We start from the raw sequence: 576,716 nt of genomic DNA, 5'->3' as shown, positions 1-576,716 counted from the left end.
CCAAGAAATTTTAGTAATGAAAAGGCATGGAGAAAAATGCAGGATCTGGTCTAGGATTTCCAGATGTAAGAGTAGGTGATTTCTTAAACAGGCATTTTGCCCTGTCTTGTAACTGATAATATTTATAGAATTCAATCATTCTTTTCTCAATACAAAAGGATACAAAAGTAATGCAAACCTGGGGGGAAAGGGTGAAAGTGAGTACTGAATTCTGTGGCAAAATACAAAATCTCAGTGTTATAGTTTCTGTATGTATTTTTATACTTGTTCAATATCTGGCACCACTGAGCCCTAATGAGACTGTCTTCCGTGTGCTGCTGGAATATATGGCAAATGTTGTACATAGTGATACAATCTGTACATCAAGTGTAGCAGCCAAAGTGGCATTGAATATTCATGTATAGAAGCAAAAAGTGAAATCACAATAAAGCTGAATGTAAGGGTCATTGCATCCAATTTTCATTATTCCCAGTAGGAGATTTCATACTATCCTTGCTTTGTAAATTACATCTAATTTGCAAACATCCTAAGTGCAGTCATGAACTCCAGCTCCAACTACTGCTGCTACAGCATGCCAGAAAAAAAAGGGCGCATCAGTTTGTAGTTAAATTATGGGTAGCATATGAGTGTTGTGATGGAGAGCAACCCTTGAGCTGCTTTCTACTTAAGGGTAGGGAGTCAAATCTTCATTGCATTGAAACAAGCAGAGATTTTTGCTTTTTGGCAGCTATAGAGTTGTAAATCTACTAAAGTGTCTGGGTGTCAGTTTGTGCAAATAACATGTTCCAAAGGACTATCTCATTTAAAATATGATAAAATATGATTAAGGATTTCAAGAAGAGGGAAAGGTTCTTAGTGCCTGTACAGTCCTCCCATTAAACACCTTCTAATTTAAAGAAAAAGAAGATTTCTAATGGTTTGTCTAAAACTGTAGGTGCGTCACCAACAGAAATCCAAAATGTACAACTAATCTGCAATAAAGCAAAAGTGGCCACAGCTGGAGAAGGCTTAAGTCAAACTCTGGCTTTCTTTCCACCTATCCTAGAATTATCTGAATCAGCTATACACAACACCTACACACAAAGAGATGTCATTCTGGTGATTTATTTACTTTCACAAACCCAGAATTACCATGTAATCTTTGAAGGTCAGACTTGAAACACCATGTTCCTCTCAGTGAACAGTTACTCACATAAGGAGCTATAATTAAATATTCACTTGACTAACTGCTCACTAACATGACTATATACCTCACACTCTGGTTTTCTGATGTTTGTTATGCACTTTTCCTGGTGTGCTGTTGTCCCCATACTATGAAACTATGCAGAGTCAAATAAGTTGCTGCATATTTTTAATGCATTAAGATTATTCTTTTTTTTCTGGGCAGTATCATTCATTTGGTGTTTGTTTTGAATGCCTTTTCCATGCAGATGTTCAATTTGTCATTTTCTTTCTGACATTATTTTAGTTAAGAATACTTTGTTTCTAGAATGAGAAAACATGCATAAAAAGCCCAGCTGAAGCCAAATTTATTTTACCATTAGGGTGACATAACTTTAAGAACAAAACCTAATCAACTAGTAACAGGAGAGTAACATTTTATAATATAGTTGTGTGCTCAAGTTGGCTATACAAACAATGTAAAATGACTAGCTGCAAGCCTGATTTTCGAATCACCTGAAAAGGGAAGCCTGCAGCTTTTTCATATTTTAGGGTTGTATGGTTAGGTCGTGGCTGGACTTGATCTTTAAGGTCTTTTCCAACCTGAGTGATTCTATGATGTTATGATTTTACAGAGGTCTCTATTTTTATAATCAAAATAGTGGCGCAAAAGTGCAACAATTTGGACAGAAATCACCATATAGGAAATGATCTCCTGAAACATTTCTGGCTTCTGCTTTATAAACATTTAAATAAATTACTGTTTTTACAAAGGTCTTAAGCTGAAGTTCATTTTGTCTTCTACTTAGCAGTTTATGAATTACTGGGCCAATTTTACTTTTGCTTAAATCAAATACATAAAATATAGCAGTATATGTAGAAAGATGCGAGGAAGAAAGACTAGATTAGATTATTAGAACAGTTCAGTTGGAAAGGACCTAGAAAGAAGACTAAATCCAATTGCCTGACCACGTCAGAGCTATGCTAAAGTTACAGCATGTTACTGTGGGCATTGCCCAATGTCCCTCGAGCACCAACAGGCTCAAGACCACCTCTGTGTGAAGCCTGTTCAAGTGACCACCTTCAAGGCACAGAGATGTTTCCCAGTGCCCAGCCTGACTCTCCCCTGGCAGCTCTGTGCCATTCCCGTTCTGCCATCAGTTCCCAGGAGCAGAGCCTGGCACCACCGCTGCTTGCCCTCCTCAGAGACCTCCAACTACTACTGCTACAGCATGCCAGAAAAAAGGGTGCATCAGTTTGTAGTGCAGGGGGCACTGAGGTCATTTCCTGACCTCCCCTTCTCCAGTCTGGGCAACTCAAGTGTCCTCAACCCCTCTTCACAGGGAGTGCCTGTTACAGCTCTGTTACCTCCTCTGGGTGCTTTCAAGGGCTTTAGCATCTTCTTTATGTGGTGGAACCCAGAACCACACACATGATTATGATAGTGAGGCTGCACTAACACTAAATACAATGGGATACTTCAAATACTTAGAAAGTTTCCTTCATCTAATGACATTTTACTAAATACACACAATGATCATAGCCTCAAAATAGAGTATTTTGTTGCTAGGAGCAACACCACACAAAGTTTTCTCCCAGCTGCCTCTGTTACTAATGCTCCACCTACTTACCACCACATGTGTTCCCTACATGTGGTGTACTCACTGTTAGCTTTATTTGCATAGCCTTCTAAGCCATCAATTTCTTCTAGAAAGCCCAACACTCCGGAGATGAAAATAAGACCAAGAGAAGAAGAATTAGAGTTTGAGCTCCTCATTCTCGTTTGTACCAGGAAATGGAGTTGGTGCTAACCTACTCCACACTGAACATTTCCTTATCTTTTGCAGTGTAATTCTCACTTACAATATACTGGCCTTCCTTGCATGTATGTATTTGAGTGAAAAAATAGCTTTGCACTACAGCAGACACAGACCATTTAAGAAGAAATTTCCCAAGCATGCTTCCCTGTAATAACAGGTTCTAGGAATATATTGACAGTTTTTATATACATGATATATATCATCATAATGATCTATGTGATCTATTAGATATATGTCTATGCATACAAACGCATACATATGTATGTTTTTGTGTGTTATACTTACAGACCTGTACAGACATACATAAACATGCCCGTGTATAACATCACATGCACCCTATTTGTGTTGAGGATTATTCTCAATATTTGGGAATGTTAATGTGTTTACAATGCAAAAGATTACACTTTGTTATAGACAGAGCCCAAATCAGTACACTTAAGGAGGAGAAAATGTCAAAGCAAGGTTAATTGCATTTCTTCACATTTCACAGAAAATATAAGTTCTTTGCTTGTAGAAGTTTAAAGAAGGATCCAGCAGTACTGGCAGAAAACTACAGAGTTATGAAGAAACAATCAATAAACCATCACAAAAAGGGAAAACTATCCTTTAAGTGTAATTAGTAAGGCATTGTAGAAGAGAGGGAATGATATAACTGTAAGTACAACATCAGCTCAATAATGACAAAAATAACCCAACTATTTGCTTTGTGAAAGTAATTTTTTTTTTCCAAAAAATACTTTGTTTAGAAATTGGAGAGGAGAAACAGAAACTGAATAAAGCACTGTTAATAGCTTTCAAAATACTATAGAATTCAAAAGCTTAACAAACAGAAATACATATCATTAAAACAAAAAGTGTATTTAAAGAATCTCTCCTATTAAAATATAATTTTAGTTACACTTTTCCTGCCATTTTCAGAGCAAAGCTGAATTCACAAAAAGGGGGAAACAGTTGTAATAGATATTATTTATTAAAATAAAAAGGCATCGTTAGTATTTTCTGTACTAAAAATAAAGTGTCTGGAAGGATTTAGAAAAAAAATTGCAGCCAACTGGATGTCTGCTCAGAGCACTGAACTCGGACACACTCAGTTTCGTAGACAGCTGCCACTGAGGTTCCATATGTGTAAATTGTATGCATTACTGATGTTTCTGTGTGTCTCTGCAATATCTTATTTCTGCAGCCTATGAAGTGTCTGTCTCTCTGTTACTTATTGCTTGTCAGTAGTTATGCTAGCCACGAGAGACTTCTTTCCATTAACTTAGATCTTAATGTTAGCAGCCTTTAAGGTGATCACTCCAGATTAGCAGAAAGCATACACTCAGATCCCTGAGAAACACATATATCAGGAGGAGGATTTCTGCACAAGACAAAGGAGGAACTGATGTTATCTAGACAGAAGGATTGCAAAATAATGGGTTACAGAACTGAGATTTGTAATCCAGTTTCAGAAACACATTTAAACAGATTTCCACAGATTTCCCAATGGCACTTGACAAGTAAGCCTTTGCATCTCTTTTGTGCCTTCAAAATGGAGACTTGAGCAGGGTAAAGAGGCATAACTGCAGTAATGGCTGAGACATCCAGATACAATAAAGAATGGATTGTAAAAGATAGAAGGTTTGAGGCCAGATTCTGATTGTTTTGTACTGCCCTAACAAGCTCTGACCTAGCTCTGGACATAAGGATTGCATTCCTTCATTACAAATGATGATGATAGGGCACCATGATAATGCTTGATGGATTATGAAAGGAATAGTCAAACTCTATTCTAATTTTAGAAAATTTAGAAACACTATATTCAATAAAAACCCGTTCTTACTCTATATTATTGGAAGCTTTAGTATTGTGTAATTCTGAAGACCATTATCCTCCTATGTCTTGTATTTATCAACAAGCAATATAAAAAAATATTGGAGAAAAAAAAATGGAAGTCACACGTAGATCATGGACTTATATCTTACTTTCCCCCACTTTTTTTTGGAAAGAATATGCACAGTGCATAGAACAGTAATTAATTCACTTTCCAGTTTACACTCTTGTTGACAGAACAGAATTTTTCTAATTTTACTTGGTTCTAATGGCTAATGTCATCCCAAGATATTCTTAAAACAAACATTAATGCTGAAGTACAGGATTAATTACTGAATAGCATTATAAAAACATTTATAAAATGGTAAGAAAAAAACCAACAACATCTCAATAAAAGAAATTTAGTAAATTCCTTAAAGCAATGCTGCAGAGCTTGTGGATATTGAATAAGTAGTCTGTGGGGAGAATGGGCAGAACTATATATATATAAATGGAAATATGTTAAGTTAAATATGTTCATGCCTGGATAATACTATTTATTATTCTATTTAAAAAAATTAAAAAAGAAAAAAAAAGCAACAGGAAAGAAGACAAACGTAATTCTACTATAAAGCAGCAAATTTACCTATGACCACACACATTCTATGATGACACATCTGTTGTGATATTACTCACTCAGAATTATCCACACAACCTAAGCATCACTGGATGTTCAAGGTGTATGATATCTCAGTTAAAACGTTGTTGTGTCACCAGGCAATTAGATCAAAACATCTGTTTTCATTAGGGACCAGTAATACCTTGGATAACGTAACTCTAATTACAAGCATAATAGCTGCTCATAATTTATTAAGCTCATCCTAGAAGTTCCTTTTCCTAACGACTAGAACATATTAGGCAGGTCTACCTAAGAAGCTGACAGATACCTGAGATAGTTCTGAAAATAAAGTAATAAAACTCTTAACATGATTGTATTCCTTCAATGACCATGAACTATCTTTTGCACAGGACTTTTCACATCAGAGCACTTTCACACTTCATTATTTTTTTAACTTCAGCTAGTCTAATGTGCCAACATAAGGTGGGTCCCAAAATGTCAAAAACATTCACGCTCTTAGGGAAAGAACAACAACAAAAAGAATGGGCTAATGCTGAGGTTACATAAGATACCATCCAAAGGATGTTTGTAGAATAAACAGTGAGACTTAATCCTCTGAAAATCAGAAATGGCTAATTAACTAACCTTTCCCAACCTGACCATTTTCTAAAGGGTTTTGAAAGATTTATATTTATAAACAAAATAATACATTAAAAAAAGCCATACTTCTATAATGTCAATGTATCTCCTACAAACATTCTTGTTAATAATAATTCTACAACTATTAAAACTACAGGTTATATTTTAAAACTGGAGTAGCAGGAAGCCATCATCTTTCTGTCTCATTTTTTTTCAAGTCATCAATATCACCTTCCTTGGAAAAACAGCTTTGGTAAATTTGAGCACACATATAACAAGAAAACTTTGTGTTCCCCTACATCCTATCTTTAATTGTACTTTTTAAATAAGAACTTCTGTGCTGTAAGGAACATTCAAAGCATAAATTTGCATCACTCTTCATTTTGTTCTCCCTAAAAGTTGAACAAATTGAACACTGTCTTTCAGAAGACAGCATACATGCTCATGAAAAACTAATCACTAAAACTATTTTTTTATTCTGCAATGAATGTGATTTTCTGAATCTAACAGCTCCCATTTCTGTTATCTACTGACATTATTACAAATTGTGCGATCCAAATTTACTGTATGCAAATACAGAAAAAACCTTTTCCTCAGAGGTAAAAGAGAAGCATTGATTGCTTGAGAAGTAGTTTGAAAGACTAGAACAGTTCTGGAATCAATCTCAAGAGGACGTCTAATCTTGTGTACTGTAAAGCAGGATCCGTTGTGCCTATCTCATTAGAGAAATACCCATATGAATCTAACTTGTACTTAAAGACCAGCAATAACAGAGACTCTATATTTTATATCTCTGCATAAGCTAGTGGAGGGCTTCATTATCCAACAATGGAACTGTAACTTGGAATAATACATATTACTCAGCCAAGCTGATGTGCTATATGAAAGAAACATGAAGATAAGGTAAATAAAAACTAAAGAAAGAACAAATAAGGTGGCAGGTACATAATGGCATCTTTTAATGCAACTCCAAATAAATCGTTTTTAATTATGCATAATTTCTTGATGCTCTATGTGTCTTGTGTTTCTACTGTACACACATATATGTACATTTATATATGCATATAAGTTTGTGTATGTACATATTCAAAGCAACTTTGTGTGAGTGTGGTTTGATCAGTTAGGTTTACAAATACACAAAGTGATTTCTGTTAAGCTAGTTACTCATCTTAAAGCCTCTGAAGGCTGCAGTGAGCTTACTATTCTTTTTTAATTACTTGAAATTACACTACTTTGCCCAAATAGTTGTAAATAATCCTAATTGGAGATTTTTATCTTGATTTTTTTTTTTTTTTTTCAAATCCTGACATTTAGAATGTAAATCATAGTTGAGGGAGAAGGTATCACAACCAGCTTCAGTTTCCCAAGTGGCTGGGCTTACACAAGATCATGTTTGTTTGAAGGTTACTGAATTCAAGCAAACTGAATTTACTTTTTGCTCACATTTGCTTAATATTTGTAGCTTTTGAGAACATTCTGGCCAGCATGCTTATACAAATACTTGCAGAAGCAAATATAAAAAGAGTTTAAACTTTGTAACAGTTAATTCAATTTTTAAAATATTTGATGAAATTGTGAAAATTTACTCATCTTAAATATCATGCCATGCTGCAAACACTGGAAAACAATTAAAGTACAATAAAAATAAGGCACGTTAATGTATAAACACCTGCATGCTAATCATAAAAATGAAATAGACAAGAAAATTGACCTTTCAGGCTTCCTCATTATGAGGTCTGATGCACTGAGAAGTACACTAAGGTGATCAATAAAAGTCATTGACACTGGACTTTCAGAACTGGAATATAAACAATATTTCTGTGTTTAAACTGCAATAATACCCCAGTGTATCTGCTAGGCCTTCAAAAACAGTACAAGCATCAAAACATGATTGGGTCATTCTTGTGTTCATCTAATTACACTGAATAAATGTTCTGTGAATCCAGAAAGGCCTAGGATAATGTATAGGCAATACCAACTACAGAAATACTGAACATCTGAAGGAGATTGTAGACTTTTCACTGGCAGCAGCAGCAGCAGCAGAAACGTTCATGACAATATGGCACAGTTGATCTTCTTTTGCCCTTCATTAATGCTCTGGATAGACCTAATCCCATGCAAAGCCCAATGATGCTATTTATGTTATTTTCAGTGGGTTAAAAAAAGGAGAGAAAACACATCTAAGTACATAAAGCCTGAAGTTATAACCCGGAACATACAGAAGAGGCAGATTAGATGAGCTAAAAAGCTGCCAACTCTGCATAGTCACTCTTCAATTGGATTTTATGCTTTTAAGTGTTAGGCAATAGAAGTACAGTCACAATACATTAACCCAAAGTATTACAAGAGCTCTGATTAAACAGGGCTGCTATCCATCACAGAGTGCTGCATCTAGTTACTATTAAACTTTTAAGTACTGATTAGAGTCATGAATAACAAAATTTTGATGGGTTTTTACAATGACATAAACTGAGAAATCTGGCACTTGCTAATGATGTTTTACTGTTAAAGAGGAAAGGGTTGGTGCTGAAAATATGCGTAATAATGTTTGGTTTCTGAACTCTAAAATGTAGGTCAGTTAAGACAAAGTTACTATATGGTTAAAACAGAACTGTCACTGGAAGTTTTAGGCACTGGAAGACTAGTGGAACCATAATATACTGCAGTATTAAACTGATATTATATTCATGCATATGAGAGATTTGTTTACAGTGATGATAATTTATGAGAAGAAGATTCTAGGAGGCTAAAGGAAATTGTAGTCTCTTTTATCTGGTGAAATCATATTACATAGTTATCAGAAATAGAGTAACTCAATATTCCATGTATGTATAAATCTATGTACAATTTATGCATGGAAGTTTCAGATTTATTAGTCTAGACAATCTTCTCCTCCATATCAGATTATTGTAGCATTACACACACTTTGGTATTTTTCCAAAAAGCTGCTCTATAATGTGACTCCTGATAAACCCATAGTGAGTTTGGAAACAAAGCAAAAACAAAAACAAAAACAAAAAACAACAACAACAAAAAAAAAGCCGTAAAGATAAACTGTTCTATTTCACCTGTAAATCAGATACAGGAGAGAAAAGGCAGATATTGTAAATCTCAAAGATGTTCAAGGTTAAGAAGCAGCATAATATATGAAAAAATGAGGATGACTTCTAAAGTTCTGGAGAGCTTTGATTAGAAGACTCTGTAAAGGAGATTTCTTGTTTGTCTGAAAAACTTGTCTTACTTTTTTTTTCTTATTTCTTTACCCTGCAGAAAAAAAAAACTCAGCAACAAATTATAAGAAAACAGGTAATTGTCAAGACAAAAAGCATCTAAACTCACTCACTAGTTTGGGCAATGGCCAGAAGAGTGCAGTTAGGAAATCTAAAAAAGTTGGTGTGGGTTTCTATGTTGTTGTGTGCTTGTTTGTTTTTTAAGTAAAACTGTGTGGTGGCAGAGCACAGGAGTAGATTTCCCAGAGCTGTTGTGGAATCTCTTCTGCAGAGATCTTCAGAAGCTGCTTGAACATGGGCCTGGAGACTTTGCTGTGAGTAGCCCTTGTGTGAGCAGCTGTTGGAGAAAGAAATAGACAGATGTATGGCGATATTTTCTTTTAACACATAGAATCATAGAATCATTATGGTTGGAAAAGACTTCTAGGAAGTAAGTCCAACTGTTCACCTACCACCAATGTTGCCCGCTAAACTGTGTCCCTAAGTACTACATCTACCCTTTCCTTAAATCCTCACAGAAAATGACTCCACCACTTCTCTGGGCAGCCTGTTCGAGTATTTCATCACTTCTTCTGAGAAGAAATTCTTTCTCCTTCCTGCTTCAAAGAACCCAAGACTTAGGAGTCTTTTGAATTTGAAGTTGTGTTTTTGTGGATGATTGCTTTGCTGGATTTTTCTTTCTCAAATCTGTCCAAATGCTTTTTGAAGATGAAGTCATACTGAAGACCTTGTAAAGAGATAGATGTGGAACTGCTCCGAGGACAACCAGAGTATGTAATTTACGATATATTTCATCAGCACAGCTCTGGATATATTTTTACTAATATCAAAAGAGCAGAGTTGGAGAAAATCTAGAAAGCCACAATGAAAGAGAACTTATACTCTCCTAGTGTTGTCCTACCATTGAATTTTTTGTGGAGAATGTAATAAAATATTGCAATTGAATTTTCCCATGTGCTTTTCTGAACAAGTATGCACAAAGTAAAGCTGAAATTAAGTCAATTATATCTTTGCCAGTTGCTTCTTTATGTAGATGTCTGGTAATGGAAAAAGCAAAGATATCTGTTAATAGCTTGAGTTTACTTGCAGGAAACATTTAATCTTTTCATAGCTATTTCACAAACTATTCAAGTGCTGTAAAAATGCAAAAAGAATTAATTCCAAATTTTCTTCCTCCAACAGCTGGAGATATATATTGTATAATATCTGTGCCTAACTCTGAATACTAAAATCAGGTCAATAATTTCTAGTCACAAAAGTACTTTCAATAACTTTTTAGTTATCTATATCTTAGTATTTAGTTACCTGTACTTTATCCTTTTATAAGAGAATACATTTATGAATATAATCAAGAATCAACATTCTGCATTCTATTTACTTATCAAAATTGGCAGTACCTGTTATGTTGGCATTAAACCTTCAGCATTTCTTATACACATTCAGAAAGCTTAGATCTTGCATGGATTTTGTTTAAACTTTGTATAACTATATGAAGCTTATATATGTGATAAATATGCTAATCTATCCAAACAGTCTGTATGATATGAAGAAGGTATCGTTTCCATATGCAAAAAATTAGAAGAACAGTAAATTTTCCTTTTTATTTCTACTTTACTGAGGCTTATTTTGGCATTTACTGTGACATGTCACCATGGAAACAGAGTTCATAGGTCATCCAAGCCTAAAACTCCTGTCTTAAAGAGAGGTCTGTAATCAGCAGCATGTTGAGAAATAAGTGACTGAAGCAAGTCTAAAGTAAAATCTGGTCACAACAACCCCATTCAACATTACAAGCTTGGGGCAGAGTGGATGAAAAGCTGTGCAGAGGAAAAGGATCTGAATGTGTTGTTAGCTGATGACACCTGAACACTTGAATGGGTGTGCAGTGTGCCTAGGTGGCTAAGAAGGCCAATGGTATCCTGGTTTATATCAGATATAGTGTTGCCCACAGGAGCAGAGAAGTGATCGTCTCTCTGTACTCAGCATTGGTGAGACCTTTAGTACTCTGCTCAGTTTTGGGCCATCCACTTACAAGAAAGACACTCCATGTCCAGAGAAAGGCAACAAAATTGTGAAGGGTCTGGAGCACAAGTCTTATAGGGAGCAGCTGATGGAATTGGGATTGTTCAGTCTGGAGAAGAGAAGGCTCAGGGGAGACCTCATCACTCTCTACAACTACCTGAAAGGAGGTTGTGGTGAGGTGGGGTTTGGCTTTTCCACCCAACTAACTAGAGATAGGACAATTGATTTTGGTCTTAAGTTGCACCAGGGAAAGTTCAGGTTGGATATTAGGGAAATCTTCTTAGAAAGAGTGATGAGGTATTGGAACAGGCTGCCCAGGGAGGTGGTGGAGTCATCATCCCTGGAGGTGTTTAAGAAACGTATACATGTAGCACTGAGGAACATGATTAGTGGACATGGCAGTGCATTGATGGTTGGACTAGATTATCTTAGACGTCTTTTCCAACCTTACTGATTCTATGTTTCTATCATACGTTGTAGATCTCTGTTTTTTTTCTTCTTTTACTGAACTAATTCAAATTTCATGGAACTCACATGTATGTTTATATATATATATTTATATGTAATGTGTATTACATGTTATATGTTGTATAACATATGTTACATATTAAATATTTTATACATTATATATTATTATTATTATTATTACAGATTATTTCAGATTACCATCTGCTGATTTACCCAAGAAATACGCCATGGTACAGAGAAGAAATCTTCCTGTTGTTACAATGCAATTGTACAATGCGTTGTTACAATTCAATTAGGATTATAAGAACTTTTTCTGATCCTAATCCTTCACAGTTTCTTGATTTCTCTACATCTGCATAGCTGCATGTACTCCAAGCCAGACCAGGTAAACCTCTGTAGTCATTCCAATATTTTCACTGGGGACTTTCCTATTTCTGCACTCGGGAACATTAAGGACATTATGTCTGCTGATGCCTATCCCATTATTTCTAAGGAGAACAGTTTCTGTCAATTCACATCCCGAGTAATCTGCATATCACAAAAGGGTAGATGAAAGGATGTCTTGAAAGTAAGGACAAGATTTAGTTAACATTCAAACGATTTCTTAGTATACTGTGGAGAATCAGCAAGGAGAACAGGTCAGACATGGTGTGCTACAGCTGTTAAAATGAAATATCGCCCTGCATGTCACAAGGCCTGGCAACTTCCTACAGTATTGCTAAAATTTAGCTGGTAAACAGGAAAGTTATATACGCAATTTAACTAATCATTATTTTTCAAAATAGTATTCACACTACTCACCATTGATAGATCATGCTGCGCTAAGGTCAACAGGACAACATCTACTGGTAAGCAAGAAATCAAGAAGTTAATGATGTCTCTAGTCAGAAGGAATCCTGGGGTGAAAACAAATACTAAGCCCCTTCTTCTGACAGTCAGCACAGCCTGCTTTTTGTGCCTTTTACTTTAATCAGTTGATTTGTATATTCATATTTTTTGCGTGGTATTAAGGTATTTGGATGACATGGTACTGTCCATGTTATGCAAGACAAAATAATGTGCAACTTCACACTCAAACTACAGTGTCGAGTCAGTAATTTTGTGTATATACATATATCCATATATGTATATGTTTAATAGAGCCAGAGAGAAAATTAATCTTGATGAGGCTCTAAGAGGTGAGTGAGATAAAATTTCTGAGCACAACTGAAAGGAAGTTACTAAGAAAGAAACTGGAAAAGTTTCACACTTTGTTTGGATAGAATTCCTCCATCATCCTCAAAAATATTACAAGAGAAAGCTCAGGAATAGCTGACTGATTCATGGAAGTTTGTGTGCTTTTTAACATCTGACACTGAGAGAATGGTGTTCCTGTTCCATATTTTCACCTAAACCTCGACTGTGCCAGGTCTAGGACACCTCCTGTAATTCTAAGAGTTTGGAAATTACTTCAGGCTCCTTTTCACAGGTTTAGAAAAAGTAGGATATGACAGTAATTAATTAAATCAAGTTTCTTCCAGATTGATCAGGCTACTGATTGTCTGAATGATATACAGTAAGATACTTCAGTGGAAATGATTATTAGTTGTTTTGATCTCAAAATGGAGGAAGAAAAACTTCATCATCTTTAAATAAGCTGCAGTTTTGTTGAAACTCGTTAGCTTAGGATGTTTGGCTTCTCTGAGGTTTTCTCCTGACTCACAGAATCACAGAATCGCAGGGTTTGGAAGGGACCTCAAGAAATCATCGAGTCCACCTCCCCTGCTAAAGCAAGTACCCTACAATAGGTCACACAGGTAGGAGTCCAGACAGGTCTTGAATATGTCCATAGAAGGAGACTCCACAACATCTCTGGGCAGCCTGTTCCAGCACATAGACTTTATATCTTCCTCATGTATTGCAAGATTTCTATTTTAAATAAATTATCCCCTTTTTTAGGACAGAGAGAAAATTCCTCCTTGAATGCAAAGTTTGTGTGGGCTTAGGTAATTTCTGTGTTGCACTGATATTTATTTATTTTTACAATTACATCCTTTTTTGCAATTACATCCTTATGCCTATCTCTGTCTGTCACAGTAAATCAGAGAAATTGTACAGTAACACTTTTAATATTGTTACTTATAGATTGTGTCTATCTTTCCATATATTTTTGGAAAGTCATGTAATCCTTAGCCCAAGAGCAGGTACTTGTTAAATCTACTTGTTAAATCTTCTTATAGCTGGAGGAGCTTAGTAATTTACTGTGGCTGTTCAAATAAAAGGGTGTGGTGAGACAAAGGGCTCTTATATAAAGATGTAATATAATGGCATGTTACACTGGGCAGAATACACAGATATATGTATGACAGGAAATTCATGAGAAGTGGTGAGAGAGTAAAGGAATATTTTGTCTTCTTTTGAGATCTTGTGATAAAGATGATAAAGTCGTTTAAGATGAATTGCAGCATTATGACTAAAATGTTCACTGATGCTATGAACCATTAGCATGATTAACTTTGATTCTGATTTCTACATAAGCAGCTTCACAGACCTCTGATTTCAGATGCTTTGGATTTAAACTTCCAGAATATTTGTGTGTGTGTGTAGAAGATTCCTAATTAACTGAGTAGCATACAGAAATATAAACTAATTACACGGCTCTCATGTTTCCCTACTTATTTTGGGGATTTATCTCACTGTAGCTGTTGCCTAAAATTGACCAGGTTGCTGGCAGCGACCTCATGCAATTCAATGAGAAGTGCAGAGTCTTTCACCTAAAAGAGACCAGTGTTACATTCATTGTGACCACAACATCCTAAACTCTTCATGACCATAAGAGGATTTTTCCTCTTCTCTTGCTTCCCTAGCACCATCTCCAGCTGTTGTGATGAAGTAGAGATAACTGTTACACTTCGGGTACAACAAAGGTGTGGGCAATCAGTGAGATGGATCAAAAACTGGATGAATGGCAAGTCTTAGAAGGTATTGTTCAGTGGCACAAAGTACAGTGAGTCCAGTCCTGCTTAACATCTGCATTTATGATCTGGCAACAGACTGAAGTGCATCCTTACTGAAGTCAGACACAAAACTGAGGAGGGGAGGAACTTACTGAAGTCAGATGACACAAAACTGAGGAGGGGAGGGGTGACTTACCAGAGGGCTGTGCAGCCATCCAGAGGGACCTCAGCAGGCTGGAGAGGTATGCTGGCAGCAACCTCATGCAGTTCAGTAAGGAGAAGTCAGAGTCTTTCACCAGGAGAGGAACAATCTCAGGCAACAGTACATGCTTGGGGCCACTCAGGTGGAAAATAGCTCTGTAGAAAGGGCCTGGAAGTCTTCTTGGCCATACGAATGAATATAAGTCATCAATATGCTCTTGCCACTAAGAATGCAAATGGTATTCTTGACCAGATGATGAAGGGATTGGAGCACCTCTCATGCCATGAGAGGCTAGGAGAGCTGGAGGCTTGCTGTTGTTTTTTTGTTTGCCTGTTTGTCTATTTATTTTAAATAAACAATAATGTCTTTGTTAATTCTTAATTCATCTCTTGGTGTAATCACTAAGTGTACTTGGTTGTACTTGATTGACGAGTTTATTTTTTAGTAAATTATAGAATTTAAATAAGAGAATTCTGGGTGTCATTGCCACATTTAAGAAAGAAATATCTCTTCCACAAAATCCTAATTCCGTATTAGGCTGTAAATTAACAAACAGATTTCACATAAGAACGTTTTCTTCACCAGAAGGATACGCAATCCAAAGACTATTTGTGGAATCCTTAGAGATACCTGAAAACCCTGAAAAACTCAATCTCATTTTGTTATTTTCTCTGAAGTAAGAAAGATATATGATTTTGCCCTTGAAACAAATGTAATTGTACAGTTACTAGTTCTTGACTGAGGTAGTACTTGTAGTAATTAAAAACTTCAAGGTCACAGTGAGTTTGGGATGTACTTAGAAGAACTATCAAAGGATTATGGAAGACTTCTGTTTTTCTTGTTGCTGGTAAATTTCCCAGTGTAAAAAAAAACCATCTAGATCACCTTTGTTTTGGGGAAATTCCTCCAGCTGATAAAACAGCCCGCTACTCATCAAGCGATTGCATGTGGCAAAGATGAAATAAAAATAGCTGTCAGGTAGGTAAGTCTTTGACTGTTAGAGGGGGTATGTAGAAGGGTCTAAGAAGTTAGTGGAAGAAATGTTTTAGAAACAAGCTTGTTTCACAGTAATTGCTATCTGAAAAAAAAATTAGTTTTGCAGTTCTGTGAAACAGTTTCTATTCATATACTCTTCTGAACTTCTTGTTGCCACGTGGGTTTTGACAGAACATGTTAACAGTAAGTAAAGATAAATGCCAAGCCATAAAGTTTAAGAAAAATTATGAAAAATTAAAATGTGAAAAGACTAAAAAGAACTAATGAGATATACTTAAGTTTTTACTGGACTAGACAAACTACTTGAAAGTATCTCTGTTTGTAGTTTTCATTATTTTCCCATTGTCCGTTTCAGTCACTTCAAGCAAAACTCTCTCACAAAAGATTCATATCAGCTGGCTTTTAACACAATTAAAAATTGTTTTTCAGACAGTCATGCATACTGGGGGGTAAGCTACCTCCATCTATTTCACGATAAGATTGAGTACAAACATATTTGTCCAGTAATTTGTCTCCCGGTTTTAAAATTCTTATTGCCCAAGAGTAGGTCATACTGTATCTGGCTAATGGAGAACAGCATGTACTCACTCAAAACGTGGGCTCCATCAGCTCAAAGCTGTATTATTTTCCATGAATATGTATTCAGTTATTTTTAGAAGTATTGAATCATTTAACTTCAATTAAATAGATTTTAGCAATTTCATTTTAAAAACAGTGAATATGAAAAGTATTATTACACATACAGTGAAATTGTGTACCTAAATAAGGTTTAGATTTCAGTGATAGCTAGTGCCTTTTAATATAAATGATATCCTAATGTATCTATCCTATGGCAATAATATTAACTCTGTCTTTATTACTGACAAGTGCTTAACAAGTATTTTGCTGCTATCAATCCAAGATTGGTCAATCCAAGACTTCATTGCAAGATTAGGTAACTCAAGTAATACTGGACCTAATTTCAACTACAGCAAGTCTTAGGAAAACTCATACCAGTATTTCTTGCACTCAGAATATTTACATTATACAAACTGAGCAAGGAGCAAGATTTCAGTGCCTCCTCTGCTCTCTCTGAATATTGCACCCCAATAAATGCAATTCAAATCCATATGTTTTTAAAGCTCTAAATGCAACAGACAACTGAGATGTTAGTTTTCTCTCTATCCTCATTAGACTGCAGATGTCCCGTACCTGCATCTCAGCTGCCGCAGAACTGATAGAGACTTAGAGATAATAATGCTTATCTGCCTTCCTGCAGTGAATGAAGACATCAATTGTAATGACTACGGGGTGTTTAAAAAGCTAAAATGCTGAAAGCCACCAAAAATATAAAATAAACAAAAAGATGACTCTGAAATTAACAAAACTCAGACTGTATAATCTCTGTCTGTTCCAATCTTTGTATTGTGCAGCGTACTGAATTAATTTTCTGTAGATGGTTGAAATCTGAGATAGGAGATAGGAAGGATTCTCCAAAAGTAATCCGTCTTATTTTATTCTGTTGATCCCCAACATCAGATGTTGATAGTAAGGCATGGCAGTAGAAGTTGAACCTTACCACCAGTATTTCATTACATTTAGTTGCAATGTCACAGAAGATAGGCATTTGACATGGAAGTGTGCATGAAGCAAAGGTATATCATTGAATTCCTCCATGCTGAAAAAAATGGCCCATGCTGACATTCATCAACTCTTGCTGAATGTTTCTGCAGATGAGACAGTGGATGGTAGCACAGTGAGGCTGTGGGTGGTGCATTTCAACAGTGACTGTGGGTTACCTCCAGTGACGCAGACTTTTATGAGCACAACATACAGGCTCTTGTTCCTAGCTGGTGAAAATGCATAGGTAAAAGTGGTTACTATGATGAAAAGTAATGAAGTGTAGCTGTGAACTTTCTCTATCAAACAGTGTTATATTGCTCTTTGTATCTGTTGTAGTTTCCATTAAAATAAATGGGAGCCATTACTTTCAGAGCAAACTATGTATATGCTGTGTGTGTTATGAGAGTAATAGCCAGAAAAGATCATGTAAAACAAAACTAAATAATATAAAAATAAATCTAAAATATACAAGCAGGAACAGAAAATGTCAGAAAGGACAGTACTCTCAGCAAGGAAAAAAGTATCAATAAAATCCTGCCTCCTGAGTCAGGTGAGCAGTTAAATATAAGGCTCCGTTTATCAAAACTCTGCCTGAGCAAGACCCTGCAGACAGAAAAAAGAAAAAAAGAAAAAAAAAGGATTGCTTAGGAATATCTCCATTAATTGCTTTGTAGCTTGATACTGATTGATTCATGAAGTGTATGCACCAATAAACTGATGTGCCTCATTTACTGAAATTGTTCTTTCACAGAAGGGCTCAAACCAGATATGGTATTCTAAGTAAATACAGTGACTGCTGAGCAGTAGGATACTTGCTTTCCTTGATATACTGTCTGTGCTCCAGCTAATACAGGGTCTTCTTCCCTGCCAGGCTACACTGCTGGCTTACATTCAGATTGCAGTCTACTAGGCCTTCCAAGGCCTTCTACACAGAGCTGCTCCTTGTCAAGTCACTCTCCTGTCTATCTTGGGAATGTAGCAAGTAGTTCTTCCCTTCCAAGTGGAGAAATTTGTAATTTTCGTTGTTGCATTTTATGTTATGTATTTTCTGTCCACCCACCCCTACAGCCTATCTGATGAACTGGGTCGGGCTGGCACAGAGTTCACCTTCCTCACAGAAGACCATACAGTGCTGTGCTCCATGCTTGTGGCTACAACAGCTTTGATATCACACCAATGTTATGTCTGTGTTTGAGCACAGCAACAAGTCAGAGCAACAAAACTGCCTCTTCAACCTTTCCCAAAGCCAATAGGTTTGAGTAGACAGGAGGTAAGTAGAGGACAGAGCTGGGACAAGATGGTCCAAAATAACCAAAAGAATATCCGAGATTGTATGGCATTACTTTCAGAAAAACTTCCAGAGGGGAGCAGGGGTAGACTCACCAAAGTGTTGGTCCTCCCAAGCAACCACTCAGGATGAGGCCCTGCTTTCCAAGATGTGTCTGAACAGCTCTTACTGATGGGAAGTAAAGAACAATTGATTCCTCATTTGGCTTCCACAAGGCCTTTGCTATTTTCTCTTTTTCTTTAATTGAACTACTTTTTATCTCAAACAAGCCTGTATTCATTATATTTTCTTCCACTGTTCTTTTGATAAGGGCAAGTAAGAGAGTAATATGACAGAACTTACTGTGATGATCAGTGTGAACCCACCATATCTGGGTATCTCTGAATGACTGCTCTGCCTTTGAGCATATCAGTAGGTCTCCTAACTCAGTGTCACCTGCAAACTTGACAAGTGTTTGCTATCACCACCTCTCCATTGACATAGACATTAAACAGGACACATTCTAGAACGGATGCCTGCAGTAGTAATAAAATAATGGAACCATCTCTTCTGGAAAAAAACTCCTAAGATCATCAAGACCAACCATCTCTGCTCTTCCATTAATTTGGAAAAATTTCCCTTATATTTTCTATGTACAAAGCTGCATTGTCAGACTTCATTTCCTCCCAAAAAACTACTATCCGAAAACACTCTATCAGTGACTTTTATTTTAACCACTCATGCAAATGGTTGTATCCTTCAACTAAATGGACTAATATAACTCGATTAAAGTTTTCATTATTCTTATGAATTCACTATCATGTCAGTTCATCTGAAGCCAGAATTGGGGAAGAATGCCATCCATTAGGAGCCTTTGAGGCTGATTGCTCAAATTGCTTGGAACTCTTTCATTGCACAGTCGTGAGTGCAATAAAGCTGAATATCAATAAACAATAGGGGGGAAACAAGACATATAATTTGAGATTATACTTTGCACAGACTACCTATTGCATTCTATTATTCAATTCGCTCAGTGTAAAAAGGAACATAGAATTAAAATCACAGAGTCATTTAGGCTGGAAAAGTACCATCAAGTCCAGCCATCACCTAATCCTTTGAAGTCCACCACTAGACCATGTCCTGAAGCATCACATCCATGTGTTGCTTAAATACCTCCAGGGATGGCAAATCTTCCATTTCTCTGGAAATCCTCTTCTAGTGCTCATCACTAGTATCAGTTACGATCTGTATATTGAAAAATAAACAACAGATTATATAATTTTACTTGTGCCACCTGCTGTAGGGAGACTGTTTTAGCAGAGTGGGACTCAGCAATCTCTAGAGGTCTCTTCAAGCCCCTACAATTCTGTGATTCTGTAATATTATGCAATGATATTTATTACTGCAGAATGTGTTATCTGGAAGCGTGAAATCTAACTATAACTAGGATTTGTAACTTATCTTTTAACTTCTTCATCTGTCAGAAAACAATTTGACATGTATGTAGTCTCTAACTTATTCTATTTAGCAGTTCCTCAAATCAACTAAGTATCTATAAAGAACATGCAAATAAAAATGATGCTGCAGTGGAATAAAATATAGAATAATAGAATTATCTTAGCTGGAAAGACCTTAAGATCATTAGGTCCAACCACCAAACTGACCTAGTGAGTCACTAAACCTTGTCTCTTTGTGCTATGTTGACATGTCTCTTAAATGCCTTCAGAGACAGGGACTCTACTGCTTATCTGGACAGCCTGTTCCAGTGCTTGAGCACCTTCTCTGTGAAGAAATTCCTCCTAACACCCAATCTAAAGCTCTCCTGATGCAACTTGAGGCCATTGCCTCAAGGTGTTTTTTACGTATCTATTTATATTTTTATACTTAAAGCACCAATCACCTTATCAATAAACATTCTTCTGAACCATTCTGATGATAAGAACAACAGTCAGCCTGTTAGTACCTTAGCATTTCTGTTTTCTTGTCACCTGAGAAAAGAGACCAACAGTGACCTAGCTGCAACCTGCTTTGAAGTAGTTGTAAAGACTGATGAGGTCTCCTCTCCACCTCTTCTTCTTCAGACTTTACAACCTCGGTTCTCTTATCTGCTTCTTGTATGTTTGGTTTTCTAGTTCCTTCACCAGCCTGCGCCACTCAAGGTATGGTTTCACCAATGCTGGGAACAAAGTAGTACTAATTTTACCAGTCCTGTTGGCCAGGATGACATTGGTCCTCTTGGCCATCTGGCCAATACAGCGACTAAACTACCTGAGTTATCTAGAAGTAAAATAAATCCAACCATATCTAGAAGTGTTAAGTTTGGTGGTTTTCATTTCCCAGACACAATCAAGTGTTCTGCAATCAAGAATCCCAATCAATCAGAGAACATTTATTATTCATAGTAATGAAACCCACCCATCCATTGATAGCAGTCAACAGTTGTTAAAGACTGGTGGTAGTGGCCCTATTTTGCCACTGTGTCATTTCTCCAAATAATTTGAAGGACTGGGAAGAATATATATCTCATTCCTTGAATTCTTCATATTTTCTTTTCCTGAGCAACCTACGCATAATGATAATGCCCTCTATAGCAGGACCATCTGTTACAGCAATCAGCTGGACACCCTATGAAATGTAATTCCTCACCAGTATTCACAATATGAAACCAAACTTATGAAGAGAGGACATTTTAACATTTTTCAAAGTTTCAGTGATAATATTTCACCTAAAAATCTTAGAACACTAGATCTTGCCAACTCTAAATTTTGCTTTTAAATTTCTAAAAGTTAGATTAATTCACTTGGGACATTGTGCATTTATGTGCATGTAAATGCACATGAGCACACAAGCACACAAAATTATTGCTCCAGTTGCCACCATATAAAAGTATTAAATAGAAAAACTAGGTCGAAGTCATCATCATTAGAAGAATAAATAATACTTTTGATCACCACCCTTCACCCCCTGCCAGATAAGAATAATTCCTTCTGAATTAAAATAGTAATACTAATAATGATTTAATACAACGTATTTTATCCCTACTTGAATAGGAAGTAGAGAAATCTCTCACTTCTCAAATACCCTTTTAAGATGGTCTCTTCTTTCCTACAAATGATCAAGTATTAAAGGATCCATGCTGTGAAAGACAATTTCTACTTCAGTAAATTGATGTCTACAAGATATCAGAAAAGCTGCAGAACAAGTCCTGGAGACTATGTGCACATTTATATGTTACAATAATTTAAGACATAAGTCTTTATTATGACCATATGGCTTTTTATTCATGTCATTCCTAAGTCCCTTAATGTACTTATGCTTACTACTTATAAAGAAAGAAAGGCAGAAGAATTCATCAGTTATCTCTTCTGCAATTCCAGATGGCTGTGTTACATTTCTCGTTTCTAGAAAGAATACACAGTACAACAAGGAATATATTTAAGTCACATTAATCTGAGTCAGTGCTTGCTCAAAAACTTCTAGTTTTGTTAATATGCTATTTATCAATGTTAGCCTTCCAATAATAAACAAACAAACAAACAAATAAATAAATGTGTATTTAAATAAGTAAACTATAAATTATGTTAATGCAATAGAAACCAGAGTACTTGGAGTTATTTTCAAACTATATCGTGCATGCCTTTTGTACAGATGAGTAAAAAAATGTGCATCAAATAATCAAGTAATGTAGTCAAGAAAACTATAAATGTCCAAACTCAAAAAAGTTCAAGTCATTGCATGCATTTTGCCCACACATCAAAAGTAAGAGTAATAATTTTTAAATATTATTCTTCACAAAGCTGTTGTGGAAGGATACATGTTTAAATTATAGAAATTTGTGAATTTATTTTCCTAAGTATACTTTGATCATTTCGAATTTCTCAAAATGTGTTGTGGACAGTTTCAGGCACTTCTACAACTCAGCAGTCCCAGTACATCAGTGCTACAGTCTGAAGTCAAGAAGAGGGAGAGGCAGGAAATTGAGTGCAAACACTTGGTGCCTATCAAACTAAAGCAAGGACCGTTAATTCCAAAGTAGAAGTGTCAGCACGTCACTGGAGCCAAAATGCCAGGGCTGCATTTTCATGTTTGTGTCGTACAGTCTTAGAGTTCAAACTGTTTCATTTACTTCAAGAAAAGTCCTCAGTGCTGCATTTTCCTGGACAAGTAAGTTGAAATTGTACATAAGTTTTAGGAGCAATTGTGAAGAGTGGTTTTGGCACTAGAGTGAGAATGAATTTGGATTCATGCTTGGAATCTTTTATGCCTTCAGAAGTGTCTTCACTCAGTGAGACAATAGGTTTGTCACCAAGTGCTTGTGGCTCAGAAAGGAGAGCATGGTTTAAGGCAGCTTCTTTCTTCTGCAGTTAACTATTCTATTATTTCATGAAAAGCAGTGAAAAGGATTTAGAGATATCTACAGTAAAACACTCTGCCAATCATAAAGGCAGACAGTTCATCTGAGTAATATAAACTTGCAGTCTGATCATGAGTCTTGTGGAAAAGTATGAATGCTTTTCCTGGTTAAATCAGTGCAGTGTACTCCAAGGTGCAGAGAAACCACAGAATCACAGAACTGCAGGGGTTGGAAGGGACCTCAAGCAATCAACGAGTTCAACCGCCTGCTAACGCAGGAACCCTGCACAGGTAGACGTCCAGTCAAGTCCTGAATATCTCCATAGAAGAAGACTGCACAGCATCTCTGGGCAGCGTATTCCAGTGCTCTGTTGCCCTTACTATAAAAAAAAAATTTCCACGTGTGAGTACAGAACTTCCTATGTTCAAGTTTTAGCCGGTAATCCTTGTCCAGCCACTGTGTGTCACTGAGAAGAATCTGGCCTCATCCATTTGCCTCCATCTTCCTTTAGATACTTATAAACATTTATCTTATCCCTTCTCAGTCTTTTTTTTTCCCAGTAACCTGAACAGATCCAGGTTACTTTCTTCATATGGGAGATAACTCCAGTCCCTTAATCATCTTTATAGTACTCCACTGGAATCCTTCTAGGAGATCACTGTCCTTGAACTGGGAAGCCCAGAACTGGACACAGCATTCTAAGTGTGGCCTCTCCACAGTAGGGAAGAGGAGGTGGAGTTAAAAGCAAATACTTACTTTTCAACTTCAGTGTACTTGGGAAGGAGCCAAAACCTGACCTGCTTTCCCCCAGTAATATCTATTTTATTTTTGTGCATGTTTATTAATACATACTCTAGCATTTTTGGAGGAAAACATTTGAGACCCAGTACACAAAATGCTCATGACTTCAGAAACATGTAGTTTGGGGATCCACCTTTGCCCTTGAGCACTTAAGTTTTGTGTTTGGATTTAAGAATCGATACACACAGTAAGGCTAAATAAATAGAAAGAATTAACATGAATCTGGTGTCAGATATGAAGACATGTGAGAGGGAGGAAAAAATACATCAGTCACTTCAATAGTGGTGAGAGGGTGATTTTAATACTGGAAAGTGCTCTCTCTTTAATGAAGGAGAAATTGCTCCCAGTGGAAGGGAGAACAAAGGTCAAAGGCACAGCTTTTCAGTGCAGGAGAGGTGAGAAACACACACTTGACTTTATTAACTTATTAACTTAATGTTCAGCCAAAATCTGCAATAATTTCTGCATACCTCTGTCTTTTGAAGAGGTATTTCTTCTTTAAATTTCTTCTAAATTATCTTTTGAAGATCAGTATTGCCCTTCCCCAAAAGCTTTCAAACAAGAAATCTGAATTTCTTTTTGAGCAAACTTACTATAGCTCACACTAATTGTTAGGAAGAGGAGTCTGGTTTCTTTTTAAAAAGTATTCCTTTCATCATGTAAAGTGTTCCTAACCACAGAACCTCACTGGGGACTGACAAAAGCAGGCATGATTTTTCTGGGCATTGCAGGTTGCAGAATTAAAGGATGTTTGTCAGTAAGAAAGGGCTATCTCCTTCTTACCGTTGCTAGTACAATCAGTACCTACAGCTGGGGAATTTGGTCTTCTATGGATAAAGTCAGCGTTCCCTGAGGATGGAAAAGGGTTTTTTGCTCTAAGTCAGTTCTCTCATTTAACCGGAGAAGAAAAGAAGAAAAAATCAGTTTCTGGGTATCAGCCAAAGAAAGATATGCCTGAATCCATTAGGCTGAGAAGGTTTCATTGTGTAGCTGTTCTAAAAGATTAAGGAGCATGACTGACTTCAGACTATAGAACCTGAATTAGAGTTACTAGATTCATTGATATAAGTGACTGGCAACAGACTGCAGATTGTACTTTATAGGCCAGTATAATAACCTGTCCTAATCTAAAGGTGATTCAATAGGCCAGCAGCCAGAGAACTGAATTTAAATATTAGCATCTGTACTGCTTAGGTGATGCAAAATAAAATTAAATCTGCATTTGAAAATGAAAATACATAAAAAACATATTCTTTTGCTCAGAGACAGATACAGATTCAAGGTGGCAGAGCTCAGAAGTAACAAATATTATTGTTGTTATTCATATAATAACCTACAGTGCCAACAGAGGAAAATCTACATTCTAATCTCATCAGTTGTAATGAAAGAAGAGGTTTTGAACAGCCCACTGGTTTGGCATGATATCCTCTCTGTCCTCTGGCCTAATACAAGCGTCCAAAAACCTCAGACCTGAAGCTAAGGCCTCCACCTCCACTAAAATCACCAGTAGTTAGGCAAAGGAAAAGCAGAGCAATTTGTTTCAGCGTTCTTACTTACACATCTTCACATCAAAAGGGTAGGATGTTCTGTACAAACAAATGAGTTTAAAGAGAAATTACTTCATATCTAAACTACATCTTACTCCAGTGAAGAAGTCATAACTCACAATTTAGTCTGACAGGACCAGGGCATTTCATCTGACTTTCTGTATTATATAGAATGTGTCCTATAGTACATTTGCATTTGAGAGTTGTCATTCAACTCATAAATTATTTTTGTGAAGCTTTCAATCTTTTAAATCTGTGGAGGAAAGTACTGTAGTATTTCAGCATCAGTCTCAACAATAACATATACAGACACAATCATTGCACTTTTTCTGGTACTTAATAACCAAAAATTTGTATTGCTGCCATATCATCATCCTCATATAAAGATATTGTCTCCAGATTCTGCAGATCTTCCAGGTGAGTGCACTATTGTTTATATAAAACCATTGTTTATGTCCAGCTCTATGACACTGTGATTGGGTGCATGACACATTTTCTTTTAAAGAACCTGCATTATCTAATGTTGGAGTTGACCCTATTCTCATTGTTTACTCTTCCACTCACTTTAAATAATAACATAATGTCAATTTTATAACATCTATAACCTACTTCCAGGTCACTGATAGAAGTACTGAGAGGAGATGAAGCCTTTTGGACTTCTCACTAAATTTTTCAAGATCATCAATCAGTTCCTGATGTTTTTTGACATTATTCTATTGATATTAACATTTTAAAACTGAATTTTATGCAATTGTGAATTAACCTTTTATAAAAGCCTAGTTATTAAAACTATGCCATAATTTTGATTAATTTAACTTACAGCCTTCTCAGAAAAAAAAAAAAAAATCCTGCTTAACAAGATTTCTTTTCATTAAATTAAAATTATGGAGATAATTGTATTCTAATCCTCTGTCATCTGAATACTGTGTCATCCTTTTGTTTTAATTTGCCTCAGACTAGTTATTCTGACTTATTCCCCCATACACAGCAACGTAATGTGGCCTCTTCTGAACAGCAGTTTGAGGAGGAAGTGTTAATGAACAGTGCCACTGGGATCTATAACACAGATGTATCAAGCAAAAATGAAAGAATCAAGTCTGAACTAAAACAGTTGTGACACTGTCCAATGTCCAAGTTCGCAAAAGGAACAGTTGATTTCAGCCTGAGAAAATTCATTTATAGGACACAACTATTGCAATTACTCTCATAGAAATAGACTGTTGAGCCAATGAAAAGAAACCTTAGCAAACAAGAACATCAGAAAATGTTCCATGTGTTTTATGAATTATACTCTAGAGCATTTTGTGGCAGGTAAAATTCAGATACCATATGCTACACACAAAAATGTAAGGAAAAAAAAAAAAAAAAAGACCAGCATTTTTAAATAAGTGGAGAAAAAAAAAATTACCAAAAATATCTCTCTCTGCACTAATGCAGTAAGAAATTGACAAGGCAAAACTGATTATGAGTCATCACTGAAATAAGCCTGCCTCTGTGAGAAGCCAGATTGGGAAAAAATGTATAAGAATCACTAATCACTATGTGTGAGGGAAGCCCACACCAAGATAAAACTGCTCCTAAGCATGAATTTTGTGAACCTCATAAGGAGATGTGTGAGTCTTTTGCAATACTTGACAGAAATAATACTGCTTAGCTTATGGAATTGACAATACTTGAGCTATAAAAATTCCTCTGGTCCTGTAAAAAGACAGAGACTTAAAGAAGATAAACTAAAACAGAAACTCATTTGCATTCTCTTGTAAAGCTGCTGGTATTTTTAACATTCTCAGATTATTTGAAACTGCAGGAAAATAATGGCATTACTGATGATATTTTTGTTCTTATTTCAAAAATAATGAAAGTTCTCTTTGTCCTATCTTCTAGTGAAGTGGCTGGAATTATTGTATTATTCTGCTGCATTGATATTTGTTTTTTTTCTTATTAAATAATTTGATTGTAAAACAGTATTTCAAGGTAAGTGGTATCAGGGAAAAAATTGGTCTTGCTACAACACAAATAATATCTAATGCAATCAATTCAAATAATATCTAATAAATCTCATAAATATCTACAAATAATAGTCTCTAATAAACAGGAAGAACTAGAGATCCATGTGTGGTCACAAGGGCCATGATCTCACTGCAGTCTAAGAGACATGTTGGGACATCTCACATGAGCGGAATGCTGTCACAGATGGTTATGAAAGTTTTAGAAAAACCAGGCCAGCAAGATTAAGTGGTGGAGTTGCCTTTCATGTCAGAGAACAACTGGAATGTACTGAGCTCTGAATAGGGTGAAAAGGAGCGGAGAGTTTATGGGGAGAACTGAGGTTCACTTTGCTGGCACCATTGTGGGTGTTACTGCAGACCGCCTGATCAGAAGCAGGAAGCTGCTGAGGCCTCCTACAGACAGCTTAATGTAGGCTCATAGTCACAGGCACTGATTCTCATAAAGGATTTCAATCACTCTGATATTTGCTGGAAATACAACACTTCCAGCTACATACAGTCCAGTAGGTTCCTGAAGAGCATTGATGAAGAATGAGAAGAGATGTTTGGCTGGACCTTCTCCTTACAAAGAAAGAAGTACTGTGAAAGCTGAGGCAGCCTTGGATGCAATGACCATGAGATAGTGGAGTTCAAGATCTTGTGTAGAAGCTGTAGGGCGATAAGTATGGTCACAAGTTGCGCCAGAGTTCTTCTCTAAGGAGAAAAAATTTTTCTCTCAGAGAGTTATCAGGCACTGGAATGGCTGCCCAGGGATGTGGTGGAGTCACCATCCTGGCAGTGCTCAAGAGGCATCTGGATGAGGAGCTACAAGATATAGTTTAGTAGCTTGTGGTAGTAATGGTGGTTGGAGTTGGACTGGATCTTGTAGGTCTTTTCCAACCTTGTGATTTTATGATCCTATGATTCTATGATAAGTAGGATTGCAACACTGAATTTCAGCAGAACCAACTGTGACTTCTTCAAGGACCTGCCTAGAGGTATCCCATGGGTTAGAGCACTGGATGGTAGGGGAGTGCAAGAGAGCTGTTAGACATTCACTCGCCAGTTCCTCCAAGCTCAAGATCAGTGCATCTCTAAGAGTGAGATATCAGCAAAGGTGGCAGGAAACCTGCATGGATGAGCAAGGAGCACATGAAAGAATTCTAAGGAAAGAAGAAAGTCTACAGAATGTGGGAAGAAATATAGCAGTTCTGTCAGGGCATGCAGGCATGCAACGTGGAAGGCTAAGGCCTGTTTGGAATTAAATCTGATGAGAGAGATCAAGAACAACAAGAACAGGTTCTTTACATATAATCATAGGAAAAGGAAGACATTGGCCAGCTGCTGAATAAGATGGACTCCTTGTTAATGGAGGACAGTGAGAAGGCAGAGTTACCAAACAATTTCTTTACTTCAGTCTTTACTGCTAAGACTGCCTCTCAGGAATCTCAGACCCTGGAAATAAGAGAAAGACTCTGGAGAAAGGAAGATCTCTCACACAGAAGCAACTGAAAAGATTTTAAGTGACCAGTTCCTGTGATTACTAGAAAAGTATGAAAGTAAGCCACTGGAAGAATTTATACAAACAGATTCACTGTCTGAAAATATCCTTGTCCCAAGCAGGCTTCTACTAATATAAAAACATATAACTAAATAAATATTAAATAAAAATCATACCCACCTTATTAAAGAGGAAATTATAATGTTCACAATGGAACAGATGAACAGAATAAACACTTCTCTCTCATTGCCATATAGCGAAATCAGAATTCTTTAAGTATCTGACAATTAACTTACAATGGTTGACAAAATATTCCTGTGTGCTGTATAGGAGAATAGTCCTGTGCAGTTTGAAACCTCAGCTGCAGAGGTATCAAAGTTACAGTTCACTCTAAGACATGGCTCTGGCTGATGCTGCTCTTTGAAGGAAGTCTTGATAGCCTTAAAACTGAGTATCCTCTTGAGTGAAGCTTAGAGAGAAAAAAACTATCCAGAGAAAGGGCAGCAGAATGTGGCATTGATTTATTGTTAGAGCTGATTTATTCATTCTGATTTCCAGTTGCAGCTCCTAGGTTCTGTGGCATGGTGCAATAGTTCCAAATAGAAATTTCAATGGACAGCAGATCAATCCCTATGTATCCTGTATATTATTAATATTATATATGTATGTAATATATTATTATTATATCATATATGTATATATATTATGTAATATTCCTAAAGAACCTACTTAGAAATATGAATTAAAATTCAATGGATGATAGTAGATCATCCCATTTACCTCTCCACACCAAAGCATTTCTACATCATAGCTGGCAGCATGTATCTTGACTACATTTTTAGAATTGCCATAATTTCCTGATACAATTAATTCTGGACAGATAAAAAGTTCTTTCCAGTGTCTAAGAAAATTCTGCTTCTTTACAATTTGAGTTCATTACTGCTCATCCTGTTCCCAATAAGCTCAAATTGCAGAATGGGAGAGCTCACTGCACTGATTTATATTAGTGAAATGATTTGTATTAGGCCCCTAATGAGAAATCACCACTGGATCATGGATAAAACTCCGCTGTATGACACTCTGTAAAATAAAGAAACTTTTTCATATTTCTCCCATATTCACACAGATAAAAGAGGCAGTAACAAAACTGAACTGCCCCAGCCGTTTTCTGCACTTATTTGACTCCAGACAGATGCTATATGACACTACTGTCATTTCCTTTCTTGTCTAACCCAATCTCTATTTTATAATGTCTGTAGTGCATATGTCCGAAGGCACTCCACATAAAAACATAATTAAAACAAATACTACACTGAATAAGATTTAGATACAGAGCACCCTTTTAATGTGTTCCTTCCAGCAAAGAGAGGTATGATTCTATATACTCAAAGAGTTTACTGCAGAGATGAACTGCTCTCTACATGCTTCAGACAGCTTGTCTGTTCTTCTGTGTGAATGTACCACTAAATGTAAGCCTATACACATATCATCTATGGGGAGAGAGGAGGGAGGGGAGGAATTAGTAGAGTAAAATGTTCATACCTGAGTGAGACACACTAATTTGAACACAGGCACTTAAATAAATGGCTCACAAAGACAAGGCATTTGCAGTGTCACTTGGCATCAGAAGGATCAGCACTTCATAAACTTCAGTTCAACTGTTCAGGGACACAGCACAACACTTGGTATAGGATTCTGGGCAGCAGGACTGAAAAGGGACAAGATTATCTGTAGTGCATGTTGGTAAATGGAGGTTGCTTTACTGTGCTTCACAATGCTCCCTTCTGCACTCTTACACTTCTGTTCCACTGTGCTCTACAGATAATTCAAGGAGTTTGTCTGACGGTGCAGCGCTCTCAGGACGCAAAGAATAAATGAGTGCATGGCACAAAGACTTCTTTGTGTCCCACTGTCTGTTGTGCACACGATGGCTGGAGCAGGAAGAACTGCACTATTTTTCTCCTCAGACTTGTGTTGCAAATGTGAGAAAGGTGTATCAGGATTCCTGGGGCGCTTTTAATGACACCAGAAGAGATTATTTAACTTCCAAAGGTTCATATATAATTATGAGATTAGAACCTGCTGTTATTAGGCTGGTCAGTCTTCTAGAGTTGAAAGAAATGTCAAGCTGCTGCAGAGGATGCAAACTGGGCAAAAAAATACAATCTTGCAAAAAACAGTGGGAGAAAAATGTGCGAGGAAAACATTTTCAAAAGTATTCTGGGAAAAACACGGAAGTGTTTAAAATGAGGGATGGAATCTAAAACAGAATTCTTACTGTGATAAAATACATGTGATGGAAATTTTGTAGATGATGCAAAGTGCTGTATTTAAATACCTAAATCACTTTGACGTTGTCAATATAAGTCCTCAATTATTCACATGTACCAAAGCCTTTTGTTCTTAAGCAGCTCTCTCCTTTTTCTCACCTAAATTTCCACAGCTCTCTGTGTTCCCTTGCTTGAAATACTGGACCTGGAGTGTGGAATCATTGAACATTAGTGACTTGCTTTACAAATCTTCAGTACTATGAGTAGAAAAAAAACAGAGTGAAATAACTTTTCCAGATAAAAGCAGCACTCAGGAAGATGCCTAAACTGAAGTGAAATGGACAGCTGAAGTGCTGAATAGGAAAATAAGCTTTCACCCATAAGTTGCTTATTTAAATCATTTAAATCAGATGCAGTTGACCTCACTAGGAATGCCACAGAATGCTGCAGCTCAGGCATGTCCAACTCACAGGCCTCATGCGGCCCAGCCCAGCCTGTCCTGCAGCTGCACCCTGTTCTACTCCATCGTGGTGGCAGCTCTGCCTTGCTGAGAGGCCCAGCCCCCCCAGACATGCACTCATCATTCGGCAACAACCAAACATCTTTTGTGTGGTCGGCACTGTCAGGACTGAAACCAGGACACAGGGAAGGCACAGTGCAGTGCTAACTCAAGTTATAGCAAATAATTGTATGCACTGTGGTACACTGGGTAAATACAGTTCTATGAACGGCAAAAAGAATGTAGCCATGCTGTCTGTTTTGATAAAGGGATTTGAGTATATGTTTAAAGATTGCTAAAAATATTATCATTTTTTGACATATTTGTACCTCCATTTTCAGTTGACATGAATACATCACCCGTGCATTTTCAAATAGAATATACAGAGTTGCAATCAGATATTTGACTCAAACATTTGATCACATCTCTCTTACAGAGAGAAATATCCCTCACTTCACAATCATGCCATATTCACGTCACTGCTTTTTGGCAGTACATATATTTGCAAACAATTGATTTCAAGTATGAAGCACGGGGAAAATAAATTTTCATCAGAATTCTCTGACAAACTGGAGAACTGCAGCCACTGCCATCAAACCAGCCTGATGCATTAGTTTCACAAGAACAAGTTCAAATATGCCACTAGTTCTGCATTTTGTTGCACTCTTTTTTACATTTTAATAACAAGTATCAAAAATACGTTTTGTTACCTATGCATATTAAATATACCATACATTTTATATATGTGGCCCAAGACAATTCCTCTTCATTCAGTGTGGCCCAGGCAATCCAAAAGATTGGACACCCGCAATGTAGCTGTTACTGTCAGTCTGTGTGAGCTGACTTTGCATTTTGCTGTAGTTATATCATTTTGCAAGCAACATTTCATGTTTTTAATCACTGAACCACAAAATAACCTGAGTTGAAAGGAACACACAAGTACCATGAAAACAGCTCCTCGTTCCACACAGGAACAACAGAAATTTAAATCCTATCCCTCAGAGTGCTCAGAGTGCTGTCTAAACACTCCTTGAACTCTGGCAGCTTGGGGCCATGATCACTGCCCTGGGCATCCTGTTCCATGCCCATCGCCCCCTGGTGCAGATCATTTCCCTAATACCATCTGGCCTTCCCCAGATAGCAGGGACAGTGGCACACTGTTACTGGTTCATAAAATGATTGTTCATAGATAGATATCTGAAAATAAGATGTTTGAATAATGAACCTTTTCAATTGTCCTTTCAGTCATTAATTCATTAATTCATTCATTTAACAGTGAAATCTGAGATTGAACTTGTATTTCATCTCTCAAAAGGAAGTAGAAACGATAACTCTAACATTAATGTCGTGGTTTTCTGTTTCATTGATGCTCTAGATTCTTAGCCATAGAGAGTATAAGACCAGATAATATTTGCATGCTACATGCACTGAGAATGCTAACAATGACTTCTGAGGGAAAGTTAGGAGAGACTAATTGAATAACAGCATTTTAATTATTGAAGACACAGAAGGTGAATGCCATTTCTTAGTGGGATGAATGCTGACAAGTTAACATCCTGCACTGTCAGGCAATTATGACCCTTGATTTAGTTTCTGAGATAACATTTACCAAGGTTCTGAGAAAATGTGTGCTGTGGAGATGCCATCCCTGAAAAATTAGAGAACAGTGTAGAAGCTACAAATAGAAGGAGTGATTCATTACAGTTTACTGGATTTCTTTTCTCCCTGGAAATTAATGTAACTTTTAAAGAAAAATATTTGAGAAAATTTTCTTTAATAAGCTTATGCAGACTATTGGGAACAATGTCTACTTCCTTTGTTCCAGACATTCTAAGAACCATGCTGTACCGGAGTACTTGAAGAATCTTAGTAATGCTTGAGTATAATCCGGAAGTATTATTCTTGTGGTTTATTAGATTATTCTTATTAAATGCTTCTGTTTCAATCAGTGTATAAAATGTTAGGAAAAACACAGTGAACCTGGAAAATCACCTTTTTGTTGCCTTCCCCACTAAGGTTACTTGCAAAAAATCCCAAAAACTTGATTCAGCGTAAAACTGTTCCAAGTCATATAATGTCTGTTAACCTAGACATCAGAGATCACAAAATCTGACAAAAAGCACATAAAGGAAACTTACTTGTAGTAAGGAAACATTCATAGAAATCTACATGTGTAAATAACAGAGAAAGATTAACAAAGCATCTATCATACAAAGGGGAGAAAGGCAAATTACTGGAGGAAAGAAGCTAACAACCTAGCTCTAAGTACATTGAAAAAGACAAGGAGAGCCAAGAGCCAGTGAGGAGCGGCTAGAGAAAAACCATCTCAGACAACTCATTCATTTTCAGAAGACAGTGATAAGCTTTCTGGTTAGAGAGGGATATACATATGTATCACATTTTTAACAATGTTTATTATGTTTTGTCACAGAACAACCACATAAACAAGCTAGGGAAGTACAGAATTAATGAAACAATAACAGGGGAATTAGAAAGCAGTTTGGAAAACTATATTTGGAGAGAATATATGAACAGTGTGTGGGTGAATTGTATTGCAACTCCAGAGTTTCACGATGTTTGTCCTGGTGATACTTAATATTTTCCTTAATGAACTTGATGAGTGTGCTTGTTACAAATTGGAGATGATAACAGAGCTAAGTGTACCTACAAGCATGCCAGAGGACAGGATAAAGTTGGAATGATCTGGATGGGTGTGAGAACTGGGATAATTAAAAGAGACTGTAAATCAGCAGGGACAACTGAAAGGTACATTGACAGAAATCATCAATTTAAATACATTCGGGCTAGAAAATAAATGTCTGGGAAACACTTCTACTGAACAAATCTAAGGATCTTAATGATTTACAATCTCTACAAAAACCAGTAATGCCATGCTGTTATGGAAAAGGCAAATGTTCTGAAAAAGGCAAATGCTAGATAAGAAGGTATAACTTGGACAATATGAAATAAAACTTGTCTTCAATTCAGAAATCTATAAAGTTTCAGCTGAACGTTTGAACATTTCAGCTGAACATGTTTTGGACAGAATGTCTCAAGAAATGTGGAGATTAGCAGAAAAGAGTGGCTGATACTTCAGGAATGTTACCAGCATTATTATCTTTTGCTTTTAAGGAAACTTTGATAAAACTACACTGATAGGTTTATTTAGCATATTCCTGTTCCTTGCTGACACTCAAATTTTGACCTTCTGGAGAGAGAAAACCTTGCCACATCAGCAGTGAGGCAGTGGAGGATGAGTTTTTCAGCAGTGATGAATGGTAGTGGTGATGATGATGGTGGATCACCTGTACTGGTGCAGATATATATATTTTTTTGCAGATTGTTACAAGCGTGGCATGCAGGTTCTTGTTCATCACTGGTGAAAATGCTAAATGCTAATTATGGTGACTATGTTGAAAAATAGTGTTTTGTTGCTGAGAACTTAATCTGTCAAATAGTGTTATTGTGTCCAGGGAATTGAAAAGACAGCATTACTTTTGGTGCTACCTACATACTAATATGCTGATACTCAATACTGAACATGGGACAAAAACAATAATGAATCTAATTCATCAACAGTATTTTTCTCCCAATCAACAGCCAGTGTAACTAAAACAAAATAAGAGCTAGAACATGTGGAATAAAATTATCTTACGTTAATATGAATGCAGCAGTGTTCATTACTGCCTGGGAGAAAGAGCTATGATAAAATCAACACAAGACAAAAGGAGATACTCATTCATATGCGATTTGTTGTTTGTTTTTTATTGGTTCATTTACTATTTCTGTTGGCAGTCTACCTCCTCCAAAATCAGAGTAACTTGTGAAGAAAAATACATATGAAATGAACAGACTTTTAACAGCAGAGCTCTGTGTGCTTAATCAACATTCTGTTTTATTATAGAATCAATTCACATAAAGAAATAATTATTTTAGCAGCATAGTGAAAATACTCCACAGAGGCAAAAGAAGATGGAGTACTCTTGTATTCTAAGTGCTGTGGTTTTGAACCTGACAACTTCAAATTCTGCTGTGAACCAGATTTCCATAGGTGTCTGAAGAAGATATACTATACTCGTAGTAATATAGGATATCAGTATACCATTGTTACTGGAGATTCATACCCCTTGAAAGTGACACAACACTCAGAAGAAAAGAAGAAATATGCGTTAAGAAATGAAAAGCAGAACTACAGTATAAGGAAGGACATAAAGAAGAGGAAAAGAAAGAAAGAAAAAGATTTAAAAAAAAAGTTAATAATATTTAATCTATCTTCTCTGAATATCTTTTGAATACTATCTTCTTTTGCATCCCTACACCTCTAATAATATCACATAAACTGGCGTATGCAAAAAGTAGTCATACTTCTTAAAAAGCAATAAAGCTATTGCATTTGCAAGACCAATGTACCAATGACCTGAGGACTTTACTTTGATTTACTGTTCATATTCAAAGTTTTCAAAACAGTAGCAATAATTGTTAATACCAATTCCCTTAAATCCTGAGACATTCCTAGAATTTATAGAAATCAGAGAACCCAAAGAACCCTTCAAACCAGTGAGATTTTGTAAAACTCAGTTATTTCATCTCTAAACCTCTGAAACTCAGTTTGCCTAGTTGCACATCTACTAGGCATATAACAAAAGTTTTAACCCTCATATTTATTGAGTTCCATGAACAATAATGCTTCATGTATGCATTATTAAAAATGATTTCATTACTGAAAATAAGATTTCAGAGTTGACTGTGAGTTCACCCTTTCATGGCACAGAAGACTGGAACTACAAGTTGTGTAGTGTCTAATTATTTTAGCACTTTTTGTTAGAGAAACACTACCTTGTTTGTTTTTCATGGGGAGTTTCTTCCTCTCCTCCCTCAAATACAGCCATTTAATCACATAAATAAATACAAATAAGAGATATTATCAGAAATTTTATGTTTGCGAAGTTTGTTGTCTTTCATCTAATTCAGTAAGAGAAGGGGGAAAAAAAGACAATATTTGGTCATCTATTTAAGAACAGCAGAAACTTAAAAGACCCAAGAAGAAAACATGGCTATCCAACTATCAGGTGTTGATTTATTCCTCTGCAGTAAAATTAATTGTTTTCAGTTCTAAAATCATCTAAGGACATTTCTCACTATTCTGCCTTCCTCTGGGGGCTTTTCTACCAGTACTTCTTTATTTCTATTCTCTTGGTTTTAGCTTGTCTGAATTGTGTTTGTATTCGTGTTATTCTGATGGTTCTGGAATATAAATTAAAATGCCACTGGCACCAGACATCTGATGGTATGAGCCAGAGCAGAGGCCACTAGACAATGTTTCAAATTCATGTGAAATAATGAATAACTTAATGTAGGCGATGATGAAGCCTGATGGGAGGTTTATGTCTAAGAAAGCAAAAATGCTCAGAATGATGATTGTTTATGCCTTTAATAAAATGATAAGATATTGCTGCTTATTTGTTTTCACAATAAGAACGTCTGTGGATTTTTGTTCTTCTTTTCTCCTTTCCATAGGAACAACCTGAAGGATATGGAAGTTGCTTACAGTCATTATTTAGATACAGTCTTAGCTGCCTGCATGTTAGTGTATTTTGTAAATCTCGCTGTTAACAGATTAAACATTTAATAAACACTAAAAAATTTAACCATCTGAAAGATTCTTGCAGTGGTGATTTAGCATAGAGAATGCATCATACATATTTGCAATGTTGTTTGTAAGATGAGATTCTTGCCTCTTGAAATCACTAAGGTTTTTATATCTGAACTTAGATCTGATCAGTATTCTACTCACAGAGAAGATGTCTTGATGTTCTTTGTCTAAAGAATCAGAATCACAAAGTATGCCTTGCTAAAGGATTGTAAAACTGCCTGTTTTACATCCTTAATGTATTATCCGTATTTATAATTCACATTTCTTGTATTGAACAAGACAACCAGAATAGGCTAACTAGAGCTAGTGGAACTTAAAGGTGTTGAATTTGTAGATTTCAAAGTGTAACATCTGCAAAAGCTGCTTTTTGGTGGAAGAAAAAAATAGTAATAATATCTTTTTTTTAAATTACACTGTTTTAAACTTCAGACAATTTTTATTTTATCTGACTTCCTGCTTAGGAGAGTATTCTCTACAAAGTAGAGTCAGTATATTTGAGTGAATGGTTACTTGAAACTGTGAAGCAAAACTAGTTATTCTTTTTTTCCCTTTAAAATGATAGAGTTAATCTTGCAGAACAGCAGTGATAGCAGCATTCTGCTCTTACATGTGTCCTTAGCAACACAACTTCAGTTCCCTTATTCTGAGAATTCAGTGTAATATAAATGTTCCCTTTCTGAAGGAGTTATGTATCAAAAATTATTACCACTCAGTATTCAAATACAGTCAGATGTTAAAGAGTTCATCAGCTTGATAGAAACACACTGTTTAGGAGGATAACTGGTGTTGTAACTCCAGCACATCTTCTTCAGAGCTATGAAATCCATAGTAAAACTCATCTCTGATACAGGCAGATTCATGATAGACTATAGTTTGTGTATACAGTCAAAATGCCAAAGAAATTGAAAACTGCATATTTTTCTGTTTCGTATCATGACATTTTAAAAATTAAGGGGGGGCAATAATTTTCTAAATGCAGTGCCAGCCATAATAACATGAACAAGACAGAGCTAAAATCAACTTTCAGCAAATTATAGATTACCGTCTCACTCATGTTAGCTTGATATGAATATGCAGCTTGGTAAATGAGGGTCATACCATTGATTTGAAAGATAATAAAAATATTAGATTTTTTTTTCTTTGTAATCCACAAAGAAGAAATTATATCATTAATTCATATGTGAAGAAAAGGTCATAAATAGCTAATTTATTTAGAATAGTATCTGGTTGGTGTTATTTGAGAAGTTATAGAAGATGCTTTCAGGGCATTGCCATGGTGATATTACCAGCCCATGAAATCAAAATGAAAAGCCATATATTACTTCAACAGGTAAGGGTTGAAAATGTGAAGTTTTACCTTGATATTTTCAGTTCTTTGTGCAGCTTTTTATGTAATGAATACTTATAAAGATAGGAAAGTAATTGCACTATATTATTTATCTCATAACAGTAAGACTATGGTGAAACCTAGCACCCTTCAATAATGATATATTTCTTGGTGTGTTTATGCTATTCAATTTTTGCTGTATCTGACAGCTATTCATCAGGGCAATCAGTGGCACACCTCCTCAAAGCAAAATAATCTCTGAGTACCAGACAGGACTGACATTTGGAGATATATTCTTTGGTGAGAAGGGAGAAATAGCCTTGATGATTCCCACACTTTTATCCCCAACCAATTAGTGTTCCAGCTGTCTGACCTACCTTTCTGTGCAGCAACAAAATGAAACCCTTCTGTTAGTCACTTATAAAAGCTCTGAAGTAGGTGGAGAATGATGAAGGACATCTCCCTGTTGCAGAGCATCTCATATGTTCATATATTTTCAATTTCTGTTGTCAAGCACAACACATGTATTTCGATTTTTTTTTTCCCCTTTGCTTTTTGCTCTGACCATCCTCATTAGCAACCTTTTCCAACTGACCTTAAGCTCCTATTCAGCCATGGTTAATCTGCTTATGATTCTCTGAAGATGTTGTTAGGGCAAAAGGGTAAAACACACCCAAACTGCTTTTAGGAATACCAGCTTAGAGTGGCCTTGTACTTCAAACATTCTTTTGACATCTCCAGGCTAATTCTCCAAGTAAGCCAACTCAGTGAGCCGTATTTCATTTGACATCTATGTACCCCTTTACCTCCAAGAACCTGAACTATGTACGTCCACTGCACTTAAAAAAAAATCCCTAATGTCTACTGAAAAAAATTTAAAATCCTTAGGAAGAGAAAGAGAGAGAGAGAGAGACCAAAAAGTCGTAGAACTCTCATTTGGATTGTATTTACATCTTTAAAACTTTTCTTGACTACTTTAACAGTCTCCTTCCCCCCCATCTAAACTCATCTGTGCTTATGTGAAGCAGACAGACCTAGCCTATCATGTATCCTGTCTGTGAGTCAAAGACAATCTATCAAACTGACTGACATCCACAGCAATTGTCTGACCTGCTCTTTCAAAACACTTCCTCCTTCTCTAGCTATGTATTAAGTCTGAGATCGTCAATCTCAATTACTGCCTTGAGAATAGCTACCCAGCCTATATTTGAATAATAAGGTAGGAAGTTAATTCTTATTGACACCATTTCATTGTTGTCTGAAATACTCTAAAGTATAAGTAATATTTACTAAGTTATTATTGTACCTCCTTATCAGTATGAATTAAGAGAGACTCCTCATATAACACAGTTGCCCTTGGAGGAGAGATTCAGACTACTGAGTATTTCTAAAGGTACTCGAGTTTGACAGCTTATCACAATTTTCCTTTACTACATAATAAACCTCTGAAAGTATAGTTATGAAATGTATAACTTCAAGCAAGTAAAAATTCAGGTTTTATACAAAATTAAGAGTAAAGGGGAAAAGAAGAACAGAGAGCAAATAAAATGAAGATGATGGGGGTATTTCTGTGAAATGATGTTAAAAATTACTGTATCTTTGAATGAGACTCTTAGATTGCCATTCATTTCCCCCATGGAACGTTATTCAAAGAAACAGTACATAGGAAAGTCATTGATGGGCTAAGTACCTTTAACAGCCAAACAACTCTATCATTGCAGTTTCTTGAGCTAGTGAAAGAATAAATGCATTAGGTATCCCAATGGATTTATTTATTAAACACATCAATATAAATCATATTTGATGAAGCAATAATGACATAAAATATATAGAAAAGTTTCTATAAAGAGCAGATCTAGAAAACAAATGCAGTAGTGAAGCAGAGACAGAAGGGTTTACAAGAAGCATTCCAAATTCTGTTTAAAAAATTCATTATATTCAAATGAAGTAGACTGAGCTGTCAGCATGACTCTCTTTTCTATATGTATTTGGAAAATGAGCGCGACTGTGTATTACTGAGAAAGAAACTGGAATTCAGCTGAGAGCAATGGAAGGACACAGATTATTCTGAAAGCCCTTTGTTCAAAGTAGATGAAACACACCTCATCTTCTGCAACAAAAGCCAGACCACAACCTTAGAAAATATAAACAATTCATGCCTTTAGAGACTACGTTTTATTTTTCTCTCCTGAAATGTGTTTAGACAAAATGAATAGACAAGGTTCACAATCTTTGTTTCCATGTAGTTACATGCAAGAGTATTGATGATTATCCATTAGCGACTATGTTTAAGGAAGCACTGCCTGTGGCAACACAATCACACAATCATTTAGGGTGTGGGTGCTGCAGACCAACCTGAGGACAGGAGAGAAAAGCAGCGCAGAGAGTCCTGTTTCGTCCCATAACATAAATACAACATCTCTTGCCTACTTAACATTCTGTGATACATGGAACAATGACAGTCTTGAATAAAAAGCTAACTAGAAGGGGAGCATATAACACTAGCCTGTAAGAATTTGATCAAAAAATTAAAATAATTTTAAGGGTTTTTATATTGCACTTGTCAGTTACTATTCAGTCATATAATGATGTGGGATTGCACATGTAGAAATATCTTGTCAGAATGCTTAATTTTATCTGCTGAATTAAAATTTAACAGACTTCTCCACAATCTAGTCATGATTAGAAAATGTCTGAGAAAAGAATATCTAAGATAACCAAACATGTTGAGTGTCCTCCACTCAACAAACTAGGAGAACTCTGTACATTAACAGATTTGTGTATGCCAGTATATGAGAACACTCTATATTCACCCAAGTCAAATATCGAAGGACAAACGAGGAAGTGACACAGATTTACCTAATGAAAAAAAGCTGTTATCATTTTTTTAATTATTATTTTATCTTTATGTTAAATATCTGTGCCTGTTATAATGAGAGATCTGGGGGATATACCTCGTATTTTTTACTATTTCACATTTCACAATATGCAGAGTTATCTAATACTTTGAGTTGCAATTTCTTGTTATAATTTTTTACTACGCATATGTTAAAAAGTTTCTATTGGAGCATTAGAGATGGTTGGCTTATATTTAGTTGAGTAGGCAGGTCTTTTTAGACAATCAGAAAAGAGATGTCCTACTGCAATTGTTATGCAATGTGCATTGTGTAATTGTGCATTGTTATACAATGAACAGAAGTTTAAAATGTGGTTTAGGCTCCCTGAGGATAAGAGAAAGGAGTTTTTAAGTTGTAAAGTAAGAAAAGACAGCATATTTCTATGATAGGTGGATGTCATTGTGTAAGGGCTAAAATTCTTACATATATCAATGTCTGGCAACTCTGATCCTTCTTGCTTGTATTCACAACCCTCTTCTTTTTCTAAGCTGCAGAAGTGTGTCAAGACCCTATATACTCAAATTCTCACATCTGTGTATTTTTGGGAAATGGAGCAAAGAACACTCCATAAGACATCCTTGAAAGCAGCTTTCCGCATACACAGATGATGTGCTTTATTGGGCACTTCCACAAAGTTAATTAGGGTTCTCAAATACGTTGTACCCCATCAGTCCTCTGCTATAGTGAAGAAGACTCCTCTATTACTTTGCCACTGAATCTGGACCAAATCTGTGTTGCCAATACTAGAACAGGCTGCTTTGGAGTCTTTCATTAAGACTGTCAGCCTGTGCTCATAGGAAAACTATGTAAATATTGTTCTGGAGGTAGAGAAGCTGTTCAACCACTCTGTATTTGTGGTTGTTGCATAATGGTACGTTACAATACTAGTCACGTTGTATTTCAATAAACATCTGACTGTAACAAGTCTAGAGGAAAACACAGCTTATGGTTATACCAATCACACAAAGTAAACTTCACCTCAGTCTCCTCAATTCCTGACCCAAAACAAAGTCCTTGCTTATGCCAATGCATTGCTTAAGCATCCTTCAGAATGCTCATAATACAATACAGAGAAGGGGAAACAAGTGACGAACTGTGATAACGAACAATGAGGTCTAGAAATACAAGGACTATCAATTGAATGCTGTTCACGGTAATGAGTAAAAGTAGCCATCAATTTCTATCAGCTTCTGTGCAAAATCATTAATACATTCTAAAGCTGTCACATATTCTTCACAGTCTACAAAATAAAACTTAAGTAAAAACTTTCAATGAATGATCTGCTCTTTAGATGCAAAGTTTGTCCAAGTAGCGTGGTTATATTATGCAGACATTTGCAAGGCATAACAAATCCTAAATTTAATCTGTTATAGAGTATTTACTAGTCCAAAGATGTTTAAAACCATGGGTTTTTTTCACCAAAAAATAAACCTGATAATTTAATTCTGCTGAAAAAAGTCTTACAAACTGGTAAACCACTGGTTGTTTGACTTTGTACAAGTAGCCTTTTGAAAATGCAGGAACATGTCACAAGCTTCAGTCTAATGATCCAAAACCAATATTCTTCAGCTAAGAAGAATCTGTCCTCTTTTTTTTACCTTCACACTTGTGTGCTTGAAGTTGAGATTTACTGTTTTACCATAATTTTGATTACAGTGGTGGCGAACCTAGCACAACAGTTAGAAACATTCTCACCTAAAACATCCACTATGAACTCCTGCTGTTGTCAGTGAGTTGAGAGATGTGTGGAATATCCAATTCAGAACCTGAAATTTCACTTCTAGGGTTTTTAAAATGACAGCTGCTTGTGCCTTTGTAGTTGTGTTCTTCCACTGCACGGGATTCAGACATACTTGTTTCCCTAAAAACTGTAAGCTCAGCAGGATTGAAAAAAACAGTTATGCCTTTTGACTAAGAAATACCCTAGAGCAAAGTCTGTTAAGTAAAATAGACCTAGTGTCTCAATAAAAGCAGATGGATTGTGGTATGGGCAGGCGAATTCACCAAATCAAGAAGTAGTAGAGCACAACCACTGTACAAATCTGAGGGACAGCCCAACTGTCTGCAAAAATTAGTTTTTCTGAAAACAAATTGCTGAAGAAAAACTGGTGCTTTGAAAATAATGCCTGTAGCTAATGTAGAAGTTTATGTAGTTTAGAGTAAATGTTCACGTAGGTCCAAATTACAGAGAACAGTAAATCAGAAAAAAAGGAATGTCAGAAACTAGTATTAATAGTAATAATAATAATAATTGGAAAATTAAAAAAAAATTATCAAAAGTATTCAAGGGCTGCTCCAAAAATAATGCCTCCTATTTCATGATGTGGGCCTACCATGCCAGAAATAGGTGTTGGTGGTGGTATGGCAGCAGAGGCTGAACCTTCCCACCAACATCCTGCTACATGCTGTTACTGTGTGACAGATGCCAGCAAAGGGGCAGTATGAAAGAATGGTGTCTGAAATGGAAGTGCGTGTGGAGCAAAGGTGTGTCACTGAATTCCTCCAAGTGCAACACAGCATACAGGCTCTTGTTCATCACTGGTGAAAATGCATAGCTCATGATGGTGACTACATTAAAAAATAATGTTCTGTAGCTGAAAATCGTTCTATCAGATAGTGTAATTATGCTCTTTGTATGTGCTGTAGTTTCCATGGAAATAAATAGGAGGAATTCATTTCTCTATAATGAATTCTAATAAATTTCATTTCAATAAATTTTAAAAGAAGATTCATAAAACCTGCGAAGTTAAGATGTAGCTTAGCCAAAAATTGGGCAAAAATAAAATCTAAAATAGAAGTTACATGGAACACAGAATCTCATAGATAATGTAATGTAATTATTTAAAAAGAAAAAAGAAAAAAAGAAAACAAAAAGGAAAAAAAAGGAAAAGGAAAAAGAAATCTGAGATAAAAACATTCAAATAACATAAATTCTGGCAGTTTTACAAATGTCCTGAAAAAAATATAGGAGTGGATATAGAAGTAGCAAGAGAATTTTTATTCCTGCTTCCTAAAATTGCACTGACAACTAGACAAATGGTATTTTTGTAATTATTTGTCATTGTTTACATATTTTAATTGAACAACATGTACAGTATATGGCAATGTATTATACTATAAGCTGTTTCCAAATGCTTTGAATTCTGCTTTTGAGAACAAGTACTTTTTTTTGTCTCTTGGTTTGTACAGTTTAGAGCTCAAAAGTTTCAAGTTTGATTGGACACCGGACTAATATGTGATAGGTAAAGATTGTTTATGCTTTCAAGATTTCAAGACTGATCCTGCCAAACTAACTAACTTTACACATTGCAAATCTACTTATGTATAAATAAAAACATACGCATAGCTATTCACAAGTTCAACATTTGCATATACCTGAAGGTGGAGAACATAATATTGCAAATTATTTTTGTTTAAAATGCTCTATTACTAGCACCTTTTGAACATAAGTCAATGCAACAAAATTGATTCAAATATATATAAACTGTACAAAGATACCTCGTACAAAATAATCATTTTAATTACTCTATTTTGAACTGATTTGCAAATAGTTGGTTCGTCAGGAATATTAAACTTAAGCTCTGATGGTTGAGGCAGGCAATTATCCCAACAATTCATTGCTCATTTTGAATGTTTTCTGGTAAAACAGCACATTTTAAGCCATAATTCAGAATAATGTATTAACTCTATCAAAAAGGAAATTACCATGTAGATGACCTTGCTAAGCAATGTGGACAGAAAGCTCAGGGTAGTAAAAAAAAGAATAGGAAAAAAAAAGGAAAAGAAAAAAAATGATGTATGGAAAGAAATAAAATGGGAAAAGAAAAAAAAAGGATAAAAAAAAAAAAAAAGGAAAAAGGTGAAAGCAAATGAAAAGCATGCATCTTCCCTTTTCTGGTTTAGATCAAGGTTCTCAGAATACTTAAGTACTCAGAGTACTTAAGAGGTGACACATAGTATGAGGCCAGAAATGGATTTTCTGAGGCAGACACTGCACTGTAGCATTACTTCTTCTGAGACACTATAGTAATGGGCCATTACAGCCCAGTCCAAGCTTGAAGGTTAAAATAAACCTGGCTCTCAGATCCATTTATCTCTAAAAGAAAAATCAATTCAAAGTACAACTAATCTCTCCTTTTCTTTTTCTTTTTCTTTTTTCTTTTTCCCCCTTATTGCCCTGTGGCCATACTGCACTAAAACAGAAAACGCATCCTCACCATTTCCAAATATTTAACAAAATATACTGTGTACCTGCATCTGTTGGTTATTAAAATATGCTATTATTCCCAGAGAAATCTAAACAAATTACATTTATTTATCTCACAGAATTTAAGTGGGATGAGAACTACTGTGTTTTGAAATTTCCCAACCAACTGGAAGATGTTCAGCCTAAGAGACAGACATCACAGCAAAGCTGAAAAATAAACCCAAGTCATAGATCTCACCTTTTAAAACAGTGAGACATCATTGAGATTTCTGTCCAAACTTAGAAATCCTTCCATGGTAATCTATGCAAGGGTCCCAATAAATCTCATACAAATTGTCTGTATTAAGTGTTCCTTGACAGAAGTAAATTATATGACAATATTTCTTAAGGTATAACAGAGATGAAACTTCCTAGGTTCAATCCCTGAAGTACAGTGTGGAGTAACATACATCTCAGTGCATACAGTTACAGTGAAAATAAGTCATAAAAGTGTTTTGGCTTCATGTTTTATATGATATGTATGATAAATGAAGATTCTCAAACTCTAAATTAATAAAGAACTATCTTTTCCCATTTTTTTAATGCCTCCTCATATTGTTTTCTGTATTTCTCTTGACTGCTTCTATGTTAACCAATATTTTAGTAATTTAAGCTATTGGATACCAGATTACTTTAAAGAGGTTGTCATGGTAGCCTTTGGTACTTTTGAGTTCTCAAAAATTGCACATAGTCTTTTATCCTTGCTGTGTCTAGTTTTTACAAGGAATATCAGTATGAAACAAAGCCTCAAGGACAAAGTGAGTCAGTGTAGTTGTTATGCAAGTAAGTTATCAAAGTTTTTCTTTTAAAGAAATGAATTAAATAAATGAATGTAAAATTATACTAGAGGGGTGGACATAGAAGTCATGAGTCATTAAATAAAATAACCTCACAGTAATGTTACCTGAGAAAACATAAAAAATGGATTTACAAAACTATTAGATGCACTGAAACAGTAAAGGTATGTATTTATGCGATTCACACACTTTGAAAAATTTGTCTCATGATTCCATACGGTTTTTTTATATCCTCTCTAAAGAATAATTAATACTTTGGGGTAAAAATTCTGTCATTAAAATAGTTTAGGATGGACACAGGACCCACAATTTTGAGAAGTGAATTTAGAGACAAGAAATTCAGCTTGTCTCTTACTTTCAGTTTCTCTGTTGTCTTAATTTGCTCTCTTTTTATGAGGACTAATAAATTGATTTGGGGCTGTTTCTCAAAAACAAAAGCCATGGCGATCAGCAGTGATGGAATAGTGTAGCTCAGAGTAAATATCACAAATTGCAGTTTGGATGCAGCAGAATTTTGAAAATCTGAAAGGATGAGATTGAACCAACTCCCTGGGTAATCTATTCTAGTGTTTCCTTACCCTTAGAGTGAAGAAGTTTTTCCTAGAGTATAATCTGAATTGCTCAACTGCAATTTGTAGTCTTTACTCCTACTTATACTACTTATACCACAAACAATAAATGTTTGACTTCATCTTTCTAACTCCCTTTCAAGCTGTTGCAAGCTGCTGTTATCTTGCCCCTTAGCTTTCTCCTCAAACTAATATAAGCACCCCCCAGTCTCTGATCGTAGATCCCATGTTCCAGGTCACTGAATTTCTTTTTTTGTACTCTTCTTAACCTTCCTCATTTTTTCAGCATTTGTTTCAAACCAGGCATTCAAAACTAGACGCAGTATTCCAGAAGTAGCTTCCTTACCAACATCAGAACACAAGAGTAACTTCTCTCAACCCATTGGCCACATGTCTTCTAGCACAGCTCAGCACTGAGAATGCACTTCAGGCTTAATTTCAGTTAAGTTACTTACTGCCAAGCCAATAAGCATGTACGGGGCTGTTCCATTCCAGGTGCAGAACTCTGTGCTTCCTTTTACTCAGTTTTATGAGGTTTCCATTACTACAAACTTCAAATTTCTCAAGGACTCTGGACTGTAGCTTTACCATTTGGTACATAGGCCATTGGCAGCTAGTACCATTCAGAGATTTGCTGAGGCAATGTACAACAGCAGTCCCACTACTGGCTCCTAAAGCATCCCCTTTTTGACTTTTTGACTGCCAACCAGTCACCAAGCCACTGAGCTTTGTGTTCAGCCTATTTTCTATCCTTCTATGAATCCACTTATCGGACTGTCTCAGCTTCCACGTGACAACACTGTGGGTTGGTGGTGTCACAAGCATATTACTAAAGCTGAATACTTTTAGAAATATTACAGTAATTTGGAAATTTCAGAAGAAAAACTGTATTTGGACTTGAGCATTGATTTTTTTGGTACTGTAATGCAATGCCTAAAGACAGCAAAGAGAATATGGGCATAGCTGCTTCTGTTCATTGCTGAATACACTGTGAAGAAGAGACTTCAAAGCTAAGTCACAGTCACACCACTACTTAAACAAGTTGTACATTTCTTCATTGAGCTTGGATCCATCAGCAGTCAGCTGATGGCTAGCTAGCTGCTGATAAGGAAATTTCTGTCCACATTAAAATTATTGCAGAAGGACTTTCAGCTGTTTTAAATGAAAAATCAGAATAAACATGCTTTATGACTCAAAATAAAATAATTTTTTACTTACTTTAATCTAGGCTAGAAGACAGAAGATGGCATGGTATTTAGAAACACACCAGTGCACTATCTTGTGTTTTTTTACTATTTCTTAGCAGAAATAAATATATTACAATATTGCTTTACTGTTTGTACAGATCACTTTTATCAGATACACATCAGCAGTTAGTCTTGATTATTTCATTGGTTATTGTACCTTTGCCTTCGATTTCATAATTTAATCTTTCATTCCATCCTTCTGTCAGAGAAAATAAATTAAAGCAAAAAAAGTTGCACAACTGAATACCAAAAGACTTTAACACATCTAAAATCTAATATGCACTAATACAGTTTGTACCTACCTTGTTTGAGGGTGCTGACCTTGGTCACTGGATCAGGGACTGTGTATTCTCAGATCAGAATCTATTTTCTTTCACGCTTTCAAAAAAAGCAGGGAGGAAAGCTGAGCTTACAGTTTGTTAGACTTTTTCTTGATAAAAGAATCAGTGAAACCAGCTAACATAGAGAACTCTTCAGCAGCATCTAAAGTACTAGGAATTCTTTCAAGGTCTTGAATCCAAATGCCTGTCCTTGTTGCAGTACAATCAGATCTGAGAATACAAAGACCCTTAAGACATCCACAGCATGCCTCAGAGCATTAGGACTCCAAAGTAATCCAGCACACCTACATAACATTCAGTCAAAAAGGAGTATAGTACTTTATTTCAATTTCCTTTGGCCAAACAGCCCAATATTTTATGTAATTTATTCAAAAAAAATACAGTGCATCACAAAAAATAGCACCTGAGAAACAGTTCAGAGATCACAAGGTCACAGCATCATATTGCAGATCTAACCTCACCATAATTCTCTCTTAGCTCTATCCATCTTCCCTTTATGCCACAATAAGCAACAGTGCAAGAGTGGAAGGAATAACTTGAAGTTGATAGTTTGCTGCAGGCCCTTACAGTTGCACATAATTTTCTCAGTGTCATTGCATCAGGAGTAAATTTATCTTAGTGACAAAACTGCTTTCAGTAAATTAGACTCTTCCTCTCCTGCACAGAAATCAAAACACTGATACCTGTGGCTTGTAGTAGAAGTGGCTTGGAGTAGATGAAAGTATCATAAAGGTAGATATGTGAAAATCACATTTGCTTTTCTTATCTCTAATCGGTTAGATTAGAGAGAATATGCTGTACACTTCAAGTATAGCTACAGAAATATGAGATTGTAAGCATTCATATCCGAAATATTTACCTAAAATTCACCATCTAAACCTGGAAATCTATGAGTTTTTTCACTGTAATTGCCAAGACTCTAAACTTGGTTAATGGGCACCTTATAGTAAGAAGAATCAGAAAAGAGGAATTCCCCACATTTTACTCCTTGGGTCCAAAGTCTACCATTTGTACTTTGAAGATGACTAACCATCCCACAAAACACATCTGGAAAATGAACAATAATCTGCTTCTCATCCATCAGAACCTGGACGAGATATCCTGAAATATCTTGTCTGGAAATAAATCTTTTTCTCAGAAATGTAGCCTAAGCTAAGTTCACTACATTATTACATTTCCTAAATGTTAGCACAATGCTTTCATGAATGCCACATCTACACACTTGACATTCCTGGAGCAAAATATGAGGCAGCAGGGCATGAAAACCAGGGATTTAAAAATTAGGTTAAAGTTTTCAGTGGTGCAGCACCAGTAGAAAAACAGACTACACTAGGAGAAGATCATGAAGATGCCCGAAGCATACCTGCTAGTCTGATGGTAAGGTGAATGTGCGAGACAGGTTGATGAAACCTGAAATTCTCCTACTTGTACTGCACCTCAGATCCAAATTTCTCACAGTTTTAATTTCTTAAATATAAATTAGAGACTAGGAAAGAAAGAGAAAACATGCAGGGCTTTTGTTGATAACATTCAAAAGGAAAATTTGCGGTAAAAATAGTTTTACTACAAAGCCAGTGAAACTATTATAGATTAAATCTGACACAGCAGCACTCGATCTGCTCACATCGTTTGTTTCAGATGTTAAAAGTTACAACAGCAGCCTTAAAACACAGCAAAATTCAGTGTATGGTTTCCTCAGTATTATAGTTCTTCACTTCCACATTTCATCTATTGACCTAACAAACTAGGTTGGGTTTTTCATCCTCAGCAATTTCAGGTTACACCCAGATGTAGCTTCTGAAGGTTCATTCACTTAAAAGAAGAATCAGCCTTCAAAATGCAGTCATGACTACAAAAGTTCCACCTGGCTTCACAGACAATGAAGTCTAGATCGGCTTGTCAGTAATGTACGTTTCTAGAGTTCTTGATATAAAAGATTGGCTAGCAAAATGAAACTTTGAAGTGTTTGTATGACATGATTCCATTCATGCTTATTCAAATTTCCACACCTAATAAATTGTATTCAATTTTAATAAATGGCTCAGAAATTGGAAACTGTATTTAAAAAAAGCACACATACACACACACACACAGAAGTAATATAAAATAATATGCACATGAAAATTAATAAGCAAATTCAAATAAGAAAATCTGAATTATTTCTAGGTGTCCATCAGTTTTTGGGGACATTAAAAAACCAAAGCAATTTTTGCATTTCTTTCTAAATGTGATTTACATTGCTCTTTCATTTAACTCATTAACTTACTCCTTTAACTGCCTTACAGTATATCTACTATTCTTTAAAGCATGATATGGGTATTTTCAGCTTCTTAGACAGCTCAAGAGAAAAATGGATGTTAAAATGTTGAAATTTCTGAATGGTTATACTGTGTTATGAATTTATTGCATTGAGTGCTAATTGTGTTCTAAGGCATTCTCTGTCTAAGGTACCTAGAGGTTTATCTGTCACTGCAGAAGACTTTCAGATTTCTTGTACATAGAGCCCATAAATCAAAATAATTTAACCAACAACATGCTAGACATTTCAGTGATTAGCTCTTGGTAAACTCTTAAAGAAAAAGTCACTTTTCATAATTTCATCTTAAACCTTTCTCCTGAATTGACTCCTTGTGTGCCATTTTGCCATTATTGTGGTAGAATCTCAAGGGTTTTTTATTGAAGATCTTTTTTTTTTTCCATAACTGATAATTTCTTCTATATTTAATTGGATGAAGAGAATTTGTAGTCTTTATTTGCATGGTGGCTGAACTGCCATGCAGAAAAACCAACATGCAGTTCATCTTCATCTCCAATATTTCTCATGGCAAAATCATCAGCAGTGTTAAAGAAGCAAACTGCATGCATAAGTATTTGACACCTATCTCTATGTCATACCATTCATTTAAGGTTTCTTTTGTTTGAACTTGAATGTTGAATTGTGAAGAAAACAATCCCTGTGAAAAAAACATTTGGCCTTTCAAAGGACCCAATTAAAATATATATATATATATATATATATATATATATATATTTTAATGATATGAGAAACTCACATTTTACACTCACATAACTCACATCATTTGAAAGGATTCTCTTTAAATTTTTCCATTAAAAATGATCGCTTTTGATGAAGAATGAACAGGAGAAGAAGGGAGATGAAAATGTAATTTGGAGGAGGTTATAAATTACTGGAAAAACTTTAAACAAAACTATTATCTGACCCAGAATTACAGTAGTCTGAGAACAATGCTTTACTAAAATAAGACTCACTATGAAATCATGAGTCAAGATTGTTTTCACACTACTGCTAAAATCATTCTTTGTGCAGACATAACATTTTGCTTTCAGCAGCCACTGACAGCTGCTCAAAGAAGAAAGAATACACATTGGCTTGTACAATTAGCCACTCAGATGGCTTATCAGAAACTACTCAGCTCTGCTAGCCAAGCAGAATTGCATTATAGATACATGTAATAGAGGTAAAATGTAACTTTCCTTACTAAACATCTGCAGTGAATCTTCTTGATTCTTCTAACACAGAACAGAATAAAAAATCAAAAGGAGTAAAGTTACATTGCAGATTTTGTGCCCTATAAGGGGCAGAGTATAGTATCTAAAATTAAATAGACTGCCTATGAGGATGGTGACTCAAAGTGGGAATCTGTAGTGAGAATTCACTACTGTCTTTCTTTCATTATTTATTGAAGAACCTAATGCAGGTATTTCAAAATCTCTGATTCAAAAAATAAAAATTAGAATAGAAACATTTTGATGTCACACACACTTACAAGAGTTTGTGCTCAGGGACAAAGCCTCTGGAAGTCATGAAGAAAAGCTCAAAATAGGAAATTTCTTTAAAGAAATAATACCAGGAACCCATGAGGAAAAACTCAACACTAATGACAAACCTCTCACCTTCCACACCTATGGGAGTGAAACCATTCCAAGACCTTCCTATTTCTGTCTCACAAAAAGAATGAGGGATTTCTCTGTGATGAAATTACTGCGACAAGAAAAAAACTTTTTCCATTTTTTCCTTTGCTTATTCCACTAAAACACGTCTATTCTGTGCAAAGTGAAATAATCAGAAGACCACATTTAGCCTGAATTGTACAGAAAGGGTGGGTGGACATAATCTGACAGAGCAATGAAGAATTTCTAGCATCAGCTACTGACAGCTACATGCTGCTAGGGCCCGGGTCCCATAGTCTACAATTACAGAGCTGTGCCTTCCTTTAAGAAGATTCTCCTAAAATTAGGTGCCACAGTGAGTACAGATGATAGAGTATGTTAAGAGGTCCACTACTATAGATACACAGTGAAATTCAGGGCATATTTATTTACCCTGCTTCATGGCTGTTTTACTTCCTATGGTGGCCACACTGCTATTCAGGATTAATTATTTTAAAGGTAGTTTACACTGCTGTTCTTTTTAGCACTGATGTGAACATACCTACAGTTCTCAGCAGTGCTAAATCTCATTATACTGACCAGTGCAACTTTTCTACTATTATCTAAAAAAAGCTGGAAGAGAGAATAGACAATGTGCATTATGTCCGAATTCAGAGCTAAGTTCCTGGCTTAGAAAAAGTCTAGTAGGTCCAAGACCAAGTTGCTCCAGGGTACGTTTGGTAAAATTGGTATTCTAGATAATCTTTAGAATTTAAAAGAAACAGTAAATTCTGTGCAAATAGACAGTATGCTTCCTCCATTTCGTAGGGCTTCCAATTTACTTTCTTCTTTTTTCAATGAATACTTTAAAGCAACAAGACTGTAGGTTCAGTTGTTGTTTAAGAAGAATGTTATTCAGCAAAATTGGGAAGAAATTCTCATAACTCTCCCATATTCAACATCTGTCTTAATAGACCTGGATGATGATGTTTGGTTCATACTGCACTCAGTTCAGTAAATTCTGGATAAAATGGTTCTTGTTGTTTGGAAGTCTAAATCTTCTAGTGATAATTATCTTCCCTCACTTCTATCTAAAGAGATTTGAATTTCATAGAATCACAGAATCATAGAATCACCAGGATTGGAAAAGACCTCTAAAATCATCCAGTCCAACCATCCACCTATCACCAATATTTCCCTCTAAACCATGTTCCTCACTACAACATCTAAACATTGCTTGAACATCTCCAGAGATGGTGACTCAGCCACACCCCTGGGCAGCCCATTCCAATGCCTGCCCACTCTTTCAGAGAAGATATTTTTCCTAATGCTCAACCTGAATCTCCCCTGGAACAACTTGAGGCCATTCCCTCTAGTCCTACTGCAAGTAACACAAGAGAAGAGGCTGTTCTCCAGCTTACCACAGCCTCCCTTCAGGTAGTTGGAGAGAGTAGTGAGATCACCCCCAAGGCTCCCCTTCTCCAGACTAAACAATCCCAGCTCCATCAGCTGCTCCACACCCATCACCAGCTTTCACTGTTACAGAAATCACTCTTGAAAAATCACTTTCTTGAGCAGTTTGTTTCTTGCCTGAAAGGTCCTCTCTTTCCAAGAATGTATGTTGAGTTTGTCTGATTTTGTTAAGGATTAGAACTAAACTGTCCTGTTTGAGATGTGCCCTTTGGCATCAGATTTGAAAGATGGGACTGTCTGCATGAACAGAGACTGACAGGGTCAAATTTCTAATATGTAAATTCTTCCAGCTGTTGAAGCCCAGTAACACTAACTCTACAAGTAAGGGTTCACTAATGTCAATAAGGAGATCACAGTCTGACCCAGTGTCAGTTAAACATCTTACAGGCAAACAAAAACAAAAGGTTCTTGGAAAAACATTTAAAATCTAAGGTCTACAGTGTGACTAGCTATAGTGTAACAGTGATGCACAAGAGTGGAAAATGGTCACAAGGCAAGGAGCAGAGAAGAATCCATTATTCCTCTATCAAATAATAATAAAAGTTGCATCTAAATATTACTCCAGCTCATAAATAAATAATTAAACAGAATAGAATAGGAGGAAGAGCACTAGCCAGAGACAAGTATTTGTGGTCCCAGTTCTATTTAGTTGCGTGTCAGAAAGAAAATAATTCTCCAAGCTCAAGTGCATAAATAAACTGAAGGGAAGGCCCTTAAGGAACAAAGTCCAGAGAGAACTAGGCAGACTAGAAGAATATGCCAAGACAAGCTGCATTAAATTCAACAAGGGTGAATGTAAATTCCTTAACGTGGAAAGTAACTATAGTAACTATCAAACAGGGCTATGACTGGCAGGTGGAAGCTCTGCAGAAAAGGCTGCCAAGATATCCAACAGCATCCTGGGCTCCATCAGCAGGAGAACAAGGAATCAAAGAAATTGTATCTTGAATCATTCTTGGGACCACTGCAACAGAAGGAAAATTGGGGGAAAAAAAAAGAAGAAAAAAAAAAAAAAAAAGAAGGAAATAAATGGATAGGAAATAAAAGGAAGAGGGAAGGAAAGGGAAAGAAAGTGAAAAGGAGAGAAAAAACAAGGGAGGTGAAAGGCAAAAGCAAGGGAAATGCAAGGCAAGGTGAGGAGGAAAGCTGCAATTACTGGGTGCATTGTATGTGCAAAAATATACAAGAGGGCTAAATCCTGCTAAGTTATATACACCTGAGATCCAGATTTTCTAACAGATACAGTAATAGAAACTCTTCTGCATAAGGAAAGCCAGAAACAAGACCCAACATGAATTCTTATTCAGTGAGAGATCCATGCTTGTTTAGTCCAGACATTTTTTGGAGTTAAGGAAAACAGCAGAAATGACAGGCAATTCACAAAGTTTCTTTATCACTGGTGATACTGTCTAACATTTTGGCACTCAAAATACAGAAACAGCCACCTTTCCAGGAAAGTGGAAAATTCAAATTAAATACAAGCTTGCAAGAAAAATTCTGCATACTCATCTGAACTTCCTTCAAATTTAAAAGGCTTTGATAGGTAATACCTAAATCCCTGGTTCATCATCATTCATAGAGAAAAATTCTCCAACTACAGTGGAGAATTAGGTTCACACATTCTTTAGAACATGCCGCTAAGCACAGTTAATTCAAAAAGGTATTTACTGAACCCACAGCAAAACTAAACTAGTTTCAGTTAGTTTGATCTACCTATGTGTTTTCTGCAATGGAATAATAAGAGAGAAATCCACTACAAGAGAAGCAATTAACTGAAAGGTAGAAATTCTCAGCATCAGCAAAAAGAAGGAAAGGCTCTGACAAACAGAAGATGAGAATAGTCAAAGCATTCCTCTAAAGGTCAAACAAAATATCCAAGAAACATCTGGGACTGGTTGTTTAGTCTGGAGAAGAGGAAGCCCAGGGACACCTTATCACTTTCTACTTGAAGGAAGGTTGTGGTGAGGTGGAGGTTGGCTTCTTCTCTCATGTAACTAGCAACAAGACTAGGAGGTTTGGTATCAAGTTACACCAGGGCAGATTCAGATTGGACATTAGGAAAAACATCTTCTCTGAAAGAGTGGGCAAGCACTGGAACAAGCTGCCTAGGGAGATGGTGGAGTCACTGTCCCTGGAGGTGTTCAAGAAACATTTAGTTGTGGTACTGATGGTTACTGGTAGTACTGGTGGTACTGGTTAGGTGATAGGTGGACAGTTGGACTGGATGATTTTGGAAGTTCTTTCCAACCTTGGTGTTTCTATGATTCTACTCAATGGGAATGTCATTAGCTTTAAGATCCTGAGTATATAGGCAAGTAGAAAGACTTGTACAGAATGCTTGGTTGAAAACATACCCTTGCTGGTCATTACTATACCAACTTAACATAGCTACCACTGCTAAAGGTAATAAAAATGTTTTTACATTAAATAGTAACAGTAAGAGGAGGGCCAAGAAGAATCTCCACCTTTATTGGACATGGTAAAGAATCTTATCCCCAAGGAGAAGGAAAAGGCTGACGTTCTCAGTGCCTTCTTTACTTCTGTCTTCAATACTAGTCCAGTTATTCTCAAGGTTCTCAGCCTCTGAGCTGGAAGACAGGGATGGGGAGCAGAAAAAGCCCTCCACAATTCAGAAGAAAACAATGAATGGTTACTCCACTTGGACTGTCACAAGCCCATGGGGCCAGATGGGATCCATCCAAGTGTGCTGATGGAGTTGGCAGAAGTGATTGTTAAACTGCTTTCCATCATATATCAGCACCTCTGGTCAGCTAGGGTGGTCCGAGACAACTGGAGACTTGCTAATGTGCTGTTTATCTACAAGATGGATTGGAAGGGGGATCTGAGGAACTACAGGCCTGTTAATTGGACCTTGGTATTAGGGGAGATTATGACACAGGTCATCTTGAGTGTGATCACATAGCATGTGCAGAACAACCACGGGATCAGGCCTAGTCAGCATAGATTCATGAAAGGCAGGTCTTGCTTCACCAACCTGATCTGCTTTTATGACGAGGTAACCCCCTCAGTGGATGAGGGAAAGGCTGTGAATGTAATCTACCTATACTTAAGAAAAACATTTTACTCTGTGTCCCACCGTATTCTCCTAGAGAAGCTGGCAGTCCATGGCTTGGACAGGTACACTCTTTGCTGGATTAAAAACTGGCTCGATTGCTGTGCCCAGAGAGTGGTGTTGAATGGAGTTAAATTCAGTTGGCAACTGATCACTAGTGGCGTTCCTCAGTAGTTGATATTGCGACCAACTCTATTTAATATCTTTATTGATGACATGAATGAAGGGATTGAGTGCAGCCTTATTAAGTTTGCAAATGACACCAAGTTGAGGGGAAGTAATGATCTGCCTGAGGGTGGGAAGGCTCTACAGAGGGGTCTGGATAGGCTGGATCACTGGGATGAGGCCAATTTTATGAGTTTTAACAAGACTAAGTGACAGATCCTATGCTTTGGTCATGAAAACATCATGCATCACTACAGGCTTGGGGTAGAGTGGCTGGCAAGCTGCAGGTAAGAGAAGCAGTTGAGGGGGTGCTAGCTGACAGCCACCTGAACACAAGCCAGCAGTGTGCCCAGGTGGCAAAGAAGACCAATGGCATCCTGGCTTGTATCAAAATAATGTGGTCAATGGGACTTGGGAAGTGACTGTCCCTCTATACTCAGCTTTGGTGAGGCCACACTTTGAGTACTGTATTATATATATATTATATACAAAAACTTTGAGACCCTGGAATGTGTCGAGAATAGGGCAGTGAAGCTGGTGAGGGGTCTGCTCCAGTGGGGAGCAGCCAAGTGAACTGAGATTGTTTAGTCTGGAGAAGAGGAAGCTCAGGGGAGACCATATTGCTCTCTAAAACAATGTGAGAGGAGTTGTAGTGAAGTGGGGATCAGATTTATTTCAGTATTTCAAGTTTAGCCAGAAAGTTCAGATCCACTTCACTGAACGAATAACAGCTCCTCCAATTAAATATACTTTTCATAGAATCATAGAAATATGAAACTGAAAGGTTTGTGTTGGAAGGAACATTAGAAATCATCCATTTTAAACTCCCCTGCGAAAACCAAGATTACCACCCAGGCTGCCCAAGGCCCTACCCAACCTGGCCTTGAATGCATCCAGGGATAGGGCTCCACAGCTTCTCTGGGTAGCCGGCTCTACTGCCTCACCAAATTCTCAGTATATAATTTAATTCTAATATCTAGCCTACCTTTTTTTGTTTGTTTGTTTAAAACTATTACCCACTATCCTATCACTACATACCCTTGTAAAAAGTCCCTCTCCATTTTTCAAGCACCCTTTAAATACTGGAAGGTGGCAAAGTGGTATTCCAAGAGCCTTCTCTTCTCCAGGCTGAACAAGCCAAGCTCCCCCAACCTTTCTTCACAGGAGACATTCTCCATCACTCTAATAATCATCTCCATAGCCATTCTGCTCCACAACTCCATTTCTGTCTTGTGCTGGGGACCCCAGACTTGGACACGGATGGGGTCCCCCTTCAGATGGGGGGACCTTGCTATGGCAGAGCAGCAGGGGACAATCACCTCTCTTTTCCTGCTGAAAGCCCTCTTTTGATGCAATTACTACTGTCTCTTTCAGAAAACTTCAGGTGTTTTTTGTTATGCTAGTAAATGTAATTATGATTACGGTACTGTAATTCTACCAGTTTGTGATTGCACCATTTAAAAAATATCACGGTTAAAAAAAGGTACAGAGAGAAGGAAAACAATCTCATTAACTACTCTGAGTGACATAACCCACCTCAGGTTCTATCCAAATTTAAAGGACATAAATCAGAGAATGAATTCTGTCTTTGCTGAAAATAACATAACTCATTTAATTTTGAATGGATCAGTGCTTCACCTACATACAATTCTAACATCTTCAGTGAAAGTTATTCGGAATCTAGCACTAAGCTCTGGTCAAAGACAAAATACATGTTTGATTTGGGATATAAAATGATTTAATTATGCTTACAAGTTGTTGCAGAGATAGTTTTTAAACAATTGTTTTTAACATTACTCAAAAGCCCAATGGAACGCAAAAATTAACCTCTTATTTTTTGAGAATTTGAGCCCTACTTTGCTTATTTGCATCATAATTCAAATCATTGATGTATTATTTATGGACTTATTTATTTGACTAGATATGCTGCTGTAGATTGTGGCAGAGGACTTTCGTTATAGAAATAAGAATAGTTTAGAAAGCACTATCCAATATTTTGTCCAAATAAGAGATAATCTCATTAATTAATCATGTTCAAGATTTGCTACTTTTTGTAAAAGGTGAACTGTGAAAAAAACAGCCAAACAACAAAACCTTGAAGAGATAATTAGTATACTGTACATTTGGAGTACTGTGTGCAGTTCTGATCCCCACATTTTGAGAAAGACATGGTCAGACTGGAGAGGGACCAAGGGTGGGCCATAAATATGATCAAAGAGATGGAGATACGTGTTGGCCCTCTTCTGATATTACTTATCTATTGTGTTCTATTTAAAACTTTCCCTGTTATTCCACCTATTAGATGACTCACTCTCACATGTCTTCTTTTCAGTCTTCTCAGTGATTCTGAGTTTAGCTGACGAGTCACCCATTCTGACACTGTTGGTTCCCTAGGTATGTCACTGCCTGGCTGTTTGGACCATTAAAAGCATGTTACATAGCACTTCACTGCACTTTGGAGAAGAGGATACAAACAATGACTTGAATATACATTTTTAACAGATTAAGCAGAGCATTTACAATTAACATTTCTGTGTGTAATCCTTGCAAACTACTACATCCTCTATAGAATTTCAGTACTTTTTTTTTTTTTTTTTTTAATTTACATACTCTCTAGCACAGAAAAATTAGTTTTGCAGCGAGGTTATAAGTCACAAAATGCTACTGCACAAGGGTTGCTTTTGTTGACATTATTTGAATGATTGTAGGACTCTAACTTAAAAAGGGCTGACAGGATGAAAATTATCAAGATAATTTTTTCTTCCGTTTTCCTTGAGATAATTCTCTATCTCTTATTTTATGATTCCTTAATATCTACAAAACCAAAACCAGGTTCTAGACATTTTTACATCCCAAAACTATCTCTGTCTCATTATAAAACTGGATTATATTGTCACAATATAGATTGCTTCTGTACTCTACTCCTGGGCCTTTCTTTGATTTCTTTGAGAAAAAAACATGAGCACAGTAAAGAAGAAACAGTCTTTGCTTTCTATATTACTGCCATTCTGGGTCAATTTCCCAAGGAACATAAGCTGCTAGACAGAGAGGCAAAAAGCTTGCTTTTCCCTGAGCAAATTACCAACAAGGAAAGTTTTAAGATGGTCTGTGCAAACATTAATTCTACAGTAGCTCTAAAACAATGTACTACCATTACTTAGAGAAGACTGCATAGTTATGATGTATCTAAAAGATCAATCAGAGATTCTAATGTGCAGAGGAAAAACTAATAAGGAATCAAAAACTACCAAGTAACTGAGACTGTGGTTGTTTGTACTATGTCCCATAAGGTCACAAAAAAGGAATCACATACATACTTGTGAATGTTCTTACATATTCCTTAAAAATACACAGGCATGAATGAGTATTCTGGAATATTCCAAAATGTTCATGAAATTTTCCACCACAGACTTGCCTCTCTCAAGCAAAATGATCTTGGTCGTATTTTGGACACGTACACTGTCATGAGTCCTTCCCTAATCCTGTTCTGCTCTGCACTGAGCAAACCCAGGGACCTCAGCTGCTCCTCACACACTTTGGCCTCAGATGCTTCTACATCTTTGTAGCCCTCCCTTATATGCTCTCTAACACCTTTATATTCTTCTTATGTAGTGGCACCCAAACCTGCATTCAGTACAGTACAGGAGGTGAGGCTGCACAGCGCAGAGCAGAGCAGGACAGCCACTTCCCTTGCCTGGCAGTGCTGGGCCTGAAGCATCCCAGGGTATGGTTGACCTTAGTGGCTGCATACTGTTGACTCATATTCAATTTGCCTCCAACTAGGATGCCCCGATCTCTTTCCGTGGGACTGCTTCCAGCCCCTCGCCTCCCAGTCTGTATATAGACCCAGGGCTGCCCCATCCCAGCTGCAAAATCCAGCACTTGCTCTATGTAAATGATGACCGCCCTAAAGTTTGTCAAGATCTTCATGTAAGGCCTCTCTAGCATCAATGAAGTGAACACTCCTCCCAGTTTAGCATCATTAACAAATTTACTTAGTATAACTTCCAGATCTTTATTGGAATCACTAATGAAAATGTTAAAGAGAACCAGACCTAAAATGGAGCCCCGCAAAATCCCACACGTGACAAGTAGGGCAATTCTCAGGCCATAGCCTTCCCTCACCCAACACAGACATGTTTTGGTTGTGGGACGTTCTGAGGGACATGTCGCCATAACCTTATGATGTCACGAGCCACTTCCCCACCAACCACTAAAAATACGGGGACCCTGGCAGAAGAACACCAGTCACTAACTGACTTCTGTCCAGCAAGTACATAGCTGAGACAAGGAGCTACTCAGATAGATCCTTTCCTCCTACTGTGAGACTTCTTGTGGAAGAGGATCGATCTTCCTCCACCTAAGAAGCTTCAGCTTCTAGAGAGCAGCAGCTAAGGATATAGATCATCCTTGGCGATCCCAAGCTCATGGAGGTGGATCTACCAACAGAAGAAGAACAAATCGAGGTGGATCCATCTCTGTCTCGGCAAGGCAAGTACTGAAACGTCATGCTTGCCAAGAGATGTCACCATATCCATTGGCAGTGCACTGGGAGCTCTCAATTTCCATCTCGGCATTGAAGAGTCACCATCTGCCAGAGAGCCTCTGGGCCAGCTGCTGCTCTCCATAGCCCCTTCTTCCCCATGCTCCATCCTCATCCTTACCCAAGACCTCTCATCTATTCTTTCCCGAGCTCCAAGGAAAGCAGAAGGACTGGGACTGGTGTTCTCTAAGCTTCTGCATCAAGACAACAGCGGATGATCCCAATCTCCCTACGGCCACTGGATGAGTCCCAAGAAATAGGGCAGACTGAGTCTAGTGTCCTCTGATCTGCTGTGCCAGAACACAGTCCAATCCTGAGCTCCCTCTAACATCCAGGCAAGTCCTGAGGAAGAGAGCAGGACTAGGAAAAGCAGGACTATGACTGATGTCCTCTAAGCTGCTCTGCCAGGACCAAGAGGAGTCCAGTGGATGGTCTCAAGCTCTCTGTGGGCTCTAGGTGAGCCATGAACAAGAATGCAGGACTGAGACTGGGGTTCTCTGAGCTGCTGTGCTGAGACAATGGGAGGAATCCAGTGGACAGCCCTGAGCTCCCTGTGCTTCCAGGTGGTGTCAAAGAAGGTACAGAGGCAGTTAGCTGTTCCTTTGGAGAAGCAGAAGATTATTTGGATGGTAAAAAGCCCAGGCCTTCACCTCCTCAGCAGCATCTGCAGCCACAGGAACTGATGCAGTCTCCCCCCAGAACTCCTCACAACATATGTGGCTGGCCTGGTCTTGGTTTGTAGGGTGGGTCCAGCTCTCTGTCAGTGCTGCACACATGCAGTGCACCATCACAGTACAAATACTCCCAGCACAGTGTTCAGCAGGGAAGGGTTCTGGAAGGGTTTGTGCAGCTTGGCACAGCAGTCCTGCACAGATGACACTGTGCCACTGCATCCTTGCTCAGAATCTGACCTAAGATAAACTGGGCTGAGACATTTCCAGGTTGGATCACAGTCCCTCCCAAGTGGCTTTGCAGTGCAATCCCTGTGTATTACAACAAATCCGAATCACAAAACTGGAATTGTGCTTCTCAGACAATGGGCTCATCACTCCAGTTGCTGTTTGATTCATTTGGGTTTGCAGAGTACTGAATCTACAGATGCAAGGACAGATATCAAAGTAAATAAAAAATGACTGCACAAAATAAAACCTGAAGATGTACCCAGAGAAAATAAGTGTTGTTTGTTTTAAGTAAATGAAAACATACTGAGAAACATCACTGCTGCGAATTCTGCTTTACTCTTCCTCACTGTTCATTCATACAACTGAAAGAAGAGGATTGCAAGGGAAAGGGAAAAAAAGCCTATCTGTTGGCCTTCTGCTATCAGGGTAACTGATACAGCTCTGATGGGCAGCACAACAGCATGTAACTTTACCCAGTTCATCCACTATGGCCAAAGAAGAGAGCACTGCCTGGTTTTTACCATACTATCCATTGTCTCAACTTCCTTTTGCTCTCCAGCACTCTTCTTTCCACACACCACTCAAATCACATCACAGAGCACATAAATTAATTTCTTCCCTTTTTCTCGCTTCTTTATTTCACAGCTATGTCCTCTTCTGAGATCAGGTGATTAGCAGTTTGTGTCATTAAAATCAGTTTCCTAGCAGCACCAAAATGCGACAAGGAACACAGGAAGGCATCACACAGATCCCACGAAGGCCCTGAACCTTGTTCAGCACATGGGCAAAACAGAGAGGCTGCAAGCACTCTTTGAGTCATACACAGCCTTTGGAGGGAACACAACAGCCCCCAGCACCAGCATCCTTTGGCTCTGTTTTGCAGTATTACACTATCAAGCAGAAAGAACAGTAACTATTTTAAAGTGGTGTGATTTGAAATAATTTCTTAGGTATGAGGACTGTCATTACATCCATTGTTGCTATATAATTTATTATTTCAACCTATCTACCAATAGAAGAAGGCAATGTTTTTCAAGCCCTAGGGAACAATGAATTATGTTAGCCCACCCAATTGATGGCTTCAGGGCACTGCTCGTTTAGGAGGGATAATGAAAACAGACAGAAAGCATAAATCAGGCATGTGGTAAACGAAAGGAGAATGCTTTATATCTTCTTCTAAACCTCACTGCAACAAACAGTTCACAATTATTGTCTGGAGTGTCCACTGCTGCCCACCTTCATGCATTTCCTTGGGTTGCTTTGTTTCTGGTGTAGTCAGCCGTCAAACCAATTTCCAATACACAAGGTGGGGCCTGACTAAGCAAAGCTTTGGATCAGCTTCAGGGAATTACAATATGTACTTTGATAGGTATTCAAAGATCTAACTCGAGTACCTGAATGTAACTTCAGACTCTCAGAAACCAAATAACATCCACATGATTCCAACTAAAAACCTATGTGGGCTGCTGGTTATTGACAAGGAAGAGGAAACTGTTGGCCCAAAAGCAGACAACAACAAAAGATGTTGTAAATGAATGTCTCAGTAACTAGAAAGGCAGGAGCTCTTGCATATTTGGTCCTATACTAGTGAATCTGAGTCTGATTCTCTGCATCCCCTGTGCTGCACATACAGCTTTGGGGTTTTACTTCCATTTTCTAGTTGGGTAGGACTCCTTATCTGTCCCATTTTGCAAGGTCCTTTCAAGCGTTTTTTGCTTCACGCATACCAGTGGCTCTGCAAAGGTCAGGGGAATCATCTTTGCTGAAGCAAATCAACACAACTACTCCTGTACTACCTAAATGAGGCCAGACATTTAAGTTTCTGGCTTAATAGGGTCTCCCCTGGCCTAATAGGATCTTCTTGGCATCACCTCTCTTTATCATAGTTTTTCCTCACTATGTATTTCCAGAGCCTCAACCAACTTAGGAATAATACAAGAAATAGTTGCTTTTATTCTCAGAAGTAGGTCTACTGAAGAAAACATCAGTATTTTTATGAGTAAATCAAGAAGTATTTGACACTTCCAATTATCTAATCATTCTCAAACTAAGACTTACCTTATACACCGAATTTAAAGGTTGCCAGAACAAAGGCATCTTTGCGCACAAGAGGAACAGACTCTTGCATTTCCTCAGTTTTTACTCAGCCAGGTGTTATTGGAGTCCTAAGTGATTCCTGTTGAATTATTGAAGCTCGATATAGTGTAAAATTCTCCCAAAACTAGCACTGAACTGACTTCTTTTAAGAAGTTTCACAGTCTGCAAGACATACTGCTACTCAGCATCCCCTACAACAACCATTTGCTTGAATATTGTTGGTTACTTTTTGAGTAGTAGGGCAGGAGAGAGGAAGTTTGTTTAAGCTTTGCAATAAAACTAGTTCAATACATTCAGTGGCAATTGAGCTTTAACTATTTTGAAGATCACTGATACTTCCTTTAACTTTTTGTAGTGGAATTTATACCATGAGGATTGAACAGAGGAGTGGAAAGAAGAGCGCAGTAGTAACTTCAATATTAGTGATATGTGGGTGATTGGGCTGGATGATCTTAGAGGTCTTCTCCAATCTTGGTCATTCTACAACATGGAGCAGAACACCATAACTATGTAACAAAGCAGCAACTATTTCAAGCCATTGTAGAGATGTCCCATTGCTGGGGAAATCTTTCCTTTCTCTGTCAAATCCCTATCTTTACACTGACGTACACTTTTTCAACCTGCAAATGTCTTCATTAGGAAAAGCCTCCACAGGTTTGTTTTGAAATGACAGAAATGTACAGGACAGGAATTACTACAAGGATTGGTTATTACTTCTCTTATTCTGAAGAGTACCAAGCATTGTTTAAGCCAAGGAAACTTACAACTCAACTTCTAATAAAGAAAATCCTATACCACTGTCCATATCTTATGTCAGATCCAATGGTCTGAAACTGATCTGTGTGCCAGGAGATTTGTACACATTCAGCTTCATGATGTGGCCTTGGATTGGCTCTGCTCTTAGACTGGGAGAGATTTTGCTCCCCTGAATCTTGCTTAGAAGTTCAGGGATGTAAGAGGTGTAGAAGCCTGACTGGCTGTGAAGAACGAGGTAAAGAACTCATTAAGTACCTCAGCCTTTTCCCTGTCAGTGAAGGCCAGCTCTCACTTTTCATTGATCATAGAAGGTACACTTTCCTTTGCTTGTCTCTTCTACCCTGTGAATCTTAAGAATGCTTCTTGTTGTTTTTCACATCTCTCACCAAGTTCAATTCTGCCTACGCTTTGGTTTTTGTGACTTCATCTCTGCACAAGAATCATGGTAAAGCATCATAGAATCATAGAATCATAGAATCATTCAGGTTGGAAAACACCTTAAAGATCATCGAGTCCAACCATGACCTAACCATACTATCCTAACTCTAACAACCCTCCGCTAAATCATGTCCCAGAGCACCACATGCAAACAGTTTTTAAACACATCCAGGGATTGTGACTCAACCACCTCCCTGGGGACCCTATTCCAGTGCTTAACAACCCTTTCTGTAAAGAAGTGTTTCCTGATATCCAACCTAAACTTACCCTGACGCAACCTGAGGCCATTTCCCCTCATCCTGTCACCTGTCACCAGTGAGAAGAGACCAACCCCGCTCTCACTGTAAGCACTTTTCAGATGTTGGAAGAGAGCAGTAAGGTATCCCCTCACCTTCCTTTTCCCCAGTTTATCCCCAGTTTTAATTCCCCAGATTTAATTCCTCAGTTCCTTCAGTCTCTCCTCATAGGACATATTCTCCAAATCCTTCATGAGCCTTGTTGTCTTCTTTGGATCTGTTCCAGCACCTCGATGTCCATTCTGTCCTGAGGTGCCCAAAACTGAACACAGTGCTTGAGATAAGGCCTCACCAATGCCAAGTACAGGGGATATGCCAGAAAGGGAGAACAAGATGGAAAATAAAGTTGTAATTATATTTTATTTGCTCCTCTCATCTCTTCTTCACCATAATTTGACAAGAAACTGTGTTCTGCCTTCTCAGCACACTTATATTGATTCCCTTGAAACCAATCTAATAATCAAAGTACTGCTTTCCAAAATGGGTTGTACTTGGAATTGTACTGCATTTGGTCCCATCTTTTACATCAATATTTATTTCAAAATTTGTGAATGTATAGATCAAACCCACGAAGCACCCAGACAGCACACTTTTCTGTCCCTTGATTAGTGTGTTCATGAATTATTTCAGGAGTTACAGCAGACTTCTAATACATCATCCTCAGGGCAATGAAGAAGAGGATAGGAGAAAAGAGAGAAGGAAAAAAGTCTTTGCTTACTCTTAATGTAGCTGAGCTCTATAGTTTCTTGATTAGCAAAGTTTTATCAAGAAGATTTAGCTGTGTGAGACACAGAATTACAAAATACAAAGAAGCTCTTCATAAAGATTGAGGTACTGAGTCCTGCCTGGACTAAAGGAGGAGGTGTGTAAATTATCGAAGCTGCAGCAAACTGATAAAGGTGTACTAAAGGTATTCAAGACCTATCACTGGGATAATAAGACATGACACCTATCTTTCACACAGATCAGAGTGCAACTGTATCTTTCAAAAGAACCCCTGATCATGTCCACTTCTTCCACATAAGTGAATCTCTTAGATATTTTTAGTATCTACAGGAGTTTCTCTTGGCATTTGAGGTGTTTGGAGCACAAACCTTATGAGGAGCAACTGAGGAAATCAGGATTGTTTTGTTTGGAGAAGAGGAGGCTCAGGGGGACCATATCACTCTCTACAACTACCTGATGGGAGGCTGTGGTGAGGTAGGAGTCAGCCTCTTCTCCCATGTAACTAGCAATAGGACTAGGGGGAATGGCCTCAAGTTGTTCCAGGGGAGATTCAGGTTGAGCATTAGGAAAAATATCTTCTCTGAAAGAGTGGGCAGGCACTGGAACGGGCTGCCCAGGGATGTGGTGTAGTCACTGTCCCTGGAGGTGTTCAAGACACATTTAGATGTTGTACTGAGGGACATGGTTTAGAGGGAAATACTGGTGATAAGTGTACTGCTGGACTGGGTGATCCTAGAGGTCTTTTCCAACCTTGGTGATTCTATGATTCAATCCAAGAAAGAGATTTCTAGGATTCTGTATTGACTACCTTGTAGTCAAGTCAGTAAACAAAACGGAGTATTGCTAGTTTGTGAAGCCTATTTATACTTCAATAAAAATAGTATGTTACCAGTGAAGTTGGGAATAAAACCAGATACTTGCCTGCAAAGCTTAGTCCGCATGAGCCTCTTAAACATACGTATTTGTGGTTTTCACTAAATTGCTTTTTTTTCCTCCTGCACCACATTCTGAGAAAGGAAATGTGGGTTCTGGTTGACAGCAAGTTGAACACGAGCCATCGGCATGCCATGACAGACAAAAGGGAAAACCATACCCTGGAGATCACTAAGCCCAAGGGTGATGGAAGGGATTGTCCTACTCTGCTCTGTGCTGTGTGAACTCACCTTGAGCACTGGGTGCAGTTTGGGGCACCACAGTATAAGGATATAAAACTATTAGACAATATCCAAAGGAGGGCTAAGAAAATGGTGAAGATTCTACAGAACAAAAGGTGTGTACAGGATCAGGATGGGTGTTAGGCTAGGGCTCTTCACCAGAATGTGGTCAGGCATGGAACAGGTTCCCCAGGTCATAGTTCTGACCTATCAAAGCTCAAGAAGTGTCTGGAAAATGCTTGGATTTGCAGTGTCTTATGTAGATCCAGGAGTTGGACTCAGTGATCCTCGTGGGTTCTTTTAAGTTTTACTGGATTCTAATAGAATTTTATATTTTTAGTTGCCAATCCCTCTGAAGTCAGAACTGTCAAAAACTTCCAGAAACTGAGATCAAAACATGGCCTTTTTTTTGAGGCTATTGGATTCTGTAAGTCCCTTGCAATGAGTGACAGCTCATCAGGGAAAGAGCATTTATTTCACAATGTTATTTCCACATTTCCATGAGTCATTTTCAATAATAATAATAATAATAATGTATGACTATAGTGTTGGATTAATGACAGACTAGTTCATGTAGCTACAGAATTATAATATTTAATAGTAATAACAATAACAATTGCCCCTGTGAACTAACAAGAAGAATGCACTTCTGTATTAAGAATGAAAGCTCACTGGGACTCCACTTATTTCCAGAACAAATTGCATATACGCACTCCTCATTGAGAAGTAAGGTAACAGCTTCAAAGCTAGTACCAACAAGTGAGGCATGGCAGCACAGAATTCCACAGTGCTGATGCTGTAAGATTTTACTTCCCAAAGCAAAGCTCTTTAGAAGCTTGAGTATACTGTATTATGGTGATTAGACAAGAATCCACAGTGTCAATCCCTCTTATGCTATCTCATTCTCATATTATCTAATTCATTCTTATGGTCACTTAGAATTAAAGACTTAATATGGCTTTTTATATCATTCTGAAAAAAAAAAAAGTTAATAGCACCTGTTTTTATGTTGGCAGTGTTGCTTTATAGTTCAAGTAGAATAAAGTTGAAGTGTTTGTTAGAATAAAGTGTTTTTGTTTGTTTTTTCCTTTTAACTTCAGACATACCATTTATCCTGAAACATTCTGTCACATGGCTTGGAATCCTTGTAGGAAATAATAAACTTCAAACAGGTAGTGCCAATACTAACAGTGTCCCAGAGGTCTGGGATATTCCAGAGATACAGGAGTCTGAGTGACTCAGAGCAAAGCTAGTGAAGAAGTTTCTTATTCTTCATTAGAAAAGAATAATTTAAAGTAACACCAGCACTCAAAATATTGCCTATATCCCCACTGTTGTTACAATGAATGGACTAAAACATGTGCTTTCACACACATTAGATCCTCCTCTTTTGATAAGTTAATTTTGACTATACAATAAGCAGTTGTGGACTGCTGTAACTGTTGAAAAGCACCGACAAACATACTACTCCAAATCTAACAACTATCAACTAAAAACAAATCATCAACTATAGTCAGCATCTGCAAAAGAAGAATCTGGTGTATGATTTGAAAACATAATACAATAAAATTATGTACAATTTTTCTGTTCCATGTCAGTGTTCCACAAACAAACTGTTGACAAAAAAATTAACTAGTATGTACAGTGTAGAGTTTCAAGAATACATGCAAACATTAAATAGAAGTTGAAACTGAAATTATATACAACAAGATAATTAACTAAACTAACTAAACATATTCTTTTGATATTTGAAGTGATTTTATTTGTCATAGGGGTATGCAGATCTCTGAACTAACAGAACTGTATTCTGAAGCACTAAGTCTATAAGTTCTTGCTCCACCAAGTCTTGAGTGCCTAGTTGCCAATTTAACTTGAAAGCAATTCGAAATTAAATGCTATTGTATATTATTTTGACAAAGATATAACCCTAGTGTTTGGAGGTCTCAACAAAAATCTACATGTCTAGCATGAAGTGAAACTAAACTTAAATAAACAGGTGTTCATTTTTAAAAGATCAAAAGATCATCTATTCTATACATGAAGATATAAATGATTCTAACGTCTTAGAACAAACTTAAGACCTATAGAAAAAATAAAGTATTCCAGATGAAAACAGAAGGACTATCTCCATAGTCCTAGATCCCACAGTTTAGGATGTGTGAAAGAAAACATGCCTACACAGTCTTACAATGGTTGATGTTCCAGTGGCGAACAAAAATAGGCTGCAGGAGGTTGCTAATCAGGTAAGAGTGAAAAGAATTTCCAGGTCGGGTTCCAGGAACCAGGAACATACAAGGAGTAGGCATCTACCAGCTATCTGTAGTTATATCTGTATATATTTATCTGAATATGCACACATGCACATATACCTTTATCTGTGACCATCTTCAATATCGGAAAGGATGATAGAAAAGAATTCCTAAACAACTTATGCACTGAGGAAAGGAAACTTTTTTTGTAATCAGTCTTGAAGCATGAAAATGATAACTATGATGCAAAATTATGAAAATACACTTAATATAAATCTTCTTGGAGATACCAGTACAGCCAGTATTCGAAAATATAAAATGCATCTTTTTTTGCTTCCAAGAATTCTAATATTCTGCCATGCAATTCTTCAGTAGTTTATCACATACAAAATAAAAAATGATACAATATAGTACTAAAAATAATGATTTCAAAACTGTCTTCAAGGTCAGAATAAAATGTTGTCTAGTAGTGACATCACATCAGCTATGTATCAGATCAGAGATGATTTCTCCCATTTCCCAGCCAGAACATTCACTAGTTACTGTCAGTTCTGACAAAGGAGAACAGTGGTTGAGGTAAGGAAAGAGAGAACCAGAACCATGACACGTACAAGGGATCGTAATTAAGTAAATTTTCAGTCAAGAATTCAGATGATGTAGTTCCTTGCTAATATGATTGCTGATATGATTGCTGATATAGTTCCTTGCTAAGCTGCAGTAAGCTTAAGCATAACTAGCAGATTATGTAAGTAACACCTCTGGTGAATTAATGTATTCTGTAAGAAACAATCATACAAATTTTCCCAAAATATATTTCCTAAGATATCTGTAAAGCCAAGAAAAAATTTTATTGCAAGTATTTATATGATCTGATGACATGCAACACTACTTAGTTCTATTTGTCCTAGCACTGATCACAGTACTATACAAGGATCTCATCATTACTCTGTTAGCAGTGATCAGAGTTAGATTACTCTGTTAGGTGATAGGCAGTGCAAGGCAGAGCAACAAGACACTTGTAGTGTTAGACACCCCAAAGCAGATTACAGAATCCAGCCAACTCTCTCTTGCTATTGTCTTTTTTACATTTCTAAAGCCTAAATATTCAAGATAAACTATATATTTTAAATGTTAAATTCTCAATTTAAAACATCACTTAAATCTTAGAAAATGTGATGCTATTTTCTGTCAAAATCACAAGTCAGAGTAAATTCCTTCCATTTTTCTTTTATTTTGGGTAGATGTATAAGACTGCTATTCCTTTAGAAAGACATGCTTTCAAAACTTGAAGCACTACTAAAATAATTTTGAGACAGAATTCACTGGATATCAACACATAAAATGCCAAGACGGAAATAATATCAATTTGAATACACATGAATCAGCTTTTGATGACAATATTTGATTTAAAAATATGGCAATAAATTTCCCACTCTCTCCTTTTTAATACTTTCAGATGCACTAATGTGAACAAAATATACGATCAGTCTAATGATAACATTCATAAATACTTGACTTTTGGAAAGCAGTGACTTAGGAAACTGTAAGTGGTGGCTGTGAACTTTGTGTGATTGCACTGCAATTGGTTTTATCTGTCACTGATTTCAAGCTGTGCATTATTAGAAACTATTTTAATTCTAACAACTATTCTAACAGCAAATAAGGCATCTTTGTATTGTTAAAACAGATCTGTGGAAAACTACTTTACAGCAGTATTGTTGAGATTAACCATGATTTTAAATTGTAATAATTTAAGATGCAAGAAAGTGACTGTGATTTACCTAAATAATAACTTAAAAAAAAACATTAGATTACATTTGCTAACCACTCATATATGCATTTTAACAAGATTAGGGAAGAAAAATACCAGAAGTCATTCAAGCTACCTTAGCTGTCATCAAAACCCATTCAAATTACCTGATGTTTCTTTGCATGCTCTCTGAAAAGTTCTGTAAGAAGGGGCCTGTGTAGTTACTTTTTGTCTCAGGGTAACTTGTTAATTTTTCTTACTCATGGGCATAGTTCAATTGTATTTCTCCTCCTAAAATACGCTTTATTTTTAATTAAAACACAATTTTCTGTCCTTTGCAAAGAAAACAAATCCTCCTAAATTTATCTTCACAACTTTTTTTCCCCTAAGGTAAGATTTTTCCTTTAATTGTAACGCAAGTCAAAAAAGTTCAGGTATTTCTTAAAACGTGCCTCTCACTGATACTTTTGTTTCTGCTGTGATGCTCAAATACATACCGAGGTTCACAGATGGTACTCAATTATGAGAAGCAGCTGTCTCCCTTGAGGGTAGAGAGACCTTACAAAGAGATTTGACAAATTGGACATCCGGACAATCACCAAGCACATGAGGTTTAACAAGAACAAGCACCAGACTGTGCTCCTGGATTGGGGCAACCCTAGAATTATGAATAGAATGAGGTATGAGAGACTAAAGAACAGTGCTGATGAAAGGGATCTGGGAGTTCTTGTCGACAGCAGGTTATGACAAACACACCCTGTAAAGCACCAGACCCAGCACTGCCAGCGGGTGAGGGGAGGGCTTGTCCCCTCTGCTCTGTACTGTGCAGCCTCACCTCCAGCACTGGATACCATTGGGGTGATACAAGTAAGAATATTACTAAGACATAAAATTATTAGAGAGCATCCAAAGGAGGAATACAAAGATGATGAAGGGCCTGGGGGACGTGTGAGCAGCAGCCAAAGTTCCTGCACCTCCTCACAGGGAGTGGAGGGCAGTGCTGAGCTCTGCTCTCTGTGACAGCGAAGGGCCCAAGGGAACAGTGTGGAACTGTGCCAGGGGAGGGGCAGCTGGGGACAGACTCTGGACCAGAGGGTGGTGAGCATGGAATGGGCTGCCCCAATGGGCAGTGGGCACGGCCCTGAGCTGCTGCAGCTGAAGGACTGTCTGCATTTGGGTGGTCCGTTGTGGAGTGAGGGGTTGGACTTGATGATCCTTGTGGGTCCTTTCCAACTTGGATATTCATAGAATCATAGCATCATGAATGGTCTGGGTTGAAAAGGACCACAATGATCATTGAGTTTCAACCCCCCTGCTATGTGCAGGGTCACCAACCACCAGACCAGGCTGCCCAGAGCCACATCCAGCCTGGCCTTGAATGCCTCCAGGGATGAAGCATCCACAACCTCCTTGGACAGCCTGTTCCAGAGCATCACCACACTATGAGTGAAAAACATCTCCTAATATCTAACCTAAACCTCTCCTGTCTCAATTTAAAACCATTCTCCCTTGTCATATCACTATCCACCTCTGTAAACAACTGTTCCCCCTCCTGCTTATATGTTCCCTTCAAATACTAGAAGGCCACAATGAGGTTTCTCTGCAGACTTCTCCAAGCTAAACAAGCCCAGTTCCCTCAGTCGTTCTTCATTGGAGAGGTACTCAGCCCTCTGATCATCTCAGTGGCCCTCCTCTGGAACCACTTGAAGAGCTCCACATCCTTCCTGTGCTGGGGGCCCCAGGCCTGGACGCAGTACTGCAGATCGGGCCTCACAAGAGCCGAGTAGAGGGGGACAATCACCTCCCTCTCCCTGCTGGCCACCCCTTTTTTAATGCAGCCCAGAACACAGTTGGCCTTCTGGACTGCAAGCACACACTGCTGGCTCATGTCCAGCTTCTCATCAACCAGGACCCCTACATCCTTCTCCACAGGGCTGCTCTCAAGAGGTCCCTCTCCCAGTGTGTATAAATACCTGGGGTTGCCCCAGACCAAGTTGACCTGGCCTGGTTGAACCTCATTAGGTTCTCATGGGTCCACTTCTCCAGCCTGTCCAGGTCCCTCTGGATGGCTTTCCTTCCCTCCAATGTATCGATTGCACTGCTCAGCTTGGTGTCATCTGCAAACTCACCGAGGGTGCACTCGATGCCATCGTCTGTGTTGCTGATGAAGACGTGAAGAACAACGGTCCCAAGACTGACCCCTGTGGGACACCGCTTGTGACCGGCCTCCACCCTGACACAGAACCATTGATCACAACACTTTGGCTGCATCCAGCCAGCCAATTCCTAATCCATCAAACAGTCCATCCTTCAAATCCACATCTCTCCAATTTAGAGAGAAGGATGTGGTGAGGGACCATGTCAAAGGCTTTGCAGAAGTCCACATTGTCATCCTTCCCCCATCCACCAGTGCCAACACTCCATCGTAGAAGGCCACCAGGTTGGTCAGGCAAGATCTGTCCTTGGTGAAGCCATGCTGGCCATCTCAAATCACCTCTTTGTCTCATATGTGCCTAAATATTCTGTGATATGCATATTCTATAATATTCATTCTATTATATTTATATTCTATGATTCTATGGTGAAGGGAGCACATCCTTTGCTTTGATAAAAAGAAATTGAACAACCTTAATCTCCATGTTAAGGCTCAGAAGCATATTTAAAGTTGCCTACACATAGACATAACTCTGTAAGTCTGTCTTTTTTCACCTTCATCTGGTTATAATTAAGCCTGTTAAGGAGAGTAAAGAGTGGGAGAAAGGTTGAATTGTTATTAGACAAATGAACTTGTGAAAATAATGTCAAAAGCAGAACTTCCTAGCAATTAGTAGATGCTTGGGAATCTGGCTCAGAGGAGTCCTCTGCATCCTTGATCTCACAGCAGCTGTGTATTTGGGCCACTGAATGGGTTTCCAAAAGTGAAGCGCCAGCATTACTCAGTTAGTTTGGGTTTTAGCACAAAAAAGATAACCATCAAGCCTAAATTGGTCCTGTACTTAGGAACACTCACTGTTTTAAAATGAATATGGCACAGGACTTGTGTCCAACTTCAGTGTCTGAAACAGTTTCAGAACAACACTTACTAGGAGCACAATGTCTCTTCTTCAGGTTGTGTGTGTATCATCTCTTTTTTCTTTTCTTTTCTTTTTTTCTTTCTTTTTTTTTTTTTTTTTTTTGCTAGTATACAAGTTAGAGCTTAATTACCCACTTTTAAATGCTAATGACTGTAATTTTAATCACCTCAAACTTGAGCGATGGGTCCATGGCAGAGATTTTTGCACACTAAAGAATGCACTTTGCTCAGACTTACAATATTGGGGTGTTCCCAGCAAGTGCTTTTACAGGATTCAGTAGTAATGCAACAGAATGAATATTACCCATGAATGCTGGAATTTCTTGAGGAACTGCTGGTGCTGTGCTGTGCTGTTGCTTACTTAGGAAAGATGTTAAAGGGGAGTGTGAGGGTTCAGGGTTTCAACCCAGTTAATCTTATGCTGTGTGTGCAGTGAACCAGAAAGAAATCAAGCTGGTACATCACTTCGAAGCTGTTTACATTTTTCTAATGCTTTGTATCAGCTAAAACAAATAAAAAAAACAAAACAAAAAAGCAAACAAGTCAAAACACACCAAATTAGTTGTGTCTCTGAAAGTTTGTTTTGGCGAGGATCTTCCCAAACACTGTCATGAGAAACCATAAAGACCAAGGACTGTTTTATGTTTATTTATTTATTTATTTATTTATTATTTTTACTTGCCTGGCTGGAGTCGTGGCATCTGCACGCTGGCCTTGGCTGGCTGGCTGCAGTCATAGCCCCTGCCTGCCAGCCTTGGATGCCTGGCTGGAGTCATGGCCCCATCCTACCTACCTTGGTTGGCTGGCTGGAGTCATAGCCCCTGCCTGCCTGCGTTGGCTGGCTGGCTGGAGTCATGGCCCCTGCCTGCGTGCCTTGGCTGCCTGGCTGGATTTGTGGCCCCTGCCTGCCTGCCTTTATTGGCTGGCTCTGTTGCATCACAGCTGGCGTTCTGTTGTCAGAGTTCCCGTATTTATAGCTGTTGGCGGGAAGGTGGCTCTTGACATCACAAAACCATGGCAGTGCATCCCTAGGAATGTCCCTTGGCAACCAAAACATGGCTGTATTGGGTGATTGGTTTCTTTGTCCTGACAGTTGCTGTATTTGTCACCACCGGGATTCTGCGGGGCTCCATTTTAAGGCCATTTCTCCTCATTGTTTTTACTGTTGATTCCAATAAAGATCTGGAGATAGTATCAATCAATTTGTGGATGATGCTAAGCTGGGAGGAGTTTTGAGCTCCTTGAGGGTAGAGAGGCCTTGCACCGAGATCTGGACAAAATGAGGGTGGTCCCCATCTGCACAGAGAAGAGCTAGTGCTGGGTTCTGCACCTGGGATGGGGTGCCCCTGGCTGTGTGTGCAGACATTGGTGGCGAGGGGCTGGAGCGCAGCCTGGCAAAAAGGGATCTGGTTTGATGGCAAATTGAATCTGAGCTGGCGGTGCGCCCTGGCAGCAGCATGTAGCTGTGCCAGGGGATGGGCAGCTGGGGTGTAGGGAAAGGGCCTGTACCAAGGCGGTAGCATGGAATGGGCTGCCCCCATGGGTAGTGGACCCGTGCTACTGGATTTCAAGAGGCATTGAACAGCGCTCTCAGAGATAGTATGCCTGCTCTTCCTTTCACAACAGGAAGGTCATGGATTTTCATTTTTCCCTTGAACTGTGGCACCCTGCCACTTGACTAATAGAAACAGCAGTTCTGCCTCTTCAGCTCCTGGACTTCTCAGTGGTGCGGCTCATTGAGTAATCACATTACTGTTGGCACCATAGCTGTCTGTTGCTTTTGATTTTACTTTGGGAGCACTATTATATATTTTAGTAATTTCATTCTCTCTTTTTTCTGGCCTGCTTTCTTTTGTCCTCACATCTTCTTGCCTACCAAGAAAAAAAAAAAAAAGAGAAAGAGAAAGAACCCTCCAGTATTCTAATATATTTTCACTTTCTTCTGATGGACTGTGTTTGGAACAAAAAAAGCTACACAATAGTACACCCTAATGTAACCTCATCACAATAAAGCTTTTAAAGAGAAAGCATCTAATTGTATTCTTCAGTAACTTCAGAAGTATTCAGTGATGCACTTCACACATTTTAAATAACACCAGTTGATTGTTAAATTAAATAATGGGATAGCTATTAAAATCACAGGTTCTAGAAATAGAAAAGTTAGCATGTGTTTATAGAGAAATAATGAAGAATGAAAGTCTCAAGAATAACCCATCCAAAACATAAGGAAAAAAAATACATCATGATGAGAAAGTATTTTCTTGTACTTACATATTTTGTTCCAGCTTGAGAATAGAAAACATAAAGGTAGGAGTTATAACTTTTTTTTTTTCTTTTTACAATGCAAAATTATTTTTTAAATGTAAAAAGTTTAGTTCAAAACATTGTAGAAAACGAACAAACTTTAAAAGATGTAATTATTTCTGTTGCAACAATTAAATGATGACAAATGCATTAAATAACAAGAGAATACACTGGAGATAAAAAAGGATTTATCTGAGGTGATTGGTAAGTCTTATGATAATTCCATGTTGCAGAATATTTCTCCGACCTGTCACTGTTTCATTATCTTCTCTCTTGACATTTCTTTTCTTATCTCACTGACGTTTTCCAGCCTCAACATTAATCCAGCAATGCCAATACAACAATGATCTGCCAAGAGTAGTAGAGCCCTGCCAACCATAAATTAAGTTCAGGTGTGTGCATTAGGCTGGAGGTCAGTCAACAGTCACAGCTTCATGACATTTTGACTACTCCCAACCCTGGAGGCTGCTCTAAATTTAGCCAACCAACTGTGATGATATAAAATCATACCCAGCTAGCAAGTAGGAATTCCTTACTCTAAACGCATCAGAATTTTCTCTGAGCCAGGAAAATTACTGTATAAATACAGACAGGTTTTATTTACACCTGCAGGCCATAGTATTGAAACTGAAATGAAAATTCTCTGATGTATAATGTTCTCATCTTATATATTCTGAAGTTTAAGGCTTGGTTATAACTCATCTGGTTATGGAAGGATTTTTACACACTCTTTTCATTGTAAGCCTTATTGTCATATCTGACACGGGGTGAATGTAAGTACATACAGATAATTTCATAGGGTTTTCTAGTTTTTTTTTAATAATAATTTTTCTATAGGGTTACCTTTGTGTTTCATAAAGTACCAGCTAGTATGCACCTATACAGAGAAATTCATCCAGAATCACTATGAGTTTATGAATGAACAGGAAACACGGTACTGTTACCCCAGCTGCAAAGAAATTGGCAAGTATTCTACATTGAAAAGCAGAGCTATTTTCATCTCATTACTACCTCCCATCTTTTAATCTGCTCATTTTGTAGCTGTTTTTAGCAATGAGGTTACAACTAAAAACCATGACCATATCTTTCAGTGGAAATGCCTACTCTTTCTAATGATTATTTCCAACTTTCTTTCAAGCATTCCATGAAAATTTAACAAAGACATTTAGTGAAACTGTTATTTTTACACAGATTTAGATTTTTTTTTTCCTTTTTCTATATTCCCAAACAAAGGTAAGTGAGAGAGCAACTACTTAAAAAAAGAAAAAGGAAAAGAAAAAAAAAAGAATCATAAGGATTTCCTATGTTTAAAAAGATGAAGAGATAGATTATGTAGCTTACTTAGTCAAATTGTGCTCTTCCATTTGAAGTCTTAGCTTATTCATGATTCAGTCTATTTAGAAGTTAGAATTTCTTATTCTCTTCAAAAGTGTTTTTCAGGCTACTGATTTTGGTGTAGAAATACTGCTGAGATTCTGTAGGGGTTGGGAGGACATTTGCAGAAATAAAGCCCTGTTGGAAGCTGATTATATTTCTGATTATAAGAAAAATTCCCCTAGAGATCTTTGTAGGCGGAATTAGCAACCATAAAGCCAGGAAGGTTTAATTATATGTACTATTCTTCTGCTCTGTACAATGTAATCTTGACAGACAGTGCAGATTATCTGTAATGTTTCCCTTCTTCTTTTTTAATATTTTCAGTATACGTATATCAAGTGCCAGGAATAAAAAAGAAAAAAGGGAAAAAAAAAGTTAGAGGGAAGAAGGCAGTCAAAACTGAACTGCCCTTCTTAGTTTTTCTATGGTTAATTACAGGAGGACCACTGTCTATTTGAGGTGTGAATACTATTAAGAATACAATTGCTAGTAAAAATCATAACAAGCTTCTTGATTTTCCTCCATGAAAACATGGTTTGTTATGGAAGCACACTTTTCACAGTAGAGGTCTGATTTTTGAGACTATATTTGCATTATAAGCAAATATAATAATATATAATTTTCTTCCATCATTGAGGCTCAGGACTGTGAGTCAGAGGATCCTCAGAGCATCTGGTTGAAAAAGCATTTAAATGTCTACATAAGTGAATGTATAAAGACTTAAAAACAAAAAACAACATTCTTCCTTCACTACTTACTCAACAAAAATGGGTTAGTGCATTTTGTTCTCCAAAACTTTGAAAATCTCAACGAAAAAGCCATGACATGAAATAGATTCCTACAAACCAAGGACCCATTTCAAAACTTAATAACTACTTCCTTCAGATACAAAAAAAATAAACAAAACAAGAAAAAAAAAAAAACAGATTAATGTGTTTTCATGCTGCAAATCAGATCCCAACACTACTTCTAAATTACAAATGCAAATTAGAAGTAGGTACAGAAAGAAGGCACCAGTATACATTGCAGTATACAGTACAAATTGTGCATTGCCAAGGTCCTCAAAGGTATTTAGATATCTACTTCTCATTTAAACTCTAAAATCATATTGCATAGGCTAATATACTCTGTCATAAAAATTCAGACAACTTGTCATAAGCTCCTAATCCTTGTATCTTTTGTTCTTTGTTGAGTTTCTTCTCAGCACATCACTTGTCAATCATTCTTCCAAAAAAAAAGAGCAAATAGATCTAATTAGATATTCAAAGTGTTTAAAGACCACAAAGTGTTAAGCTGGAAATGAGGTTTTTTTTCCATTATGTCTTTCATTTCTCATATTTACTTCAAAAATCACATGATGAAATGACAATAACAAAGTTGAAAGACTGCACACTTTATGCAATATATATCTGAATTCTACTTTAAATAACAAATCAATTTTAACTGATCTGAGTTCCAGTAAACACAGTAAATAATAAATATCTTCCACTGTTTTGGAATAAAAGCTTACATAGCAATATTAGTGTTGAGTCTTATCCATTTCCCTGATAGAACTTCAGGAGTTTTTAGTGAAATAATGGTAAGAAAAGTTGCATTAATAATATTTAACAAAAAGTGTCTCATGAAGACAGTAAAAATTATGTTACAGAAAGAAATCGATGGACTTCTTTACATTCTAAATGCATCAAAATTAAACATACCTCAGGACGACTACAAAGACAGTGAAGGGACTAGATGGGAAGAGAAATGAGAAACAGCTGAAGCCCTTTGGTTTTTTCTCAGCCTAGAGAAGAGGATACTGAGGGGAGACCCCATCACAGCCTACAGCTTTCTCGTGAGGGAAACTGGAGGGGTGCTGATCTCTTCTCTCTTTTGACCATTAGCAGTACCTGGAAGAACAGCATGAAGCTGAAACAGGGGAAGTTCATGGAATCATAGAATCTCTAAGGTTGACAAAGACCTCCAAGATCATCCAGTACAACTGTCCACCTATCACTAGTATTTCCTCACTAAACTGTGTCCCTTAGTACCACGTCTAAATGTTTCTTGAACACCTCCATGGACAGTGGAATCCAGGGACTCCACCACTTCTCTGGGTAGCCTGTTCCAGTGTCTGACCACTCTTTCAGAGAAGAAATTTTTCCTAATATTCCACCTGAAAACTGTCCAGCCTGTCCAACAGATTCTGTTTGGTTATCAGGAAAACATTCTCCACTGAGAGGAAGAGGCACTGGAACAGACTCCAAAGGGAGGTGGTCATGGCACTGAACTAGCCAGAATTCAAGAAGTGTCTGGACAACGTTTAGACAGGTCTGTCTCCTGGGCAAACCTGTGTGGAGCACGGAATTGGATATAATTATTATTACAGGTCTCCTCCAACTTGAGATATTCTATGATTCTTATGTACACAATCAGCAGCAAACAGACACAACTTTTTCTTTTTCTTTTTTTTTTTTTTTTTGCATCTACATGCTTAGTACGAAAAGCATCCTGCTCCCACTCTTGTTCCAGAATAAAATATTTACATTAGGAAGTTTTTACTGGCACAACCAAATGTCTAATTACAATATTATACAGGAAATATTATCATCTCCAAACACTGCTAAAATAACCAGTATGGAGTTTTCCTGACTAACATGTCTTCAAGAATAGCCACGGACACATGACTATGGTGGATACAAATTAGATATTAAATTAAACTAGCCACGTGTAAGTTGCCATATCCCCACTGCAACAGACCAGCATGGAAGCTGACAACTTGCAATACTTTGCTTTGGCCATCAAAACTGTGTTCTTTGTCAGCAAAAATAAACTTCTAGATTGCATGAATTTGTCTTGAAATGGCTACAGCAATTTAAGATCTTACATCAGCAACATGCTGTTTAAAAGGCAGTAGGCCACAATAAGTTCCAACAGGCACAATTATTTTTCATGTAAAAACCAAGAAAATCTTTGGCCTCATAAACTATCCTCTTAGCATGTATATAACATTCTCAACTACCCTCTTAGCATGAATATAACATTCTCAAAATAATGAAATAAATCTGCCAAAAAAGTGAGATCTATGCAAAATAATAAGATTATACTATTTCATATATGGTTTCTAAGATATATATAGGTTATCCATTTATGCTTAGCTCCACAAATATGAAGACTGGAGCATGTAACTGAAAACAAAAGATTAGACATTTATATTATCACACCTCAAGCCTTCAATTAAGTATTAAACTCCAGTAATAGTAGTCCCTCTGCTGATACCACTTTATTAGGCAATGGTATTCAGTACAATACTGAGGTCCATTCTCATCACGGAATTACAGCCAACACAGTGTCTTGCTGGAACTTCAAAGCCCCCCCACATGATCTCTGTGACAAGAGCTAGAGACTAGATCCATCACACTGTGGCACATTTTGCAGAACTTGTATCTCCTTTGTGATAAGCACTAATGCATGATTGTACAATTCACTAGTCTTTAATCCTCAGTCTACCTGGCTTGAAATAGTCTGTAAGGACATTTTTCATTCCATGCTTTGTCTGAGACAGCAGATCACAGAATCACAAGATTTGGAAGGGATCTGAAGAGATCATCAAGTCCAATTCCCCTACTAAAACAGGTACCCTGTAATAGGTTGCACATATTGCTATTACAGGTACCCTGTAATAGGTAGCCATCCAGGCAGGTTTTGAAGATCTCCATAGAAGAGATTCCACAACCTCTGTGGGCAACTTGTTCCAGCACTGTGTCACCCTTACCATAAAGAAATTCTTCCACATGTTATGAGAACATTCATATACAAGTTGTAGACCATTATTCTTTGTTCTATCGTTATGCTCCACCGAGAAGAGCCTGGCTTCATCCATTTGCCACCCACCATCATTTAGATAGTTACTGACATTTATGACTTATCCCCTCTCAGTCTTTTTGAACTGGAGAGCCCAGAGCTGGACGCAGTATTCTAAATGCTCTTCAGGGCAGAATAGAGGAGGAGAATCACTTCTCTTGACCCCCTGTCCACCCTCTTTTGAAGTAGCCTGGACTACAGTTGGCCTTCTTGGCCACAAGGGCACACTGCTGTCTCATGGCCAACCCATTGTCCACCAGGACACCCAGGTGTTTCTCTGCAGACCTCCTCTCCAGCCTAACCTGTACTGATGCATGCAGTTATTCATCCCCAGGTGGAAGACTCTGCACTTGCTCTTGTTAATCCTCATCAGTTTCTTCCTTGCTCAATTCTCCAGTCCAGGTCTTGTTGAGTGGTAGCACAGCCTTCCACTGTGTCAGCTTCTCCCTCCATCTTGTATCATCAGAAAACTTGCTGAAAATGGACTCTTTTCTTTCATCCAAGTTGCTGATGAAGATGTTGAACACAATCAGACCCAGCACCAACCTCCGGGGAACACCACTAATTACAGTCCTCCAATCAGACTCTGTGCCGCTGATCTGTGTGCGTTGATTTTAGCTGGATGTTCTCTGACCAGATCCTCCTCCGCTAACAGGAAGTTTTGTACTCACACTCTCTCTCTTACCTGCACAGTCTGCAATTCTTGAGGGTTAGTCTTAGCATTAAAGACTGAAGAACGGGAGGTGTTCAAAATCTCTGCCTTCTCAGTGTCCCTTGTTACCAAGGCATTCACTTCATTTAGTAGGGGACCCACATTTTCTCTAGTCGTCCTTTGACATACCTAAAAAAATCTTTTTTGTTATCCTTCACCTCTTTTGCAAGGTTTAATTTCAAGAGGACCTTAGCCTTCCTTGTTGCATCCCTAGAGTCCCAGACAACATTTCTAAATTCCCAGGAGAACAGGCCCTTTTTCCACACTTCATGGACCTTCTTTTCTTCCTTTTAGTTTATCCATGAGTTCCTTGGTCATCCATAAAGGCTTCTTGCCATTGTTCCCCGACTTCTTATGCCTACTGATGCACTGATCTTGAGCTCAGAAGAAATGGTGTTTAAATGCCAACCAATTCTCATGGGCCCCCTTACCTTCTAACACTCGAGTCCATGGGATACCTCCAAGTCAGCTCTCTTGAAGTCCAGGGTAGAAATCCTACTTATTGCTTTGCTTCTTCCGTACAAGACCTTGAACTTCACCATCTCATGATCACTGCATCCCAATCTGCCCCTAGTCTTCACATCCCCAACCAGCCCTTCCTTGTTAGTAAGAACAAGGCCAAGTAGAACACCCCTCCTTGTCAGCTCCTTTACCACCTGCATCAGAAAGTTATCATTAGTGCATTGCAGGAACTGCCTGGACTATGTGTGCCTGGCCATGTTACTTATCCAACACATATCAGGATGGCTGAAGTCCCCTATATGAAGTGCTGAGGATCATGAGGCTACTTCTCGCTGTTGTAGAAGGCCTAATCAACTTCCTCCTCCTCATCAGGTTGCCTGTAGAACACATCCACAATAATGTCATCTATATTAGCCCACTCTTTAATTCTTACCAACAAGCTCTTCACTCATACATCATTCCTCCCCCAGGCAAAGCTCAATACATTGCGCTCTCACATGAAGAGCAAATCCACTACTTCACCTCACGAGATTGTCTTTGCTAAAGAGGACTTTGCCATGCATGCCAGCATTCCAGTCATGAGAGCTGACCCACCACATCTCTGTGATCACAGTGAGATCATGGCCCTGTAACTGCACACAGCACTTCAGGGGAGCAGAGGATGCAGATATCTCTAGAGGGATGCAAGAAGGTTTAAGCCAGGCTATTGGCCATTTTAACTTCTCTGAGGAATCCTCCCAAGATCCTATGGGACAACTGAGAGACTTTTCTCCACAGTTTTAAAAAAAGAGAGCATTCCCAGGTCTTTGTCACAAGGAAGTCCATCCCCTTCCCCCATCAAATCTAGTTTAAAGCTCTGGTAAGCAATCTAGCCAGCTTGCTCTCCAGAATATTTTTGACCCTCTTCTCAGTCATATTCCATTTGACACTCACATACTCAGTTTCTCAAAGGGCTGCCCAAGATCATAGTACCCAAAAACATGATCTGAACACCATCCCCTCAGCCAGTAATTTACCTGATCTATTCTCCTCCTTCTTTCCAGGACCCTGCCACCAGTTGGGAGGACAGATTAGATACATACGCACTTTTGTAGTATATAGTTCTGGATGCCCAAGGAATATTTTAACAGATAAAACAGTATAATAGAAAGTTTTCTTGGTATTGGTATTTTCTTGGTATTACATGTTCCAGAAAAAGCTTCTAACTTTATCTGCATATTAAAGAAGGATACATAAACTTTACAAGATAACACTTTCTTCTGCCTCATTCTCATCCCCCAAACGGTCTTTGATCACTTCCTAATGGAAAAGAGCAGTTTTTGGAAATAATAATCTTCTGAGACAGCCTGTAGAAATCCTTTGAAACCTTGATTCTCATTGATGTGTCACAACCAATATTAAAATATTAGGAACAACTTTCATCTTTTTTCCAAAATGTCCATTTTGCAATTATAAATGGTAATTCCTAGGCACAGTGGTGACAAAGTAAGACAAAACTCATCTGTAAATGTAGCTTACACTTCGTGGGATGACATAAAATTTCACTTTCCTTTCATCATCTAAGATTCAATCTGCTGATTAGCAGCTAAGAGCACTTCTTATAAGGGGGCTGTAGGGTAATACACTCAGAACAACAATTTCAAAGAACTATCCAAACAATCAGTAGTCAGAAGCAGTCAGCAGTGAAACAGTTTATCAGTCACTAAAACAGATTCATTTTTATTCACTACACTTTCATGATGGTATAAATTTGACAGTTTACACTGGGATAAAGCCACCTATCTCATAAAAATAAAAGAAAGGAAAAGGAAAAGGAAGAGGAAAAGGAAGAGGAAAAAGAAAAGGAAAAGGAAGAGGAAAAGGAAAAGGAAGAGGAAAAAGAAAAGGAAGAGGAAGAGGAAGAGGAAGAGGAAGAGGAAGAGGAAGAGGAAGAGGAAGAGGAAGAGGAAGAGGAAGAGGAAGAGGAAGAGGAAGAGGAAGAGGAAGAGGAAGAGGATATGCTACTGTATCACCTACTGCATCTTAGTCATATTTTCCATCTGATAATATAATCACTATCACATATGCCAATAACTTGGGGAGAAAACAACAAAACTTTTCCAGACAAAGTATTTATGAACAACTCTGAGATGATCCACTGAGTGAGATGTACTGGGGATTTCTTTATGGGATTTTCTGGATTTGTTAAAAATATTCTTAAAATATTCTGAGTGTGATGTGGTGCTTAACTGATAAGAACCAGTGGAGACTCATGAAACTCTGCTTTCCTGTTAAAATTATTGTGCCTCTTGCCCCACAGAAGTTTTCTCCTAAATGTCCCATGTAGAGGGGCAAATTAGTTTCACAACTAAATTAATTGATATTTTGAAAATGCTGTGTTTGCATTTAACATATTATCCATCCAGTTTTTCCTCACGTTTTTTCAGTTTATTTCCAGCTTTTTTAACCTGGTGAATAACGTTTACCAAAATCTATCAGTGACTTTGTGGTCATAATAATATTCATGTAGACAGTAAAACTGTGAATAAACTTAAGTTATAAATAGAAGGGCATCAAATTTACAAGCATTTCTCTCCTGTATTACAAACATGCTCCACACTGTGGTCATTTCAAAGTTGAACTCTTGCTATCTATACCCTCTACTTCATTGAGTGAAAATGTAGATCTGATTATAACAATATCTATGGCAATATTTATTATATATCTTGCCCTAAAAAAGTCCAAGAAAATTCATAGTTTGAAATTTCAAATAGCCTCCACCCTGTTGAGAAACTCAGAGTAGTTAGAAGCAAATTTCTTACTTCAATATCAAAAGAAATTAAAGTAATCAATGTTTTTTCTGAAGAGATGCAATTACATTTAAGAAAGTAAAAAAGATGGTTACCAAGCAACAGCGTTCAGCCTACATATATTGTCTATTCATAACCACTAGCAGAGTACAGGAAATGACAGGCTGTCACTACAGAACAGAGACATGCAGAATTATGTCATTTCTTTCTTGCATTACCTCCTACGAGAGAGATCAATTATATCCCACATACAGTGATTAGGTTAAATAACTACAGTAAGTTTAAAATATTAGGATTTTTCAGAGTAGTCAAATAATGCAGGAAGAATATTTCCAGGACCATATCCTCGTATCTCTAAAATATCACTACGATCTCTCCACTGCAGAAACACCTTTTGCAGATTTCTAAGCAAAGATGAGACTTAATTCCCCCAGAGTTTCAGAGGTGGAATTAACATTTCAGTTTGGCCCATCAATGTTGTAATTTCCAAGTCACTGTTTTGATCTCACAGTTAACAGCAGATGGGCAGATTGTTGTGCCAGCATGGAACACCATTAACTTCACTGAGGCTCTGCATGGGTGTAACCTTCAGTCTATACACAGTAAATTATAGGATGAGGGTCTATGATTATTTTTTTTGAGGGCTTCTAATATACAACAACATCACATTTTCCCAATAGTCCATTCTTGATTGCTCCCTAAATAAAGGACAGAATCAATATCTAAATGAAATTGGTAAGGATTCTGCTACCACTTTTTATGACAACTTCATGAATCTCCTAATAACTTTTGTTTGTGACAGAACTATGAAATTAGGGAACATCTATTTTCAAAATCAATATTAAAAAAAAATCTTGAAGTCTACTTTTTAATGCTGTGATAACAAGAACTGATATTTTTGTCATCATTATGAGAAAAGTACGTGAATGTGTATTCAAGCAGCATGTATCTCACTGTCAGCAGCAAACAGATACTGTAGAATAGAATTTTAATTTTTGAAAAACTATTTCATTTAACTATATTTTTCATTTTCCAAATAGCTTCCTATTGTCATAGTTGAAAAGAACTACATAAATGTAAAAATAGTGGGTTAATAAATTGGTTAACTGAAGAACAAGAAGACACATCTTTTTTCTGTATCCAAGTCAAATCACAAAACAGCAAATATTACATAATCATAAGGATACAAAAAAAAGTACATCAGTGTTTTCTCTAGAAGATGGACTCTGTTCTACATTTTCGTCCATTTTTCCCCTCTGATTGAAGAAAAACACTTCAAAGCTTATCTTTTTTTTCTGATTACTGCATTCATGCAAGTTAGTGTAGCTCGTAGAAACCTACAACTCTGCAAGTACAGAAATTGAGATATTTCCCACCTTGTTTAATGCTAAGATGTATGGAACTCATACAGAATTCAGGCTTTTCAAACATCATTGTGCAAGGAGTCAGAGAAGGTCAAGAGAGTGGGTTATATTTAGAGGAGCAACAGAAGCTACATCTACCCCAATCTGAAATACTGTGCACAGAAAACTGTTTCCTTCTTAGATGGCAAGGAAAGCTGCTGGACTCATCAGTGGCCTTAGGTCAGGCACAGGGAGCAGGCATTTTCATTTCTGAGTAACATACTTACAAAGCAATAAAAATCTAGTTTTCATTAATTTTGGTAACACTGTAAGAAACAACAGTTTGGTGACCAGCAGAACTAGCAGAACTAATTATGAGGGTTTAGGGGGAGAGGAAGTTCAGCTATATAAGGAAGCCTTATGCTGAGCTTCTGAATTTACTTATTTATTTTCTATTTGCTACCCTTCTGGAACTAGCAGAATGTATCATTTACATTTAAAAAACTGTATTCCCTCATACCCACTTGGCAGCCTGAAAAAACTGCCTGTGGATCTACATCCGGGTGAAGGCCAGTCACAAGTGGCATCCCCCTGAGTCTGTCTTGGGACCAGTGCTCTTTAACATCTTTATCAGTTATATAGATAGTGAAATTGAGTGCAACATCAGCAAGACTGCAGATGACACGAAGCTGTGTGGTGAAGCTGATGCAGCAGAAGAGATGCCATCCAGAGGGACCTGAACGGGCTCCCTGAGAAGTGGGATCAGTTGAACTTAATAAGGTTCAACACGGTATTTCACTTGGGTCAGGACAATTCCATAAATGTGTACAGACTGCAAAAAGAACACATTGAGAGCTGCTCTACAAACAAGGACTTGGGAGTCCTAGTGGATGAAAAGCTGGATGTGAGCCAGCAGCGTGTGCTTGCAGCCCAGAAAGCCAACAGTATCCTGGGCTGCATCAACAGAGAGAGAGACAGCATGGAGAGGGAGGTGATTGTTCCCCTCTGCTCTGCCCTCACAAGGACCCATCTGAATTACTACGTCCAGGCCTGGGGGCCCCAAAACAAGAAAGCTGTGGAGTGGTTAGAGCTACAGAGGAGGGCCACAGAGATAATCTGTGGGCTGGAGCAACTCTCTTATGAAGTAAAGGTTGCGGCAGTTGGGCTTGTTCAGCCTAGAGAAAAGAAGGCTCAGGGAGACCTCACCATCTCCTTCCATTACTCGGAGGGAGCTTATAAGCAGATGGGGGACTGGGTTTTTACATGGTGTACAAATAGTACAAAAAGGAATGACTTTAAACTAAAAGAGGGGAGATTTAGGTTAGATGTTAGATACAAGAAAGATATTCAGAGGGTTGTGAGGCCTAGAGAAGTTGTGGATGCCTCAACTCTGGAGGTGTACAAGACCAGGCAGGATGGGACCCTGGGCAGCCTGATCGGGTAGGTGGCAGCCCTGCTCATTGGAGAGAGGTTGGAACTAGAAAATCTATAAGGCCCCTTCCAACCCAAACCATCCTATGATTCCATAATTCTGTAGGTATACCAGAGAAATACCTGACTTTATTCCAAGTTCTTAGACAAATTAGTCATCATTAATTATGAAAGCAGATAGCTATCAAGGTTTAGTAATGGCCCTTGTCATCACAAACAGAAGTGCCTCAAAATTTTACTCCAGCCCTTGACAAATTATGGGAAGTGAATGAATAACAGTGTGGTTTTTTTAGCAAAGAACTAGATCCTGGGAGTTGAGAACATGAAGGAAAAGCAGTGGAATCAATTGTGGCTGCATGTTCAAATAAAAAGAGGCATACAGTTAATAAAAGATAAAAGAGTAACTGTTGACCAGAGGGTAGAGAAAGGGAGTAAAAATGAATGAGTTACAGGATAACAAAATTGCCAGTTCATCATATATTAAAAATTATTTCACAGCTACTTAAGATTTAGTGCAATTTTTGCGATTAAAATTTTTTTGAAAATTAATCTTTTATTTCTACTTTTAACTTCTAAAAAATAAACAAATCATTAACATTTTACATATACTGCAAAATTATTTTCCAAAATCCAGATTAATTTTTAAAGTCTTCCTTCTCACTACTGGCAATGCTGTGTCCAATATCATCTGCAAGCTTAAGTGGCTGCACAGATAATTCTGGCTACCCTGAAGACATCAAAATGATGCTCCTCAGCAAAAATACAAACAACAGAGAGAGAATGCCAAATGTTCTAAACCTAAGCACTTGCATTTGCATTTTCTGCTAGTTAGCTTGTGACAAGAGACATCTAAGGAAGCCCTGCTGAGGATTAGTTCAGCCAAGACAAGTAGCAGCTCCATTAAGACAAGCAAATGGCCAGTATGCTTGTACTTCTGTCACCAGTAAGTTGCCAATTCTAATGCAGTAGCAGAATGACTTTCTTTTAAGTAAAAAAATAGCTTTCAAATTAAAAGCATTGTACCTGAGTTTTTATTACAGACGAGTTACCTGCAGAAATTTATATTTCTCAGATTTGCAGAAACATACTATTAACTCAAAGTGACAGAGAGGAACAGCAACAGAAGACATCGGAACAATAGTTGTTGCTGTGAAATCATAGAATCATAGAATCATAAAAATATTTTAATTAGAAGGGACTTAAAAAGCTATCTAAGCCAACTCCTCTGCAATGAACAGAGACACCTTCAACTAGACCAGGTTTCTCAGAGCCCCACACAGCCTGACGCTGTATGTCTCCAAGGATGGGGCATCCACTGCACCTCTAGGCAACCTGTTGCTGTGCTTTGCTACCCTTATTATGAAAAAAATGACCAGTAGAATAATTGTTTCAAGCATTTTTTTGAAGAGTGGAAGAATTCAGAGGGTATAAAAAGAACTTAAAAAAAATGAAGACAGAGCAAACCCAAACAGCAGGAAATTTGTTCATTCTGTGTTCTCATTATTATTTTTATTGCTTTTTAAGTTATTGCAGATTTACTGCTGCTGAGAAAGACTTTTATTCTAATTAGAGACAAGTTAGTGGTGTGCATCAGTAGCATCTGTTGCAGAGAAAGTCTTATGGTCTCTATTACTAGCCCAGGTGGTGCACTAGAGGTGGAAAAAAAAAAAAGATTCTGAGAAGTACTCTCCCAGCTTTTTTAAGTTTCTGAATACCATTCCTATGGGGGAAAAATGCTTTTCTGGTGTTAAACACGATGATCTTACCAGTACACTGGATCTAGAACTTAAGACAAACCAATCCGTATCTTTGTCAGAGCATTTTGTCCCCCGTTTAGAGTCAATTTCACTTGACTTGCAGAAGGAATCCATTCTATTGATAGTCTTTTGAAGCCAAATAGTTCCAGACAAAGCTTGAAATTTCCCCAGCATAAAATACAGACTAGCAGTTCTGAGGTCTGGAAGGATCTAACTATTTTGTTATGAAAGATTATTTACTCCCAGAAAACTAACCCTGAGAAACAGCTTAAATAGCATGAGGTCAGTAAAGCTATCCTGTCTTTCCAGTGCTGTATTCTTCCACCATTATTTTTTTCTCCCTAATTTGGAGGAGCTCTGAACAATGATAGAGACTTCCACTAGAGAGACTAGATTAGAGACTAGAGGTTTTTATGGTCTTTATAGGAGCATGAGATTAGAACTGTTTTAGGAAAGAAATTCCTATAGATCTTCTATCTCAGTGACAAAGTAACAGTTCTGAAGGGCAGAGATGAATACATAGCTTCAAAAATATCTCTTGCTCATTAATGGATCCTTAAACAAAGGTATTGAGTTCAGCCCAACAGCAGATGGAGAACATAATTCTTTCAATTTTTTCTGTATGAATGGACAGACTTTCTCATCAGACAAGCGATGGAAATAATTGGATCTACCACTGCGAAACATTCCTTAAAAAAAGCAGAATTCTTTTAAGAATTGGGAAAAGGCAGAATTTGTAATACCCATTATATTTGATTGAGCTTTTCTTCTAAAGATCATCGACAAACTATTCAGAATGAACCCTTTTCAGGAAAAGCTTTCAGTAATTATAAAGGAACATTTTTCAAGTAGTCACAGAACTGTACCAAAAAATTCCTGACCAGTTTCAATTCTGGAGCAAATAATAATACTATAAAAGCATCTATTGTTTTAAGAGACTTAGCGCAACACAAGACAAATACTAATCACATATGGCTCTTCTGTGGTGCCGAATGGAAAGGTAAGACTTGAAGTATGTTGCTCAGTTACAGACAAAACAGTCTTGAGTTAATCATGTATCTCTGACTCTCTTAAAAAGCAAAGCAAAAGTCAGTCACGATTTGGGTCTGAATGGAACAAGCAGGCATGCATGTAGAAGTTGAATAAACTAGGTAATGTTCCTGAAATGTGGCCATCCTTTCAGTTTCTAGAATAGTGCTGGGACTTAAGATAACTAGCAGTCTCCCAAATGACAATAGTTCTGTAAATGGGCACAGGCTAGAAAATTTTCCTCAAAGGTATCTTGGGTGGAAATTCTCCTGTTTTTACCGATAAGTGAATTCAATAACTGGGCCACTTCATGCTGGTTGACTTCTATACTAAAGATTAATATCTGCTTTTATAGTGACCTTTTCCAAAAAGACAGACCATCAGCTCTAGCAGTGGTTATGAAATTTGTTAAAGGAGTGTCTTTAAAAGGCAAAAAATTGTTGCTTATGACTTGAGAAGTAGTTCCCTTCCTTCAGAGTACTCAGCCACAGTTTGCACTATGCCTTCTAGGCTCTTGCTACTACTTAAGAATAAACACTGGTGAGCAAAGAGAGAACAATGTGATGCTACAGAACATGAACATGACAAGAAATCTATACAGTACGTGCAGAAAATACAGTGTAAAAATTCATCACAGTAGTGTAAAATATATCCCACAAAAGCAGGGGAAAGACTGAATGCCCTTAAACTAACTCAGTTTTACAAATTCTGTGTTTCATATTTAAACAATTCATTCCTAAAGAATAAGATGCAATTTTACACAAATAAAACACAGGTGAAGTTGGTGGAGAAAGTCAGTATCATTGACCTAATGGCTGCCATCTAGTATTCCAAGATCAGCTACTGAGTTGTTCATTAGGGTTTTTTTTCCTCTGAAATGAGTCTTTCACAGCTGATATTTTGACTCTTATGGTGATCTATCCCAGCTAGTTCTTTGATGGAACACTGATGTCATACTCCTGTTCCTTGAAGAGAGTATAAGATAATACTGTGAAAATGCTATTCCATGTTTCTTTCTTCTAACATCAAAAATAGATAAAAACTGGAAAAAGCGCTGTTTCTTTGTTTGGTTCCTAAGTTTTATTCTCATACTTTTGATTTGCGTGATATTTGTTTCTGAAACCTCTTACCTCTTACTATGAGACATGAAGGTTAAAAGCCCACGCCAGCACAGGCTGCATCTGATTTCCTAGCATCATCTGCACATTAAAATCAAGATTTCCTTTCATCTTCAGTGACCCAGAAAGTGTCAACAGCTTCTGTTGTTTTCTGAAAGTATCAGAGAGATGCTCTCCACTCATCATCAACATGGTCTAGAAAATTCTTGTCTGCAGAACTGTATTGTCTCCTCATGATTGTAAGCCAAAGCCGACCAAATAATAATCTACATCCTGGCATGTTATTCTTCCATTGTACAGGCCAATATGATTCTTTGTCCAGCTCAAAACATTCCATCTTGCTAAACCTCCTCCATAGACAAGCAATACTGATAATTTGTTACATATACAAGACTTTCTAAACAATTCTTTAGGTGATTCACACCCTTTTCTTACAATCTGTCAGCAATTGTAGTCATTTAAAAAAAAAAAAAAAAAGATGATTTTGTCAGTTCTCAAGGAAGCTCCTGCCCACAAATATACAATTCAATAGATAAAAATGTAAGAGCCAGAAAAACAGGTATGAGACTAATGAAAAAAAGCTGACTAAAACCAGAAACTTCATTTTAAACTTCTATGGAAATGGTATTTTTGTATATGTAATGAAAACACAAAGCTCAGATGAATAATGGGAATACATAGGATATACAGTACAGAAAGACACAAAGCCATCAATGACAGACACAAAATCAGAATGGTTAACAACCAATACGGAGTCTAAACATATTGTGCAGCAGAAATGAAACTGCCACAAAGAAAATTATTTACTGAATTGGAGTATTTAAGTTCTTTCCATTGCAATAAATCTTTTGATCATATACATTTATTTATCAAGGGGAGCTGGAAAGCTTCTAAGGAATATCTGAAGATGCTTCTCAAAACTGTGGTTTTGACCTGGTTTAATTCCTTAATTTCTGAAATATTGAAGACATAAAAATCTGTTCACCTTTCTTGGTCATGAAATTTGCTTTTTCTGGAAAAAAATACCTACACAAAAATGTAAATTTAAATTTCTATTTTCCATCCACAGCAAGACTGTTTAAAAAGCAGAAATTTTGTTGAACTTTTTAACTGCTTGGTAGTGTATTTTTCTCCCTCAGGTAGCACTGCCTGACATCACCCATGTACACTCCGATGTCATCAGAAGCAATTTGTACACAGTTAAGCATATATAGAAGCATCCTAAAGTGTGGCAAACATTAACTGGCATAGTTGTTTGTGGGATATCTTTGGAAAACAGGAGGAACTTGTTGTTTCTGTGGAAATGATTTCTCTCATATCTTTGCCTTGTTCTGGAAAGGTTAGAACCACGTCTCAGTCTCATCCTGAATACTGCTGCAGAAGTAGAATTGGAGAAGAAGCTGCATGAATGAAATTACATAAGACTGACAACACAAGAAAAGAAATGTATATATTATATATTTAAAAACACATTGTCTCAAAGAATGATGACTTAAAAATAATAGGCTCAAAAAAATGTTTTAAAATGCCATGTTCCTAACAGTTTATTCTCTGAACCACGGCAGCTATGCTTAAAAGAGCAAAAGGCACTCTAGCAGTTTGATGAGCTGCAATAATGAACATTCTTCTTTTTGTACTCAGCAAATACTTAGTATTTATTTATCCAACTTCATATTATTTATCTAACTAGAATATTATATTCTTCCCCAAATGAAAGTTCTTGACTATTTTATCTTCAGTACTTGAAAAAAAAAACCTTTGAAGCAAGATCAGTAGAAATAGTACAAGTTGAAATTTACCAAAATTGAACTTATTTAAGTGCAAATTGTGTTGACTTTCTCATGGTCATACAAACTAGCTGGTGATGAGATTTATATATCCCTAGGTAGATTTATTCTCTAATATGCATTTTTTTTCTCCTTCCCACATGAATGTATTATCAGACCTGTGACTGAGATCCAATTTCCTCTCTAAAGACAAGTGCCTTTTCTTCATGTGGTCTTCATTTCACACTGCATCTAAGCCAGATAATAGTCAGGTTTACAACACCATCAGAACTGAAAGCCTAAAACTAGGCCCACACAAGCTTTCCTGGGATAAAATTTTCTTTTACAACAATTACTCATATAACTTGTAGAACTAGATGGTAGGTAATAAGAATAGATTCAAAAGAAAGACAGAAGTTTTTCATTACAACTGGATAATATACAGTTTCTCTAGTAGCTGCACATTAACCCTTTTATGAGTACTTATTCATTTTCTGACATAACATACCTCTTCCCTTATGATGATTGTTAACATAGAATCCTAGAATTAGAATAGAATGGCTTGGGCTGGAAAAGACACCAGGATCACCAAATTCCAACCTCCTGCCATAGGCAGGGCCACCAATCTCCAGATCTGGTACTAGACCAGGCTGCCCAAATCTCTGTCCAACCTGGCCTTGAACACCTCCAGGGACAGAGCATCCACAGCCTATCTAAACCTTTCCTCCTTGAGCTTAAAACCATTTTCCCTTGTCCTGTCATTACATACCTGAGTAAAAAGTTGGTTCCCCTCCTTTTTATAATTCTCTTTCAAATACTGGAAGGCTGCAGTGAGGTCTCCTCAAAGCCTTCTCTTCTCCGGGCTGAACAAGCCCAGCTCCATTAGCATGTCTTTATAGAGATATTTATAGGTGCTCCATTCTCTGATCATCTTCACTGCCCTCTGTGGACCCTCTCCAACAGCTACGCATTTTTCCCAAGCAGGGGCTCCAGACCTGAATGCAGTATTCCAGATGGAGCCTCACAAGTGCAGAGGAACAATCATCTCCCTGTCCCTGCTGGCCACCCCTCTTCTGATGGAGCCCAGGATGCCACTGGCCTTCTGAGCTGCAAGTGCACACTGCTGGATCATGTTCGGTTTTTCATCTACTAGAACCCCCAGGCCCTTCTCCGGAGGGCTGCTCTCAAGGAGTTCTTCTCCTAGTCTGTATTTGTATCTGGGATTTCTCCGAGCAAAGTGCAAAACATTGCATTTTACAATCATACTTTTTAAAGGTAAACCAGTTGTCTGAAATGCAACATGATACGTAGGCACCACGCTGTGCAGTATCTCCTTGCAAGGCATACACTTCCTTGTTTACAGAAAATAAATTCAAGGACTGCATTTTTTGAAGAATAAAATGTTTCTCCAGCCAATCTAATAATAAGACATATTTGTGTGCTCAGCAGTGTGCAAAAGGATAGCAATTGCAAAATAATGAATAATAAAGCATGCAGCCACAGCGGCAAAAACTGAAATAGCAGATGCATACTGGATGTGCCTAGAAAAACGCAAAGCATTATTGTTACTGCATAGCAGGCTGTAGTAGGTGCAGAACATGGGAATAATCCCCAGCCCTACCTGTCTATAAGTAGAGCTTTGTCATTTCTCAAGCCACACTCAGGGCAAGACTCAGGCATGCATCACCTCTTAGATCTTTCTTGTATCCCTCTCTGCCTTCCCAGGGGCAGGAGAAAGGAAGCCTGCATGCAAGCGCTGGCTCAAAGAGAGGTAGGTCATATGCTGCCTGGTTCACTCTGACTTCTGCCATCACACTGTGACAGGAGATTCAAGCACAGGATGTTGAATGGTATGAATTACTGCGTCATCTTCAAATGCACGGTAAGAGAATAATTCTTCCCACCCAGGTCTCCACCACAACTGTAAGTTGTAAGGACAAACACAACTTTTTAAAGTCAACCTCCACTTGATGTTTCATGAAGACATTATAACTTGAAAAACATGCTGCAGGGGCAGTGTGTTGCTGTGGTTTTACCTTAAAATCTCAAGTATCTTTGTAGACTAAATAAGACACATATTTTCTTTTACATTTCATAATTGCCATTAGAAATGATCACTCGGAGGGGGGAAAAGTCTTGTGACACATTAGTCAGATCCAACCAATCCAAATTCTTTTGAGGCAGAATTGCATTTATTTCAATGAAGTCCTACAAAGGATGAATTTGTTTGCAGCATTCCCTTTTTCTGAGTGAAGTTGTCATCCTCAGAACTTCAAACTACAGTTTCTCAGTTTGTTTCTCCTTGAAGGCCTGAGCCTCAGGTTGATTTAGGCTAACTTGTTTTCACCCCATGCAGTACAAAGATCTACTTGAAATGCACACAAGTAACATGACAAAGTCAAGCAAACAGTATATTCACTTGCTGGAATGAAAAGCAAAATACAGTCTGTCATATCGATTATAAAAGGGGTGGAAAAATAGATTGTAGGCATTGTGAAGAGGAAAATATGTGCAGCTATCAAAACTGCAATTCTTTTTTTCTAAAATCTGAATATGACTTTCAAAAAATATAAAACAGGATTCTATATGACAATATTTGTGTTTGTTCGTTCATTTTCTTTAATTTTGATTTATTTTTCCAGTAGATTTGTTTTGTTGTTGTTGTTGGTTCGCTTTCATCTGGTTGGCTATTATTTAGAAGCTTTCTCCTATTGGCAAGAACACGTTTTCACAGTGATCTAGAAAAATACTTTCTTATTACTGCAGCTGGAAGCTAAGAGGTAGAAAAACCAAATATGAGGTTCAACATTTACCCTGTACGAAATATGTGATCAACAAAAACCATGAGGAGAAATTAACAGGGGAAAAAAAAAAAAAAAAAAAAAGATGTGGACCTGTTAAAAATGAGTATGTCGGGGAAATCAAGAGCCACTGTTATGTAACATAATATTTGATAGCAAGCCACTGGTACGTGTTATATTTTGAGAAAAGAAAGTAGTATCCACTGGTACTAAATAGAGTTCTCTTCTTCTGTAGGAATCTTCTCTTATGATTAAGTACAAGAATCATTAAAACAATACAGTAGTTAAAATACATTTGCTTACCTTAAAGGAAGTCATATAGTTTCTACTGCAGTTCTTTTCCCTGGTATTCTACAAGACACTAAGAATATCTCAAAGAAAGAATAAGTGAGAAGTTCAGTTAATGCAGGAGACAAATATTTTGGTCCTTGTCAGAAATATATTGTAATAATCATATTTCCATGTCCAGCCATACTCATTCTGAATATTTTGCATTTTAAAATGATGTAAGCATATTTTTATTTCAGATGACTCTGGCGAATGAGCTCATCCAGTGAGCCTGAAAAATAGTTCATAAAAATTTAGAAAACAAAAAAAGTAGAGCCTGGCATTTAAAATATGGACATGCCAAAAAGTTCTAAACCCAAACATTAACCTTTCAGCCTAATTCTAACCAAATTATAACATACTATGTATGCAGTATTTTTGAAAATAGATACATATTAATGTGTCTAAATGGTCTGTAAACAGTGAAACTTGACAGGAGAAACAAAGGACACTGGGAATGAGTCAGCTGAAGACCATAGTATTGAAAAGAAATGTTTGAACAGGTCAGAAGGAGAAATAGATAGCATAAGAAGACTGGATGGCAGTAGCAGCAATTTCATAAATACACATTTTTCATGGCAAAATCCATCAAAAAACAACTGAAATGGTGGAACAGAATCAAACATCCAAGCACAGATCAGTGTCATACATAAATAAAGTAGGCAAGGCTTCAAGTTATCTTCAAATAATTAATCTCACAGTGTTTTCATAAATGTGTAAGATGAAAAAAACTTTAAATGCATCTCTCTTCTTCCTCCTCCTAATACATAAATACATAGCTTTTAAAATGTATTTTACATACATGAAAAGTGAATAGAGTACAAATGCTCATGATTAATTCTAAGCGTGTTAATTACAATAATTATACACAGTATGGTCTATATATTTGTAACAATTCTACTCATATGCAGGCATTGATATGGGCTAAACATGCAGAAAATAATATTATAATAGTATTATGCTTTCCCTCCTCATCCTGTATCCTTGTTCCTTAGGTTTCTTACCGCCTTTCACAGATCTTTTTAAATCTTCAGTTATCACCAAGCATTGTCACCAGCTTTTAACATAGACTACTTTGCCTTAAATACAGGTTAAGACTAAATAAAAAAGCTGTTGGAAAAGATAAATGCGAAAAAAAAATCTAACAAAGATTTCAGACAAATAATGTATGTGTACATGTGTACAATTTCAGACAAATAATGCATAAGTACATGTGTATGTTTGATCATATTCAGCAAGGACCTGAATATAACTTTAAGTATACATTTAAGTTAAATACATTTATGTTAAACTGTCTCCAGCAGGACATAAGAATTTGTTTCCATTATTTCCAAAGTAGTGCTAGTAATAATTTGCATCATTATAATTTCTTTTTAATTTCTATTTAAAGTAGGTGATAAAAGAGGAGGCAGAGATTAACTTGATAGACACAGCATGACATCTGCTTTTGCAAGTACAGAACCTCGGCACGTTCTTTAATTTTTTCTCCTTACTGCATTCAAATTCTTATCAGATGGAAGACTGGTCACAGATAGGCATATGTAACATGCTACAAGATAAACAAAAACCTTCCTAAATATTCAATTTACAAATCATATAAATGCTGCAGCCAGGAAATCCATATTCTATCTGGCTCCATACCTTCTGGAAGCTGACAAAGCCAATTTTGAGAAAACTGTGGTTCAAGAAGAAATATTTTTCACAGCAGCTTCTTGCAAGAAAGATAGCAGACACTGGGTTGTAATATTGATTTGACTGAGGAGTGGCTGACAGCTTCATCCAAAACCCAACTGGAAACTAATAAATTAATTCCCACATTCATCCTCATTCCACAGATTCATTTCTCGACACTAATATTAGAGATTTGTCTGGATGATGTTCAGATATCATTGCCTTTCCACTACAAAAAGGAAAAATAAAAAGCTACATGACAGACAGTGCATGTGCTTTATAGAGTAAAAATCATTTTGTGGGTGGATTTCAAACACCAGTAATATCACATGAAAGGCTGAAAGCAGCAGCCTCCTGGCTAGTGTAATTTCAGCACACATTTTCCTCTGCTACTTAAAGCAAAAATAATCTTTTGATGTCTTGACTACTTTTTTCCCTTCTCATTTTTTCCTTCATATCAGGAATGTCAGAGTTACAGCCACAAAAGAAACCTGTATGAAGTACTGGCAGTCCAAGGAGTTAATCAATATCTCTCAGATGCCTTTGTGAATGGTAAAAACTCTGACTAAGACTTTATAAAGATTTGCATATGTCAGTATTGAGAGGCAGAAATATCACCAATGTACTATAAACCTGCCCAGAATTTGTATGGCAATTCAGTTACTACTGGACATTTTTCTAAAATGTTTCCCATCACTTTTATATTTTAACCAAGCCTGTAACTGTAAAGGAAGAAGCTTCTGAATTCCTTGGGGCTGCTCTTCAGTGCCAGTAGAAAGTGTAGCCATTCACCCTTAGCATAGACTAAGACTTCAGACAAAAAAACCCAACATGTTGGGTTGGCGTGCCCGAGATATAAACACTCAGTACTTCACTTTAAAATCTATTGATGTTGGTGACTCCCAGAAACACATCTTCCACCCTTCCATCAACTTAAAAGTTGTTAAAAATATTGCCATGGCCGTATTTTCAGAATATAATCATAACTGACGTATCTGCAATTTTTTATGCATAACTTTTTATGATGGAATTTTTGATGCTGCCATCATTTGGACGCTGCTACATGTGTTATACTTCACATCTTTATGGTCTCATTTTGACATTCTTCTCCAGTTTTCCTCTGAAAACTGATGGGCAAACTCCACAAATTTCTCATTCTGGGCTGTCAAGCAGTAAACCCTGTCTCATGCTCCTCTTATTACAAAAGAAGGAAAATGTACAGCCCCTTCTCTCTGGAAGGGAACAGTGATTTTCAGAATTAGAACAAATGATACTCTACGACAATAAAGTATTTTTTGGGTTTATTGAAACACAAAATCAACAGAGTATTAAAGATAAAAGTTGAAGGAGCAAAAAAGACTCATATCATATTACACAGATCAATGGGAAATATACAGATTAAGTGAATTCTAGCCCACATTATGTTTCAGTGTGTGTGTGTGTGTGAGTACATGCACACATGCAAGATTAATTTCTGAACGGGAAATGGCAGGGGGAGAAAACAGCTTTTGTTCCCTGAAGCTGGCTCCTGCTGCTGTAATCAGTACAGGCTTTCATAACACACACAAGTATATATACACACTGCTGGGAGAAAAGCTTTTAGCAGCCTGGTCCCTTCTTTTGATTTCCAACCAAGAAGAAGTGAGAAATGAAGGAAAAGTGGGGAGAAGAATAAATAAAAGATTAGAGATTCAAATTAACATTTTATTTGTGATGTATACCCAATACATCACAAATGTTCCAAAATAATGGTGGCATATTGCCAACAAAGCACAAAAAATACTGCTTCTGTCATGTTATGTATCAGAGTTCAGTCATTACACCACCAGAGAAGCAAAGACCACTCCCCATGCTTAAGTAGCAGCCACTAGGAGACTTCATAGTTTAAGGAGAATCTTTACATGCTGACATACTTTTTCTTATGGCCTTTTTCCCATGTGTAGGGGAGGGATGAGATGGCATTTGACAGTCAGACTGTCAGAAGCATATAGCTGGGAAGCTCCCATGCTCCACGTCCCTCGGTGCCATGGCATTTTCCAGCTGCCAACAGCAGCTCCAAAGCAGCTGTCACAGTTGAACCAGTACTTCCTCATGTGGGTCACAAGGTAAGTGCAAACATGGTGGCACGAGAATTGAGACAGGGTAAATAAACATTAGTCAGAGTCACCCCTTTTTCACAGCTGTTCCAAATACAAACAGGAAAGCTGACTACTAGGTCAATACTGGTAAATTAAAAGCTTAACTTTTGTAGGTATGTATATGTATATGTTCTGTGAAGGACATGTCTAGGATGCTTCTTCACCATACAAGCCTCAGTCATCATTTTCCATTATGCCAGAATCACTGAATGGCCGAGGTTGATAAGCCTCTGATGGTTACCTGGTGCAAGCTTGCTTAAGAAGAGATACCCATAGTGAAGCGCCCAGGGCCATGTCTCAGTGGCTCCTGAAGATCTCTAAGGAAGAAACTCCACAGCCCTTTGGCAACCTGTGCCAGTGCTCCATCACTCACATAGCACAGAGGTGCTGCTTGGTGCTCAGAAGGAGCTTCCTGTGCTCCAGTTTGTGCCCGCTGCCTTGTAAAAAGTGAGATACTTAACTCTGGCATTGTCCTCATTCAGTTACTTAAATATAGACACTGTAGAATATGCAAGATACTTTCACAAGGTTATATGTCACAGGACTTACAGAAGACTCATGTATTTTGAAACTGGCAAAGTGCAGTAGTTCACAATATCTCAAATGCCTTTCTTTATGCACCTGATCTAATTTTATGTTCATTATATCCTACTCACTTTGTACATGCCTGTGCAATATTAACTCTAAAGTATTCAGTTCATGCAATAAGTGAGTCTCCATTTATAACACAATATCATCCATTCACTGGGAAAAAAAAAAAAAAAAGAAAAAAAAAACAGAAGATGAGCCTGTAAATATAGACTGTAGGACAGACTATTCAAAAAATGGCAATTCTTTACCATTTTGTAGTTAGTTCATAGAATCATAGAATCAAAGAGTGGCTTGGGTTGGAAGGGATTTTAACAGTAATGTAGTTCCAGCCCTCCTGCTGTAGGCAGGATTGCCATCCATCAGATCAAATCACCCAGGAACCCATCAAGCCTGGCCTTGAACACCTCCAGAGGTGGATCAACCACAGCTTCTCTGAGCAGCCTGAGTGCCGGTGCCTCACCACCCTCCAAGAGTTTCCTCTCAACATCTAACGTGTGCCTCCCTAGTGATCTAGAGCTTCGCTACCTTCCCCAGCCTGTCCTGCTTGGGGCAGTGGACAAGATGGAGAGGTGCTACCTGTGATACATACTATTGACCCTGGCTCCCAGTCCCTCACTGGGAGCTGCTGATCTGACACTTTTCACTATACTGTGCATATGCCACCCCTAGGGGAGGAAAAACAAGGAACACCGCTTTCAAAGCTGTGTCAACCTGCTGCAGGGCAAGCAAGAGCAGTAGGGTTATTACAGCAAACTTAATTACTCTGCCTAAACATCTCAAGCATGGCCTTGTCAGTATTAGGAACATGCCCCGACTGACCAGGATTTGCAGTTTGAGTTGATTAATACTAAAATGCTTGTACATATGCAAATTAGAATTCTTACTGGATTTACATGAACAGAATGTTTTGAGGACAAAATATGTAAGTCCTTATGGCAAATTCCAATTCCTTCTGAAAAGGCGTAAGAGTATCAGATTAAAGATTTTTCATTTACCCTTGCTTTTAAAAAATGGGGGGAAAGGCGCTTTTTCTCTATGTTCTCTGTATGTATGCCTAAGAATGGCTGAAAATAAACTGAAGTAAAATATCAAACAGAATAAACTTCAGGGGCCAACCAAACATAATTTAGGGAAACAATAAGCAAGATCTGTCATAGGAAGTATTGGGTAGTTTTAGTAACATCAGTAATGCTCCCAAATACTGTACTGAAAATCTTAAATGAGTGGGAATGTCTTTACCATAGGAGATAGTTCTTGATACATGGTACATTTTGCTAGGTGCTTATCACAATATGCTAGCTAGGTATACACAAACCAGCACACAGCAGTAGAAGATGATATATATGTATAACTTGGTTGGTTGAAGAAAGCGCTATGCTGCTATAATGCAGTATTTTAAGAATCAGGATTTATATTTCAATGTTTTATTGTACAATATGCAGCTATAGTATTTTGGCATACATGTGACATCAAAAATTAATCCTGGGGCACTTTTCAAAGTTTTCATTTTTGAAATGAATATTTGTTTAATGTTTTGAATGTTTAATGTTTTTCACTCAAATTATGCATTTGAGTTCATATGCACAGAAGAATAAAATGAAAGTGTTTTTTAAAAAGGAGCTTAGATGCCCAAGATGACAGTATTACTTAACTCTAGGACAGTAACATATAGCAATGTAAACTTTGTATTTATTCCACAATTGCTGGAACTATGTTAATAAGTTTTGCTTACAATTTTCCCTGATTCTATGCTTATGTAGTGAAGGAATGTTTTTATTGTCAAACTTAAGAGTCTTGAATACCCAATACATAAATACAAAATGTTCTTTTTTTTTTTTTTTATTTAAAATTATAAACATTGGAACTGAAAATCTAACACATGTATAGTTATCAAAGGCTCTCCTCCAAATCAATGCAAAATCAAAGGCTCATCTCAATGGGAACAGTGTGAAACTGGGTTTTAAATTCCACCTGCCAGTGTTCTGTTAGCATACATATGCTTGATACAATGTTCCATTACAAGCCAATGCATATATTTCCAGAGATGAAATGGTTGATCCACATGACACGTATAGTTTGGAGAATTTCCTCTTTATCCAGGGCCAATTAATTGTAGAAGAAAATAATACAAAATATTTCATATCTATAGTAATCTACAACCATGCTCAGATGCTCTACAACAGCACTTTAAGTTGATTTTTTACCCCATGTCCATCTACCTGTTCATTACCCTGATGCACAAGTTTAGATTTTCTCTCTGGATCATATTTTCTAATGGGATGTGAACCCGTGTGTCCTTTGCCTTTTTTTAACTACTTCTTCAGCCTAAGTGAAGCACACAGAACACAGTTCACCTGCCCTCTGCCTAACACACATTTTTTTCAACTGTGTCACTCAGATACATAAAAAGAGTCACCCACAGATCCATATAAGGATCACCCAAGTCACCCAAATATATACCAAGGATAGTTGGTTTCAAATTGCTCTCTACTTTCTAATCAAACAAGTTTGATATAGAGAAAAAGGAGGAACCGGACAGATAATTACTGTGTCTCTTTCACAGTCAAATCAAGCTGCAAATTAAATGCCTTGAAATCAAAGCTTAAAAGGACACTGACAAAATATTTTGACAAAATAATCTTTTCTCTTTTGTTATGAAGCATTGAAGAAGAAGAACAGAAATCTGTTTCCTAACCAAATCTTCATCTTTTCTGCCTGGATAGACAATGTTTCTACATACTTCCTAAGGAATAATAGCTTACTGGCAAGCTTTTTAGGAATTAATAAGATATGATTTTGGTAAATACTGCAGTTTGGTGCTTATTTGTTTACAAAAAGAAAGAAATACCTATGGCAACTCCTTGTTTATTATCTTCAGAAGATTCTTTCTATTCTGCAATAGCCATTATTCCTCCAGAGGATGGAGGATGTACACCAATTCCAGGGACTTTCTGATTCCTTAACAGAAACAAGAGATACTCTTTTGAGTCCCATCACGCAAATAATGCAGTGTGCTCTCTCCACCAGCCTCAGAGTTCTCTTTTGAAATTTGCTACAAACGTTTTTTTCATTAAACCATTAGACTTTTCTCATGAAAGTTAAGAAGAGAAGTTAAAGCTGAATGGAACAATGCTGTATAAATTTACTGTCCAGTAGGTTATGGAAAAAGCATCATACACAAAAGACTGAAGATTCCAAAGACTCCCAGTAATGCTGTTTGAGGTTTAGAATCTATAGTAGCTGTGAGCCTGGTAACTGCAAAATACATGAGTAATACTTTAGCAAAACTACTAAAAATTGGAACTGCATATGAGTAGCCCATTGAAATCCAACTGCCTTGCTCATTTTAAGTCAAACATATGAATGAGCTTGGGATAAAATGCTAATCAGAGCAGCCACATTTCTGGTGAAACTCATTCTGTCAGTATGTACTCTCTTGCATAGATAAATAAAACAGTTTCTCTGAAGCCCTCTACAGTATGCTCCACTATTCTGAGAATATTGTTAACAGTAGGAAAAGCATGAAATACTTCTTTTGCAGTTTTCTTAACTGCTATAATCAGAAAGGCTCAACTGACATCCTTTTTTGAGAAGCTTCATTGCTCTACAGAGAAAATAAAAGACATTTTGAAAGACACATAGGGCTGCAGCGGCTTTAATAAAACCTTTATTACTGTTTTTATTATTTAACCTAAATCTGTCAATAAGCTTATGATCTCACACCAGATTTATGATCTGCCCCGATGAAATCAATGGCATTAAAACTGTTCAGGTTTGACGTGGCAGAAAAAGTACCAGGTTGTACAGAAACAATCTTTGAAATCCAAAACTCCATTATCTCTGAAGTTAACATGGAAAGATACTTTTCTCCGGCTCCTCTTCACAGCATTCAGATTAAGCTGGTGACCAGGAGCACCAGTTAATATATGAAGAGATTTTTCAGATACGGTTTTGCAAAAATCTGCTTCTCCAAGTGGTTGGTGAGGGGATTGTTTGTTGGGTTTGTTTTGTTTTGTTTAATTGGGCAAGTGAAATGCTTTCAGGTTTTTCAGGGAAATTACCATCACTGTAAAAGGAAGACAAGCATATGTGTTCCTGGACTGGTAAATCTTCATGACAATTTTGCAAGCCTGCTTGAAGATTTTTTCCCTCTCCCACAAACACAATTACAGTATCACATGTAACTGGGAACAAAGACTACAGGGAACAGAGTTTAATGGACTGTGATTACTGTTCTGGAACAGATTGAATCTCTTTATAGCCTATGAGAAGACGATGTGAACTGAATTCAAACAAAGAACTGATAATGGATTTTACTGAAAGCTACACAGTTAAAAAAGACACTCATAATTCACAGACATGGAAGGTATCTCAAAAGAAGGATTTAAAATAAGTAAGGAATGTATTACATTTAAATAACGGGCTTACAAATTTTATCTTTATATAGCACTCTATTTCCAGAATAGGAATATCAATAATGTCCTTTACGTTTATTTTAAATGTTTTCATTTAAAATGTCCTGTCATTATTTTTTCTTTTTTTCTTTTTTCTTTTTTAATTAATTCGGTAGCTTTTTCCTCTTATTGTTTAAGGAGTTCAAGTCATGTTTCTGTCTAATGTCTGGCTACAAAGCAAACAAATTAAATCAACTGCATTTCAACCAAGGCTTTAAAAATAAAGCATATTTCATGTCAGCATCTGCTTTGCTCTTACTCCAAATCAATTATCCAGACATTCTTGTCTTCTCTCTTCAGCAAGATGAGGGAAGAGGTGATTTTTCTGCTTTCCATAATGTTCCTTCCTGGCCTGCACACAGCATGGGGGAGGGAAGTGCCTCATCCCTGCATAAATACCTCCCATTGTGACTGCATACGTCATTTCTGATGTGCTATCCTTGGTGGCTGCTTTTTTTAATCTGATATCTCTCCAAGTATGGAGGAGTAGGCTGTCTATTTCTGAGTAAACAGCTTTTGGATTTTGCTCAGAAGATGAGAAAATCAATTTAAAAAATGTTTACCGTAGTGCTATCTGCTTCAAATTCTATGTTTCATACAAAAAAGGTAACTTGTTTGTAAATGAGAATAATCCCTGTTAAGTTCTCATCAAGTGAAACTGAAGGTTTAAAAACAATGAATAAGAGTTGCTGTATTGCATTACCAACAGGACTGTGAGTTAACCCATAAAAGTCATGAGCATTACCAATAACCCCATTCCTCATTTCTAAGACATACTTTCAAATACCATTTCTCTAATGTCTGCTGTAAGAATTGATGCAATATCACAGCGGGGCCCTAAAAATCCCCCTGAGAGAGATAATCTTCCACTATATTACAGAAAATTATTTATGTATATGAAAACTCATGTTCATCCCCTGAAACACTTTCTCAAAATATTTTAAAATAGAAATATCAGTGAGTTTGTAATAAACAAGCTCAAGTGGAAGTTTTTCCAGTAGGTATTTTTCCTTTAACTTTGAATCCTCCCACCAGACGCCCACATTCTCCCAGTCTTTTGTGCTGCCCATATAACAGACATCTCCACCAGAAAGACTCGAGCAATTACCTAATGGTGCAGAACTAGCACGACAGCCCTCACTGCTGTGCACCCCATCTCAATGAGGATGTGTTTTGTATGACTCAGAATGAATCAGACGAAGGAAAGAGAACTGCAGACCCAGAAATAATAAACAGCAGCATACAATTTAACGGAAAGATACTACGCTGCTTAATCATTGCTGCCCCACAGCTAATTGCATTGCATATTATATTGCATGCCTAATAGGATATGTGTGTGTGGATGTATTAACATGCTTTTATTGAGCTCCACAAAAATTAATCAATGCCCTTTGTTGAAAATACCAAGCCCTAATCAATCATAACCTGGTACTGATATAAAGATAGATGTATTAGCAAAAAGAAAAAAACAACATCGAGTACTCCATTCTCATGCCTACACTTCTCTCCTCACAAGACAGACTACTGCCTTGTTGTGGGAGGGGGCACATTACTTAGGTGGAAGCACAAAACCACTTCCAAGTATTCATCACAAAGCCTAGGCGTGATGAGCTGAGGACTTGAGGCCATCCAAAATGAACAATGCTTATGAATACAATTCTTTCACATAGCCAGCTCCAAGGCCAGTAGAATGCATACTACTTTCAGAGGGATGGCAGAGCTGTTCTTCCCTGTCCCCCAAAGGAATGATGTGATTGATAATAACTAAATGAGGGCCAGGTGCCACGTCTTCACAGCAAAGCCACACACAGTAGCTTAACAGTTTCTGCCCTTAACAGTGTTTGTATATGGCTGTATACCCTTTGGAGAGAGTAAGGGAAAGGCACTGGCAGGGTTCAAGAACTGAAGTGACCTCATCTGTATCTTTTCTGTGGAGGTACACAAACTACAAACAGGGTTACACCAGAACTTGGACTCTAAAACCATTACTACAGCTACATAGGGCTCAACACAATCCCTAAGCTGGATCAGATTCGCTTTCCACAGAGGGGATGTCACAATCCTTTGGTTGTATAATGTCTTCTCTGAAGCACAGATTTCTGGCAGCTGCATGAAATCACAGAAAATATTACTGAATTTGCACAAAAAAAAAAAAAAAAAAAAAAAAAAGAGAGAGAGGAACAATCCCTTTATTGAACTGCTATCAAAATTTTCAGTAGGAAAGAAAACAAAAATTTATCTTAGACAATACAAAACAATGACAAAATAATACAATTAAAGCTGGGAGGAATGGCTGACAAACTGGAAGGCTGTGCTACCACTCAACAAGACCTGGACAGACTGGAGAATTGAGCAAGGAAGAAACTGATGAGGTTTAAAAAGAAGAAGTGCAGAGTCTTCCACCTAGGGATGACTAACTGCATGCATCAGTACAGGTTAGGCTGGAGAGGAGGTCTGCAGAGAAGCATCTGGGTGTCCTGGTGGACAACAGGTTGGCCATGAGACAGCAGTGTGCCCTTGTGGCTAAGAAGGCCAACTGTAGTCCAGTCTACTTCAAAAGAGGGTGGACAGTGGGTCGAGAGAGGTGATTCTCCTCCTCTATTCTGCCCTGAAGAGGCCATATTTAGAATACTGTGTCCAGCTCTGGGCTGTCCAGCTCAAAAAAGACAGGGATCTCCTAGAAGAAGTCCAGAGAAGGGCCACAAAAATGAAAAAAGGCCTGGAGCATCTCCTGTATTAGGAGAGGCTGAGTAATTAGGTCCTATTGAGCCTAGGGAAAAGAAGACTGAGTGGGGATCTGATTAATGTTTATAAATATCTAAAGGAAGGTAGGAGGCAAATGGAGGAGGCCAGGATCTTCTCAGTGTGTAGCGACAGGACAAGAAATAATGGCCTAAAACCCGTACATAAGAAGATCCATACTAACATACAGAAGGACTTCTTTAAGACAATGGTGGCAGAGCTCTGAAACAGGTTGCCCAGAGAGGCTGTGAATTCTCCTTCTCTGGAGATATTCAAGACATGTCTGGACATCCACCTCTGCAACCTGCTGTAGGGAGACGTGATCTCTGGAGATCCCTTCCAACCCCTACAATTCTGTGATTCTGTGATCTCTTTAGGTTCCTTCCAACCCCTTCAGTACTGTGATTCTGTGATTAATCCTTTGTAATCCTTCATTATTTCATCTGGTTTGGCTTGTTTTTCTCTTGCATATATTGATGATTCTAATTTCAATGGCTATTTAATCTGCTTCTTTGCTACATTTATATAGAGATCTCTTTTTATTACATTTTTTGCACAGTGCCTTTTATTTTCATATATTTTTAGAAAAATAAATAGCTACAGCTACTTTTGTTTCATAATCTCTTCAGCAGCTTTCTGTTCCATCAAGGATGGCTCACTACTGGGTTTTGCTTTCCTATACAGCCACTATGCTGCCTTTTCTTTACGAGATAAGAGAAAGGAGCTCTGGAATCTTCCCAGAGAGTGATAATGACTCAGTGAAGATATACGTTATATCACTAACCTCCGAGTCATTTTTCTTCTGTGGAAAATGCAAGAAATAGGATAACGGAAGAAAGTGCAGTCATCGTACAGATACTGTGGCTTCATTTGTTCATTTTTCTTTCACCTTTCTGTCACGCAATCTCTAGGACACCAAGTGCCGAGTTTTACTGTAATGACTTGCAGTAGGCCAGACTGTGGGTTCTTGCAGACTGCTGCACATTAGCCACTCAACTCAGAGCACACGACTGCCTTCATGGTACTAGTCTGGCTTTGGTTAGACTCTGAGAAGCTAGGTTAAGGAAAGAACCATTAAAAGCAGTCAGGAAATGAAGACCTGGAGTGTGTTAATCCACTGGCCGGTGTGTACACAGGAAAGATCCTGTTGGGCTTTCCTCACTTAAATAGTGTTTGTGTTCTGCCTTCTGTGTAGCCTACAAGCATGATTTTGAAAATAACAATGAAACAGCCCTCAGGAAAGAATGTAGGCTTGCTACTGAGAAGAAAAAAAATCTTTAATTAATTCTTTTCAATTTAAAGGAATAAATTACTATAAAACTATATAATTCTGACTATAGAGTAATGAAGTGATCAAAAAGACAAATTAACCATAGGCTGTCAGTATTCATATATGCCGCTGCATCAACACTTCTGTAAGTCCAGGACCTGAGCTAAACAATAGTTGATACAAGTGGAGTGGAGTCCACGTTTTTTCTGTGCAAAACAGAAGATGGATTTCATGACTGGAGTGCGCCAATACCACCAAACATTTTACTTAACGTTCACTGAGCCTCCCCAGTGGCCTCTAAACTGAACTCTGACCTCGTTCTTGGGTCTTTTAGAAAGGTATCCAATAGCAAAAATGGAAATATTGTGAACTGTACCAGTAGCTGACGCACTAATGAGTAAAGATGTAAAACTTACAAACAACTTTCTAAGCTGAGATTTCTGATGGAATACTGAAGAGTGCTCCCTGGTTCTGAGATATAAATAATTGTTTCACATTTCTGCAAAAATGGAGTCATACACATTCATGCTGTATAAATATAATCTTAATTCCATGTGTCATTATATAATTACTCATTCATATTCAAGAATTTGTCTATTTAACAGAGAAAATATTGTTTACATTGAGAAAAAACAATGCCACATACAACAATGACCAAAAAAATAATATTTTAGGGGGAAAAAGCAAAATTAAGGCTGTTCAAATTTCAGGAATTACAACAGGAAAAGCGTACATCAAAGATTCTGTCATTTGGCAGATTCAACTCACCGTCAAAACTACTGTGATTAACACTTTTGAAAATGCACATGCTTGAAATTATGAAAAAGTAATATAATTCAGTGAGCCATGGTTCTAGAAAGTTTTTAAAGATGAGAAAAAGCCAGATTATTCAAAGCAAGTGTCCATCATACTTTAGAAGCCTTGAAGTCAAAATCTAATTGCACTGTTTAAAGAAATACTCAACACTTTCTAAAATTTCTCTTTAGACAAAAGGCTCTGTCTAAGCAAATGAGAACTGTATTCCATGTGAAATAGAATTAAGGGATATTTAAAGTTGTATATACACTTTATGGTTGTATAATTATGAATTCCAGCTAATAAGAGAAAGATTTCACTAATGTTGTGTGCCATGAGCAATATCAAAGATGTGCCATGGTGTCTGATGAGATTCTGAAGAGAGCCAGGTTCTCTTCAGTGCTGCCCAGTACTAGGACAAGAAGCAGCAGGCACAAACTGGAACACAGGAGGTTCCCTCTGAACATTAGTAAGCACTTTCTAACTGAAAGTGTGACGGAGCTGCAGGCCCATGTTTTTAGCCTTGTTTATAAGAAAGGCTGACAAGCAAGTTCACATGCAGTGTTCAGCTCCACATATGATGAACATGTGATGGTTCTACAATTTTCAGCAGGACCTGAGTACTCAGCACATTTAAAGAAAACCAACACAAACGCCTGTCCCCAGTGGAGGGCTTTTCTCTCCAATTTGTTCTTGTTTATCTTGCAGTCAGCACATCCACATGGACACATTCTGTTAACAGCTAATTAGTAAACCATAGAACTAAAATTCTCTGTATTTCATTGTTTTAGCTTTTTGAAGCCCAACAATAGTACAGATGAATGCAAATAGTTACTTCCTAATGAACGAATATTTGAATAATATAATATTCACATTTATTAGATTTACTAACTTAAGACATCCTTTCATAGTACCTGTATTTACTCCACTGAATCATCTACAGTGGACACTACCACTTCCTTTCTTTTTCCTCTTTTCACATCTTTGAAATACGTGAATAAGTTAATATATTTGCTGGAAAATTATTTTGAAATTTCATGTATATCTCCCTGAGAAAACATTCTCCAAAAATATGCCAAAAGTACGTAGAAATCCTATCTGTAAAACTGTTTCATGCCCCTAGTTGGCTAGCATGCAAGTCTATATGAAGTTCATTTGTAATCAACTAAATAATTGCACATGTTATTGCACAAAATAGAAAAAAAATAAGGATTATTCTCATTTCCACATATTCATGCTTAAACACGTCAACTGTTCTGGGAAAGGATGTAACACAAACAACAGGATCCATATTTGTGCAAACATGATAAAATCTTTGGGAGATTTCACATTGCTATCAACACAGGATGGAGAACATGACAAGAGTATTAAGTCCCAAATTTACAGCACAACATAACTGAAATATCCACGATCTTTGAAATATCTATGAATTTGAAATGATCATAATAGTAAATGCTTTGTAATGGGAAGATGTGCAACACCTTTTTACTTAATATGAATGTTAAAATTTATGTAACACCAAGAAAAACTTACACAAGTTGTAATAAGCCTGACAAATACAGCAATCACATTCATACGGTCTGCTGGGATAAGCTGTATTAGAATATTCTGCAGACACTTCGGGAGTATGGGCTCTTGTGAATGTAAATCTATCTGATTACTTGCTATGAATAATAAGTCAGGGCTGGATGTGGCTCTGGGCAGCCTGGTCTAGTGGTTGGCAACCCTGCCCATGGCAGGGGGTTGAAACTAGATGATCTTTGTGCTCCTTTTCAACCCAGACCATTCTATTAATCTATGATTCTATAATGATTATCTAATAAATAGCAGTATTTTGCTGCAATTAAGAGTATGTTTTCGAGGAAGATTTCAAAGTATTTCAAAAACATATTAGGATATCAAAAATATTAGGATACACAAATCTCCTTAATACCAATTATCTTCTCTGTCAAGACTAGTAAATATATCACTTCATCAAATATTAGTCTGGATGGGCAGCATTGTCTCAGGAAATCCTGATTTTCTGCACAGAAAAGAAGAGAGGGCTCCCTGCCTAATTTCATAAACTGCAGAGAGAAGAGAAGATTCCATATTAATGCAAGTCTGGCCAAAGTCTCCATTTCTAATTAAATAATAATATATAAATATTTAAATATCATATATAAACATTGCAATCAAATAATAAAAACATATATACTTTTTAAAAATTGTCCCTTAGATGAAAGTAATCATGTGAACTACAGAGCTGACAGCCTGTGTTCCACCTGCTTCTTGTATACAGTAATCTAATCAGACCAGGAAAGTCTCAGGTAGTATCTAGGCTTAACATGTACTTGCCATATGATGTAGATGATTATAATACATAAGTGTTCTGCACTGATACTATGCTACATCTGAGTGGTTAGAAAAAGTATGAAGACGAAACTACTTTTTGCACAGCAATATAAATTTTCTTAAAGGGTTGCCAAGGGCGAAGACCTTTATGTCTTCAACCAATCTACTAAATATCAGTTACTTCCTTTAGAAGTAAAGAAAAATATTCCTTTCAAGACACACCATTAGCTTTCTCAGAGCTAACACAGAAATGATAAAACCATAGCATGAGTCAACATGAAGAAAAAAATCAGTATTTAGTCTTGCAAATAATAACTCTTAGCAACTAAAAATAAACTGAACTTTGCAACTCTGCCTAACATACTGTTTTATTTCCTACTTGAAAATCTCAATACAGATCACAGTCTTGGCATAGAATACACTTAACCTCAGGGCTTTTTGAAAAAGCTCTTTAAGATCAAATTTAATTCAAACAAAATCTCAAATAAGGAAGTTTAAAGCATTATGTCAACTTAAACTTGTCAGAACATTTTAAAAACCAAAGCTTATGATATCGATTCAAATGGTTAGAAATAATGTTATATCTTGAAGTTGAAACATATCTATATCATCTAATTAAATCAAAATTGATTCCAATTCAATTAGCTCTTTTATTTCTAATGTTTTAATCAAGCCTTTGTCTTTAAAGAATCTGTTCATCATAAAAGTAGAATGTGGCACTCAGTGCAGAATCTCTCAGGAAATGTTCATGGTGCATTATTAATTACCATCAGCAATTCTTATTCTACTTCACCAAAGAGCCTCAATGAATGAACTATGGCTGTTCTTTCGTTAATTATGTTTCTTAATAAAGCTCCTACTTTTAGAAGGATTTGCCTTGGAATCCCTCAAGAACTAATACACATTAACTGTTGAAAAGATATAACCTTTTATATTTTCTTTGTACTTAATAGGCAGATTTTTAAAAGTTTCACTTGTAGGTATTTTTCTGAATGTCAAGATTTCATAATAAATAAATAAAAACTTTTTTCAAATAGTGATTATGTTTGCTATTGCTCTAACGAAAGACCCTTTTTCTTTCTCTTCTACAGTGCTATACTCATCATTTGTACTTACAACACAACATACAGGCCTTAGGTTTTTCTGGCAAATATCTTCATTGCAAGGAAAACTGTTCAGTTCACAGATTCTACATCAAAATCTGTATTTTTTTATAAGCAATTTATTAATTTATTATAGACAAGTTTTTAACCAGTATTCTGCGAGCTATATATTCAAGATTCAGCAGAACTGATAAACCACAGTATTAGATGCATGCAAAATGTTAATAAACATATACCAAAGTCTGAAACAACATCCTGTAGTAATCTCTTCCCAAAATTATCATTATACATACACATGATTACATGCACCCCTCTTCTCCCCAGGCCTGTGAGTAGTTACACACACCCCCCTTCAGTGAGTGCTGGCCCCTCTCCTTTCACACCCTCTGTGTGAGTGCTCCTGTGTGTACCTGTGAGCACCTAAAACCAGCTGAATTATACACCAGTGCAAAAGGACACCATGACGTGCTGTTGTAGCCTGTCTGGGCATATGTGGTTGGATGCTGATAATTCACAGCAGCTGGCAGGGAGGATGCATATTCTTATTTTGACAGTGCTCTTAATACAGCAGAACAGCTTCCAGGTGCAGACTTCTGCAGATCCAGTCTTCTTTCCAAGTGAAAACTCCTCTGTTTCAAAAATCAATAAATGTAAATACCGTTCTGCTAAGCTAAAGAAGCCATTGTGATCAATGCCCCAGTGTAACATTATCATGAAAAACAGATCATGAATATTTTGTCTCCTGAGCATGAATCTGTTTGCTCCCCATTTATTCCCCTTTTCCTGCAGAACTGCACGGTAAGGGCATGTTTACTTCTACACATCACAAAATATGGAATATTTCTCACCTAGCTTTAGATATCCATGTCTGAACTACTCACTAGAGTCCCATAACACGTTTTAGTTTTCCACTTTACGATGAAATAAACCACACATTATAAACACTCAATGTTTCTCTGCTTCTCTCCATTGGGAAGAAGGGAAATTTTGACTTCTAGCTCAGATACAAATCTGAGTTTTATAACTTGGTTTGTGCAAGCAGGATCTAATCATGAATGCTTACAATGTCTTCTAGACTGGCATGTAACACCCATTCTCTTCCCCTCCATCCTCTCCCTTTTTTTTTTTTTTTTTTTTTTTTTAAGAGAGGTTATTTGGTTGCTTTTGTTTGGCTCCTGTCTTTATCCATACTAAAACAGTCACATTTTTTAACAGCTTTCCAGCATAGGTTTTGATACACTGGCAAAACACAGGGCTCCAAACAGCCATGCTTTCTCACTCACTCCTGTCTAGATCTCTTTGGATGGCATCTCATCCCTTCGGCATGTCAACTGTAACCCACAGCTTGGGGTTTCAAGACTGCCAAAAAAAATCATCTATTTACCTTTGCAAGACAATTTTCAGTTATATATATACATGACCTGCAAATTTTCAAATGGAATATATAGTGTTCCAATCAGATATTCAACTAAAAAATCTGACTGACTTCTTACAGGAATTCCATAATTTATATCTTAGCAGAGAAAAATATCCTTCACTTCATAATAATGCCATTGCTTTTTGGTTCACATTTTGAACAATTGCTGTCAAGGATGAAGCATACGAAATGTAAAATCTCATCAAAAATCTCTGATAACATCTTGAGAGCTTACTAAGAACTGTGGCCACTGCCATCGAACCAGACTGGTGTGTTAATTTCACAAAAAACGGTCATATATCCCATCAGCTTTATGTTTTTCTTCCTCTCTCTTTCTTTGTTTTTAATGTTTTAAATACTTAAAATTAAAATGTTTTGTTACTTATATATTGATGATGCTATATATTTTGCAAGGGCTGCTCTGAAAGTCATGCCTTCTGTTTTATTATACTGGTCCAGAAGAACAGAGGCAAATACTGTGGCTTGTCTGCAGAGGTTGAACATTCCTATGAATGTTCTATTACATGTTGTCGCTGTGTGACAGGTGGCAGCAGAGGGCAGTCTGACAAAGTGGCATCTGACATGGAATTGCGTATGAAACAAAGGTGTGTCACTGAATTCCTCCATGCAGAAAAAATTGCACCCACTGACTTTCACCAGTGCTTGCTGAATGATTTTGTAGACCAAATAGTGAATGTCAGCACAGTAAGGCAGTGGGTTGTTGTATGAATTCTTTTTTTTTTTTTTTTGACTCAAACCTTACTTTCTGAGGCATTTGTTGTGATAAGACTCTCACTTACCTAGGAGATGAGAGGTGAGTGTTGCCAAGTGACAATCAGCATCACTGTGTGGACAATTTCACATTTGAAAGCATTTCTTTGGAGCTGTTTGCCTTTGGAAGAGAGTGCTCAGGACTGTTTACTGGCAGAAGATCTGGCCTGGGACCAAATAATTCCAGCTTGCTATGGGAGACTGGGGGATAATACCATTTTATTCTGTGAAGGCAAGATACAAGTTGGCACTTCCATGCTCTCTCGTATCTGCTGGCAAGGTCAGGGAGAAGGAAACAAAAGTAGTTCCTGCTGAGATCCAAAAGCCAGAAGCTGCCACTCCAAAGAGAGCTGACTTGATCACTTTGGACTTAGAAGTTCGTACTGCCATTGGAAAGTCAGTCACAGTCGTCATCATCAACAGGACAACAACGCCCGACAACCCACCACTACTGAAGATCAATGACTGAACTATGAACCACACTGGACCCAGATGGTGTCTGTCTCCCTCTTGCTTCCTACAAAGACTCCTTGCTTTTATTTCCTACAAAGACTCCTTTCCTTTTATTTGTTTATATCACTTGTCTCTCCTTCCCCATCTCCCTCACTGATTAAAATTTGTAATTTACTGGTAAGACCAAAATTTGAACCGTTGTTTCTTAATCTCACATTGGGTATACATATATCAAAGAATCTCCTCTCCCTCCAATAAATTGGAGCAAGACAATAGCGACATTAGGTCACCCTCACTGGTGCAGATTCTTATGAGCACAGCATCCAGACTCTTGTTCATCACTGACTCATAACTAATGGTGGTGACTATGTTGAAAAACAGTGTTTTGTAGCTCAGAATTTGTTCTCTCAAATAGTGTTACTGTGCTCTTTGTTGTCATTTCCATGTAAATAAAGAGGAGACAAAACTTTTGGAGCAACCTACATATATATGGCCCAAGACAATTTCTATTCACTAAATGCAGTCCAGGCAAGCCAAAAGGACACTCATGCTTTAGTGAGCATGAGCCTGATGGTAGAGAAATTTAATATTGATAAAGGTGTTCTAAATTACAGTCTTTATATTAATAGATATGTAACTGAATATAAGCAGTTCACTTCAGCTGAATGCCAATTTCCATATGTCACTTCTGTCTTTCTATATTATACCAGATCTGAGACTGTAACTACTTTTATGTTCACACATTTTAAAAAACCTGCTACTCGAGTCTTCCATATTCTGCCACAATACCATCAAAGCAAACAGTTCTTTGTTTCCTTTTGCTTTCTTCTTCTAGGTCAAATTTCTTACAAGTGCACTATTCTTTGCCTACAAATAGAAGAGCCATCTGTACTCATTCAACATGCTGGGAAGTGTATATTCTGTAATCTTTAAGAAGGAAAAAAGAAAAACATTAGTGATTGTAACACTTGCTAACACTGAGCAGATAAACTTTCTCATAGGTAGGGAAGAAACAAATGGATAAAAACAAAAAAAAAAAAAAAAAAAGGAAGAAAATGTTGGTTTTACCATCTACCTAAAAAGTAAGTGGGAAATATCAAAATTGAACAAAACTAAAACTAGACAAAGAAAATAAATATTTATGAGAAAGAAAACCAGACAACTGCAGGATTTAAGCTAATATGATCTTTCACACTAGTATATATAAAACTGTAGTTCACACACGATCAAAAGAACCTTAAGTGAAATCTGAGAAATTAAGAATGTTCTTACTGGAAAAGTGTTCCAATATAATTACTGTTTACTTTCATGGGTCAGATATTCTCTATATCATTTTTTCTATATATTCTTTATTTTCTCATTTTCTTTCACAGTAGTGTTGCTGTAAATGTCTCATTTGTCAATTTACTCATTTGCATTTTAAATATTTCACAAACTTCTATTTAACCACAGTTACATTTTGCTTTTTACATCTGTTGTACAAACAGAATATATCATTTAAACTTTTAAAAGAACTCTTCTCTTAGATTGCTTTTCATGGGCTAACAGAGAGCTGAAGTCTGACAAGCCCTACTAGACTCATCCCTCACCTAATGTAACAGGAAATATATCTGTTTCCCCCCCCCAAAAAAATGAATATTAAAGCCATACTTGCAAAATCTGGTGTCAAACTGACAAATTCAGGGGTTTAAATAATTTCTCTGAAAATCTCAAGTCCTATATGAAGTGAAGTTAAATTCAAAATAAAGGAAACATCTAAGCAAACACAAGTATCTGAAATGCAGATATTTGAACTAGTCTAGACTTTCGCAATCACTACAGAAAGATAAGAAATTTTTGGTATGATTAATTGGATCCTTTAGAAATGTTGGAGATCAACTGAACCTTGGAGACATTTGTTTCTCTGCTAGGACTATAAAGGACTAATCAGATAAGAGCATCTACATTTCATAAATCCCTTAGTAACAAAAGAGAAATTCACAATGAAATACCCAGAAGTAGATGTCTACAATAAGAAGACTGTGAGTTAGCAGGATGAACACCACCAAAAACTCTTCAGACTGAATGTCTTGGATATATACAAAAAGATAGACTTTCTAAATACCTGTTTGAAAGGCATTTTTTGTAGCAGCAATTATTAATTGTACAGGCTAGTCCTTCAAACACAGGAAACTTTCTGTATTAGCAGAGAAAACTTTTGTAGAATCATAGAATGGTTTGGATTGAGGTCCCTTCCAGCCCTGGCAATTTTGTAATTCTGTGATTCTGTGAACCTTTAAGATCATCTAGTTCCAGCTCCTGATATAGGCAGGGACACCTCCCTCTAGACCAGGTTGTTCAAAGCCCCATCCAGCCTGGCCTTGAATGCTTCCAGGGAGGGGACATCCACAATCTTGCTGGGCAACCTGTTCCAGTGTCTCACCACCCTCACAGTAGAGAATTTCTTCCTTCTGTCTAGTCTAAATCTACCCTTTTCCAGTTTAAAGCCATTTCTCCTTGTCCTCTTGCTATAAAAAGTTCCTCCCCAGCTTTCCTGTAGGCCACCTTCAGGTACTGGAAGGCTGCTGTAGGGTCCCCCTGGTGTCTGTTCTTCTCCAGACTGAAGAGCTCCAACTCTCTCAGCCTGTCCCCATAGGGAAGGTGTTCCAGCTGTCTGATCATCTTCATGGTCCTACATGATTCAGCACCTCCATGTCCATCTTGTTTTGGGGGCTATAGAACTGGATGCAATAACCAAGATAGGATCTCACAAAAGGGGTAGAGGGACAGAATCACCTCCCTCAACCTGCTGGTCATGCTTCTCTTGATGCAACCCAGGATATGGTTGGCCTTCTGGGCTGCAAGCACATGCTGCTAACTCTTCTTCAGCCTTTCATCAGCTGCCATTCCCAAATCCTTCTCAGCATGGCTGCTCTCATGCCATTCTCCACTCAACTTATATTTGTGCTTGATACTGCCCCTGCTCAGGCGCAGGACCTTGCACTTGGCCTTGCTGAACTTCATGAGGTTGGCACGGGCCCACCTCTCAGGCCTGTCCAAGTCCCTCTGGATGGCAACCCTTCCCTCTACCATGTCAACTGCACCACTCAGCTTGGAGTCATCTGCAAACTTGCTGAGATTGCACTCAATCCTACTGTCCATATTGCCTACAAAGATGTTAAGTAGCACTGCTCCCACTACTGATGCCTGAGGAATGCCACATGTCAACAACCTCCACTTGGACACTGAGCAGTTGACCCCAGCTCTCTGAGCATGACCATCCAGCCAACCCCTTAGCCATCATATCCATTTTTCTCCAATTTGGTAACCAGGATGTCAGGCAGAACAGTGTCAAATACTTTGCATAAGTCCAAGTAGATAAATCAGCTGCTGTTCCTTTATCCACTGACCCTGTAACTCCATCATAAAAGGCCACAAGTTTATCAGGCATGACTTGGCCTTGATGAACCCATGTTGGCTACCACCACTCACCTCATCTTTATTTTCCATGTGCCTTAGAACGGCCTTCAGGAGGATCTGCTCTATGATCTTATGGGGCACAGAGGCAAGACTGACTGGCTTGTAGTTTCCTGGATCTTCTTTTTTTTTCCCTTCTTGAAAATGGGTGTTATGTTTCCCCTTTTCTAGTCAGTGGGAACTTCATCAGATTGCCATGACCTTTCAAATATGATGGATAGCAGATAGGCATCTTCATTTGCTAGGTCCTTCAAAATCCTTGATGGGATCTCTTTGAGTCCCATGGACTTGTGCACCTGGATGGTCACGAGCCTGATCTTCACTTACAGTAGGCAGATATTCCTTCTCCCCATTCTTATCTGTGCTTTTTGCAACTTGGGCAGTGTGGCTAGAGAACAGGCCAGTGAAGACTAAGGCAAAGAAGTCAATTGCCACCTTAGCTTTATCCATATCCCTCATGACCTCCAGTCTCCTTTCAGAGGGGGCCCAATCTTCTCTGGCCTTCCTTTTATCAGTGATATACCTGCAGAATTTCTCCTTGTTCCCCTTCAAGTGCTGGCTGTGTTTAATCTGGATGTGTTTCAGCTTTCCTAACCTGATCCCTGGCTGCTCAGACAACTTCTTTGTAGTCCTCTCAGGTAACCTGTTCCCGCTTCCACTCCCCATAGACTTTCTTTTTGCTCTTACATAAATCCAGAAGCTGATCCACAGAGGCATCCTGGCATTCTTGCCTGCGTTCCTCTCTCTTGGAATGAACAGCACCTGGGCTTGGAGGAGATGGTCCTTAAGTACTGACATCACTGATGTTCACTATTACAACATCTAATTAAATTACTTTCTTAGTTTCAATTAATGGCATTCCATCCATCTTTTCAGCATTTTTATGATATAAATACCAGGATACACGAGCTCAAGTTTCAGCATACTCAATCCCTGAACTTATCCAGAAAATTATCCCACAGCTGAATGTTGTGATACTTCTTGAAGAAAATCTTGAACTGATAACATAGTTCCTATAGCCCTTTAAAATGGCAAAGCTCTTCTCAGACTAAATGAAGAAGCCTGGGGATTGGAGAGAATACAAACAGGTAATGATTCAGCATCTAAATCTGATCTTTCTGCACTGGCTGAATTTTACAGCCTGCTGTGTATTAGAAGTGTTTGTTACTTTAAGTCTAGCTCTCTATCAGAGCAGCATGATGTGTTGCCACCTGGCGTAGAGATGATGTAAAAATCCTTGCTGACTTCTGATGAACAAAGGCTGCGTCACTGCAGAGGCTCATCTCTGCGTGGTACATCCCGGCAATGTCGTCAGTTTCCCTCTTTGCTGACTCACGGCTTCAGAAGAATACAGCTCCAAGGGAAGAAATTGCCCTTTTGCCGACAAAGATGTGCAGCAGACAAGCACAGTGACTACAGAACTTGCCAGAGAAAGGGGAGAGGGTGCAATAGGCACAGGCTGTCACACAGCTATGGAGTCTGGAGGCATTCTGGCTGGAAGGCTAATATATGTTTACAGCTGTCAGCAACTAAAGTATTGATCCTGTCATAAGGTGTTCCAGAAGAGAGATGCTGAAACATGATGATTGTTACACAGTGGGCTGCTCTTAGAGGAATGACAAAAGCCTGCTTCACATTGACCATTTCAAGCTTTTCTTCAAGTGATTTGGCAAACAAATCTGTGCTTCATAATGAGAACATCATTCAAAGAACCTACCTAGTTCATGCAAAAGAAGTGGTAAAGCAAGTACAATGCTCAGATTTTTTTAAAAGTCTTCAATTAGCACAACAATTTTTATATATAAACATCTTGTTTTCCTTAGGAACAGATCATTAATATAATTAAGCTTTGAAAACCTTTTACTTATTTTCACAGAAAACACTTTAATTGCTGCCAACTGCTCTCTGCAGACTTCAGTATGAAATACATTTTAACTTTCCTTTAAAACCTTCTATGCTTCTGTGAGGAACACTTACAAAGACAAAAACAACCTTCTTTCTTCAGATGTGATTTTCAGTAGGAGATTTATGGACAGCCTTAATGGTAGTCTTGAAAGATGCTGATATGCTGCATTTTATTATGGTCTTTCAATACTCTATAGCATAGTTGTGTTCCACTGCTGAAGCACAATATATCACCATAAATAAGTTGTACATGTGCACTCTGCCACTGGAACAGCTCTAGGGATTCTGATCTTTTGATTTCCTATCAGAAGAAATTTTACTGATCACTTGCTCTCTACAGCTTACAAGAAGAAAAGTACTGCAACCACAGAAATATTCAGAGTCCTTTTTTTTGCAAGATTATTAACAGATCATTTTTGCACTCATTGAGGAGTCATTTCCATGGCTCACTGTGCTGTTCTGGTTTATCCAGAATTTTCACTGCATTCTGAAACATTATCAGACTTATGTTTTTTTGTCAGTTCAGAAGCTTGCAATGAAACAATTCATTTAATCATTAAAAATACAAACAGAATGCACTGATCTTAAATATTTTATTACATCTCTGAAGTAGACTATTTCTGTAACTGTTGCACCCCAGAACAAGAGCTGACTGCTGAAGTCACATATAGACACAGAATTTAGAATGTGAGTAAGGAAAGTCAAGTTGTGTCCATTCCAATTTTTTAATATTCAGAACAGGAAAAAAAAAAAAAGATTGAAGCACCTTCCTTTTAATCATCTGGTGTCCTATTACTCCTAAAACACAAAGACAAAACACAACAGAAGTTGCTGATATTTCTCTAGCCTGTGAGGGAGTCTGCTAAAGAAAGATCAAACAATCTTGCAAAAAGCATTTCTTTACACTCAGACAAAGCCTACAGGTTTGGTTTCCTGTGTAGCACCATTTGGAGAAATTAGAGGCTTGAAAACAGAGAGATATATTGATATATATACTGTGCATTTAAATAGTGGCTCTGTTTCCATGTAACTGAAAAGTGGTATCTAACATGCCAGTTAATCATTACAGTAGAAGAATCTTTCTTGCAATTCATGCAAAATCCATTCGTAACTGTAGTCATGACAGGTTCTGTTACTCATGTGGAAGACTGACTGGCTGATGTGGAAAAGCTTATTCCAGTGAAAAATAATTCAGATGCCCCAGGAGAAACTGTTAAGTATGAACGAACACATTCACCAGGCCTACAGTATCTACAGGCCCTTCAACAAACGCTGTCCTGTAGGTGCCTGTAAAGCTATAAGCTGATACTTCTGTGGGGGGAAAAAAAAAAAAAAAAAAAAGGCAAATACATTTTCATACAGTATTAAATTCCAGACTATTTTCAACCTCTCAACTTACAAGTCTTCTCTGAGAAGCTTACATATTTATATGTGCACTGACCATTATATCACAAATGAAATATTCAGAACAGAATTTCTACGAGAGGGTGGTGGATGGTGGGAGAGTAGGTAGAACGTTTTTAACTCCAAGGTATTCTGAAATTACAAGGATATGACTTAAAACTAGTAAGATATAGAAAGGATGGTTGATCTGCAAGTTAGTAAGCTAACAGATCACACTTTGAGGGTGGTGATCAACATTTTTTAACTTAGATTGAAAGCCTGTCACAAGCGGGATCCCCCATGGACTCATTTTAAGCCTCACACGGCTTAATATATCATCATGAATTATACAGATGATGGGACTGAAAGCACTCACCAAGACTGCAAATGATACAAAGCCAGGTGGTGGATGGTGAAGTGGACACATCAGAAGAAAGATGAGTCATCTTCCTGAGAGACCTAGACAGGCTAGAAGAGGGGCCAAATAAGATAAGTGTGAAGTTTAACAAAGATGAGTGCACTGTTCTGCGCCTGGGAAGGAGTAACCACAAAGCCCTGCACAGTCTAGGATCTGCATTGCTGGGGAGCAGCTTTGCTGAAGAGTACCTAGTAGTCCTGGCAAATATGATGAGCAGAAGTCAGCAGTGCATCACTGTAGCCACAAAGGCAAATTGAATTCTGGGCTGCAACTGCAGGGACATTCCCACCAAAGAAAAGAAATGTGATTATCGCACTCTTCTCAGCAATTATCAGGACACACATTAAGTACCTGGTCTCCACAGATCAAAAAAGACATGCTAGAGTTCAAAGTATGGACACGAAGATGATCCAAGGGTTGGAGAACCTGCCCTATGAAGAAAAGCTAAAGGAGTTAGGTATTTTCATGCTGGAGAAGGTTCTAAGCTCATTGCAGTATTCCAGTACTTAAAGGGTGGTACAACATCAACAAGGGCATGGCAGATTTCACATCACTTCAGTATTTTGAGATGCAATAGACAAGATGTTAGATCATCTCATCTAGTCTCTTTTTCAAGGAAAATTTGTAAGTGACGATATTTCAACATCTCTTCCAACCTGGGCTGTTCTGTTATTGTTATCACCAGAAAAGGATATCAGTTATTGACAGCTGCTTAACAAATTAGGTCATAAACATTTCCCATATCCATTATCTTTAGCGGTTGTTTCTTGTCTAAAATTAGAATTTTGATTTAGTAATGTTTTGAGATATTTTGAAAAGCGTTTCTTTATTCTAATTGAAACAACAAAAAAACTACTTGAATATTGAAATGATAATCTGCCAATCAGCTATACATAATGTTTCAGTTCCCATGATGGGAAAGGAATGGCCTTGGTCCATGCATTTATGAAGGCCTCTTTCCTCAAAGCAGTAGCCAACATATGACAGTCTTTTGAATGTAAAGCCCAAGAAGATGCAGTTCATCGCCTTCTATCTGGCTTTTCACCTCCAGGCACCTGATGCTTCTGTCTGAGACATGTGGACTCATGGTGCAGAAGAGAGGTGACAGGAATGATTTACAGAAGATACAAGTCCACCTGGAGAACCAGAGCTGTATCTAACACTGTACATGAGACAAAACAGATCTTGCATTTACATGGTAACCAGACAACTGTTTAGCCTAGAAGAATCAAAGTCCAGTATCTACACTTGACTTATAACAAAGTATCAGTTTTTCCATCACAGTAATTATGGTCCATATGTGAAAAAAATATAGAACAAAACCAAGCAATTGAGAAATTTCAACAGACTATAAAATTATGGACAACACTGAATATTCATGAATATAACATGTAAAATGTGTTTACTTCACACTTTGACTCCTTCGAAAACTACTTCAAAGAACAAAGTGCATTCATAGATACACTAGTGCTACTAAATTTATTCAGCCTCCTCTTGCCTGACTCGCTTCTCCTCCTTTTTCTCGCAGACAGCCAACTCAACACAAGTTCTTAGTCTGCACACATGACTGTACTCTTCCTGGCTCCAAATGCTGCTGTGGCTTTTGCTTGGCTAGAGCAGCACATGAATATAAGTGGTCACAGAAGCATGGAAAATTCTCCCTCCTTCCATGAAAATAATTGTACTTTGTCTTTTATTATAGAATCCAACATTAAAGATGAGTAGTATTTCTGATATACAATTAAGAAGCAGAAAGTTTCAGCATAAGGTTTTATCAGATACTTTAAAAAATCCAAAGTGTGGGAGTAGGGTAATTACTGTCATTTTATTGCACTCTCTCTAACTATCTACAATTATCTCTTTATACTAGTAATCAGCTTTATACCATTTGATCTCCTTTGCTTTTTATCCATCTAATTACAAAGTAGCAGTAGATGTTTGCATCACAAAGATTGGTTTGAGTACCCATCGCAATCTCCTTCAATTTTCAAATGTCTGCATTTTCCCAAAGGCACAGGACTGAAGACTAAGCACATATTTAAAGGCTATGTCTTACGTTTTATTTCAAGAACACTTTTATGCAGGAATACACTTCGTACTTTTTACAGCAGCAGTGTTCAATACAGATTAGAGTCAACAGTATGAAAAAGCATATATCTCTGTTTTGTCCAATACTATTGCACTGCTGGGTCAGAAACAATGAACTTGTGTTCCATTTTACTAGTGCATACTCGACAAATACAAGCCTTGTTGAAACATTAAACAATAACAGTAATTTCAAAACAATGCAACAGTTCTACATTTGACCTTATTTCAATTATCAAACAAACAACTAAATTAAGAGGATGAATATTTTGGATTATTAGAAAATCCTATGTCAGCTGGAACTTTGCATTAAAGCCAGCTGAGGCAAGGGAAAATTGATTACACTTTGCTTTGGTGCAGGCATTGCTCACCTAGATATGATTACAGCTGAGTGTCGGCTTCAAATTTGCATTCAAACAAAGTAAGAGTGCTAGAAAAATAAACAAATAAATAAACACTCAGACTGACAGACAGACAAAGATGTTTCTCTGAAACCACGATATCCAACTTGCTTACAATAGTCCACCAGTAAACAGAGTCTTTCATTCCACTGTTCTGGAAACTAACCTAAACAAGCAACTTCATGAGCCTTAACAAAATATACTGACTGCACAATAATGGGGAGGCACTTAGACTATCTGAGTTTTTTGCTTATCACAGCCATGTGGATCTTACCAGATGTTATAGTTACAAGTAGCCCCCTGATGATGCTTCTTCCAATTCCTAACTTCAAGTATTTCTACAAACTGTACTTAAACAGATACTGGTATCATTTCTATAGATACCACCTTCTGTCTTCTTCCCATAGGCCCCAGAGTTCAATAAAGCCCATATGTAGCAAATCCAATCATACCGTGGTCACTCCTACCTATAAATTTAGAAATTTAGGAAAAAAATAAATGGGAAATTTGCCTTGGTACTTGAATTTCTAGGCTAAAGTAAAGTTTTATATTGGCTAAGTGCCTGCTACTAATGTATTTAATACTAATGAAATAAGTACCTCTCATTAAATCTTTAGAAAAGAAAGACTGAATACCTCAGTTAACAGATGCTGAATGTGTTGATGCTAGTACAGAGACTCATAAAGGACAATGCTTTCTGTTAATTCTTCTTTGTCTCTTGCTGCAGTCTGAAATTGGGATTGGGATTAAAGACAAACTCTCAGAAAAGTAGGAATGAAGAATTTTGTTTATTGTATAAGAGGAATAGCTGAGGTAAGTAAATGTTTTATACTCGTATCTACAGATATCTGACGCTTGGTTGTGATTAGTGATAAGCTTGGGGTTTTTGCATCAAAGAAATACATGAACACATCACAAATACAACAGGGAACACTGTAATAGATATAAAAATAGACAAGATATAAAAACGTAAAAAAATATACACAATAGATATCATGATAAAGACTCTTCAGGAAATCTCTGAAAAAAAAATCTGTTAAAAAAATCATATTTCTACCCACCTACTAGTTGTAGTAAATCATGATCAGTGCATTTTAAAACTATTAATCTATCTAGATACTAGATTGGCTTTGTTATGTTTTTAAAAGATGACCTAGAAAGTACATATTTTAGCATTAGTATATCTTACACAGTGAGAAAAAGATACTGGTATAACTGCTTAACACAATTCCTTTCAGTTTCTTTGAGAGAAAAAGCTTTAGTATTTTCTAATGTGCTGAAAGAAGGTTCTGGAAAACTTTCCACTCATTGCTTAAATTAGACACTGTCATCCACTTCAGTAAGGAAAGTAGAAAAAGCAATTGAAATCTTGCTTTTGCTCAGGTTCTGTGTGGCTTAAACCTAAGTGTGGTCTGCAAAAGCACAAGTACCTCACATTACTCACTTCAACTCTGTGAAGCTTCGCTTCAGGTGAAATTGTCAATTAAGAGGATGCTGCAGTAGCCAAGAGGTTTTGGAAAACGAGGTTAAAAGAGTCATTTTGTTACATAAAAGGCTTTCTGTGGAAGAACTTAAAGCCTCCAAGAGAGGTGACATTTCTGATAATTTCCTGAGTTAACTGTTTCATAGGTGCAAAAGATTCCAGAACATATGTGTGTTGCTTACTAAAAAAATTACAAAGGGGAAATTATAAATTACAGTTGTGTATTATTTGATATGTCTGTGCTGTTCTTCTCGTGTTACCAGGCAAAATTTTGGTGTAATATAAAGTATACTCACATATTACAGAACTTGACCAGGAGGTTTGTGTCCCTGGAGTACCAGATGGTACAGATGTATGCTGTAGATTATTGTGAAAGGCTTTTCTGTGTCACAGCACGCAATACAAAAGGAGCAATTAAGATGGTGTCAGGATAAATGGAGGCAAGCAAACAGAAGGGCTCTCTGATTCCTGGAGCCAGACAGAAAAGCCTGCAAAATTATTGGTTTTGAATTTCTACTTACTACTGCCCAGAGGTAATTGCAACAAAATTCTCCCCAGGGTTATATGCAACAGCTATTGTTCAATGTTACCCAGCAACTGGCGTGCTGACATTAACGATCAGACACCTTTCTACCACGGCGTAAACATATTCGACACTTCAGCTTAATAGAAGCCACCAGCGTGCTCTAACAGCACAGAAGGCCGGCTGTACGATGGACTACGTCAGAAGACGAGAGGCCAGCAAGAAGATGATTGTCCCTCTCTTCTCTGCCCTCGTGAGGCCCTTCTGGAGTACTGCGTCCAGGTCTGAGGCCCCCAGTACAGCAGGGATGCAGAGCTGTTAGAGAGGGTACAGAGGAGCGCCTGAAAGGTGGAAAACCACCCCAACAAGAACAGGCTGAGAGAGCTGGGGCTGTTCAGCTTGGTTCCCCAAGCTCTAGGGAGAACTTCCAGTACATATGAGCAGGAGAGGAACTATCTTTTTACATGTTCTGATAATGGCAGGACAAGAGGGAATGACTTTAAACTAAAAGAGGGAGCTTTGGGTTAGATGTGAGGAAGAAATTTTTCACTGGGAGTGGTGAAGCACTGTCACAGGCTGCCTGGTAAGGTTGTGGATGTCCTGTCTCTGGGGGCACTTAAGGCCAGGCTGTGGGAATGGGATAAAATGTTGTTTCTGCATTGAATATTGAAAAGGGCAACCTAAAGTAGCTGTAGCATATCCTTAGAAATAGATGATGTGAAAAGTAGAAATACCATATACATATTAGAAATATATTTTAGAAATATAGTTACCAAATTATATGACAAATTCTTTCTCACAAAACTTCAATAGACTTTAAATGTTCTAAACAATGTGGGTATAGCATTCTGAACTGGGAAACATATTGTGAGGTTGTTCAAAGGCCAGCAAATGTGAAATACATTTAACAGGCTTTCAAGGAGCCAGGGCCTTTACGCAAAGCAGAACTGTCCCATTCTGTGGGAATGTTAGGATGCTATAGACAGGCTCCAAGATACTCCCCTCTATCCTCCTTCCAAGCTTATTGCTATGCAAGGACAGACGGATGACCAGAACAATGACCCAGTGTAAAGGGCACAAATGCTAGGGGGTAATTAAACAATTAGGAGGTTATGCTTACGTTTCTGTTGTAAAGCAGGCATCCAACACTTAGGACCAGATGTTTGTTAAGAAAGCAATTGTTAGAAGGCAATTAACCAATTAAGATATCTGTGTTTGGGTGGCAAGGGTTTGTGTTTACTTGGTATCTGCACGATTAGTGAAGCGTAGCAGAAGAGTGTGAACCTGCAGTACTCAGCTGATGAGGAACCAGGGGAGAAAGAGATAAAAGATGTAATGCTGTTTCCTGTATACACTCCTGCTTGCAGGAGGCCCGCCATTGCAACTGTGAATAAAATTTGCTTTATCAGAGATAACATCCTGGAAAGTTATTTGGATATTTCCAACAAGGCTGGATGAGGCCCTGGGCAGCCTGTTCTGGTGGATGGCAGTGCTGCCCATGGCAAGGGATTGGAACTAGATGACCTTTATGGTCACTTTTAACCCAAGCCATTCTGTGATTCTTTTAGCAGCAATTCCCCAAGCCGGGGGACTCCCTGTCTGAGCTCCCTTCACCACGGCTAGACCAAGCTTTTGGGCTGGCATTGTTCCTTACACACCCCAGCACGAACAGACACACAAGCCACCGCATACGGCGCTCGCCAGCGGGCACCAAGCGAGACCACAGCGCTGCCGGGCCGACACCAAGGCCAGCCGGAAACCCGCACCGCACGGCCGCCCCGTTCACGGCACCCGTCCCTCAGCACCGCCCCCCACCAACGGCCACCCGCGGCCCGCGCCCCAGCCCCGGGAACGGAGCTGGCCAATCAGCAGGCGGCATCGCTGACAGGCAGGAACCGACAAAGGGTGTCGCGTTGCAGCCGAGGGGCGGGACGGCTTCGCACTCCCAATCTCCTCAGGCCGAGCTCTCTGATTGGCTACTTTTGCGCCAAGATGCCCAATCAGAGAGTGCCTTGCAGAAGCCGGCTGAGCCTATCAGAGAGGCTTTTCTTCTTCCGCCTCGGTAGTTTGAAAGCCTTGCGCCCGGCGGCCGCTCCGACCGTTGCCCGCAGGTGAGAGGGGAGGCGGCCGGAGTGGGCCCGGCGGCCTTAGAGGCCCTGTCTGTGGCAGGAAAAAAAAGAGATGCGTTCACGTACGAAGTTTTGATTCCTCCTCCTGACTTGTTCAGCCGTGTGCCCGCCCGGCCGTTCCCCCGGCTTGCTGCGTGACGGCCCGCGGCTCGGCCTTGCTATGTCCGTAGCTGAGGCGGCCGCGGCGGTCAGTCGGCACCGCAGGCGCTGGGGAGGCCGCGGAGCTGCTGCTAGGAGGGACTTGGGCGCGGGGGTTTGAGTGGTATCGCTTCATACGTGCAAGTTAAAGGGCCGCGGGAAGTAGACCTCTTCCCTGGGTGAGAAGCCCGTCATCCGAACGCAGTATGAAATTACTGCGCTCTAGGTAACGAGCAGGCTCCCAAAGCAGAAGTCTCGCACGGCTCAAATAGTTCGGAATTAATGGCGTGAGCAGCCGCGGTGAGACAAATGGGAGATCTGTAAAGCTGAGGGCTGTTCCTGTAAGTAGCTGTCCTTAGCACTGCGGTCGTACACTTAACCGGTTTCATGTCAACTTAGTGCTGTTAACAGGAGCCTTGCTTTGGTGTGGTCGGAAGTGTCTTGGCAGACGCCTGGGGAAGATGAGAAGCATTCGGTAACCATGAAGGTGCTGTTCTCACTAGTCTCCTCACATTTAGTGATTTGCACCTTAGCAAATCAGTTTACTGATGTCTTAGTATGCCCCGATAAATGTCTCTCTTAGAAACTTGCCCTGTGTTCTCTTAATCAGATCAAGGCAGATAACTTATTTTTAGCATGAGATATACATGTGCAAACATCAGCTTAAAAGAACTGTATTTATCTTACAGTAGTTTTGCAGTTTTCTAGAATTCTAGGTTTACTGGTGTTTGTGCTGGACTTTGCAATAATCAAAATGTCAGGTTGGACTGCAGGCAAGAACATAAGAGATATTGTTGGGAAAATAGAAATGTTGTGACAAAATCTGAAAATTTAAGAAGTGTGCTATTTGTGAGAATGTAAAGTGATTTTCAAGTTAGTAAAGGCAATCAGGTTAGAGTTCTGATGCATGTGATAGAGGTCTAGTCCAGAGGAATAAAGAAGAGGGATAGACAGAGAAGGCAGACACACTGAGCTTGAGCAGACTGTGACTCCTTTAAGGTGACTTCAGGTAGCTAAGCTGCAGTTTTAAGCTCAGAGAGTGACATGAAATGGAGAGAAAGCGTTGTTTGTGTGAAAGGAAGCAGCTGAGTTGAAGACCCGCAAACTCAAGCATAATTTCAATGATACACAGAGGTATATATGCTAAACTGAGTGTTAAGAGTTTCAGAAGGCTGAAAGTCAGGACAGTGGTCTTAAATTAATAAACTTTTTCTTCCACTTCATTAGACGCATCAGAGTCATGTGAAACTCAAGTGGCCTCCTGTTTAATTATAAGAATTGGTGGTAGGTAGGTTTGTTAAATGGATTGATGAAGAGAGCAGTGTTTGTAATTTGTTATACTCTTCCTGTTTCTATGAATATCTGGTAATTAATTGATCCTTTGTCTCACCAACACACATGTGAACACATTTGAATATCTCTAGGACTTCTGGACTACTTGAGACCCACTACTTGAGAAACTGTGTGAGTTATAAAGCACACGGTTTGATTTACTGAAGAAGAATCTGGGGCCTTTAGAAGAACATAAGCAGTAAAGGAAAGAAGGCACTAAGCAGTGAGGATAATAAAGGTTTTTTGAGCCGTGGGCAGTAGGAAATCTCAGCATTTAATGTTGTCTTTATGCCATTTTTAAAATATCAGCACAGACACTAACTTCACATTGTGCATTCTGAAAGCCATAAATGGCGGAGAAGTTTTCTATGGTTCATGACAAATCAGTGTCTGGAATAACTCATAGAAATGAACCAATTAACTTCCATCTCTGTTCCCATATACAGCGCTCTTGAGTTTATTGCTTTTTTTTTTTAATATATTTTGAAATAAGATGATCATTAAGGAGGATATTTCCTGCCAATTTAATAGCAGTACAACTGGCAATTTAAAAATAATGTTTCTGTCAGAAAATTCATCTGTTTAAAAAACAACTAAGAATATTATAATTGACAGTTTTAATGGCCTGTCTAAAAATGATTTTTAACTTGTATGCTTGTTAGCTACACTATACCAGTGCTTTGTTCGTCGGGTTATTTATAGTGGTCTTCTTCCCAGGCTTATTCTCAGCTAACAGCTCTGTGTTCAAAAGTGTCTCGTGGTTACTTTTGATGTTCATCAGGCAGCTATATCATTCTGTCATTCATTCATTAACAGAATCAAAGAATCAGAGAATGGCCAGGGTTGGAAGGGACCTCAAGGATCATGAATCTCCAACCCCCCTACCACATTCAGGGCCACCAACCTCCTCATTTAATGCTAGACCAGGCTGTCCAGGGACTCATCCAATCTGGCCTTGAACACTTTCAGGGACAGGGCATCCACAACCTCTCTGGGCAGCCTGTTCCAGCACCTCACCACTCTCTCTGTAAAGAATTTGCCCCTGACGTCCAACCTAAATCTTCCCTCCTCAACTTAATACCATTTCCCCTTGTCCTGCAGTTATCTACTCTTTCAAAGAGTTGACTCCCCTCCTGTTTGTAGGCTCCCTTTAGGTACTGAAATGCTGCAATGAGGTCACCCCGCAGCCACCTTTTCTCCAGGTTGAACAAGCCCAGTTCCCTCAGCCTGTCTTCATAGGGGAGATGCTCCAGTCCCTCCCCTATTAACGAATTCTTTATGCCGCGTGATAAGCATTCAGGGTATCATCTCAGCCTGGATTGTGGTATTTTCCAAGGGGAAAAAAAAAATCAGAACAGAATTTAGGCATTCCTATATCCCTCTGTAGGAATTTTGTACTAAAGTAAGCTAAATAACTTCAAACACTGCAGCTGAGAAGAAGGAGGATTTGACATAGGACTGTGCTCATAAATTAAGGTTTCTATAATTCTCTCTATATATAATTTTTTTGCTCTATCACTGTATCGTAGTTGCACTGTATATTTAATGTAAAATATTTTGTGTAACATGAAATATTAGGCACAAAATTTGCTCAACCAGTGTAGAATAACAAAATTGCTGTATTGTTGTTTTTCAGTTATCCCATGTTTTGTTTGAGTCTCAAAGTCAGTTGAAGTCTTTTCATGTTTTTGAGTATAGTTTGGATAAAGCAATTAAATGCCTTTCAGTCTATGCTTATAGCAGTGTATATAACAAGAACACTTTCAGGTTATCCCATTGAATGGGCTACTACCCCCACCTACTTGAGGTAAATGCTACAGCGGTATCTGTGTTTCTGTGAATGAGGTTAGTGAACATGTAGTAAGCATCCTGGAAATAAAAAAGGAAGCTGAGTTTCTACTGTTTTATTGACTAACTTTGTGCAGGATGTCATCAGATGAGGAGAAAAGCACAAGTCCAGTTTTGCCAAAAGACTCAGTTTGGGGCAGTTCTGTTTCTTCAGATGTTCAGGTAGGAAAATGGCAACCTTGTTTGGTTCACTGTTACAGCATTTTATTTGGCTACAAGTAATTGTGAGGAAACCTAATAAAACTTGTGGCTTTTTTGTGTTTTAGAGATATAGTAAAATAAATGCTAGGAAATGAAACAAATTCGACAAAAGTAAAGTGTGTGATTAAAATAAACTTAGATTTCTTCCTGTGCATTTCACAAGAAATTTCAACTTAAATGAAAATTCACATCTAATCTCAGGAGGGTGATCAGTGATAGCTATAAGTAAAACAGTAGTTTTCTTGTCTTCTTTCTGGTACTGCTTTTTGTGTGTAAAGTTTTATCAAGAGGCAAGAGCTAGGATAGAAACCTCTTATTTCTAAGAAATGAAGTGTAGCAGCATGAGGTTTCTTACACAATGAAAGGAAGTGTTTGTTTCCTGCATTAAATATGCTGCAACTACAGAGAAAGGGGGTGTTGCTTTTCTGGGCTTCTTTGCATTTTGAAGGGATGGAAAGATAACTGGATAAAGTATTTGTCCTATTCTGTTGAAAGCAGTAGATCTTTATCCTTAATATTTCAATAGTTGGTTATTGTTTTCAGAGTAGATGTTGGCATTGTTTTGCTTTTCTTCCTTTGATAAGATTCTAACCAAAACAGGTTAATTTTTACAATAAGCTTTGCTGGTTGCCTTGTGTAAATGCATCTATACTTCTACCAGATAGAAAGGGCACATACATCTAAAGCACTGTTAAGTTCAATTTTTTCTTCCTCCCAATTGCCTTTGTCCCTTTTAAAATACCTGTTTATGAGCAGTTCATTTCTGTAGTTCATACACTTCTCTGTGAATAAGCTTTACTAATCTGGAGACACTGACAGTAATCTGTCACCTGTGTTTCCAGTGCCTTCTGTAATTGGAGAAGAGGATGAAGGCAACAAATTCTGTATGACCAGAATTTTCTTGTATGATTCCTATGATTGCCAGGGAGATTCAAAGTCCACCTCAGAAATGATAGAGCAGAATAATACTGAGTGGCCACTTTCTATTGAATAAGTGTCTAGTACAGCAGTGATTCACTTTTCACTCTTAGTGCAGTGAACTGGATTTGAAAAGGATTTTGGTTTGTAGAAGATGTGATTAGGGCTGTAAATCTCAGTAGCTGCATTACTTCTGTTGGTTAACTTGTTTTTAGATGTTTCTGTGAATTTTAAATGCTATTTTATCTTCAGATGCCTGTGTCTCTTTATAAATCTGACCAGCAGATAATACAGACTATAACTTGGCTCCTGTATCTCAATACAAATGCAGTAGTGCACATAGAGATACTTTATAAAACAGTGCAATTTAGGGCTTATATAACTATAAAGTACATCCTGTGGGGGGAAAAAATTAGTAGCTAAAAATGAAAACATTAAGGCCATAGCTAAATAATAGAAATATTGGCAAGGGAGGTACCCTTACCCTTTCAGATAATTTTGAAGGTTAGTTTTGTTTTCTGTCATGCATGAGGAGGTGTAGTTTTGTACGTAGTACATTATTTGAGTTTTAATAAATGTTAGAAGTTGAAATACTAGAAAAATCGCCTGCTATAACTTGACTTGTATATTTCGAGTGCTTAAAATGTCTGTAGTAAGGTAGACCCTGGAGTAGTGCTTAAATTAGGTGATTTAAACTGAATCACTCTCTTGCACCTGATATGTTGTCATTTGAATTTGATGAGGTAATGATGTAAGTAGTTAGGTTGGCTCTGCCTGAAAACTAATTTCTTAGGGTTAAGAGTTAGCTTTATTTGCTATTTCATCACATAGTTTCTTTGAAGTAAACAATGTTACAATCTCCCTGCACAATAATTTGCATATTTTCAAGTGTAACAGATGATGGCATTTATCATAAAAAGACAAACTAAGGTTAACTAATTTTATTGACCAAGTTAATTTAACTGAGTTACCTAATGTCTTGGCTCTTTCAGTCTGCTGGAATTTTGTGGTAGGAAGTTTTATACCATTCTGTTTTGTTTCTGATTGAATAACTCACCTGAAGATATCTGTTTTCTTCTGGTGACATCTGATAGAATTTAAACTGCATTTCTTTAGAAAGCTGTAGGTGTTGTCTGGAAATGGCAGAATACATCAGTATGCATGACTGGGATATTACAAGATATTGTTTAAGTTTGATGTTGGGCCCACCAACCTAGAAATAGTTCACATTTGTGTTGTCAATCCAAGTCTGTCTGATCCACTTCAATCCTAGTGGCCTGATCTACCTTCTCATTGCTTTCATGTTCTTTGATGGCCCAGCAGCCTGGGCATCTGAGCATCTACATGACTCACCTTTATGGCCGAATACTCTACCCCGTTAGCAATGTCTTTCCACAAGTCAGCAGCCCAGTTGTTTTGTTTCCACTGCTGTAACATCCTCCAAAGAGCATTTGCCACTGTCTGTGAGTCAGTATAAAGCATTGGCCACCTTTCTCATTCAGCAACATCTAAGGCCAGTTAGACAGCCTTTACCTCTGCAAATTGGCTTGGTTTACCTCCTTCTTTGGCAGCTTCTGCAACTCGTAGGGCTCCACACAGCAGCTTTCCATCTTCAATACGGCAAGACCCATCAGTGAACAGGACATATTTCTTTTTACTCTCTGGTAATTCATTGCATGGCAGGGCCTCTTCTGCACACGTTTCCTGTTCCCTTGATGATATTCCAAAGTTTTTACCTTCAGGCCAGTCTGTGATCACTTCCAAGATTCCTGGGTAATAGGGATTCCTCATCTGAGATTCATTTGGTGCCTCAGGGCACCATACAAAGTTGTTCTTCTGCATCATTTGATGGAGAGTGCTTGTGATAAGGCTGGAACACGCATGCTCCAAAACCCGCTAGACCTAGGAAGGTTTTTATTTCTTACTAGTTGATGGAGATGTAGTGGCAATTTTATTGACTACATGTCGAAATGTGGCAACATCCATCCTCCTATTTTATTTCTGAAATATTACTGAATCATGTGCTGGTCCTTTAACTTTACTTCGCTTAACAGCAAAACCGGCTTGCAGAAGGAGTTGGATTACTTTCTTTCCTTTCTTGAAAATTTCCGCTACTGTATTTCCCCATACGATATCATCATCAATGTATTGCAGATGTTCAGGAGTTTCACCCCTTTCTAGGGTAACCTGAATCAGCACATGGCAAATGGTATTCTACTGTCAGCCTCCACTTTCCACTGGTTTTTCACACTGGCCATATGGGGCTACTAAACGGCTAGTGAGTTTTGCTGGTCACTCCCTGGTTCTTCAGTGAGGGATCAACTTATGGATGGGGAGCAAGGAGTACTGGTTAGTGCAATATTGCTGTCTGCGCAGTATTGTAGTAGCAACTGACACCTGCTGTTCTACTTGTAGCAAACCTACAACAGATAGGTCTTCTGAAATGCCAAACAAAACAGACAGCTGCTTATTATTCTCTGTCTCTCAAGCAGCTAATCCAAAAGCCCATTAGAACCCCTTTGGATCCTTAAAATAACTCCTCAATGTAGTCAATACCAAGGATACATGAAACCCCTGGGCCAGTCACAACGGTATGTTTTGGCCTGTCTGTCCCAGTGAGGTTTACTTCAGTGAGCCTCCAATACAGTCAATTCTTGAGAACCACCTCTCATCCCAGAAATGTAGATGGATTCTGCCCCTTCCTGAATCGATGGTATCAGGGTGCACTGCACACCCATATCCATCAGAGCCTCATATTTCTGTGTTTCTGATGTGCCAGGTCATAGGATCCACACAGACCAACATACTCAATTGTCCCTTTCCTTCCCCTGGCTGGAGGCAAGGCCATTCTAATTATTGTATCCGTCATTTATTTCCTGTAGGTGCAGATTGGAGCACTTACATCACTTGCAGTGTTTAGTTACAACTGGAACAGCCATTCTCTTGGAGAAGCCCTCATTCATAGCTGATTTATTTTGTAACTTTTCTACCCGTGCTTGTAGGGCTGAAGTGGGTTTTATGTCGCACCTCCTCATATCCTCTTCATGATCATACAGGTAAAAACACAGGGTAGTACATGATGTGGAACCAGTATTATCCCTCACTTGAGCAAGGGGATGTCTGCCTTTAATAGCAGAGACGCTAGATTGACAGGTGGGGAGTGGGGTTCATCACTTTAGGTTAACTGGACCAGTTTTTTTTTCAAATCTATCACAGAATCACAGAATCACAGAATCACAGAATGACCTGGGTTGGAGGGAACCTCAAGGATCATGTAGTTCCAACCCCCCTGCCTAGCAGGGCCACCAAACATACACCTTTACTAGATCAGGTTGCCCAGAGCCTCGTCCAACCTGGTCTTGAACACCTCCAAGGACGGGGCATCCACAACATCCCTGGGCAGCCTGTTCCAGGACCTAACCACCCTCCTAGTAAAAAACTTCCCCCTAACATCCAACCTAAATCTTCCCTCTTTTAACTTAAAACCATTTCCCCGTGTCCTGCTATTATCAGCCCTTATGAAGAGTTTACTCCCCTCCTGGGAGTAAGTTCCCTTCAGATATTGAAAGGCTGCAATGAGGTCGCCCCGCAACCTTCTCTTCTCCAGGCTGAACAAACCCAACTCCCTCAGCCTGTCCTCATAGGGGAGGTGCTCCAGCCCCCTGATCATCTTCGTGGCCCTCCTCTGGACCCTTTCCAAAATCTCCATGTCTTTTTTGTACTGAGGGCTCCACACCTGAACACAGTACTCCAGATGGGGCCTCACAAGAGCAGAGTAGAGAGGGACAATCACCTCCCTATCCCTGCTGACCACCCCTCTCCTGATGGAGCCCAGGATCCCATTTGCTTTCCGGGCTGCCAGAGCGCACTGCTGGCTCATGTTAAGTTTCTCATCTATCAGGACCCCTAGGTCTTTCTCTGCCGAGCTGCTCTCAAGGACAACTCCCCCCAGCCTGTACAGGTGCCTGGGGTTCTTCCGGCCCAAGTGCAAAACCTTGCACTTTGCCTTATTGAACCTCATTAGGTTCACCCGAGCCCAGCTTTCCAGCCTGTCAACGTCCCTCTGAATGGCCTCCATTCCCTCCACCGTATCGACTGCACCACTCAGCTTGGTGTCATCAGCAAACTTGCTGAGGGTGCACTCCATTCCCTCATCGATGTCATTAATAAAGATGTTAAAGAGCACCGGTCCCAAGACAGACCCTTGAGGGACACCGCTCGTTACCGGCCTCCACCTGGACATAGAGCCATTGACCACCACCCTCTGTCTGCGGCCTTTCAACCAATTGCTTATCCATCTAGTTGTCCACCCGTCAAATCCACTTCCCTCCAGTTTGGAGATGAGGATGTGATGGATTTTGATTTACTGAGATGGCCAAGATGCACATTCATGCAGGGGCAGTGATGTTTCCTTCAAATTCTTGAGGAGTATGAATCCAGTCATATAACATGGGGCTTCCTTCTTCTCTATGTAGCATTCCTGCTAGTGCACTGGGAAACACTGTCGGTGTGTTTTGTGTGGATTTCCACCACATAACTGGTGAACTCCTGGATTTGGATCATCAGGATCAAACATGAGATCTTACAGCAACTCTGCCATGGCTAACTCCCTTAGTTACTGGCTACTTCTTTCCATAGTGGTTCATTTACTTGGATGAGGCACCAAATCTTCCTTAGAATTGCCAAGGTTGAACAAGACCTCTAAGATCATCCAGTCCAACTGTCCACCTGTCACCGCTATTTCCACTAAACCGTGTCCCTCAGTACAACATCTAAACATTTCTTGAACACCTCCAGGGGCAGCGTCTTCATCACGTCCTTGGGCAGCCTGTTAATCCCAATGTATCTTTCTCTTGGAGTGTCAGAAATCACTTGAGACTGCTCGAGAAAAACCAGGAAACACAGCTCCACAGTGCACTGCGTCTCTGTACCCAACAGCATGATGTCATGATATAGAATACTGATAAAACCAGGACAGTGGGTTTTTTTTAAATTCACAATTGTCACAATTGAGTTCTGATATTTAAGCTCATTAGAATACTGAATAGAGTTAGTAAAACAGTATTAAGTGAAGAAAAAAATATTGCTAATGGCATGGTTTAATATTTTACAGTTGTTTTTTGTTTGTTTTTTTTTCCCAATATTTAATTAGTGGTACCATTGGAATAGATTTTATGTCTAAGCTATAATGTCAAATATTCAGATTTGAACTGTAAATGCTTTTTCTTCTGAAAATCTAATTAATTAGGAAACTAAAAAAAATCATTGGCTTTTTATTGGTTTATTGGCTTATTTTGGTTAGACTGGCTTGAAGTTACATACTGGTTGGGCTAGTTTATAACTTTTTAGCATGCAAATTTTTTATATTAGTTTTGTATAAATGCTCCCTATACCTATATAATTTAATAAATACATAATATAAGGTGGAAATCGCACAGAATCACGGAACTGTAGGGGTTGGAAAGGACCTCCAGAGATCCTCGAGTCCAACTCCCCTGCAAAGCAGGCTGCTCAGGTAGGCATCCAGGAAGTCTGTCCAGAAAGGAGAATTCAAAACCTCCCTGCACAACCTGTTCCAGTGCTCTGACACCCTCACTGTGAAGAAGTTCCCTCACATATTGGTGTGGAACTTCCTATGCTCAAGTTTGTGGCCGTTTCCCCTTGTCCTGTCCCCACAGACCACTGAAAAGAGGTTAGCCATGTCCCTTTGACTCCCACGCTTAAGATATTTATAAACATAATAAAATCCCCTCTGAGTCTTCTTTTCTCAAGGCTGAACAGCCTCAGTTCACCCAGCCTTTCCTGATAGGGGAGATGCTCCAGGCCCTTTATCATTTTCATGGCCCTCTGCTGGACTCTTTCCAGGAGATCCCTGTCTTTTTTTTTGTACCAGGGAGCCCAGAACTGGATACAGTACTCCAGTTGAGGCCTGACCAGGGCAGAGTAGAGGGGGAAGATCACCTCCCTGGACCTGATGGCCACACTCCTTTTAATGCACCTCAGGCCAACCTGTTGTCCATCAGGACCCTCAGGATCCTCTCTGCAAGCTCCTTTCCAGCAGGTCATGCCCCAGCCTGTACTGATACTTGTGGTTATTTCTTCCCAGATGCAAGACTCTACACTTGCTTTTGTTAAACCTCACCTGGTTTCTTTCTGCCTAGCTCCTCAGTCTGTTCATATCTTACTGAATGGAAGCACAGCCTTCTGCTGTGTCAGCCACTCCTCCCAGCTTTGTATCGTCAGCATACTTGCTGAGGGCGGCCACTATCCCCTCCTCAAGGTCGTTGAAGATATTGAACAAGATCAGACCCAGCACTGACCTCTGGGGAACACCAATAGTCACAGGTCTTCAACCTATCTATATCTATCTACCTTAAAGAGAATACTAGATAATAAAATACCTTCTGCTTTGCAACTTACATGGTAGTAATTGTGATGTTACAGAATGTGAAATGTGATCCTGCACTTTGTCATGGTTATAAAAATACATTTTCTTATTCTTTGCAGTAATAGCAGTGTTAAAAAATAGGTGATTAATAGCTTACGTGATTCGGAACTGTTCCATTTTGGTTCCTTTTTTTTTTGTTGTTTTTGTTTAAGGTCACTGTTATAATTTTCACCTTTGGCATCTAGCAAAATCTTTCAGTGTAACTATTACACTGCATTTAGTTGTAAACAATAAACTTCAGGAAGGGAAGCTAGAGGAAATTAATTAAACTGTCATCACTTGCTTCTAAATGATAAGAAAACAGCTCACTTCTGCACCATAAAGAGAAATCTTAGTTTCCCCTAGTAAAAAAATAAATTACCTAAAATGATTACTACTTCTTACTACTCAGTTGTTTTTTTTTAATTGTAGCTTTATAATTGTTTGTCAACATTTTGTGACAGGATGAGTATGAGGAAGTGCTTCATTATATTATAGTGACTCCAAAGTTTGAACTGTGCATCCCAAAGCAGTCAGAACCTTCCTCAGAACTGAGAGGAAGGGGCAGATTTTCAAGTGTAACAGATGACACCGTTTACCATAAAACTCCAGGTAACATGTGCAAAGCTATGAGTTGATACTATAAAAGTAGTGTTACGACTTAAGTTTTCAAATAGTTTCTCTTTGAAAATAACGTATAGCTGATATATAATGTATTTATATTTTGCACAAGAAACTTAGGGAGGTATTATATTCACTGAGGGGTTTTGTTTGACATTGCTTTAAAGTGACAGTATTGATTTAGTGAAGTTCTCAGTGCTCAGTAGTGAAAAGGTTAAAATAAACATTTTTGTTTATTTTTGTTTTACACCATAGTTGTACCATAGTGCAGAAGAAGGTGCCTTTACTTCATTGAAGTTCGTCAGATCACAACTAGTTCTACTCATAACTGTACTGCCATGATAGATAAATGCATATTTAAAGTAAGATTCTTTTGAAGTTAGCTGAACAGAGCTTTGGAGAATTACTACTTGTGTTACTAAATGAAGATCATTCTTTTAGTTCAGTTTTCAGTTTTTGAGTTTTATTTTATTACTTGGTATTCAGCTCTGTATAAACTTACTGTCTTGTGGTGTGCTGATATTGCATGATGCAATGTGCACTGGTATTTATGGTTATGTATTGGTTGCTTTTGTCAATCATATTTAGCTTGAGGAAGCTTTGTTAATTTAACTTCAAAAGAAATACTAAATAATCATATTTGTGTCATTTCTTCACTAATTTCTTGTGTAGGTATGCCATTTCATCATGAAAATACTTTCATTTCTTCATCAGCATTTTTGTATATTCCCTTTTTGTCTCCGTAAGGACAAGATTTTCTCTTCTAGTTAGAAGAGCATGTAAAATGGTAGATCATTTTACAAATAAAGGCTAATTGGCCTTGAAACTTAGTGCTGATTATCTTCGTTGGGCAGCACCTATCTCAGCAGCATAGATGATACAACATAAGAAATGTCCTCCAGAGGGACCTGGACAAACTAGAGAAGTAGGCCCAATTGAGCCTCATGAGTTTCAGCAAGGCCAAGTGCGAAGTTACTTTTTGGTTAGAGCAGTCCCAAGTCTGTGTAGAGATTGGAAAAAGAACTCACTGAGATCTGCCCTGCTGAGAAGGACTTAGGGGTTCTGATGGATGAAAAGCTTTACATGAGCTAGCAGTGTGCTCTTTCTGCCCAGAAGGCCAGCCATATCCTGGTCTGCATCAAAAGAGGAGTGGCCAGCAGGGAGAAGGAGGGAGTTGTCCCCCTCTGCCCCATGCTCATGAAGCCCCATCTGGAGTATTGCGTCCAATACTGGGGCACCCAGCACAAGAAAGGCATAGAGCTGTTGAAGCGGGTCCAGTGGAGAACCACAAAGATGATCAAAAGTCTGGATCACTTCTCTTATAAGGAAAGGCTTAGGCAGCTGGGTTTTCTCAGCCTGGAAAAGAGGAGGCTGCAGGAAGAACTCACTGTGGCCTTCCAGTACTTGAAGGGAGCTTGTAAACAGAAGGGAAACCAACTTTCTACACAATCAGTTAGTGATAGGACAAGGGGGTGATGGCTTAAAACTGAAAGAAGGGAGGTTTAGATTAGATGTTAGGGGAAATTTTTCACTCAGAGGGTAATGAGGTGCCTGAAACAAACTGTTCAGGGAAGCTGTGGATGCCTCATTCCTGGATATTTTTAAGGCCAGGTAGGATGGGTTCATGGGCAACCTGATCTTGAGCCTGATTTAGTGGTTTGCAACCCTGTCCATGGATGGCGGTTGGTACTACATCATTTTTAGGTCCCTTCTAACCCAAGCCGTTCTGTGATTCAATGATGAATGTTTTTTATGTATAATGTATGCAAATATTCTTGGCCATTCTGATCAAAACTAAATAATTCTGCTAGCAGGAATTTACCAGTGCAGCAAACTACAAAACAGACAAAGAAAGATGCTTGTAATTTCAGAATAGAAAGAACCATAAACGAAATAAAATGAAATAAAATGAAATACATCTTCCATAGTTCTGTGTCAGGAATTTAAGGCAGTCCAATTAAACTGTCAATTGACATTTATTTAACTCATGTTAGCAAATAGTAATCTAGAAATGGGTTCTTAAAGTAAGAAATGTGATGAAGGTGAGGATGGCAGTATTGGTTATTCTCAGTGTCCTTATTCCATAGTGAGTCTGTGCCAACACCTAACATTTCAGTATATTTTCCAGGAGAAATATTGTCATTTTTAGAATGCTAGTGGAGAATCTTGGTCATTAAGGATATCCTATCTATACCTTCTTTTTCTGCAGAATTAGCATGCTTGTTTCTCAGAATATATTCAATTGCTGTAGGAAATACAGAAGCTATCATTGTGGCGCTCAGGGGAAGCATGAGAATGGTGGTCTGGAGAGAGAAAATATTTTGCTTAATGGAATATCTGTGAAGCCTGTTAACTTCATCCAGTGTAGTTGTATCCTGTGAGGGAATTATGTGAAAGCTGCACAAGAAGTGAGATCAACAGAAGCTGTTGATATTATGGCAATTATTCTTTAACAGCCAACTGTAGGAAACTGTAGGAAACCTCTACAGAAGGGTTTACACCTGCAACTCCTAGAATGAGAACAGTCAGTTTACAGTTTAAAAACTGTGACACAAACTGTTTTGACTGGGAAGATAAAACATCCTTAACTATTATATTAGGTCAAAGTACAAAAACTGTAGTCTGGTAGATTCAGCTGAAGGTAAATATTAAGCTATCTACAATTTCCAAACGCAATTTGTACTACCAGGATTTATGTACTCTCTGTCATGATACTGGGCATCCCCAAGACACTGGGGAGGAATTAGAGCCAATTCAGGCTCTTCAGAGTTAGTTTTTGTCTTTGGCAACACTATCTCATTCATCTTCACTTGTTTTAGTCATCCTCTTTAATACGAAAAGACTTTCATAGGTTATGTTTAAGTGAACAGTAATTTTGATTTTTACTACTGTTACAGTATAACTGTTGGCTTGAATATATCTGTATCTTGGAGACATGTATTTGAATTAGGTCCAATTTGGCATACATGGCTTTTGACAGTCATTTTATTTTTTTTTTTCTTTTTTGCCTAGCTTCTGACTTAATCCAAAATGCAGACCAGTTACTGTTTTACAAAGTATTAACCTTTATTTCCTGTGTCATTTTTAGATTTATTGTCAGTGAAGGAGCGTACTGAGGTCAATATGGAACAACTGTGCCCTGTTTCAGAAGAGATTTCTTCACAAGAGTCCACACACATTGATGAAACCATAGTAACTGAATTAACTGTACCTGATGAAAAAGTTACCCAAATAGAAAATATACTTGATCTCTGGAGTGGAAGTCTTAAGGTATTTATTTTATATGCAGTTCTTAAAAATAACATACAAATGTCAGTATGTTGTTATAGATTAAGTGAGAGTGTGAGGAAATTTGTATGGTGGTTACATTCCAAAATGATGGTTTTCTTTTTTCTTTTTTCTTTTTTTTTTTGTTGCATATTGCATGCAAGTATGAGACAAAAACTCCAGAATAGCTTTCTGTGTCACGGGTGTTTAGTTAGTTCACCATCTGGTAATGTATGTTGTTGCATACAGCCTGGAGACTTCCCTTCAAATACTGATCTGTCCTTAATTGCAGAGTGTTTTAAGATTAAAAGATTGGGGAGGATGGGAAATAATTTTTCGAATTTCACTACTGTCATCCTTTTACTTTTTAGACAAATGTTCTGAGTGAATTGAGAAAATGGAAATTAAGTTTTATCGAACATCACAAGCATCAAATGAGACAAGAAAAAGAGAAACATGCTGAGCATGTGAAACAATTGAACAATGAGATGGAAAATCTGAAAGAGTTGCTACGTACTTACGAGATTTCTATTGGCAGAAAAGATGAGGTAGTATTTCAATTTCAAAATTCAATTGTTCATTCTCTCTTTTAAAAAAAAAAAAAACTTTTTTACTGTCTATTTGAACAACCAAATACTTGCTACAATTAGGTAAATATCTTTAGACTGTATTGTGGAAAAATAATACATTAAGACTGTATGGTGGAAAAATGAATCATTGTTGCTAGTAAGCTTTTAAGAATGGAAATCTAGTATGAAGTATGTATATATTTTACATTGTTTGCTTTTAAATCTTGTATCTAACCTTATTCTTCCTTTGTTTTGTGAAAATCACACAAGAGTCTATTAGCTGTTATCTACAGAAAGCCATTTTTCTATTGATTGGATTGGTTTTACTACATTTTAACTAGGCAGCAGTCTTCAAAATGTTTAGAGAGTCTTAGTTTTGAGTTTCTTAGAACTATACATTTGTGGTCTTCTATCTATGCTATTTTTCTATGAACAATTTCAAAATTAACTAGAACTGTGGACATGTATATAAAATTGTGGTAGACCTGCAATCACATAAAATAAGAAGATTCAATTACATTAACCTAATTTTTAAACATTTTAGTTGAGAAGACTTCATGAAGTTTGGACTTCTAATCCATATTTACAATTAAAAAGACTGGTCTGTATTCTGAAAAATCTGGTGATAGACTTAGAATTTGAAGGAAGGGTGATCTTTTTCCTAAAATTAAATGCATTTCCTAATTGATGACAAATTATGCATATTTTCTTCTGATTTTAGATAAATTTTCTATTTATAACTGAAACAACAGTTTTTCTGAAACTACAAAAAGTTAGAGCTTTGCCATATTTAAATAAATTTATTTATTAATTTATTAAAAATAGATAGTATTATGAAGAAATTATTCTTGTAATCTAGACGAAAGTCAGTGAATGAATGTTACTCCTGATTCAAATTCTGATTGTTTTTCCCTGCTTAATTGGATTAAAAGGAAGATTTTGTAAAAAGCTGCTGCTAAAAGTAAATGCTTTAAGTGAAAATAAGTCTGAAACTACATTCTGTTTGAGATTACAAAGATCATAGCTCTTGATGTAACATTAATAAATGCTTTTGCAGGTGATTACTAACATGACAGAAGCGTTAGAGAGGAAGAAAGAGAAAATAGAGTTAATGAGAAAGTTTACACTGTGGCGGATTCAGCAAATTAAATCTAAACAAGAGGTATGTGTACAAAATAAAAATGTGATAAAAATGAAAGCTGTGAACTCAAGAGTCAGAATTGGTGCAGCTCTTGTTACAGTTGGAAGAAATGACAATGTTTCTGTTTAGATATGCTAGAGAGTATCAAATAACAGTTTGAAAGCATCAGTCTCCCCCAAACGCTGCTGTCTGAATACTCTCTGGGATCATGAAAAAAATGGAAACTACTTGTTTAAGATATTGGTTTGTTCCTACTGTGACCATCTTATAGCAAATCGCTGAAGTTTACACTATATGTATTCTGATGTAGGTGACAAGAGAATGTCTTAATTTTAAATAAATTACATTTGAATAATTAAATTACTAAATATGACGTCTTACATTTTTTGGGACCCAGTCTCACAATTAAAACTTCAGCTGCCAAAACATGCATTAGCTAAGAGCTAGATACTTATTAAACGTGGAGCACTGTGTCAGGTGCTGTAAAGAGCCTGCTAAGTGAAACATAAAAGAAAAGGGGGATCCTGAATCAAAGCTGTAAAACTTTCACAGTCCAAAGTAGATTCATGTTTATTTGACAGTGTCTTAAACTCTGCTGTTTCACAGAAAGGGATAGCCTTTTCTCTTTTCCTTCTCTCCTGTGTGGAAATTTACTAATAATTTGGAGCTGCTTTAGGGAAATTACTCAACTTTTTCTATTTCTTCTGATTAATTTCTGAAAAAAAAACAATGCTGAAGTACATTGTCTGGTGAATATTTTGAAACAGAATAGAATTATTATTCATTATTGGAGTGAAACTATAGTATTTTGTTAAAAAAAAAAAAAAAAAAAAAAACTAGTTAAAGCATCCTGGACACTCTCCCTCTCTCTCTATATATATGGGTTTTTTTTAAAGATGGTGATTTATGCTAATATCAGCTATCCTTGTGACTGTAAGCTTGTACCATATATGTGAGGCTTTTGTTTACAAGTCATTAAGCTATGAATAAAAACACTGCTTTGTGTAATCTAGGTGCTCTACAATGTGTTTTCTGTTGCTGAGTAAAGTTCCTTAATGTGTGCACAGGAAGAATAATTGAGCTAGTGATATGGTGTTTCACAGTGAAGCAGCACATAAATACAAAACTCAGACATTCCCACTGTGGTCTGCGTAATATGTGGCTAAGCAGTGATCTGCAATCACTTCAGTTTTTAGCTAATTTGCACTTGCTTATAACGTGGTTTCATTTGTTTCCCAAGGAATATACAAACAGAATAGCAGATAAACAGTTCCAGACAGCTTTGAAGAAGAAGGTGTGGACAGCATGGCGCTCTCTTAGTGAAGAAAGATGGAAAGAAAAAGTAGCTAAAGCCTGTCAGTTAAGGGCAGAAGATATCTGTGTTCAGCTTACCAATGATTATGAAGCCAAAATTGCAGAGGTATAGTAAAGTTTTTTTTTCCATTCCTTCACTCGTTCTCTCAATACATCAATTTCCCCAAAGCATATCTTTCTCAGCAAGCTTGAAAAACATGAAGACTTTCCAAGAGAACAGAGCTCTAAAGTACAGGAAAAGATGTAAGGAGATCTAGGATTTCTCCTGCAGATGGTTGCTTTCTGATATAAAATGTTGCTGATCTGCACATGCAGGTGAAGTAAATATCTATTTTCACATCAGTAGGAATTGTACCTGATTCCTACACACTGTTAATATTTGCTATTTTTTTTGAGGTCTCACTGAAAAAGAAGGACATAATAGAAACAAAAATCTATTATTATAAATGACCATAAGGAGTACAATATCCTTATCTATAACAGCTACTATGTTAGAGGCTGAATACAAGTTTATTTTTGTCTTCAACCCGTCAACTACTCTTGTTGAAAAATATTCAAAGTTTATGGTGAAGTTAGGCTAGTAATGACTGGTGTCCCCCAGAGGTTTGTCTTTGGGCCAGTACTGTTCAACATCTTTATCAGTGATCTGGACAGAGGGACTGAATGCACTGTCAGCAACTTTGCAGGTGATGCTGAGCTAAGTGGTCAAAAGAAGGAAGGGTTGGCATTCAAAGAGACAAGCTTGAGAAGTGGGCCCACATCACAAAATTACAGAATTGTAGGGATTGAAAGGGACTTCTGGAGATCATAATGTCCTACTGCCTGCTAAAGCACGTTTCCTACAGTAGGTCATAGGGAAAAATTTTAAGATGGGTCTTGAATATTTCCAGAGAAGGAGACTCCACAACCACTCTGGGCAGACTGTTCTAGTGCTCTGGAATCTAATGAGCCTAATTGGATTCAGCAAGTTGAAGCACAAGATATTGCAATTACATTGTGGCAATCCCAGGTCTGTGTATAGGTGGAAGAAGAACTCATTGAGATCTGCCCTGCTCAGAAGGACTTGGGGGTTCTGATGGATGAAGAGCTTTACATGAGCTAGCAGTGTGCTCTTGCTGCCCAGAAGGCCAGCCGTATCCTGGTCTGCATCAAAAAAGGAGTGGCCAGCAGGGAGAAAGAGGGAGTTGTCCCCCTCTGCCCCACGCTCATGAGGCCCCTTCTGGAGTATTGCGTCCAGTACTGAGGCACCAGCATAAGAAGGAGGTGAAGTTGTTGGACTGGGTCCAGAGGAGAGCTGCCATGGTGATCTGAGGGCTGGAGCACTTCTTGTAAAGAATCGCTGAAGGAACTGAGTTTGTTAAGCTTGGAGAAGAGAAAGCTCCAGGGAGACAAAATTGTGGCCTTCCAGAAGCTAAAGGGAGCTTATAAACAACAGGGAGACCAACTTTTTTCACTGTCTGATAGTGATAGGACAAGGGAAAATGGTTTTAAACTAAAAGAGGGAAGATTTAGATTATATATTAGGGGGAAATTGTTTTTTTTTTTTTTTACACAGAGGTTGGTGAGGTACTTGGAGCAGACTGTTCTGGGGATGCTTTGATTGCTCCATACACTTGGAGATTTTCAAAGTCAGGTAGGATGGGTTCATGGACAGCCTAACCTAGTGGGTGATAACTCTGCCCTCTAGTTTGCTACGGATAGAATCACAGAATGCCTAAGGATCATTTAGTTCCAATCCAAGTCCTTCTATGATTCTATCCGTAGCAAACTAGAGATTTTGAAGTGGAAATACGTCTTGTAAACACATTAAGTGACTTTTCAAGCTAATTGAATATGTTCGTGGTTTGCATCAGATGTATAAGGCAGCTGTTTCCGTATTCTCTTTTGTAGCTAACTGCTACTTTGGAACAAACAAAAGCTGAGATTCTGCGTCTGCACAGTGAAAGAGAGCAGTATGAAGACACTATGAAGAAAGCATTTATGCGTGGTGTTTGCGCTTTGAATCTGGAAGCAATGACCATGTTTCAAGGCAAGGACAATAGGACAGATCCTGGTCAGTATAAAAGTAGATTTAATTTGGGAGTTTGTAGTTTTTGTTCTTATTGTCTTCTGTTGTTTTTTAAAAAGGATTCTCCTTTTTTTCTTCCTTTTTTTTTTTTCAATATGAAGACTTTATCAAATATATATTCCTTTTAAAAGGATGGATTGAATATGTAAAAAAAAATGTTCTGATGCTGAAGAACATACTGCTAAGTAATAAATAAAATGAATGATTTCTCAAAGATGGTAAATTCATGAATAAAATGTTTACGTTTCAATGTGTTATAAACACGAAACTACTCTTTCAAGTTTTATCTTATATTTGCATGTTTATTGTTTTCAAAAAAACATGCAGTAGATAGCGTGTCTCACAGATAGCGATGGGTAACTGAATTATGTGTTTTGTAATCTGTGGACCTTTAAACTTCTGTGTCTGCAATACATATCTACAAACACTGCAGTGCCACCTATTGTCACTGCAAGTAAAAGCAGAATTTGGTCCCTTATGAAGACTTACAGGTAATTATTAATAGTGTATCACAATTTGACATGGGTCTAGTATTTGGAGACAGTGTAGATGATCAGCAGTCGGTGGCTGATTTACTGATGGTTTTGCATATCATGTTTTTTTAGCTTGAATCCACAATAGCTCATGTTCTGTTATAATGGAAATACCACTGCTTAAGTAATGTTGATCAAATATATATGCCATTAATCCTTTCTGTGCCTGAGCTTAATGTGTATATGTATATATACATATATGTTTCTACAAAATGTGTATTCTGGCATATTTTCATTCTTGAAAGCCTTGAGTATTGTACCAATTGAACTGTTAATTATTATATTTTTCCTGCTTACTTTAAGAGAACAGCAGCAAAAACAACAACAAAAAAAGAACAGTTGCCATACAATATACTCTAATCCCTGAAATGAGCTTCTCCTGGAGTTTCTGTTGCATTCTTTGCTTTAGAAATGGAAGGGTAAACAAGAGTATTTCTCTCGTTTCCTTTAAGGAAATGTATATTCTAAAAGTAAAGGCTGAAACAACTTGAAAAGATTCTGCGCTTAGGTCTACTGATCACATGTCCCAGGGTGTCTGCACTGAGGCAAAAGAGTGGTGCTGTATTCAATACAGTCTTTCCCTTTCTCATTGCTGTCTTTCTGAAGTAATTTTTGGCCTTCAGTGTAACAGCAGCTCTTACACTATATAATATATAATACTATATAATACTTGGATTAGTCTCTGCAAGCAGTATTCAGAAGCTCTGTGCTTTGCACTGAAATTCGACAAGCAGATAGAGCAAAACAGAGAAACAAGCCACCTGAAATTTCTGTTTCCAGACTTCTGAAAAGGAGGGTCAAATAAGGAGTAGAATAGACTGATCGCTTTAATTAGTTCATACAAAAATACCAAAGGAGTAGTAAAACTTTTATTATAACATATTTTGTATCCCCTAGCGTTTCTTAGATTATGTGCTGATCCCATTTCTTTGTGCTTCTTAAAATAGATGCAGGAAGTAGGAGAGAAGATAACGGTGCTATTATAGCAGGAAGGCTACCTCATTCACAGTACAGTCCCCCTTCACCACCCCCTGCACCAGCAACTACTCTTCACACGGAAGACTTGGTAAGTCAGTGCTGTATTCACTAGTAGTGAAAATAAACTTCCTGCCATGGGGCTTTTTAAAGATAAATATGATAGTCCATGAATTCAAGGAATTTGAACTTAGACTAAGTATAAAAAGAAACCTACAAGTATGTTCAGAGTGTTTGCTGTCAATGAAGTGCATCAGTCATGGTTGCTAAGTCTTGCCATGCTTTCAATTAAATCTGTTTTTTATTTTAGTGAAGATGTGTTAAGAAGAAAGTTACTATTACAAGCAGAATTTGCTTTCCAAGGTTTTTATGAAAAAAGAAGTTGCTAGACTGGCTTGCCAAAAAAAAAGAACTGAGCTTACTATTATCTGGGAAAAAAATGGAAGTTAGCTTGACATTACATTTATTTAAAAAAAATGCAGCATGTAGAGTCACTGAAGAAAAACTTATCTTACTGTCCTGTCATGTCAGCTTATCCAGATTATTATCCAGTAGCCTAGAAGTTCTAGACCTGCTTTCTGGGGTTATGCTGAAGACACTGCCGCTGTAAAACAATTCCACTTTAGAATGGGGAGAGGACATGCTTGCCTCTTTTCCCAGTTTTCCATTCTAACAGTATCAAATATTAGTCACTTAATTTTATGAATTTTTAGACAGGTTTCTTTTTTTTTTATTGTAAATTAGCCAAAAAAAAACCCCAAAACATAAAAAATAGTACTAATACATCTGCAAAAAAGCTTGAATTTAGAAAGGTAACTGGCATAGTCAATAGGCTGTCTATCTAAAGAGCAAAACTGTATTTTTGGGAACATTATACTCATTCTTTAAACTCTGATTTAATTAACAGTTTTCTATTCACCTGGGTCATGCAAGCACTTCTCAGACAAGGCTAGATTCTGATTCTCCAGTAATCATCCCTGGCACAGCTGCAGGATCTGGGCTGGCATCAACTCAAAAATTGGTAACATGCTCAGACTGACTTTTTTTAATTCTTAAGACAATTACAACAAATTTTTAGTTTCCACTTTTTTCAGAGCTGTTCAAGTGTGTAGTTGAGAAAATTGTCGTAGAGTTCAGTTACATATGTGAAGACACTGTCTTGTGAATGCTTGTTAATGGAAAAACCCTCTTAGGATAAGCTTTGACTTATTTTTGGAGTTAAATATTTGGACAAAATAAAGAGTAAGAAAGGTGCATGTGCATTTAGGTGTAATACAACAGGAACAATTGGTGTTTCACATGGTACCATTTTGTTCTGGAAAAAAATATGGTCTACTTTTGCCTCCTGCTATTTAATGTGTCTCTCTCATTCTCTTTTCTGTACTTATTACTAAATAGTACTTTTAAATTTCCTCAAGGGTCCTCTGCATTGCTCTCCTTTCCTTTTCTCATCTGATGCAATTTGCTACCAGCAATCAGAAAGATGCAACTTTATATCACATAGAAGTGTTTTTGTATCTGCTGTGTCACTGCTGGAAAGACTTGTCAGGGTGATGGAAGTGCCTGCAGCTATCACTAGAGTATGCAGCCAGTGAGCAAAGCTAAACTACCCGTGCAGATTAATTTTTGTCAAATTTGCCTTACTCCCTGAGGACAGTAGTCACTTGCACTAAAAAACATCTCTGTGGAAAAAGAATTAACTAGGTTACAACTAGGTGGAGCAACCTCGTCCTGTATGTAACATAAGTGTATTACATGTGGTTTCCTATGTTATGTTAAGCAAGCAGCTAATAAAAGTAAAATATTGTAAATGTTATGCTAAGAAATTTTGCTAACTAATATCTAATTTATTTGTAGCCCATGGCAAAAGTTATAACATCTGCTCAACAGAAAGCAGGGAGAACAATCACTGCTCGAATCACAGGCAGATGTGATATGGGACAAAAACATAGAATTTGTGGTAGTTTAGCAGTGATGGGAGTTGCTCCACCCATGAGTTCAGTCATTGTTGAAAAACATCATCCAGTCACTCAGGTAAGTCAGAATTATGCTTGTAATAGTATTGTTAATATTATATTGTATAAATAAAAATGACCACCGTGAAGAGATACATAATTAAACTTGAGTCCTTTTTAAAATAATATGCAGTACTATTTTTGGGCTGGGTAGAATGACAGAGTAAGGTAAAGTGGCAGTGTTTACTTCTTTTATCATATTTTGTTCATAGGTAGAATAATCTCTTTCTTGGCCAACTCTTCAGTGAGTCTTCCTGTCCATAGCTGGTTGTCATCTGCTCCAACAATGTTAGGTGCTATTATCACACGGCTGCCATTTAAAGACAAGCTTTGCAGTGGAGCAGTCATTTCAAACATGGTAGAGATACGGGTTTTACTGGCAAACTGAGAATGGCAAATTATTGGAGAAAAAAGCAGAATCTTTGTCAAGAGGAAACAAAGTTCATCTGGCCTGCTTCTTGTTGTATCTTTTTATTTTCCCCAATTATCTGAAGAAATACTGAGACAAGTGCATTAATAGGGTATGAAAGCAGTGTAAAAGATGACTGTAAACTGTAGCCCGAATATCTTAGTCTGTCACTATGCATTTAGACCAATCTGAGCAAAAAAGGGTTTTAACTTTTTAAGAATTCAAAGACTGTGACTAGTGTCACTACTGTACCAAAGCCTGCCTTTTAAAAATGCAGTCACAAAGTTGCAGAATGGTTGAGGTTAGAAGGTGCCCCTGGAAGACACCCCGTCCAACCTTACTCAATCAGGGACACCTGGAGCAGATTCCCAGGCCTCTGTCAGTTTGTATTAGGAATCTTTCTCTTTAAACTACAGTTCACTTACAGTTACTTGAATAGAGTTGGGTTGTTTTGCATTCTTTAAAGATTTGTGGTGTCTGATTACTTTTCAGCAAACCATATCCCAAGCCACTGCTGCTAAATATCCTCGAACTGTGTTCCTTACTTCTGGTTCTACAACTGTGAGACCTGCAGGACAAGCTGGGCGAATGCTTCAGAGCCAAACTCATACCAGCGTTCAGTCAATAAAAGTTGTTGACTGAGTAAATATCTTATACTGGGTGGAGGCTTTTATCAAGATACGTAATTTAAACCTCTTCCCAGTCTTCTCAAAGCTTGACGTAGCAAGACCTAAAATATGTATCATGTTTTCAGCCCTTTTAACAAAAAAAGTGTTTGCAGAAAGCATCTGGAGGGGAAAATGACCTTGAAATGTTATTCTACCTCCTATTTGAAAACTTGATTATTAACATAAACGCTTTATTTAAATAAACAATCTTTTGCACATTTTCAAATAAAGGATAAAATATGATATTTGTCCGAAGTGCTTGTCTACTTCTGGTATAAATGTTAGTGCATTTATTTTCAAGTAAAAAATTAAATTTATTTTTGTTCTCTATGCTTTTACTAAATGTAGTTGACTTAACTGAAACAAAGAATAACAGATAATAGGGCCTCCACAGCTAGGATGTGGCATGAGTCAGGTTAGACACCTCGAGTCTATCAAACTGTCAAGCGATTTCATTTTTTCAAGTAAGTTGCAGAATGTTGCAAAAGTTGATGCATACCTGGCAGGATGTAAGAGTTTGTGTTTTAACTTAGATCCCAAATTCTAAAACCTGGGGATTTACCAGTCTCTGTCTTTTGTATAGTTCTGTAGCGTTGTCAAAGTGGCTTGAACGTGAAAAGGCACTTAGGCGTAAGACTAAGACATCAGATTATCAGCTTTGTATGCAAACACTGAAGTCCAATACCAAATAATGCTAAGTATACAGAGGTAGATAAGGCAGTACCTCAGTACTTCCATTATATGCTAAAACTTGCTGTTATGTTACAGATGTGGGAGTATGAAATGGACATTCTACATCATTTTTCATATGTGAAATGCATTCAATAGTCAGAAAACTTGTAAACATTATCCAAGACACCACCAAATATGGTTCAAGGCATAAACATGGTTTTAAAATGTTAAAATATATATATTAAAGTATTATCAAATATTCTTTTTTGAGTGTATAAACAAGGTTATGCCATGACAAAATTCTGTAGTTAGTTACAGATGGTTTTAGATGCTATTTTTGTATATTTTTACTATATTAATCGAATGCTGAAGAGGAAACATTTGTTTAAGCACTAACTAAACAAGAAAGTCTCCTCAGCTAGGAAAACTGTAATCCTAGCAAGACTATAAAAACCTGAATTCCAAGTGAGGTGAGGTGCCAACTATTTTGGGAAGTGTTGATTTATACACACAATTTTCACTTATTAAATTTATTTCAGCAAGAAATGTCTCATTTACATTTTAGGTCGAACACGAAATAGCTTTAGTGGGGAGTTCTGATAAGGAATTATTGTAACAATGTTAAGGCAGGTGCGGAAATTACAGGGTACCTCTTGCTTGACAGTATAGTTCTAAATTACCACCTAGGCATTCACTTTAGATCATTGTATAGCAAAGAATAACCAGTATTTCAAGAGAGCAAGTTATTCTAGCTTGAATAAAGCCATGCAGCTTCAAAATACATTTTCATTTCTAGAGAAAATATTTGTATATGAAAGTCTCTCCATCTGGCATGTAATTCCATCACGTATGCCATTAATGAACTCATGAAATTTCACATTTTCTGGACTCCATGTCAGTGCTACTTTCAGTTCTGATCTTCTCTATAAAGAAAGATGAGAAAATACTTGCTTGACATGCTCAGATTTTACATGGCCAGCACTTATTTCAATGAAGGAATGGGCAATCACATTTTAATGGTGTTTGTAAAAGGAGAGCAAAGTGTATATATTTCTTTCTTCCTTCAGAAAACTTGTCTTGCTTAAACTCTCTTCCTTGACCAGCCCCAGCCCCTTGCAAGGGCAGATACCCAGAGAGGAGTGTCCTCCGCCTCTACCACAGTCGCATCTTCCCAGCACAGGCTGGGAGCTTAGCACTGCGTGGCACTTTCATAAATGCTCTCTACACCACAAAAAAACTTACCAGCTAAATGCTGAAATCCTGCTTCCACCAAGTCTTTGAATATATGCTTGACAGGATTCTCATGGGCCAGCAAAGTACCGTGTAACCAGATCAGCAGCATTCTGTGGCCGTGTTCTTTATAACTTTTTTTCCCTATGGAATACACAAATCAATTGTCTGTTTGACTTGCTGGAAAAGTGCTGTTTTCTGCTTTTTACACTTCTACAGTTCCAAGAGGCTTTTAAACCTGCTCATTCACTCTCACTTCCTCTCCCATCTAGAAGCAAAATGAAGACTGAGACATAAAGGTTAAGAATAATAAATACATATATAATATTATATAATAAATATAATAATAAATATAATGATAAATAATAAATATCCTAAGGCTTAATAAATAAATCCAATATGAATACATCTTAAAATAGCTACATGTTTTAAGATGGTTTGTATAACTTAAGTCTATCCATCCCACTAGTTGCTGTTACCTGTCCATTGTTCCTCAATAGCTTTAATCTGCTCATCTGTGAACTTCCAGAACAGGGCCAGTATTTTCCATTCCTGGGGTTTAAAATGATTGTATGCCAGATTCCACAGGGAGGAACGGAGTTGCTTGGTCTGTGCACTATGATCTTGTTTGAAGGACAAATCAGAGTCTGACCAACCATCACTATGATCTAGGTGTGCCTAACAACGACAGCAAATGACGTTTTTTGTGATGAAGGTGAGAACTTAGCAGTGAACACTGTGTCCTGCACAGCCTTACGTGACTACCAGCAGGTGAAAGGCTCGGTGCAGATAAAGGGGCAATGCTGGCTGGCAGTAAGGTCTTAGGAAGGTGCTTAGCATGGGTGACGCTATTCTAGTATTAATACTAGAAATGCCAGAAATGAAGACCTCCTGTGTTCATTGCTACATGTTATTAAGAGCAAAATAAAATTACTTCAGACACACACTGCACAACAGCAGGTAAAAGCAAGAATTACTTGAGTCCCTTGGCTGACAACTTTGGAAGCCACATGTTGGAACAGCCACAGCTCTTACTCATTTTGTTTGATGTACACCACCAACACAGCACTTGCCCAGACTGCTCCTGCCCCTGCCTTGTCACTCAGTTTGACTGGTGCAGGCACTACCATGTCACTGGTTGGCAGCATGAAACACTAGCATTAGCACACATCCATAGTGTTTGAGTACTAACATACATGGAATCTGAATGTACCCCGACCAAAAATACAACCAAACCACTAGCATTTTGCCCTGAAATTAGGTCTGGAGCTCTAAGCACAGGAAGGATGTAGAGCTCTTGGAGCACGTCCAGAGGAGGGCCACTAAGTTGATGGAGGGCTGGAGTACCTCTCCTGTGAGGAAAGGTTGAGGGAACTGGACTTGTTTAGCTTGGAGAAGAGAGGGCTCTGAGCCTCACTGTGGCCTTCCAGTACTTGAAGGGAGAATATAAACAGGAGAGGCAAATGATTGTTTACAAGGGAGAATAGTGATAGGACAAGGGGGAAATGGTTTTAAACTGAGACAGGGAAGGTTTAGGTTGGATATTAGGAGGAAGTTTTTCACACAGGGGGTGTTGATGCACTGGAACAGGTTGCCCAAGGAGGTTGTGGATGCCCCATCCCTGGAGGCATTCAAGGCCAGGCTGGATGTGCTCTGGGCAGCCTGGTCTGGTGGTTAGCAACCCTGCACATAGCAGGGGGATTAAAACTAGATGAGCATCGTGGTCCTTTTCAACCCAGGCCATTCTATGATTCTATGATTTCCAGGTGAATTTCATGAAAAGGGGTTATTTTCTACCCTGAGAGCCTTGCAGTTAAAACAAAACAAAACAAAAAAGTCATAATTCAGTAACTAATCATCATCATGGGGGTTTGATGCTATTTCTTCAGGTGCAGACTGTGTTTTGTGCTTCCAGACACTTGCAGAGTGAAGTTTACAACAGAATAGTACACATGAATGTGTACAAGTCTATGGGGCTGGATGGCATGCATCCCAGGGTTCTGAAGGAGCTGGCTGAGGTGGTTGCCGAGCCGCTTTCCATCGTATTTGAGAAGTCGTGGCTGTCAGGTGAGGTCCCGGATGACTGGAGGAAGGGTCACGTCACTCCCATTTACAAGAAAGGGAAAAAGGAGGATCTGGGGAACTACAGGCTGGTGAGTCTCAGCTGTGTGCCTGGGAAGATCATGGAACAGATCCTCCTGGACGACATGCTTGGTCACATGAGGAAAGGGCGTGTGATCCGAGACAGCCAGCACGGCTTCACCAGGGGAAGGTGATGCTTAACCAATCTGGTGGCCTTTTATGATAGAGTGATGGCACTGGTGGACAAGGGAAAGGCGACAGATGTCATTTAGCTGGACTTGAGCAAGGCCTTTGACATGGTCCTCCACCACATCCTTATCTCCAAATGGAGGGATGTGGATTTGATGGATGGACCACTCGATGGATAAGAAACTGGTTGAAAGGCAACAGACACAGGGTGGTCATCAATGGCTCTATGTCCAGGTGGAGGCCGGTAACAAGTGGCGTCCCCTACTGTCTCTCTTGGGACCGGTGCTCTTTAACATCTTTATCAATGACATTGATGATGGAATTGAGTGCACCCTCAGCAGGTTTGCTGACAATGCCAAGCTGAGTGGTGCAGCTGACATGGTTGAAGGAAGGGATGCAATTCAGAGGGACCTCGAGAGGCTAGAAAGGTGGGCTCGGGGGAACCTGGTGAGGTTCAACACGGCAAAGTGCAGAGTTTTGCACTTGGGCCAGAGGAATCCCAGGCATCCCTACAGACTGGAAGGAGCAGTCCTTGAGAGCAGCCCTGTGGAGAAGGACCTGGGGGTCTTGATAGATGGCTCCAGGCTCTCTCCAGTGCTTTTTCTCTTGTAAGGTTTGAAAAGAAAGCAACAATTAAACAAAACGAAGAGAGAAACAAACAAAACACAGCTGCTCTTTGCTGACAGTTGTGTGCATAGGCAGTGGCAGTATGGGACAGCAAAAGCAGCCCTGGAATCTGGTTGAAACCAGGGAAGGGACGGTTGTGCCCATAGATAAGACTAGCAGAGAGAACAAGAGAGCCTTTCACACGCCTTTGAGTCATGTGCACTTCCTCACAGCAGTGTTGCATTCCATTTTTTAACTAATGCTTTGTCACAGATGACCAGTCAGCTCAGTGTAATATAAAGGCAGTTCCTGCTATAATGATTCGAAACGCTGTGATTTGGTAACACTAAGAGAACAATTTCATTTTCCATGACTGTAACCTCTGAGCTGCTTCCCAAACGCCATGCCCTTAGCTATGGGTAATGAGACCAAACACTCGCGTTTCTACTTCCCAGCATTGTTGGGCTCTTGCACAAACACTGCTGCTTTAACATCTGATCTCCTACTCAGGATGGTCAGCAAACAAAACCAAGGGGTGGGTGCAGCAAGTGACCTCACTTATAAATTCCCTTTAAGCCAAAAGAAAAAGTAATACACCTGACCGCCCCTCTGAACTGACAAATCAGGTGTGCACAACACAGATGTGTTTGTCACTCTAACTAACCTAGCTCTGTGATCTACCAGCGCAGTTCCCTGCAGCGTTAAGGATCACCTGGGCTGTTACAGAACACCAGTCCATGAGTCTGTGCTCAGGAGGACTGTGGCTGCTCACACTGCTTGGACAGGCCCTCATCCACAGTGGTAGAGCTTCAGTGCCAAGCAGCAAGGGCAGGGACAAGTCATACTTGTGAGACATCAGCAGTGGGAGTGAGGGATCAGATCAGAAACTTGAGCTACATCCACGGCTCCACTGCATTCCTGTCACCAGTTCTATCATCCCAGATTTAAATAAATAGACTTTCCTTCTTACAACAGGCATCTTTTTCTGCCTCACCAGGGCCAGCCTGCAGGCAGTGTTTGAGACAACTTGGGGATTTTAAACTGTATTAAAATTTAATTAATTCTCAGAGAGCTCACGTGAGCCTATGGCTCAAAAAAAAAAAAAAAAAAAAAAAAAAAAAAAAAAAAAAGCAAGACTATATTATTTAAGGATATGGATTAATATCCTCCAAAATTAATATTGGTCATCCTATGACATACCTCTCTTTTATCAGGTGCATAGACATAGCTATGAAATAAACAAACTTTTTCAGAATTCTGAATGGTCCCAATTAAGACTGCTATGTAACAAGTCTTGAATTTTCAAGACCTATTAGGGATGAGTTTGAATTTCAAGGCAGGTCTTCAGCATGGGTGCCCACAGCAGCCCAGCCCAAACGCTCTGTCTTTGTAAAGATGCTAAGTTCAGCTCTCCCAGCTCAGGCACCTCCTGCAGAGCACCAGGGGACAGCATGAATGAAGCAGTGAATGCAGCAGTTATTGGTATGTCATTGCTGCTGACTCTCAGCCCCATAGGGAGGAGCATCATTAAGCCTGTTTCTCAGTAAGTATGACATTGTGGGAAATAAATTTAGAAACAGAGACAGCCTGAGGTCATTATAACCCCTGTCCTCCCTTCCCTACGTTGCCTGCCTCTTTCCTGTTCCCTTTCTTCATTTCAGCAATTAACACAGGAGGAACAGAAGAGGGAGCTCCCACTGCAGCGCTGAGCTCTTCTCAGTAAATGGAAGGCGATGCCTGAGCTCCTCCGTGCATCAGCTGCGGATTTTGCAGCACCAGAGGACTGCAGCCTGATGCCGACAGCCTAGTTTGAATTTGGGTCACAATGTTTCTCCATCCTTTTTCTCTGTGTGTAGAGTATGATGCAGGAAACTGAACTGGATGACCTTTAAGGTCCCTGTTAATCCATGCCATTCTATGATTCTGTGTTTCCGTGAAGTCTCTTACCTGTTTCATGGCATAATACCTTTCTGCTTTAATGATCATATCTACAATGAGGGCGTAATTGCTCCTTGAAGCCACGGCAAGTGCAGTTTTTCCATGCTGAAAGCAGAGAGAGTGAATCAGCACATCACCTCATATATACAAGGATAAAACAGAAGAAACACGAGCTGTGTTGACAGAACCCCATTCTTTTTGTGCTTTTATCCCAGTCCATCTGAGCCCACCTCAGCAATCAACACTTTGGCGTACAGGCACCTCAATGGCTTTCCACATTTCTCTCTATAATCAGCCCTCTTCAGGGCTCTGCACCAAGTGGAGACACCTCAGATATGAACACTCAGGCAATGTTCTTGCTAGGCATTCCAGAAAGTTAGACTGCAGAGAAGCCAACCCCTTCATTAGAAGGCTCTGCCATTAAATCATTAAACGTTTCAACGGCCCAGTTACTACAGAAAGCCCTAATATACATGAGGAGACCAGAGGCAGCAGGAGCTCCTTAGGGCTGCATTCCCTGGGATGTGTGCACAGAATGAGGTGTCCCTGGCCCCTTGTGCTGGTGCACATGCCGTCAGCACAGTCCCAAGCTTCACATCAGGCTACCAAAAAAAAAAGAAAAAAAGGCAAAAAAAAAAAAAAAAGGTAACGTAAGTTTCATAAAGCTTTCCTCCAGGACAGTTTTGTGCATGGAAATTCTTCTTTAAATGACTAAAAACCTAGATTTTGTCAGTACTTTAATCATATCTGAACTCAAAAGCAGCTTCTTTGCTAAAGCTATTCCAGATCCCTGCAAATTGCAGGTAAGGCAGCATAAAAAGTGAGCTTCCTTTGTACAAATGAGCATGTGGCTGCTCTCATTCCACGTAGGATGACTGGAAACATGTGCTTCCTGCGTTTCTGGGAAGGAGGTCATAAAACAAAATAAAGCTATGTAACCCATGCACGCATGAGGAAGGTACTCTACCCTGTCCATGATCTTGAGGTCACAGCCTGCCTTCAGCAGCACTTCCACCATCTCGACATTGCCAACATCAGCAGCCAGATGTAGGGGAGTTTCCTGCCTCTGCAATTAAAAACACCAAATAAATACAAGTCAAACTCCACGTAGAAGAAAAATGCACACAATTTGAATCTAGAGAAGATTCACAACAAGAAAACTGGAAAATACCAAACAGAATGAAAATGTAACTCTTGAACAACTGCTAGCTTTGTTTCAGACAGAAAAAAGAAGGAAGCATCTGGGATACCTGCAGGAAAAACAAACAGGAACTCCAGCTCAGGAAAAAGCTGCCATCATGCCCCACTAATGCACCATAGCATAAGGAGCTCTTGCTCTACCCTCTTAAAACAAGATTTTTGTGTTGAGTGTTACATGCAAGTACCAATATCCACACTATCCTCTCAAGTAACCGCTCCCTGCTGAAGTTCATGAAAAGACAACTTGGCATCAATGATTTTCAAACAAACATGCTGCTGCAGTTCATGACAGGGCTTCTTTCTTAGCCAGCTCTTCCACACTCTGGTGATTTGGAGTGAAAGGTAGAACAGAAGTCCATCTGCTGCATAAGGGGGTCCAATAATTCTTTAAGCACATTAATTTTTTTTTTAAAAAAAAACAAAACACTTTAAAATAAAGGCCAAGCCCTTATATAGAAAATACAGCTAGATGAACATTCAGCTTCTAGTCTAATCTTCACGTCTGTAATCAAGGTTTTGTCATCTTCATACAGATGCATTCACCTAAATCAAATTCGTTTATTTATCCTTCTATTGAACTCCATGAAGAAACCAGGAGCACGTGCCCTGGGGAGCTCAGCAGCCTGGTGATCTGTTTCCTGTTCACGAAGAAATGTTGTCCTGCTCTTTTCTTTACTGTTTGCACAGATGGGAAAATATTCCAGATGCCTACTGCTACAATATAGCAGCAAAGAAGATATGCTGTCACTTATGGAAGTCTGGTGGAGCTGGACAGCTTGTTCCACATGATACAGTGACCTTTTAAGTTGAAGGTTTTGTGACTGCTGTGGTTTTGTCTGGGATTGAGTTAATTTTCCTAATCATAGAATCATAGAGTTATTCAAGGTTGGAAAAGACCTTAAAGATCATCAAGTTCAACCATGATCTAACCATATTACCCTAACTCTAACAACCCTCTACTAAATCATGTCCCTGAGCACCACATCCAGACGGTTTTTAAACACATCCAGGCTCCCTGGGGAGCCTATTCCAGTCCTTAACAACCCTTTCTGTAAAGAAGTGTTTCCTGATATCCAGCCTAAACTTACCCTGGCATAATTTGAGGCCATTTCCCCTCGTCCTGTCACCTGTCACCAGTGAGAGTCAGTGAGTGTCACCCACTCCTGCTGTAAGCACCTTTCAGATACTGGAAGAGAGCAATAAAGTCTCCCTTCAGCCTCCTTTTCCCCAGACTGAACAGCCCCAGTTCCTTCAGTCTCTCCTCATAGGGCACATTCTCCAAGTCCTTCACAAGCCTTACTGAACTTCTTTGGACCTGCTCCAGCACCTCAATGTCCTTTCTGTACTGAGGTGCCCAAACCTGAACACAGTACTCAAGGTGAGGGCTCACCAGCACCGAGTACAGGGGCAGTCGTGCTCACCACACCATTCCTGATACAAGCCAGGATGCCATTGGCCTTCTTGGCCACCTGGGCACACTGTTGGCTCATATTCAGCTGATTGTCCATCAGTACACCAGGGTAATAATAATAATAACCTAATAGTTTCTGGCATGGTGCCCTGTTTTGCATTCAGGAGAAAATCACCCTTGGTGACATAGCGATGTTTTAGCTATTGCAGAGCAGCCCCTGCACACAGCCAAGCGCTTTCCAAGCTGTGGCACTGCCCTGCCTGTGCATCAGGGCTAGAGGAAGGAGAAGAAGGTGCTGATCTTCCCTCTCTCCTCAAAACATCTTTCAGAAGAGAAAAGGATGAAAGGTGTGATTACTGATTTTCTCCATGAGATGGTTTGTGGAGCTGGGACAGCAGCCAAGTTGGTCCCAAACATCACATTAAGCTCAAGGCCTCTGTTCTTCCCATAGTTCCCATAGAGGCAAAGCAAAACTGAGCTATAAACAGCACCGAGGGAGCAAAGAAGGGCTTGGCACTGTGCAGGCCCTGCTCGGCAGCAGCCGAAGCACCACTGTGTTATCAACTCTGTTTGGGCCACAGATCCAAAACACAGCACTCTGTGGGCTGCTATGAAGATAGATAGCTGCATCCCAGCCAGATGAAGCACACTCAGACAGCAATGTACGTCCAAAGGAATAAACCTGTGCTCCAATTTCAATTAGAAAACCCTAATTTTTCTTTCTATGTAGTAATCTTTGTTAGATATCATTATTTCTTAATGAGAAAGGGTGGACAGTCTCTCAAATCTAGAATGACTTTGCTAGAACAGTCTAGAACTGCCTTGAAATAACAGATCAAGCTTGTGTGCACTGTACTCATTCCCAGATGGACAACTGGAGATTAAGAGAGCCCAGAAGCTGGCCAGAGGCGAATTTCTGTGTTTACCTTCAGAAAAATACAATTGACAGTTATAGAGAGGATGCAGGAAGCAAAATAAGATCATTCAGGTCACTAACACTCTGCACTGGACTTACCTCTGAATTCAACTTTGGAACATTTATGTCATTTATTATGCATGAATCATAACACTTGGACAATATACTAATCCAGATATTTTGGAGTATCTAACACTCTGCTGTCCATGCTTGATGCAAACATTCCTAGCACAGCATGTACCTGTGACTAACAATATGTACACATACAAAAATATAAGGAGGAAACTGTCTCTTCCTTTTTTTTTTTTTCTTATACCTTTAGCTCACAAGCAGAAAAGAAACAAGCAAAATCCACATAATCACCACTTAGCATTGAAATAGTTACAAATCCCCATTTTCCTTACACGATTTAAGAAGTTTATATCATGATTCGCTTCCAAGAGTTTTTTCACTATTGGCAGATTATTACTGATGACTGCTAAATGGAGAGGGGAATTCTTCTGCTGTGGAGGGAAAACAAGAAGTTGTTATACTCAGTGCATTCATTAAAGGTTCACTCAAAGAAGAAAGACGTTCCTGTTAGAGTCTATCCCTTGCCAAGGGGGTGCAGGGGTGATGAGATCCAGGAGTACAGGCAGCACACCTTGGGGTATCAGGGATCACAGCCTTCACAGCAGAGAGCACCATGCTTACAGCAAGGCACCCCTTTGTACGTCCGTGCCAGGGTGTGCCACTGCCCCTGCTCTGTTCCTTCAGAGATGGAATAATTCTGATTTGAGCAAGCAGCAGTCAGAATCTACTTTCCAGAAATAAACTTTTGTACTACAGTGCTGCCATTTAGTTATTCTTCATAATAACCTGACTTGCTGTAACATTTGAAGGAAGTAAATTACAGCTAGAAAGAAATTAAGTTCTTGTATTTGAGTGATTATTCGTGCAAATAACTGGGGCACTGTTCCAACACCAGTCACAATTCAACCATTAGATTGGCAAGATCACTCTTCTTGTTGAGCCTGTGACTCAACAGTTTCTCATTAAATACAGCTAAAAAGTAATTCCACGCCAGTGCCAGAGGCCAGCTTATTAGCATCTTTATAAACCACAACCATTTCTTTAGGGCTAGAGAGAAATAAATAAAGCCCTCACATAGAGCTGCACTGGAAATATTTCCAAAACCCAGGTTACAGTTCTATGAGTTGTTTCAGCTACAAAAAAAAGCCAACAAAACAACCAGCACAAACACAGACTGATATTTACAACAAATCATTACAACTGCATGATACAACATGCAAGCAATCGTGGCTGATATGTCACAAAGACCAGGTCCTGTTCTTATCCAGCACTGCAGAAGTAGAAAGTAACTTCTTCACAGAAAATCTTAGATGTCAGAATCTGTAATATCTGAAGAGCATCAAGATTTTAGTATCTTTTTAATCCTAAGAGAGATTTTGACAGCAGACGCTTCAAGCACAGAGTCTGAAAACAATGAAGTATATATTGACCTTTATTCAAAATCACATAAACTGTAAACTCTCTGTCCCACGTAGGGAGCACCCATATGAGAGATGAGGTGGCACATAGAGATGCCTGCATTACCACAGCTCAGCCCAAGCAGAGTACTTTGCTCATCTTCCCACACTGCTCAGTCCTCGGTACATCCCAACTACCTCTGCACTGCACTGTGCTGCTCTGCCTGCACACGTGCTGGGTGCGTGCAATGGAAGCTGCCTTGATTAGCCCATACCTGTGGGTAACCAGCGTCCACAAACCATACTATCAGTAACATGTGCAGTAAAAATAACAAAGGAACTACTCAGCCCTCAGCCTCATTTGGTGTATGAATCCTCAAGGAAAGACTGGGGATGCTGAACATCAGCATCAAACATGTTGTCATACACTCACCTCAGGTTTAGGGACCAGGTCAATGTTCTTATCAATAAGAAAAGTGACCAAGGATTGATGTCCATTCTGAATGGCAGCTTGCAATGCATTGCTGTTGTTCTGAAAGACACAACAAAAATTTACATTTCTGTTGCTGGGAAAAAGAAAAAAATCCTACAGACAGCTGTCAATCCAGAAGTCTTTCACTCTCATTTGTGTTACTATATTCCTCTTTCCTCTCAAAATAAAACACTTCCATTTCATGAAGTGATGGAAGATTATGAAGAGGTCCATCAGCAACCTATTTTAATGAATAGTGAAGGAACTTCCCATTGTTAGTGCAATGCAACAAACACACTGAAAAAAAAGCAGTACTCCATGGTCCCTTTTTCTTCAGTTGACGAACAGATAATTCAGCATTGTCAGCTTTGCTGAGGCACAGACTACAACATATCTCCCAGTCTGTTTGTTCAGTCTGTCCTTTAATAAGCAGCTACAGTCACATTAACACATTTAAAATCGTTATTTAATTAAAAAAAAAAAAAAAAGAAAGAAAATGTTCCCTTAATTCTGCTATAACAAACAAGCTCTCACTCTGGTGGAATCACAAGCATCCCTGCATACTCTTGCAGAAGGCAAGATGAAGACATTTAACACATCTGAGTCCAGGAAACAGATGTGGGGAACAGATTTGTCATCAGTTCATGAATATAAGCTGCCAAAAATGAGGCTTTTCAGTTATCCAGCTTGGTTAGATTTCCTAGCCACATGTTTTACTATCGGGTTGACAATAAATAAAAAAGCCTTAAAATATAATTCTATCAAACATGTCTGTGCCTCGTCTTCTAAACAAGTTCTGTTCAATTAACATAACCCCCATTCCCAACTTGATTATAGTTTTTACCATTTCCTAAAAAATAATCAAAGCAAAGAGACTGTCAATACACACAGAAGAGAGAAGATAAAGCCCTTCCCGCAGCTCAGGCTGTGCCAGCAGCAGTGTGATGAAGGGATTCTGCATACGTACGTGAGTTAAAACATTGATGTTGCTCCCTGCTTCCAGTAGGAGTTCGGCACATTTTTCATTGCCTCTTTCAACAGACAAGTAAAACGGAGTTTCTCCATTCTAGATCAACCGAGAAAAAAATGTCTATCCCAAATTATGCCATGTGATTATAAAGATTATAAAGTTACGACACTAAACAGATTATCTTGATCAGTCTTCCAGCTCAACAGAAAAGGGAAGATGGCCAGAAGAGAATAGAATCTGAGTGCGCCAAAACTAATACCTCAATAAAATGGTAACACATGAACAACTAAGTGATGGGTGACAATTAAGTCTGTATATGTAGGCAAATTGTACAGTTCAAATAACTGCTTATTTCCAGAGAACATTACAGCCTACAGGCGCAGAAACAAAGATGCTGGGAAGCAATTGCTGCCACTCAACACCACTATCATGTTGACGTATACCATAAGTGCCAGTTTATGTCAATCTAATGCCATGATTTCCTACCAATTCTCAAGTCAAGCTTTAGCTACAAGGAGCATTTTTAATAAAAATATTTCTGCTACATGTTTATTTCACACCTCTATCTGTGGAGAAGTCTTTCAGTGCTCCACAGCTAGTCCCTAAAAAAAGAATATACCTGTGTAAATGATCTGCACAGGGATCTGATCCCCATTTCTGAACTTCTACAACACATGAAGGTTTATTGAAAACCACCCTAGTGCTTCAGAATTCACAGAGGCATTACCAACTCCTGATTCTTTTCCTGCCTGAACTCCTGCCACCATCATTTTGGCAGACATGAATGTATCTTAATATATAGCTTATGGTGGGATGAGAGAGACTTGGTTATGCAAGAAAGGAAGATCTCCAGATGGAGTGGCAAGGCATTCGCTCCATTAGCCATGGCCAAGCAGCACAAGCTTTGTGTGCAGAAGAAACACCTTTATTAGGCAAATCTTGGAACCATAGAAGCTTCACATTTCAAAAGCATTTCTGTGCCTCAGCCCTGCATAGATGGGGAAAAAAAAGAAAAAAGAAAGAAAAAAAAAAAGCTAGCTGGATAAAATAGAGCTATTGTGCCCACAAGCCTTTAGCCCTATGCTGAGGAGTGGGTATCTTTTACTCCTGGACTATTTCCTTCTACTAGTAAACAGGGTACACACACACAAAAAAAAAAAAAAAAAAAAAGAGAGAGCAAGAAACTCATTGTATGAGGAACAGAGGACAGGAGATGTTAGTAGAGCTGAATCTAATGGAGTAGAGACAGTGAAACAGGATTCAACCACACTGGGGAAGGAGTGGAACTCATGAAGTCCATTCAGTGGAAAAATCATACATTTAAAACATTAATTTTAATTGTTTTTTTCAAATCTCTAACTTTAACTCATTCAGTAATTTATGTCCTCACCTGATTGAGGTCATTTATCTCATCCCAGTGTTTGAGCAGAATCTCTACAGCTTCACTGTGGCCATTTTTAGCTGCCAGATGTAGGGCTGTGTTTCCCTCCTTGAAATTAAAATGTCAAAGGAGATATTTTAAAATGCGGAATAAACTGAAAGTTTTAAGAACTGAAACTGTTTTAAGAACAGCACGCACTTAAACACAGAGCCATTTGTCCCGCTTCTCTATTACTTATAAGTGGGAGGTGGAAGACCCATAGCATGTTTCAAGAGCCAGGCTGCTAATCTGAAGGGAGTCTTTCATCTTGCATGCAGTTGTGACCTTTCTGGTCTAGATGGTTGCTCATGCTCTGAAAACTAGTGTATTACCAGCAAAAAAAAAAAAAAAAAAAGAAGAAGAAGAAGAAAGAGAGAGAAAGAAAGAAAAAAAGTCACCTAAACTTCTAACTCTTAAAGACTGAATCAGAAGAAAACTTTGGGCTCTGGTTCCTACAAGGATGGGGATCACACCATGTTTTTACCCTTGCAGTGTCACAAAGGCAGAGAAATGCTAACATGCTCATTCAACAAATAACGGTGTAAGGAGTGAGGATGTTTAGAGGTAGATTTTGAAAGTTAGCCAAGTCACCTTAAATTGTAGTGTCAAAAGCAAATACAGTCAGATTCAGGCATTTCTGAATCATTAGAGCTTATTTATCTACTGAAATATTCCAAGACTTTTAATGTTGGCGCAGCTGAGCAGAGCAGCAAGAACTGGAGAAGATAATCTGCCATTGCAGAGAGTGGCACCTCCAGCCCAGACTGCCTCCCTTCTTCCATCAGCCTTTCTTGCAGGAATTACTGATGCATATGAACAAGACACCCAGCAACGAGGCCAGAAGTTCCAATTTCCTTCCTTAATTACTGAAAAACCGTCAACCTGTAGTGTGGTTGTTGGTCCAATATATGTCACCATCAGCACCACGGCACATCTTGTTCACATCGCTTAGTTGTGTAGTTAACTATATCAAAACAAATATCCCACAAGCAAATAAAGAAACCATTACCTTATCTTTTTCAGTTGAGAACAGATTTAGAGCTATCAGATTATTTATCATGTCAGCATGGCCTCTTTCTGCTGCCAGAAGAAATGGCTTTCTGCCTTTCTAGAAAACAGTTTGGAAAGGAATACATTGTTACGGAAAAGAAAAATAGCCCCCTTCCAGTTACCAGATATATGGCATATATGTATGCATTTTGCTCTCTGTGAACACTTACATATGACAGAAAAGTAGGTATATACAAGAAATATTTCTATATCACAGGTACATGCATGAAAAGTTAAGAGTTTTTTTAAAAAGCAAAAATTATGTAGTGTAAAAAAAAAAAAATACAACTTTCATATTCTGAAGAAAATATTTGAAAACTGATTGGAAGTGGTAGCAAATGAGGTATAAAGTGTGCTCAGAATATTCTGAATTACTTTGAATTTTGTTAAAATTAACAAAAACTTTTCCAGCTGTTTACAGCTCAACTGTGGAAAGTTACCCTGACATAAAATAATGCCACTGGTCAGATGGTGAGACCAATCGCAAACGCTCCACAAGAATGGCCTCTATTAAATATCTAAGCAAATGAAATTTCCATGAAAATGCTGGACGCTTCTGGAATAGCCTCAATATAGAAAAGAATTCTAAGATTCTAAAACGCAGAGGTTTGTTTTGCTAAACAAACTCTTGTTAATGTCAGCCTTGTCATGTGTAGACAGAGTTCAGAGCTTTGTACAATCTGGTCAATAAAACTCAAGGCTCAGTAAAGAGGAGGGGGGAGCTTTGGTCCTTTGGTGGCAGATCCCAGGAGAATATTTTTTCCTTACATGGGGATAAGATATCCTACTTAGCTAAGTAAGTCCTCAAAGTGAGATTCCAGGATAACGGGAAAGAAAAACACAAGCATAGGAAACCATGATGAGGACAAGGCCTGCTGAAGAGTTGGTGCAGCTCTGTAGAAGGCTGTACGTGGTCTCATGCTCTCCATTGGTGAAAGATGCCCACGTCTGCCATACCTGGCAGGTTTAGGGGGCACAGCGTGGGAGGGTGGCAGGGATGAGCTGTGTGGGAGGAGTTCAGTGACAACCTCATGCTGATCACAACAGCTTCCAGCAAGCTCTTCAGGGCAAAACCATGTGCTAGTACTGAACCCATCAGAGGAGCTCATGGTACCTCTGCAAGGTACAAAAGCAATAGCAGACACTGCTACAGGCAAAGTGCATAGGGAGATACCAGAGAAAACAGGAGAGGACAAAGCAGACATGAGAGGCCACGAGGGAGAAGTGCGTGAGGTGCCAAGCAACCCATGGAGGAGCCTCTGACAAGAAAAGAGGAAAAGAGAAGAAAACAGAATTAGCAATAAAGAAGAATTCTGTAGACCCACTCCAACCTGTCTCCCACTGGCTCACTAACGGGCCTGAAGGTCACATGCAGGGAAAGAAAAGGAGCAGGGGAGGAGAGGTGTCTGGAGTTCAGCTGAGACTGGCAAACAAGGAGGAAAGGTGGCAAACAAGGAGGAAAGGTGGCAAACAAGGAGGAAAGGTGCTTTCTCTATGTGCTTGTCTGGCCGTTTGTCTTATTTATTTCTCAGTACCCAAACTAGTAATGAAAACTTTCATATAAGTTGCAATAAATTTAAATTCATTGAAAAGTCAGAGTTGAGACTGCTTTGCCCACAACAGTTTCCTCATGACATTAAAGAAAACAGAAAAGCGCATACTGTACCCCATCAGGCTTGTTCAAGTCAGTCAGATGAAGATCTTGGAGAAAATAATCAATTATTTTAACACTGTTGTTCTGTGCTGCAAAGTGCAGTGCATTCATTTCTTCCTGAAAAACCACAAGCATCTCTGTAAGTGCAGGTTTGATCATTACCCACCATCAAGATAATTAGAGTTGGTAAAAACCTGTCATCAACACACCTCATTCTTAGCTCTTTGATCAGCACCAGCTTTAATTAATTTCCTCATTATATCTAGATTTCCAGTCCAAGCTGCAAGATGGATCACTGTCAGCCCATGCTTTTAAAAAATAAATAAAGAAAAACAAATTAAAAAGGCAGAAATTACCAAACAAAATCCCTTCTGTCAAATTTATTTTAATCTTTTTGATTAATATAGTGTATGAGTTGGTTTTGCTCCACAGGCTCTAGAAGATCAGCACTACCACCTGACAGTGTGATTGGAATTCACCTCACTTAAATTACATTAAAAGTTCGGGCTGTCTCTCTCCTTGGCAGAAGATCTGGCATCTCCTGGGAAGGATTAATCCTGTTGTGAAATGAAGTAATTCCTGAAAAGTTTCTCTCCAAAAACTGACTAATGACCTGAAGTAGTTAGCTCTGGTGCAGTAGATGACATTTCAGGCAATAATACATAAGAAGAGCATTTCCGTGAGTCACTGTGATTTTCCAGTTAGTTCTTCTTTCAAATTACTCTTAAGAATTCTTCTCTTTCAGAAAAACAGCCAACCAAACAAGCAAACAACTCTTCCTGTCATTAATGACTTAGAGCCAAAAGAAAAAGAGCAAAGCATCTTTCAGCCAGTGAATCATTTTTGTCTCCCATCTTGGTCATAGTTCTACTCTTCAGTGTTTCCACTTCTCTCCCTGTTTCTGTGTATTCTGCATCCAGGTGCAGGATCATAAATCATAGCTCGTTCTGTCACATGCTGAGTGTAAGCACAAAACTCAGAAGACATTCAAAATCTAGCTTAGAAGCACCTGAATCCTTAGATGGAGTCAGAGGAACCTGAAGGCGGCAAAAAGGAGCAAGACAATTCTTTCACAGCTGTAATCTTTTCCCAGTTTCTCGCCCGTAAATGAGGAATCAGTAGGTTGACTTTTATCTGTAATCCAAGCCTTATCCATAGGTGTCTTTCAAGAGGTCTACCAAGATCCTGTAGAACGTCAGAGGCATCATGCCTACGCTTAATCTACTATGTAAAAACAACAGAAATACATTAACTTATCTAAGATTATTATAGAAAAAAAATGCTGCTGTCATGAATCTTGCTTTGGCACTTGTGTATTTAATTGGAATTGAATCTGGCCAGGGATGTCAAGGGCAACAAAAAGGTTTTCCAGAAGTAACTCAGTGACAAAAGGAAGACTAGGGAAATGGCAGTTTTGCTGAGACAGAGAACAGTGAAAAGGCTGAGGTACTGAATGCCTTCTTTGCTTCAGCCTGCACTAGCAAGACTGGCCTTCAGAAATTCCAAGTCAGAGTAGCTGGATAGCAGAACGTGTACTGCTGGTGGAAGAGAATACTGGTAAAACCACTACTGCATGTTTTTTATCAGCTTACTTTCTGTATTATGTTAAGAATGTTTACAATCCTGCATTAGTATAAAAAGAAGTCAGAAACTAAAATGGAGTAAGAACTAAAGTCACAGTATGTTTGCTCTAATTCTCCCACTGCAATATCAAATCGGTTGCCAAAGAGTTCATGAATCACTGTCAGATAAAATACATACTGTCTTAATTGGCTTCAGTGCAGCCTATGAGACAGTAAGAGACCTATAATTACACTGTGAAGCATCTTACTGCCTCAGCAAACATAGGAGAGAGTCACTGAAAAACAGTTTTCCGCAGAGAAGCAGTGCCTTCGTTCTGTATGTGAGTATTCACTGGCTGGGCAGCACAAGGCCATGAAGCCGAGCTACTGGAACAGAGACGGACAGTAGGAGGCTTTCCTGCTCAGCAGAACAAACGCCAAAACAGATGCTGGCACAGTCTCTCACATCTTGTTTCTCATATCTTGTTTCCATTCCAACACAGAGTAACAAGGAAACTTTCTCCCTTCTGCCCACTCTTCCAGCCTGGAATTTTTCTTTCTCACAGTGTAAACACTGCAGCATGTGCAGGGTAAGGAGAGAGAGGCAAGCAGGAAAAAAAAAGAAGGTGAATGACTCATCTGATTTCATTACTCAGGATGAAATATAAGGACAGGTAAGTAAATAACTGAACAAATAAGTTCTCTGGAAACAAATTACAGTTCACTGGAAAGCTTCTAGCTTGCACAGTCTGATTATTAAGAACATACCATACATTTGATTTTAACATCTGAATCAAATTCTGCACTATGAGTCCCCATTGGGCCCAAGGAAAAGCTGAACCATATATTACTCAGCTCTTCAAGTCCTGGAGGGTGCAGAGTAGCTGACAGTTCTGCATGAAGCTGCTCACTCACAGAAGAATGGAGGAAGGGACTGCAAGCAGTCATTCTCTGGAATCCCACTGATACCCAGATCTAATTTTTATTTTCAGAGTTTGTTTTGATATACAGTTGGCTATTAAATTAATCTTATGCAAGTGTGATTGAATATGAAGCTGCCACAGACACAGGAGAACTTACCTGATCTGCCATATCAACTCTAGCTTTGTGATGGAGCAGAAAATCCACTGCAGACGTGTGACTTCCTGCAACAGCAAAATGCAGTGCAGTGCGCTTCATCTGCAATAAGCAAAGCTTTGGCTATCAGATCCATAACAGTGTTCTTTTTATTGCAAATATCGGGATTTCTGAATTATTTGATTATAAATAATTATAGTGGTTAGCATAAATACACATTTGCATAGCTCCCCCTGCAGCGTGATCTACATTGGTCTTGGTATTTTTGTTCCTTTGGGGATCATTTACACATTGATGATAAAAATTTCACAGAGAACCAGAATGGTTTATTTACCAAAGTTACTGTATTTGGCAACACAACCCCTTCTCTGAAATGCACTGTCAGACTGGGGCTAAGTAATCACACGCTGCCTGGAGGAAATATATGCAATGCCTGAAACATCTTTATTACACAATTCAATATGAAGATTTGAGGTCTGGATTCACACAATTATCTCCACGTTTCATATTTTCCTTGCTTTATTCTGTATGCCTGCAACACATGACAGGATTCCTCCCCCTCTCGGTATTGAGTCACCTTCACAGAATGAGACATTACTTATGCAAATAAAGTCTCCCACCTTGCAAACAGTGAGTAATTTTTAATAGATGAATCACTGCAAGGCTTATCAGAAACAATTTTTCATTACAGTAACTGACAGTGTGAACTGAAAAGGGATTGGTTAAAATGAATTAAACCTCAGTGGAAAGAATTTCCCTTTAATTACAGTGACCATAATTGGGTTTAACGTAATTCACTTAGAGTTTCCATATGTGACTTAACCAATTAATTTTAAAAGTCAGTTTGGATTTGTTCTATGCAGATCAGCTGTTTCATGTACAGCTCTTCACCCACAGCTACACAAGTTAAAGACAAACAGGTGGGATTTGTGCCAGGAAAAGCTTCTTACACAGAAATAGTTTTATCAGCAGAACTTGGCTTTTAGCAGACTTGCTTATTTGGCTTGGAAGTACAGGGAGTGGAAAAAAATCAACAGAAATATAAGAACTGCTTTGCCAGCATAAACTAAGTCCCTAGTAGGAGCATCAGTCAATGCACAACAGCCAAGCAACTCTGCTAGTAAATCTCATACTATAGACTTAAGAACGAAAGTGAAGATTCAGAGTACTGGACTGGAACAGTATTTAGTTCAATTTCCTGAATTCTAGAAAGCAAAAAGGAGTAGCTGGGTTCTGCTTATGTATTTATAGAAGTATGTAATGGACGGGAACGTTGTCATTCTTCTGAAGAAGCTTACCCCAAAGAAGTCTTTGTCTCCGTCTCTTTCACAAAGAAAACTAGGAATACAGCTCTATATTCTTCTCAATTCCCCAGTGGGGAAAAATGCTTGTGAGCGTGGGCAAGCAGGGTTTTTGCTTCCATGAGTTAGTAAAGTGAGGACATTCATGGGCAGAGGACTTGTAGACAGCTACAGAGAGCTTCCAGTTCTCCGCAACTCCCAGATAAATATTGAGATAAATATCACTGCTGTTCAATTACCTCTGATGCATAACACTTTATTTTTATCACTGTGAACTTCATGTCCTTAGATTCTGTCAGTGTAAGAAATATATTTTTGTCTATTTACGGCAAATTTGAATTCTGATCTCAACCTGCAAGCAGAAGCTTCTGTGGTTCACTGAGCAATAATGCTTCACGCCACCATTTGAAGTCTGTGGTGCTGACAGCACAAATTCGTTCTCAGAGTGACTGTGGGGTTATGTCTTCATACTCTGGAAGATGGAGAACTCAAGGAATTAATTACACAGGACGGCAGTCCATATTAGAGCAGTGACTGCTATTCAGAAGTCCTTAAATTAAAAGACTTGAGAGTTTTGCTGTGTGAAACTCTTCAGCCCGTAGTGGACATGTGGAACACTGCTCAACCACAACCAAGAAGGGGACTTGTTCACCAGCACCCTGGGCTTCCACCATGCACCCCCACAGGCATCACATTACTGACATACTGTACTCACAGTATCCACAGCGTTTATATTAAGATTCTTCTTAAACAGCTTTTCCATGGTTTCCAAATTGTTCATTTTAGCTGCGTGTTGAAATTCTCTCTCATCTGGCAATACTGTGAAAGGCATGGCACATGCAAAAAAATATATATATGTATTATAAAAAGAATAGCCATACCAAATTCAAGGGATAGATATTATTCTTATCTTCTGGTACTTGTCCTGATTTCACAAATTCTGTGAATCACTTTTTTTCTCATCATAGAAACATTTCAGGACTGCACTTTTTCCTTCTAGAGATACCTGGCTGACGTTTCTCAACTTTTAAGTGCGGACAGAAGTGGGCTTTTCACATCACAGGCTATTATTATTTACTCTGCTCACAGGAACATGAGGTTCATTTGTGAAGTTCCTGTCATCTAAATGGGTCTCAAGGCCTTTTGTAAGCCCAACAGTGAACAGTATGAGCTGCAGCACTTAGGTACTGTTCTTGGAAAAATCACTATTTTACAACAAAGCATACCACCAAAATACATAAAAATGTATAGCAATGACAAAATGACATGCCTCAACTGGGAACAAGTGGTTTAGAGGACAAAAAAAAAAAAAAAAAAAAAAAAAAAGAGAGAGTGAAAAAGAAGATTGAACTTGAACTCAAAACTTTATCACAGTGAGGAATTTACTGTTAAGCCAGGACCTGGCTTTAATGCCTTAATGAAAAAAATGAACATCTATTTGGTTGACTAAAGTAGATGCAGCATACATTTGGACCACTGTAACAAAACATTTAATTTTTAGTTGGAAAATAAAATTCCAGAGCCTGACAACCAGTTAAGCTAACTGAGAGGTCAGAGTATTTCTCCACCAGCACATTTCTGCCTTAATTCATGCTTGGGAGAAATGAGGGTATCAAATGCAATAAGATATTCTTAATTTAGTAGCATATCACACTCAAGAAGTTAATCATTTGGATATCTAGAATATTTTGGCCTGAAAGCTGGAAGGCCACTTGTCTAATGATACCAACAAAGAAAGCAGCATTCTCTGATGAACTAGAAATTGCAGCAGCGATTAGTTCCTTGGGGTCTCTCATCTAAATTTATTAACATCTAATGAGATATAGCTCGTGGCTGTATGACTGGAGAAAACCACAGAAAATTGGTGTGACATTCACTTAATTGAATCCTATACATTATCAACGATTATAATCTCAGTGGAATAAGCACAGCGATATTGTTCAAACAACTAGAAATTAAACTGGATGGTTCCAAAACTCTTTCCAGCTTTCCTATGATCTGACATTATGCAAGTACCTCACACAGCAGAAGCATCCTCCCAGACTCTCTTGTAATCACAGGACAGATTTTCTTTTACAAAATGAGAAAGCAGTCACAGAAATGCACCACTGGACTAGAATAGTTAAATAGTAATGTTTCTATAGACCTTAGCTTAGATTTCAAAGAAATAGCCAACTTTCATATTGAATAACAGCACTTTATTACAAAATTTTGCCCAGCCAGGGCAAAGGTCCCTTTGCTCCAACATTCTGTCTCTAACAGTGGCTAACAGAACAGACCCAAAGGGAATAGATGAGAATAAATGCCTCACTCATAGTTTTTATACTGTACATCCAGAAAGAATTATTTCCATTGTTTTGACTCCAACCACGATAAACCAATGGTTGCAGGATATCTTGTTCAAAGCAAGCATGGAAACAAGACTTTGGGCACCAGATAGATGCAATTAGTTTGGCCGCATTCATTCCCATTGGCTGCTGGTGAACACTTCAATGAAGATGTAAAACATGTAGATGCAAAGATGAGCACTGTTGCATTCTAGCGCATTCAGGAAAAATCCTAGCAGTTTACTGCCTTCAGGAAACAAGAAAAAGCAGTGCTTTGTTACTGCATTGGTGCAGTAAGAAGAGTTTTGTTTTAGAAAAGATCAATTAGCGATCTCTCCTCTTCTGTTTGGAAGTCATGAACTGGATGCACGTTTTTAAAATGAGACTTTTTGTTTGCTCAGGACATGGTGTTTCTTAACAGCCCCTCTCAATACATCCTAATTTGGGATTTAGGAATAGCAGCAGTTTAAGTGCACTACTGTGCTCACTTTATGCACAGTCTTCTACTGTTTGTGCACAATGATTTATTTTCATGCATGAAATTACAAGAGCAGAGAGCTCTCAGACCATAGATTTATGGAAGATTTCTTCTTAAGCTGCAGCATCCAGAATTTGGCAGTCCTTGCATTATTACCCTCACTTGATTTTCAAGCACTAGCAGCCATCTGCAGCCTTCAATCTTTTCTGAGGGGTCATTTCCTTGGCTTCTCCCAAGCTGTTTGACTGAATGCCCTGTGGTTTTCATGAAAATAGTTACACTTTATTTTCACTTTTATTTTTGAGCTAACCAAAAATACTAATTTTGTCAGCTGACTTCCTTCATAGGGACAGAATATATATTAGAATTTAGTCTAACTGTAATGCAATTGCAGTTTAATGTGCTGAATATCCCAGTCTGTCCCCTCTTTTAGAAGGACTAGTAAGTAAAAAGATGTAGAAAATGTGAACTGCCTCATTGACCAGAAAACAGGAAGTCCCCCTTAAGAAAGTCAAATTTTGAAACACTTTCAATTTTAATTTCTTCACATTCAAGTCTTATTTTACTGTAAGGGGCTTTGATCCATTTAAGAGTAGTAGAACAACAAAGGATATCAACTGAAGTCAGAAAGTGAACCAGTGGTATCAGTGCTCTTAGAAAGATTTAGTCTAAACACTAAATCTTTCCATGTTTTCCCCTACTTTGAAATTTCTTTTGTAATATCCACAATATGAATCTGTCAGTATCCTGAAAAGAACACGGAAAAAATAGAAATCTGAATTGGCTGAGAAATTTTACAGGAAATACAAAAATATCAACAAATACATTTGAAGTATTTTCATTCTACCGTTCCTAAAAAATAATTATACTTACTGGCATGGTAACATTTTCTCTTTCCATAACCTACTTACATTTTATTGTTTGTTATCATAAACAAAATGACTAGCATAGAGGTTTTGTAAAGTCACAAGAATGTTTTGAAAAAACAACTTCTTTTTCAATTTCAAAGAAGTCATGAGAAGACTGCCTACTGCATCCTACAGCGATATTTCATTCATTGCTTATCTTTACCTACCCTTTTTGCAAGACTGGCAAAAGCATGGCCCAGAACATATTTCAGTGATTATCACATTGAAATCACAGGACACGGTCACAGTACGGCTTAATAATTACTGTTCAGTTTCCACAAATAACCTGTTTTCACTATCTGCAGCCCACGCCATAGCAGACTGATCTGTAAGAGACCAGTTTGCAGTCTTAAGTCTGCCATCAGAGTGAGTCACACCACTGCTTGCAATGAGACCAGAACTTCCTGCAAGTGCTGCGTGCCCCCCTCCAGCACAGAAGCGTGACTTGGTTGTGAAACTTTCCATGTGCCTGAGCTCAAGCATGTGGCTAACCCCAGTGAACCCATTCAGACAACTGCAGGGGTGCACTTAAAGCAGAGTGCCAGGCAGGCCAGCCTCTTGGAAGACAGATGCATCAAACCCCAAATCTTGCTCTCACATCTACAGCTCCAAATTTCCCTACAGGATACACTGGGCTGCTGAGTGAAAGCTAGACCTAGCATTACTCCCCACACACTCACAGCTGTTGTGGTTGGCTGCTGAATCTCCATGCATTGTGTCCTCCCTGACACGAAACAGGTGGCTCAATCCCTTCATTGTGGCTGTCAGCTCCTTTTCTCCCCACCTGCAGGAAGGGGCCCCATGCAGCCGTGCAGAGGGAGGTGCCCTTGTTTTGCCTGGGGTGTGTTTCCTTGCTGCACAGAAAAACCGGTTCCCAGGGATTGAAGTTGACTTAAACACACCCAGCCAGGCCATGGGCTCCACCACTGCCCGCAGCAGCGCACCGTCACTCAGCCCCATCAGCCAAGCCTTCTGCAGGCTGAAGGCCACTTGGGGAGAAGTTGCTCTTGGAATTATTCCGTTTTAGATCATCACCGGTTAGGAGAGTGCCCTGCAAGCACGGCATGCTCTTGGGATGTAAGAGACAGAAATGGCCTAATTTGGACAGAAACAGGAGCATGTGGTACAGAAACAGAGGCCATTGGAATTAATCCAGTCACAAGACTTTGGGTTTGTTTTCAGAGAACATTTTTACATGTTTTTTGTCCAAGTCCAGTCAAAACCAATACATCAATATGGCAGTTTTAGTGGATCACCATATTGAGATCTGTCAAATTAGGAAACTCTCATTAATCTTGATTTCCAGATCCACAGTTACTTTTGTTTACTTGCACCAGCACAGCACAGATTATTTCATTTCATGCAGACAGTCACTGCCTGTGATAGGGCATAAAAATTGCTGCCTTTTAAAGCGATTGGGTCAAATTTTGCTTTAAAAGCAGTAGCTGGCATTCCTAACATTATTTTAAAATTAATAAAGTAGCTCAAAGAATGCAGAGTTATCACTAGTCAGACTTACACAATTGAAGACATTGAGTTCTTTCACTCTGATTTTTTCTTTGTAACTTGAACAATCCGTGATTATTAACACTGTATGTGTTGATGGCAAATTTGATCTGAAAGACTCGAACTATTTTGTCCATTAAACACTCCCAGTTTCTTCCTGTGAGTCAAACATTCCAGTGAAACTTCTTAAGAGGAAGAGGTTTATTTCTGTGCAGTGACTGGGTAGGTAATACAGCCTCACAGCTTGCAACATTAATCCTCTTTTTTCCAAAATGAGGCAACAAACAATTTTATAATTACTAGATTCAGCACATACAACTGGTCACAAAGGAAGAAACGCAAGTTATAGCAGAAGTGTTTAAACTATTAGGATCATGATTTTAGATAAGAGCCTGTAAACGGCTGTTAGTTCCACGCACTAATTATGATCAGACAATCTCATTTCACAGCGTATCCCTCAGCTCTCTTAACTAACTTTCCCAGTACAGCTATACGTTATGCACCCAAACTCTGCAGATAGTAAGTTCACCACATTCTCTAACCACTTCCTACCATACTGACTTTCAAATGGCCCCAGCAACCTGCAGAAAAGGCTGATGCAGAATCTGAAAACACAGAATCCATTAAAAAGTGCAGAGCAAGGAACTACTGGAACATTTCTTTTACTTGCCCACACAGACTCCTCTGCCCCGTGAGCTGAGAACAGTACAAACTCAGAGCATCTTTTTGTTTAAAAAAAAATACAAAAAGCCAAGCAACAGTAGTTTTTAATTAAAATAAAATAATTTTATAGTTACAGATACATAAACAAATGGAACCATTATGAAGAAAAAAGGTAAGACAAGCACATGTTGAATAGTGCATAAAGAACAAGCAAAAAATTTCACTCTGTAAATGCTAAGACTTTAAAAGCTAGAAACAAAAAAGCAACTACTATGTTCTTATTAAGTTGCATATTACACTCTGTTTTTGGAATCTACAGTTTTCAAGTTACCTGGTGCATGAACTGTTAGCCTATGCAACTTCAGCACCCTACAGTTCCACTCTCTCATTCCCTCATTTCCTATTGTTACAGCTACTGGCTGCAGATTGCCTCTGGTTTGGATTACTAATAAGGACAACTAAATGGAGATGCTCAAACTGAGCAGGTGCTCACATACAAAAATGGAAATAAGAAAATGTATGGCAGAGATCCCCAGAAAAACAGTTGGAAAAAAAAAAAACTTCAGCATCTGCAGGCTGTTCCCTAGGCTCCCTTGCAGGCAGTGTTGTTCCTAATGGTTTCAACAATTCAGTCTCTTCACTGGATCTGCATACTGCAATGTAAGAGAGACAGAGACATGATAAACCCTGTAATAACTCTCAGCATGGATCAAGCTGCCGTCAGAGCAATTCAAACCCAAACTCCATGCTGCTGACGTTCCTGTCTACAGAATTACAACATGGAAATTCAGCAACTTCGAAAACAAAATGGCATGAACAAAAGTACTTATGTATTCCCAGTAGAACATTTCTAAAAATAAGGACTGAGATATCCAGGCCAGACAACTAATAAAAAAATAGGTCATCCAATCATTGTAAGACATTCTGCATATAAGGTATTCCAAATCGAAAGTACGTAAAGATATTACAACAGCAGTAAAGAGATTAAATAAGAGAATGCTGCTCTACAATCTATGTTTCTAAGGATTGAAGCTTTACAAGATAAACTCAAGCAAAGTCTTGTTTTTAAGAGGGATATCTCTGTAATTGTTCCACTGAGGGCAAGCATATTTCTCAGAGATAAATATTTTGTGCATCCCTTTCTTCAGAAGTAGTGAAAAATGTTAAGATCACAGGAATGCCATCTTTTTCTCTCTTATCCATAAGTAGAAGAGGAATTCAAGATTATTTCACACAGAATGGCTTGGGTTGAAATTGACCTTAAAGACTATCCAGTTCTAATCCCCCTGCTATGGGGAGCGATTCCACCCATCAGATCAGGCTGCCCAGGGCCTCATCCAGTCTGGCCTTGAATTCCTCCAGAGATGGGGCACCTACAACTCCTCTAGGCAGCCTCACCTCTGGGTGCCAATGCCTCACCATCCTCCAAGTAAAGAGATTCCTCTTAACATCTAACCCTCTCCCTGCTAACACCCATCTTTTGATGCAACCCAAGATACTGTTGGCCTTCTGAGCTGAAAGTGCACACTGCTGAGTCGTGTCCAAGTTCTTCTCTGCAGAGCTGCTGTCAGTGAGTTCTTGTACCACATTGTATACATCTAACCTTAAATAAGTGAGAAAATTCTCATCTGCATCCATTCCTAGATCATCCACGTGCTTCAAGACTGTAAATACAGAAAGTATGGAATGGTTTACACAGGAAATAACTTACATATTAAGTTAAGATCAGGCAAGTTATGAAGACTTTCCAGATGCAAGTGAAAACAGAGTTCAGTAATTACAGTTATTACCAGTGGACAGCATAGTAACAGTCAGAGAAATATGCTAAACAAAAACTATGCTAGCACAGCTTTCACCACAAGAACTGAGAAGAAATTGTTGCATCACAAGTTTCCGACAATACTTAACCCTGAACAGAAGGACTTCTTTAGATAAGAACAGTAACAGAAGTGGTATAAGAAATCATCTGAGAGATGATTTAGAAGGACCAGGCACTTTCCATATACATACAGAATAACCTTTCCAGATGGATATATTTTACACGTATTTCAAAAGACAGACACTTCTGGGTTTAGAATCATATAATGAGCTTTATTTCCACATTAAATCTAACATACTCCACAATTTTAACTTCATGATACTTAAAGACAAATCTATGACAGCTTTTTTAAAACAGGTGATAGTTTTCTGGGCTAAGCCAAACTAGCTTCATTTGTCCAAGCACTCACAGGAATTTCCTTTTTTTGCTAAGTAAAGGACATGCAAAATAACAAACTTTAAATAAACACACACATTGAGACGTTATCTTGGATTCTACACTTTATTAAATTAGACATATGTAAATCAATAAAAGGACAGGTGCTCATTTTTTTTTTAAACAGTAGTCACTGCTCCTTCAGCTGTTTTAATGTCTCTCCTACCAGAAATTTCCATCTCCCACCTCTGTCAGCAGAACAGCTAATGCTGACTGCTCAATGACTTTGTTTGGACAAAGTCAACTGTCAGACTGCAGAATAGTATGAACTAGCCTAGCTTATTTTGTCCAGAGCAGATTAAGAAGCACTGAATTCAAATAACAGATCTGCAGGTACAGTGGCATCTGGCAAACACAGATGAGCAGGTAGGAGATACTGAAATCATTACAGAAAATCTGGAAGTGAAAAAATACATTCTGGATTTAGCCTAAGCATATAAAACATAGAAAATACACATTTATTTTTAAAAAAAGTAAGCCACAGAATAATTCCCATATAGTTAAGCAATGGAACTGAAGCTTCTATCATAGTCACTTTAAAGATCATTCACTTTTAAAAGTTCATATTTCATCAAGGGTTTGTGACTGTATGTATAACTTTTAAGAAAGAAGCTATCATCGTAAATTAATTATAAAAAGTCTAAATCTAAGCAATTTGGTGTAAAGAAGAATATCATTATAGAGTATTTCAAATATTTGAACTTTAAAACTTCCTCCGTCCACTCATAAAATACAATATAATATAATTTATAATATACAATAGAAAACAATTTTAAATGAAGATAGATAAATAGTAAGAATACTTCATTTCAGCATATTGCACATATTTATACAACATTCATATTATTATTGCACATTGATTTATATTAAATTTAATCCTACCAACAGGTACTAATTTAACAACAGCAAAGACAATTGAAGTTCTCAGACTCTTTGGAAAGGCCAAGGATCAAACAGCATTTGTTCAACTAATCTGGAAGAATCCTCTCATCATCCAGTTTATTAACATTTTTAGTATCAAGCAAAGTCATCCTGCATCTCATCACAGAGAGCCCTTCACAGTGGGTCCGTCACCTCATACTGAAGTAATTTTCAGTGATAACAATAAAAGTTTGGCTGTGCTCTGAATTCTTCTTTTTTGAAGACCAACCAGTTTTTGGTCCAATGACAGGACAGATCTTCACAAGAACTGAAATGAAGTAGCTTGGCTCTTCTGTGTTATCATACAAATTAATTTGGTGTTTGATTGTCCAAGGAAGTATTAACTTGAGCAACTATGGTTGCCAACTCACTGCCTTGCAGACAGGGTGCAGGTCAAATCTTCGAAAGGGGACATCAGCAAGCACAGTGTGACATTCTACATCATGAGACCCTCTTTCTCAGGTGCTTGCCATGCAGATTTACTCCATGGCAGCTCTAATGAACCTATTTTATTTTGTTGAACAGCAGAGACAATACATGAGACTGCATGTAATTCTAATGAAGTTTCACATGTTCAATATAACAGAACTCTTAAGTGCTGGCAATTTCATTTCTCATAAGCTAAAAAAGTATTATTTTCCAAAAAATTGGATTACCTCAGTAATATCTCTTCTTCTACCTCATATATCATTCTTTTTACAGAGTATGATAAGCATACAATGGCTCTGATGTGAATCCAGACATATTTCATCTGAATCCAGCCTACCACTAATGATAAAGTAATATGCAGTCATAAAACACTATGAAATACTTCATACAAGTACACTGCTCCACTGTCATTTAAAAAACATTTCAATTGTATGCTTGGAATTGATTGACTTAGCCTTTTTTGATGCTGACTGTGAAGTTGTTAGCCCAGACCTAAAAATAAAAATAAAATTAATATACATGTATACAATAGATATTTATAGAATTGAAAACTATTTTTTTCTTAACTTCAGTACTTTAAAATATGAGTTGACTACTTAGTTTTCTGAATAAGCTTACCTTTTTGTTCCTTGTAATGGTTTTGTGCACTGCTGTCCTCTGTTTAAACCTCCTGAGGAGTAATTGGAAACAATAAAAATGTATTACTTCAGTAAATTAAGAATGCTGCAGAAATCATATACATAGCAGAACTTTTAAAAGAGCAGTTCTGGATAAATATTTTCCTTTTCGTCTTTATTTTTTTTTTTTAATTCAACAATACCGGAACTGAATCTGACCAATGATTAATGCTTCTTTAAAAAGAAAAACTATTTGAGTAAACAGGCTATGGGTTTAGCATGTTGTAGGTACAGCTACAGGACAAATCTTATTGGAAGAACATCACGTTAGCAATGCCTGCCTTTATGCTCACAACCTCTGTTTTAGCCAGCACATTAATTAAACTTTTCTGTCAACTGAACCTCTGAAATGATGAAGATTAATGAAGATTAATGGCATTTTCAGTAATTTTCAGCTAAATTTCAGTGACGTACACCAATCTGATTATGGTTACAAGGGAGCAGACAGGATTTACAGAAATGACCAATAATTCCTTCCAAAAACCTTGTTTGTCAATAAAACTGATCTGACATCTTTTTAATAGAGGTGTTTTTTCTCACACAGATATTACTCCAATGAATATCTTGAAATGTCTTGAAAAAAAGTCTTGAAAAGTTAAAAGTATACAATTACAACTATACATTATTGGCATTACATAAGTAGATAATGTGAATAACCAAATATATATTAATGTGTCTACTCACCAACTCTGATTGAATTTTCTGTATCAGAAGTCTTAGCAGAACAATCATCTTTTTCTGTCAGCTCCTGGATAAGGCCTTTGTTTAAGCAGACATCTACGTGTCTGTTAAATGACATAAGGCTGGTAGTTTTCTGTTCTGAATTACAAACTGGACAAACAAGAACACTGTCTTCTTTGGTTTCAGAAGAACGGGATGAACTACTTTCTTCTGTATGATCCGTCCTTCCAAACTGTTTTGCATCCTCTTGTGAATTTCTTTTAGGAAACAGACATTGTTTTATGCTTGCATTTCTAGGAATATCAATGAGATCACAAGGCTGTTTTTCTCTGTTTTTCTGAGGTCTTTCTGAGACTATCTGAGTGAATTTTTTCTCTCTGCTATTGCCAGAAGAGTTTTCAGATGTACTTGCTGACTGGCCTGATCCTGCTAATTGATCTGTTATGTTTTCTCTACAGTCATCAATATTTTCATTTTTACTGTGTGATAAGAAGTTAAAAGTATTTTCTCTTGAAATGTCATTTTTTGATATTTCCGCAGTATCTTTAATGAGACTGCCAGCAAGACATTCATCAATATGCCTATTAATCTCTTCCAAATTACTACTACTTTGCTCCTCAAAACAAACAGGGCACGTGAAGACCTCACATATGTTAGACTTCTGCAAGTTTGTGACCTTGTTTGCTTCTTCCACAGAATTTGCTGATGATTTTACACCACAAAAGTGCTGCTTACCTACACTTTCATTCGCAAAAGGATTATTACAGTTTAGTTGCCTCGCAGCTCGCTTTTTATCAAAAAAACTCCCTCTGGAAGATGCTTCTGAGCTTTCTGTGAGACTTTCTTGATTGGGTTTCTCTGGCTGAAGCTTTGGAAAATCAAGTTCTTTTCCTGATTTTAAGAAGCTTTTAATGCTTTTTTGTTGGTATTTCTTCTCTTCTTCACTTAGAAATCCTGATACTCGTACACCTAATGAAAAAAAAAATTACAATTTTAAATATGAATATTTTCAAAATTTGATACTTACTTAACACCTTTTTGAGGTGAACATCAATCTAAGAATGTTTTTCCCTATAAAGAGAGGTTAAGGGGCCTACAAATGCTAACAACAGATCACAAGATCCATGCACTTTTATCAGACCTGGAAACTTGTCCAACTTTATTTTTTATTTCAATACCCAAAAGTATTAACTCCTTGTACCATAATATGAGGCTATAAACTTAACACACTTATGTAAAATTCAGTCCAAAAGACAGATTCATATCAAATTTCTGTATTTTTCCCTATTTTCCCTATAATTTCCCTTCAAATTATTTTTTCTCCTTCAGCACATTCTGATATTATAGACAACTAGATTTTATACTTTATTGAATGATTCAAACCCCAAATCACAGTCCTTAGAATCAAAATACAGAATTAATTTTGACAGAATTTTTCAAATTTCTCACAGAACTTAGCATCTTCAAATTTCTAAGCACTTCTATTTAATGTATTTGTTTCTAAAAGGGGTTATGTATGGAAATAAATTGTTGCTGCAAGACAAAGCACATTTAAAAATCTTTTTAAGGCTGCAGAATTAAGAACTGCAGTGTGGTTAAGATTCTATTCTCCTGCTAATGTGTATATTGTTCCAGAACTATCAGGTAGTAGGAAAGGTACAACTTCAATTAGTAAGACATTCCAGAGTTACTACTCAGCACTCTGTTTCACTTTGCAAAATCCACTAGGGTAATGGAGAAAGGATAAATCCATTTATATGTGTTTCACTTTAGAGTACAGTCTATTACTTCCATATGCTATGTGATCTAATTCTGAGAAGAGTTTTACCCATAAGTCTTATCCTTAAAGGGTGAGGAGCAACACTATCAATTTCCGTTCCTAACAACATTTTCGCAACAGCAAATATTTCATCCTCAGCAGAAACAGAAGACAGCACAGTTGAAGCTCTTGTTTTTACTTCAAAGTTCACATTCTTTAGCTTTAAGGTAACAGTTTTACCCTATTAAAAAAAAAAAAAAAAAGAAAAGTTATACATATCTTATATGGCACACATAGAAATATTAATGCAGCACCTCTTTAAGGGCCTTAAAGCCACAGTCAAGATTTTCTTTTCATCTATTGTGCAGTAAGAGTTACTGCCAAAAATTTATCTGTAAGATTTAACACTTGCTCTTAAACTGCTGCCAAAATCTAATCTTCTACAGTAGGTCAGTTGGCTATGGTCCCCAGAAGACCTTCTGCCAACAGTGCATGTGGCTACAAGGCACAACATCTACGCAGTCTACTAAAAATTATTTCCTCACTCAGAAACTTTCAGTGCCAGGTATCTAAGTTTTGCTGGGAAAACTACTAAGGATGTGTAAGTAATATCCTATTAAGGATCCTTCCTCAATGTTGTCAGAGCAACACATAACACTTATGTTTGGCACAGATATTCTCTGGCAACACCTTCCAAGACAACTGTGATTTGGAATGACCATCCAAACAAAAATTAGTGGCACTCCTTGTGTTTGGTGCCTTTGTAAGCTTACTTCTTTGACCTATTTGCTGTTGATTTCTCTTTCAACCTGACACCTACTGAGACAATCATTTATGGCAGAAGAGAACTAATAAGAACTCTTTTAGGTCTTGAATTTTATTCCTTCCTTTACCAGAAAGACTACTGCAGAAGTCTTTCTTCCAGAAAATACAAATGTTGCTCCAAAAGTAATGCTTCCTATTTATTTCCACTAAAATTACAAAATCTAAAAAGAGCACAATAACACTATCTGATAGAGAAATTCTCAGCTACAAACCAACATTTTTCTCCATAGTCACCACTATTAGCTACGCATTTTTGCCAGCAATTATCAAGACCTGGCATGCTGTACTCATAAAAATCCACATAGCTGTTCGGAACATGTCTTGTCTTTGATGTTGCTGTCACCACTGCTGACATGTGCCATCCACTACATCACTGTGCTCACATCCACTGTTAGGTTTTCAGAAATGTTCAGCAAGTGTTGATGAATGTTAGTGGGTACAATTTCTTCCATATGGAGGAATTCAATTCCACACCCTTGTTTCAGACAGACTTCCATGTTGGATGCCATTTTCACAGAATCATAGAATGTTTAGAGGTGAAAGGGATCTTTAAAGGTCCAACCTAAATCTATCCTCTTTGAGCCTGAAGCCATTTCTCCTTGCTCTATTACCACAGATCCTGTCCATTTCTTTCCTGTAGCTCCTGTTCATTTTGCCCCTCTGCTGCCATCTGTCACACACCAACAAAATGTAAAGGAATATGGTGGGAAGGTTCAACCTCTTTACTGCCATACTACCAACATTTGCCTCCAATGTCATGAGACAACGTCATAAAACATTATGCATTAAATTCACAGCAGCCCTCATAGAAAGAAATTTGGGAAAAGGAATACAGAGGCTGTTCATATAATTCATACATTGAGTGGTACGACTAACTGTTCTGCAAACTGGGAACACTTGAGCTTTTTAAACTACATTGCTGGCTATTGACTGGATCCTACATAAAGACAGGAGAGAAACAGCATTTTAAATATATTAGAATTACATGATTGGTGGTGAATGGAGCTAAATCCAGCTGGCAACCAGTCATGAGTGGTCTTTCCCAGAGGTTGGTATTGGGGCCTGTCCTGTCCAATGTCTTTACTGATGATCTGGACAAGGGGATTGAGTGCACCCTCACTAAGTTTGCCAGTGACACCAAGCTGGGAGGAAGTGTTGATCTGTCTGGAACTAGGAAGGCCCTACAGAGGAATCTGGATGGGCCAAAGCCAATTGGATGAAGTTCAACAAGACCAAGTCCCAGATCCTGAACTATGGCCACAATAACCCCCTGGGAATACTGTACTCTTGGTGCAAAGTGGCTGGAAGGCTGTGTGGAAGAAATGGACCTGAAGGTGTTGGTTGATGCTTGGCTGAACATGAGCCAGCAGTGTGCCCAGGTGGCCAAGAAGGCCAATGGCATCCTGGCTTATATGAGAAATAGCACTGCCAGCAGGAACAGGGAAGTGATCCTCCCCCTGTACTCAGCTCTGGTAAGGCAGCACCTCGAGTACTGTGTTCAGTTTTAGTCCCCCACTACAAGAAAGACATCAAGGCCCTGGAGCTTGTCTATAAAAAGGGCAATGAGGGGTGAGGAGCACAAGTCTGATGAGGAGAGGCTGACAGAACTGGGATTGTTTAGTCTGCAGGAGACTCAGGTAAGACCTTATTTCTCTCTACAGTGACCTGAGAGGACACTGTGGCAAAGTGGGGGTTGGTCTCTTCTCCCACATAACTAGTAACAGACTAGAGGCGATAGTCTCAAGACGTGCAAGGGGAGATTCAGGTTGGGTTTTAGGAGTAATTCCTTCTCTAAAAGAGTGGTTAGGCACTGGAACGGGCTGTCCAGGAAGGTGACTGAGTCACTGTCCCTGGAAGTGTTCAAGAGACATGTAGATGTACTAAAATATATGGTTTAGTGGAGAAATACTGACAGTAAGTGAACAGTTGTACTGGATGATCTTGGAGATTCCAACCTTGTTGACTCTATGATTCTATGATTGACCAGAGCACAGCTCATAGGCAACAGATTCTTTTTAGCAGCTCTCATATTTATTAGCATTGCCGTTAGCAAAAAAAATTTAAGATATTCTGTAGTTTAGTTAGTTGAAATAAGTTTTTCTAAACTTACTATTAGAGATCCATCTGAACAAAATCAAAATGCTGTCTAAAACATTCAAACTAGCTGCAAATGAATTAAGATAATTTCCTGAAAATAGACTGCATGAAGTGATGATGATTCATACCACTAATACATTTTGAGTGCAAAGTGGTGTCCTTTTGAAAGTAAATAAAATAAAAAATACCTTAAGTCCCTCTTTCTGTAAGTCCTGGGCAAGTTCTCTGCAGAGTTCTCGACACAAGCTGTACTGATCTTCTGCCGTGTTAATTTCACTGAATGTTCTAAGATAAAGACAAATTTTTTTTTTCCAATATGAATCCTAAAGCTTGATGCCATCTAAATGTTGTTTGTTTTTTTTAACACTTGAACAAGTCTACATCAAAAGAAAGTTTCACGGGGTTTGAGTGTTTACTTCAAAGACATAAAAAGATAAAAAAATACTGATACAAATACTGTACAAAAAAATTTATGCACATTTATGTACTTAAAGATATTTGTTAAACCCCTCAAATAATGAAATAATTCAGCAGCTCAGCTTCTTGTGCAGTAGTTGAAAATGAATAAGATTTAAAGTCATTAATGTTTAAATATTTGCAAGAGAGAATACTAATACCAACTGAATTCATGGAGGGAGCAAAGTAATTTGTATGTAATCTCCTTTGTACACTGCTGTGTAACATCAGAAGAAAGAGAAAATTAGAAAGTCAACATCAGAGCCAAGTGTTAGAAATAAATAATGCAGACACAAAGAAAAATATGCCAGCTAGGATAGTTATGGATACTCACACAGGATGAAAAACTACCTTCCTGCCAAAAATGTTGTTAGAGCTACTCATCAGGGGAACTGAAGTATTGTTTTTTTTCAGTAATGTATCTGCTTTTTAGGAATAACATGAGGAAAAGCAAGTAGCAGTTGGTTGTGGTTTTAAGGCACACTAGAATCAAAACTTACAGCTTTTAGATGTTTCTGGAAAAGTTTCGCAATTCCATTGTTTCATTTCAGGTTTTGTATTTTTATGAGTGCAAAGTCCCTACATTTGCACTTGTTTTCATGTCTCAAAGTTATATTCACTTTTACTGGATTGCGTTGCACAGCCCATCCTCTATCAAGATTCACATTCCCCTAGGAATGTTTGCATGCTGCCAAACAGAATGATTATTTTACTGTGGGTCCATTAACCAAGATGTAACTGATGTTACATAGGTAACACTGCAGTGATTTACAGCATTGCAATCCTGTAGTATATGGGAAGCTATAAGATTTGGAAGTTTGGAAGGAGGTAAGATAGAGACATTGCAATTTCAAGCACCCCTCTTTCTTTCATATAAACTAGCTGCATGATTCCAGCAGCCCATTGATGTCTCTCGTCTAACCACATCTTTGTTCAGAGAGAACAAAGGAAGGTATAAAACACAAAAAGGTAATAGCCTACTCAGATTATCTATCAGCCTGCAAACTAGCATAAGACTGGGGTGAGTTTGGTCAGACTGGAGAATAAAAGGGTCCACGGAGACATCGTTTGTGACCATCTAATATTTAATGGGGTTTATAAAAAAAAAATTGGAGAACAACAGCAGACAGTGATAGGACAAGGGAAAACAGTTTTAAACTAAAAGAGGGGAGATTTAGATTAGGTATTAGAAGAAAATCCTTACTAACATTGCCCCAAACTATCACGTCTCAATAGGAATATTAATTTTTATTTATTTTCTAAGATGAGGGCAGGATAATTACTACAGTTCTATGCAGATTCTCTTTGCAGTAATTTCTTTCCAAAAAGATTTCCAAAATTTCTTTCTAAAACCTCACCTTTTAAAATAACGTGTTGCCTTCTGAAGGAGTGTTAAATTAGAAAGAAATAATGCATAAGGAAACACACCTCAGCAACCCCTGCAAAATTAGTGCCTTCCAAGACTTCACTGCATTATACATGTTATCCACGTGACTGCAGGCTACTAGATTGCTAGTGGCATTGAACTGAAACATAAAAAAGTAAATGTGTCCACTCTACATTAGGGCTCAAAGAGAAGCAGATGATGAGAAAACAGAAGGAGTACTTCCAGAATATTCTGCAGCCTAAAGGGGATGGGGTGAGGATGGAGCCTGAATGTGATTTAGTGAGCTTGGTTAGCTTTATAACATATGTAAATACACAATGAATTTATATGATTAACAAAACCATACACATCAGGACATTAAATAGATTTAGTGATTAATGTAATTTTTTCAAGATCAAATTATATACCTTTCAGTGCTCATACTTTTTCTTTCTCCATCCCTTAAAAAAAACAAAACAAACAAACAAAAAAACAAATTAATACACTCACTTTACCAGTAATTGTTACCTTTTCACTAGACTCTGAGTCAACTTCAATCATGATTCAATAAATATCAGCAAACTTCTCTGTAAAATCTGAATATTAGCTTTTTCTGCAAATCTTGTACATTAAGCTTGACTGAGTGCAGACAAGATACATATATCACTTAATAAATATGCCAATGTAATATGCAATAATATCTACAGATGTCAGTAAGAATTGCCAGTTTGCAAAATAAACCTTTTGTCTCTTATCAAAAAAGTTATCTGAAAACTAAATAAAAATCTGATTCTGTTTCTCTTAGCTATAACACAAATACTGCTTGTGAAATCCCAAACATACTATGCATATAAGAATACTTGCTTGTCTGAAGGTTTAATTTCTAAATTTCTGCCCATGGAAAACATGATGTACTAAGGCCTTTTTTTTTTTTTTTTTTTTTGCTATTTGTATTTTCCTCCCTTCAGTTTTTATCGAGAATTCTTTAACAATGCTTCTGCACTTGCAGATGCAGAAGGCCTTCAGAGATTTTTCTTTTATGTTCTTCTATTTATAAGTTTAAGTCTTTCTTCATAAGTAACAGATTTTATATCCTCAAATTTTTAAGAAAGATGCTGGTCAAAAGCAATGACCGTAAGATGAACCACTCACTGAAAACTCATGTGCTCATATATTAAGGGCTAGCATTCACTTCACTAAAATAACTGAGATCAAGTTGGTATTGGTAAAAATTAAACCATGAAACAAATCTCAGATGACATCATTAAAAATGTTTTCCCCTTTGCAGCGATAATCTTAATTTTTGACACGTTTTATCCCAGAATGTATAACATCTACAAGAGGATGAATAAGGAGAGAAAGGCTGCCAATTTTAAAGGAGCATTTGAGATTGCATTATCATAGCAGATCTGATTTTATTCAAGTCAGCTTCACAAAGTGAACCCTACTGCATGTTTTCTTTCAAGTCATCAATTTGCTGTATTTTTTTTTAATTTCAGAAGCATTCATGGTAGAACATTACTTGCCTACAAATTATTAACTGTCAATATTATTTTGTAGACAAATTGGAAAAGTGTAAGATCTATTACTGTCAGAGGAGTAAAGAAAGTAAGGTGGAATAAGTTTTACAGAAGGTACTTCGGAAGTTAATTCCTAATAAAATCAAATCATGGTCATTTTTTGATAGAATTTTATAACTTTTGAAAGGACAGAAGGATATTTATGGAAGCAGTATTGATAAGAAAGGACTCAATCCCTAATTAGAAATACTGGTTCCTAAAATTCCAAATAGCAAAGTGCTACGATTTTTAAAATTAAGTGCTGCATGTTTGTATCCAGGGCAGGATTAGAAATCTGGTATATTCTATTGATAAGACAGATTTACTAGTAAAAATTATTTCTCCCATCCAAACAAAAGGATAAAAATCAACTCAGTAATGAACCTCACAACAACAGATACAAAGAAAAATTTTGAAATCTTCAGTTCTACTCTCGTAAATTCCTAAGTTATTATAGACATGGACATAAAAATGATAGGAGACAGAAAAATTACTTACTTTCAACAGAAAATAACAGTTTACCATCAATATGATTTTCAGTACATTCAGATAATAAAAAATGGTGAAGATGTATTATTTTTATAAAATAAACATGACTGAACATCTCTGTTTTGGGTAAGTAACTATTATCTCTTTAGTTATTTTAATAATTATTATATTATCCTAAACTATATATTAATCTTATAGTATGTTAGTATCTAGTATAATATACTAGATACTAGATAATAGTATATGTTAATATATATTATATTGTGTATTGTAATATACAGATATATTTTTAATAGTATAATAAATAATGCTGACTTGGTTAATAAAATACACATACACACAACTTCCTCTTTAAAAGACTTATTAAATTCTGTTTGTTGCACACAAGCCCAATTTTCATATTTTTTGATCTGTCAACATATGTACCTTAAAATGTAAATTATATAAAACAAGTGGAAAGATTTAGCAAAATGTAAGCAGTAGAAATACAAAAGCAACAAAACCAAAGCATACTTTTCCAAATGTGTTGAACCCAGCCCAAGAGAGATATCCAAGAAACTACGCCAAGATGCTTCTGAAAAAAGAAGAGAAAGCAGTGCCCTCTGCTGGTAAAGTTCTGAGCAAGTCACAATTCCAAGGGCTTTTAGCATCTTCTCTGTTACTTTTCCTATACCTGGCACCTGGGAGGAAAAAATTAAAAACAAAAACCACACATTAAAATGGAAATTACCATTCGTGGACAGTACTAAGAAAAAACATGGCATATTACTTAGAATTTTTTTTTCCTTCTGGAAAAATCTTGGTTTTAGAACATCAGGAACATAAATGATCGTATAATAAATGTCATAGTACCTCTTACCTTTCTGATGGGCAAATCTTTTATGAAGTCTAGCACTGCTTGTCTCTCTGGAGAAATTCTGCATTGTCCATTAGGTTTATTACGATCACTACACATTTTCGCCAACATTGTATTTGGAGCTATTCCTTAAACACAAAGAAAGAAAATTTTGAAAAATACAAGACTGCAATTTTAATCATCCATTATTTAAAAGCACAAGAGTAGCCTACACATTTGGTAAAAGCGAAAGAGAAATGGTAACTAATAATAAGCAGATTTCTTGAAATTCTGGGGAAAAAAAAAGAAAAAAAAAAAACAATTGTAATAAACTTGTGAGAAAATAAATACATATGACAGTTTAAAAATAATTGATGCATCAGATAAAGCATACCTACTATTTTGAGAAAGGCTAATAGAACAGTACTTATCAGTCATGAGGAGTTAAATATCAAGTGTCTTAAAAATAACATCCATTACATGACTGAATGATTTTATGACTATTAAAGTGATTATAGTAAGACAAAAGAAAATTCTTATAACAGCAGTTACAATAAATTTCAATATAAAGGTGTTATATCTTGCTTGTAGTTCAGAAAAAAAGACTCAATTTATTATGATAAAATTTACTAAACTAGTATTTTCTGGCTACCACTGATATGAAATTACTTAGAATTAAAAAATACATAAATATTCCACTGGTCCTTCTGGGAAGAAATAAGTAGGAGTTGCTCCTTTCTAGAAAAGTAAACAGCTTTACAAACAAAGTATAGGATCAATTAGCAAAAAAAAAAAAAAAAAAAAAAGAAACAAAGAAAATTTATTCTGCTTTACAGCCCTAGTGGTCTAAATTTTTTATCTGCTTGCTGGTATACCAGTCTAGATGCAGCATGTGGGCTCTGTACAGTTAGTAATGCAGTCCCATGAGAGCATAAACTTTTAACATTATTATGTGTTGCTCAGCAATATTTCTCATGAGTGGACTGCACACAGCTAAAGCATTGACTGCATAGGTAAGAACAAGAAAACAAGAAAGGCACACTGCAGTGCTAGCTTTGCCTCTCGTGTCCATCACATGCACTCAGATTTTAAAATCACATGTACTACACATTAAATTTGCTTGTGCCACTTAGTGAATAAAAGGCCGTGATTGCTGATAATGATATTTCAACTTAGCTGCAGGTGTGTATTCCTGTGAGGGCATAGTTTTTTGCAAATTTTCTTATAATTAAAATTGAGCTTAGGTTATTTCATAAAATACTTTAGTAAGTTGACATGTCCACTGCAGATAAAATATCCAGTATACTCATGCAGTGCTGACAAATTTTATCATTTTAAATGCCTCATAAGATCACAAAAAGCGTAAAATAATTTACAATGCTTTTTGGTGGATTTGACAGTTCATTTAAACAAGTTACATAAGCACTTTCAAGGTGAACTTATCTATGCTATATTTCAAAACACAGTGGCGTTCACAATGAAACAAATTACAGCAAACCCAAGATATGGCAAATAATTGTATGCACTGTAGTGCAGTGGGTAAACATAATCCTGTGAACACTGAAAAAATATGTGCTTTGCTTTCAAGTTTGATAACGAAATTTGAAAATAGATTTCAAGTTTTCCACAGAAACATCAGCTTTTTTTGAGTACTCACAACTCCATTTTCAGTTTACACACGTATTACCTGTGAATTTTCAAATCAAATGTATAGAGTTGCAGTCAGACATTCAACTCAAAGAAAAATGTGGCCACTTCTCTTTACTAGACTTTTATAAGGCCTATCTTAACAGAGAAAAATATACCTCACAATGACATATTATTCATGTAATCATCTTTTGGCATTGGTATGTACATTCCTGAACAATTATTTTCAAAGATAATGCACAGGAAGAGTAAAATTAGATCAAAAATCTGACAAGCACCTTGAGCACTTACTAATAATCATAGCCACTTTCATTGAACCAGACAGTGAAATCAGTTTCACAAAAACAAGGTCAAATAACACACTGGTTTTATGTTTTTGTTGACCTCTTTTTTTTTTTTTTTTTTAATAGTTTTATAAAAACTACTGAAAAATAAAAGAGGTTTTGTTAGTTACACACATTAACCACATTATGTATTTTATAAATGGCCCAACACGATTTCTCTTCTCTCAGTGAGGCCCAGGTAAGCTCAGAGATTGTATGTCCACAGACTAGATGGTAGAAGTAATTTTCTTTCAATATTGCTGATCAGAATTTTTCTATTAGCCTTCTAACCATGTTTCAATTTGATGCATTTATAAAAGCTTCATAAACAGTATTTTATCCTTCAGGGGATAACATTTCAGAAGAACAAAATCATTATTTCGCTACTACTTATAATATACATAATATGGGGCAATCTGAAATGTTTGTTTCTACTACCTATTCCTATACCTCTGCTTGCTTTTGACATTTCCCTGGCCATTCATAAAGTTCAGCATTCCCTGATGCCTCACAGACCTGCTTCACAAAGCTCTTTGGATGCCATCCAAACTAAATTACTAGGAACATACTCTCTTTATTTATTTATTTATTTATTAGATATTTAAGGCAGATTATCAACGCTACCAGGTAGGTTGCCTGAAGACGGGAGGCTTGGATGGTAAATATTAAAAACCTTCTCAATATTTTATTAACTTAAGCATATTTACTTCCCTAAGTATCATCCTTTAAATGAATTTCAATACTGTATTAAAAGAAACAAAAGGAACAGTGTGGCAAGACCACTAGAGGTAGCAATAACTGATTTGTTTTTCAAGCTAAAACCAATTCAGCAATCAGTAATGGATTACTCTACAGCCATAAGCTTATTATAACAATTTACATGAGGCACTAAAACAAGTATCAGCAGTGCTAACATTAATTCCTGAGTTCCCCAGTTCACTTAGAATCATAGAATCATAGAGTCATTCATGTTAAAGATCATCAAGTCCAACCACAACCTAACCATACTGCCCTAACTCTTAACAACCTCCACTAAATCATGTCCCTGAGCACCACATCCAAACGGTTTTTAAACATAACCAGGGATGGTGACTCAACCACCTCTCTGAGGAGCCTATTCCAGTGCTTAACAACCCTTTCTGTAAAGAAGTGTTTCCTGATATCCAACCTAAACTTATCCTGATGCAACCTGAGGCCATTTCCCCTTGTCCTGTCTCTACTACTTCCATTTCAAGATGAAAAAAGCAAAAAGAACTACTTCTATGATTTAAAAAATAGAGGAATGGCTTTTATACACGTAGGGTTTTAGTAATGACCTGAAAGACGGAAGTTTTTACAGAATTGCGAAGGAGGCATATTTCTTTGCAGCACAAAAATGCTGTGGCAATACTTATTCTTAAGCCTGTAACATCCCCTGAGATTAGTGTACAACACACTGTGGAAACACAAAGGATTATTATTTATATGTGTTTGAATACCTGCACTAGCAGTCAGTTGAGTTTTCTGCTCAATCCTAAAGCGAATTTCCTTCACAGCTTCTTCTGCAGAGGTGCCAAACACAACTACATTTTTCAATGACTGATATCTTTGTCCGGAGTGATCATCCATTACAGGTGTGCCATCTTCAAACAGCTCTGGTGAAGAAGAGTATCCATCTATATTCAATCTGCCAGATATGCTTATATCCTCTTTATCTGTATTATATAAATACACAAGCAGTTAATCAATATATATACAGCATCTATTTCATTGATTTTCCTCTGCAGTAGAGGAAAATACTTGATTACCAATTCTGTTTTTTCTGTTTAACAAAAACATTATTTAGCCAGAATGATTACATTGCATTTTCATTTGAAGAAAGGAGAGTCACAATTGTTTTATTCTTTATAAGATTATACTTGGCTGAGATTAGAAATGGCTAGGAGACTGGGCTTCATTTCCAGAAAAGCACTGAAGTTTAATGCCTGGTGCTGTAATAGCAGAAAAACACAAACATTTTGGCATTACTTGTGTTTTGTATCATAGAAAAGCCCAGATGCTCCCTTTTTCATGGGAATAAAAATCTTCTTTTTCTTTTCCCTCAATATTTTCTAATGATATTAGGGTAATGCAAAATCGCGGGTTCTAGAATAGCCAATCTGGTAAGTTTCAAGTCTTCAGCTTCAGTCATCCTAGAACTAGGAATGACAGCAGCCCTTTGTCTGACTACAAACTTTTCTATTACACTTTCACATTCTCAGTGCTGCATGTGGTAGGAAAATAATACAGAGCAGATAAGTATGAAGAGACACGTGACTACATATTAGTGGTATTTAATTTGCACAGACAATGCCAGTTTGTTTTCTTCTAGTCTACTAATGTTTTTTAGTACAGCTTCCTTCATTATCCTCTTAATAGCTATTTGGATAATTTTTTAATACAATAGTACAAGCTATCCAGTTTCCACTTCAATCAACCATTTACTTGACTCCTTTTTTACTATTCCTAATTGGTTTTACAGTTGCGGCTGTGGATCAAAATCCACCTTCTACAGCCATGTGAAATCCAGACTTAACTTTAAGCATTACCATATTTCTATAGTGTTCATTTCTTTGAACAGTTCTATCTTGCAAAATCATCTTAATAGAGCTTATACACATTTTCTTTGCAGATAATTTCTCACATTTCTGATGTACAGAACTCATTGCAGTATTTCATTCTAGAAAACACTTCAGCAAATTGTAAATAAACTTCAGAATAATCAATTTATTTATTCTATACTTAACTCACAAGATTATTACTATTTATTTGCAAAATTACTGTTTTGAATTGTAAAGACAAAATATGTAGCTAAAATATGCAACTGGGTATAGTAAAACTGCCACCACTTTTCACACATACGTAGTCACAAGTTAAAAACCTACATCTCTAAATCCTAGCTGTCATCAGCATGGCTTTTGTAGAGAAAGAGAACCTGTAACCTAAGAAATCAGAGGTAGATAGCATAAAGAATTACAAAGAATGCACTTAGATATGTGTACTTTCAATGGGAGCTGCTTTTCTGAAGCATGTTACATGCAAAAGAAGAGAGTACTTCGCTTACTTTTTTCTGTAGTGTTTTCTGTGTTCAAAAAGTATCTTCTTTTATCTTCAGGCCAATGCAGCCTTTCTTCCAAGTGTTCTGTTACATTCAGGTAGGCTTCATCTAGGCCCATAGGCATAAAATGGGGATCATATTCAGCCAGTATCTCTTTAACCTTCATAAATGTATAGAGAAAGTTTAAAACTTTGCTGTAAAAACAGATCTTGATGCACAATCATTAAGTGAACAAGCATACTCTGAAAACTCAAGATGACTATCCACCATTAAAGACATTTATAGAGCAAATAATTTATTGACATTACAAAATTATAGCACTACTTCTCTCAAGTACCAACACATTAATACTAAACAAGTAAAGGGGTTCTAAGCATGATGTTTTACTGTACAGGTCACTAAGCTTGGTGAATAAGCACTCCATTGGCATTAGGTTCACAGTCACTGCTATAACTACTTGAACAAAACTCTGGGGATCTGGGAAACTGGCAGAAGCTCAGAAGGAGCACTTTAGCTGATTTATCTATCTGCATTGTCTGTCAGACATCACATATGCAAAACGTAAGAAAAGCTCACATTTTAAATTATAGTCAAACAATTGGTGTAGCAGCAGTTTAGAGCTTTAGTCAGAGACACTAGCAAAACTTACTCCAAAATCATTAATTTTGAGTGCATCCTCAAAACAACATATTAAATTAATAGGACAAATAAAATCTCTCACTGCTTCTCTTCACCCCTTCCCTCCTTTTTATTATTATTTTTTATTTTTTAGCAAGAAGGAAAATTTGACTGCATCATATTTTATAAGTTTAGATCCAATTATTAGAAATCACAATATTTGATCATATGCATCTCATCTTCCCTTAAACAATTAATGATAAGATTCACTGTTCAGCTTTTGCTAACAAAATGAAATAAATCCAAAACCCCAAAAAATTACAAATATAAAACCAAAACAACTGTGACTTTTAATACTTTACTCCCATCAAACAACAAATGAAGTATATTTATTGTGAAATCCAAGATTCTTAACAGGTTCAAACATATTCTAATGTAACATTTAAGCTGCTACATCTCATATTATCTAAAACTGATAAAGTCTAAAACAAAGTACACCCATCTTTAGTTAGAATATTTTTTATTTTTCCAGACTTACCTCTTTACTCACTTTTCTGTATTTTTCAAAGTTTAATGGTACTATAGTTAGATGTGGACACAGCTTTTTAGCAATAAATCCGGGCATGGCTGCACGTACACCAAATCTCCTAGCATGGTAGTTTGAGGTGGACTTGGAAGAGGAGGAGAAGTAAGTTTAGTGTTTAGTAATCAAGGTTTACTCAATGACACTTAACGTTAAATCAAATTCTGATCATGGAACTGCACACAGAAAAGACTGAATAGGATGAAAATTAATATATTCTTTTCCCCTCTCTGGTCTGTTCGCACACTTCAACATTTCATTACACTTTCTACTGAAAAACAAAGATCAGCTTAACGTGGTCTAGAATAGACTTCCTCTACCATTCCTGCTATTATTTCTAGAAAATCATGAAACTTCTCTTTACTATATGCTATTATTGTACATTTTATCACACTTTTAGATTAATGCAATTCATTTCTGTATTAGCTTGACATTTGGCCTTACCAACATACTCATTGATCCAACTGCAATAGGCTTTTCCTTCAGCTCTGGATTGTCTCTCATTTCCACAGCTGCATAGAAGGCATCCATGTCAATGTGTACAATAGTACAACTAAGGTTGCGACTCTGTTCCAGTTCCATCACAAGTTTGTCCACCTGAACAAAGTAAAGTAATAATTAAAAAAACTATTAACCTTGCAGAAGTTCAAAAGTACACATGATTCCAATAATTTCGATGTATATGGCACACTGTTTAAGAAAAAAAAAAATGTTTCTGGTAACACTTGCTAAAACACTGCTAGAGCATATGTACAAAAAGAAACAAACTCTTCACAAGTGAAAAAGAAAAAAAACCCAAAACCTAATTCAGACAGTAACTGGGTAAGACCCACTGAAGATGCAGCTTCAGCTACTGTCATAGACATTATTTAAAAAATGAACAAACAGATGAAAATACATTAATAGAATGTGAATTTCCAATACACCTAGCTGAAGCTATCACTCTTCAGAAAATTGGCTCAAATTTTTCACATGAAAAGAAGACCAGAAACTTAAAGGGCAGTACAGTCCATATTACTTTGTGAGAAATAAGGCTCAGACAGGTTCATTTACTGCAAAGAAAGCTGTTGTTAATACCTTTGTAAAATTCCTCAGAATTTGTTACAGGAATATGTATCAAAAGGCTGGACTGCTAGCAAAACAGTATGGTGACTTTTAAAGATTATACATAGAAAAGAGTTAGAAAGTACTTTGTTTCTCTTCAGGAGTTAAAGATTTTTCTTCTACAAGTAGATCATGGGTTTGATCAGTCCCACAGTGTTCTGAATCAGTCAAACATACTCCATACAAACATCTCCACAAAAATACTTTAAATTGTTTTTCTTAATTTATTTGCATTCTTTTATTGAGAGAGCTGGAGACTTTGTGCTTGTTTCAGGAATATCATTCAACTACTAATGCGGTATGAAGTGAGTGAGTGTCACTAGAAAGTACAAATGTATTACTTAATAGAAAATTTTTAAGACCTGCTAACTGAAGGTGACTACGTTGTCATTACCATACAACATTCTAGAAGCAAAAGAGAAAATATCAAAAAAGGAGGACAGAGGAAGTGCTATCAAACTATGATTGCCTAATCATATTAATGACTATGCTAACCTCTATTTACAGAAAAAAAAGTTGCTGCGATTAGAAAAGAAACAATGAGCTTCACACACATTGGAGCTCAAGAAATGCACGTAGTGAAAAGGAACAGAAGTTTCACTCTGTGTGCAGGAACAAGGACATTCACAAACATTTGTGAAATCAAGGTATCATCACAGAAATGTCTCTGGCTCAATTATAATTATTTTATGGTCCTGAAAAGGAACAATCGTGCAATTTGCCAAATCACTGCAAGCGTTGTTCTTTGTTGCTCTTTTTTTCCCTTGCAGACTGCTTAATAAAAAAACCCAAAAAACTAATCTAAAATCTCAGCCTTTGAGGCTGAAGATACTTGAACAAAGACGAGTGGCTTTGAATGTCCCAAACAAATTGCTGAATAATGACTTACTTAGTCTTCTCTCTTCTTTGTTCCAAGTTTGCTTTAGAGGTGAAACAGGACCTCAAAGTAGGCTATTCCATACAAAAGAATACAGTATGCTCCCCAAGGCTGAACATACTAGTTTAGACTATGAGAAATTAAGGGCCCAACTCAAAGTGCTGCAGGCAGGCCACTATTTACTAGCTATTTACGTGATGCAACAGATGAAAAAAAAGTTTCTTACATTGCTGGAGAACGTAAAATATGCAAGATACAATTTTCCTATCTTAAACTGCATAGTCAAATTAAGATGTTAAAATACTATTCAAGCTTTATTTAATGTTTGTAAAACTATTTGACAGGATTGAAGAAAAAACAAATAATAATAATACTTTTTGGGACAACAGTAACTATTTGCAGAATAAACATCTATGATAAACCACACAGTGACAAAACCAGCAAACATCATGAGAACAGCTTGACAATCTGGTAGCAGCTGGATACTTCTTCAAGTACTGTTAACTTCTGTAGAACTTCAAGCAGTTCCACTCTAAGTGATCAGCATAATCTAAATCTGTTACAAATTTTCAGAAATTAAGAACTGTATAATGCAGCATGGTGTATTACTTCCCTTAATAGAAAATGGCGTTTATTAGAACTTCAAATTATGTCTTCAAACACACCGTCATGGTGAGAAAGACAATAAATGCTATGTTGCAGACTGCGTTTCATTTATGCTACTGTTTCGACAATATAACCAAGATCTTGTCCAACAAATCAGTGAGAATTTTTTTTTATTGCTTCGATTTTACATTAGAGATCCTGTACAGGCTGCCAGCTTAGGAAACTGTACCTCAGCCTCTTAGCACCCTACAAACAAGACTTAACCTGAAGATGAAAACTTTCAGCATTTGTGCACATATATGCATATATTTCCAAATATATGTATATATTTGTAATTCCAAAGCATCTCCTAGTTACACATTCTAGGAGAACAAGTTCTTTCACAGTATTTCAAGAAGGCAGTATTGAAATGAAGAGAGTGACTGAAATAAAGAAAGTGATAGGAAGAAAGTTAAAGATGATAATGAGACTTAGGTATATCTGTATCTGAAAAACTCAGAGAAGTTGATTAAGTACTACACAGCATGTATTAAGGAACTAATGTAGGACAAAGGTGACTTGAGACATTGAAGGTTGAGAAAATAGCCTGGGAAATATGCCTCAGCTTCTCATCTACAAAACAAAAATATCACGCTACTTTGATGGAGTTTTACAAGAATAATTTAAAGAATTTTCAATATGTAGTGTACAACATAGAAAAGCCTATGAGGAAGACAGTAATTCTACATTTAAAGCTGGATTAGACTAGTGTAGAACAAATAAGCCTTGGGGCCATCCACTGAGCAATGAGGACAACAGTAAATAATTGCTCATTCACTGAACTGTGTCTGCACTGCGCACTGAACGAAACAGGAATCCTATTAGAGAAAAACGGCATGCAATCATGTAATTAAAGACTGAATCACAGTACAAATGAGAAAGGAAGTGAATTAAGCCACTACAAGTAACTTTAATTACGCTGGGTCTATGAATGTAGTGTGCAACCTGCTGTAGTTTTCTTCAAACAATATCTAACACGGAGAACTATTTAGGATATTGTTACCAACTATTAGCACATGAGAAGAAAAATAGTCCTTCCATCCTTCTAGTTTAGGACACATATATTTCTTCTGACTTCTTACCTTCTGTTACAAAGCATAAAGAGTATGTTAACCAGGGAGAGTTGAAAGCTCTGACCATCTTCATTTCCTTGAGGGCCATTTAACACAAAAATATATATTTTCTAAAACTGAAGAATGCTATTTTATTTATTAACTAAGTACTTAGTAAAGCTGTTCCAGAAACCATAATGATATCCCTTCAAACTGTCTGGATTTAAAAGGACAGAAATTATTTTTTTCTTCATTCTAATTAAAAAAAAAAAAACCATTTCATGTATGTCTTAGAACTTACTCAATCTTTTTCTAGGAATGTTTTATTACACTTACATCCTTAAATCACTGTAGAAAATTTACTTGCATGACTAACATGTAAACAGTATCTAATGCTGTGCTTATCAACAAAATTTAATACAGTAAATTAAATCTCACTGAAATGTTTATTCATCATCTTCTCAAAATAAAATAAAATAAAATAAATAAAATAAAAGTGTACAGGATTAGTACCCGCAACCGTGCTTTCAATAGCTGTTGTTGTGTAATTTTCTCCTTAAGCTGCATCATTTTCTCAATTCGTTGGTTAACTTGCTGATCTTTTTTGAGCTCGTTTTCATAAAATTTGGAGCCCTAGAAGAAAATTACAAAAAACTGTAAGGTTTTAATTTGTCTTTTCATCTAGTAAACACATTTGATCTTTAAATATAGAAAGTGTAAAACACAGTAATGAATACTTTGGATTTTCATACAGCTTATACACAAGAGAGATTGATGTTTTCTTTCAATATCAGACATACACATCATCTTTTTTCCCCTCTGCAATCAAGCATGACTTGTTAAGTCTTGTTGAAAGAAATCAGTAAGAAAATGTTAGGATGAAGAACTGCCCAGTATTTAAGACTTATTAAAAAATTTCTTCTCTAAGATCCCCTGCATAATTTCAAAGTTGAAATTATGTAAAATCTTCCCATAGTACAACTGTGGGTAGAATTTGTAAGTTTCATTTTGAAAGGACTAAAAAAAGAAGGAAATTTTTAGAAAGAATCAAAGCTAATTTTCAGATTTCTTGATCTATAGATGGCATTACATTCTCCTGCTTTACTTACAGAAACGTATCCTAATACAAAGAAACCTACTTATCGGTTTTGAAAGCCCTTTTCACAGTTCATTCCAGTTCAACACAGGTGATTAAACAGTAACTGTGCCTGAGAAATAATTTCTCCATATGTAATTATGAACATATTTCTGACAAAGAGCTAACTTTTCAAGAAATAATGGACACAATAAGGAGAGGAAACAACTAAATCAACAGGAGTCTTAACACTACAAAAAGCACTGTTGAAGTGGAAACATAAGTAAAATATGTTTGCTAAATAAATGCTGTTTATAGCATGTTCCCCATCCCTGAGTTTACCCCAGAGTGTGTAAAGCATCAACAAAAAACACTTTCTTACCACTGTCTGTGGTATGCTTGGTGTGGTTTGGACGTAATAGAGTGACACATGAATTCCTGAGCAAAAAATATTATGCAAATAACCTTGGCATATAGTAACATCAAATGAAATATACATTTATGAAAGGAAAAGGAAAAAAATCTAGAGCTGCCTGAATGAAGTATATCCCTATATAGTTGCATCTGCAGGCCCTTCAAGAAATAAAGTAGGAGGACTAATATTCCAGTGCTCTGTACAGGTGTGATTTCTTTTGTGGATCTTTGGCACAAATCTGCATGCTACTAGCCACTCCTCTCAAGAATCACTTGAGAAAAAGGACAGAAGGAATTCTATTGAAAACATTAAAAATCCAGTCATATCAACTTTATCTATTATGGGAAGGGAGATATAAGTAGAAATGCTGGAAAGGAAGAACAAATAAATACATAAATAAATATAATCAAACCAACCTTGGAAGCTTCCATGATGATTTTATTAATTTTCTCTTTATCCAAACCTTGCATTCCAGCTTTGTTATCATTGAGGCCCATTCTAAGCAGAGCCCCACCATTATAAGAGCTGTTATCAGCATTTTTCACGTTGTCCATAGTACTTTCTGAAGACCAATATCTTTCCTGAGACTTGGTACCTGGAAAGACAAAAAAAAAAAGAATTGTTTCTAAGTTCCAGCAGTTCCAGAACAATACAAAAGTAATTTGTAGAACTCATTTGCTGTATATTTGTTCATGAAAACAACACATACATAACAAATATGAAGACATATTTGTGTAAAGTAGCCGACCTTCCATAATCACCCAATAAAGCCATCATCAGTCTTTGGAAACAGTAAGGTTTTACTCCTTCAAAAACTAACAGTTACTAAAGTAACTGTAACAATTTACTAAACTACTTGTTTAGTAAAAAACAAACTTTCAAAAGTTCCCTTATTAGAAACAACTGTGCATCATCAGTAAAGGTTAGCATCTCGTGTCACACACGTGAGACTTATCCCTGTATATAATCCCATCAGAACAAACAGTAATACCTTAAACACAGTAAGTTGCATTACTTTCCAAAAGCAAACAAACAAACAAAAAAACCCCAACCAAACAAAATGATTTTAAATTGCAGAAGATTGTCATTCATTTAGTCCTCATTCCTGCTTGAGGTGTGCCATAAAAATTTTCCCAGTAATTTCTAGCTCAAATTCAAACCTTCTGCTTGAGTTACAGCTCATCTTTTAAATAACAGACGGCTTCAATTAACAACTTTGACTAAATCTTTATTTCAGGGAAAAATTCCTGCATTCTTTTCCTCCATTAATTCATAGAGCCATAGCATCCAATTAACAGAGCATACCAAACTTTTACTACTCAATTGCTGCCATATGTAATTTCTTACACGCGCAGGTACTTCTGATACGTGACATCTTCCCTTATGCCTTACAAAAGTGAACAGCTGAACTTTTCCATCTACGTACATTGTTTAGATAATAAATTGATCTTCAACTGAACAAACAAAAGCTGCCTTCTGGAGCACGATCGTGTGGTCGCATTTCTGCCAGATTAAAATACACAGGATCCAAGTCTGATATTGGGTTGAAATATTTAATGCAAATTTGTTACTGGAAAAGCATACAGAAGTACTTTCTTCCTACCCTAAGCTGTTGACTAATGAATGGCTTCAGCTTTACTTTCGTAGGAAAAACGCTTACTCCTAAAATTCCCCTTCAAGCTGCTCCCTGTGACACAAGCCCTTCTGGCTAGGAGAAGTCACATCCTTTCAGGTTCTTACAGCAGCTCTGTTAAACACAGCCAAAAACTACACAAATTTAAGAGTGTTACATTTTTTCTAAAAGGTATTTTTAAATGCTGCTTTAACTACTCAAGGACTTATGTGGAACTCACTATCAACCGAACTGAAAAATGTTATGCCTTTTTCAATTTAAAGCTTTTTTTTCGTGTGTGTGTGATAAAAGAACCTTGTGGGTGACTTATTTTACATTAATGGCTCTGTGCTGTTATTTTCATGAAGTCACCTCCTGAAATACACTAGTCAAATTAAATTAGACAGTAAAGCCACACATAAAAAAAGTTCTGCCACAAATACCCCAAATACCCAATTTTTAATCACATTCCATCAATTCAGATTATTTTGTATGATGCCTTCCAAAGACACAAGACCAGCTAAGTAACGTGTGTTTATCTGTACTGCCTGTTGTATTTCAAGGAATAGAAAGTACTTGGAGATGTAGATAGAGATTCTAACTCTTGGCACTACTGTAGCTATAGTGCTACTAAACAGTCAGCTGGGATTGGGAAAGGCTTCATAGCTCTTATGTGTATCTATCAAACAAAAGACCACAATGACAAACACTGTCATTAATTTTCCACTTACCGGAGCCTGTAACAGGACTGCTAGACAAAAGCCAAAAGGGAAAAAACAACAAAAACTGCATTGCATACATCAGTTCCAAGTTTCATCTTGACTTCATGCCACCCATTAGCTACTCAGTAATACCAGCATTACTTTCAATCTATGGTAAGCAGTGGGCATAACTACAAACACTTTCCTCAGGGTAAATTACCCTCCCTTACTTCCCCTGGTTCTTTTATCACTCCTTCTCTTCAAGAACTTGGCATGAACACAGTTATTGCTTCCCGTTCCAGACTTTGCAACTTGGTCCCATACTCCTGAAAAAGTCTCTCTACTCCTAGCACATACAAATCTTTCTCCCTCCTCATTCATAAAGCCTCAGCCTTATAGCAAGGGCTTTAAACACTAACTCACGTGTTTAATTCGAAGTCTTTCCCTCCCACATTGCTATATATCCAATGAGAACAAAATGCCACAATGATAAAAGAAAACAGTTTTGAAAAAGTCTCAGAAATGCCAGCCTCCTAGTGTATTTTACCTTCTCATCCTCTTGTGCATACCAAAAAAAACATCAACAGTAACAGAAAACAAAGTGTATCAAGTAATGCCTTAGTTGGAATTAAGAAAATAGTTATCTGAAGACATGACATTAGTTCTCCACAGAAGCTTATATACATAGAGGAGAGACATGAACAGAACCTGGAGTCTATCAGATTAAGAGGTCTGAAAATACATTAAATATTTAGCATATGTATCACAGAAGCAACAATAAAACAACAGATAAAGCACTGTCAGACAAAACACTCAGTGGAACATCTGCAGTAATGACAACTTTTAAATAAAATGCAGGAGATGCACCATTTGAAGCACTGTACAAAATGTTAATAAAACATCAGTGTAGAAGTTATTGTCACTATGGAAAACGGTCTCCATGGAAAACTGACCTGGAGAAAGCAGTCAGCTTGTGGTGTCTTGTGTTTTAGCTAAAACACGTTATAGAAGTGGATAAAAATTTAGACTAATGAAATACTAGCTTAGAACTGTCTAGGCAAAGAGTGACAGATTTGTGACATATTTGTGGCATGCTGTCACCTCAAGAATCTGTTGCAAGACTGCGCTGTTTCCATTAGAGGACATGTTAAATTTCTCACACTGTCACAGCAAGAAAGAAGGGTACAAAATCAGAGGTCTGTGAAGGCAGTCTACAGTTATATACTGTTCTATTATTCTTCTTTTTTGTAGATGGGCATGAGGAGCAGTAGAATCATCTCTATGTGGAAGAAGTAATTTTTCAATTGCTACTGAAAAGGCATCTGAAGATAAAGAAGACTTGAGCACTAACTGCCAATTGGTAATGGCAAAATAGAAAGGTGGAGAGAAACCACAGAATATCATTACTGTGTAGGAAGCTTTGTTAGAAGTCTGGGATGCTTCTAAATGGAAAAAACAAAACACTAATGAAAACCTTCTAGAAGCAAGCACAGAAACACAACTGAATAAAAAAGACTGGACGGACACTGAAAGAACAAGTAACATAGAGAAAATATTTAATTTCAAATGCCTCTACCTGTATTCTTATTCAACATCTGTTTGCATGAAGTAGTCTGAAGGAGATAGGATATATTTGTGAACTGCACTATTCCTCTAGTCTGTATTCACTAAACACTGAGCAATTTGAGTAACAGAAACTCTGTAGCGTAGTGTAAGAACTTAAAAACACTCTGTCTTATTATTTCCATGTAGTAAAATTCAATGTGAGAAAAAGATTTAAAAAAAAAAAATCTAAAATATTCAGTTCTGTGAACACAGCTTTATCTTGCAAAGCAAAAACATTCACAAAATTGTTAACACTTTGTCCTTTCTTAATAGTGTAACAACTTGCTGAGAAGCAACATCAGGAATAGAAAGTGACAACGGTTTGCAAAACTTGGAAAAAGAAACTGCCATACCAAATGATAAGTTGATGCATGTAAATTGTGTAACAATTCTCGTGAAGAAAAACTGTTATCTATGCTATCACAGACATGCCAACAAAAGAAACAAAGCATGAGATAAAAAGTACTGTTACACAACTGCTTATCCTCCATACAGCTCCAAGGAATCCATACATGTAGCAGAAATGGAAGGGATCTCCCTTTCATATCTAAATTGTCCAAATCTAATATTCGTGGCATAAAAATATACAAGGTATGTAAAAATATACATATGCTGAAGTTGCAGTAGCAACATTTCATGAAAATCTGATGCTTCATTTATTATAGTCCCCCCAAAATTTCCTATTTTCTTCTGATTAAGATGTTTTGGATATTTCCTTAAGCTCTTCTAATTTTATTTTAGAAAGAAGAAAACAAAATGATGACATTTTGACATACCTCTACATATAAACATGGAGAATAGGGGATGGACTAACTTTGTGAACCCTGATACTGGACACAGGTTGTATCAGAAGAAAATAAATACTATCCTTAATTTCTGTGACAAGATCAAAATGTTAATAGGAGTTTTGTGAAGAGCACTGAATGCACAATAAACAGCTAACTGAGATGAATAACTTAGTTCATCCAATTCAGACCATAAAGGATCACTTTTCATCCTTTTTGCTAAGACCAAGTGCAGTGTAGTATGAACTGCACTGTGCTCACAAGACAAACACCTGTGTCCCTGCCTAGTGAGAACAATATAAATGTCACAGCCAACGCCTTCTGCATTCGCTTTCTACTTCAACTGAAGACGGAATTGAGCTTAATGTTGCTAGAAACCTCCTCTATTAAAACAGACTAATGAAATGGATACTCTTAACTAGCAGTTACAGAACTTAGGAAAACTCGTTCACTTTTTTGCAAAAATGTATATAAATGTAAAATATAAAATATACGAATGTATAATAGCAAGTTATACACTAAATCAAATTATAAGAGATCAAGTGCCTCCCCTTCTCTCTTTTTTTTTAATATATATTTTAATACTCACGAAAACTGTTTTGACAATCGAATACAAAAGAGCACAAAAGAATTGAACAATCTGAAGAATCTGAAAAAAGAATGCAGAACAAACAAGCCAAACAGAGTGATTCAAGAGTAATTCTAAAATTCAAACTCAAACTTTCAGTAGCCTTCTTTAGACTGGAAATTATTACTGCTGGAAATCACATCACTGGCCACCACAGAACAAAGTAATAAATAGAAACCTTCTCAGTAAGACCACAACTCACTCAAATCAACATTTTAAATCAACACCACTTTGTTTTTTCCCCAATTGCTAATTAAGATAGAACAGGTGGCCATGCAGCTACACTTCTTATTCCACTTCCTGTACAGAAATATCTTTACCTAGGCTGTGCATGTAACTGTTTGGAGGCAGCACCCACCACTAAAGAACTAAACCGCAGATAACCCGCCTGGGTACAGGAATTATTGCATCAACATAGCCAAGCCGTGTGAAAAATGTGTTACCAACAAACACTTTGCTTTGTTTCTTGAATTTATAAGACAAGAACAAGCATTTGCTAAACTAGAAAGACACAGTACAACAAGAATATTTTTAACATCTCTGGTATTTAAAAGGTTATACTACAAAGTCCATTAGTGCATTTGATTTCATTCTACCTGACTTCACTATTATTTGGGTGAGCTAAGAATTACACCCTAAACAGGAACATTTGCATCACATCTTTTCCACCAAGAAAAGTCTTTGCTGCACCTGTCTTTACTGAGTATTCATTTGGCAATGTAACATTCTGGCTGACAGGGTCAAATTTAACAAGCTCCTTAACTCTTATTTTCTTGTAAAGACACATTCCCTCGATAATGATTTAAATATCAGCTGTACTTGAAAGTCTTTGCTTCTCAGCAGAAGAAACCACAAACAAACAAAGACATGTGCAAGCAAGCACATCACGTTGTCCTTCTGAACAATCAGCTCAATTCTCTTCAGCCACTGGGGGTGATGCTTACTGGAGTTATGGTTACTGAGCGGAGCTCAGAAGAGGACTCATGTCAGTTTTAATCCTGCAGAGACTGGAAATAACGGAGCTGGCAGGAAGAGCTGTGCAACTGTGTTATCAGTATGTGAGCATACACAACATTAGTTATCTGTGTTTCCTACTAGCAATGTTCAAAACTACCGTTTCACTGTCCTGTCTCAACAGATAATAATATGTTATTTTTCTAGAAAAGCTGATTTCCTAGGAAAATATTTTTCATAACTCTAATCAGCCAAAGTACATGATAAACTAATAATGCTAAATATAAAACTGAGTCAGGATTCACAGAAGTTAAAATTCCAAGTGCTTATGCTGAAACAGCCAAATGGGACTATTTTTCAGGTAGCAGCTGTCCCAGCATTCTCTGAAAACTTATATCCTAACCAAATACTCAGAATTAGCTTTCAAGAAACCTAGAATCATGTCTTTTCTGAAATCATCAACTTGCAAATTACAGACAATCCAAGCCTTCAGTAAGGGAATTCACACTGTGAAACAAATAGGTAAGAGACTGCTTGTTACTATACCTGAAAGGAAGATGTCAAAATATGTATGTTACGCCATTCATTAAGCTACTTGGAGAATTCTTCCCTAACACAAACTAAACGAAACAAGTGGATTACCTACCCATGATAAATTTTCTGCAGGCAAAACACGGTATAATATTGCTGCAAATCCTGCTTTCAGCTCCTCTACAGCTCCGTTCAGAAAATCTCGTGATTTTAGAACTTCAAGGTTTATTCCAAAGACAAAGAACTATGGTATATTCTCTTGCCTCAATTTGTTTCACAAATTATTCTAAACTGAAAGACATTCAACTCGAGTTTCTAAGCAAGGTTTCTCTGAATTTCTAAACTACTGAAAAAATGCTTGATTAAATTAAGCCAAAAAGAAAATAATGAAGAAATTATTTATATTCAGGACCCTATGCTACTAGGCAATATGCTCATGTTTAAGTAAAGCTCCTTCAAGAATCCCTTAAGAAAAATAATCCTAAACTTAAGCTATGAGCATGAACATACTAGAAAATATTTATACACTAAAGATTAACATGTTTTTCTAACAACCAATGAACACAGTGCAGCTGAAAGTACAACACTGGAAATTAAGTATAAAAATAAGAAAAAATTGATATTAATAAAATTATTCATTTAGTGATGCTTATGATTAGTATCTTCAGAAATGCAGACTCCTTACAATTTTTAAGTCATGAGGAGTACAGACTGAATACAAGGGTTTGTGGTGAAATTATGCTTACAGTAATCATGCACAAAATAAATGCCCACTAAAGAAGGCTGCCCAGAGAGGTTGTGGATGCCCCCTCCCTGGAAGCACTCAAGGCCAGACTGGATGGGGCTTTGAGCATCCTGGTCTAAAGTGAGGTGTCCCTGCCTTTAGCAAGAGGATGGAACTAAATGATTTTAAAGGTCCCTTCCAACCCAAACCATTCTATGATTCTGTGATTCTATGAAGAAGACACAGGAAGAGGTAGAGATGAACGCATGGTCTACAGCAGTCTATCAGTTAGATCATCTTCACTTATCATGGCTTTGTACAACAGGTTGGCCTTGGAGCATATAAATCAATTCTTCATAAACTAAACAATAAGACTAATTGCAGAGCACACCTGACATATTCCATTTGCTAATGGATATTCTGCCATGGGACTAGACTAGAGCTAGTAAGAAGAAAAACCTCTTAAAATACGTACAGGATGAAAGTCCTCAGTGACAAATCTTTCCTTTGAATATCTACTCCCATTACACCACAGTAATGTAGATGTGACTTGGTCACATTAGAAGAAATAGGCAGCGAGTAATATACAAAAAGGGTGGTTAGAATATCAGAGAAGAGCTAATTTAATTCAGGTTATTCACACTCTCAACACATGATTAAAAAACAAAAACTAATGAAATAAAGGTAAAAAATAAGACATTCCAAGAGGATGTTGCAGACATATAAATGGAGAAGAAACCAAGAAGATAATTTCACTATGGTGATTAGGAGCCTGGAGCATCTCCCTTATGTGGAAAGGCTGAGAAACCAGAGACTGTTCAGCCTCGAGAAGACAAGACTGAGAGAGGATCTTATCGATATAATAAATATCTAAAAAGTGAGAAGCAAGTGGATGAGGCCACTCTTTTCAATGGTGCCCAGCAACAGGACAAGGGACACAAACTGGAACAGAAGAAGATCCATCCAAATATGAGAAAAACTCCTTTACTGTGATAGTGACGGAGCACTGGAACAGGCTGCCAAGACAGGTTGTGGAGTGTCCCTCTCCAGAAATATTCAAACCCTGCCTGGACACTTTCCTGCACAACCTGCTGTAGGGAAGCTGCTTTAGCACAGGGCTGGATAGGATGATCTCTTACAGAGGTCCCTTACAACCCTTACAGTTCGGCAGTTCTTGATCTGTAACAGCAACTGCAACCAAGAGGTCAATCCTAGAACGAAAGTGAAGGTGCATGGCTAAGTACATGTCACTGTTACTGCCAAAGGCTTTGCTCAGACATGTCTCTTCACTCCCTGCTTTCAGATCAGAATAGAGAAAGAAATTCATTCAGAATTTGATGGGGGAAAAAATCTGACGTTAAAAGCAGTGCCACTTAACTTCATAAATGTGCTGCAAAGAAGAACCAAAAATCATTCTTTCACATATTAGTACATACAAAAGTCAGCCACTCTGCTTACTTAAGAAATGCAGTACATTGCAACAGATACAAAGCAAAAACAGCATAGCTTCTTTCCAAGCAGACAAAGCAAAGGGCCTCATTTCTCAACAGCTTTTCCTAAGTCTGAAAGTTGTCAAAAACAGTACCCACAATAGCCCTGAAAGAAAGTATGCATCTCAGAGAGAAGCAGTAAAGTTTCTGTGACCACCCTTTATTTCCAGTTGTTTAGGACAGCGATGTGCTGCTTTACCACTCACTCAGTGCAGAGAGTTTACAATAACAGTGTAGATATCTTCATACAGAAGACTTTGAGATGGTATGCATGTCACTAAAAGTTTACCCATCTCATATATGGATAATACGCATACGTACATAGGTCTGTGATAAAGGCTCTTCAATAAAAATAAAATAATAATAATAAAATAAAAGTAATTTCTCAGCGCAAACCTTCAAGCAGCATCGCATGGGAAAATCACACCACGGTTTGTCACAGGGAGGCGGTCAGAGAAAAACAGATTTCAGAGCATCGTTCCTCCAATACAACCAGCAGCACGCACTGCAAAACTGAGCCTTCCCTCACCCAAACCTTTCTGACTTCTTCTTCCCCCCGAGAAATAAGCAAAAATACACGAGCCCGCGCAAACGGCACGTCCATTCCAACCCGCTGTACGCTGTACAGCAGTCAGCTGGCACGTCTTCCTTCTGCAAACCGTTCTACCCCCACAAGCCAGGTTACGCATCCCAGTCAGAGCTCGAAAAAAACACCGCGTACTATCTCGTGCCCTGAGCTACAACAGCAGGCGCGTAAAAACACGGGACCGGGCTACCTGACAGCTCGGGCAGCCGCTTTTCGATCGGCTCCTACCGGTCCAGGCAGCACTGCTGCCCCACGCCCGGGGAAGGGAGCGGAGTACCCCACCTTGTCAGAGGACAAAACCGGCGCAACGGGACTGACGAGACCAAGATGGCGGCCACGAGCCGGCGGGAGGGGAACCGCCGGCCTGGCGGACTACAACTCCCAGCATGCCGCGCGCAGCGGCGGCCTCGGACTCCGCCGCGGAGACTACAGCTCCCGGCGTGCAGCGCGCGGCTCCGCCAGCGGGGCCGGGCGGGGGGGGTGGAACGGGTAAATAGTGGCAGATAGCGCCCCCCGCCTCGCGTAAGATGGCGGCAGCGGCGGCAGCGCTGTGAGCGGAGTGCGCGGCAGGCGGACGTGCGCTCGCTCCTCCTCCCCTCGCCACCTCTATGTTGTGGCCGCTGCCGCGGGCCGGGGCCGCGGAGCTGCTCTGAGGGAACCGCGCGAGCCTCCGCCTCTCGAGGCCGCTCGGCAGCTGGCGGGCGCGGAGCGGTGCCGTGCCGCTCAGGTAGAGCCGCTGCCGGCCGTTCCCGTCTGTTCGGCAGGAGACGCTGAGGCTGCTGTGGGCAGGGGCCGCGCGGCTCTTCCCCGCTCGGCGGTGGCTGCGGCTCGAGTCTCCATGTCGGACAACCAGAGCTGGAACTCCTCCGGCTCCGAGGAGGACCCCGAGACCGAGCTCGGGCTGCCTGTTGAGCTCTGCGGGGTGCTCAGCAAGGTAAGAACGCTTCGCTCCGCCGCACCCGGCGGCCTCGCGCTTCCCTTCTACGCGGCGGTTCCCGGCTGCCCCCCCGCCCCCACCCCCCTCCGCCGACAGATCCCGGCTGTCAGCTCCTCGCCGCCCCGCTCCGGGGCTCGCTGGTCTCCGGGAGAGGCGCTGGCCGGAACAGCTGCCACCTGATCGCGAAGGCTGCCAGGGAGCCGCGCCGGCCTCCCGCGCCCCCTCCCTCCGGCGGGGGCACCGGCACGTCCCCGACGGCGCTGCGCCGGGAGGGGCCCGCTCACCTCCCCCCACCTTCGCGCGGGCCCCGGCAGCTCAGCCCGGAGAGGTGCTGTGAGGGAGCCCTGCCTCGGGCGGAGCCGCCGGCGCGGCCTCGAGCCCCGTTCGGGCCGGGTGGGCACGCAGCGCGGAGCCCCTTTCCTCCCGCTGCGAGAGTCGGGTCTCCGGCGGCGCGGGGCGCATCCTCGTGCGGCGGGGCTCCCCGCTGCCCTGCGCGGGGCCCGCGCTCGTCGCTCCCTCGGAGCGGGCACAGGAGCGGCGCGGTCTTCGGTGCGACTATCAAAACAGTGCCATAAGCCAGCCCTGCAGCAGGAGATACGGGACGAGAGGAAGGAAAAGGGCACTACGGCTCGTTTCCCTTCTTAAATAGAAGTGCTGCTATTTATTATCATGTCTTTTAAAATCGCTGGAAATGAGATGACTTGCAAGTATGCGTTGGGTGACGCTGGGAGATTTTACTTTGGGGGCAATTTTAAAGCTGTGTGTTGAATCATTAAGTTTGGGAGCAAAAAGGTTTTATTTCTACCGAAAGTACCTTCAGAATGATGTCAAATTAAAAAAAAATAATAAGTTCTTTCCAGTCCTGTGTGGCAAGGCTGGGCATCAGCATGCATGGAGCACACAGGTCATGGGATACTGAGTTCATAACTGGCCCTGACTGCTAGGAAAACAGTCACAATGAGGCAGACCTCTGCTTGTTTGTGGGAGAGTCATAAATGCTTTGCAGTCTGAAAGCGTTCCTAAATCCAGAGATGGGAGAAGGCTCTCATGTGTGAGATCCTGTCATCTGTTGGGGATGGGAGAGGATGAGAGAGTCATGAGATGTGACAGCACTTAAAACACGAGGTCTTGGTTTAGTAGCATAGGTTTTTCTTAACAATGTGTTCTTTTGATTGGATAATTCCTACCTTAGAAACTTGAAGATTTGTTAGGATATTGTTGGTTCTTATGTTGGCAAATATAGGAGTAATGGGTGAAGTCATGGTCTCTGCTGAAATGTATAAAGTTCCGATGTGCAAGACTCATATTTTCTTTTAAATTATACCAAATGTAGCTGATGTTGCCCCTTCTGTGAGAACTCAGGGAATGTAATCTCAGTAGTCAAAGTATGGTAAAACCTGTTGCGGTGAATATACTTGAGGGATAACATTGCCTTTTGCTAGTTCATGCCTCAGTAATACTTGAGACAAATTAATTAAAATAGGAGAGTACCATTACAAACTGATTACTGAGCGTCTCTGTTTTTAAAACTTAGTCTGTTATTAAATAGCAAATCAGTGAAAGTATGCTGCAGTTTTCTGTATGCGTAGTAATTTTTCAACTCAGTAAAGAGAGAAGCTTTTAAACAAACAGGATAGTTTTGAAAGAGAAGCTTATTAGAAGTACGTTTCACTGCTCTCTGAGTGTTTCCAAACTCTAGGCATTTTCAATTACAATTTTCCTTACAATTTTAAGGTGGATACGAAGAACTCTACCATGGAAATGTCTTGATACATGTGTGCTTTAACCAGTGGTCTTCTGTTTGCAGAAACCTTACTTTAAGAAGTCTCTTAATTCCTGTCACATTTTGGTTGCAACAGCCAGTGTTGATTGCAGCAGCAAATGCAAGATTGGCTGCTATATTTACCTCACTTAATTGTGTCAAAGGAAGAAAGATGCTTTCTTCCCTGTCCCTTGCTCTTTTGGCCAAGATACCTTTGGGCATTGCACTTCATATTTTTATAGGAACAGCGAATATAATAGAGACAAAGGGAGGAAGGCAGGGCAAATATACCTTCGTAACAGTTGGTGTTGTTGGTTCAAGTACTAAACACAGCTGAAGCACTCATATTGAATGTAGCTATTCAGTTTATTAGGAGGTTACAAAAAGGTTTATTTTTGGTGAGTAAATGTAGGTCTCACCTGTGCTTGAAAATAGCTGGTAATTTCTCAGGTAATAGAACTTGTTGTCCTATTTAGTGCTTAGATTTCTTCTTGCCATTAGAAGAGCTAACAGCTAGGAGACACGTGCTAACTGATACGTGTAGTATAACTTGGATATTATCCCACTAGTCCACTTTCTTCTCCCTTCCTGTTTCAATGTGGCAAAATGATGAATAGTGTTTAGGAAGTCTTTGTTGTGATCAAAGAAATGCTTTCCTGATAAAATCATTGTCAATGTTTTTGTTTTCCTGTTTCCAATATTTAAATTGTGTTTTTTTGCCCTGCGTTCAAAGTCCTAGCACCAGCATGTTACCAGAATAGTTGTGATGCTCTGTTGGTGCTGTATGCTTCTGCAGGGTGTAGTTTTGTTGTGTTGGGAAGTTGTAGCAAATATAAGATATTAATAATCAGGACGTTATTAGTCACTTTTAACTGTACCTTTATATGATGAATCCAGGACTTGTTCCTGGAATATCAGTTGCACTGTATACGTGAATGTTGAGTCCATAGAAAGGTCTTAGTAACAGGATGATTCGGTGTCTCCTGACAAGTAATTATCATCTTAATGATGAAGTAGTTATGGAATTAAAACCTAAAGCAGTATCTGTGGGTAGTAGTAAATTGATGAAGAACTGGTGACTTTAGTTGCTATAATGGTTATATGCTCTACTGGTAGGATAATGGCATGTATGTTTTCATATGAAAAGTTAGAAAATTCAGTAAAATAACTTTGGTATAAGTCACTTTGTATATAAATAAAGTGCTTTATGTTCTGCTTAAGTTTGGCAGTTCATCTTATTCAGATTTAAAATAACTTGTCTAAATTCAAGGTAGAATGTTTGTGTTCCCCTCTTGTGTCCCCCAGTTTGTTATCACTGTGTTGGTACCTTTGTTTAAGTGGCCTTGGGATCAATTTTGCATCAAAGACATGCTACCTTCCTGTTCCTGGGAAGCAACTGGTTTTTAGTATCATGTTTAAGTGATTTGCAAAAGCTGGTTTTTTGAGTCCTGATCAGAAGTGCAATGTTCTCAATTTTAAAGAACTTAAAAAAAAAGAAAGAAAAGAAAAAACCAAAACTTTTCTTCTGATACTTGAAAAGCTTGGAAATATCAACAAAATTATTTTTTCAGTATTTTTGTATTTTTTTCTATTAGCAGATTTTTGATTTTTTTTTCTTTTTTTGTAGTGGACCAACTACATTCATGGATGGCAGGATCGATGGGTGGTTCTGAAAACCAACACACTCAGTTATTACAAGTCTGAAGATGAAACAGAGTACGGCTGCAGAGGCTCTATTTGTTTGAGTAAAGCTGTGATTACAGTAAGTGCTATTGCTATCTTATGTTTTGGGTGTTATGTTGTTGTAGGCTGATAGTTAGTGAAAGCAAATATGGATGCAGCAAATTATTCTATTACATCGCTTAATATTAAGTTAGTGATATCCTGCAACACTGTGGAGTAGGGCAAGGAGTTCTTAATAAGAAAATAAGCTGTTTTCATTTGAGATTGCAGTAAGCAGCTTTCTGTTGTGCTTAAGATTTCTGTGCATAGGGGTACAGTTTCTCTGTGGAAGAGTTATTGTTTTCCCAGGGGTCAAACTGAGACATGAAAACAACTTCCCAAAGGAATTTACATCCCTTGCAGTACTTACACTTTGCACTGGAAGAAAAAAAAGGTGGAATTTCTTTGACTACTAACTTTCTGAACCTGAATCTGTATATTTCAAAAAGGAAAGCATTCTGCTGCTTGCTTCTTTCTCTAAATGTGTGTTTCTGCCTAATGCTTAAAGACTCAGTATTGTGCTGATAAGAGTACAGAAGCTATGTACAGATGCAATCCCATAGTGATGAAATGGCCCTACAGGACAAAGAAAAATCTGTTTTCACTGATTTAAAAATTTAATGAATTAATTTTGACTAATCCTTACTGAAGTCATGCTGTAGCTTTTCTATTACTTTTAAGTAGTTCATTTATGTGATGGAAAACAGAATATATACGGAAAGGTTTGTGTTGAGAAGGACCTTAAAGATGTAATTTCAACCCCTTGCCATGAGCAGGGACACCATTCACTAGATCATATTGCCCAGGGCTCCTTCCAGCCTGGTCTTGAACTTCTCTAGGTACATCTTCAACTTCTTTGTGTGAACTATTCCAGTGCCTCACCACCCTCTGAGTTAAGATTTTTTTCCCCTAACATTTAATTTAAATCTCTCTTCTTTTAGTTTAAAAGCACTACTCCTTGTCCTGATAGTTGACTGTCTGACTGAGAGGTCTTCCTTGAAGGCCCCTTTTAGGTACTGGAAGGCTACAGTGAGGTTTCCCCAGATTCTTTAAATAAACAGCCCCAACTTTCTCAGCCTTTCTTCATAGAAGAGATGCTTCAGCCCACTGATCATTTTCATGACCTTCCTTTGGATTTTTTAGCTCATCTTCTCTGCAGCACATAAGTATACAAGAGCAGTAGTATTCAATGTGTTTGTTTTAATTCCACTGAACGTGCTATTTCAAGATCATAGAATCATAGAATCACAAGGTAAGATCATCTAGTCCAACCGTCTTCTCATTACCATTGCTGCCACAAACCAAACCATATCTCGTAGCTCCTCATCCAGGTGCCTCTTGAACACTGCCAGGGATGGCGACTCCACCACCTCCCTGGGCAGCCATTCCTGTGCCTGACCACTCTGAGAGAAGATGATTTTCCTCATGTCTAACCTAAATCTCCGCTGGTACAAATTGCAGCCATTTCCTCGGGTCCTGTTTGTTGCCTGGGAGAAGAGGCCAAACCCCTCTTCACCACAACCTTCCTTCAGGAAGTTGTAGACTGCAAAGATGAGTTGAGGAAGACAAAGAAGTACTCATTTTAATGTATTCATGGTCATCTGTAGTAGTTTCAGCCTTTGATCAAAAGTTCCAGAAAGGTCTCATTAACTAGCAAGAGGCTTACTGTGTTTACTGGACAGAGACAGGAAGGTGGCGACACGGAAGTAGACTGAGAGGTCTGGAAGTAATGTTGGAACATATACATCCAACCTGCTAGTTTTGTGGTTTTTTTGTTTGAATTAAAAATAAAAGGTATACAAGTAACAAAACTCTTCTAATATTCAGCCCAAAATAGTTCCTCTCCAATTAGTGCAGACTAGTCAAATCAGAAGGTTGGAATCCATACTTTAGAGCATATTATAGCACTTCAAATTCCAGTTGTGGTGGTGTGAGATATTACAGCACTATTGCTACTGGATAAGTTGCTGATACTCTATTTTGTGAAGGGAATGTGGGGAGCATTTTGTCTTCTGAGAAAGAAATGTTAATACTGAAATCTTGTAACAGGTAGGTAATTTTTCTATTCTCTTAGGGTTACCTTAGGGATACCTTAGGGTTGAATAGTTGATTTTTTTTTTTCGGGTTCTTAAGCTTCAGTAGTATATTGAGAAAATACGTTGAGGGAAGAAGAAAAGTGGGTACAGTTCTACAAGTTAACTTGATATTTTAGTTCAGTTTTCATTAAGAATTGTGCATTGTGAGGAGTATTTTGTGCTTTAATTGCTTGATTTAGTTTTAAGTGGCATCTCTGAAGCCTGGTAAACTTCTGATAATTATTTCTAGCCACAGTTAGTGATTGCTGCTTCAGTATTAGAGGATCAGGAATGCTATCAGATCATTTCTTGCATCTTCAGTATATGGAAATTTGTTTAAAGCTGTTATGAAAACACTTGTTTTTCAGAACCTATTCATCTGGGTCGGGATTTAAGAGTGAATCCTTCTAGTTTGATAGTTGTTGTAAAAACTAGCTTTTTTGTTAACATTTTTAATAGTAGAAAAACAATTGCAGTCAAATCATGGAATAGCTTGGACTAGAGGGAACCCTGAGGATCACCTAGTATCCAACCTGTTGCTGTTGGCAGGGTTGCCACTCACTAGATCAGACTTCCCAATGGCCATCCAACCTGGCCTTGAACAGTTCTGGGGTGAGGCATCCACAGCCTCTCTGAGTAACCTTTTTTAGTACTTCACTACTCTACAAGTAAAGATTTCTGCCTAACATCTAACCTAAACCCCCTTTCTTTTAGTTTATGACCATTCCCCCCACCTTGTCACTATCCACCCTTGCAAAAAGTCAGTCTCCCTCCTGATAAGTAGTAGAAGTAATGAAAGACTTCACTGGAGCTTTCTCTTCTCCAAGTCCCACTCTCTCTACTTTTCTTCATAGGAAAGGTGCTCCAGCCTTCTGATCATCTTTGTGACCCTTTCCAACAGCTCCGAATGTTTGGAATATTCTTCCTGTTAATCTTTCACATTCATATCTTACTATAGTGATAAGCTAGTTAGCATGTATTTGCTGCGCAGGAGAAGGTCAATACCTTATAAAATCTTCAGGTAATGGGAAAACTACTTTTGCTGTCAGTGGAACTTACTCTACTGTATGCCAAAGATTAGTGTGTTAGAGAAGTTGAGTTTCTTAGTGACTTAATGCTCAGCTGCAAATGTTCAATAGTTGGACTCTTCGTGTATTCTTTTCCTACACTGTCCTGCAATGCTGTACATTTATTTTTTTCTCAGTGTTGCTGATTCAGAGTAGGGCATTATAACTGTCTCCCTCTTAACCTGGTATGTTACAATCAGGTTTTCTTCAGTACAAAACAATACATGAGGATTAATTGTATGGTGTTGATGCCTGTAATGCTTATGCTTATGAAATGATTGTATTCTTATGAAGCTTCTTTTGAGTATTTAGATCAGTTGTGCACATAATTGTTTTCAGCTGTGGGCACAATGATTTTTGAGTTCTCTTTGCTGCTTGAAGTATAGAATGTCCACATTTTATTGATGTATAAGCATAAACTTAGCTTCTGTCACTGAGTAGTAGTAGTGCTGTATTTTCAGAGATTAATATCAGACTGATGATTAGTCATAGGATTAATTATGAGACATAAAATTAGTATTCAGAAAACCACAGTCCCTTCTAGTCTTTTTAAATCATTTATATCACATTGGGCAGAGATTGCTAGCAAATTCTACAGGGATATTTTATAAGATGTCTTGTTAAATTAGCTTGTTAAAGTAACTTCTTCAGATATTTAAGTCTAGAATTATGTGTCATATTTCTAGAATTGGTATGTCAAGACAATAGTATTTTCTATTGAACTAATGACAGAGTTTGATTGGTCTACTCAGAATATTAGCCATTGAAACTATGAGTTGATTTCTCTGCAATAGGAGACCAAAGGAGATTATTTAATGTATCCTTCCTGGATCACAACAGGTAGAGAGCTGTGAAGAATTTATGTACCATAAGTTATGAAGGCAAACAGTGGAAGTCAACAGCTGATGCTGATTTGCTTAAGACAACTAAGGAAAACCACTTTAAAAATGTTTGACTGGCTTATAACAGAGCAAAGGTTTGAACTCATGAGTTCTGCTTAATGGTCAAGGCATGAGAAATCCTGGGTATTTATTTAAAAAAGAAAAGTTGACATGTGAAGACTTGAACTTCATTCTATTACTCCATCCTGAACATCCTGAATAACTGTTGGAGTTGATTATCAGATGGTGCTTATTAAAGACATCCCTCATAAAACCATATTTCTTAATATCTGATGGCGACTTCTATGGAGCAAGGTTAGAAGTGGGTGTTGATGGCATGCCTGTAGATGTGGGTCTTTGAGCTTAGGTTTGTAGTTGTAGAGAGCCAGAGTCTGTCACTCTAAACATATAAATGATTAATAGAGTTGGAAATCCAACTTTCAGTAGGCCTTTCACGTTACGCTATCTTCAGCTTGATTTCCCATGTTTGTGCTGTCAGTGCCTTTGTGTAGAGGGTCTTGTTTATTCAGTGACTGCTGAATAAGTAACATGATATTCATAGAATAATTTAATCTGGAAGGGAATTTTCTGGAGATATACTGTACCTACCCATCTCCCTTCACCCAGGAAGGCCAGCACTAATACTTAATCCTGGTGATAATTTATATTGATACATTTTCAAACCTGACTACAAATTCTTAACATCAAAGTGTTTCTCTGAATTCTATGTTTTTCAACAAAGGGCATGTCTGTTTGGAACAGCTCTTGGTTATATACGGAGGATTTTGAAAAGCACTTAGAGAAATGTCATGCTTGACAGTTTCAAAGAATGCTGAAGCTCGATAACCTACAGTATTTTTCCTTACAAAGAGCACACAAGACTAACTGAAAAAGGCTAATACAAGAAGAACTCAAAAATCTTGTTCCATCTCATGTTTGAGCTCTTTAGACAGATGTCATACTTGCCATTTTTAATCCATTGGTTGGTCTTTGTTGTACTTTCTGTGTTGTAGAAAAACATCTAAATATCTAATTTAGTAGCTTAAATAAGATGTAGTGGCACAATTATTTGCTTTGCTTTTTGTTCTTTTGGGATTATGTATACTTGTGTTAAATTTGTAATGGAAATATACTATTGGTTATTATCTTAAATTTTAAGACTGTTTTGTTACACTGTAAAAAGACTTTTAGTTCTTTTCAGATGGTTCAACTAGGATTGACTAATGAATGCATTTCACAAAACGGGTGTTTTTTGTGAACTGCTTTGTAGTGACTAGAAGGAATTATTGCCTTAAAGATAAGCAATGATATTAATATACAGATTGCAAGTCGTTCTTGTTACTGAAAGTTTAGATTTCTTGAGTGTCTGTTTCTAGATATCTGGAGCTAGAAACAGGCAAGGTGGAAAGCAGAAGTCTACCTGAGAGTCAGCCTGTTCATCTTAGACAATTCAACTTACAAGTTATCTTAGCTATTTTTCCTGAACAAAAACAAATTGTTATTGCAATGAACTTAGTAAATACTGATGTTATATATTAGGGGTAGAATAAACACAGTTTAGCCCCAGTTTACAAAAGAAAAAGCTTTAACACTATACATGAAAGAGATAACTTGACAGCTTCCTATTTTAAGCCTTTCGTTTCATTGTTTGTTCTGAAGAAACAGCAGAATAGTTCTTTCTAGTAACCAGTTGCTAATAATTAAAAAATCCTCACTTTTTTAAGATATCATTAGTTCAGCTATCATCCTTATACTAGTATTTATGTATAGTATAATGCTGGCCACTATTAATAAGGTTGAACACTTCTGAAGGGAAGTAGCATTTGACAGTTTTAAAAATAGATTGACAAGTTTACAGAGGATGCTTCATGCATTTGTCAACTGAAACAGATACAGAAGCTTCCTGTGAGAGTTCTTTCAATAGATCTTAAACTCTACAAGCACATAAGATTTGAAATAGATGTGTATGTTTTTACTGTCAAAAAATAATATTGCTTAAAGCACTTCTTACGTGAAGAATCATGTATTAAGACATGCTTTTCAAAACTTACTGTGGCATTAACAGTGCAGTGATGTTTCTTTTATTATTGAAATTTGTTATTTTATTATTTTCATGATTATACATAACATGAAATGCTTTGGAAGGTGTTGGAATGGTAAGATACAGAAGTGTACACACTTGGAGGAATGACGCAAGTAAATTTTAGATTAGTGTTTAGTAGCTACTGCTCTGAACTTTGCCAACAGAACTGTATATGATAAGAATAATGTAGTTAGCAATTTTATCTACTGATAGGTTTGATTCAGTCAGCTGCTGGTGAAGTTGAATACAAACTGATAGCATTTCATTGGTGAAAGTTTTTTTAAAAAAACCTAATCTGTAAATCATTGCCCTTGACAGAAATACCATAGCAGTGAATTCATAATAATTGCTAATTGTGTGGAAATATATTAATTTATTTTCAGTTGTCTCAGGCTGGAAAACAGTCTGTTTCAGTATGATGTGATGAGCATTAATTAATTTTATGTAATTTGATAAAGTGCTTCCTCGGCTTTAATTGTTATTGAAAAGATGACCTGGGTAAACTAAGACACAGAATACAAACCATAAATAAGGATTTACTTAGGGCATGAGGCAGTTAGTGTTTTTAGGCTTTGACTTGTTTAAAAAAAAACAATAATGAAGTTGTTACTTCCAAGTTAGTGGAAAATATCACATTATTGAGATTGAAATATTGGAGATTCTTGATAGCCCATTGAGGAAACCCTACAGATACAAGTGCAGTCAGGAATGCTTGCTTGTATGTCGAAGTCCTGAAATGGTTGCATTTTGGAGAGGAAAATGCCAGAGCGATGAAGAGAGAGTTGATGCCTAGGAAATGATACTGGGCCATCGTTTCTGCAGCAGGCAGGTATTCTTTGAAACATAAGATTCTACTGGACAATTATTTTTTGCTTTTAAAACCTCCATGTATTTGTATATGTATTTTGACAGTCTTTAAATATGAACCAGCAATGGTTAAGATGATGTTCAGAGTGAAAATGCCAGAATGTTGCCTTTTGATTATCAAAGTGTTAATATTCTTGGCAAGCAAAGGGCAAGTATTTGCTGGGAGGGAAGTAAACAAATTGATTTCTTCCATAGTGTGGATTGAAGAAATTAAATGAGATGTAGAAAAACAAGCATCCAATTCAGCATAAGTGAAACCACTTATATTGATGGAGAATTTCATAATGATTAGGATCTAGAAAAATAAATGAAATATATGTTAAACACATATTGAGATTACCTAATATTGCTGAAGAATTCTGTTTTAGGACTCAAATGTAATAATGTTCACACACTTGAAATTGTGACTGTAATCCAAGAGTACTTGTGTCCACTTTATTGTCAATTAGCGTATTGTTCCTCTCCTTGACTTTTTCCACAATTGGGTGTCTAATTTGGGATCATTATTTCTGCCTATGAGTGGTGCCAGCATTTTTTCATGGTGTTAAACGCTTCTTACAGACTCTGGGACAAGACTTCAACAATTCTAGTGTTTGCATTTGGTATTAATGCTATGCTTTTATGTCTGAATTTTTTTTCAGTCTTGTTTTCATCCATACTCTTGCTCAATTTGATTGTTTTTTGTCTTCCATGAGATTTATTTATTGTTAATTTATTGTTAACGGATTCCATTGGTTTGTGCTTCTCCTCTCTGAGGTTGCTCAACTGCCCTGCTCTGCAACCTATTGTTGATTATCTGATCTGTCTTATGAGAGCCATTAATGACATTTTTAACATCTCTGCTGGGTATACTTGTAATACCAGACTTTACTTCCTGAAATGTGTTCCTGGAATGTCAAGTAAAATGCTGAGAATACTCATTTATATCTACTGATTTGCTGCTACACTAGGCCACCTCCTTTTTTGCTATCTCCTAGAGTTACTAACTCATCAGCTTTTTGCTTGTTTGTACACAAAATAATTATTTGGATTACTTTGTTAGTGTTCCTTCTGCATCTCCAAGTTCATCTTTTAGATTGCTTTTTAGACAAACTTCAGAAGCTGCTTTTGCTGTTATACTAGTTTTAATCAATGTGGTTTGGATGTAATCTTCTGGCACTCTTCAGCCACTCCCTAGTCTGTTTGATGTTTTTCTACTATCGTTCCCCAGCTAAGAAAAGTGGTTGAATAGGATTTACTGCCCCATGTCTCTGGCAGTTATGAACCCAGACTGTTTTGCAAATTGTCTAACATAAATACTCAAAAAGCTTTCTTTTAAGTTGTGGAAGGTGAAAAGCTGTTTGAAAACTCTGTATATATACATATGAATGTAAATACAATTGTGTATGTGTATCAAGGAATTAAGTGAAATGGGAGAGTTCAGTCTAAGCTCTAATAAATCAGGTCAATTTTAAATTTCAGAACTCAAGCTTTTAGACCGACATTAGCAACATTTTTTGTGCTTACAGTAGTTCTTGCACGTTATCACTGTGCAGTAGTTCTTGCACAATAACCGTTATAATGAATCAAAGCAGTCAATTTTCAATTCTTATGTTTGAAATCACTGTAAGTATGCAGTATCATGAAGCAGTGATGTATCACTTGTCTGACATCGTTGCTCATGATGATTCTAGCTGATGAGGTCAAGGCAATTTCATTGGAGAGCTCCTTAAGAAGGGAAAGGAGGGAGCAGGAGAGACGTGCACTGGATTGAAGTTGGCATCTTCTGCCACCTCGCAGTTTGTGATTTCTTAAATGGTTGACCTTCTAGGTGGTTTTTACTCCTTGATTCTAGTTTCTGCTCTGGGGATTAGACGTGTTACTTTGCCCCCCTATAGCAGGGGCCTTGCCTTGTTAATTGGTTGTGTTGATGGGTTTTCTCCTTGGTCTAGCCACTTCTACATAGAACAAAAGCAGTCTTTGTAGCTCTGGAGGTTACACTTTTTCACTAACCAGTGATTGACAGTTAATAAATTGTGATTCTGGGGCATCTGCTTTCATATTTGTTCAAATTTGAAAAGCTTTTGTTATCTAGAGTTGAATCTGCATAATACTAACAAGAAACACCTGGTGTACCAAGCTGTAGTTCAGAGTATGCTTTATGAAAAGCTGATAATGAGTCTAACAGATCAGGACCAGGGCCTTGCATAGCTAGCAGAAGACTTGTCACCTGTTGCTTGAAATGGTAATACTGCATTTATGGAAAAGCATATACAGTTGTATTTTTATAAGTTTCTTACTGGGCTCTGATTGGGTGCACTCTGAAGTGCTGAGGGAGCTGATGGATGTTATTGCTAGGCCATTGTCTGTTTTTTCAAAGGTCAGAGAGAACAGGACGGTTATCTGAGAACTGGAAGAAAGGCAGTGGCCTTACACTCTTCAAAAAGGTCAAGAATGATGGCCTAGAAAATTACAGATCAGTTAGCCTTTTCCATATCTGGATCACTGATGGGGCTGCTCATCCTGGATGTCATCTTTAGAGATGTGTGTGGACAAAAAGATGACAGGAAGAGTCCAAATGGATTCATCAAGGGGATGACCAATATGATAGCTTCTATGATGTCATGACTGGCTGGGAGGGTGAAGGGACAGCAGTGGATGTTGTCTGTCTTGACTTCAGGAAGACTTTTGACACTGTCTCCTGTAACATGCTCCTAAGTAAGCTCAGCAAGTGTGGGTTAGATGAGTGGACAGTGAGATGCATTGAGACACGACTGTCCAGCAGAGTGCAGAGGACTGTGATCAGCTACCCAGAGTCAAGCTGCTGGCGTGTTAGTTAGCCACCTGGTCCATTCTCTGTTCCGAATTGTTTAACTTAGTGTATGAATGGACAAAGTGCCTCCTTACCAAGGCTGCTGATAATATGAATCTGGGAAGTATGGATGATATACCAGAAGGCTTTGCTACCATTCAGTGAGACCTGGACAGACCAAGGAACCTAATGAAGTTCAACTATAACAATTGCAGATCATGCACCTATAGAGGAACAACCGCATGCATTAGTACAGGTTGAGGATTGACATGCTGGAAACAGCTTTTGGGATAACAACCTGATAGCTTGTTCTGGTGGAAAGTTAACCATGAATCAGCAGTTTGCCCAAATGGCCAGGAGGACCAATTGTGTCCTAGGGTGTATTAGGAAGTGTGTTTCCAGAAGTTCAAGGAGAGTCTTCCCTTTGATTGTCCCCTTCAAATCAGCACTGATGAGGCCACACCTGGAATACTGTGCCCAGTTCTTGCCTCCCCAGTAAAATAAGCTGGAACTACTGAGGAGGGTCCAATTGAGGGCTGCAAAGATGACTGGGGACAGGGCATCTCTTACAAGGAGCTGGGCCTGTTCAGCCTGGAAATCTCATCTATGTATACAGATGTAAGAGGGGGTGTCGAGAAGATGAGGCCAGACTTGTCCTGTTGCTGGGCACCACTGGAAAAGAGGCTATAGGTGTAAACTGAAATATGAGATTCTCTGTCTGAATGTGATTGAAACTTCAGTCTGAGGTGGCAGAGCAGTGGAGCAGGTTGCCCAGAAAGGTTGTGGAGTCTCCTTTAGAGATATTTAGAACACCAGGGGAGTCTTGTGCAACCTACAAGGTGGCCCAGCTTGAGCAGAGTTGATGGAGCAGAGATGGGTTGGATGACATCCAGAGGTCCCTTCCAACTTCAATTATTTTGTGTGTAATTAGAAATAATCTTAGTCTCTTTAGCTGCTTTCTTGGGTATGGCAAGCTGCTTAGGTGCAGTTTCCCTGCTTTCATCAGATAGGGACTCTCCATTCCCATCTCCAGGAGGCTAGTATGCTGTACTCTATGCCAACTCAACTGTACTGCTACAAAGCATGGCTTTTGTATTAAGGCCAAGTATCCTGTTCAGGTTTTGTCTCTTGTGAAATCCATTTAAAACTTTGTTCCAACCAGTTCCTGCCCAGCTTCTGGAACTTCCGTGGTGTGCTGAGGTACATATTGTGGGATTTAACAAAAAGATAGTTTATCAGTACAAAAGCAGCAGCGGATGTGTAATTCCTGCTCCTGTATTTGCTTGTTCTGTAAAGTGAAACACAAGATTTTCTTGATTCTCTGATTCTAGAATGAAGCAGCCTTGTTTCCTGTCTGATTAATAATTCCTTAGTGTCTTGCTGTGTATAAGATTCCTTACAAGGTTATCTTAGCGATTTAAAATAAATTCTGAGTTAAGGTTCTTTCAGGTGATAGGGTTCTGATATTTTCCAATCGTTGATGCATGATAATGATGGATATTGCAAGCATTTTGGACCTAATAGGTAACTGAGAAGCATCACATGCAGTTTTCTGCAGGGCACTCCATTCTGTAGTCTAATTCCCATTAGAAGTCATTGTTTTATCAGTAAGCAGTTGGAACTAGCATGGATCAGAGGTACATTTACATATTAAACCACTACAGCTTGACTTAATACTACGTGGTAAATGGACATTATTAAAAGGAAAATAACTGAAAAAAAATACTAAAAAGATGCGCACTTTAGAACCTAGATCAATTTTTATTTGATCACTCTTGCATTGGAACCTATCTGCTGAATGTGAAGAAAACTAGATTGACCGGGTTTGTTCCTGTGAACTGTAGGCTTCAAATTTAAAGTGCGGTTTAACTGCCAGGGTAACAGTGTATACTTGTCCTAGAGTTAAAAACATGGTTCTCATATGAGAGGATTCTTTCAGTGGATTTAACCAAGCTGTCATTACAGATGCATACTGTACTAACAGACTAATAATAAATTCTGCTCAGTGTGCTTCTACTATTGTAAATGCAGCAGGCCTCTACTTTAGTTTGAAAAGAAAAAATTCTAAATGTGTTCAGTAAATCTTTGAAAGGCAGCTGTCTCTTTGGAAGGCAGCTGTCCAAACCTGAGGTCTTAAATATTTGGATAGTGGCAAAGAACGTAAAAACAGATAGTAGGCTCATATTTTTCTCTTTTTGAAGCAGTATCCTTGCTAAGACTTTTCTGCATGTATAAATGTGCCACTGAGAGATTTTTACATCCACCACATCAGTGATGAGTCATTTAGGTGGCAAAACATAGGACAGCTAATGGTTTCTTCAGTACAACATTTAAAAAAAAGTGTTCAGTGCTTGCAATAATGTATATTTGCAAAATTTGAGACTTCATTTAATTTAGTATAAATTATGACTGTAGTGTTTACTCTCACAAAGTTGAATGCTTTCAAAAATAACTTGTAGAGACAACAGGACTCTGTTTACAATGCTATCATGCCTCTGTAGCAGTGTTAGGTAATGGTAGGGGGGATGAAGAACATCCTGTGGGAAGCTTGTCTGGGATCAGTAATTCCTTGTTGGAGCAGTGATATGGACTGACTGCAGCTGTGATGCCCTGCGCTGCTCAAGGGGAGGAGGTACAAAAGATTGGGTAGGGGAGCTCTTAATTTGCTTTTAAACTCTGCTCTAGTATGTTAATAAGCGGCAATAAATTACACTTATCTCCCTATGCTGCGTCTAACTGATCTGTCTTATTCTCTGAGTCTTCTCTCATTGTATTTTCTCCCTTTGTTCTTTTGAGGAGGAGGAATCAGACAGTGTGGTAGAATTTAACCATTCACTGCTGAGAAACAGGGACACATTCAACTCACTGCAATTTTGTGTTACCTAAAACCCAACTAAACTAGTGCTCTTGTTAGACTAGTTAATTCAAGATAAGAAATCTCCATAGAATGCCAAATAAGGCATCAAAAGAACATTAGATAGGCAGAACGTGATTCATTCTTGACAGATGTGTGATTTACTATCATAAAATAATTTACTGTATGATCAAAGATATGATAATGACTTTATGATAAAATAAAAATATTGACTGCTTTTTTTCATGCTTTTCTGGCAACTGCAATCAGATGCATTATTTTCCTCCTTTACCTTTTTTAAAAAAAAAATAATGCATCTGATTGCAGATTACAGCAGAACCCTCTAGAACCTGTCTTAGAATTTACTGAATTGCAAAGTTACTAATAAAAATAAAATGAAATCACTGTTTATTGATCAGCTTTGAGTTCGGAAAAAGATAAGATCACACATGGTTCAAGAGATTTGCTCTTGATGACAATATTTTGTTTTTATTAGTAACTTTGCAAACTGGAAAAATAACTTTTTCTGTATCATCTGTTAGATTCTCATCTCTGCTGAGCTGTGGACAAACTTCCTTGCTTTCTCTTGTTTTCTGAAAATGCTTTGATTGCCTTCTCTAGTTGTATCTAGCACAGATCATGAGGTATTTATTATTCACCACTTCTTGGGTCTGTCGCCCTCCTCTAATGTCTAGACTAGTATGAGTCTCTTCTTATAACTGTGGGTGAATTTTTTTCTTTTTCTCTCCACTTTCTATGTGTTTCTATCTATTTCATTTGTTTTCTTTTAAAAGTCATTGTGTTCTAGTGTAGTTTTCCCTACCTCCATAGGCTCTCAGCCATATGCTCTCAGTGATTATAAAGTGGTATAGCTCTCAGCCAGCCTACCTGACAAGACATTAGAAGGATATAACAAATTTTCATGTATTGCAAGAAGAAAAATCTGTGCTGATACCAGCGTATGTCCTACTGCCTTTTCACAACCAAAATGAAACAAGGATGAGAAGTGTTTTTATCACACAGGGAAATAATAAGTAAGTAGGAGTCACTGAATACCCCCAGGAAATAAAGCGGGTTGGAGAACTTCAAATGCTTTCTCCAAATATCCTGCACTTCCCCAGCAGCCGCAGGCAGTGCATGTTCAATTGAGAACTCAGGGCAGCAAAACACATTGGTGGCGTGACACTGAACAGGAGCACTTAAAACCTTCATGAAGTTTTTCAAAGGTGTGTCTAGCAGCCTTCAAGAGTCTGAGACGCAGGCAGCCTGCGTGTGCCAAGTGCTCCTTCTAGAGCCAGTATTTTAAAGAAAAACACCTAAATCTATTTGATGGAAAAAAGTGCTACAAAAAAATGGCCTCCAGCAGTCCTTAATGTCCTCTCTGTATGCCTCTGAGCTTTATTCTGAGGTAGCTGTACAGAATCCTACTGAAATAGAGGCACCAAATGACCCAGATTTTTCTGTATAGAGCCAACCTGTACTAGCTCTTAGATTTTGAACAAGCAAGGGCAGTTTACATGAAGAAACGTTTACTTGGCTGCAGTTACTGAGGAAGTCTGAAGCTAGCTCTGGTCTCATGAGTCATAGCTGACTGCACAGCCACAGAATTCTTCCTGTTACAGCTCTCCGGTTTGAGGCCTTTAAAACAAATCACAAAGGCAGGTTTAAGTGTTTTTATAGATTTCATAACTTTCAAGAGCTCTCTTGGGCAGGGGGCAATATCCGAATGAAGAAAGTTATGCTTCCTAAGTCATTTTTTTCACTGCTCTAAATGGTATTATTTTCTCTACAGAAGGAAGCTGGAACAGTTCATAATAAATCCATCTCAAGTCTGCACATCACAACTATTAGCTGTGCTTATGCTGCTGATTGCAGAACTAAAAGCAAGTTGTTTTATAATAATGAGCAGAGAACTAGGACATTAGACAAAATACAGGTCTAACAGTAAATGAGAATCACTGCTCTTTAGTTCTCTCAGATGGGAATGACACTAGCATAAGTATGATTCAGGTGCTAGGCAACTTCGTATGAGTGCAACTGCTTGAGTTGTTAAAGCAATGCTGTATATTGCTGTCAGGATAACTGCAGCTTACAGTATACAGGTGTTATGTACTTTAATACTATATACAAACCTAGTAAAGACAAATGCTGTGCTCACCTTCTTCAGAGCTACAAAACTGTTTTATTGCTGAAGCTTGGACACAGTTCTTGATTTTTGTGATGCTAGTAATTTTTTTTCACACAAGACTTAAGAAATAAAAAATCAGCATAGCTCCATGTTGATTTTGCCCTTAGCTAAATGTGCAAACTTGTTCTTGTGCTGCTGTAATTCTTAATACTTCACGATAGACTGGAATTTCTAAATTGCAGTCTAATTTAAAAGACTATTTCAAGACAGATTCCAGAAGAAATAATTATGACAGTTTTTATATTCATCCTACTAGGACACATGTTTCTGTTAGTTAAATTATCACTGCCTTAAGACTTCACAAATGACTAAACAATATCCTTAGAAGAGTAATTTTACGTTAAAAGCAAATATTATGTACTGCCTGTTTTAGTCTCTTTCATAATTGTTGGAAAGTTGCTATTGCAGTTGTTGCAAATTGTTATTGTAAGTAATGATTACTTAAGATGAGATGTTTTTATAAAGGAATACCTCTTGTGTTATGCAGGTTTTACAAAATTGTCTTCAGGTAGGGAGCTTGAAAGGTCTGAATGACTGATCAATTAACTTTTAAACGTTATCAGAGACCTTAGTGATAGATCTAAGCTAAAATATGAAACTTGTTTTTTTTCCCCTTTCTTTCAAAATAGCCTAGAGTAAGTGAACAGAACTTCTTATTCTTTTTCCATGTAGGAAGTTATTAGTCAAAAAATTTAATAGAAAACTGAGAAAATGAACAGTGCTTTTTTTCTGGTTCAAGTTGTTTTTTTTTTAATGGCTCTACTTTGTATACCTTTCACCAGAATATTAAAGCTATTAAAAACACTGATTTTCAGTGTTTAAAAATGTAAGAATTCTCACATAAGTAAAATTCACTTAAGATTACTTTTTCCATGTAAATGGAATTTGAAGTATTTTGAATACTGATTCAAATATTCTCAGCTGTGCTGAGCTATAATCTGTATAGGGATGATCCACTGCAGGATCACTTCTCTTCCACCCAGGATATGAGTAGAATTGTTGCATTTTGTTTTTCACTTCCTCTGGTAAGAAAATATGAAAATACTATATTGAAACTCTGAAGCTGTAACTGCATGCCTGAAGTATCTTGTAAATGTAGTTGTCTTGATCAGTAGCAACTTTATTACTTCTAATCATAGAATCATTTTGGTAGGGAAAGAACTCTGAAATCAAGTCCAACTGTTAATAAAAGTGGATGTGAACAGTTAAGCCCTGGAAAATGAGATGCAAGCCAGGCTGTCATAAATGATGCTTGTTGGTTCAGCGGGGCTGAACATATGCTCTTTTTTTCCAGTAGTGAACAGTGTTACTTTTTTACAGTGCAAGGTACAGCTCATCTGCCAGTTTTTCCATCGTTCAGGTGGAGTTCAGGAATCCCTTCCTTCATCATTCTGCAGCTTCTTAAAATTCTCCAGTTCCACGATGTCTGAACTAGCATTCTCTTCACCACAGAAAAGAGATCAGAACAGCTGCTGCATAACAAAATCTGCGTATCTCCTTATATGGTTCCCATAGGTCATTCAGTAGGTTCCAGACCTACATGTATTCACTCAAATGGCAGAACCCCCTCTATCCTCTAATTTCCAGCGTGGTACATACATTGTCCTGGAATGGTATGTATAGGGCACAGTAATACAGTGGAGGACAGGCAGTATCAGAATACACTCAGCTTTGTCTACAATCCTTGTTAATTCTGAAACAAAATTTAAAAAGGTGACTGTGCAGATGAGCAAGGGGAACTCCTCACAACAGAAGGATGCGTAATGAATGCGTGATGGAGATGCATAATTGATAACTGAGGAAGTAGTAGACCATTACTTCAAGATAAACACAGAAGATCTAAGATCTTATAACATATAGAAATGTGTCACTGAGGACCTCAAAAAGGAACTTGATGCAGTAGCAGAAGAGGAAGTTAGTGAAAGCAGTCTAAAATTACAGGTAGTAAAATCAAAGACTGACATCATTTTTGGTGGCTATAGGCTTAACATTAAGAAGCATGTATCAAAAACAAGAGAAATATTGCAGTTTGAGAGATGAAACTAAAACCAAGATGGGTATTTTGACAGTGGGAACAAATGGGGAAAAAAAGTATGGGCACTTGTGTTGATATGCTAGCTAAAATCTAAATTAAAGTAATTTTAAGAATTGAGTTGTATGGTTGAAAGAATTTATTTTAAAAGTACCCATGAAAACTGAACTTCAGCTTCCAAATGAAAATCAGCACATAGAATTCGTAAAGGTTGGGATTATTCAGCTCAGGAAGAGCAAGTGAAAAATCTTAGCCAAATTTCAGGAAGTGCACATCTTAAAATTTTTGAAAGTTCTTCATCCTTAACAGATTCAAACTGCAAAGGAACAATTTTCGCTCCTTACAATGTTTAAAAAGACTGAAAATGCTGACTTAGAAAAAGTTGTTGAATAGAAGATAGTGAGATGAAAAGACACAATTTCAAATTTATATTCTATATAATGAGTAACTCTTAAAATTCTTAAATCTCTGTTAATCAAAATGCATTTAATTGGTGAACACTATACTCGAATAACTTTACCTGACAAGATAAGTCTAAAGACATGATCTCTTTTGCCCTATTAAGTACTAAGGAGAAGTATTTAGTCAAGTTAGTATATTGCTGTCTGTAGTCATCACTCACTTTTTAGAACAGCCTGAACAACTCTCTTCTAAGTGGTCTCCTTGTTTTATCCTGCCTTGATGTTATTTTCTCTTAACAAGTGTCATCCCTGTATTTTTCCTTTAGAAATATCTTCCTTGCTTGAAGTTTGACTGCATGGAGCAAAACTGTTACCTCTAATTTGGAACAATCCTTGTGCCTTCTTGTTCTTTCTAAGAAGTACATTACTCACAAGCTATGCTTATAATGACTTTCTAGATTACTGTGGTAGGTTGAACTTGGCTGGCTGCCAGACCCCCTGCCTGCCTGCTCTCTTACTCCGGCTTAACAGCGCAGGCAGAGAAAATAAGATAAAAAGCTTGTGGGTTGAGACAAAAAACAGGGGGACCACCTACTAGTTAGCATAATGGGCAAAAGGCTCAGGCAAAATAAATTTGTAGCCAGTTAAAAACAGATTTGGCTTGTAGAAAACAGGTAAAACAAAAATCCCCTTCCTCTCTTTCTCCTTTCTTGGTTTCATCTTTTCTCCTTCATAGCCAACTTTTCTACTTCCTCTCAGTTCTCCCAGTGGTGAGAATGGGAATGGTTGCTGCAGTCAGTTCATAACAGTATATTTCTACAAGTCCTTTATCTTTGCACTTTTTCCTTGCCTTACTGGGGGTCCATCTGACAGGCTGCAGCTTCCTTCAGGACACACTTCACTACAGCAGCGTGTGATCCTGCAAGGCCTGCTATGTGGCTTTCTGCTCCACCATCATCCTCCTCATGGGCTGTAGGGAAATATCTGTGGCACTGTAAAATCTCTGCCCTTGTGTGTGAAGCACCTCCTTTTTCTGTGACCTGGATGTTCACATGGTTATTTCTGAGTTCCCTCAGTCATCTCCCAGATTCTCCTACACAACTTGTTCATTTGTTTCCTAATTGTCTCTTCCGTTATATGATTTCACTGCCACACCACCAGCTTAGCTGATGGAGCCCGTTGGGGCCATATGTGGAACCGTGTGTGTCCAGCACAGGACAGGCCCCAGTGCCTTCACACAGAGACCTTTCTTAAATTTGCTCTCCCAGAACACATCCAGCATTGCTAATGGTTGAACTATGGCAGGGGCAAGGTTTCTTCTCTAGCAGCTGGTTTTGACTGTGATCTGATATGGAGCAGCTGTTGGGCTTTGCTCACAGAGGCCAACCTTGCAGGCTCCCCAGTACTGAAACCTTGACATGTAAGCCAAATACAAACCTTGACCTCATTTGCAGATGGTCCTCTCTTTTAATTGTAAGTAAATTGCAGAAGTGTAAATTCAGCATGTGGCGTGGGAGGAGGGTGTTCAGTTTGTAATTAGACCTCAGGTAAAGCTCTTCCCTGCCATGTCTTAATAACAAAGTATTTATTTTTTTCAAATGTATCTAGAGTTGCTGTGCCAAGAAAGAGAATACATAAACATGCCTTTGGAAAGGGCAAATAGGTAATGGTCTTAAATTACAGTAAAAGTTTAGCTTAGAGAGGGAGAAACTTTCTGACAGGTTATACAGAGAAGTAAGTTGTGCATGGAAGTGCAGGCTTTTCAGTTCTAAAAACTTTCTAACCGGATAAATCATGCTACTGCTTTTAACTCCTCCCAGATAGCCTCAAATAGAGATCAGTTAAATTACTCTTATGGGAGTAAAAACTTTGATAGCTAATTCCTGTATGTTTGCTTTTTGAACAGTTTCTGGGAAAGTCTTCCATTTCTTTAAATGCATAATACCCCAACACACAGCAAAAAGAGAGCCTGGTAGAAGAGTGATTGGGAATAGGTTTATAAGCTTAAATTATTGATGTGGCAGACTTGCTAATCTAAGACAGATAAACGTATTTCCCACATATTGTAATAATCATGTACAAAATGCATTTTGAAAAAAAAATGACCTTGGATGAGAAAACCTGATGTCCCTTGTGTGTCTATGTTCTTTGGGTTCAATAAAAACAGCATACGTAATTAGTTTTGAAAATTGCTTTAAGTAATTAATAGAAGTTAGTTAATGCACATGATTGTCAGTTGTGTTAGTAGCTGTTCTTTCTTTGGGAAGTTAAAATTTCTAGTTTGAACTTAGGTCCAGATTCTTGAACAAATATACGAAGCTGGAAGCTGCAAAAAAAAATAAAAAGGAGCTTTCATGTACTCCTGTTAAACTCAAAGCTCCTTTTTGTTTGATTTTGATTATTGGTTTCTGCTGTATCTCTTATTATTCCTCCCATAGATCTAAACTGGAAGGACTGTATATATAAGTAGCTTTTAATTTTCAGATCCTTTGAAAATAATTCTGACTGGCACTATGGACTCATGCATGAAACCAACAAGTGAGACCTGCTCTTTGGTTTTCGTTTGAAGAGTGTTTCACGATTGATGTACGGTTCCTTAACTGTCTGCAAGATAAGCATACTGTAGTCTATCTAGTTCATATACCACGAAGGACATTGACTCTTGTAGCCTTGTTGTTGGGGTCAGGAATTTGTGGACCTTGAGTTCACATCACTTGCCTTAAGCTAAGAGCCTTTTTGCTTCCTGCCGTATTTTCACATTTAGCAGAAATTTTTTTTCACGTAGCAAAAACAGTAAAGGCATTCAGCCATAGTAAGACTTTATAAAGAGTAACTTTAAATAAAGGAAAAAGCTGTACTCTCTTGGGTGTTGGCTAGGGATTAATTTTGACAATGTCAAGTGCGAGGCAGATGAGATTATTTTGTCCCCCTCTACGTCTCATCTGCTTTCATTGTAAAGGTGCATTGAATTAGTGTATGGGAAAGGATTGAATGTTGCTTTCAATTATCTGATATTCTTGTCTTAGATGGCAAAAATAGCTGGAGGGCAGAGGGTGCAACAGCTTCCTTTTTCTTCTCTTTCATGTCATTTTGCTGTAGTCAGTTTTTATGGTTCTGTCTTAGTGGATTTTGCTATATTGTTTGACTTCCATCTAAAATCAGTACTAACAGCAATAACTTGAATTCACCTCTTGCTCTGAAATTTTAAAAGAACAATAATAGTAGTGTACTTTGTTCTGTGTCCACTAGTTGCTAAGAAATTGGTTTGGAAGTATGAAATGTTGGTCAGTATTTGTGTAGAACACTTTTTGTGATAATTTTTCAGTAATAAGAATATATTCAGCAGTTTGGCTTCTGTCTCCCGCTTTTCATTTCAGCTTCTTTTTCAGAAAACAGGCACTTTTCATTGTGAAAATGTACATTAGTTTATTATTTGAGAGAGCTAAATAAAATGGCATTTAGAATCAAAGACAAGCTTTGCTAATTACAATGTGTGATTGTCAGAATATTCTGTAAGATATTGTTGGTCATGTTACTAATTCCAGCTTTTCTTGCAATTCTTTTTTCTCAGCCCCATGACTTTGACGAATGCAGATTTGATATTAGTGTAAATGATAGTGTTTGGTATCTTCGAGCTCAGGACCCAGACCACAGACAACAATGGGTAGATGCAATAGAACAACATAAGGTAAGTCTTATTTTCTTTCTCACATGTTAGATCCTTTTACAAATATATCAGTGATAAAAGAAGAACCAGGGAGAATTTTCATCCTATACTTAATGTAGCAGGGGATGTGGCCACTGAGGATAAGGACAAGGCTGAGGTCCTCAATGCCTTATTTGCATCTGCCTTTGATAGACAGACCGGTTATCCTCTGGGCATTTTATGCCCTGATCTGAAAGTCTGGGATGCTACTCAGAATATACCCCCGTCGATTTGGGTGGAGACAGAGCTCCTCCTCCATCTGGACTGTCACAAGTCCATGGGACTGGATGGCCTACACCCTCGGGTGCTGAGGGAGCTGACGGGGGTGATTGCTGAGCTGCTCTTGGCCCATCTATTAGTGCTCCTGGTCCCAGAGGATTGGAGGCTTGCTGATGTGACTCCCATCTTCAAGAAGGGCTGTAGGAAGGATCCAGGGAACTTCAGGCCTGTCAGCCTGATTTGGTACTGTGGAAAATTATGGAGCGAATCATCTTGTGTGAGATCGCATGGCATGTGCGTGGTGTCCAGGGGATCAGGCCCAGCCAGCATGGGTTTGTGAAAGGCAGGTCGAGCTTGACCAACCTCACCTCCTTCTATGACTGGGTAACGAGCCTGGTAGATGAGGGAAAGGCTGTTGATGTAGTCTACCTAGACTTCAGCAAAGCCTTTGACACAGTCTCTCACAGGATTCTCCTGTGGAAACTGGCTGCCCGTGGCCTGGAGAGGTATACCCTTCTTTGGATAAGGAGCTGGCTAGAGGGCCATGCCCAACGGGTAATGGTTAATGGAGTTAAGTCCAGCTGGTGACCTGTTTCAAGTGGTGTCCCCCAAGGGTTGGTACTGGGACCCATCCTGTTATCCTCTGGGCATTTTCTTTATTGAATCATCAATATCTTTATTGATGACCTAGATGAGGGGATTGAGTGTACCCTCAGTAAGTTTGCAGATGACACCAAATTGGGAGGTGGTGTCGATCTGCCTGAGGGTAAGGAGGCCCTTCAGAGGGATCTAGATAAGCTGGATCACTGGGCTGAGGTGAATGGGATGAGGTTCAACAAGGCCAAGTGCCGGGTCCTGCACTTTGGCCACAGCCACCCCATGCAGCGCTATAGGCTTGGGGACGAGTGGCTGTTGACTGTGAAGAGGAAAGCAACCTGGGAGTGTTGGTTAATGCTTGGCTGAACATGAGTCAACAGAGTGCCCAGGTGGCCAAGAGGGCCAATGGCATCCTGGCCTGCATTAGAAATAGTGTGGCCAGCAAGAGCAGGGAGGTGATCATCCCCCTGTACTCAGCTCTGGTGAGGTGAAGCCGCACCTTGAGTACTGTGTTCAGTTTTGGCCCCTCACTACAGGAAAGACATTGAGGCCCCGGAGCGTGTCCAGAGAAGGGCAACTGAACTGGTGAGGGGTCTGGAGCACAAGTCTTATGAGGAGCGGCTGAGGGAGCTGGGATTGTTTAGCCTGGAGAAGAGGAGGCTCAAGGGAGACCTCATTGCACTCTACAACTTCCTGAAGGGAGGTTGTGGTGAAGAGAGGTATGATCTCTTCTCCCAGGCAACAAACAGGACCTGGGGAAATGGCAGCAAGTTGTACCAGAGGAGCTTTAGGTTGGACATGAGGAAGAACTACTTCTCTCAGAGGGTGGTCGGGCACTGGAATGGCTGCCCAGGGAGGTGGTGGAGTCACCATCCCTGGCAGTGTTCAAGAGGCGTTTGGGTGAAGAGCTGAGTTTGTGGTAGCAATGGTAATAAGAAGACAGTTGGACTAGATGATCTTATGGGTTGTTTCCAACCTTGTGATTCTGTGATCTGGTGGTCCTTGTAGAGAGTGATAAGCTTCCATAGAAGTGCTAAAACTGTATGTGACAGACAACAGTTCCAAGTTTGAAGCAGTGAGTTAAATACACTCCAATGGAATTTATTTACTTACCCATCATAGGTAAGAGCTAACAACTGTGAACCTTCCTCTAGCTTAAAAAAAGAAAAAACTTGCATCATATTTAAGTGGCTTTTTGTTGGTTTTGTCCATTCTCTCTTACTACCAAATTGTTTGTTGTCTGTCCTAGATGTTAAACTTATTTGTCTTGGATTCCATTCTTTTAGGTTATGATTCTGTTTTTATATGGTTCATATGTTTGTTCTTTTAACTGCTTTTATTCAATCTGATTGCTGTCTCTTGTGTCCTTGTCTTCTAAGACCTTACTCATCAGTCATTTTAGTGTTCTTGTTCTATGCTTTTGAAATCCATTATTTTTTTTTACTTAAAGGGTTTGAAGGTCAGATATTTTTAAAGAACGTAATGCACAAGACATCCACTCTGTACAAGATAAATTCTGCCTCAAGTTTTTAAGTTTAAATACAATATCCAGTACAACACAATATCGATATCTGGGTTACACAAGTGCTACAGAAATATAAATTAAAATAGATATGTAAGTAGGTACATAATTAATTTTACCTATATTTTACTTGTATTTTTTTTACCTTGAGCTTTTCAAAGGAGTATATGTAATTGATAACTTTCAACTTTTCTTGAGGCAGATTTAAAATAAGGAGTAAAAACTCTTAAATTTTAAGTGCTGTCTTTCAGCAAGTTGTCCTTTTATAGGTTGACATCTTGCTTTCACTTTGATACAGACAGCATGAAAACATACAAAATTAAGTTGCAAAACAAGGATTGTTTTCCTTAATCTTGTGAAAAAAAATACATATCTAATCTTGTATGTTTACGACAAGAATGCTGCAGTGTGTTAATCTTGCATCACCTGAAGGAAATATCTCAAGAGGATGCTCCGAACAAGTTGTTGAATTGCACATCCCCAGAGCTGGCACTTCAGAAGCTGCTTTAATAAGCATGAGAATTTTCATACATGTGGGTACACATTCGTGAATGACTTAGCAGATTATTTGGTTTGTTTTTGTTTTTTTCATTGAGTGTGTGGTGGTGATGGTGTTCGTATTTTCAAGTTTCCTGCATATTCCTTTTTAGTCTAGACTGCTTGCTCAAGGCAAATAGCATTTGTTGTCATTCTTATGTGGAGTGGGAGATATTATGGCACCTAACTTCTAAATAAATGATCAAACTATTTGATATATTAAAGCAATACATTATTTAAAAGTATTCTCTTAGTAGTATGCAACTAAATAACTTGATGATGAATGTAAGACAAAGCAAGGTAAAAGGTAATACAGTCTTGTAACACTGGCTTGGACTCCAAAGTATGTCATCAAACCTCAGGAAATCATGTTATTCTCATTTTCTTTTAGTGCAGTATTATTTGTCTTTATGATACAGCTTCATAGGATGAAAGATGTAGGTGTGTTGTATAGATGCACCTGTTTTTTTTTTCAAACTGTTCCTATTAAATTACATAAAACCAGAAGCTTTGGAAATGTCCTGTATGTACGTAATAGGTGTTTGGTTCAGTTAAAACATACATGTAAATCTAGCTTTTAGTCTGCTAATGCTTGTTGGAGAGCACGTGTCTGACTTCTTGTTTCAATCAAATGTTTTCAAAATTAAATGGTTAGTACTGTATTTTCCTATAATGTGCATATCTCTTTGTAGAGAAAAAGCAATTTGTAGGAAAAATGTAACATTCACAACCTGGAAGCTTGTCCCATTTCCTTTTCAGTTTGAATGAGGAAGACTTCAATGATTGTTAGTTTCAATGAACTTCATCCATCCTTCAATTTTTCTTCAGTTGTTTTAGCAGCTTTCTATCAGAACACCTGATGGAGAATAGGAGACAATGAACCTTTATGAGACAAAGTATTTCATTTCACTGAGAAGTTTGGAGTTTTACCTACTTAGTCCTAAATTTTCTGAAGCAATTTTCCTGATCAGATTAATAAAACTCAAGCAAAACTCCCTTTAAAAGCTATTGTGAGCAAATAATATTTGCTTTTGTTTGACAAATGTGTTCTAGAAATGATACATAATAATTTGAACAAAACTGAGAGAGGAAATTATTTCCTGTACTAAGCAATCATTTTTATTAACTTGAGTACTGTGCTTTTTTGTTTTTGAAGCTCTTTGTTGTTTGCTGAGTGGGTAGCTAGTTCTTGTAGGCTGCTTAAACTGTTTGCTAACAAAAGTACATTTGTGAGACTGACTGTAGCATTTCACAAGGTTGTTTAGAGTATGAAAGAGACTGAAACTTGACTGTTTCATTGTGTTCTGAACAGAGAAAACACTGATTTACAATGAACTTTAAATTTGTGTGTGAGTAGACTTAGAAAAACTTACTGCTTTGCAACACCAATGAGTAGCTGGTAGCTGAGAAATGTAAAACATCTAATGTTCAAGCATAAAAAGTGTTAGAATTTGCTGCTGTTTGCTTTTATCAGTGCATTAGCCTTTTCTTGTACTGAAGTTCTTGAATGCAGATGAAATGTTTTAATTATAGCTTCTAAAGTGCTTATTAATTTCCTGGAACAGGAGGAAAGGGAAGTCTAAGAGACAGTTAGGCAAATGAGGAAAAAATGGTTCATGTGCGACCATGAGTCCTTTCTGCTAATGTTTCAATAAATGTATGGAACAGGTAAATTACCTGATTGTTAGGGTGTGTTTCATTATGGAGCTTCTCTGTTCTCCTGAGAGACTGTCAAGTCTGAGATGGCTAATGACCATTTCTTAGATGGATCTAATGTCAGTGCATTTTGCCAAAGAACTCAGAAGCAGACTTGGTTTCCTTGTTTCTCTTGTGTAAAAATACTGATGGTGGAAGAGCACCAAGGAATTTGTGTTTTTGAAAAGTTACCCTCTTCTTAAATAATGCATTCAAGGACTAACTCCAGTTCTACATGGTTGTTTTAAAATGGAGTATGGAATTTCTAACACTGTTAGCTGTATGATGTGAGAAAGTGAAAAAACATCTGGGTTTGCTCATGGAGGATGTGGGCTTCAGTTGACTGCAACTTCAAGAAAGCAAAATCAAAGTGTTCAATGTGCTATCAATAAACAAGATGTCCTTGTTTGTATACTCCTTCACATACTAGCCTAATATTTTCATTCTTTACAGTCTTTTGGTTGAATTAAAATTTATCCTTATTAATTTGCATTACTTTCCCAAGGCATAAATGACAGCAGAGTGAATAAGAATTACAATTCACCCTGAACATAATCTGGATAAATTAACTAATTTTTAGCAAATTAGCTGAATTTCAGGACTTCTAAGTTAATGATGTTCTGTGATGTTCATCTAACCAGAGTTGAACAGTTGCTGAGGATTTGTTTAAAAATAGGGGGAAAAGCCAGCAGAGAGGGATTTCTAAGGAGAAAGCAAGGGTTCTTGAAAGTTCAGTGTTAAGTCCAACACCATACGAAGTAAAACTCCTAGTGACTAAAACCAGAGCACCTCTGTGTAATATGCACTTGAAGCATCTTTACTATAACCAAATAACCCATAAAGTATTCTTAAAAAGGAGTCCTCAAGACATTCAAATTGTTCCAAATCTAAAAAGGTATGCTAATATCAGATTTAAGTCCATACAGAGACTATTCTGTAGTACGAGTGAAGTGTGAAGGAGACTGGGTAAAATACTGAGGTATATTAAAGTATTTCTTCAAATTAATCTCAGCCTTCTATCCAAGTAGTCTAAGTCTTATATTTTTGTCTAAATATAAGAGGCTATACAAGAGTAACTTCTTTCAAGCTCAGAGAAAATCTTAAGTTTCTCTTCTAACTTGATGATATGCACCTGGACTATCTCAGTTTTCTATTTTTTGTAGTTGAAATGTTTCAACTTCCAACTGAGGCTTAACTGCATCTACCTATCCCTTCGACTAAATAACCATTTAAGTAATTTTACATGAACAGTGCTTAAGTGAGACTTTTGTTTGAATATTGTATAAATATTTATCACATTATTTGTTTTTTAGCCACACTAAAAAAGATTTGAAAAATTTGTTGTATTAGTTGATAGCACAGCAAGAACTTTTTATCTAGTCAGAAGCAAACATCATGGAGTTAAGTTTTTTGAAAATAGAGCTCAATGTATCAACAGGAAATAAACTGTAGAAAGGGTACTGTAACACATTGAATTTATTCACAGGCTTTCAACAGTTGAGAGCTATGAAATTCTGAGACAATCTTTCTCCTCCTTTGACACATTTCAAGTTCTATCCTAAGACTGAACTAATCTACCTGTAATGCCAGTGAAGACATGCAAATAAATCCAAATCCAACTGTGCTACATGTCTTAGTAAGATAATTCAAAATTAATAGAAAAGTACATACAGAGTAGGAATGCTGTAAAAACATTTTTATTCAGCATACTAATGTAACAAACTTATTAAAATCTGAAGTTAAACAAAAATCAGACTTCTGCTATTAGTACATTAAATTTCATTTTGCTATTTGGCAGGTCTTTGTGGAGCCACTAAAGTAAGTTGGCTGTGTATTTATGTAGGCTATATTTACATTTGTACAGAAACACTGTACAAGTGATCTTCAGAAGTTTACACTGTTTTTTTGGCCTTTAAATATATTTTGGTAAGCTTACTGAATTGCAGTAAAGCCACTTCTAGCAAACAGTATTTCTTCTAATGTTGATCAGTGAATGCTAGTTAGAAATACCTTCTAGATAATTATTTTTTAAATAAAATTGCCAAGAGTATTCTCAGAAATGACATAAGATGGGAAGGAATGGAAATAGTCTGTTGCCATTTCTCCATCTACTTCCTCTCCGGGAATCATGATATTTCATTGATGTGTGATTTAAAAATAATTTGCTTTGTCAGCAGTAGCTGTTGAGATCTGAAGAAGAGGAAGAATGCGGATACCTTATTTGTTCATTTTTTGGCATTTCATCCTAATACAAGCCTGTCCCTACTCCCTCCTTCATATCAGCTCACAAGTAAGAGCGGTCTAAACCAAAGCACCAGTGCAGGTGGAAAAAGAGATAGAGTAAGTAAATATTGTTTAACCTTGTCTTCATTTCCCAAGTTCATAAAGAAGACGGTAGGAAAGTGGTGATTAGAACTTTTTTTACTGATATTTGTGGCCTAAAGAGGAACAAATTTGTTCTCAAATAGTTCTGGTGTCAACCAGCACCCCCCTTTCAAATTGATTTGAGTTGCCATGTTCTATTGACTTTTGTTTTTCAGTGCATCAGTAGAGTCCAGATTTTTCATTTTGATGTTGACTGTTTGGATCTCACAGGATATCCTATTAGTTTATGTAACAGTTTTTACAGCTAGTTATAATACAGATTATTTGTCCATGAAATGGATCTTGCATATAAGAAGACTGTTTAAAAGGACTTTGAAGTCCTTTGAACTAATTCTAAAAGACATTGTGAAAGAAGGTAAATGGTGGTATAAACCGAAAAGACAGGTGAGTTATATAGATCATTATATCTTTTTATTGCTGCTAGAAACCAGGGTGTTTGTTTTGCATTGTTGAAATATCCAGGGCTTACATGCTAACTGGAGCACAAGTCTTATAAGGAGCTGCTGAGGAAGCTGGGATTATTTAGTCTGGAGATGAGGAGGCTCAGGGAGACCTTATTACTCCCTACAACTAACTGGAAAGAGGTTGCAGTCGGGGTTAGCCTATTCTGCCAAGTAACTGCAATAGGACAAGACATAATGGCCTTAAGTTGTAACAGGAGAGGTTCAGATTTCTTCTCAAAAGGTCTGGTGAGGTATTGGAACAAGCTGCCCAGGAAGGTGGTAGAGTTGCTGTCCCTGGAGGTGTTCAAAAAATGTATAGATATGGCTGGCACTGAAGGACACGGTTCAATGGGCAGCATGATAGTAATCAGCTGAGGTTGGACTGGATGATCTTAGAGATCTTTTCCAACCTTTATGATTCTGTGATAATTCTTTTTGTAATTACTTGTAGTTTTCAGTTTGTGTAACGGATGTTTTCTGTTAGGGAATTTGTGATGATAAAATGGAACACCAAGGCTACAAATAATATAATAACAAGCTGGTGACAAGTGTAAACGAGCTGGTGACAAGTGTATAATATTCCTCAAATACTTATTTACTAGTGAGATTATTATAAGTAATCTCCCACTGGTCACTTCAAGCATATGTGGTTGGTTAAATCTAGCGAAGCTTGGTGAGAGTTTTCTGAAATGGTAAAAGTGCAAGGATTATCATATTGTTCCAGGATGAAGTCCCTCACTCTTGCCATGTCCTTTTGAGGTTCTGATTGGCAGCAGCAGTGGAACCTGCCTGAGAGGACACTTGAAAACTTGTGTTAAGCTGTAAAAAAAAAGTTCAAATCTCTTTTTAACAGACTTAATCTTTTAGGCAAATTGCTGATGAGCTGTAGGGATCTGTTCTGAAAGGTGTTGCCAAAGCATTGTTTGCTAATTTGAAACAAGAAAACTATGAATTGAGGCTTATACAGTAACTTAGATCTGGTCCTGCTGCAGTTCTGTCAGTCATATGTTGATATAAACCATGTAATTTATGTCCTTGTATGTTCACATTTGACATCTCCCTTCAAAGTCAAATTTGCAAAAACACTCGCTAATAACTAAACAGAAAGTTAGGTTCAGTAATAATCTTCTGAACTCTGCAATAATAAGCGTACTTATTTTGGATTTTGTCCTGAATCTCAGGCTGAAGTGGGAAATGCCCAGCTGAAAGATGTTATTTCAACTGTGAGTAACTTTTAGCTTCTGAAGTTCATCAGTCCCTTAGGTGTAGATGCTGGCTTTTATGTTTCGTTCTTCAGTGATCCCTGATCAGTGTGGTACCAGAAAAGAAAAAAACTGAAGAGAACTTCTCAAGGGTCTTAATGTTAATTAAATAATTCCTCCCTTAAGGATGACTTTCATTTAATATTATTCAATACTGTGTGTGGTGGTAAGTTAGGGTATTGAGTATTGTAATGCTGTGTGGTCATGGGATCACTACATTATTTCTGCTGTTAGAAATGCCATTCTCGTCTGCTCTGAGTTTTTCTATTTAAACGAGGTCTTACAGACATTCTGGAGAAAAAATTGCTTCCATCATTTTTGCTGCACTTAAGATTTCTTGTCTTTTGCATTAGACTGAATTGCTCCCCTTTCCTCAACCATTCTTAGTATGAACTTATTTTACAGCTCTCTTTCTTGTATAAGTCTCATCCAAACTCAGTTCTTACCTTTCTCTGAGGTACAGCAGCAAAACTGCACTCATTCATCTTAATGATGATCTTACAGATGTTGAACAGAATGTAGGATTATTCTGTGTGTTTTGTAGACTATGTTGTTTTGCAACATTTTTTTTTTTTACTTATTGAGGCTGTGAGCCACTAACTACTGTTTATCTCTAAATCTGTAGATTGTTAGTTGTGCTGTATTTGTGCAAGTAGAACCAAGAAATTTTACCATGTAAATCTAATGTTTTTTTTCTTACTGTTCTTGCTGCTGTTCCATCACCTTACATATTTTGAAATACATTGTCTTGGATTTTGGTTTTATTCCAGAAACAAATATTTGTGCTGCTTGGGTACAGTTCTGTTTCTGAAGCAATGATTCTGTTAATCTAATATTTTCTAGCAAATGGTGAGAATGGTGACTGACTGAGTGAAAGACTACATCGCTTAGCAGTATCATGCTGAGTTTGCATGCTGTTCTTATGGGAGCTTCTTATCATAAGTTGTGTACACATATGAATTTAAGATTATCTTAAATTTTTGTGTCCATTAGAGCTGTGATCACTGTTGGCCATATGTTCCTAATTAAAGTTTTCTCCTCCATCTTGTCTGAACATTAAGTAATAGTCTTCATAATCTTAGTAGGGGTCCTGAACTCCCCTTTGAAACTCCTGCCCTCAAACAGCAGTGAACTTAGTTGAGAATTTACTTAACTCCTCTTATTCCCTTGAATTAGCTAAACACATGAATTGACTGAAGATTCATGTGTAAAAAGGTTGTACTACAGCCAGATAACTTTGAGCCAGGGTGTTCTGAGGTGCCTGGAAGAGTATCTAAAGAGTGCTTGAAAATTACAGGCCAGAATGCGTGTTGGCAAAGCATTGCCTTGTGAGTGCAATCCTAAGTGAAAGAAAACATTTCAAAAATACTATCATAATATCAAATAACAGTAAAAGCTGTAATGCTACTGCTAAGTTGTTTAGATTGTCAGTCAGTATTTTTGTAATGTTATTTAATGTAAGGTGGTGTACATGAAATACATGAAATTAAAATAAGTGCAGTGCTCAGTCTGATGCCTAAGGTGACAAGAACTAGGGAAAGCTACTGCACCAACCATGCAGCTGGCTGTGCAGTAAAAAAACACTCATTCCTGTAAACAAGAATTCTGCTGATAACAGAGGTGTATTTGGTTTATTTTGTAAAAACAACTGTAGTAAGTAATACTGATAGTGCATTCTTTCATTTCTTAGAAATCAGGGGAATGCCAGTGCATGTACCTAGCAGAATGGTACTACTCTCTCCATGGCAGCAGCAGAACCTTTCTGTACAGTCTCCCTGAAAATACTGTTCTTTGAGAGACCTGTGTCAAACTTGCCTCTGGTCAAGTTCCCCCTTCAGATCAGGGCAGGTGCTTGTAGTCTCTACAGGAAGTAGAGACTGAAATGTGGAAGTAGTGAGTAAGAAACAGTTAAAGTTGGCACTTGCCAAATGCATCTACCTACTGTTTACTCAGAATCATTACTCATCAGCTTAAACAAGACTGTGTGTTAACAGTTTAATAGAAAAGTCTGAGGTGCTCTATATGCTTCCTACCTACCAAATTCAGGTGTTTGGGGTTTTTTATTTCTAAAAAGACGTTGCAAGGGATGTTTTTAATGAGCAGGGAACTTTTCATTATACAAAGCTCATTAAGTTGATATTGACAGACCAGAGTCACACCCTAGCCTGGGGTATAGGTGCTGCTCAGCCAGCCACATGGGTGGATGTTCGAGTAGCAGTGGGTATATATTTATGAACATTCAGCAGAGGGAACTTCAAATCAATTTGTCTGTGACTTTCTGGTTCTTTTGTCTCCCTCTTTCCCCTCTGGCCCTTCAAAAAAAAAAAAAAAAAAAAAGAATAGGAAGTTGACAGAACTAACGTAATTTTAAAAACCTAGAGGGGACATTAGTATTCTTTTAGAAACAATGACAAACCTTGGCTTCTTCTGCTTATATATATTCATTGACCACTTACCCTAATTGGAAGCTATTAAGTTAATTCTTCTGATATGTTTGACATTGTAGAAGAATAAAAAAATATGTCTCTGAGAATAGATAATTTGAAAGTATGCATTTGCTCCCTATAGTGTCGTTTAGATGAATGGACTTTCTGCAGAGGAATCAGAATTCTGGTATCATGAACATAGCTATTCAAAGTGGGGGAAGAAGAATACTAGGAGCTAAATATTATTGTCAGATATATTGATAGATATGAATACAGGCTTAACCAACATATTGAGGCTTGGGCAGGAGGGAGAATATAGAGGTGTCCATTCCTCTTTCTTATGTCTCCATGATCTGAAATAACTTGGGAGGATTTAATGATTACCTCAAGTTGCTGGTTTAAGTAAGAGAGGATAGCTGGTGCTGATAAGCTAATAGGCACTTCTTTTCCTGATATACATTGTGACACTGAAAGTGAAACTTGTGATAGGGAAACCATGCTTTTAGGGAAAGATGGGATGTATTGTTAAAACTTAGTAGAAATTACAAAAGTGTTTATTCAAAATTGAATCAAGTATACTCTTTCAAGGGAGGAAATCAATATTGCATATTTCTGACAGATTCCATTATTTTAGCAGTGGTATCAATAGGAGCTTTTAAGTGACAAGCAATGTTATTTGTGTTCGTGTTACAAAACTTGCAAAGTGCATTTACTGCTGGTCATTGTGTATTTCCTGAAAGACGACTTCAGTGGAAAGTGAATCAGCAGTTTCAGTTGACTACATAAGCATATGCTGCAGTAAGCTTAAATGTTGTCAGTTACAGATTGTTGAAACTTCCCTTTGAGAGAAGGAAAAAATTAGTTCTTGCCTTTCTTGCCACCGTTGGGTTTGTATTCCAACGGTGGCTGTAAGTTGCAGCTTTATCAATAAATGCTTGCAGTTGAAATTCCTTAAAGCTTGACTAAAGCTTTCAGTTAATTCCAGACTCACACACTTGATTAATTATAAACAAAATAGATTGTTTCACTTCAACCAACCAGTCTTTGCTTGTGTGTTCCAGTTAAGTTTCATAACAGTCACTTTGGCTTTAGGAGTAGATACTGTAGTTCTCAGAAGAATACTTCCTTGTAGGGTGGAGGCTTGGATGTGTAACGGAACTTGCTCTGAGCAGAAGGTGGGACTAGGCAAACCCTGTGACTTCTATTACTCTGATTCTGTGATAAATCCACATTCCTTACATAGCAGTTAAATCAATATTGTTCGTGCTATATTTTCTACTTCACACTGAAAGGAATCACCATTCCTGTTTCCAAATGATTTTTTTAACGAACAGTGAAGTTTTACTGCCGCAAATTTGCAGATTTTTGGGTTTCTTAAATGAGGGATCTGGTTTAATTCTGTCGCCTTTGAGTTTTTCCTTTTCATACACTGTTCTAAGATATAGCATATGCTTATTCCCATTCTTACCTACCTCCAAATATGCTGAACTGAGGTTAAGCTGGAAATAAAAATAAAAATGTGTATCAAACAGTGTGTGGTGTTCAGTAGTTTTAAGGAAACAGTAGGTAAACCTACCTGTTTGAAATGTAAAAAGAAAGTAGGAAAGAATGTAAAAAGAAGGCAAACAACAGTAAATTAGATTATATTTACTGTAATCTAATCAAGCTACACATAGGACTTAGTACAGTTGTATCTAATTGATCTTCAGAGACTTATGTGGCTAACAGTTGCTCTAATTCTTAAGGAGCAACCACCATGGCTCCTTCTCAGCTAATTCCCATAATTTGCGTCAGTAGCTGGCAATACAGTCATACATTGCTTCTGTTTCTGGAGTATCCACGTGAGTAGACAGGTGTTTCTCTGTGCACCTGGAGAAAACCTTGTTCCCTTATGTGTTTGGATTTGGTCACATGAAAAGAAAGTGCAGTGTGTGACCTGAGGCTGCAAAAGGGCTTGCTGCCAGATGTATTGATCTGTAATGCTTCACTACAAAATGTTTGGAAAACTTTTCTTCTGTGATACACAGGCAGTCTGCAGTTTTGTTCTACTGTCTTAGACTGTGGAGCCTGTTTGAGTTGAGCACTTTCGGATAACAGCACCACAGCTCCACTTTTCTGCCATTTCTCTGTCTAGTGCTTTTCTGTGCCTGAAGAGTCAAATATATATGTAGATCTGTGTGAAGATCCTGTGGCAGCATGCATTCTGTCAATGCTGTGCAGAATGGACAAGGAACTGAGTGCAGTTAAGGCACAAGTTCTTGCAGAAAGTGCTCTGATGGCTTAGGGCACAATGGTGCTGTAATGAAATGAGACAGTTAATCACTACAAGGAGGTTGAGTCATGACAAGCTACTAACTGCTCGTTTTTATCAGCAATACACTGTTCTCCAGCTGATGTTTTCTGTGGGCAGATTTTTATTTTGGTATTCAGCACTATACTGGCATCTGTTCTGGTCTTATGCAAACTTTTTTTTACCCCTCTGGAAGACAAGTAAAAAAAATGTGCACACAGCCTAATGCACAACCTAACAATGGCCAATGGTACTACACCCCTGAATTAAATGAGTCATAATGTTTACTTTCGAAGTCCTGAGCATTTTGGTAAATAAATCCTTTGGTTTTCTTTCTTCCTTGTGCATTAGAAGTACACTTTGGTAAGCTGTTTCTCCAACAAGTCCCTAACTTTTTCTGCAAGGGCAGGGTAGGTCTGCTTGTTGTGGAGACTTTGCTGTACTTGAAGTTGTGCTTCTTATTGTCTGCACAGAGGGAGTTGTCTTGCAGCAAGGAAAAGCATTCTCTTTTCACACAAATAGGTAACTGTAGTGTGTGGGGTGCTTTTGTATTGACAGTTTTAGTTGTGTTTAGTATTTTTACTGATACATGTACTGACATTGTGTGTAAAGTCTGACATTTTAAACTATCAAATACTAGGATTCTAAAACTTTCATTGAATAAAACAAACATCCATAAACCTGCTTAAGTTTGTCTTGTGGATAGAGTAAATGAGTTCCCTGTGTCACTATTGCATGACTTACTATGAGTCTGGAAGGGTTTAACTAGAACTGTTTCTTTTGTTACTTTTCAAAGTTCATATACATACAGGGAAAACTAGTTTGGTGAGAGCCTATTTACTACATACACTGTACACAAACACAGCCTGTGCATGTTATTACATAGCATATGAAGCTTATTCTCACAGTAAGCTCTGATTGACAACTGCAGACTAATGCTAGAGCAGCTGATCATGAATCTCTTCTACTTGGTCATGAGTCCTTGGGGCAGAGCTGTACCATTTTTTGTATGTCACATATTAGGTGACATACTAATTGTAAAGTTATTCTAAGCCTCTGTGCTTATATAGTCAGATGAACTTTTAAGAAATTTTTGTCTAAATATAGTGCCAAAGAGCTTAATTTTATGCTAATAACTTTGGATGTTCTTAACTGGAAGTGATCACGTTGTTTCACTGTTTCATTAATCTGAAATTAATAATTGAGAGACATCTTCAGGATAGTTTCATTAATCTCCTCCAAAATGTAATGTGCAACTTCTCATGTATTGTCACTCTTCTAGCAATAGACGTCATTTCTTCTTTTGTGCTGAGAATTTTATGTAGCCGTGTGTTTGAACTGTAATTATAAAGGCTAAAGGTAAAAGTGCTCTGTTTTTAATTGTCTGCCAAGAAAAGGAGGTTTGTATGCGCAGGGACTGAAGCAGAAACAGGGTAAGGGTTACTGTTGGACTTTGACCAATAGTAACCTTTAAATGTATCTGTTTGCTTTTCTGTAGTTCCCTCTAGTGGATAGAAAGTATATCGACTTGAAGATTAACTGATGCGTTTTTCAAACATGTGTATCTTAAATAAGCTCAGTCTGAAATATTATGAGGTGGATGGGAACAGTTTGCCCAGTCTGCCTTGTTAAATGCAGAGTGTTGTGTTATTTTGTAGTAGGAATACATACACCTCCCATGCTTCAGGTCGGTGGTTCAGTGGCTTTTGGAGATGAGTTTTTATCCTTGTAGATATTCAGGCATGCACCTTACCTGAAACTTAATCATGCAGAGACCTTAGCATAATCTAAATTTGTTTCTAAAGTATTTTGAGCCTTCAGAAACAGTTGAGAGCTGCACTATGTGAATGTTTTGCTTTTCTGTATCTGAGGTTAGGTTAGCTGTTATGTCTAGCTTTGAAGTGCTAAGATGAATTATCACTTTAGCATTCTGTATTTGTTATGTCAGACTTGTTATTGGCCTATAGGCTAATATCAGAATGACAGAATCAAGAAATGCTAGTCCCTGTAAACAATTCATCTTTAACTTCTTGAAATGTCAGTACATCTATTGTGTACTGATTAAAATCAATCAGTACATAAATCCTTTGATTTGCGTTCTTGGTGCACTAGAAGCAGCCTTTTGTAAGCTTAGGATCTTAAAATATTACAAATGTTTCTTACAAACTCTTTTCTTCATGTTATCTAGAACTGTTCTTTTAGTATAGTTAATCTTTCACAACTTTATCATTGTTACTTTCTAGCTGGTGTGTTTAATCTTCTGAAGAAAAATATGATCTGACAGTTTTTGCCTAGTTAGTTTAGACTTAAGAATTCTTATTCTGGCAAATTGATTGTGTGAAATGGTAATGGTAGGAAATGGTAGGATTCTGTGTGAATAAAGACACTTTAGTGCGGTCTGGGCTTTGTTTCTAAACAACCATTATTTTGATACAAATAGATTGCTTTTGTACAGCAGCCCTGGCCGATTTCAGGAATCTGAAGTTTTGTCAGGAACGTGAGGAAAAGATGCTGTCCCAGAAGTCCTTAAGTTTGTATAAACTTTATGCAAGTCTGTAATTAGTACAGTAAACCTTCTTTGGTATTTGGAGAGGATTGAGGGAATTGAATATTGAGAACTGAGTACTATAGCAAAAAGGAAATGGGAAGAATAAGGAACAGGTTTTGAAAACCAAGAGAAAGCTGACTAGATTTGTTGGTTGGTTTAAGGATGCAAAACTAGCTCTTATAAAAATATTTTTCCTCCTTTTCCCAAATGACAGGTAATTGCAATTTAAACTGAACATGTTGTTATAGCTATAGTTTATAATTACAGTTGTTATAGTTTCTCTTTGGGTGTAGAACTGATTCTTCTTGAATCCTCTTTTAGACTTAATTTGGACTTTCCAGTCTTTGCCAGTTCTTCTTCAACTACCTGCTGCTTCTTACATGCTCTAGAGTATGCCAGGCATTTTAATAGAGATTTCCATTCTGATGTCTAGGTGAATGAAAAGAGAGTAGAAGGAAAATAGATCTGTTCCTGTGTGTGGCAGTGGCAGCTGAAATAGGTGAATAACAGAATAAATGATATTTGTGTTTTTCCAGTAGTGTTTAATAGCGTATCTGCTTATTGACTAGCATGATGAGCTTTATGCATATCTGTAGGTTTGTTCAGTATTTCTGTAAGACTTTTTGAGATGTTTGTAGATCCTGTCAAGACACTGTGGTTGAATTCTCACATACCAATATTGGCCAGGTTACTCCAAGCTATGTCTTAGCATAGCACAGAGAGATGTCACCCACTTGGCAGAGAGAAAGCTGCCTTTCAGATGCTTAAAGCAAGTCCAGAAATGTTCTCCAGCATATTGGGAAACTGAACCAGTGCATCAGTGCTTTTTATGGCAGTGTTCAATAGCAGAACAGGGATGGCTGGTTCTTGTTTAGATCTACAAATCTTGTCTATTGCCTGACAGCCCATATTCACAAGAGAGGCAGATATCATCCTTGCCCTTTCTTCGTATAACCTGGTGGCCCAGCAGTACAAGATGCATTAGTTTTACTTCAGTCAGCAAATATAGGGAAGCTTGTCAGCTTGGTCTTTGACTCTTTTGCTCAGGAAGGTCATGCTCTTCCTCAGTGATCCTAGTTCTGAGAAGCAAAATCTTGAAGGCTTTCTGTTTCTCGTGCTCTCTATAGACTCCATGATGTTGTCTCCTCTGTATCCTGTCCTTATCTGCTTGGATCACCTGTTCCTGTCTGGTCTGGAATCTCAGCCTTTAAAGCTGCTGAATAATATTTAGTGAATTGTCTTCAAGTGCAAAATAGCAGTTAAGAAACCTCATGGAAAAATAGTATGCATCTATGTCAGGGGTGTGAACTACATGGATAAAGGTTTATTGAAGTCAAATTATTTTCCTTTGATTGTCTCTTTGTCAGCCTTATTTTCAAATCTGCAATGGTTTGTGGTTCCAGGACTTATTAACCTTTACATCAGTCTAGCTTTTGCTAGTGCTAAAGATGCCCATTGTTCACAGAAAGCATACAGTGACTTACCAAAACTATACAGAGTTTGAGTAGTAATGATCCAAAAGATGTTAATTTATTAGACTGCACAAGCAGGTATAACGGTTACCATCATCTCAATGCTGCACTATAGCTATAGTGTCTATTTTTATCAGTTTTCTTGTTATACATATTCTCCAACTCAGAATTTCTATTGGTCTTGGGCATTTAAGATGCTTATTTACTGCAGAATTGCGGTGTTTATCACTGTTAAAAGCAAAATGTTTACATTCCCTTTCCTGCTTTTGCAAAGTTGTGAAAAAAGTTCACTTCGGAACATTTTCTGCTTTTAAACCTTTCTTAATAGCCTACTGTACTGTGCTCAGGAGGGCTGTGAGCTGCTGTGACCTGGATTGTGACATTCCTGTCTTTGTCTTCCTGCTGACTAATAGCCACCTGGCTTTCAGTACCTTAAATTTCCATTGCCAGGGCCTGTAAAACAATTGATAAAGCAGATGTGTGTTAATTATTGTTTTAACTTCAGTATACAGAAATGCATCCCAAAGTGCCTTCCATTCTTATGCACTCTTTCCTTGGGTCATGTTAGCAGTACCATTTCTTTCTTTAAGTACTTGCTGAAATATTCAGTCTGAAAATCACCGTTGGATCATGCGTGTTTGACAGAAGACCTGTTCTGCTTAGTCCATGCCAAATCCTTCATATTATCTTCCAGCTCTTTCACATTTATCTTGTTTTCTTGCAGACATTTTTTTTATTTTTTTGAGTTACTGCGGCTTTATCTTTTGAGTGGTTTTTTTTCAAAAATACTGTAGAAAACGTGATTATGGTTGCTATATCCTAGTGTCTGTTTCATCACCTCCTAGGCTGAGTCTTATGTCTCGGAGGGAGGAGCTGCTTGCGTTATGTAAAATATTAAATAATTTATGATAGCTGAAAATAACTGCCTTTGTGGACAAACACACAGTGAAGCAGTTCACATGCACTAAAAAAGGCATGATCAAAATAATTCTTGAAGACATGGGATAATAATTTGCTTTATTTGATCTTTAAGTGGAGGAGCTTTTCTGCGAGTCTGTGCTTTATTCCAGAGGATTACTGACCCACTTTAGGAAACCCTTAACTTGCGGATCGGTGTGAGCTAGAATGGAAATCTGCAGTATGATTCTGTGAATACTTAACAGTTATACTGAAAGCAGTTTTTCTGATGCATTGCCTTGTTGCTCATAGCAGCTCCTGCTCCGGTAAAGAATCACATGAAGCTCTGGTTAATGTGAATCTTTCCTCTCGCCTATCGTAATGATTTTGAAAGGATTACTGGATTTTGTGCAGCATCTTAGAAAGCTGAAGCTGTTGCTGTACTAACAAATGCCAGTTTTAGTGCATCTAAATCTATGATGCATGCATGGAATTTCAAAGAACTGCATCTGTATACTGAGCATGGTAATTTCTCCATAGCACTCGATGCTATGAATCAATACTATTTCTGAGTTATTTTTGTTTTCAAACAGACTGTTAGTACTATCATATGGACTCTACTCATTTTTCCAATTTTTTACTCTGGGAAATTAAAAATTGTGTGAACAGAAGAAGCTTGTGTCAAGATTCCTCTTCTCAATGTAATTGAGTATTTCTGCAGTGAATAGTTAATGATGTTCTGCTTTGCAAGACATAAATGCGGCAGTGACCTGCTCTCGTTTAGATGTTGCAGTAGTAGAATGGTGGGGCTTTGCATGGTGCATGCTTTCATTGTTTGTGTTAATCTGCTTGCATGTGCCTGCTGTGAGCTGGATGACTTGTTTCTGCATCAGTGATAAAGCAATACTTAATTTCTCTTTCTTCTTATGAATAAGTATTCTTGTTCTTGATTTATCTTTCCCTTTGGTTATTAAAACATAATAAAATATTTGAGTTTTTTGAATGTGATCTATGAATGCAGAGACTTCAGATTCATGTTGTGCTGTTAGGTGTGCTTGCTTCTTGGTGGCAAAGAGCTAGAACTGTCTGAATGCTTTTTTGTGTAACAGCTTTGAGTTGGCATGGTTTGCAAGCTTATGGATTGCTGTCTTGTGTTAAATACTGATACACGAGTAAATAAACTGCTCAATTGTAAGCACAGATGACTGTCAAATGTACTGCTGAAAAGATACCTTTTTAAAAAAAACCCAGCTTGAATAATTAGGCAGATTGGAGTTTTTTTTCCACTCAGCTTTCATTTTGTGAACTAATTCAAATGGACATTAATTATAAGGGTAACGTTAGAAGAAAAGAATTTAAGCCAGTGTAAGTCACAAGGTTTTCTACTAATGCGATTTATCTTCTAAAGTCTATAGAAGTACTATTAAAATGGACCTTGACTAATTCTTCAGGTATGGATGTTATAGAATTTCACTTACTAAAATTAAATCTCTCATTTTTCATACATGTGCCTTTCTCACTTGAAAGAGAAAACATCAGAATAAATCTGCTCTTCATCATTAAAATACTGGTTGCAATACATTGGACATTTTTACTACATTTTAAAATTAATCTGTTCATGAAGTCATATCCTATTGAAACATTTTCCCTTCTTTCTAACTTTTACAACGTAAATAGATATTAAATAAGACCCTACTGTCAAACTAGCAGAAGTAATAACACATTCAGAATCATCTTAATATTTGTAGTATATGATTAAGTAAACAATGAAGTTGACACTGGAACATTTAATTTTGTTTAGATTTGCATTTAAAGGAAATGTTAGCAGAAATATTTTGATTTATAGTTTATGCTTCTTAAACACTTCTGAGGTAAAATAGTAGTACTGTATGCCGAAAACTCTTAATTGTACTTTCAGATATTTTTTATTATCTTACCCGCTTTGATTTCACTTGTCACCTTTGAGGACTCAAAATCCATTTAAAAAAAAAAAGCCACAAGTCTTACTTGAATATTTTAAGAAAACTGATCAAAGCTTTAGAATTTGGTTACTTAAAATCCAGTGGTCAAAGCTGTAAGTTTTGTACTGTAACACTAAGTGCATTGCAATTCAAAATGTGGTTCATTATCCCAAATATATTATCAAAGCCCCTTATTACTTCAATTTCTGTTGGTATCTTTAAATGAGGGGGGGGAAAAAAAAGCGCACTGCTATATCCAATAGATACCTTAAAGACATGCTCTGAAACAAGTAGTCAATTCTGAAAAGTGGAGCTTTTAGCTCTCTTGTAGCTATTTTTCTAGGACCTTACTTACTGTAAAATAGCTTTAAATTTGTGGTTCATAAGGAATGACTAAATGATGTATACATCCTTAAAGTTTGACCTAAGGAAACTGCTTCTTGTGTTCTGTCATTTCACTCTAAGCTGTCATTAAACATAAACTTCTATGTCAAATAGATCATAATATTTCTCTACTTTTTGTGAATTGAGGCAACAAACTTAAAGACATGCCATATAAAATCTTTCAAATTTACAAATGCCTCTTTTGTAGTTGCTGTAAGTGTAAATTAATCATTTAACTTTCTTTCAGACTGGACTTCTAGACTAGTCATTTCTAACTACACTTGTATTTCTTGGTCGCATACATTTTTTTCAACTACTTTTCTGCTTTTAATAATTTGTCCTGGGTTTTTTAGAAGTTTATTGTTTCCACAGTTCTTTTTTTGTCTTCGGCCTCATTCTTCAGACAGCCAGATAGGCTCCTTCTTGGTTTTTTTCTGTATAATCTCATTCAGTACGGTGTTAACAACTCTTCAGCCATACCTTCATTTTGACAAAATGAAGTTTCTCTGCCTCTGTTCCTTTGTAACTCAAACATTGTGCAAATACTCCTGTTTCGAGCAGTGCTTCAAACATTTTTCATTACTCCCTTTTTTTAAAACTCTGTAAGTTCATTTGTTTTATTTATCAACACTTTCCTCACTTTCCAAAGCAGCTTCTAATTTTTCCAGTAACAGCTAAGAACTTTATTGTTGGTTCCTTATTACTCATTCTGTATCACCATCTCCCTGCCCCTTCAGGATTTCTGTGCTGCAGCATTTTTTTCTTCTCAAAGATCCTTCACAATGTCATCACTGTGTACTTGATCAAATTCACCTATTAACAGCATTTCAAATATTAATCTGAGCACTTTGTTTCTTTCAGTGCATTCTCTCCGTGTTTTTCTGACTATTTATTTATATGAATGCATGGAGAAACATTTTTCCTTCAGTTCCTCAATATCTGCGCTTGTAGTTTTAGCTGTAAAGAAATTCATGAAAGTTAATGCTTTTATCATATTTTTGTGCTTTTTTAAATTCAAGACACAGTCTACGTTTTCAGTAATATTCAAGTATTTATATCTTATTATCTTCTGCCTTTTGTTTATGCAGGTACTTGTTTTCAATTAATTTGAGTTTTATACAAAGAATATTGAAGTCTGGAACAAGAAAATGGCCGCTATTATCTGTTTTTTTCTGATCCCTGCTATTTTTTTTATTTTAAAAATAAAAAAAATCACTGTTTCAGTAGTGGGAAAGATTTACTCAGACTGTGGGTTGTCTTCATACTGAACCATCTTAACTCTGCATAATTGTAGAGTACTGTACGTTTTGTGAATGTTGTGTGGAAATTGCTTGTTGGAGATCACAGATACCAAAGTAACTAAAAGTTTCCAATTTTTGTACCTTTTAAATACATGGGTTTTTGCACTTTTGGGGGATGCATAACAGGTTGTAAGTAGCTACTGTTTTTCCACAAAGTAGATTTGTATTAACTTCACAGGTATTAAATCAACGTCTTGAACTTGCAGGCACAATTTGAGTTAAGCTTCTAATACACAGTGATAAGAAACAATGTTTTAGAGGAAGTGATGTTAATTGCTTTTATGGTTTCTTCTCATATTTAAAATCTCACTGTGCTTTTTGTGTGGTGTGTATTTTTTAGACTGAATCTGGGTATGGATCAGAATCAAGTTTACGCCGCCATGGTTCCATGGTGTCTCTTGTTTCTGGAGCAAGTGGATATTCTGCAACATCCACCTCTTCGTTCAAGGTTAGTGAATAATATTTTCTTAATACGGATGTGTGGAAAAAAAAAAAGATGCAAATGAGAAAAGGGTATATTATGTGAAGGTTCATTCACACAATTAGAGGAAAGAGTACCAACTTTTTGGTTTACTGTGTAATTCTGTATGTAATGAAAAACAGATTATACAGGAAGCTTTCACATGCCTCCAAGCAGTTGTCCATTTTAAATTACAGTATCTTCTGATGGCAAAAGAAATCAAACCTGTTAGGAGAATTTAGCCTTTCCCAGTGTACTCCTGAGCATACAAGGGCTTCTAAATTAAAGGATGATATGCTGGTTCTGTGATTTAACAGGTTTGATTATTAATACCAATTGACAAATTACTTTTCCAGTTTCTGGAGTCTCAAACTAAAATGTTTAACATTTCTATAAGTGTTGCTTCTTGTAGGAGCAGAAGAGGAGCAAAGCTAGAAAGGTGTGTCTAGATCAGTACAATAACCAGAGCTATTTTCAGGCAAATAGCTGCAAACTTGGGATTAAGCAAAGCTGTTGTTAGTAAGCTTTTTCAAATGCTCTGAAGTAGCAAGTGCAACAGAAAGGAAAAATTGAGACCAGTGAAAAAAATGAGGAAGGAAGGCTTGTATATAGTTTCTTATAATCACGTTCTTTGAACATTAACAATATTTCTTAGCAGTTGATATCCGAAAGGTCATCAGTTGTACCTGAAAGATTTGTTCTGGCTGCAGAAATACTTTTTTTTCCTTGAACTACTGTAGAATATTTAGAAGCATTTGAAGTGTTTTTCTCTTGTATTTTCAGAAGGGCCATAGCTTACGTGAGAAGCTTGCAGAAATGGAAACCTTTAGAGACATCTTGTGTAGACAAGTTGATACTTTACAGAAATATTTTGATGCTTGTGCAGATGCAGTTTCCAAAGATGAACTCCAGAGGGATAAAGGTAAAGTTGTTACTGGAAACACTGACCTCCTTAAAATCTAAATTTCTATATGATAAGGAATGTTTCTGTGTAATTAATTTCAACTACTTGCACTGCAGTAGTTGGATTCCTGTATAAAACTGCTTAACTTTGTTCTTAACCTGTAGCTGAAATCTCACTGAAAAAAAAGATCTTTTAAGCACTTGATGTTATACAACAATATTTTTTTTACCCTTATAAGATGTAATCAAGTTAATTTACAGCTGCATTTCTTACCATTATTTTGGAAAAAACATTTGAGTATTAGTTTGATAGGAAAGGTATGTTCTTACATTACATAAAAGCAAAGCTGTTGCCATATTGTGCTCTTCAGAGGTGTATTGGCTGAGGGTAGAATACTGTACAACTTGAGTGTGCACTTGCAGTAGTAGACCCAGATGAGGATATTTACTCACTTTTTTGCAAATTTGCTAGAGTAGAAGAGCTGAATTGTGATTCCTTTGTGTAGTCAGTTATAAAAGAACCTTCCTTTGGACACTGACCAAGAATCTCATAATTATTCCTCATAGTAATGTTGTAATTCTGATGGGGATTAAAAAAAAGAAGGCAGGAGGATCATGACTTTTTGTTTTTATTTTAGGAAAAATATCTTGTGCTTAGCTGTGAAAGTGCTCCTAGTTTGTTCGTACACACCAAAGAATTAGAGCAGCTTTCTTTCTTCCCTAATATATTATCTTTCTCTCCCTAATTCAGTGGTAGAAGATGATGAAGATGATTTCCCTACAGTGCGTTCTGATGGGGATTTTTTACATAACAGTAACAGCAGTAGGGAAAAATGTAAGTATGTCTGAACTTCAGAAAATTCACTTGAATAGTATGATAAGCCTTATATGACTGATATTCGTGCTTTTGTCTGAGAGGAAAGCTGTAGGAATGGTATTTCAAATTTGTTACAGGAAATTCTTGTTCATTTTAAAATTGTTAGATGTTTTTCATGATTGTCTTGAGTTAAGCTTAACTTAATACACACAGATATTAATGGAAGCTTGTCAAGCTGATAATTCCTATTGTGTTCAAAGTCAGTTTTACGAAATTCTGCTGGAACAGCTGTGTTGTTAAAATATTGGGAACTGAGAGTTGTAATAGATAATTATTCTTTGTTCTTGTTACTGTTGTCAACTTGTATGTTTTTTTCAACTACTGTGGCTGCATTATGACTAGGTCAGTGTTGTTACTCCTCATAATTTCACCACTTTTTAACCGTATTTTTCAATGATATGATGAACAAAATCTTTTTCTTTTTTAATTCTTAGCTTAAAAGATCTAATTATAGTCATCTTTCTCTTGAAAGTGAATGTGAAACTCATGCAGGTCTTCCTTTTTGAAAAATCTTCATACAGCTGGCCTGCCAGAAATTGTATATGTGCTCAGAAAACTCTTTGCTTTCTTTGTATACTTTCTCTTGTTTCTTGACTGAAATTACTTCAGTGTTTGTTCACTAGATGCTGACAGTTTAGGTATTTACTAGGTCTTGGTTCAAAGTTTTTAAATTATGCTAACTCTTTCAAAACAGGTGGAATCTTTAAAACACTTTCATAAAGGAACTGAAAATGGAATGCACTTTAAACATAGTTCCAGAATTAATAATATGAACTGATTTTTCAGTGATATAAAATGCTTCCCCTGCTAAGGATTAATTATGTGCTGGCATCAGAGGTTAAGTAGAGTATAACTTTGAAATTCTTGAATAAATCTGTTGTGCTTTTTGTCAGTACATATAACCAATATTGACCTGTAAGCAAGTCTAGCAGTTTCATCAACCCTATATAGTCTACATTTTTGAGGACTTCTAAATCACTAGAACAAATTCCAGAAAAAACGAGAAGTTTTTTTAAACATTAGTGAGTACTAATTACATGGCATGATTCATTTTAAAAGAGGTATCTGTCAGACTTTTTGTAAGATGGTGTAGGAGTTTCAGCTTCATTTACCTTTAGAACATTTTTTCTTATCTGTATTACTCTGCTATATATCCTATATATACTCACCTAATATGTAAAATTTCATTTGGAAAGTATATATTTTTGGTGCATCAGATCATGTTACAAACTTTAATAGGAAAGTGATGTCCTTTCTTTTTATCATTGTTTAAGTGGAATTTGAAGTAATGTATCTATATTCATCTTGGAAAAAAAAATCTTTATCAAATATTCAGGAATTTCTCTGCTAAGGAATTGTTGAGTATCCTGGGTGGATACCTTTACATACAAACTCATTTACTATAGGTCACTATTTCTGCAACCTTTTGCTTTTTGCAGAACTTCTAGTTACAGTTTTTATGATTCTTGTTTCTGTTAAAATACTTTCCATCAATTCTGTTAACAACTGATTTTCATTCTATTTTTTTCAAATAGGATGTTTGTTTTATAAGGAGTAAATGCATAAAAAATTCCATGCTGTCTTAGAATATCCTGGGTTGAAAGGGACCCACAGGGATCAAGTCCAACTTCTGTCTTCACAGACGATCCTAGTATCTTGTGCTCAAACCATTAGATTTATAATTTGTTTAAGGAACTGTGTTCTCATTGTCTTTTGAAATTTCCATTCTGCACAGTTCCTGAGTAGAGAGGAGAAAGTTAGCATGACTGTAGAGATTCATATACTGCTAATGAAGATACCATGTTTGGACAGGGAAGTTTTTTTTGTTTCCTAGGAACCTTCAATGAAGAGTTAAAGTGCGATGCAGGTATTCAAATTCATCATTTTCCAGTTGGAAAATCTGGTAACTGAAACAGTGGTCATTAGTATCAAGGCACCAAGGGAGTGCCTGACTGATGTGTGTTTACCAGTTGGAATCTTGTAGTCTAGGAATGTGAGAGTCTTGACTGAGAAGTGTTCCCATCTATCTGCTTGGGAAAATGAGTGAATTTGGGCTTAATTTAAATAAGAGTGGGTGAAACCTATTGTGGGATCCTCTTTAAAGACAGAAGATAGAACTACATAGATGAAGGAAATAGCCTGTATAAAATACAGTGGGACTTGTGGTGAATTTTTGTTCTTCAAATGTAAGAAGAATATTCACCCGCATTGCTGAAATAATAAGGTTATTCTTACAGGAAAACTAATCCTATTAATCCTACTGTCATCCACAAAAGATCAACAATAGGTTTCACTTAATAAGTGGGTAATACTCCCACCCATTTCTTTTTCATGTAGAATTAGTATAGAGGTATAAGTTGCAGAAGTGGAATAAAATGGAAGAGAAAAAGTAACTTTGTTTTTTACTTACTGCCTTCTAAAAATCTTCCATTTCACTGGAAAATGGATTTCACTAAGCAAGTTATGTTTTAGACTTCTGGGGAAGGGTTGAAAACCATATCTTAGGAAGAAAATGTAAAAACTCATCCTAATAGAGTAGAGGTGCAGAACAGCTAAAGAGCATGGTATTTAAAAAAAAAAAACATTATAAAGAAAGGAATCCCTTGACTAAAATGTTGAAGTTGAATTTAAAGTAGGCAAAATTTCATTGCAGTGCTTTTTTCAGTTGACTGCAGCTTGATTAGAAAGCTAGGAGAGCAGCTCCAATAAGAAAACTTCTAATATTGTCCTTGAACTTGAGCCTGTAGATGTCCCGATGGAAGATTTCAGCTTGAAACACTAGATCCTGTAGTTGATGTAGAAAAGAAGTGTAGAGAAGAAATTAGAAAGATGTTCTGCTTCTCCAGATAGAAAATCTGACAAATATTGTTAATATTCTGAAGCTTAACTGTTTCTGAGCTGGGGCTTGTGGTCATCTTCAGACATGTTTTGGGAAGAAAAATGTCTCCTGAGGAGTACCCCCATACACAATAAAGAATCTCTTGAGTGATCTCTCCTCAAAGAAATAAGCTTTGCAGCATTTTTTGCAGATCCTCTCCTCAAAGAAATAAGCATCTGCAGGTTCATTTTTGTCCAGATTTCAGACAGCTTACATATCACTGCTGCTTTGACACTAGTCACTGAATGGGTTATTTTATTATATATATATATATATTATTCTCTCTCTCTATATAATATATATTAAAATGCATTGTATCCAAAACCATATCAAAGTATTAATGAGTTGTAGCTGAGATTCAATGAAAGCTGACTTTTTTCGAGAAATGAGTCTGTTGCTGCATTACCCTAACAAACTGCAGCAGAGATTTGTGAAATGAATTTTCTACGTTGCAGCTGGTGGATGTTTCTTCAGCAGTATTATGTTTAGCAGTATTATGTACTGAAGAAAAAAGCAGGTCTATAAAGCAGTACAGCTCTGCTGGTAAGCCTGCAGGTGAACATGCTGTACACAAGCAGAACAAATTAGTGGTATTACAGTTCTCAAAGAAAAATGCAGTTTTTATGTGAAGCTGTTGTTTAATTTTCATTATTCGCAGTGAATCCACTGCACTGCCTCTTTGCCAGCTTATACCACTTTCAGTCTCGGCCTCCTCCGTGTTCCCTCTGCAGCTGTTAGGGGGAGGGAGATCTCGTTCGCTTGTTATTATTTCTGAAACAATTTTTTTCTTTTTTTTCCAGCCCCCTATCATCTTCATCTGTTAGGGAGTATTCTTCATTAATGTGGAATAAAAAAATAAGCTGTGTTTTACCATACCATGTATGCTTATTGGGGAATTTGAAGAACTGTATGGTCTGTAATCATGTATTTGAAATAAAAATAGCTTGATTGCTTGTGAAAGAAGAGCATATAAAGCTTCTGGAGACTTGCACCATTGCTTAAGACCATGTGATGTTTGCTTTCTGTTCCCCAAGTATTCTACTATCAGAGGACAGCAATTGCATTTCTCTTCCTTGTAAGAACAGAGCTTCTTGAAAGTTTTGCTTTGCCCATGCAGGCAGTTATTGGATAAACTTAACATAAATATTTATTTCAGCTTTTTAAACCATAACTGTGGCATGCTGACAAACCAAAGAAAAATTAAATAAAAATGCATTATCCAGCTGGGTGACAAGTCACTAGCTTTAACCATGGCATAGCAGGAAGTACTTGAGCTTGCCAAGCTCAGTCTTCAACAGGGGTTTACTTCTGCTTGCTAATACTTTATGGCATTTATGTGTGGTATTTGATTTGTTATTCTGTCAACCTATATGTAAGTGTGACATATAATAGGTATTTTTTTGTCACGCATTTTAAGTGATTTAAATAGCCTTAGCAACAGATGGCTTGGTTGACAGCATGAAGTAGTTGTTGGAATTGCAAAACCCACAATACTTGGATAATTCCACAAATTTGATACTTTTATATATATCATACGTTTTTACTTTGTGGATTTAAAATCTAAAATTGCCAGCTTAGAGCAACTTTGCATATGACATTTTGGCTTTGATTGAATTTTTTAATTTTTCCTTTCTTAGTATTGAATTAGGTATGTAGAGGTTTCTCTGTTTTAGGCCTCACTTAAAGCTCTCAAACTGCTATTGTTACGAAGTATTACCACTCCCTCCACCTACATGATATGCAGAGCACAGAGTAATACAGCATTACAAGCTGACTGGAAATAGCGTATAGCAAGATGAAGCTGAAGGGATGCATTCTTCCTTCTGAATCTCTTTTCTTATCCTGTGGATAGCTGCAGATAATTAGCACATTTTGATTTGTGTTTCGAAATCAACTTTCTAGGCAGTATATTGGAACAATTGTAATATAAACCATGCTTTTAAGATGCTCACTTGGATTAAATGCAGCTGTCAGTAAATGGTTTATGTTTGTTTTCAGTATTTCCACACGTGACACCCAAAGGAATTAATGGCATAGACTTTAAAGGAGAAGCTATAACATTCAAGGCAACTACTGCTGGAATCCTTGCTACACTATCTCACTGCATTGAACTCATGGTAAAACGTGAAGAAAGCTGGCAAAAAAGGCTAGATAAGGTAAGGTTGTTTTCCTTCCACTTTGTTTTACAAAAAAAAAGTTTATTCAGCTTGAAATTTCAACACCTGTTTTTCACCTTCTTAGTCCAGGCATTATTTGTATTTTTATTTACAACACTTACTAATTTTAGGTGTTTTCATTATTTATTAGTCCTACAAAATGTTAAAGCCTCATCTTGACTGTTGCTGATATAGTAGCATTCATCAAAGACTTCTTTTTTGCAGCCCATGTTCAACTAGGATTCCTATATTATTCTTTAAAATCCAAAGAGGACCTGACAGCATTAATATAATACGTTATTGCTTGCAGCCTTCTAAAGGAGATCTGAATATCCATGCTGTATCCAGAATGATGTGCAAATCCAAAATGCTTAATTGTAAAATGGTAACAGTACTGAGAACAACCTATTCTTTAAGGGTTTAACTCTTTAAAGGGATCATCATTTATTTCACTTTTAAGAGAGGAGTAGAAAACATGACTTAAACTAGTTGATTAATTTTTTTAGTTAGTGGTGTTATCTGTTTTTCTGATGACAATAATAGTTCGCACTAATCCTATGCAACCACTATAGCAACTCAAAATGCACAATCTCTTCTTCAGATGAGATGTGTTGGAAGTGTGTCTGGGATGTATTTCAGGCTTTGTCTTCTACAATCTTGCCAGCCTGCCGTTATTGCCTGGTGTTCTGTGCCATTGTTGTTTCTTGTTTTTTAATTTAGCATGTTCACATATGGCATATATCACATCAAATCTTACTTTATATATTTTAGTGGTACATGATTCAAATAATAAAGGCATTCTGATAAAATATATCTGCATTTTAGACCTTACACCTGTCTCTAGCTGTTCTTTGTCTGTATGTCAAAGGTCTGGGCTTATCTTGCTGTTTTGATACTTCAGACAATGCTTAATTTGGTACTGATTCATCTAAGTAGTTGGTGGAATTGTAGCAGATCCAAGACTTGAAATTCATTAGTGGGATCACAGAATAACTCAGATTGGAAGAGACTTTCGTAGATCTCTAGTCTAATCTCCTGCCGAAGGCAAGGAGAGTTTGAAATTAGACTGGGGTGGTCAGGACTTTATTACATCTGGTTTCAAGTCTTCAAAGATGGAGACTGCACAACTTTCTGTTCTATACACCTGTCGTTACAGAGAAATTTACAATGCTATAGTGAAAGTCTTTGTCTATATCCAATCAGAAATATTTCAGTATCTACTCTTTTTTTCATCCTTGTACCAGAGTCTGGATCTGTTTTCTTGGTATCTCCTTAGTGGTCCACTGACAAGAACTTTTTTTCTCTTGACTGAGCAGACAGACTTCATCAGAATTTTCTTAGAGCATGGATGAAATGAATTTCTCTTGTCCAACGTTTCGTGTATTTTAATATGGAATAATATGTTAATATAGAAGATAGTTTAGATCAGTTATTAGTCATGAGACTAATTTGAAAACACTTTTTTAGCTGCAAATGGTTAACAAAACTGAATTTCCCTTTAGTTCTCATGTTACTGGTATGCCATGTGCAGATTACCTCATATATCATGAGTAAAAACATTTTAAAGGGGATCATGATCTTGTTTGAACTTGGTTTTCCAGAAATTAAATAGGAAACACTTCTCAAAACTTGCTTGGAGATTTTAAGATTCTTTGCTTTAGTAAGCTTGTTGGCCCTCAGTAGTGTGGGAATAATGGGAAATATGGTCTAGAGTAGAGTCATTCATGGACCACTGTTCCTGTCAGGAATGATCTGCACCAGTGTGGGCTTTCCATAGGCCACAGTTTTTTAAGCTAACATCTGTCTGCTCCAGTGTGTGGGGATCCTCTATGGGCTACAGTATGGATATGTGTTCTGCCATCAAGCACCACCTCCCCCTCTGGCCTTGACATTCCCTCCGCTGCTTCTTTTTGTTCCCTCCTCCTCTCCCCCAGTGTGGGTTTTTGTTTGTTTGTTTTGTGGTTTTTTTGTGGTTTTTTTTTCAGAAATGTCACTTACGTGTGACACTTCTGCATCCTGCAGTGAATCTTTGGAGCTGTCTGGACTTGGTAGTGTCTGACATGAGCCCTGACTTCCTCCCAGAGGGTCCCCTGCATCCTCTCTAATAAAAATGTCTTTATATCTACACATAGATACACATATTGCCTTTCCACTACGTTGCTTTACTGGCTCAACATAGTTTGTAGAAGTCTTCTACAGCTATGGATCTGATTTAAAAGCATTGCAATATCATCAGATGAATGTCTTCTGAGATGGAAGTAAATATTGTGAGATAATGAAGTTCAGCCTACTTTCTCTTATACTTTAAAGGAGAAAATTTGCAGAGGAAATGCTAGGCTTAATTTGATTCCAGCATCACTACATCTTTATTCAAAATATGTAATGTAGATATAATTAGTGGCTTTAATAGAGTCATACACCTATTACGAGAGAATGATGGTGAGTTGTTATTCTCTGCTTGGAATTCATGAAATGACTCACTTGAATCCTATGCCAACTAACTACAGATAGAAGCTTACATGCAGTGACTCATTAGCATCTCACTGTATTCAACGAGTTAGCATTTTACCAGTTTACCCTTCATCCTTTGTCATGACTGCCCGAGCAATGGTGTTGAGCAGTTCAAACAGTCACTTAGCAGGTCTGACCCTCAGTGAACCATTTATAGTTATATTTAAACTAGATTTCGATTTTTGGTCGCTGATCTAGTAATTTCTTGCACGTCTTATTAAAAAAGAAAAAAAATAAGTGCATCAGTCTTGTTTGTGTCCCTGGTCACTAAATCACCTTTCCTATTCAGCTTTACTTGCTCACACTTTCTTTGCTACATGCATTCTTTTGCACACACTCTTCTTTGTTGTTGGACTTGATGATCTGAATTCAAGGTCTTTTCCTTGAGCAATTCTATGATTCTGTGGGAAGGGGCTCCTCGAGGTAGTTAACTTCCCAAATTTTGTTTGAGTATATATGAATGCACACTGTGTGCGCCTGTAAATAAAATGAGAAAATTGATGGCTCTGGAAATCTTGTAAAAAAAAAAAAAAAAAAAGCTAAGCTATACTGATCGTTCTGTTTATTGGCATATGTATTGCTATCAGCTATTTCATTCCTTCAGCATCAAAAGATCATGTCATTTTGCAGGAGGTAGAAAAAAGGAGAAGAACAGAAGAAGCATATAAAAATGCTGTAACAGAACTGAAGAAAAAGTCCCACTTTGGAGGGCCAGACTACGAGGTACATTTCTGCTTTACTTTTTTTTTTTTAAAGCCAGGAGTTTGAAAGCTTATTTATTAAATGATTGTATGTGTAAATCAATCTAATTTGCTTGTGCAAGAGTGTTCATGCCACCTCAGTTTTTCCAACTTGAAAACTGCATGACAGATTTCTATCCTTTTTTTAAATGAAATTCAATCTTCATCTTGTCCTTCTTGTGTCTAGAGTAATTCATTTACTGATATTTCTGGTGAATTTTGATTTTGTTAATACATTTGATACTGCTTATATGGAGTAGTTTTTTTCCTTTCTTATGGGTCAGCTGTATAGGTGTGTAATACAGTACAGAAACCCTAAAGGCAGAGGCAGTCCTAGAATCTGAAGTTCAACTAAAATCAATTTTAACTTGTCTCTGTTACTTCAAATGTGATCATAAATGCAGTGATTTAAGATTCTGCTATAGCTGTTAAATCGTGTGTTTCAGAAACTTCCTCTTCAGGTATTTACTCAAATTCTACAGTGTCTACACCACCTTCTGAAAAATAATACAAGCCAATGCACCTACAGTGCAGTTTGTGTGATTTTTTTTTTTAAGAACCTGACTTCACAAGCGTTAATCAAATGCTCGTTTTTGCTTAAAAATCAAAACTTGAGAAATAGTAATGATATGGGATACTTAATAGACATTTGAACACTGCTGCTTCTCTCAGGTATCCATTTTAGTTTTTTGAGATTTGGCAGATTTTACTGTACAATAACAACACTAAGCCTAGTTTTCTTAAATTACTATTTTAAGTCTTAAACTTGAGTTTTCAGTACTCAGTTCTACCTGCTTCTTTATGTTAAGTTGTTCATTCCAAGAATTCTCAAGTAAATGATCCCCACTATTTTTTGTCTTATATTTTTATCTGGAGCACTGGAATACTCAGAAGTAGTCTAATTGTGCAATTATGTTAATATGTTTACTTTTCTGACACTTTGTAAGCATTTTTAAAGAGGAATTGTATGTTATTTAAAGCTTAAATCTGATGTCAAAGTATGTTGACAATTCCTCAGTTTCCTGGTTTTTTTGCCTTGTTTGCATAACTACCTCCTATGTTATAGTTAGAGGCAGTAACTCTCTTTAACAAGTAGTGTTTTCAGATGAATTGTAGTCTAAGAATATTTGTAAAAATATGGAATATTTGTATGATATGGAAGAATTTCATTCTGTCAGTTACATACATAATACATACAGATACGTCTAAAATTAAATTAAGTGGAGCTCTCATGTCTCCGAAGTTTTAAACTAGTTCTTGTTTCTTATACTCTAGGAGGGCCCTAATAGTCTGATTAATGAAGAAGAATTCTTTGATGCTGTTGAAGCTGCTCTTGATAGACAGGATAAAATGGAGGAACAGGTACTGATGCTTGAAAAATGTGTTAATGATGGGTGCTTCATGGGAAGCTTCAATGACCTATAGTCATTCCTTGGGTGCATCTCCTGGCAATTTAAAGTAGAATTCAATTCTTGGTATTTGTAAAGTTAATTACTGTTGTTTAACACTAATTTTGAGAAGCTGATTTCACAGTTTATGTGGATTACAGTGCAAATGTTAACCTAATTGAATCTCTTGTTTCTGATTCTAATGTATCTTAAAATTCTGTATAAAACTTATTTGTAACAGGTACATGTGCAAATAGGAATACCAAACACTGCAGGTATTTGTCAAAACATCATTACTGCCCTGAAGTTTATTTTGCTAATAACAGGGGCAAAGATCAAATAGGGATAACATGCATTTAGTGTAAGGGTTGCTTTGAAAGTAATGCCTCCTATTTATTTCCATGGAAACTATAACAAATACAAAGAGCACAGTAATACTATTTGGGAGAGCAAATTTTCAGCTACAAAACATTATTTTTCAGCATGGTCGCCACCATTAGCTATGTGTTTTTGCCAGTGATGAACAACAGCCTGCATGCTGCTCTGGTAAAAAGAAAAAAAAAAAAATCTGTGCCAGTGGAGATGACCTACTGTTTCACAACTGCTGTGGTGGTATCGTGCCAGGAAAATGTTGCCTGTGCAGACTGTCTTTCAGCAGCCCAAACAAATGGAAGCAAAAAAACATAAAGCCAGACTACAGTGGTAGGACAGTCTAGCCAAGATGGACAGTGTGCTCCTTGGTCCCCAGACTGGTATATGGGGCCTGGTGTTACTGTGTTACAAGAGAAAGGTGTTTTTTCCTCTGTCCTTACTCTGGAAGTTTGAACTTCAGCTTAGGAAGTGTTGCAGTGTAGCAGTCAGAGTCGATGGTTTGTCTGAATAGGAAATAAAGAAGAATCACTCCTTTTCTGTCCCAAAAGACAGTGCATATCACTTTACCCATAAGGGCTGCATCTTGAACTTATTTTTTCCCCATGGGAAATTCAGGTGTTGCCACTGCCCAAACTGCTGTTTTACTCCATCTGGAAGGGATACTGTATCTTGTCACTAGTAGTGGTGCAATCCAGGAAATTGCCACTTCCAGCCTCATATTGTTTCAGTAGGTCCTGACAAACTTGAATACAGTGTTCTGTTCTTGTGTGAGCATTGGGACCCACCTGGTACAAACTTTGCAATGTTCCAACATTGCCACCATGTATTACCAACACAATGAAGGTGATACTCAGCTCCAGGCAAGGTTTCTTGATCATAATCTGCCAATGCACAGATGAACTGATCAAGCTGATCTTCATTTTGTGATGTGACAGCTGTGCATGGCAGTCTAGAGCATAGCTTGTCTTAAATGTCAGTGTCACTGTTGCCACTGCACCATCCACCACCTCACTGTGCTCACATCCACTGTTCGGTCTCCTCAAACATTCAGCAAGCATCAATGAACGTGTCAGTGGGTGCAGTTTTTTTCTCGTAGAGGAATTCAGTGACACACCTTTGCTTGTCAGTCTGCCCCTCTGCTGCCATCTGTGGAAGAGCAACAAAATTGTAACAGAATATTGGCAGGAGGGATCAACCATTACTGCCATACCATCAACACCCACCTCTCACATCGTGGGCCAACATCATAAAACAGAAGCATTACTTTTTAGCAGCCTTTGTGTACAGAATATGAGAACATAAAGTGGTGTATAAAATGAGAGGGAATAACCATGTGGAGTATCCTTTGTCTTAGAATTATTAAGTTTCATAATGACTTGGTTAAGAACTCTAAGATTTCCTGGTGGATGTGCAGTACCCAACATAGTCTACATGTGCTGGAGTCTCTTAGTGGATACTAAAAATTTTGAGTGATTATTACTGCTAAATTGATGCAGCAGCCTTAGTGGTACCAATTAATTTTCCTTAATCCAGAAACACACCTGGAAGTATAGATGAAGTGAATGAATATTTCATTCACCTAAAAGACCATCAGGATGCCAACTTAAGGCCTGTCAGGGGTGGCATTAGTTCTTGTTTTAATGCAGTAGCCATTACATAGACTGAGGATGACTCAGCTCTTTAATAGTACACTTAGTAGCAACTAACTACCAATAATTAAGCCTATTTTGTTGCAGTCTCAAAGTGAAAAAGTCAGATTGCACTGGCCAACATCCTTACCTTCTGGAGATGCATATTCTGCTGTGGGGAGTCATCGATTTGTCCAAAAGGTAAAATATTTCCCACAATTTCCGCAGAATATTGGGTGATATATGATGTTTCTATACAATTGGTATGGGTAGGCAAGATTGATTTTCTGTTTGTAAGTGTTTCTAGTAACTTTTCATGGTTTATTCATATTCAGTTAAAGTAGTTGGACTTGGAGGAAGACTGTTTTCTCTTGGCTCAAAAAAACACTGTTCTGAGTGTTTGTTTAGAATATTCTTGACTTCTTTCAAGATTATCAGTGATAGTAAAGGAGACAGACGAACTATCAACCTCAGTTTTTAAGATTTCTTCACCAAAATTGATTGAATTAGTTAAAATTTTGTAAAAGTCACTTGGATCAGGATCAGTGGACTTTCATTTTAATGTTACTGGAAACACTGCTCCTCTCACGGCTACACTGGGAGCATAATACATAATAGGTGCATGAAATCAGCATTTGCTGCTGTGCTTGCTGCTTATGGTGCTTTTGTTTTCCTTTTCTTCATTATCTTGTGCTTGCAAGTTGGTACTGAATGCTCTGTTGTGCCTTTGTTCTGATTACTTGGTTTTTTCTTTGTCTGTCTCTGGTAGCCCTATAGTCGCTCTTCCTCCATGTCTTCCATTGATCTAGTCAGTGCCTCTGATGATGTTCACAGATTCAGCGCCCAGGTACTGTATTTATGTGTAGAGTGGGGGTTACATATCTTTGCTATATTTCATCTTCTCTAGAACCTGCATTTTTGTTACATGAATCACTGCTTGCTTTAAACTAGTACATTGAGACAAACAAAGGAGTTCTCTATTAGTAGACTAAATGGTTGTCTTTTTACATTCTGCTTGCATGCATATCACTCCTGCAGAGGCCCAACCCTTGTGAAACTGTTGGATTGATTTCGGTAGCTTTAATAAAAATGCACAGAACCTGAACTTTCTGTATTTCTGATTTTTGTGACATTAGAATAACACCTGTTTTGTGTGGGACGGAGATGGTCTTTGCTTCAAATTAATTTTCTTCTTTTTAAAATAAAGATGTAATTTTTTTTAACACTTGTCACTTGTAGTGACGTTAAGATGGTAATACTGATCTTTAATATTCACTGTTTTTGACCTCTACAACTAGATGTATAACTGAAATGTTATAAAATATGCTGTTAGTAAGGTTGTGGATATGAATAGTTCTTTAATGAAAGCTTTCAATATATTCACTGATTCTTCAGAAAGTAACTCTGATTTCCTGAATATGTAAATGTAAAGTGGTGTACACTAGTAATGTACAAAATTGCTTCAGGTGCTTGCTCTGAAGGACCTGAAGTACATAGTTTAAAGTTGGGTTAACTAAGTGATGTCATGTTTGAACATCATTTCTTTGAGACTAGAGAGCAAGACATGACATTCATGCTGCTATTTTCTTCTACTGCAAGCCTTTATCTTACTGTAAACCAGAGCAGGAATTCTTTCTAGGATATGTTACTTTATCTTTTTTTTTTAATCATTATTTAATATTGCAAACAAGCTGTTTTTTTCAAAATAGAAGGAATGGATTTTCTTTTGATTAACAAAGCCCAGAATCATGCCACCTGCAGAAAGTACTGCAAGCTTTGCAAGCACTAATTTTATTATGTCATAAGCCTGTGTGACACAGTATAACAAAAATAATATTGATAACATTAACCCAGACCCAGGTGTGATCATTGGCAAAAGAGGGAGCATAGATAGCAAGTAAGGCTCTACACAACAGAACTCTGAGAACATGCATGACAGTGCTTATAATAAATTTGTTTTGAGATACTCCGGCCAAATCTGTTATTTCAACCCTTCTGGCCACCCACGTTGGGTGCCAAAAATAATGGTGGTTGTTGTTTAACCCATCAGGCAGTTCAGTGCCACACAGCTATTCATTCATTCCCCACAGGTGGGTAGGGGGAGAGACTTGGAAAAAAGGTAGAACTTTTTGGTTGAAAGAAAGACAGTTTAATAGGACATTTTTGTCTTTTATACCAGCAATAACAGTCGTGCATCCATGCAGTAAACCTCTGTAGCAGAGATTTAATATGATGGAAAAATAAATCATTTAAAAACAAATCTGAGGCTGACCAGGTCTGTTCAAAATAACACAAATTAAAAATGATAGCTAGATGGATTTGCATTTGTGGCTGCTGCATGGATTTTACTAAGCAGAAGTTATCATCCAGTATGTTAGGATGTGGCATTAAGTTAACTAGCTTACTGCAGAAAGGATGATCTTACTAGTTTACAAAAATCTGCCCCCCCGTTAATTACCTCAGTATCTTTTCCCTGGAAAAAATTTCTACCAGACTAACAAATCAGTCCATCTTCTCTGGAGTTTCACTGCTAGCAAGAAAACAGATGAAAGACAATGAAGAGAAAAGCAGCATGCCATCTTCTCTTGACAACCTGCCCTGGGCTTTATTGACATAAAATTGGCCTCCGTTCCCTCTCTGGAGACTTGGTTTTTGGACAGACGTGTTTCTCTGATCTTAAGCACATTTTCTAAGAAATACACTGTACAAATAAAATTACTGCTTTAAATTAAAAATAAATATCATATTTCTGTTCATATGTGTTCTGAACACATAAGGAAAAGATGAAGTATTCTTTCATTTTGCTTTTCTACTTTTTCACTAATTACTGCAATTGTTTCATATGTTATGAAGCCTGGTGTGCTTATAAAATAGTCTTGTAAGCAGTGCAGAAACTACTGCTGATGCTTCAGTTTTATTCTTAAACTACTCTGGTCAGTTAAATAATGGTTAGGTGTAGTGCTTTTCTGTTTAAAAAAAAGAAAACATAGTAATTCACGTTAACAGTGTCAGTCAGGTGGTATTGCTTGCTGTGACAGATTTTAGTGGTCACCTCTTGTTTAGGTGAAGCTTAGTAGATTGTTTACAATATTTGTAAACATTACTCAGCAGTGTATACTGTATTTTTGCTTCTATTTTTATTTGGAAGGGTATAATTTTCTGTCCCTGTCCTATTACAAAAAGCATTGTAGAATGAAACTGCAAACGGAAAATAATGCAAATAAAAAGGCATTTCCTGTTAAGTCGCCCACTGTCATTTGCGCTAAGCAGAATTTTTAACAAATGAGGTATTTCCATAGCTGGATTAAAATGTATCAAATATCTGAACTTTCAGGAAAGCACACAACTGTCTAGTTTTAAATGAATGTTTTTTAATAGATAAGTCTCTGCATCATCTAATTTTTTGAATGTAAGCAGTTCTGTCTTTTTCCTGATTTGTAATTGTGCAGAGGTTCCGGTGGAGCAGAGCAGGCATGTTTTTCTGATAACGGAGAATCACAGTTGATCTGTGTTCCTGTGTTGGGTTTGCTGGTGTCAAACAACAGCACTTCTGTCCTGCTCTCATCATCCCCACCCCTACACTTTTGTTCGGCTTTTTAAGTGTTCTTTATTGGCTGTTGTCCTACAAGAGTCACTAGGCACTGTAATTCTGCTTAGAGATACCTGAAGTAATTTTGCTGAACTGAAACAGTTTTCAGGTAGAAGTAGGGAGTTTTGACATTTCAGGCATACAGTGGAAGAATGGGAAGTACTCACAAAGAATTAAGTTATACTTTGAATCATTGTTTTGGCTTTTGTTTTTGAAGCCTGGAAGTATCTGTATCTTAAGTACAGTATCTTAAGCTTGGATGGAGAACTGTTGTCCCAGTTCAGCACCACACAGGAATGATGTATTGACATGTGGCTTCCAGTATTGTACAAATGCCTGTCCAAGAGGATGAAAAAAAATGTAAAATGTGTATTTTTTCTGCTTTAAAGGTGGAAGAGATGGTACAAAACCATATGACTTATTCCTTACAAGATGTAGGAGGAGATGCCAATTGGCAGCTAGTGGTTGAAGAAGGAGAAATGAAGGTAAACATCTGGTTTATGCTTAACTGATGTCAGACAGATTCTTGTTCTCTTTGAATACTATCACTCAGTAAGTTGTGCTGTTAGAACTTCTGAGAACAGTATTGTTCAAGCTAGAACTAGAGTTCACTAGAGCTGCAACATCCTGTGTAACACCTCGGATAACATGGATTCCTTCCTTCTCTCTTGCTAAAAGCTTGGTGTTGAAATGGCATAAATTCAAACTATGAAGATGTTATATGGTAGCAAGCTGCTGTCAGCTACTTTACTGTGCTTGTGTGAATCCTTATACGTAGTGATAATGTAATTTAGTTCTTTTTATAGTAGGTTCTCAAAATAATGTTACTGTAAAGTGAAGTGTCATTTAAGAATATCTGCATTAGAAGTGACCAGAGAAAACTGTCTTGGCAATTACTCATGCATTAGTATTGCAGCTTTTTAAAAGCTGATGCTCATGTGTAAATTTTCATATTTCAATTTTGACAATTTCTGTCCTACATCTCATTCTTTGTATTTGATCATAGGTATACAGAAGAGAGGTGGAAGAAAATGGCATAGTTTTGGATCCTTTGAAAGCAACGCATGCTGTTAAAGGGGTAACAGGACATGAAGTTTGCCACTACTTCTGGAATGTTGATGTTCGTAATGACTGGGAAAGTAAGGAATCTGTTCTTATATCTTACTTGGTTATTAGTGATCACAGAATTTCCCAGTTTGGAAGGAACCCACAGGGATCAAAGTCCAGCTCCTGGCTCCACACAGGACCACTCAAAATTCAACTCTATGTCTACGAGTGTTGTCCTTGAGCTCTAGCTGGCTTGGTGTTGTGACCAGTGCCCTGGGGAGCCTGTTCCAGTGCTCCAGCACTGGCTACTCTCCTGCCTCTTCTCTCCAGTCTGTATGTATAGCCAAGGTTGCCCCATCCCAAATGCAGAATCTTGTACTTGCTCTTAACAAATTTTATGAGGTCGGTGATTACCCAGCCTTTCAATGTATTGATATTTTCTGCCTTTCTGTACTCAAGGAAGGTGACAGCTCCTCCTTATTTAGTATCATGTGCAAGCTTACTTAGTATGCATTTAAGTCCTGTGTTCAGTTTTTATAAAAGAATTAAAGTGGCCCTAAAGTGGCTCCCACTAGTGCTGTACCACCAGCCTGATGTAATATATTTACTATATCCCTTTGAGTCTGACCCATCAGCCAGTTGCTCACCTAGTGTTTTTATGTACTTTTCTAGCCATATGCTGGACAGTTATCCAGAAGGGTCCTGTGATAAACAGTACCAAAAGCTTTTGCTGAAATCCAAAAAAACCACATCTTTTGGCTTCTCGTTGTCAGCTAGATGGGTAATCTCAACATAAAAGGAGATTAATTTATTTAAAAGGATTTTTCCCTTGTGAACCCTTCTTAAGTATCAGTCGTAACTGTAAACTTTCAAGCATTTTCAACTTGTTTTTCAGCAACTCCCAGAATAATCTTTTCAATGATTTTACCAGGGACTGAAGAGGGACTCACAGGCCTCTAAAATTACCATAGTCTTCCTTATCTTTTTTTTTTTAAATCAGTACAACTTTTGCCAGCTTCCAGTCAGTTTGTACCTCTCTACATTCCTAAGTCCACTGAAAAATATTTGAGAGAAGTCTCTAGTGATACTAGCCAGCTCTTTCAGTACTGTGGAATTAATTCCATCAGGCCCTATGGACTCAAATGCAAGTCTGAATCAGCATATCAGCAAGCATACTGTTCATAACATTGACCTAGAATCTGTGCTATTTTACTGATGTTTTTTTTTCTGTTTTTGTAGCAACAATTGAAAATTTCCATGTTGTGGAAAATTTGGCTGATAATGCAATCATCATTTACCAGACACACAAGGTAAGAATTACACTTCACTTCTATACTCATCCTACCAAAACAGTACTCCAGCTTATTTTGAAATACTTCAGTGGCTTAACAAACAAAAATTTTGCTCAAAAAGCAAGTTAGCTGAGATCAAGTTCTCTATGAAACTGCAACTTTGACAACTTTTTGAGCTTGGCTAGATAGCGTAATTGGTTGTGAATGTGTCTGTTTAATATTATCTATAATATCATTTCCAACAAGGCAGTGGTTATCTAATGCAAACCAAAGCAGTAAGTCAACACTGACTACAAGCAAGAAACTCATACCACTTCATCATTTGTCTGTTTGCAGTAATGCAAGCTGTTGTTAACTACGATTATTTGACATAAGCATTTGCATTATGACACGGTGCAGTTGCTGGTTAATATGTGGTTCTGTGACTTGGCTATGTTTTTTTCTCCCCAGTTTTGGCGCAACTTCACTAAATGTTTATTTTGAATTGTAATTCAATAATTGTAACTTAAAAGACTCAAAGAAAATTTGTAACTAGTAGTACATATTAGAATCATATCATAGGATGGCCTGGTGGGTTCAAAAGGACCACAATGATCATGTAGTTTCAACCCCCCTGCTATGTGCAGGGTCGCCAACCACCAGGCTGCCCAGAGCCATATCCAGCCTGGCCTTGAATGCCTCCAGGGAAGGGGGGCATCCACAACCTCCTTGGACAGCCTGTTCCAATGCATCACCACCCTCTGTGTGAAAAACTTCCTCCCAATATCTAACCTAAACCTCCTCTGTCTCAGTTTAAAACCATTCCGCCTTGTCCTCTCAATAATCGCCCATGTAAACTTAAATCTTATATGATGACAAGTACTGGTATACGACGATACTTGAACGATTAACAGTTACTTAGACAATTTTATTAGTGATGGTATTACATTAAAAATGCCATCACAAGAAGGCTTCAATTTTGTTATGTAAACTGTAGAGTTATAGTAAAAACAACATTTTTGCTTCTATTGAAAGTAGCTTCTGCATAGTTATTTCTTTTATATTTCTACTGGGCACTTCTCTTCTGAAATTCTCTTGGAAACTGTCAGTTTACCACATCGGTCTTGCTGAAGTAGTAGCTCTTAAAAATACTAGATAAAATGTTTGTTTATTTTTCTCTAGCCCTTCATGTTTATGGAGGCCTATATGCATCTTCAGACTTCAGTCGCATGTATTTATACTTAATCACTAGCTCTGCTTGTAGCTTACAAGCAAATCATTGCAGATTGTTTTCCTGCCTTTCGAAGGCCTTTAACTGTTGCCTTGATGCTTTTTTAAGGAAGTGCACCTGATACGCATCTGTACAGTAGCTATGTTTTCTCTGGTTTTGTTTTGAAAACTGCATAAAATTACTAAAATGGAAGCATGGAATCATTTGTGTTTGAAAGGACTTTAAAGACAATCTAGTTCCACACCCCCTGCCATGAGCAGGGGCATGCCTTTCTTGTGCTGAGGGCGCCAAAGCTGAACATAGTACTGCAGGTGGGGCTTCACAAGGGCAGAGCAGAGGGGACAACCACCTCCTTTGCCATGCTAGCCATCCCTCTTTTGATGTAGCCTAGGGTATATTTGGCTTTCTGTACTGCATGTTGCCAACTTATTTTGAGCTTTTCATCCACCATCACTTCCAAGTCCTCCACTTCAGGGCTGCTCTCTATCCATACATCACCCAGACTGTATTCGTGTTTGGGATTGCCCTGATTCAAGTGCTGCACCTTACACTTGACCTTATTGAATCTTATGAGGTTTTTATGGGCCCATTTCTCAAGCTTGGGTCAGATCCATTTGGATGGGATTCCTTCCTTCTGTCTGCACCACCCAGCTTAGTATTATCTTTGAACTTGCTGAGAGTGCAGTTGATCCCACTGCCTGTGTCATTAATAAAGGTATTAAAGAGTACTGAATTAAACCTTTTTTTTTTACTTAGATAATGTCTGACCTTGTTAGCCTTAATTGTTTTGACCTTTTAAGTATAAAAAGTATTTAATTTGTAACATTTTAAAAAGCTTATGATGGGATATTTCTCTGCAGAGAGTGTGGCCAGCTTCTCAAAGGGATGTGCTATATCTGTCTGCCATTAGAAAGATACCAGCATTCAGTGAAAATGATCCTGAAACATGGATTGTGTGCAATTTTTCTGTGGAACATGACAGTGCTCCTGTAAGTTTTGCTTTCGCGCTATCTAGTTCTGCTTTAAGAATTTTTCTTTTCCATCTTTGTACACAATTTTTCTGTTCCGTGGTGTGGTATTGCAGTACAAGTGTAAAGTAGGCTGGGAGTTGAAGGAGGTATGCAAAATACATGTGTTTTTTCTTAAATGAGGTGATGCATTGACCTGTGTGTTCGAAGACAAAAGCTTTTTTGCCTTATCTCAACAAAGTGGTGCAGAAAAATGAAAACAATATATATATATGAAAACATTTTAAAGAGTGGCAATGTGGATATGAGCTTGTGTGGTTTAGATATGGGATCTATCAAACTTCCAATGTACATCGTTCTGCAATAATTGTTGTGTTTGGAATCTTTCTCTCCTCATGTCTATGCCATTGCCTGCTTATAAGGGAAAAGTTGCTGATGTCTGTAGAAGTATCATCCATTTAATACTTTCTTACTAATTTGTTAAAGTTATTGAAATACCTTATGTCTAGTATCCATTAAGCAAATAAATGTGAGATTTAGGCATTTCAGTTCAATACTTTCCTTATTCAATACATACCTTTCCTTTTGTTTGCATTCATAGTACATCACTGTAGTGTTAGAATGCACATTCTTCAAAAAACAGACTTTGGATTGTCTTAAACTTTATAGTAAAAGAAAATGTTAGCAATCAAGTAGGAAGAAATAAGTTTACTTGAAGGCTTACAAATATTTCTTCATTTTCTCTGGTAGCTGAACAATCGCTGTGTCCGTGCCAAAATAAATATTGCTATGATATGTCAGACATTAGTAAGCCCACCAGAGGGGAACAAAGAAATAAGCAGAGACAATATTCTATGCAAGATTACATATGTAGCTAATGGTAAGTCTTCATCTTTTCTACATATTTTTTTGGTGTGACTTTTGAGATATGTGCTAATTCTGGTGAACTAAGTGCTAGCAAGAAAAAAGTCAGTGCAGCTTTCTGTTAAACATGGACAGTGTTTGTGATCTTTGTGTTCAAAAAGATGTAGCAGTCATTGAAGGGGGGGGGTCATCTGCAGGACAGTATCTGCAACTTGGATGGTTTGGCTTTTAGTTTCAGTAATTTTTTTTATTTGTGTTTTGCTGTCATTTTTTCCCCCGATTCATCTTGTTAGGCTAAAAAACTCAGCAGTTAAGATGGTACAAATACATTTTTAATGAGGATGTTTGCAAGATGTATAACTGAGTTACATATTTTTTATGTTTTTTAACTGATAAAATCCCTTGTGTAGACTGTAAATTTATCAAAGCCAAACTGTATTGTTACTGTACCCAGTAGTTAGCAGTGTATTACAGTACTGGGCCTACATACCTATTAGATCATCTCCTGCAGCTATAAAGCACTTTAAGAGTAGCTCACCTGCTCATTATTCTTAACCATCTATTATATGACTTACTAAAAAGGTCTGCAAAATGAGTTCAGTAAATATTTGCAATGTAGGACTTACACAGCTTGTAGTAAATCCTGTACAAATAATGTGATATAATAACCTCTGGGGGAAGGTGATTTTTTTTCCTATTCAAAAGTTTCCTAATTCTTTGTAGTATATACTTCCATGACAAATGCTGAACTCTCATTGTATGGTAAGTGGTAACTTGTTCAGCAGAATTTAAGCACGTTTTGAAGTCCTTCAAAAATCATTTGTAAAACACTGATCGTGTAGCAGTTCTGCAGACAAATTTAGCAGTAACTGGAAAGCTAAGATTGATTTCTGTTTTCTTTGAAATAAGAATTTGATTCTTCCCATTTTTTCTTGGAAGAATATCATCTTCCATTTGGGCAGTACTTAAAGATTCACACCTTATTTTATTATTTTCTAAATAATGTCATCATAGGCGTGGATTGAACATGAATATTAAGAGCTGGAAACAACTACAGCACAGACTATTATGACCTAAAAAATGTTCTGATTATTCATTGTTGTTTCTTTGGAAAAAGTTGCAGGAATACAAACTTACATTCTTATATGCAACTTTTAGAGGATTTTGTGTATTTCAATTCCTTTCTTCCTGTCTTCTCCTAGTCAACCCAGGAGGGTGGGCACCAGCATCCGTGTTACGGGCAGTGGCAAAACGAGAATATCCCAAATTCCTGAAGCGCTTTACATCATATGTGCAAGAGAAAACAGCTGGAAAACCTATTTTATTCTAGTATTAGCAGGTATAGACTCATTTTTAATTTCTTAATTCATTGTTGTAAATGTTTAAGGCCAAACAGAAGCATGCAATCTAGAATTGTATTGATGCTAATTATGATGAAACAACATTTAGTATTAATATGTATATGCAGTATTTTCCAGTCGCATAATCTGTCAGACATAAGCCTTTGTACAAAGCAAGGCTTTGCTTAATTTTCCTTAGTGTGCAGACTGTAAGCCATCAAACTCCAACAACACAGTACTGTTTGAGAGCTCTAGTTTAGAGCAAAATTTGAAAGTGAGTTCTGTGCATGACACAGGCCACATCTGCTGTTAAATTGTTTGTTATGTCAGACTTCAAGTCAACTGATCCTTCTGTTAAAAGGCAACCCTGTAAAATCTGATTCATGTATTTAATTGTGCATTGTTAGAGTGATAGTGTAGGTGAACCTGATGTGTCAAAAACATGTCATGAACCAGTAGTTCAAATGTGAGCATAGCAGTAATATAACTTAGGGAGTTTAACAATTTCTTGTTTTCTTATTAGTGTTTATACCTTGGTGTATTTTGTCTTTGCTTGTCTCCAGTGATCAGAACAAGACTGGGTGAGCATTCCACGTTGGAGAAGTGACCATACATAGAGCACTCCATGCTGGAACGAAGGATCTACAGTCTTCTTACAGTCCAAATTCTAGGCTTTGTATACTGAAGTGAAGAAATGTTGCAACACCGTGAGGTTGAATATTTAACACTAGCTCTCTCTCCTGCTAACTTCTCTTGCTGAATCAGTGTGTAATTATAAATACATGTATTGATAACATGTATATGGCTCTATTTTTATTTGCTTACTTTAGAAGAGGAAGAACGTACAACTTTGAATCACCAATGTGGGTTGCTGCTTTAATTTTAAACAACTTGCAGAATTTCACTGTCAGCCTTCCTCAGATAACTGCATAGTTTTTGTGCATGTCTAAAAAGCACAAAAGACAAATGCACATATAGCATACTGTATGTGCTTTATATGCACAAAAATCTGTGGTATTTTGGGGGAGGATGAAGGGAGGAGTTCAGTAAAGCCTAGTGACTTACTGGCAGGTCTTGTTTTGCTTTGTATAATCATAGTTCATTGCTGCTGGTTTCTATAATGAATCATCTTGTTACATAAAATGTCAGTTAATAACTGAGGGCTGTCAATATCCTTATGACTTTGCCTTTTCTATTGTCTTACTCTTATGAAGATATTTATTTCTGAAGGAGTAAGAGTGTGAAAAGCTTTATTTTTTTCCAGATATCTTTATATTTCTATTGTATTTTTTAGTTATGTAATGTGCTACAGAATTTTTGTTATTAAACATGACCCAGAAATTTCTGGAAAGATTCTATATGAAAGGGCAAGAGACTGTCTGAAAGCTAGAAGTCATCTGTCCGTGCTATATGTGGTCTGCTTTCCTGCGTGATATCTAGAGGGCTTTTCTGAGGCTGTGAGAAGGTACACTATAATATTTATTGAAGTAATTTGGACTACATTGGACAACATTCCCGATCCAGAATGAGGATGAGTACATTACTTTCAAATCCTGCATGTGTTTTCCTCATCTTAATAAAGCCATGCTATGAGGTTCATGTAGAAAACTAGTTGCATTGATACCTGGCACTTGATCAAAAACCTGTCAGAACTATGACAATGCATTGATCTTCTTGGAAAGTTCCCTTTAGTTGCTGTGAAAATTTAAATGTCAGATACTTGCCTGCCTTAGATTCTGGGGATGCTCATTGGGAGACAACTCTCACAGACTGGTACTCACTTTGAGTTATTAAATCCACGTCCTGTAGCTGGAAAATATGCAGAGGCTGCTGGGTGTTTCATTGGCCTGTATATCTCAAGAAAAAAAAAAGTATCAGATATCTATTTTTCTCAAAAGAAAGGAGAAAGTTGTATTTGATAGAGTATAGTAGGTGCCTGAAAATAAATATAAGAGAGTAACTTAATAAAGATCTGGTGAATGATAAAGGGGATATTCACAGTGTTAGAAAAAAAACATGTTCTTTTATCTGTTCATTTTTTCTATTGAGGTAAAACCATACATAACACATGATTACACATGCACGCGGATTTCATGCTCCATAACTGTACCTTTTTTATTTGCCTTTCTTTAAAAGTGTGCATGGAATATGCCTTATTACAGAACTATTCTGTTAATTTGAATATGTAGAAAAGTGCCTATATGGTAATGCTAGTAAGGCAAACAAGACAAAAATTTATACATGTTTACTATATCACCAGTGAGCATTTTATATAGTAATGTTAAAAAATAATTCTTATACCTCAAATGTACTTCATCTTTTTACAATCAACAAAACAATGATTCATTCACCATAGCTGCTGATGGGAACTTCAAAAGAGAAAAAAAAATGTCCAAAAGAGTGTAATTCCTTATTTGCCATTTCTAGTAATAGTTGTTGAACACAGGTGAGTAACTGTTTAATTTAATTGGATAGCTTTATTTTACAAAGGAATGGAAAGTTTACAAAGCGGTATATAAATCTTTTATCATTAGTTGCATTTGCACTAAATGTGATGTACTTTTGTGATTTATTCTGTAAATAAAATCACACTACAGATACTCTTTGTAAAGAATACACTTTACTTTTAGATAAAGGCACTGGTACTTCACTGCAGTTAGCCCTGCCCAATCAGTGTTGTAAGAGGCTTCTTAAAACTGTGGAAGGAGTTGCAAGATTGAGACATGGGTATTAAAAGACCTCTTAAAAAAAGAAAAAGAAAAAAAAAGCAGCTTTCTTTAGGCCTGTTGGATTGTCTGTGTACAAGTAGCCATCAGAGCCTTTCTTCTAGAAGGAATCTTCCTATTATGGTTTTATAAAAGTTCTCCAGAGCTGAACCCCTTTTCCAGACACTGCCACAAACATGAGCACTCTGTGTTCTTTTCATCCTGTTAATGAATCTGTAGAATTGATATTGCTATGATTTTCTTTGCAGAATTGCAGAAGAAGCCCTTTGCTCTAGGATATGTTTCTATAACTTGAGCCTATATGAAGGGCTGGGGATATATCAGTCTAAGGAAATAGCTTGATAGAACTTCTCATGGGAGCGAGGATAAGCAATAGTCTGTCTGGGAAACTGAACAGCTTACTTTGAGAAACTTAGGTGTGAGAAGTACGGTGCATTTTATGGGCTGAAGGGAAATTACCTTTTAGTTAGTTGGGCTGAGCTGGCTTATCTGAAGTTGTGCAGATTCTCTTTAAACTAATCAGATTGTCCACCTGTATTTTTGTCACATTGTACAGATAACGCTGTATTTGAATTGCCACTGTTCATCTACAGACTCAGAACATGAATCATATTTTTGAGTACCTTGAGTGTGTAGAGTGTAACTGTTATATAATAGCTTTATGATCCTAATGATAAGTTTTAAAAATTAAAAGTTGGCTCTTCTATGTTACAATCACAAATTTAAAACCAGTATTTAAAGTGAAAAGTATTAAAAATTATGAAGAAAACCCCTGGTTTGTAGTTATTTCTAACTTTCAGTGCTTTGAGGAAACTTATTTAAATATTTAATGCTGTAACCAACCTTTGGATTGTATATGAAGTTGTATGCCATACTACAGTGTAGTAATGTAAAACATTTAACAGAAAGCAGCTTGCTTGTGTTACTAGGTTGCTGAAGTGAAAACTGGAATGCCACAAGCTATTGATGTGTGAAAAATCTCATTCTGTACTAGCATATCAGAAGCATGTTAGATGATATTCCTGTACAGTATAGTTTTAATATAGAGTACTTCCAAAGTTGTATTTAAGCTTCTGTGTTCTGTTTGTACAGAAATAACATCAGGAAAGCATGTCTGGGGAGAATGGAGATCCCGGGCTGAGAAATACCAGAAATACAATAAATTTGTGCTTTTTTTTTAAATATGAAGAATTGCTAAGAACTGAGATGAGGTGGTGCAGAGCAGGTTTTCTTAGTAGCAGGAATAACTGCTTCCTAATGGATCAGTAACCATCCCTCCTTTGTTGGTTGTGCGGGGATTTCTGCTGCTTATGCAGTAATCATTTATGTTGTGGGAACCTTACAGGTAAGCAAGATGAGAAGAACAGCTTGAGGTAATAGAATGGCATTACTTGCACAAAAAAAGAAAACTTATCTTAAGCTGAGTTGCATCAGGCCCTGGGTAATATAGTGCAACAAATGCAGAGAGTCCTGCTGCAAGCCCTGCCTTCGACTGCAGCTATTTCATCTGGCAAAAAAGAAATCTCTCCCTGTGCTATGCTCCTCTTCCCTTCCGGGGAAAAAAGAAAAGCCTTGTAATTAAAAAACACATGCTTTCTTGTATGGGGAGGCTGAGCTCTTCTGTAGCCATCTGAATAGCTGCAGTATAATTTGACCCTAGATATTAATAATTACTTACGCCACACAGCTTACCAGTGTGTATGACTCATAGCATTGCTGTTATCTTTACTCTTCAGCAGTAAAAAGCTTCATACGAAGAGAAAACCATGTTTCAGTAGATAAACAGGAAGGGATGCACTTCAGAGCATTATGTGCCTGATGGTGTACATTTTTCTTGAGTTGTAACCACTGATGCAGCAAGGTTTTTCTTCTGCACAGCTGCCTCTGGTGTGTTAGAATAAGGAAGACTAGATGAATTGCTGCAATTTTAAGTTTAAACTAATTCTCTTAAAATGAACTTTTGAGGAGGACAAAGAAATAGTTGGACCATGCAATAGTTGGGCCTATGTTGTCTAAAACATAAGAACTTCTCTTTAACTTGGACCTTTTAATTCTGCTTTTGTTTGAGGTGGTCTGCCTGAATTTCCATGTGAGATTTTCCTATTACCATAACATTAACAATCCTTTTTCCACTTCAAAAAAAAAAATTTAAATCTGCATGGTTTATAAAGGTGGTTTTGAGTCCCTTATTTCATTTTCAGAGATGAGAAGTAAAGGAGCTGAGAAGACTTGGAAATGCTTGGAAGCAACTGCGTGCTGGAGTCTGAAGTAGATTCTCCTGCCATTCTCCTTGTTTTTAAAGCTTTATTTGAGCTCCTGGCCTTCACTCCCTGATTCTGTTGCTGCTTTGAGCCAATAAAAGCATTGCAACTAAGTGGAACAGTCGCATACAGCAAGTCTTCATATTTGATTCTGTCCTGCATATGCTCATGCACCTTCCAAATTTTGTCTGAGTTCCTTCCAGATGCAATGGGAAGTGCCTATGCACCTGTTGCTTACTATACATCTTTGTTTACTTACAATAAGTATCCTTTGAAAAGCATGTGAAACTCAAGATTTGTTATCTGTTTAATTTTTATCTATTTAATTTCTTTCTGCGTGATGGGACAGACACTCCCATGATGGTTCCCAGGAACCATCTCAAGATGCTTCTTGGCAAGTGATTCCTAATTAGTGTTAGACTAACAGGATATAATGACAGTTTTGAAGAATTCCACTGCGAGGGATGGGATTGTAACTGAGTCATGAAGCAGCCCAGCAAGTTCAGCTTCCTGGCATGGGTAGAATCCTGGAATTACTCCTCAGCACCCGGAAAGTTGTGCTGGGTGACAACAAGGAACTCAAAACTCCCAGGGTTGTGTGCTGACTGATGAGCATCAGTCATGTAAGAGTTTGAACAGATGAACTGTATGCTCCACAAAATGCTTTAATTATTTAATGAAGTCACACAGGTCATCTTAGTGTTTGCATCCTGTTTGCATACTGCTGGGAGATCAGCATAATGGTATTCTTTATCTAGTGTTAAAATACTGTTTTTTCCTATGCTGCTTTTATAGTAGAGTGTGCACTCTTTGAGCACTAATCCAGTTGCATTTTATCTTGACTGTGTTCCAGTGTTGAAAATTTAATTTGTTACCCTGAATAGTTTCTTCCTGAAGCATTTTATGGGTTTGGTATATGAACTGTTGTATACGTTCGTGTTAAAACATGACAGTGACTGACACTGTCTGACAGCAATTGGTGTTTTTTAGTAAAAGGCAAAATGATTAAGTTTCTGTAAAGAACTTGAGAAGTGAAAACTATTAATCTGTGCTCAATTATCACTGAAATACAGAGCAACCATCTTAGTATCAAGAGAGGTACTCAGCAAGCAGCATCACTGTAGTTCAATTAGTAGCTCTACCGTCATAGAATGACAGAAAGGTTTGGGTTGGGAGGAATCTTAAAGCCTACCCAATTCCAGTTCTCAGCCATGGGCAGGGCTGCCATCCACCAGCTCAGGCTGCCCAGGGCCCCATCCAACCTGGCTTTGAGCTCCTCTGGGGAGGGGGCAGCACAACTTCTCTGGCCAAATATTCCTGCGCTTCACCACTCAGAAAAATTTCCTCCTATCATTTAAACTGAACCTCTACTCTTCTAGTTGAAAACCATTCCTCCTTCTCTAGTACCAGATCTGGAGGTTGATGGTCCTGCCTGTGGCAGGGGCATTGGAACCTGGAGATACTTGGGGTTCCCTTCCTACCCAAGCCATTCTATGATTCTCCTATCACTGCACTGTTTTGACAGTCCCTCTGTATTTAAAAGGGGCCCCTTTTAAATACTGGAAGGCTGCTGTAAGGTCTCTCAAGTCCAGCTCTTTCAGCCTTTCTTCATTAATCTTCATTAAGATAGGTGCCCCAGTCCTCTGGGTATCTTTGTCACCTTCTCTGGACCCAATCCAGCAGTTCAATCTTTCTTGTGCTGAGGCCCCAGACCTGGACACAGTACAGCAGAAGGCAGTAGTCACCTCCCTCTCCTTTCTGACCACCCCTAAGCAGCACCACTCATAATCTAAACTGGGCTAAACAAGCCCAGTTCCCTCAACCTTTCCTCATAGGAGAGGTGCTCCAGCCCTCTGATCATCTCAGTGGCCCTCCTCTGGACCCGCTCCAAGAGCTCCATGTCCTTCCTGTGCTGGGGGCCCCAGGCCTGGACGCAGTACTGCAGATGTGGCCTCACAAGAGCCGAGTAGAGGGGGACAATCACCTCCCTCTCCCTGCTGGCCACCCCTTTTTTAATGCAGCCCAGAACACAGTTGGCCTTCCGGGCTGCAAGTGCACACTTACCTTCATGTATTAGAAGAAAAAAGGTAGTATACAGGAAAGGAGCTTTAAAACAAAACTCCATAAATGTGTGGGTACAGATGAGAATGAATCTGAGTACATTTGATGGACTGTTGGGCTCTATGCTTTCCATGGAATATTTCTCCCGTGAGAAGGGGAAAACTACCAATACCTTTTTTCAAGTGAGATTTTGGAAGAGATTACTTTTAAAGAAGAGTCTGCTTTCACTCACACACACAAATTAATGAGAAAAAAAAATACTCAGGAACTGCAATTAGCAAAACACCAGTATATTGTCCTTTATTCCTCCCCTCCATGTTTTGATTCGCCTGCAAAAGGCATTTTAGAAAAACAACCTCCTCAAGAATCCTAACAAGAATGTTTGTCTGAAAGGTATATTTGTTACCCAGTGTTATTTAGGCCAACAGAGAGAAGATACTGACTTGCTGCAAAGCTGTGCAAGTTTGGGTGCTAGGTCTCCTACAGAGCTACACTTTTTATACATATTTTTATCACTTAACTGCTGCACCAGTGCAGCCTCCAGCCCACACTTGATCAGCTAAAGGAAGGGCAGAATAGCTGAACACGCCAATTAACTGCATCTTTTCTCCAGGTGCTCCTATCTTCAAAGACAAGTCTAGTTGTGAAATCATGATCAAGAGTTCCTCTACTTAATCAATTTAGCAGTGTCAAGGGTGGTCATCCTGACCTAAATACATTCTGTGATATCAAAAGATACACATCCAAAAACTTGTATGAAGGTTACTTCATGTTTGTTCAAAATTTTGGCTTGTATTGAGTGAAAAAGAATTGCAAAGAAAATACATAAGTAATGTAAATAACAAATATTTTTAAATATACATTTTTAATAAAACATAAAAAAGAGAGCAACAAAAACACAGATGGGATATTTGACCTTGCTTTTGTGAAACTAATGCATCAGGCTGGGTCAATGGAAATGCCTGCAAATCAGGAAGGCAGCCATTTGATTGTTCCTCCAAAAAAAGTATTGTCTTCTTGAACCTCATGCAATACTTCCGTCTGCCTCAAAAATTTCTTCCAAATCTGTAGAAATCTTATCACGTTGGTCTACATGCAAGCAACAGTTAGTGTTAGGCACTGTAAAAATCCCTCCTTTTGATGCAAACGTATTTAAGGCCATTCTATTCTCTTAGGGCCATCATTCCTGCCTGAGACTCTTTTTGTAATGGATGTATTTTCTTTATTGACTGTAAAAAATCTCCCAATCGAAAAGTATCTCCACGATAGATTAGCTGGGATAGGTACCACAATGAAGCTGCCTGCTCAGCGTGTTCTGGAAGATGAGCATAAACCCAGCCATCAGAACTGTATTTTGGATTATTTTATGAAACATATCCTGTGATTGGAAGGGACCTCTGGAGATCGTCCTGTACAGCCCCCTGCTAAAGCAGGTTCCCTACAGCAGGTCACACAGGAGAGTGTCCCAGTGGGCTCTGAATATCTCCAGAGAAGAAGACTCCACAGCCTCTCTGGGCAGCCTGTTCCAGTCACCCCCAAAGCGAAGTCCCTTTTCATTTGCAGGAACCTAGATATTCCTTGAGTTATTTTTGCTGTAAAATTAGGTACTCTATCTGACAAGAGTCCTCTTGGAACTCCAGATCTTGGAATTATTTCCTTTACTAAAATGCTAACTACTTCTCTTGCTTTCTTGGTTCAGCTCAGGAATACCTCAGGCTGCCATGAAAAGGTGTCAACCAATACCAATCATCATTTATATCCATTACACTCAGGAAAAAAATTTCCAATTTCAGTTTCAATGCCAATATTGTCCAGTTAGAGAACCCCTTTTTACCTCTCCTGGGTCTCTGAATTTTAGCATTATTTTTAAGACAAATCCTGCACATCTGGACCATACTTTTAGCAATAACTGTATATCTACTTTCTGTTTAACTAAAGCTTCCACCCACATAGTACTCCTATGTGTTCCTTAACTCTTCAATTCCAGGAGATAGCTTATCCTGCTTTTCATACGAATACGAGTCTTAGTGTTCAAGAACTTCTCAGCCAGTATGGTTCCTACAGTTACTGACAATTCTGTTTTCTTGACAGCTTCATTTGCTCTTCTATTCCCTTCAATAACATCAGTATGTTCAGTCTGGCAGGCCTTGCAATTATTGCTGCTTCTCTTAGATTTCTAACTAACTGTGTCAAGTAATCTCATAATTTCTGTGCTATATTTGATAGGATTTCCTTGAGATTATAGTAATTCTCTTTATTTCCATATATTGTAGTGATATTTCTTATCACTACACAGTATGTATTACTCCAAAGGCATATTTCAAATCAGTACAAATGTTAATTCGCTTTTCGTTTCACAGTTTTAATGTTTGAGTCAGAGTGATTAGCTCAATTTTCTGAGCCTACATATTGGCTGGCAATGGTCTTAACTCTGTTTCTTCTTCCCAGGTTATAATTGCATTCCAGACCTTTCCGTTCTGCACTAACTACAAAGCTGCTTCCATTGATGAACAGCTTCCAGTCTGGATTTTCTAGGAGGATATCTTTCAGGTCTTTCAAATCTAAAACTGCAAACATTAGAGTCAGCTGTATGGGTCAGTAAAGTGTAGTGGTTAGATACTCCAGGATGCACATTGTTAAGTATTTGGTTAGCAGCTCTCAAGTCTTGAACTAATCAATAAACTTAAGAACTTGGTCTTTAACAGGCAGAACCGGATTATTGCATTCAGACTGGCATTCTTGGAATAGCCCATACATGTTCTTGCCCAATATGGGCCTCCAGTTTCATAGGATATTTTTTCCATCTTACTATTTTAGCTCCTGACTTCAATTCTGCTTTTACCAGCTTGTCAGACGTGGCTCTCCCATGCTTTACTGTCGCCAAAGAAACAGGAGGAATTACAGCAACCATGATTTTAGATGGACTTTCAGTCACCTGTTTTTTCTTGCTTTCTTCTCTCGGGGATTTCTGTAATAGACCAACTTGTGCCTGCCACGTGTTACCTTGCAGAATGCATATCCAAATTCTGTTCTTGTCAGAAGCTGAGTTCCTAATTTAATCAACAAATCTCATCCCATGAGAAATAAGAGCATTCTGGCATATATATAAAACCTCATGAGATGAAATCTTATTTCTAATCTCACATTTAATTGGGTGTAAAAAACCTCTTGCCTTCCCAGGGCCCCAGCTATTGGTATAGAATGTTTACCTAAAGGTCCTTTACAATAATTTATAACAGAAAAGTAGCTCCAGGATCTACAAAAAAATAAAAATAAAAAATAAAAATAAATCAGTAACTTCATTCTCCTAGATCCCCCTGTAAGAGTTACTCTTCCTCTTTGGTTTGTGGCTTGCACATAGTCAGGAAGCTTAACTGTACTTTACCATTCTTCCATTTATCCTTCTGTTTCTTTTCCTTTCCTACTTCTATACAGTTAAGTACCATATAGGCTACTTCAATCAACTGTGAAACAAACAACACTGAAACCCGTCAACTTTCTGCAACTACTTCTTTCAGATACTGGGGCCAACTATCTAATGAATAACACACAAAACAGTTTCATTCTCTTCCCATTCTGGATCCAAATCAGTCCACTAACTGTCTCACATAACCACTCATAGAATGCTGATGGGTGCTCAGTTGGGCTCTGTGTCACATTATTTAATCACTAGCTGTCCCCCAACAGAATTCAGATCCCACTTAAGTTCTATTTCAAGCATAAACCATTCTAGGTTTTCCCTTGCTATTATCCTCATCTTCCCCATTAGCTTTCCCTAAAAAGAATGTTGTGTTTTTGTTTGATTTTTTTTTTTCCTCAGGGAATAACAATGTATTCTGCAAAACCTGTGCATCTTTCTGGTCACGGTTACGACTCATGGTAAGGACTATGACCCCTACCTGGATATTCTCTATACGATCCAACATACTCCTTCTGATTCATCACAATGGGGGCAGAAAAGGGAACCTGCACTCAGGCAATCCAGCGGGCCCCCTGTTTGTCTCACAGGAGCCTCAATGGCTGCTGGCTGTTGTGACAGCCCTGATTCAGAAATGACCACCAGTCCTTCTGACCTCACGGCTTAACTTTCCCTTAGTTCCTTCCCACCAACACTCTGCACAATCATCATTTCTCTCATCTGTAGATCCAGCCATTAGCAACTGCATATCTTCTTCTTCATCGTGTCGCTTAATACATTCTTTTTTCCAATATCACGAGCAGAGCAACATTTTTTTTTTAATTTTTGCTCTTCCCAGATTCAGATAGTATCACTAAAGCCCTCAAATTCATTTCCATCAACTTGTATTTCTGTCTAGTGTAGTAATCATTTTATAACAAATGCATCCTGACATATACAAAAATTCAAGAATTAAAATCTTATTTCCAAACTCACATTTAAATAGCTTAAAAAGGATTTTATCTTTCATTTTCAAGGCTCCCATTTCTGACTACTTTTCCCCATATAATTTATAGACTGGCCACCACTGCATACCATACTATTTCATTTTCTTCCCCGTAGTCAGGGTGAATCTCAGACAAAGGAGTGGTCCTCATATTTCCAACAAAAACTTCTCAAAAATTTCATACACTCTGCTTTTAAGCATGCATCTATGTGCATAATCAAACACCAAATGCTGGCTCATTACCAAACAAAACAAAACCAATAAATCAAAGCCTATAGCCCCTCCCTGCCCCACACCATAAAGTCAATATTTTTAAGTGTTGCACCTTAATATCGCTTACTGCTCCAGCAGGGGAGAAGACACAGTGGAGTGTGTGAACAAAAGTTCTGGGTGCACTGGAGTCCAACCACTCTCAGCTGGCTACAGCAAAGCTATGCTAGTCAAGCCAGTTAACTACACGTTTTTTCAAGGCGCTTCTATCTTCAAAGACTCCGTAATTCTATGACTCTACTTAATCAGGCTAGCACGTTCAAATACGGACATCCTGACAGGACACACTCAGAACGCACACAGAATGATCTGAACAAAGGTTAGTTCCTACTGGACTACCAGCGACAGCACTGCTCGAACTGCCCAGCATTTCATCACATCAACCTTTTAGGGTCAATTTTTTCCAGATGCACTAAGGGCTTCAGCTGCTCTGCAAAGTTCCTCATATCATCAGAAACTACGTCCTGTCCCGCCGGAGCGACAACGTTAAGCTCGACAAGGTAGGACAGGGAGAGAGGCTCGATGCTATCCGTGTTGCCGGGCATCAAGATGCGGAAGATCTTGTACACCACGATCTTCATGATCCCCTTGCGGAACACGTGCCCCTTGGCCACGAACTCGTGATCCATGCGGAAGCCCATCTCCACCAGGAAGTCCGTCAGGTTGTCCGAAGTCGCGATGTCCACACAGTTGCGCACCAGCGCGTGCCGGTTTTTGTCCCCGATTTCCGGCTGGCCCAGGTACCGCAGGTGCCAGGGCATGCCGCTCTTGTCCATGGAGCGCCGCGCCCGCAGCACGAAGGGGCTGGCCTGCTGGCCCTTCAGCAGGAACACCATCTCGTGGTCCAGGAAGGTCTCCGGCTCCATGTTGTCGCACAGCCCGCGCAGGCGGTGCAGCAGGCTCTCCAGGCTCTGGTCCAGAACGCTTCCTGCGGCGGACAGACACGGCTCGGCCGCTGCCCCCTTCCCGCCCCTCCCCGCGGACGCCCCTTCGCCGCCCGCGCCCGCAACCGGGCCGGCCGCGCGCCCGCCTCGGCCCCGCGCCGCGACCGAGCTGTGCACGGCCGCGATGCCCGCCGGGAGCCCCGCCGGGGCGGCGGTCGGCCGCTCGGTGCCGGCGTGGCGCCATACCTTGCAGCAGGTACTCCATCATGTTGATGGTGCCGCCCGTAACGGGCATCATGGTGACGGGAGGCGCCTCCATCTTGGCGGCGGCGGCGGCGAAAATGGCGGCGGGTAGAGCGGCGCGGCCCGGAGGAGGCAGCGGGCGCCACCCTGCGGCCTGGCGGCGCGGCGCGGCCTCTAAATGCTGAGGCGCCGGGCGGGGGCGGCTGCTGCTGTCGGTCGGAGCGTGCGCTGCTGTGCGTTGCTGGCAGCGAATTGATACCGCAAAAAGCCTCCGGCTCCGCGACGCTGAGTGCAGTTGTTAAAATTCAGTCGTATAACAGACAATTTAGGCCCTAACTTCTTTGATGTTTGCTAAATCTGTCCTTCTTTTGCTGAGAGTTTCTTATCCTAGCAGAACAGCTCTGCAATATGTTTTCTAATCCTTAGCACGCTATACTCGCATTGTTTGGAACGTTTAACAACTATTACAGTTTTGCAAGAAAGAATTAATCACATGATTCAGTAATAACGCTTCTAAAACATGCCGCTAACATATACAGTATTTTACTTCTTAGATCAACTATTTCTAAGGATAATTTGCAGAATACAAATGCATTATGTTTTACTTCTTCAAACTAATTGCTACTTTTTAATATCAAATGCAGGAACAACATTCCATTCCCACAATTCCCCCCTCTTTTTCTTTCGAAGTGTTGATTTCCGCAATTCCCCCTTTTTAAGGTATGATTCTAAAGACATCTTCACTTTCTTCATTTTCCATTTCGTCTAACATCATTATTTTATCCAAGTGCAGTGGTGGTTCCACTGCTGTTTGTTTCAGCAGCGCAGTTCCTATTAATCGCTGCACCAATCCCCTCACGCGGGGGATAACACAGCAACCGATGGCCGTCAGGACTCCTGCTGCCACAGTCAAAGAAGTAAATTCACATCCCTGTACCCCGTCTCAATTTCAAGTGTTTGTCTGAGATCTTCTATTTCCATAATGACTACAGCTGCAGGACTTCCAGAAGGATTTTTCTTTCCCTTTTTCTTATCCTGGACCTTTTGAGTACGATCAGGCAAAGAATCCCCTACAGCTACTCAGAATCTAGCTACTGGGTCTCTTCCCCGAACGTTTATTCCAGTGCCAAAAGTGATGTTAACAAGGCTATCGGCCTTGCTAATTGTTATCGTCACTGGATTGCACTGCAAGGCCTGGCAGTCTGGTTGGACAATTCCCCTAAACATAATAATCCATTCTTTTAGGGTGTGTGATTGCAACGTATCACATATCCCTGGGGTATATGTCCAGCCTTGATGGGCAGTTGTCCACCATACATTATTCCATCCCCCACAACGGGATCTCTTATTCATGCCTAATTCAGGACACAGGTATTTCTCTTCATGTTGGGCACTTAAGCCCCTGCAGGCTATCACATTGCAAGCGTCAAATGTGACAGTCTGAGGTGTTTCTCTCCTGTTACATTCAGCCACATCTTAACAGGGTATCCTTCTGCTCCCCTCTGCAGGTCATCCTTTTCCCAGGCAATCAGTTGACTAAGACATTCTTTAAAGGTGATCACTGTCAGAATCAAAACTACTAATTGGTCCCTCTCCTGCACCATTATTAACTCCTAATCATCTATACCGTTACTATAGTGAAGAATAGGATATACTCTACTAGAAGTACAAATATATATATATCCTAAACACCTCCCTACCTATCCTGGTTATGAAAGGAAAAAAAATATAGATTAGTTTATTTACAATTTCTTTCTAATTTTTATCTTTAGAGGATCCTCCTTAGCAACAGTTTCCCATGCTTTAGGGTTAGTGGAGGGTTTTACTCAAGTGTAGTGAGTGCAACCTTTCTCAGCTGTCCTGACAGCTGTTTCTGTTGTCAGAAGTACTTGGAACAGTCCTTCCTGGTCGGGTTGCAACTTTGCCTCCTTCCAGATCTGGATGAGGACCCAGCCTCCAGGTTGGAATGGATGAATCGGAGATTCCAGGGGTGGTGTCTGTGCTAACAGTCCTTGGATACTGAGAGAGGATAGTGAGGAAGACAATCCGAGTGTATAGTTCTTAAGAAACATATCTTTAGTTTCAAACTGCAGTACCTCATTTTTCCTTCAGCTTTATTTTTAAAGGGGTTATTTTCAACTCCCCTGTTCCCCTCCTTTGCCCAGGCCATGGGATCTTTATCTTTCTCATCTGTCTCAGTTAACACATTCATTGATACTGTAATTCCCTCCTGACAGGTTGTTATTTGTATTCCCAATCATCATAAGATCTCTCCCCAATAAATTAGTACCTGCATGGGGTACGTACAATAATTGTCCTGTTATTTATTGTCTTACTCCCTAATCTCAATTCAGTGTTTTCAGAAAGTGGTAGTGTCATCCCTTTTCTCTCTACCCCACTTGTACCGTGTTCCTGGTACTAGGATTATACAGTTACTTTCTGGTGTCTGTACCCCCCCATATGTTTTATTATGTTCCCTTAGAACCAAATTCTATAAAATACTAAAGGGCAAAACAATGTGTCCATCTGGGTATACACCCATGTGTCAGCTTGCTCCCTTCCCTTCTAAATCATTAATTAGATTCCTATCCTCTTTAAAATGCCTTATAGGTACTGATTAAGGTCCAGATATTTTAAGTTTACCATCTGGAATTAAAGCCAGTTCACCAATTTCTTTTCCTTCAGCTGCCTGTTCTGCCACCTGATCCACCATCATATTCCCAGTTTCCTGTACAGTGCCACTATTCTGATGTCCTCCACAATGTATAACAGCCATGCTGCTCTTTGGTAGATTTACATCGTGCTGAATTTGTTTTCCTTGTGTGTAAGCAACCCTTGCTCTTTGCAGACGGTACCATGAGTGGGTACCACCCCAAAAGCATATTTAGCATCTGCCCATATATTTAAGGTTCTTGTCAAGGCAGTTATTTCAGCCTTCTGAGCGGAAGTCTCCACTGGTAATGGTTTTGCTTCATTTACCTTGTCAGTAGCAGTTACTGCATATCTTGCCTTACAGTTTCCTCGTCTCACAAAACTGCTTCTGTCGATGAATCCAGGAATCCTCAGCGTCATCCAGTGGTTCCTCCTGTAGGTCTGGCCAACTGGCATAGACAGTCTCCCTGCAGAGCACACTGCTGGCTTGGAGGGAGCTCTTTGTTGGTGTTCTGGGTGTTCAGCAAATTGCTTCCTTCTCTTTGATCAGTTGTGCTTTCTATTGAGAAACTTGATAGCCATTTAAATCAAGAAATTCAGCAAACTCACAGTCCACTGTACACAGTCCTCCTTGGTTACTGTGGCACCACGTACTGCAGTAAAGTTCCACCATGGGATAGAAGAACCCAAATCTCAGGCTCACAGGCTAACCAGTTCTCAAAAATCATTGGGTTGTTCTCACAACCCTGGGTAACACTGTCCAGGTTAACTGAATTTTTATTTTTATTTTTATTTTTATTTTTATTTTTATTTTTATTTTTATTTTTATTTTTACTTTTATTTTTATTTTTGGTGTTTTATCAGATATCAAAGAACTGCTGTCAGAACATTTCTTGAGTGAGAGCCAAGCCCTTTAGACTAGAAACTGGACTAGATCAAGAACAATTTTCACCTGGGAGCCATGAGATAGTTCCTGGCAAAGTGCAGCTCTGCTTTGGCAGGAGCTCTGTTAGCAGCAATGTCTCTACATGGCTCGCAGGCCTGCCTGCTAATGACGAATCCTCTTAGAAATTGTAGCCATGAAAATTGAACTGAATGTAGCCGTTTCAGTATTGTGGAAAGTGAAAGTGTTGTTTCTGCAGTGAACAATGGAAAAGGGTAATTGATCTAAAGAATTAAGTTGTAACATATTCTTAGAAATAACTAATGCGGAAAGTAAGACTAACATACACATATTAGTAACATTTTTAGAAACATAATTACTGAATTACCTAACAAATTCATTCTCACAAAACTGCAGTAGATTTTAAATGTTCTAAACAATGTGGGTATAGTATTCTGAACTAGAAAACATATTGTAATGTTGTTCATTAGACCGGCAGAAGCAAAATACATTTAACAAACTTACAAGGAGTGAGGGCCTCTACATGAAGCAGAACTGTCCCACTCTGTGGGATTGTTAGGATGCCATAGGCAGGCTCCAAGATACTCCCTTCTATCCTCCTTCCAAGCTTATCTCTATGTAAGGACAGATGAATGACCAGAACAATGACTTAGTGTAAAGGGGTACAAATGTTAAAGGGGGGGGAGGGGAGTAATTAAACAATCAAGAGGCTATGTTTATGTTGTAAAACAGGCATCCAAAAACCACGACCAAATGTTTGTTGAGAAAGCAATTGTTAGAAGGCAATTAACCAATTAAGATATTTGTGTTTGATTTATGTTTACTTGGTATTTGTATGATTAGTGAAGCGTCGTGAAAGAGTGTGAACCTGCAGTACTCAGCCAATGAGGAACCAGGGCAGAAAGAGATAAGCGTCGGGCAGTAGGGGATAAAAGGTGTAACCCTGTTTTCTGGGGGCTCTCCTGCTTGCAGGAGGCCCGCCATTGCAATTGCGAATAAAATCTGCTTTCTCAGAGATATCGTCCTAGAAAATTGTTTGGATATTTCCTACAGTATCACTAAACTTGGCCAGCTCACGGCAAGCAAGGTAGAGCTATGCCACCTCTCACATGTGAAAGAAAGGAAATGAGCTGGACTGCTGTATTTTTACATTAGCTCTTGGCTTGTTCTCAATACCATTTTTTGTAAAGTTTTTTTTTCCTTGGTAATATACCAGTTCAGTGTATAGAAGGCAGGCTTGATTAGCTATGTGGTATGAGCTGAACACTGGCTGAGCAACCAGAGCTGGGAAAAGGAGGGTAGAAGTAGACATTCCACACTCATTTTAAGCCTAAAGTTTGGTTGTCAGTGCTGTTTTAAACAGCTCTCTGTCAACAGGAGGACTGCCTCTCAGTGTGCCTGACCCCTTTCCTGAGGATGTGGCACAACAGCTATGTAGTCTTCAACATACATTTTGTTATTGGACTGGCTTCCATTTGCTCTTGGAGACAGGCATTTTGTTAAAGTGTAAGTGGGAAGCAATTTTTCTCCATTTTGCACTTCCAGTTCTCTCCTGAGTCCTGCAGGGTCAGGTGTGCAAGCAGCTGGGCAAGGAGCTTACCTGCCAGCATAGGCCAACCCAGCACATTTTTCCAGATAGCCAAAGAGCCCTAGTGGGAACCTAGAGCTAAAGTTCTTACTGCCTCCCTGGGTGGATTATGAAGTTGGATGAATGTAAAGCAGTGGTGAAAGTGGGACACTAAGTCATTTTGTATTGTGTAACATACTGCAGAGTCTCTAGAGCACTGTAGAGGTACAGCTTCAGAGGCAGGCTTCTTCCCAGAGGATATAGTACAAGGCAATGCAAGGCAGTAGCCATCACTAGGCAGGAGGACAAGATCCAGATCTGTCAACACTAGGAACATCACTGGATGTAATTGCAATACAAGCAAGATGGGTCTGCCTGAAATGCAAACTTCATCTGCAGGTCAGAACATCTGTGATGCAGAGAAGCTGTTACAGTAATGAGGACACCACACGAAGCCCAGATCTGATCAGGAGGTATCTTTATGAAGTACAGTCTGTCATAAGCAAAGTGAGGCAGAAAAAATAGATCTTTAAAGTAGGAAGCTATGTCCCAGAGTAGGTAGACAGGGATGATACACCACAAAAGCACTACAAATAGTTAAGAGTTCTTATTCCACCTTGAAAGCTAAAAGTAGTGTGAGGGTGAGCCATCTGCCACAGTGGATGCATTAGGAGCAGGGTTCACGTCAAAGGTGAAAACCATCCAAGCAGTGCTGCTAGATCTGCTTGAACTCCTCTATGAGAAGCAAGCTGGTTCATAGCCTTGTTCACTCTTGTAAGCTGGTGTGCCTGCTGAGCATCTCTCATGCTGAGGTTCTTGCTGACACGTGCATTCAGTAACCAAGGAAGTATCTGCTACAGGTTTTTGGTAGCATGGCTGTGTTAGGTATGCATATGGTCTGTGCCCCTTCACCACATGAGCAGAAGCTGCTTGTCCTGCCGGTAAGAATGGGCAAAGGACTCTTCACTCCTAACTTCTTAAGCTGGCTGAAGATAAATCAAAGTGGACAACTCTGAAGGTTCCGTGTAAAACAGCAGGGACAGGACTGGGGTGTAGCAGAAGCAAAAGAGTAAGGCCGAGAAGGAGATAAATCAAAGTAAAAGGGTTAAGTAAGTCAGGAGGCAGTGCCAGAGCTTTTACCCTTTTTTTTTTTTTTTTTTTTTTTTTTTGCTAAGGTTTTAAAATATTTCAGAAAGCATAGTAATAATATAGCACTTAGTTTGCTGCAATTCTGAGAACTTGATGGATTGGTTTTACCAAAGACTCAAAACAAGCAGGACTCCCTGTACTAAAACAGTGGGGCTACACAAATTTTGTGGTAGTGTTGAAATACATTAATGCATGCAGAGAAATACTGCATTTCCTGTACTTCCCTTAACTTTCTACCAACTGTGAAATAATAACCTCTGATTCTGGCATGAAAGCTGTAGCACTGAAGAGACTGAAAAAGAATCCAGACTGCATTGTCTGTTCAATTACAGACCAATGGATGTGGCCAATGTTAAACATGGGTGTTGAACTACAGGTGAGGAAAAGTAAAAATGTATATAGATAAATCATATCTGGCCTTTCAATCTTTTCAAGGACATGCACAGTAATAGATTAGTGATCTCCCTTCCTCAGGGACAGCACAGCTGTATAGCCTGATGTTTAAGACACACATCTGATTACAGCTCCAAATTATTATTTCCAGGATGTCTACTGGGATATTGACTAGAAGCTAAAACATGAATGAACACCAGAATTTCTTAGTGGAGCTTATATTATTCAACAGTTATTGATGTGGTATTCACATTTTTTTTTTTTTTTACTCTTCATAGAATCACAGAATCATTGAGGTTGGAAAAGATCTTCAATAACACCCAGTCCACCGATCACCAGTAGTTCTTACTAAACCATATCCCTCAACGTAATATTTAAACGTTCCTTGAACACCTCCAGGGTCAGTGACTCCACCAACCTCCCTGGGCAGCCCTGATCACTCTTTAAGAGAGGTAATATTTCCTAACATCCAGGCTGAATCTCCCCTGGCACAACTTGAGGCCATTCCTTCTAGTCCTATCACCAGTTACATGAGAGAAGAGGCCAAGCCCCAGCTCACTACAACCTCCCTTCAGGTAGTTGTACAGAGTGATAAGGTTGCTCCTGAGCCTCCTCTTCTCCAGACTAAACAATCCCAGCTCCCTCAGCCGCTCCTCATAAGACTTGTGCTCCAGACCCCTCACCAGCTTTGCTGTCCTTTGAACCTGCTCCAGGGCCTCAGTATCTTTCTCTTAGTGAGTGGCCCAAAACTGAACATAGAAGTTGAGGTGCAACTTCCCCAGAACTGAGTGGAGAGAAACAATCACTTCCCTGCTCCTGCTGGCAACACTATTTCTGATACAAGTCAGGATGCCATGGGCCTTCTTGGCCACCCAGGCACACTGCTGGCTTATGTTCAGCCAAGCATCGACCAGCACTTCCAGGTCCGTTTCCTCTACGCAGTCTTCCAGCCATTCTGCCCCAAGCCTGTGGCGTTGCCTGGGGTTGTTGTGGCCAAAGTGGAGGACCCAGAACTTGGCCTTGTTGAACCTCTTCCCATTGGCTTCAGCCCAGCAATTCAGCCTGTCCAGATCTCTCTGTAGAGCCTTCCCAACCCCAGGAGATCGACACTTCCTGCCAACTTGATGTCATCTGCAAACTTACTGAGGGTGCACTCAATCTCCTTGTCCAGATGATCAGTAAAGATATTAAACAGCACAGGCCCCAGTACCAAACCCTGGGGAACACCACACATGACCAGTCACCAGCTGGGTTTAACTCCATTCACCACCACTCTCTGGCCTGGCCCTGCAGCCAGTTCCTTACCCAGCAGTGTATCTATCCAAGCCACAGGCTGCCAGCTTCTTCAGAATACAGTGGGAGATAGTGTCAAAGGCTCTGCTGAAGTCTAGGTACACCACATCTGCTCCATAACCTTCCCTGGCACTGAGGTCAGGCGGACAAGCCTACAGTCTCCAGTTCCTCCTTATGACCTTCCAGTCCTCTGAAACCTCTCCAGTTGACCAGGAACACTGACAGGTGATGGAAAGTGTCTTGGCTATCACCTCTGCCAGTTCCCTCAGCACTCTTGGATGAATCTCATCTGGCCCCATGGACATGTGGTAGTCCAGGTGGAGAAGTAGCTCTCTGACTGTTTCCTCTGGAATCATGGGTGTGTTTATTCTGCTTCTCATCCAAGACTTCCAAGTCAGAGAGTAGAGTACTCTGAGGATAACTGGCCTGGCTTTTAAAGACAGACGTACATTAACTTGCCTTTCAAGAACATACAGTATTACCTATTTTGATAAAATTGTTTTCTTAGTGAAAGCAGTATTTAAAATTCATGTAGCAAATTACAAAGTTTAAAAAGCTTTAAAGGTTTTATTGTGGTGGATATGCAAGGAACTAGCAAAAGTAGAATTCAGTAATTTTCTGGTCGATAGGAGAAACACCCAGAGAGGCCTGAATAGAAGGTAGTGCTAACGTTAAGTGAGAGCCCTCCCTATTGGGCAAAATGAATAATTCAACTTTAAAGAGAATATATATGTAACGGCTTCTCCAAAACAAGGTGAGAAGTTCTGGTATCATTTGCCCATTGTCTTTAGTACTTAATGCTAGACAGAGTTTTCCTAACCTTTTAGGTTGTTTACTAAGTTATTTCACTATCTCATGATGTAATCTTAAAGTATCACAATTAAGCCAGTAAGTTTGAGATTGTTTTACTGAAACTGAAAAAGTAGTTCTGTACCAAAATGTACACAATTTAGTAATAATACAAAATGTTAATTCTGCAAGACAGAATGTCAGTTATATCCACCGAAATGAACACTAAGCCACTATTTATTGTCAGTACAATGTTAAATAAGCTCACTGAATGAACATAGAAATAAAGTAGTTCTTCCTTAAATAAAATGGCAGCTATTAACAACAATACTGCAGGAAGATACACATTCATGATATTTACATGCTGTCACAGCATATATAGCATGTAGCATGTCTTCATGCTTGCACAGGGGCTTTATGAGCTCATTACAATAATATTGATGTGGTGATGTACTACAAAACAACCCATATGACTTATACTGCAGTTTCACTTTAAAGAGCACCTCTGCTAGCCACCCCTTTAAAAGTGCCACCACATACCTCTAATAAACCCATCTAGGCAATCTACTGATCTGCCACCCAAGTACCCCTCTCTCTCTCCCTTCCCAAAAAAAAAAAGTCATCAAGCACATGAACAATTTTCCTCCCATGATCAGCTACATAGGGTGATATTGACAGCAATCTTCCAGAACGCACCTGTGTTTTCTGTATTACATTAAGAACACCTGAGACTGCTTCACTGGTCCAAGTACAGAATTTTAATACAAAATCTGTTGCATTAACATGCCATTTCACTGAATTCCCTTAATTAGTACTTTCCATTAAAAAAAAAATCTTAAAATAAATATTCCCCCTCAAAAAGTTTAAAAGGAATTAAAACATAAAAAAAAAACCAGCCCTGTAGTATTAAAGAACAGTGTGATTTTCTGACTTCATTTATCTCAGTGTAAGCAGTGGATACACATCTCTTCCTGGAGAATAAGTGTCAAACACAAAGAACAACAACAAAAAAAATTAGTAATATGCAAACACACTGAACTTTGAGAGACTTCTTTTAAAAGAAATGTAAACATCTGTTACTGATCCTTGTTTGAATGCAGCATTCCTATCCAAAAAAGACAGGAAACCACATTTATTTAAATTAACAAGCTCTCTGACAAGAAATGAGTGTTAAAATCTGGTTGTTTTTTTTTTTTTTTTTTGTATCTGTACTAAATGACAGAACAGTTAAGACAGTTTTTTTTCCTACTTCAGAACATACTATAATTTAACAGTTTAGCACTTTGTAGGTCACAAGTTTTTCTTAAAGTAATAATCTAAATTGTGAAGATAAACATTGAATGTTGCTTAACTGCAGAAAATTAAGTACTATAAGTAGACATAGGTTTCTGTAGGGTTAGTGTGATTAGATAAAAACTGTCTCAAAGCGTAAGACCTAACTTTAACATTTTAGCAAAATTAAAACTGGGAATTCATGAAAAACAATTAGGTTTGCCATCACTATAGAAGGACCAATGCATTAAAGCCAAGGTTAGACAAACAGAAACAGTCAAGACTTCCCCTCCCCCTCAAAAAACAACAAAAAACAACTGTACAAAGTACATATCATATTTCACCTTCGTAATTACCAGTTTACATGTCAAAATAATCTCAACCTGTAAAAACATGTGACTGATCCTTCAGAAAATGATGCAAAAGAGTAAGAGTTCTAAAACTCTATTTAAGACAGCTGACAACACTTTCATGAAGTCATCTCTAATCATTGAAGAACATAAAAGGCATAAGTAGTCTCACACAAGTCCATTATCTTTCAAATTATTGTCCATAGAAATCAGTGACTTGAAGGTGATTTTCATTCTAAGCTTCACAGATTATATTATTTTTTCCCCTTTACTCCTAAGTCAGTTGCTTCATTTCAAAGCTGTAGTATTCAAGCCGCCTTCTTAGTACAGGTTCCTTGAAGATCTTGTAGATTTATTTTTGACCTGATAAAAACATAAAAACAATCAGATCAGATAAGTTAAAACAACACACTGTTGTTCTATATTACAAATACTAATGCAACTGTCACTGAATTTTGTATACTTGGAAAAAGAGCAAAACAGCACTGAAAAATATGAAGTTCTGTACTTCTTACCTGTTGTGGATCATGTGGCTTTTGACTAGATGCCCAGCTGCAAGAGCTGCCATTAGCGATAACTCCCCAGCCATCACTGTAGCACACACGATTTTAGCAAGCTGGCGGGCATTTTCACCAGGGTTGTCTTGGCTTGCACCTTGAACCCCTAACATCTAGAGGGCAAAATATGCAATGTTATACTATAAAAACTAAGTAAATTTATAGTAGATTTTAATATTGAAGTATTTCCAAATTATATCCAATTAAGTAGCCTTAAATCTCTTTCATATTAACTTTAAGCTTTAAAAGCTACAAACATGAAACTAATTAATTAAATAAATCTAATAGTTTCATGTCAAATCCACCAGAGACGACCATTCTTATAACACACTATAAAAGCAGGCTTTTATCTAAGAAGATGAGTTGCTGTAAACTTTCTGCTTTGTACCTGCAAACAGGCCTGTTGTGGTAGCAAGTTGGTGCCTCCTCCAACAGTCCCAATCTCTATAGACGGCATTGTGCAGCTGATATACAGGTCTTCATTGGTGGAACCAGTACGCTCCATCAAGGTGATGCAGTTAGAGCTGCCCACATTCTGCGCAGCATCCTTTAGGTCCAGGAGGAAAAAAAAAGGAAGAAGAAAAAAAAAAATACTCAAAGAAGTGTTCAGGAAAGGATTACAAACTAAAGAAAAGCTGATTTGGTGTAAACCAACCTTACCTGACCACAGGCAATGTAGATAGCTGTAACAATGTTTGCAGCATGCGCATTGTAGCCACCTATGCTACCAGCCATAGCAGAACCCACCAGATTTTTGTTTATATTCACTTCAACAATATCTTCCGTAGTTGTCTTCAGTACCTAAAGAAAGTGATACACCACTCCTTAAGCTGGAGTAGAAATACCCTATTTCATGTTAATAAGTTTTCTCTCATAACCCCTTGTTTGCTTCCAAATGGAATTTGACTCTACCATAGATATCTGTTTTGTTCAAAACAAGCCCTTTCAAATGCGGAGCATATTATTCAAGTAATAATGGGGAAGTCAGTTTGGACTTGCATACTTCTCTAAGAAAAGTTCATCAGCTACCTTCTCTTGTTCTTAGTTCTCATTGGAACAAGCCAATTTAGGAGCAATATGCCATTAATTTACTCTAACATTATAGCAATTTTTCTTCCAAGTTGTTCCTTTTAGTAAACCCACCCCATGTTGCTCTGCATAAGAATATAGAGCTCAACTGAAGAGTTTAAACAAAAAAACACTGATACTCTGCAAAATACACATGTATGCAGTAATAATGGACCTGCATACCATATTAGTTTGAAAGATTCAGATAAAATGTTTGCAACAATTCCATATTAAAATGATCAAAGAAGGCAAACAAAATTATACTGTGAGCAAATGTAGACTATATCCAGCATAAAAGGAATAGCAACTGATGACAGATATGCACAAAGTGTATAATACTGATGAAAATACAAAGCAAAACGAAAAGATAAAAGTAGACCACACACACTTGAATACTTTGTCCAAATCTGTTCCATCATCAAATTAAATCATCAAAAAAAGAGGCAGTTTTTCACAAGAGGTGTAGCTGCAATGGGGAATTCCACTGGTATATCTGTGCTAGAAGTTTTATGTAAATTCACAAGAGGGACTGATCAAGTTACTGAGTAAAATCAAAATGAAAAACAAAACAAAAGTGCCCCATACCATACATAATTCAGAAAATCCTTAACAATTTGGCAAAAGACTGTTCTGAGTAAGGCGTAATAAGCTCCTCCCTGGAGGGGATCTGTGGTGCCCAAAACTGAACACAGTACTCGAGGTGAGGCCTCACCAATGCAGAGCACAGGGGCAGGATGACTTCCCTGGTCCTGCTCACCGCATCATTCCTGATACAAGCCAGGATGCCATTGGCCTTCTTGGCCACCTGGGCACACTGCTGGCTCATATTCAGCTGTCTGTCCATCAGTACACCAAGGTCCCTTTCCATCAGGCAGCTTTCCAGCCACTCCTCCCCAAGCCTGTAGGGTTGCCTGGGGTTGTTGTGACCAAAATGCAGGACCTGACACTTGACCCTATTGAAACTCATACAGTTTACCTTGGTCCATCGATCCAGTCTATCCAGGTGCCTCTGTAGTGCCCTCCTCCCCTCAAGCAGATCAACATTCCCTTCCAACTTGGTGTCATCTGCAAACTTACTGAGGGTGCACTCAATCCCCTTGTCAACATCATTAATAAAGATGTTAAATAGAAGCGGCCCCCGTACTAAGGCCTGAGGGACACCACTCGTGACCGGCCGCCAAATGGATTTAACTCCACTGACCACAACTCTTTGGGCCCGGCCATTCAGCCAGTGTTTCACTCAGTGGAGCATACACCCATCCAAACCATGGGCAGCCAGCTTCTCCACAAGGATGTAGAACAAGGATGTAAGAAGGTGATCTTAAGATAGCTAAGTTTGTGCAAGAAACAAGTGAAAATGATCAAAATTACTGATTTCACTCTGAAAGCTATCAAGTTTTGGCATAATCTTTCAAAGGAAAAAAGGAAAAATCCAAATGTCTTCAAGTAAACATTCATCATTAAATATATAGCATATTATCTTAGAAAAGACAGTGAAAGAATAATATATATACCGTTAAGAGGTTCTCAGGAAAAGTGCATGAAAATATTTGCAGGAATATCTCAGCAGTAGCATGAAAATGTTTGTAGGAATCATTACTACACGAAGCAAAGCTAACAGTATTCATAAAGCAGACACTTACTTCTTTAACAACCTTGGCTGGAATGACTGCTTCACAGACAACAGACTTCCCTCTTCCCTCTATCCAATTTATAGCAGCAGGCTTTTTGTCTGTACAATAGTTACCACTGATAGCTATAACCTGGAGATCAGGAAACTCTTCATTCAACCTTGCCAGTGCTTTTTCAGTACCCTGTTAAAACAAAAGCAGATACCATTAGTGGCTGATGTATCATTTATGGTTGTCAAACAAGCTAGTTAAGGACAGCACAACAGCAAGACTGGAGTAAGCCTCATCAGATCACTAATTACAGCTGAAGAAACAAAATTCCTAGGAAGATTCTTACACAGGCACAAATGGTAGCATGATCCCCATCCTTTCTGCATCCTTTTTCACATGTGAAAAACAGCAAAATTTAAAAAATTATGCTGCCCTTCTGCCACTCACCAGATTCATCATTCTTTATTTACAAATATGATAAACATAGTAACAGATTAATTATTACTGGATAAATTCTTTGGTCTAACACAACAGAGCAAGCAGCTTAAATTCTGTATTATCTAGAATATCTTATTAAAAGAGAAAAGAAAAACTGAAGTTACTCTAATGTTTTTTTCTTTCATTGTTCTCACTCTCTTCTTGCTTTCGTTCACTGAGTTCAATCAGTACTCTTACTTTATAGCACTGCCAACAGTGCTGCATCTCGTCTTTCTCTGTTTCCACATGCCAGCTAGTTACATATTAGTAAGATACAATTTTTGTTATTATTTTTTAAAAGAAATACGCATTTAATAAGTAGATTTATAGGGACTTAGCCTTACTTTTGAAATCATATTCATTCCCATTGCATCCCCTGTTTTGGATTGAAAACGAATGTAAAGGTTCCGACCAGCCAAGCTGATGAGAAGTTTTTGTAGACGGGCAAACCTGCAAAATAATATAATGATCAGTTAAAAATAGTTTAGTCCTTGAGGATTTTAAGCAGCAAAATGACAGAAAATCATAGCACAGTGCAGTTAACAGCATTATCTACAATCTGTACTCCTACTCCATGGGCACAGGAAAATGCCTTCAGGCTACCATGCATACAGTTCTCTCAATACTTTGAAGTGTTCTGCTCCTGAAGTGTTTACTGATTTTTTACTCCTCAACTTAATGAAGTAAAATTAGAGAGTACAAACATCTGACTGTCAAGTACAAACCGACAACACAGCCTTTGGAAACGTTTAATACAGTTTTACAGGAAGGCAAAACATCTTCCTTTCTGACCGTGATGCAAGTTTCACAAATCAAAACTCTATTCATACAGCATAAGGGCCAGACAAAGGAAAACTGGGAAACACAACACTTGAAGAGCAGCACGAGCTGATTCTCACCAATATAAGCATATCCTTGTGAACAATTATAAGATTAGTAAGAAACAAAATCTAAATCCTCCTAAAATAAGCAAGTAATCATTAGTCTTTGAAGAAATTCCTGGGCTTGAAATAATCTTACTCTTAATATAGTTTCATATTTCTAAATTTGGTTTCTAGCTTTAGTTTATGCTGTATTCTCTGGAATCTATATATTAACAAGAGCCCCAGATGGGCCAGATTCCAAATCTGAAACTACTTATAGTACAGTACTGCTAAGGATACAAGTGAGCTTTAATGTTTACTTTAAAATGCTTAAACAAGAATAAGTAATGCATTAAGTAACAGGCTACGATGCACAGATGCTGCTATTATTCAATTCTTTACTGCTTATCATAAAGCGTATATCACTAGCCTTGCCTTATATCCAGTTATTTTCTTTTCTTAGATTCATACAACATGGGACAACCAAAACGAAAATGCAAATTCTTGCAATGCAGCATGCAGATATTAGGAGTTGTCCACTGAAGTCTTTTATTAGGAAATAAGTCCACAGTAACCACTGTACTAACCTACTTGTGCTGTCAAAAGCTTCTTTCACTATTTTAAAGCCTTCAGGACTTTCAAGCCAAGCTTTCACTTCTGCAGCTCGGCAAGCAGAGGGCAGCCTTACAACAGGTCCTCGAGTCATTCCATCTGCTAGAATGCGGCTCCTTGCACCTCCACCAAGCTAAAAATGAAAGCAGAAAGTAAGATTGCTGAAAATGAATTTTAATTTTTAGCAAGTCAAAAATATGCATTATATCGTCCCCCAACACATTTCATGTTATAGTAAGTCTTCAAGCTTGTCATGCAGTACTTACATATATTGCTCTACATCCTCTATTTGTGCTTGCCACAAGACATCCTTCTGTTGTTGCCATTGGAACCTGAAACTCTTTGTTATCCAGATATAGTGGTCCTGCTACGCCTACAGGAATAGGCATATATCCAATCACATTTTCACAGCAAGCTCCTAAAACCTTGTGAAAATAACACACAGAGATGTAATTAAATTTACATGTAGAGAGTATGGCAGCATGCTGCATACTGTATATGTGATTACAACACAGTATCTTAGCTAACAATATACAACCCTACTAATAAAGTAAATAATTCCCAACACAGAAAGTTATAGCTACAGATATCAATAGCTAATAGTGTTAAAATCAAGCATTTCAAAGCTATCTTACCAGGACTTAAATGCTGCTAAAATTTTAAATGCTATTTAAAAATGCTAAATGCTATTAAATTAATTTAAAATAAACATCCACTGCAGCTTAGGCTCAAGGCAGTATTTTGCTCAGCTTAACTCATGCTCAGTGTTGCTATAGTTATGCATTTTTGAGATAAAGCAACTGCATATCTTGGAAATATTTTTAGGATAAGCTACAAAACTAACATACCTCTCTGGACTGAAAAACATCAAGGAAACATTTGCACATATATATATTTTTAAAACATTTGTTTTGACTAAATTCATTGTTAGTTCACATACATCACTTTGAGCATATGTTTCATAGATTTTGAAAATGGTTTTACAGCAAGTTTTTATTTGTCTGCCTTTTACTCACCAAAGAATAATTGTAATTCCTGTAAGGAAGATACTGCAAAGATGAGGGCTCAGGGAGTTTCTGAGATAACATTTGTCTGCGAATGGATACTCCTCGCTCCTGAGTTTCCATCAGGGTTTCCAGTTTGTATGCAGGAATGTGCTTTGCATTAACTAAGCTGATCACTTCAGCATCAGTAAGGAATTTTGCTCCCTTCTGTAAATGATGGGAAAAAATGGTTTCTGCTAGTGAAAATACTTTTAAATGCCTCAAAAGAGGGTAACTTTACTTTGACAATATCATATCTCATCTAAAGGAACAAACTACATCCTAGCCTAATGTAAAGGTTTTTACTCAGGCACCAAATTAAGCAAAGAAAGAAGCTTAAAGCACTCAATATATCATGAATAACGAAGCTGCCTCTTCCCTCCTAGTTCCATCTTAGGGAATCATAATAGAAAAATTTTTGTTTACAGCTTCAGAACATGTACGCATATCTGGTTTTCTCATCTCCATTAAAGAAAAAAAAAAAGGAATGGAAATTGCAGCAGAAATGACTTCTGAAAGGGTTTTGTTTTTTTTTTTTCCCCTGCTAGTTATTAACGCCATAGAATTAGTTGACATTATAATCATTAGGATTATTTAAAAGCTAGAAAACAAACTGCTACTCTTAAATCAGATTATGTCACAGATGCTAAAAAAACAAAACAGAAAAGAAAGGAATACTAATTTTACCATACCTCTGTACTTCCAAGTATACGAACACATTCCTCAATAGAACGTGGTTCTTTAGGTAATTCAATTTCTTCCTCTTTTTTATTAAGAACTGATGTAGTTTCTGCAGGGTTACAGCTGCCAACTACAAATGTAGCTTTGGCTGAGGATTCCGCTAACACAGGCTTTATGACTTCAGCTGCATAAAGACAAGTGAAATGAACTCTGGTTTACAAAAATCTTAAGATTAATTTCCAAAAACAAATGCTAGCACAGATTTCACTACTTGTTGCAAATGTTCAGGAACAGATTTCAGACTAAGATGCTAAAATTTACCATTTCCATCTTTAGCAACAAAAGCTTCTTCTACTGTATTAGTCTTCTGACTGTTTTTCAGAAGTCCAGATTGTTTTCTGCAGCAATTCTCAGGGACCTTTTTCTGGACCATCACAGGAGATGTTATGGGATTCTTCAGTGAAAGCGTTGATTCGGTCTCTGCTTGTTCAAAGAAAATATATTTCACAGCAAGGAGAAGGGCTAAGCCAAGAGTGATTACTTGTTCAATATCCATACTGGCCATTCTAAAAAAGACAAAAATCAAGAAGTAAATGTAAACATGTAATATATGTAATTTGTGTGTTAGTAACTTCTGATATCCATTTCCTTTAGAAAGTGTAATAGTATAGTCACCATTTGTACACTTAATCAAACACCAGTCAAAGCACATTTTCTAACAAGGTACAAGTATACTAGTTTAGAGTAGAGAGGTTACTCATTAATTCTTTGTATTACTCACACTGTAAGCATTTCATTCACCGTTTACTAAATCTTAAAAAGTTAAAAATAAGTTAAATGCCTGTAAAATTAGTCACTATTCAACTGCCACTTCAAATTCATTTAACACCTACCTCCTTATAAGGTAGAAAGATATGGTATTAGGATGCATCCAGTACAGCTGGAAGGAGATTGGAGGAATAGTGTAAAAGTATTTCTCGAAGTGTCATCTCCAGTTCCATGAAATTCTACTATGGATTGCACCCTAAGAACCAACACCTTGACAGCACTGGTGAATACACCCTATTCAATGAAATACACATCTTTTCTGTGATATGACCTACCGAGAAAGGTAGAACTGCCACAGTGAAACATTAGGTTCAATTCTCCTTGGTGCATTCTCATCCAATCCCACTGCATTTTCTACTGTACCATTCTGAGAAGCTGGTTCCGCTATCCAGCGACTGTGTGCATGAACAAGAACCAAACCCAGTGACTGCATTAAAAACACAAAGCAAAAAACAAATATTATTTTTTTCAAATGTAATTTGTTATCTAATCTGCTAAGATTAAACATTTTGTTTTCCATTCCTCAACAGCCTGAAGGCAAAGGATTTTCCTGACCCTTCATCTACATCATCTACTGGCCAAGTATCATTATACTTGGAGTTTTGAGCCTGTCCCTACACATCCTTCCTCTTGCTCAAGTAATAAGCAGAGAAAGCTGAACAAATGTACACATGAAAAAGCTCTGTTTTATATAGAAATGGCATATGCAGAGACTGTGTAAACAAGGGATGTTATTAAAAATGACCAAGGTAAGGTAGAGTAATGCCTATATGACACAAAAGTTTTATTCATTCAACAAGGATACCTTATTGATTACATGACAACAGATGAAAAAAAAAAAAAAGCTACAAACCATAATCATTTTGACCCTCTGTGTTACAGGGTTTGGTTTATTTTCTTCTTCTTCCAGAACACGAGCAAAATGACTCAACTGCCATATAGGACGTCCTTCACGACTCTCTCGAGAAAGCTGCAGAAATAAAATTAGTTAATTAATTAATTAATTAATTAACTCCCATTTAGTAAATACTTGAAAAATCAAGTATTCACCCTGTATTTTTATTTGATCATATAAAATAAAATAAAATAAAGTAATTTATACACAAAAGTCTAAGCAGCTGACCAAAAGTTAAGTGTGCGCTGGGGAGAAATTCCAGACATACATTAATTTAAACTTCTTTTTTTGTTGTTTTGCAGTGCTTTAAAACTCAAATTGTTGAGTTTGATTCATTTACAGTGGTAATAACAAGATACCGTCCATCAGCTGAGTTACAGCAACCTTTTGTATTCACTTCAAAAGGAAGACAAAAATGCTGGTATATACTCGAGTGAAGAAACAAACAGTCTACAAAAAGCGTAGGGTCTGAACAATAAGTTTGATGTTGTCTTTAAGTGGGTCTTACCTCTAATACCAAGGACACACAGGCTGGAAAGAAGGTCATAAAGACAAAGTAGTTGGCAAGAACAGACATGCAGCCAAAGCAGCACATAATTTCAAGTTGTCGCACTCCTACATAAAAAAAATATATATATTTTTTTACATTTGAATATGCAATAGGCTTTGAACACTTGAAGTGTTGCAGAAGTATGAAAGAAATAATTACCATAGATTACAGAAATTGCCTTGATGAATGAAAAAAAAAGCCCTATCATTTTGTACCAGCTTATTCTAAGCACACTATGTAGTTACGGTATTTATACAATTTTTTTTATGTGTAAACCTAAATAAATATAATTACAGTTTACTAAGCTTTCGAAACTATACAACGAAATTTTGAAACGCCTCCCTTTATCTTAGCAAAGTTAGTATTATGTATTGAAATCCCTTGTAAAAGATGACCAATTAAGGGTTCAGGAAATACATGCCCCACCTGCACTTTCACAAGCATGGTATGCAGAAAAAGTCAATTATGTTATGTCACAAATGCATTACAGAACTCCCTTCGTAAAGATAAATGAGCTAGCAGTATAAGTCATTCAAAAATGTAAAAAAAAAAAAAGAAAAAGAAAAAGAAAAGCAGAACTACATACTACAACGAGTCTTTTTTCCTGTATGTAAACAGAAAAATAGCTTATTAACACACTTTTCTCTTCTCCCCCAAAATGTCCAAATAAATAGATGAAGTTATTCCACTTCCAACACCTATTATTTGAAATACTTACTAACTCATCAGCTTTCAATTTTTTAATTTTTTTTAATTTTTAACTGGAAAGGTTTAGAACGTTAGATTTCACTGCTCACCTGACATAGTACCAACACCAATCACAAGACATTCCACAAGTGCATCCAAGGTAAATGTGGGACCTAAAATTGCCATTCCACGTGAAATATTTTCTCTCACTTCATCCTAAGAGGAAAAAAATTCTGAATGTTACAACACAGACAAAAACTGAAGAAAGAGAATATACATAACATGATTAGTAAATCAAGTATTATAGTGATAAGGCTTTATAAAGCAGGCAGTAAAGAATTCAAGAATGTGTTTAAATATATTTTTCTCCATCTCCCATATACTGTTATGCTTTGATAGTCTTTACATAGCAGAAATACTTAATTTCTAAATACTCCATGCGTGGTTTATTGCTGTTCCTACAACTCTGATAGGCAGTCTTTAAGAAGCTGTGGCAAAAACATTTTTATGAAGAACTTTCTTGAAAATTAATGAAGGCTATACTTGCTATTATTACATAATAATGTGCAAACACTATAATATTGCATATATATGATGTAAAACATATTATATTATTATACCATATTACTTAATAAACTATACTGCATAATATGGTATACTACATATATTTTGTATGTGTATATATAAAGCATAGTAATACAGTATATTATACTATATTGCATAATACATATGTATTATATATATAATGTATGTATTATACAATATAGTATAATATACTGTATTACTATGCTTTATGCCCACACACAAAATATGTCACAATTATTACATTCAATTACCATGCACAGTATTTTGTTCATTTAAAATAGCTTTTGGTGGAATTGATGTTTTAGAACATTAAAAAGTCGCCATTCCAATACACACTGAGCAAAACATACTGTTAATTCTTCATGGTGTGAATAGCAGAGGTTGCAAGGGACATCTTGAGGTCATCTGGTCCAACCCCCCTGCTCAAGACACCTGGTACAGGTCACCCAGAATCATGTCTGGGCAGCTTTTGAGAATCTTCCAGGAGATACTTAAAGCTATACCAAAAACATGTACATACACCCATGCCACATTTGTTCTTGTAAGATTTTGCTTTTTCCCACATTAGCATTTTAACCATAGGCATCTGTTTATATGCTATCCCTGAGCCCTACAAACTACCTTTCTTTTTTTAAAATCAATAATTGTTCTGTGGAAGACATTGGTCCAGGAACTCTAGCCTCAAATGTAAGTAATGCTGTAAAAGTTCTGGTTCTATATTCAAGCATAAAATTAACCTAGTTCACATGATCATCACACATTAATTGTACAGTATTATTATTCACTTGTAACACCACAGAATATAGAGTCTGGACTTTTTCTGTATCACTAATATCACATTCACCTGTATGTCTCTCCATGAGGACTGTTCACCTATGAACATTAAATTCAAAAGCCTAATTGCAGTAATATCAATACTGACCTGCGAATTGGAACTTAGTGCAAATTTGGCTAGTGCACTTGCTCTTGAAAGATCAATCAGAAGCAGGAAGAATGGCAAAGCTTCACTGGGGAAAAAACAAACAAACGGAAACACGTTGAAAATAGAAGTGCAAGATCTGTTGTACATGGGAAAAAAAAAGAAAAAAAAAAAAATCAAGCAACAACTCATATTTGCTACTTACTTTAAACCTGTCAGTTCTTTATCCAAGAAGTGAATCACAACTGTACTAAAAACAAAACTTGAGAAGATTGTAAAGAGACCAGCAATACCTTTAAAAAGAAAAAGAAAGGGAAAAAGAAAGGGAATAATATTTTATATACATACATACATACATTGAGAGTGAGGAGAACAAAACCAGAATGAACCAAAAAAGCCCAATACCTCTAGATTAATCTTCATGCAAATAAAGGACTGCATTAATAGCAGCTAAGATACAGAGTGATGTGGATGCTGTTTCTATAAGAATAGTGAAATCTAAAATTTCTACAGCGCTCAAAGCAAGGCTTTGAGAAATAAAAGTGATAAACTTTCTCTTATTATCTTAAAAAACAAAAAAAAAAAAACAAAAAAAAAAAAACAAAAAAAAAAAACAAAAAACCCCCCAAAAAACAAAAAACAAAAAAAACCCATACCACTAAAACCAGCTTACCAGCACTAACTTTCAGAGTTAACATAAAGAAGTTATTTCAAGAACTACAATCCCAGTGTTTATATAATCTGGCACAAGCCTTCTTAAAAAATACACTTTTAGACAGCAGAATAAATATTCTGCTGATCCAAGTTACTCTATTCTGTATGTAAATACTAAGTATTCTTAAGTATTCTTACAGACTTACTATGTAAATGCTAACATTCTAACATCAATTGCCAATTTATAGAAACAACAATAACAACATGCTACAATGCATACATAATATGCAAAACCAGATACAGTACCTAAAATGTATTTTGACCCGAGTTGCCTTAGGTTCTGAAACTGGAAATATATATAAAGGATTGCTATGCAGCGTGTGATTGTCAGGATTATGATGTCGCTGCTCAGAACATCCTGTATGGAACACAAAGGGGTTTATTTAGATTTTACACATGGAGACTCGACATTAAGTTTTAATAACAATGACAAAAAACAAAAAATCTATTTTGAAGTTGCACTAAAAATGGAGTGTTTGGGATGGGAGAGGGTACAAAAATAGATATCACTGTTAGTTTGTCACCCAAATTAAGTATTTTTAAAAATATTAATATCTGATCTTTCATCATTGGATGCTGTGCAAATGAAAATTTGATTTAATCCTAGAGTGACTGAGGTTGGCAGGCACCTCTGGGTCTACCTGGCCTAACCCATATTCAAGCAGAGATATCCAGAACAGGTTGCCCGGGCCCAGGCAGCTTCCAAAGATCTCCAAGGAGAAGACCCCACAATCTCTGGGCAACCTGTGCTAGTGCTCTATCATCCGCACAGCACAGAAATACTCTCTGGGGTTCAGAGGGAACCTCCTGTGTTCCAGTTTGTGACCAGTTCGGCACTGGGCACTGCTGAGCAGAGCCTTGGCTTCATCTTCTCTTCACCCTCTGCTCAGGTATTTATACACATTGATGAGATCCCCCAGTGCCTTCTTTTCTCCAGGCTGAACAGAACCAGCTCCCTCAGCCTTTCCTCCTAGGAAAAGTGCTCAAGATTTAATGAAAACATATGGTAGCACACCACTGCATACACCTGCACACAGCTTCCCTATAGAGCATGGGAAAGAAGGCAATAAAGAAGTTTCTGCATACTTATTTTCCCTCTAACATTATAACATGATCTTATTCTACTGACTACTCTGAATTTACTGATTAACAATAAATACTACACATGAATTTTAATCCTTACTTCTTCAAGTTTTGGGCACTCATAATTCCAGCCACAGATCTTATCATTCCCAGTGAACATCTTCATTGACATCATACAGATTGTAAGGGTCACTGTTCCCACAATGACTTCCCATGGATGAGAGGCCACAAAAAGGCCATGCATTCGAAAGAGCCTGGACAACATTTTCAGGACTGTTTTTCTACACTTAGCAAATCTGCAACAAAAGAACATTTCATATGAGCAGGTAAGAAATTCAGGAAAAAAGCATAACGCTATACAAATCCCCACAAATCAAAGTCCACTTTGTTTCAAACAAAAAAAGCTAAGTAACAGATAAATACAGAAACTTATCTTCACCCTTCAACCTTCCATTTAAAAACATTTATTTCTAGTTTTCTGAAAGATAATATGATCTGCTCCTGCCTTGTCAATCTGCTTTTTTTTCCCCTTTAATAAAACACACATCTCACTTCTCTCTTCAAACTGTCTTACTAAAAACCGTCCCAAATTCTAAGTTCATGGTGACATCTCAGAATCTTCTGCTGTTAGACAATTTTGACACTACTCTGTCTCCAGCTTCCTGTCTTCATCATCACATGTAAGCACTCAGTAAATCCTGTTACTCCTTTCTATTCATTCTTCCAACAAAAACATTGGTTTTAACTGTATAAATCAGCTGCAAACCATTGCCGGTAATTCTCAATCTCAAGAGCAGATATTTCAACGTTATCTCCCTCTGATTTTATGTTCTCCACTTTCTCCAGTGATTTAAGTTAATTCCATTTGAAACAGTTCTTTCTTTACCTCAAACACACAAATCCTTCTTGATTACAGTATTCTGCATCAGTTCTCCGTACCCGTAACCAATTCCCAGGTTACTGAAACATTTCATCATCCCCTTTGCTTTAAACAGATAACAAACATTGCTCACAGCTCCCCTCCACGTAATGAGAACACGAATGCTCCATCAGTTAGAAAAACTGCATCTTTGTTTGCTCTGTGCTGTTCCTTTAGACCCTGAGTCCATCAGGGATGTTTACTCATGTTTTATAGCACAGAAACAAAATGCCATAAAATCATCTCTTAAATACAATAATATGTCATTTTTTCCTTGCATAAAATCAATGGCTTCTAAAACCTTATGAAGAATGTTAACTACTTAACTATATCCAAAATCCCAAAGATACTTAAATGGTAGTTTAACTTGTATTTCAAAATACTGATCTATGGAAAGTCTGTGCAGACCTAGAACTGTGGAGATCTCCAAAGAGGATTGAGGGCTCTACACATTATCACATTGAAATGGATAAAAATCCCTTTATGTTGCCTCAAAAATAACAATTTATGCACCAGACTTCCAGGAAAACAGTATTTCCCCCACTTTTTCTTTTCCATGAATGCCATAAACATAGCTGCCAGACAGAAAATAAAAGAAAATGGACAAATCTGTCTGCTCAGTGCTCCTGAAGATGCCAGAATCATCCTGCTTACCAGACTGTCTTCCTGCCCGCACTGTCATGTAAGCATAATTACAGCACTACTGTATTTTCTTCACCCTTCTGCACCAAAGGTGTGGCAGGATTTTTCTGACTGATGGAACCAATTGCATTAAGGTAACTGATTTGGGATGACTGGGGAATTTCATTAAGAGGACTGATTTTCGTATGAACAAATTATTTCATTTCTTTTGAAAGGAGGAAGGAGGAAAGGTGAAGACAAGCTCTGAAATAAAGAAAGGCTGATTTTTAATTCAGTCAACGTCATCCATTGTTGTTCCTTGTCAAATATGATCTACGTCATTTTATAAATGTATGTTCTTGCAAAACCATTCTATAGTGGTAGTATGATTTCTCAGCAGTAGCATGGAAAGTCTCTTTTAGTTAGAAAAAAATGGAATAAGACAGTCAGAGCAATATCTTACTTCCAAAGACTGTGGAACAAAACCAAAACCAGAAGAGCCTCAGCAATATCCTACTGAAATACTAGTCTGTTTGAATTCCACAGGAAAATAAAAGATATTACTTATCACACAGCTACAGAGTACTGCAACCCTTAAAATCATAAATGCAACTCCTAATGATTTAACTGTCAGAATTTATAAAAACAAGTAGCAAATTGTTACCAGGTCTACAAAAACGCCAAAGAAAAACAAATATATATGTATTTCTTCAAATACTATGTCTCATGCCTGTAAGCAGAAGTAGTAGGACTCCTGCCCCAGTAAGCACAAAATGGCCTCATAAAAAAATCAAGCAGGGGAAGACGTATTTCTAATTAGCCAGAATATTTTTTTTAATCAGCTAATGTTTCACAACTAATTAATTACTGCTGAGAAATACAGGATGCCACACTGCTGATCCTGGGCTTCATTGAGTGGCAGCAGCTCCTCACCTGAAGGCTCCTTACAGCCTGCATGAATACTTCACCAACCTCAATTACATTTCTTGCTGATTTCTACACTTTTTTCTACATTTCTACACTGATTCTGCATTACTGACTGCTATAAAAAATCATCAGTGCATACAGTCAGATTCTGTTCTTCAGCCCGACTGAAGCATTTTTATTCCCACACTTTCAGCTTGAAATGAGAAAGACATAAATCTATATTTAAAGCTGAAATTTATCATTACTGTTATTTTGTTAGATTTCGAATGGATGGCTCAAAGGGACATCATGTAAATACTATCTATGCCTTCTGCTGCCAATCAGACGATGCAGAGAGACCATCCCGGAAATCGAAACGAAACGTAGGAAAAAAAAAAAAAAGAAAAAAAACCAATCACCTCCCGAAACCGAACAGCTGCGGCCCCGCAAAGCCTCAGCCACAGCGTAACAGCATCCCGGAGCGCCGCTCCCAGCATCACCCCGCGCAAGCCGCGTGCCGGCCGAGGCCGCCGCCCGCCCCGCAGCACTCCGGCGCACTTCAGCGCGGCGCCGCTCCCGGCTCCAGGCTGACTCAGCACCGCCGGGCGCTAAGCAGCCGCGGGCGGCCCGACGCCGGGCATGGGCCTGCTCTCCCTCCCAGGCCACGGCTCCCACGAGGGGTCCTCGGCCGGGCCGCCAGCAGCCGCCGCCCGCCGGTCAGTCCGCGCCTCCCGGCCGCTACGGGCCGATTTCGGGGCCGTCGCCCGGCACCCCGCCATCCCAACGTCGGGCTGCCCGCACCGCACCGCACCGCACCGCAGCGCCCCGCACTCCGCGGCCCGCCTGCCCTGCCCCGCTCACCGCCCGGCCGCGAGCGAGCTCCTTCCTCCTTCCTTCCCTCCCGCCGCGCTGCGAACTGAGGCGGCCGCTCCTCCCCGGACAAGGACACCCGGGGCACGACGCGCCGGCCACCGCCATCGCCCGATCGCGCAGCCAATGACGGCGCGCCGGCACGCCCGGCCCGCGACGCGTCATCCTCCGCGTCGCCAGGGCAACCGCCCTGCGAACGCCGTACAGCGCGGAGCTCGATCAGGAGCGGGGAACACGCCATCTCGCCATGGACCGCCCGCCAATAGGACAGCGTGCTGTCTTCTTCGCGTCCTCTGATTGGACAGCGGGATGAGACCTATTTACATACGCCGATCGAGCGAGAGGCCCGCCCCGCCCCCGCGGGGGCCTGAGGCCGGAACCCGGCGCCGCCTCGTCGTGCCCAGAGCGGGCATGGCGGGCACAGCGGCCGCGGAGCCCTCGGGTTTGCAGCGCTCACCGCTTAGCGGTCCCGCGCAGCTGCGGCCCAGCCGGCCGCCCCTGGGATCAGCGCGTTAAAAACAGCGTGGTGATCCGCTGCGCTCCCGTCTGTGGAAAACGGGAGCCTCTCAGTGTTCAGAATGCGGGGCACGCGTTTGTGCCTGCCGCCGCTCCCAGTAGCTGTGTTTGTCAGACCTCTGGGTCCCATTTGCCACCTTGCTCCCAGCGTCCCGGTTCTGCTCCCGCGTGGCCAGGCCTGAGCGATTCTAGCTCTGTGTGTAAGGCCAGATCGTGGACTGCACGGTTTTGCTGCAGATAAGTCTCACACCTGATTTCCCGAAGCTTGCATGCAGCATTCTGTTTAGAAAGAGCTTTGTGTGGTACTCTGCTATAAAAGCATTACTGTAATGCCAAAAAAGAATGCGCTGACGAAGGGTTGCTTGAGGACTACACCCAAAGCAGGTGTTATCAGTGAGGAAATCATTGTTGCCAGCTCAGTCCTCTAACATGTAAATACACCGTTTGTTGCCATCGTCCCTGTGATGTACGTAAATCCCGGTGACTGCTGTGTAACCGCTCCCCTGCTGGCTTTCCTCAGAACGCACAGGTTTCCTCAGTATTTCACCTTTGCTACCTGGAAAGTAAAACATCACCACTGCGCTTCCTGTAGTAATTTGGCAGTATGTGCTGCAATTGCAATAATTGCGTGTGGATATGACTAAGTCAAAGCAAAGCAGCAATTTGTACCTGCTTCCAATAATTATATATAATTGATGCCTAATTGAAGATGACCATTAAATCTGTCACTGTTTCCTACACTTTTTCTGGAATAGTGCTAGTTGGTTGTTGGTTTTTCATGTGCTTGTTTGTTTTTACTACTCCCTGATTCTATTATATCACAACATTTCAAAATTAACCAAAATACTAATTTTATTATGAAGCTCACTGGGAGCAGGAGTCCAGTGCTCTAGTTTGGAAATCACAGTCTCTGTGCACAGGTAGCATAGAGCTTTCTGCCACGAGTTCTCACTGACCAGCCTTACACTGGCAGCACTATGGGTCAGCCACATTCCCATTCCTGCATGAGTGGGTGTTGTGCTGAATGCAGTTTGACTTTGCCTGCCTCCCACAAGGGCTTCCCCTGGATGGATTCACAAAGATTTAAAAAAGAATAGATGAGTTACTGTAGTGATAGATGTAACAGGTTCCAGGCTGCCATTGATAAATTCACGAGCTGCAGTAGCGCCAATGCACGATGGTAGTTGTAGCAAGATGCAGACCAGCCTGAGCGTTCTTCACCCAGCAGGGTGGCACAGTGCTCACCAAAGAGGTGTCCTTGTCTTGGTGGAGGAGGAGGAACACAGCTTCGCATCTCTTACTTCCCTGTTCTCCTTCACGCTCTTTTCCTTTCTCTTCCCCACTTCGCTCCTCCACTCCCTTATACCTTTAAGCCCTATATCTTTTCCTCCCTGGGGTTTAACTTCATTTGAGTGGAGTCAAGTACTACAGTCACATATCCTTAGCATGTTCTTCTTAGAGCTCATGAGCTTATTGAAGGGTGTTAAATTTAAAATCACTTTCTTGGCTAAAGAAGTAAAACATCTCAGTCTGAGGCCTTTAAGACTCAGTTCTGACATGCTGCTTGTTTGCACAACCTTCAGTCCAGACATGCTCATGTGGCCCAGCCCAGCCTATCCTGCAGCTGCTGCCTGCAATTCTTCCAGAGCCCTACACCATCATGGCAGCAGCCTTGTCCCATAAGCAGCCTGGCCCCTTGGTGCTCACTCAGTGCTCACAGTAAGTGAGATCAGCACTGTCACACTGAAATTGGGATACAGGGAGAGCTCAGTGCAGTGCTAACTCAAGTAATGGCAAAAAAAAATTGCATGCGTTGTGGTACATTGGCTAAACACAGTCCTGCAAATAGAGAGAAATACTTTCCATTTTGATAAAGAGGTTTGCTAGAAAAATCATCAATTTATGTTTACAACTCCATTTTCAGTCCATATGAATACATAACCTGAGAGTTTTCAAATGGAATGTACAGAGTTGCAGTCAGATATTCAACCCCCCCAAAACTGATCATATCTCTTTACCAACCTTTTATAAGCACTCTCTTGGCAGATTGAGAAATATCCCTTGCTTCACAATCATGTCACATTCATGCCATTGTTTTTTTTGTTGGTTTTTGTTTGTTTGTTTGTTTGTTGTTTTTTGTTTTTTGTGGTTTTTTTGGCAGTACTTAAAATTTGTGAACAACTGATTTTAAGGATGAAGCACAGGAAAAACAAAATTTCATCAGAAGTCTCTGATGAGACTTGAGACCTTGAAAACTCATGGAGAACTGCAGCTGCTTGCCGTTAAACCAGCCTGATACATCAGTTTCACATGAACAAGGTTTAACATCCCAATAGTTTTCTGTTTTAGTTGCTCTCTTATTTTTTCTTTGTTTCAATAAAAATATTAAAAATTAAAATAAGCTATGTTGCTTATAATACAATGACAACATCATATATTTCAAAATGCCTGCTTTAAAAGAATGCCTCCTGTTTCATGATGTTGGCAGTATGGCAGCAGAGGTTGAACCTTTCTGCCAGTATTCCATTACATGTTGTTGTGTGACAGCTGGCAGCAGAGGAGCAGTCTGACAAAATGGTGTCTGACATGGAAGTGCCCATGAAGCAATGGTGTAGAATAGAATTCCTCTATGCAGAAAAAATGGCACCTTGTGACATTCACTGATGCTTGCTGAACCAAACAGTGGATATGAGCACACTGAGGCAGTGAGTGGTTGTGTTTTGGTAGTGGCAACAGCGACTTCCGCTGGTACTGATTTTTATGAGCATGACATGCATACTCTTGTTCATTGCTGGTGAACATGAATCACTAATGCTGGTGACTATGTTGAAAAAGAGTGTTCTGTAATTGAAAATTTGATCTATCAAACAGTGTTCTTTGTATCTATTCAAGTTTCTGTGGAAATAAGTAGAAGGCATTACTTTTGGAGTGATCTACATAATACAATTTGTATATATTCTGTGCGGTCCTGGCAAACCAAAAGGTTGGACACCCATGCCTTAGCCCAAACAGAACCATCCTTTGCCACAAGGCTTCCTCGTTCAGCTCGTTCATGCTGACCTCACAAGGTTTTCATAAAAAGTAACCAGGCACCAGCATTTTTAATACCTCGTGTAAAAAAACACACATTATCCAACTCATGACTACAGTCACTCGATTCAAGATCCAAGTTGTGTTTGCATGAAGTCACACCTAGACCTATCTGAACAATGCCTGCTGGTAGCAGTATACCCTTGTGAATTAAATTCATGAGACAGGAAGGTCCCCAAATGATCACACTCTGTCATCTCATTTTTCTACTGTTTCACTGGCCATAGGAGGACAGCAAACCATGTTCCAGATCTAAATATATTGTTTCAGTGCCACTGAAAGATTAGGAACCAAACTCTAGCAGCCTTTCTATTCCTCATATTCCTCCTTTACCAGACACTACAATGGGAGCCACATTTCCCTGAGATCCCAGTCTACATAAATAGGGTCAGACTGCTGTACCTGGCCTGGCTGTTGGAATAGCCTCAGTTCTATTATTAATAATTTGTTAGTTTCAGGTGGGACAGAGCTTTTTTCTCCTCAACAGCTGGTATGATACTGTGCTTTGGTTTTACGAGAAAGACGACAAGGATAAATACACCCATGTTTCTAGTCGCTGCTGAGAAGTGTTGTGAAGAGCCTGTTGCTCTGTTGCTAAGCAGAGTTGTACAGAGCCAAGGCAGTTCCAGTTTCTCAGCTCCTATCAGCAAAGGGCTGAGGGATGGGGGAGGTGCAAGAAGCTGGGAGCGGACAGAATCAGGACAGCTGGCTTAATCTGGCCAAAGGGATATTCCGTACCATATGACATCAAGTAGAAGGACTTTTGAAAGGAATTTGAGTTCTTTCTCTCATTTGGCAGGTGGTGAGCAATTGCTTGTGCATCACTTGTTATATACATTCACATATATATATTTGTCATAAATACTATACTTTTCCTTTTCTCTGTCTTAGTTTTACCTCAACTCATAAGTTCTACTTGGTGTATACTTTGTGCCTGTTTTTTTTTTTTTTTTTTTTTTTTTCCCTACGCCACTGTGAAGGGGGAAGAGTGAGCAAGCAACTGTGTGGTGCTTAGCCACCTGCCAGGTGAAACCACAATATAATTCTAACACATTCTCATGCTATTCATTCCGTTCCCATGATTTTCCTTTTTTATGTGAATTATGTAAGAGGTGAGCAATAACAGAAAAATCAGTTATGTGTGTACATCAATAACTTAGAGCAGCCAGCAGCTGCTGGAATTCCTTTTTGATTAGTGGTTTCCGTGCATGTTCTGTTCCTTCTGGGGTATCTGAAGGAATTTCTAGTTTAGAGGTTATTAATTTTTCTTATACACTTTCCGTAATATGTTTGACTTCTGCTGAATTGTTTCCTTCTATCAGTATATCGTTGATGCATGCATAGATGGTAACGTGTGGTGGGCTTCAGGTTTCTGCTAAAATCTTCACCAAGGCATCAGTGGGAAATGGTAAAGGAATTTGTATGCCTCTAGGGCAGAACGCGTTAATCTGTGGAATTGTTTAGCCAAGACTGAGGATGGAGTCTGTTTTAGTAGGAGATGTAATTTTTCCTGTAGTTGCCTTTGTCTTCTTTCAACTGACACCAACAGCATTTTAAGTTCCCTAAGTTCTATTTTTAGACTCATAGATTCATAGAATGGCTTGGGTTGCCATAAGGTTAAAGGACTTAAAGATCACCTAGTTCCAATCTCCTGCTGTGGGCAGGGTTGCCAGACACCAGAACAAGCTGCTGAGGGCTCCATCCAGTGTGGACTTGAAAACTTCTGGGGGGGACTCACAGTTTCTCTGTGCAAGCTGTTCCAGTGCTCTCTGAGAGAAAAATTTCCTCCTAACATCTAACCTAAATCTTCCATCTTATAGTTTAAACTGTTCCCCCTTTTCCTATCACTATTAGACCATGTAAAATGTCAGTCCTCTCATGCTTGTAAGCTCCCTTCAATACTGGGAGGCTGCGATGCGGTCTCCAAAGAGCCTTTTCTTCTCCAAGCTAAGCAGGCCCAACTCCCTCAACCTTTCTTCATAGAAGCCCTGCTCCAACAGCTTCACATGCTTCCTGTGCTGGAGGCTCAAGACTTGAACGCAGTTCTCCAGGTAGGGCCTCACAAGTCAGAGTAGAAGACGACAATCACTTCCCTCTCCTTGCTGGCCATCCCTCTTTTTAGGTTTTGGTTTTCAATCATGAGAGTATCTAACTGTGTCTCCAGTTTCTCTCAGTTTCCCTCTTTCAACAATTAATAGAGTGTTGTGTGAAAACACCACACTGAGGGGCAATGCTGAGGCAGTGTTGAGATATTCTTCTGACGCTACTCAAGGTGGTCAGAGGGCTATGTATGAGAGTGCACCTACAAATTCTGTGTTAATATTTTCAGCATTGAGACTGTTGGGAAATTTTTTTCTTAAGAAGGCTTGCCCAATTATCCTTATTGCAAAAAGAGACATAGGAGGGTCTTTAGCTTTCTTTGTTCAAATAAAGAATCTACTAGGGGCACTTCCCCACAGGGTCTCTCAACCTACTGGAAGTCACAGACTTTTTTATCCCTATTTCCCAGCCATATTGTCCCTTGTCCTTTCCTCTTTGACTAAAGTGCCTGGAGATTACAGTCTTCCCAGTCCGCCTAATACACGTTCCTCCATGTATGTGAGCTACCCTGTGTATCACACATCACATGTATAACTAGCTCTAACTGTATGCTGCCCAAGATGGAGAATTTAATATTAATTAGTCTATTAAGCCTGTGCAGTAAGTCCGAAGTTCACATGCTCAAGTTTTCAGTTGACCTTTGTAAGTGAAGCCTTATTTGGTGAGTTTACAGCCATCATATGGAGAGGAATTTGCAAGCCTCTGCTCAATTTGTCTGCAAGGACTTGTTTGCAAGCTTCTTTTGTCTCAAGACTGATAATATTATTTTGTGTCTCAAACACACTCCTAGTCTTGATGCCACAAGCAATTCACCATGCTCAGGCAGAAGATTGAGTTAGCTCCCTACACGCAGCCACAGAAGCAGAGAAGTGAAGGCACAGAATTTTGGGTGGACACACAGCTGAGGGCTCTGGAGAAGAGTGTGTGTGCCAGAAGCCCGAGACCCTCCACTGCAGGTAGGCCAAAGCCAGTCATACTGAAAGACTCAGGGAGCAAAAGCCCTTCACGAAGGGCGAGCCGCTTCTCCCGCGCCGCTTCAGCCCGACTAACGGCTTCTGTCTTCACGCCCCCGCTCAGTTCCTTCTCCTCCACCCACACAAAATGGCCACCGCCACTGAGGAGGAAGGGACCATCGCGGGGCTTTGGCGGGAAGGGAGCACAGGAGAAAGGCAGGAGGGCGCGTGCGGGAAGGAGAGAAGGGGCAGGACAAGTGAGGAGAAGGGGAAGGGCAGCACCAGTGAGGAGTGAGGGGCGGGGGCAGCAGAGAAGACAAAAGGAGAGAAGGGGGAAGTGGGGCAGTAGCGCAATGTCGGATCGGTGCGGCTTTGGTGTCTGCGATGAGAGCGGCGTGTGGGGCTCCGTGGCGAGAAGCGATGTGGAGGAGGAGCCCTGCAGCATGAGGTGGTAACGCGCGAGCGGCGCGCTCCGTGCCGCGCTCAGGCGAGGCGGCGGGTCTGGGTCCGGGTCCGGGTCAGGCGGCGGGTCCGGGTCAGGCAGCGGGCACCGGCAGCCCAGCGCTGGCACGGCAGGTCTTGAACTTCATTTGGTGGGCGGGTGATTCCGGGGAGTTTTTCCGTCCTTTTTTCAGGCCGCTTTTTTACACCGGGGACTCGGTGGTTCTTCGCCCTCCAGTTGCACCTGCTGCTCTTACCTACATCGATAGCGTGTTAGTCAGTGCAGGTGTGAGAATCCTACTCAGAAGAAAACAAACAAAAGAAAAAAACCAGCAAATACGATCACTGCTGTTACTTCTCTGCAGTTTTTAATGCCGTTTTTACGGTGCTTTCTTTCATATTCTTCAAGATATTGCAGTTGGAACTGCCGAGCAGCTGCACTTTCGGTTGCGTTTACCTTGAGTGCAGCTGTTGTCAGGTGTTCCGTCAGCGCCGTGCCCCTGCTTAAGGCGTGCAGTGAGAAGGGACGGCGGGACGGACTGCCTGGGTTTCTTTGTGGGATGCTGTGCTGCTCTTTCACACTGGCATTCATGCTGGCCGGAGGCTGGCTGCACCCAAACAAAGGCAGCTGACAGGATTAGCCTTCTCGAGTTTACAGGAGCGAACAGAACATAATGCAGTGGTTTGACTTTTGTGTTGTTTGTGTTTTTTTTTTTTAAGGTTATCTCTTATTAACACCAGCATGACTTTAACCACTGAAATAGGAGGTAAGGCAAGTTCTTTTCTCAGTCTTTTTTCCAGGTTGTTCTCCTCAGCAAACCATTTCTGTGGATGTTGCCAGAGTTCATAACAACAAAAATACTAGAATCATAGAATCATTAAGGTTGGAAAACACCTCTAGGACCATGTACTCTAACCATCCGCCTACCACTAATACTGTCTGCTAAACCGTGTCCCTCAGTACTGCATCTGCTCTTTGCTTAAACACCTCCAGGGATGGTGACTCCACTGCCTCCCTGACAGCGTGTTCCAGTACCTCACCACTCTATCTGACAAGAAATTCTTCCCAGTATCAAACCTGGACCTCTCCTGGCACAGCTTGAGGCTCTTCCCAATTGTTCAATCACTGTTAGAAGAGACTGCCCCCCAGTGCACCACAAACTCGTTCCAGGACATTGTAGGGTGATAAGGTTTTCCCTGAGCCTCTTCCAGACTGAATAATTCCAATTCCCTCAACCACTCCTTGTGGACTTGTGCTCCAGATCCGTCAGAGCTTCACTGTCCTTCTCTTCACACGCTCTAAGGCCTCAAAGTCTTTTTTGAGAGGGGTCCAAAACTAACACACTATTTGAAGTGCAGCCTCACCAGAGCTCACTACTGAGTGATGATGCCCTCCCTGCTCCTGCTGGCTTCTAAGATACCATTTGCTTTCTTGCTACCTGGGTACACTGCTGCCTCATGTTTAACTGAATGCCAACCAACACCTCTATCCACTTATATGAACTGTAAGTGCTCTCATGAAATCTGTGTTTTTAGTTAGTAGTTTAGAGAAAAAATGGGCACGCTTTCAGTGTTTTAAAAATTGTTTTGCACTTAATTTCTATTTTTCCTAAGTGAGAATGTCTTGCTTAGGGACTGTATGAAATGTTATTTTCATTCTGATACACAGTACTTGAACTGAAAGATATGAAATGATGAAATATACATCCCTGTAATAGACACGTAGTCATATATAACTACGGTAGCATATATTATTGAATAAAGCTTTAAGATTGTTAAATATCTGTTCTCTTCAGATACTTAACTGCATTATTATTTTAAATATAAATACATGTATTTTCATTTAAAACTTTAAAATATTCCTTAATTCCCTTGAAAGAGATTGCATGAAGGAGAAGGCAGTAGTTAAATAATACATAATAATTTTATTGTAACCTCCTTGACTTTTTTGCAAACTTCATTTAATTTTCTTCTGTTTTATTCTAACAGTCTACTAGCTCCAAGTGACACAAAATGTTCTTAGTTTTCTTTAGGTTTCTTTTTGTTTATATTTTTGCCAATTTAGAGACCTGAACGTATTCAAAAGCATCTTTTTTTAAAATCAGCTTACTCAATTAGTATACTTCTAACCTGCAATCCACTGAAATTTGAGGAAATTTTTCCTACTGCTATCATTTCCTGAAGCAGAACCTTTCATAGTTATGAAGAACTTGGCATCGTTCAATAAAGATCATTTAAGATGTGCTTATTTGACTCATTCTTCAGTTTGTGGGAGTGAGGATTTCTGTGTTGCCAATGGACTAGGTCAGCATAAAGGACACAGACACCAAGTTGAAGAAGTATTTATCTTTACTTACATTTAAAGCAGTGAAATATTAAGTGAAATGAGACAGAATAAAGCAAAACAAAGTAATGCACCTAATCATTTCTATGGAAGGTCATGCCTAGTGATTAGAAAAGAGCCACATCAATTGCCCTTAATACTTTACCATCATCCAGATCTGCAATTGCTGGGGAGCACAGGCTACACTAGAGATGTGGAGAAGCTTTCTTGGCAGTTGGGAGGTCCTATGAGATGTGTCCATCTGTAGGTGAGGTTGCCAAAGTTACTACAAGAGGATCCAGCTTTTATATTATCGAATAAAAAAAACTTAGACAATGTCAAGGGTGGAAACATCTGGCTTAATTCTCTGTGGTAAAGAGATGTGATCAACTTTGTGTTTTGTTTTGTTTTTGAGTTGTGTGTCTGATTGCAACTCTGTACATTCCGTTTGAAAATTCTCAGGTAATGTATATATGTTGACTGAAAATGAAGTTGCAGACATAAATTGAAAGCTGCAGGCTGAGATAAACTGAGCCACATGCAGCCTGTGGGTTGGGCATACCTGCAAAGATATTAATTTTGAGTATTTTTCAATATCAGTATTGTAGTTTTATAGCCTAAGGGTCTGAACTTGAAAGTTTCTCTTATTTTTTTTTCCCAAGAGTTTTCCCTCTGTTTAGTTTTTTAAGAAGTACAAATAATTTTGGTCAAATTGTTTTATTTCTGATCTTTCCAATGTTGTAGTTTAAAGATCTAGTTAGAGAAATAAACCACTTATATTTATTCAGTATCAAATAATTTGATATATGTAGAAATGTATGGAACAGGAGGACAGAAAATCACCTTTAATTACATGCCTTTAATTGCTGTACTTTTTTTTTTCCCCTAGGAGTTTTTTCTCCAGAAATCAACTGTATAGCTCCTGATCCTTCATATGAAAACCAGGTATATCAGTTATCTACAGAAATTATACATTTCCTGTTGTAAATATGTAGCTATTAATTATTAATGAAAAATCGAACCTTCCGTTCTTTTTTGTGTGGAAGAGCTGAGTGGCTTGCAATGAAACAAACATTATGGGAAAATTGTCCTCACCTGTGTAGCACATTCTCTCCAGTAATGTATCAAAGTCTGGTCCTTGATATTTCATGACGATACAACCTTTCAATTTTAGCAACAAGTGTAATGAAAAGGTGAAGATGTTGCAGAGAACAGACTTTTTATTACGTTCTTTTCGGGTTCTGAAATATAAAAATCTGGGTTAACCATGTTGGAATACTCATCATAAGATTAGCTGTGATCCAGTGTTGGGATAATCCTTTCTTTATGAAAGGAGATAATAATTTGAAATGCATAACAATGTCTGTTTGCACAATGATGGGGTAGTCTAATCTACGTGTAATTCTGAGTTCCCCAATCTACTAATTAGCTTAGTTTTTAATGAATTTGGCATGGATAGTAGTCAGCTTATTAAATTTTGTTCTGTTAAGCAATCAGCTTCTCACCTGTGTATGACATCCTTAATATAGCTTTAGGAGGATCAGCTCTGTCATCTTCCCAGGCACAGTTGTGAAGTTCAGTGGCCTGTAGTTTTCCAGGTCTTCCTTTCTCCATTTTTTTGAAACCAATTAGCCAATGTGCATTTCAATGAGGGATTCTTCCAACTCTGAAAAGGACAAACTTGCTTTCCCTATCAGGAGTATCAGAAAAGCAAAGCACCACGAAATACTCTAGCAAATAGTTTTTGTAATTCTTAGAAGTTTTTAATACTCCTTTTTGTGAAATGTATTTAACATTCCATTGGCAGCTTGGCTCTCCACAGCATGGTGTCAGTATCAAATTTAAATCTTTACTGAAGGCTTGGAAGAATGATATTGAGCTGTCATTCTTCATCATTGTTGGTACTTGCATGTGTAGAACCAGTCCTTTTGTTATGTGTCTTTTCTAATCCCAGTGCTGCTCATGAGTATTAGAGTTTGCTGTTGACAGGTAAAAGAGAAAATGACTTTTGAGCTACCTTTTCTCTGATTTGTCAGATTTTGAATGGGAATGATTCTGTTCCATGTAAGCCTATCTAATTGAGTATTACAAGGTGCTGCATGTTTTCCATGTCATCTGTTTTTACTGCTTCCTGTTCCAGCATTAGTGCGTGTTTGACAACTGATCTGAATAATAGTAGGAACAGTAGCTGTCAGGTGTTGTTCATCAATTTTTTTTAAGTTGGTTTAACCAGATTATCCTTTCAAAGCAGCTCCACAGAAGACTTGGTAAGTGCCAATACAGCATGAGAGAGTGTGGAAATAATGCTATAATCTCAGCCTTATATTTGCTGACAGTGATGTAATGCTAATTTAGACAAACTGAATACAACCTGAGTGTTATGAATGTAACTCAAAAGTAATACTGATTATTTTAGTCATTACCTTTTTGCAAAAAGTTTTTTTTTTTCCATCCTTAAAATACAGTAAGCTTTGGAGGGAAGGAGTTACCCTACCCCCACGTCTTTTGGAAACTGTAACCAAAATTTCAATAATGTATTATGTGAAACATCTAACCTGGGAGTATTCTGAGCACAGGTTCTTTGTAACCACTTATATCAACATGCAGTGATAAAACATTCCCTCCATTCTTCCATTTATTCTTTTTTTCTTCCAGCACGCTCTAGTCATGGCTTTTGTGGTCATAGAAGTTTGAGCAGTCGTGAAGTTTCTGAGCTTCTTTATCTTTGTCTGACAGAAGATGTCTGGCATGAAATGGTTCTTAGCATCTGCCACTGTATCATGTCTTTATGCTGTTGTCTGCAACCTCTCCATGGTTGTCTCCTAGTACTGGCCTTTTGAGCCAGAAGGTTATCTTCGTGCTTTTTGGTATTGTTTCAGTTCATCCCTGAGCAGGTCATTGCTTTCAGATCCATAGATACTTGACAAGGAGACTCCAATTGAAATCAGATGTATTGCTGTGTCTGTAGTAAAAAAAAAAAAAAAAAAAAAAAAAAAAAAAAAAAGCTAGTGTCAGCAATTCCTGTTACTGTGTCATGGGCAAGAATGTCTGCAAGTCTGAAGACATTATCTGGAAGGTCTTAGAGAAATTAAGATCTTAGTGGGTAAATGGAACCTTTGCTGTCATCTGCAGGTTTTTAAGAAAATTTCCGTTAACTTACAATAAAATACCAGTTCCAGTATTTCTTTCTGAAACCTATACAACTAACCAATATCCAACCACAATAGAGGGGGTTGGCAAATGAAACATTCCCATTTTGCAGAGCTGAACAAAAAATGCCTGTGCCTCTGGAAAATAGCCAGATGAAGTACATTGAGAAGATTTCCGCAGGATATTTTGGGAGCCTGTAGTAGGAAGACTGGAATTGGTTACTACGAATTGTACTTTTTCTTTATTGGCTGATGTTGGCATTGTCAATGTACAGCAAGAAAAGATCTTGTGAGGAAACCTATGGCCACCGCAAGCTTTTATTGTTTTGAAGAAAGGGTGGGATAGATACCTTGATAACCAGCAGTGAGTGATTGGGAACACTAATTTCTGTTTATCTGCTTCTGAAAGTACAAGAGAAGCTCATTAATTAACACAATCTCAATCATTCTTTGATTCTCTTTTTGCATTTCTTATGCTCCATTATACTGCAATAACCTTCAGCTCAGCGTTCTCCCAAAAGCTGGGAGTGCTGATACTTCTGAAGCCTTAACTCTTTTGTGGTGATTCTCTTGTGTGTTCCTTTGCAGGAGGACTTATTTCCAATGCACCTTCATTGTTTGCTCTTCTGTATTATTCTATCCACTTCCATCCTTTGTAACATTTGCAAGATACAATATCAATAACTTTTGAATTGTTTTCGAACATGTTGAAAAAAAAAAGTCCTTATATTAAGATTCAGAAAGAAGATATGAATGTACTGCCATCTGCTGGAAGTGATGTGCCTCTTTCCAGCTTACTCATACAGTGGAGGGGGAAGAGTTAAACCTGTAGGGCTTGGCAAGCCTTACTTTGAGTCTTAGCTATTTGGTGCAATGAGTTTATTAACCCACAGTTTCTATATCCATGGTCAAATAAGGTTTCTTAGATGCGACCTCTATTTGCCTTCAGTATCCTATTTCTTGCTGTGTGAGTTTCTGATTTGGAGTATGGCTATGCTCAACTGTTGACCAGTGTGTGTTTCTTGGGTGAGACTGGGGCAATGACGTTCTGATTTGTTGCTAGAAGGTGAGCAGTTCTTGTGTGTAGATTGAGGAGCACCTTGATTTGGAATGGTACCGGATACATTGGAGACATGAAGGTTGTGGGATTTGAATGAAGGCTTTCTTTTCTTTTATTTTTAACTGTGCTTCTGCTTAGCGGAAGAGATTCACAGATACCGTGATGGCTGGTATTCAAACTTCATAAAAAATTAATAAACTAATGCCAAGGAGATACCTTTTCTCCTAGTTACTCTTATGAAGCATAGCTCTTCTGGAAGAGGGTGACCTGAAACTGCATCAACCACAGTGTTGTTATTTTACTGTTGATCTACTGCTTCTCCCTTGATTGAAAATACTGTCACTTCAGACCATATTCACCAGACTGGAATGCACAAAAAAAAAAGCCCTTATTTAAGAATCCTGCCAGTGCTTCAGTCCACTTGCCAGCTATCTCAGCCCTATTCCTTCACTATCTGTTCTATTTCAACAGACAGTTGTAGATATAGGAACTGTAGGACTGGGCTTTGAAACAAGTGACAGGAGAGAGAAGATGCTGAAGTTATGTTTGGCAGATTTAAATTGTTTGTAGTCCCACATGATTTTGCTAGCAGATGGGCACTTCAGGATCTTAACATGTTAGACATTTGTGCCCAACTGATCTTTCTCCAGTAATATAGATGTCAGTTATACCTACCTTTCAGCTGGTGCATCAAACCTTATTTGTAGAAACTTAATCATATACATACTTGCCATTTACTCCACATTCTTCAAGCACAGAAGATTGTACATAAAGTGTTTCTCTTTTCTTCAATTGCTTGAAGTTTGCAAAACAATTGAGAAGTAATCTAAAACTAAATGGTTAAATAAAATGTAGTAAGTACTCAAAAAGGAAAAATTACTGCATGAGTACAGTATAGGAAACAGCAAACTGGGAAGAAAAACTTAAATCATCACATGTCTGTAATATCTTACAAACTGAACATGAGTCAACACAGTCAATTTTCTGCCCTTTCTATTTTATTATGTGAGCGTTCTCCAAATTCCATTACCAGCTATGTTAAAGCATGCTAGCAGTACACAGTATTGCCACTTGCTGGCAGCAATAGTCTAAAAATGTACTGAAGTAAATTACCTTAAGCTTCAGTATCTATTAAGCATCACCACTGTTATAGACACATAGAAAGATATGTTTTAGGACTGCAGAAGCAGTTGTAAATGGGGAAAAAAAAAAAAAAGAACATCTGTTAACTGGTATAAAAATGAAAGCAACTGTAAGTAGAGAATAAACAACAGTATTTATTTTCTGACAATGGTTGTGGTTTTGTGGTTTTGTATTCAGCATGAAAACTCAAATCTGCAGCCTCCAATGATATTTCTAAGACTTTAACCTGATGCTTGTGAAGCACAAATGCTCCATACTTTGGGATCCACATAAATACATAATCAAAACTTATAGTATTCAGTGTTCTAATATGCATTTTTATGTTGTATATTTGTTTTTGTTCTGGGACAAAAACTTGTTAAAACTTGTCTTTCTTCTGAAGACTTCTAACATTACTGGGCCATTCACAACGGCATAAGATCTTTAATTTTATAACAATTTTAGTCTCCCTTATTCTGGATTTTCACTGCTAAGGAAATCAACAGGTTCTCTTTTGAAACTGAGGCTTCTGTCTAAATCTAAATGAACCCTTACGGTAGTCTTATAGGTTTTAGAATTTATGCAAAAACTGTAAACAAAACATGTATACCAGTAACTTGTACAGTGAGTGTTAATTATATGCTTTTTAGAAAGAATGGTTACATTCCTTTTTGTAAACATTTTTTTAATGTGTAAATTTTACAGAAATTAAGTTATGAAGATCTTTCTCCAGAGGCAATCCTGTGTCCAGATACCTTTCTGGAGGAGATAGTAACACCACAAGATACATTTCTACGTGTTTTAGAAGATTGCCTGAGACCCACTGTGGCTGTGATTGACACAGATAACAGCACAGAGGAACAACCCTTCAATAAAGATAAAGATCTTTCATTGTCAGCCTTTGGGAAGATTCTCATGGAATCATTGTCACTCACTGAACAGAGCTTAGGGACTGGTGAACTTGAAATCAGTGATTGGTTGAGATTGCTCAGTGATTCTGGGAGTCCTACAGTAATATTAGAGTATCCTGATCATGTCTTTTCCAGTGATGCACCAGCAGATAAGAACAGTGATGCGCTGCCAGTAAAGCTTGTGGCAGATCTGAATTCTGTGTCAGGATCTGTAGTACAGCCTGACACACTTGTAGTGCCAACCAAGAGACAGCTTAACACCAAGGAAGAGCAGGCAAATTCAGAACTTGATATTGCCAGGCAAGTGGGGGATGACTGTACACAGATAATGAGCATGCTTGAGCCTCAGCTTCCTGTGATTCAGGTGGACAAATCAAAAACTGAATCAAAAACTTTAACAAGATCTAGTTTGCAGAGATCAACATATGAGCAGGTACATATATTGTTTAATCAGTATTTGAAAAGTTATGCTTATCAGAAAATATTTTCTGCAATAGTCAACTTACTTGGAGATCTTAATAGAAAAAAAAGCTGGCATCAGTAATTTAAATGCTTAATATACTCTCAGTATTTTTGTTTTACAAGTTTAGAGGTGTTTTTCTGTTTTAATATATTCATATTATGAAAATAACCAAGTTTAGTGGTATAAAAAATCATAGTAGAATTAAATCAATGGCTCACATGGAGATCTGGAGTCAGCACGGGGGTTTCAGAAATTCTTGGTACTTTTGCATACCTTATTTGTATGATATTGTTTTCAAAGCTCCAAACCACTCTTCTGTTATTCCACTATTCTGCTATAACACCAACCAATTGGTATTGCTTTTTTTGTTTTTTTCTCCCATATTATGATACGCTGAATTCTGCTTTCAAAATTCCTGCCACTGTAGTGGCAAGTATTACAAAAAGAAATTACAGCTGTGTCTCTCCCAGAGACTAGCGGGACTGCTTTTGAGAATCTTTAACAAATGTGTTAAATATTGCATTTCTGTTGTTTATTTCTGCATCTACAAGAATGACTGAAAAAAAATTGAGACAGTTTGGTGTTTGTGTCCTCCCCTGAAGATGTGGTACATGGGGATACAACATTTGATACTGTTTTTTTTTTTCCCCTCCTCAAACTCTGTGCTTAGAGAGGGTTACAAAGGGAAGGAAACACTATTATTGCTTAATATTTAAGGGAACATAGCAGAAGTTAATTTATGCTATGGAGTGTAGAAGACATCCCTTGTAAATCTGAAATCAAGTTATCTGCATTGTCTTTGAATAATCTGGAACTGCAAATATAGAATCACAATACAATAACTAGGTATTTTACCTGGTTTTATAGTCACTCTGCTTCCCTAGGATGATACATAGCATCCAAAAGCTAACAATTCATTCAGTTTTTGTTGGTAATATTGAGTAAAACAATATGTAATCAAATGTGCTGCAAAAGGTCGTTAACGTAAAGGTGCTGAAGGATGTCTAGGCTACTTGTCTTAGAACAACAACTTACAAAAGCTTTCAGTTAAGATTATGAAACAGGGTCTTTTCAAGATGTAATCTATAATCCTTTTTTTATCAATTAATAATTATTTTTAGAGTGTTTTTGTTGTTGTTGTTTTCATCTCCTGTGTTTAAGGGCAGAAAGGAAAGGCAACAATTAGGAAAAATGAAATACTTGTTTTAGTATATTGCCTTCTAACAGTGTATTAGTCCCCTTTTCTTCTTGTCTTTGTTTTTTCAGAGGATTTTTGTGGTTCAACAAGGATTCAAAAGTGGAGAAACTGTACTGTTCTGTAGGTGTAATCAAGGTAGTCAGTTTTTTGTCCCAGTGAAGTACTAACAAGTTCTCCCACATCACTTTGAAGGAATTCACATGCATGTGTGCTGAGGGTGTGCCCCAAGACCTTCAGTATTAGTCAAGTATAATAACCTAATGAATACTGGCTGTTTAGCAACTTGACTGATACTCAGCAGCATATCACACACACTTGACTAAAACACAGAATAAGCTCAACTAATTCAAATGAAATTCCATATGATGACGTATAACGAGGATGGGATTTCACTCACTTGTTGTTAGAGATACGGCTCTGCTGCAATGCAGTAATTTAGGTTCCGCTTCACACCGTTTGAAATGACATGAATCACTCAGCAAGTATCTGGTCTTCTTCAACAGTGCTAATGGAGCCAGGATGTCTAATGTCATCTAGATACCTGGCTTTTAGAAGACTGTAGGTACACTGATTCCCTTCTGTAGTGGCTGTAGATAAGGATTAGTGTATCTTCAAGATCAACATCTCAACTGGTAGTTGCTGAACCTCATTCAGGTGAAACATGCTTCCTGATCTTACACACTTTTTTTAGACTAGATCAAGAGTGGGATAAGATGATTTGGCTTAGGATGTCATATGTATTATATTGTCTTTTCAGGACAGGAGTTTATGTTCATAGGAAACTGAAAGTAATCTATTAAGTCATTTCACACATCCAGCTAAAGAACTTTGAGATAATAACTTTTATTCCCTGTCATCCAGGTTAGATATATTGTTTAAGTTGTGGTACGAAGTATTGTATTTCCATTGGTACTACGTGATGTAGCATACTGCTTTAGGAGTGCCTCCCCTATGAAAACTTCTGTTTCTGCTATCTGTAGAATTCTTGTTATTAAGTAACTTCTCTGTTATCTTTGAGAACATAAGTAATTCATAGCATAATGTTCTTTAAGTTCTTATTTCTACAGTCCTTATTTTAACTGCATGCTTAACAGTTACTTATAATATTTCTTTTTTGTCACAGCTTGTGAGTAATCATCAGAAAAGGAAAGAAGTAATTTCAAATTTTTGGAGTGCAACCTGTAATGAAAAAGGAACTAGGAAGGGAAGTTCACATTTAGTAGAGGCTGTTCTATGCGCAGAAACCGCTAAAACAACGTCAGGGAGGACGATGGAGATAAGAGAGACTTCCTCAGTAAGGTACAGAGATAGTGTTTCCGGTCATGAACGTATGCCAGAAGGACTGCAAAAACTGCCTCACAATCTCACTACAAGAAGCAAAGCTAAATATTTTAGGTATGACAAAGGCATGTGTAATATTCCTAAATTCTTCTTTTTATTAATGTACAACATATACCAACTACATATTTTTCATGTTAATGACTTCAGATGATCCAGAAGTAAGGTTTTTCCTTCTTTTTAAAGATATGTAAGTCAGTTTCCCTCCTGATTTTTCTGTTCATTCAGTACTAAGTTGGCATGTATCCTTCCATGCTGTTAGAAACTTCATTTTAAAGTCAAATATGTTAATCTTAGATCTTCTGAAAACACAGCTTCTTATAGAGGATGTTTTTGTTAATTCAGACAAATCTTTTGACAGTAAGATTCAGAAATCTTCTAAAAACAAGCAAGATCCAGAAATCAACAGGTCCCAAGAAGTATCTAAGAATGAGGATAGAAAAGCTGACGAGAGAAGGAGGAGCAAAAGAATCAGAGATAAAATGAGTAAGATAGCTGTCTGACAAGTATCAGATAATACTTTTTCATTTAAACAGCTGTACTGAACTGTAATTCAGAGTCTTTTCATTATATTGTGTCAGGAATTTCTTTTAGAATGATGATAAAAACATTTATTTTAAGAATTAAAATAATCAATAACTTACTTTGCTTAAGTCTGCCTATTACCATCTAGAGGTTTATTTGTGTACACAAACTCAGTAAGAATAATGAGAGTTTTTTCAGGATGCATTTTTTATTATACAACAATATATGAAGCGTTTATGGTATATTCTGTGAAAGGGAAGAAAATTTCTTTTCTTACAGAGTTAAAAGTAGATCCTAATTCTGTAATCTAGTATTTGCTGTGCAGCATCGCTTTGAGAGCAGCGCAATCCTTAAGAATTCACCTATACAGAGCATTTTATTATATTTTAAAGGTTTTCTTTTATTGTTCTATTTATGTGTAAAGTAGGGTTATTGACCTTCCCTCTTACTGTCACTGAGTGCCCTTTGAAGTATTCATCCTTGCAGTGGCCTTTGCAGAGAGAAAGATTGCTGTTTTTCATACTCTGAAAATGCAAACAAACTCTTTTGAGTCATTAGAGTGGTAGGAGAATAAAGAATTTCCATACTTATATGCTTACTTTATAGCTAACCTTTAAGATTGAGATCTTAAAAGTTTGTTCTTGTTAAAGCCCCTTCAGTCTGGATTTATCTGTGCAATTACAATCATTCAAATAGGTTAAAAAGTTTGTAAGTATTAAAACTGTAACATCTACATTGTAGATCTTAGAAAATATCAATAATTCTACTACCAATTATCAACTCTTATCACAGGGCTTTCATTATTCCCCATAGGAGTAAGTACAATTTTTGTGAGATTCAAACTAATCTTAATGACTTAGTTTTTACTAAAAGAATAAGCTGTTGTTTTTGGCACAATTTTTGCTGAAGGAATTGCATTGCCTATAGAGATATTTTCATGTTACTGTAACCTAACAAACACTTCCCTTTTACATCAGATCTAGTAATTAGGGCTCTGAGACATCTTAGCTTGGTGATTCACTGGAAAAAAAAAGCTTTACTAAAGTTATGGTTTGGATCATTAGTCATTAGTTGGTCTGACACTAGAAAGGTGGTAGGGAAGGTAGGGTAGAAGTAATAGAACTTCTTGAAGTAACAATGTCTAGTTAAATTCTGTTAAGTGTAACATGAAACTGCCCTTTGTTTTATGTTTGCCTGTGTAGTGTAATCCCTCCTAAATTTCTTGGCTGATTTAAATAATCTTTGAACACTGTATTATAATGTATTGTGAATGATCGTCTCGCAATACTGAAGACATAGGATAGAAATATTCTTCAAGTATTCACCTGTCAGAAGGTGCTGGGTGAGTCCATTTCTGGACTCTGGATTCTAAAAATATATGCAGAGCTGAGCACTTAAGAAGGTTGGGAACAACTTAAGTCTAAGCTCACAGTATACCACAATTCACTGAATAGTAGACACGTTAGGTATTGTGAGTTACAACCTTTAGAGAACTATGGCTTGCTTAAAATTTCTGTTCCTAACACCTTTGGGACAGTGAACAGCATCTAGTACAGATTGCGAAGAAGAGCAGTGGAGATGTGGTCCCTACAAATCTTTTTTTTTTTTCAATTGTAGATCAACTAACGGCCTGAACAACTAGAATGTGATTTACTGCAGCCCATCCTCCTGTATTTTCCTTCTTTCTCTCCTCCCTCCCTGTTTTTCAAGGATGCAGCAGCCAGAATGCTCATCTCCACTGTGTGATATGTGCTGCTGGTAAAATGCAGTACAGCTCATCTGTGTATCAGAAATGATTTCATCCAGTCTGAAATACAGTACAGTGAATACACAGTACAGTGGAAGACAGCATTTCTTGTATAAAATAATGAACTAGAAATGAATAATAGTATCAATTTTTACATTTAGGTTTCTGACTCTCAAGCGGAGAGAATTTTTGTTGGATAGCTAATGATTTTGGTCCAACAGTTTTCTTCACTGCACAGTTGACTGAGCTGTTTGTGAAATAATTGAGAAACTTGAGCGAGCTAGTTTTTTCTCTATTCTTCTGTAAATATTCCTTGATTATGAAGTAGAAGTTTTAACATGTAAATAGTTACAAAAACAGTACTGATAAATTTGACTGTTAATGGATGTTACTGAGTTATTGACTAGCTTTTGAAGTTGTTCATCTGTAATGAGTTGTAATCTAGCTTTATCAACTGTTAGGGAAGAATGTCCTTTGCAAAAATGTCATTAAGAAAATAAGAGCCTAAACTAAACACTCTAATGAAGTCATATTCCTGCATGTTAACTTAATTAGGAGTTTTGTTATGGTATTCACTGTGGCATCTTTTTTGAGTGGAGCTATAATTTAATTCTTTTTATTTTTTTTTTTAGGACTAGAATTCTATCATAGGAGTTTCACAAATCCTCAATACCGTGTTATGCTTTCAAGAATTAATAAGAGGAATGCATATGGTGAGACTTTACTACACAGAGCTGTTGTTGCTGAAGATCTAAACCGTGTACATAACCTAATAAAAGCTGGTGCAAATGTAGATGATAAGGATTATGCTGGTAAGTTGCAGCTGTATTAATGTACTATTTTCAGAATATGTATAAGTATAATAATGGAAGTACATCATGTGAGTTTGAGAAGTAGAAGACTAGATCTGTGACTGGTCAGTAGATTGTTGTGATTTTATTGGTTTAGTTTGCTAATTCTTCATGAAAAGACAAATAGATCTATGTATAAAAGTGTATTAAAAAAAAAGGAAATTTTGCTGAAAAAGTGAGCACTGAAAAGCTTAGGAGAAAAACTGGTTAAATTTACTTAGCCTTAATTCAGTGTTCTGTGCATTCTCATCACAGTATAGTCCATTAATTATATAATCAGTATAATGTGTTTCACAGACATTTTATTCGTTCCTGGAATGTGTCCATTTTGTGTGTTGGCTGAGATTTCACAGCTTTCCTGTGGGAACAAAAAATACATTGTCCTGTGGCTAAAGGTGGTTATCTTTTGGATAGAAGCACAACTGCATAAAATGTGATTTAGGAAAATTGCTCAAAGAGATGGGAAGCTCGCCTGGCCCAGCTGATTTATTCTGTAGCAAGGAAAACATAATGAGAAAGACACTGACAGATCCGTGACATTTTGAAAAGCACTTTCATCTTACTCTCTTTGGATAATCATTTTTCTGATTATTATATTCTATCCCTATGCCTTGTCTATTCCCTTAAAACTATCCACCAATTGTTATCCGTATGTTACCTACCCTTTTTCATTCCTCCCCCACTTCATTACTGTGCTTCAGAGCTTTACTGAATACTTGAGGTTGATTTTTGTTTTTCCTTTTTATTTTCTGGACATTATGGATGAAGAATATGGAGAACATAGGAAAAATGCTGTCTGTGATCTGAGTTTGGATCATTATTTGAAGTCCTGTAAGGGAGTTAGAAAGTATTTGTAGTGAAACTTTGTCTTCTCTGTAGTTTTTGGAGAACTGTGTTGCTCAGCTCTAGTACTGGAACTCATGTTCCAGGTACAATTTTTCAGAATATTATTACTGTATTAAATAGAAGATACTTCTAATGTAGAAAGAAATAGATTTTTTCACTTAAGTGAAACTTTCATCTTTTTTTCTTAAATGATTTCAAGCTTTTGCTCCAGAATATGAAGTTACTAGAATTTCTTCATTAATTAGGTGCTCTATAAAATGCAAGGGACTGGAAGATCTTTTTTTCTTTTTGTCTTAGTTTTCTCACTCTACAAAAAAAGAGCTTTGCTGTAATGGATGTTTAAGGAACTGATTCATGGCTATGCTAAACCCTGTTCAAAAGCTTGCTTTCTATCTTTTATTTCTCCTTAGAACCTCTTCTTGGGATTGGCTTTTTTTATCTTTTCTTTGTTACTTACCTTCTGTATCATGGTTGTAAAGATAAAAGATCATAATAAAAACATACCTTGTTCTTAAAAGAGGATACGTGCTGCATTCAGGAAGAAATTATTAAGATGTGGGAGGAATAATTTCTTTTTTTATTTTTTTCAAAAGAAGTTTTAAAAATGCTGTCTAATAGCAAACTAACGTCACTGCATACCCTCTTTCTTCAGTGAGTGCAAATTTTTACGAAAAACTGAAAGCTCTCAACACCTGAAATCTTTAGTAAGCATTTCTTTATACAGTTCACTGTAAAACACAATCAGTTCTTACCTTTTCATTACCTCCCTCTGAAATATTTATCAAATCTAAAACTGATACATTTTTTATAAAATATTTCACCCAAATGTGAATATTTTCAGTTTTCAAGTTTCCTTTTCTTTAGGCTGGACTGCACTACATGAAGCAAGTTTAGAAGGCTATTACTGGATAGCAAAGGAGCTTTTGAAAGCAGGAGCTGATGTCAATGCTCGAGGAGATGAACAAATAACACCATTGCATGATGCAGTTAAAGAAGGCCATTATAAGGTATATTCCAGTTTGGACATAAATTATGATTTAAGAATATAAATTTTGTTGTTAGTCCAGAAAGTCACACAGTCTTGTTGCATGTGGGCCTGGCCTTTCAGATTATGGCTTAATTCAGGAGTAAATAACTCTTCTGTCTGACTCCTGTTCCAACCATTACCAGGCTTTACATTTTTTTTTTTTTTCTGTTCGTGACTGTGGCTGAAGTACTGATGAATAGGTTCCTACTATTTTCATACTCTTTGTTTCACTTCCCTTATAATCACTGCAGAAACATTTTATGACCGAAACAGTCCACTGGAGTACTAATGATTTTTGTTTTCATGCATGTTTTTCAGTGAATGTGGATACATGGTGTACATCTGCTAGCATGCGCAGATATGTTTTTTGTAAAAAATAATCTTGTGGAGAGTTATGAATATTTGGTTTTGTATTTTGTGTAATTATAAGCAGAAAGTCAAGTGAGTAATCAGTATAAATTAATTATAACTAATGTTACCAAATGCTGCGGTTTCATAGCCCATGTCTGAATTCTGGATCCTCTTTCAGTTTGGTAGTTTCTGCCTCCACCTGCCTGTGTATGATCATAGGGTGGTCCAGATTTCTGTCATAGTTCTGTGCATCACTTTTACCTGCTGATTGTTTATTTTTCTAGAAATGCACATTTGCTGCCTATATTTATTCATTTCCAGTATATTTTTTTCCCCTCAGGCACTTCTGTGGAATGCAGTAAGTTTTGTCCATAAACATTTGCTCTCTTTCAATTTTACAACCAAGATAGTACTTAATTTGTTTGCCCCTGAGCCTCCCTAGAGCAAAGAGGAAGGCTTGTGGATTGCTGACTCCTTGGAGGCTTATGAAATACATCTGAGATCTGTGAACGTATTAAAGAAAGTATCAAAGTTCATGGTTAGACATGAAGGACTCTGCATCTCCAAAAGTGATATTTTAAGAGTCAGTAACTGTTAACAGTATTGGAAAAACACTGATCTCAGCTAGGTCACTTGGGGCACATTAACACCATTCTACTCAGAGCTGTGTTAATTGTTATGTGGTCTGATACATTCCTGTGAAGTGGTACTTGCACACTGGTGCTCTGTTTGCTCAGGAGCATTACAGTTGTATCACTGTAGTGACCTGGCACACTTGACTTTTGGTGTAGCTGTTTCTTTTGAAGTTACTTTCTCTAGATTGTTATTATTGTAAATTGGAAATGTGGTTTTATCCCTTTTGCCACTTATAATATGGGAAAGTTAATTTCTTATTTCACACACACACACACAAAAAAGGTAAGCATGTGAAAAACTATGATGCTTTCTTGTTAAGTGTGAGAGTATACAAATGTGATGTGCAGCTAAGAAAGAGTTCTTAATATTTCTTGCTTGAAGGAGTCCATAGATTTGGGACAACTAGTGAAAATCGAGAGGGCTTTTGCAATGAATTGAATGCTGCTTTATTTGCTATGCTGTCAGGAGAATGTAAGAATTGAGAAAACTTTGTTAGAAGCTCTGTCAGTAACAGTTAGAAGTAATGAGGGACTTTAAATGCATAGATGTAGGATAACAGATCAGAATAGATGCTGACGAGAGAAAGGCAGAGGTACAAGTATAGCCATGCTAGTGTTGGAATAAGACTGCAGTCAGTGATAGAAAAGACTGTAAAATTAGATAGAAATCAGATTGTAAAATTTCAATGTCTTTAGAAAGTATTCTGCAAAACCAGATGGAACATTTTGCTCAAGTGCTCTTTTTTTGAATAACAGCAGAGTATGAGGCATTACAGTTTGTACAGAATCTGAAATATTGGTAAGACCATTTGAGTGGGTTTCCTTTGTCTGAATGTTTATTGTACATCTGAAATAGCTGTCAATTTACTTTGCAGACACAGGAGTCACAATAAAGTACACACCTACGGTGCAAATTATATTCTCTTAGACTATACAACTTAAAAGAGTGAGCAGACTCGTATGCTAAAATTGCTTGTTATTTTCCACTAATTATGAGCTTAGGGCGTGATGAATCTTATTTTGCTTTAAGAGACCTAGGCTTAGAGGCATCAGGTTAATAACATGAAACAACTCTTAAAAATAAAGTAAGTAAAGTAATAAAGTAAGTAAAGTAAAGTAAGTAAAGTAATAAAGTAAGACTTTAAGATAATGGTGCATCTAGAGGAATGCTTGAGATGTAATGACTAATGTAGGAAGTAATTATTTATTGTAGATTTTAGGTTTATTTTTTTGTTGCTCATATTCTTTTTTGTTGCTCATATTCTTAAGTAAAGGAGAAGCCTGTATAAGGAAGGATTGTGGGAAATGCTGACAGAAGAGAAACAATCTGAAAAACTTGTTTTTTTAGGTAGCAGCATTATTACTCCATTATGGAGCTGATCCCTTATTAAAAAATGAGATGGGAAGGAATGCATTAGATGAAGCTTCTGACCTGTGCATGAAGAGACTGTTAAAACGCCATCTAGCAAGATATGAAAGAGATTCAGTGTCAGGTAGGAGAGAATAATTATTAAATGGAGGAGTTCCAAATATCTGTTGCACATATTTCCTTAAATATAGCTAGTAATTCCATGGGTTTTGCTGACTGATATTCTAGTGAGCACTTCTTCCCTAGCATGACTGCTGTATGTTTGCAAGTATAAAAGAAATGATATTCTTCTTTTTCTTGGACTAGAGCTATTTTTATATTTGAAATAAAGATGAGCACAAGAGGTGTTGTCTGTCTTAATGTAAGAGAGTTAATTGCTTATCGTTGGGCTGCTCATGTTAGAGTAGAAAATAGGGTAACATTACTATTTTGAGGATAGTATTACTGTAGCTGAACTGAGGTGAAGGCTGAACCTGTGAGGCATTGGTAGGAGAATGTTTAGATTAAGGTGAGAGTTAGATCTTGTATGATCTTTGGAGTTGGAGGAATGTTCAGAGAGGGTTGTTTGGATGGGGGAGAGATATAAGGAAGTGCTACAAGATAAGCCTTGATTAGAGTTAGAATTAGGATTGCTGGACACTGATGAGCTAGTTGGGCTGTGGCACGTCTGAAGTAGTATCATAAAATGGCTTAAATTGGAAGAAACTTTATTGATTTTCTATTTCTGACACTCCTGTCATGGGCAAGGTTGTCACCCACCATCTCAGACTGCCCAGGATTCCATCTAACCTGGCCTTAAATTCCTCCAGAAATGGGTCTACAACTTCTCTGGGGCAACCTGTTCCAGTGCCTCACCCTCCTGAGTAAAAAATTTCTTCCAAATTTCTAACCTGAATCTCTTTTAGTGTAAAGCCATTCCTCCCTGTCCTATCTTTATCAGATTGTGTAAAAAAGTTGTCTCCCTCCTGCTTGTAAGCTTACTTCAAACACTGGAATACTGCAATGAGGTTTCCCAGGAGCCTTCTCTTCTCCAGGCTAAAGAAGCCCAGCTTCCTCAACCTTTCTTCATAGGAGAAGTGCTCCAGACCTTTGATCATCTTTGTGGTCCTCCTCTGAACCTGCTCCAATTGCTTTGCATCCTTCCTGTATGGGGTGCCCCCAGTTTGGACACAGTACACTGCATGGGGCTTTACAGAGGCAAATAAGCTTATAGAATAAGCTTAGAGTCAGGATTGTAAGGAGTACACAGAAGCTACTGGCTTGAAATATAAGGTAAATAAAGATTAAATCTGCTGGCAAGAATTTCTTTGCTTGGAAGGTCCTATGGTTAGAGTTTCAGGCTCCAGCCACCAGTGATCTTGTGGATATTCTGAGCCTTATTAAGATTGGTGGGACTGTATTACATTTAAAATTAAGGTTTGGGTTAGAACTTGTCCTAATCAGTGTTCAATAGCTGCACCATTGTGCTTGATTTGGGACCAAGACTGGAAGGGCTGGAAGTGGATCACTGAAGGTGGTCCTGAGGATTAAGGGTTGACATCTGGTAGGTGAGATTCCCAGAAGTGTTGGAGAAGGAGTTGACATGCTGTGAAATGCCTGTTTAATTTAAGTTGGTTCCAGCATGGGTTGCTGGGCAAACCTTCGAGCTGTGAGTAGCATACTTATTGTAGTAAAAATGGCAAAGTGTCATGAACTGGGTTCAGTGTTTTGTGACCAGCATACTTTTAAGAATGCTTTGCATGGATATATAAAGTGTATTTATACTAGAGTCAGAACTTGGTAGCTGCTGTACTACTTATATATCAATTTATCAGCATGGAAAGTATCTGGAAAGCTAAAACATGCCATCAAGGTACTAAATTGGTACTGGGAAATATCCCTCTTTATTTTTCCACTGAAGTCTTGACTTTAGCTATTCTGTATCTTTCTCTGCCCAAGTTATACAAGAGAGGCATAATTATTCCACTGTTACTGGCTTCAGAAGTCTCTTGGGACCAGAGAAACCTACTGTGAGTTAGGAAAATGCAGCAGCTTCTTTAAGTTTCAAAAATAATTGCTCAAGTCATTAATCTTCAGAAAAAATTGTAAACATAGTTCCGTACTTTCCTCCACCCTCTCATTGTTTGTACAAAATCCCTTCTACAATGAAAATCAGACCCCAAAATTTTAATATATATATGTTTATGTATATATATGTTTGAGATCCTTATAGAATGCCTGTAGCTTGATAATTTTTCTAATAGTTAATGTGATGGATGGTGTTACACATAAGGTTACAGACACAAGATGCTATATATAGAAAGCAAAGAATTATAGCCCCTTTTCATTAATGCTCTCCTTCTGTCTTAATTTTATTTCAGGTGGAGGTGGTGCAGAGAATACATTAAGTGCTCAAAGCACAGAGGATAGAAACCTGCACCAGGTAGATCTTTACAGTCCCCTTGTTGATTTGGTACTGAGCTTATGGACTTCTAGCAGTCTTCAGTAGACTAGAACAGACAACTGCTTAAGAAATGTGTTTCAAAACCAGCACATAATATACTAGATGTTATATATCCAGCAGAGGCTGGATGAAGCAGGATGACATTCAACATTGTGGCAAGCAGTTTGATAAATTGTTGCTGACCCCTGATAGTAATTACTGTCATCTGCAGTTTTGTGAACATGCATGACAGAGGCAGTCAGCTTTCTCTCCTGCACAGTGGTTCTTACTGAGTTTTTGCATGTTTTTGCTACAGAGGTGGTTTACAAAAAAATGGTACGTTAGTGCCTCTCTGTACTTTCAGAAACCTGGCTAAAACAAGCAGAAGTTGCCTGTTGCACAGTACTTGTTGCCTGGCTGGTAACACTTGGATAGCTTGTATCTGTGCAATAAGTTGTTTTTATTAGGTTAAAATAGGAAAAAGTTAGGGAACCTCTACCTTGGACAGGATTGCAGATAAGACAGTTCAGCATGAAAAAACTAAAGCACCAAAGGAAATATTTGCTAAACACGAATAAAGCAGAAGAATGAATTTGGTGAAATGTACCAAAAGATTTCTCTGCCCGGAGAAGTTGTGGAGTCTCCTCTGGAGACGTCGGCCTGGATGCCTACATGTGCAACCTGATCTAGGGAACCTGCTGTGGCCAGTGGAGTTGGACTCGATGATCACTAGAGGTCCCTTCCAGTCCCTACAATTCTGTGATGGTGTGATACAATACAGTTCTTCAGGGTTTTGGAGCCAGAAAACTGAATGGGGAAAAAAAAACCCACAAAAAATGAGCATTAAAAAAATGTGAATACCTGTTATTGATATTGCAGAGGCTAGAGCCAAGGCTAAAACTACTCAGAAGTAATTTCAATCAGAAAGAATAAACACAATAAGTATTTATTTTCTTTTTGTCCATCTACATACCAAGGAACGAATACGGGGAAAACTTAATTCCCTGGTGTTGGTCCTAACAATGGACATCACTGTTATTGTTTCCAATTGTAATTGTTGCATTCCAGTTAAAGTTGTATGAAAACTGAGCTTAGTAAATCAGACAGAATTGCAACAGAAAAACTGCAGAAGGACAGAAATGACAGTAGCTCAGCAAATTCTGTTGTAATAGAGATGATCACTAGACTTTGTTGTTCTGCATCATTGGTACCTGAATAAAAAATGTCTGTACAGCTTTCTGAGACTACTGATTTAACAGAACATGATTCTCATTTGATTCTTGTTTTGACTTCCTCTCAAAAGGGTGATCACTAAGTAATGGTGGTAGTATGACTAGACAGGAATCTAAATACTGATATGAGTCTATCTTCAGAACAAATAATTTCTTTGCAAAACTTACCAAATCAAGTTAAATCTATTGTTGATGGAAACAAAATTAATAGAGCTACTCTGATTTTTGTAACTTTCTTTGGCTTTGTGTTCAAGGGTTCCTTACAAATTGATGAGTCAGAACTAGCGTGTGCAAATCTTACTGATTCAGGCAGCACAGACATAATGCAACAGACTATTGAAAATGAGGTGCAAATGGATGATGGAACCAGCTGCATGGAATGCATTCTTAAAGTAAATACAGAAACACTCCTTGTGCATGAGCTTTTTGCGACTTCTAGTGAAGTGAGTTCTTCTAGAAGTCCTTCTAATTCTATTGATGATGTACTGAACAACAATGAACAAAAGGCTCTACAACCAGAAACAAGAGTGGATATCCTGCTTAATGCAGAACAAAGCACTGGAAGATGTCACATGAAGGAAGCTAAAGATGCTCATAGTTTAGAGATATTGTTCAGAGCTTTACAACTCCATGACAAGAAAATATATCAAATTAAACGGAAGAGACAAGATCTTAAGGACACCAACTCAAAGTCAGGTTTGTATTTCAGTATTTATACAGAGAAGAAGTCTCCTTATTCATTTCAAAAGGTGCAAAATACATTGAAAAAAACTACTCAGGAAACAAGGGCTATATTTTATTTCAAAATAGTCATTTTATCAATTGGCTGTAAGCATTCTATGTACTTTATTTAAAGTGAAAAACAACAACAACAACAAAAAAAACACCATACCTGTGGTTTTCCAGAGAATGTACCATAAATGGCAAAAAACATGTAATATGTTCTGATACAGTCTACAATGCCACATTAATTATTTGGTCATTTTTGCTTTGTATTTTAGGAGCTATTTTAGATCAAAATTCCCATTGAATTTATCAAAATATGACCACTGTGTTTGTTAATTAGAATAAGATTCGTAAGCACCTTAATTTTTTTTAGGAACATGAATCCATAAAAGTCTTATTATCACAAAAGAATCTTTGAACTGTTTTGGATTTAATATCATTATGTTTGCATACAGTGAAGAGTGGATAAAGTATTATGCTAGAGTATCTATAGCTTGTTACTCAGTAAAGAGTTAAGTGATGTTAAAATCAAAATTACCATCTAGTCCAGGACAAGCTACCTCTGCAGTAACCCATTCAATTTTTAAAAATTCAAGTTATTTTTTTGGACTGACAGATAAAGGAAGATTTTCTGGAATGGATGGAACAGAAGGCACAGAAAAGAATAAAGAAAGAAGTGAAAAGAGCAACGTGCTCTTGCAGTTCTCTGAAGTAGAAGTCCAAGCGAAAAAATTAAGGTTAGACCCACAAGAGACAAGACAAAAGACAGACTTGTGTTTTAGTGTAAGGAAAAACGAGCTTTCGTCTACTCATTCAAAATTCAATCAAGCATCAGCAGAGCAAACAACTAAGAAATCAGGTAAAAAGTTAATATTTTGTGAAAAAAGTGTAGTTTTTATTTCCCAGACATATGGGTAGAAAGCTTCTTGTAATATAGGAGGGAAAGCATGGAAAAGTATGAATAGCATACTCAACAAATAATCTAGTCATTTCCAAATACTTGAAATATTGCCAGAACTTACTCATTTTTACAAAATAGATGTTCTTGCTCTGTTTCATTTGTTGCATTTGTCAGTCTTTTTTTTGTTGTGTTAACTGATAGAACACAGAGTCATAAGTAAGATTTTTAAATAAGACTAAATTGGTCCCTTATTAACTATGCCACTTAACTGAGAGCTAAAGATTATGCTAAGTTGGTCTTCCATGAAGTATTTTATGCATCACAAATCAAATAAAGGTTGGCTTTCTGTAAATTTGGCACACGTATATGCATTTCCATTTATTATTTCTGTTTCTGTCTTTTCTCACAAGAGCTGCATTTTTTTGGATGACTTTGGTCTGGATGCTGACTATCCTTAATATGTTAAACTAAGGAATCACCACCCAATCTCTGATTCTTCATTCATGACATTGTTCATATCATGACAAAAATTAACCAGTAAACCATGCAAAGTTCTTGCTGATCTTTTCTCTTTGATAGTCACAAGCTTCTTGATTTTTTTTTTTTCTCTTGAGTTGTACAGAATGCTGTTTCCTCTTTCTCTCTCAGATGGTTACTAATTTTCAATCCTTCTCAAGTTTCTGTTGACTTGAGTTTCTGGAGCAAGGTCTTGTATTCTGTTGGAAGTGAAGGAGTAGATGAAAAGAAATAGGTGCTTCTTGCTGCTTGCTGTGATCCAGTATTTGGTGGTGTCAGTATGTAGCTTTCCTATCTCTAGACTACGTCCTTCTCTTGTATGAATCCCTTTTTATATCATTCATGGACATTGCACATTCGATGCATGTCGCTATCTGCTTTTAATTATTGCAGGAATAAATAATGAACGTGGAAATCATTCATTTCCCTATTAATGTCCTTTTCTGCATCTCTTATGCTTCTGCTCAATACTTATAGTGGGGTAAATGGGATGTTTTTTCCTTTACATTTTTTACTTCCTCAGCAAAATAAAGTAGATGGGATAATGTTTTATAGCTTGCAAAGTTTTCAGATATTTTTGCCTTTAACTGGCTTTTGTATCCTTTCTGATTGTTCAGTGTCCCAGTGACTTCCCTTATATTATTCCATTCTTGAATGAAAATTTCCTGTTCCTAGATGATCGTATGCACAGTACTACTTCAGTCTAATCAGTCACCTGTTAGGCTCTTAGCATTCCTATTCTGCTTACAGAAAATGAGGGCACAAACAGCTTGCTTTTCTTATAGTCTGGCCTGTGAAAAGAATTACTCATAGACCAGTAGTGAACTATTCAAGTGCCTGTTTAAAGAAGCTGTTGAAATATTGCAGCCTATTCAAACCTAACTGTTGGCTACTCTAGCCTCTCCGCCTTTTCTTTTCTCATGCAATCACTGGATTACATATCTGCCAAGGTCCTAATCTTTCCTGCTTATGAGTCACCAGGCAATGTACTTAATGGGGAACTTTGATTCACATACCATTGTTTAATTATGCTATTTCAAATGCTTCCTAGCAAGCATGAAGAATAGTGTTGTGCATGGCAACTTAACTGGAAAACGTTTCAAATATTTCTGTTCACTTGCAGCCTTTATTACTAAGCGTTGTTGACTTAATGGGCTGTTGTGCACCTTTTTTCTCCCCTATATCTCTAAAAAGAGTCCCTAGGATACTGTTTCATGAATAAAGGGGGTGGGAGGGAGGGAAGCAGAAAGTAAATGATTACTTTGGGAGTTCATACTCAGAAGCTTGTAAACAAAATACAATATGTTATTTTACAGAAGTATAGGTCTCAGGCTAGTGGAGAAAAATTTCAATAATGTGCCCCTTCTGCATGCTCTTTAATCAAAGTTTTCATTTGAAAAATAGTTTTTAGCTCCTTTGGTTGTCCATACAGTGGCCCAAGTGCACCCATTGCAAAGTTGGCCCCAGAAATGCTGTCTGACAGATTATAATAGCCAATGTAGAGCTCTGTGCTGTCATGGTCTGTATGCAGTAGGACCTGCACAACTTTAAAGTTAGTGTGGATACATCCTCACTACATGTCTGTCTTTTATATAGTGGCAGTATGTCTTTCTGTGCTTTCTAACACTCCTGCATGACAGACTCAGTAGTTTACCTTAAATTCATTACCTTAAATGAAACCTTGGAAAAATATTTTTTCTGGAAGATGGGAAGAACCTAAAGCAAGGCAGCTGTCAAATCATGGAAGATATTTGATAGTAATTAATACTGATAGCTGGAAATATTTGAGAAGACAGCTTGTCTGATGAGAAGAGGAAACATTTGGGATGCAGGAACTAATTGTTCATATAAATAATTAAAAAGAAAGCACGGCGAAGAATTGAAAAATATTTTTTACTTTCCTTTTTTTTTTTTTAATAAATTCCGTATTTTTAAGAAATAAGGAAAAGAAATGAATGATTATTATTATTATTTTTAAATATAATGGCATAGTATTAAAGCATTGAGAACAATAGTAGAAAAAAAAGGTTAAAATGCATGGTAGAACTTTTGAAATTTAACACACTGTGACACAGACATGCATGTCTGTTTTGTTGCAGTTTGCTGGAGAAGGTCATCGTTACTTTGTATACAGAATTAATACTTTTTAGATATATTCCTTTATATTTCTTCCAGTTCTGTGTCTGTTACCTGAAGCCTGGGAATTAGGATCTATTTCATGAGCATATGATACTTTTAAAAGTAGATATTGTTTGTTTTGTGAACCAGTAAGAGAAGGATTAAACAAAAATTATTTACAAGTGCTTTACAAGTTTAATTAAAAGGTAGTTAAGCTATGCCACTTGACATTAGTCAAAGATTTGTAATCAGTTTACAGGACTTTGTCACACCACAGCTGTAAAAATACCTACCATAGAAATCTGCGTCCTCTCTGATACAGAATCCAGAATGGAAAAGTGGTAATGGTTGTCTTCACTTTTAAATGCATTCTTAAATACCTTTTCTGTATATTTTGTATATTTGGCAGGCAGGCATGGTAAATTATAAGAAATTAGTGGAGAAATGCGACATACTTCCTACCTCTGTATAGTATAAAACTCTTCAACCTTGTTACCTTTCCTGTTCATCTGTAATCATCAAATCATAGAATGGCTTGGATTTCAAGGGACTGTAGAGACCATCCACTTCCAGTCCTCTTGACATGAGCAGGGTTGCCAATCACAAGATTGGGCTGCCCGGGGACCCATCCAGCCTGGCTTTGAACATCTCCAAGGGCAGACTGGCATCCATACTTCTCTCAGCAACCTGTTCCTGTGCCTTACAACCCTCTGAGTAAAGAATTTCTGCCTAACATTTAATTTAAGTCTCCCCTCTTTTAGTTTAAAACCATTCCTCCTTGTCTTATCAATAATCTCGTACTCTTCTTAAGTCATCTAGATCTGAACTGTAAATGTTTTGACACTTAGTTTATCCACATCATGTTGATGTTATTTTCTAAACTTTTGATGTAGTCGATATTACTGAATAATTAAGGCTATGTTATTGCACAAGTTTACACTAATTCAAATTAGTTACGAAGCTTGATTCCTTGTTTAAAAGGAAGCATTTTTTTTGTTGCTAATAGGCATCAAGTATGTGTTGTAGAATATTATTTATCTACCAGAAATGAAGGTATAATTTTACATGTATATAATGTAGAGTAGTGTATATAATGTAAAATAAAAGAAGACTTTATGTTACTTGTATTACAGCACCTGAGACGAAAAAGAGAAAGAAGAAAAGTGCAAAAGGAGAAACTGAGCTTCATATTGCTGCTAGGAGGGGAAATTTATCTTTGGTGAAAACTCTGATATCATCTGGAATTCCTGTAAATGAACAGGACAATGCAGGTTTGAGGACTGCTTTCTTATGAATTTGTTTTAGATGTAATTTGGTATCATTTACAGTCTATATGGTCTTACACAGTTTCATGTAAATTTAATATAGTTTTGGAATCTAGATTTATTTTTGTGACTCTTGAAGCTATTCAATCATAATGCTATAGAAAACAGCTTCTCTTTGTCATTGTTACTTATTTATTAAATAAATACAGTTCATTTGGATTTTTAATTTTTTTCTTATATTTTTTCAAATATTTCTATAACAATTTTAAATAACACAGGAATTATTGGAAATACACTGCATATGTGCTTATAAAGGTATACATATATCCACACATTCCTTATGTACAAGCATTTAAACAAAACCCTTATAGTGATGGGGTATATGATAAACTGTGGAACAGAGTGATACACTCTTTTGTCTTTATGGCAGCTTGAAATTAATTTTTTCTCTCTTGATGGGTGAGGCTATTGGTAAGAAAAATTGTTCATGCATGTATCAATTTAGGATTTTATTCCAAAATTCTTAATTGAGGAAAGAGGAAGTCATTTTATTAGTACAAGCGGTTTGTGAACCTCTGGATTTGTGTCTCAGCATGGAGCAATGCAACCTTTCCCTCAGCAGGGACAATAATCGAGTCATTTTCCTCTATTGATGAGTAGATCACAGGAGAGTGTATGTAAGTTGTGATGTGTGAGACCTTACAACCATTATTAAATTTTGTTGAATGACCAGTGCCCATGAAAGATCAGGGGTAGCTGATGCGTATGTACATGAATATATATCTTTGCATGAAACACAGTCACATGTATCTTATTTCCTTGGGAGCAGTTCTAAAAATCATTTGCTTAAATTCTTTCTACTCGCTTTTTAATTGCTTTTTTGTTTGTTTCTTGTATTATTTTTAGTAGTTAAATAGAAAATATCTTTCTGGTTGATGTTGGATATATTTTTCTCTGAAGTAGCTGAATTCATGGGACATAATTTACCTTAGTAATTCAAGATGATTCTATTTGAGATTAGTCTTAAAGACTAGAAGTCCAGTGTTTATTTTACAGAAAATCTTACACTAAAATGTGTAGTTGCTAGTTAATGGTTTCTGTGAATGTTGTACATGTCATCCTGCTTTGTTTAGGTTGGACAGCAATTCATGAAGCTTCTGCTGGTGGATTTACTGAAGTGATCTCAGAATTACTGAAAGCTGGTGCTGATGTTAACAGCAGAGGTCTGGATGGTATTTTGCCAATACATGATGCTGTTTATATCAATTCTTTGGAGGTATGTTTTTCTTGTAAATTACATTACCTGAGTCTAATTTCCAGTATTGGGCCAACAAAGTAAAATAGTGGTTTAAATATGAAAATTCTAAAGTTCCTAGTACAATGTTAACGTATATTTGAATTCAGGAAGTAAATCAGTGTTCTCTGAGTCAATGAAAATTAAAAGAATTATTTTTCAGAAGTGACAGTTGAGACTGTACAGTTAATTGACATTTTCAGTCCACTGTATACAAATCTGAAAAGTACAGTAGCAACCAATGTTGAGAAAAAAATCTTTTCCAGTTAATGAAAAAATAGTTGATTATTGAACAATAGACTTAGTTCTTTTCTCTTGTTGTGTTTTGTTGTGGGTTTTTTTTTCATTTACAGTGTCTAAAATGAGTAAAAGAAGTATCAGGTTTAGCAGTTAAAAATACCTTGTCATATTTTTTCCCTTTTGTAAATTTTTTCTTACCCATTCTTCGTTCCCATTTAAAAATATTTCCATTTAGTGTTAAATAAAATCCAACTTGATTTAAACTTTAAGAGTGTAGGAGAGAAGGTGAGCTCTTTTCAGTTGACAAAGGGAATGATACGTTTGCAGGACTGCTTAACATTGCTTGTCTCTAACAGTGGTTAACAGCTCGTCCCTAATGTGGAGCTCTTCAGTGGTTATATGTAAAACTAACTTAGGAAGTTGAACAAGTGGAGAACTAGTCATCTAAAAACAAGGCTTTCTTTAGGAGAGCCTGCTGAACCTGTTTAAGAACTGTGCCACCATAAGGAAAGGAGTAGACCAGGCTGCTTATCAGGAGTAGTAGAAGCTGAACACTACTCCAGCATGGACTGGGATAGGTAGCCGTGGAAATGGGAACATTTGGATTCCCCCAGGCTGGAAAGTCCTAAATGACTGGGAATTCCTCATACCATAGACTAGGTTTTTGTTACTTGCATGGTAAAGAAATTTAGTTGAGGAATGTGCTTTGGATCCATGCAGAATTGGTGAAATAAACACACTCCTCAAGGAGACAGCCAAATGTCTGCCTTTTATTTGAATGAACAAATAAGTAAAATGTTTTGGCACAGTGAGCCCCAAGGAATTGAGCATAAGCAGATGATGCCAGATTGACTCTAACTTACGCTCTATTCCTATCAAAATAGCTGATTTTCCATCTCATTTATCTTACCTGTGAGGCATCCCGTTTATCTTTTCTGTGGGGCAAGATAAAATGGAAGAGGTGATTTCACTGTGTTAGTACTTTCCTCTCAATAGGATTCTTGAAAACGTGTAAATATTGTCTAGTATTTGTAGGGGAAACCAGTACAGAAGATTCTGTCACTACTCTAGAAACGGCACAGCAGATTTTGAACTTCCATATTCTTCCTAATATTGAACAGTAAGAAAATTAGAAAAGCTAAATATGAAAAATCATACATGATCATTTCTTATGATCTGAATTTTAAAGGGTATATAATTCCATCAATGCCACAAATCTCTTTTCCACATTTTAAAATTAAGTATACATAAAAGTGATTTGGATTTTGGAAAGGAAAAAAAAAATATTAGTGCATATAATTGAAGAATAAAACCACTATTAAATATCCGAGGAAACAACCCGTTTCGCACTTCGTTCATAGTTCACCTTTTTTTAAAAAAAATTTAGGTCTGTGATGTTTTGTAACTGCTGTATGTAACACTAGCACAGGCAAGGCAAGTTACAACAAAAAGTTGTAAATTATATGTGTATTCTAAGGAAAGATTAGAAATAGAAGAGCCATTTGGACTTACTTTTTTAATTGAGACTGCAAGTGTGACAACTTTATTGTATTTTTGTTCCTTGTGATTTATGATAAGTAATATTTATCATTTATAAGTTGTATCGTATGTCCACATCAAGAATAATCACAGTACATATAAGACTATTTAATAGGCAGCCAGGATTCTACTGCAGCATGGAGCAAATCCATGTGAGAGGAATGATTCTGGGAGAAGTGCTTTGGATGAAGCTTGTGATGATGAAATGAAAGAACTGCTGATGTCTTACTGTTCTGTTGAATATGTACTTCCTGTTGAAACTAGTGACATTACAGGTATTTTGGTTTTAGAATATAAATCATAAGATTACACTGTAATCTCAGTGCAAAACTATACATTAGAATGCAATATCCAGAGCTGCATATTGTCTGGCACAGATATTTTTAACTTTATTATCAACTAATTATTATTTATATATTTTAGAATATAGGATACATAAGGGTGTTTTTTTCCTGAAAATGTGAGGAATAACATACCATGGATCTTCAGATTTTTGTTATAATCTTTAATTGTAGCTTTAAAGACTATTTTTTCATACTGCTTAAATTTGACCATATTTGCATATGCAAGATGCTTTTATCATAGTCTGGTCTACCATTTTATTTCTGTAACCTGTATTAGCTTGTCTAACACATTATGATCCTGCAATTTCATTTAAAATTATATTTATTATTTTTATTTTTCTTAGTTGCAAAGTGTACTATAGGTCAAGAAGACAAAATGTACTGCAGGTCAAGAAGACAAAAAACTGTTTGTTTTAAATGTTGGGAAAATGGTGATACTTCTTTGGAGCCACAAAGTGAGAAATACAGTGTGGTGAGTATGGATAATAGAAGAGTTTTGTTGTACTGCTCCATAGTGTGCTACTGTATAGTGTCATTTACTGGCTGAATAGCATTAAACTATCATTAAAATAATTGACCCTCCAGATTATATGTAAAGAACAGTATCATGGTCAGTAGACTGTGGATTACAGCATATGAAAAAATTGTGGATTATCTGTTCATGATTCCCGCGCGTTTATACATCTTGCGCAAATAGTAGGCAACACATATATATTTTTTATTGCTTATATGAACGTAAAAAGGTGAGGAATCCTAGCTTTCCATCAATAAAGTGTGATGTTTTTTCTTCACAATGAAGACATTTAGAAATCGTTTAATCTGAGTTTAAAAGACCACAAAGATTTTTGCATAGTTTGTATGTTAGGAAAGCTCCTACTGATACTTACAGTAATGTTTAAGTTGTCTAGGTGTTACTGTCATGGTGAGATTCACTGTCTGATTGCTGTGGTGAACTCAGAGGTGGATTTTAAAATAGACTAGTTTGAATGACTGGGCAAACCCAGGCTGTGATATCTCTTTACAGAGCACAGCCTCCACAGTATTTATATCATACCAGTGCCCCCATGGCTTACACATAGCAGCTGCTCCCTCTCTGGAATGATTTGAGTCCAGCAATACTTACCTTGCAGGCCATGCATCATGATCAGTGTGTTACACAGTGCATTTGACTCTACTTCTTGTTATGATGTATTTGTTAATAGAATACTGTTGCTGCCATACAAGATATTGAAAAGAAGCAGAAAGAGCTGTTGTTACTTGAACTGAGAACTTCTGAAGATGCAGGTAGATTAAATTCAAGTTTTTTTCAGTTACCTTTTGGTAAATATCGAATACCATCATTTTAGAAGTTGTATTGCAAGTAACTTGTTTGGATAACTTCTCTAGAAATTACAACTTGAGAGTAAGATTTTAATTCCAGTTCCCAGCAGCTGTTCTTCCTAGAATGCTTCTAGTTTATTTAAGAATGAAAAACTGAAAGCATGCTGCTTGGCAGCACAGAAATATTTTGTTTCAAATCAAACTAATAGTATGAAAAAAAAAGATCATCAAATAAAAAACACACGCTGTTGGCAGCATTCTTCAGTGATAAGCCCCTCCCCCCCCATGAGCATGAACAGTTGTTTGTATGTAAAAGTAGTGGTTATATCATTTTTGTTCTATTGCAGCTGCTTTTTCAGCAGCCTAAAATAATTAATGAGGGAGAAAAGAGAAATCTTACAGTAGGTGTTGTTGATAGTGGGCAGTTTCAGAAATGCTGATGCCTGATTGTGTAATTTGACTTGGCCTACCGAATCTCAGTCCAGATTAATCTCAAGAGACTACTAAGTGACACTGACTTCCTAGATGATGAGGCTGTGACTGTTCAAGTGGCAGAGCTTGCTGCAAGAAGGCCTTTGATCAGTGTGTTTCTCCCAGACTGCCTCTACTATCTAGGCAGAACTGTGTGTATTTTTGAGCAGCTCCTGCCCATGAGAGTGTTTTGCTGGAGAAGGAAAGTTATTTTCTTTCTTCTTTCCCTGAAAATAGCTTGAAGCTTTCAAATTATATTTAAAGGGATCAGTTTATCCCTTCAAAAATAAATGTGAAATAGGGAATTATACAGTCTTACAGCTTCTAAGTCAAAATTACGAAGTTTGAACTGTTAATTAAAACTATAGTTGCTTTAAAAGTATTTGTTAAATAGACAGGTGCTAGGCAGAATCCTCTATGTATGATGAAGCTTCATGCATAATAAGGTGAAACAGATGTTTACAATTTCATGAATGAGGAAAATAAGAAGTATCAGACTTCCTGTTTAGGGACATAAGTGAGATGGACATGGTGATTTGTTACCACTTCTGACTAAAGTATTAATCATCCAGCTACTTGTTATATGAAATCATAATTACTACTTGTGAAGAAGCACAAGGCTGAACAAGTATATGACAATATATTGACAAACTAACAGTAGAGAATGAGGTATGTTTATGCAGCACAAACTACTCTGAGATTCTCTGTTAAATTACCTTAAACTCATTCAGGGTGGTAAGGTACCAGCACAGGCTGGCCGGAGAAAATGTGGGTGCCTCATCTGTTGAGGCATTTAATGCCAGGTGGCAACCCTGCCATGGGGGTTGGAATGGGACTGTCTTTAAAGTCTTTTCCAACAGAAACCATTCTGTGACTCTATGATAAATTAGAGTAGTATTTTAATATCTTTCTAATTTAATAAATACTGGTAGGTACTATGAAATATGTTATTTGAAATGTAAATACATTTTTTAGTCATATAATTACCCATTTTCCATAAGGAAATCTCATCTTTCCTGTTTTATACATTCAGGGATTGTATGTTTCACGTGTTATTCCAGTGGTGTCTGCTGGCCATGACTTATGAACTCTCTCTTATGATATATATATAAGAAAAGAGAGCATCCAAAGAATAATTAACTGCTTCTCCTATTACAGAAAAATATAGCGAATAAGAATTTATGATTTCTAATCTTATTCTGTAATACATATTTGAAGATATGTAGGAATAAAGCACGTATGCTTTTTGCATATTTTTGACTGGGAGCAGCTCCAATTATCAAATTATTGTGTACTTCAGATATAAAGGTTTTAGCTGCTTTCTTAAGCTTGTGTAATTTCTGCAGATTGCTTCCCATAGCAGGAGGGGTTGAAACTAGATGACCGATCTGGTCCTTTTTTATCCAGGCCATTCTATGATTCTATGATTCTATGATATAATAATTATGTTACGTAGCTCCTTGCAACATGAAGAACTTCAAAAAGGTTTCAGTGCTTCTCAGCCATGAGGCAGTTCTTTTAATCTGCTTTGTTCCCTTTATAACTTCCTAGACTGGGCACTGATACTTCAAACTTTTCTGATACTTGGACTATTTAATTTTAAATTAAACTTGTACTTAGTTCTTCCTGAGACTAATTTCTCTAGAAGTGCTCTGTTTGTGAATGGCTGTGTAAAGCTGTAACAATGTTTTTATACTTTGGCAGTGGTTTTTGCTATATTAAATGTGTTATTGCTACAATTATTTTCTATTAATCATCACTATCATCCTTCTGTTTGCATCAAAATAATGGACAGATTTGTTTACCCAAGGCATGTCTCAGATAGAAAGTACTTTGAATAAAGTGTTTGCAGAACAGAAAGCAGACAGGGCTGCCCTTGTTAAAAAATACAGGTACGTAGAATACAAGGTTTGTATTTATAGGATTTTGACAGAGGTGATTAGGAGATTAGTAACAGTGCTTTGAAAGCAGAACAGAATATTTTCTTTCAGCCTTTGCTGCAGATCCATATTAGCTTCTGTTACCTCTAGTAGGAGGAGAATTACACAGATTACATGAATTACTAGGAAAGTTAATGCAAGAGAATTTAGGGTTCCAAACTATTACTGTGAACAAGGTATTGAATGAATTAAAAACAAAGACAAAACAATCTATATTTTCACAATTTCTGCCTTCTAACATTGAGAAAAAAGGTGTTCTGAAGAAAACTGATAAGTATTTCTGGGTATTGCAGATACCCTATGCCTAATGCATCAGCTGTCCATCAACAGTAATAAACTAAATTTCAAATCTTATTATATTTCCTTTTAATGATTTATATGATGTACAGTTTGTTTTTAAAGAAGTAACTTAAAATCTTTTGCCACACAAGACATGAATGTACAGAAGATAAGGAAGCATCATCATGTTTTTTATCTTTCTGTTGCTCACTTAGTTGGCACAGGAAGATATATTACTTCTCAATCTCTGTATATTCCTTTGAAGATACTAAAATGTTTTCTTACCTAAGAAAAATGAGGAGAAAAAAAACATTGTATGTTACTTTGCCCTTGTCATTCCAGTCATACCATTTTTGCCTCATATTTACTCTTTAGCTTCAGCTTCTTCTGTATTTATACAGCAATAAAGCAACAACATTTCACCAAAGAAAAATTACTGGAGTGTCACAGTATTCTCCAGGATTCTGTAGTTGTGAAGACTCAGTGATATTAGTGATTGATAATAAGCTGATTATGTTGATCATATCATGGATTCTAATTATATCACCGTATTGGGCATTAATACAGTCACACTGTAATTTAGTTGTCCTTGTTCTATACCAACTAGTCTCACTGTACCTCTGTCTTGAACCCCTCTACACTCTCTCTCTTCCCAGTGTGGGGTAATGTTACTTGCATGGTGTCTGTGCTATTGGTGAAGTTTAAAGCAAATCTTGCTGCTGTTCCTTTTCTCACACCTTGTGGTACTCCTCTATCTTTCCAGTAAGATGTCAGAGCAGTGGTGCAATCAATTGCCCCGTGAGGTGGAATTAGGAAAAAAGAGTATGGGGTCATACTGGTCGTTTTCATGCTGAAGTGGTGAAAATAACGAATTCCCATTTCAGCAGGAGGTGAAATCCCTGGAAAGTAGTCTTAAAGGGAGACAACCCAAGCTGGGCCTGATGAAAAGAAAGAGATTCCCAGGCTAGCATATAGCATTCTAAACTGCTCTGCCCCTTGTCTGAATGGTTATGGTAGTATTATTACAGTTTTGATTTTCTCTAAGCATTTTGTAGTGAAAGGCCATAAAAAATATGTGATAATAACTTCAAGAATTTATTCTGAGCTCACTGTAAAAAAGACTCCTAATTTGAGCAGCAGTGGCACTGAATTCAATGAACTATTGGGATTTGCAGTGATAAAAGGCTGACTAGTGATAATACAAGCCTGATGAGTTAGAAGTGATATAAAGTTTTTACTGCATTTTTGGTGCTTTGCATCTTACTTTTAGACAAGATTCTGCAGTTTCTTGTGCATAAAGCCTTGCATTTGAACAATAAACTTAATATATTACCAACTTTAGATATGATTAAAAAAAAGCTTTGTTCGTATTTTAGAGGTTGATAAAGTCCTTTGAAACACTTTTCAGTGAGTTAAGCTGTTCCTGTTTGTGTTCACAGTAACTCTGGAGTTTTTTTACTACTTTTAAATTTTCTGTAGGTCTTCAGCAGAATCTTTTAAGCATGGATTGAACAAGTAGCTAACCTCTCTTCCAGGCAAAAGAATCTGTTGACTGTTGTCCAAAACCAGAAGAAATTACTCCAGAAAATAGAAAATTATAGAAAAACAAAGCAAGTGTTCAGAGCTTCAGATTCAGAGAAGCAAATCATGAATCCCAACGTTGTTACATATGCTATAGGGCTTGGTGCCAGTATGCCTAATGAAAACAGAGTAAAACCACATCTCTCTTCAGAAAATATATTTTCAGCTCAGGAGTGCAGCCAGTCTCCAAACAACTGCTTGGCTGAGACAGAAACTAACAAAGAAGCAGTAAGAGGCAAAGTGGTTTCTGATAGCACTTCAGCATCTGAAAACTGGATAAGAAAATGTTACTTCTATGACATGTCAGGGTTGACAAATGCTATAGAGTTAGTGGCATTGCCTTCAAAACCTGCAGCTTCCACTGCTAAAACTAACTGTTTGCAGCAAAAGGACATTGATCACATACCAGTTGGAGAGCAAGGAAATGAGTTATTAGATCCCACTTCAGTGACCAACACATTAAGTATTTCAGAAGCCCAAAGCACTGCTGCCAGTAACAATGTTTGTCAGCCAGGTGGTGACTGTCAGCAGGTTCTTGCCGATGAGGGTGTATGCAGATATGTAGATAAGAAAAAAGCTCTCCAACAGCACCAGCAAGTAATAACATCAGCATCCACAGATAACTTTCCTAATCTGCATGAAATGTTCTTTCGGAGTCGTGGGAACTCATTTAATGCAGAATCAATGGCTGCAAATTTTGCATCAAACACAGATTATCCAGTAAACCTTAGTGAGAAATCTTTCCAGAACTATGGTTACAAGGAATGTGAACAAAAACAAAGGAAGTATGTGAGAAAAAACACAAAAAAACTTCAGCTGATAGATCTTCTTGAATTGGGAATGATTAAGCCAGGAGAAAATGTTTTGGAATTCACACTGAAGGTAATTGTTGAGACATAATGATACTAATACTAATGAATAATTGTGTGGGGGGGAAAAAACAACATTAAAATGGGGAACGGTAGTCTGTATTGTCAGCATTTAGTAGTGAAAAATTTTAAGTGTTAATTACAGGTGATCTTTTATGAGTTGTAAAAGAAAATGTTATGGATAATGTCTTCTGGTTAGGCTGTGACTTTAACACACAAAATACTGCTTAAGAAGTGTTTAACTTTGCATTATCAGTTTCTTAGTGTTTCCTATTGCTAAAGTCAGAGTAGAATTGTTGGCTGTGCATTGCTAGTTTTTCAAATTTAAAGGATGAGACTGTTAAGGTTTTCATGACTTAGTTTTTTGAAGCAGCTATCAAGGATTTCCTCTGTGTCATGGTAGACATGAATGTGTGCCAGATTTCTCACTAGCTGGTTCTGGGGTCTAATACAAACCGTGTCTGCAAAAAAATGAAGAAAAATCAACCTCTATTTAATATGAAAACATGCCCCCGTGTTTCCAAATACAAAGCAGACTTTTAAGACAGATGCTGAGGACCAGTCTTAGTATTGAGTAAATGGTGGAATTATTGACTGAATTCCCATCTGTGAGCTAGTTAATTTCCAGTGCAACATATTAATTAGAATGTGAAAGGTTGTTTTCAGCTAACGAGATATAGTTAGTTAAGAAAAGACCTCTTTTTCTGCACCTACAATCTGTTCAGGAATGCTTTTCTTCTGAGAGCATCTGGTTTGTTGCTATGTTTGTTGCACTGTCCATAAAGCAGTGTTAGCAAGTTACAGAACTCTACACTGGATTATGTCATAGATCTACACACGCTCTTCTTTTTATTGGAGGACGTGTAATTTTCCTACAAACCCTAAGATGGTTAAATTAAAGGATAAAGAATTTAGCATGGTGTTTTCTCTGAAGACTGTTATCTGTTGGTGCAACTTATTACATGTGGGTCCTAAGGAATGATAGCCCTATATTGAAATGTTGATGTTGTGGCTTTAGAGAAATCAGTGATTATAGTAGAATGAAAATGGCACACATTTGTGTCTTAGAAAACTATGAGTGCTGTAGAGATTGAAATTTAGAGGCCGGTATTTGTTGCATTGCAAAGAAGTGATTCATAAAGTTTCTTTACAGTCATATGTTCTTAGAAAAAAAATATAGCTAGTGCATAATACTTAGTTAAATTAGCTTTGAGAAGGCAGCATGTGGTTTTTTAGCACTATGGACCCATGCTATATATAAATGTGAATTAGATTTAATGTTCATCAAGGTGTTTTAGTTAAACATCTTAGTTTACATTCTTACAGACAGAGTCAAACCATTTGTTATGGTGGAAGGTGGCTGAATATTTTTTGATGGATCATTCCTTTATTCTAATTGTTTAACTTTGTATGTACTAAACAACACTACCCAGTATTGTGTATAACGAAATTTAACTTAGTGTAAAAAACTGTAAGCTGTAAGAATTTTTATTGATTTATTGTGGAAAAAAAAATTTGGCTACAACTCTTCAGCTATGTAGTCCAACATTTTTTCCATGTTTTAGGGATTTTAATTCAGGTTTTTTATTTTATGAGCTGAAAACTATTTATTTATTTTTTTTTTAGGAATTCACTTGCAAAGCCACACTCTTAACAAATGGCAAGATCAAAACAAGTAAAAACAAAATATTTCAGAATCCAGTTCAATGGGTTAAAGACCTACTAGGAAATGATATTTATGTGACATGGAAGTATGCATGGAACAAGGTATGCTTTATTTTTACACACAGAAATAATATAGCCTGTTCTGGTGCTCTGTCACCATCACCATGAAGAAAAGAGAATAAAGAGAATAAATAAGAGAATAAAAAAAAGCAGTCAACAGTTTGAGATATCAAAATGTCAGGAATAAGTGTTGCAAAAGTAGTGTTATTTATTTATTTTAGAGGTCTTAGTAGATAAACAACATTTTTTCAATAAGAATTTTAATCAGCAGAATTTCTGTTTAATATTGCCAGATGTAGACTACTAAGTACCTAAACTGAATTTTAAAAGAAAAGTGAAAGTTTGTCACCTATCAGGAAAACAAACAAACAAACAAAAAACCCTCAAAGCAATTAAAATAAACAGTTATCCATATAGATCTTGTTTATAGGTTGCTTATCGTGGGAAACAGTTGTCAAAGCTTGTTGTTGAAGATGCTTCTGTTTCTATTGACCTGGAAATACCATCACAACAGAGAGAGCTTGCAGGTACATACCACTTAAAATCTAATATTCGCCATGACTGAAGCATCAGAAAGTAATTTTTCATGAGCTTAAATTCCAAAATTCATCCATTGCTCTCTGATTTAGATTACATTCATATATCAGATCCCTGAATTGAAACATAAATAGTGACATAAATGACAAGTGGGTTTCAAAGTAGTACTTTTCGTTCAGAAAGTAGTTGCATGAAGGAGATGATTACTAATGACTTGATTGCTATATAAAAATATGTATGTAAAATCTTGTTTTAAAATATTTAATATAGAGAGAGTGAAGTTTTTAATAAGTTAATTTCATACTTTGTTTACTCTTTTGGAAACTCAGTTATGTACACAGCTTTTAATTGTATGTACATATTAAGATCGCAAATAATGTGTGTTGGTGGAAATCCAAACATGTTGAAGCAGCAGTACTAATTGTGGACTTCATTGTTGTCATAAACAGAAACTGTGAAAACATTTCCATGCACTGAAGGAGAAGCAGCTGAAAGTCTCCCCACTGCCAGAGAATTAAACAGTAAGATTTCTGTTTCTAACTGGTAAAAAAAAAAAAAAAATCTACATCTCCTGCCTCTAACAATGGAGGCAGGGGATGTAGAACATATACACAAGGGAAAAAAGAAAGTAGGGGAACAGAATTGATTTGGATGAGCAAAGGCGGGGGAAAGCATAGTGGGGAAAAATGATGGCTCTGCTGATGGATTGGATTGATCTGAAAGAGATACTGAAGTTTTTCAGAGCTCCATATGTTCTACTTACTTTCTTGAATTCAAATTAGAAACATCTTGTTATTTTCATGTAGTTAACAAAATAACTCAGTGTCATTTGAAGTGTTCAGTTACATGTCTCCACTGAGTAAGGACAAAGACAAACACTTCCTGCATTTAAGTAGAGAAATATGATACAACAGCATTGTGGAATAATGTAATATAGTCTAATTTAGAGAGTGGAATGGAAATTGTTACTAAAGATGCTGAGATCTTTGGGGAGTTCACCGAGCTTTTAAATTTCTGTTTTCAGTATTATGTTTTTATGTTAGTTGCACGTTAAACGCTGTTGGCAGTATTAGCAGTATTCAGCAGTGCTTACTGCATTTCAGGTAGCATTTCCGCCTGTACTGCCTTTGATTATACCACAGAGGCATGACCAAGAGCCCTGTTCAACTACAGTGCAAAGGCAAAGTGGTCATCTCAAACCCTGAATGGCCAGTGTCACTTTGTACTGCAGTCAGTCAGGTCTGCTGTGGGAAACAGTAACAAGCGTATGGGAGGTGAAGTTTCTAAATTTGTGTCAGACACTATGAACTGAAATTGTATTCACATTGTAAAGCGTTGTTTAAGCATCTGCAAGACCTTTAGCTGCAGGGAAAAAGATGCAGTAAACCCTTGAGCTGAGAATCTTCTGCAAAAAATACTTTGTTAGCTTACTTTTTTTTATGTTTGTGTGTGGATGTTAGCAGTGAACAGTTAAACTGAATGTCTTAACTGCCATTTTTAAAATCACACACTCAAAAAAAGAAAAAAAAAATCCAAACAAATAAAAAATACCCAATAAAACAAACTCCCTACCAGATTGAACTCCCTGTGATTTTAATTGAAAAGTTACATGTTGCAGCTCATAGGAGTTGTGTATCTCTACTGAACAAATGACCATCCAGTCACTTTCATGTTCACTCAACTAACTCGTTGTAGTTCTGCTTACCAGCTAACTTAACTGTAATGTAGCATGTGTGGTTGTTGTCAGCCTGTTATTTGATTGTCCAGTCCTATCTAGAAACTTACAGCAATAGGTTCACTTTGTAGACAAAGATAACCTCTGACAAACAGGTAGGGATTATGCAAAATAAAAATTTGTAATACAATAAAATAAACAAGTTCAAAATTCACAGAAATATTGGTTCAAATGTAGATTTTGTTGTATCTAATGCAATTATTCTTGTCAGTAAAGGAAGAACTGCTTGGTGTGCACTGGATACCTTGAAAAATTTTAACCAACAGTTTCCACATTTCTAGCTTATAGAACCCAAGCCTTTTGTATTCGCTTTTTGTATCCAATTGAGGAGAAACTTCAGATTTCTGGCTGAAAATATTTCCATAGCAAACTATGGAAAAATGATTTTCACTTTGGAAGGAAAATTCTTCAAAAACTTATCTCGTGTTTGAGTCTCTTAAATGAAGCTTTGGAAGCTTTGGTGCCTTCACAACCCACATAGCCCAAAAATGGATTTGCTATATTGTTTGCCCCTTGAGTGGTTCTTAGAAAACAAATGCAGATATATAATGCCATTGCTTCTTTGCTTCATGCTGAATAAATTCTAAATGCAAAGCTCAACTGATTTAAGTTGACTTTTAACTAGTATTTGTTTTCGTCTTCACTAGTGCTGGGAAATGATAGAAGAATAATTCTAGCAGTTTTCTTGCTAGTTGATCTTGTTTTGTTATTCTTGTGCAGTACAGAGAGTTCTGGTACCAAGGCTGCTGATGGGACAGGAGAATATTTAAATGCAAATTAAGTGCTCCCTGGAATAAGACCAAAACTATGAAGTGTTTCTATATCATGTAGATATAACATTGGAGTACATGTAAATAATGCATGTGCATATTAGCAAGAATTTTCCTTTAGACTTTAAACTGTGAATTCCTCAGAGTTCTAATTCAGAGCTCCAGATTCTGCCCAGGCTTAAACAATTATGTCAGAAACTGCTTTCACTGATAAGATTTGGTATTATTATATTAGTATTTTTGGAAGAAAGATTGAAAAGATGATGAATATTATTTAGTAATTCAAAAATCAGGATGAGAACTGGGCACCCAAAGTTTATTTTTTTAAAACAAATGTCACGACCTAAAGGAGCATGAGTCTGCATATCTGAATTTTGGATTGGGTATTATTCGCATATCACCATTATCAACAGTTCTAAGGAATAAAAGAAGAACTTAGGAATGTAGAAATATATGTAAATATATAGATACTATAATAAAATATTCATTAACTAGATCGTGTCCTTATTCACATTCCTGTAAACCACAGGGTCATATACTATGTATTCTTTGTATTTTATATTTTAGAAGCAGTGAGATTGTAAACAAATACTTCTATCCAGAATAATTTTCCATCTCAGAGTTATTTCATGGCGAGTCTATTATTTGAATTCTGGCTTCAAAAAATTTATTTTTATTATGTTTGAATGCATTCTGTGTTCTCTCCTTTGTACCTTATAGACAAAATGTTTAAAAATATTTTCCAGTACTTTCAAGGTCCAGAGATTTGCTTTGGGTAATTGCATACTTTACAAAGAAGCAAATAGTTATGTCAGCAAAACTTACAAAGCTGCATTTTCCAGTAACTTTTTATGCCCTGATTGAAGTGTAGGCTTGCTTCATCTACATACTCTTCGTTTCCAAAACGTTTCCTTCTCTTATGTGACTATCAGCAAGGTAAAAGGTTGTGTGACTGTGTATTGAGTTGAGTGGATAATGAGAACAGAACAAAATTCACTTTTGAGGAGACCAGGAATGAAAAATAAGAAAATAATTCTAAAGGATGTAATGTCATAGAAGCCAATTCTAAGAATTTAATATCTGTGATTTCTTATATCTTAGTTGTTTTTTTTTTTTCTGAAACTGGCATTTTACTTCAAAGGTAACAGGGTGACTCAGAACCGTAGGTTAATGTAGGTCAGATAGAATTTCTGAAGATCTCCAGTCCAGCCTCTTGGTCTAAGTAGGACTAATTTACAAGTTAGATAATGTTGCTTCAGCCCTTCTCCAGTCAGTTTCTGAGTATTTTCACGGATATACATTGTACAGCATCTCTTTATAAGCTGTTCTACCCCTTGACATGTGGTCACCAATAGTGATTTGTTTTTCCTGTGTACAGGAATTTTATTTCCTTAAGAAACCTCACTAAAAGTAAACTCACTCCAAAGAGCTTTAAACAGTGGCTGTGTGGCCTTTTTACTTTAAAGTTGTAAAAGAAATGCTTTGATATCTGGCCTTTCAGCTGCATGCAGCTGCTTTTCATCTGCTTTGGTGGTCGTGTAGAGACTGAGAAAAACAGAGCTGTTGTAGATAACCTTCTTAGTATGTACCTGTCTTTTCCTGTCTTACTTAGAAGTGTTAAAGAAAGGCAGTATAATTAACAGCAAGAGGAAGGCTTGCTGTGTTGCTTTTGAATAGGAGACTTTTTTTTGACTCCACAGTCTTGATAGTGTCAAATTAAAGCACTTAGGAGACTACCTAAATACCTTAACTTGATGAGCATTCTGATTATATCACTTTTTTTTCCCAGCACTGAATTTTAACAAAGTTGGAACAAATCTCCTACAGAAAAAAAGTTCAGTGTTTAAATCACCACACAATAATAGCTTAGGGGAAGCCACTAAATATTGTTCTGATGCTGCACTTAAAATCCACTGAGCAAATCACAGGTCCTCTGGATTTTGCTAGTGAATGAAAGCTATAGGATTTCTACTAACAATTTTGACCTGAGCTGTGTAAATAGATTTCTGCTTTGTCTTCTGTTTCTCCTAATCTGTAGCGATGTACTATAAGTTGTGCGAATTTCGAAGTGCTACTTTTTAATTACCATACATTGGCCTGGGGGTGCTTCTTGACTTGTCATATAAAACTCAGACTTTATAGAAAGCTTTAAAAAATTTAAAGCAATTGTGTATTTGTCCTCCAAAAGATTACACAAGGAAATTATTGGCTGATCAAGTAAGATAATAAATCAAAATAATAAATTGGAAAAGAGACAAACTGGTGGTGGGAACCTGTAAAGTGTTTGTTAGGACAAGAAGTAGTTTCCTCCAAATCCTTTTTAGAGTAATCATACCCTTAATGAAGGATATCTAGTGTATGTGTTTGTTGTTAGAGATCTCAGTAATTTGATATTTAAATAGAATCATTGATTCAGTCCAGGAATTGAAAGTCCATTGGGCAGCTGTGTAAAAAATATTTGTTAGAAAAAAGGAATTAGACATGTTTTAAAATACTACATTTCTTTCCTTTTCATTTTTTTTCTTTCTTTTTTCTTTTTTTTCTTTTTTTTTTAATAATAAATTCAATCTTGAAGATGTATTCTCTTATGGGAAGTTGTATACATTTTAAGATTGATATTGGCATGTATGTCAATCATACCTCTCAACTTTTTGGGAAAAATTAAATTACAGCTGCAGTAAAGTCAGTAAAATCTGCTGATACTTCGGTTGTTCTCTCTTTATCCTTGTAGGTAATGTTGTATTTCTATATTTTAACATTCTATTTCTGTAATAGATTTGAGGGTTTGAGTTCCTCATGTTGGTAAATAAAAAATTTAGAATATCTTAATAAACACGTACAGGGTACAAGGACCCTGATGAGTAGCAGTTCATACAGTATTATATAATGTAGAATATTTGTTACTGGCTAATGTGCATGTACTTAATGTATGTAATAGAGAGGAAAAAAGGTCACTGTACAAGGCTATGACCTGGGCAAAAGTTTTAATGGAGAATGACATGTTGTCTTTATGCCACTTATCTAGACAGTGCTGGCAGGAGAGCTGTGACGTGTTATTAATACATTTTTTGAACATTTAGAAACAGATTTTATAGTAACTGTATCTCTCCAGGAAGTATAAGATCTCCCAGTCTGTATTGTAGGAACAATACTTCCATATACTTGAAATACATTCAAAGAAAAGTGAATCTAGGTACCTGTTGTGTGTTTTTCTTCTTTTTTTTTTTTTTTCTCCTGCTTCATGACATTGCTTTTGTCAGTCTTGCTGGAGGACAAAAAGAAAGAATGAGGTTATGAGAAAAGTTATTATTTATTAAGTAGAGGAAGAAACATTCCTTTCTCAAATCTAACATTTTTTTTCTAGCAGCAACATAATAGAATAATGATTTGTGAAGCATTAAATAAATTCCAACTTACTGCCGTGCAAATTCTGGTTCAATTTTAGTGGTACAACAAAGTAACTTGGCATTATAGTTCACTAAGTAACTTCCAAACTGAAATGATTTATTTTAGAAGATGTGATAAATAGTCTTCAAATTTTTCCAAAGGATATTAACAAAAATACAGCATCTGATAAGTTAGCTTTTGAAGAAAAAGATGGGTTTAGACACAAAGTGTCACAAAGTAGCCAAACTCCATGCTGGCCTGTATCTTCTAGGGTTTCCTTACCTTCAGATATCTGATGCAGATTACATGTCTCATTGTTAGAAAGGGATCACTCCTTACTCATTTGTTTGCAAAAGCCTTAGACTTCAGCATACAGAGAAGGAAAAATTTGTCAGAATGAAGATATCCAACACGTGAAGTGAATCAAGAAATGCAGAGAGACCTGGAAGAAAGAAAAAGCTTTCTGAGGGGGAAAAAAAGAACAAAACCAAAAACAGTGATCAGTCTAACAATGACTGTCTCCACAGACATCTGTTTTTCAACTATGAATAAGTAATTTCCAAGATTACCACTAACTTGGGAAGAATTTGTATGCCTCCATTCAGTCTCAGCATTTTGAGAGTAACAGGATCTAAAAATGTTGTTTGTATGAGGTGCTGGCTATCATTTCCAAGTCCTTACTTAGTGTGAAGGGCCAATGCCTATTGGGATTCCTGGTTTACAACTGGTGTATTCTGTTTTGAGTTCTTGAGTGGAATGCAGATAAGGCCCAAGAAACTTGAAATCTCTTAAGATTGTTTTTGTTTTAAATATTCAGAGTGGAATTCTAGATTAAATGCTGTTCTCTTTAAGTGTGTTGTCCTTAGATCTTCTCTTTGCTAATGCACCTGTAGGCCACATCTAAACTAACTGCACCAAACAGATCCACTTGAGTCAGATGGATAACATCTTCTGTGACTTCACTATTGATGTCACAAATTAATTAGGCTTTCTCTCGGTAGTAGTAATAATCTTCACCTGTGTTATGGAAACATTAACTATTGACTAAGATTGACTAATGCCTGTAAGTTGACTCAGATATGCTGATGGTTGAAGTGCAAGAACATTTAAATTCCTTCTAAGATAATTTTGAACAGTATAATAGTTAAAAAGTGATTTACAGTATCTGTGTGATTCCAGCACTATCTTATTGGGAAAAATGTTGGGATAGACATTTTTAAAACTGGCTCTTCTTTTGTAATGATCAGAATGTGATGACTGCACAGAAGTAGCAATCTTTTGTGACTAACCTTTATGCAGCTGGAATTTCTGGCCTGACATTTATGATTTTGCAGCAGTAATGGGAATTTTCCTTAAATAGCGTTTTCAGGTTCTTACTTAGCACAGAAGCAATGTCTTGTAAAGCTGTAAGAAAACGAAGATAAAAGTTGAAACTGTTTCAGAATAGTTTCAAAGCTATAAGGCTGAAATAGATGCCAACACAGATGTAAAAGCCACTGGCAGGCAGGATGGAAAGAGCACCTAGGCTTACAGAGAAAGAGAGAGAAAAAAAAGGCTCATTCTGATGTTGATACTGATTGACAATTTATCTTCCAGCTTACAAAGATGGAAGAAAACCAAGAGCACCTCACAAGACAACGAAAGTAGTAAAACAGAGAAAATCCTGCCTATGTGCAAATCATCCACCTAGATTTTTTTTTCTGCACCTAAGGCGTACAGATAAGTTTTGGATAGCAATATGGAAGCACTTCTGTACTGTTAAAAGCATCTAAGCTGCCAGTCACTTACAAAGACAACTTTCAAAAGGGAAAGAGAGTTAACAGAAAAAGGGAGAATGGAAGCTTCAAAGTGTATATTAAAATGTTTAATTATAAGCAAAGAGAGAAAAGGGAAGAAGAGTTGAGAAAGAAAAATGGAAACAGGAGGAATGTTAGTCACCTATTTCAGAGTATGGATTAAGGAACGCAAGGAATAAGCATTAAAAAACTGATCAATCCCCACTGGAGAAAAAGATAATGTATGTGGATATGAAAACTCTGTTACTGAAGACCAAAGTCAGTACCAAAGAGAACAAGATTGAAGTGTATATGTTACTGTGATTTTGCTGTTGACTGTTACCTGAAATTAATGAAAATTAGAGATTCAGGAGTTTTTGAGGTTTTAATTATGCGCTCCAGTAACGTTGTACATATAATACTTATATTTTATTTACAAAATCTTAATCCAATGGATAAGACTTAGTTTTACCCAGAGGAATCAGCAAAGAAAACCACCAACTGCAAGGGAAAAAAAATCAATAGATTTACATGGTCATAACTTTATTACATTTTCAGATACTATTTTAGATTTTTTTGTGTGTGTGAGATAGAATGTTGCAGCAAGAGCACTAGAAGAACTGTTTCCAAGAGTAAAAAATGAATGTCTCTTCTCCAATTATGATCTCTCAAAAAGGATTTTAAAATAACTTCAGACATTGCAAAGAATTTTTTCTGTACTTAACCTACAATCTGTGGGCATTTCAGGATGAAAAGGCTTCTTTTCCACAAAGCAAAACAGGTTAAAGTCATGCCTGTCATGTCATTCTAGTACTGCTATTTTTTCAGCTCAGTTTCTGCTGGTTTATTTTATCAAAATATTCCCAGGCTTACTTTTAAGATTTTTTTTTTTTTTTTTCCTGAGGGTGTTACCCTTAGAATTGTATTGTGACTTCCCATTCAAGTATTCCTACTTATACTCTTTGAAACATTATTTCCAGTTGAGTATGTAAGAGGCTTCTTCTGGTGTGACTGACTAGTCTTTCATAAGAGATAATGGATTTGTGCATGGAACATTGTAGTGCAACCTCTCAGAGATGTCACGTATTCAGCCTGCACGTCTTCACTTGTCGTAGTCTAAGATACTTAAATATATGTTGGACATTGGATTATAGCTCTGTTGTGCTTTTTTTGTTCTATTTTCTATTGTGTTATGGCATGAGCATGCAGAAGAAATGCTGAGAATGTAAAACACGGAATTATATCCTATTCTCACTGGAGTCAGAAGTTTAACTGTGAATGTCACAGGAATGGAATAACACATGTCATCAAGAGCAAGATTGTTTATTTGCAGTTCTGAACTTAGAGCTCTTTTAATAGTAATGTGCCACTTCTCTGCTTTGCATTGTGAGCTCCCTGAAATCAGGACATTGCAGACAAATCCTCATTGAGTGGGAGAAATAGAGTTGAAATGTCTAGTACTTACAAGATACACTGATTTTTCACCACTAGGACCTACTAATGTTGTCAGCTCAGTGAATATATCATGCATTTGGTGATTCATGTAAGTGGCACAGCTGGAAAACCTTGGTAATAGAGAAAGGTAAATTCTTGGTATGGCATAGTGTAGCCCAGGAATAAGTGCAAGGTAAACGACCAACTACTGTTGCTTGAGACAAGTTCTTTCTGCATTTTAAGAGATATATTTTTGGTTGATCTAATCATCTTGGAATACCTATCCTCCTGAAATATAATACTGTCTGAACACTTTTTTTAAATAGAGGCCATCACCACTCTCATGACAATCCTTCTTCTCTTACTAATGTCTAACATGTGCCATTTCTGGTACTGACTGGAAAAAGTGTGGATGGGAGATGAACAAAGTCAGGTAGCTTTAAAAGCAACAGCCCCAAAAGTCAGTCTGATGTGTGCTCCTACAGGAAAAAATTATTGTAACATTTCCTGGAGCGGGATATTTATTCTGCTTCTTAGTAACTGATTTTATCAGTGAAAATTACAAGTTCTAATGCTCAGTCAGTGACATACAGGCCTTAAGTTCATGCACTGCAATAGTTGCTTCAGTCCGGTAGATATTTAAGTACTGCAAATAACTCTTGTTCAGTGCTGCTTTTTTTTTTTTTTTTTTTTTTTTTTAATACAGCTTTCTTTTTATATAATCTGTTCCAGACTATAGGAAGGGCATGGTAAGAGAGATTCTGTAGTTTTTGGGAGGTATTCTGAACTCATCTGTTTATGTACAGAATATATGACATTCAAGTAATGCTGAAGAACAAATGCATTTTCCATCCAATTCTCATTGAGAGTCATTGTAACATTGGAAATGACTACTGAGGGTTGGATTCTTACACTGAGCCCCGAAGCACATAGCACTGGCTGGCCTTGCATCACTGAAATCTTGTTGCAAGTACTGTGCCAGCATTGCAGATAAGGTAGCTGAGATCTTAGGATATAAGCATCTAGGACACTGGGATCTGTTTTGCCTTCATAGTTCCAACAAGATACTGAAACCTGTCTAGATAACACTGCTGGTGAATGTTTTCACTTGTGTCAGTATGTACTGTATAGTCATCCGCATTCTTTTTCAACAGGTTTCTCTGTCCAGTTCAACTCAGCAGAAAGTCCAACGTGTTTTCTTCAGTTCACTGAGTTACTCATCATATGTACAGAGGAATTTCTACCACAGCCTGTAATGGAAAAGCACTGGAATTTCTACAGGGCATGTGAAGATTTTGGATTCTGAAGTCTAACTGCTAATGCTTTTTTCTTCCATCATCATATAGTTCTAAATATACAAATGTTTGCTTCTAAGTGCTTTGTTACTATTGTTTTGATAAACCATTTGCCCTCTGCTTGTAATGGGCTGAAAGATTGTTTGGTTTAACTGCAGAGTACTTTGTAGCAGATGAGGGTAATTGTCGCTATTGAATTTTGTGCTTTAATGTTCTGAAATGGACAGGGCTTGTTATAGACTGGTCCACAAATTGTATTCTATGTTACTAGCTTTGTATGAAACTCCACTGATTTCTGTAGCCTTTTATCCTCTCATGCTGGACAGTGCCAGATAGATATCAATACCAATGAACAATCAGCAGCAACTTTGCTTTGTGAAGCTTGGTTATATACAAACAATTGAGAATGGGATGTATGCTGGGAAAAGTTATAAGAGGGCTCTTAGCCTTTGAAAATGCTCACAGAAATTCAGTTGTTGATTCAACCAAATCCATCTGACGGTCAAAAAATGTGCCGGCACAAGACAGGAAGTACAGTGAGACTGATTCTGGTAAATGAATTTTTTAGTCTAGTAACATCCAGGATTTTCAGCCTGATTACTGGAGGATTTCTGTTTGTTTTGACTTTGCACAGTGTGAATCTGGCTCAGTAGCATGTTTATAATACATTTGACTGTTAGGAGAATTATCTGTATTCAAGTGGTGTTCTAGCTCTTTCATTCCCTGAGTTGTAAGAAGACTTGAGATAATAACGCCTACTACTCCGAACTCGAATGAATGGGGTGAGAAATACCTCCTGTCAATACATAACATACTCAGCTTGCTATTTGGAGTGTGAAGAGCTGTTCTGCAGGGATTTGATTAGTGTCTTAAACAGGAGGAGGTTTAGGGGAGAGAGAGGCTTCTGATGGTCAGAGAGTTAATACTGTGCCTGAGGATGCATGAGCAATCATTGCCTGTTAGGCTGTAAGGATTAAAAGGGGAAAAAAAAAAAAAAGAAAAAAAAAAGAAAGAAAAAAAGAAAACAACCAAGTGCCTTGAAGCCAGAGAAAGTTAAAGGCTACTGAGTGATGGGTATTTAGTAAAGGTCAGTTTGCAAGCAGGAAGTAAACAGAACATTCCCACAGCTACTGCAGCAAAACAGACCTGAAGGAGAATATTGTCTAAGGGAGCTGTTCATTCAGATGCTGCTGCTTGGAGCACCCTTGGAGAAGAAAAATAGTTTTTCATCAAAAGCAAAAGATTCTTGACTGTAAAAGTTACTGTTAAAGCCACTTATATGTTGTTTGACATCTTTTCTGTGTTACAAATTGTTTAATAAAATTATAATGAAAAACTGGGAGGAGCTGACAAATACTTCTATTCTGTTACACCAACGTGACTCCATGCCCTAAAGCAACAAAGACACAGTAACAGAAGTCTGATTGATTCCAGTTGGGCAAAGAGTGAAAATGTAGTTACATGGAAATAGCTCTCATTGACATCTTATGTAAAAGTTACCACACTTTTCAATATTTATGTTGTATGTAAGCATCTTAGCTTGACAACATAATCTTTTTTAATATGAATAACAAATGTAGAGTTCTGCTTCCTAAGTCTTACAACCATGAATTTTTCATATTCTGCATACTAGAATCTTTTTCTTAATGTAAAGATCCACTCAGAGATGACGAAAGTCATGCACTGTGAACAGGATGTTTTCTTAATTATTTTTTTTTCCTAAGTGTACTATTACATAAAAACACAAGCTGTTACCACAGGTCAAAAGATGGGCAGCTATCAGTGATCCTGACTACAGCTAAATAAGAGTGCATCTGCTCACAAGTGGCAAACAGTGGTTGGTCCACGCGTCCCCTCCTGCTTCTTCTGTGATTCAGTTCTCTTCCTTGGTAAACCACTTCTCCACTGTTGGGCTGTGAATTAGTGCATATTTTGTGCTGTGCAGAACAGAGGACAAGAAACATGAAAAAATACAAAACCCTTGGTATCCTTCTGCTGTTAACATTCAGATGCAGAATAAGAGGAGGAAGAGATGATGTAGTGAACAGAAGCCACAGCTTCACATTTGTATTCCCACCAATTTACTCATTTATGTTTTGCCAAGATGGAGTAAAACAGAATCAGTAGGTAAAAGAAGAAGAATAGAAGGTGTAAAACAAAAGCATGAGAGCGAGGAGGAGATAAGCACCTGGGAGGCAAACAGTACAGCTGGGATTTTTCGATGTCAAGGCCAGAAGAGACCAATGTGAAAATTCAATCTCCTGCATAGCATAGAATGTAGGTTATGACACGGCAAAAGCAAAAGAGGCAAGGGGAAATGAGGCAGGAAGCAAAGATGTGGATAGATCTGTACTTGGTGGAGGATCAGCACAAACAATGTTCCTTCTTTCCAGGCAAAGCTGAACTGTAACCAGTAAGGACCCATAAGGTGAAAGAAAAGCAAGAATGAAGGCACCTGTATGGTGCAAATACTTAGTGGTGGTGTCTGCAAATTATGCTGAAGGAGGGGTGGGGCTGCAGGCAAAACATAGACCAAAATAATGTTGCCATAGGAATTTGAGTAATTTCTTGGAGCAGCCGGAGTTCGTGAGCGTTTTGTGATTGTGGCACGGAGGCAAAGACTTCTTTTATTCCAGCAACCTCATATGTGAGATTTAGGCTCTTTTTCTGTTCATCAGCAGTGAAATGACCAGTTTGGTCAGAAATTATCATACAGGTGATCTGGAATTTATGTTTTTGGCCGTATCAAAAAAAAGAATAAGAAGCTTAACTGTGATACAGCAAGAGAGTGTAACAGTTCAGAGATTAAGTTTCAAAGGGCCTTCGAATTTGTGTATATATGTATCATAGAATCACAGAATGGCCTGGGTTAAAAAGGTCAAAGGTCATCTAGTTTTCAACCCCCCTGCTATGTGCAGGCTTGCCAACCACCAGACCAGGCTGCCCAGAGTCACATCCAGCCTGGCCTTGAATGCCTCCAGAGATGGGGCATCCACAGCCTCCTTGGGCAACCTGTTCCAGTGCCTCACCACCATCTGTGTGAAAAAGTTCCTCCTAATATCTAACCTAAACCTCTCGTCTCAGTTTAAAACCATTCCCCCTTGTCCTATCACTGTCCACCCTCGTAAACAATCATTCTCCCTCCTGTTTATATGTATGTATATTTTTTCTAAGACATAGTCTTTGCTCTGGAAGAAAGTTTTCCCGCTGGTATCGTTGCAGCAGCATCATCGGCGTTTGAATCGTCCGACAGACGCGTCCCGATGCTTGTTACGTGGAAGTGCTCAGACACACGGTTACGCGCAATTCAGTTGCGGCGCGTCCAGCGGTCCCAGCCGCCCGCGGGTGCACTGAGCGCAGGTCCGGGGCTGAGCCCCTCCGGGAGCAAAGCTGGCAGCCCCGTTCGGCCCCACAGCGCAGGGCTGTGCCTGGAGGCAGCTGCAGGACCGCGATGTCCCGCTGTCAGGGTGGCTTATTCCGCAGTTTGCCCAACAGAGAGCGTTCGCAGAGGGCAGCGGGCTCTTCTCTAGAGGCCTCGCCAACATGCACACGCACACATGCCCACGCACCCCGAGGTGCCGCGGCGACAGCTCTGCCGTCGGTCCCGGCCCGGCCCCAACTTTCTGCGGGGAGCGGAGCGGAGCAGCGGCGGCGGCTCTGGAGTTTGGGGAAGAGGCGGGAGGAGGAGAAAGAGGAGGAGGGAAGGAGGAGGAGGAGGAAGGGGCGCGGCACGGCGTGGGCGCGTTGCTGCGCGGGGCAGAGCGCGGCGAAAGGAGATCGGTGCGGTGCGGTGCGGTGCTGCCAGCAGGCGTGCTGAGGAGCTCCGGTAAGATCGCGCCGTGTGCCCGAAAAGTTAACGGCGGGGTAGAAGTGGAGGCTCTGAAGGCAGACGAAGAGCAGCCGCGGGCAGGTGTACGCCGGGAGACGAGCACAGCCCTGAGCCGCGCGAGCAGCGCCCGAGCAGAGCGGTGACAGCTTCAGGCGGGTCTGTAGCGGGGAGCGAATCTGTGGTGGTGTCTCCGCTGCTGTGTCACCCCTCCGTAAACGGCTATAAACGCGTGTCTTAGTCTGTACTGCGCTTAACTGGCCAAGTGCACTCATTTCGTTTCCTTTCGCACGGCTCTCGTTACTTCTAGGGAAACAGAAGTAACAGAACAGTGAGTGTCTGTCAGAAAGGAACGGGTTCGCAGTTTTCTTGTTGCTGATTTTCCTCTTTGAGAAGAGACGGAGGCAACTTTTCTTTTCGGGGGCTTAGACTTCTCGATGCTGGGGGAGGGCTCCGAAGGGACACCCGCAGGGGATGTCCCCTTGAGGCTCTGCGTAACGTGACTTTGGGGTGAAGCAGTTCAGTGCGTCACACCTGCTCTGCTGCACACCCCCTAAGTTGTTCCATCCGGCAGTGTTACTGCTGTGATTCCTTCATTTGCTGAGCTTTTTTTTTTTTTTTTTTTTTTCGTGCTTGACAGTTAGGGGAAGGAACAGTCGAGAGGACAAGGCACTTAAACTCGTGGCTGAAGTGAAGGCAGTGAATGGGGAAAATGCTACTCACTGTCCTCCAAAAACAGAACTGCAACAGTCCAGTGGAAGTGGGAAGTGGAAGTCTGAAAGCAAGTTTAAGAGTCTGAGTTTTTTCACATAGTACTAGGATCAGCTCTACAGTGATCCCTCCTGCATATCAGAAAATTTACATCAAAAGCAGCTGGGTAAATTCATGGCAGAAAACCATGGGATGTTGGTAGTGTGGAATAGAAAACTGCAGCCCCCAGCTTTGTAAACTTCTGAGCTGTGAATAGTTGCAAAGTGTATGTGGAAAAGCGCTTGGGGGGGCTCGTTATCTTTCTGTGCTTTTTACTCTTTCCAAGAACCTGCTTTTATGTACACAGGGATAGCATCCTGGGCTGGGATGCCTTATGGGTGAGAGGTGAAACGATGTGCCTGCTCTAACGTGACAGCATAGGAAGGAGCATGGGCTGCTGCTGTCTTTGTGCATCTTTGGTTATTGGTCACATATCAGCTACTAGCTTTGGTCTGGTTTTTGTGTATTTCTGTGTATGATACCCACTTGCAGAGTCATTCAAAATCACAGACAACACTGGCTAGCACTTTGTGTTGCACAATCCAAATAAGCTAGCAGTTCTGACGGGCTACAGCTTGTTGGAAAGTGGTAATGGGGTATGGAAAACTTGGCTGTGCTTTGGATTGCTTGTGTTGGGTTGCAGTGAGAATGCAGAAGAGAGGCACCAGATATTGAAACCCACTTGTGTGACAGATCTCTAGGTTTTGTGGATGGTTATCTGTGCTGTTTGTGCTATTTCCTGGCATAATATGTGCAAATTATGCTGGTCAGTCCACAGACTGTGAGCGATCACTTTAAAAATAGCTCTTCAGCTAACACCAGATGTCTGGAATTCTTCAGAAGTGGTCCAGGCGAATTAACCAAAGGTAAAATTCAGAAAGTACAAAGGGTCAAGCAGCATGCTATCAGCTAGAGTAAAGAAACTGGCAAGTGCTGATGTATAGGATTTGGGCAAGCCAAGAAAAAGTTTAAACATTCATAGAGAACAGGTAAGTCCCAAGAACTTGTCAGTCTGCCAGCTGTTTGTCCTTTCTGCTGAGGACCTCTTTGGGTCCCTGAGATGTACAGTCCAATATTAAGAAAAATCCTTAGGTCTTTGCATCTCCCTTGTGGGAGTTTTGTGTCAATTAGCAGAATAGAAAGACTTCTGCTAAAAGATTTCAGGGCACAACAATGCAGGCATAATAGAAGAGGCTATTGGAGATGTGATAGCTCTTGCTCAGCACCAGGACCTGAGAGATATTGTTGTTCTTCCTGGTGGTTTCTGTGCCCATACACAACAAAAAAAGCCACTTCAGGCAGGAGTGTGGGCTGTGCTGTGCATGCTGCTGGTGCTGATGGGTGAGGAGCTTGGATCTCACTCACAGGCAGTGCCCAGGGGGTTTTGCTAGAGCTTTTGGTATTGCTTTCTGGCTACAGAAAAGGCATCAGGAGGCCCATGTGGCTGTAGCCTCTAAAGTTCCCCAGGAAATATCAGTGAAAGAGCTAAGAGATCTGATAGATGAGTCACAAAATGCTCATTTCTGGAACATAAACATAGTGTGCCAAATCTGGCAAGGGAGGTAAGCTTTGTACATCTCTGCCAGTGACCCTAGACTTGATAGATCTCTGACTGAGAAGTTCAAGCAGGATGAAGAGCTCACAGGGCAATGTGTTGCTCGTGAGTCCCTTCTCTTCCAGCTCAGGATGGACAACTCCGACTAAATGCGAGTTCTCAGGTAGCATCACACCCAGACTTATGTTTAAGCAGTCATTTCACACCCAGTGGCAGAGCACATGTCAACCCCTGGCTTGTGGGCTGGCACTGGTGGGCAAGTTGGCAGCGAGGAGGGATGGCATGTGGAAGGTGCTAGTGGAAGAAATTTGTGTGTGCCATGGGGATACTCAACTGAAAGTGCTGTGGCATTTCTTACTGTACATGTAAATAGTACAACACAAGGCTCCTCGAATTTCTCCGTAACTGTTATATGTAGGAACCTCATGTATAACGGCAATAAAGTAGATTTCTTGTCATATGAGAGACATCATATGGGAGGTGAGGTACTTACAGGGTCATATACTATTCCAAGCTGAAAGGGACTTCTGAGGATTGCTGAGTACAACTCTTGGCTCCTCACATCAACACCTAAAATTCAAACATAATAGAATGTTTTTTATATTATAGCTGGACTTGCAGTGCAGGTCAATGTGCTTGAAAAAAGCTTCAGAATGTACCATTGGGACCATCAGCATGACACATAGCCCAGATTCCTGCCCTTGGGTTGGCTGTCATGCCCTTATCTAAGGGGAAAGTGGCCCCTGGGATGAGCAGTTGCGAGATACTGGAGGCAGCACCACATGGCCTTGTGTCCTCCTGGAGCTGGCACTTCAACCTGGCTCCTGGGGAGCAGCCAAGCTAACCTGGGCTTTTCTCGGTTGTCCTGTTGGAACCTGGGATCTAAGAGCTAGAGCTGTTCAGCCTGAAGAAGAGCCTCTCAGGGAGACCTGAGAATGACCTTTCAGTATCTAAAGGAGGGCCATAAAATGGAAGGGAACAGACTCTTAAGCAGGGTCTGTGGTGACAGGACAAGGAAAAGTGGTTCCAAACTAAATGAGAGGAGATTTTGGCTGTCTATAAGGAAGAAGTTTTTTGCAGTAAGGGTGGTGAGGTGCTGGAAGAGGTTACCTAAAGAGGTGGTAGAAGCCCAGTCCTTGGAGGCATTCAAGGTCAAGTTGGACAGGGCTCTGAGCAACCTGGTCTAGCTATGGGCGTCCTTGTTCCTTGCAGGGGAGTTGGACTATACAGCCTCTAAGGGCCCCTTCCAACTCATACAATTCTGTGATCTGCTCTTTTTTATGCTTGTTTTCCCTATCCTCTCTGTGCTTAGAAATGCCACTGACCAAACACAAACAGTTGTTTATTGTATAGGCAACGTCTCCTCTCCTATGGCTTATTGAACAAGCCTGCGCTCACTATTTGCCAGCTAAATTTTCAGACTTAAAAAAAAATCCTTGCAGTCACTGAAGTTACCCTTGTGCGTTTGTACACCGACGTGGCACTCACCTGCAGCATGGATAGACATGGAGCTGGGAGAGCAGCCGATGGCGGGGCTTTGGCTGCTGCCCACACAGCTCTCCCTGCACAGAGCGTCCCACACTGCTTCCAGGGCACAGATACCAGGAGGGGGCCCGCAGCACAGGGCGAGTGATGTGACTGATGTGACAGCTGTGACGGGCAGGGAAGACTTTGACTCAGTAGGAATTGACGTGCAGGGTGTGATTTACAGTGAGGTCTGCAGAGAGAGGCTGAGGAGAAAGGTGAAGGCATCTCTACCCATTTGCAGAAGCAGAGGAACGTGCCCGGATGGTGGCTGCAGCCTCTTGCAGCCCTGTGAGGTTTCTCCCTCCTTCGTCTCCAACAGGAAGCTTCAACCCTGTCGTGCCAGTGCCGCTGCCAATGTACACAAGCTCTGGCCCCTTTGAGCCTGATTTTTATGCTGTGCAGTAGTTTGGGGTAAAGGTTACCTCTCACTCCACCATAGAGTATTATTATTTTAAACTTTTATATGAGTCAGAGAGAAGTTGTTAACTCCAGCTTGCCCCACAATAGAAGTAAATTCTATTTATCTTTGTATTTTTCCTCTGACTCCTGCCTTTATGGTGCTTTAAGTCCTTGAAAAAAAGGGATACTCCTGTCTCTTAAAGTCAGGGAGTTTAAATGTGCAGCTCACACATAGCCTTAGCTGGGCTATAAACCCACCAGCTAGCAGGACAGAGCTGTTTGGAGTGTACCAAGGGATTTGCTGAGAGACTGTTCTTATTGGACACCCAGTAGAGCAGCTTGCAGCAGAATTTGCTCTGAAGCATCCAAGGCTAGCAGGGGATGCAGAGCAGCCAGGAACTGTTCACCTGGGATGCCGTCTTGTACTGCCTTAGCAAAATCACCTGCCCCATGCACTGACTGGAGAGCAGGGACGCGGCTTCCCTGGCCTTGGTGTGTTACAGGAATGCAGGAAATGATGCTAGATATTCTACTGTGAATATGGGGATCACATCTGGTGTGTGAAGGTTGGAAAATACCTCTAAGATCATCTAGTCCAACCATCAGTCCATCCCCACCATGCTCCTCAGTGCCACATCTGCACATTTCTTGAACACCTTCAGGGACAGTGACTCAGTCACCACCTTGGGCAGCCTATTCCAATGCATCCCCACACTTTCAGAGAATAAATTCTTTTTAGTATCCAATCTGAACCTTCCCTGGCACAACTTGAAGACATTCCCTCTCATCCTATCACTGTTATACAGGAAAAGAGGCTGACACCCACCTCGCCATAACCTCTTTTCAAGTAGTTGTAGAGAGCTGTGAGGTCTCCCCTGAGCCTCCTGTTCTCCAGACTGAACAATCCCAGCTTCCTCAGCTGCTCCTCATAAGACTGTGCTCCAGACCCCTCACAGCTTCATTGCCCTTCTCTGGATACACACCAGGGCCTCCATGTCTTCTTGTAGTGAAGGTCTTAAAACTGGGGACAGAGAGATTGTTAGAATTGTCAGCGCAGTGCATTCTGTGTAGAAACACACACCTACATACCCCATGAATAAAGCGTCTTAATCTTTAGTGCTGGGATGAGAATATTGTTGTGAGATGACAAAGTCAAATGTGACATCCATAACTGCTAAATCTTTGTGGAACTGGTGTTTCTCAGGTGTCTGCTCGGAAGCTGTCTGTCCTCTTCCAGAAGCACAAACAAATCAGACTGTGAAAAACTGTAGATTTTATTATTGTTGTTGTTGTCCTTTGGACACCATCTTATTTCAGATCTTCAGAATCTTAAAATGACAGGCTTACTGTCTGAATGGTCTTGGGTCTAAAAGTAATAGGGTGTTTTTCCGCATCATAAGCTCCACTAATAGAGGTCTGTAAAACAGCACAGGAATAATAGGAAAAAACATGGGTTTCTTAGTTCTCCAGCGGTCAATGCCTCAAAGGAGATCTGTATTACATCAGGCAGGTCAAAATGAGGGGCGGGCAGTGGGTACAGCTGCAGGTGCAGGGCAGCCTATGGCACTGGGCTTCACTGCAAGGAAGCAGCTCAGGGAACCAGGTAGAAAAACAGGCAAAACTGATAGAGCCGACTGATCTAGATCTGGTGCCAGTTTAAAGTACTCCTCCAGGAGCTTTGAGATCCCTATCGTAGATAAATTTGCCATGAAAATTTTTAGCTAGCACCAGTAAAAACCAGTAAGTGAATAAATCATTTTTTTCCAGCCAACAGCATTGAATAATCAAGTAGAGAATGTTTGACTCAGCCAGGTAGTTTTCTACAAGAAAATCACTTAGCAGAGCACATCACTTCCCCTGCCTTCCCCACCTCCAAGGAGCATGGTCTGCTCTGCATTTCAGCAGCTAGGTTTGTACAGAGCAGAGGGAGAAAGAAAAGAAGGAACTGTGCCCGTCTGCACAGATAGTGATGAAAATATCTCAGCCAGGTCTGCACAGCTGTGGGAGTGGATCTGCATAAAGCAGACAGAGGTCTTCAGTGAGGGAGAGGAGAGAGATCTTTTCCCAGAGTGTTTTTGCCCGGAGGAGGGAGAACTGTTCCTGTTGCTCCCGCTGCTGTGTGGTTGTGCTGCTGATTGCATGCTGGTCTGGTTTGCAAGGGGTGGTGCGGACTGGTTCTGGCTCAGGTGCCTTTGAGGCTGGAGAAGCAGCATATTGGATGGCACACCTGTCTGGCTGCTGTCTGCTTTTATTTTTTTCCTTAATGCCACTTATACGGGAGCACCTATTTTCATTGGTCCCTCTCTTCATTCTCCTCTTTCATCATTTTCCACTTATTTTCTGCTGCTCATACTTTATTCATGCCTAAGTTATAGTATTTTTGTGATTGTTTTTCTTTTTTCACCTGAGTGATGGGGGAGGAGCCTCATTCCAGCTCAGAAGATCTTCTGCATGGGCGACAGAACAGCACAGAGTGGCAGGAGGACTCCTGCTCTCCTGCTTCTCCATTTCCTCTCCTCTTACAGATTTGTCTTTGCAGTTTATGTTTTTCCTTAACTCTTGATCTGCTCGGGCACAAAATCAGGATGCCCCACGATGGTACTTATTTATCATGAGTACCATACATTCCAGATACTTGGGGGGAGTGCTGCCTATGTTCGACTTGAATTTTGCAGAAATCCCTCTTTTAGTAGCAACCAACACACCTTGCCATGCCAAGTGGTGGTGGTAGTTCCCAGCTGGCCCTCTGGCATGACACACACTGAAGTAGAAAAGAAGCAGGATATGTGAGGGGGAGAGGTGTGTTAAGGGAGGCCACAGCTGTTGTTCTTCTGCATATCCAGATAGCTGCTGGCTGAGCTTGGAATTCTGTTTGCTTACCAAACAGGTCCTTCAGGATGGGCTGGCAGAGGGCACTGCAGGAGGGCTGCTGTGTGCTGACAGGAGTGTGTCTCGCAGCATTCCTCAGGGAGCCGTGGTGCAGGGACTGCAAACTTCCTCAAACAGCTCTGCTGACTCACCTCAATCCCACCCCCGGAGCTCCTTCCCCTCCTGCATTGCTGGGCAGCAATAATCTCCGAACAGCAAATACGAGGAGAGGACCAAACTGAATGCCTAGGAGTTGCAAAGTTCCTTGCAGTTGCAAATAATCTGGTTAATATGCTCTTGGCAAGTCAGCATGATCTGCATTCAAAGTGGGAGTTTGTCTTTTCTCTCAGGTAACAGCAAAAGGTTGTGGCCTCTCAGAAGAGGTGATGGCCAGACAGAAGATTTGTGGAGATCCCATAAGGAAGAGTTTGAAGGAGAGGAGAGAGTGCAATCGTTCATCTGCAGCAGTCTCTTATGGGATCTCTGGCAACACAGCACCAACTTTCCTACATGAGCACTATGATATCATGCTAACTCTCCTTAAAAACTGTTGGGTTACACACAAGAACAGGTCCAATAGTGCTGCCCAGAACCCAAAAATAAGCAGAAAAACAAGCAGAAAAGTTTTTTTTTTCCTTTTTCTTGCATACACGCACACACAATGATAGAATGAGAGGGAATGTTTTCAAGTTGTGTCAGGGGAGGTGCAGGTTGGGTACTGGGAAACAATTATTCTCAGAAGGAGTGGTGAGGCAGTGGCACAGGCTGCCCAGGGAGTTGCTGAAGTCACATTACTGGAGGTATTCAAGAGCCACATGAATGAGGCCAGTAATGTGGTTGCCCTTTTGGATGGGTTAAAGCAGACTCTTAAGAGGGTACTTCTGGGGATGGTTCTTCAGGGGAGCAAGAAAAGCAGCAGGCATTGGTACTTTCTGGTGTGCACTGCCAGGACAGGGGCATGAGGGGTGGCCAGCTGGGCTGCAAGCAGAGTTGCTGTATGGGACAGATTCTCTTCTGGTCTTTGTTGGAAACAAATCCTGAGGCACTCTAAGTCTTGAACCATGGTCAGTTTTGCTCCCTGCCACAAAATACTTGAAGACATTGTGGAGCAATACTAAGAAGTAATGTATGACAGCACAGTAGTGTAGTTTCCCATGCGGTGCCTTAAACTTGTTTTTGCTCTGAAGGAATGGGTACGTACCCTGTACCAAATGTGGTTTGCAATAGACTAACTTGCATGCTCCTTGTTCTCATGAGGCTCTGTGGAGATTTACCATAGGACCACGACATCCTGTATAATGCTGTGTCTCAGCAGGTTAATTTCTGAGTTTTCTGCTCCTCCTCAAAGAGTAACCTCCTGATTTTCTCTCCAGGGCCATCATGTCACACAGAGGTGGATATTCTCCTGTTCCTCTTCCCTACATGTGGTCCTGAGGGAGGAGATGCTGGACTGGGCAAGGTGTCCTATGCTACCCCAGATTTGCAGTTCACTATCTGCATAACGATGGTTTGTTTGCCCTCATAACACTGAGAAGACACAATAGCTTAAAAGGCCTAGTTTTGCAAAGATGTAATTAAAACAGCCAAACTTCACATAGGCACTCTCTAAATCAGGTTTGCACTGATTGATGTTGTTTTCACTGCACTGTAGATGTTCGATGTTGTATAGCTATAAACAACACAAGGCATGTAATGTAGGAGAGTTACAAATGCTACTTGGAGCTGCCTGCCTCGGTGGTAGTTCATAGTGGTTTGAACTGGTGTCTTTAGAGGATAATGCAACAAAATTTACACAGTGCTTATCTGCAAGAGTGCTTTATTGCCAGGCCAATCATAGCTTTCCCTTAGACTCTGCCCTAGTGACCAGGGTTACCACCAATACCTTTTACAATTTATTTTTACAGAGAATGATGTAACATCTTTTTGACTCAAATGATGCAAATGAATAAACAAATTTTGCTCTGATCCAGTTTAATTTCAGGAGATAAACTGAAAAACAAGACCAAATGTTATTAACTTGGATTACTTTGCCTTTGCCCATTCAGTCTGGGTGCAAGCAGCAGTGGTAAAGGGAGAGCCACTTTGCAGAGTATGTACCCAGTCGTGCCTAAAATACTATGGGCCTGCTGAGCTGGAATTATAATTGGTTTAACACTTTTCTTTTTTGTCTCTCCCAAAAGAATACTAAAAGTGGGTTTTAATTTACCTTCAATTAGCATTTCCTTGGGTTTCACCCTGTAAGCTGTTAACATCTCAACAAGCCGCTGTCGCTCAGTAGAAATTACACACATCTAAGTTTTTCTGCTGCATCATAGTAAGCTGCGTTGTAACAGTTAAGAGAAATAAACACTGGTTCAGTTTGCCTTGCTTGCCATGTTGGTGAACATTACTTCTATCTCTGTGAAAGTGTTCCAGTATGAGCCCAGTGTCAGCTGTGCCATGTGCTGGACCCAAGTGGGTTGCCTCTGGCTGGTGTACAAGTGCAAATTCTGCTTCCCACATGCATGATGACACTGCAGGCCACATTTCTGGGCACTCTGCAGCTGAGCAGTTTGCAAGCAGGAACATTTTTTTCTCATGAAGGTAGATTTCTGCACAGTCAGCCGAGTGCAGCAAGTAGTGACCATGGCAGTAACAGTTTTTCTGCGGTCATTTTCATACTTCCCCAGATCTTTGCTGGTTACCCAAAATACATGTAATATGTAAACACACACATGTTATTAACTCTTTTCTTGGTTCCGTGTTTCCATGGCAGAACAAATTTGCCCAATTCCAAGTATGCATTTTCTAATGTGCTTCTGCCTTCAACAGGACCCTCCTCCCCATGCTTTCCTGAGCTGGCCAAGCTCTGATCATAACTTTCAACAGGTTCAGTGCTCTCTGTGAGATCATGAGGCTCAGGAACAATTCCTGCTAAAGAAGTCTCTCTTACAGGTTTTACCATCACTTTAGTTCCAGTAACACTGAGTTATGCTGCCATGAGATGAGTCAAAATGCCGTTTGCTTGGATAGTATTCAGAGACAGAGAGAAGAAAAAAGCCTATATTCTGATTGTGTGAGCTTCGCAGGTTTTGATGAGCGATTTGCAAACCACAGGAGAGCTGCAGAACTCTTCTGCAGGCTCCCAAAAGCTGAAACATCCACACTTGTGTAGCAGTGCTCTGCTCTCACCTATGGGCTTCAATCCAGTGTGCATGTTTCAGCTTTTGAGAGCCTGCAGAAAAGTTCTGCAGCTCTCCTGCGGCAGTTTCTCTTCCAGCTCAGGCTTCCCTTAGTCCCACCCAGGAGGGCTTCTGCTGCTGACAAAAGGTGCTCTTCATCAAGAACATCCTGCATCTTTCTCTGCACCAAAGACTTGATGCATGGCTGAAGTCCATCGGGGGTGTGAAACTCTCCCTTTGTTTGTCTTTTGGTGTAATTGAACAGCTTTTACAGTTGCACAAAGCAAATGGCTATAAGAGTCTGAAGGTGTAAAGCTGCTCAGAATGGCAGGGTGGAAAATACAGAAAACCCGGCTATTTCCTGGGTGGAAGGAAATAGTGCTGTAATGAATTTAACAATCAGTCCCTACTCTGGTCCAAAAGGAAATAAAAGGAAATTCACAGAACAGAGCAATAGTCACAGTAAGCATTTTTATTGGTAAAAATTTCCAGTTAGGGCTCTTGGCAGCTGCTAATTGCCTTAAGTCTCAGTGCCAGAGAATTGAGATTTCATCCATATTTATATCTTGGCTAATGTAACTCTGGAAACTCCCAATAGCCAGCTGATTGCCTAATTCTTTCTTGAATCCTGCTGAGCTCGTGGTCTTTAGGATGCCTTTTGACGAACTATAACCACATGTATAACCACATGTACAAACTATAAACACATGCATGTGTACTCACACGATGTGCATGTGTTTCCCTTGTATTTGTTCCATGTCAGTTTTCTTTGAACATCCCTTGTTCTTGCATTATAGATGCAAGGGATAAATAAAAACCCAACTTGTCTCCTCTGAGTCATTCAATACTTTGCGTCCCTCCCAGTGAATGCTTGGACCTGATATTGTGCATGTGTATATTGTAGCAGTGCAGTGTGTGCTGGTTATGAGATGTGGCCACTCTCCATTAATTCCTTCAGCAGTGTTCTCACATGTGGGAGAGACAGATGATGTGGAACATATTACTTTAGAATTGTTTCAGAACGGCATTTTGCTTAATTATGAACTAGGCAAGGGGGTGTAGAGCAAACAAAGGCAAAACAGATGCTACAGGGAGGGATGTCGGTGGAGGCAAGCTAAGGAATGCAGCCTTATCTCAAGCCACTCCAGGCACTCGTGCTCACTTATTGGTTCAAACCATGCCACTACTGCAAGGAATAAAACCTGCAAGTCACAGTAACTCAGCAATCGGGGTGTAGAATATTATAATAACTCCTTGGAACCAGTTGTAATATCCCCTCTGATTCTAATTGTAATATCAGAATAATCTATGCTCAGTTTCTAAGAATCAATTGTAATATCCCCTCCTATTCTTACATATGTATAACTTGTCTCTATAAATACGCTTAAACTGTCCCTTTATGCTGTGCAGGTTAGGAGAGGCTACTCCCTCTGCACCCAGCATGTGTGCACAGTGCTGTAATTAAAGATATACCTGCTTTATAACCACTTTGTAGTTATGGAGTTTGATTTTCCACAAGTCAGTATTGGTTGCAAGATACAAGAACGTCAGTGCTATCCAGGTGATTTCTTTCTTAACCTGACCTTTCTCCACACCACACCAGAAGCCGGTGGTCTGGAATGATAGTTTTAAGCAGGTAACTGTCACCTTGGCTTTTCTGTTGGTTCACCTAGAAACAGAATGTTTGATGCTGGGTGGAGCTGACCAGGACTGATGTACATATAGGATTTTTGGAGCGCTGGAAAGCATATTCACTTGTTTTGCTTTGTTTTTCTTTTTCCGGCCTCTCAGTTGCACCTGTGAAAGAAGTAGCTTTGTTCAGCCAGGTGTGATATCGGTTGTTCTTGGTGGGTAGGGAGACGACTGGGCAGAGTGACAAGGTGGGCTGCTAGAGAGATCACAATCCAATTTCCTGCTTCCTGCAAAGGAAGAGCTGAAGAGAGAAGGAAGAAGACGACAGAAAGAGGTTAAGGGGAAATCTTAGATTAGACATTAAGACATTGATTACATATTGGTTTGAAGAAGGTGAGGAGGTGCTGGCTAAGGGAGAAAGTAGTATATTGGTTTTGTGATAATGGAGCATAGAAGGGTCAGACCTGTTTTTTTTCTATCATTTGTTAGCGTGCTTGATGGCTGTTTGTACAACCTATAGAGAGCTGCCAAGCTCTGGCTTTTACAAATTGGGTATACCTGTGCAGTCCTTTCCCCAGTCCCTTCTCAGCATCCCCAGGTGAAGCACAGAGCATGCTGAGGGATCAAGCAGGCCTGGTGAACCCAAGTGGGCACCTGCATGAATAGCTTGCATCAAGGCTGCATGCATCTATTCAGGGAAGGTAACATTTCCTTCTCCTTTCTGTTGTTCCCAGAGAAGAAATAACAGGGAAAAAACACAGGGAGAGAGACTAATGAAACAGCTCCATCCTGACAGGCTAAGACTGCAAAGCTAGAGGTTGCAAGACCTGGCTGTGATGGGTACATTAAAGATACCCACTAGTCTCTTAGTAAGAGTTGCATGCACATCTCAGTCCTTGATTTTACATGCCTACGTGGAATCTGCAGGCATTTGAGTCACTTCTGGTAATCCCTTTGTCTTATTCCTGCCTATAGCCACGTTTGAAAACTGTGAAGAGGTGCAGAGAAGCTCCAGCACTTGAAAGATTTGAAGGTTTGAAGGATTGATGTTCTGCGTGGAAGAATAGCTCCTGTTGAGGTTGGTACAGCTGAGGAGAAGGCACAACACTATAGGTGTTTGCCTTATGTCTGTCATAGGGAATGAAGGAGAAGGATTGTAGAGAAGGGTATGCATCCGTATGGATAATGCTGAAACCAACTTGGGCTGTTTTGCCATGGCACCATCATCTGTTACACAGCTTGAGGAATCAGAGCACACAGTGCCTCGTCTGTGTCCTGTGTCCTCTGTCTTTTGTCCAACAAGGAGGAAGCAGAGTAAGAATAATGTGAGAGACCTAGAGGCAAGCTGCCCTCTGTGCAGGCAATCTCACAGAATGAGACTGTGTACAACACTCCCAAATCATCTCTTTGGTTTGCAAAAGACCATGTTGTTCCTGTCCTGAACTGAAGCCTCTCTGCCATTGCAACAGCATTGCATAAGATGTACAGTAGGTTACATACATTCCTCTGTTGACTGTGCACATACAAAGTTTCAAAGCCAGTAACAGGTCTGAACATAGCTGGCAAAGTGGGTGGGCACTATGAAGCATTCTGATCCAATTTCTTCCCCCCAGAAATGCAGGGAGTTGTTCTGCAGTAACAGTGCAATGTAGCAAGGAAATGGAGCTTAAGCTAATGCTTCACGTGGATGTGGCCTCTAGTCTAACTAATTCAGGAACAACAATAATTATGTTTGCACTCAGCAGGTAAAGCAAGAATATGTGGAAACAGGAACACTGTATTGAGCATTCATTGCTGTCATACTGCTTCACAGTTGCTAAACTGCTTCACAGAAATGGTGCTATATATCCTGTTTCATAAAAAAAAAAAAAGGGCCTCGCCTTTGCTTTGCAGTCTCAGCCAGGGGTATCTCACACAGCAAGATATAGGCACTGTTTCTCACTGCTGCCCCACCTGCCTTCAAAGGTTGTGTTATATACTACCTCCAATGGATGGAAGTGCTGTGTCTTCATCTGTCTCTTTCTTTCAGTGCAGATTAGCAGTACCTTCAAGAAAGAAATCTGGACTTCGGACATGTCAGACTCTTCTGGGAAGGGACAGGAAGGAAATTCGTTTCTTTTTGGATTTCATCGTCCAGTCCCAGTGTTAAAGACAGTGAGGATGCTCTGACCGAATTCCAAAGCTTTCAAGTATATCTTTTCTCTCTCTATCTCTCTCTCTCTCTCTCTTTTTTTTTTTTTTTTTGTCTAATGCCTACTGTTAAACATGACTTTGCAGACTCATGAGAGAGTTTCTTGGTCCTCCTGTTGAATTGTCTGGAACTACTTCAGAAAATGAAGTCTCCATTCTACTCACTTAAAAGGATAGGCATGTTTCTGCCAATGCAAGGGTTGCTGTACTCCTGTTTGTGTCACAAAAATAGAAGATAAAAAGTGCTCTGGAAAATATACAGCAGGAGTCCTATTCCAACACTCTTACTATTTAGCTGGTTATTATTTGAAATCAGCGATGTTCTATTGCCTTCAGTCAGATAATGGGGGTAATGAAATCTTTGCCTATTATCGTGGCAAAATCTGTCTTTGAATTAACATGATGACTGAGAAGAAAAGTGGTGTTTATGTTGTAAAGACGTAATTGCCACTAGAGCATCGTTCCTCTTGTAAAATATCAATATATCTCTGTTTTCTTACAGAATGAAAAGGCATAAGTTTCCCTACCGGTGTCCCACAAGAAAAAAGATTCTGATCCTGTGTTTCACAGGGTGGGTGATTGCACTCCTGAAGCTCCTCCATGTTGAGAGACACTTTTTTCCACCTAAGAGTATTTATCTGGTCGAGCACTTCTTGAGCACTTCTTCGTATGTCAGAAACAGATATTCCTATCTTAGAAACCACTTCCAGTATGAAATTAACTGTTCATCTATATATGAGCAAGATCCCCAGGAAATCGGCAAGAGTTTAGAGATAAGAAGGAAAGATATAATTGATTTAGATGATGAAGATATCATTGCAATGACAAATGATTGCGACATGTATCGTACACTGAGGAAATACCATCTGATACCTGTTTCTCCAGAGGAAGAGAGTTTTCCAATAGCCTATTCTTTTGTTGTCCACAAAGATGCAGTGATGGTTGAAAGGCTCATCCATTCACTGTACAGTCATCAAAATATATACTGCATTCACTATGACCGAAAAGCAGCAAAAAATTTTAAATCTGCTATGAACAACCTAGCTAAATGTTTTCCCAACATTTTCATTGCGTCAAAACTGGAGATGGTGAACTATGCACATATTTCAAGGCTGCAAGCAGATTTAAATTGTTTGTCTGATCTGATGAACTCTGCGGTTCCCTGGAAGTATGTTATTAACTTGTGCGGCCAAGATTTCCCTTTGAGATCCAATTTCCAGTTGGTTGCTGAACTGAAGAAACTCAGTGGGGGAAACATGCTGGAAACTATAAAGCCCAGTAGTAGCAAAAGAGAACGATTTACTTATCATTATGAACTTATGAAAGTGCCTTACGAGTACATGCAGATGCCTGTGAAAACCAACATTTCCAAGAACCCACCACCTCATAATATTGAGGTATTTGTTGGCAGTGCCTATTTTGTTTTAAGTCGAGCTTTCATTCAGTACACCCTTAGCAGCTCTCTTGTAAAAGACTTTTTTGATTGGTCGAGGGATACTTACTCTCCAGATGAACATTTCTGGGCCACTCTTGTGCGTGTTCCTGGAGTGCCTGGGGAACTTCCGAGGTCCGCCCAAGATATAACAGACTTGCAGAGCAAAACTCGTTTGGTGAAATGGAATTATCTTGAAGACCATTTGTATCCTCCATGCACTGGTACCCACCTTCGTAGTGTCTGCATCTACGGGGCCGCAGAATTAAGATGGCTTATGAATTATGGGCACTGGTTTGCCAATAAGTTTGACTCCAAAGTAGATCCTGTCCTGGTAAAATGCTTGGCAGAAAAACTGGCAGAACAACAAAAAGAGTGGGTTTATTTGTCTTCTGACAAACATTTTCTGCGTATCAATCCTGCAAATGCCTCTCTATAGCAGTGCTGTTCTTCCAGCTGCTGGTACTGTGTATTGCTATAGCTTGGAGCCTGGGATTCTCCAGCCCTGACCTGCTGCAGAGGAGTTCCTTCTGCATTAAGTTCAGGACTTTGAAGAGAGAGGTATCTGGACACTATTTGTGAAATTAGCAAGTCTCTGGTTGACTGCTTTATAACTTGCCACAAAAATCCCATAACTATTCTTCAAGGCGATTCTGGAAGGGTAAGGCTTGCTTTTGGAGGCCCTGGTACTGTCTACCCTAATGGAATACTTCAGAAACCTGTTTTACATTGTGTGTTTGTGTCTTTCCTAAGAAACCCCACCACGCTTGTTCTCCTGTCCCCTTTTCCTGCACTTTTTCAATAAGGTATGAAACAAAGACCTCTGCATCTGCTACCTCAGGAAAACTGGAAGTGCCCAGCTTGCAGACACAACTAAGAGAGCAGTGTGACTCCACTGGGCCATGCTGCAGCCTGGAGTGCCCCACTTCCCACCTGCAGGTGCTGACAGGGCTGCAATGTGAACTCTTCTGGATGGCACAAGGGGAGAAATACCCTTGGATGCCACAATAGCATTGTGTCCTTCTCCCAGCTTGACTGTGCATGGTTTTTCTTTCTGTGTTTGGGACTGTGCTGTGCCTGTGGAATGGGTGGTGGTGGATTGAAGCAAGCCGCGTGAACACATGTGAATAATGCTCTACTGTTCTTCAAGGGCAGTACAGGTAACCATGCCAAATGATGTCTGTCTTCATTTCTATCCCTGCCAATAGAAATATCCTCCTGTGAAATCCCTGTTCTTCTGAGACAGCATTTTTACATGCAGTGGCTAACAAGTGCTATTTATAATCAGTATTCAGCTTGGTGGTGCTATGCTGAAATGCAAAGCACGCAGCAATCACACAAACAGTCACACTGCAGACAAGAAGGCCTTGCATATGCATCCATGGTCCCAGGCTGATTTGTGCCCAGGGAAGTTCTGCTTCAAAGCAGGATAGCACTGGAGTAGCTGTGCCCCAAGGCAACCCATGCTGCCCATGGTCCCTTCCTCTCAGCTGGGCTGTCACGTAGTATAATGGGATTGTTGGTCAGCACAAAACCTTTGTGACAAAGAAATGGGGATTCTCCAGAATTTTGCTGTGCCACCAGCTCAGTGTTGGTGGTTCCAGTGGGCCTTGTGGCTATGCTTGCTCCATGCTACTGTGCCATTTCTGCTTATTTAGCGCTTATCAAGGTATCTAGTGTTACTGATCCTCAGATTGCCACAGCAATGGTCATGTCTTGTGCCCACAAGAAAGCTTAGTTTCTTCTTTGAGTTTTAGGAACCAACTCATTCCTTTGTCTCTGTTTTTTGAAAAATCAGCTTTTTAAATTTCAGCCGTGGTCAACATGCTTGTGGCTTGAGTTTGGGCTTGAATGAAGAGTCCATACCTTTTCTCCATTTGTGACACTGATTTCCTTTGAGCCTTCAGACAAATCATCTGACTTCTGTTCCAGCTGTAAAATGGGAACAACAATGCTCTGCGACCTTGTCAAGCATTTAGAAACCTATGGATGTTTTTTGTGGGCTGGTTGCACAGTACTAATTGTTGATCAAAGCTATTTACGATTAAGTCTGTGTGTGCACAAGTTGATTATTTCTCTTATGTACTGTTTCTCAAATAAATGGGGATTATTTTTTATGTGTATGCTGCTTATTTTGGTGACTTGCCACATCTCACAGCTGACTTGATGTGATTGATAGATATTTTGCAGAATATGAAACACTGACAGTATTTACATATTCATGCATCAGTACTGATATACAAAAAACAGACTTTTCACATGGAAAGAGGTTAATAGCAGCAGATATTGGGATGCCAGAGGACCAAGCCTCAGCCAGTCAAGCAAGCCTCAGTACAGACAAAGTGATGTATAATTAGTTAGCTGATGACTTTTTACTTATATGTAAGTACATACACACATTCTCATTTGTGTTTGATTTATTTGCTCTGTCATAAGTTTACAAACAAAACCCATCAGCATAATGAACTTAAGTGAAGTAAATAATTTTGATCAACGTGCAGCTCTGTGCTACTTCAACTGAATTGGGTTGAACAATGTCTTTGATTTAAGTAGTCTGAAATAAGGCAGTGCTTGCTTCCTAGGTAACAAAGAAGTGAATGCAAAGATGACGTAAAGTAAGGCACCATCACCTGTTACAGTGTTAGGTCTGCTAACTGGAAAAGTACAAGTTGTATAGGGTTTCTTCTTTATGAAATGCAAATTTTCTAATGAATTATAAATATACCTATTTTTGAAGGTAATTTTAAAGGCTAATCAAGCCTGTAGAAGGTAGTTCTCAAAATCATAGGATCATTCAGGCTACAGATCATCTAATTCACTCTCTGAGGCAACATGTCCCAATTTTCTTGGGTTCAAAATTTGCTAAAGTATAAGTTCTTTAATGTTTGAATAACATTATGTTTGAATTTTGTTTTGTCTTGTTTTGTTTTTTCTTTGCTGTTAGCGATGTAGATGCAAAGTTGATGTCTGTATCATAGTTCATATCATACAAGTGATTACATAGTGGAGTTGGGGAACAACTTAATTATTTGCCTTTGACTTCACCACCTTTGTTCTTTACACAGGTAGATCTTTCTTTGCTAAGTCATGATCTGTAAATACCTCTCTCAGTGAGAAAAGTAACTGAACCTAGCTTATGGGGAAAAAAAACATATCTGATTTGGGCTACAACTTTGATTATAATAATCTGTCACTCTCTGATTTTTCTTTGCCTTAGTAAAGTCCAGATTTGCCTTTCTCCTTTTCTCCTTTTTCTCACTCTTCTTGTAAGTTATTTCATAAACTTGAAATGCACATATGTTTGCCATGTCAGATAGTTCACTCTCTCTTTGTTTTGCTCAAGATGCCTCACTCTGTCCTTTTTCCACCCATCCAGTCCCTTGCTAGCTGCACGGTGGATTATCAGTTCACTTGGTCTTCCTATGCAGGAAGGATGTGAATGCAGGGCATTAATGCTGTTCCTGCTGTCAGTACAGGTACAGCCTGCTGCTTTATTAGCAACTGGAAACAGCTGCTGGATGTGTCCTGACATAAAAAGTTAAGTGAAGGGCAGTGAGAAACAATGTGCTTTGAAGTAAGAACTATGGGACGTTTGTGCAACTTGTCTCACTAATGAATTTCTAAGACTGAACACGGAGTTAGGAGGGGGCAATACAGAAGAACTAATGTTTCACTGTGTATTTTCCTTGATGTTAGAATAAAAGATTGTGAAAGGAAAGACTGCAATTTAGACACCTAATCTATAATTGTAATTAGAAAACACTCGATCAGTTGAGCACTTCTGCAGATACTAAATCACTGCTGCGACACTCAAGGCAGAATGTATGACCATGAGAAAAGCAGTTTTGTGACAGCAAATAAAGAGCTTAAGTGGCATCTGTGTATTTATGGTGTGATCTCAAATTTTAGTCTAGGTACAGCATCTGTCTGTGATGTGATATGGTGATAGTTTCCCATTTCACTGAAAGGCAACTGCAGAACAGTGTTATACATTAATGACACACAGTAAATCTTCTCTGGAAATAGCCCCGCACTGTTTGGTCTCTCAAGCCAATAGCTGTACGCTATTCTGCTTCCCTTCTTTCCAAGACTACCAGGCTTTTTGAGTTTCCCATGGCTAAACTACATTAATCCCTAGGGCAGCAATCCTTTTTAGAATGGGAGGAAAGTAAATACTATGCAGCTTTGGACTGGAAATTTTCTCAAACAAGATAGAAAGGAGCTAGAAGGCATTTTGGAAAGGAAGATGGGGAAAATATGTTTCCTTGCTACAGAACTGCCACATATGTGTCTTAGCAAAGAATGGCTTAAGAGGTAGTACCTATAGCATGGTTGCTGCTGCCATCTCTGATAAAGAGAAGCAAGACTTGCGTTAAGTGTATTTTGAAAATGAAAATCATTTAAGAGAAAATGCTCAGAGCTTGTGTCAGCTTCTATTCCTCTAAGAAATAAGTACTTAGAAAAATACTGAAAATGTACTGCAGCTTAACTAGTTAGTAATTCAGTTCTGTGATATTTGCAACAGGAAGGGTAGAAAAAAAGAGTCTGTGAATTCTTTGCTTAAGGCAGGTCAGTGGTTTTTAATGATATTTTCAGTGTTATTCCTAGAAACCAATTTAATCATGTGCTAATGTGAAAAATATGTGACTGACTTCTACCTTGCATCTCAAGTGTTAGCTGTAACACATTCAAGTTTATTTAAAAGTCTCTTCTCTGGGCTACAATTAAGAGACTTTGTTGTGATTTAATTAAAATTCCTATTGCTGAGCACTTCTTTACTGCTTGAATTTTTCTCTGAGACTGAAAGGATGGCAAGTCTAATCTTTACCCCGGGTGATGAGAAAGAAAATAGAGAGTACGCTAAGATTCTGCAGGTGACATTACTACCACCACTGCATAGCAGCTGGGAAATCAGAGCTGCATCATTGACAATAATGGTTAAAGGCACTATTTCTTCACAAAGCTAGCAGGGACTGGAAATCATACAACTGGAATGACTACTCGCATATATTTTAGCACTAAAATGTTGATGGCTGTGGGAACCAAGGCCTTCCTGTACAAGAAAGACCTAGTCATGCAGAAAGAGTCCAGTGGAGGTCTATCAAGATGATGATGGGACAGGAGCATCTCTCCTATGAGGAAAGCTGAGAGATGTATGACTGCTCAGCTTGCAGAAGAGGAGGCTCAGAGGGATCTTATCAATGTGCAAAAATACCTAAAGGGAGAGTGTAAATGAAACTGCACAGTGCTGGGACAACACAAACTGAAATATGGAGGTTCCCCCTGAACACCAGGCAGCACTTCTATCTTATGTGGGTGTTGGAGCACTGGCAAAGGCTGCTTAGAGGTTGTGGATTATTTTCCTTGGAGATTTTCAGAAGCTTCCTAGTCATGAGCCATGACACCCTGCTTGAGCAGTGGTTGGACCAGATGGACCCAGAGGTTCCTTAACCATTCTCTGATTCTCTGATTCTATGAATTACATAGGTGGATCTGCATCTTTCTCTGTCAGAATGAAATATTAGCTGTAGACAAAGAATTGCAAGACCTTGTAAGACACTTAGCAGAAAAGTAGAAGTACTCTTCTTGCAAGAAGTCCAAAATGGAGAATTGATGGCATCCTGTTTTTATTTTCTCTAAGAGTTATAATAGTCCCATGTTTCCTCTGGTTCCTTCTTATCTATTAATAATGCAGTCCTAGGTCCTTTGCATCTATACCCATATCAACTAAATTTTATCTCTGAATTCTTCTGAGCTGCTCTGGAGTTCAGACCTTGCTTTTCTTCCAGCAACATCTGTAAGGGCTCCTAATACAATCAATGCGTGGAATGGCTGAATTTCCATTTAATGGGTTTTGTGGGACATGTGCATTTGCTCAGCTACTCTGGGCCTGAACTTGTACAAAACTTAGGAGCTTCCATCACAGAGATTACCCAAATTTTATTCTGCTTGCTTTTCGAAGAAAAGTAATCCTTTGTTCCTATGCAAAGCAACCTCGTTCTCTTTCCCCAGATTCTGCTTGGTAGAGACAGAGATATGTATTAAAAGCCCATACCAAGAAGATGCATCCAAAGAAGCACAATCATGTATTCCCATTATTAGAGAATGGGAAGAAAAGTATAGAAAATTCAGGAAATTGAAGAAATTGGTGTTAGGGAGAAATAATAGAAATAAAATGTACACGGTTATTATCATATGCAGCCAGTTGGAGAGTTACTTCTCTGACTGCTGCATTTGTAAAAAAAAAAAAAAAAAAAAAAAAAAGGAAATAAAAAACCAAATTCTTATTTTCAAGCTTTTGCTTAACTAGAATGTGAATACCAGCACTTGGTAAAGCTTCACCCTTTTTTTTTGTCAAAATAGAGATATACTGTGCAAAACCATGAAGAAGTTTAGATGGTTTATTATTTTGCCAGGCCTCAGTTTCCAGCTTTGAGGTAAGACAGAAAAAAAAATACTAGGGAAATAAACAGAAAAGCATCTTGCTGTCAGCAAAAACAACACATCCACTCAACGATGAGGCTGCTTCACAACAAACCAAGCTGGAGCAGGAGTCAGCTTGCTCAGCCAGCAGAGCAAACAACTGCCACTTTCACTTCCTTAGAGCCTATCAGGATTACAGCTCTCAAAACCAGTCAGCTAATTGTATTATCTCTGTTGAACTCGTTGGATTAAGTTTGTAATCTTGAAATTCTCTCTTGTGGCTTTCTTAAATGAAGATATATTTAAAATCTCTGTGGGAATAGATGCAGTAGGTCTTGTACTAAATGCCTTGTCCTTATCTGAAATCATGGCAGCCAACTCTGATTTTATACTCATGAAGCCACAAAGAGCTGAAGATATGAAAAAATGAGTCATCCTAAAATAAAGTAGTTACAGAATTTTGCTTCTCTCTGGTCATCAGGTGGAAACCTTTATATCCATATTCAGCAACCCGAGGCACATCATAAATCCAAGTTGCAAAATGTTAAGTTATTAATATAAACTTACCCAGAGCACTTACCTGGCAAGTTTTGTTTCAGTCTGTGTGAAAGGAGTTGGTTGCTGGGCAAATTACACATCACAGAAGTGCTGCTGGCACTGTGCCCTCTTCCCCACCTGGCACCACTGCACCTTTTCTTCCTCGGGGCTTCAGAGCCTGTTCTCTCACTTCTGCTCATTGCAGCCAATGGGCAATGGGAAGGAAGAGATGGAAGAGTCTGCAGCTCTAGAAATTAGCACTTAAAGGCTGTTGTAGCAGATAAATACAATAGAGATGTTCCCTCCAGAAACGAGAAGACATTCCTGTGCAGAGATGTTCCCTTCAGATGACCACAGAGAGATGCAAAAAGTGGACATTTGAAGTGCATTAAGGAAAGGTGTTGCACTCCATAGCTAGTTTAAAATGCAGCAGGAACTCATCCATCTATCTGGTGCCCAGTGCCTTCTCCTCCAGTGCAGCCTGTAATGAGGCAGGGATGTGACCTGAACTCTCTACTCCAGGCAGTGGTGCTGTGACTACTGGGCCGTAAAGGACAGGGGAGAAGATCTCCTTCTGGGAGCAATTAACTGTTGTTGATTGACCTTATTGGACAAAGCTGCATTTGCTGGCAACATGGGTGAAAAGATCACATCTGCCCATCCAGCTGAGGCATAGTGATGAGGGAGGTGCCTACTCAGCTTGAACAGTTAAGGTTTGACTCGTTTTGCAAGGAGTCAGAAAGCAATTCAGCTCTGGTCTGTCAAAGGGAAGAATTCACAACAGCTTCTATTGTCTTTAGGGCTGGGAAGAAGGTGTGTTTGAAGGCTGGAATGCCAAAACGGGGGCTAGGGTATTGTGTAGCTGCTGAATCCTACCCTGGGTGATTACAGTTGTTTCACAACAAACCGATCCTGAAGTCTTTCTAATAGTGGATTTGCTCTCTTTCCCTCTGTTTGCTGGGTAAAAGCTCCTGGAAAATGGTTGTAGATGAGATATTTTCTACTGAATCTGTTGTGATCAACTGTATGATCACGTTCTTCATTTTTGTGATTTCTGCAGAAAAACAAAGCCATAAACATCTCCTTGTTGCAGTTGACTGACCTCCCTGATGCAGATGAACAATGTGCTGAATGTTTAATAAAAATTGAGTTATAGATAAGTGACTTGACCAGATAAAAGTAAAACAATACCCACAGGGAAGGGAAGGCAGCCAAAAGAGGTTACATGTCAGTGCTTCTGAGAGATTGAGATATCTGTCTTTTTCTGGCCCCAGGCAAAAAGTAACTTGATCTTAGGCCATAAATGCAGAAAGCGAACAAATCAGCTACTGCAGAATTGCTTCATCTAGAAGGTCCTGTGGCTGGAACATGATGCCAGGCGTTAGCAATAAAATTCAAATTATTACTCTTTCTCAGCAAGGGAATTTGCCATTGGTAAAAATTACCTAGGATTATGTTTGATCCCATGTCATTTGAAGATATTGCTAGTTCAGCTATAATTGAAGGCTTGCTGTGGGAATTACTTCAGTTTCTCATGGTCTGTTCTATGCAGGAGGCAGGCTGCATTTGATCAAGTCCTCAGATAAAGTTGTAAAATCAACTGAAGAAAAAACAGCTAACCACAAGTAGGGGTGCAGCTTGCTCATTTTGACCATTGGGCCTTGCATTAATTAGGCTCTAAGGATGGTGGTTTACATGTGAAAACAATGCTCTTAATGAAGCAGCTGAAGGCCCTACTAGTAGGAGCAGATACACCTATTTAACTTGTGTAATAACATATTTATTATCCTAATAAATTTTATTCTCTTTATGAAGGAGAACAGGCAGTGGAGGGGAAGGTACGACACAAATTGTGTTGCACCACTAAGAAGCCATCAGCTTCACCAAAGATGCTGGTGCAGATGCTTAAGATCTCAGAACTCTCAGGTTTTTGGACCCATGGTGCAAATCCATCCATCCATTCATCAGGTTAGTGGTAACTGTGGGCCGTGAGACCTGGAATACTGGAGCTCAAGTGTAACCAACAATGCTCCCAGCCTGGGTAGTGGGAAATGTTTGCAGCTCTCGCTTCTGATTGCTGGTCTTGCAGTAATAGCATGCTGTATGTGAGCCTTCATGCTACAGCCTTCTGTAAAATGGCCCTAATTAGGAGCTTTACTGTACAAGTTTAAAAAGAAAGTTCATGGTCAGTGATTCAAAACTCATTCTGAAAGCCAAGCAGAAGATTTCAATGGGTCATTTACTACTGAGAAGCAAAGTCTGAAAGTAGAAGTTAAGGCAGAGGTACGAGTGCTGCAGTCACACCCTGAGTACTCCTTGGTGTAAAGTGACTGCTGCTTCTCCCATCTGAGTCCTGTGTCATACTTCAACCTGTTTCTCTTTACTGCTCCTGGCCTTGGCTGGAGTCTCACTCTTGCCACCAGGTCTGTCTAAAAATTACAAAAAAGGGTTTCCTAAAAGTCTGTAAGTTGATCCACAAGTAATGCCTCCTATTTATTTCCACAGAAACTACAACAGATACAAAGCATCCAGTAACACTGTTTGATAGAGACAGTTCTCAGCTATGAGGCACTGTTTTTCAACTGTGCATTTTTGTACAGTGAATAACTGGAGCACCAGCGGAAGTGACCCCATTTCACAGTATTTCATCACCCTCCACCTTACTATGCCCACGCTCACTGGTTGGTCTCCACAGACGTTCAGCAAGCACTGATGAATGTCAGTGGGTGCTGTTACTTCTGCATGAAGGAATTCAGTGACACACTTTTACTTCATATGCAGTTTCATGCCAGACACCATTTTGTCAGATCGTCCTTCTGCTGCCATCTGTCACATGGCAACAAAGTGTGACAGGATATTGGTGGGAAGGTTCAACCTCTGCTGCTGTTATCACCAATATTTGCCTGTGGTGTTGTGAAACAAAATATTAAAATAGGAGCAAACCTCACATTTCTGAGGAAATTGTTTTTCCTGTACCCCCAAAAAATGCCTCCTGGGTCCTTGCAGCTCTTGTGACAGGCATGTTTTCTACACAAACACTGGGTTCTCCTTGTTTTCCACTGTTGAGAATGGCCTTTGTGGCAAATCAGTGCTCTTCTAAAAAAATTTAAGTATCCTGTTTTGTTGTATGACAGCATCAGTAGTGCTCAGCTGGTAGACCATGATTCTCCAGCTGCATTGCTCTGGACATTGGACAATACAAAACCTTAAGCTGATGACATATTTGTTTCCTCGCTAAACTGGTAATAAATAAATAAAGAGGTAAACAAAATGTTTGTGAACAATGCTTTGGGAGGGACACGTGGGACCACTTATACTGTGGGATGAAAAGCAAGGGCAGGGGAGAGGTGGGGTGCACTTGCTTGCAAATTATGGATAAGATCTGAACAGCTTTCTTTATTATCTTTGTGAATTTTGTTGGTTTTGCTTCTGTCAATGTTTTTCCACTTTAACTTTTATTGCTTTGAAAAATGCAGATTATCTAAGATGACCTCTAGTTTAAGATCTGGGCTAATGCAATAATAGCATGCTTGAGGCCTTATCTCCTTCCTAGATATGTAACTAAGAAAATAGCAACTTCTGAGGTCCTGAATACAGACAAAACAATTTTGTATATGTTGAATTCATCATTCTTAAATGAGATACAGTAGAAGCAGTATGTTTTTATTACTACCCCCTCCCATAACTGTACAAAGATGTAAATTTATGCTGTTCTCTGCTGTGGATACAGGAAGTAACCAAGTTTGAGACCAAAACATGAGTGATGTTGTCATCTGAAATCCAGGAAGAAAGCTCTCTAACTCCAGGGTGGTATTAGAAAGTTGACATTCTTTTATTCCTCACAGTATGCATTTAGACAGTCAAGATGTACATGTGCAATACATTGGCATACATGTTCAGTCTTTTCTAAAGACTCATTAATATACACCAATGTCCTTCTGGGCATATGTGGTGGGGGCCTCTGGTTGTCTTAGACCACTTACTTCCTCCTCATTTTTCCATCATCAGCTTCACTTTGGAGACTTTTGGCCAGACTTCAATTTATCATATTTCCATTACTTGTAATGTCACAATGAGCAACTTTCTATCTTGATGCACTATAACCCAAAACAATATATGTGAAATCCAAGGAAAAAGTGCTTGCACCTGGGGATGCAAAGATGAAAATAGTCTACTGTGACTCCAGTGCTCCTGTGAAGCAGGATTGTTGACAAAACAAGGCTGCTCACACACCAAGCAAAGCTAAACTGGAAAGTTTTAGGATTAGCATTCACTGATGCCTTTTGCTAAACTAATACACTGGTCCTTAAACTAGTATACTGATCCCTATTGCTAAGCCAGTCTATTTCGGTACCAAGAAGAGACAATAGCATCACAGATGCACATATCCCTGGGAAAAAAAAAGTTTAAAAGTATGAGAAAGTGAGTTTTGTGTGGGTTCTGTTATGACAAAGCCATTTAAATAATGTCAGTTAAATGTTAGTTACATTTTGAGTCAAAGAAAAGCTCTGAGTATTGAATTACTATGAGGATTTGCATGATTTGCCAGTAAACTTGATGGAAAATGTCTGCTGAAACTGCTGTGTTACAGAATACTGTATTTTTGATTGAGTTATTTCCTCTGCAACCACACTGACTTTTCCTTTGGGGAGAGTAGGGGGAAGCTTTAAAACACTCTCTTTGTTGTTCCTTGAATATGTAAACTTTCGGATGGAACATTTCCTCAGTTTTTACTGACCTCTAGTCACTGCCATGTGTAGTGAAATATTGGAACTGATCGGTTCATGTTTGCAAAATAATCTGAACAGAGGTGCTAATGAAAGCTATGCAAAGAAGTCTCAAGGCAGAGTCTGACCAAAACTACTGATAGTTCTTCAAATATTCTCCAAAATTTGTTATTTCTTCTTATATCTCCTGCTCACTTTTCCCTTCAGGCATAGGAGTGGCACTCTTTTCTGCATCTGCATATGAATGAATTACTCAGATATGTACTGTGTTTGGCATGGGGGAGGAAAACCTCCCCGATGTAGTCTTCAAGCCTGTGGTTTAAGATGAGTAAGAAAGCAATATACAAACAGGAGCTGGGAGTTCTGGCTTGGCCACCCACTCAACACACACAGGACCAGAGTGCTCAGAGCGTGTACTGAAATTCTGAGATTCAGTATCAACTTTAGTATAAAAGGCATGCAGGACTTTTGCAAAGCAAGCTACCAATAAATGATAAACCTCTAAGAGGAAGTAAGCCGCTGGCAAACACTTTGTAGGTCTGTATGAGTGTTCATGCCTCCTTATTACCTCTCTCTCATGAATAAACATTAGAGGTACTGGCTGCCACGTAGCTTTTCAATCACCTCCTGTGTGGTGCATGATACAGCAGTTACCAAAGTCCTACTTATTTCTGGATGCAGAAAGTTGGTATTGGTTCAATAATTTATGAAAATGAATCATGTTTTTTCCCTTGTCTTTGCAAATGTCTGCAGCGTACACCAGCCCAGAAAGGTTGCTCTAAGGATCCTTCTCAGATTGCTCCAAACCTTCCTCCCACAGTATTAATAGGAAAAAACCTCTTATCAGTGTGTTCTGATGGGTAATATAAGCAGGTATGAACAGATGGATGTGAGAATCCCTCTGTATATGTGCATCTGTGTGTGTTTTCACTGTGATCTCACAGATCTGATTAGAGACTTTCTGTCCTTTTTTGACCTGTCCATTGTTTATTTTGTACTTCTTTCCTTTCTAGCCTTGACCAAGAAGCCCGCAATCAGTTCATGTGCTTGTGAGCACGGGGCAGCGAGCAGCAGACTTTGATAAGGCTGAGCTTGGTTAGAATAAACATTTTATCTTTCAGCATCTGAAGTGCAGCAGAACTGGTGAATATGAAGTGGATCAGGGAATGCAGCTCACAAATGCATTTAATCCTGCTACAGATGTTTACACAGCATAGGCAAACCCCACAGACTGCCTTTCAACATCTAATTAAGTTACAACCAAAATAATTTCCTAATGGAAATTCTCTCATTATCTTTCCATAATAGATTACTTTCAGTTATCTTGTACACACTTCCTATAAATGCTATATGTGTTTTTATAAGCTAACAGGTACAACTCCTTATCCTGTCCCAGTGACCTGCTCTCTGAGGAGCTCACTCTGTGCCCTGCAGATGGGGGTTGTAACTACAAGGAGGTTATTGGTCTTCTGCCTGCAGGTCAGCTGAGACTTGTATTCCTTTAGACATTCCATCCCTCAGAGGTGAGTTGTAAGAAAGGCAAGGATTACAAGAAGGGAAGGGGTGTGTCCATTAAATTTTGCAGTTGTAAGTGCTTGCAGTTGTGAAAACCTTTCCCTGAGGAGAGGAAGGTTATCTTTTGTAGTTCCACTGGAATAAAGAGGAACAATTCAGATGATAATAATTCAGAGAAATAACAACTCTGTGGTTTAGATTTTGTTGAAGAAAAAAAAAACGAACATAAAAAAGAAGAACATCTGAGGAAACTCTGTGCTACAACTGTAGCACAGAAGAGCTTTTACAGCAATGGATTTTGTGATGTCCTAATTTGCAATGCTAAAGCAGCCTCTTTGGCACAACACTAAGTTTTCATTTCCATGCAGGTTGTGTATCTATTTACTGGTGAAACCAGAAACTTCCCATTTTGGGAATACCATGACTGTGGGTCTCTAGAGCAAGAGTAGTTCAGTACATATAAATAAACATTATAGGGAACATAGGTTGGTTTAATGTTGAGCTAATAAATGACAACCAAACAGTGTCAGAGTCTGGGCTTTTCACAAGTCCAGACTGAGAGAGCTGGGGCTGTTCAGCCTGGAGAAGAGAAGGCTGTGGAGAGGCCTGAGAGTGGCATGTCAGTAGCTACAGGGGAGGTATAGGAAAGATGGGGACAGATAGCAGGGTCTGTGGTCATGGGGTAAGGGAAATGGTTTCAAACTAAAAGGGGAAATTTAGATTGTAAAAAGTCTTTTACAGTGAGGGTCATGAAGCAGTGGAATGGGTTGCCCAGACAGGTGGTGGATGCCCTGTCACTGGAGACATTCAAGGTCAAATTGGATGGGGCTCTGAGCACCTGGTCTAGCTGTAGGTGTCCCTGTTCATCATAGGGGAGTTGGACGAGGTGGCCTTTAAGGGTGCCTTCCACCCCATGCGATTCTGTGATTCTATGATTCCATGAAGTGGTAGGAAGCAGAAGCTTCCCAGAAAATATAACTTTTGTCTCACTAAGATGCTGTGATCGTACGCTGTTACATGATAGGAGTAATATGTATAATAATTAATCAAGACAATAAATAACTGTTATGGCACCATGATTGTATTCCTATACCCATGGACATAAAAGTTTATGTTTGCACATACCCAAACCCTCGTTGAAGTGGAGATAAATTTACTAAAAAAACCTGTCCTAAACGTGTATTTTCATAGTGTTTCTTTTTTATAATCTTGGTTTCTTTTTCTTTTTACATCTGCTGCTCTTTTCTCTCTTTTCACATAGCCACTTGCTTATGTTTCCTACTGCTGTAGCAAACTCATTTCTGCGTCAGACCTGTATTGGTGTAGGATCCTTGAGATCTTGTGATGATGCAAGTGGTAACAGTATTATTACCTTGCTAGCATTCGTTGATGGAAACCCCTGCCCTGCAATTTTTTTAGATAACAGAAAGAGCTGTGTCTCTCAACCAAGGAAGACCTGCTGAGTCTTTGTACCAATGAAATACGAGGTCACTGAGTATGCACCATACTTCTGGGAAACTTGCATAAGTAACACAACTCTGAGAAACTCCCGCATACGTAACATACCTCTTGGAAAACTTCTGCATACGGAGCACAAGTTATGTATACAAACTGAAGATCTTTCATATAAACCATGCGTGATAGAAGGATTACCCCCATGCATCCAGCACTGCTATTAAAGGATGTCTGCTTTCTAACACTTCAACTTGAGTCTTAGAGTTTCCTGATCGACCATCTTATTGAACCAGTTGTTTTCCAGCTAACATTTGTGGGTAGTACCACTTTCTACCATCTCCAAAAAAATATGTCTGGAAATCTTGGAATGGAAGATGTGAACTCTAGCAACTGAATATAAAGTATCTTACTGAATAAATTTTTTTTCTCTTTTTTTTTTTTTTTCTTTTTTGCTTAATAAAATGTGCTTTGCATTTTACTACTGTCAAGTGGTCTCTCATGCAACAAAGTTAGGAGCTGGCAGAGGTCATCCTAGAGTTCAGGAAATGGCATTTTTGTTGGGCCAAGAAGCAGGACAACCATAGTGCAAATGAATCTTGAAAAAATTACTGTACCGAATGCAAGCAAAGAAATACATATAAGCAACAAGAGAAATGAGAAATACCAGAAAGTTTTATTTCCTGAAAATTTCTGACTTGAGTTTTGTGCATAAGGTTATTGTGAGAGTCGCATGAGGAGGAAGCTGTGACATATATCCTCTGGGTAGTTTGTCTATCCAGAAGCTGCCAGCAGCAGAATTTGCTGTAAAAAATATATAGTTCAGTTAGCGTGCTGTCTTCTGCAGCAGCAATAGAACAAATGCATCATGGAGCAGTTTACTGACTTAGCAAGCCCAGTGCTCCACTTCACTTTTCATCTCAGACAGCCCTGATACGAAAAGCTATTAGGAAAATTCCCTGAAAAACAATGTCTCTTACTTTGTACAAGGGAAGGGTACTTAGTGCACCTTCCTGAAAGGCACTGAGAGCTGCTGAAAGATTGGTTTAGGCTTCGCCTTAATGTAGAGAATAGACAGTGAAGGTCACTTAGTGTTCTTTGGTCTGTAGTAATGGCTTCATTCTTTGCTGATAGTTTGTGAAAGCTCCAGCAGGGGCTTTGGAGCCTCAGTTTCATCTAGCAGCCTCTTCAGCAGCTGACCTTCAGAGCAGTGAGTCAGCCAGTGACACACAATTCAGAACAAGCACAGACTTCCTTCAAACAAAATCAAAGCCCTTGCTTTTGTGAGCAACAGTTCTTTATGAAGACTCTCAACCAACCTGTCATGGGCCTGGGCACCTGGGGCATCACTTCTGCATGGCGAGCGTATGACCTGCAGAGTGTTCATGTGGTTTGTACAGCAGCTTGGAGGGCAGTTCTGTAGCTGCAAGATTCGTGATAAGAGAAAGAGGTCCAACTTCTTGAGTTTGCAACCACTATTGTGGCAGCACTTGGTGATTCCTAGGAGACATCTTGATCAAATACAAGGCTTACAGTCAGGAAAAATGGTTTCAGAGGGAAGGGATTCATACAACCTTCCTCACACTGTGACGATGGGCATTTTACATAGGCAAGGTGCAGTGAACACAGCCCTGTGAGCTGGCAGTGAGATGCAATTGCTGCCACTCATTTGCATTAGCTGTTGTACAAACAAACAAACATTAAGCTCCAGCTTTTAATGTCCATTTGTTTCATGTACAGGCTATTAAGATATTGCTTAGAGCATTTCCGGGACACTATGATTTGCAGAATAGCTACTGGCCTAGGAGAATCTTCTCGTTCTGTGTAATCCATCCTTGAGTAATTAGGTCTTCTGACAAATGAACCTGCTCATAATCCTGCCAGAGCAGAGGTAAAAAAAAAATATGATTAATTCAATGAAAAATTAAATTAAAAATAGAACAGGGTGCTGCAGTGTGGCCCAGCTAGTCATGAACATTTATAATCACAAAGAAGATTTCTGTGAAATGGCATGAAAATTCCACATATTTGCAGCAGCTCTCCTCTTTTCCAACACAGAAACCCATTCATTTGTTGAGGAGAAGCAATACTCAGCTTATTTTTTTTCCACAGAGCTCGTAAGATAGCAATCTGCTGCCATGTTTCCAGTGGTTGGAGTGACGATAAGCAACAAGTGCGATGCAACAAAGAGACAAAAAGGTGTTATTTCTGGTGAGAGTAAAAAAACACTAGGAAGGAGCGCTGCAAATGATGTTAAATAGGGCTGTGCTCAACCCAGATGATCAGATGAATATAAGGAGTAGGTCATAGCCAGGAGATGAGCAAGATTCAAGCAAGTCAGTATGTGTAAGAAAGATGATTCAAAGCTCAGGACTGAGTTGATCTGGCAAAGACAAAGCCAAAGGGAGCAAAGTATCAGCAAAACGAGAGACAGAACTGGATAGCAGTAGGGAAAAGCTGGAGAACAGGGCTTGCTTTTGGGGTTGTATGCTCATAAGGAGCACATTACAGAATGAAGTAATACCTCTTTAGAAATCGAAGAAACCCAATTTTCATTATACAGTTAGTTAGACTGGATTTCTGTAAATAAATTTGTGCCTAGCAACCTGTAGTTTTGACTCTTACAAGCGGTGTTTATTGCTACCTAGAAACCTGAACTGCAGGTAAGGTTTTCTGTCATTGTAGCAGACCATGGTCTTTGTTTCTGGAAAATGGAGCAAAAGTTTGGATTCCAACGAGATCTCATTCACTGTCCCCTGCAGAATTGACTTGGGCTCTATACGGGCCTGAGAAAATCAAGAGACAGAAATATTTATGTGTAACTTCAGATAGAAAAATCCTTTAGTGTGTGGCACCTAAGTGCACTTTCTGGTGGGTGGCTAAAAGCATCCTATGGAATAAATAGCAGAATACTCTGCTGTAAGATTTAATTTTGTTTTCTATTATTCAAAGAAGTGCAACTACTGTCTGGGATAGAGCACTGGCTGCAGGAAAAGATTTTCATACTCTGTTTAGCCATGCCCTGGACAAAGATACTGTTATGTAAGAGCCACGGTAGGGAATACAGGTAAGGCAGTAGTAATGCTAAAGATGCTGTCCTCTAAGGGGATATATCTGCTGCTATCCATGGCTCCACAAGCAAGTCCCATTGTGGTATAAAGGGGCATGGATACTGCAAACCTGAGGACTGGAGGGGATGCTTCTGCATATTCCCCATGAGACTTTGAATAGCTCAGCTCTTTTGAGAGGTTACTCATGTCTCATGGCTTCAAATACTGCATTTCTTATTGTCCTAGTTGATGAAGGCATTCGAAAGTTACCTCAGCAGGAGCTACACATATACAGTGTGGCAGGATGCAGCCTGTTTCCAGTGTTGAATATTTGTCCTTTCAGACAAGTAATGTTTCCATTTGGAGCTAGCAGCAGTAGGCAAGGGACTAAACTCTTTGTGTTTCACAGGATGAAAAGCTCCTTTTGAAGAAAGTAGCACAGACAGGAAAGCAAAAAAGACAAGGCACAGGGGCTTTGGCCTGAACTTGTGGGGTTCATCTTATTGCAAGCAGCAGCAAAATCATAGTAAATCCTGAGCCTGTGTTGCCAGAAGCACTATCCCTCTCAGCCATGGATAAGAGATTCAAGGCTGATGTGGGGAGGAGAGTAGCAGTTAGAAAGGGTTTGCTTGGATGCCTCATTCAGGTCAACTCTGTTATGTTTATATATTTCAGAAAGGAAATCCTCCAAACTCTATGTAAATTTTTGTCTTTCCTCTCCTAAAGCCCATCTTGTTTTTCTCTGATCTAAGCAACAGGTTTCATCACTACAAAGTGGTTTTATTAACTTTGGCTGATTTTTTCCATTTCACTGAGTGACACCTTACTATCACATGAGCCTGTATTATGATATCTATTACACAAATTCAACCTTTGGAATCTCCCCTTGCTGTTTCCCAGAATTTTCACGAGCAATTTCAAAAGTTCAAAAGAAAGAGAAGTGTTGTGAATTGTCAGCATTCACACTGCTCCTTTGTTCTTTTGCTGGTCCTGTACAGCACATATGCACAATCTTTTTCCTTTTCTTTTCTCTGTGTGTCAGAACTCCTCTTAAACTTCTTTCTTCACATCTGGTTTTGCTGTGTCCCAGATAGCAGAAATCTGCTTCATAGCACATTTCTTCCATAAAGTCCTGATCGTCTCATCAGACAATAAATCTCCCAGAACCTTCAAAAGGTTGTCACTGCCTGGCACAACATCCATAAGCTTTTGCTGCTGACTGTATCCTCTTTTCCTAGCAAAGGCTTTCCTGCTGCAGCGTTTGCTATTGCTGCTCACAAAATAATAGTTGAAGGATGGTCTTGTGGGTCTTGTGGATGTGAACTGGCTTTACATGGAAGGGGATAAAAAATTACCCAAAATAAGTTAATTCTGTGGCAAGTGATCATTCATAAGACTGAGGAGCACAAAAAGCACCAGTTTGATTGTAAACTCATTGATGCATAAATATTATATACATAATTACCTACAAAAGAACTTGGAAAATTCATATAATCTCCTTATGGATACCAGAGGGTAAAAAATCATAAGATGTTATTTTCATTTGAGTGTGTGTTGTAGAAGAACTAAGAACTGAGTAGAATCAAGAAGGGTCTATCTGACTGTAAAATGTAGAGGGAGAAAATCAATAGATCAGGTTATCACTTAGGCATTTCTAGCTTGTGTCCTATTAAAAGCCCAGACTGTCCATTTGGCAGAACATGAAACTTAAGCCTGTGTATGAATGGGAGCAGTTCTGTCCGTGGAGATGTAACTACAGGTTGCAATCGATCAGCTGTGAATAGTGCAGACAAATTGTTTTCCAGACAAGCGTTTCACAGTCTTGTCTGAATGCTGCATGGTAAGAAACACCAGCAATGTCAAGGGTTCAGAAAGCCCAGTCTTTGTGCACTGTTAGATGCCAGAGCCTTTGCTGGCTGTTTGCAGGACCCAGGAGAGTGCTGGAACTGGGCATGGAAATAGAAAATGAAGATATAGAAATTCTTAACCTACAGAACTTGCATATCTGCCTGTTTTATAGACAGGCATATACTTCTGAAATACATTCTACACTTTATCAGGAAAAAAGTTCATTATCATACTCAGTCTCAGACAATTGTCAATGGGGAAAATGCTAATTACTTACAACGCCTGAATATAACGAGCTTTTTATTGAGGGCAGTTTTTGTTACGGCAGTGAACTCCATGCTCAGAGGAGCTCTGCATTTAGCTACCTCCCTGAGGTCCTGTCTGACTTCTCTGGAAGCTGTCATACTAACATTAATTGATCAAAGGAACAAGTACAACAAAATCCTCCTTGCTCTGCAGCTGCATTCGGTTAGAGGCTGTTAAAATGAGCAGAATGCATCTGCTGGATTTCACCTTTTGCTGACAGGCCTTTCTGTGTAGTAACAACCTGATCTGTATGCATCATAATTTAGAACAAGAAGGAAAGGAAGGAAAGGAAGGAAGGAAGGAAGGAAGGAAGGAAGGAAGGAAGGAAGGAAGGAAGGAAGGAAGGAAGGAAGGAAGGAAGGAAGGAAGGAAGGAAGGAAGGAAGGAAGGAAGGAAGGAAGGAAGGAAGGAAGGAAGGAAGATGAAAGAAAGCTCTGTTGTACTCAAGCAGCAGAGTAATTTTTAGACTACTCCCCAAGAAGACTGTGTCCTTGTTGGTCACATAAGGCATGCAGAAAAGTCTTCATGATTTCTCAGCTATTGTGTTAGTCAGGAAAGCTGAATCCACCTATTATTATGAATAATCTGTTGCTAAAGTACACTGGACAACAACTTCTGTGACCCAACTCTACCCTTGTTAAGACTGTAAGCATTAAGCAGTAATGAAGCCAATGAGATCACTGCAATCAGGGAAATGGGGCTGTTTGCTTTTGAGCTGTTTAGACCTTATATTTCACTGCACAGCAAAACAGAGTGATTAGTTCTGGGTCAATTCTGTATTCCTTTGTTCTACTGCGACTCACAAATAAAACTCATCCTTAAAGTCAGGACCTGTCTGGCTCAGTGGCCAAATGAGACAAATTAAAGTATTTGTCAATACTCAGCCCTATTTACATGGCCAGTCTTGGCAGGCTGGTTCTTCCCTGTAACTTGTTGACCTTCCTCTAGGGAACACAGGTGTACAACTTCAGAAGACACTTTCCCATAAACCTAGAATTTAGGTATAATTAACAGGTCTCAGTCAAACAGACTAAAGCTTACCTTGTGATCCAGAAGAAAGATGCTTTCTACAGGTCACTGGTCAGATTAAACCCAACTGTTTGATGGAGCTCCTGTATACACTCCTTATAGTGGGTTTTTGGAGACAATCAGGAACAGAAGGATCTGAGGAGTGACAGCGCTTCTGGAAGATAGAGCTCATTATTTTAAATAAAAATGTCCAGGATGCTAATCAGATTTCTTCTCAAATCATTTACAAATATCCTTCTTTTACCTGCCCTTAGGTGAAAGTTGCAAGCTCTTCAACACACTGTGGACTGATACCATCATAACTTGCTTTGTGATCTAGAAATACCATGATCTTGTCTCACAGATATGTTAATTTTATTATGTCTAACTCTGATACTCAAAAGGGTTTCCACATGTTCCACTGTCTTTCATTGTTGTTTTTCTTACAGTAATGCAAGATACAGAAATGGCAGGCTTGATCTCATGCTGTGGTCTGTATCTTCAGTGAACAGGGCAACACCCATTAGTGCTGTTATTGAGTGTTAACACAGAGTCTGGTGAGAAGTATGCTAGGGTGGTATTTCACAGGATCTTTTTGTTTGTTTTATGATTTTCCTGTTCACGGCTAATTTAAGTGTTAACATATGTTTGTAACCAAGGTGTGGGCAAGTTTATCCAGAAGAGATGGGGACTGAAGGCGGTTAGAACATGTGCAGGGCACAAACTGTAGTTGTTTTTCACAGTAATGAGAAAGGCAGATTTCTATGACTCTAGCTAAAGGAGTCACAAAGTCAGCTTACATTAGAAGGTATCACAAAACGTGTATGTAACACTGAATCACATCTGAAGGGAGATCCATTGACTGACCAGAGAGCCTACTTCTCCTTACTTAGCAGCATTTGTTGCCAAAAATCAAATCGTGGCTGTTCTGCTGGCTTCTACCTCAGCCAAATAGGAACCAGTTACATGTGCTGTAAGTGGCACACTGACAGCAAGCAGAAAAACAAATAATTCCTTCCAATCCATCTGATTCTCCTGTTGCTTCCACCAGTTCTTGCCATCCTGCTGCAAATGATTATTTCTTGATAGATGCATTGACAAAAGCAGAAGACACAAGTTCTTGATCTGATCCAGAAGCTCATGCTTCTCAGTTCACTGATATTAATAACTGTGATCAAATTGTCTCTGATGATCTCCAGTTAATAGTAATAGAGGAGACACAGCAAACCTAACTGTAGGGCATCATTCACCTGGGCTTCCAAAAGCCTTTGTCAGTGATGGGGTGATTGAAAATTTGTGCTCTCAAGTCCCAAGTGGAAGACTCTAGAGAGATTAACAGGAGGAGATGGGGTAAAAAAGTACACGGTGACCACCCCTGCCAGGAAAAGAATGCAAAGTGTGTTTTGTGACACTTCCTGTGCACAGCGCTAGGCCAAACTGGTCTTCAGAGCCAACTGCTAGTGCTAGCGATGTGAAAGGAGCCTCAGGACTGGTATGGCATCTGTGCTTGCACACAGTACCTGTTTTCTTGCATACTTTTCAATATAGATGGCAGGAAAGGAAAGTGAGGATGTCCATCAGGGCTCCTCCCAGCAAAACCTGTTGGAGACTTCACAATTTTCCTAGGCACCACATCAGCCGTCTGGCAACATGATGGTTAAAACCTAAAAGCACCCTACAGATTTCTTACCTCACTGCTGAGACTGTGAGCAAATGTGAGCATTAGACGACACATAACGTGATTAGGGAATATGATTCACCAGGCAGGTTTCGTGTTTCTGCAGCAACGTAGACAAAATGAAGCCAGAGCAAACCACCCCCACATTCACCCTCACTTTGGCCTTTGTGAAGAAAGCCGGATGTGAATCTCTCCCTGAGGTAGAAATGTAAAAAAGAAGGAATTTTCATCATTCAACAGGTTTCCTCTCTTCAGAATTTGGTTTCTGATTTTTTGTCTTTCCTAGCCCTGGAGGGAGGTTACCATACAAGCTTATGGATTTTATGCTGCGTGTTTTAGGATAGACCAGCAAAGGTTATTAACCCAAACAGCTCAACAGAAAAGAACAAAGCTCAGAATTCTCCTGGATGGGCATCTTTGGCTCTGTAGGGCTTCTCTGCTCCTGAGATGCATCCCCTGCATCCCTGTTAGTGTCCTCTTCCATTTGCCTGGCTTCTCTCAGCTGCCCTCCCAAACTTGACAAGGTTTTACTGGCTGAAATGTAACAGGAGGTCTTGCTGGGAGGGAAGAGCTGCCTTGGTGTTTCCTCTGTGACCCCTTTGCATACCACCGTGCTCCTTGGGATGTGAGGGGTGCTGGGAGGTCTCCCCAGGGCCAGTCCCCATGGCACTGGGACAGCAGCATCTTGTTTCTGCAGCCACCAACCCAAGCTCATCCCCATGGGAGGACTTGTAACACACATCAGCCACGCAGCTCCTGAAGTTGCTTAGGGTGGCAGCAGACTAGTGGGGCAGCTGACATCAAGACTGTATGGGGACTTTGTCTCCTATTGTCTTGATCCACCAGGTCTGACAACCTGATCAGACAGTCATTTTCATTTACTCGTGCTAAAAGAATAAACAAGAGTCAAGCTTAATTTGGTGAGCTATCACTGGAACTTGTTAAGCAGCTCATTTGGTACATGAAAGTTTCTCCAGCAGTGCTTTCTTTTCCAAGGGGGAAAATACTCAAAGATGTTCACACTTAATTGATCTTCACTTCCAAACAGACAGCAGGACTGTGTTTTATCAGCTATCTTCTTTTTCTCTCTGGTATCTGTGTTCCTCATCACCAGGAGATGGGTACAGTATTTTCCCAGTGCTGAATACTTCTGCAAAACCCGCTTTTCATCTCACTTCTCTGCATAGGGATCTGGGGACCAGATCCTGAGCTTTGATTATTATTGCTTTATGAATGTTACTTGATCTCTGTATGCCTCTAGTCTAACTGTCTCTATAGTTAAATGGAAAAAACACACAGTTCTCATAAAGCACAGCTCCCCACTTGCTTTTCTAGCTACATTCCTGTCTGCAGAAAAGCACAGCTGTGAGAGGAGATCAGCTTGAAAAGGCCAACATTTATCACGTGCGCTTAAGAGGGAAGCTGTGAGCTGTGAGTAGCGGAGTGCTACAGCCACTATGATCAGGCAAGACAGGGACGAAAATCAAATACAAAACCAGAATGCAGCACTTTCTGATCAGAACATTTGGCGGTGTTTGTGAATGTTGTGAAGTGGACCTGTTGAGTTCAGTGATGAGGGTTTCATTGGACTCGATGAAAGCGAATATTAAATTACTGTGACGGTTCAGCACTGGTCAGTAGCCAAGCACCACCATGCAGCTCTCTCGCTGTTTCTTCAGCAAGATGAGAAAGAAAGTATGCTCTGCAGCCAGAGTTCTCTGTCTTCTCCCTCTACTGACTTCCACAGCGGCCATCACTCTCCCCCTACTTGTATCCCTAACCACTTTAGCTGGCAGAGAGGAAGGATACAATGCAAAGGTGACCAATTTCACAACTGACACAGTTCATCAGCATCTTGAAAAGGTAGCAGTGGCTTGTGATGGCAACAACGCCAAAGTAAATACGCAGTGTATTGTGAACAACCTTAAAGGTCAATTCACACCATCGAGGCGGTTGCATGCTGATGTTATCTAAAATCCACCACACTTCTCTTTCACTGTATGTTTTTGACCTGATATCCATCTTTTTCTCAATCTGTTGAAATGCTGATTTTCTTCACATACATACCCTAAATCTTCTTAACTCACACGGTCTATGTTTCACTGAAATGAATTAATATGTCACAGCTTGAAAAACCATTCCTGCTGCTGGTAATGAAGCAAGTCCATTCAAAAGAAGCTTACAGTGAGTCACTGTTTCATGCCCTGTGCCTCTTACATTATATGTTCCTACTTCCTGCCCCAAAGCAAACTTGGGATGTTTTTCTGTGCTATTAAAACTTACTACATTCAACCCTAGAGGTGGCTCTCTGTGAGAATTGATGTTTAAACCGATGTTTGAATTGATTCTGCACTATGTTCTCTACTTTCCTGGGGATCTCTCACAATGTCTGTTGAAGATTTTACTTCTCTTTCTGTAGTGTTTTGACAGTTTCTAAAATTTTTTTTTTACATAATATGACTGGCTTTAGTCATATGAGGCTACTTCATTTTCACACTGAAGATTATGTGAGATTATTCACATGGCTTTTTTTTTCTCACATTCTTTCTCCTGTGCCATGCACTTGACATGACTGAAAGCAGAAGAGATTAAATTACTCTGCAATTCTATAGCCTGCAGTGAAAAAAAAAAAAAGCATATAGAATCATAGAATGGTTTTAGTTGGAAGGGAATCTTAAAGACCAACTAGTTCAACTCCCCTGCAATGAACAGGGACACCTACAGCTCAATCAGGTTGCTCAAAGCCCCATCCAGCCTGATCTTGAATGTGTCCAGGGATGGGACATCCACCACCTCTCTGGGCAACATATTCTGTGTCTCACCACCCTCACTGTTTCTCTTGAAGGATTTACTCCCTTATGTAACACTATTATGTACTATAAGTATATAGACACTTCTGACTTTATTAACTTACTGTTGTGTTCAGCCAAATCGTATCCTCCTTTAGTGTCTGCAGAAGAGACAAACAAATTGTAAGCTACTTGAATTTCCAAGCATCTTTCCTTCAAATGTACTGAATATTTCAGCTACCTTGTCATGTTGTTGCTGTTTGCCTTTCACTGAGCTCAGCAGAATATATCTGGTCCAGATTTACAGCAATTTAATATTAAAGCATCTCTGTGTCAACACTGTGACTTTCTGATGGCATAAATTATTCAAGCATCTGGGTGCAGGAATAAACATCAGAGACTGCTTGTCAGGCCTTTGGCGTTAGCAAAACTATGACAAGAAAATCAGGGAGTTTTTGGGTACCTTGAAGAACACAGTTTGCTGGGGAACCCAGATACAAGCATTGTCCAAACTGCAGTGAGCTAAAACCCAGAAGGGTGTAGAGATATGGGGTGTGGAAACAATTTGAGATTTCTAGATTTGTGTACCAGTACTTGTAGACTGCTAGAGGAGAGAAATCCAAGAAACCCCTTAGGAGGGAAAACTGCTATGTATGTTAATATATGTGGTATCACTACATCCAGGCCCCATGGCCCCATGGTGACTGTACTGCCAGTTCCTGTTGCCATGTTCTGCCATTCCAGGGCTGTGCACAAAGCATGTCAGCCACCATCTGTAGGGCAGGCAGGGCTAAAGGGATCCAAGATCCCCAGGATCCTGGAGAGATGCGAGCATGCTCCCAAAGCACAGAAGCATTCAAGGCAAGTAAGGAGACACAGGAGCATCCAGAGAAAGGAATGCAATTGGCAGCTGAAAGTGTTTCCAGCACTTCTTGAGGTGGCATAAGGTCTTCTGTTATTTAATATGCTGTCGGCTGCAGATGTTTGTGGAAGAGCAAGTCATCTCCCTCATCCCACTAAGAGTAAGTCCTCTCAACAGAACACAGTTGTTCTGGGGCAGATTTGGGTTTAAATTGGAGCAGCTCAGGCCAGGTGTCAACCCCCCGCTGGCCTGACAGCATTTCTGCTTTTGCAGTGATTCCCTAGCTGATTTTCAGCCAGTGAAAATACGGTGATTTTCTCTGCCAGCTGTTGTAAATGCCAAAATAGACCCAGCAGTAGATCTTCAACTGGGCTATAGCCAAATCGTCCCATGATTTGAAACTGTTTTGTAACTGTAAGGTTTATGAAGAGAATTACAGGCATCTAAGCAAAAATTGTTACATGTCCTAAGAATGAGACTCTGGTGGAAAATATTGAACATTCTATTTTCTGTTTTATATTTTGAAATATGATCCCATTAGTTTACTGATTGAATATCACATTAGATATTTAATTTCAATATTAAAATTTTAACTTAATCTAGATTAACTATGGAAGCTATTTAATTTCTATATTTAGTATCTATTCCTGGCCACATAACCCAGGAGTTGTAGATGTGATCTGCAGACTGAATTTCCATCTTGCTCTCTTACAACTGGACTACATTTTTGAATGATGCATGTAGTCAAAAAATAAATTAGTGCAATGGGGAGGGAATAGATTTTCCCTTTTATATTTAAAAAATAATGAAGCTAGATGAGATTTTAATAGAAGAGGCTGAGTACCAAGAGGCCTGGAAAAGGAATATGAAGGGAGGAACATGCCTGCTCACTGCAGAGTTATGACAAAGGAGGAGGGGATACAAGTGAGAGATAATTTGCAATCAGGCCAAAAAAGGGCAAGCCAGACAACTGCAGGAAGAATATTTTTATGCTTTGGGGAGAAACATATCCATTTAAGTGCTGGCCAGTGAGTTACGGAAATCCCCCTGCAATGTGGTAGACTTGCTGTCTTGAGCTATTTCATAGTAAGTCTATTTTAGTACATCCTTTTTAACTGCTAATTTCCTCAAGAGTGAGACTGGAAGCAACCTCAGTATTCTGGTGTTCAAACTCTACCTGTTCTCTGTAAGGAAGACAACTACTGGCTCAGCAAGGGCAATTGCAGTAACATTGAGAGGAGCACTAAATGGCGATGTTTCTGTTCTCAACTTTGTGACTTTAACTAAAACCTGTTGAAGTCACTGAGCACCTCTGACCTCATTAGGAAAAGGAATGAAAAATGATCAGCCTCTCCTTGATCCCTGGGAAGATGATAGGATAACTGATCCTGGCAAACACTTCCAAGCATATAAAAGACAAGAATGTGTTTGTGAGTAGTCAGTATAGATTCAGTAAGGGAGGATTCACAAGCTGCAAAACAGTAGGTTTCATCTCAATGGATGGAAGCATTTAATTACCTTGAGGATGACCAAGCACAGGTTGCCCATAGAGATTGTGGATTCTTCCATCTAGAAGCTGTTCAAAAGCTGTATTATCTGAAAATGGTTCATTGGCAATGTTCTGAGTGTCCCAACTCAAGCTGGAGTTGGACCATATGGGCCCTGAAGTTCCTACCAATCTCAACCACTCTGATTCTCCGAAAATTCTGAGAGTTCTGAGAATTGTGGTGTGACCTGCCACAGTCAAAATACTCTCAGTGTCTCAATGTATTTATTTTCAAAACAAAGGAATTGTCCACCGTGCAGAAGAACCATATTCACACAGGTGAAGTGCTTGGTGGCTAGGAGTATAAAGCTGCTAATGATAATTTCTGAGCAGTTTTATTAGAGAGATCTAGAGCTTTATTACAGAGATTAAATGAGATCTCAGTGAGAGACAAAACAGCCAACTCTGACTCTTCTCAGTGTTAGTTCCTTCAAGTTTTAAGAGTGTCAAGCTGTGTTTGAGACTTTCTAAGAATGGGTACAGTGGCTGTCTGATGGACATAGTCCTTCTGCATTATATGTCTGATAAATTCGCTTCATCTCATGAAAGACTGGCTTGATGGCCCTGACAGTCTTTTCCTATCTTGTTTCTTCTTTGTCCTCTCTGAGAAGAGGGCCCTCCTAATGCTTTCATATTCCAGGTCAGTGTCATATATTGATGGAAATTATGTACCCCTGCTCCTCTGCTGGGACATACATCCATAAAGAGACACATAGATAGAATGAAATAAGGGACACACATTTAGAAACCAGTATTTCAGTACTTTCTCATAAAATGCAAGGAACTATAGATAGGCAGCATTCAGAGATAAGCCAGAGACAAAGAGCTAGGTATCAGGAACTGGGAACTACATACCTAAATGTGTATGAAACTTCAGTGATTTTTTTTATTTTTTATTTTTTGTTATTTCTGATAGAACTATTCTGGACTAAGTGCACTGGTTCAATACTTCAGGCATTGAGAAAATGTGTGTTGGGAGACTCAGAAGCATCTAGAGGATTTATGACCAGAACATAAGGTCTTCTGAAAGTCAATAGGGCTTTTGTCCCTAAATCGTTCATGCAGCTTTTAAAACTCACTCCTGTAAACTCTAAATGGACAGGGTGGAAGGAAGGAGCTTCTTGGCAGTTGTGTTAGGAAGTAAGCAACGATGCCACTGAGAGAGAGAAGCTACATTGATCTTTTGCATGCAGAAACCTCCGAATACTTTGCAGCTGTGTTATTGCAGATTGCATATCAGAAATTCTTTCAGTGGTGACCCTCTGACCCTATTAATTATTCAAGAAGTTACATGACTGACAAGGACCATATTTCTTTGATTGCTTGTGGATTCCCCAAAGTCAGCGTCTCCTGAGACAGAAAACAAAAACTTTGCTGTATCTTCTTTGTGAGTACCTGTGCTATGGTCATGCCAATGCATATTGCAAATAAGACTGTGGATAGTTGTTTCATGCTGTTTCAAGGAGAAAATCAACTTCTGGGCTTAATATTCATCTGCAGCAGCACAGTTCCTGGCAATCTCAGATGTCTGACTAATCGCAGGTGAGATAGTCACACAGAACTGCTGGTGATTCTTGTGTCAGAATGGTCCAGTGCAAAATTATTGTCTGATGTAATGAAGACAGAAATTTCCCTACCAAACTATGTAAGTTTAAAGCTGCATGTTGCTTTCATTTGATTTTGTGTTACCTTTTCCTCTCTTCCCATAATTGTTTTTAGTAATCTAATTTCTCTTCATCAAACGTATGTCCAGAAGTGATTCTTGAGCACAGACAGTAAGTAGCAGTGCATTCTGAACCTGAATAAACCTGGATTGTGATCATGATGATCTGTGTAATTCAATTGAATAAGAACAAGCTCCATAATGAAGTAAGCCATAAGAAGACTTCAGGTCAGTTTGAAATAGAGTTACTGCGCAACCACTACAGGCTGTTTAACAGTCCTTCCTTTCTTGATTCTTAGAAATGTGCTATTTCCACTATTTCACAAGAACTAATATTTAGACACTGGGACAGGCTGACCTCTGTGGAGAATGATTCACATTTTGAGGATATTTAAAAAAAAAAACAGTTCTGAAACAGTAAAAAGTCAGAAGACAAGTTTCAACTCTTTAAAGATCCTATGCCAGATTTCCAATTAACAACAATTCTGTCTGTTCTGTAGTAAAAAAGCTGCAGTAAAACCTTGTACAAATCATGTGGCAGTAAATCAAATTCTCTAACAATTAGATCAGGGTAGGGGTTATGCAGATAATTCATAACAAGAGCTGAAAGTGGGGATTGAGGAAATTCTAAGTGTGGAGGGAGAGGATTGCCTGCTTTCTCTTACCATTCAGAACAATTAAGAATTTCATCAACTTTATGTAATCTTTTTCTCATTTGCGGACTTCAGACTGAGATGGAAAATATTTTGAGAAAATATTCCATAGCTGAATTTATTAAATACTTGTGGATTTTTCCTCTTGCATTATACATGGGAACTACGATTGAATCTATGAATTTGCCTAGAGTTTCTGATAAGATTTTATAAAATGAGACACTAAAATCAGCCTGCTTATCTTGGATATTGCACAAAATTTCCACTGGTACTCCTGACAAAAGGTTAAAGGTGAAGACAAATTTGTTTAGAGAATTGATCTGTTGGAAGTTTGGATGACTTGCAAACATTAGAAGAGAAAAGAAATTTGGAAATAAGTCTTGGAGGAAAATGCAGAAGAAAATATATGAGGAGTTAGAAATGAACAAACCATTGCTGTATGGCTGACTGTATTACATAGGTTGTGCCACAGTGCACTGGGGAGATTTTCTGTTCACTTCCATTTATGTAAGTCAAACTGAAACCAGAAAGAAAGCATACCTGGGATTTACACTTTCTTTAATGCTAAAATTTCTTAATACATTCTTCTTAATAATTTAAGTATTTTTTTCTAATACTGTATTTCCTACAAAGAAATAAGAATAATAAATGATAAGGGGAATAGGTAACTCCAATGTTAATTTGAAAGAAAGTTGACACTAAGTTAGGTAGAAATTCTTTACTCAGGCTATTGTGAGCCACTGGAATGTGTTGCCCAGGGAAACTGAGGGTGCCCCATCCCTGGAGTTGTTCAAGGCCAGGTTGGATGGGCCATGGGCAGCCTGATCTACTCCAATGGCAAAGGGTTGGGACCGGGTAAATTTTAAGGTCCCATTCAACCCAAGGCATTCTACGACTGCATGATTCTATGATTAAAAACATAATGAATTTTATTTGTTCAAACACTGTACTGAAGATACATTTAGGATCGAAATGTTTGTTAAGAAATGAATGTTATTTGTTAATAGGCTTAGTGGTTGACTCACAGCATATATAATAAAGCATTAAGCTCTTTAAAAAAAGAATGATGCCTCATTGCTCAAACAAGACCAGTTGCCAGGAGCTTCTCAGAGTGGAGTCTAGGTGCAACTAACCCGTCTTAGTCCCAAACCTGGTCAATGATTTTATAAGATATGCAGCCACTTCCCAAAGCCAATGTTTACTTGTCAGAGCTCTTTCAAGGACTTTCACTGTAACAGCTTCATAAACATCTGCCTGTCAGAGGCCTCTGGGATGTTCACTGAAACAGGTTAGTGAAGCTGAAAACAGAAGATTTACTGAGACGACAGATAACAGATTAGGAATTACTGCTGATAAATTCACTAGTTGCATTAGCATTAATTATCTTAAAGATAGTTGGTAATTAATTAACAATTACAGGGACCGGGGGATGAGCCAGACCCACCAATTCACCTAGTCAGTGAAGTGACACCATTCACAGAAGTGCTTGACAGAGTAGGTTGGATTCACAGTCAGTGGGGTGGGACTGAGCCATCTGTGCTGACAGGCATCTTGGTTTGCTGTACTGTTAATCAAGGGATAGGAGGTGAAACCAGTGTTTGGGACAGAGATGTGGTTGCTCTTCTGGCTCTGGAACCATAGAATCATTAAGTTTGGAAAAGAATTCTAAGACCATCTATTTCAACCATTAGCCCACCAGCACTATGCCCACTTAACTATTACGCTCAGTGCTACATCCACATGTATCTTGAACACCTCCAGGAAAGTCCACCACCTCCCTGGGCAGCCTGTTTCAATGCCTCACCACTCTTTCTGAGAAGAAAGTTTTCCTAATGTCCAACCAAAAAATGACATCTGAAACAACACCTACACTGCAGCAAGCTGTAAGTTCTCTGCTAAACCCAGGCATCACTCAGGCCACCAGGCAAGGTGCAAGACTGCATATGTATTTCTAGAACTTGTCTAGAACATTCTCTTCTCTGTTTTTAGTATCATCTCAGACCTTAGTATCAAAGATCAATTTCTGTGGCATCTAAGTTTCATTTTTAAGATGTTGTGGTAGATGTTGTGGTTTAATCCTGCAGACCACTCAGCACCACACATTTATTTTCTCACACCACTTCTCCCAGTGGGACGGCAGAGAGAACTGGGGGGGAAAAAAAAGAAAAAAAAAAAAGCAGAACTTACAGCTTGAGATAAAAACTATTTTCTAAGACAGAAGAGAGAAATAACAGCAATCATAATACATGTGTTTACAAAACAAGTGATGCACAATACAATTGCTCATCACCCACTGATTGATGCCTAAATGGACCCCAAGCAGAGGCTGCTCAACCCCAGCCAATTCATCATACCCGCAGCCCCTCACTGGCAGGACATTATGAGAAGCTGAAAACTTAAATGTCCTTGGCTTTGTGCAGCACTGCTGAGCAGCAACTAAAACATCAGTGTATTATCAACATTCTTTTTTCTCTTAAAGCCAAAGAGCATCATATCAGACACTATGAAGAAAATCAACTCTGTCCCCAGCTGAAAACAGGACATAAGATCAAATATTTCACTAAGATAAGATGGGTATCACAAGAAATAATGACTTTTCAGAGACAGGAGCTCTTGGACGGGTGTACAGGATTTACAGAAAACAAATTGCTGAGGATCTGCTGTGACTGGAGGAAAGAAAGTGGCCAGCAAAATATCTGGGCAACATTTCTTGTACCTGCCAGTTTCTTGCTTTCAAAAACACTCCCAATGTCACAGTGTTGTACGGTGATTCCAAGAGAGTCCCTGCTCATTAGCATCTATCTCATAATTGTAAACACATACTGTAGACAGTTACAAGAAAAAGTCTTACATATTTCTTTTTTTGAAACATATTAACACAAATTTTAAGATTTCCTTTAGATTGCATATCTGGATGCACTCTGCACAGAAAGGCATGCTATAATTTTCTAAGAATTTTTGCTGTGTCATTAATCTATGGTTAAACTGACACCCAAACCAGCATCCGTTGCTCTCCTCAAAGCCCTGGTGCAGCTGCTGCATGAAACCTTACCACTTGTGGAGGAGGACTTGAGAAACCAAAGCCCCACAGAACAGGAAGCAGGCATAAATATCCCTTTTTTGTTGTTTTATGTCACAATATTTTGTGCCATTCTTGAGAGGAGGAGGGTACAGATAAACTTTTTCTCTTGGATTGGCTGGTGGGCATTAGTGTTTGGATTTGCTCACTCTGTCTCACTGACATATTTGAATGCTGCATAGTGGGTTTTCGCAAGGTGACATTCCTAACTCCCCAGCCAGAACGATCAGTTAATTTTCCTTGACACAGAATATGCTGTGGAGATCAGATCCTTCCTGCTCCTTCGTTTAGCAGAGTACCCCTTTCCTGCAGACTAAATAAATGGCTAGCAATCTAATGGGAAACCATAAATGCTATTAGGTTGCAAGCCAATATCTGATAACGGGAGTACCAATAGATTATTTATTGTCTGATGGTTTCAGACTACGTTTGTGGTAGCGTCTTGGCACTGATCTTAGCGTGCAGTTGCAAAATACATTAGCAAAGTCCGCATTGTTTAAACATCCATTAATGGCCAATGAAATATTTTGTCAATTAATGTGAACGAAGTATGACTTTGGAAAGAGTCTTGAACAAACATGGTTCAGCGCTTTCCCAGAGGATGAGGTCCGTGCAGAAAAGGCTGGGCAGGCTCCTGGCTGCTGGGAGTGAGAGCTTGGGATGTAACACTGTCTTCTGACAGTGCTTGTGCCACGTCTCTGTGAGCTATGCTCAGCAGCGTGCTGACCTTTTCAGGTTTTCTGCCTCGGTGGAGAAAAATGCGTCTCTGTTCTGAGCAAAGAATCAGCTGAACTGATCAGAAATGTTTCTCAGGAAATTATTATCTGCTGTGTATTCCACTAACAACAGCATGAAGCAATTAAATATTTTTTTTTTTTTCTGGAAATCATTCTCCTAAAAGTCCTCTTTATCCACAAATATTTTCAGACTTTTTTTTTTTTTTTAAGTTATTAAAAACTTCCATCTCTATGACTGCTTTTAATTTATTTTCAGAAATATAACTCTATCACCACAGCCCAGAGATTTACACACTAGATCACTTTGTCTCTGTCTGTTAATTTGGCACGAAGGCAAACATTTTTTATCTAACAGAATTCTAACACTGCGAATTACTCTTTTTAGGATTTCATTACTACATTTTTATTGCAATATTTTAAACAATTCTTATTGTTATACCATCCAACTAACTAAATTTGATAGGCTGCTCCCCTGTGAAAACTGATAGATGTTTCAGTCCAGGCAGATACCACAGTGCATTTGGTTTTGACGTTCTATTAGTGGCATTATAGCTGAATATTATATATTATGCGTCATCATGTTAGGATTCTTGCTGTCCCCTAGTGGCTAGTTCATTTTCTGAGTTCTGTGCATCCATTACAATTTCTGTCATCCTGTCATGAATTATGAACTGGCTTGCAGTTTTATTTACACCATAAACCAAACACAACCTTAAAGATCTCCATCAAATATATTTTCCAGCATAAAAACCGACCACATGATAAAAGTCTTAGGAAATAATCAGCAATTGCATCTGCATAGCTTTCACTACTAAGGAATATTCCAGGGATTGTGTAGTGCCCTTTCACAAAAGCTCAGGGTGAAAAACAGTAACAGTGAAACGTGTTTTTATTGAAATAGTTAGTGATGTTTTGACATTGTGCTTTATTTGCTTAACTTGCTGATAAACTGAATGCACCAGACAGTGCTTTGAGAGAACAGGAGTGGCACTGAGCAACTCCCACTCCCCTCTATCCTGATGTCAAACACAGCTCTTGCATCCAGAACCTGCTACCCACTGCTCTAGAAACATCTGCACCAGCGCAGCTGAACAGATGGCATGATTGCCCTACATGCAGATGTACACTGTGATACTATCATGAGATGAGATTAGAAGGAGCTTTCCAAGTAAGCTTCATGTCACATTACTTGTCCCAAAAGATAGGACCAATTCTCCTACCATAGCAGTGAGAGCAAATCAGTCTCTGACCAACTTCAGCAGAAGCGGACTAAAACTGGGGATAACGTGAAATCTGGAAAGCAGCTGCATAGCAGAAACAGCTACTGAAATGTAGTTAATGCATTAAAACTCATTAAAACGTTTGTGTAGAATAATGGTCTTTCTACAAGACTTTGTGGAGTGAACACAGAAGAAGCATAGGGCAGCCCTCTTCTCTTCTCCATCAGTTAACTGTAAACATAAGGAATAGTCCAGCAGTGAAATTTACTTTTGTAACCTCTACTTTGTACAAGTTTGTTTTGAAGCTCCTCAGACAAGTGGTAGGTACATCCATAATGCTCTACTTACACTTGCTCCAGACAGGGGAATGTTACAGGACTTAAAATGGGCAGTGTTGGTGAATGGACATGAGAACCTGCTAGGGCAGCTTTTCCTGTTAAGCTTATGGAGTAGAACGTGGAGCCAGCATTAAGGGTCTCTCACGAATACCAGTGCTGGAAACAGTCAACGCTGCTAATAGTCAACGTTTCAAAGCAAGCCTGACAATATGTGCTGTTCTTCATGAAATTCTCACTTCCTGGCATCACACTGCACTTTACTATTGTTCATTACAGGGGAGCACTGCAGTCTATGCCCAAGGGATAGGGAAACTCAGGGGTAGTGGACGGCTCAGTGTTGGTGAGAGTAAACCAGGGGGGGCTGACTGGGCTTTTGAGTTCCTTGGGAATGCACCTGAAAGGGACTCAGATCTGGACTTACACTGGTTCCACATGGCTCACAGTGATTATACATCAGACATGTTCACCTGCGTTCAAAATTTGGAACATGGAGAGGAGGATCTGGTTATTTTTCTTCAACTGCTTTGAATAGATTAAGCTGCGCATTGGAGAATGACAGTGAGGAGATAGAGTGGAAAAACAGTGGGTAGGAGAAATCTGCACCTCACACATCAGTACAGGTTAGGCAGTGACTTACTGCAGAGGAGCTCTGCAGAGAAGGACCTGGGTGTTTTGGTGGATAACAGCTTGGCCATGAGTCAGCCGTGTGTCCTTGTGGGCAAGGAGATGGGATGCATTGAAATGAATGTGGCTGGCAGGTCAAGGGAGGTGATCCTTCCTCTCTACTCTGCTCTATGGTGAGGCCACATTTAGACTACCGTGTCCAGTTCTGGACTTCCCAATTCAAAAAAGGGATCTGCTAGAAGGACACCAGCAGAGGGAAACAAGGATTATTCAGGGCCTGGAGAATCTCCCATATGAGGAAACACTGAGTAACCTGGGTCTATCAGGCTGGGGAAAAGAAGATTGAGAGGGGATCTGATAAATGTTCATAAATATCTAAAGGAAGGTTGGAGGCAAATGGATGAGGCCAGGCTCTTCCTGGTGGTGTGTAGCAATAGGACAAGGAGTATTGGCCTGAAACTTGAACACAGGAAGTTCCATAAAAACATGCAGAAGAAGCATGTGGGATGGAGCTCTGGATCAGGCTGCCCAAAGAGGTTGTGGAGTCTCCTATAGAGATATTCAAGACCTGTCTGGACTCCTACCTGTGCAACCAATTGTAGGGTACCTGCTTTAGCAGGGGGGTTGGACTTGATGATGTCTTGATGTCCCTTCCAACAGTTCTGTGATTCTGTGAAGCTGTGTGAAGAGCCCGGCCAGCAGCACAAAAGAACAAAGAGGGAAAGTGGAACCTATCTGCTTGAGTCTGCAGCACGTGGCATATCAGATGGGGCTGAGAGATTTAGATCTCTCTAGATTCAGGAAGAGCATTCTTCTTGTTTTCAGGTGCCTCAACCACACTGTGTAGCAGGTGAAGCTAAACTTGTCCTGGAGGTGCATGGTGACAGGACGAGAGGTAACAGGCATAAGTTAGATATGGGAGTTTCTGATAAGATTAATGAAAAATGTTCACCAGCAGGGTGATCAAACACTGGAATAGACCACCAAAAGAGAACGTCTCCATCCTTGCAGAAAATCAAAACTTAACAAGGCTTTGCATAGCATGATCTAATCCAACATGTCTTAAACAGAAGTTAGACTAGATGGTCCTCAGCAGTTTCTTCTGAAGTTAATTTTTCCATTTCCATTTATTTCTGCTACGTAGCTAGTAAATATTTCCGTGGTTTTGAGTATTTTGAGTTTTACGTGTACGAGATAATAAACAGGAGGCTGTCAGGATATAATATGGTTAATTTTTAAAGGGCTCATCTGGCCCTGTTTTCATTCAAACACACAAATATTCAGATTACAGTAGTTTTAGTGCAGTAGGCATGATAGGAGAACAACTGGATTTTCTGAACTGAGATTTTTTTGTCTAGCTTGCAAATAGGTGTATCACATACATGTTAAATTTTTTCACATGTAAATTTGAATTTCTCAGGCAACACATTATTAGTGGAAAGCCTTAGCTAGTATTTTATGAAGAACCTGAACGATATTAAAGTTCAGTGGAAATTGTATCCAAATATTTATGAAGCTTTTCTGAAAAGAGGGACAGTTTTGCACAGAGGTTCTAACCTAAATGATAGTACTTATTTGGGACTTCCTACATCAATGGAAGTCCCGTTAATTTTAATGAAAGTGCTATTTACTTATTAGAGTAATATCTATATTACTATATGTTGGTGAAAATTAATACAGTATGCCCAGTCTGGAGGGGTGGGAGCCATAATTTGGACAGACACCATGTCATACCAGTATTTTCACGCTGGCAGAGCAGAGGGTACTGACCAGTTTGTGTAGGTGCATTTGTTCCCATTAGTGCTGCACACTGCAATACTTGAGCTGTAGTGCTTGCATATGAAAGTGTTAAGGATAATAGTTAATTCTGTTGTTATTTGATTTTTGGTTTGTTTGTTTGTTTGTTTGTTTTTTGTGCAGGCTGGTTATTAACTGTTCCGTCTGCTAGCTACACCAATGATAATGAACATGCTCATTCATTCTTTAATTTTCCCATAACAGCAAAGACGAATAAAATAAAGAAAAAACAAACAAACAAACACCAAAACCTTACCACACTTATCCATTGTTATGTTGTTGATACAAATCCAAATGTAGACCTTATTTTTTAAGTCAGTGGAAGTACTGCATGGATGAATTTAAGCATATTGAACAAATCACAGAGAACTACCTCTATTTTATTTGCACATTCACAGATGGTGTAAGCAGCAATAGAATGGAATAACAGATGCTTCTGTGCTCTTTTTTCAGTAAGTCTTCAACCAAGCAGTGAAACTATTTTTTACAGCACTAAAATCCAATGCAACTAATATACTCGTAATGGATTTTTATGATCCACTCTTGTATCCCCAATGGCTCATTTGCAGAGCTTAATGCAATTTTGTGAAAGCTGAAAAATGTAATTCAGAGCAGCTTCCTGGCCTAAAATCACATTGATTCACTAATTCACTGTTTACAGCTTCTTGTTGCAGACAAGGGAATTTCTTTCAGACAAGGCCTTTCTCAGTAAGTAAAATATAAACCAGCCAGAGACCTCAGTTCTTTAGCTAAAATAATCAGGAAAGTGTTTAACCACAACTGCAAGAAGCCTCAAGCACACTATAAACTTAAGCATATGCTTAAATATTCTTTCAGAGCAAAAAGACTTTTCAAATTAGTGCCAAAGAGAGCTGAGAGGAGCTTGTCTACCGAGACACTGAAGGAGGCAAACTACCCAAATCGAAGCATATTTAACTCACTGGATAGAAAATGGATAACATTTTCTTTGGCTTAAGTTTTACTGAGTGTCCCCAGGCAAATGTGTGTCAAGTCTCTGGTAATGATCTTTCTTACTGGTGCTGTTAGCAGAGGGGGAATGAAGCACATAACTTATGAGAAAAGCAGCCAAGAGCATCTAATACACAGACAAAATGAAGAGCAGTGAAAATACAATGCAAGTAGCATAAAAGCGACCACAAGAACAACAGACCATCTGTTTATCTCATCCAAAAATGTTCTGTCAAGGGACACTAAACATCTGTGAGGTACAGATGTTTACTGCAAAAACTTCTTCTAATGCTCAGCTCTGGTAAAATCTCACTGGACAGAAATGAGGATTTTAGCTGTTTTAAACACAGGTGTGAACCAAAATTTTCAGACTTTTTTTTTATAAAAAATATCTACAAACTGTTGGTATTCAATAGTCATAAATGCAAAGTTTTAGTTTTCTTTAAACAAAACTAACATCTGTGACGTTTCATGTTTAGCTGACACTACATGAAGTCCTTCCTTCAGAGCCTAAATAGTGCTGACAGAAAATCGTGAGGCTCTGCTTCCCTCAAGGCCTAGGTTCTAGATCCAGTCCTGTCTCTGCATTTACTAAAGCAGTTCAGGGACCTCAGTAGGATTGATAAATTACTCATGCATGTCTTGCAGCACCCTCAGATAAACCTTTTTTACAGTAAAAATCCCACACATTTTAGAGAAATCAGAAAGCTTCAGCTGCAACATCCAAAATCTAGCAAACCTTCTGTTTGCTGTCTGAGCCTGTCAGTACTGAGACTTTGATAATCAAGCTACACTGATGCCTGAAAGATTTCTCCCAGGCATGTCCAGAAGCACTTGGTTCCTGCTGCTGCATGGATCAGCTTGCACATCAAGACTAAACCTGTCAGGATTCACATAACTTCTGCTTCCTCCCCTAGCCTTTTTAAGGAACATTTCTCATGTGAGCACAGAGACGCTGGCTGGATTATTTTCCAAGTAAAATGCAGTTTCTTCTTTCTGGAGTAAGCTGAGCGTTGTGGTTTAGCACAGCAGGCAGTTCAGCACCGCACAGCTGTGGGCTCACTTCCCCTCAGTGCGATGCAGGAGAGAACTGGAAAGAGGTAGAACAGAGAGTCCTGATTCTGCATTTTTAATAAGCTACTTCCAGCTAACTAATCTAACCTATTTTAGAGTAATTTTTGTCAGAGCTGTTGTTTGAGTGAAAGTGAAATACTTCTTTAGAACTTCTTTACTGTCAGTGCAACAAAGCATTGGAACAAGCTGCTCAGAAAGGCTGTGGAGTCTCCTTCTCTGGAGATATTCAAGACTTGTCTGGACACCTACCAGCCTGTACTGATGCATGTAGTTATTCCTCCCCAGGTGTAAGATTGTACGCTCGCCCTTGCTGAACCTCCCAGTGTTGTTTATTGACAACTGAAAAAAACAGCAGGGAAGTGAGAACTGAAAAAAATTAAAAAAAAAATAAATCATTTCTGCCAGCTCCCTCAGTACTCATGGGTACATCCCATAGGTGTCCACAGATGTATGTGCACTAAGTTTGCCTAGATGATTTCTAACTAGATCCTCTCCAAATAAGGGGAAGGCTTCATTTCACCAGATTCTCTTACCTCCAGGATCTGGAATTCCTGAGGGCCAGTCTTAGCAATGAAGACTGAAGCAAAGAAGATATTCAGTAACTCCACCTTCTCAGCATTTTCTGCTACCAGGGTACCTCACTCAACAGCAGACTCACATTTTCCCTTATCTTCCTTTTGCTATTGATTTACTTATTCTTGATCTTCTTAGCTGATTTTAATTCTAGGTGGGCTTTTACCTTCTTCATTGCATCACTGTATGCCTTGACAATGTTCCTACATTCCTCCCAGGTTGCCAGACTTTTCCCATGAAATCAGCCTCTGTCCTGAAAAACAGTAACCTCAGGCAAAAGAGAAAACAGGAGCAAAGTTTTCTTAAACCTGCCTATTGGTTATTTGGTGTTGAAGGAGAGGGCATCTCAAAGCTGTGTTGGAGCACAGGAGTGACTAAGGTCACAGTATAGGCCGTGAAGGTTCAGTGTGTGCAAAGTTTCATTTCTTCATATGGCATCAGCTTCCAAGTTGCTTTTTGCACCTCTCTACCCAACATGCTGTCTGTTGGGCTTTCCAGTCAGAAGCATGTCACTCCTACAGCATTTAAGTTCCACTGAAGAATCTCTACAGAAGTGATTAGTTACAGCTTCGGTGCTGTGACACTGGGTTGCCCATCACCCTCATTAAAGACCTTGGCTTACATTTCTTGTTCAAAATAAGGCACAAGGATTTGACTCTGGGGAAGAAAAGCAAAGAAAAAAATTCTGGAGTGTTGAGTCTTGTGATTACCTTCATGTAGGTTCATGAAGTTTCCTGACTGAGCAGACACGATATCTCTTTGGAGGAGCGAGGGGGTGTGGGCTCTTCAACATGCAGACTTGTAATTCAGAAAAATGTTTGGACGGGTTATTTTAATGATATATGATGCAAACATGGATGTTTCCCAGAGAAGCTGCAAAAGGCTTGTGAGCAGCGCCATCTCCTGGAAATGACTCTTTATCAGACTTGGGAGAGCATAGCTTTGCTTTGATTTTATAGGTTTCTTAAATGCATTTTTTTTTTTTTCATAAACTTACCGCCATTCATTTTGATGGTGACCAAATGTCTTGCACTTTAGTTATGGTTTTCCCATGCTTTGGCCATTTTCTATATCACACACATTTGTTTTCAGTGCATGCTGTGTAATCATGAACCAAATGTGACCCATGCACAGGGAAGTTACATCAGCATAAAAACTGAGAACATACCTTCTATTCTGACACCTCCTATGTCCTGTCCTTATATGACACCAAGTTGGGAGGGAGTGCTGATCTGCCTGAGGGGAGAAGGGCACTACAGAGGCACCTGGATAGACTGGATCGATGGACCAAGGTAAACTGTATGAGTTTCAATAGGGTCAAGTGTCAGGTCCCGCATTTTGGTCACAACAACCTCAGGCAACCCTACAGGCTTGGGGAGGAGTGGCTGGAAAGCTGCCTGATGGAAAGGGACCTTGGTGTTCTGATGGACAGTCAGCTGAACATGAGCCAGCAGTGTGCCCTCGTGGCCTGGCTTGTATCAGGAATGGTGTGGTGAGCAGGACTAGGGAAGTCATCCTGCCCCTGTACTCTGCATTGGTGAGGCCTCACCTCGAGTACTGTGTTCAGTTTTGGGCACCTCAGTACAGAAAGGACATTGAGGTGCTGGAGCAGGTCCAAAGAAGGGCAACAAGGCTCGTGAAGGACTTGGAGAATGTGCCCTATGAGGAGAGACTGAAGGAACTGGGGCTGTTCAGTCTGGGGAAAAGGAGGCTGAGGGGAGACCTTATTGCTCTCTTCCAGTATCTGAAAGGTGCTTACAGCAGGAGTGGGGTTGGTCTCTTCTCACTGGTGACAGGTGACAGGATGAGGGGAAACGGCCTCAAATTATGCCAGGGTAAGTTTAGGTAAGATATCAGGAAACACTTCTTTACAGAAAGGAAGCACTGGAATAGGCTCCCTGGATGTGTTTAAAAACCGTTTGGATGTGGTGCTCAGGGACATGATTTAGTGGAGGGTTGTTAGGATAGTATGATTAGATCATGGTTGGACTCGATGATCTTTAAGGTCTTTTCCAACCTGAGTGATTCTACGATTCTATGATTCCTCCAGAGAGGCTCTTTGCCTCAGAAAGCTAGCTGAAACCATTTGGGCTAGTAACTTGCTACTGAATACTAGCTTTCAATAGTGAGTTTTTGGCACTGGGGGACTCCAGGAGTGGTCTTTGTCAAGCAGAGCCCAGCACTACCCCATATCATAGGATCAAAAAATCAAAAAGTCAGATCAGAGCCAGCTCCAGCTGCTCCAGCAGGGACCCACTGCTGCCAGAGCTGAGCTGCAAGTGACATTGGGTGTGCTCGAGGAGAACGTGGTTAAGAAAGGGGAAATCTGCTGTGCAGCAGCATGTGGGAGAGAGGAGTAAGAAATGTGAGAATAGCAGCCTGCAGACTCCAAGGTCAGTGCAGCAGGAGGGCAGGAGGTGCTCCATGTGCAGAGTAGCAGCTCCCTGCAGCCCCACGGAGGCCCATGGAGAGCAGGTTGTCCTCTTGCAGCTGATGAGCACCACGCAGAACAGATCTCCCTATGCAGTCATGGAGGAGCACACGGTGCAGCAGTGGCTGTGGCCTCCAGGAGGCCGAAGATTATGAAAAGTCCCTGTAGAAGCAGCCCTGGGCTATGGGAGGATGAAGGAGTGGCAGAGATGAAGTGTTGTGAGCTGCCTGCTGCCTGTGTTGCTCATTCCCCTCAGCTCAATACCCTCAGCCGCTTGAGGGGAGGTCAAGAATTGAGATCGAGTTTCAGCCTGGGAAGATGCAGAGAAAGCAAAGTGTTTTTATCTTACTTATTCTTTCCAGATCACACTGCCCTGCTATGTTCTCAGTTGTCAGTAAATAAAATTCTTCTTTCCCAAGCCAAGTGTGATTTCCTTGTCACGGTAATTTATGTGATTTTCATGTTCTTAACTGAAATAATGATTTTTTTTTTTTCCATTGCATTTTGCTCCTTGTCTTGCTGAGGACTGGGAGAGATCAGCTTGGTCAATGTTATGTTTCCAGCTAGCCAAGGTCAACATAACAGAGTAAGTTTTTACATTTTCTCTAAAGACTTTATCGTATCATTGATCATCTTTCTGAAAGTAAAAAATGATAAAAATTAAAAAATTAAAATTAACAAATAATACTGTTGTTCAGGAAGCAGACGTGTCTCCCAGTCTGCAATATGTAGATAATCATAGAATCATAGAAATCATAGAATCAGAATCATAGAATCATAGAATGGCCTGGGTTGAAAAGGACCATAATGATCATCTAGTTTCAACCCCTGCCATGGGCAGGGTTACCAGCCACTATAGACCAGGCTGCCCAAAGCCACTTCCAGTGGTTTCATAATTTTACTCAGCACCACTCAGATCTTAAATAGCATAACTCATTCACGCGGGGAATTTGGATTTTCAGATGCCATCAAAATATTCATAACTTCTATGACCACCCTTGTGGCTAACTGTCAGTAGAACACTCTATTATAGAGATATTTTCAGAGTTAAGCAATTCTGGATCTGGAATACTGAAGAAACATGTCTATGCAGACCTCCATCCACCTCTCATGGTCACTACCTTCTCGATTTTAGCATAACTGTGCCTTCTCTCGGCACCAAACCATCAAAAGAGACCCAACATAGTCACGGAATCGATAAGAAACCTCAAACCTTGATCCAACTTGCTATAAATATTTATTGAATTTGGAAAAAAATGTGAGACAAATTTAGACTGATGTTGGTCTGATATATTGTGTTTGGCAAAACATGGTTGTTTAGTATGATTATGACTCTCAAACCAGACAAAGCAAAGTGGTTTTATTTGAATGAAACTGAAGCTTAAATCAAACTTAAAGAGATATTACTGGAACAAAAGTTGTTGGGGTTTTTATATTTTTTTTTCTTTTCTTCTTTTTCTTTTCTTCTTTCATTTATTTCTACAGGAAGCTTCCTTATATGTGGTGCTCATGCTGCAGCCTAGCACAATAGTCAATGCATAGCTACTACATTACATCCAGAACATGACATATTACTTCTCTTAATGGCTTCTAATGACACCGAAAAGGTTCAATCTGAGGTAAAACTTAAGAATATTAATTACATAAAATAACAAAGTTGGTATGCTTGCACTTGCAAGGAGAGAGATTATAACATCACGTAGTTTGTAGGAGTCTTGGCAGAAGGTAAGTTGGAAATCGTACGTTTTTCCTGTTTGGAACAGTTTAGAATACTGTTGAAGTATTTCTTACCATAAATACAGTCAAAATGAATATTTTCTTTTTCATCTCAAACAGCTGCATCAATGTGCCTGTTTGTATCCTTGTGAGGGATTTTATTAGGGAACTATTTATCAGGAGTATCTCACTAGAACAAAAACTAAAGTAAACAACATAATCTGGATAACCACATTTTTAGATGAAGCCTCTGGCAAACATTGTCACAGCAGTGCTCTATCATGCAAACCTTATCATAGTCAGACATACACACAACTTCAAATTTCACAGATAGCCAGTTAATTATTAAATCTGTGGGGACAGTTTGAATAATACTGTTGGAAGTGTTATACTTGGCAATTTGGAAGATTTTACTATTGAAATCTAGAGTTGCTTGCACTGTCCTTGGTGGCTATTTTATTATGCCTTTTGTGGTTTTGTGGCTTTTGTTGAACTCTAGTTGAACACACACTCAGCTGTCTACTAAGAAGTAATTTAACTAGTGGTAAAATGAAGGCTATAGCCTTTTCTTTTGCAGATACCTTAGTATTTTTACTTAACATCTTCACTTAGAGTTGGAGATGACTCCTTACTCCACCAGCAACACTCAGTGCTTGAGAGTTTACTGAATCTTGTTCTCAACAGACAAAATCAAGATTCAAGACAGAGCAGCTAGCTACTGAGACAGGGCACGATGCTCTGCTTTGTTAGTTTTAATGCTTCAACCAGGCTGTTTTTCAAGTGACATACGTCTGCATGTGGGCATTTTAGTGGTCTCACAGGTATTTGCATGACCCTTGGAGAAAAAAGAAAATCCATCAGCGTCTGAAGTTTTATCATTAAGACACTGCCAACAATTTAGCTTCTTCTCAAAGAGGTGAGAGTAGAATGTGTAGTTTCCAACGCAACGTTTTGCCATGAATCACTACCAGTGAGTGGGTATTGATATCATTTGTGATCTCAGCTCATGCCCCAGTATGTCTTATTTCTGTTCCTCGACCTTCTTATTCTGTGAATCTCAGGCTGACCATTTCTCAGGACACTTTCATCTCTGCTGTATTCTCTTACATCTCTCTCACAAAATGTTACATTATTGAGGTCAAATGAAGGAATTTCAACAAAACTACTGTTTGTTTTCTTTCATGAAGGGGAGGAAGAGCTTTAACGGACTAACACGTCAGACAGGGTTATCCTTTTACCTTTTTCCCTGTAGTCAAACTCAAACTATCAATCCGGATTGAGGTAAAAAGGATTTCCATGACAGAAAAGCAAAGGCTATGTGAAGAAGCAAAAGGAGGAAAAGAATTATTCTTACTTCCCATTAACAAGAAATGTACAGCCACTTTCTGGGACTTGGGGACTCAGTACAGATTTGCTTACTTTAGACTTTCATAATGAATGTCCCACCACAGCTCTTGTTCTTTTCTTCCAGCTTTTATTGCTCAGCACATGCCACACAGCATGCAACATCCTTTTGATCAGCTCAAGTCAGCTCCACTGGCAGTGTCCTGTTGAATACATCCCACCTCCTGCCCTCCCCAGGCAACTGGTTTTGGGGGCTAGGCAAGGTGGCTTTGGTGCTCTGTCAGCACTGCTTACAGATAAAACACTGGTGTGATGTCAACATCGCTCTGGTCACAGGTACAGAGTGCAGAAATGTATGAGCTGCTGTGGGGAAAGTGAACTCCTTGCCAGCCTGACACAGTACAAGGACACAGAACTGAGCTCAGTTTCATTGTAAGTGAAACATGGGCACTTCAAAAGCGATGTACTAAGGGCTATGCCCAAAGTCTTTTGGATGTGGTTGCCTTTTTGTTTCAAGATTAAATGTACAGCTAGTAATGTACAGTTAGTAAGTAAATAATTGTTCTTATTATGTTTTTATTGTTAAAGAAACAACAAAAACAACAACAAAACAAACAGCCCACAAACGAAACAGAAGATAAACTGCTGTAATTGCTGCAGAGCTGTTGTTAAGTAGCAGGAAGCAGACTGTGCGATATCTGTGTGATATCTGTGCCCTGCCACCTAGAGGACAGGACTGTCTCTCTGACAGCGTCTGCTCAGCATGTCTTCCTGTGGAATTTGTCATTCTGCTGTGTCCTGACAGCTGTGTGTCCTTCTTCAGGCTTAGAGAAGCCTGAAATAGGTACAGTAGTGGCTTCAACATATATCAAGATATTCAAAGAGCTAACAAGTGTTGTCATGTGTTGCATGTTATTGTTAGCTTCTTCCGTCATTTTTCATTAGTGACTAATAGGATGGTCTCTTCTCAATTAGGGACACAATTAGGGACCTTTCAGTGTGAGTGATAATGCATGGACAGAAATGCATTAAAATTAGTAGATGATGCACAAGCAAAAGAGTGTGATGAGCCAATTAGGGCTCTAAATTCTCTCAGCTTTACTAATCCTCTTGTGCAGTAGGTATGGCTTGCTTGCTTTGAGCTGGGAGAGGTAGAGAGAAAAGCAGAATGTGGAAGCTATGTCTTTCTGGAAGAACTATTCTTCTAGTAAGCAATAAGGAAAGGTAGTTTACCAAAGTGAACTGAGTGCTACCCAGGTAGGACCACTCCCTAGAACTCCCTTCTTTCTTCAGTCAGTGGACTGGGAAGGAAAGTAACTGCTCTTCAGACCATTGCAAAACATAATTGTCTCAGTGATATATGGAAAACAAGGTTGTTTCTTGGGTAATGAAAGGCAGTCCCAGAGAAAGGTACTCTCTGTAACAGATGTCCAAGCACACAGACAATGCTGGTGGTGTAAATTATAAACAGTACTTTATGCTTCATGGCTGTCCCACGGACTGCAAAGCCACAAGGCTGCCAAGTGAGAAATGTGAGCAGGTCATGCCCTTATTCACAGTGCCTACTGAGTTGGGAAAGGACTAATGAGCCAGAGAAATATGAAAAAATAATTTCTTCATTTCTCTGGTATTTTTTATTTATCTTTCCCTCTGTACATCATTAGTTATATTGTATTGTATTACCTTTACATGGCAAGGTTTTGGCAGCAGAAGTCTCCAGGAGTGGCCTCTGTGAGCAGACCCCTGCACTGCCCCATGTCAGATCAGAGCCTGCTCCAGCTGCTCCAGCAGGGATTTGCTGCTGCCAGAGCTGAGCTGTGAGTGACGTTGGGTGTGCTCTGGGAGAGTGAGAGTGTGGGAAGAAAGGGGAAATCTGCTGTGCAGCAGCAAGTGGGAGAGAGGAGTTAGAAATGTGAGAAGTGATCTATATTCTGGAGGTGTTCGCAATTCACTGCCTACGTACTTCCATGTTGTTGCAGTCACAGGCCACTACTGCTTTTTCAAGATGCTGATGAAAAGTTCCATGTGTGAAAATGGTCAGATTTGCATTATGTTGACAGCAGGATCCTTCCTCTCTGCCAGCCAAACTGGTTAGGAATACAAGATGTTTGGTGAGTGAGCCAGTAGAGAGGGAGAGACTTTAATGATGTTGGAGAGAAAAACAATGTTTGTATTGTATTCATTTTTCTTCGGAAAATTTTACAGTTATAGGAAAAACAGCATCTGCCTCTCTTTCCCCCTGCGTTGTTCTGTGCTCCCACACTCCCTGCCTCACTGCTGCTGTCCTAAGAGTCTGGCAGATGAGACATGGGGTGTAAAAGATCCTCTCCTAAAATGAACTTACAATTAAAGGAGTGTGACAGACATTTGATTCAACAGAACAAACAATTGTGATTATTATTATTACTTATTTAACAGAAAAGCAATTTTCTACCTCAGTGTCTATGCTGCTTTGAACAACTGTTATCTGAAAATGATGTATAAATATGTGAATTGTGATATTTTAAATATTGTGGAGAAGACTGTAAACATTCACTTCTGAGCTCACTCAGAATTTTCTTAATCTAATAGAGTTATTGTGCTCTTTGTACCTGTTGTTTCCATGGAAATAAATGAGGCATTTCTTTTGGAGTGATCTAACATTTCTCCAATCCCCCTGCTACTATATCAGTCCATCTGGTCTTGAACATTGCCAGGGATGGGGTTTCCACAGCTTCTCTGGGCAACCTGTTTCACTGCCTCACTATCATCATCATGAAGAATTTCTTCCTTCCATATAATCTGTATTTACCCTCTGGCAGTTAAAACATTTACCCCTTCTATCATTACTATCATTGTAAAAAATGTCTAGCATTCTCATAAGTCTCCATTACATACTGAAAGGCTGCAGTAAGCTCTTCCCCCTCTTCTGAGGCTGAACAATTCCAGCTCTCTCAGCTTTTCTTCATAGGAGAGGTGCTCCATCTCTCTAGTCATCTTTGGGACCTCCTTGCTTCAGAACCTCCATGTCTTTGTTGTGCTGTGGGCACCAGATCTGAATGTAGTACTCCAGAAAGGGTCTCACAATGGCCAAGTAGAAGGGGAAAATCACTGTCCTCAGTCTGCTGTCCGTATGTTTTTTAATGCACACCTGGATATGACTGGCTTTCCAGGCTGCATGTGCTCATTGTCAGCTCATGTCTAATTTTTCATCTACCCATACCCAAAATCCTCTGCAAGGCTGTTCTCTGTCTACACACAATCCTGTCTGTATTCGTGTTTGGGGGTGCTCTGACCCAAGTGTACTTGGTCTTGCTTGACATGGGCCCATCACTTGAGCCTGTCAAGGTCCCTTTGGCTGTCATCCTTTTCCTCCAGTGTATCAACCATAATGCACAGCATGGTGTCATCTGAAAACATGCTGTTCCTGTCTTTAACAAAGGTGTTCAGTAGTGCCTGTCCCAATACTGACCCCTGAGCAACACCACTCTTGAGTGCCAATTCATCTGCCAAACTCATATCACTCCAGTTCAGAGACAAGCATGTCATGTTGAACAGCATCAAATGCTTTGTACAAGTCTAACTGAATGACATTAGTTGCTTTTCCTTTACTTATCAATGCTGCAGCCCCATCATAGAACACTATCAAATTTTGCAGGCACGATATGTCGACTGCCACCAGCCACTTCTTTGTTCTTCATGTGCCTTAGCATATTTTCCAGGAATGTCTGCACTGTGATCTCAATGGACACAGAGGTAAGGCTGACTGGCCTGTAGTTCTCTGATGTTCCCTTTTTTCCCCTTTTTTAAAACAAGGGTTATTTCCACTATTCCAGTCACCTAAAAAGAGCATCAGACTGTGATTACACAATGTAACGTGACTGTTTTCAGAAAGGTGAATTAACAATGGGAAATTTGAGCTCCTTTTCATGTGCCTATGTCTAATATGTCTGAATACCGTGACTTCACATTGCACAAAAAATGTATGCTGGTATGGGGACAAAAATCTTTCTGTTCCAAACCCTCATTTTACGTATCCCACCCGGGACTATTCTTTTGCTCAGTGTAAGGAGTATCAGTTTACAAATATAAACTTCAGTAATTTGAAATATTGATAACTTTGAGGAAGGGGAGGTAAGTACATTATGCTTTCATATTGATTATCACACTAGAAGTAAGGCTACAACCCAATGCTTCTGACAATTTTTTGGGAGCCCAAATGAACTCAGAAATCACAAAATCACAGAATGGCTTCGGTTGGAAGGGACCTCAAGGATCATCAGGCTCCAATCCCTCTGCTGAAGGCATGGCTGCCAACCTCCATATCTAATACTAGATCAGGCTGCCCATGTGTTACACAAAACCCTACTGAAGTCACGGTGGAGAGCCAGGTGCTCAGCTGGGGACATGGACTACCTGGTGACATCACAAGCACGGTGACATTACAAGCACTGTGCTTAGGGCCTGGCTGCCACCAGTGAGTGCCACAGCTGTGAGTGCTGTGCAGGAGTATGGACACGCTGTGTCAGCCCTCGTCCCGGCTGGCAGTGATAGTGGTGGGCTGATGGGTGCTGCCCGCTCTCACTGACGGTGTTGCTCAGCCATTACCTGGAAGGGAGAAGGACTGCAGCAGTGCCAGGGTTAGCCACAGGTTTGTCAAACACATATGTCGTACCAGAACATCCATTGCAGTTGCAGCAAGAGGAGAAGACAGACTTTTTCATGACAGGAACACAAAATGTGTGCTGCAAGGTGTACAACTGTTGATGAGATGCAGGACAGTACTTGCTGGGAGAAGTCGTAGCATTTAGACAGAAGTTGGATCTAGAGCTGGCACAGTTCTTGCAACCACCTTCCAAGACATTGCCCTCCTTGAGAGTCTACGCAGCATAAAAGAAGAAAGCTGGGAAAATGCTTATTCCTCATTATTCTTCCCTTGTTGATACTTTCTATAGGGTTCCTGTCCAAGAGGACATTTTGTGGATCCAAGCAGTCCAAGAGTGCAGCCATCTCTTTTCAAGAGCGGGGAATTCCTTTGGAGACAACCCAAACTTGTTCTTTCCTGGAACTGTTCTCTGCAGTTGACATCTCAACTTCCTCCCATGGCCCGGCTGCATGAAAACACAAACATTCTGAGAAGAAGGGAAAAGAAAGGAATTGCCTCGCAAGAAAAGAGTTAAGGGTGAGCACAAGGAGCTTGTTACAGTGCCTCAGAAAAGTAATGATGTCACTTAGCATTGTTCTGTGTCAGAGTTTTCCTTGCCCTGGATTATTACTGAGTGCAGCTCTTGGGTTTCTTTGTTCCTTTTGATGTGTTGTTGGTGGGCACAGATGACAGCGTGGAAAACATTGCTGAAAATCCTGGACATGGCAATGTAATTCCACTGGTCAAATGTATTTAACTTCCTGGAAGGGTTGTGGGAATGATAAGAGAATGTGGATTTCTCGAGGCACAGCAAGACTGTACCAACAATCTCTTCCTTTTACTTTAGACGCAAGGTGTGTGTGAGGTCTATGTAAATCACCTTCCCCTCAATGCAAAGACAGAAACAAAAAGCAACAGAGATGCAACCATCTGCTGCTGAGGACACGGATGAGCCCCTAGCTAGAAAACTACCTATGGTGAGAACAGCAGCAAAAACAGTAGTGCATATGGAAGATTAGTGTTGCTCTTGAAGAAAAGGTAGAAATTTCAAATGTTCTACAGGTCTTCTGTTTCCTTTGAAGGCAGCAGATGTCTCACAGGGTACCTGTGGAAATTTTCTATTTTGATTAGATGTAGAGCAATGATTATGTAAGACTGCAATTCTGGATTTTGTCCATTGATGCTGTGCTGTTAAAAACACCCATGTTCACTTGTAACCTTCAAGAGAACACTTTCTTCAGGAACATCACAGTTCTGTATTTGGCTTCAGGCTCAGCAGTGCCCAGAGAAGGGAGGAGGAGTCCTCAAAAATCATCTAGTGTTCCACTTGTCCTGCTGTGGCCAGGGTTGCCAGCCACGAGATCCAACTGCCTGAAAACCCATCCAGCCTGGCCTTGAATGCCTCCGGGAATGGGGCATCCACAACTTCTCTGGGGAAAAAAAAAAACACCAAAAAAAAAAACTACATAGGAATCTTTTACCTGTGCTTCATACACCACATACACTGTCTTGTTTCTTCCTAGGTGATTCTTGCTTCAGTCTCTCCTGAATACACCCTGGTCAGCGTTGAAGTCCTAAAACTTCCAAGCAGGTGATGACCACAGTTTGTTCTTCATCAGTGCCCTTTATCCATTAGATATAAGTTCTTTCACATCAGGGGAAAAATGGGGTGTTTGAGATGTGTCATGGCATAATCCAACAAAGGAAGAGGTCATCTGAAATAATTTAAATTGCTTACTCAAAATCTCTGCTCAGTATGTCATTGGGAGAAGTAACTCAGTCAGTAAACAGGTTTCTGTAGAGGATGACTTCTTGACATATTTACAGTCAAAGTAATGAGGCTGGCAATGTTTTTCTGCTACAAAACCTGGACCATGTTTGCTCTATCTGTACAGATCAATTCCCACTATGAAAAATGTACCTGCTGGTATCTTGCACTCTAAAGGCAGCCTCAGGTTAACAGAATCGCCCTCCCTGCGTGAGTGTGAGATGCAGAAGGGGTTAACTGCAGATCTCAGAGCTGGTTTGGAAAGCGTATCTCCAGTTAGAAGTGTACTGATTGTTCTTTTCCTTGTTCTCCCAGGTCTGGAACTGCTTCTGGGAAACCAGGCAGACTCCATGGCACAGTGGGAGGTCTCAAACACAACATCTCATGCCGCACAAGAAACAAATAAGGCGCTGCACCTGAGCTGCACAGAGGCCAGGAAAGAACTCTTCTCAGAAGATGATGACATTGAGAAGTTGTTGCTGGAAATGGCAGAAGAAGAACTGGAAGGAGAAATTAATGAGGATGCTGTGGATGCACGCAAACAAGTTCCTTCTGGAACTAAGACCATTGACAGTGTAACACCATAGTCAGACTGTACATTTTAAAACAAACAACAACAACAAAAAACAATTAAAACCAACCTATTCCTTTTCAACCCTGTTCCTTTTCTTTCTTATTTTGAGGGGACACTTTTTCTGAAACTTTGCACTGAGTCTTAAAGCAGAGTCAAACCGGTAAAAATCAGCAGTAATTGCATTTTTTTCTCCTGATTTCCCTGCTGGTCAGAGTTCAGGGTCTGTGTACCCATTCCCCAACTCTGGGTGGCTGCCTTTAGTATCAGGGGCACAAAGCACTTCTGTGGGCACAGAATGACATCTATCCACAAGGCTGAAACTGAAACTTCTTCCTTCCTCCCCCCTTGACAAAACTGCATTGGGCTCATGTGGAAGGTCTGGTGTTCTGATTCCTTGGAAAATGCCTGTGTCAACTGAAGCACTGTGACCCCCACCTCCCACTTTCTCCCCCTTCTGTCAGGCCTCTTGCTGCTTGGTGCAATTTTTCTCCTTGAACAAAAGGTAGAGATCCAGTACAACGAGTACACTCCTTCCCTTGCCTAGCCACTGCTTGCCCGTAGGTAGCAAGGAGCAGCAGCTTGGAGCATTAGGGCAATCCCTTATTGGATCTGACTCCTACTTCTCATCCCATTGCCCAACAACAATGGTGGAGTCACTCATCTCTTGACAGCCTAGTGCATCTGTACTGGATCATGGCCAAGAGAGTAGTACAGAATTTGTGAATCCAGCCAAGTGCTGGCATTTGTGCCACTGGTTGTAAGTACCAGAAGATTTCACCATCCAAAGGCCGGATCTGCGTTGGGACGCCTCTCAGGGATGACCAAATCCTTGGGGCTGTTGATTAACAGAAGCTAGGGTAAAGTCCTCCCACTCAGCTTCAGTTATCATCTTTCAAACACCTTCAGAGTTTTTGGAGAAGGCCATACATCTTCAAAACGTACACATGCCCAAACACATGATCAAAGAAGGACTGTAATCAACAAAACTGTACAAGCACTATGTCAGATTTACTTACTTGCATTCAAAAACCTCAGTTTAGATCCAATTTTGTCATGTTAAAGACAACTTTACTATTATCTTCTATCTGCAAATATCAATTAGCATAACACTGATCTTAATTTAAAAGACCATATTTGGACATGAAGTTACACAAGAGTAATATTTTGTATTAATACTTACACTTCATGTTCTGAATTTGACAATTTCTTTTGATTTTGGGAAATAATTTTCATTAACACTTAACTTCATGGCTTAAATTTAAAGGTATCACAGATTTGTCATTTACAAAGAGGTAGAGATTGTTTTGTAGCACACTTTATCCTAGTTAAGACACCAGTAATTATCTTCTCTAATCAGCCTCTTTAGAAAACCCACTGTGACTTTCAGATGAGCTCTAGGTATAGTATAAAATGTAAAAAATTTAACTAGTACTTTACACCTGCATTCTATAGCATCTCAGAAACCTAAGAAACCTCTAGATAAATCTAAAATATAAAGTAGAAATAAACCTTTTTTTTTTTTTCTTTCAATCTTTAAAAAAGTTCTGTAGATGTTCTCACAATTTTTCTGGGGGGAAAAGAAGGCTTTATTTATTTATTTATTTATTTTTAAACTGGTCCACTCTGCTAGAATTACGGATGGCTGAATTCTGCCTAGCTATATTCTGCCTTACAGTTCAAGGATGTTAGCCTATTTTGTCCTAAACAGCTGCTTACAGTCACAGTGGCTTGCTCTCCCAACTGCATCAGCAGTAGGATTTTGCACATTTATTCCACTGTCTATCAGTTCACATTCAACAGAGATATCAGAACAGCTTACTCCTCATTTGTTGTAGCACTTATGGGGTGTTGGAAGAGGGGAAATCATCTCTGTATCTAGTGAGCAGAGTCTTAATTGCAGTGGGACTAGGACAACATTTCAATTGCAACATGACTGGCCAAGGTAAAATGAGGATATTCTCCTCAGATCATCCTGGGTCTTCTGAAATGATGAGATACTTGGATGCCAGTACTTCATTATCGCCTTGTGGGTTGGTTCACAATTGCCTGTTCAAACTATGGCAATTCTTTTTGATCTCAAATATGGCCTAATGAGTTTATACAAATACAAATTTTCTAGTTTTTTTTTTTTTTTACCCTTTCTGGAATTGTCAGAGCCTTTTGGAGATACAAGTCATTAAGACTTAATTCTTCTCATTAAAAATTCCATATTTGGGCTTTTTTTTCTGAATAGCAATGAAAAGCCGACTTCTCTCCCATTCAAATCATTATTAAAATGAGACAATAGTTTATTATTATAAATAAATTAAAAATTCTTTATTTGCAATAAAATAAAAACACTGCTCGTTTGATGTCAAAAATTTGTAATGGAAAAAATACATCTAATACAGTCCTATAAAGGTGAAGCCACTGTAGCTCCAATCAGGAGCAATATTGAGCATATCATTCCCATAGGCACACATGCAGACATACATGTATACACACAGTTGGTCTCACAGATGAACACATGTGGAAGACATCATATAGGCAAACACTAGTCACACCAATGGCCTCATCCTGTTGCCCTCTGTACAAAGCAGCTTAATAGTGAATTTGGTGCTTCTAGATGTCCATCCAGCTGGACCTGTGCAAGCAGTGAGGAAAAGCAGTGGGGAACCACAACTCAGAAGATAATGTGTATTGACAGACTCACAGGCTGACATATAGCAGCACGAAGAAAGAAGAAAATGGGTCAGTGGGTGTTTTCTGTGGATCTGGCAGTAAGGGACATGACTCAGTAATGGAACTGGTAGGTCAGGCTGGTTGGACTTGATCTAGAAGGTCTTTTCTATCCTAGAAGATTCTATGATACTCTGGCTGATCTATATGAAGATTTACTGGTGCTAAATATATCTCTACGTATAAGCAAAATCTGTTCCCCCTGTAACTGGCCAATACTCTCACTAACTGTCCGTAATTCCAGACCTGGTCCTGCAGGAATGTACACAAGTACTTAATTACATACTGTTACCCACTGTAAACAATAAAAAAACTCTCTAAAAACAGACAGTAAATCTTTACCTGCTTCTAGTAATCAAGAAAGTTGATTTTCTTTGGCTTACTGTGAATATGGACTACAGAACAAATATCCTTAGGAATTAGCCTAAGGGTATTATCCATTTCCTCATCCTCTTGAATATTTGATTTTAGAGGTTGAAAACCTCAGTCTGATATTTGAAAATGTAAAGATGTGTGTAATTTAAAGAGAACAAACACGAAGGTCAGTTTGAGACCACAATTTAAGCTGTCACTTACAAAACTGCATCACTGAACAGACAGACTCCACCTTCCTGTGAGATGTGCCTGCTTCTCAGAAAACTGCACAGGGGATCTGAGGACAACACATCTATCACTGAGCTTCAGACACTTCCAGACTGATATGCTGACTTAGCAAATGGTTTGTAAAGGTGTCACTAGTAACACAATGCCAAAAGCATCTGCTCTGCTTTTTTTGGAGAAAAAGTTCTTATAAACTAGTGAGTGATTCTTATAAGCAGAAGATAAAGCAGCAGCAGAGTGGACTTCAGACAAAGCAAACATCAGTAAACCTTGGAGATGGAAGAGAGAAGCTCTTTGAAAGCAGTGATAAAAGGAACAAACACGTGAGGAAGAATAACATGTGTGACATAACACAGTACTGCAAACACAACTGAAAATGAGTCCTGATCTATCCCACCAACCTTGACTGCTAGGACACCTGGCATGAATTACCCTTCCAAATGGTCTAGTTTACACAGTAATGTTAAGTTATAAGGCTAATGATGATAAAAGAGATTGAAGAGACTGAAGTATTCAGTGCCTCATTTTTAATAATAAAAATTTAATAATAAAATTTTAATGCATTTAGTCCATATGAGACAGATAATTGTGATGAAATATCATGATTAATTTTAATGAAAAAAAAAAATAGGAACAGAATAATTGAAAACCAAACAGAATAATATTTAGAGAGATTGAAAACAATTTTTGCTGCATACATTGACACAACCTCTGACCTGCTAGCATTTATATTCCAGGATGGAAAAGGTGAGTTCCAAAAAGAACACCAGTTTGTAAACAAGAAGAAAAAGAAAAGGAGGTGGAAAGATGTAAACTCTGTCCTGCTTGGCTGCCAAACAATTACTGGAATAAAATCTTATACAACTTCTTACTAAACAGCAAGTGATAAAGAATTACCCAATCGGGATTTGTCAGTTACTACAAAACTAATTCTTCTTTGACAGGATAACTGAATAGTAGGTAAAGAGGAAATGTCTAAAGTGATTTTTCTTTCCAGTTTAAAAGGATTTGCAAAATCGGTTTCACCTGACAAAATTGTAAAAAATTGTAAAAGCATGTTTTGTATGAAATCTGAACAGTGTATCAACACCTGGTAGAAGAACTCAATTCAGAGAATGTTTATTTATTATCTGTAGATGGAAGGGACTTAAAATAGGGCTCTTGAGAGAACTACCTTACCTCCAGCTGCATTTCATTTTTTTTTTAATGCCAACTTTTATGATGCAGTACACAATATGATTACTGTATTTGTGAGTGACACTTCAGCGGGAGAAAACCAAAAAATTCAAAGGGAGCTGAACAAATTGGAGTAGTTGCTCTGAATATCACTTTACTGTTTTTGGGGGGGGGGGGGGGGGGGAAGTAGAAACACTGTATTTGAAAACAGAAATAAAAGATACATCCATAACACAGAGACTAAAAGGGCACATAACAGTCCTTAGAAAAGGACCTGAGTTTTACAGTACATCACAAATTGAATGTGAATCAGCAGAGGACATTACTGACAAAGAAGCAATTCTCTTCAAAAGACCACAGGATAATTCAGGTTGATTCTCAGGATGTTGCTAGTCCTAGTTTCTTTTCAACACATGTCCACCTGCGAGGTCAACTCAGGTTGCACTGGGCCTTATACAGTCTGCTAATGAAAATCTTCAATCACAGAGGCTGCACAGACTCTGGACAACCTGTTCTGAAGTTTGACTGTCTTCATCATGAAAATGTGATTTTCTTATGGCTAGTCATAATCTCTTCTATTTCAAATTTCAAAAGGATATATGAAAACAAGTAGTGATGACTACATTATTTTGGTCTACTCAGGCTAGTGGAATCTCAATTCTCCAGCTTATAGCTTTTCTAACACTTTTTCCAATGTGTTTTACTTCACTTTAGAAGTGACAAACTGAGTGTGCTGAAAGAACAAGAAAGAATGAAAAAGGAAATGGAAACATCATCCCTGTGACAAGCATGATGTGCGGAATCAAACTCTGTAACCTAAGTAAGATTACAAAGCAACCACATTTATTCCAGCGGTGTGCATACACTGGGTGCAAGGGGGATAGATCTGCCTCACTTGCACCCCATGAGGAAAAAGTGTGCTACACATATAAGCCAAACTAATACATAATCAATTGTTTCCAGGAATTCGGATACATATTCACTAGATTTCCAAGAACCCATTAGCATGCACACCCTCCCGCTCGTGTGTGCATAGTGAGTCATGGGGGTCTCCTCCTGGTGGTTGTGGGATGAAGAATCATAGTCTTCTTCACTGTAAACTTCTGACCTGCGGGAGGGGCAGCCCCCCCAAACCGGTTTCTGCTTTCCCTGTGGACATCTAATCACCTCAGTGCCAGACGTTCTCAGGCTATTCTCAAACCCTTATCTTTATGGCCTTCATCCCCCTCATTATCCCAGACCTAGTGTCTGCCATCCCTTATTTTTCTAACAAGCTCTACATTCTTGCTTCTGTCAACTACCTCTAACTACCCCTCCATCCTTAGTTGCTGTGAAGCCCTTTTCTCACTTTTACTCTTTTACTATGGGGCCTTTTCACCCTCCAATTCCCCCCTTTTCTTTAATCTGGCAGGACTTCTACCTGCTAGATTATTCTTCCTTAATGTGTGAAATAAGCCCCACTTTCCACCTTTTGCCTTAGCTCATGTCTCTTCCATACCTCTTACTCCCTTCTAGTATTCCCGCACAGGCACATAGAACACCTCATTACCACTCAGGTAAAACATACCAGTAGTACCAGGATGATGCATGCTAAGAAAAGCTGCTTTAACCATCCTAGGTTCGGTAATCAGCTAGTAAGTGAGCCCCATAAATCCGTTTCCCAGTCAACGTTATTGTTACTTGTCCTATGCAGGACTGTTTGCTCCCAAATTTTCCTTAAGTCCGTTTCAATTCTCAAGTCCTTTTATATGTAAGCTCAACAGCTCTGATTTATTACTGTACGTACCTCTCCTTCTTTAGCTGTTAATAGATCTAGTGCCATCCTATTTTGAAGTACCACTTTGGATAAGGAGGATACCTCCTCTCAGATTGCTTGTAATGCATCTGTTGTGGCATTTTCTACTATTTCTGGAGTTGCAACAATCTTCACTATAGCCTTTTCCAGCTGAGCTACTCCTAGAGATGAGATGAGAGCCCTCAGAAAGCTGTGGTATCCCATATTATACCTATCTAGGGGGTTGTGCGTGCGCTTAGTTCGAATCCAGGGGGTTCTCAAGAGTCCCCAAGGGGTCTCTTCATGCACCATGGTCTGAGGTACTAAGTATCCTGCAGTGCATGTCCCTGTCCAATTTAAAGGTAATGCTTTTCGTGCCTGACCATTCCCACAGAACCACTAGTGTCCATGAGGTAACTTACATGGCCTGGTCATACTTTCTTGGTGGGTGAATGTCATTCCCATCCCTACAATTCCGAGTTCATTTTTATCTGTGACCCATTGTGACGCCTCATCTGTTCCAGGATCATACCCCTCATCTTGCTTCCACCTTCCATTTTCACTGGTCCCTGACGCTGTCCCAGAGTTTCCGTATTCCCAATTACACCCTATGCCTGTCAAATTTTGCCATCCGACCCCCACCCCATTTTTACTATCGTGTTTCCTATCTACAAAGATAAATCTAGTAGAGTTAATAACTAGCAAATCAAATTTAGGGCCATTCTGTGGCTTATCTTCTACCCCAAATTCACATTTCCCATGTTCCACCCAATTTGGAATTGTCCAATTTAGTGCTATTATTCCATAAACCGGCAAGACCTGTTGGGAGCTTGACCAATTTTCTCAGTCATTCTCAAGTAACTATTTTCTTTCCAAGCTGTGACTGCTACCACAGTCACACTGACTATCATCAAACTTATACATGCGTTCAAATCCTGATTTTCAATGGTCCTTCCTCTTCTGCTGTTCACTGTTGTCTGGGTGCTTTCTTCAGGCAGGTAATGTATCCACGGTGTCAGTCCTTCTACTTTAGCTGTTGTGTGGGTGGTCAGAAGTACTTGGTAGGGTCCTTCCCACCTCGGTTCCAAAGGTGAATCTGAGAGGAATTTAACACAGGCATAGTTGCCTGGTACACATTATGCACTGGACCATCCAGGCCCCATGCCCTGACCATATACTTACTCAACACCTCATCCCCCATCTGCATAGAGACTCCCTTTTGTACAGTATAAGGTTGCCCATAAAAAATCTTATATGGGCTTAATCCTTCCTTGGTTTGGGGTTTAGTCCAAATTCTTGTAAGTGCCAGAGGCAGTACCTGCAGCCAAGGAATCCCAGCCTCTTGGCGAAATGTTACTATTTCTAATTTGATCAGATGATTCATTTTTCTCACCTGGCCACTTGACTGCGGCCTATAAGGTGTGTGCAGTTGCCGGTCAATTCTCAACAATGTACTTATTTGTTGGACCACCTTAGCAACAAAATGTGGGTCTCGATCTGATGAGAGTGCTGCAGGAACCCCAAACCTTGGAGTTATTTCACGTAACAGTACTTTCATTACCTCCTTATTAGTCCTACAGGGAAACACCTCTGGCTTCTGTAAAAAGGTATCAGTTAGTACCAACATACAGTGATAACCCCCTTTTCTTGGGATTTCCGAGAAATCAATTTGCTACTGTTGCCCTGGAAGGTTCACTTATAGGCCCACTTGTACCCTCTTCTTGGTACTAAGATTGTACTTTATAGAGTCTGTTTGCCCAATATATTTTCCTATCCCCCTTTAGAATCAATTTCCATAAAATACTAAAGGGCATAACAATGTGTCCATCTGGGTGTGAACCCATCTGTCAGCCTGCTCTCTTCCCTTCTAAATCATTAATTAGATTCCTAGCCTCTTTAGAATATTTTACAGGTTCTGACTCAGGTTCAGAGATTTTAAGTTTACCATCTGGAATTAAAGCCTTCTTCAACTACCTGTTCTGCTACCTGACCATCATCTTATTTCCAGTCTCCTGTACAGTGTTACTTTTCTTATGTCTTTTACAATGTATAATAGCCACGCTCTTTGGTAGATGTACGTTACATTGTTTTCCTTGTGCGTGTGCAATCCTTGCTCTTTTCAGATAGTACTATGAGTGTGTAGCATCCCAAATACATAATTAGCATCTGTCCATAAACTTAAGGCTCTTGTCCAGGCAGTTAGTTCAGCCTTCTGAGGGAAAGTCCCCTCAGGTAATGGCTGTGCTTCAATTACCTCATCATTAGCAGCTATTGCATATTCTGCCTTACGGCTTTCTTGTCTCACAAAACTGCTACCATAGGTAAATCAGGTGTCTTCTGCATCTTCTAGGTGTTCGTCCTTCAGGTTCAACCAGCTGGAATATGCTTCAGTTGTTTCACAGCAGTCATGAAATACTGGTTCTGGAGGAGTTTCACTAAGGAAAGATACTTGGTTGACAATATTGTTACAGTTATTTCTACATCATCCTGCTCTAACAGGCTGGCCTGCTATTTCAGGAATCTTTGGGGCGAGAGCCAGTGCACCCCTTTTAACTCCAATACAGTAGACACAGTACGAGATATTAAAACTGTTATTCTTTGGCCTAGCACACTAGTGCAGCCACCACCCTCAAGCACCCTGGCCATTCCTTACTCACTTCATCAAGCTGTTTGGAGAAGTATGACACTGCCCTTTGGTAGGGTCCGAGGTTCTGGGCAAGGACTCCCAGGCCTATTCCTTGCTTTTCATGCAAGAACAGCCAGAAGGGTTCAGTCACATCCAGTAGTCCCAAAGCAAGGGGCATTCATGAGTTCTTGTTTCAGCTGAGGGAATGCCCTCCCTGCCTCCCCATTTCATATAATATTTTAGCTTTACCAACAGTGCATAACTGTATATCCACAGTCAGCACTATCTTGTCATTCCTGGGAATGTACAGAGTTCCTGGGCAGTTTGTGGCTCAGAGGTTTGGCAGTGGCTTCTTTCCTGACAATCCTTAATGTTTGAAGTCCAGCTGTAATCTCATATCCTAAATATGTCACTCGCTGTGGAGTTATTTGTGCTTTCTGTTGAGAAACTTGATAATCATTTAAACCAAGAAATTCAGCAAACTCACTGTCCTCTTTTGTTTCCGTGGCATCCATGTACTGCAGTAAAGTTCTACCTGGGATGGAGGAACCCAAGTCTCAGGCTCACTAGTTGACCAGCTCTCAAAAATCACTGAGCTGTTCTCACAACCCTGGGTAGCACTGTCCAGGTTAACTGAGTCTTTTCTCCCTGTATTAGGGTTTTCCTATTCAAAAGCAAATAAACTTAGGCTTCCTTTGGCCAAACCAAGCAGAAAAGTCTCCTTCAAATCCAGAAGGTAAACTCCACCTACTAATTCCTTAACTTGGTTAATTCCTTAATTCCTTAACTTGGTTAAGTGTATGGATTTGCCACCACTGAGTGTATGCATTCAACAATTCTATTACTTGTCCTCAAATCTTGTACCGAACTATAGCACTTGCTGTAGTTGGATTGTATTTGGATTCATATTCAATTACTAATCCAGACTCCAAAAAAATTATCTATTATTTCTTTTATCCTTCTACAATCACATATCCTCAAAGGACACTGCTTTACCCTGACTTGGCTAACTCTTGCTTTTAACTTCACTTCTATTTAGGGCTACAATTTTGGCTCTGACAGTTGTTGATACCCATCTCCTAAGCATACCTTATTTAAGATTTCTGGAGGTACAACTTTGTTTCTTCCAGTCTGTGTTAAAGCCAAACTTACAATTTTCAATCAGTTAATATTGTTTGACCCTTAGCTCCAGTTTTATTGAATTTAATCTCTGCATTCATTTGTTCTAATAAATCTTGCCAGAGTAACCTGGCATGTATAAGAATTTATATATTCCTACTTGTTTTCTCAGCCTATATTTAATTGATCCCAAAAGTAAGCCTTTTCTTATTGAGCAGTAGCACCTACTACTGTTACAAAATCATCTATGGGTGGTAAGAGGCACCGGTATCCACCAGAAGATAAACCTCTTGATCCTGCTCCCCTAGCTGCAATTTAAGCAGTGTATCTGCTAGGGTAAACTTCCCAGGTTCCCATCCTTCAGTTTTTCAATCAGAGACGGTTCCCTTTCACTCAGCTTGGTAGGATTTCTCCACCAGTATCCCATTTCCCTGCAGTTTGCACACTGCTTTTCCATTCCAGTGGGGCGGAGGCCTCCCTGGGCTCTTCCAGCCCCTCTCTCTAAGGGGACCTCTGGGTCCTACGGCCCTAATCCAGTGCCGCAACTGCTGTTATTCCCAATTTCCTTACTATCGCTGTTTCTCAATCAGTTCTGGGTTTTTGTTTTTTTGTTTTTGTTTTTTTTTTTCATATCGCTCACCTCTCTTCAGTCCTGACACCCATATTACACTCTGCTCATCTTTGCCTTCTTCCGCCTGTGTCCTACCCAAACTTTTTCACTTTCCAAACTCTCATCATTACATAAACTATTAACATCATATTTCAGTTTCACCTCCTCCTCTCCAGATGCTTCCAGTGCTAATACTGGGATTTCGGGTTTCCTAAATCTTTGCAGATGAAGGCTATTCTCCCTTCCAGTGCCCTATCCTCTCCACCTTCACCTTTGCAAGTAATGCTGTTTAGAGCAGCAGTCTCTGTCCCTGGCTTGCTCTCTCACACCAAGTTCTGCTTACGGGCGAATGGTGCAGGGGGGTTGCTCTCATGCCAGCACAGATAAACTCATTTTATCTTTCACCTCTTTTTCCTACAGTATTCATCCACTGTCTGTACCCTCAGTTACACTTCCACATACCCTCTATTTTACCCCTGTTTACCATTAACAATTACACTTTCTTATACCATCAAAACAGCTTATTCCATTCCCTTCAAAACTCACAAATCAAACAATACAGTTCTTCAGTTTCCATAAACACCCTTAATACCATATAATTTTCCCCTAACAATCTGTATCATTCAGTTATAAACACCTTCTCACAGAACCAGCACTGATTGACCCACTTTCCACACACACCTCCTTGCAAGCAAACATAAACGAGTTGACATTCATTCCCTGAATGGAACGGGCATCTCTCTATGAGTTCATCATCCCCATTCATAAATTCATACAAAAATGTAAAGACAGACAATCAGACAATGATCATTGTTATACTCTGCACTTACCCTGCAGCTATGCTGTGTCTCAAGTATTCAACACATTCACTCGCAGTCACACATAATACCCACTTTACACTATACCAAATCAGAGCTCTGAACTCCTTTTGAATGTTTCGATAGCAATTACTCAAATACATGGTACCGAACACCTACAGATGATGATGACAACAATATAATCTATAACCCCCACATTATTATTTGACAAGATACTCGCTATTACTGATCACCTAAGGGAGAGCTATTGCTCTTTCCTTGCGTACAGCTTACAGGACCCCTTTGTAGGAACTTCCCCAAGGAGTCTTCCCACCCCAGCTGGCAACCAAATCCGTGAGCTCCCATTCCTCGGGGGGGAGGGTGGGGAGCATGCACGCTCCTTCGTATCTCACATAGGATGTCTCCTCATGACTTACAGATTCCCCCTTTCCGTACATGTACCTGGTCCACTGACGGATGGTCCTTGTCTATTCCTGAAGTGATCAGATGAGGAAGGGGAGTCCTTCCGAGAAATCTCGGGGTGTGGCAAAGGCATCCCCCCTCTCAGCCAGTTCCGCAGCCAAACAGAGGTTGTCCCATCTGGGTCAACAAATTGATGTGAGGCATCAAACTCTGTAACCTAAGTAAGATTACAAAGCAACCACATTTATTCCAGCAGTGTGCATACACTGGGTGCAAGGGGGATAGATCTGCCTCACTTGCACCCCATGAGGAAAAAGTGTGCTACACATATAGGCCAAACTAATACATAATCAATTGTTTCCAGGAATTCGGATACATATTCACTAGATTTCCAAGAACCCATTAGCATGCACACCCTCCCGCTCGTGTGTGCATAGTGAGTCATGGGGGTCTCCTCCTGGTGGTTGTGGGATGAAGAATCATAGTCTTCTTCACTGTAAACTTCTGACCTGCGGGAGGGGCAGCCCCCCCAAACTGGTTTCTGCTTTCCCTGTGGACATCTAATCACCTCAGTGCCAGACGTTCTCAGGCTATTCTCAAACCCTTATCTTTATGACCTTCATCCCCCTCATTATCCCAGACCCAGTGTCTGCCATCCCTTATTTTTCTAACAAGCTCTACATTCTTGCTTCTGTCAACTACCTCTAACTACCCCTCCATCCTTAGTTGCTGTGAAGCCCTTTTCTCACTTCTACTCTTTTACTATGGGGCCCTTTTCACCCTTCAAACATGAAAGCACATGGTGGTTACTGAGACCAACATGCAGCACTACATGTGAAAATGTTGTCTTAGGCTGTAAGGAAACAGTCATGCTCATGGATACAATGACAAAGGAGAAACAGTAATTGATCTGATATGTAATCTGGTTAAAGAAAGGTATGGTGGTTTTTGTTTGTTTTTAATACAGGGCTAATTTTGTGGATTCCTCCTCACTGGAAGTAAAAGAGCAAGTCTAGATAAATATCTGACAAAGGCTGATCCTGTATTGTGCCCAGGATCAGCCCTCCCTCAGTACAAAGGGATGGTCTGGGAATCATTGTGGTTCTACATTTCTCCGAGAAGGCTTGCTGCTATTAGATGGAATTAAAGTTGTAAAAAGGCACATTAAATTGTCAATATCCTCTCTGCCCTCCTTATACTCCCACAAAGGTCTTACATGCTTGTCTCTGTGACCTTATCACTCCCTGTCCAGTTTTAGAGCTGTGGTGACCTTCTTCACTACCTCTGGTTCTTTCTAGGCCAAATGACCCTTTGTTGAGACTTTCCCACCTGCAAAACAGTCTTCCCTACTTGTGACCTAAGTACTGTTTATAATGCTTTTGAGGGATATTCCACAGGTTTCCAGGCACTTCTTCAGAAGTTCTTTCTATTACCTTGTCCCAAAATACTGCCTCTTCTTCCCCACACAAAATGCTCTTCAGTAATGACAAAAAGAAATAAAGACTTGACATTTTTATTCATTTACTGCAGAAATGCTTCAGCAGCTGCTCTCCTCAGCTGTTTCCTTTGGAGCCAGTGGGAGAGGATAGGCATGGTCACAAAGCAGTGAGTGCTGATGCCACTGCTCTCCTGTGCTCAGAGCTGACCTCCAGTATAGACAGACTTTACCCATAACGGGTACAGGGAAACCAGCCTATAGAAACAAACAGCACATAAGTAGAGCTGCAAGAGTAAGTGAGATTTAAATGCAATTTTCACTCTGAATTTTGGGAGTAAAAAAGCAGATTTGCTTTTAAAAATGTGACTCTCAGTAGATCAGGTCACTGCTTTTCAAGCAATAAAATAAACTGAACAAATAAAGTGCTAAAAATTAAACAGAATAATTACTGAATTCATGTTTTGTGATGAGAAATGCATACATATATTTGTAGATGGAAAAAAGAAAAGCTCTTTTCTATGTCATTGGCATTAAATGTGTTCAGCTGGAACAATTGTTCTCAGCATTTTCCGCATTGCAGAACTCTGTTTTGCATTGTATATTTAGTGTAAAATTAACCCTAGGATAGCATACTCATTTTTCATAATTATCTTTCAGAAGTGGTCAGAAACCCACAGAGATGCATATCCACATATTAAAATCACTGTGTTAGACAAGTGAAAATATAAGGCAGTGAGAACTTTTAACCTGCATAAACATAGGATAAGCCATTCCTGCCATAGGCAAAAGAACCTATGTTTCTTCTGGAGATGCTGAAGCTATGGGATGAGCTCCTGGCTCTGGGACTCCTGCCTGTGTGTGATTATGTGTGGGGGGGGCTTCAGGACAAAGACTGTGCTTCCGTTTCCTCTTTGTCATAAAACTTGAATCCTGCCATTGATAGGGAACTGTCATATGGAACTGGAAGATGATGTCATATGACTGGAAAATGATACCTATCCCAGAGAACTGATAGACTCATGATAAGAAAGGAAACATTTGGGCTTATGGACTGACAGCAGAAGTACATGGTAGCAGTGAGGCAACAGTGACCATCTTGACAAGGAGTGGTTCAAGCACATCCTTGTCTGTATCTATTCCTCTGCTATCAAGTGTCTGTACGTAATACAGACTTTAAGAAAGGATTTGAAGGAAGCCATTGAGAGCTGCTTTGGTACTAATTGAAAAAATCTTTCTGTACTGCAGAGAAGCACAAGGGAAGTATGTGTATTTACGCCAGAAGTTAGAGTAAAATTGCAGTTGAATTTTTAACAATTGCAAGGAGTAACTGCCTTGTAATTAATTTGCTTATACTCATCACTATGGAAAGGTGTTCTCATAAATAGCTGTGATTGGTGAATTAAAAATGTAAATTAACACTATGAATTTCTTTGTACTACCTTGTTCTTGTCAAGCCACAATATACATTAAGACAAAAGAAATCCAGCTTGATGACTTTTTCTGTTCTTCCCTATTTAAGTAATATCTTGCAAATGTAGTGCAATTTATCTGAAAACTCTGTCAGCTGTGTCTTTCCCCTCTTTCTTCCTATGTGTGCCCTGTAAAGACCCAACCTAATGCTCAAATTCTGCAGCTAGTCAACACATGGCTGTTTTTCTGCACAGAGTGAATGGGGTTGCTGCAATGTTTCATCTCACACCAGTAAAGCTGTGAAGGGCCATAAGCCTTGAGACTAGCAGGAGTAGTAAGTCACAGGGCCAGCAAGAAGACAGAGGCCACAGGGCCAGGTTTCTAATTAACTACATAATAAGTGCATTGTACAGGGAAATGGGAGCAGGAAAAATGCATCCTGCAGAAGCCAGACTACCAATTGCAGGCAGTACTGGAGGATGTGGAGGGTTAAACAGTGAACAATCTACATATTTGAGCAAGAAGATTTAGGCAGTTTTAGAACTGTGTGGAGTTGCTTTTCATCTTTTTGAAGTGTTCTCTCTTGGGTTGCTCTGTGATCTAGAGCACCTTCTAAATCTAAATTTTCCCCTTGGCATTTCCAAACACACTGACAATTCTCTGTGTTACTAATGACTTTTTGTAATCAATAGTAGAGCTGACGTGGTTAAGGGCCGCGCACTGTCCACACCAGTATGTCTACCTGTGTGGACAACACATCTCTGACTGCAATATCTGCATGGTGCAAGAGGAGGTCTACATGTGGCTTACAATCCAGTTCTGCCTGTATGAGGTAAAAAAGGTAAACAGCTATGTGATATGATTCCTCAGAACAACATTACTGAAGGATTATGGAGATTCATTCTTCCTGCCTTTTACAGGAGAAAGATCTCTACTTGGCTCATCTGCAGCCCCTTTGGTTTTTCTTTTGATGCCCATTCTGTACTTGAGAAGTATGGAGATTTTTATCAAGAAATGGAAGATGCAGATGAGCAAAACTTATGAAATGACCTTGAATTGATCCAAGAAAAAGTCTTCATCTCCTTGTAAAACTTACTGTAACCATGCTAAAATGTTCCTACCAGAAAACAGAATATTTCTCTGGAATGCTTCAGTGAATAGGGGCTGGGCACATTACATTCTGAGTGGGAAAACAGAACTCCTATGCTACTTGGAGGAATAAGGGAGATTTCAGTCTATGAAATTAGAAATTAAAATAGAGATATTCACTTAGGACATGTAAATTCTGCTACATACTGCTGGATAATAAAACTTCTTATGATACAGAAAAATCCTTTTGCAGGCAGAATAAGCTGACCTGAAATGGAGGTTTCTACATTTCTACCACTAGTATCAGAATATAAAAAAGAAAGAATAAAAAAATTCTTACAAGATTTTGAAACACAGAAGTTTGCTAATGAGTCATTTGGATAAATCAAGTAACTCACAAACTGAGATGCTGAGATGACATCCCTTACTGGAGTGAACGTGGCCCTGCAAAGGATGTCAAGGCTGTATTTGTCCCCCATATGGAGACTGGTGGGGTAAGCTAAAGAGGAGGAAGCTGGAAGGAAGATGCACTGGATAGAGCTGTTTTAAGTGCTCTTAAAAGACTTTGTCAATAAAAGGAATTATGAGATGCACATTTCATTTCTTTCTTTCCATCTTTTTTCCTCTACGTATATTTTCATAACATCCCTACTTTTAAGATTTCCCCTTCCTGGAGGTGAAAAAGATAGAAATACAGCAAGATGGTCACTGGCTGTGATTTTACATGTTATGCATGCTTGGTTTGTTTTGCTTGGGTCTCGTTACATAAATGTCACAAAAAAATTGTCCTTTTTTTCTGGATGGGTTAGGCTGATTCATTAGTGATGAACTAATAAGTCCTTTTTGGCTGCTGAATCTTGCTGGCCTACCATGGCACTCTGACACGTTTGCAGTCACCAAGCTTTCCCCAATGACATCTGCCACCAATCCTTTACATGTCAAACCGTTTCACTGGAACACCCCAGTGTTTGGCTGTTAGATTCTTGATTTTTCTAGTGATTGATGCGAGGCTCACTCGCTATAACATCTGCTAACAAGTACATTTCAAGTGTATCACATGACCCTGCAAGGCTTCTGTTAGGTCATTTAGCATATGATATTCACAAATACAGCATCATAACAACTAGTTACTTTTTCTTTTTAATTTTTTTTTTTTTCTTTTAAATTAGAAAGATGCTTAACCTGGAAGTCTACCTAGGCAGGCTAAGGGCATCTCATTCATTGGAGATTAAAAAGTGGGGATTAAAAAGTGGAGATTAAAAAGTGGAGTATGGGAATACAAGAGAGAGTATTCAGAGCAGTCCCTGTGGAGCAAGATAAACAGTATGAGTAAACTGAGAAGGCTGAGAACTAAGGATATCTCTAGAAGAAGAGAAAGGAAAAAAAAAAAAAAAAATGGCCCATGGCTCTGACTGGATAAACGCTTTTCTGCACAGTTAAGAGTGTTTGTGAAATACTTTGTTGACATGTAAAGGAGGATGGGAAAGTTGTAAGGGTGGATGGGAAAGCTAGAAAAGGAAACTTGTGAATGTGTATGAATTACGTGAGAACCTGTAATAAAAGATTTCAGTCGTTCACATCTGAGTCTGCGCCTGGTTGCCACAACCAACAACTTAGACAAATGTCTCCCAGTCTAAGTCTTGCCTCACTGCAAGATGGGCTAGGGAATTCATTAAGGTTCCTTCCAACATGACATTTCTTAGAAAGCATCAGTTGCTCTATGAGACTGGGGAAAGAAAATGTGAAATTACAGGGTAAGATGCTAGATCTCCCACTCGTACTTTATCTCTTCAATGCAAAGGTTTTATGAAAATATTTATTTCTGGTACCACATCCTTTTCCTGTGTGCAACTAAGGGCTGTGATGGGACACAATTTTACTGTGTAAACAGCCATGGCAACCCAAAATGCCCAGCACTTCAATTTGACAGAATGTAATCTGTGAGTTTCCCTGTTGAATACAGTACATGCCAGTAGTGTCAGCAGTCCTTTTAGAAGGCTCAACATGCAAAGAAAACATGATATAGGAGAGGAGAAATGGATACACAAACACACAGTGAGAGTTATACGAGTATACGAAAAAGCAGTGGCATCTTCTGACAGCTGTTCTTTAAGCCCCACAGTGTAAGTTAGGTTAGAGAGAAAGAAGAAAGTGGGCATTTCTTTGTGCATTTTGCATAGAGACATAAAAGCGGAAAGAAATAATAACAATAAAAACTAACGAAATGCAGATCTTTTTTTAAACATTAGAGAAGGTGACGTGTGAGGGCAATTTTTAATCGCAAGACATCTTCTTTCTCTTCCCAGAAGATTTTTAATAGCACATACATATCCTAAGCAAGTAAGGAGGAAAAAATTTTATTACATCATGTATTGTTAAGGATTCCTTTGCAGTGTTACACTACCCACCAAGTGAACATGCTAAGAGATGGATGAAGAATTTTCTATCCAAGAGAGTAGGAATTTTAATTGAAAGAAAAAATAAAAAAAGAGGCAGGATGCGGGGTTAAATGGTCATCTCGTGTCGTACGCTATCATCTATGCTACATCACTGCAAAGCAGTCACGCTGCGTAAAAAATTTTTCTGCCTTGCTCCGGGAAGAGCAAAATACAACCAGTACAAATCAGGAGGGAGAAAACGAGGTAGCGCAGACCCCGGCCGCTCGCACGGGCTGCAGCAGCCACCTCCGCGCTCGCAGCGCCCACTGACCCGCCGCCCCGCGCGATCTCGCCGCTCTTCGCCCCGCGCTCTCCCCGAGCCCGGACCCACGCACCGCCAGCCCACGCGCGGCCTCCTCGCTTCCACCCCGGGGCGGCGCCAGCCTCCTTTGTGCGCCGGGTCCCCGCGGAGGGATGCAGCAGGTACGTCGGGAGCCGCCATGGCGGGGCCAGCGGCGCCTCGGGGCGTAGCAGCGGGAGTGCGTCACGACGAGGGGCGGGGAGCGGCGGAGGGATGATATCAGGCGCCGGGCAGCAGGAGCCGGGCACGCAGGAGGTGAGCCCGCGAGCGCTGCCGGGGAGCTCCCGTTCACGCTCATCCCTGAGCCGCCTTCTCCTCTCTCCTCCTGCCCCGCGGGGAGGCCGCCTGGGGCTGAGGTGAGGCTGCTCCTGAACGGCCGAGCTGCCGGAGCTCCCCGCAGCGTGCGGGCCCGTCCGGGGGTGGGTGGGTGCGCTCGGAGGCCGGGCAGGGGAGCGAGAGAGACCCGGCCCTGCCGAGCCCTGCCCTGCCCTGCGGGGCGTGCAGCCCGCCGGCGGCAGGTGGGCGGGCCGCGGAGCCCGGCTCCAGGTGTCCGGCGGTGCCCGCATCCGGCCGCCCTCCGTGGCCGTGGTGGGGGGGCTGAGGCCCGGGAGGGGGGCGGTGGCGGCTCCGCCGGGCTCTCCCCTCCGCGGGACCGGGTGCCCCTCGTCTCGGCCGGGCTGAGCCCCGCGGGAGGCGAGCCGCCCGCTGCCGAGTTGTGGGCGAGTTTTGAGGGAAGCGGCACCGTGTCTTCTGGCCCGGGCCGGTCTGCGTGGTGTAGAGCCAGCCATCTTTTGTGGAAGGCGTCTATTGTACCGCCGCTATTTGCATATGTAGGCACGTATGTATGTGAGCTCTGCTATCTGCGGGTACGTTGCGTGCGTCTGTTTGGAAGTAAAAATGACCGTGTTACCAGATGCCTTCCACAAAAGATGGCTGTGTCTCTATGTGTGTCTGTGTGTTAATTGTGGATGGGGATAGAATCATAGAATGGCCCGGGTTGAAAAGGACCACAGTGATCGTTCAGTTTCAACCCCCCTGCTATGTGCAGGGTCACCAGCCAGCAGACGAGGCTGCCCAGAGCCACATCCAGCCTGGATGCACATGCATGCTCTCCCTTCTCTTTTCATACACGTGATATGTGGGGTTAAGCATTTTATTTTAAGGTAGAGTCAATGCTTCCATGGTGAAACAAGGGGAAGCATCCTGCCCAAGGTGTTTGGTATAGCATTGCCATCCTGTTTGTGGAAGGTTAAATCAGGCCTGAGAAAGTGGGTTATTCTGGGAGCTTGGGTTAGAGCACCGGGTTTTATGTCCGTTAATGGAAAACAAAGTGCATCAACACTCTGGTTTTATATTTGAGGTAATGTCCTAGTTAGAGAACAAGTTAAGAGTCATCTCTGGGTGCCATTGGCTGTGGTGTGTTATTAAAAATGAGTAATTCAAAATGCCTGCTTGTCATTTGGAGATAGAGTCCCATGATGCTTGGTTCCATATTCGTGGAATCATTAAGGTTGGAAAAGACCACTAAGGTCATCTAGTCCAACCGTTAACCCATCCCTACCGTGCCCACTACCCACATCCCTAGTGCCACATCTCCATGCTTCTTGAAAACCTCCAGGGTCAGTGACTCCACCATTTCCCCAGGCAGCCTGTGCCATTCTTCTTGGGCAGAATTTTTTCCTAATAACCAACTTGACCATCCCCTGTTGCAATGTGAAGACATTCGATCTCATCCTATTGTTGTGTGTGTTTGCGTGCTCAAGTGAGAAAATTTTTTTTCTGCTTGTTATTCTGCTTATTTGTGGGTACTAGGCAGCACTATTAGACCTGTTCTTGTGTGTAACTTGACAGTTTTTAAGAGGAGTTAGCATAGTGTCATAATGCTCAGGGTAGTAAATTTGGGGCTGTGTTGCTGCTGGAAGTCCTGCAGGAGGCTGCTGCAGATGAGTGACTGTGGCCACTCCTCTCCTTCAAACTCTTCTCTATGGGAACTTCATGCATCTTCTGTCTGATTCCTTAAACACACCAGCATCTTCAATTGAAACCTGCCAGGCTTAAATATTGATAATGTCTCACTTCTTGTTTTAAGAATGGTCAATAAGCAAGTGTTTCATGGGGCACCTATTTCTCTCTGTCCCAGTGCTTTTCTGTGTGAGGTTTAAGCTATACACATTATAAATTCAGGTGTTATTAACCTCTTATTTCAACACCATTTTACAAACGAAAAGCCTGTTGGGACACTGCTTTCCTATTCTTCTTCCTCCAGTCTGGTCTTACTTAGCATCTGCCATGTTTGGAAGTGAATGTTTCAGTGTCATTATCTACTGATGTGAAAGATGGATGCTACTGTATTTTTTTCTTTGAGATCTCTACAGCACTGCATGTCAGGACACACAGTACCACTTTTTTGGAGCATTTCATCATGTAACTCCTGTACAGTGAGACAGTACTCAGACAAATGTTTTGTAAGAAAATATTCCTAATTTCATTCATGTGCACATCAACGTGAATGAACAATGTATCTTCGTTAATTAAACATTTTTTTAAAGTATATTACTTTTGCTAAGGTAACACAATTTAAAAGGGGAGCTTTACCTTCATTACTTGCACAGATGTCTTTTTCATGCAAACCAGTTTAAATAATTGTAATATGTAGCTATTAGAGATCAGAATCTTAACCAGCACAAGGTAGTTGGAGTTCACTTGTGTCTTTAGGCTGATGTTCAATAGTGTTCTTGTTTCTTATTTTAAATGCGAGAAAATAAGCGTTTATATGAAGTTCTGTAGTAGTAGAAAAGCTCATCAGGGTAGAACTGCCCTTTACTTATGTTCTTAGGTATGAGGCTTGATTTATCAATATCTCTAATCTGTACAATTCCATGAATATTGGGTACTTTTTTTTAATTAAATCAAATGAACTTCAACTTTCCTCCTGAACTTCTGTTTCTAGTGTTTCCTATATAGACTAAACAATCTTGAGTGCAAAAGCCTGCTTTAATATTTTCCTCTACCGCATTTTTTTTTTAAAGTATGTGTTGCCTTGAGAGCTGTTAGCTGTCATCCTAAGAGGTATTTGTGTTTGTTTTTTTGCTACTGCTGACTTCTTTTTTTTTTGTGAGGGGAAAGCAGGTAGCTAAGTCTATGGAATGTGACAGCTTGTATTTATTTAGTCAGTATAAATTTAGCTAGTGTTCAGTGAGCCTGAGATTTTGAGGACTCTTTGAAATTGCTCCTAAAATATGTAAAAATTCTTCCTTAAAAAGAGTAGCAAGGCTTCAAAACTTCCCTAAAATCTCACTAAAACTTAGTAAGAATTATCAGAGGTAACATCTCTTTTGTTTTTTTCAAAGTTAACTGGAAATCCTGTGTTCTAAATGATATATCTGAATGATATATCTCCATGTATTTAAAAATTCCTTGAGTTGCAAATCTTAAAGATTAGATTTTTTCTGAATTGTGTAGTAAACTGTTGTTGTGCAGCTATTCAGAGTAGCATTTAGGTTTTTAATTTTTTTTCTCTTGGTCTTTTATTTGATTTTCATAGTAAAATAATGTCTCGTGCTTTTATTGTTAACCCTGTAGATTAGGGCATATACATGTTGTCAATGCCTCACCCTTCTCCTTATGGTTAGACATCCTTTACGGGCTGAGATGATTCAGTCACTCTTTCTTCTAGGCTTCATCAAAACATATAAAATAAGGACAATTAAAAGGCTTCTTAATTCTGTGGAATCGCTGTAGAGGAAGAATAATCAGGAAGGATGCAGTGTCCATCAAGTCAGAGTCCCCGAGGCACTGCTAGAACAACAGACCTTATTCAGAAGTTGTGGCCACTGCACTGGTGCACAGTCCCAAGCAGGAACTGCTGATGAACTTTGAAGAATATATAATACTGCTTCAGCTTGAGTTAATGTTATCCTTTCAATATGCCAGATGGATAAGTATGAAATGTGCTTAGGTTAGCCAAGAAGTTGCTAGAAGATTTTTGTGTAACTCTTCTGCAGGTAGCTTCACAGTCCTGCAGCTGTGAAGCCTTTCTCATAGCTGCTGCAGAATTAACCATCAAAATTTGTTTCAGCAAATTTGAATGATTTATGAGTGGATAATAATGAAATTGCTGGGGTTGTCAGCAATACCAGTAACAACAGAAATGTTACTGCAGTGCATTGCAGACTGCTTAATGATGATTACCTTATCTGTGTTCATAATGCACCTCAGCTGTAAAAAGAAGTAGTATCTGTATCTCTAGAGGAGAAACAATTACTAGTTTTGCTTTGTAGATAAAGGCCTAAGTCATTCTTTCAAAAGTTCAGGTACATCCAGAACAGGATGGCTTTGGTACTGAAAGGTACGACTTAGTAATGTGGCACACATTACTGTGAGAAATGGGAAATGTGGTATGTTCCCAGAAGCATGTTATGTTCTTGGAAGTATGTTTGATGGAAGAATGGTTGATGATGGAGATAAGGACAGGATGGCACGAGGGAGGAGGCTGTCTGCGCATTCCTTTCTGTATTACAGACATCCTTGCTGACATTCTCAGATGTAGACCTTCAATCTTGTAGTAACTTGTTCACCAGTAGCTAGTGAATTCATATTAACAAATATTTGATATTACAGCTGTATCAGGCTGAACTGATTCAGGAATGGTTATACAGAGGCAGTTGTGAAGAATCAAAATGAACCAGCTGCAAGTATGAGACTGCTGGAAGCAAAGGCAAACAAATGCGTAGGAATGTGAACTATGTGGTGAGGAGTTTGCTAAATATTGGTCTTGATAGCAATAGGTATGGACAGTAGGGAGAAATGGGTAAGACTGTGCCCTGAGCTGCTGATCATTTGTTTGGGCCCATTGGAAAGCTTAGAGAAGAGGGATGCAAGCAGTTGATGTCTAAAGAGATTCCTAAGAGTTTTGAGCAATGGAATAATACTCTTTTGATGTTTTAGTTTTCCTTTATTCTGGGAGTAGGACTTTTATGTAAACAAGAAATACTGGACCTTACTCCTTATTTTTACTTCTGGCTAGAACAGCTTAGATGATGTCTGACTGTTTGCTAGCTTCTTAATCACACTCATATTCATTCATTTGCATTTGTTCCTTGAATGATTCTTTTTCAGAGGACAAAGTTTACTTCTATTTTTAATTTGTATATACCATTTTTCCATCCTTTTGAAGATGTTTCAAGGTGCAATGAAAGCAAACATACCAATGAATCTAGCTGTGAGCTGAATTAGAGTTGGAGTAGTCTATCTGTGTCGTTTTTGTACAGGCGATGAAACATAGGTGCTCTTTTCCAGGGTTATATGAAATTGCTTATACCTACCATTGTATTTGCTAGCATGTTGTCTATAGCCTGTGATGGTAACTTGACATATCCCTTCACAAAATGACTGGCCTCAACCTGACATTCAGAAATGGCTTCTTGGCATGTCTGTGGCTGAAAGTCCTGATTACTAGTTTTAAATGTTGTTCTTAGTGTCTGTAATGTTCATGTCACCTGAATTCCATGCTATCTTTCTCTGAAATAGCTTTATTTACTTTGTCTTTATAGTCGTCTTTGTCTTCTTCTGGGATTTTCATTAATCCCATGTGGTTTTGGTAAGTGAAGTTCATTATTTTGTTTTGCACTGACAAGGTAACATCTATGTACAGCTGAAATAACTTGCTGCTGTAGAACACACTGCAAGAAGCAGGTGAAAATTCAGAATTCATTCTTATCCAACACCATATTTTTAGCTGTCACCTTCTGAAAGTAATAGTAATAATGGTTAGAGATATCTACTCATTTCCTGCCTGGAAATAGAGTAAATCAAAGGTCTTAAGGTAAACTAAGGTTTAAGTTCTTAGTGTTCCAAATGCGTTGTACTTAACTGCAGTGCCAATTTCCAGAATTATGGTCCTCAATTTTACAGTAAATGGGCCAGTGACTGTATAGTCAGACTGTGAAAAGCCTCAATTCCACCTTGATCTGTGAGAAAGTTTTCAGGTTGACTGATAACAACCTGTAGTTACAGCCCTTTGTATCAGATTTACCTGTCTCACATCCTGGAATTCTGGGACATTCCCATGTTTTTACTGACCTTTCTCTTCTGTATTTTCATTTGGATCACACAAGAAAAACAAGGTAAATACTGCTCTCTCAGTTATGGGTCTCTTCTTCCAGATGACTTTTGAAAATGGATTGGGAGAGAGAAGCTCTCTTCCACCTCCTGCTCTCTTTTTATTCTACTTTATTGTATGTGAGTAGAATACCACTTATTTGCATTTCCTGTGGCTTTTCTGCTGAAAGTGACAGCATCCTTAGACTTCGTGGCATAGTGGTTGCTCAGGCAGTTTTAGTTCTTCCTCTATTATGGAGGAGTTGATGAACTGCTGTTCACCGTTAGTAGCTACAGTCATTGTCACGTTTGAGTTTTCATCTGGAATATTCTGAAAGAGAGTTGCTGTTTAGCTGATGAGCAGTAACTCAGACTGGATAACATGAGGCTGACCTAATCTGTACAGCTTTGTCAACTGCCCCACTTGGGACAGAGAAGAAGATAACACAACCCAAAGTTTTCAAAATAAAAACAAAAGCATACATAGGGTTTCTGCAGTACCATTCTCACCACTAGATTAGTTGTGTTAGGTTTGGAAGCCCATCAGCTGTCTAATTGTATTTGGTGTTTTTCTAAGTGTGGTCAAGAAGAAAGTTTGCTTCATTGATCTCATCTCTGTATATGATATAGCCTATATCAGAAGGGCTGGTTTAGCAATAGGGATCAGTATACTAGTTTAAGGATCAGTGTATTAGTTTAGCAAAAGGCATCAGTGAGTGCTAGTTCTAAAACTTTCCAGTTTAGCTTTGCTTGGTGTGTGAGCAGCCTTGTTTTTGTCAACAATCCTGCTTTTTAGGAGTACTGGAGTCACAGTAGACTATTCTTATCTTTGCATCCCCAGGTGCAAGGACTTTTTCCTTGGATTTCACACATATTGTTTTGGGTTATCAAGATAGAAAGTTGCTTATTGTAACATAACAAGTAATGGAAATATGATAAATTGAGGAAAACCAGCTGAAGGTTGGCCAAAAGTCACTGTGATGAAGCTGAAGGAGAAATTAAGGGGATGAAGCAGGTAGTCTTAGACCACCTTAGATGCAGTCACGTGTGCCAAGAAGGAAATGGCATATATTAATGTGTTCTTGGAAAAGATTGAACATGTCTTTACTGTTTAAATGTAGAACTAGAACCCTGAGAGCACACAGTTGATTTATCAAGTCACCTGGTATATATCGTGAGCAATAAAGGAATGTTGACTTTCCAACACCACATTGGATTTTGGGTGTTTTCTTCCTGGATTTTGGGTGGCACTTCCAAAATGGAGGGATGTTAGAGTATGACCAGTTAGCAAGATATGTGGGCATCACATGGGAGTAGGAGGTTATCTTCTGATTGTAAGAGACAAATAAAACTGAAAAAATATAGAGAAGAAAGATTTTTTTACTTATTTTACAGAGGCACATCTTTTGAAAGAGGTACCTGGAGAAGCAGGAGGAGTGCTGAGGGACATGAGGTTGTGAGAGGTGAGCTGGACAAGATCAGTGCAGCTGGCTGCCTCCCAGAGAAAGGCAGGCTGTTGGTTTACAAGTGATGAGCTGTAGGAAGGCTGTTCTTTAAAAACAGAAGCTGTGTTGTATAAAGTGCAGAAATAAAATCAGAGCTGAGGGTGGAGCTGGAGAACTGCAGAACAGCAACTTGAAAGTGCTGAGGAATGGAAGAGAGAAGGAGGAGTGACTGGAAAGGTGGGCTGTGAGCGATTTTGTGTGGTTATTTTTTTTTTTTTGAAAACACTACGCAGATTTGTCTTGTCAAGAAGAAGCTTCAGAGGAAGAATGAGTGCTAAGCACCAGAGATCAGATGCATGTCCAAGAGATGAGGATCTAGGAAGTAAAAATTCTGCTTAGCTCCATTATTCTGTCTTACTGATGTTAATGATCTTCAAGCAAAACTGAAATTGATTTAATTCTGTTCATGGTTATATTTACTTCAAATCTGAGAGGTGGAAAAGAAATGTATGAAAGATTTCTATAAGAAACTTCAGCTTTATTTTTTGTGACTCTTTGAAGTTGACTCAAACATAGAATTTGAACATAGTTAGGAAGGTGTGCCAGAAAAATACTTCTGTGTGTCAATTTCTGCAAACTCTGTACTGAATAAAGTGCTCTTCAAGAAACCAAGTGATGATCTCAGTAAATGTTCAAGAAAATGTGAATAACAGGTTAGTATTTTGTATACTGAAGCACTTAGTCTTTGATTGAATAGGCTACGTAACCTAATGCCTAATTTTAATCACTTAAGGAGAGCATCAGCAGTGTCAGACTGGTGCTTAATCAAGCATCTGCTTAAGAACCTTACCTAGGTATGGTGGGTTTTAGAGTGTAGTTGCATAACAGAGTCTCCTAAATCTGTCCTGTGATATTATTTTTGACAACTGGTAAGATCACTCCTATTTTCTATTTTCCCGATTTCCTATTTTTCCTATTTTCATATTTCATTTGAAGCTGACATCAGGAGTCATGTTTACTGTAAGAGAAACTCTTATTTAATTAAAGGCACTTGTTAATATTGTTCATATATTTTACCTTGTATATATTTTACTTGTTATATATTTTTATCTGGTTCTGGAGAAGTAGATTTTGGCAACACTTTAGTCTTCTGTAGCTACCAGATTTTAATCTTTTCATTACATGTTAAAGCATTCTGAATAATAAAAAAAACAAAAACATTTCTGCAATTAAATTTAAGGAAAAAAAAAAAAAAAAAGGATTGCATTGTACAGAAATTAATGTATTTTCCTCTTTCTTTTAAAGGAAAAACAAGTCATATGCCAATGCTTTTAAATGTGAAAGACCTCTTTTTCTTCATTAGTCAGCATTTAATTCCACAAGATACTGCATGAACCCAGACAAACAGACCTTTCAGTCAAAGTTCTTGCTTACCTCAATTGAAGTCATTTTATAGCAGAATTGGAGAGTAGATCCTTCATGTAGATCTCATAGCTCTATGCAAGTAAGTTAAACTATGGTGGGTAATTAATGGACAGCAAAGACTGATTGTTTGTATTTACATTTAAATGAACTGCTTTCATTTGTCTGTGATAGAAAACCAGAGCTGCATAAGCTGCTTCCAGCAGATTATGGATTTTGGGGTTGACATAGTAATCCAGAGTGCTTGGTGAATATTGACAGCAGTTTTTAAATCGCTGTCCTGTGCTTCTGTAAGAAGAGGTTTTGTTGTTGTTGTTTGGGTCTTTGTAAGGTTGGAAGGTTGTTATTTAGAGTTTACTGGGGTTTCCTATTAAAACAAATGAGGTAGATGAAAATATTTTTTCTTCCACTTAGGAAAACAAATCTCTGTGAACCAGGGCAAATTTCTGAGTTGGCAAGAACTTGTATTTAAAATTGACAAGACAGTTTTCTCTAAAAATGTGAACAAAACCCATGCAGCAGGAAATGATATTTATATGCATTAGTAGTATGATTCAGATGATAATTTGAAGCATACTTAAGGAATATACAAAAGCAAACTTCTGGAATTAAAATCCAAGAAAACCTTCCTTCAAATTTGTGGCTATTTTAGTGGGGAGGGTTGAAGTTGTCTGTTCAGTGTGGCAGATAAAGTAGCATATTGTTAATTCCTCAAGCCTGTAAGATTTTTTTTTTTTTCAAGAAATCCTAATTTATATTCTATTGCTTAAAAACCAACATCTCTTTCCTGAAATGTTGTCTTGCTTCAGTTTTGATTTGTTACTTTGCAAATTAAAATGAACAGTTTTAAGGATTAAATAATTATAAATATGAAATTTGTTATGATAGTAACCTACATTGGTTGTTGTACAGATATTCCCTATGTATTTCAAACTACAGGGTTAGTTATAAGCAAGACAGATAATTGATCATTTGAATCTGTATGGAGAGTACCTTAGCAAAAGTTTAAAATTTAGGTTTTTATATTACAAAAGGATGAATAGCCTTTTAACCTAATCTTTTCAGACTCTGTTGGGATAGAAATGAGTGGAAAATCCAAATGCACAATATATTACAAACACCTCCCCATTCATCTTTGAAGTAAATAATTCTGAACGAAAAAGAAGTGGAAGTGGTGGGAAGATTTTGTGAGTTACAGCATATAGTCTAAGTAAATAAACAGCTGTGGGATATGGCTGTTAATAGAACAGTGTGATAGTAGAACTAAACAGTTTTCATTGTTTTAGTGGCAGGAATCATGTTGTTTTCTGTTTTTTGTTTTTTTTTTTTACTGTAAGCTGGAAGATTAAATACACTACTTCTTTTTAATCACTTTTTATTGTTATTTCAATTTTGATGAGTCTTCCACTTTAATTGAACTAGCAATTGAACATAGCAATATGGGAAACTAAAATAGAACAGAAGTGATGTTCCTGCTGCTGTGATTGAGAAGGTGATTTCAGTTTAGTGCATATCAGGTCTGATGCCGGAGCAGTCTTGGGTCTTGCACAATCCCATGTCTTGTGTTTTTTTTTTTCTGGAATGACAGAAGCTGCACAGGGAGATTTAGTTTGTAATTTAAGTTTCTTCTCATACTGCTGCCCCACGTGCAGCATGTAGATAGACTTCTGTGTCATTGTTAGTGAGAGGTGTGCAAGAGTCCTTGAGCAGTTCTGTGATGCAGTACTCTAGTGATTGTCTAAGTACTTTAACAGGCTGTGTTGAAGTTCACTTTTTGTCAGAGTAAGCCAGTACTTTGTTACAGGAGTGGACCCACTGTGTGCATGTACATTGGCTGTGGTTGGTTAGTTGCCCTGGTTTAGCAAAAATATTCTGCTGATGATAGCTTGAGTACCATGATGTGTGTGCTGCTAGTTTCAAATCCTAACTTGAAGAACAATTTACCGTTTTTTAAATACAAGTTCAGGTCTGAAGATTTTTAAGAAGTTATGCAGCAGTTGATTTAATTTTACGCATCTATGGTCAGTTGTTTCGTGTTGCAAGCTTGCTGGTGGATTGTTGATGATTTTTAGTTGTGTTGTTTAAGCATACTTCTAGGAAAGTTTTGGAATATTCTACTGGAGTATCTCATGGTCTTGGTGAAGTGTTTCTCACACTGATATTTCTGAGGTACTGATTAGTACAACTTCATAGGTGAGGAGTTGATGCAGATCAAGTAATATGTCTTCACTCCCATTAAGTCTGCCAGAGCTGTATGTTTATCCTCATTCCTCTAAAGCCTTGGCTAGCTACCTGACCACTTGGACTTCAGTACCTCTAAGACAGAGGCACACAAAGTAGGTTTTAAACTGTATTTATGCTCTTAAATAGCTGCGAGGAACAGTATAGCTTTTGGCTTCTTGTTTTTGTGGTATAATGGTATTCAATACTGAAGATCTCCAGTGGTACGACTGCATCCCTTGATTTCCAGAGCCTATTGAAATCCTCATGTGAGCTAGAAGCTGTGTGGTCTGAGCCTCCATCTTTTGTCTTCCTTCATCTTCATATGCTTCTAAGGTGGCATTAGTGCTGCAGCTATAACTGACATTTAAATCAGCTTGCAAGGCTACCTGCTTACTCTCTATCTAGAAGAAAAAAAAATTTCGATCTTAATGCTTACACTAATGAAGATTTTGTGAGCTAAGAACTATCTCAATTGCGCAGGAATGTGCTTAACTCATCCTGTTAAATGTGTTTTTGTTGTTCGTTGAATTGATCTATTATCCTTTGTTGCTGCAGATGTTCCGAAAAAGGATGTGCCATTTCTCACGTAGTAACTTGTGTAATGTTGAGAAAAGGAAATGTGATACAATTCCACATTAAAGCAAATATTGCCTGTGTTTGTTCATTATATATAGTCTTTAATACCATTATGTGAAAATATATGGTTATGAAGAGTTTAAGATTTATTTTCTTTCAGTTGAAATGTGAAAAGAATAACTCGCCTCATTTGGGGAAAAAAAATCCTTCCCTTTCTTTCTGGTATTTATTTAATACAAATGGTTGTGATGAGTTTGGTTGCTTGAGGCTACATCGTGTGTGTGCAGTCAGCCTGATTGTTGGCTGGCCAATTGGAGTGACACCTCATGAGCAGAGCATGATCCCGCAGCATATGATAAGGATTTGACCTGACAGTTTTACAGTAATGCTACGCATGGAGGCTTAGAGCAACAAAAAAGGGTATGGTGGACTTTGTGGCTGAGACCTGTGCTGTTTCTGCTGCAGTATAGAAAAATGCATGATGCTCTTTTCAGGAAAAACAAAAAAGCTTTCTTTCCTCTTTCTCTTTTGCACATTGCTTAAGAGTCTTTGTGGACCCATCTGTATCTTGTACTTTTTTTAAAGATGTCAACAAAGCAATTGTAGTTTAATTTGGGGAGTTTATTAGTTTATTACTATTGGTAGTCATTTGCTTTGTTTTTGGTAGATTAGTTTGTCTTTGAAAGTGAAAATGCATGCATTTTGGATTGTTAGACTACTTTTGTATGATCTTCTGTAGATTAGCATGGGGCAATCATTTATCAGCTCTTCACTGCTTTCAGTATGGTTTTGTAACAATATAGTTAATGATTTATTCAGGCATATAGTGAACTGATATGTTGTGAAATATTTTAGATCTTACCAACCATAAGGCAGAAGTAATACCACAAAAAAAATTGTGACTTTACATATTTAATCTGTTTCATGATGCAAATAGTAAGTGATTATTAAGCAGGAATGTTGAGTTCTGTGATCACTCTTGAAAACTGATCTGCATTCTTCTTTCTTGCAATGATATATGATGAAAAAGTTATTAATACAGTTGTTTCGGGTGAAGATATAACTAATGAACTATAGGAAAATAGAAAATAATCCAAACAGCTGAGTAGGAAGATCATAAAATTTCTCTCAAAATAATTCAGTGAATTTATTAATTAGTGGAAAGCAGTTTTTGGCTTCTTTTTTTTTTAATAAGCAAAGATGTGATTGTGTGCTTTAATTTTCTAAGTGATGTCATGACCATAACTTAGATAATTACTAAACTTATAACTGCATGTTTTTTTCCTTTGGACCCACACTACTTTATTCTGAAATAATGTCAGGAATTTTTACCTAGAGGCTTTTAGTTTTAACTTGTAACTTGAATGTTTCTTTGTCATATAAAAGCAAAAACTCAGCTCGCTCATCTGTTATTCTAAGGTTTATCTAAGCAGTTTAATAACTTCTTTAATAATCTTTCTGCCCAAGACAGAGAATTTCCTTTTTTTTTTTTTTCAGGTCTGTATTCCTTCAAAGCAGAGGGAGTGTTGTGCTGTTGCAGTCAACCAGATGATAAAGCTTCATCCTACTGTGGAAGCAGTGACAGTTCAGACTGTGGCTATTGCAGTGTGTCTCTGTCAAGATAGTACACTTAAGGGTTCTAAATTTTGTAGGTGTTTGGTGAAGGCTGTTTGTCTTTATTTCTTGATGTTACAAAATAGCACCATTAGTGCAGTTTTGTCCTGAACAGACCTGATTTTAAGTTTCATCCAGACCTGCAATGTCTCACCCATCAACTGGGAGATGAGAAAGGTTTCACAGCTGCAGGACTTACTACGTGCAGAAGAGTTGCACAAAAACCTTCTAGCAACTTCTTGGCTAACGTAAGCACATTTCATACTTATCCATCTGGCATATTGAAAGGATAACATTAACTCAGGCTGAGGCAGTATTATATATTCTTCAAAGTTCGTCAGCAGTTCCTGCTTGGGACTGTGCACCAGTGTAGTGGCCACAACTTCTGAATAAGGTCTGTTGTTCTAGCAGTGCCTCAGGGACTCTGATTTGATGGATGCTTTAACATCCTTTTTATCATACAATGTTGAGTATGATGTTGCACCAACACAAAGTATAGCTGGAGAATTTTCTCTTTTAACAAGCTGGCTGTGTTTTGTTAATGCACTCAGTGTGGGGGATCTGTCTGCAAGGCCTCTCATACCTTTAGGGAAGCAAAGCCCCTCCCAGTTCACTGTCATCAGCAAACTTGCTAAGGGTGCACTCCTCTTTTGCACCCAAATCACTGACAGAAATGTGAAATGGGACAGGCCCTGGAATTGAGCCCTGGGGAATGCTGCTGGTGCCTGGCTTCCATCTGGGTGTAAATCGTGAGTTTAAAATGTGTGCTAAAACATTGCTGGTGTGTTTGTATCTGCTAGCTCTGAGAAGATCACTTTTGGATGAATGGTTCTTCCAGAAGAGATTAAACCCATGAACTGGTGCTAGTTTGTGCTGCAGAGAGTTTGAGCTCTAACATGAAAGGAGCTGCTGATGGGTCTGTGTATATTTTATAGACCTGGGAGAGCTTTAGAAGAAAATAATTGTGTTTTTCAGGTGTTCACATTCATTTTAATTTGAAATTACTTTAACAAATCTTGGATTGAAGAGTATTCAAGGAGTTCTTGCTCCTGTGGTGTCAGTGCTTTAGTTCTTACCTTGTCACCTCCCAGAAATGTCCTGTTAGTCTGTTGGGGGGCTCTGATTTTTAACTAGCTTGTAGCATATCCTGTTCACAGTTGAAATACTTCTGGAAATAGCCAGCTGTTAGCCAGGCTGGGTGGCCAGTTATGTAGGGAAGTTCTGAATAACAAATCAACTTCTTCAGGTATTTAAATTCAAGCTCTCCAAAATAAATCTGCTGCTTCTTCCTTTTGTAATTTTTGAGCTGTTTACTTTGAAACTGTCTGGCCACTTGTTACCGTCTTGTTGTTCTGTGGCTTCAGCAACATAGGTTAGGAGGAGGACAACTGTGCAGCTCTGCCCATGGCTCTGGCCTGTTTCATGATGACAGCTGGGCTGTCCATCCATGCACTGCTTTTGCAGGAGGTGCAGAGCGGCATGTGGCTTGCAGCTGGAGTTATTTGCACTGAAGGGTATAGCAAAGAGTTGGGAAGGACTTTCTTAAGTGTTAATGTGAAAGGAGGTGCTAACAGAAGTGTTGGAGGGAGTTGCTGGCTGGCACAAGCCAGTCAGTAAGTGTTGAAGATATTAAGTTTCTCTGATGTTTAGATTCTGTTGTCTTGAATTTCAAGTCAGAAGTGATGGATGTAAAGGAGGCCTGGTGAGAAGAAGTGAGTTTTGAGGTTGAAAACAAGCAGAATGAAAGAATGGATTTGCCACATTTCTGCCTGCTCATCCCATACACACAGACTGAAACCTTCTTTTTCCGCTTATTGAACACTGTTTGGGCTCATGTACCTCTTCACAGACTGGATGTTAATAGGCACTAATTAACATGCCAGAATCACTTCTCTCCTCTGGCTTGAATGTGAAAGATGTGGTTATACTTTATGTCACTTGAAATGATACATTTAAGTACTGTGGAGAAGGGCAGGGCTGAGGAAGAAGAGGCAAAACTAATTTTTTTTTTTTTTTAAGACATCGGTGTCCTTGTCAGCCTAGGCTGTATGCTTGTGTGTGGAAACCTAAGCTGTGTTGCCAAGGTTGAGTCATACTTGGTGCTTGATTTGAACAGTCTCTCCAGAGAGCAGCCAAGGGGGTTATATATCTATCTTAGTTTTTAATTTTTAATAGCTATGAGTAATAGACTATACTTTGTTTCCCTCAAACTATCTCCAGTGATAGGTTTTCTTTTTTTTTTCCAAGATAATGGCATTTCCTGTGGATATGTTGAATGGCTACACTCATGAAGACTTGGAGAGCTCTGCAGAGGACTACTTGTCTGAACTTCGTTGTGGGGATCCAAATCAGCCTGAATTCTTATCCCTGTCAGACCACAGCAAGGTAAGAACAAACAAATAACTTAGTCCCAGTTCTCTTGGTACACTTGTGGATTTAAAATACTTAGAAATACTTGTCTATAACTGTTGAATTATATCTGTATTTAAGTATCTTTTTTTCTAAATTCCTATTTTTTTATTCTGTAATTGCAGTAAATCTGCATGTTACTATTTACTGCTTCTAAGCAATGCATCTATATGCATAATTAAGGGCTCATGATTTACTGAAACTAAATACTAAACTCAGTCTACATCTCTTCCAGTGATCTTCATGGTGGAATTCAAAGATTAACAAATTTCACTGATTTCAGAAATGATTGTTTTCTTTTTATGAAAAATATTCACTGCAGTTGTTAGGAATTCTGGCAGAGGCTGACTGTCATTTCATGTTTTAAACACTTAACCTTTGATTGATGTTGTTTCTATTTAGATGAACACTTCTAGTAGTACCAATAAAAACAGCATGTAGCTAGCTTTAATGAAAGATAAGATTGCTGACAGGGTTCTCTGTAAGATTAAAAGGTTAATGATGAAGGCTCCATTGCAGTTGCAGTCTCGGGTACTTTCCTGTATTTCTGCAGGTGCTGTATATGTCTGTGTTAATGTCATGGTTAGTGGCACAGCATATCATAATCCTTTTCAAATTGTTTTCTAGGAAAGAAAGTCTATTTAACACAGCTTTAACTCTGTCTAGTCTTTGTTTATTAACAAAATACTGAAAACATGTGAATTTAAATAGCAAAATAATAAAGAAGGTATCAGCTCCCCAAAGATTGAGTTATTTGACCATTCTTATGTTATTGCTGAGGGGAAAGTCAGGCAGGCAAACCTGAGATTCCTAAAGGATGTGCAGTTTTAGTGAAGAAGATGCTTTTGAATCAAGCCTTTCTACCTTGGTGCATCAGGGCTCATGTTAACGAACGACAATTCAGCTGTGCCGGATTGTTTTTGTGCCTACCTGCCTGCTTTGTTCTACTGTTGGCTTGGGCAGCTTACACAGCTGGAGCAGATACAGACACTTCACTGCAGTTGTGCATAGTAAACTGCAGTCAACAGAGAGCTGTAACAGTATAAATTACTATAGCTAAATCTGTAGAGCTTGAATTTGAGCTTTTTGCAATGCAATCTTTCTAGGAAGAAATTTCTGAAGTGATGGCCGGGATCTGATGCTTCTCTTTTACAGTTAACCATTAAGCACTTGGTTTTCAGCATTCGTCTTGCTTACCCTTCTAAACCATTCTCTGTATATTTTACTAATGTTGTATTAGTAAGTCTATTGAAGTATTGTACACTCTTGTTTCAGATTCCTATTAGCTTGTCAACTGTGGGCTTCGTTCCTCTTTATGGTGGAGAGCAGACACACAAAGTTCTTGCTTTGTTTGCACCAGAGGACTCTCTCACAGGTTTCATTTTAAGATTCTAATCCATGTTGCTGTTTCTTTTTCTGTGACGAATACATGTAACCAGCCCCTCGCTCATTCCACACTAGCATAGCTTATAACTTTGCCACTTCTGTATTAGTTGTTTACTGCCTACTTGTTTCTATAGTATTCTTTTTGTTGTGAATTCATGTACACAAGTGATTGAACTTTGTCTGCTAATTAGAGTAGGGCTGGACCTGTTGAACACACAGTATGCGTAGCATAATAACACAATACTCATCTGAATCAAAGTACAGTATGTGTCTGATTACTTGGAGGTACACATCACCTCTCCAAATAATTTGTTGAGCATTCAGAGATCCATTAATTTGCTGATGAGCTTAGAAGCTTTTAATTAGAAGTGATTGATCATATACAAACATATATATATATTTTTTTCCCTCGCTTTTCCTTGTTTTTTTCCCCTTTTCTCCCTTACAGTCCCCCAAATAACACTAGGTTATATGATATCCAAGTGTGCCACAAATGCTAGTAGAGCAAACTCTTCCTAAACACTATTCATTTGGCCATCAGCCTTCTTAACCTGACTCACTATAACGGTACCTATATCAATTCACAACCCAGAAATAAAGTATGCACACGTACTAGACTCCTCTTGGCAGGCCCAGATTGTGATGAAAAGTGGTACTAGAGTACAGTGGTGAAGGACAGCATTTATGTCTGAAAAGCAGTTTGTATATGTTATACTGTACAAAATCTACATCTAATTTTACTGTTTTTGCTTTTAAAGCAAGATTTTAACAATTGTGAGAGACAGTTGTGTAAGGAAGGGGGATGAGGGGGATATGTAGCACCAGGAATATTGTGCTAAGGTAGTGAAAGCTGCATTAATCTAGCGCCAAGTAGTAGATGTTTACTTTGATTGCTGTAGAGACGTTCCTAATTGTTTGACAGCTACAATAAATATCTTCTTTTGGAATGATAAAAATCACTAACTTTTTTTCCTTGTTGATTCTCTCAAGCTGTAGCCCTGTTTCTTGCTTACCAGTGGTGGTCGATTGATGACATTTTGAGAACATCTGTTTCTTCTAGAGAGGGGCTTCAGCAGGTAAAGTTTTATGGTGTTTACCTAGCGCTTGTTTCTTTCCTTCAACATAATGGAGTGTGATAGCAACTAACTACTGTCTGAGATAGTACACTCTTTTACTTTATTCAGAAATGAGTTAGCTATCTTACATAAGAAAATAAGGGAGAAAGGAGTAGGCACTAGTGGGAAGAGAATTTTCTAGGGAGAGTGTTTACAGAGCACGTCAGTGTATTAACAATGTGTGCAAGGTAATTCCATGTTAATGGTGCTAGGACATCATTAAGTGGAATGATTTATAAATTATAGAGTGTGTGGCTAGTAGATCAAGGGAGGTGAACTTTCTTTCTCTACTCTGTCCTATCAAGACCACATCTGGAGTACTATGTCTAGTTTTGGGCTCTCCATTTTAAAAAAAAAAAAAAAAGAAAAATCATATAGAAAGAGTCCAGTGGAGCACCACAAAGATGATTAGGGGTCTGAAGCATTTCCCATATGAGGATAGGCTGAGAAACCTGATTGTATTCAGACTGGAGAAGACTGAGGTGACTTCAAATATTTTTAGAAATATCTGAAGTACAGGACCCAGATGGGTGGTATCAGATTCTTTTCAGTGCTCTGCAGCAACAGGACAAGAGGCAATGGGCAAAATAAATTCTTTACTTTGATGGTGATAGAGCACTGGAACAGGCTGCCCATGGAGTCTGTGGAATCTCCTTCTCTGCAGGTATTCAACACCCACCTGGATGCTTTCCTGTGTGACCTATTGTAGAGAGTCTGCTTTAGCAGCAGGTTGGATTAGATAATCTCCAGAGATTCCTTTCAACACCTATGATTCTATGAAATGTTTTTTCCTTACTTTTCAGAATGCAGTATATTTGGTTATACTGGAACATCTTACCATGGTGCACTGTGTTATAGGAATACATAGCAGTCTTATTGGGAAACTGGTAAACTAAAAATTCTGAAAAGAACCTGTTTGATAGAGAAGCATTGGAGCTAGTTTTCTGCAGTAGGCAACACATGAGGTTTGGGAAAACAAGTTGTTTGTTATCTGCTTTTTTTTGTTGTTGTTCATTGAGCTTTGTCAAGACTACTGACATTTGTGTATCATAGTTCTGCTGGTTTTTTTTCCTGAAACTGGTAACTTCTATATTTTCAGGAACTTCATTTTTATTTGCTGGTGGAATTTGAGCAGTTTTAGAATCTTGTATTAGATTTGCTAGAGATAATTTGGCATGTTGCATTGTTTTCTGTGTTCTCCGTAAGTGTAGGATGGTATGCAACCAGAAAAGCTGAATCTCTACAGATGGGGTAGCTGAAACTTTAGGCATTGGAAAGGGAACACGGTTCCTTCATTCTTCCTTTACAGTGGTTAGGATAGTAGTACATTTAAATCACATTTGTGAGAGAAACCCTGCAGGACAGAGAAAATGGTATTGCATTTCTTGTTTTGTCCCACAGAAAATGCTGCAACTGTTTTTTCCACTGCATTGCATCCTGTTGCCTACCATTGTGTCAGCAGTGATTGAGTGTGCTAAATCCTGCTACCCAGTGTGTTTTGTCATGCCTCCTCTGTAAGATTTCAGTTACCTGCTAGCCTGGGAAGTCTGAAGCTGCCATACTGCTATTGTAGCAACAACAGTTTTCAGTGAAAATATTCCTCATCTCACGCACCCCCTGATACTTCTCAGCTTTTATCCATTGGATTGGGATTGACGCTGACATTGACAATGGATTGGAATTGACATGTTGTGAAAGATACTCAATCTGTGGTAGTGCTTTATACTTAACTTGTTATGGCATGAAAGTATATCCAGGCTCTCAAACCTAGGAGCTCTTACTGCTTGTCTTGACTCCATTTACAGATTTGTTAGCTAGCAACTTCGAAGAATAAAATATCTGCTGTGTACCACCTGAATTGATCACTCTTCTGAAATGTTATTCTGTATTTCTTTAGGTGAATTCTGTGGGGGAGAGGGTAGTTCTATATGTTCTGAATCGAATTATCTATCGCAAAAATGAAATGGAGAGAAACGAGACCCCATTCCTTTGTCACAGCAGTGATGACTATGCTAAGATCATGTGGAGAAAAGGAGAGGCTGTTGGGTTCTATTCTGTTAAACCTGCAGGTAAAACACTTATGAACTGTGGGATCTAGGGGAAAATGGGGAATGGAGATAAGGAGGTTATTTGGAAAAATAGCCTTGGGAGCTTTGCAGGTCTAGTGAGTTGGTATTTTCCTGAAGTCAAGAAAAGCCAGATTGCAGTTAAAATGTCTTGTTAGTAGTTCTTAGTTCTTAGATAATTCCTAGATTTTTTTTCATGTTCTATAAAATACATTGAAAGCCATAGAATATTTGAATAGTTGAAAGATATATTTGAGAGAGATATTTTCTTTGTAGAGCACTTACTTTTGGACTATACATCTAGGGTTGTTTGAAATGTGATACTGGGTTAAGAAAAAAAAAATGTGAAAATTCATTTATCTGAAAGTGGCATCCTATTCTACAATCACTTAAATGTTTTATAGCATTACAGCATAAAAGCTTTGCTCATAAACCTGAAATTCAGCTATGCTTGATGGTAAGAGATTTTCTTCCTTCTACATGTGTATTGCTTCAGAGCCTACAGTTCAACTAGCATTTATGTTACGGATTTCAATGTCGTTTTTCCTGTTTTTCTAAAACATTAGAATTTCCTTCTAGTTGTTTTAGACTTCACTATGTTTTTGAATTTTTTGGAAATAACATTTGGTGATTGAATAGATTAATTCTTCTATCTGACATTCGTACTGTATTTCTAGCAGTTTGCAAATACTACATTAAGCTGTCTGAGTTGACATATTGACACTACTGGTCTAGCATTAAACACAGGAAAACAACCAGCTAATTTACTCTGAATGTCTTTCTGATTTTTTTTTTTTTTGTTTGTTTTGTTTTATTAGAGAAATGAAGCATTGCATAATTGGTGTATGTCTTGGGATTTTTTTAACGTCAAAATTGCTGTTGTGTGATGGTCACAAAATGATATTTGCATTGGTATACTTTTTATTTTCACCTTAGCAAGTTGAAAGTTAAAATAGTACTTTGAGACTAGAATGGGAATAGTTGTGCATGTGTGACATTGTTTTACTATACTTAAGATTCTCTGCCACTTAATTTGAGCCAAGTCAGCAAAGAAAGCTAATTTTTCTAGGTGTTACCAGTATTTCGCCTACATTTGATTCTAGGTTGTACTTTCCAAGTGAGGTGCCCACGTGGAGATCTTTAGATACAGATGATTAGGAAAGAGTATTGGAGCTTGACAAATTTGCCAGAGGGCATCTAACTAATGTAACTATCTGTCCTCATTTTTAAAATGAAGCATGTTTGTTAGTCTCAAGACAAAGTATATCTTATATGCAACTATATGCTTCTCTGCTTCTCTCTCTTTCCTTATTAGGAGAAAGGGTTGTGGATTTTTGTTTTTGTTTTCTGCCTCTTTGTTTTTTTTTTTTTCTTGCTTTTGATGTGGTTCACATTGGCTGGCCAAATAAGCTCTTTAAGTCCTTATCTAGATACTCTAAAAATACTCTAAAAATCCACTGAAATAATAATGGATATTTCTTGTTTCTGTTAATTCAGGAGCTTCTTTAAGCCCATACCATACTCAGTGTTACCAGCTACCAGTGCTGGACACAATGTTTGTAAGAAAGAAGTGTCGTGGGAAAGATCTGGGATTAATGATGTTAGAAGACTTTGTGCAATCTTTTACTGAAGCCACTCTTGGTCTACGGTATCCACTAACATCTTTCATGTACAAAGGCAAGTTCTTTGATTTATTATTCTGATCTTTGTGCTTTCTTCACGTGTCACATGATTGCTGTCATTCAAGCTGTGTATTTATGGCCACATCCTCAGTTTGTGTGAAATGTTCTGCTCTTCATTGAAGGCTGAAAATTCTGATCTGTATAATATTGCAGAGTATTTCCTGATTAGAGTTTAATCCTCTGTGTGAGGTTAAATTATTGGATTTCTGTTGGCTTTATGCCACAGCTATGCAGACTACAGCTCTATTCCTTCCACAGTGAGCTGAGTTGTTCTGGGTATGATCTGCCTATGTTTCTTTTTTGTACAACCTTTTGCTTACTTGCTTGAAAGTCTCACAGGTCATTTAATTCATTCTTTCTCGGATCATCTCATCAGGTGAGCATAGTAGGCTGTTTAACTTAAACAAAGGAAAAAAAAATGTGCAAGGAAACCACTTCTGGCTTTTTCATTGGTAGCCTGGGACAGTGATGTTGCTAAGATCCACAAACATTCAGGAAACAGTGTTGCTTGGGACTATTCAGGGAAGAAGTGTTTCTGTTGTCCAGTTTCTCAGGGCTTGTCTTATTTTCTGTGTATCTGCCAGTCTTATTTCACTTACTTCTGTTAACATTTTCATCTAGCTTTCCTATTAGCCTCTGGAAATTTTCTGCTCTTCTAATTACTGCTGTATGCTGTTGGATCTGGCTGGAGAATTTTTTTTCTCCTGCTAGTTTTGGCCAACAAATTTTACTGAATATAATTTAACAGCTAATCTATTTCCCTGTTGGAGCAGTCATGGAGTGACTGTGTTGGTAAGACAAGAACAGCTAATACCACTTTTCTTGCCTTTTGTAAGGCGTTTCACGTGGTCACCTGCAAGGTCCTTGTCTCTAAATTGGAGAGGGAGAGATTTGGTTGGATTATTCATTGGTTCAGGAATTGGCTTTATGGCTGTATTCAAGCAGTTGCATTCCACAATTCAGTTTCCAGGTGGAGACCAAGATGCCTCTCTGGGGTTAGTGCTGGGACCAGTACTGTTTAATATCCTTAATGACATAAACAGTGGGACTGAGTGCACTCTCAGCAAGATTTTGGGTGATACCAAGCTGAGTGGTGCATTTGATAGGCTAGAGGAAATAGATGCTGTGCAGAGAGACCTTGACACTCTTGAGAGTGGTATGTGTAGGCTTCATTGAAATTCAGCATGGCTCCATCTGGGTCTGGACAATCCCCAAGATGAAAAAAGTCTAGGTGATGAATAGATTGAGAGTAGTTCTGTGAAGAAGGATTTGAGAGTGCTGGTGGGTGTGTATTAGCACAATGTGAGCTTGGTGGGTGCACTTGTAGTTCAGAAAGCCAACTGTAGGCAGAGACATGCATTAAAAGAAGCATGGCTAGCATCAGAAGGACATTATACTTACTATAATGTATTCAAATAGGGGCCTGCTGAGGGAGGCTTGTTCAGTCTGGAGACGGGGAGGGCACAGAAGAGACCTTACTGCAGCATTTCAAAACTAAATGGGGGGCTTATAAAACGGATGGTTAGAGACTTTTTACAAGGACCGGTACAGACAGACTTTAAACTGAAAGGGAGTGGATGCAAGTTAGTTATAAGGAAGAAATTCTTTTCTCTGGGCAGCCTGTACCAGTGCCTCACCACCCTCTGAGTAACTTGTGATCAGCAGGGACAGTGAGAAATTAAATTAATAAAACTCTGAAGAGGGTGCTTTGAGAAGAAGAGGAAAAAAAGGCCCTTCAAATTTTATTTTCAGCTGATAACAGTAACAGAAAGCAAGGAAATAATGTTTGTTTAGTCTGGGCTATTTTGTCAAGCATTTCTTTCTGTGGTGATTTGTATTTGATGAAAGACTGCAAATTAACTTATTTCAGATAAACCTCAAAAATGGAGGTAAAAATGAGTATATACTGTTTCTAATAGTGCTTTGTTTTTTTTCTCTTCTCAGCTTGTAAGCACTACTTTGAGAAGTACCCTGGGGATAATGACCTTTTGTGCGAAGTGGAAGGAGCTGGATTTTGGTTCCAGAGAAAATCCATTGCGACTGTATTGCAAAGGGAAGAACTCAAAAGTATGGATGATTTTTTTTTTTTGTTGTTCCCTTACGGTTTATGAAAGCTATATTGGTTTGACAATGACTTCTGTGAATGTTGCCTATGGAGACTAGTAGAAACACATCTTTGCTGTTGTTCTGGTATCATATTAGGAGTGGTTCATTGATATATGAAGATACTATAACTGTCTTTTTTTCCTCATTGTCACTAAATGTTTTTATTAACAGAGGGCTCTCAGAAAGCAAGTGTGAGTTTCCAGTCGATGGATCATTTTTGGCAATCTGCAGCAAATGAACTGAAGACTGAGCCAGAAACACAGCTAAGTGTAGGTACACATACAGTTTCCTCTTTACTAATAAAGCTTGAACTGTAAGAGTCTTCCATAGTCATGTCATATACTAACTCTAATTACCAGTTCTTCGTGGTCAGTAAATGTTTTTAACCTCTACAGAAGAACAAATTTCTGAACTTAATGAAGGATTTTAGCAGATTAATGCATGTAATCCAACTGAATGCTATGCATGTGTGATATTTGTTTCAAGTCCTTGAAGAGCAGTCTAGTTGTGCAGGCAACTTACACTTCCCATGCCTGTCTTCCAGCCGTCTGTTCTTCATGGCTCTCTGGACCCACTCTAACAGTTTCGTGCTGTTGTTGTGCATTTCAGAATTTAATTGGCTCACATCTCCATTATAAAAGACAAGTGCTTTAGTTACTTTTTGCATGGAAGTTGTCTTCCACTGATGTGACAAACTAACTTGGGATTAAAAATGCCCCCTTGGGCCTTCACTTCTTTCTGCTAAGTGTAGGGAGGTCTGTGTTACAACTATTTGCATAATAGTTGGCGTTGTCACTTTCTAGTGGTATAGAAGAGGAGAATGTTTCAACTGGCTCTGAGATTAAACTGTCTAGAAAGGCTACTGAACAATGGAATCACAGAAGGAAAAATGTGAGGAAAAGGAAGGTGTGAGAATGAGGAAAGATGTGAATGTGAACTTCCATAAACACAATTCAATACAGTTGAAAATGTTCATTTGGCATTCTGGGCTGCAAATTATCTGTATAGGAGGACTGCATCTTCCTGCAAAGTAGTGACATTCTTAATCTCTGTATGGTCAGAAGCAATAACTCATAGTTGTCTTTGACATGTATGCTAGTTTTCAGGTTATAACAGTCTTCAGCATCATCACTGATCACTAATGATCGCTTCACGAAGAAGATCCAAACCCTCATATTTTGGTTGTATATCTATATGGGATATTGGTAGTTCTTAAGACATTCATGGCTCTTTTTAAAGAACAGTAAAGTAACAGATTCCAAAGTGCTCCCAACTCCTCCCAGCTTGATAGAATTAGTGGCACCCCTCTCATTGCCACTTCTCAGTTGCACTTCGTACAGCTCTACATGGAAAGTACAAGCTGTCTGCACAACTGGACTGTTCTGCAAGAACTGGAAACAAAGCTCTGGAATGCTTTGAAAACTGTTGGATCACTGAACAAAACAAAACCAGAACAACAACAACAAAAAAAACAGAAACTCACCTTTCCTTAAACCTGAAGAAAAACATTCTGTGAAGTTATGTTTTCACATTATTTCATAGTGTTTCTTATTTTATGTTTTAATGCTAGAGTGATTTATCATTAGTCTATAAATTCTTATGTATTTAAAGCTTGCTTGAAACTGTTTCAAACTGCAGAATCTGCATGGCGCCACTTACTGCTGGTTGCTTTTTTTCAGTTGTGCTGAAAGTTAGGTTAAAAAGGAAGTAGGAAACTGGATACAGGCTATTGCCAATGCTATGTTACCTACAGCAGCTAAGAGCAGTAGCTATATTCTTTCTTTGACATTTGTACTTCGTGCACACCTCAGATTGTCTTGTGCTCAAACACAAAATCCTCTTCTAACTTGCAGAAAAGAAATTGAGATATTGGAGTGGTATGGACGAGTGAAGGAAAAGAACACAAAGAGAGGGGGTTTAACATAAACAGTGTGTGCTGGCTGTGCTTGTAACCTGTGTTACTGCTGCATCAGTAGGGTTTTTTTTTTTGCTGGTCTGATTTCTTGAAGATAACCTTTGGGATACTGTCTCTTGACTAACATGGTTAAAATAAGACTACAAAATAGAATTCAAGTATAATGATAAGTGTCCTATTAAATTTTGTCAGCTATTCTAGTATGGACCCTTCTCTTTATACAGAAAAGAAAGGCTCCTAGCATTCTATAGATTCCTGTTTTAAACTGAATAACCAAGAAAAAACTTGTTATTTCAGGTTAATTTCAGTTCTTATGTTGGGACCAGAATAAAAATGCAGAAAAAGTGCATTTTTCATGCTTTTAGTAGAGACAATTTTAGAAAAATCAGTTAGGAAATAAGAAACATCCATAACTGCTTCTTCCCAAGCAGCATAACTTAATTCCAGTTAGACCATCACAGTTCTTGTCTAGTCACTTTGGAAACAATTTTCCATTCTTAATTGAAATCACTAGTAGTGGACACTATGCTACATTTGGATGACTTTCTGGTGAGGCCATCTGGGATACTTGACCCTTCTTCTATCAAAGTGTGCACTTAAGCTTGCTATTTCAGTAGTGAAGTACTTTTATTTACTTTCTCCATGAGAGATGACCTGCCTTTGGTCTGCAGCTGTGCCAGCTGTCTCTCTCTTCCAGTTAATATCCTTGGGCTTTGCAAGGCCCACTCCATACTCACTGCTGGTCTCACCACACAGTTGCTTCCACTCTCTTCTAGCTGCACTGGGACCTTCCTAGATGGGGCTTTACAAGACTTTGGTCTTCAAAGCTGACTCTGCATGAGACTCTTGTTTTCTCAGCTTTTTCCTAACCTGCTCTATCTGTTCCAGACCAGACATAAACAGACACCTGTTATTTCCTTTGCCATATAACAGAAACAAGGGAATTATAGTTGAAACACTTAAGAATGGACAAATAATAAGCCAGTAATGGAAGATGGCAGTTTCATTATCTGAACATTTCTACCATTTTTTACGCTAAGTAAATAATATATCAAATTTCTTCTTAATCAAGATCTGTTAGTTAGTAGAGGAATTGAATGTATTTGCAAAGTCTCTTTAGGACAGTATTTGCAACTGGGAATACTTTGCCAGCTGTCTGATGTCTTTTTGCCAGACTCTCTCAGAGCTGGATTAATGTTGACTATATATGAATTTAAAAACAAAAGATACTTTAACTATTGCGTTAAAATTATTAGGACCTTCAGGAAGTAATACAATTCTTTTAACCAGTACGTCTTGTTTACTTAAATCACTCTTTTTGTACAAACTTGTTTCTAAAACAGATTCAGAATAGGAAAGAATTACTTTCAATTCAGACTATGCTTTAATGTGAAGAGCTCTTACAGTTTACTATGGCAAGAAAATAAATATGCATGTACAAAAATTCTTGTCAGCAGCAATCCACTTCTCTGTTAGTCAAAATAGACTTGCTATAACAATGCAAATTGCTTGAAAATTTTGTCTTCAATCTACTTTAAAGCATACTTTTTGCTTTCAAGTGTTAAAGTACTCTAGAGCAAAGGCTTTTAGTGCTGTGTATATGTAGGTGTATACATACTAAACTAGAAGTGGTTATAGTCACTCTTCCCCACTATCACTTCCATAAAATTATTTACAAAGATGCAACCACAGATAGGGAATTGAAGGTATTTCAGAGAGTTCTGAATTTTTGAGTAACATTGGTTTGCTTTTTTATCAGGCTGACTCTCAGAAAGACCAAGAATCATTGGATGACCATGAAAGCACATCTGAAGGTAAGCATAATGTTGATTATCAGTATTGTAATTATAATGGATTAGTAGGTCAGCAAGCTCTTTTATTTTCTTCTAGCTTAGTGCATTCATCTAAGAAGCATGTGGAAACATGCCTTCCTCTATGATGCTGTGACCCAACTCAAGCACATTTCGAAGTCTTTGTATAAAATTATTTGTTACGGGTCTTACTAAAATGTTATCCATGTATATTCAGAAAATAAGTACCACAGTGAAATGCTACTTTATCTGCACTCAGTAGCTTTAATGAATTATCAAGGTACATATCTTAAACTTCATTTGTTTGCCTATGCTTGTTTGTTTTTCTGAAGACCCAAGCATAGCACATATTTCCATTCGGACGCGAAGCAGTCATTTAAAACGTCCCAAGACAGGAAAAAATAGCCAGGAATCTGGACCTGAAATATCCCAAGGAGATGAGGAAAATGCTCCTCATGCATCAGCAGGCAGGTAAAGGAGATGGTATTTTATTATTTTTTATTCTTATTTTTTATTGTTTTGCTTGGGCAGTCACCAACTATAGTAGTTTCTCCCATTGTGGTAACTAGAATTTCTTCTGCTTTGTTTCTACTTTGCCTGCTTGGTTTTAAATAAAGCCTGTTGTGAGGAAAGAAATTGAAACATCATGTGAAGAATTATAGCACCAAAACATCAATTTCTGACACAGATATTGGAAATAACAGAAATAAAATAGTGAGGCATTAAGTTGTAAATACAAGTGGACTTTGTTCTCTCATAGATTGGTCATCATCAGTGTAAAAATAGCTGTACTCATACAGCACGGATTATTGCTGTAATATAACTGGATTTGTATCTGCAAAGCTGTGCAGTCTGGGAGACATCTCTGTCTCTGACCTCTTGTTATGCTGGCATATTGCTGTAAAATAAAATCTGACTGGGTTGTATATATAAATATCTGCTACAGGCCAGAACTTTCCACTCACACATCTAAATGCTTGGAAGTTATTGAGGAAGAACCTGAGGTTGATGTTGAAAGTGGTGAGGAAATGATCACTTCAGAAGAGGAGCAGAGTGTACTAGAAACTGAGCTACATACATCACCATCTGAGAAGCTGAGCGAGAAGGAGGTAAGATGGTTTCTAATAATCACAGTATTCAGAGCATGGCTACAGTTTCCATTAAATATGTTCCTTGCTGCCTTGATCTGTGTGATTGTTCAATTTTTGCACTGATGCTTTGTTGAGTAGCATATCTGAGAAGCTAAAGGTTGTACAGAATTACTGACAATGGAAAATTCTTTTAAACTTATATGCATCAGGCATGGCATTGCTAGCTGTTTGAGGGAAAGTGTTGTCTCTGTGCTCTGTGCTGATGTGGCCTCACCTCAAGCACAGTGTGCAGTTTTGAGCAGAATATAAAACTATTAGAGAATCTAAGTCAGAGCTGTGAAGATGGTGAAAGGTTGAGAAGACAAGATGTATGAGGAGCAACTGATATCCCTTAGTTTGTTCAGCCTAGAGAAGAGCAGTCTGAATGGAGGCCTCATGGCAGCTTCAGCCCCTCATGAAGGGAGCTGAGGGGCAGTGCTGTGTTCTGCTCTCTGGTGACAGTGGCCAGGCCTGAGAGAACTGATGGAGATGCCTCATGGGAGGGTCAGTTTGGGGATTAGGAAAAAGTTCTTCACCAAAGTGTGGCTGGGTACTGGAACAGGCTCCCTGGGATGGTGGTCATAACACCAAGCCTGTTGGAATTCAGGAGATGTTTGAACAGTGATTTTTGAAGGTAGGATTTGGCTTTTGGATGTTCCTATGTGGAGTCAGGTGCTGGAGTTGATGATCCTCGTCCCTTCCAAATCACAGTATTTCATGATTTTTTTTTTTTTTGAAGTAGAGTTCATAGGCTCTTCAGCAAAATAAATTTTTTAGCTTGTTTATTGACATAGCATTCTTGATTCAGTTGAACTTAAATATTGCAGAGAACTGGAGTAAGGTCAAGGTAAAACTGATCCAGTACCTCTGAAAAAAGGGAAAAAGTTTAACTGAAGAAATCAATAGGTGATGTGCTTCACTGACAACTGTTGCCTCTTTCTTCTCACTGTAAGGCTTGCTTGGCTTTATAGATGTTGGATTTAAACAAAGTCTTGTTACTGTATACAAGCTTAAATTTAGATCTTGGAGTATCCTTAGTGCCTGATGATACCTCCAAAATTTTATTTTCTTACTGATTTCTGAGAAAGTGGAAAATAAACTGTGCTGGGTTCATCTTACATTTCAAGGAATGATTGTAGCATGTATGCTACTTGGTTTGGCTGTTAACCACATAAACCATAGTCAGAAACTTAGGACAGGTAACAAATTCTAACAAATCCAGCTAATACACTGGATTAGTAATTGCATAGCTGGTATGTACTGGACTTGCTATATATTTCAAGCTGCCTGAAGGTAGCTGCTTTTCTTATCTAAAACACAAATTTAGAACAAGTACACTGCTAGTGTTAGGGATAAAGCTTGGCATAATCTTGACTTAAAAAATGTAATTTTTTAGGGAACTCCATCTGAATCTCTTAATGGGGAGGTAGCAGAAGAAACTACTAAGACCTTAGTTACGGCTGAAGAGGAAGCTGCAAATGAAGTCCTAGGTGTTGAATCAAAGTTGCAGACTGAGAGTCAAGAAGAACCCTTAACACTGCTTGTTCCATTAATCCTCGAGTCTCCAACAAAACCTTCAGAAGACGCTGCATCAGAGAAGGTGAGAGAATTGAAACAAAATGTTGTTTTTCCTTCAGAATGTACATACTTTACTGTTTCCTCTTTCTATTATGTAACAGTTAGGAGGAGGCCCCCACCACTGTATGAAATTCTTGGGAGATGAAGTTATTAGGCCAGATGATGCAAATCCATTGGCAAAATATACTACCATTTCTGCTTTGATATGCAGAAGTGGGGCATATATTTGTGATACCAGCAAGATAAAAGAAAGCGAAAAAAAAACTTTCTTCAGTATCCCTTGGCAATACTGAAACAGCTCTTTCTCTCTGAATTGTTTGTTGGATATGTCTGAAAGCAATATCTGTGTTTTATCTAGTACATCTTCACTGGTTGAGTGTACAAGCAATTAATTACTAGTAAAATACTCTTCAATAACACAGATTTTACCATCAGTGGTTTTGAAACATTGGTATTTTTCCCTGGGTATAATTTCAGAATATGTCTACTTTTTTTTTTAATAGTTTGAATATGAAAAGATAGTGGGGAACTCTGAATATCAAATTCAGTTCACAAAATAGTTTTGTGCAATGAGGAGGAAAGGGTTGGTTAGTTGACTGTATATGCATTAATGGGAATGTTGAATGCCAAAATATCCTCTGTAGTTGCTAACTAAGGTTAAAAGTTGTTCATCCTCTTCTATCTTAAATTAATTATCCCTTTGTTTTGGCACACCCTCAGGTTTTAAATGCAAATGATTCAGAAGGACTGACTGAAGAAAGTGCATTGATGGAGAAGAAGGGCACTGAGGAAGAAAAGCAAGAATCTGAAGAAAAAAAATCATCCACTGAAAATGTAATTGCTTTAACATCAAAGGAAGAAGTCTCAAACAATGGGCTACCAAACTCTATCAAAAGTGAAGCAACTGAAGAAGCTGTTTCTGAAAATGTGGCACACAAACCAGCTTCCTCATTGGAAGATCAAAATGAGGAAGCAGAGCAGAACTCACAAGAAGCTTCTGTTGCTTTGGGTCAGAGCTCTTTGTTAGTGGTTGAACTGGAGGGTGTTTCTTTTCAGCAGCCTTCTGGACAGGAAGGACAGAAGAACCAAACAGAAGAGCACTTGGAGGAGTCTGCTGAGCAGACAGAGCAGTACACACAGACAGCAGAGCGGGCAGCTGACAGCAGCTCTGAGGAAGCAGAAATTGAGGTGCCCATTGTGGATCGGAGAAACTTGCGAAGGAAGGCCAAAGGTTACAAAGGTCCTCCCAAGAAAAAAGGAAAGCCAGCTTAAAATAAATTGTTAGTTCATCTATTTGTACAAAAAACTTATTTTGTGTAAAACGCTAGGGTGCAACTAAAACATATAGGACTCAGACACTCAAAATAAATACTGGGTTGGACTTCCTTTTGAGATTCATAACCTTTGCTCAAGATTTCTTAAATTTTTAACCAGTAGACATTGATCTTCTTCAGAATATGAAAGTAAACAGCCAGTCTCCTTCTTTTATAAAGTATACATGCTAAATAAAGTTTTGCTAGTGAAGGAACAGTTTGCATATTTCAGGTGTCAAGAAGGAAAAATGACATGTAAAATTCTATGAAAATTTTAGTAACTTTAATAAAGCCAGAATTTCATGAGGCCATTCATCACAAATTATTTTGAAAGAATTTAAAACATTTGAGTGTTCTGCATCTCTCCACAGTACAGAACAAGAAACATCCCTCCTCTCTTCTTGTTAATTCCCCACAGGCTTTTTCGGATAAGATTAAAAGAATGTTAGATTGTGATTTTAGGTCTCAAAATATACAAGAAGTTATAACTCTGCAGATCAAAACAACGTAACGTAGCATCTATCTTTTATTAGAGTCAAACTGGAGAGAATGGCTCTGATTCCGATTCCCAAACTAGCAAATTTGATTTGCTAATCACTTGAAACAGCTGAGTTACCAGTAACAAAATCAGCACAGCATCTACCATAGCACACCTAAAATGAAGTTCTTTATGTGGGAAGGTTTAGAGTTGTGTACACAGTAAACTGTATCTGTAGCTTCCAAAGTGAATATCTTGTTAAGCGTGAGCTTCTCCAGAATGTATGGAGTGAGGACTCCAGTACACTTACAGAATTGTTTGAACAGCCTTTCTAACTACTTGCATGTGCAGAATGGATACTTGCTTAATTGTTATGTTATGGGACAAGACAGTTTTTGATCTAGTATTGGTCTAATTGGAAGTGGTGCTTTGTGTTTTCCAGATAATTAGCTGATGCTGTTAAAATGTTGTAACTTCCAGGTGTGTGACTCCTGTGAACTCTGAAATTTCAGGTGATTGTGACATTTATTAGTGTCAAAATATTAGTGGATGTTTCAATGAATGCTTTTTTTTTTTCCAGACTTCTACGCCTTTAGGTGTTATCAGGAGATTGTTGCAAATATTTGTGATTCACACTTCCTTTTTGTAAATTGAGTGTAATTTCTGGACTGATTCCCTGTTCATAGATCTTACTAAAAACAGGAAGTAAACCTTGCTATATACAAGCAGAAATACAAACAGGCTATTATGCATATTTACTTCCAGAAATTTTTCTAGCAAAGTATATATTTAATACAACTTGTCAGGTTTACATTGAGTTACTCCTTAATTTGCAATACATTTATTCAGTAAGTGAAGTTCCTCTTGTAAAGAGCTGAAAAGTCAGGAATAAGAAAGAACAGTGGTTTTAGTAACAGGAAATCACACAGCTATTCACCCTTCTATTTAATCTTAGATTAAAAAAACTAGTCTCCTACTGTGTCTTGGAAGTGCTGGGCTTCTGAAAATTGCTGTTAAGGTTCACTTGAATAGTTGCAGTGCTGTGTTAGTTTTTATCTCTCCATGAAGCAAGTAAGAAATCTATTTTATGCCTATAGTTTAAGCGTACTTTATAAAATATTTTAGCTAAGATGTATTCTTACTATTTATTTCACCTGTTGAAGAACAATCCTATTTTTACTCTGTTTAAAAAAAAAAAAAGCTTATGTGGGATGTGTTGCTTTCGTTTTTATTAGACACATGTATTACATAAATTTTTGATTCAAACCTTAGACTTCAGAGTGGATGAGATAACTGAGTTTGGATGTTGAGCATAGTTGTAACTCCCTGTCAATGTGCATTTACTACTTATGAACCCCGCAACTGACAAATGTTCAAGATCTTTTATGGTTGTTTGTAAACACATTCAAGTGAACCTTAAGAATTTCTTAAAGTAATTAAACATTTTCTATAAGGCACATGGAACAAAACTTGTTACCGATAGTATGATTTGTCTTATGATGCTAAGTTACTGTAAGAAAAAAAAAACACACACAAAGCACACATCTGTTACATTGCTAAGGATGAAGCCTGATAGTTTTAAAAAATGCTGATTGTATGCAGTTTTTAGTCATTCATTTTGCATTTGTTAGAGCAAACTTTACTATGCACTAACCTGTTAAATACTTCAGTTGATACAAATGTGTTCACATTCAAGAATTCTGTTGTTTACAAACAAGTGAGAGCCACTTGTTTCCTCTAGGTGGATTTTTTTTTTTTTTAATGCATACATTTGTCACTTGGTTTTTCCCTGTAAGGTTGGAAAACCCTCTGTGGAAAGGTTATTTAACTTCTGATATTTCTTTTCATGGCTAAGTTGGAACTAGTTTCAATTAGTATCTTATTCTTAGGACATCTATATATTGAATGCAGGAAAAACTACAACAGAATTATTAAATGAGGTCAGTCTTGGTTTCTGCTAAAAAAAAAAAAAAAAGTCAGGTATCTGATCAAATTCCAGAAAGTTTTGAAATACTGAGCTAAAATTCACATCTTTACGTGTACTCTTGGGTAGCTAGCTGTATTTTTTTGGGGTACTTGAGATAGTAGCCAATGGCCAGATTGCTATCTACCTACTGTGGGCAGTCGTGGTGCAATTAGCAGTTCTAATAAGCAGTATGGTCTTGAAACCTAGAAATAGTTCTTAACTGTGATCACAGCAGTACTTCGAGCTAGAATGGAGTTTGTTTCTCTAATAACTTCTTGGGCATCAGTTGTCTTGCAGTAAATATATAGTAGCCAAATCAAACTACTGATTTAAATATAATAGTTTGTATTGTTGTGATGATTGTCCAGTTGGAACAGTAGTTTAATCATCTATACCTTCCATTGCATTGAAGCAAGGAAACTTATCTGACAACTGTATTGACTGAAATGTTTTACCTTGGGAAAAATTGTTTTATGCCTGGACAGTTTTTCTTTGGTCGGTTCACTGTCTGGCTTACTACCACTGAATTGCTAAACAATTTAAGATCTTACCACACCAGCAAACCGGTGATTGAAACATCAAGTTCATTTGTTTGTACCAGATACTGTTATGGTATGTTGTTACGGTTACGTGTGTATGGTGAAAGCGAGCAGTATTATTTTTGAGCTTTATTTAGCCTGGGAATGGAGTTTAAAGAATCTTTACTTGTGATTTCAACATTGCACTTAAATAGTAAATAGTTCTGTGTTTGAATGCATTGCTTGTAAAAATGTTTCTCTTGTATGCTGCTTAATTTTCAATAGAACTTGCTTTGTTTCTCACAGTTTCTTTTGGTTTCATTTCATGCAGAATTCTTGTTTGCCATTCTCATGTTCCATAGCCCTTTACATAAAAATATGTATTTATTCCAGTTTCGTTTAAATTTGTTTTAAATAAGTCATACTTTGTTTGTTGGTGTACTTCTTTTCCATTTCATTTGTGGGTGTCAGTAATCAAATCGATCATTTAGAACTTATCAACACTACTAGGATGAAAACAGCAATAAATAGGCCTAAGTTTCATCCTCTCCTCGAGTGACCATTAAAAGATACTACCAAGGGGATATACTTCTATATTTATTTTCATGAATGTGGTGTTAGATGTTTTTTAAACTAGTATTTATAAATTCTATGAAAGATGTGATGCTGATCTAGAGTACTGTACTTAGAGCTAGTAAGTGTGTTCTGAATTTTCCTTTCTTTGTATTGTCTTGACTGCTTTTGAAATGTTTTGAAAAGGTAATTAAACTTATTTTGTGATTTATTTTTAAATATTTGATTCCTTTCTGCTATGCAGGAGGCATCTTTTAAAGTGGTTTAATTCACTAGAACAAAACAGTGTAGTTACATTTGGTGTTATTTTGCAATCTATTACCTTGCAATCTGTCTGCTACCGAAGAGCTTTAAATGCTGTAAGTATATTCACTGAAAAAGAATTCCTGTACTTAAAAAAAAAAAAAAAAAATGCTGTATTAACTTATGCATCTTACGAAGCAGCCTATTCTACAGCTTTTTAAGAAGTATGTTTACTGTATGCATTTTGCAGTTCCCATCATCCTGCATTGCTATGAACTTATCAACTCTCTGTATAGTGTTTAAAATGTAATTTTATTTGCAATAATTGTATTACTCAGCCAACAAGTCATGTATTTACAACGCAAAATGTAGTAGTGCTCTTGAGGTAGCTGAGTTTGTTATTAAAATGCATTAAAAGGTAATGTAACATTTTGAAAAAATGCCCTCTCCTCAAGCAAATTACTAGCTTGTGACCTGCTTTTAGTTTTGAATCACTTACCATTGCAGAAATAAACAAGAACCATAATCAGTTACAGTATAGAGTCCAGTCTAGGGCAAACTGGTAAACTAACAAAGTAGCCTGTAAGAGGGGGAAACAGTTAAAGTACTGCTTCTCTTGGATGGTGTAAGAAAAATCACGGAATGTGCAGAAGCAGGATGCTCCTGGCTAGAGTTCCTGATCTGGAAATGCTGTTATGGTCATGAAGATGATTGGAGCATCGCTTGTACATGAGGCTGGGGGAGTAGACATCTTTCCCTTCTGTACAAATACCTGCTCTGAGGGTATAAAGATGAAACCAGATTCTTAGTGGAGCTCAGTAACAGAATCTCAGAATCAAAATCACAGAATGAGAAGCATTCTCATTCATTACAAACTGGAGTGAAGAAAATTCTATTAAGCTTCCTAACTTATAAACACTCAGGGTGGTCAAACACTGGATCACATTGCCCATCATAAATCACCATCCCTAGAGATAGTTAAAACCCGTCTGAACACTGTCCTCAGACCACTGTAGTTGACTCTGGTTTAAGTAGGAAGCTTTGACAATTTCAGCAGGTCCTTTCAAATTTTATCTGCTGTCATCTGATACTCAGACTGCCTATTCCTGTAGCTTGTTGCAGGCATGACAGGTGCAGGTAGCTGCCTCTTTCGTGTTTAAAAACAACCCCCCAGACTACTCACTACTTGGCTTCTGAAGAAGCCTGAGCTTTGTTTGAAAGTTCCCTCTTACAATGTTGGGGAATAAGAGGGTTCTCAAACTGGAAAAAGTTAAGGATTTTACTTCAAATTTGTGCTTAAAAGCTCCTCTGCTTGACCTGAAGTACTGTGTAAAAATAGGAATAAATGGTGTGCATATCAGTGTGTGTTTGTAGTGATAGATGATGCCTAGTTTATTTACCACAAAATTCTTGACTGGAAGAAGTCAGTGTAAAGCAGTTTTTGTTCCCTGTACTTTGAAGATGGAAGCTAAATATATGCTACCAGCTGATGCTTACAACTTTCACTTTAATGTTTTTTAAAAGCACTCAAGATTGCTATGGTTGCAACCCAATAATCCTTGAGATCCCAAGCCATTCTATGATTCTAATATGCTTCCCTTCCTGCACACTCACATAGCACCTGTGATCCAAACCCATCCTTCTCCAGGGCAAATACCAAACTCAAGAGTTAAATTTCTAAGGTCAGTCTGCAGCAAGACTGCATTCTTCTACCTCTACTGCATCCCCAGCAGCAGGATGCAAGTTCTTATGTATCTCCACAACTTTAGCTTTACAGTAAACCATCACAGGAGATAATGGCTGTACTTCCTGTCACTAGGGATGTGAGCTAAATATAGAAAATAATCTAAGCTGCTTGATTGCTGTTCTAGAATCATGAAGGTTAAGATCAAATCCATAACATAGTAACAAAACATAAAAATTGAATCTCTTTATTTGGACAATGGTCAGATAAACAAATTTTAAATATAAAGATCTGAACAGTCTTTCTGGCACACTTAAGGGATCAGCATGCCTGATTGGTTGAAGGTTCCAGAGATCTTCCAAAATTATTGAAACTCTGTTGATTTTGTAGAAGGCAGTGTCCAATGTGTAGTATCAAACAATTTAGACAAGGAGAACTGCATTAATGCAGCCATCATTTTCTGGATTGTTTGTTACTTGTGCGTATTTTCCTAAAGAGAAAAGGAAATTAAAATTTATATAGTAAATTACAATTCTTCCATTTTGAAAATTTAATCCACAAGGCCCCTTGGGAGTGGAAGAAATTCCTGTTTCAAAATTGAATGTACTATGAATCTAAGTATGCTTTCTGATGAGCTGCAAACGTCAGTTCTCAAAATATCTTGCTGACGCTGTCTTTATAACATACCCAGAACCTTGAGGAATTCATACAAATCATAGGTTCTGTCACAGTCCAAGTCTCACTGTTAAAAGTTAGATTCTATGAAGATGTTTGTGCACACAACTTTCATTGAAAGCACAGAATAATCATTCATAATTCATATGGACAAGTATTAACAGCCTTGTAACATTGCTTGATATGACTGCTTATGTCTTGCAAGTCCTTTTTCTGATCTTCACCTAATTTGATGTTCAAATGTGAACTGAAAGCCTAAGATTAAAACTTTTTAAAGCTGTCCCAGAGTTGCTTCTGCTACAACCAAAACTCAATAGGGATAAATTATGACACTTTACAAGACATGGGCTTCACAATACACTCAGGCAATAAAGACTTAAAGCTCATTCTGAAGTGCTGCTACTGATTAAGTACTTACCCCAAATAACTTTGCCCCCTTGTGTCACGAGGCCCAGTTCGCTCACATTCACTTCAATGACAGTACCTTTGGTAATTACACCCAAACTTGTATACAAAGGAGAAGAAGGATTCTTTTTTACACCAAGGATAGGCAGGCAAAAAGTAGCTTTAAGTTCAGGATGTGTCACATGTGCCTTCTTGAAACGTAAGCCCTGTAGCACAAGGTGTTAGAAAACATTAGTATATTCTTCAAGTCCTCACAGCTAATTTAACACTTCTAGCATTACATCCTCAGATTTATGCATTTTATGAATCCAAGAAGAATGAAACAAGCCAGAACAGGAAAGTAATTTGCTTACTATAGGAGGCTTGTTAAGAACTTGATTAATGACAAAGTTAGGTACTTTTTTTTTAAATGGCTAGTTTCAGAATGCAGTTTTTTTAACAGTATTAAAAGAAGAATAATTGCTTCCATGACTAAAGTGCATTTCATGAAGAAGTGAAGTGTTTATTGTAAAGCATTAGCAGTTTTTAGACTTAATTTTTTTCCTTTATACTTGTAAACCTGAAAATGCTTTTCATGGATTGTGAACTACTAAACACTCATCTATTACACCTCTTTCTGTCTAGGTACCTGTGCATTGTAATGGGGACTTTATCACTGAATACAATATCACTTTGTGTGTCAATAAAATCTATCCAAGGCTTCTACTCAGTATTTATATAAATAAACTACACTGTCATAATGAATCTGATTTTTCTTCTTTGCTGCTAGACTGCTAAGGCCTGCACACTGCTACTTGTATTTGTGTAAGAAAAGGCCAGGCAGATACAACAGCTTATTTGCATACTGTCACCACTGTGCATTCAGCTTAGCTAACAAATCAGAAGGAAGGAGTACTTGAGTATGACAACAGAGTTAGCCCCTGCAGCTGACAGAATCCTAGCAGCTTGAAAAAAAAGAAGCTTTTGAAGTGCTTCTGCTGAAGATCTTCCCATGCTAATTTGAGAACTCATGGCTTTATCTTATTGATGTCATCTCAGTTATGGGAGTCACGACATAAATATTCCAGTGCAGACAGTAACTGCAGGGGTACCTCCAGCTAGTCTAAGTTCAGATTTCAGAAAGGAAAGTAATACGAATATTCTAAATCAGTAGTAATCAAGTGCATTATCATAGAAGGAAGTTCCTAGATGAAATTTCACTCTACTTAGTCTGGCTTTCTAGATGGTCTTTAAGGTCCCTTCCATCCAAAACCATTCTGTGTGATTCTTTGCCAAACCCAAAACAGTTAAAATAATTACTACCTAAATATTTGAAAGTTTCAAGAACATTACCATTGGTCGAATGAATCGTTCATACTTAGGAGGTTTCCTAGTAAATCCATCTCCAACAAAACAAACTTTTGTAACCATTCTCTTCCAGGCCTTCTTCTTTCTCTTTCCTGTACGAATCACCTTTAAAACTTCTGTTTCTCCCTGTGCACGGACCTTCGGCAAAGGAACTTCCCACTTCCCCTATAGGAAACACAACTGTCATTAGGTATGTGCCATTTCTAAATGAAACAGGATAATCAAAATATAAAATAAAATTTAACTAATCAGAGTAGTTGTAAGCCATGTGTTTTATGCAAACTAATAGCTACTTACAATAGCTACTTATTTTAATTAGCATTTAAGCTGACAGAAATCAAGACTTTGCATATGCTAACTTTGCTCAAGGCACCTATGCTATTCAAAGTTTTAGCTTTTGTACAAGATCAATAATCAGACCTTGCTTGTAAGCTGGATGCCACTTAAGCATCAATAACACAGTGATCATCACCACAAGAAATACTAAGTATCTGAATTTCAATCCAGCTACTTACAGCTTTTTCTTTTCGTTTCTGTTTGATCATGTTAGAGAGAACCTTAGCCCGGGATTGGCCCTCTCTGTCCAGCAGGTATGCTGGTACAGCTCCTTTAGGTGTTTTTTCCTCATTCTTTTCCTTTGTATTTCTCTTCTCATGCATCTTAATTCTTCAAGGGGAAAAAAACAGCAAGAACAACATAGTATTAAGAACAGAAAAGAAGCAAATTTTGAGATACAAAAGGGTAGGCTGTGCCTATTCAAAATACTCTTTAAAGTAAGTACAAAATTTATATTTAAGGAACAGTGCCCAAGTACTTTTCATAGGAAGCCAACAGTTTCTCTTAACACAACAGCTGGCAGACTAGAGCCTCTGAAGCCTGTCAGTTCGTTCAGATTGTAATACAAGAGTCTTACCGAGGAACTGGCTTAAAGCAAAGGGCCTAACAGACAAAGCCAAGCCTATTCTGTAGTCATGTTGCCATTAGACTGAAAGCCAATACAGCGTTTTTGTATTCTGCCACGACTACATTATTGCAATTGCTACTGCTAATTAATGCATGTATTAAGGAATGCTTTTAGGAACAGAGTCGTTCATTGCATTGGTAACAAATAAATAAATAAAGGCACTGAGAAGAGAGGACATCAGAAGCGTTTTAAGCTCTCTGTCCCAAAATTAAGCAAGATGTAAGAAGTACAAGGTGCCACGCAGCTGACAGCCAGGACTTTGTGGCTGTCTCAATCTGGCAGACGCCGTGCAGAAGCACAATGCCAGGACAGCGCTACTCACGTCTTCTTCATCTGGATCTTCTCGGCGTGCCGCTGCTTGTGGTACAGCTTGGCCTTCAGCCCGATCATCTTCTTGGCCTTCCTGGAGCGCTCGTGAGCCTCGCGCCCTTCCTTCTTCCTCTTTCTCTCATGGTAGTCCAGCCGGTAGCCGTACCGCTTGCGGTGCAGCTCGATGTACTCGTTCTGCGGCTGTGGGCACAGGACAGCGAGTTTAGTGCCTCACGCCGCCGGGACGAGACCGGGGGGCACCCCATCCTCACGGGACAGCGGGGCCGCTTCCCAGCGTCCCCAGCATCCGGCCCCGGCCCCGGCCCCGGCCCCCGCCTCCGGCCCCGGCCCCCGGCCCCCGGCCCCGGCCCCGGCCCCCGGCCCCCGGCCCCGGCCACCGGCCCCACTCCTACCATGGCGGCGGCCGCACGTCGCGCTCACTCCACGCCGCTCCCCCCTGCGCAGCGAAAAGGGCCGTCCCTTTCTCAGGCCTCCCCGGATGGAAACGCGCCCCGCGGCGCTTTGGTTCCGCCTTGGGGGCGGGCGGCACCCTGCTCGGCCGTAGAGCTGCGGCCCGGCTCGGTGGAGCAAGAAAGGGGCGAAACGGGCAGATAAGGCCGGAGCGGCTGTTCGGCCGCCTGTGTCTGTCGGTCGGCGGTGGGACTGAGGAAAGGGGGGTAGCCGCGGGGGAGCGCAATGAGGCGCGCACCTTCCGGTTCGGCGAGGCGCCCGCCGGGCCGGCTCGGCGCTGTTGTGCTGTGCGGCGGCTGGTGGTCCGTCCTGGGGCACTTTGGCGATGTAGCGTCTGATTTTATCTGTTTTAAAAAGCGTACTTTTCACCACCTTGAAGAACAAAAGGGTGCGTTTCCCGGACCGGCGCTCTGTGCGGAACGCGTTGCTGCGTGTTCCGCTCTGCTGGCTGCGGCTTTCCATGGGAGATGCGCTCACAAACCGTGAGTGTGTGTGGCTGTGCCGCGTGGTGAAGGACCCGCAGCACTGCGACTGCAGTCTGACGAGGGAAACAGCAATCCGAGGTGAAAAGCTGTTGAGTTCTCTGATGTGGTCATGTGAAAACAGCGCCCAGAAAGGGCAGTACAGCTCCCAGAAAGCAGTAGGCCTTCGGTGCAGTGCTTATCTTATTTTATTTTTTGGCAGGGATCGTCTTTAGAGACAGCAGCCAGAATGTGGAGAATCATGAGGAAGTTTTCAGTGAACGCATTGAAATTGTCCGCTTTGTGCAGTCAGGTAAACGCCTTCCCAAATTTTAATACTTAATGCCTGAGTTTAAAAAGATCACCTAAGTTACACCAACTAAACCATTTTATTGCATTTTGTTTTATTTTGGTCTTTCGAGATGAAATAAACAACATAAACTCTTGTTGAGGTTGGGCTTCTCATATGTCGGAATGTGGAAGTTGTGTTATTTTTTTCTAAAGTCTTTTAAACACCTCTGATACACAACATTTTCTACTGTTGCATTTATGTGGTATTTAGGCATGTATAAAATGGCTACTGACTTGTTTTGATAATGTCATGCATTTTTACTGGGCTTCCCAAATACTGTTGAGGTTGCACTCTTATTTAAGCTCAGGCTGTGCTGCTACTTCCACTCTGGTGGTAATTTCAGTTTATGTAAATACTTAGTGAGCATCAGTTGATTCAGATCGTGTTTATATTTCGTTTTGTACAACTGGAAAAATTATGCCTATCATTGCCCAAGAAGGTTGTGGATGCCCCATCCCCAACATTCAAGGCCAGGCAGGATGTGGCTCTGGGCAGCCTGGTCTGGTGGTTGGTGACCCTGCACATAGCAGGGGGGTTGAAACTACATGAGCATCGTGATCCTTTTCAACCCAGGCCATTCTATAATTCTGTTATTCTACGATTCTATGCCTATGAATTAATAATGAGTTATGATTATTAATTCATTACTGTGACAGTTGTGTGTGTTCTCTATTTCCTTCCATTGCCAGCATGCATGTTTCAGGAAGCCAAAAGTTACAGTCCTAAGTGTGACGCAGCAAAACAGCAGTGAAAGGAACTACAGCTCTCCACCAGGTATGCCTTTAAATTGTATTATTATTCTTCTGAATTTAATTTATGACTTATTACTAGGAGTTACTTAGAAGTGAGTAAAAACACTTTCAAAGTTTCATTGGTAATATTTGGCATTTGAAGCACAGAGTGATTAAAAGGTTCAAGGACTGGAAAGAATGGGTTTGAATTGCTGCTGTTATCTCAGTAGTTTTGTAGTAGATTTAGGAAGTAAGAAAAAGGGAAAACAAAGGTGGATAAAAAGCCAGATTAGCTTTGAAGGGTGCAGTAATCCCTGGCCAATTGCCTGAAGAATTAATATTAAGAAGTCATTGGCTAATTGCTGATAGCCAGTCTGCTGCACAAAAGCAAAGAGAGACATCTATGGTTGAATAGAAGGAAGTCTGAAGTGAAGATCATTCTCTTTTCTTTGCAGAGTTAGGGCCAAAGAGAGTTGTGGCCTGGTTAGGTCACTGCTTCTGCAAAATAAGACTTCACTGATCTGATGATACTTTTTTTCTTTGTTTTTTTCCTGTTGTTTCCAAGTTAAAGCTCTGAAGAGTTCCATGTGTGAAAGAGAGTGAGAAATGTTTTGAAAGTGAAATATGTATCTTTAGTAATTTGGGATGGGTGAGAATTAGGAGTTTTCAAGAGTTGTGGCTCTGAATCTTTGGTTTTGGATAAGCTTTTTAGGAGTTTTCTTAATTCACTTAATTTTGTTAAAATGAATAATTTCTTATTGGGATCAGTCTGACATGTCTTTTTTGTTTTCTTTGTCTCCAGGAGATGTTAAATCTCTGCGTTCTGTCATTAATCCTCATATATCCAGGTACGTCATTGTAGCTTATTCTCCCTATGTAACTGATAGTGAGAGGAACTGATGTGGTACAGTGTCAAGGGTTGTTGCTATTGGTGTTACTTAAATACATGTTTTAAATTGCAGTTCATACTTCCTTGTTTTCAACTTTCTGACGTTTCAATGTGTCAGAGAGATCTTGAACTGAAAAAAATGTGAGTCTTTTGATTGTGTTGAAATGAAAAATGATCTCTCAGAGAAGCTGAAGGTCCACAGTGATTGCTGATGGGTAAATGAGGGGGAGGAACTTCTTGGCATGCAGTCCACCACCATGGGCAGCACTGTATTCCTTGTGTTTAGCTGTAGAGGTGATGGCCTTATTAATGAGGGCAAAGCAATTAGGGGCTGGGCTGTCATAGAAATGACATGAGGGGTGCAGTTCCTGTATAAGACTGCCTCTGTCTTGAGGGTTAATTCAGCTAATCATAATGATGGCAGCTGATCATAAGCCTGCAATGAGAAGAGCTGCTTGGAAAACAGAAAAGATCTGTCTGAACAAAATCTCATACAACTTCATGAGAACTTGCATGCTAGATTTGAGACATAAATATCAACACTTACAAATATCTTATGGGCAGTGGATGGGGCCAGGCTCTTTTGAGCGGTGCCCAGTGACAGGACAGAGGGGCAGCAGGCACAAACTGCAGCACAGTAAGTACCATACGAACATGAGGAAAAACTCTACTGTAATGGTGACAGAGCACTGGAACATGTTGTCTAGAGAGGCTGTGGTGTCTCCTTCTCTGCAGATATTTAAAACCCACCTGGACACTTTCTTCTGCAACCTACCCCTGCTTTAGGGGTAGGGAACCTGCTTTAGCAAGGGCCTGGGCAGTATAATCTCCAGAAGTTCCTTACCAACCTCTTTGATCCTGTGATACGTGCAATGGACTGTTTTGGTCCCCAGGATTTAGGGGTTGGAACATACAAGAAGGTGATGGGGCTGTTTCCATCCATAGAGGGGACGTGTGAGTGCAGAATGAGGCCAAGCAGGTACAGAAGTGAAGTATGGAAACCTGTTCCAGATCTATTGAGTATTGTCATTTTGAAGAAAATTCACCATTTCAGTGCTATCATACTTCAGAATCAGCACATATATTGTATCAGTTAAGCGACAGGAAAAAACCCTGTTCATCTTGTGTGCTGTGCTTAGTGAGTGTGAATTGTTCACGCCAAAAACGTCACTGGAAAAAAAGTGCCACAGTAAAGGCTGTTTTTGCTTTATGCAGAATCCGTAACATTGGTATCATGGCCCACATTGACGCAGGGAAAACAACAACAACAGAAAGAATGCTGTATTACTCTGGATACATAAGAACACTTGGAGGTTAGCAATATATATATATCTATTTATTTCCATAGCTGTGAGAGATTTGACAATTGTGGCAATCTCATGCAGTGAGATTGGTGGTACAATTTTTAGCATAGAAGCCTTTGTTTCAAAGTTGTTCTTCAATTTAATGAAATTGTAATGTGTTTTCTATTGTATTTGAATGTGGTTGCACTTGTAATTCTAAAGCAGTTGAGAGCTTCTTGATTCATTTTTTTTCTTTTTGTTTTTGTACATTATTTGTTTAACACTATATTTGTTTAACACTTACTCAGAAGTTCGTTTTGTTTTATGTGTTGTTCATTAATTGTTTTGGCAAAGCTGCTCCTCCGGATCCATTTTGATGTGTCAAGGGGCCAGATTACCAAAAACTAATGTGTATTTTAAGTCCTACCACAGTAAGAATTCCTTTTTGCAACAACTCTCACTGAAATCTTTTAAGACTGAGAAAATCAAAGCAGCCTTCATTTATGGTACCTTTGACCTTTTAAATTTAGTGGAGTTTCCTCTGCTATACAGGAGAATGTTAGAAGGTGTGAGCCTTGGGGAGTGATTGAACTTGGTGGTATGCTTATTTGAAAATATGGGACTTTCTCTCTTTGTATTAAAAATAAAATTAATAAAAATTCTTAGCTTTTAAACTGAACTTTAACTTTGAGTTTCAACTATTAAATTCTAAAATTTAAGGTTGTATAAAAAGAGTGCAGCCTGTCGTTTCAAAAGTGTTATTTATTCATGATTTTTGGACCTTGCTGTAATTTTTTAAGTTTCTCACAGTGCTGCTTAACTTTTAAGTTTCTCCACAGTGCCGTTCTTTGATTAAAAATGAAAAAAAGGTTGATGGAATTGCTTGTTTTCAACTTACAAATGATTTGTTCCTTACATTGGCAACCTGGGTGTAGGGGCCGATGTTATAATTCCATGACTTAGAGTAGTTTTCATAACTTGATCATTTACGAAAGGGGGAGTATTTCCAAATATCTCTCACTGTCTTTATTTCAAGACAGCTTCGGTCTTTGAATTATTTATGTACCTAGCCGTAATCCTGTTTCCTGCTCACAGATGTTGATGATGGAGACACAGTAACAGATTTTATGGTACAAGAACGAGAACGTGGTATTACCATTCAATCTGCTGCTGTTACTTTTGACTGGAAGGACTACAGAATCAATCTGATTGACACCCCAGGTACTGTGCTTTAGTGGTACTCCTGTAATAATGTGAAAGAGTAGATGAGGTGAAGCATTGCTGAACTTAGGTCCTGAATGTAGTGCGATATTTGGCTGGCTAAATTGCTGCAGTAAATAAGCCTGCACTGAGCTCTGTTGACTTTTGACTAGTTAGTCTTTTCTGCAGCCTGGTCTGACTTGTTTAAGGTCAGCTCAGGAACAGCCTATGTGTTTCAAGGACTTGAGGGTGTAGTTCTCTGAAAGGTAAGACAGTAATTATGATGTGTTTTTAAACATTAAAGAAAAATGTTGTAATGATCTGTTGATGTTGCCTGTTTGAGTTATGATAATGGCAATTCAGGTTATGAATTTGAGTTGTTTCAATTGTTTTTTAGGTCATGTGGACTTCACATTGGAAGTTGAACGTTGCTTGAGAGTCCTGGATGGAGCAGTAGCAGTGTTTGATGCTTCAGCTGGTGTTGAGGTAAAAATGACTGGTAACTTTTTTTATTTCCAAATTACCTAAAAGAGGCTGAAATGATTACCTTAAATGTATAAGAATTCCTATGGTAATGAGGGAGAAATAAATGGGGTTCTCTCTAAAGTTTATTGTTGCTTTGGTTACTGTTTTGTTTTGGCTTTTTGCTTTTTTTAACAAATGCAGATTGATATGAAGGCTTCTGGCTAGCTCCAGCTGTGGATAGAAATGGGCATCTCTTCACATCTCATTTTCTGCTTCCCAACTGTGCCCCGTTTAATAAGTTCATTGGGGCATAATGCAGAAAATGTGTAGCCAGGCTGGTGTTTGACTTTTACTTGATGCTTCAATTCCATAGAAAAGTTACATGTCATGTGGAACACTGAATTCAGTGCGTATCTTTTCGCTAGGTAATGGATGAGGGAACCCTTGGTCAGTGTTAGTCACATTTTTAACATACTACTGGAAAGCATTTACTTAGTGTTGTATACGAGCCTGAAACCCTCCACAGCCATCAACAACAAAAAATTAGAGCTGCTTGTGTTTTGTTTTGTTCTGTTTTTTTCTGAAAATGTGTAGGAAATGTATTATTTCCATGTGCTGATAGCAGACTTTTTCTAAATCTGCACTGACTTCTAAATACGCACTTTCATGCATACCTGTTTTAACTTTCAGTGGAAAATGAGCCTCACAAATGACACAGCAGTATGTAAATAATTAGCTTAACCACACTAATTTTTTGTGTTCTCTGTGTAGCATCAGAAGTACATGTATAAGTGTTTTGGCAGTGTCTTAAGTGTTAAGTGTAGGTTACTCCATTGAATAACTTCACTGTAGATCCCATGTAGTGCTTATCTTCTCTCCATGTTCTCTTTGTTCTGTGCCCTTACTGGACAAAAGACAACAGATGAAGGAAGAGCTGTGACAGAGCTGTTTGTGGAGCTCCTCTGTGTGGCTAGATAAGGGCTTGACACAATGCATTCAGCATAGTTCCCCTCTCTACTCTGAGCTCAATCTCTTAGCAGCAGGAGTATAAGATGAAGGAAAGATGCTTGACCTATCATCTTAGGAAATGTATATATAGTTCCTCTGTCAATATTAATGTTACCATTTTGCCTTTTTGTGTAGGCCCAAACTCTGACAGTGTGGAGACAAGCAGACAAACATCAGATACCACGAATCTGCTTTTTGAACAAGATGGACAAAAACAGGGCAAGGTATTCATACAGTTCTTTTAATCACTGTTAAAAACCTCGTAAGAGAATGTTTCTGGTCAGGTTGAAGTTGAGCACAGAACTAGTGATTTATGCTAATATGTACTGTATGCATCTTTAATTGTTTGGTTACATATGTTGTGTAATTGTGGAAGTACTTTTTACAACAAATAAAAGTTAACTTTTTTTTACTGTATTATTAAATTTATTGTAACAATATCTGTTGTTTTAATATAGTTTTACATATGCTGTTGAGAGTATCAAACAAAAGTTGAAGACAAAACCTTTGCTTTTACAGGTAAGCTTAGAAATTTACCTGCATTTTTTTTTTTTAATTGAACACCTTTATTAATTTTTTTCAACTCTCTAAAATTTCTGTTCTACTTGCAGTTGCCTATTGGGGAAGCCAAAACCTTCAGAGGACTGGTTGATGTTGTGACTAAGGAGCAAATGATTTGGAAACCTACATCTGATTTGGATGATGGAAAATTTTTTGAGCAAAAGCCACTGCTAGAGACGGATGATCCCAGGCTGTTCCAAGAAGTCCAGGATGCTAGAAATACCTTAATAGAACAAGTAAAGTTCTAAAGTAAATGCATAATACATTTAAAACAGTTATTTAGAACAAAGGGACCTTTGAAAGCATCTAGTGCAGTGATTTGCTAAAAACAGGGCTAACTTCATCTTTAGATTGGGTTGCTCTGGCCCTTGTTCAGCGGTGCTTTCAGGTTTCAAGGATGGAAATTGAGTCTAGGCAACATTGCAGTGTTTGATCATTTTTGCAGACACATTGTTTCTTTTTGTCTGTATGGAAACTTCCTGAGTTGTTACAGCAGCAGTTCTTTTCCTTTCCTTGTGCACCTCTCTGTAAAGAATTTGGCGTTGTTTTCCCTGAAACAGTCCCATAATCATTTCAGATTGTGGGTAGTAGGAGGCAACATATACATCCTTCCTTTTCCCAAGTTCAACATACTCATCTCTCTGGGCCTCCCACTATGTTCTGACATACCACCTTGTGGTTTTCAGCTGGATTTCCCACTGTTTGTCTATTTCATTTGTGCTGGGAAACCTAAAACCACAGTGTCTAAGATGTAGCTTCACAAGTAGAGGGTGAGTAGCTGGTGATAACTGCTTGCCTTTATCCACTCAGTACACTTACTGATATAGCCCATTATGCAGTTATAATTTGTCAAAGGGTGTGTTGCTGATTTATTCTCACTGGTCAAGCAGGACCTGAAGTTGTCTTTAGCTCCTTTAGACTTCCTAGGTATTTGATCCCCATTCTGTATTAGTACATGGATTTGTCTTGTCACAGGTTCAAGGTACTGCATTTGTCCCTGATGAACTGATTTCAAATTTTCTTTGTTTGCTTTTCTTTGATAAAAGACTTTTAGTGCATATTGTGACGTATGATGGCAGAACATGCTTAATATAGACACAGAGCTGGGCTCTGTGGCTGCATGTTACTTGTGCAAAATGGCAAATACTCCCTATTTCATAAATAGTGAGCTCATAAAAAATAGACCCTAAATTTAGTATCAAGTTGGTTAACATGGCATCTTTTGCCATCTTAGATCCCAGAAGATACTTGGAACATTCATATCGGGCTTAAACCCAGAACCTGCAGCTTATTCATACCCTTCTGGAATGACAGCTAGAAACTGGATGTCAGGGTCTGTTCCAAGTGACGCTAAATACTATGCTAGAGGAAACTGGATCTCATCATAAAGAGCAGATCCATCCATCAAGTCCATTGGAGAGATGAGAAGAAATTGTAATAGAAGCATGGTTTGCCTGATCCTAGCATCTAACAGGTTTTGCAGAGTTGAGACAGTTTAGAAGCGTTGAATAATAATAAAGTGAAAGAGTGCCTGTGAGCTATGCAGATCCTTTGAAATAGTTTCTTTCCAGACTGTTTTTCTTTGAACTAATACTTAACCCGCATTGTTCTGTGTAAATACAATGGTAAGAGCTGGTTGTACTTGAGAGACTCCAAGCACATCTTATCTCCAAGTTAAAAAGGTGATTTTGTAACCTGTTTGCTTTTCTGCAGCCTAGCACTTTAATTGCTTTTATACAGCCTTAGAAATGTAGTAGCAGTTAAATCCAAAAGTAATGCTTTATATGCAAAAATACAAGAATTTAACAGTTATGTTTGTCAGAGGTTTTGATCGATTTTGCTATGAGAACTCCCTTCCATGTGAATTTAGATCACATATTGCTAGATATGATAGATGGTGCTGGGCTTTCTGTTCCATGTGAAGCATCAGTCTGAGTGGTCCATTTTGATGTGCTCTGAGTTCTGTAAAATACACCTCGTTTTCAGATATTCAGGTTTTAAATGGGAATGTTGTTGCTAGCCTCTCCTCTTAAGAAATCTCAGATAGAAATCAGGATAAGAACAGTGTTTTTTTTAGTCTTTTTTTACTGTATTTTTTTTCTTTAGCTTCTGGGCCCTTCCTGAAGCAGGATGGGGTGGCCCAGTAGTGTGATAATTCAGATAACCTCCTGTTCCTAAAATATTTTTTGCTCTTCTTTAATAATGTTCTTTTTAACAGAAATTTAAAATGTAAAATTTAGTAATTTGACTACTGGTCATCTCTGGTAAACTTGGCTTTCATTTAACCAAATAAACACAAGATTACTTTTCTCTCATGTTTTATCTGTTGGCTTAATTAGACTTCTAATTGCTTATCAATGATTTCTTTCAATATTTGGTCAATTCCTGTCGTAGCTACTGGAGGAACCATAGTACCTTAGTGATGTGCAGTGGAGCAATGGTATATATGAGTCAAGGTTTGAAGTTTATTTAATTAATAAACTAATCAGAACAGTTTGGAAACACAGATGATCTCTTAGGCCTACAAACTTCTGACATGAAGAAGGTCAAAATACCCTGAAGGCTTATCTGTTGTTTTTTCCTTTTTTCTAGCTGCATCCACTGGCTCACAAAAGTCACTTTCTGCTTAGTTCAGATTTCAGCTTTTTTACAGCTCAAAGTATATTGTTGTGCCTTCCATGGCTGTCACAAGGCTTCTTCATTTTTGGGGACACATCCCAACATTCTTTTTCCTACTGATGTCATGCCTGACAGTAGATGTTTACTTTTTTTTTCCCTTGTGCTTTCTTGAAACTATTATTTGCATAATTTTCTCTGTAAAACTGATTCTGTAAAGGCTCTTGCTTTTTTTCTTCAGAGGAGATTAATTCTGCAGAAGCAGTATAAAAGCCTTAAACACTGGGAAGGACTGCAAAAGCTTGTCCTATCTAGCTTATGCTGTCACATAGAATATAATTAAAATACTGCATTTTAAAAAATAATTCAACATGCTTTGCTTAGCTCTCACGATATTTGAGATTATTGAGAGAGGGATGAAACAGTTTTGCTTATAAGTAACATTCTGTAATACAAGTGAACGATCTATTTTTTAATGTGAAATTTAAGTGATATTCATAAATCTGAGCAGAAAATTTATAATAACCGAGTTGAGATAGGAGATGTGAAATGTGTCTTCTGTATTGCTTAAGTTTATGATCTCTGATATCTTTAAAAGCTTAATTCCTTCTCTATTTGACTGTATTTTCTAACTATCTAAGATTTGTAACCTATGTGGAATCTAGTATTTACCAAATAATAAGGCAGAACTATTCTATTGAAGGTTGCAGATCTGGATGATGAATTTGCTGAACTGATTCTAGAAGAACATAGTGAAAATTTTGACCTAATACCATCCAACAAGGTAATTTTTACCTTTTGTTATTTATAAATAAATTTTCACTATCTTTCATTTTGAAGGTTGGGACTACTTTGCCTTTGGCATGTGCAGATACAGTTTTACAGTTGTGCATTTTTTAATGAACAAAAAATTCACCAACTTTTGTAGTGATTCGAAGGTATTGTGAACTTAGGACAAAATACATTCAAGCTTAATATGAATTATATGTGATAATATACTAATGGTAATTCTCCATCATGCAGGGCACAGCTGTAACAGTTCAACCTTTATGGGTGATCTTCATTGACAGGCTGCTGCAAAATAGTTAAGAGAAACATGAGTGAAATCTCCAGATAGAATCAGCTTGATATGTGTAAGCTACAGAGTCTCACTAACAAAAACAGCATTTCTGTCACTAGGACTTGGTTGGCTCTTGAGACATTACATGTTGAAACTGGTGAGGCAAAACTTTCATAATAAAAAGGAGTGATTTTTTTGTAGTTTGAATTTAGTAGCACAGTCTCGCATTCTCTGACTGGAAAATGATAGCCTTGCTAATATATTTTTTTAATTGGTAGAAGTGAATAAATTAATTATTCTTGTCTATAAATAACATATTTATGCCTGTCAAGTTTGTGCTGGAATAAATGGGCTTTCCCAATAAGGTTGTTACACAGGAAAGATGAGAACTTATAAATGCAATGCCAAATAATGACTCTACTAAAACAGCAGAGCATAGGTACTTTCAAATGGAGGAGTAGAAGCTGGCAAAGCTTATAATCAGTGTGAAAGTAACATCTTCAAATGAAAAGACATAAGCAAAAATCACCGTTGTTTAAAATCTTGAAACAGGATCCTTCTGAGTAATTTAATGAAGCAACTAATCCTTATTGGACTTGAGAACTGGGCCTCTGCAGGCTACCTCCAGCCAATGGGCAGCACTGTGCATGCAAGAGTAGTTACTGACAGTAGTTCTAATAAGTAGCTTGGCTGTCCATCAGCCACTCGTGTGCTTGCAGATGGCACTGCCCTGCAACAGCACAGTGCACTTTCTGTGCAGACACTGCTGCCCAAGACAAACATGCTAGCTCCAGTCATCTTTTTTTATTCTGTGTTGTGTGCATTACTTGCTATAACCTGCTTATTCCCAGTTTCTGGAATCACTTTATGAACACCTGCTAACTGCAAAGCCTGTCTGATTATGTGGTAATAATTTGCATGTCAAAGTGGTACTTCAGTACAATGTTTGAAGTCTGATTGATTGTCCTTGGGCATTTTTTTACACACTAATAGTCTTACTGTCATGATTAATGAAGTGAAAAAGGCACTGTTTACCAGTAGTAAACATTCTTTGTTAATTTTTTTTTTCTGTAAATGAAAAAAATCTATAAAAGAGTTTGTCATTTCCTCGGTATTTGAGCAAAATCTGATAGTAATATCTGGTAGCTGGAATGCTGAGGTCAAAGTGCTGTTCACAACTCAACAGAAAGCCTTTTTTTTTTCTTTCTTTCTTTTCTTTTCTTTTTCTTTTCTTTTCTTTTCTTTTCTTTTCTTTTCTTTTCTTTTCTTTTCTTTTCTTTTCTTTTCTTTTCTTTTCTTTTCTTTTCTTTTCTTTTCTTTTCTTTTCTTTTCTTTTCTTTTCTTTTCTTTTCTTTTCTTTTCTTTTCTTTTCTTTTCTTTTCTTTTCTTTTCTTTTCTTTTCTTTTCTTTTCTTTTCTTTTCTTTTCTTTTCTTTTCTTTTCTTTTCTTTTCTTTTCTTTTCTTTTCTTTTCTTTTCTTTTCTTTTCTTTTCTTTTCTTTTCTTTCTTTTCTTTCTTTTTTTTTTTTGCAGCTACAGTCTGCTATACGCAGAGTCACCCTAGCTCAGAAGGCTGTACCAGTGCTGTGTGGCAGTGCATTGAAGAACAAAGGAGTGCAGCCATTACTGGATGCTATTACTATGTATTTGCCTGCACCTCATGAGCGTTCCTATGAGTTTCTGTAAGTGGAGTAAGAAAGAGAGGGTCAACGAAAAGGAAAAGCAAGTAGGAAAAGTATATATATAGAAAATAATATTGACCACTAATATCTTTACAAATTCTTACTGGTTTTAGATGTTAAATAACAATAAAGATGTGCAGACCTAAAAATAATCAAGTAATCAAATTGCTGTGCAATTAGAGTTCCAGTCTTTTAGTCTGAGAATACTGACATTTTACAGTTGGAGTGATGGAGCCCGGGGATCATCTCTAGTATTGACTGAGTCACATGACCTCTACCATATTTTACTAGAACTGGAAAAGCTCAAGTTAGCATATTTGGTACATGTGTATCAATAAGATGTCTCTGCTAATATTGCAGTTAGAAATAAACAGGTTCTTAAGTGTGGGTTTGAGGTGGATTAGTCCTATAAGTGTGCTTTTTGTTGTGGCTTCTGTTTTGCAGAGAGTGGTACAACAATGATGACCTGTGTGCCCTGGCATTTAAAGTTCTCCATGATAAGTGTCGTGGACCATTAGTTTTCATTCGCATTTATTCGGGTTCACTGAAACCTCAGTCAGCTGTATATAATATTAACAAAAGTTGCACGTGAGTACAAGCAGGCTGTGGGTTAGTGTAGCATTTGGATGTCATGAATAATTAAATGATTTAATGTACAGGGAGAGAATGAGCCGTCTGCTCTTGCCTTTTGCTGATCAACAAATTGAAATACCATCACTAATGCCTGGAAACATTGCCCTTGCTGTTGGCTTAAAACAGGTAATTGAAAATACTTATTTTTAAAGAAAGCTCGTTTTACTAGTGTGTCTTCCACCTCCATGCTACTGTATCTCAAGTATGTTCATATCTTGATGGTTGTTATATATGCAAATTTGCATTATTTTAAGTATACATAATATACTTCCTCCTAAACTGAAAAATTACAGTGCAGACATGTAAATAAATGATGTGAGAAAGTCTGTGCTGATACATGGAAAGAGCTGAACCTCAAGACATTGTATTTTAGTAGGGTTCTAACCTTATATTTATGATATAACTCTCACAGTACCAATGCTGCGTAATGCCTTAGGGAGGCCTCAGAGTGATATTGAAAATTAGTTTTAAAAAACCAGCAGTTTAAGTTGAAATATGCTTTTTTGTAATGCTCCCATTAGCTGACTAATCAAGTGTTTCAGTGCCTGAGTAAGCTGGTTAGATATCATTTGCCCAGATTTTCCAAAATGTAACCTATTCTGGAATGCATAAGCACATTTTCATATACCAATGTACTGTTCTCTCTCTTTGGTTTAATTTTAACAACTCCCATCCCCTGCTGCTTCCTCTCTTGTGGAATCACTGGGAGCTGATCTGTAGAGTGCTACTGGAGATACACTAGTGTCATCAAAAGCTTCAGCTGTAGCTGCAGCACGCCAAGCTGGAAGGAGTGCTGGGGGAGAGCAGCGGAACACCAGTGACATAGAGAGACTTCTGCTGGCAGGTGTTGAGGTTCCGGAGCCTGTCTTCTTCTGTACCATTGAGCCTCCTTCAATGGCTAAACAGCAAGGTACAATGCAGATACAGAGGAGGAAAGGCATTTTAGACTGTGGTTTGCTATTACTACAGTGATTTTTTGTGTTTGAGAAAAGCCGTAATTCTTAATTTTGAAGGCATAGAGGCATTTGTATCATAGAACAGGCTGGGCTCATCTAGTTTCAACCTCCTTCTGCTATGTGCAGGGTCGCTAACCACCAGACCAGGCTGCACAGAGCCACATCCAGCCTGGCCTTGAATGCCTCCAGGGATGGGGCATCCACAGCCTCCTTGGGCAACCTGTTCCAGTGCGTCACCACCCTCTGTGTGAAAAACTTCCTCCTAATATCTAACCTAAACCTCCCCTGTCTCAGCTTAAAACCATTCCCCCTTTTCCTATCACTAGCCATCCTCGTAAACAGCTGTTCCCCCTCCTGTATATATGCTCCCTTCAAGTATTGGAAGTTTCTTCCTTTCTTTCGTATTGTCATGCTTAGTTTTGCTGCATGTTAATGTAGCAAATAGTTACACAAGGATGCTGTGCAGTGTCTCTGTACAGCTAGCCTTGAGCTATCTTGTGTTTTTTTTCAGTCAGCATTCACAGTTTTATAGTATGGTGCAAAGTCTCCTCTTACCAGAAGTGCTATATGTCTAGTTAGGGTTTGTCTATGCAGTGTGACCTTTAATCTTACTGTCTTTCACAAGAATCTGTACCAGAGAACCTGTTTGAAAGTTTTGACAATCTATTGACATTCCAACATAGCTGAGCATGGTTGGAGGGTGAAGGCAAAAGAAAAATAAGTACCACTGTAGTATGATGGCATGGAGCAAGGTGGAATGTAGATTTTGCACCACCTGTCTTGCAGTCTGAGCTGCTGGGTTCCAAGTTGTTTCTGTCATGTTTTTTTTTTTTTTTCCAAATTCTGTGAAGTAGATAAATGCAGTTTCAGCTGTGAGTTTATTTTTCCATCATTGCTGTTTTTTTACAGCTGTTTTCTTTGGCAATTGTACAAGATAATGGGGAATCAGAAAAAAATATTTGCATTTTAACTTCTTGTTGAACTCATCTGTAAAAATGTAGGTAAATCACCTAAAGATGGCAATTTTTCTTATCTGTAAAAAGGGAATGGTGCTTTTTACTGTTAGATGAAACACTTACATTTTCATGTATAACTTTATACAACTGTAAAATACAACTTGGAAAAATGTATTTTTCATGATAGAATTTAAACAGGTTATTTTTCCAATAAGCTATTTTTAAGTGAGATCGTCATTTTATTCAAAAGCTTCTGTCTCTAGATGTTGCATGGAGATTGTTCAGCTTTTGCTTGGTGTCATTAAATTTTGCTATTTAAGAAGACTAATCAGTTATGGAAGCTGTCTAGCATGCAATTAATATGTTGAGAGAAGTTGCAAGTTGCGTGTAATTTGAGTGTCTACAAAAATACATGCTTCTCTAGGGTCCTTTAGACTACTTCTGAGAATAAGCTGTGACCCTACGAGGAAAGTGATGTTTAGGGATTCACCGTGATTCTCAAATTACTCTTTGGATATGTTGTTTGTTGTTTATGTATAGACTTGGATAATGCATTGAGCTGCCTTCAGCGTGAAGATCCAAGCTTAAAAGTGAAAATAGATCCTGACACCGGGCAGGTAAGATGAATCTTCTATTCCTCACCTTGTAATTAAACTTTATTTTAGAACTGTCAGGACCACTCTTCAGTTACTTTACATACTTAGATTACTGTGAATGAAAAGCTTATCTCAGTGTTCGTATCGTGTAAGTACAAAGCTGTGAGCCTCTAAACAAACTAAAATTGAACCTTGTGCACATGTACTTTACAGAATAAAGGAGGTCATCCTATTTCCTGCATGTTTTGAGAGTTCTTCACGAAGTTAGAAGAACTTGAATTTTATGTAATCTTTTTTTACTTAATGGTTTTACAACAGGAATTGCTGTGTCAGTTAGGATGTTTCTTGGATTACATGAAGTAGTCCTGTTTTCTTTTTTTCTCAGGGCTCCTTAGAATTTGAAGTACTTTTAAGAAGGTATTAAAAGTCCGTGAGCCCTTGTTTTAACAGTTCTTATGAAAACCTAAGTTTTCTATGTTCTTCTGCCTCTCTCTTAACTGTCATCTCATTAGACCATTCTCTGTGGCATGGGAGAACTGCATATAGAGATCATTCATGACCGAATCAAACGTGAATATGGAATAGAGACATATTTGGGACCACTTCAGGTAGCCTACAGAGAAACCATCCTGAATGCTGCACAAGCCACGGGTAAAAAGAAGGAATCTAAGAAATATCTTGTATCTTGTTCTGTTACTTGATTTACTTGAAAAGATCTCTCATTATACTGAATTGCTTAAAATTCATCTGGAAGTTACTTAATTATGTGTTGTTTATTTCCCCACCGAATTCCTGTTCATTTGTTTCCTGAAGATGTATTGGATAAAGTAATAGGAGATAAAAGACACTTTGTGACTACAGAGCTAGAGGTGAGGCCTGTGTCAGGAGAAAGAATGGTGACCAAACCTATCATTGAGTATGCTGAGAGTGTCATTGAAGTGCTACCCAAAGAACTCCAGGAAGCAATAGAAAATGGAATCATGAATTCATGTGTTCAAGGTAAAGGAAGTACTATAACAGCTACACTGGTCTAACTTTTCCGCAAGAATCAATCCAGTATGATTCTGGGAGAAAAAAAACATCTGGTAGCTTGAAAGCAAAAACATATTAACTATGAATATACTTCAGGTACAAAAGAAGTTCTGGAATTTTCTTAACTGCAAAAATGGCTACATACCCCTTTTACCATACCAGCAATGGAAGGCAGCATGCCTTTGGTTTTAATTTTGATTGTTTTTGATTTCTTCTAAGTCAAATTATAATATTCATTTTCTTTGGTATGTTTTTGTGATCTGGTGTAATAGGTAAGGCACTTGTTTGATGACATCATGTAAAGCATCTTGAACTGGTTTTGGAGGCCAACATGTCAATACCACACTTATATTATTTACTGATTTTTTTTTTTAAATTTTCTGTAAATTCATGAAAGTATATGAAGTTTATGTACTAATATATTAACAAAATAAAAAGTCTTATCTAATTGTAAAGTGTGGGGTCTCTTAAAAACTGTCTCTTACATTTAGCTTAAAACATTGTTTAGTAATTTGTGACCAAAGGACTCCCCCTTACAGTAAAACTAACATGTTGTGATTTAATAAAAGAGAATTACTACTGAAAAGGCAGCATGTGGTGTTTCTTTTAAAATTGCTTTGTCTCTGGCTGTGAAATGAGTCTTGACTGCTTTTTTCACACACCACAAAGACTCTTCAAAATTGTGCAGTCTACAGCATAAAATTCTTATCACTAAAGGCTTTTTTCCTTTAAAAATCCATCTAGCCATGTGTTCTGCAGGAAAAAGCTTTATGTATCTTTTTTTTTTTTTCCTCAGACATGGTTCAAGCACCACATCCAGTCTGGTTTTGGTCTAGTTAAGATTTCTTAGTTTTGTAGTGAGTTAAACTGCACAGGTTACTAGAGAGACAGGTGATCTTTTATGGAATCGAGTTAACACTGCAGTTTTGGTAATATGTTAATACTGGGAATTTCCTGCAGCCACTCTCTGTTGAACATACAGAAGATATTCTGCTTTTAGGTTAAACAAGAGACTCCATTACTTTCTTTTTTTCAGTTGATGTCTTTTTTAGCAGATGAATTTCAGATATTTTAAGACAGTTGTTTGGATGAGTGTCCTCAGGAACTTTAAATTCTGAAAATCGTTAGCTCTGTTTTTGATAAGGAGAATAAGGAGGTTATGAGTCTTTATGCCTTTCTCTGTAAGCAAATAGCCATGCCCTTGGAGACATAAGGAGGAGAAGGGAAAGAGAAAAGTGAGATCCTGAAAATCCTGGAACTTTTTTTTTTCCTCCTCTGTGTCATAATATTCTGAAAAGAAAGTGTCTGTTTTTTAATGCACTTTTTCTTCTTTTTCTTTCTTGTTAGGACCCTTGCTAGGTTTCCCTGTTCAGGATATAGATGTGACTGTGCAGTCACTGACAGTGCATCCCGATACCTCCGACACAATGATATCAGCCTGCATCTCCCGTTGCTTGCAAAAGGTATAGCAAAGCTGTAAGCTGTTGTAGAGCACAGAAGCATGATGTATCACTGAGAAAACAGAGGTTTATCATTATCTGGCAATTGTTCTTGAACAGTGTAACTCTTGCTTGGGGAATTTTGGAGGTAAAAAGTTCGAGTGGCAGTACTAACGAACCATATAAGCATTTCTTACATCAGTTTTTTTAAAAAGGATTTGTCATAGCTCTCCATCATTTCCATGCAGGCTTTGAAAAAAGCTGGTATTCAAATTCTGGAACCCCTGATGAGCCTAGAAATCACAGTAAGTGAAGATCACCTCAGTGCAGCACTTGCTGACCTTGCACAGCGAAGAGGCAGTATTCAGGAAATCCAGAGTCGCCAAGATAACAAAGTTGTGATTGCTGCTGTTCCACTAGCAGAAATGATGGTATGTAATTGTTGTAAAGCATAAGAAGACTTACAGACTTCAGATCGCTCTTCCTGTTATGTATAAGCAAATTTGGACTTGATGTTTTTAATTGTATTTTAATTATGGGAGGTCTGAAGCAAGTTATTCAGAGGTTGCGTGGATTTAGAGCATGTTTTGTTACTGCGCTTGCAAACTTAGTAGCGTTTTGAATGTGATTCAGTTTCTAAAATGGTGTGTTTTCAGTTTTATGCCAGAACAGTAGTAAAAGCTGGTTTTACAAAGAATAGTTAAAAAAAGAAGGTGACAAAACAAGGTTAATTTTTGTGTGCGTTGTGCTTTTAATATAGTAATGTTAAAAAAATTACTAGAATGTTGCAGTATACTTAAGACTCTGTCCCTTTTTCTCTAGGTATTCTCTGCTAATTTATCTTTTCTCTGCCCTGAATTAGGTGATATATGTTTTCTGTTTTTTGTTCAGGGCTACTCAACAGTTCTGCGTTCGTTAACATCAGGCTCGGCAACTTTTACTTTGGAGTTAGCCAGTTATCAAGCCCTGAACAGTCAAGAGCAAAGTGCACTTCTTCAAAGGAGGATGGGGTTGGTGTGACTGCTTTGCTTTGTAGAAAAATAAAGATACGACCTATCCTCCATACTAAATATTTCCAGGAAACTACCTATGTTGACCAGTATGTTCTTCTGCAATTAACTGATTGTGGTAAATGATGAATTAGCTGCAGCATGATTGCCATCTGCTTTTGACTTTCCAAGGGAACATTCAAGAGACTGTGTTCTTCAGGCAAAGCCTTTTAATTGCAGGGCAGCCCACTAGAGATGCAACCACAATCTGCTGCCTTGGCAATCCTTATCTTACAGATAACCACAATGAGAAGTGATGCAAATCCTTTGTAAAGGAATGAGCACTACGTGCATATTAGTGTGTAAAAGAGACTATTTCTTATATACTAAGTAAAGTTTGTGAAGTCTGTAAGTTAATGTCTGTGAATGAATAACTACAGTTTTGTATCTTGATTCGTTTTCAGCTGTAGACAAGACTGTTCAAGAATCACTTTTAACTATAAAAGTATGTTTCTGTATGGCTAGAAATCAACGTGAAATAGAATTTGGGACACCAGATATAACTTACTTTAGAGTTTGTTTTAACAAGTACCTGGAATATATGGTGCATCTGCAAATAGAGGAAGCAAAAAATACAAGAATCAGAGTTCTCCCCCAATAACAGTCCCCACCTGTTACTTCGGTGTACACTGAAGATTTTTCTGATGTCTAAGAATGACTGATTGAAGCTTTAAATGGTCAGGTTTTGCCATCTATTACAATTTGACATTTGCAGTTATTTGGAAAAGTAGCAGATGACAAAACACTTTGACATATAAAGAGCAGACTCTCAACACAAGTAACTTTATTTTTCTTCATTTTTAGTTATGTAAAGACTTCATAGTGAAGAATCCCTCTTCCTAATTAAAGTTTGATATGGAACTAACCTTTAGGATATAGATTAAAAGAAAAAGGTCTACTCCAACAAGCATGTGAAATACCTTTATTTTAAAAGTGAAGATGTTTTTGGTTCAACAATCAAACCACATGTATGCATCTATGCATCTTCAGAGGCACTTCAGGTTGCTGAATGGAGGTATCCAAAGCAGTCACTGCCATCTTGCTTCATGGGGACAATAGCCAACAAAAAGAGGCTCAGCTGCTATGCCTCTGCTGTTAAAATAAAGTCAAGTATGTATGAATAAATCAAATAATGGGCAAGTGGTTTAGGAAGGAACAGAGATAAGGGCAGCCAGTTTTAATCTGCTTTATGTAAACAAAATGGACTGCCTACTTAGAGAGTGAAAAAAGGGGCCTATTCTGTAGATTGCATTTGGGTTACTAAGCCAAGTACAGTAGCCTTGTTTCAGTTGAACCTACCAGAATACTAGAAAATGAGTTGAAAAGCCAATGGTCTTCCTGTTCTGTAAAACCTATTGCTTTTAAGATGAGTGATAAATATGAAAACTCAAGAAAGTTAACACTGCACATTCTACTCTCAGGCTAACATTTCCTTCACATGCAGCTCTGATTATGTCATTTTCATTCAACTCATCACTACAGGAAGCTGAGTTCAGATCTGAATGGAAGCTACTGCTTTTATAGTACAATTTCAGTAGCAGTAATCTTTCCCTTAGATTAGATGACTATTGTTCTTCCACTGACTGTGATCTAGCTGTTAGAAAGTTTCTGCCTGTCCCTTCATTCTCTGCCTAATCTGCATAATCTGATACATACATCAAGCCAGAGCTGTTTTATTTGGAACGGCACCTCAGCCTGCTGGAACCACCATCTTCTGCATATACATATTCCATGTACAAAAACAGTATCAGGGACATGTTTGCCCACTTTCTAAATTTTTGTAACAGTTCAGTTAATAAAATCAGCTCTTTGAGGTTCAAACAAAAGTCAGGAAATCTCATGGAAGGTCCAGTGAAAGGCAGTGTAACTGTTGACAGAAGGAATGATCGTTTAACCAATGGAAACGGGATGGTTTCTCTACCATCCTTCTAGCTTAAAGCCTACATAAAAGCAGTACTTTTAAAGAGAACATGTCTTTAACGTGAGGTTTTTTTTCCTAACAGTCAGTATTCAGCATGAGTTTGTGTGTCAACAAAACACGTGCTGAGGTACCTACAGGAATCTGGAGAGAGTGTTTGAATTTTGGGTGCTGACTGTAATTGCCATGTATCCCATCCTCTAAAAACCTCATCTGAATATATCTCAAAATCCTTCCTCTCATGGTTGGAATTTTCTATGGTTTGTTATGGACTACTATAAAACTAAATGGCCTGCTCATTCTTGCTGTAGACCAATTGCAGCAACATTTGAGCAGTCATAAACTGCTTTCTGGCTGTGTACTTTTAGAAGTGGAGTCGCACTGAAACAGAAGACCCGGAACTGACTCATTTCTACAACCACAAATATACAAAGACAGCACTAGCAACAAACAAGCAGTAAATTGTCTACACATTTTTTGAGCAAGAACTGCAGTGAACAACCTATTATGAACTGATATAGTCTGTGGTAGTTTAAAAAACTTTAATTCAACAGGGACTCCAGATCCACCCTTTCACTCCCTACATTAAGGCAATACCTGAAAGAACAGGTCATTCAAGCCCACCTCTCATACAAGAAGCTCCATTTGATTACCTCTGGCAACAATTACCTATTTCTAATAACTAAAAAAATCAGTCTGTTTTTTCTCCTGTCTGTGTACTCCTCACGTATGCCCTTTAATATCCTTCATAGTCTGAAATAAGTCAGTCATGGAGTATGTTTTTTCTTTAGAAGAAAGCAGAACAGAGATAAGTTCTAGCATTTCAGTAAAGAGGGTTCATGGTTTTGAGAATGTTAACTGCAAGAATTTTTTGAACTCCTGACTTAATGTAACTGTTTTTCCCCTTCTGAGGACACCAAAACACTTGGGATGATATTTATATGATCAGACTAGTCTGCCAGCTTTCATTCATTTTATGCCTGTACTTTAACTCCACTGGCTCTAAGGCATGAGAGCCACAGGCTTACTAGAACCACTGATCTTACCTGAGCATGCGGCATCGATGGTTAGACAGTCTTTTATAGGCATCCTCCAAGTTGGTCACATTTCTGCTGCTCCAGAGTCTTTCCCCTACAGCACTTGCCCGAGGCCTGTGAAGATATATTGAGTTTTAGAGGGATACAGTCTACAACCAAAAATGAATAAAAGTTTTAAGTACCAGGTCTTTTACCAGGAGCATCAATTTTTAAAGCTGCTTAGGGTCAGTATAAACTCTAGCACTGTTACCACTAACATACAGTACTGTTTGATTAATTCATTCTTCTTGTAGCTTTCTAAAATATAAAGAAGTTCATACCATAATCTTGGTGTGAGGTTTGTGGCATCCACGTATTCTCCCCATAGGCAAGCTTCTCCACCTATTAGGAGTCTTTTCTGTTTTTCAGATCCTGTATTCAAAGCAGAAAGTTAGAATTTCTATTTGTCCAGGACATGGGCATGTATCACAATTATTTTTTTCTTCAATACTCAGGACTGCTCTTCAGCTGTTACTTATTTTTTATCAAATAACATACCTGTCCTGAGCACAAACTTAGCATTTTGGTGGTAGAATGTAAGAATGACTAGCCCATTTGCCTGGATAACACATCTCCCTTCTGTGGCAGAAAAGCTTAGAACTTTTATTTTCAATTGTTTAGACACACTTCAGGGATTCAAGTTTTCATTCAAACTGCTCCCTCTACTACACACAGAACGTTTCTTGAAGAAGCTGTAGAACTCAGAAGTTCTCCCCAGTACTCTGCATAAAAAGAAAGCCTGGGAAATGGCAAAAATTCTGACTATCAGCTTCAGCCAGAGGGAGAGAATATACCTTTTTCTTTAACAGTCTAACTTTCTATGAGGTTGCTTCAAAATACAAGTTCATTGTCCACCATCAGGTGTTTTGTGTTGTCCCTAAAGCATGACACGTCTGTTCATGCCGTCCAGCTTCCTGTCTCACACACGCACCAGTGCCACATGTTGGAGGAACTAATGCTTTTCATTTGAGAAATAGGAAGTTGCAATTTTTTTTTCACTTGTTTGTCAGCCACAACTCTGGAAAATGCTGAAGACCTTTGATTATAGGGTATTTGATCATACCAACTGCATGCATCTCTGAATAGCCTTATCTATTCAATTTATGCCTTATTTTGAACCAAATACATTCACACACAGATCATATATAAAAAAAGTAACAAACCAGGGAAGTTAAGTGGTTCAACGCGGTAGTATTTTGTCCAGTCTTGTCCATAACTAATGTAGTCCAAATACCAGGGAGCTGCAAGGATAGCAGTGAACCCTGCTCTAGTGACACGGCTCAGTTCGTGTGCATAGTTATTTGCCATCCACACTTCAACTACAGTGTCTGGTTTCAGCTAGAAGAGAAAAATAAAAATAATTTTTAAAAAAATCAACATGAAAGACAATCCTAATTACTGTTGACAGGAAAAAAAAACAATAACAGATTTCAAAACTTGAGGGGGGCATTTTGCTTCGAAAAGGAGCACAGTGGAAGCTAACTTTTGGCACTGTTTTCTTTCCTAGTCTAAAACTAATAATCTGTTAGTTTTAAACACAGTTCACACTGAAGTGAAGTACAGATTGTACACAGTCTGTTCCCTGAGATGGCTGCTACATGCACCAGTGACTTGACAACTTCAAAAAAGCTGAGCACCTGGTGTTACCAGTCTAGGTGTGCTGTTACCTGGAAAACTTAAAGTATATAAGAAGGCAGAGAAACTTTTCTACTCTTTACTCATGCTCTACATTAAGTGATATTATCTACTCCTACCTTGAAGAAAGTGCAGCAATGCTGCTGTTCTTGTTTCACCTATTTTACCTATTAGATAAATGGTAATTCCCAATTAGGCTACACACCTTTGTGCACTTACTGGTATTGTCCACAGATTTCCTTTAAACACTTACAGGACACAACCAAAACTACTTAATAGTCTATTTTGGAAGCCTCCCATGATATTGTGCTGTTTTATGAGAGTATCCTATTTACTTTTCCATCTTACCTCTGCATTGTTATCAAACACTTCCTGCCAGACCATGTATCCTTTGTTATAGGAGGAAACAATATCCAAAATCCTAGGATTTAGAAATAAGATCATGCCTGTGAACTTCAAGCAGCTCAAACACAGACACCTAACGCAGCAGTATTTCCTACTCTAATGCATACTGCACCTTTTTGTTCCTAAGGGACCTAAAGAATCCAGACTTCTCTCATTTTGCCTTCAATGTTCTTTCTAGAAGAACATACGTATAAGGAAATGCATGTACATTAACACAGACTTCAGTACAAACTGACAGTAACTCAGAAAGATGTTGAAATGTATGCCACTTAAGAAAAATCAATAAACGTCTGCAAAAACCTTTTGATTTTTTCTCCCCACCTTGTTTACTGACATTTCAGTACACCTAGTTTAAAAATACCCAATACATTCAGAGTGTGTTTAAAACAAACCTACACATATCCTTGTTGTGTCCCACATTTTAAAGATGTAAACTCTATATTCAGTGTAAAAATAGGAAAGAAACTGGGATGTACCCCATGCATGGGAATTTTTGAAAACTATATATAATACAGTCTAAAAAATTACATATCTGCACCCTGACATCCCCCTCAGATAGCAAGTGTGAAAAGCTGGGCAGGAATTAAAAATTAAGCACATACTTCTGAACATAGTATGATTCCAGTTTAGCATAGTCAATGCCAAATCCTTGCTTCTTCATGAAATCTTTCACTTCAGGGTTAGATTTCCTTGAACAGAAAAAAATAAATCAGAATAATTATTTTTTGTATGTTTTAAACCTGATTTCCCAATTAGTTTTATCCACACACAGTATATTAAGAAGATGCTTTAGACATGTCACAGCCTTAAATGCACAGCAGAGCAGAAGTAGCAGAATAATACGATTTCGGTATTTTTAAACCAAATTTAATCATGATTTGAAACAAAGCCAATAGTCTTAATACTCTTGGAAAGCTACTGGAGTTCCTGCCCTCAAGCAGCTTCTGGCAGGGTTCGTCAAGCTTCTAAGAGCTCTGGGGTTCCTGGCGCCTCTGTCATTTTGTGGGAAAACTGCCAGCAGGTCTGGAAACTAAGCAGTCAAAGAGCACCAGGGTATCTGCAGGAGTTACATTAAGAATCAAATTTGAAAAGAACTACCTTAAAGCAAACAAACACTTTGTACTGAAACATTTGACAGAATTTATCTCCACTTCAAAAATTAAAGCAGTTCTGAGTGTTCAGATTTGTTTCTTCAAGAGAATCCACAAATACTAACTAGGATCAATTTGAATGCTAATCCTATTACATCAGCTCTGAACTCTGTATTATTATTAGTTACTCCATCAGAAAGATTTAAAAATAGCCCAAATCCACAACTTGAAGAACTGTATTAATGTATGCACTATTTGTAATGTAAGCACCAAAGAGTCAGTACTGTAATTCTTAACATTAACAGATTTTCTATTAAAAATGGGCTCAATGAAAAGGACTGGTTTTGCTTTAACACAAAGCACTTCAGCATTAATGATCTTCTATAGTGCTTAACTCCCCAAATTTTTCTCCCTTCTGAATGGTTAGTTTTCGTAAAGAAATCCTTTAGAATATCCCAACACGCACACAAATGGTCAGAGTAAAATTCTGCACAACTGTAACTCCTACAGCACTTGCTTGTTGAAAATGCTCCACCTGTAAATTCTTACAGAAGCAGGAGAACAGAGTATCTTTGGGATAAGCAGAGAAAAACCATCTCACAACTGATGGATTTTTTAAGAGGCACTGGCTATTTATTTTTTGAACTGTGACCATACCAGCAATTGAAGCTCACTTCATCTCCTCCCAGATGGATGTAGGCATCAGGAAATACACTGCTGATTTCTTTGAATAATGTAGCCATGAAGTCGTAAGTTGAATTCAAAATGGGATTTACAGGTCCAAAGGATCCACTTGGTTGTTCTCCACTGTAACAAGGGGTGAGAAGATCTTTTTGACCTAATAGAAACAATTAATAGAGGATATTCAGTCCCATACTGGCATGCTACCTCTGCTAGCAGGAAGTAGTTCACTCTTATTACAGAGGTTAATATTAATTACTAAAGTGCTCATCTATTCCATACAAAATTGAATAGAGGTAAGATGAAACAATTTTGCCCAAAGCTGAAGAACCTTCTAACTGAAAATGAAGACTCTAACTTTTAAACTTCTGATTTAAAACCACAAATTTATAGAACATACTCCACTACCTAGAAAGCAACTCCTGGATGACTACTTGAACAACAAAGCTTTATAGATTTAGGAAATATGCCAATTAGAAGGAAGCAGGGTCTGTGGTGAAAGAACAAGGGGAAATAGCTTCAAGCTTAGGCTGAATACAAGAACGAATCTTTTACAGTGTGGGTGAGGCACTGGAATATGTTGCCCAGAGTTGTCGTTGATGCTCCATCCCTGGAGGCTTTCAAGGCCAGACTGGATCAGTTGGCCTTGCACAAGCTGATCGAGTTGTGCATGTCCTTGTTCACTGCAGGGGAGTTGAACTCAATGATGCCCCTTCCAACTGTAAGAACTCTATGATTCCTATATTCAGTTTACAGAGTTGCAGCAGCAGCAGCACCTTCCCAGCTGCATGTTTTCTACTCCAAGTATATTCACCCAAGCAGAGTGCTAATAATACACTGCTTCACCTACTCCTCTTGCATGACTTTAGGCCTCCTTCCAATACTTTGAATTTAGATGTAGGGAAAACACAGTTGTAATTCTCAGGTTCATGAGCAAATCCAGCTTGAGTTATATTAAAAAGCTATCATACAAGAAACTATCAGGACCAGCTCATTAAAGACAAGTGAGCTGAATCTTGTTCTTCATATGACTACAGGGCAGTTCAGCTTCCTCTAGGCAAGCCACTGGCAAGAGCCTGGCTTTTGTTAATCACAGAATCATAGAACAGTTTGGGATGGAAGGGATCTTTAAGATCATTTAGTTCCAACCCCCTGTTATAGGCAGAGACACCTCCCACTAGACTAGTTTGCTCAAAGCCCCATCCAGCCTGGCATTGAATGCTACCAGGGAGGGGGCATCCACAGTCTCACCGGGCAATCTGTTCCAGTGTCTCACCACCCCCACAGTAAGGAATTTCCTCCTGATATCTAGTCTAAGTCCAATTCCCCTCATCCTGTCGCTACATGGCCTTATAAAAAGTCCCTCCCCAGCTTTCCTGTAGGCCTCCTTCAGGTACTGGAAGGACACTATCAAGTCTCCTCTGAGCCTTATCTTCTCCGGGCTGAAGAGCCCCAGATCTCTCAGTCTGTCCTCGTAGAGGAGGTGCTCCAGCCCTCTGATCATCTTTGCGGCCCTCCTCTAGACCTGCTCCAACAATTCCATGTCCTCCTTGTGTTGGTGGCACCAGAACTGGACGCAGTGCTCCAGGTGGGGGTCTCACAAAAGCAGAGTAGAGGGGCAAAATCACCTCCCTTGACCTGCTGGTCACGCTTCTCTTGATGTAAGCCAGGATATGGTTGGCGTTCTGGGCTGCAAGGGCACATTACAGGCTCATCTTTTATCAACTGACACCCCCAAATCCTTCTTCTCAGGGCTGCTCTCAAGCCATTCTCCATCCAACCTGTATCTGTGTTTGAGACTTCCCAACCCAGGTGCAGGACCTTGCACTTGGCCTTGTTGAACTTCATGAGGTTGACATGGGCCCACATCTCAAGCCTGCCCAGGGCCCTTTGGATGGCATCCCCTAATGCTTCATAACAAAGACTACATAAGATGAAAGATTCAGAAAAATTGTTTACCAGTTCAACTTCTGTGTTGCTCATTTCCTTCTCATGTAAAGTAAGTGAGAAAGAGCCTGAGGCAGCTTCCAATGCTCTGGCTGCATTTCCCACAGGATGAGCACAAGACTCATCTTGTAGCTTAAAGGGACTAGAAAATGTATACTATTCTCCATTTAGCCAAAACCTCTGCAGCTTAACTGCAGCCCATACATCTTGAATCAAGGCACAAGGTTTCCTGGTCTTTGAGTACATGTAATCACCGTAACTCTGGACTCTATCAAGAAAAATATTACTACTTTGAAATCTATAAAACAGAATAAAGTAAGCATCCAACTTTGCTACCATTTATACATGAGCAGAGCATGTCTTCATTAGTGAACAGAAATATCAGCCACTCTGAAAGAGAAAATATCTCCAGGGACAGCAGCTCACTGTTTCTAGCCTCTGCCTTATTACTCTAAACTCAAGATGGCTGTATGGGGTGAAAAAATCAATATGAAACCGAAGCAGATAGAACGTACTTAGCCTTTGCACACACATCCAGCACAGGAAATGACTGCTCAGTTTGAGCTTCCTCCATTCACTTTCGCTTCTCTCGCCTAAGGTTTTGACCACTGCTGATTCTTTCCCTTGCTCACCTCTTTCCAAATGCCTTTCAAAGTACTTCAAAAGCAGTTTTTAGCAAGCCCGCTTACTTTCATATAGGAATATTATGCTGCACTTTACTCATCACAATCTTTTAGTCATTAATACTTTCTTTGACATACCTTTTCCCCAAGACTGTGTGTGTCCTGGGGTATCAAACTCTGGGATAACTCTAATGCCTCTTAATCGGGCATACTCAATCACCAGACGGACATCAGTAGGAGTATAGACGTGGTTATAAGAGTAAGCCCCCTGTGAAGTATACATATTTAGAGAAAGTTTACGTAACATTATACCATTAGGTTTTTTAGTAGATAAGTGTTATTTATTTTTTTATACAAAGAAGTAAATTTGACTTTTCTTCCTTCTTTTCATCACTGATTCTGAAACAAAGAACCCTCGTAACATTACAGTCATTATTAATGCAAATATACAGATGATGGTGTGAAACTTCGTTTCACAATAGGCCAAGGGAGATATAATTAACTATTTATAGGTTCTTGTGTCTACATTTGGTTTTCATGAAATATGTTAGATTTCTGCCCTCCCACCGTACTCCAAAGATGTCTACTCACCTTGTTACTAAGCTCGGGAAAAGAAATACTCTGGTAAGGAAATGACTGATCATCTACTATATGCCAGTGGAGAACATTGAACTTGTTAAAAGCCATAGCATCCTGTAATGAACAATGCATTATTTAATTTGAGCATTTTAGTCTCACTGAAAATCTATGCAAAAAAGAGGTCTTGTCCCAGTATACTCTGCATGCCTAGCTCAATGACTAAATGAAAGCAAAAGCATACCATTTTTCAACTTAGAAGTAAACAGCTATAAATTCTTGTGAATTTTTTCCACTTCTCAACACATCTGGTTGATTGTCTAAAAACGATCAGCTATTTCAGCTTATAGGAAAGCTTACATTTTTCTACTTAAATACTTTATACTTGAAAACTAAATTCCTGCTATTGATTACATCTTCATGTGACAATAACCTCCTCAGAATGCATTTCAAATGCAGGCAAAATAAACTATGCATTTTTCAGTCAATATAGTGTCAGTGCTTCTATTTTGTTAACTGTATGTTATGAATATAAATGTAAACACATTTATTATAGAATCATAACTCCAGATGGGCACTTACACACATACTGTGGGCTACATACGTTTATCAGTCACTGAAGTGCTGTGTGCTGGAAGAATTTGTACTCTTCTGGGACAAATAATTGGAACACAGTTGCTTCGAATTGCTTGCAAAATCCATCTTTTCCCCTCTTTTTTCATCCAAGCTGAATTTTCTGAAGCAACTTAATTACTGCTTGTCTTCATGCATCTCCGACTCACACCTTTCCACATAAAAATTACACTTCCTGATCCTCCCTCAACCTCTACCTCCCAATGCTCTTCCTTGTGATACAGCACAGTAGTCAGACACAAACAGGAAATGTACTTAAACAGCTGCCTTAAGCATCTAATTACCGTATGTCAGTGAAGGGATTACTGCTGCTTTTTATTAGGCTAGTCTGGATTCGAGCAGCCACAGAGGAGGAAAAGCACACTTTTTCTTAAACTGGTAAAATGGCATAAAACATAGCTGAACCACAGACATAATTTAAGGAAAGAAAATGGAAGAGCAACAGTTACAAACACTTAAAAAAATGAATAGAAACTCAAGTCTCAAAAGTCAAGTTACACTTCAGGCATACATCTGTTCTTTCAGAAAAGACAACAAATATTGACACAGGAACTACCTGAATAGCTGGAACATTCTCAGTTGTATGAGACTATCCACACAAACCTAATTGCTGAGCATGGAATGATATTACAGGTAAAAACAAGTTGTAAATACTCATGGAGGGGCTAGCTCCAAGTGCAGTTCAAGGACAACCTCAGAAATAAAGGCTGGTTTTACCTGCACTCTGTTTTTGCCCACCTAAGCCTGCTCTGCAAAGTTCTGGAACACAGAAGGGAAGTATCTAAGAAAAATTCATCCTGGAAAAACAGACAAGACAGGAAACTGCATATTCCCTCATTCAAAGGCTCCTCCACTTCAACCAAACAAGACGTGCCACAAGTACTTTAAGAGAAAATATGGCAGTACAAAGTAAGAAAACCCACAGTTTCTGGTGCTGAATTAGACAAATCTCTGACCTTCTCATCAAGTGAGAGTGAGAATACGCATTTCTTATTCTTCATAAGCTCTTCATAGAAATTTTACTACCTTCTCTTTTTTTTTTTTTTTTAAAGTTGTGAAAAAAATCAGCTCACAATGAACATACTAGAATTTGCCTCTGTTTGTACCTCATTACTGAATCACTCCTAGCAATTTAATGATTGGTTACATGGTTGTTTAAAATACTGTAGTCTTACTGCAACCACTGGCACTTGAATTAGTGATTGCAGGGTCTCCCCTATAATGCTTGCAAAACATGCTTCCAGGAAATACCTATACTGGTTTAGGCAGCAGCAAACACCAAAAACCCAAGGTGCACAAAATCACAGCCTCCTTGATGAACTGCAAGTCACTCCATCTGCTCACTCAATTCATATCCAGAACACACTCTGACCTCCACTTAGAAAAGTTCACCCTGTCCTTTTAGATGTTAGCCAGGTTCTCATTTCATACCAAAATCAGTTGCTACCTACTTCAGAGAACAAAATACAATAAGAAGTCTTTCTTATTCATGATACGTGACAGTCCACTTACCAGGTTTGTGAGAATAGATTTCAATGGCAAATAGTGCCTTGAAGTGTCAAGTAAGATTCCTCTGTGTGCAAACCTTGGGAAGTCATAGATTTCAGATTCATTGATAAGAAACTATAAAAATGAGATTTGAGAATTAGAATTCCCATTTTATGTTCATCATTACAAACATGAAATATTTCTCAGTTTGTTAACAGCTTTTCAAACATTATTTTCTGGAAAAGTAGTTAATGAAACTTGCAGATCTACTGTTCCTTGAAAAATACCTAATAAAGAATGTGGCTGTCTGTTACCAGATTGTGTTTTTAGTTAACATCTATACTTACACTTCCATAATCATCCTCGTGAACCAACTGACTGAAGGTTTCCAAACCTGGAAAAATCAAAGAAAGGAATCTGGAGTACAGCCCACTGTTATGCCTTAAAGTTTTAGTTAAAACAGGACCCAAATTATTTACAGCAAGAAAGAATGCCTTACTACTGAGTTTCTTTCTTGTTATCACAATCACCTTTGCTGCATAAGCAAAAAAGTTAACAAAATATCAAAGAGAGAACAGTTCAAACTCTCCATTATACACAAACACCGAATATTATTATCATCACTCAGACATACCAAATTAATCTATGACAGAATGATTGTGACAGAGAGTAAGGTAGGAATGTCTGGTGTTATCATGCATATATTCCTGTCATTTCTAGAACAGGTGAAGTTTCCAATTCAGCATTAAAAAATTGCTAATTTAAATACTGTTTAAGAAAAGCAGACTGAGACTTCAGCATCACAGTCTTCTTGGTGGTGACCTGCACGTTGTTATTAGTGCAGTCACAGTACAATCTGTTGACACTATAGATCAGAGAAATTTTTAGCACTTGGTTGGCCTGGGTGATTTTAAATAAAGCAAGCATGCAGTTATGGTTTGCCACTGAATCTGGGATAGAATACACAGACTGAGGGAGTGTACAGTGCACATTTTGGTACCTATAGGTCCTCAAGCCCAAGTCTGCCTCCCATGAAGGACTGAATGAGGGCAAGCCTCAGTGGTCAGTTGGTTCCTACTCTGCTATGCAGTCTGTATAACCTTAGAACAAAAACAGCTCTGTATGGAAAGCATCAGCTTACCTCTTAAAGCTCCCCATACCTCATCTGCTTTCAGTATAGCCACAGGCTCAGTTACAGTTAAATGATCTAAAGAGAGGAAAAGAGAGTTATTTCTCGAGAAGGCAAGGATTGCTAGGATATTATCAGGCAGTAAGATATTCAAGATTTCCCACCCCCCTCCTTTTTTTTTTTTTGTACTTTTTCTTTGTAATTCAAACAAATGCTCTCTTTAATGGTGATACTATGCAGATATTTTTCATATGTGCTCCTGGAATAATGCAAGCTCCCAGACAGAAGCCATAGTTAATAAGATGCTAAAACAAAAATGGCTCTGAAAAATGATGATGTTAAATTTTGAACAGTGGCTGGAATACCAGCTATTTTAGCTTAATTGATTTTTTACACACATTAAATGATGCTTTTGCATTTAGTAAGCAGGCAATGAGGTTGAGTAACTAAGCCAGACACAACCACAGAAATGCACTTCTCCTTTTAAACTTATTTTAGATGCATTATGCTTACAGATTACTTTTTTTAGTGATATTGCTTATAAAGGTCTAATTACAAAGTAACAAAATGAAGAAAGTATTTAGTTTTCCATTTTAACCTAAAGACAATTCTGTATGTATTGAAAGTTTGGGGAAAGAAACAGAAGATAGATACAATTTCTATGTGTTTTTTGGGGCTCTTTTTTTTTTTTGCTTTATTTTTTTCTTTTAATGGTAAACCGTAGGCCAGCCAGTGATCTGCTTCTGAGACAGCAACTGTTTTTCTCAACATATATCTTAAATGAATGCAATGCAACAAGTTTTGCAAGGATAAACCGAACCATTTACACGAAAAGGTAAGAAGTCAGCAGGGAGGAGGGCAGGTAACCTGTATTTTTATTAGGTAGCTATACCCTCATCACAGAATCATAGAATGGCTTAGGTTAGAGGGGACCTTAAAGATTATCTAGTTGCAACCCCCTGCCATGGGCAGGATTGCCACATGCTGGATCATGCTGCCCAGAGTCCCATCCAGCCCAATCTTGAACACCCTCAGGGACTGGGGCATCCACAACCTCTCTGGGCAGCCTGTGCCAGTGCCTCACCACCCTCTGAGTAAAAGATTTCTTCCTAACATCTTATCTAAATCTCCCCTCTTTTAATTTCAAGCCGTTCTTCTTTGTCCTATTGGTATCAACTGCACATAAAGTCAGTTCTCCTCCTGCCTGTAAGCTCCCTTCAAGTACTCATAGGCCACAGTAAGGTCTCCTGGAGACTTCTCTTCTCCAAGCTGAACAAGCCCAACTCCCTCATCCTTTCTTCATAGAAGAGGTGCTCTATCATTCTGTTCATCTTCATGGCCCTCCTCTGGACCTGCTCGAGCAGCTCTGCATCCTTCCTGTACTGGGGGCCAATCCCCTCCCTCTTCCTGCTGGCCATCCCTCTTTTGATCCATTTCAGGATAACAATGGCTTTCCGGGCTACAGGAGAGACCTGCTGGTCTTTCTTTGCAGGGCTGTTCTCAGTGAGTTCTTCTCACAGGCTGTACTCATATTTGGGAATGCCTCAATCCAAGTGCAAAACCTTGCACTTGGCCTTGTTAAACATCATTACATTCTCATGTGCCACCTCTTACACTATGAGATAACCACTAAACCATGCCATTTCTGTTTAGGAAAAAAAAAAAAAAAAAAACCAACAACAAACAACCAAACTGCTCAATGCAGCAAGTGAATAATTTCCTTACAGAACAGAAGAATCAGCTTTCATTAAGAAGTGAAGTTCACACACTGTCCAAAGTTCAGATAGTAGTAAAGTAGTGTATCCTGACCATGGTAAAAAAATTCTGAAGCATTAATGATTTTTTCACACATTTCCAGAGGGTGCTGGAACAGGTTGCCCAAGGAGACTGTGGAACCCCCATGCCTGGAGGCATTCAAGGCCAGGCTGGATATGGCTCCGGGCAGCCTGGTCTGGTGGTTGGTGACCCTGGATATAGCAGCGGGATTGAAACTAGATGATCATTGTGGTCCTTTTCAACCCAAGTCATTCTATGATTTTGCTGTTGTATCTCATTTACACAGAAATGTGTGGCAAATCTGCACACTAAAACTGCACTACTTGACTACATGTACGGAAAGGACTAGGCAAATTTAATATCAATACATTCTTTAACAAGTCTGGTAGAATTACTTCTGCTGCAGATGTATGACTTAAGATTAAAAGGATCTTTTCTGAAGGACCTGTATCCTGGATACCACATAACTGCACAGACTGTCACAGAAGATTACCTCAGAAGAGAACTCGGCAAGCCGAACACACTGATTCCTGTGATAACTGTGATAAGAAACTTCTTTAGTGGTTAGGAGTCGATTTTAGAGTGTTTCTCCAATCTGGATGTCAGCCATGGAGAATCAGAGCAGGACAAATCCAACGTAATCATCGCGTTTTTAATCCTGCCTTGTATGTGTTGACAGAACAAAAGCGTTCTTACAGCCCTGCAGGACGCAGGGGAAGCAGCTCAGCTGCTCCTTCACCCAGCACTTCATGCCGAGATCACAGACTATGCCACCGAGCGATGTCACGACTTGGCGTGGTCTCAATTTCACAACCAGGTGACTAGCTAAGCGCTGTCCTCACGAGCCTTCGTGAGCCCATTAATTCCAGGGGAGAAAAAAAATAATAAAATCACCGTCTGGCTTCTGCGCTGCCTGACCACAACGCCGCGGTACTCACAGGCCTCGTTAGACGCGAGGTGCGGGAAGCCGTCACAGCCGGGCTCCGGGGAGGCGATCACCACCTGCAGCTGCGACAGCTCCCCTCGCGCAGACGGCGACGCTCGGTGCGGCTTCCTCCAGCCGGAGCGTCCGAACACGTACTCGTAGTACCTGCGGGGAGCGCGGAGCTCAGGGAGCCGCCGCCGCTGCCGGAGCCCGCCCGCCGCCCCGCCGGCCCGCCGCCTGCCCTCACCTGCGGAAGGCGTCCTGCAGGAGGCCGCAGGCCGGCCCCGCCGAGGAGCCGGCGCCGTGTACCACCTGGAAGCGCTCGGGGGCCAGCTGCAGCCGGAGACGGGACGTGCGGAGCGACTGCGGCAGCGGCCACAGCGAGTCCTCGGGGACGGCGTCCGACCCCGTCCCCCATTCGGACGGCGCCGGCTGCGGGTCGGGGGGCGGCTCTCCGCGGCCGAAGCCGGCGCCCAGCAGCACGGCGGGCACGAGGAGCAGCCCCGCGAGCAGCCCGGCTACTCCCATGGCTCTGCCCATAGCGCTGCCGCCGGCGGAGGCCCCGCCGACTGAGCCCGCCGCCCCGCCTCCGCCATCACGGGACCTCCGCACCGCCCTCCGCTCCGCCCCACGGCGGGGCGAGCCGCGCCTCGCGGCGCCAACGGCCGCGCCTGGGCCGGGCGTGCGGGTGGCGGGGGGCGTGTGGCCGGGGGGGTGCAGCCTGCGGCCAGCATGGTTCGCGTGTGTGCTGACGATTCCAGCGCTGCGAAGCAGTCGTCCGTATTGCCAAAAAGCAATTCCAGCCTTTGCCGAAGCGGTTAGAAGTGCTTTCTGCAGAATGGAGTGTGTAAACCCAGGGAGGTTGTTGGATTTTCCTGCTGTGGAGATATTCAAGACCCGCCTGGACGCCTACCTGTGCAGCCTGCTGCAGGGGGCCTGCTTTGCAGGGGGATTGGACTCGATGGTCTCTTGAGGTCCCTTCCAGCCGCTACAATTCTGTGATTTGTGATTCTGTGAACTAGTGTGCATTAGCAGCAGTCCGACATGGAACAAAGTAGCATCTGCACTGACAGATCCCACTGTAAGTTTTGGAAGTCGTGAGGTGTTTTGGAGAGCAAGCCACGTTCCTGGAAGCTGGAAATTCCAGTGGGAAGGCATTCTGTCTTGAAGGCACTGCTAATTAAATGGTTAACGAGAGCAGTGCATGCCAGTGCCCTTGCTCAGGTGACACAGGACAGCAGCAGGGAGCTCTCAGCTGCACGCTGCTCTGTGGTGCCTCTGCCAGCAGCACCCACCGTCATCCTTTCAGGAGACAGACACTCGTTCTGAATACAAGAAACAGAAGAAATGGGGCATGGAGAGGATGCTCTTGTGTTGTCAAGGTTGCTTCCCTGCTAAAAGCCTCACTTGTTTTGTGACTAATTGCAGAGTGGGTTTGCACAGCAAGGTGGTTTTCCTGAGCAGTCTGACACAGCCCTGTGTTCTTATGCTGACGCGGGTGTGGTGCCACAGTGAGAGCATCCAGGTGACTGGCCGGTCTGGTGTCTCACACCTTCAGTGTGGTGGCATAAGGTAGGGGAAGGAGGAGGAAAAGTGGAAGTCTCAGATTATGCCAGGCATGCTTAGACTGTGAAACAGTGCACAGGAGACCCTCAGGCTTTTCCAGAGGGTGTACTGTATGTGCAGTCCAAGCTCTGGCGCGGGCTTCCAGCTGCTTGATGCATTCTTACCCTTTCCCCTGTCTGACCATCCCCTCAGTCGTACTGTTGGAACTGTTCATGGTGTCCATTGCTGGTCATGTTTTGAGGCATATTTAGGAAATCTGGATTCTTTCATACATTTCTGTAACACAACTGAGAGATCAATAGGCTCTCTGAGCAAGTAGAGGACATGGTGACAAACTGAAGTTGGTAGGGGGCTGTATGCTGTAACAGCAGGCCTGCTGACTGGAGATAAGCTCCACCATCCCAAAGGGCCTATGAATCCACCCCACCGGCCTTTCCTTTGCTTCCAGTTTTGTTTTCTTTCATTATAACTTCAGTATAGTGAGGCTGTTCTGTAGCAATTAAGTACATTTATTTCTTGATGTCACTCTTTAAACATGCTGCTTTGTGCACAACTGTGTAATTAAATCAGTTTTGCATTTTCTTCTCTGTGTGGACCTTCTGATAATCGATAAGGTAGCTTTTTCATGTGTAAGTATATGAAACACACACTTTTTTCTCTTAATCAGATGTTGTGAAGCAACTTCCAGGAGTACAATCTCCCTGAGACATCTACCTCAGCTAATTTAGTTTTAAATTGGCCACTGGAATTTAAAAACTGTTGGATTAGAGGGTGGAATGGAGCTTTACTGTGAAGGAGCACTGAAGTGCAGGCTGCAGTTTTGCAGTGTGTAAGCTGGCTGCTGAGCATTAGAGCCTGCTGACTTCATTGTGGTTTCCGCTGCGTGTAGCAGGCTGGGGGAACTGCAGCACTGGGACTGTAAGCACTTCCAGCATGTGCATGAGGAGCTGGATGAGAAGACATCAGTGTTTTTCAAGACAACATGCTATTTAACTAAGTAATTAAATAAGTAACTGAATAGCTTATTTGCTTTGAGGAACACATCAAGGGAAAACAACAAAAGAAACTGAGCTTGTGCTACCAAGGTATGGAATGAAGTATGGGGTTAGACAACAGCAGGCTGATGGGAGCCTTTGCTTTTCCTCTGTACATCATGGGTAGGAAAATGTGAGATCTAGAAGATTGAGTGGTTCCCCCCCTCTCGGTTCCTTAAAGGCAACTAAGAAGGCAGAAAAAAATGATATGGATATGGCATCATTCAGTGTCAACATCATGTGGCTTCCTGTAGATTAAATAAATCCAAAATAAAGTTATTATTCAAAAGGCTACAGAGAAAATAGCTACATTTCAATATGATTTAAATTATTACTCAAGCCAAGGAAGTGACAGACACCCTGCTCAGACAGCATGTTTAGTTACCTTGTTTGTTAGGAAGTTCATAACCACACCCCATAATTACTCAGAGAGCTTCCTTCCATTTCCACCTCCCCAAATACAGCATGTCTTCTCTGCAGTGTGAGTCACAAACTCTAGTATCCAGTGATGGTATCTCATCCATGGCAGAATAAATGATCGCTTCTCTTCTTAGGAAAAGCAGAACACTGATATCAGATATTTTATATGGTGCGTTGCTTCCTGATAGTCCTAGGGAGGGGGTCTGCAAGATAAGGAATTTTTTAGTGGGATTTATGAACATAACATATAAATGGTGAGATGTGTCATAATAGTTTCCTTAGCCTGAAGAATATGCACCATTGGATTTAATTCTTAAATAACTTCTCTTCCTTTTACAAAACCATTAAGTGTCACAGTTATATGAAAAAATGCTCTGTTCGAATTGAATTTCTTTTTGAATTTTGTAGGTAGGTTCACGGATCAAGTGATAATCAAGACCAACTTTAATGATGATGGATATGATTATTTTTCCAGAGTTTACCACAATTAACAGCTGCCATTCTAAAATATCTGTGAATTGTTTATGAATTTGAACCTCTAATTCATAGCACAACCCAGGGAAACAATGACAGTATTTCTCAGAGATCATTGTGCTTTGGTATCAGTTCCAAGTTGTGAATGTGGAAAGCTTTATCTTAGTCTGTGCTGTGTATTTCATATGCCTCTGAGAAGTATGGATTTTGATGATTGTTCAGTCTTCGTTTTTATTGTAGGCTTTTTGCTTAGACTGTAAACTTGTCCTAAGCAAGGGATGTGCTCTTATGTATGTTTGTTAAGCCTTGTGTAATATTATAGATAATAAATATCTACTGAATGATTACTAGGAGTCCTATTTTGCATTTCTGCTGAAATTTTTAAAAACTCATAAGTGCAAAGGTGAATCTTTACTGCATCCCCTTTCTGCATTATGCCTTTTGCATTCTATAAGGTTAAAATTGTTAATCAGTTGCAGTCTAACGCTTTCTTCTGAGAAGTCTTAAAAAGTGACAACTGTTAAACGTGACATGACGTGACATGAATCTAGCTGGGGTTGGCTAGAAAGACATTGAGGCCCCGGAGTATGTTCAGAAAAGGGCAACAAAGCTGGTGAGGGATTTGGACCACAAGTCTTACGAGAAGTTGCTTACGGAGCTGGGATTGTTTAGTCTGGAGAAGAGGAGGCTCACGGGAGATATTAAGTCTCTACAACTATCTGAAGGGAGGTTGCGGTGAGGTGGAAGTCAGCCTCATCTCCCATGTAACTAGTGATAGGATTAGAGGGAATGACCTCAAGTTGCACCAGAGCAGATTCAGGTGATCAGGCAATGGAATGGGCTGCCCAGGGAGGTGGTGGAGTCACTGGCCCTGGAGGTGTTCAAGAAATATTCAGATGTACTGAGGGACATGGTTTAGTAGGAAATACTGGTGATAGGTGGATGGTTGGACTGAATGATCTTGGAGGTCTTTTCCAACCTTGGTGATTCTGATTCTGTGATTCTGAATCACAAAAATATGTACACAACCACTAGATGTGGGGAGAAAAAAAAAAAAGTTTTGACATTGAAGAGTCTTGATTAATCAAAGCAGTGGGCTGGATAAAAATATTTTTTATGCAAGGAAGTTATAAAGGTATTTTCAGTTTATTGAGTATGGCTCTCCAATCTTCCTATTGTGCTCTGGCTGTAGCAGGCCAGAGCCTGCTATAAGTGAGTAGCGCTCTCTCATCTGTGTTTCCACATGTGCAGAGGAATTTATCACAGAGCCTCTGCGGTTCACTCCCCTTCTTATTTGAGAAATAGCAAAGAGACTGAGAGGAAATAGTGACTTATCAGTAATATTCTGTAGCCAGTGTACTGAGAAAGTCTACTGTCGAGACTGTGAATAGAGACCATACCCATAATTTCACATTGCTGTCTCTTGAAGACATTTTCAGAGTACGTTAAAGCTTGTCCAGTGATTTTTTTTTTTGAAGAAACTTTAAGAAAGTTAGCAGTAAGTGTGATTTTTCTATTTAGAAATCAATTTAAAAGCTAAGATAAATTTCTAAGTTAACTGAAAATGGCTTGTATCATAAATAAATACTTTCATAGTGGCTAAAAGCAGTTCAGCTGTTCCAATATATAGTCACATTGCTTTGCAGATGAGTCTCATTAGTACCTTTGCATGCAGTAGTTTACTGTCATGGTAAATGGTGTATGGTACTTAGCTAAGGACTTGCCAACAAAGAGGTATCGTGGCAGAATAAGGTTAGGATTATAATTTCACATTACAAGGAGCTGCTCACATTAACTTTCTAACGAGAAAGTCTTCAAAGATTCTGCAGCTTGAAAATAAACAACAACCAGGAAGTGACTTGCACTGTAAATTCTTGATGTAAGTTATACTTAATCTTCAGTATAGTGGTTGTATGTCCACTTTTTACTGGACATTACCTTTTTTTTCCTCCTGGTGACTTAGTACAGATTCTTTATAGTTTTTTTTTTTTAATATTTATTTATTTATTTATTTATTTAAGGACATCCTTTATGTCCAAGAGGTATAAGATCTAGTAGGCTGGAAACCCTCAGCAGCCTAGAAATCCTGAATGTGACCAGAGGGTGCTCACAGTTGAGATTACAAGAAGCTGTGTGTGAACTGCATGCCGAGAATGCTGGTATTAATGTTGACATAATAATGTGATATAAGTGAGTTGTGGAATTCTGCTCTTTGGGTGTAGAACTGCTTCACCCAAATGCATTGCTCCTCCAGGGTCTTTAGTTTCATCAGTCCTGGTTTTTTGGCATCCAAGTGATTACATGAGATGTCAGAGGGGGAAGAGGTTGAATGGAGTAATCAAGTAAGGGCTCTTAAACAGACTGTTCTTTAGCAATGATTGGTGCCTGATCACTACCTGCTGCTTTCTTGGGTTTCGTTGTCCATGTCTGCAAATGCATTTTGCAGGACAGGACAAGGCAGGGTGGTGCTGGATTTGAAGAAGTCATTTTGCTGGGCAGAGAGGAATAAGGACTATTCAAGCAGAAGGAGAATTTCTTACACTTCTGGGATCCATACTAGAGATCCATAGATCTTTACCACTACAGATCAAACAGCCATATAAGTCTGGCCTTCTACTAAATAACGTTGACCCTAAAATAGCCCCATTTTTTTCTTCTTTTCTCAGAGTAGAAGTCTTCACAAATATGAATGAGCTTCTTATCTTCCTGCATCTGAATTCCCTCCGTCATGTAACCCTGAGCTATGAAAGGTTTTCTCTAGTGCAAAACTTTTTATTGTGTTGGAGATTCTTTGTACACGTGCAGAGAGGGAGCAACTCAGAAGAGGAGACTCAGAAGTAACTACTAGTTTGTATGAGACAACTATGAGAGCAGTGCAAGACAGTAATTTCCTTAAAAGATTCCTGATGTTAACCAGGTATTTAGGGCATCCTGCTTCTCTGCTGCATCCTGAGGAAATAAAATCTATAATTCCAGCACAGCTCCAGCTGATAATGTGACAAGGCAGCATAACAAATAAACCAAGTTTGAGTTTGCTGGCTAGATGCTCTCACTTCTGAGCTATGAGGATAGAAGTGGACCATGCCTGAGGGTACAGCAGTGTTTAGTCAGAGGTGAGGTTTCAAGGCAGTAGAGCACACCAACAGAAGAAGACTAGTGAATCAAGAAAGTACAGGAAGACACCTGGAGAACTGTGAATATATTATGAACAAAAGGCAGAGCCATACAATCAGAACTACTGTATGCTTGAGGTTAAATTACTGGTGATTAGAAGATCTTTTGCTCTTAGGTCATTGTGATAAATTACATATTGCAGATACTTTTGCCTCCATTTTTTATATTACACTAAAATGGTTGTTTGTACAAGCTCAAAAAGATATTCTAGAGAAGCATCTCATAAGCATTAATAGTATCTAATATTTAAGTACTAATAGGAATGTGAAGTAATTGAAGTGGCCCAGAAACACCTAGTAGCAATAACCACACAACACCCATGACATAGAACTCTTGAAAGTTTTATGTTAGAGATTTCTTTAATAATCAAGATAACAAAGTATATACAGGGAGATATTTTCTTTTTTCTTTTTTTTTTCTTTTTTTTTTTCCTTCGAGTTAGCAGTATTATCTGACAAGGCATTAAAAGCTATTTTTCTCTGCTGAAGCTTTGTCTTTAGCGGTAGGTGGTGCTGTGCTTTCACTGAATCAGCATTTAGCGCTCTCATTCCTGGGTATGATTCCCTAAAGCGGACCTGCAGCATGATGAAAATAGGAATTAGTTATTAGCATATTTTGTTAGCTGATTAGAAGCTGACCCTGTGTTCCATTTGCATTTCTGTAGTGATATTGCCTTCCATCCTTCTCGGATACCTTTAACTAGGGGAGCTGCTTTATGCTGCCTATCTGTTCTGTGCCTCTCCCTTCTACCTTTTTTCAGCTGCAGGCAGACCTAGCAGCATCAGTGTGGCTGTGCCTTGCTGTTAGGGCAGTTAGGATCTGAAACAGCTGACCTGGACGTGGAGCACAGCTACAACTGCTTCTGTGTAGCCCTGGAAGGGAGTATATCTTGTATGGAGGGGAGAGAAGAGAAAGTGTGTTTGTATCACTCAGTACTCCAGATTTTCCAATTAAGTACAGTCCCATGACTAAAGTTCTGGCTCATAGGCAGCCAGATCACCTAGCCAGAAAGGTGCTAGTAGAAGATGAAAGTCAGAGATCCTGCTAAAATATGTTATAACACTTGTCCTACGGTACCTATTCAGTATTTTTATGTCCAAAAACTCAGATTGTGTTGTGCTCCACTAATGTGTACTGGTGCTTTGCCAAGCTAGGTATGGCACATTGTTTAGTGCTGATTTTCCTTGTTTTAAAACAGGTCTATGATATTGAAAAGCAGCTGTTTGCAGAGCAGTCTGTTAAGACAAAAATAGTCTGAAATCTTGTTTTGCAGTGTCAAATGCAGACTCCTTTATGCAGAGTGGGATGGTTGGTAAGTATGGAGGTACAAATTAGCCTCCTTAGGCTCGTTTCTTTTTTTTTGTCACAAACTTTGGTTACAGAGCAGACACGCTTTATAGAGCAGTAAAAAAAGCCAGTGGATACAAACTCTTCTATTGCTTCTTATAAAATGAAACAAGAACATGTGTTAGGATTACAGCATGTGTGCAAACAGGGTCCAGAGTCAAGATGGACACATTTTCTAGTCCAGAAAATGAATGATAGATGGTTATCCTCTTTTTCTTGGATTTCATGTGAGCTGCAGAAGGAGTACCCTATATCTTAGACAACAAAATAGCTAAGGGTATATTGAAAAAAATCTCCTGAGGTGCAAAAAGAGGACACAGCTGTGTTTTTAACAATACTTACCTTTTTCTTGGAAAATAATGTTGTAGTGAGAGCTTGTAGATGCTTTCAGTAAAAATATATGGAAGTGGGACATAGGTGAATGCATAACTGCAAGGACTGAGGATGAGGCCAATTCTACCTGCCATATAATTTATAGCTGTTCTACTTTAGCTTGGGGTCTTTCCATCTCTGTGACTTGGTGAGCATGTTTTTGGCTAGCACGTTATATTTGGAGAATATATATTTGAGAATATAATATTGTCTCCTTTGCAAGTATTTGGAGACCTAACATAAACACTACTGTTAGTTTTTATAGTTCTTATATTCTTAGCTTTGGAAAAAGTATCCATACTGAGCTTAAAGATGTAGATCCTATGATGTTTGTAACAAAATGCTTGTTTTGAATTCTCTCACTATTGTGTGTTTATATTGCTGTAGTCAGTTAAGTCTAGCTTCATTCTGGTAGATACAATACAGGCATATTCTAAGTGACAGATCTGATCCCTAGAGGTGCTGCTGTGTTAGCAGCACAGAGAAGCCAAGTTGTTTTTACTTTCAATAGCAGGAGTCATGCAGAGCCTCAAGATTAATTTAACCAGAGCTTCTTAATGGGATCCAAAAAGGAACAATTCGTTTAAGTTTCTAGCACAGAAATTCTGCACAGAGTGTAAACATTTTTCTTCTATCATTGCACAATTGCTTGCCTTTTTTTTTTTTTTTTTTTTTTGGTGTTGTTCATACATAAGATAATCTTGTATGTTCCCATCTTCTCTGAGCAATTTAATAATCAGACTGTCTCTGTCCAGATAGCATTCCATTTACTGGAAATGAATAAAGAATTGGAAGGAGGAGGGGAAGGAAATCATGCAGTAGGGATGAAGCTGATGCATACATAGAGAAATATTCATTACTTCCTTAATCTTACCACAGCAACCTCAACTATTGTACACAAACCTTTTAAGAGGGGGAGGTGAGAACTCTCCTGGCTCTGGCCACGTTCCACTCTGAAAAGTCCCAGTAAGGAGGCCACTCAGCAAAGTGAGTCTTTTGTTTACCAGGGAGAGTTTTTGTGCTGTATGACTGTCATTCCATAATTCTAGATGTCATGGTCTTGTAGTTGACAGTACAGCAAACCTCAGGTTGTCTTGAGTGGTCGAAGAAACCTGCTGAAATCTTAATAAATGAGGCAGTCACTGGACCTTTAGAAGGGAAAGCAAATTTCTGCAACAGGACAGGCCTTAACCTGACAAGTAGGGTGTGTAATTGATGACCAGCTTAACTTATATCTGAGGAACTACTGGGGGCAGTGAAGTAACCATCATGTTTTTTATGGGCAACAATGATTAATACTTTACTATTTTTTTAATCCCTCCCCCTCCTTTTTTTTTTTTTTTTTTTTTTTTAGATGACCATATTACTCCCCAGGAGTTACAAAAAAAGAAGTTAGGATGTGGGAGTATTACGTAGTTTGAAATAGGACCCACATGAACTATGGAGAACATTTAGGTTTTCAGTGATGGTGTAAGAAATGTTGCAGAACAGAAGAGAGCCTTTGGTCAATATTACTTGTTAGAAGATAGAAGATTCATTTATGATGCCATTTTGAATAGGATATTGCAAAGCAGATTTACTATAATCATTGCAAGTTCTTTTGGGGATTAAGTCAGAAATCATGCCGAAACTCTAAATATTCTAAAAACTTTCTTGGTAGTTTTCATATATTGTATAGCTTGTGCCTCACTAAACCAAATCCTGCATTTACTGAAATGTACTTTCATTACGACAAAAAACAGTTGTTACTTTCCAACCCCTAAGTTGCTGTGTACTTTCTAGTAGCATTCTTAGAACTGTTTCATTTGTACATTGCTGTGCTCATACTGTTGCTTCTGATGTTTTGGTGAAACACTATTTTATTATTTACTGCCTGCTGCTTTTCCTTTATGTTATACATTCACCCACATTTTTCATCCTCTACTTCATACTTTTCATGTTTTTACACAGCACTAAGAGATCTTAGGAGACTGAGGTTTGTAATGCAATAGGGAATGATCCAAACAGGTTTCTCAGATGTCATATGCTTCCTGAGAACTGTCATTTTCATTTCAAATAATGTTTGGAAACAAATTTCTGCCCTTACAGATTAAAAAAAAAAAAAATGGAGAAAGACTGAGAAAAAAAGCCCACAATCCAATTCCAAACTAGAGAAACTAAAGCCAGCATGTCCAACCCACAGCCTGCTCCCTGCCCTGTGCCATCATGATGGCTGCTCTGTCCTGCTGAGCTGAGCAGCCCAGCCCTGTGCATGCACCCACTGCTAAGCAACAGTCCAACAATGATGTGTGATGGGCACTGTCTGCACTGAAACCAGGACATGGGGAGCCCTGAGCAACTGTTTTCAGGGGTGAAACACAGGACGAGTAAAATTTCATCAAAAATCTCTCACAAACACCTTGAGAACTCACTGAGAATTGCAGTCATTGTATGAGTCTTATGTATTAGTTTCACAAAAACAAGGTTGAATATCCCACTAACCTTATGTTTTTGCTAGTCTCTTTTTTAATCTTTGATAAAAAGTAAAAAATAATAATTTAAAAAAAGGTGTTGTTACTCCTGTACATTAACCGTATTATTTATTTTATATATGTCGCTCAAGATAATTACTCTTCATTCACAGTGCAGTCCAGGCAAGCCAAAAGGTTGGCACCTACAATCTAAAGTAAATTTGTTTTCAGTACCTGCTGTATTTTCATTCAACTGCTTGATACATTTTTTTGAAAAGTCACCAGTTACCACTGCCTTTTGTACTAACCGTTTCCATTTCATTTCCATTAGTTACTTGGTCTGCTTATTATAAATACTGCCTGCAATTATGTGGCATTTACAGCTGGAAGAATAAGTTCCTATTTATAATGAAGTCTACTGAAATTTTAGTCTGAAATTGAATTTTCAAGTGCATCTCTTCAAACATGATCATACTGGTGATTCAGTCATGTGATTTGCCATTAGCGGTATCACAAACATTTCCTGTAGCTTAGCTTGCTGTTCCTGTCCCTTGCCCTCTTGAAATAAATGGACTTCCAGCAACAATTTTGACAATACTCTTGTCTACAAGTAATAAAACATGTGGAAATTAGGCTAGATGGATAAAACAGTTCCATGTAATAATATGTATCTGGCATTGATACAAACTCTGTATAAAGCATGTTTTTTTTTATGGACCAGATGTGGTATTTATGTGTTATGAGGAACAGAGGCATGTTCAGTCAAGCTTTTTATTGCATTTAAATGCAAGGTATATTTTAATAACTCTCAAAGGGAATTGTCTTCTATTGATTAGAAACTGTCAGTGTGTTGGACATAAACCTGAAAAAGCAATGAATCTGTCAGAAAACTGTAGATACAATTTAAATTGACATTTAGTTGTATACTTGTTTTGAGCTGGCTTCAAAAAAATAAAAGAGAAAGCAAAGATAAAGAAAAGGTAACTAATAAATATCAACTTATTCCTCCATTGAAGGTGATCATTAATCCTTAGATCTAAGAGTTGTTTATTTCTTCTCTAGAACTGTTGTTACATTTACAGGTCTATGAAATAGTGATTCCTTTATGTTTATTCTTCAGACTTTCACATTTTCTCATTAAGACAATAGCTTTGCATAAAAGTCAGATGCACACTCTCCATTTTTATACTCTTCTACGGTATATTCAATTACAATGAATTTAACATATATAGAATGGAGAACGAGTTCCACTGAACTCTGTCCATCTTGCTTTTGTCATCATGACTTTCCAAACAGCCTTGAAAAGCATGCAACTGCACTGCTTTCTCCTCTTGACCCTTTCTTCATCTAAGTTTTGGACTGTTTTCAAACTGAATCATAACTGCTTTTTCAAGAATAGCACCCAGACTTACTTGTGTTCTGATTCATTTACCTAATCTCTGATTTCTGCTGAGCCCTAAGCTCTGTCTACTGTAGGATCATCATTCATAAGATGATTTTACAATATTCCACATTCACTGTAATCCTTCTGTTCCACGTTCCTCTCTGTGATCATTACCAGTGAAAGAACTATCAATGTCAAATTCTTACAGCTTCTTTGGTTGTTTGCAGTGTCTCCAAAAACAAATAAATCCTCTGCATATATATTTCCAATTAGATATTAAAGCTCTTTTAAAGCAAGCACATTTCATCCTTGACAGGTGTAAGTACCAGAATACCACTGTAGTTCTTCTAGTGCATCCCCACTTTCCTTAAATTTTGTTGAATGGCAGGAAAAGCCTGCAGGGATGCTGGCTTGGCAGGTATTATTTTTTTATTATTTTTATTTTTAGCTTTGTAAGAGCAGTCCAACTGATGCACTAATTTGCTTAATTACCTTCTACAGTACAGAAGGCCAGAAATCTTGAAAAAGGCTTTGAATCTGAACCAATTTTTCAGTTCACTATACCCCTTATAGTTTGGGTGTGTGTCAGTGATCTCTCACAATCTCTACAGCACCACCTGGCTTTTTCCTTGCTTCAGCTCTGGCTCTGCTGAAGTTCTTATTCATACTTGAATCATTTCCTGTCTCAACTATTTCAGCTTTTTCTTTTATAATTCTTCTAAATCCCTATACTCTTAAACTTCAGGAGATCCAGAATACTGTGCTTAGATTACTTTTTAATCTATACTGTTCATCCCTTCCTCCAATCCAGGCATTCTTCAGTTCAGATTTCTCCTTTAAAGAACTCTTCCTGGATTTGTATCTTCTCCTTAGTTTCTGGAATCTGTAATGAGCAGAGTGGATGTTCAGTAACATCATGAATAAAGCAAATTATGACTTAGAGAAAAAGGCCTTACATTCAAGTCCAAGATTAAAACAGTGTTTCTGTCAACCCCTTGATTCTAGTAGTGCAGTCACATTTGAACTTACAATGAGATCTGTAGCCCTGATAAAGATGGGCTAAGGCAGTTGTGTCTACTATGTAATTTAGATATGTGGGACATCGCGACGTGATTCTATAAAAGAAATGAAATTAATTCTAAATCAAAATACTAGAACCCTTCAAAAGCTCAGATCTTTTTCTTCCTTCCTTCCTTCCTTCCTTCCTTCCTTCCTTCCTTCCTTCCTTCCTTCCTTCCTTCCTTCCTTCCTTCCTTCCTTCCTTCCTTCCTTCTTTCCTTCCTTCCTTCCTTCCTTCCTTCCTTCCTTCCTTCCTTCCTTCGTTCCTTCCTTCCTTCCTCCCTCCCTCCCTCCCTCCCTCCCTCCCTTCCTTCCTTCCTTCCTTCCTTCCTTCCTTCCTTCCTTCCTTCCTTCCTTCCTTCCTTCCTTCCTTTATTTCTTTTTCAATGGAAAAATAAAAAATGTCCTTTTTTCAAGTAGATTCAAGCCACTTGTGCCTGACACTTGTTGGTCACTGAGATTGCCCTGGTGTGGAAATCGTACAGTAGGCACTGCAGGAAACCAATGCAGTCAAGCAGGAGCTGTGTGGCTGAACTTGAACATAGGAAGAAATGCTTTCTTTGTTTCAGTCTTGACTGCAGAATCTTCTACAGGTTTCTGTAATTGCTAGCAGAGTTTGTGGGAGAGAGATAGTACCCACAACAGAGGAGGATCAAATTAGGAAATAATCATTCCTTTAATACACAGTCAATGCACAATCATACTTCTCAGAACCTAAAGAATGACTTTGAAGGTTTCATTTATTGTGCTAGTTTAATGTACAAGTGCATTGTGGAGCCTGAGAGTTGTGATCTGAAAGCTATGACTCTGAAGACTCTCAGAGATAGATCTATAGATAGAACATTAATTCACGATTGAAAAAGATACTACAATATAACTAAAAGGCATTTGTGAGCAGTATTGCTATGTGTAAAGAGTAAGACCTGTTGAAAAGAATTTCAAGATTTATTGTGAAATATTTTTGAGAAAAGCTTCTTTAAGCGATAAAGAAAATCTTGCAAAAGATCAGGTTTCAAATAAAATACATTTAAAATGACCCATGGATTTTAAGAGCTGTGGAATGGTTTTGATTGCAGTTAAAAGCTAATATTTTCCTTGTATGGACCCTCGTAACAGATGCTGCATTCCCTTTTGACTGTCTGTAAGTAATCTCTTTTGTTCAGTGAGCTGTAATGCTTGTGTATTGTATTTGCAGTTTAATTTGTCAGCAGAAGTAGTCAGATCATGATTTAGCTCCTGCTTCTTGTAGTCATTAATTGCTTCCATTACCTGGGATAGTTTGTGCAAATGTTTTTGTAGTACTAATGTGAATGAATAGCATCAGAAATAGGCTCTACTCACGAAATGCCTCTTACTACTAGGGCTACTCCAAAAGTAGTGCCTCCTGTTTTATTATGTCATCCCATGATGTCAGAGGCAGATGTTTGTGGTATGGCAGTAGGGGCTGAACCTTCCCACCAATATTCCAATACATGCTGTTGCCATGCAACAGATGGCAGCAGAGGGGCAGTGACAAAATGGCATCTGACATGGAAGTGTGGATGAAGCAAAGGTGTGTCATTGAATTCCTCCACGCATGAAAATAGCACCCACAGACATTCATCAACAGTTGCTGAATGTTTCCGGAGACCAAACAGTGGATATGAGCATAGTGAAACAATGCCTGGTGTGTTTCAGCAGTGGTGACAGCAATGTGAAAAACAAGCTACATTCCAGATGGCCACACACAGCTGTCACCGCCACAAAATGAAGAGCATCTTGATCATCTCATCCATGTATATCAGCAGGTTATGACCAGAGAACTGTGTACAGAGCTGAATATTGGCTTCAATCTGTTGGAAATTATGTTGGCAATGTTGGAATCTCACATAGTTTGTGCTGGGGGGGTTGCACAAATGTTCACACAAGAACAGAAAGAAAAGTTTATGGAACTCTATCAGGACCTATTGAGCCAATGTTCTTCTAAAGGTAACAGTTTCCTGGGTCACATCATTAGCAGTGACGAGACGTGGTGCCACCATCATGAGCGGGAGTCCATGGAGTGGTGAGACGTGAATTCACCATCAAAGAAAAAGTTCAAGATGCAGCCTTCAGTGGGTGAAGTGGTGTGTGCTGTCTTTTGGAATAGAGAAGAAGTGGTGATTCTGGACTTCCTGGAACCCAGATAAAACATTAGCTACATCACTGTTGACAAAGCTGAAGGCTTGGACTTCCAGAGTCAGGCCAGCGAAGGAGATGCCTTTCTCTTGCAACACGGTAACACCAGGCCCCCACACCAGTTTGAAGACATTGGACACTGGGGGGTTCCACAAATGCTTACACAGGAGCATTTTGAAGATATTGGAGCACATTGCCAGCACAGTCTTCACCAGACTGTTGTACCACACCTACAATGTAGCCCAGGTTTACTGCCTTCTGATTTCAGTCTATTCAGGACATCTGGTTTTCTGCTTCCTCTTCCTATGGGCTACTGAAAGTAACCACTGTAGAAAGAACAGAAGTGGCTTTTTGCCTTGGTTGTAGCTGGAACTGGAGAAAGGAAAACAAAGAGAGGAAGAAAATTTAAGCCATATCTGTCTACTGCTCTCAGTTCTGCCAAGAACTGCTGTGCCAAGGGGCCAACATTTTAAGGAGATTGCCTAATTTGATTAGTCATGTGTTTTGTCATATGTAGATTTATTATTTGTTTAAAAAAAAAAATCAGATAAAAAAGAAAAAGAAAAAAAGACAGTAAAAATACATACCTCTAGGCAGAGTCTGAAATAATAACACTTTCATAAAGTTCAAGTTGATTTTCTGATTAAAAATAAGATGAGGATTTTTATTTTTTTTGTCTTATGTTTTCTCAATACTTTGTATTATAATGTGCAGAATAGTATAACAAGGAATCTACTACTATCTAGTTTACAGACCTTGCTATCCAGAAGGGAACTGTAAAATCCTAAGCTCCTGAAAGAAGGAAAAAAGTAAGAAAATAGGCTTGCTGATAGGAGTTTGATGCTACGTGTACTCAATATCATGATGTTATAGTCTATCAGTTCATAAATTGTGGTTTGAAGCCAAGATGTTTAGAACTGCATCTTCCAGCAAAAGAAACGTATAGAGAATGTGGTGGTTTGCTGAAGGCACCTGATTCTGTTGCCTGCAAAGGCAAAGGATAACTTGCCTCTACTTCGCGGAAATTACCATTGGATGCCTAATAAAGTTACAGTGTAATGCAGCATGATTGGCAGCTCCTGCTGAGGAAGCCAAGGAATAAAATAGCAGAGGTGTCGACATTCACTGGCCGAGCTCCCATTACTTCCTAGTAGCTGGATTTTAACCTTCATTAATAATGGTGAGGAAAGGTACTTCAGAAACTTTGAGTTTATCTGTTGGTTCAGATCAGGGTAGAGTGGACAACAATGCTTGCAGGCATTTACAGGTCAAATCTATTTTCGCACGGTTGTGGGATTTACTGAAATAAATGGATCAGATAGGGGGTGTGGTACCAAACCTATCAGGGTGGAATCTGTGCAGTCATTCCAAAGTCAGTCCATTACCAGGGCGTGACCGAGTGTATTTTGGCTGTGCAATTGGCAGACTCCTCTCTCTGCAGCTCCTTTTACCTTTACAGATAAATGCAGCTGAGTTAGGAGGGCTGCAGAGAAAAATGGATAGTCAGGACATGGTCTGACTGCACCATCCCAAGATGGAGCAACATAGGAATGTGCAAAGAGAATTCAATGCAGAAAATAAAGGAGAAAGAACTATTGTCATGAGTTCCTTAAGAATATTTTTATCCGTTAAGAATAAATAATTAAATCATAAGTTATATAAATATAATAAATATTATAAAAATGTGAGGATGTATGTAAGGATGAGACAGCAGAGTTAGTTTTTTATTCCTGTGAACCTAGAATATGTAAATGAATGTCTGCCTTGCTAAACCTAATTGCATAGCTTTAAAACACTGAGTCAAAACCATGTCTCTGATCTTCTGTCTACTAGTTTCTAGACAGCCAGGATTCAGCTATTACCTTCCAAGTTAACTGACATTTGTTGACAACAACTGATTGTAAGAGTATTTCTCACAAGCTTTTGGCCATTTCTTGCTTTGCCATGTGCTCATCTCCCAGAGCCACGAGAGGGTGTCCGTGTCCCAGCCAGCCTGCCAAGGCATCGTCTGCACGGGTTTCCTAAAGCATTACATCTAGCCAGCAAGTGCTTCCATGTAATGTTAATTCTATGGTAGTAGTGGTAGTGCTGTGACCATGGCCATCAAATGCTTGAAGGTTTGAAGAAATTTCCTCTTCTTACAAACCCTTAAACTTTGTTGTGATAAGAAATTACTGAAGGATTTTTAGAAATGTATTTATTGTTTATTATTTTATTTATTATCTATTTATGGTCACTTAGTACAATGGATTGGAATTGTTTGTGCTTACTTTTTACATTGAAGTGTATTAAGGTATGCTAAAATATAGCATAAATATATAAAATTCTACACACTGCATTCTGTATATAGAATATTTGGGATATATTAGAAGGAAATTTGACAAGTTAAGGAGTCTACAATGAGCCCTTGTTAAATGTTATTCTGAAGACCCTGTCGAAACTTTTTGATTTATATTTGTATGAGCTAGGAGCCCTGTGTTATTAATGTATTTTCTAGTCTATTACTTTTTATTGAGGCATTAGCATGGAAAAGCTAAACTACATCTCATTACTTAATGTATATTTTAGAACTTTGCAGGTTAATGTCATTTGGTAGGAAATAAAAAGTAGGAACTCTAGAAAATTTAAAACTGTTTCATTCTGACAACACAGCTGCCATGTAGAAACCCATCTCCAAAAAACTTTCCCCAAGAGGCAGCCTAAAGTAGTTTTCTTTATTGATTATATGAGAACCACGTGGAATCTGCTGCGTCAACAGTAAAGCAGAATACTGTGCATATTTTCCATAGGAGTCCTTTTTGTTTTCTTTTTCCCCTTTTTGGTCAGACTGTGATCTGGGAAAAGCAGTTATGTCTTATGAAATCACTCGGGTTTTTTTGTCAGATATTTTGTACCCCCAAGATATCTCCCCATTGAAGTTATAGAAGTCTCAGTGACTCCCAATTGAAGGAAAGCTGAAATGTTCTTGAGCAAGAGAGAAACAGAAGCTATGTTCAAAGCATCTTAGTCCTAGGAGCTCAGGTAATCCTTCAGGCATGTTTTAGGATTGTTTGCATACGCTTGAAGCTTTAATTTGCATTAAAAATCTGGTAGCTGTGTTAGCTGTTATTGGGGTTATTACAAATGTTCAATTTTGATATACACAGTGAATATCTAAAATTTGCTTGGAATTTTTTGAAGGCAGATTTCCCAATCTGATGAATTTTCATAAAACTGATCACTTGAGGTATTTCCAAGTTTTCATTTTTTTATGTTTCTAGCTGAGAAAATGAGACTGCAAATGTACAAACACTAAAGATCTGACTGGGCTCTGTGAGTAGCGTTGTAGATGTACTGGCCCTTTACACAAGCCGTTGAGCACTTAAAGACGTCTGGTTAGATTTTTTGTGAACTGCTGCTAATCTACAAAATCCATTTATGTGTGCTTAACAACTGCTATTCGAAGGCCACTGTCTTAATGAGGCCTGTCCCTGCCTCCTCCTGTTTATTGTTTATTCAAGTATTTTTCAATCCAGAGTACTTGTAGTATGTGCAGTTTATTGCATTAAGCGGTAGTGGGCATGTTCTAATCTTTTAGTCAGGGTAGGATTTTTTTTTTTCCCCCAAAGCTGAATTTGTGTTATTCCTTTAAGGAGGCCCCAGTGTTAGTACTGATTGATTATTTGGATGTGTTGGATCACCGTGGTTTGTTACTCTGTGTGAGCAAGATTCCACATTCACATACAGAGGGAAAGTAGATGTCGAAAAGGAAATCTGCCATTAACTGAAACCTTAAATAAACTTCTTTAAGAAAGCCCAAGTGATTGGTTAGCAATCTTGCAAGTCTGCACTTCAAATTCTTCCTAGTTTGATATATTACCTCTTTTACTTCTTAACACGTGACCTGTTACAAAAGGCAGAAGCTCTCTTTTGTTTTTCCAAACTGCTGTCTTTTCTTTAAGCCAAAATACACATACGTTGACATGCCAAGTGGTTCCTTCTTCAGGTAGGAAAGTAGAACCATGTTCAGACATGTCCTGGAGGTTGGGACAAATGCCAGAAAATGTTTAGCTCAAGTAAAGCATCCACAGTTTCATTTTTACTGCTTTCAATCTGATATCTAATTAAACACCATTAACCTAAAGTAAAGCAGAGTTTTGAAGGTGCAAATCAATAATCAGAGTAAATGTCACATTTACTGCGTGGGGAAAGTTTTGAAGCTTTGCCCACAGTACACATCCTTCCAGTTTTAAGCCCTCTAACTTGTTTTAGGCTTAACGAAATCATCCGGATTAATATTTAGAGCAGAGAGGTAATGGGCCTTTTGGAATACAAGCCAACTAAGGAATCTGGTTTCCTCTCTCTGACGAACATGAAACTTGCAAGGTTTAAGCTGTTTATCCTTTGTTTGAAAGTATTTGCTGCAGATCGAAATGCACCAGCACTGCACCAACAGCAAGGTCATCTATAACGGCTTGCTTAAAAACAGTACCATGAAGGAAGACCTCAGAAAGAACCTGTAAGTGTTGGTATAACACACAGGCTCTGTGACAGCATACAATTCACTGATTTTCTTTGTACATAAGAATAATAAAGTTTCGAGTAAATGCTTTGAGAGAGTACACAAACAAGTCTTTTAAAGCAACTGAATGTGTCCTTTTAAGTCTTTCTCATTAAACAGACATCGGCTGATGAGGCTACTCGTGCATTTGAATGCCTGGGAAACAACCCCTGCTGTAGGCAACATATTCAAAAGTAAGATCTAAACCACAGAAATACCAGCTCAATAGGACACATTTCATCCTGCTAAAATGTATGGAATCAGATTACTTAGTCCTCACAACCATCAAGCTTCACAGAATAAGTAACTGAGATTATTTTAACCTTCTCATGTTCTGCCAACTGCCTTCAGAAGTGTTCCTTTCTTAAGTGTTCTTAGGTAAAAAATGCTATTTAAGAACATCCAGAATTAATGTGGCCTCAAAACTACTAATAATGCTGTTCCAGATGTTTGTGGTGAATTGTTCAGCAGGAAAATTAATAAAGCCATACTTACACAAACAAGCTTGCTTTAAAATGCTTGCCTGGATCTGTCCTAATCCCATAAAAATCAGGAAATTCTCTACTCTCTGTCTCTTTAAAGCAGCGGTCCCTGGCAAACCCTGTTATGCTTCCAAATTTCTCATGTGTTCTTATCGTCAAACTTTTGAATTGAAAAGAGTATAAACTTAACGTTTTACTTTGGTTCTGTGGACCACTTCCCATGACCTCACAGCCTGTAGTTTGGAAACTGGTGCTCTGAGATGTATGTATATGATAATGGGAAGCATGACTACAAGACACAAACCAGTAATTACAGGAGCCAGCAATGTGCCCATGCAGCAAAGAAGGCTAATGGAATCCTGGGATGCATTGGGTGAAGCACTGCCAGCAGGTTGAGGGAGGTGAGCACTGCTGAGGCCACAGCTAGAGCACTGTGTGCAGTTGTGGGCCACCCTGTATGAGAGACACAGATACACTGGAGTGTCCAGCATAAGGCCACAAAGATGTTGAAAGGACTGGAGCATCTCTTCTGTAATGAGAGGCTGAGAGCTGGGACTATTCAGCCTGGAGAAGAGGAGGCTCCAGGGGATCTCATCAGTGTCTACAAATACCTGAAAGGAGGGTGTGAAAAAAATGGAGCCAAACTCTTATCAGTAGTGTCTGTTGTCAGAACAAAAGGCAATAAGTGTGAGCACCAAACACCAGAGGCTCCCTCTGAACACAGGAAGCTCTTCTGTGCTGTATGTCTGGCTGAGCATTCGCACAGGCTGCCCAAAGAGGCTGCAGAGAGTCTCCTTGGAGATCTTCAGAAGTCACTTGGACATGGCCCTGGACACTCTGGTCTGGCTGTTTCTTCTTGAGACGAGGTTAGGCCAGACAGACCCCAAAGTCCCTGCCAACCTCAGCTGCTCTGGGATTCTGGGATTCAGTGAAGACATACGTTGGCCTTCATTCTGAGTACAATGGACGCTAGTAGTAGTGATACACAGGCAGGCTAAGCAACCTGAACTTGTACCCAAAGTTCTGATCTACTTATACATCTGTAAGGACAGATTAACTTGATGTCCCTCAGGCACTGAAGAATAGAAGTAGAAAATTTTTTTCTCGTGGTTGCTCCTATCTATCTGACAAAGTCATAAATGTTCTCCTAAGAATATGACACGCAGCATTTTATCTCGTATGCATTGCCCTGTTTTTCGGGGTGATAGCTGTCGGTATATGCTA

The 576,716-nt window shown here is 38.5% G+C and overlaps 12 protein-coding genes, 2 long non-coding RNA genes and 1 pseudogene across 64 annotated transcripts; 7 read left to right on the top strand and 8 right to left on the bottom strand.

Moving 5' to 3' along the window:
* Nucleotides 1–127,185: 127,185 nt before the first annotated feature.
* LOC149913062 (uncharacterized) lies at nt 127,186–131,762 on the bottom strand. Of its 2 annotated transcripts, XR_016461611.1 has the most exons (4): nt 131,487–131,762; nt 129,602–129,793; nt 128,458–128,550; nt 127,186–127,851 (listed from the first exon to the last, which is right to left on the bottom strand). It is a non-coding gene; the product is annotated as an uncharacterized LOC149913062 (long non-coding RNA). The 2 variants fall into 2 exon arrangements; XR_016461610.1 differs by lacking the exon at nt 131,487–131,762 and having other exon boundaries at nt 129,602–130,627.
* Nucleotides 131,763–131,847: 85 nt separating this feature from the next.
* On the top strand, nt 131,848–156,718 carry POC5 (POC5 centriolar protein). 12 transcript variants are annotated; one of them, XM_090131299.1, is made up of 13 exons: nt 131,936–132,019; nt 132,507–132,582; nt 135,353–135,437; nt 143,286–143,433; nt 146,531–146,712; nt 147,081–147,257; nt 148,336–148,440; nt 149,660–149,839; nt 151,624–151,786; nt 153,282–153,400; nt 154,217–154,330; nt 155,167–155,343; nt 156,226–156,718. In XM_090131299.1, exons 3-13 carry the CDS (start codon nt 135,354–135,356, stop codon nt 156,373–156,375), a joined length of 1,599 nt encoding a protein of 532 aa, XP_089987425.1. In that variant the 5' UTR covers nt 131,936–132,019; nt 132,507–132,582; nt 135,353; the 3' UTR covers nt 156,376–156,718. The 12 variants fall into 12 exon arrangements, with proteins under 12 accessions (XP_089987422.1, XP_089987421.1, XP_089987429.1 ...); XM_090131298.1 differs by having other exon boundaries at nt 131,958–132,019; nt 132,495–132,582; XM_090131300.1 differs by lacking the exon at nt 131,936–132,019 and adding an exon at nt 132,073–132,436.
* A 745-nt stretch (nt 156,719–157,463) lies between these two features.
* Nucleotides 157,464–182,440, bottom strand: ANKDD1B (ankyrin repeat and death domain containing 1B). Its single transcript, XM_031609314.2, has 15 exons — nt 182,014–182,440; nt 178,336–178,439; nt 176,323–176,421; nt 173,890–173,988; nt 173,693–173,797; nt 171,986–172,084; nt 170,947–171,045; nt 169,554–169,652; nt 168,548–168,646; nt 167,050–167,148; nt 164,086–164,184; nt 163,128–163,223; nt 158,783–158,981; nt 158,316–158,447; nt 157,464–157,996 (listed from the first exon to the last, which is right to left on the bottom strand). The coding sequence occupies exons 1-15, from the start codon at nt 182,291–182,293 to the stop codon at nt 157,938–157,940; spliced, it is 1,767 nt and encodes a 588-aa protein (XP_031465174.2). The 5' UTR covers nt 182,294–182,440; the 3' UTR covers nt 157,464–157,937.
* Nucleotides 182,441–185,803: 3,363 nt separating this feature from the next.
* Nucleotides 185,804–219,255, bottom strand: POLK (DNA polymerase kappa). Of its 7 annotated transcripts, none has more exons than XM_031609305.2 (15): nt 218,692–219,064; nt 209,682–209,860; nt 208,289–208,408; nt 204,542–204,694; nt 204,053–204,184; nt 202,903–203,056; nt 201,299–201,514; nt 197,875–197,999; nt 197,529–197,695; nt 195,396–195,428; nt 193,334–193,430; nt 190,293–190,464; nt 188,468–189,433; nt 187,725–187,776; nt 185,804–186,152 (listed from the first exon to the last, which is right to left on the bottom strand). In XM_031609305.2, exons 1-15 carry the CDS (start codon nt 218,702–218,704, stop codon nt 186,071–186,073), a joined length of 2,661 nt encoding a protein of 886 aa, XP_031465165.1. In that variant the 5' UTR covers nt 218,705–219,064; the 3' UTR covers nt 185,804–186,070. The 7 variants fall into 7 exon arrangements, with proteins under 7 accessions (XP_031465165.1, XP_031465166.1, XP_089988340.1 ...); XM_031609306.2 differs by lacking the exons at nt 185,804–186,152; nt 218,692–219,064 and adding exons at nt 186,521–187,598; nt 219,072–219,255; XM_090132214.1 differs by lacking the exons at nt 185,804–186,152; nt 218,692–219,064 and adding exons at nt 186,521–187,598; nt 219,110–219,255.
* Nucleotides 219,256–219,392: 137 nt separating this feature from the next.
* CERT1 (ceramide transporter 1) lies at nt 219,393–294,478 on the top strand. Of its 2 annotated transcripts, XM_031609310.2 has the most exons (18): nt 219,393–219,815; nt 223,208–223,342; nt 244,113–244,229; nt 266,527–266,634; nt 267,430–267,568; nt 268,301–268,384; nt 273,303–273,460; nt 276,602–276,694; nt 277,987–278,073; nt 280,208–280,300; nt 280,869–280,946; nt 284,078–284,173; nt 284,695–284,827; nt 285,975–286,045; nt 288,098–288,226; nt 288,956–289,085; nt 290,272–290,408; nt 290,973–294,478. In XM_031609310.2, the coding sequence occupies exons 1-17, from the start codon at nt 219,720–219,722 to the stop codon at nt 290,397–290,399; spliced, it is 1,875 nt and encodes a 624-aa protein (XP_031465170.1). In that variant the 5' UTR covers nt 219,393–219,719; the 3' UTR covers nt 290,400–290,408; nt 290,973–294,478. The 2 variants fall into 2 exon arrangements, with proteins under 2 accessions (XP_031465170.1, XP_031465171.1); XM_031609311.2 differs by lacking the exon at nt 280,869–280,946.
* Nucleotides 294,479–301,114: 6,636 nt separating this feature from the next.
* MED18 (mediator complex subunit 18) lies at nt 301,115–303,380 on the bottom strand. The gene is made up of 2 exons (XM_031609303.2): nt 303,261–303,380; nt 301,115–303,058 (listed from the first exon to the last, which is right to left on the bottom strand). Exons 1-2 carry the CDS (start codon nt 303,331–303,333, stop codon nt 302,505–302,507), a joined length of 627 nt encoding a protein of 208 aa, XP_031465163.1. The 5' UTR covers nt 303,334–303,380; the 3' UTR covers nt 301,115–302,504.
* Nucleotides 303,381–312,104: 8,724 nt separating this feature from the next.
* HMGCR (3-hydroxy-3-methylglutaryl-CoA reductase) lies at nt 312,105–330,319 on the bottom strand. The gene is made up of 20 exons (XM_031609301.2): nt 330,118–330,319; nt 326,911–327,106; nt 325,974–326,085; nt 325,219–325,306; nt 325,017–325,101; nt 323,620–323,725; nt 322,781–322,887; nt 322,231–322,347; nt 321,653–321,804; nt 320,871–321,115; nt 320,561–320,733; nt 319,842–320,036; nt 319,092–319,250; nt 318,801–318,958; nt 317,695–317,800; nt 316,895–317,065; nt 314,844–314,984; nt 314,572–314,730; nt 314,142–314,296; nt 312,105–313,989 (listed from the first exon to the last, which is right to left on the bottom strand). Exons 2-20 carry the CDS (start codon nt 327,073–327,075, stop codon nt 313,935–313,937), a joined length of 2,649 nt encoding a protein of 882 aa, XP_031465161.1. The 5' UTR covers nt 327,076–327,106; nt 330,118–330,319; the 3' UTR covers nt 312,105–313,934.
* A 2,574-nt stretch (nt 330,320–332,893) lies between these two features.
* On the top strand, nt 332,894–389,361 carry ANKRD31 (ankyrin repeat domain 31). Of its 10 annotated transcripts, none has more exons than XM_090132669.1 (23): nt 332,894–336,788; nt 337,947–337,993; nt 340,439–340,494; nt 345,586–346,224; nt 348,576–348,847; nt 349,152–349,276; nt 351,695–351,874; nt 353,624–353,766; nt 356,121–356,265; nt 358,502–358,563; nt 360,050–360,491; nt 361,138–361,380; nt 365,190–365,327; nt 366,455–366,597; nt 368,510–368,669; nt 369,083–369,210; nt 369,941–370,022; nt 372,325–372,421; nt 374,284–375,211; nt 376,825–376,965; nt 377,354–377,450; nt 377,910–377,981; nt 387,716–389,361. In XM_090132669.1, exons 2-23 carry the CDS (start codon nt 337,969–337,971, stop codon nt 387,865–387,867), a joined length of 4,470 nt encoding a protein of 1,489 aa, XP_089988795.1. In that variant the 5' UTR covers nt 332,894–336,788; nt 337,947–337,968; the 3' UTR covers nt 387,868–389,361. The 10 variants fall into 10 exon arrangements, 8 of the variants coding, with proteins under 8 accessions (XP_089988795.1, XP_089988792.1, XP_089988794.1 ...); XM_090132666.1 differs by lacking the exon at nt 332,894–336,788 and adding an exon at nt 336,797–337,001; XM_090132668.1 differs by lacking the exon at nt 332,894–336,788 and adding an exon at nt 336,797–337,042.
* A 1,871-nt stretch (nt 389,362–391,232) lies between these two features.
* Nucleotides 391,233–410,044, top strand: GCNT4 (glucosaminyl (N-acetyl) transferase 4). Of its 13 annotated transcripts, XM_090131250.1 has the most exons (6): nt 391,621–391,682; nt 392,323–403,768; nt 404,141–404,275; nt 404,550–404,652; nt 405,604–405,763; nt 406,267–410,043. In XM_090131250.1, the coding sequence occupies exon 6, from the start codon at nt 406,268–406,270 to the stop codon at nt 407,633–407,635; it is 1,368 nt and encodes a 455-aa protein (XP_089987376.1). In that variant the 5' UTR covers nt 391,621–391,682; nt 392,323–403,768; nt 404,141–404,275; nt 404,550–404,652; nt 405,604–405,763; nt 406,267; the 3' UTR covers nt 407,636–410,043. The 13 variants fall into 13 exon arrangements, with proteins under 13 accessions (XP_089987370.1, XP_089987378.1, XP_031465159.1 ...); XM_031609300.2 differs by lacking the exon at nt 404,141–404,275 and having other exon boundaries at nt 405,604–405,728; nt 406,267–410,044; XM_031609298.2 differs by lacking the exon at nt 404,141–404,275 and having other exon boundaries at nt 405,609–405,763.
* Nucleotides 410,045–457,521: 47,477 nt separating this feature from the next.
* On the top strand, nt 457,522–460,182 carry LOC116239250 (uncharacterized). 2 transcript variants are annotated; one of them, XR_016461973.1, is made up of 5 exons: nt 457,522–457,774; nt 458,090–458,316; nt 458,627–458,756; nt 459,303–459,370; nt 459,863–460,182. It is a non-coding gene; the product is annotated as an uncharacterized LOC116239250 (long non-coding RNA). The 2 variants fall into 2 exon arrangements; XR_004169076.2 differs by lacking the exon at nt 458,627–458,756.
* Nucleotides 460,183–465,545: 5,363 nt separating this feature from the next.
* Nucleotides 465,546–467,745, bottom strand: LOC149913061 (endogenous retroviral envelope protein HEMO-like; annotated as a pseudogene).
* A 10,943-nt stretch (nt 467,746–478,688) lies between these two features.
* Nucleotides 478,689–510,558, top strand: FAM169A (family with sequence similarity 169 member A). 9 transcript variants are annotated; one of them, XM_090132631.1, is made up of 15 exons: nt 484,873–486,897; nt 487,490–487,688; nt 491,903–492,267; nt 494,267–494,404; nt 495,704–495,803; nt 496,805–496,890; nt 498,827–498,998; nt 500,493–500,672; nt 502,622–502,744; nt 502,955–503,052; nt 506,458–506,512; nt 506,842–506,980; nt 507,456–507,618; nt 509,036–509,239; nt 509,938–510,558. In XM_090132631.1, the coding sequence occupies exons 4-15, from the start codon at nt 494,270–494,272 to the stop codon at nt 510,487–510,489; spliced, it is 2,007 nt and encodes a 668-aa protein (XP_089988757.1). In that variant the 5' UTR covers nt 484,873–486,897; nt 487,490–487,688; nt 491,903–492,267; nt 494,267–494,269; the 3' UTR covers nt 510,490–510,558. The 9 variants fall into 9 exon arrangements, with proteins under 9 accessions (XP_089988753.1, XP_089988759.1, XP_031465176.1 ...); XM_090132633.1 differs by lacking the exons at nt 484,873–486,897; nt 487,490–487,688 and adding an exon at nt 478,748–478,762; XM_090132632.1 differs by lacking the exons at nt 484,873–486,897; nt 487,490–487,688 and adding an exon at nt 478,833–478,895.
* A 5,665-nt stretch (nt 510,559–516,223) lies between these two features.
* Nucleotides 516,224–520,242, bottom strand: NSA2 (NSA2 ribosome biogenesis factor). The gene is made up of 6 exons (XM_031609321.2): nt 520,106–520,242; nt 519,706–519,893; nt 518,935–519,085; nt 518,405–518,584; nt 517,086–517,278; nt 516,224–516,482 (listed from the first exon to the last, which is right to left on the bottom strand). Exons 1-6 carry the CDS (start codon nt 520,106–520,108, stop codon nt 516,415–516,417), a joined length of 783 nt encoding a protein of 260 aa, XP_031465181.1. The 5' UTR covers nt 520,109–520,242; the 3' UTR covers nt 516,224–516,414.
* GFM2 (GTP dependent ribosome recycling factor mitochondrial GFM2) lies at nt 520,229–540,023 on the top strand. Of its 2 annotated transcripts, none has more exons than XM_090132626.1 (21): nt 520,229–520,551; nt 520,848–520,937; nt 521,666–521,750; nt 522,510–522,555; nt 523,812–523,909; nt 524,975–525,100; nt 525,477–525,565; nt 526,688–526,776; nt 527,011–527,071; nt 527,164–527,349; nt 530,433–530,513; nt 532,321–532,469; nt 532,914–533,057; nt 533,129–533,228; nt 533,823–534,012; nt 535,555–535,631; nt 536,123–536,261; nt 536,424–536,609; nt 537,990–538,105; nt 538,330–538,512; nt 538,973–540,023. In XM_090132626.1, exons 2-21 carry the CDS (start codon nt 520,875–520,877, stop codon nt 539,099–539,101), a joined length of 2,337 nt encoding a protein of 778 aa, XP_089988752.1. In that variant the 5' UTR covers nt 520,229–520,551; nt 520,848–520,874; the 3' UTR covers nt 539,102–540,023. The 2 variants fall into 2 exon arrangements, with proteins under 2 accessions (XP_089988752.1, XP_031465175.2); XM_031609315.2 differs by having other exon boundaries at nt 520,229–520,726.
* Nucleotides 540,024–540,036: 13 nt separating this feature from the next.
* Nucleotides 540,037–555,626, bottom strand: HEXB (hexosaminidase subunit beta). Its single transcript, XM_031609320.2, has 14 exons — nt 555,281–555,626; nt 555,047–555,198; nt 552,345–552,410; nt 551,551–551,597; nt 551,228–551,338; nt 549,098–549,199; nt 548,645–548,774; nt 545,913–546,093; nt 544,767–544,853; nt 544,108–544,180; nt 543,288–543,462; nt 542,406–542,496; nt 542,095–542,199; nt 540,037–540,222 (listed from the first exon to the last, which is right to left on the bottom strand). Exons 1-14 carry the CDS (start codon nt 555,571–555,573, stop codon nt 540,159–540,161), a joined length of 1,677 nt encoding a protein of 558 aa, XP_031465180.1. The 5' UTR covers nt 555,574–555,626; the 3' UTR covers nt 540,037–540,158.
* Nucleotides 555,627–576,716: the final 21,090 nt, after the last annotated feature.

This window comes from Phasianus colchicus, chromosome Z (assembly GCF_987193195.1).
Source record: "Phasianus colchicus chromosome Z, bPhaCol1.hap1.1, whole genome shotgun sequence".
Lineage (NCBI taxonomy): Eukaryota > Metazoa > Chordata > Aves > Galliformes > Phasianidae > Phasianus > Phasianus colchicus.
This window is presented reverse-complemented; position numbering and strand designations above follow the sequence as displayed.

Excerpts from the sequence above, each read along its gene's own strand:
- NSA2 (XM_031609321.2), bottom strand. Across the intron at positions 519,086-519,705 it reads AAGATCCAGATGAAGAAGAC|AATTAAGATGCATGAGAAGA; the intron begins GTGAGTAGCGCT and ends TTCCCCTTGAAG. Across the intron at positions 517,279-518,404 it reads AACGATTCATTCGACCAATG|GGCTTACGTTTCAAGAAGGC; the intron begins GTAATGTTCTTG and ends CTTGTGCTACAG.
- GFM2 (XM_090132626.1), top strand. The coding sequence starts at position 520,875 with ATGTGGAGAATCATGAGGAAGTTTTCAGTGAACGCATTGAAATTGTCC. Across the intron at positions 525,101-525,476 it reads CAATCTGATTGACACCCCAG|GTCATGTGGACTTCACATTG; the intron begins GTACTGTGCTTT and ends ATTGTTTTTTAG. Across the intron at positions 536,262-536,423 it reads GAATGCTGCACAAGCCACGG|ATGTATTGGATAAAGTAATA; the intron begins GTAAAAAGAAGG and ends TGTTTCCTGAAG.
- ANKDD1B (XM_031609314.2), bottom strand. The coding sequence starts at position 182,293 with ATGGGGCTGAGTGACGGTGCGCTGCTGCGGGCAGTGGTGGAGCCCATG. Across the intron at positions 178,440-182,013 it reads AGCAGCCAACCACAACAGCT|TATTGCCAGATGAGAGAGAA; the intron begins GTGAGTGTGTGG and ends TGCCTTTCACAG. Across the intron at positions 164,185-167,049 it reads ATATAAACTTCTTAAATCGT|AGGCAGGAAACTCCCCTACA; the intron begins GTAAGGAAAATG and ends TTTTAATTGCAG.
- CERT1 (XM_031609310.2), top strand. The coding sequence starts at position 219,720 with ATGTCGGACAACCAGAGCTGGAACTCCTCCGGCTCCGAGGAGGACCCC. Across the intron at positions 268,385-273,302 it reads TAACAGCAGTAGGGAAAAAT|TATTTCCACACGTGACACCC; the intron begins GTAAGTATGTCT and ends GTTTGTTTTCAG. Across the intron at positions 284,174-284,694 it reads TTGAAGAAGGAGAAATGAAG|GTATACAGAAGAGAGGTGGA; the intron begins GTAAACATCTGG and ends ATTTGATCATAG.
- GCNT4 (XM_090131244.1), top strand. The coding sequence starts at position 391,414 with ATGCCCACGCACCCCGAGGTGCCGCGGCGACAGCTCTGCCGTCGGTCC. Across the intron at positions 391,683-406,266 it reads AGGCGTGCTGAGGAGCTCCG|AATGAAAAGGCATAAGTTTC; the intron begins GTAAGATCGCGC and ends GTTTTCTTACAG.
- HEXB (XM_031609320.2), bottom strand. The coding sequence starts at position 555,573 with ATGGGCAGAGCCATGGGAGTAGCCGGGCTGCTCGCGGGGCTGCTCCTC. Across the intron at positions 546,094-548,644 it reads CACACAGTCTTGGGGAAAAG|GTCAAAAAGATCTTCTCACC; the intron begins GTATGTCAAAGA and ends TGTTTCTATTAG. Across the intron at positions 542,497-543,287 it reads TGAACCACTTAACTTCCCTG|GATCTGAAAAACAGAAAAGA; the intron begins GTTTGTTACTTT and ends CTTTGAATACAG.
- ANKRD31 (XM_031609322.2), top strand. The coding sequence starts at position 337,139 with ATGTCGGATCGGTGCGGCTTTGGTGTCTGCGATGAGAGCGGCGTGTGG. Across the intron at positions 337,234-337,946 it reads GAGGAGCCCTGCAGCATGAG|GTTATCTCTTATTAACACCA; the intron begins GTGGTAACGCGC and ends TTTTTTTTTAAG. Across the intron at positions 377,451-377,909 it reads ACAACAGAGAGAGCTTGCAG|AAACTGTGAAAACATTTCCA; the intron begins GTACATACCACT and ends TGTCATAAACAG.
- POC5 (XM_090131295.1), top strand. The coding sequence starts at position 135,354 with ATGTCATCAGATGAGGAGAAAAGCACAAGTCCAGTTTTGCCAAAAGAC. Across the intron at positions 149,840-151,623 it reads ATGAAGCCAAAATTGCAGAG|CTAACTGCTACTTTGGAACA; the intron begins GTATAGTAAAGT and ends TCTCTTTTGTAG. Across the intron at positions 155,344-156,225 it reads AACATCATCCAGTCACTCAG|CAAACCATATCCCAAGCCAC; the intron begins GTAAGTCAGAAT and ends ATTACTTTTCAG.
- HMGCR (XM_031609301.2), bottom strand. The coding sequence starts at position 327,075 with ATGTTGTCCAGGCTCTTTCGAATGCATGGCCTTTTTGTGGCCTCTCAT. Across the intron at positions 317,801-318,800 it reads GCTTTTGACAGCACAAGTAG|GTTTGCCCGTCTACAAAAAC; the intron begins GTTAGTACAGTG and ends ATTATTTTGCAG. Across the intron at positions 317,066-317,694 it reads GAATGAATATGATTTCAAAA|GGTACTGAAAAAGCACTGGC; the intron begins GTAAGGCTAAGT and ends TTGTTTTAACAG.
- FAM169A (XM_031609316.2), top strand. The coding sequence starts at position 478,854 with ATGATATCAGGCGCCGGGCAGCAGGAGCCGGGCACGCAGGAG. Across the intron at positions 478,896-494,266 it reads AGGAGCCGGGCACGCAGGAG|ATAATGGCATTTCCTGTGGA; the intron begins GTGAGCCCGCGA and ends TTTTTTTCCAAG. Across the intron at positions 509,240-509,937 it reads AAGACGCTGCATCAGAGAAG|GTTTTAAATGCAAATGATTC; the intron begins GTGAGAGAATTG and ends GCACACCCTCAG.
- MED18 (XM_031609303.2), bottom strand. The coding sequence starts at position 303,333 with ATGGAGGCGCCTCCCGTCACCATGATGCCCGTTACGGGCGGCACCATC. Across the intron at positions 303,059-303,260 it reads GATGGAGTACCTGCTGCAAG|GAAGCGTTCTGGACCAGAGC; the intron begins GTATGGCGCCAC and ends TGTCCGCCGCAG.
- POLK (XM_090132215.1), bottom strand. The coding sequence starts at position 211,959 with ATGAATGAGGAGGGAGAAAGATTTGTATGTGCTAGGAGTAGAGAGACT. Across the intron at positions 197,696-197,874 it reads AAGATTTGCCCATCAGAAAG|GTGCCAGGTATAGGAAAAGT; the intron begins GTAAGAGGTACT and ends TTTTCCTCCCAG. Across the intron at positions 189,434-190,292 it reads TTTAAGGATAAGACTTATGG|GTGTACGAGTATCAGGATTT; the intron begins GTAAAACTCTTC and ends TTTTTTCATTAG.